General features: G+C 39.9%; 4 protein-coding genes and 2 long non-coding RNA genes across 18 annotated transcripts; 3 read left to right on the top strand and 3 right to left on the bottom strand.

Annotated features, from left to right (window-relative positions):
* Nucleotides 1–101,223: 101,223 nt before the first annotated feature.
* Nucleotides 101,224–110,508, bottom strand: LOC116756712. Its single transcript, XR_004350741.1, has 2 exons — nucleotides 110,222–110,508; nucleotides 101,224–101,759 (listed from the first exon to the last, which is right to left on the bottom strand). It is a non-coding gene; the product is annotated as an uncharacterized LOC116756712 (long non-coding RNA).
* A 136-nt stretch (nucleotides 110,509–110,644) lies between these two features.
* CERS6 (ceramide synthase 6) lies at nucleotides 110,645–439,384 on the top strand. Of its 3 annotated transcripts, XM_032636504.1 has the most exons (10): nucleotides 110,645–111,014; nucleotides 198,787–198,892; nucleotides 212,395–212,525; nucleotides 293,544–293,601; nucleotides 355,816–355,866; nucleotides 358,339–358,431; nucleotides 384,194–384,322; nucleotides 387,462–387,568; nucleotides 430,355–430,511; nucleotides 433,790–439,384. In XM_032636504.1, the coding sequence occupies exons 1-10, from the start codon at nucleotides 110,845–110,847 to the stop codon at nucleotides 433,940–433,942; spliced, it is 1,155 nt and encodes a 384-aa protein (XP_032492395.1). In that variant the 5' UTR covers nucleotides 110,645–110,844; the 3' UTR covers nucleotides 433,943–439,384. The 3 variants fall into 3 exon arrangements, with proteins under 3 accessions (XP_032492395.1, XP_032492397.1, XP_032492396.1); XM_032636506.1 differs by lacking the exons at nucleotides 430,355–430,511; nucleotides 433,790–439,384 and adding an exon at nucleotides 425,571–426,201 and having other exon boundaries at nucleotides 110,693–111,014; XM_032636505.1 differs by lacking the exon at nucleotides 430,355–430,511 and having other exon boundaries at nucleotides 110,710–111,014.
* A 13,994-nt stretch (nucleotides 439,385–453,378) lies between these two features.
* On the top strand, nucleotides 453,379–527,863 carry NOSTRIN (nitric oxide synthase trafficking). Of its 3 annotated transcripts, none has more exons than XM_032636502.1 (17): nucleotides 453,379–453,447; nucleotides 456,816–457,012; nucleotides 465,461–465,546; nucleotides 483,294–483,377; nucleotides 486,074–486,136; nucleotides 486,355–486,436; nucleotides 488,635–488,697; nucleotides 491,287–491,385; nucleotides 497,378–497,503; nucleotides 502,706–502,804; nucleotides 502,902–503,027; nucleotides 518,235–518,343; nucleotides 519,441–519,529; nucleotides 522,338–522,463; nucleotides 523,399–523,510; nucleotides 524,647–524,736; nucleotides 527,640–527,863. In XM_032636502.1, the coding sequence occupies exons 2-17, from the start codon at nucleotides 456,986–456,988 to the stop codon at nucleotides 527,774–527,776; spliced, it is 1,518 nt and encodes a 505-aa protein (XP_032492393.1). In that variant the 5' UTR covers nucleotides 453,379–453,447; nucleotides 456,816–456,985; the 3' UTR covers nucleotides 527,777–527,863. The 3 variants fall into 3 exon arrangements, with proteins under 3 accessions (XP_032492393.1, XP_032492392.1, XP_032492391.1); XM_032636501.1 differs by having other exon boundaries at nucleotides 523,396–523,510; nucleotides 527,640–527,857; XM_032636500.1 differs by lacking the exons at nucleotides 453,379–453,447; nucleotides 456,816–457,012 and adding an exon at nucleotides 464,250–464,368 and having other exon boundaries at nucleotides 523,396–523,510; nucleotides 527,640–527,857.
* Nucleotides 458,263–469,752, bottom strand: LOC116756291. Its single transcript, XR_004350616.1, has 4 exons — nucleotides 469,665–469,752; nucleotides 468,564–468,659; nucleotides 460,222–460,601; nucleotides 458,263–459,127 (listed from the first exon to the last, which is right to left on the bottom strand). It is a non-coding gene; the product is annotated as an uncharacterized LOC116756291 (long non-coding RNA).
* Nucleotides 527,864–531,683: 3,820 nt separating the features above from the next.
* On the bottom strand, nucleotides 531,684–547,835 carry SPC25 (SPC25 component of NDC80 kinetochore complex). Of its 9 annotated transcripts, none has more exons than XR_004350615.1 (9): nucleotides 547,738–547,828; nucleotides 546,491–546,643; nucleotides 546,332–546,397; nucleotides 541,897–542,043; nucleotides 540,525–540,629; nucleotides 537,204–537,302; nucleotides 535,388–535,437; nucleotides 533,315–533,482; nucleotides 531,693–532,261 (listed from the first exon to the last, which is right to left on the bottom strand). XR_004350615.1 is itself a non-coding variant. In XM_032636508.1 (9 exons), exons 2-9 carry the CDS (start codon nucleotides 546,627–546,629, stop codon nucleotides 532,240–532,242), a joined length of 696 nt encoding a protein of 231 aa, XP_032492399.1. In that variant the 5' UTR covers nucleotides 546,630–546,643; nucleotides 547,738–547,828; the 3' UTR covers nucleotides 531,693–532,239. The 9 variants fall into 9 exon arrangements, 6 of the variants coding, with proteins under 6 accessions (XP_032492402.1, XP_032492404.1, XP_032492399.1 ...); XM_032636508.1 differs by having other exon boundaries at nucleotides 533,315–533,382; XM_032636510.1 differs by having other exon boundaries at nucleotides 533,315–533,382; nucleotides 547,686–547,800.
* Nucleotides 547,836–560,753: 12,918 nt separating this feature from the next.
* Nucleotides 560,754–567,660, top strand: G6PC2 (glucose-6-phosphatase catalytic subunit 2). Its single transcript, XM_032636507.1, has 5 exons — nucleotides 560,754–560,971; nucleotides 561,547–561,656; nucleotides 564,079–564,190; nucleotides 566,241–566,356; nucleotides 567,149–567,660. The coding sequence occupies exons 1-5, from the start codon at nucleotides 560,754–560,756 to the stop codon at nucleotides 567,658–567,660; spliced, it is 1,068 nt and encodes a 355-aa protein (XP_032492398.1).
* The last annotated feature ends 9,056 nt before the right edge of the window (nucleotides 567,661–576,716 follow it).

Genomic DNA, 576,716 nt, shown 5'->3' with positions numbered 1-576,716 from the left:
TTAATACTGTGAGCTAAACTAGGCTTTCTTACTGCCTACTCTTCGTATAAATAACTTAGTCCTGAGAATTCCGCCACCCTCGGGATCTCAGTCATCTGCAATTCTCTGTTTCATGTCTCTCTCCTATGATTTCCAAAAGCAGGGGGTTGCTCAAAGAAGCTGCAAGAAAGTTGGATTTTGGTAACAAAATCACATTAACCCCTGTAACATATGTATTCTACATTCTGAGGGGAAAAAAATATAGCGGAACAGTTGTTGCCTTTATTAAACTTGAAATTTAAAAGAAAAGAATAAGTAGTAGTAGTAGTAATATATGAACACTCCAAGTCTTATAAAGACAAGTCAAGTCTTGTGAAGTCTTACTACAACTCATAAACTTACTGGAATTCACAACTCTTGCATTGTTTCATCTTATCTTTACACAGCCCCCTACGCTTTCCCTGTCTCTCTTTCTGTCTCTCTCTTTCCTCCTGGCATCCTGACGGGTCCTACCTTCTGCTCAGTCTCTGACAGTTTCTCGTCTAGTCACCTGCATGGCCTAGGTGTGGCAAGTGGCCTCGGCCCACTTCTGGTGGGCTAGTGTGAAGTGTGTCCAGTGTCTAGGGACATGCTGAGTGTCAGGTAACCTTGAGTCATCTCCCTAGCCTTCTCCTTCTTAGGACTCAGCGCGATGAGTTACCTAATAGCCCAATCTCCCTTTAGGATCACAGCTCTTCCCTGAACCTCACCAGCTTTGGAGTCTCTGTCTCTTGCCAGTAGGTTCCTTTTCAACTATTGCTGCAGAATCAACTTCCTCAAAATGCAGTGGTTTCAAACAATCGTGATTTCCTCGTGTGGTGCCTCAGTGCTCCCTAGGCCTTCTCTTTCTCTCTCTCCTCGATCTCTCACCCTGCCACCCCGCCCAGGCACATCCTTCAGGGCCCAGTGACAGCACGGTGGCTTGGCCTTCTCATGCATGAAGGTTTCAGAGTAGGTGGATTTCCTACATGGCATCTGGCTTCCTCAGAGAGACTGTTCCAAGAGATAGGATTTGGAAGCAGCTAGTCTCACAAGGCCTGGCCTCAGAAACTGGCACAGCATCACTTCTGGCAAATTCTATCAGCCAAAGCAGTCATAGAGTCTGCCCAGATTCAAGGGGAAGGGACTACACTCTGCTTCTCAGTGGCAGGATTGTCAAAGAGTTTGAGGCCATCTCGAATCCGCCGTGACCCCTTTCCCCTGAAGTCTCTGTGGCTTCAGCCACTGAGAAGAGTCCTGCTGTGGTTGACTGGACCATTAGGAGCTACTACACATAGCTGTGCTTGACTCCGTTTATGTCCATGCTGCATCCAACAGGTCGTGCACCAGGATGGATGACTGCCTAAGCCTTTCTCGTGAGCTTGCCGTACCCTTTTGGGCACTGGCTGCCCCAGTGCCCCTCTGCAAGCAGGGCAGCAGACAGCTCAGTTCCCCATCCTGCACAGCCTCAGCCCCCTCAACCCTTGCTCACTCTCTCTATGACAAAGTTTTGCTCCATAATCACAGGCACCTCTGTGTCCGAGATTTAAGAGAGCCATTTCCTTAAAATGCATCACTTCTTCCATTCATGGTGCCATTGCTGTTTGACTTGTGATTTGTCTATGAAGACAATTACTTACTAGTCAAACCAGATAAATATCACTTTCTAGAAGCTCAGTTGTCTCTGTGTACTTATGCGTTAGATGGCTGTGCAGGGGATTGCTGAGGTGTTTGCAAGAAAAAGAACTAAGGGATATCAATGCTCACAAAAATCTAATATTTGTCTACTTTACAATTTACGAACAACTTGTATATACCTTCCCTTGTGAACCTGATCATTGGTATTATTATTATAAAATCTGTTTTGGAGAAGATAATATTATTAATAACAAAACAGTGGTAAGTGATTGACATGCATGGTCCCCTTTATTTTCACAACTATAATTCATTCACTCATATTCATTCACTGATTTATCGAGTGTTGGCTGCTGGAGATAAAAGGCTGAGAGAAAACAGATGTGTCTGTTCTCAGGGAACATATAGTCTATTACAGGAGATTGATGTTAGTTAAAGAATCTCACAAATCAATATAAATTTAGAACTGTGAACTGTGCCCTGAAGGTGAGGTAATAGTGGTAGGAAAGGGACATTGGCCTAGTCCCTGAGGACATGACCACTGAACTGATACCTGAAGAAAGGGTAGGCATTTACCAGGGTAAGGCGTGGGGAGGGACACTGTTCCATTTAGAGGGAATAAATTCTCCTGTGGTAGGAGGGGGGCATGATGCCTTCCAGGAACTGAAAGAAAACCAGTGTGCCTGGAGCAAAAGCCCTCTACAGTTGGATTAATACTAAACCCATTTTACAGATGAGGAAAATGAAGACCAGTTACTGGACTTCATTTGTCTGGTATGCCAACTTAAGTTTGACACTTGCCATCTGCCTCTACAAGGATAAAACTACAAGCCTGCTATAGCTGCTGACCTTCAACACCCCCTGAAAGGAGTTCAGGGTGGAGATCAGGAATGAGGCACTCTGCGTTCCGGGAAAAACTGGCAGAACAGGCCTTCAGATAGTTAGATATTTTCAGGAGAAGATTTTATGAACCCAATACTTGCATCTCCTCATATCTAGAAAAGCACTAAAATCCTTCACGGTGATGTCTGCTCCTCGTGACTGGCAGCAACCTTCTGCAAAAATGTGTACTTGAGGGATGTACCCCACCGCCCCCCCCGGCTTCACCAAAATCACATATAGACTGACCTTCCCCCCTACCTGTTCGGAGTAGTTTCTCAGAGCTATCTGAAATACTGCCTCCCGGGCTGTAGTCCTCATTTGGCCCCAAATAAAATTTAACTCACAACTCTCACATTGTGCTTTTTTTTTTTTTCTGTTGACAGTTAATACAGCCAGGAGGTGGCAAAGCCAGACCTTGAACAGAGTTCTTCTCATTCCTCATTTTCTGATCCTCCCCACACGGCTTGCTGTTTGAGCCAGGTCAATATTAGCAGTGTTTTCTCAAAGAGGGTAAAAATGTAGCAGGGCCAGGGTGGGAAACCCACATCCCAGGCAAGGAGCATGACTATTAAGGAAAGTCTGGAGGAGTTGCAGAAAGCAGGAGCTGAGAATTTTAAGTAAGGGAGCTGAGTGCCTGTGGAGAGCTCAGAGAAAGAATGACTAAGATCAAAGCATTCAAAAAAAAAAAAAAAAAAGACAAGGAGGGTGGGGGGAGACTTGTTTTGTGATTAACATTCTGGATTTGAAATAATTGTAGGTCAACTAGATGAGGTTAACCTAATCACAACAGAAGCTAATTCTGTGTTTGAGCAGTCTAGTTTGTGACACTTCTCCTCCCTGGTGGTCTTCTGAAATAGGATCAATGTTCCTCTGAGTAAAGCAATTCCGCTTTTCTCCTCTCTGGAGGGTGGGACTGAAAGGACTCCAGGACTTCTCCAATTCCTAGTGATTGACAAAATGGAAGGTTTCCTAAGTGTGTTGTGAAATATAGAGTTGGGTAAAGCAAGGCCTACTAGGTCTACGAAGAGGCTGACCTCTATCGTCTAGGTAATTAAGGACTTGGGAAATGGAGAGAACCAACAAGAGGAATAAATCCCTCCAAACAGTGCTGGTTAAAATGCACATCTCCAGGGCTTCCCTGGTGGCGCAGTGGTTGAGAATCTGCCTGCTAATGCAGGGGACACGGGTTCGAGCCCTGGTCTGGGAGGATCCCACATGCCGCAGAGCATCTAGGCCCGTGAGCCACAACTACTGAGCCTGCGCGTCTGGAGCCTGTGCTCTGCAACAGGAGAGACCACGATAGTGAGAGGCCTGTGCACCACGATGAAGAGTGGCCCTCACTTGCCACAACTAGAGAAAGCCCTCGCACAGAAACGAAGACCCAACACAGCAAAAATAAATAAATAAATTAATAAACTCCTACCCCAACATCTTCTTTAAAAAAAAATGCAAATCTCCAGACTCCCCAGAAACAGGGCCTGGGAAGTTGAATTCTTAACGTATTTCCTAGGAGCTAGTTAAGGATCTAGGCAGTGAATGAATTATGAATGAAAAGAAAGATGCTTCCATCAGACTTCAGCCAAATGAGACCCCCAACTGAGAACCACTCAACTGAGCCCAGTCAATCCACAAAACTGACAGAGATTATAATAAAGTGTCGATTACAATGATAGAGATTATAATAAAGACTTAATCCACTAAGTCTTGAAGTGATTTGTTACACAGTGATAGTAACTGAAACACAACCTCAAAGCCCAGAAAAGGTGTTTCTGGTTGGCAGGCAGTTGCCTTAACTCTCTGATGACCCAGAGATCTTCCATATGAAGCTCCACCATTTTCAATATGGGGTTTCCAAGATCACTGTGAAAAGGAAAAGAGCCTGAAGAATAACGCAGAGGAGATCTTTATGTACCAGACCTGGAAATGGGATATATCACTTATATCCACATTTTGGGGGCCAAAACTCATTTGCATGGTTGCACCTCACTGCATAGAAGGCTGGGAAATGTAGTCCATGAGGAAGGGAAATGGGTTTAGTGAACAAGCTGGTTGGTCTGTGTCTGTCTCCTGAACTAATGTTCCTTCTAGGTCTCTTTCCCATTGGATATGGGGGTAGAAATAACTAAACTAGACAAATCTCAGTATATTAGTCTCTTCTGGTTCAAACAGTCTTTTTAGATTGTATTTCTTCTCCCTTCTGCTGTTCCTCACCAAAATGGTATCTGGGTGTTTGGGGCTGGGGAACAGGTAACCTCGGGGCTTGGGAATAAGGAGGCCTCAGATCAACACATGCAGGTTCCAGCGAAAATTCCTGTTTTGCGTCTAGAACCAGAACCCTGGCATAGAGTCTGGTCCTTTTTGGCACTTACGGATGTTACGTTCTCAACTTCAGAGGTGAAGTTGATGGTTTAGCCCATCTCTGCCTTTGGCAGCCTCTTGGATACAACCTGTGGTCACTGGCAGTTCAGGGGCCCTCTGAGGACTTCCATGTCCCCTCAGTGGGGACATAATGGAAGTTCTTTCCCTCAGCCCCCAGCCCCTCATGCCTCTTATAGGCTTTGGAGAATATGGAGCCCTTTGGCTTGGATCCATTAGCTTGGATATGATCTACAAAGAAAAGCGGAAGCCCAGTACAGCCTAGAAGGAAATGGAAAAGAAATTTAAAAAATCCATTGGACCTCAGTGCTTCTCCTTAGAGCTGTCAGCATGGTTAGGTCAGAGGATAGTACCTACTTCTCTACGGGTCCTAGCATACTACTTGGCACTTCAGTGTGTAATATTTACATAATCAGAATATATTTGCATTGAGATGGGGCTTTACATTTTTTGAAACCTCTAACAAACACAGAAGACCTAATTAGAGAAAAGTATAACTGTAATTAACCTAAATAACTTAAAAATTGTAATATAGCTAACAATTAAAAGAGGGAGGCTGAGATAACAAAAGTATGTTAAACTTCCCAGCTATCACTGAGGCAGGACAACAGTTTGTTCTAACACAGAGAAATCAAGAACTGCAAGTATCTGTATTTAATTCAGTTGTAAGGTGACATACCCTGAAGAACAAAAACAAAAGTAACAAAAATGACAACAACAAAACTCTAGGGAGTGGGAACTGGAATGGAGGGTGAGAGAAGAGAGCCTTCAATTTCCATCTCAGAATTTTTCATGGTTTAAATTTGAAAACTCACATGTAGAAAATACTTTAATTAGAAAACACTAATACTGAATTTCAAAATGAAACAAAACAGGGCCAGCCTTATCAATAAGGAAATGTCTAAATAAGATGTAATATAGTCATCAAATTGAATATACATATTAGAGGTAAAAATGAAATAAATGTATAGATTCTGATAAGGAAGGATATACATGATGATGTTAGGTGATGGAAGCGAGTTACAGAACGATATAGTTAGAACATCCATTTATGTAAAAATTATAGATGTTCACATATACAGTTATATGTCATGTGTGTAAATACACATTTGCATGTACAGGGAAAAATGTCTATAGGGATATACCCCAAACAGTTTGGAATGTGGAGAAGGGAAGACATTTATTTTTTATATTTCATACTTCTCTATTATTTTTTTACTTTTTAGAAAGCACACATATGTCTTAGTTATAATTTTAAAATGTGAGCTTGCATTTTGGCACTGCCTTTTCCAAACTGTGTAATGTGGAGAAGTCACACAACCTCTCTGCACCTCGGTTTCCCTGTCTTTACACAGAACTCCCACCCTTTGCATGGTGGGGTGTGCAGATGAAATGCACGAATGTATCCTGGCAGCTTTTAGGGATTTTTAGACAAATTGCACCCTTTCCTTTTTCTCCTTTCCTAGTGAGAAATGGCCATCTGGGTGACTCAGGAAGAAGGGTGAGTTGGAGGGTGGAAAGTGGAGGATGCGGGTGGAGGGAGGCTTCAGACAGATAGTATTTAAAAACAGCCCTCAGATGTATATGTACGCATTCATCTCCAGCCCCGAGATCACACCCTCCTCTTTCCTATAATTGTCTTCCCACTCCCACCCCCATCCTTTTCTTCCTAGACTCCTCTTAATCTTTATTTTAACCCAACATTATCTGTATAAAATGTTCCAAGGTTATTAAACTATTCCAAGATAGGAATAGTCTTTTTTTAAATGCTCCCCTAAGTCATCACACTAGTTAGTGATGAGTACCTGACCCATTAAGCTCCTGAAGAGTACAGACATTATTTTGTAATTTTTTCTCTAGTGCCTTACACTATGCCTGCCACCTTGCATTTACTCAATAATGTATATTGAATGAATCCCAGGAAAAACTTTCTTGGTCCTTTCTGTAATTCTCATTGCTCCCATGCCAGAATCATAGCTACTTATATGACAAAAACATTTTCAAGGAAGTAATACCTCTAAAATATTCGAGATGCATTTGTTCATTAGCACAAATGCACCTCTAATAGGTCAAAGTCCAGACTAGCGTATTGGATTAGCCATGTGTGGAAGGAGGAAAATGGAATGTTTCTGAATCATTGAATTTTTTTATATTAAAAATCTTTTATTTTTATTGTGAAAAATGCCATACAACCGAAATTATGAAAGTATAAGTCTCTTAAAGAATAATTTGAAATGAAGTATTCCTACTGTGAATCATTGAATTTTTACCCCTGTAAATAATGGCTACTTTAAGCCAAACCAGTCCCAGGACTCTAAGATTCTGGCTTATGGTAACTGTTCTGAGCGTTCCTTGTTGGTCTTACATCAATGGAAAAGAGACTGAGAGGATGGCGTTTGGTTGGGAGCCAGCAATCTCAACAACCAGAATCCAATTCTTCCTCAACCTTCCCCAGCCACTGAGGAAGACAGCTATCTGCACAGAGAGCAAAGTCAGACAATTTCACACTTTTTATTTCCATGAGGATTTCACCTCCACTCTCAGTACAGACCCCAGGTGAGCTAGACTGGACCACATTGATGATGCCTTGTGGTAGTTAATGGTAGACATAGACCAAAGGACAGTGCACCATGGGAAGCAGGCTGGCAGCCTCTTCCTAACAGCAGCTTCAAATTCTCCATGCGCTGTATCTCATCAATCCAATGTTGAGGAAAGGAGAGCCTCCCAAACAGACGCAGCCCTTCCAACACAACCCGTCAATCTCAGCATTCTTCTCCTTGGAGATGCAGTGGGGGAGGGGCAGTGCAGGTGTTAGGGGAAACACTGACTGAAACCGCCTGCCCTGGCCGGTCAAGATAGTAGCCACTTGCATGAGTTATCTTACAACAGGAAGTCCTGGTAAGTAACATGGAACTAACAAGCTACCACCAACCGGAAAAATTCAGGAAAGGTCAAAAGGAGAGAGGAGATGCCAGTCCACATGCCCTACCAACCTCCCAGAATCCTTCTTGTTGGAATCCATCTTGGCTGAGGGATGCACACACCACCAGGAAGGACCCTGAGTCAGAGCAATTGGCCAGAGAAAACCCAGAAACACAGAATTACCACGAACCTGAGACTGCAAGCCATGCGGCAGAGCAGTTCTCCTGGGTTCACTTACCCTGCTGCTCTCCGCCCGGGCGCCCCTTCCCAATAGTCTCTTGCTTTGTCAGCACGTGTGTCTCCTTGGACAATTCATTTCTGAATGTTAGACAAAAGCCCACTCTGGGGCCCTAGAAGCAGTCCTCCGTCCTGCAACACAGGGGTGAGGAGCTCCAAGGGGCTCACACACTTGTCAGCTGGGACCTCTTGAACCACCTGGACTATCGTTGCTAGAGAAGTGGATGCAAGGGAAGGACTTAGCCTCCTGGTTTTTCAATCCAGGGTTCTTCATAGGAACTGCAGAATAGCTTCCTGCTGTAAATTGTCTTCCCTACAGCTGACTCTGGAATCACTTGGTTTGGCTTTGTTGACATGACAATAATTACAGTCATTTTCATTAATTGCTCCCTATTTTAGTCTAATTTCCATGGAATATAATAAAAATTATGCACATCATTCAATGTGCCATATTAACTTCAGATTTTATTTCATTATAACACTAGATTTGGTTCACTTTTACATATTATTGCTCACGTGACTTGGTTTTATACACTTTTTTTAATAGAGAAAAAGAAATATTTCAATACGCCAAGTCAATGAAACCAGCCAAGGAAATTTATGAGGGATTGGGACCAAGAACGAAACACTATCCTCGTTGCCTTTCTCTGTGCTTTTTGCTTTATTCTTTTCCTTTCTCCTGATCATCCTTTTTCTATTTCTCCATGCACAAGGCTCCTCCACTGGGGGCCCCTGAGTTTATATGACCTCCATTTAGGTAACCAGCCAGACTGGAGGTTCTCTTTGAATCCAACTCCAAATTCCCAGGAGAAAGAATCTGGGTAGCCCAGCTCGGTTGACTATTTCTGATTATTTCTGTGGCCAGTTAATGGGGTGAAGTAGTTCAAGAAAAACTTTAGGGGCTCCCAACCTCTGGCTGGGTGGGTGACAGTAGGGGTGAAAGAGCTCTCAACTTCTTTAAGTCTTTCTGTAAACTGGGAGTGTGGGTGATAATGTACCAAACTTTTCTTTTAGGGTGTTGGTGAGTGTTGCAAGGAGCGGGGTTCACAGAGTATTTTTGCACATTCCTGGCACACAGAAAACACTGAATATAATGTTTACCATTATTGTTGTTGGTATTATCTCTTTGGGTCCTTAAACCATTTATTTTGAGCTGTGGGGGCAGATATGATTTGAAAACCCATAAACCACACCTAAAGGTTTATACAAAAAATCTGAGAAGCTTGAAGAAATCATCTAAAAAAGCTATATTTATTCCCTTCCCAAACTCGCCAAAACTGAACCGCAGTTAAGGCATCTCTACAAATTAGATCCAATTTTGGAGAGCTCTGAAAACGTGCAATGTAATATTCCACTAATCCAGCAGGAGGCAAGCTTCACAAATGTAAACGCTCTGTACTGCAGAGACCTTGCTCTGTGAAAAGCAAAGGTGATTCCAATGAACCAACTTCAATATAGCAACTGTTGGCTTTCAGTAAAGCAGTAACACTACTATCTTCAAGAAATGTAGGAAGGGGAGACCTTCAAGATGGCGGAGGAGTGAGATGTGGAGATCACCTTCCTCCCCACAAATACATGAGAAATATATCTACATTTGGAACAACTCCTACAGAACACCTACTGAATGCGGGCAGAAGACCTCAGACCTCCCAAATGGCAAGAAACTCCCCACGTACCTGGATAAGGCAAAAGAAAAAAGAAAAAACAGAGACAAAAGAATAGGGACGGGCCCTGCACCAGCGGGAGGGAGCTGTGAAGGAGGAAAGGTTTCCACACACTAGAAGCCCTTTCGCGGGCGGAGACTGCGGGTGTGGAGGGGGAAGCTTTGGAGCCGCGGAGGAGAGCGTAGCCACAGGGGTGTGGAACGCAAAGCAGAGAGATTCCCCGCACAGAGGATCGGTGCCGACCAGCACTCACCAGCCCGATAAGCTTGTCTGCTCACCCGCCGGGTAGGCGGGGCTGGGAGCGGAGGCTCGGGCTTCGGTCGGATCGCAGGGAGAGGACTGGGGTTGGCTGTGTGAACACAGCCAGAAGGAGTTAGTGCACCACAGCTAGCCGGGAGGGAGTCCGGGGAAAAGTCTGGACCTGCCAAAGAGGCAAGAGACTTTTTCTTCCCTCTTTGCTTCCTGGTGCGCGAGGAGAGGGGATTAAGAGCGCCGCTTAAAGGAGCTCCAGAGATGGGCGCAAGCCGCGGCTATCAGTGCAGACCCCAGAGACGGGCATGAGACTCTAAGGCTACTGCTGCCGCCACCAAGAAGCCTGTGTGCAAGCACAGGTCACTATCTACACCTCTCCCCCCGGGAGCCTGTGCAGCCCACCACTGCCAAGGTCCCGGGATCCAGGGACAACTTCCCCAGGAGAATGCACGGTGCGCCTCAGGCTGGTGCAACGTCACACTGGCCTCTGCCACCGCAGGCTCTCCCCACATCTGCACCCCTCCCTCCCCCCGGCCTGAGTGAGCCAGAGCCCCCAAATCAGCTGCTCCTTTAACCCTGTCCTGTCTGAGTGAAGAACAGACGCCCTCAGGCGACCTCCACGCAGAGGCGGGGCCAAATCCAAAGCTGAACCCCAGGAGCTGTGAGAACAAAGAAGAGAAAGGGAAATCTCCCCCAGCAGCCTCAGGAGCAGCAGATTAAATCTCCACAATCAACTCGATGTACCCTGCATCTGTGGAATACCTGAATAGACAACGAATCATCCCATATCGAGGAGATGAACTTTAGGAGGAACAATATATATATTTCCTTTTTCTCTTTTTGTGAGTGTTTATGTGTATGCTTATTTGTGTGATTTTGTACGTATATCTTTGCTTTTACCATTTGTCCTAGTGTTCTGTCTTTTGTGGTTTTTTTAAATATAGTTTTTAGCACTTGTTATCATTGGTGGATTTGTTTTTTGGTTTGGTTGCTCTCTTCTTTTTTTAAATTACTTTAAAATTTTTAATAATTTTTTATTTCAATAACTTTATTTTATTATATTTCTTTCTTTTTTTCTCCCTTTTCTTCTGAGCCATGTGGCTGACAGGGTCTTGGTACTCTGGCCGGGTGTCAGGCCTCTGCTTCTGAGGTGGGAGAGCCGAGGTCAGGACATTCATCCACCAGAGACCTCCTGGCTCCACATATTATCAAATGGCAAAAGCTCCCCCAGAGATCTCCATCTCAATGCTAAGACCCAGGTCCACTCAATGACCAGCAAGCTACAGTGCTGGACATGCTATTCCAAACAACTAGCAAGACAGGAACACAACCCCACCCATAGCAGAGAGGCTGCCTAAAATCATAATAAGGTCACAGACACCCCAAAACACACCGCGGGACGTGGTAATGCCCACAAGAAAGACAAGATCCAGCCTCATCCACCAGAACACAGGCACCAGTCCCCTCCACCAGGAAGCCTACACAACCCACTGAACCAACCTTACCCACTGGGGTCAGACACCAAAAACAATGGGAACTATGAACCTGCAGCCTGCAAAAAGGAGACCCCAAACACAGTAAGTTGAGCAAAACGAGAAGACAGAGAAACACACAGCAGATGAAGTAGGAAGTTAAAAACCCACCAGACCAAACAAATGAAGAGGAAATAGGCAGTCTACCTGAAAAAGAATTCAGAATAATGATAGTAAAGATGATCCAAAATCTTGGAAATAGAATGGGGAAAATACAAGAAACATTTAACAAGGACCTAGAAGAACTAAAGAGCAAACAATGATGGAGAAGCAGGAAGAACTACAATCCTGCACACTATGGAACAAAAACCACATTCACAGAAAGATAGACAAGATGAAAAGGCAGAGGGCTATATACCAGATGAATGAACAAGATAAAACCCAGAAAAAAAACTAAATGAAGTGGAGATAGGCAACCTTCCAGAAGGAGAATTCAGAATAATGATAGTGAAGATGATCCAGGACCTCGGAAAAAGAATGGAGGCAAAGATCAAGAAGATGCAAGAATGGTTTAACATAGACCTAGAATAATTAAAGAACAAACAAACAGAGATGAACAATACAATAACTGAAATAAAAACTACATTAGAAGGAATCAGTAGCAGAATAACTGAGGCAGAAGAACGGATAAGTGACCTGGAAGACACAATGGTGGAATTGACTGCTGTGGAACAGAATAAAGAAAAAAATGAAAAGATATGAAGACAGCCTAAGAGACCTCGGGGACAACATTAAATGCAACAACATGCGCATTACAGGAGTCCCAGAAGGAGAAGAGAGAGAGAAAGGACCAGAGAAAATATCTGAAGAGATTATAGTTAAAAACTTCCCTAACACGGGAAAGGAAATAGCCATCCAAGTCCAGGAAGCGCAGCGAGTCCCATACAGGATAAAAGCAAGGAGAAACACACCAAGAAACATAGAAACCTAAATGGCAAAAATTAAAGACAAAGAAAAATTACTGAAAGCAGCAAGGGAAAAACGACAAATAACAGACAAGGGAACTCCCATAAGGTTAACAGCTGATTTCTCAGCAGAAACTCTACAACCCATAGGGGAGTGGCATGATAACCTTAAAGTGATGAAAGGAAAGAACGTACAACCATGATTACTCTACCTGGCAAGGATCTCCTTCAGATTCAATGGAGAAATCAAAAGCTTTACAGACAAGCAAAAGCTAAGAGAATTCAGCACCATAGAACCAGCTTTAAAACAAATGCTAAAGGAACTTCTTTAAGTGGGAAACACAAGAGAAGAAAAGGACCTACAAAAACAAACCCAAAACAATTAAGAAAATGGTCATAGGAACATACATATCAATAATTACCTTAAATGTGAATGGATTAAATGCTCCAACCAAAAGACACAGGCTAGCTGAATGATTACAAAAACAAGACCCATATATATGCTGTCTACAAGAGACCCACTTCAGATCTAGGGACACATACAGACTGAAAGTGAAGGGATGGAAAAAGATACTCCATGCAAATGGAAATCAAAAGAAAGCTGGAGTAGCAATACTCATATCAGATAAAATAGACTTTAAAATAAAGATTGTTACAAGAGACAAGGAAGGACACTACATAATGATCAAGGGATGAATCCAAGAAGAATATATAACAAGTATAAATATATATGCACCCAACATAGGAGCACCTCAATACATAAGGCAACTGCTAACAGCCGTAAAAGAGGAAATCGACAGTAACACAATCATAGTAGGGGACTTTAACACCTCACTTACACCAATGGACAGATCATCCAAAATGAAAACAAATAAGGAAACAGAAGCTTTAAATGACACAATAGACCAGATAGATTTAATTGATATTTATAGGACATTCCATCCAAAAACAGCAGATTACACTTTCATCTTAAGTGCGCACGAAACATGCTCCAGGATACATCACATCTTGGGCCACAAATCAAGCCTCAGTAAATTTAAGAAATCTGAAATCATATCTATTCTGACCACAACACTATGAGATTAGAAATCAATTACAGGGAAAAAAACGTGAAAAACACAAACACATGGAGGCTAAACAATACGTTACTAAATAACCAAGAGATCACTGAAGAAATCAAAGGGGAAATCAAAAAATACCTGGAGACAAATGACAATGAAAATGATCCAAAACCTATGGGATGCAGCAAAAGCAGTTCTAAGAGGGAAGTTTATACATATACAAGCCTAACTCAAGAAACAAGAAAAATCTCAAGTAAACAATCTACCCTTACACCTAGAGGAACTAGAGAAAGAAGAACAAACAAAACTCAAAGTTAGCAGAAGGAAAGAAATCATAAAGATCAGAGCAGAAATAAATAAATAAATAAAATAGAAACAAAGAAAACAATAGCAAAGATCAATAAAACTAAAAGCTGGTTCTTTGAGATGATAAATGAAATTGATAAGCCAGACTCATCAAGAAAAAGAGGGAGAGGACTCAAATCAATAAAATTAGAAATGAAAAAGGAGAAGTTACAACAGACACTGCAGGAATACAAAGCATCCTAAGAGACTACTACAAGCAACTCTATGCCAATAAAATGGACAACCTGGAAGAAATGGACAAATTGTTAGAAAGGTATAGCCCTCCAAGACTGAGCCAGGAAGAAAGAAAATATGAACAGACCAATCACAAGTAATGAAATTGAAACTGTGATTAAAAATCTTCCATCAAACAGAAGTTCAGGACCACATGGCTTCACAAGTGAAGTCTATCAAACATTTAGAGAAGAGCTAACACCCATCCTTCTCAAACTCTTCCAAAAAATTGCAGAGGAAGGAACACTCCCAAACTTGTTCTATGAGGCCACCATCACCCTGATACCAAAACCAAACAAAGATACTACAAAAAAAGAAAATTCCAGACCAATATCACTGATGAATATAGATGCAAATATCCTCAACAAAACACCAGCAAACAGAATCCAACAACACATTAAAAGGATCATACACCACGATCAAGTGGGATTTATCTCAGGGATGCAAGGATTCTTCAGTATATGCAAATGAATCAATGTGATACACCATATTAACAAATTGAAAAACAAAAACCATATGATCATCTCAATAGACGCAGAGAAAGCTTTTGATAAAATTCAACACCCATTTATGATAAAAACTCTCCAGAAAGTGGTCATAGAGGGAAACTACCTCAACATAATACAGGCCATATATAACAAACCCACAGCAAGCATCATTCTCAATGGTGAAAAACTGAAAGCATTTTTTCTAAGATCAGGAACGAGAAAAGGATGGCCACTCTCACCACTATTATTCAACATAGTTTTGGAAGTCCTAGCCATGGCATTCAGAGAAGAAAAAGAGGTAAAAGGAATACAAATTGGAAAAGAAGAATTAAAACTGTCACTGCTTGCAGACGACATGATACTGTACATAGAGAATCCTAAAGATGCCACCAGAAAGCTACAAGAGGTAATCAATGAATTTGGTAAAGTTGCAGGATACAAAATTAATGCATAGAAATCTCTTGCATTCGTATACACTAATGATGAAAAATCTGAAAGAGAAATTATGGAAACACTCCCATTTACCACTGCAACAAAAAGAATAAAATACCTAGGAATAAACCTACCTAGGGAGACAAAAGACCTGTTTGCAGAAAACTGTAAGACACTGATGTAGGAAATTAAAGATGATACCAACAGATGGAGAGATATACCATGTTCTTGGATTGGAAGAATCAATACTGCGAAAATGACTCTACTACCCAAAGCAATCTACAGATTCAATGCAACCTCTATCAAATTACCAATGGCATTTTTTACAGAACTAGAACAAATCATCTTAAAATTTGTATGGAGGCACAAAAGACCCCAAATAGCCATAGCAGTCTTGAGGAAAAAAAATGGAGCTGGAGGAATCAGACTCCCTGACTTCAGACTATACTACAAAGTTACAGTAATCAAGACAATATAGTACTGGCACAAAAACAGAAACATAGATCAATGGAACAAGATAGAAAGCCCAGAGATAAACCCACGCACCTATGGTCAACTAATCTATGACAAAGGAGGCAAAGATATACAATGGAGAAAAGACAGTCTCTTCAATAAGTGGTGCTGGGAAAACTGGACAGCTACATGTCAAAGAATGAAATTAGAACACTCTCTAACACCATAAACAAAAATAAACTCAAAATGGATTCGAGACTTAAATGTAAGACTGGACACTATAAAACTCTTAGAGGAAAACATAGGAAGAACACTCTTTGACTTAAATCACAGCAAGTTCTTTGTTGATCCACCTCCTAGTGTAATCAGAATAAAGGCAAAAATAAACAAATGGGACCTAATGAAACTTCAAAGCTTTTGCACAGCAAAGGAAACAATAAACAAGACGAAAAGACAACCCTCAGAATGGGAGAAAATATTTGCAAAGGAAACAACGGAAAAAGGATTAATCTCCAAAGTATATAAATAGCTCATGCAGCTCAATATTAATGAAACAAACAACCCGATCCATAAATGGGCAGAAGACCTAAATAGACATTTCTCCAAAGAAGACATACAGATGCCTAAGAAACACATGAAAAGCCGCTCAACATCACTAATTATTAGAGAAATGCAAATCAAAACTGCAATGAGGTATCACCTCAGACCAGTTAGAATGCGCATCATCAGAAAATCTACAAACAACAAATGCTGGAGAGGGTGTGGAGAATAGGGAACCCTCTCGCACTGTTGGTGGGAATGTAAATTGATACAGCCACTATGGAGAACAGTATGGAGGTTCCTTGAAAAACTAAAAATAGAATTACCATATGATCCAGCAATCCCAATACTGAGCATATACCCAGAGAAAACCATAATTCAAAAAGACATATGCACCCCAATGTTCACTGCAGCACTATTTACATTAGCCAGGTCATGGAAGCAACCTAAATGCCCATTGACAGATGACTGGATAAAGAAGTCGTGGTACATATATACAATGGAATATTACTCAGCCATAGAAAGGAATGCAACTGAGTCATTTGTGGGGACGTGGATGGATCTAGAGACTGTCATACAGAGTGGAGTAAGTCAGAAAGATAAAAACAAATATCGTATATTAACGCATGTATGTGGAACCTAGAAAAATGGTAGAGATTAACTGGTTTGCAGGGCAGAAGTAGAGACACAGAAGTAGAGAACAAACGTATGGACACCAAGCAGGGAAAACCGCGGTGGGGTGGGGATGACGGTGTGCTGAATTGGGCCATTAAGATTGACATGTATACACTGATGTGTATAAAACTGATGACTAATAAGAACCTGCAGTATAAACAAACAAACAAACAAACAAACAAAACAACTAATACTAAACTTTCTTTGGGTTATTTGTGTGGAAATATGTTAATATAAATGTTTCAGACATTACATGAAATTCTAAAAATCTTATATGTTCTGGTATAATGTTATGTCATAATTCTAGTTATTACTTTAAAATGTATATCTCAGAAATAACTAAATTTCCTTGTCAATTGCATTATTATGAACTTTCATCAAATCTTTAACCGTGGTCATTTTTAAGTCTAGTCATTTACAGACAGTTCTGGGTGGACTCTGATGCTTTTGCAAATACGTTCTTATAAAAGGGTTTCATCTTCAAGGAATTCATAGAAAAGACTCTGACAAGTACAGGTTTCTGGTAACTGATTATACTGCTGAACTGAATGAATACACATTTCCAGAACTCTAATGGAAAACTGATGAATTCATAACAGTGCTAACAGAAGATCAAGATAAAAAAAAATTAATTACATGGGACTGAGTGAACTGATGAGGATGATTATAATTTTTGTGACTTCCTGTTTGAGTAAAAAAAAAATCCCACAAGGATTAAGAGGCAAAAAACATACAAATCAATTTTCACTGCAAAGTAAAGGAGCTGTTACAGTGGAGGATTACGGGACTGAACGTCAATATTATGACATAGTATGAGTGTGTTTCGTGTTTGGTAATTGCAACCATTCTTGCTTTTTTTGTGGTCATCCATTTACAATGCTTGGTGTCGGTTTATTTATCGCTTGTAAAAATAAAATACAGTGTGTGTGTGAAAAAAAAATAACAATGATGAACAACACAATAAATGAAATTAAAAATTCTCTAGAAGGAATCAATAGCAGAAAAACTGAGGCAGTAGAACGGATAAGTGACCTGGAAGGTAAAATAGTGGAAATCACTGCTGCAGAGCAGAATAAAGAAAAAACAATGAAAAGAATGCAGGACAGTCTCAGAGACTTCTGGGACAACATTAAATGCACCAACATTTGAATTATAGGGGTCCTAGAAGAAGAGAGAAAGGGACTGAAAAAATATTTGAAGAGATTACAGTTGAAAACTTCCCTAATATGGGAAAGGAAATAGTCAATCAAGCCCAGGAAACATAGAGAGTCCCATACAGGATAAATCCAAGGAAAAACACGCCAAACCACATATTAATCAAATTATCAAAAATTAAATACAAAGAAAAATATTAAAAGTGGTAAGGAAAAAAACAACAAATAACGTACAAGGGAATCCCCATAAGGTTAACAGCTGATCTTTCAGCAGAAATTCTGCAAGCCAGAAGGGAGTGGCAGGACATATTTAAAGTGATGAAAGAGAAAAACCTACAAGCAAGATTACTCCACCCAGAAAGGACCTCATTCAGATTCAATGGAGAAGTTAAAACCTTTACAGACAAGCAAAAGCTAACAGAATTCAGCACCACCAAACCAGCTTTACAACAAATGCTAAAGGAACTTCTCTAAGCAAGAAACACAAGAGAAGCAGAAGACCTACAATAACAAACCCAAAACAATTAAGAAAATTGTAAGAAGAACATACATATAGTTACCTTAAATGTATATGGATTAAATGCTCCCACCAAAAGATACAGACTGGCTGAACGGATACAAAAACAAGACCTGTACATATGCTGTCTACAAGAGATCCACTTCAGACCTAGGGACACATACAGACTGAAAGTGAGGGATGGAAAAAGATACTCCATGCAAATGGAAATCAAAAGAAAGCTGGAGTAGCAATTCTCACATCAGGCAAAATATACTTTAAAATAAAGACTACTACAAGAGACAAAGAAGGACACTACATAATGATCAAGGGATCAATCTAAGAAGAAGATATGACAATTGTAAATATTTATGCACCCAACATCGGAGCACCTCAATACATAAGGCAAATGCTAACAGCCATAGAACGGGAAATCAACCAGTAACACAATCATAGTAGGGGACTTTAATACCCACTTTCACCAATGGACAGACCATCCAAAATAAAAATAAATAAGGAAACACAAGCTTTAAATGACACATTAGACAAGATGGACTTAACTGATATTTATACGACATTCCATCCAAAAACAACAGAATACACTTTCTTCTCAAGTGCTCATGGGACATTCTCCAGGATAGATCATATCTTGGGTCACAAATCAAGCCTTGGTAAATTTAAGAAAATTGAAATCGTATCATGTATCTTTTCTGACCACAATGCTATTAGACTAGATATCAGTTACAGGAAAAAAATCTGTAAAAAAATACAAATACATGGAAACTAAACAATACACTATGTAGTAACCAAGAGATCACTGAAGAAATCAAAGAGGAAATCAAAAAATATCTAGGAACAGATGACAATGAAAATATGACGACCCAAAACCTATGGGCTGCAGCAAAAGCAGTTCTAAGAGGGAAGTTTATAGCAATACAATCCTACCTCAAGAAACAAGAAACATCTCAAATAAACAACCTAACCTTACACCTAAAGCAATTAGAGAAAGAAGAACAAAAAACCCCCAAAGTTAGCAGAAGGAAAGAAATCATAAAGATCAGATCAGATATTAATGAAAAAGAAATGATAGCAAAGATCAATAAAAGTAAAAGCTGGTTCAATGAGAAGAGAAACAAAATTGATAAGCCATTAGCCAGACTCATCAAGAAAAAAAGGGAGAAGACTCAAATCAATAGAATTAGAAATGAAAAAGGAGAAGTAACAACTGACACTGAAGAAATACAAAGGATCATGAGAGATAACTACAAGCAACTCTGCCAATAAAATAGACAACCTGGAAGAAACTGACACATTCTTAGAAAAGCACAACCTTCCGAGACTGAACCAGGAAGAAACAGAAAATATAAACAGACCAATCACAAGCACTGAAACTGAGAAAGTGATTAAAAATCTTCCAACAAACAAAAGCCCAGGACCAGATGGCTTCACAGGTGAATTCTATCAAACATTTAGAGAAGAGCTAACACGTGTCCTTCTCAAACTCTTCCAAGTATAGCAGAGGAACGAACACTCCCAACACATTCTACGAGGCCACCATCACCCTGATACCAGGAAAACTAAAAAAAAAAGAAAACTATAGGCCAATATCACTGATGAATATAGATGCAAAAATCCTCAGCAAAATACCAGCAAACGGAATCCAACAGCACAGCAAAAGGATCATACACCATGATGAAGTGGGGTTTATCCCAGTAATGCAAGGATTCTTCAATATATGCAAATCAATCTATGTGATACACCATATTAACAAATTGAAGGAGAAAAACCATATGATCATCTCAATAGATGCAGAGAAAGCTTTTGATAAAATTCAACACCCATTTATGATAAAAACCCTCCAGAAAGTAGGCATAGAGGGAACTTACCTCAACATAATAAAGGCCACATATGATAAACCCACGGTCAACATCGTCCTCAATGGTGAAAAACTGAAACCATTTCCACCAAGATCAGGAAGAAGACAAGGTTGCCCAGTCTCAGCACTATTATTCAACATAGTTTTGGAAGTTTTAGCCACAGAAATCAGAGAAGAAAAAGAAATAAAAGGAATCCAAATCAGAAAAGTAGTAGTAAAACTGTCACTTTTGCAGATGACATGATATTATACATACAGAATCCTAAAGAGGCTACCAGAAAACTACTAGAGCGAATCAATGAATCTGGTAAAGTAGCAGGATACAAAATTAATGCACAGAAATCTCCTGTATTCCTATACACTAATGATGAAAAATCTGAAAGAGAAATAAGGAAACATTCCCATTTACCATTGCAACAAAAACAATAAAATACCTAGGAATAAACCTACCTAAGGAGACAAAAGACCTGTATGCAAGAAAACTATAAGACACTGATGAAAGAAATTAAAGGTGATACAAATAGTTGGAGAGATATACCATGTTCTTGGATTGGAAGAATCAACATTATGAAAATGACTATATTACCCAAAGCAATCTACAGATCCAGTGCAATCCCTATCAAACTACCAATGGCATTTTTCACAGAACTAGAACAAAACATTTCACAATTTGTATGGAAACACAAAAGACCCTGAATAGCCAAAGCAATCTTGAGAAAGAAAAAGGGACCGGGAGGAATCAGGCTCTCAGACTTCAGACTTTACTACAAAGCTACAGTAATCAAGACAGTATGGTACTGGCACAAAAACAGAAATATAGATCAATGGAACAGGATAGAAAGCCCAGAGGTAAATCCACACACTTATGGTCACCTTATTTTTGATAAAGGAGGCAAGAATATACAATGGAGAAAAGACAGTCTCTTCAATAAGTGTTGCTGGGAAAACTGGATAGCTACATGTAAAAGAATGAAATTAGAACACTCCCTAACACCATACACAAAAATAAACTCCAGGTGTCTTAAATACCTAAATGTAAATCCAGACACTATAAAACTCTTAGAGGAAAACATAGGCTGAACACTCTATGACGTAAATCACAGCAAGATCCTTTTTGACTCACCTCCTAGAGAAATGGAAATAATAACAAAAATAAACAAACGGGACCTAAGGAAACTTAAAAGCTTTTGCACAACAAAGGAAAACATAAGCAAGAAGAAAAGAACCCTCAGAATGGGAGAAAATATTTTCAAATGAAGCAACTGACAAAGGATTAATCTCCAAAATTTATAAGCAGGTTCATGCAGCTCAATATCAAAAAATAACCCAATCCAAAAATGGGCCGAAAACCTAATGGAGATTTCTCCGAAGAAGATATATACAGATTGTCAACAAACACATGAAAGGATGCTCAACATCACTAATCATTAGAGAAATGCCAATCAAAACTACAATGAGGTATCACCTCACACCAGTCAGAATGGTCATCATCAAAAAATCTACAAACAATAAATGCTGGAGAGGGTGTGGAGAAAAGGGAACCCTCTTGCACTGTTGGTGGGAATGTGAATTGATACAGCCACTATGTAGAACAGTATGGAGGTTCCTTAAAAATGTAAAAGTAGAACTATCATACGACCTAGAAATCCAACTACTGGGCATATATCCTTAGAAAACCATAATTCAAAAAGAGTCATGTACCACAATGTTCATTGCAGCACTATTTACAATAGCCAGGACATGGAGGCAACCTAAGTGTCCATCGACAGATGAATGGATAGAGAAGATGTGGCACATATATACAATGGAATATTACTCCACCATAAAAAGGAATGAAATTGAGTTATTTGTAGTGAGGTAGGTGGAAGTAGAGTCTGTCATACAGAGTGAAGTAAGTCAGAAAGAGAAAAACAAATACCGTATGCTAACACATATATATGGAATTAAAAAAAAAATGGTTGTGAACAACCTAGGGGCCGGACAGGAATAAAGATGCAGAGGTAGAGAATGGACTTGAGGACACAGGGAGGGGTAAGGGTAAGCTGGGACCAAGTGAGAGAGCGGTATGGACATACATACACTACCAAATGTAAAATAGATAGCTAGTGGGAAGCAGCTGCATAGCACAGGGAAATCAGCTCAGTGCTTTGTGACCACCTAGAGGGGTGGGATAGGGAGGGTGGGAGGGAGACGCAAGAGGGAGGGGATACGGGGATATATGTATACATATAGCTGATTCACTTTGTTATACAGCAGAAACTAACACAATATTGTAAAGCTATTATACTCCAATAAAGATGTTTTAAAAAATAAATAAAAAAGAAATGTAGGAAATAAAAATCACCAAAACATCTTTAAGACCAAGCAGAATTCCTGGCTGTGTGACCACAGGAGCTTCTTGTCACCTGCCAGGTCTGGTTGACTAAAAGCTTGCGAAATAAACAAAAGTCATTACTAGTGTACCCAACCACCCTTCTCTTTGCCTTCTGGTGTTCTGCCCCTTTCTCCCTGTGTCTTCCTACTTCTTATTTGTCCCCTTATCCTATGAAAATGTATCTTCAGGAAAAATAACTGTGATTTAAATTTTAAAGAAATAAAAATGCTAGCAATTTTAGCTCACTGCCCACACAGTCAAGAGAGTGACAGTTACTAAAAATGGCATTTGGATTTTCAGATGCCCTCCCAGGACTATATTAAGGTGTGTAGAGTATTAGTGGTTTAAAGCAAGGCCATTGAAGCCAGATAGGTCTGGGTTTGCATCCTGGCTTTGGTTATATACATATTACTATCTCTGTGAGCAGCTAAGTAACCTTGGGCTAGTTACTAGGTTTTCTCCTTATCTGCGAAATGGGGATAATCATAAAACCTGTCTTAGTGTTTCATGGGGATTAAAAAGGATACTGCATGTAAAGTGTATAGTTTTCGGCACATAAAACACATTTAGTAGTATTTGCTATTATACTGTAAGCTTTATGACAGTGGCATTACATTAATGAATTACTATGGTGATATGATGTTATAGTACTTTATTATTATATTTTTATAATGGTCTCATATTATCCCACTCATGAACAAAACGTAACAATTTGCCTTAGACATGTTGCCTTTAGGCCTGAACTGGATGAAGACGGCACATTTTAAATGGAACACCCATATATTAGAGAGAACATAGAAGAAAATGGATGGAGACAGCTCTGGAAACTACTGTATGAAAAGTAGTTGACAGAGTTAGGACTATTTAAACTGGAGAGTATAAGATTTATGAGGGACATAAGAAGCATCTTCAAATATGTGAACGGCTGGAAGAAATTCTGAGAGATTTGGACAAGCACCTCGTCTTCCAGAACAAGTGGGTTTTGCATTTGTTTCTGTTAGCTGCCCAAGGGGAATTACTGCCCCCACCTTGGTTTATGATAATTTCACAGCTTGAGTATTCTTGGAACTAATGTAATGACAGACTCATGCTTACAAATTCTCCAGGGAAACTTTTTCTCCAGAGCCCAGACCAAGACAGCAAAGCATCCTTATTGTATCCCTGAGCCACTGGGAATATTTTTCCTGATTCACTCTTTCCTTATGGTAGTCTTTCTAGCTCTCTAATATTTTAAAGTGTTTTTCTTCCAGAAATATTTTCTTTGATTGTCACAAGAACTTCAAGTAATAGAGATTATTGTCCCCCGGTAATGTGTCTAAGGATACACAAGTAGACAAGACAGGCCTTGAATTAATGCCTTAGGCCAGATCGTGTGATGCCAATTCTTTTGTGTGAATTGCACTCACTCCCAAGTCCCTGACACACCCCTTTCCATGTCTGTAAGCTAATATCCTTAGTTGTTTCCTTCAGAAGCTCTAGGTCTCTAATACAGAGTCTCTGCTCTTACTTGGTGTGTCTGACTGAAATTCATCTTAGAGAAGAAGGTAACTGAAAGGAGTCCAGTTGTATTCAACAGTCCTTGTATTCAAAGGACTCTGTTGTATTCCATGGCTCAAAGACTATGCGTTTGGTACTTGGGTGCTAGATTACAGCCACAATCAGTTATATTTGAATCACTGGACTAACCTAGAATAAGCATATTGTGGAAAATAGTAGCACCAGGGAGAAAAATTGGGGCTTGGGCCCATTCTTTCAGATCTTCTTATCAAAGTAATAGGATAGGGAGCAAATTTTAGTGGCAACCAATTAGACGAGAGTAGCAATCATCACAGCAAGTCAAAGGTCTTGAGGTTCTAGGGCTTCCCTGGTGGCGCAGTGGTTGAGAGTCCGCCTGCCGACGCAGGGGACACGGGTTCGTGCCCCGGTCCGGGAAGATCCCACATGACGCGGAGCGACTGCGCCTGTGAGCCATGGCCGCTGAGCCTGCGCGTCCAGAGCCTGTGCTCCGCAACGGGAGAGGCCACAGCAGTGAGAGGCCCGCGTACCGCAAAAAAAAAAAAAAAAAAAAAAAAATCTTGAGGTTCTTTAAATGCAGGTTTGCAAAGCAGCTTTCAGTAAGCTCATGTAAATTCCCCCCCCCCACTCTTTTCTATGTGCCAATCTCAGGTAACTTTGCATACCCATTATAAAGGTCAAGGCACTATGTAAGGACATAAGAGGTTGCCCTAGTTATCCGCCATAGTCTTTTTTCTGAGGCTACTTCTCTGTATAGGATAGAAAGTGCTGGCCCAGCACTGCAATACAATATCTTGCATTTATTTCTTCCATGTTGATTTCACAGAAAGGATCTGTGTGCCAATGGGATCTCTAACCTTAAGCTGGGAGATAGTCATTAAAAACACTGTATCAGTCTGTTTTTACCAGCTATCACATGTATTCTTGTGATAAACACTATTACATATTTTCCCCTAGAATTCACAGAAAAACGTAATAAAATCCAGAAATAATTAGAGGTTGCACAGAATAAAAGGGCCCATTCTGGTTAACAGTAAGAGCCAGCAAATCATGTCAATGGCCCTTTCACGTCTCTGACCTTCATTATGGTGCAAATATTATGGCGTCATAAAGTGCTAATAATCACTAATGATATTACCTATTAAGGCAAAGGCAAGATGGGATATCCTCATTGTAGGAAATAAAGAGGTTTCTTTAAAATCTCATGACTTTCAAAGCAGTCATGTAATAATGACGTGAATTCCAAGATCTCAGTCGTTTCTTTCCAGGGCAAAGTTATCAGAAACAAACAGAATATCAATAAAAGTTTTCAGTCTCAAAGAGTATAAGTGTATAAATATTATAGAAATGACTTTCGGAAGAGTGATAAGCATATTCCTATTCCATTTACCTCAGCTGAAAAACCCAACTAAAACATTAAAACACCAATTACCCCCTCTGATGGCCGGAAGTTTTATAACAGGGAGGTAGGATGACTTCAGTGAAAGTAGCTGCATTCATATGGTGGGAGCTGAGCCAGGACTTGAGCATTCATTCATGCAACCTTGCCACCTCAGCAGCTCCAAGGCCTGGCCCTCACTTCTCTGATCCAGAGTAAAATTGTGAAGTTTGTCTATGAAGCTCTCATATGGTTTCACCCATATTCTCAACGGAACTCTCTGGTCCCACTCAGACATTTCTCAGCTCTCAAGAAAACTAATTTTTACTGAAGTGTGATGTTGGAAATAGTTTCCATATCACCTCTTTACCTCTCCTAGGGGAGTTACATTTAAACAGGAATCATGATTCTAAGCTAAACATGGAGCAGAAGGGTGTTATTTGTGTGCTGTCTTCTGTGTAAGAAAATATAAAATCATGTCTGCCTGTATTTGCAAAAATAAACAATGAAAGAGACAAAAATCTAATACAAATGGTTACCTATACAGCAAGAGAGGGAACCAGATGGAAAGGATAGGTAGAAGGCAATCCTTTTCGCAATGTGCTATGTTTTGTGATTTTGACTTTGGAAGAGTGATGTGCTGGAGCCAGGTCACACCAGCCAGCAAGAATCGATTGTTAAATTTTCAAGAACTTTGTGAGCCAGTTAGTCAATAGCCATTAATAAAAATTAAATTATATAAACTTAATGTTAGATAAATTACATTAAAAATAAAGATAATAAATATTCAAAACTCATCAACCTGTAATTATTTTACTATTATCTATGCTACTGAGATTATTCTATCTGTATGGTAGAAATACTATATAATGATATGTGACTGCACATCTCCCAAACTCTGCATTCAATGACATAACTTTGGTAGCTTAAAATCAGTCACGGTAATATCTAAACCATAGAAATTAACAAAATCAGGTCTTTTATCCCAGGGAGCCAGTTGTCAAATATTTACCAGCACATTGTTACTATGGAACCATGTTAATATTCGCATAATTTAAAAGTAAAAGTAAACTTTAAAAAGAGTAATCACACACAAAAAAAGAGTAATCACTAAAAATAAAAAAGAAACTGAAATAAACAAATTTATCAAACATATATCATTTAGCTGCCATAGTAATAGAAAGAAAAATTATTTCAAGTGACTTTAAAACACAGTGTTTTTTTTTTTAACATCTTTATTGGAGTATAATTGCTTTACAATGATGTGTTAGTTTCTGCTTTATAACAAAGTGAATCAGCTATACATATAAATATATCCTCATATCTCCTCCCTCTTGCATCTCCCTCCCATCCTCCTTGGATTTATGCTGTATGGGACTCTCTGTGCTTCCTGGACGTGATTGACTATTTCCTTTCCCATATTAAGGAAGTTTTCAACTATAATCTCTTCAAATATTTTCTCAGTCCCTTTCTTTCTCTCTTCTTCTTCTGGGACCCCTATAATTTGAATGTTGGTGCGTTTAATGTTGTCCCAGAGGTCTCTGAGACTGTCCTGAATTCTTTTCATTGTTTTTTCTTTATTCTGCTCTGCAGTAGTTATTTCCACTATTTTATTTTCCAGGTCACTTATCCGTGCTTCTCCCTCAGTTATTCTGTTATTGATCCCTTCTAGAGAATTTTTAATTTCATTTATTGTGTTGTTCATCATTGGTTGTTTGCTCTTTAGTTCTTCTAGGTCCTTGTTAAACGTTTCTTGTATTTTCTCCATTCTATTTCCAAGATTTTGGATCATCTTTACTATCATTACTCTGAATTCTTTTTCAGGTAGACTGCCTATTTCCTCTTCATTTATTTCATCTGGTGGGTTTTTACCTTGCTCCTTCATCTGCTGTGTGTTTTTCTGTCTTCTCATTTTGCTTATCTTACTGTGTTTGAGGTCTCCTTTTTGCAGGCTGCAGGTTCATAATTCCCATTGTTTTTTTTTTTTTTTTGCGGTACGCGCGCCTCTCACTGTTGTGGCCTCTCCCGTAGCGGAGCACAGGCTCCAGACGCGCAGGCTCAGCGGCCATGGCTCACGGGCCCAGCCGCTCCGCGGCATGTGGAATCTTCCCGGACCAGGGCACGAACCCATGTCCCCTGCATCGGCAGATGGACTCTCAACCACTGCGCCACCAGGGAAGCCCCTCCCATTGTTTTTGGTGTCTGTCCCCTAGTGGCTAAGGTTGGTTCAGTGGGTTGTGTAGGTTTCCTGGTGGAGGTGACTAGTGCCTGTGTTCTGGTGGATGAGGCTGGGTCTTGTCTTTCTTGCGGGCAGGACCACATCCGGTAGTGTGTTTTGGGGTGTCTGTGACCTTATATGATTTTAGGCAGCCTCTCTGCTAATGGGTGGGGTTGTGTTCCTGTCTTGCTAGTTGTTTGATGCAGGGTGTCCAGCACTGTAGCTTGCTGGTCGTTGAGTGGAGCTGGGTCTTAGCGTTGAGATGGAGATCTCTGGGAGAGCTTTATGCCATTTGATATTATGTGGAGCTGGGAGGTTTCTGGTGGGCCAGTGTCCTGAACTCAGCTCTCCCACCTCAGAGGCAGAGGACTGACAGCCGACTGGAGCACAAAGAACCCTGTCAGCCACACGGCTCAGAAGAAAAGGGAGAAAAGAAAGAAAGAAAGAGAGAAAGAGAGGAGAGAAAGAGAGAGAGAGAGGGAGGGAGGGAGGGAGGGAGGGAAGAAGGAAGGAAGGAAGAAAGAAAGAAAATTATTAAAAAGTAAAAAAATTATTAAAAATTCAAAAGTAATAAAAAAAAAAAGAGGGAAAGAAAGAAGAGAGCAGCCAAACCAAGAAACAAATCCACTGGGCTTCCCTGGTGGCGCAGTGGTTGAGAGTCCACCTGCCTATGCAGGGGACAAAGGTTCGTGCCCCTGTCTGGGAAGATCCCACATGCCACAGAGCGGCTAGGCCCGTGAGCCATGGCCGCTGAGCCTGCGCGTCCAGAGCCTGTGCTCTGCAACAGGAGAGGCCACAACAGTGAGAGGCCCGCATACCGCAAAAAAAAACCAACAACAAAACAAACAAAAAACAAACACAAATCCACTAATGATAACAAGCACTAAAAACTATACTAAAAAGAAAAAGAAAAAAAAATAGAAATAGAGAGAACCCTAGGACAAATGGTAAAAGCAAAGCTATACAGACAAAATCACATAAAGAAGCATATACCTACACACTCACAAAAAGAGAAAAAGGAAAAAAATATATATCTATATATTAAAAAAAGGAAGAGAGCAACCAAATCAATAAACAAATCTACCAATGATAATAAATTCTAAATACTAAACTAAGATAAACACAAGACCAGAAACAAATTAGATGCAGAAAGCAATCCCAAAGTCTATAGTTTCTCTCAAAGTCCACTGCCTCAATTTTGGAATGATTCGCTGTCTATTCAGGTATTCCATAGATGCAGGGTACATCAAGTTGATTGCGGAGATTTAATCTGCGGCTCCTGAGGCTGCTGGGAGAGATTTCCCTTTCTCTTCTTTGTTCGCACAGCTCCCGGGGTTCAGCTTTGGATTTGGCCCCGCCTCTGCGTGTATCACATACATATTATATATGTATGTGATAGTTTCAAAGTAACAATATAATTATTACTACTAGTATTAAGACTATTTAAACACACGTATTTATACATTTATTTTATATATATGTTTATGTGGTATGTATATGTATATATATGATAAAGCAAATAACTAATTACTTTCTTATTAGGAACCAAAAATTTTTTTAGCATGAAAGGAAAGACTACAAATATAAAACCCAAAAAGTTAAGTAAAACTCTACAATCTTAAATCTAAATATCAGTATGAATTCATGATGTGTTTTTCTCTTTCTATAAATACTTATTCCTAAGCTCTCCGCTGAATAGCTTAGAAATAGTGACAACCCAGGAGAAAGAAGCAGTCTTAGCACCCAGATTATGGTCTGTAAATACCATTCCCTACTACAAAAGATTGAGTGCTATCTAGACAAATAGTTTGTTCCATGTCTGGGTCCGGAAATATGCAAGATGAACCTGGGATATTGTGCTTTTTCAGAAAGCAATGAAGGTATCTAAGACTACTGAAGTAATGTCAAAAGGACATAGAAACCTATCTGAAGGGACTTCTTGGTCATAGATAGAACAGTTTGAATATTTACAAAATTTTAAGTACATTAAAACTCATCAAATATATTAAATTTCATGAGCTCATAATAATAACTTAAATACATTTTTTTGTAGTGAAAATAATAAAGGGAGGGGATTTCCCTGGTGGCACAGTGGTTAAGAATACGCCTGCCAGTGCAGGGGACATGGGTTTGATCCCTGGTCCGAGAAGATCCCACATACAGTGAAGCAACTAAGCCTGTGTACCACAACTACTGAGCCTGTGCTCTAGAGCCTGCGAGCCACAACTACTGAGCCTGCATGTCACAACTACTGAAGCCCACGTGCCTAGAGCCTGTGCTCCGCAAAAAGAGAAGCCACTGCAATGAGAAGACCACACACCGCAACAAAGAGCAGCCCCCGCTTGCTGCAACTAGAGAAAGCCCGTGTGCAGCAACGAAGACCCAAGGCAGGCAAAAAAAAAAAAAAAAGAAAGAAAGAAAGAAAGAGAGGAAAATAATTGGGGCAGACAGGAAGTGAGTTGGGGTGGAAGCTGAGGGTCTCCTCCAACTTCCTCCTTAATCAGACCCTGTTCTCTGTGGGCCAGGTAGCATGAAGGCAGGCGGACCAGCACTTCTCTGTTCCTCTTTAGCCTTTGGCCTCTGCACTTATGTTTCTTCCCTCCACAGCTAGAGTCTTTCAGATTAGATTACCACCTATTACAAAAGGATAATATAACACAGGATAGAAGAGATGCATAGGGCAAAGTCAGAGGATAGAGTGCAGTGTCCATGCCTTCTCTAAGCCTGATACTCTGCCCAAATCCCCATGTGTTCACCAATCTGGAAGCTCTTAAATACAATTTTTAAAAGAAACTCACTGATTACCTTTAGAGAATGCTAGTGAAACAGCTAATTATTCTGAAAACTGAAAAACATGGGAAGAGAGCACTTATTCTTCCTTTTCTTTATAAACTATACTATTAGGTAACAAACTGGATAAGGCAGAAAGAATCTTTTAAAATAATTCCATCTAACAGATGCAGAAATAGTGAGAGAATTAAATATCATCAGTTTATAACCCTTAATACGATAATGGCTCTAGGACTTGAACATCAATGATTGATGAAACAGTTAAGTGAAAGGCTGATGGATTATGACACCATACATCAGATAACAAAGGACAGTGTTCTCTAAGAGATGGCAAATAAATGAGGTGAACCCTACAGTTGCCACAGTTTGAGATTACCTTGAGAGAGTTTCCAGGCCACAGGTCAGGGAGACTGAAGCCAAGTGAATCTTGGTAGATTCCTTGAGTAAAGGAGTAAAAATACTTGGTATTATCTCAGTAGTAGAAAATAATTAGCTTTAGACTGAACACAGCTCTTGTCCTGCCTACAAGTCATAAAAAGCAAGATCTGAAAAGATCAAACTGTTTCCAAATAATTTAACTGTGTCCCAGAACAAAGCTCAAGCATATTTATGGGAAGATAAAAACATCCAGCACCCAACAAGGCAAAACTCACAATGTCTGGCATCCCACCAAGCAGGCACGCAAAGAAGCAGGAACATATGACCCATAATGAGGAGAAAAATCAATCAAAGCGGGCTCAAAACTGACACAGAAGTTAGAGTTAGCAGACAAGCACATTAAAGCAGTTTTTATAACTGTATTCCAAATGTTCAAAAAATTAAGTAGAGACATAGAAGGTAATTTTGAAAAGACCCAAATTAGACTTCTGTACATGAAAACTACAATGTCTGAGGTAAAAACAAACAAACAAACAACACTGGATGAGATTAAATATAGAGGGGACATTGCAGAAGAAAAGATTACTGAACTTGAAGAGATAGCAAGAGAAACTATCCAAAATAAAACACAAAGAGAAGAGGGAATGTTACAAAAATGATCCTTAGTGAGCTGTGGGCCAGTTCCAAGTGGTCTAATTAACACTTGTGTAATTGAAGTCCTTGAAGGAGAGAAAAGAGAGGGGTGGGAAAGAAGAAATGGTTGAAGAAATCATAGCCAAAAATTTCCCAAGTTTGATGAAAACGATAAACTATAGTTGCAAAAAGCTCAATGAACCCTAAGCATACGAAAAAAAACCACATCAAAACACATTACTGTGCTCAAAATCAGCAACAAAGGGGGAAATTTTAAAGCAGCCAGAGGGGAGGAATAAAAGTATGTTAGGTACTGAGAAAAAATTAAGGATGATGGCAATTTTCTCACTGGGAACAAGGTAAACAAGAAGATGGTGAGTAACATCTTTAAAGTAGTGAAAGAAAAAACCATCATCCTAGAATTCTATATGCAGCAAAAATATAGTAAACATAGCTATCATTCTCAAAATTTTACTCTTGACTCTGTAAATCCTCCCTCCTGCTAACCCTTGTCACTCCCTTGCCCTCAGTTCTGAGGCGGTCACTGATCCTTTCTCTGTCACAGTTGATTTGTTTTCATTCTCTAGAATTTTATATAAAAGGAATCATATGGTATGTATGATTTTGTCTGACTTCTTTCACTGGACGTGATTTTTTGAGATTTATCCACGTTGCGTGTATGAATGGCTCACTCCTTTTCATTGCTAAGTAGTGTTCCACTTTCCGGATATACCACAATTTATCCATTTGCCTGTCAATGGAGACTTTGAGTTGTTTCCAGTTTGGGCTATTACAAATAAAGCTGCTATGAACATTCCTCTATTACATCTGACTTCCTTTCTTTTGAATAAATACCTAGGAGTGGAATGGCTGCATCATATAGTAGGTGTATATTTAACATTTTATGAAACGGCCAAGCTATTTTTGCAAACTTCTCAATGACCTTGTAAGGTAAGAATAATTACTCCCAGCGATGAGGAAATTCAGACTCAACAACATCACATGCTGATTTGTTCAACGTCACTCAGCTAGTAAGTGGTAAAACCAAACAGACAAAACAAAACTTAGTTCTCCCAACTCTTCACTTACAGTAAGCTTCCATCAGCCCATAGACATTCCTGAAAGCCTAAAGTCTCACCACTTATCTTGCCAGGATTGATAGATTGTTACTAGAGAAATAGGGGCTTGGAGACCGGTTGTTAGGACAGTGTTTCAAAATTCATTCCACGAAATTTTAGTCTACAAGATGATGTGTGACACAAGGGTTCCATGGCCAAGGAAGTTCAGGAACACATTAGCCTCTTCTTGTGTAAATACATCATTCCATTAAAATATGAAGGATATGAGAAATTCTGTAGTAACAAAACCCATTTATATTTGTTTAATCAACTATTTTCTAGATATATAACAATAATAAATGTGTGTTAGAGATGAGATAAACTTAACAAAATTTGAGTTAGGACTTGCTAGTCAGGATAACAGTACAGGCTCCTCTTACCTGGCCCCTGAGGCATCATGAAAGACACAAGCAGAACCACAAGTCTTGAAGAAGTAAAACTCCTGCACCCAGGCATCAAAGTGAGGTTTCTATATTGATTTCCTAGATATCAGAATAAAATAATTTTATTTTTATACTGAATTAAAACCTTTTGGAGCTTGTTAATTTCAAGCTGAGTTATTCTTTGACATTTTGAATTTCACTAAAAGAAAATCTTCAAGCCATTTCGGAGCAGAAGAACAAACTGTCAAGTTGTAAGGACGTGTCTTCTCTTGGGTTCCTGTAGATTATGGGGCCTCAATGCAATTAAGTGAAGTTGAAAGAGTTAAGAACAATTTGTTGACTTCAATGGCCTTTGTCTGCAGGGGACAAATTCTATTAAACACTATGTTCCAAGTTGTATTTCTGTTTTAGAAACAAGGCACCAAATCTTTTTTTTCTTTTTAACATCTTTATTGGAGTATAATTGCTTTACAATGGTGTGTTAGTTTCTGCTTTATAACAAAGTGAATCAGTTATACATATACATATGTTTCCATACCTCTTCCCTCTTGCGTCTCCCTCCCTCCCACCCTCCCTATCCCACCCCTCTAGGTGGTCACAAACCACCGAGCTAATCTCCCTGTGCTCTGCGGCTGATTCCCACTAGCTATCTATTTTACATTTGGTCGTGTATATATGTCCATAAGGCACCAAATCTTGATCAGACTGCCCAGGTTGCCTCTTTAACCTGCTATTGTCCTTGTTTTAACTGTGACTTTTTCCTTCCGTAAAGGAATTTGCCCCAAATCTAAACAGTATTGCAAAATCCAGGAAGCATTAGTTTACCAATTCTTCCTGTCCACTCACATTGTCAGTCACATCACAGAGTGATGAAGAGGTGGGCAGAAGGGTGGCAGAAGGCTGTATAGAAAGAACCTCTCTGAGCAGGTTATTCTCCATTTGCCACTTAGATCCATTCTCTGTCTTCTCCTTCCTGCTCTGTGCCCAAGGAGGCTGAGCTCCACTGACTTTAGCACTCCTATTCCCTTTCCCTCTGGCTTCGGACTGGGATTAGCCAATGGGAAATGCCAACAAGGTTATTACTTCGGGACTCCTTCTGCCACCCCCAGGGACCTTCCTTGCCTGGCTGTGCTTCAGCTGAGGTCTCCTTCCCCTCCCCTCAGCCACACTCCTGTCGGGTAATCATCCTCCCACAGCCGTACAGCTCCACTCAGGTTCTGGCTCACTTCACCTCCCTTGGTCCCTTCAGACATAGCAATGCTAATGGCTTCACAGTGCTGCTAATCCTAGGCGCCTCACCATCCCCTATCTTTTCCCTTGACCCTGATCTCACCTCTGTCAATAGTCCCCTTATTAAACTTCCACCCCCTTTGAGCGTGCCAGCTGTTTCCTGCTGGTATTCTGACACATACTCCTGTTGCGATGTCAAAATTCCTACCCAATTTCTCAACATCATGTTATGGTTAAAAGCTGGGATATGAAAGTTTTTCAAATTAGAAGTCCTGCTTTGAAACCGGAATTTTTTTTTTTTTTTTTTTTTTTTGCGGTACGCGGGCCTCTCACCGTTGCGGAGCACAGGCTCTGGACGCGCAGGCTCAGCGGCCATGGCTCACGGGCCCAGCCGCTCCGCGGCACGCGCGATCCTCACGGACCGGGGCACGAACCCGCGTCCCCTGCATTGGCAGGCGGACTCTCAAGCACTGCGCCACCAGGGAAGCCCCGGAATCTTTTTAAATGTAGAAGTTTAACATGACTAAAGGTATTTGGTACTAAAATGGTGGATCCTTATCTTTTTCTCAGTGCATCTTGGGAAAGCATTCAACTAATTAGACTGGATGTCAAAAGTGTACTTTGTCTCCTGACTTTTCAAGGTATACTCATGAAAAGTTCTGGGACATGCCGGTCCCAACTTGGGCCTTCTTCTCCCCATCTACCCGGTCTTAAGACTCCACTGAATAAAGGCCCGAGTCAATTTGCTTTCTTTACTTCCAAACACATCTGCTAAACTGGGGGAAGTCAAAGAAGCTGGTATTCTAACACTCCACACCGCCTGCCAAATTCTTCTTTTCCATTTCATCCCTATTCTCTTTCCCACCCCTTTTCATTTCCTATAAAAATGGTTTTTCTTCCTTTCCCTTCCACTTTCCCTCTTATTATTTGATGACCTAAATTCCAAGGCTGTAAGTCTCAATCATATGTGAGGTGTGTCACAGTAATGTATAACTGATGAGAACTGAAGTTCTCAAGTTTGCAAATATTTTAAATTTAAAATATTCATTTGAGTGGATTCAAGATTACTCCCCCAAATAACATAACTCTCAATCATCTAAACTCCATAATGCTGTTTTGAGTGGGAGAAAAAGATGTGGAATTACCACTAATGTATCAGGAATTAAGTGTAACTGGCAGTCTTGCCTATCCATTACTGATCTACATTTAATAGCCCTGACCATTACAAATAATGGTAGTGCTTTATTTCTGCACACAAAAATTGTTTTTGATTCATTAAAACCTGGGCATGCCTGTGGGAGTGTCAAATATTTACATGTCATCCATCAAGTGAGTTGTAGTACAAAAATGTTTGAGCACAGCTGCTCCAGGGAACAACTAAGACAAATCCCATTACTGTGGAAAATCCCCAATGGAAGCCTTTATATGATTTGAGAGAAACTCTCTATTGTAATAATTGCATTATTATATGCATGGATCTTGAATGGGTCCTGTCTTTTCTGCAATATCTGTTCTTTAAGGCCATTTTTTTTTTCTGTAGCATCTGAAAAAAATTCCAGACAGGGTAAGGTTGTTAATTAGTCCATTTTGCTTCATCTCTTACTTTCTCTCAAGTGGAACAAAGTAAATTACCCTATTTTCAATCTTTCGAACTCATCAGTCCAGACTTTATGATGTTGACACATTATAATTGCTTGAACATAATGTGTATGATGACATTAATTTTTTTCAAGCAAAGAGGAAAATGCAATTTAATGGGACCCATTATTAAGACGTTGGGCTGTGTCTGCACCCGCCGTGCAAAGGAACACGCTAACAAAGATAAAAGATACATGTGATTCTTGTCTCGAGGACTGTGGAACTAAGCTTTTTATTGCTGTTTGAGGTTTTAGATTAATGCTTCTCTCTCCTCCCTTGATTTTAGTGGCTTTGACATCTCAAAAGAACAGGTGGAGGTGGGGGGACGGGTAAAGGAAGTTACAAGTAGGCAGGTGGAAACGGTCTTCAGCCTTATTTTGTAGAACCACCTAAGTACATGTCAACCCACTACCTAGAATTAATTTGGTTTTTAGTGATAAATTTAAACAATATTTAGCACTTCATTTTCACAGGTAGAGCTATTCTCCTCAGTATTCAAGGGGAACGCCAAGCCTGTGTTGAAAAGTAGGTGTGCACATGGTTTCTAAATTGCAGTGTATGGTTCCCCACAAGCTGACATCAGGAGCTGCAGTTCTGAGAAGAGACTTATCAGGGCCTGGCTTGACTGGTTGCAGCGGAGGCCTGGGAAGAGCCCACTCTGTAAGGAGGGCCCTGGCTGAGAAGGGCCAGCCAGGTGGGCTCCAATGAGCGGCAGACTCAGGGAAGGGGCTAGCGTGGCAGGCAGGACATTGTGACATGTGGGTCATGTTACAGATGGGAGGTATTGTTGAGAACAGCAAATCGCATCAGAGAGGGCCAGCAGAACACATCCCCACAAGAGCACTGCGATGGGAAATCAGGGAGGGGCAGGTCTAACAAAGATACACACAGGACAGTGGCACAGGGGATACTGCCTTCCTACAGCGAAGCCCTGGAGCATGTGGGAGGGAAAAGACAGAGCCAGGCCTAAAGGGACTGGGACCAGACAAGTGGATCAGGCGCTAGAACCAGAAGAGCCCTATTTTCAGAACTGGGTGAAAACTGGGAACTGGGGCTCAGATATGGATCCTGTTATTAAAGTGGGACATGAGAGCAGAGTTGGAGAAGCAGTAAAGCCAGCAATGCAAAATCCAGAGTTTCAGGACACAGCTCATTTATCCCTTCTGCTTCAAGTCTGATTTGATCCTGAAAGTGAAGGCTGTGTCTTCAAACCTGCAGAAACTTCCTCCTCAGGGCTTTAAAAAATACTAATTATTTTGTTCCCCGAATTTGCCTATGACACATAGCATTAGTCAGGATTCTTGAAAGCAGGTGACAAAAATCCAATTAAAATTAGCTTTAGGGGCTTCCCTGGTGGCGCAGTGGTTGAGAGTCCGCCTGCCGATGCGGGGGACACGGGTTCGTGCCCCGGTCCGGGAAGATCCCACATGCCACGGAGCGGCTGGGCCCGTGAGCCATGGCCGCTGAGCCTGCGCGTCCGGAGCCTGTGCTCCGCAACGGGAGAGGCCACAACAGTGAGAGGTCCGCATACCGCAAAAAAAAAAAAAAAAAAAAAAAAAAAAAAAAAAAAAAAAAAAAAAAAATTAGCTTTAGGCAATCACAATGAGAGGAATTTACTGGTTCATGTAACTGGAGAATACAAGGGTGGATCTGGCATTATAAATACTGCTGGATCTGGGGGCTTAACACTGTCCCTCAAGCTCTTTTTCATCATTCACTTCTACTTGTCTCTGCCTAGTGGTGGGCTGGAAATGTTCAACAACTAGGTCTCTGAAGAAAAAGAATGTATGTATGCATATACACACATAAGCTTATTGTAAATTTCACTACTCTAAAGGATGTTTAGCACAATTTACTACTAATAACAAAATATATCATCCTCTTTATATAAAGTTGATACAGCTAATTTATTCTCATAGAATGCTTTTGTTGATTTTTGTCAAACTCTTGTACTTGTAGCCAAATGTCGTGGTTACTGAAGAATGAGTGTAGTTGTGAATGTTAGCTACTATTTTTATTAATAAGAACGACAATGTTATGGACTGAATTGTGTCTCCCCACCCTAAACTCATGTTTGAAGTCAGTTATGGACTGAATGTGTCTCCCCAAAATGCATACGTTGAAGTGTGAACCTCTAATGTGATGGTATTAGGAGGTAGGGCCTTTGGGAGGTAATTAAACTGGGATGAGGTCAGGAAGGTGGGGTCCTCATGATGGAATTAGTGTTCTTATAAGAAAAGGAACAGACTAGAGCTCCTCCCACAGCCACACCCACCCCTCCACCAAATGTAAGGACACAATGAGAAGGTGGCTATCTGCTAGCCAGGCTCTCATTGGAACCTGATCATGCTGGCATTCTGATCTCAGACTTCTAGCCTCCAGAAGTATGAGAAAATAAATAGTGTTTAAGCTACCAGTCTATGGTATTTTGCTATAGCAGCCTGAGTCAACTAAGACAAAGCCCTAACTCCTAATGTGACTGTACTTGGAGATAGGGCCTACAAGGAGGTAATGAAAGTTAAATGAGGTCATAATCAATCCTAATCTAATAGGACTGGTGCCTTAAAAGAAGAATAAGACATGGGCAGAAGACCTAAATAGACATTTCTCCAAAGAAGCCATACAGATAGCCAACAGGCACATGAAAAGATGCTTATCATTGCTAACTATTAGAGAAATGCAAATCGAAACAACAGTTAGGTACCACTTCACAGCAGTCAGAATCACCATCATTAAAAAGTCTACAAATAATAAATGCTGGAGAGGGTGTGGAGAAAAGGGATCCCTCTTATACTATTGGTGGGACATAAATTGGTACAATCACTATGGAAAACAGTATGGAGGTTCCTCAAAAAACTAAAAATAGAGTTGCCATATGATCTAGAAATCCCGCTCCTGGGCATATAACCAGACAAAGCTATAATTCAAAAAGATACATGCACCCCTATGTTCATAGCAGCACTATTTACAATAGCCAACACATGGAAAAAAACCTAAATGTCTTTTGACAGAGGAATGGATAAAGAAGATGTGACACATATATACAATGGAATATTACTCAGCAATTAAAAATAATGAAATAATGCCATTTGCAGCAACATGGATGGACCTCGAGATTATCATACTATGCAAGTGGTTCAGACAAAGACAAATACCTTATGATATCACTTATATGTGGAATCTAAAAAAACGACACAAATGAATGTATCTACAAAACAAAAACAGACTCACAAATATAGAGAATAGACTTGCCAAGGGGAGGGGATTGGGAGAGGGATGTTGGGAGTTTGGGATTAGCAGATGCAAACTATTATATATAGGATGGATAAACAACAAGGTCCTACTGTACAGCACAGGGAACTATGTTCCATATCCTGTGATAAACCATAATGCAAAAGAATATGAAAAAGAATATATATATGGATAACTGAATCACTTTGCTGTAGAGCAGAGCTTAAACACAACATTGTAAATCAACTATACTTCGATAGAATTTAAAAAAAAGAATAAGATATCCTTTTCTCTCTCTCTTTCTGCATGCACACACAGAAGAGGTCATGTGAGCATATAGTGAGATGGAGGCTACTTACAAACCAAGAAAAGAGGCCTCAGAATGAAACCTACTTTGCTGGCATGTTGATGATCCTGGACTTCCAGCCTCCAGAACTGTGAGAAATACATTTTTGTTGTTTAAGCTATCCAGTCTATGGTATTTTGTTATGGCAGCCTAAGCTGATACAGATAAGACGAAAGTGAAACAATAAATATGTATGTGGGAACTCCTTTTGCAAAGCCTGATTTTGCTGATCAGACTATAATTTTTGAATACCTGATAGTATTTCCTCATTTCTTTATGCTATGTGATATACCTTCCTTAGACATGACACACTTTTATGTTTAATCTGTATAATTAACATTTGCTCTACAACTTTAGAGACAGGATTAGCAAACTATGCCTGTGGTCCTAATCTGGCTTGTAGCTTGTTTTTCTAAATAAAGCTTTATTGGAATGCAGCCACATTCATTTGTTTATGTATTGTCTATATGTGCTTTTGTACTGCAGTGGTACAGGTGAGTAGTTTTGACAGATGATACGGCCTGCAAAACCCGAAATGTTTATTATTTGGTCCTTTACAGAAAATGTTGGCTGACCTCTGATCCCAAAAATCAATAAAACAAAAAATCCAGCCTTGATTTGTAGTGTTTATCAATTTCTATAGTAAAAATACTCCCACACTGGCTAATTTCAATCTACCAATGTAAATATCACTGAACACAGAACTGGGAAGAGATGTGCAGTAATGCACCATTATCTAGTACTTCCACTATTTAGAGAACAATAGCTGTAAATAGTCCCAAGAGCACAGATAATAATAAAATGTAGTAAAATAATTAGGAAGAAATGAGTTTTGAATAGGTATTACCTTTGTTTTTAATTATAGTTTACTTAAGTGTATATTTATATAATTTATTTTTTAGTAATGACTGTCTTTAAAAGGGAACCCTCCTACACTTTTGGTGGGCATGTAAATTGGTACAGCCATTATGGAAAACAGTATGGAGGTTCCTCAAAAAACTAAAAATAGAGTAGTCATATGATCCAGTAATCTCACTCCTGGGCATATATCCTGAGAAAACCATAATTCAAAAAGATACATGCACCCCAATGTTCATAGCAGCACTATTTACAATAGCCAACACAGAAGCAACCTAAATGCGCATCGACAGATGAATGGATAAAGAACATGTGGTATATATACACAATGGAATATTACTCAGCCATAAAAAAGAATGAAATAATGTCATTTGCAGCAATATGGATGGACCTAGAGGTTTTCATACTAAGTGAAGTAAGTCAAATACCATATGATATCACTTACATGAGGAATCCAAAATATGACACAAATGAACTTATTTACAAAACAGAAACAGACTCACAGACATAGAAAACAAATTTATGGTTACCAAAGGAGAAAAGGGATGGGGGAGGGATAAATCAGGAGTTTGGGATTAGCAGATACAAAGTACTATATATAAAATAGATAAACAACAAGGTCCTACTGTATAGCACAGGGAACTATATTCAATATTCTATTATAACCTATAATGGAAAAGAATATGAAAAAGAATATATATAAAGAATATGAAAAAGAATTATATATTATTTATATATCTATATCTATAAAACTGAATCACTTTGCTATACAACAGAAACTAACACAATGTTGTAAATCAACTATATTTTTAATAAAAAAAAATTTTTAAATAAAAACTAAAAACTAGGACTTCCCTGGTGGCGCAGTGGTTAAGAATCCGCCTGCCAATGCAGGGGACATGGGTTCCAGCCCTGGTCTGGGAAGATCCTACACATCGCGGAGCAACAAAGAACGTGCACCACAACTACTGAGGCTGTGCTCTAAGCCCGTGAGCCACAACTACTGAAGACCGTGTGCCTAGAGCCCGTGCTCTGCAACAAGAGAAGCTACCGCAATGAGAAGCCTGCACACCGCAACGAAGAGTAGCCTCCGCTCACCACAAGTAGAGAAAGCCCGTGCGCAGCAACAGAGACCAATGCAGCCAAAAATAAATAAATTAAATACATTTATAAAAACATAAAAATAAAAGAAAATAAATAACAAAAAATGGCTGCCTTTAACTACTGGTTCATAAAATTTCATGAAAATTTAAGAGTTGGCTCTCATGAGTCAGTTTGAGCTGGCTGTAACATACCACTATCTCTGCTTCGCATGCTGACCTCACTCTCCTCTGTAGGCAACAGGCTCCTATGGCCAGATAATTGGTACCTGGCTGTCCCAAGCCTACATCTTACAGCCTATCATAACAAAGATGAAAAATTCTTGAACCTCAAATACACAAATCTCATCAGTCCCTGAACTAATCACTCTGGACCAAAGACTAGGGAGGGTACAATGAGGGATAATCTCATCAGGACCACATGGAATAAAGGGGGGGTTATTTCTTTTTTGTAAAAAGGGGTTCTGGGTATATAAAAATTCACTTAGTTCCTTGTAATTCCATTTACCTTACTCCAAAATGCTTTCCATGATGTACCAAGGAATAAATATAACATCTGGATGAGTTGTGTTGGGGGCAAAGTACAATTGAGACAAGTACTACCCTAGATGTGGACATCGTTACTCTATTAATGCAACTTTAAAATGCATTGACCACCCATGGTCCCAAATAAAATTTATTGCCTTCTTTAATCTGGTCAATGTTGACATTCTTTTCAGTGTAAACACTCAACCTTTTTCACGAGACCTGCTCCTAAGATATTTTCCCCATGATCTGGATTTGAAAAACCTGACTTTTTTTCAGGTCTAATGTGGGAATTTATATTTCTTTTCTCAGGTATCATTTATTTCACCCCACTTTATCAACTGTTTGTGACACTTTCATATTTTGACTCTGCTATCTGGTATATTATTCCCACCACCTTTATTTTGCTTATATATTATAATTCTTTATGTTTTTCATGTCTTCATCCTAGTCATCTTTAAACAATTGTTAATAGGACAGCTTCCTTTGAGATATTCTTTGAAGCTTCTTTTCACATTGCCATCCGTCCACAAGTCATTATTCTTTCCAATGAGTATTCAAGCTATTACAGATCCAATCCTTGCATCATTATTGTGCAGAAGCTCTGTCTTGTGCACAAAGAGGTCAGGAGGGACCAATGCCATAGCCAACTATATTTACTTCTTTGAACAACAGTCTAGAAGAACTGTATGCAATTAATATGACTAGGATTTTGTTTCCTCTGAGAAACAACTAGGAAGAGCAATTTATGACGTTGACTATGATTCTAAAGTAGGTAATAGCAAGATACGTAAGACTCTTTTCTAGGAGATAAAAATCTATGTCGCAAAAATGGAGGAGACCAGGTAATGATCACCAAATTTCTATGAGTAATTCCTTTGTCTAGAGGTCACCTGAATTGAGTTTGATGAAGCATAGTGAGAAACCTACCCACTGAAACTGCCTAAGATGAGTTGACAATAGGTGGTGATGGCTTTATAGCTCACCATTTCTGCCCTAGGGCTCTTAATAAAAGGAGTCAAATACCTCCTTCCCCTGTGGTAGTCACTTGACCATGCCCTGGAGTTCTTGTGTGTTTGAGCCTGGTAAGGGTTGTTGTTGGCAATGGGTAGGGAGTGGTCTCCTGGACTTCATGTATAATCCAGTGAAAAAATTCACCTGTAGTAGAAATGTCTTTAAGTAGTCTGAGTAACGTTTATTATTGTTAAAATTATCTTAGAGAAAAAAGAAGGTAGTAAAAAATTATTCATTTCTTCAAGTAAAAAAAAAAAAAACAAAATTGATTTCTGAAATTTTCTCATTGATTTTAAAAAGAATCAAACTTGGCATAGCCATGGGGCAGAGTGAGTCAGTATGGGGTTTGGGGGTATCTCTTACTCTGACAAAGCTGTACAACAAAGCAGGTCCCAGAACTGAACTACATTTTCTTCGGGTTGCTGCTGTTACAATTCTCACTCGAGATAACAGGGGCTTTGTGTCTAGCTTGCTGTTGAGGGAGAGTCACAAGGTAGCAAGAAGTCTCCAGGGAAAACGTCATAGTTAATGTGTCAAAACAGTGTCTTGCTCCATCAGCATATATAGGCTGATTCTTGCTAGTCTGAAAAGATCGCATCACTTTTTTAGGTGCCCTTCACTTTGTGTCCCAGCTTGCATCTTTTCCACATAGCCTTTCAAAATCAGAAGTCCTCAGAGTATCTATGTACCTGCGTTGGTCTCTATGGCCATCTCCCCATTCTCTTTCTACTCGAGATAATTTCTAATTGCCTTCTCAGTGTTAACTTGGTAGAACCTCCTTCTCTCTTTTAGTCATATTCTTTCTTAGTCTCAGATGATGGATCACATGTACATTTCCTTTGAACCTTCTACAGGTTCCTTTCTTACAGTCAGGGAAGTGCTTAGCCACTCACAACTTCTCCCCCTTTGTTATTATCATGTACTGGAACCACCTTCCCTCGTGACTCCTGCCATTTCCATACCCCTGACCAGTCTTCCAGGTTGGCTAGAAGTACAGCCAACACAGCTGTTTCCTCATTGTTTTTCTTACCCTAACAGGAGAAACTGTCAGTAAGCTAAGCCAAGGATTTATTAGATGTTCCTCTTTGGGTAGGATGACGCATGCAGAAGAAGTATGGTACCTTCTAACTCTCCTAATAAATATAGCCAATGTGTCCTTCTGAATTTCATGCAGGGTTTTATACCTTCTCAACAGATCTCTTCCATTAGATACTTTCCTGAACTAGATTTCCCTTCCAAAGCCCCATTCCTAGTTGACATTCTATTCCACTGGGATTTTGTAACATCAATGGTGTCATATTTACTTTTCTCTGTGAAAAGGTCATATTCATTTTACCTACTACCTATGCTCTATAAAATCATTTATCTTTATGTTACCGCATTAACGAGTGCCTGACACATGATAAGTAGTCAATAAAGGCGAGTTGAATAGAAATAAGTACGTATAGACACATATAAAGGCTTAAATAATTTTTAAGACTCTTCCCCTTAGCTGTATTTTCTTGAGAATAACTGGGCTCCTTCTTTGTTATTTTTCTTTTCTCCACATGTCATGGACTTATGTTTATGAGTTTATAGATTCTGGAACTTGTGTTTGCATCCCTAATATGTGGGCTTACTAGGATTCACAAGTACCTTCTTGCTCTCCCTCAAAGAACAATAAAGCATTGATACACAGTGAGCCCTAAATAGAAAGCCAAAGGTGAAATTTCATCATAAAACAGCCAAAGAACATTACTACATATAAAATAGGTAACCAACAAGGACTTACTATATAGCACAGAGAACTACACTCAGTAACCTATAAGGGAAAATAATCCGAAAAAGAATATATATATTATATATATGTATTATATATATTATATATATATACACACATATAACTGAATCACTTTGCTGTATACCTGAAACTAACACAATATTGTAAATCAACTATACTTCAATAAACAAAACAAAAAAACAGCCAAAGAACCAGGATTCCCATTATTCCTTCAGGACAAAAAGACCTTTTTTTTAAAAATGCATTCTTTCAAGTTGTCCCATGAGAAATGTACTTACTATTCAGAAGGCTGTCTTGTATATTTGGGCCTGAAAGAAACAGGAGAGAAGAGGGAAAAGGGAAGTTTGAAGATTCAAAGGTTGTATCCTAAGATATAGGGAATTCCCTGGTGGCCCAATGGTTAGGACTCCAGGCTCTCACTGCCAAGGGCCTGGGTTCAATCCCTAGTGGGGGAACTAAGATCCCACAAGCTGGGCATCACGGCCAATAAAAAGAAAAAAAGATTAAGATACAAACAAGCCACTGTGGACAGTGTTCCTAAGAGACATCTATAAGTAACTTTTATAGGTAAATCATCAAGAACCTAATTGAAGATTCAGAAAGAGCTAATTGTTCCTACCCACAGAGAGAAAAATGGCACGGCAATGCAGAGAAAAGAACAACTATTGTTTTAGGTTTAGAAATGAGTAAGTAAGTCAGAAAGGAAACATGGTATTTTAAAATAGGTTGAAGAAGAAAACAAGGACTGGAAGGAATAGTGGAAATATGGCAAGTATCTGGCCAGAGGAACATGTTCAGAATACTGCTTGTGGCCAGAACACACTGTTTCTTCCTTGTTCCTCATCGACAAATGCTGTCTTTTAGAGTTACATATTTTTACAGAACAGTGTTCCAGGAAAGCATTTGGTCTCAGAGCAAAAAAATTACTGGAAGTACTAAAAAGGAAAGCTTACACGATTCAGAGTGAACTTCCAAGTTATTAATTGAAGAAACGTCACCGTCATGCCCATGTCTAAATTTCCTCTGTTACTGATGATGCTGTCTGATGATACTTGTTTTCAACAATTTCCCTCTCCCTGCCTGTTGTCCAGGGGCATCAGCAGAGCCCAGTCCTTGGCTTACTGCTCTTCCCTCTTTTTTTTTTTTTTTTGTGGTACACGGGCCTCTCACTGCTGTGGCCCCTCCCGCTGCAGAACACAGGTTCCGGACGCGCAGGCTCAGCGGCCATGGCTCATGGGCCCAGCCGCTCCGCGGCATGTGGGATCTTCCCGGACCAGGGCACGAAACCGTGTACCCTGCATCGGCAGGCGGACTCTCAACCACTGCGCCACCAGGGAAGCCCTGCTCTTCCCTTTGACACACTCTCTCTGAAGTCTCATTGCTGCCCACAAAATTCAGCACCCCTTTCTCTATAGTTGACACCCAAGACTTTATCTCTAGTTCAGACTCATACCCACCACTTCCATCCTCATAACTGTGATGGTTATTGGGTACTTCCCACTTCCACATCGTGCTGTGACCTCAAACCCCTCAATCAAACTCATGTTGCATCTTTCTGCCCTGCCACGTGGCCTTTCTCCTTGGCAGGTAGGGAGGACACCCAGAATTAATTGGTGTACAAGGGGCAGAGAAAAGGTGTTGCCAGGTGCAAGTAGGGACTTAACTGACACATGGAAGAATGTTCCTTGATGCTTGAGGACTGTCTTTTCTGGGCTCTTATTCTGAGGTCTTAACTCTTCCCAGAATCAGTCCATTAGTCTGACCCTGCCTGGTAATTCTTCACTTTGTTCATAAGTCCGTATACCATTAATGAAGAAAGAGAGTATATATTATATATGTTTGTACATTCATAGAATATTTCTAGACAGACATATAAGAAATTAGTAAAAATATTGCCTCTAACAAGAGAAATTAGTTAGTTGGGGGCAAGAAGAGAGAGACTTGCTTGTCAATTAAACCCTATTATAGTTTTTTTTTTAACCATTTACATGTATTATATACTTTAAAAATTAAATGAAAAAGTATGTGCTCTATGGCCCAATGGCCATCCTTTGTCCAATCAAAAAATAATCAAGGGCTTCCCTGGTGGCGCAGTGGTTGAAAGTCCGCCTGCCGATGCAGGGGACGTGGGTTCGTGCCCCGGTCCGGGCGTCCGGAGCCTGTGCTCCGCAACGGGAGAGGCCACCACAGTGAGAGGCCCGCGTACCGCAAAAAAAAAAAAAAAAAAAAAAAAAAAAAAATAATCAAGTACCTACTGTATGCCAGCCTATGTTGAATAAGTAAAAATAGAATTACCATATGGTCCAGCAATTCTACTTCTGGGTATCGTACCCAAAAAGTCTGAAAGAAAGGACTTGAAGACATTTATACACCTATGTTCACAGCAGCATTATTCACAATAGCCAAACCGCAGAAGCAACATTAGTGTCAATGAATGGATGAATGGGTGTAAAAAAAAAAAGTGATCTATACATACGATGGAATATTATTCAGCCTTAAAAGGGAAGTAAATTCTGGCACATTCGACAACATGGGTGAAACTGGAGGACATTATGCTAAGTGCCATAATCTGGTCACAAAAAGATTAACACTGTATGAGTCCACTTACATGAGGTGCCTAGGATAGTCACATTTCTAGAGACGGAACACAGAATTATGCTCGCCAGGGGCTGGGGAAGGGGAATGGGGAGTTGTATGATGGGTATAGAGTTTCAGTTTTGCAAGAGAGTTCTGCAGCTGGGTGGTCATGATCCCAGCACAACTTCGTGAGTATACTTCATGCCACTGAACTTAAAGATGTTTAAGACGGTACACTTCACGTTATCTGGGTTTTGCCACAATCTTAAAAAGTCAATAAGTCAAGTTCAGAGTGTAAGCAGTGTGAGGAAAACAAAATGAGGTGACAGGACAGAGGCAACGGGGTGGGTCATAGAGGGGTGTCAGAAGTGGCCTCCCTGAGGAGAGGCCACCTGAACATGATGGGAATCGTGGAAATGCACCAGCCAGTAGAAGGTCTGGGAAGCACGTCAGGCTGAGCGGGCAGCAGTGTGAAGATCCCCAGGTGGGAAAGAGCTTTGAGTGCTTGAGGGGCAGGAAGAAGGCGGAGGGAAGCAGGGCAGGCCTGGCCCGGGGCGCTGAGTGGTGCTACCTCACAATTCCAGTCAGTGCTTGCAGTCACCTCACCACCCTGTCCTTCCTCTTTCTCATAGACGGCTTCGAATTCCTCACAACGTCTCCCCCTTCTTGCAGGAAATCAAGATTAAAATGTCTTTCTGACGAGTTTTCTCAAGAATCTAAACGTGAGCCCATGTGGAGGTCTGAGGCCTGGGATGATCCCAGGTCCAGAAATGCGGGTGGGCAGCGGGTACCGATTTGACTCAGTTCTGAGTATCAGAAGACCAGCTTTTGAGTTAAGCTCAGATGCTTTCTAACTGTGTGCCTTTTAGTTATTCTGCATTTGCTGAAGCTCAGTTTCTCCATCTGTCACAGTGTTATTGTAAGGATCAAATTAATTATGAATAACTAGTAGTAAACTAGTGCTATTTATGTTAGTTAGTATTATGCCATTGATTTCCGGGTACTGTTCTACCTCACTTTGGACTGGTTCGAGCTATTTCAAGGGTTTTCAGAATAAAAGTAAAGAACGTTTTTAAAAGAAAACGTAACATGCAGTAGTTTGGAGGGCATACCAAGAGGAGGGATGGCATGATATAAAATATTGACTCTAGAAAGGTGTTCTTTTTTTAAATTTATATAGGAGTCGAGTTGATTTACAATGTGGTGTTAGTTTCAGGGGTACAGCAAAGTGGCTCAGTTATACATGTAGGGCGTCTGGAAGGGCAGACCCTGGGGATCACACACAGCGGCTCCTATGAAGCCAGTCAGTCTGCCTCTGCGGGCGCAGCTTCCTGAGATCACAGGCCGTGCAACTTGTCTGCTCTTCTATGATTTGCTGGTGATCGAAAAGAAAAAGCCTTAAAAGAAATGAGCTGTTGAGATTTTTTGAGTTTGTTCAGAGAATGAATTTTTTTTTTTTTTGGCTGTGTTGGGTCTTCGTTGCTGCACACGGGCTTTCTCTAGTTGTGGCAAGCGGGGGCTACTCTTCATTGTGGTGCTCAGGCTTCTCATTGCGGTGGCTTCTCTTGTTGTGGAGCACGGGCTCTAAGCCTGCGGGCTTCAGTAGTTGCGGTGCGTGCGCTCAGTAGTTGTGGCTCGAGGGCTCTAGAGCGCAGGCTCAGTAGTTGTGGTGCATGGGCTTAGTTACCCCACGGCATGTGGGATCTTCCAGGACCAGGGCTCGAACTTGTGTCCCCTGCACTGGCAGGCAGATTCTTAACCACTGCGCCACCAGGGAAGTCCCCAGAGAATGAATTTTAAATGTCCCAAAGAACTTCATAGATAGAGGGAACTGAGAAACAGTAGGATGGATGAATGGAAAAGACTCCTTCTAACCCTGCATATTTTGACTATAGAATAATAATGTCTTTTGGGATTGGGTAATGCTTTGGCAATCTTTCAACATATTGCAAATAGTGTTCTCAATTGCTGTATTAGCCCCACCTAGATAAGCTTTTGAACTTTATACAGTGTGAGCAAGTTGTCATAAGACACGTCTAAGAATATTATCTATGGGAAAGTATGCTTTGAGCAAAATATGGTTGGACAGAGGCAAACACCTTGGGCAAATCATTTGTTCAAAGAGTGCATGTGATGGCACATAGCTGACTCTTTTTAATTAAAGTATAGTTGCTTTACAGCATTATGTCAGTTTCAGAGGTACAGCAAAGTGATTTGGTTATACATATATATGTATATGTTTATAGTCTTTTTTTGATTCTTTTCCATTATAAGTTATTACAAGGTATTAAATATAGTTCCCTGTGTTCTACCGTAAATCCTTTTTGTTTATTTTATATGTGGTAGTGTGTACCTGTTCATTTTATACTCCTAATTTATTCCTCCCCCTCTTCCTCTTTGGCAGTCATAAATTTGTTTTCTATGTCTGTGAATCTGTTTCTGTTTTGTAAATATGTTCATTTGTATCATTTTTTTTAGATTCCACATATAAGTGATAACATACCGTATTTGTCTTTCTCTGCCTGACTGACTTCACTTAGTACGATAATCTCTAGGTCCATCCATGTTGCTTCAAATGGCTGACTCTTAATTAGGGTGTAAATTCCGTGAGGCACAGCCCATGTCTACACTGGTCACTCTTCTATCTCCAGAGCATGTCAGTGGCACATACTAGGTTATCAATATTCTTTGGAAAAGAAAATGAGTGAATGGATTAATGAAGTGGGGTATCAGCAATTTCTTCAGTTTGCCAACTTTAATGAAGAGTGATTTTTCTTCTTGAAGTGGTGGTTTCAATCATGAATCTATTGAATAAATGCCCCTCATTTCAAAGGATGTTGATTACTCAAACAGACTTTAATCAGAGAGCTGCCTCACAGATTGTTGGGGGAGAGGAAGGAGAGGCCAGGTGCTGTGGGAAAGAGAAATCCTCAAATATTCCAACCCTCTTCAATCAGGATAGCTCTCCTTTCATTTGGTTTACACAATGAGAATATGTAAATTTTTATTGGAAAAGATTTTGGCCAGTAAAATAAAAACGTGAAAAACTATTGCTTTGCATAGCTGACACCAAATGGTTTAACTGGACCATAGGCAATAGACACTTAATGAGAACCATGTAAAATAATGATGAATAAATACATCTATATGGAAAACTATGCAACATTCCCTAAAGCTTTCCTGTTGCTTCTTTTCTATGATGAACTTCAAACCACAAACTGTTTACAGTGTGCTGCCCTCCAGGCATTTTTCTCTATCACTTCTCTTAATTGGTCCTTTCCATTTAAAAATTACACTTCATGAGTTCCCATACCTTTAGTGTCTGCTCTCTGTTTAGGTAATGTGAATGATGATAGGTTTAACTAGCCCCAAAGATTAGCTACTAATCCTAAAACATCTTTACCAGAAAGCCCTTAAGGAGTGGTTCTTCTGAACCTTGGTCAGAGAAATATGTGCGACCAAGGAGCTTCCCAGACCCCTGAAATCATTCCAGTTGGTCAGTTGCCCAGAGTGTGCAGGGAGGGCCTCAAGTATGAAGTAATAATCTTAGGGGAATTTCAACTCTCTATAAACCTGACTTCTAACTACTCTACCATTAGGAGAAAAGTATTCTAATTAGAAAACTTCTGCACGATTACATTCTTTCCGATGAATTAAAACATTCCTTACATTTTCCCCATGATAACAGACCCACCTATTAACATTATGATCATTTCTGTCAAGATTCTATAGCTCAGAAAAAAGAGAAGTCTTCACACAGTTTCCCAGGAAAGTAGAAGGTTGGCAAGATATCACTGGGAACAACATGAAAATCGTGGGCGGTGAGAGGAGGTGGAGAGAGAATTCTGTAACAGAAATTCAGTGGAGTCAAAATATACCCATTATGCTACTGAGGTTCTGTGAAGGCTGGAGAATGACCTACACCAGAGAGATAGTTACAAACACACAGGGGGAAGGCAGATGCAAAACACTGCCAAGCAAAGGAGGCTGGCTGAGCAGGGAAAAACAGCAACACATAAAGACTCTGAGACATGAACTCGTGGAGCTAAATAGTAATTAGTGACTGGATATTGTACAAAGACTTAATGAATATTCCTGTGTTACAAAAGAACACCTGCAAGGCACTGCACACTCAACCCTCTAATGACTATGAATTCATATTGGGCGAGTAAAAGAAAAAGAGAAATTGCTCCTGTCATTTGCTTTTAAGGCGGGTTGACAAATGAAAGCTATGTTGTCTATTTTTTGTTTTTCTAGCTGAGTTATTTAGCAAGCCCGTTAATCACATTTATCCTTGGAAAGAGCATCCCTAACTGTACAGATTGTTATTAGTGAGCATTTTTCCATCAGATATTCTGTAAATCAGGAGATGGAGATTCGATATTATTTTATATAACGGCAACAGAAACTGAGAATCCTTTTACATTGGAAGAAATATTTCTTTCCCAACCATTAATAGTTATAGGTAGGTAAACAAAAATATATTAATCATGAATTTCTGTTTTCAAGCATAAAACACACTTGAACTAGAAATTATTCTATTATTATCTACCATTTGGGCCAAATTTTAAAGGCATCAAAAGCCATATATCTTTAATGTAAATGTTAGCATTTGATGGTTTATTTATTGAAGTATAGTTGATTTACAATGTTGTGTTAGTTTCTGGTGTACAGCAAAGTGAATCAGTTATACACATACACACATATATTCTTTTTCATATTCTTTTCCATTATGGTTTATTACAGGATATCAAATATAGTTCCCTCTGCTATACAGTAGGACCTTGTTGCTTACCTATTTTATATATAGTACTTTGTATCTGCTAACCCCAAACTCCTAATTTATCCCTTCCCCACCCCTTTTCCCCTTTGGTAATCATAAGTTTTTCTATATCTGTGAGCTGTTTCTGTTTTGTAAATAAGTTCATTTGTGTCATATTTTGGATTCCACATATAAGTGATATCATATGGTATTTGTCTTTCTCTTTCTGACTTAACTTCACTTAATATAACTTCACTTAATATGATAATCTCTAGGTCCATCCACGTTGCTGCAAATGGCATTATTTCATTCTTTTTTATAGCTGAGTAGTATTGCACTGTGTATATATACCACATCTTCTTTATCCATTGATGAATTATTATATAAAACAGTAGAAACTAACACACCATTGTAAAGCAAATATACTCCAATAAAGATTAATTAAAAAAATAAATGAAAGGAAGGATACAAAATAGTTCAAAATGGACTTCCCTGGCAGTCCAGTGGTTAAGGCTTTGCCTTCCAATGCAGGGGGTGTGGGTTCAATCCCTGGTCAGGGAGCTAAGATCTCACATGCCTTGTGGTCAAAAACCCAAAACATAAAACAGAAGCAATATTGTAACAAATTCAATAAAGACTTTAAAAATGGTCCACATGAAAAAAAATCTGAAAAACATTTGACAAAAAAATGGTAAAAAAAGTTAATATCTTTGTTATTTATATTATTGTTAATGGCATTTGTTGGTATATATTCATTGACACTTAGCACAATATCTATCTTTAAGAAGTGAGAAGATGGATTCAATGTCAACTGTACCTATACTGAACAATACTTTCAAGACATTTTGTCAAATGAAATAATGTAACTGTGATATAAAAAAAGCCACAGAGAGTGAAAAGAAAGGAAATATGGAGAACTATAAATTCTTTAATTTCTAGCATTATCTTGGGTTTGAAAAAAACATATTTTTGTAAAAAAAAAAAAAGAAAGTGACAAAAATGAAAACTAATCATTTAATCTATTTGGCTTAAATACTGCACTCTAGTTGAGGCTTTGTAGGAATTTTACAATTACACTATAAAACTATTAAACTATTGAGAACAAGGCTTCAAGGGAAAAAATAAATTCTCAATAACATTAGATTGTTTTTAGAATGTGTGATAGATAGAATAATGGCCTCCTAAAGTCCTAATCTCTGGAACCTATGAATATGTTAACTTTCATGGCAAAAGGGACTTTGCAAATATAATTAAGTTAAGGGTCATGAGACAGGAAGATTTTCTTGAATTATCCAAGTGAGCTTGATGTAATCACAAGGGCCTGTGAAAGAGGGAGCAAGAGGATAAAGTCAGAAAAGGAGATGTGATGAGGGGACCAGAGGTTGGAGTGATGTACTTGGAAGATGAAGGAAGAGGTCACACTCCAAGGATTGTGGGTAGCATCTAGAAGATGGAAAAGGTAAAGAAAACAGATTCTCTCCTGCAGCCTCCAGAAGGAAAACAGCCCTGCTGACCTCTTAAGCCCGATAAGGCTCATTTCAGACTTCTTTCTTTAAAAAATATATTTATTTATTTATCTATTTTTGGCTGTGTTGGGTCTTTGTTGATGCCTGTGGGCTTTCTCTAGTTGCAGTGAGCAGGGGCTACTCTTCGTTGCAGTGCACAGGCTTCTCATTGCGGCAGTTCTTCTCTGTGGAGCACGGGTTCTAGGCATGCAGGCTTCAGCAGTTGTGGCACGTGGGCTCAGTAGTTGTGGCACACAGGCTTGGTTGCTCTGCGGCATGTGGGATCTTCCCGGACCAGGGCTCGAACCCATGTCCCCTGCATTGGCAGGAGGGTTCTTAACCACTGTGTCACCAGTGAAGTCCCTCATTTCAGACTTCTGACCTCCAGAATTGTAGGATAATAAATTTGTGTTGTTTTAAGCCACTAAATTTGTGGTAATTTGTTACAGCAGCAATAGGAAACTAATACATAAAGCTTATGGAAAAAAAACAAATAAAAATGATCTCTTTATTCCTGTCTCCCACTGAGGGTCATCATGCAGTTCTGCATGATGTGTTTATATTTACATACTGTATATATATTTACATACTGTATATGTATGTGTTTATATTTACATACTGTATATATTCACAAACACGAACCTTTCAGAAATGGGGCTATACTTGGGACTGTTCTTCTATCTAGCTTGATGTTGGGTTTTCACGCTTTTTTTTTTTTTAACTTAAAATTGTGTCGCTGACATTTTTCCAAACCCATTAACTTTTGGCAGAAGACGGGGTAGGATGGGCAGTGGAAGAGACCAGTGTAGCAGAGTTTGTCTTAATGTGACCAATCCACCTGGTGGATATTTAAGGTGACTTTTCTTCCCACATGTTTTACTCTTATAGGCAATGCTTGATGAACGCTGTTATATATCAACAATGCCTTGAACCAAGAAGTTCAAATGGAATGCAGTGAAAAAAACTTCAACTACCACACCAACAGAACTGCTCTACAATTATTCAAACTGCTACTGTGATATGTTTCTACCAGCGTTTTGTTGGTGATCTTTAAATAATTTTTGGTCTCCTCTCTATTTCTTCCTTAATCCATCTTATATCTTAGGGTCCCTTTGAGGTGCTTATTTAAAGTTTTGCATAAACTCCAGGTGCATCAGTCGGGTTTCTTGATAGCAAAAACAGAAACACTGATTATACAGAGAATAATTTAGTCAAAAAATATGGGTAGCTCAAAGAATGGCCAGCAGAGCTGAAAAACCAGCTTGGAAACTATTCAGCTAGCACCCCAGCCATAATCATATTTACAACCTGGTCCCACATTGGCTTCATGGCTGAGCATACATCAATAGGCTGTATACGCTGAAGCTGAACTCAGATACTGGCACCACTGTCACTGTCTCCCGCTGTATTCCTCCTCTCCCCTCCCTACCCACAAAATGGACATGGCTGCCACAGCCGCTGCATCCACAGCAGGCTCTCTGTGTCCGTTCTTCTTTGGGTCACCAACTCCTTTTTGCAATCTGGGGCAGGTGTGTCTCATGGCTAAGCCTCCATTATGGCCATGGCTCTAGATACAATAGAGCTGGAAAAGCGAGCTTCTGCATTTTCAGCTCCTACAGTGGGAAACAGATTTTTCTTCTATGATGCTTCAACGTGTAGAAGTCTCCAAAGACAGAAAATGGTATTCAGATGCTAGGCAGACAAAAATAATTATGTGCATCTACTATATATAACAATGAATCTTTACCTTCTTGACTTTTTTTTCCCAATAGATTGACTACTAGTCTTGGTTAAAACTGTGCTCTTATCTTTCTTGGGCTAAAATGAGAAGCTACGGTGAGCCAGTGGAATCAGGAAGCACATTTAAGATGCGAGTGACTTCACCACTTTTCTTTAACATTGATTTACTGCCTGTTTCAGACTACAACTCTTTAAACTTGAGAAGAAATTGTATATTTACAAATGAAATGCTATGCTCTCTTAGACACGCTTCAAAATTGTATGAAAGGGTGTTAAGAGGATGATGTATAGATGAAATAAGATTGACCATGTGTTGATAGTGGTTGAAGCTGTGTGATAAGAGCTGAGGATTCATTAAAATGATCTCTCTCATTTTGTATCTATTTGAAAATTTCCATGAAAGAATAAAGAAGAAAGTGTGTAAAGTCATGTTTATTTAGGGACATATCAGTTTCAGTCATTCTAGGAAGGCAAAGAAACCTGGAGAGGTTTTCGAGGGAAAAGTTGAGTCAGGCCATTTCCATGGGTACTACTGTATATGTCACAGTCTAAGAACCATTTGGCTTCCACTTGGAATATGATAACTTGTGCTTGGTTACTCCCTATGCCTGATTTTTCCATGTGATTTAAAAAGTAAATGTACCTTTAGCTTCTGAAGAAAGCAATTACCATAGATTGGCTTTCTGCCATTCAAGTTAATGTCATCAGTCTCAAAAATTTGGTCAACATACTTGTCTTTCCATTTTTTAAAAACTAGAACTTCCTTTAAAAAGCATTATTCACAAAACTCATGGTTTCCTTCACCCATATCTATTTCAATACCCATTCCAAGTATACCAATAGCCAAGCAATTGTAATTTTACATGTTCTTCATGGGGAAAATATCCAAATTTTCCACTCTCACTTTTCCATTTCAGTTCAGTTACTAATGCAAAAAGATGAATTTCTTCCTTGTCAAGATCATTGTCTTTCTAGCGCAAGGATTTTATAACCTAATAGAGGAATGAACATTCTGTCCTTCTGATTCTGGTTTGAAATTTGACAAACACTTTTACCAGGAGAAAATATTTTATACATATTGAAGAAGGAAAAGTAGTTCAATCCTCTTGTGTTTTCTTTGAAGAGAGAAGGAGATGATTTAATTTGGACAGGGATAATGCTCACAGGAATTCTGATGAGAAACATTCATCAATGGACAGAGAAGTGAACAGACCTTTAAACCTTCAGTACAATTTCCTGGCTTTATTTTTAATCTACTTTGCATTTGATTAAGAAGGTGGTAGATAGGGTTGAGAATTTAGAAATTATTAAAGTAATACTATCAAAGACTGAGGTGAATCTTGAAAACTGTACACAAAAATAAATAAATAGGGACTTCCCTGGTGGCGCAGTGGTTAAGAATCTGCCTGCCAATGCAGGGGACATGAATTCGAGCCCTGGTCTGGGAAGATCCCACATGCTGCGGAGCAACGAAGTCCATGCGCCACAACTACTGAGCCTGCACTCTAGAGCCCGTGAGCCACAACTACTGAAGCCCACATGCCACAACTACTGAAGCCCACGCGCCTGGAGCCCATGCTCCACAAGCCACTGCAATGAGAAGCCCCCACATGGCAACGAAGACCCAAGGCAGCCAAAAATACAATAAATAAGTAAACTCAAATAAAAATAAAAGGAGGAAGGAAAAAGGATTTACCAAAATAACTTGCAAAAGCAATGTCTCTGAGTATGAGTGCTCACAATCCTATATTCACGAAGTAAAACTTAATCTGAAGAGGCTCCACCAGACATCTTTGGAGGAAGAAGCCCAAAGAGGATGTGGTTACCCTCTGGTGTATAGATTTCTGCTTGAGGCTGAACTGGTTTGTATGCAAAGGAAGAGCTGGTAAAATTATGGAGGATCAGAATGGGAAAGAAGAGGAAAGAATTTGGAAATGTCACAAGATGGTAAAGGGGCCATGGAAAACCCCTGCTAACACGTTATACTCTGTATTTGAATTAAAATGCATCTAGGGCTTCCCTGGTGGCACAGGGGTTAAGAATCCTCCTGCCAGTGAAGGGGACGCGGGTTCGAGCCCTAGTCCGGGAAGATCCCACATGCCGCGGAGCAACTAAGCCTGTGCGTCACAACTACTGAGCCTGTGTGCCTACAGCCCGTGCTCCGCAACAAGAGAAGCCACCTCAATGAGAAGCCCACACACGGCAAATAAGAGTAGCCCCCACTCACCGCAACTAGAGAAAAGCCCACGCACAGCAATGAAAGCCAACGCAGCCAAAAATAAAAATAAATAGATTTATAAAGTAAAATAAAATGCATCTAAAGGACAAGTGAACCAGTAAAGAGGTCAGAACAAAGAACTGCACAGCTTTGACAAGTGGGGAACAGAGTAGAGCTAATCCAGTCTTGACCTCCAAGACAAAGATGTAATGCAAAAAGTGTTGTGGCTAAGAACGTGAGCTTTGGAATTGGAGACATCCTGCTCCAGTGGTTGCCAGCTGTGTAATTTTGTGCAAATTATTCAACGTCTTAACGTTCTTGGCTTATTTATCTATAAAATGGAAGGAATAACTCTGCCTACATTGTGAGAAGTTTTGAAGATTATATATAATGCTTAGAAGACTGCTCAGAGTTGAGAGCTCAGCAGAAATTAGCTACTTTATTCCTATCATTATTATTATTTCTGGCCTCTACACTGGCTTCCTTATTGTTCCTTGCCCAAGCCAGACATACTTCTGCTTTGGAGGCATTTGTACAGTGTGTTCCCTCGACTTGTAATTTTTTTCCTCCAAATGTCCCTGTGGTTCACTCTCTCAGACCCTTCACAATTTTGTTCAAATGTCTGCTGACCAAAATATTTAAAAATGCAAACAACATTCCATTCTCTTTTCTCATTCTGACCCTTTTTATCCTACTCTATATTTTTCTCTGAAGCAGTTATCACCTCCTAGTGCTGTAAAGTTTATCTATCTATCTATCTATCTATCTATCCATCCATCTATCTATTTTTTCCCTACCAGGATGTAAGTCCACAAGGGATTTTTATCTGATCACTTTTATTGATGTATGCTTTGTATCCAAAACAAAGCCTGAAACATAAAAAGGTGCTGTTAATGGAGTAACCAATTTTGTCAAATAATGCTGTCATCAAAGAAAAATACTACTCCATTCTCTTTTCCTAGTCCATTGCTTTGGGGGACTTAAGTTGCCTTCAAGTTTGCAACTCATGTTTAGTTTGCATCGGGAATTGAGCGATAAGCTTCTCATTCTGTAAGTGACCATGCCTCATTCATTCCTCTGGTTGGCTACCATTTTACAGAAACTATTCATTGCATTTATTCCTGAACTGATTACTAAACAAAGATGGTGGTTGCTTTTCTATGGCAAGAGAATTAAGACAAGCCAGGTAGATAGGTACCCTCTTTCACTGCCAAGAGAACCCCAACTTTCTAACCCTAGAATCCAAAGCACAAGAAATATAGAGAAAAGACATCCACTTTAAAGGAATTTGGATTAGGTAGAGGTAGGGGGATGGAAAGGGATGAGATGCAATTACAATGGGGCAATAACAATTACCAACCATTTTTAGACAGTTTACTGTGTCCCAGCAACCATAGCTAACACTTAAAATACATCATTTACTCAAAAATCCTCACATCGGCCTGATGATGAAGTTACTATTGTTATCACGATTTTACGGATGAGGAGGTGAATCCTAGAACCTTAAGAACTCCTTCAGTGTCGCACAGCTGCAAGAACCAGAACCAGGATGCAAATCCCAAGCTCTCTGACCTCGGAAGCTGTGCCCAACCACTGTGCTATCCTGATGGTTACAGAGGATGAAAAGGAGCCAGACATGCCTCAGACAGAGAGCTAAGAGATGATATTGCTTCAACTCAGACAATTTTATATTTCTTTTTACTAAGAAATATAACATAATTTTATGCTTCAATACAAAGCAAAGGTAAATATAATAATTACTAAACAGACGTGTAATCACTAGAGGAAAAACAGAAAATGCCAGGCCCTTCCAAAATACTCCCATCCGTAGCTCCTTCTTGAGGTAACCACCAACCTGACTTTTTAAAATTGTGGTAAAATACCCATAAGGTAAAATTTATCGTTTTAAGCATTTTTAAGCATTCAATTCAGTGCCATTAAGTATATTCACATTGTTGTGCAACCATCACCACTATACATTTCTAGAGATTTTTCATCATCCCAAACTGAAACTTTGTACCCATTAAACAATACCTCTTGGGTTAGTCTTGATTAAGAATTGCCCAGATTTTCTGGAGCTCTAGTCTTTCCAAAGATAAAAAGGTTTTAAAGCAACGTAGTGATCTGTGCACGTCAGTGGAAGGGAGAAAGCTGGGAGGAAAAAGTTTGAAGATTTTGAATATCCATGGTAGCCTTAAAAGAGGATGAAGGCTGAAACTGATACCATTTTTATGTTGAAAAAAAAAAAAGAAAAAAGGAACGGACTCCAAACACCCAGCACTGGGAAGTGCCAATGAAGTCTCTTTCCAGAAGCTTTCTAGAATCAGGGCATGTGCTGCACAACAAGCTCTACCAGCTCCCTCTTAGGGCCCTAGAGTTGGAGCCACCAGCCCTCAGTAACTGAATCCAAAGAAACTACAGCAGAATACACTTTACAGTTTAAAAACATAATTCTTACTCCCAGATTCCCAAGCTTTTTTACTTCTCTGAGTGAACTAATGGAATGTTCACAGCTCCCCCATCTGAGGAGCTTTTCGTCATAGATAAGAATTGCTATTTTTTTCTCTTGCCAACCACATAAATAATGGAATCTGTTCTCCTACTTACAGAGTCTAGGATCAGAGAAAGGCCCAGACGGGGAAAAGGTGAGTTAGAATTCCACGAGGTGCAAGAGAAAAGATCACTCAAACTGGGACTGGCATAGTAGGTAGAGGAGGGGATGGGTGGAGGTAGGTGGAGGCTGGCACCAAATACCATCTCCTCCTCACACATTGTTTTATTTTTATTTTTATTGGAGTATAGTTGCTTTACAATGTTGTGTTAGTTTCTGTTGCACAGCAAAGTGAATTGGCTATACATATATCCCCTTTTTTTAGGTTCCCTTCCCATTTAGGTCACACAGAGCACTGAGGAGAGTTCCTTGTGCTATACAATAGGTTCTCATTAGTTATCTACTTTATACATAGTAGTGTATATATGTCAATCCCAATCTCCCAATTCATCCTACCAACACTTCCCCCCTTGGTATCCACAAGTTTGTTCTCTACATCTGTGTCTGTTTCTGCTTTGCAAATAAGTTCATCTGTACCATTTTTCTAGATTCCACACATAAGTAATATTATATGATATTTGTTTTTCTCTTTCTGACTTACTTCACTCTGTATGACCATCTCTAGGTCTATCCATGTCTCTGCAAATGACACTATTTCATTCCTCTTCATGGCTTAGTAATATTCCATTGTATATATGTATCACATCTTCTTTATCCATTCCTCTGTTGATGGACAATCAGGCTCCCTGACTTCATGCTATACTACAAAGCTACAGTAATCAAGACAGTATGGTACTGGCACAAAAACAGAAATATAGATCAATGGAACAGGATAGAAAGCCCAGAGATAAACCCTTGCACCTGTGGTCACCTAATCTATGACAAAGGAGGCAAGAATATACAATGGAGAAAAGGCAGTCTCTTCAGTAAGTTGTGCTGGAAAAACTGGACAGCTACATGTAAAAGAAAAAAATTAGAATTGCTCCCTAACACCATAAACAAAAATAAACTCAAAATGGATTAAAGACCTAAATGTAAGGCCAGACACTATGAAACTCTTAGAGGAAAACATAGGCAGAACACTCTATGATATAAATCACAGCAAGATCTTTTTTGACCCACATCCTAGAGTAATGAAAATAAAAGCAAAAATAAACAAATGGGACCTAATGAAACTTAAAAGCTTTTGCACAGCAAAGGAAACCATAAACAAAACAAAAAGATAACCCTCAGAATGAGGGAAAATATTTGCAGACAAAGCAAGTGACAAAGGATTAATCTCCAAAATATACAAAGAGCTGCACACTCTTTTTTCCCCAGAACACGTGCCTTTGGGGAAAACCTAGTTCCAGTGAATACCAAGGGCAGCCTGTAATCTGAGTAGGAGAATATCCAAGTGCATGGTGATATTCTTATAATACTATTTGTCGTAGATGTAACTACAGGTAGTTCAGGCAAATACAAAGAATCAAAATACCAATCATGTCATTATCATGACAATTCCATTCTGAAATACTTTCCCTCTGCATTAATTCACCAAGGCTACAAACTTAACAAAAAAGGGGAAGACCTAAGGCCATTAAATGCCATACCAATTCTGGCTTGAAAGACCATGTCCATATGTTGCGTTACTCTGAAAAAATAAAGCTTTCCATTCTCAAATATCTGAGGTCTCAAGAGTCTCTAGAATGAAGTAGTTTGATTGCATTTGAATACCTGAAGAAAATGGAAATTCTGTGATAGTTGAAAAGGAGACTCAGTTCTTCTGCTTAACCTAAAGAGAAGGCCCAGAGTTACCATATTCTTCATTAGCACTACTCAATCTCAAAAATTTTTTGAAATAAAAAAAACCTCTACCATTCTCCAGAACTCTGTTTTAAACGTGATATAATTACTGAGTCACCACGTCTCCTATCCCGCTAAAATTCCAGCAAACTCCAGGTCTTGTTGCCTTTACTTCTTAAAAGATTTGTGCACCTCTGCTCCAATTTGTTCCCACTGTCACAGCCCTTTCATTCATCAGACCCATTATAATAACCTCCTGTTTCTTATCTCTTTACTTTTTAGTATTTATCAGTCTTCATTATTAGAGTTTTCTTTCTCTGGGAAAAACAACCCATCCCATAACTGTATTTTCTTTAAGCATTTCCACTTAAAGAGCTTCTTCCCTTTTTTTTTTAAACATCTTTATTGAAGTATAATTGCTTTACAATGGTGTGTTAGTTTCTGCTTTATAACGAAGTGAATCAGATATACATATACAGGAGATTGGTTCAAAATGGCGGAGTAGAAGGATGTGCTCTCACTCTCTCTTGTGAGAACAGCAGAATCACAATTAACTGCTGAACAATCATCGAAAGGAAGACACTGGAACTCACCAAAAAGATACCCCATATCCAAAGACAAAGGAGAGGCCACAGTGAGATGGTAGGAGGGGCACAATCACAATAAAATCAAATCACATAACTGGTGGGTGGGTGACTCACAGACTGGAGAATACTTATACCACAGAAGTCCACCCACTGGAATGAAGGTTCTGAGCCCTACGTCAGGCTTCCAAACCTGAGGGTCCGGCAACGGGAGGAGGAATTCCTAGAGAATCAGACTTTGAAGGCTAGTGGGATTTGATTGCAGGACTCCAAAAGGACTGGGGGAAACAGAGACTCCACTCTTGGAGGGCACACACAAAGTAGTGTGCACATTGGGACCCAGGGGAAGGAGCAGTGACACCAGGGGAGACTGAAACAGATCAACCTGCTAGTGTTGGAGGGTCTCCTACAGAGGTGGGGGGTGGCTCTGTCTCACCGTGAGGACAAGGACACTGGCAGCAGAAGTTCTGGGAACTACTCCTTGGCATGAGCCCTCCCAGAGTCTGCCATTAGCCCCACCAAAGAGCCTGGGTAGGCTCCAGTGTTGCGTCTCCTCAAGCCAAACAACCAACAGGGAGGGGACCCAGCCCCACCCATTAGCAGGCAAGTGGATTAAAGTTTTACTGAGCTCTGCCCACCAGAGCAACAGCAAGCTCTACCCACCACCAGTCCCTCTCATCAGGAAACTTGCACAAGCCTCTTAGATAACCTCATCCACCAGAGGGCAGACAGCAGAAGCAAGAAGAACTACAATCCTGTGGCCTGTGGAACAAAAACCACATTCACAGAAAGACAGACAAGATGAAAAGGCAGAGGGTTATGTAACAGATGAAGCAACAAGATAAAACCAGAAAAACAACTAAATAAGTGGAGATAGGCAACCTTCCAGAAAAAGAATTCAGAATAATGATAGTGAAGATGATCCAGGACCTTGGAAAAATAATAGAGGCAAAGATCGAGAAGATGCAAAAAATGTTTAACAAAGATCTAGAAGAATTAAAGAACAAACAAACAGAGATGAACCATACAATAACTGAAATGAAAACTACACTAGAAGGAATCAATAGCAGAATAACTGAGGCAGAAGAACGGATAAGTGACCTGGAAGACGGAATGGTGGAACTTACTGCGGCAGAACAGAATAAAGGAGAAAGAATGAAAAGAAATGAAGACAGCCTAAGAGACCTCTGGGACAACATTAAATGCAACAACGTTCGCATTACAGGGGTCACAGAAGGAGAAGAGAGAAAGGACCAGAGAAAATATTTGAAGAGATTTCCTTCAAAAACTTCCCTAACATGGGAAAGGACATAGCCACCCAAGTCTAGGAAGTGCAGAGAGTCCCATACAGGATAAACCCAAGGAGAAACATGCCAAGACACACAGTAATCAAACTGGCAAAAATTAGAGACAAAGAAAAATTATTGAAAGCAGCAAGGGAAAAATGACAAATAATATACAAGGGAAGTCCCATAGGGTTAACAGCTGATTTCACAGAAGAAACTCTACAAGCCAAAGGGGAGTGGCATCATATACTTAAAGTGATGAAAGGGAATAACCTACAACCAAGATTACTCTACCTGGCAAGGATCTCATTCAGATTCAATGGAGAAATCAAAAGCCTTCCAGACAAGCAAAAGCTAAGAGGATTCAGCACCACCAAACCAGCTTTACAACAAATGCTAAAGGAAATTCTCTAAGTGGGAAACACAAGAGAAGAAAAGGACCTACAAAAACAAACCCAAAACAATTAAGAAAATGGTCATAGGAACATACATATCGATAATTACCTTAAACGTAAATGGATTAAATGCTCCAAACAAAAGACAAAGGCTTGCTTAATGGATACAAAAACAAGACCCATATATATGCTGTCTACAAGAGACCCACTTCAGAACTAGGGACACATTCAGACTTAAAGCGAGGGGATGGAAAAAGATATTCCACACAAATGGAAATCAAAAGAAAGCTAGAGTAGCAATACTCATATCAGATAAAATAGACCTTAAAATAAAGAATGCTACAAGAGACAAGGAAGGACACTGCATAATGATCAAGGGATCAATCCAGGAAGAATATATAACAAGTATAAATACATATGCACCCAACATAGGAGCACCTCAATACATAAGGCAACTGCTAACAGCTGTAAAAGAGGAAATCGACAGTAACACAACAATGGTGGGGAACTTTAGCACCTCACTTACACCAAGGACAGATCATCCAAACAAAATATATAAGGAAACACAAGCTTTAAATGACACAATTGACCAGATAGATTTAATTGATATTTACAGGAAATTCCAACCAAAAACCACAGATTACACTTTCTTCTCAAGTGCGCACAGAACATTCTCCAGGAGAGATCACATCTTGGGTCACAAATCAAGCCTCAGTAAATTTAAGAAAATTGAAATCATATCAAGCATATTTTCTGACCACAATGCTATGAGATTAGAAATCAGTTACAGGGAAAGAAATGTAAAAAATACAAACACATGGATGCTAAACATTATGTTACTAAATAACCAAGAAATCACTGAAGAAATCAAAGAGGAAATCAAAAAATACCTAGAGACAAATGACAATGAAAACACGATGATCAAAAACCTATGGGATGTGGCAAAAGCAGTTCTAAGAGGGAAGTTTATAGCAATAAAAGCCTACCTCAAGAAACAAGAAAAATCTCAAACAATCTAACCTTACACCTAAAGGTACTAGAGAAAGAAGAACAAACGAAACGCAAGGTTAGCAGAAGGAAAGAAATCATAAAGATCAGAGCAGAAATAAATGAAATAGAAACCAAGAAAACAATAGCAAAGATCAATAAAGCTAAAAGCTGGTTCTTTGAGAAGATAAACAAAACTGATAAACCATTAGCAAGACTCATCAAGAAAAAGAGGGAGAGGGCGCAAATCAATAAATATAGAAATGAAAAAGGAGAACTTACAACAGACACCGCAGAAACACAAAGCATCCTAAGAGACTACTACAAGCAACTCTATGCCAATAAAATAGACAACCTGGAAGAAATGGGCAAATTGTTAGAAAGGTATGACCTTCCAAGACTGAACCAGGAAGAAATAGAAAATATGAACAGACCAATCACAAGAAATAAAATTGAAACTGTGAATAAAAATCTTCCAACAACCAAAGCCCAGGACCAGATGGCTTCACAGGTGAATTCTATTAAACATTTAGAGAAGAGCTAACACCCATCCTTCTCAAACTCTCCCAAAAAATTGCAGAGGGAGGAACACTCCCAAACTCATTCTATGAGGCCACCATCACCCTGATACCAAAACCAAAGATACTACAAAAAAGAAAATTACAGACCAATATCAGTGATGAATATAGATGCAAAAATCCTCAAAAGAATACTAGCAAACAGAATCCAACAACACATTAAAAGGATCATGCACCATAATCAGATGGGATTTATCCCAGGGATGCAAGGATTCTTCAATATATGCAAATTAATCAATGTGATACACCATATTAACAAATTGAAGAAGAAAATCCATATGATCATCTCAACAGATGCAGAGAAAGCTTTCGACAAAATTCAACACCCATTTATGATAAAAACTCTCCAGAAAGTGGGCATAGAGGGAACCTACCTCAACATAACAAAGCCCATATATGACAAACCCACAGAAAACATCATTCTCAATGGTGAAAAACTGAAAGCATTTCCTCTAAGATCAAGAAAAAGATAAGGATGTCCGCTCTCACCACTATTATTCAACATAGTTTTGGAAGTCCTAGCCACAGCAATCAGAGAAGAAAAAGAAATGAAAGGAATAGAGGGCTTCCCTGGTGGCACAGTGGATGAGAGTCTGCCTGCTGATGCAGGGGACGCGAGTTCGTGCCCCGGTCTGGGAAGATCCCACATGCCGTGGAGCGGCTGGGCCCGTGAGCCATGGCCGCTGAGCCTGAGTGTCCAGAGCCTGTGCTCCGCAACGGGAGAGGCTACAACAGTGAGAGGCCCATGTACCGCAAAAAAAATTTTTTAAAAAAAGGAATAGAAATTGGAAAAGAAGTAAAACTGTCACTGTGCTTTGATGACATGGTACTATACATACAGGATCCTAAAGATGCCACCAGAAAACTACTAGAGCTAATCAATGAATTTGGTAAAGTTGCCGGATGCAAAATTTATGCACAGAAATCTCTTGTATTCCTATATACTAATGAAAAATCTGAAAGAGAAATTAAGGAAACACTCCCATTTACCATTGCAACGAAAAACACTAAAATACCTAGGAATAAACCTACCTAGGGAGACAAAGGCCCCCTATGCAGAAAACTATAAGATACTGATGAAAGAAATTAAAGATGATACAAACAGATAGAGACATATACCATGTTCTTGGATTGGAAGAATCAATATTGTGAAAATGACTCTACTACCCAAAGCAATCTACAGATTCAATGCAATCCCTATCAAATTACCAATGGCACGTTTTACAGAACTGGAACAAAAAATCTTAAAATTTGTATGGAGACACTGAAGACTCCGAATAGCAAAAGCAGTCCTGAGGAAAACTAGCAGAGATGGAGGAATCTGACTCCCTGACTTCAGACTATAGTACAAAGCTACAGTAATCAAGACAATATGGTACTGGCACAAAAACAAATATAGATCAATGGAACAAGATAGAAATCCCAGAGATAAACCCATGAACCTATGGTCAACTAGTCTATGAAAAGGAGGCAAGTATATATGATGGAGAAAAGACAGTCTCCTCAATAAGTGGTACTGGGAAATCTGGACAGCTACATGTAACAGAATGAAATTAGAAAACTCCGTAATACCATACACAAAAATAAACTCAGAATGGATTAAAGACCTAAATGTAAGACTGGACACTATAAAACTCTTAGAGGAAAGCATAGGAAGAACACTCTGACATAAATCGCAGCAAGATCTTTTTTGATCCACCTCCTAGAGTAATGGAAATAAAACAAAAATAAACAAATGGGACCTAATGAAACATCAAAGCTTTGGCACAGCAATGGAAACCATAAGCAAGACAACCCACAGAATGGGAGAAAATATTTGCAAATGAATCAACGGACAAAGGATTAATCTCCAAAATATATAAACAGCTCATGCAGCTCAATATTAAAAAAACAAACAACCTAATCAAAAAATGGGCAGAAAACCTAAATAGACATTTCTCCAAAGAAGACATACAGATGGCCACGAAGCACATGAAAAGCTGCTCAACATCACTAATTATTAGAGAAATGCAAATCAAAACTACAATGAGGTATCACCTCACACCACTTAGAATAGGCATCATCAGAAAATCTACAAACAGCAAACGCTAGAGAGGGCATGGAGAAAAGGGAACCCTCTTGCACTGTTGCTGGGAATGTAAATTGATACATCCACTATGGAGAACTGTATGGAGGTTCCTTAAAAAACTAAAAATAGAACTACCATACGACCCAGCAATCCCACTACTGGGCATATACCCAGAGAAAACCATAATTCAAAAAGACACATGTATCCCAATGTTCATTGCAGCACTATTTACAATAGCCAGGTCATGGAAGCAACCTAAATGCCCATTGACAGATGAATGGCTAAATAACATGTGGTACCTATATACAATGGAATATTAGCCATAAAAAGGAACGAAATTGGTCATTTGTAGAGACGTGCATGGATCTAGAGAGTATCATACAGAGTGAAGTAAGTCAGAAAGAGAAAAACAAATATCATGTATTAACGCATCCATGTGGAACCTAGAAAAATGGTACAGATGAACTGGTTTGCAGGGCAGAACTTGAGATACAGATGTAGAAAACAAACGTATGGACAGCAAGGGGGGAAAGCGGTGGGGTGTGGGGGTGGTGATGTGATGAACTGAGAGTTTGAGATTGACATGTATACACTGATGTGTCTAAAATGGATGACTTATAAGAATCTGCTGTATAAAAAAATACAATTCAAAAATTCAAAATTAAAGATACATACAGAAATATAGTAGTGAAAGAAAATATATACATATATCCTCATATCTCCTCCCTCTTGCATCTCCCTCCCACGCTCCCTAACCCACCCCTCTAGGAGGTCACAAAGCACAAAGCTGATCTCCCTGTGCTATGCAGCTGCTTCCTACTAGCTATCTCTTTTACATTTGGTAGTATATATAAGTCCATGCCCCTCTTTCACTTTTTCCCAGCTTACCCTTCCCCCTCCCCATGTCCTCAAGTCCATTCTCTACATCTGTATCTTTATTCCTGTTCTGCTCCTAGGTTCTTCAGAACCGTTTTTTTTTTTAGATTCGATATAAATATGTGTTAGCATACAGTATTTATTTTTACCTTTCTGACTTACTTCATTCTGTATGACAGTCTCTAGGTCCATCCACCTCACTACAAATAACTCAGTTTCGTGTCTTTTTATGGCTGAGTAATATTCCATTATATATATGTGCCACATCTATATATCTATATGAAAGCCCCCAATTTCATTCTTTAACATGTAGCTCTCCGGTTTTCCCAGCACCACTTCTTGAAGACACTATTTTTTCTCCATTGTATATTCTTGCCTTCTTTGTCATAGATTAGGTGACCACAGGTGCAAGGGTGTATCTCTGGGCTTTCTATACTGTAACATTGATCTATATTTCTGTTTTTGTGCCAGTACCATACTGTCTTGATTACTGTGGCTTTGTTGTAAAGTCTGAAGTCCGGGTGCCAGATTCCTCCAGCTCCATTTTTCTTTCTCAAGACTGCTTTGGCTATTTGGGGTCTTTTGTGTTTCCATACAAATTGTGAAATTTTTTGTTCTAGTTCATGAAAAATGCCATTGGTAATTTGATAGGGATTGCATTGAATGTGTAGATTGCTTTGGGTAGTATAGTCATTTTCAGAATGTTGATTCTTCCAATCCAAGAACATGGTATATCTCTCCTTCTGTTTGTATCATCTTTAATTTCTTTCATCAGTGTCTTATACTTTTCTGCATACAGGTCTTTTGTCTCTTTAGGTAGGTTTACTCCTAGGTATTTTTTCTTTCTGTTGCATGGCAAATAGGAGTGTGTCCTTAATTTCTCTTTCAGATTTTTGATCATTAGTGTATAGGAATGCAAGAGATTTCCTTGCATTAATTTTGTATCCTGCTACTTTACCACACTCATTGATTTGCTCTGGTAGTTTTCTGGTAGCGTCTTTAGGATTCTTTATATACAGTATCATGTCATCTGCAAACAGTGACAGCTTAACTTCTTTTCCAATTTGGATTCCTTTTATTTCTTTTTCTTCTCTGACTGCTGTGGCTAAAACCTCCAAAACTGTATTGAATAATAGTGATGAGAGTGGGCAACCTTGCCTTTTTCCTGATCTTAGAGGAAATCGTTTCAGTTTTTCACCACTGAGAACGATGTTGGCTGTTGGTTTGCCATATATGGCCTTTATTATGTTGAGGTAAGTTCCCTCTATTCCTAACTTCTGGAGGGTTTTTTTTTTTAATCATAAATCGGTGTTGAATTTTGTCAAAAGCTTTTTCCTCATCTATTAAGATGATCATATGGTTTTTCTCCTTCAATTTGCTAATATGGTGTATCACATTGATTGATTTGCATATATTGAAGAATTCTTGCATCCCTGGGATAAATCCCACTTGATCATGGTGTATGATCCTTTTAATGTGCTGTTGGATACTGTTTGCTAGTATTTTATTAAGGATTTTTGCATCTATGTTCATCAGTGATATTGGCCTGTAGTTTTCTTTTTTTTTTTTTTTTTTTTTGTAGTTTTCTTTTTTAGTGACATCTTTGGTTTTGGTATCAGAGTGATGGTGGCCTCATAGAATGAGTTTGGGAGTGTTCCTCCCTCTGCTATAATTTGGAAGATTTTGAGAAGGATAGGTGTTAGCGCTTCTCTAAATGTTTAATAGAATTCGCCTGAGAAGCCATCTGGTCCTGGGCTTTTGTTTGTTGGAAGATTTTCAATCACAGTCTCAATTTCAGTGCTTGTGATTAGTCTGTTTATATTTTCTTTTTTTTTTTTTTTTTTTTTTGCGGTACGCGGGCCTCTCACTGTTGTGGCCTCTCCCGTTGCCGAGCACAGGCCCCGGACGCGCAGGCCCAGCGGCCATGGCTCACGGGCGCAGCCGCTCCGCGGCATGTGGGATCCTCCCGGACCGGGGCACGAACCTGTGTCCCCTGCATCGGCAGGCAGACTCTCAACCACTGCGCCACCAGGGAAGCCCTGTTTATATTTTCTATTTTTTCCTGGTTCAGTCTCAGAAGGTTTAGCTTTTCTAAAAATTTGTATATTTCTTCCAGGTTGTCCATTTTATTGGCATACAGTTTCTTGTAGTAATTGCTCATGATTCTTTGTATTTCTTCAGTGTCAGTTGTTACTTCTCCTTTTTCATTTCTAATTCTGTTGATTTGAGTCTTCTCCCTTTTTTCCTTGATGAGTCTGTCTAATGGTTTATCAATTTGGTTTACCTTCTCAAAGAATCAGCTTTTAGTTTTATCGATCTTTGCTACCATTTCCTTCATTTCTTTTTCATTTTTTTCTGATCTGATCTTTATGATTTTTTTCCTTCTGCTAACTCTGGGGTTTTTTTGGTTCTTCTTTCTTTAATTGCTTTAGGTGTAAGGTTAGGTTGCTTATTTGAGATGTTTTTTCTTTCTTTTCTTTTTTTTTTTTTTTTGCGGCACAGGCCCAGCAGCCATGGCCAATGGACCCAGCCACTCTGCAGCATGTGGGATCTTCCCAGACCGGGGCACGAACCTGTGTCACCTGCATCGGCAGGCTGACTCCCAACCACTGCGCCACCAGGGAAGCCCTGTTTCTTGTTTCTTGAGGTAGGATTGTTTTGCTATAAACTTCCCTCTTGGAACTGCTTTTGCTGCATCCCATAGGTTTTGGGTCATCTTGTTTTCATTGTCATTTGTTCCTAGCTATTTTTTGATATCCTCTTTGATTTCTTCAGTTATCTCTTGGTTATTAAGTAGTGTATTGTTTAGCCTCCATGTGTTTGTATTTTTTACAGATTTTTTCCTGTAATTGATGCCTAGTCTCAAAGTGTGTGGTCGGCAAAGATACTTGATACGATTTCAATCTTCTTAAATTTACCAAGGTTGATTTGTGACCCAAGATATGATCTATCCTGGAGAATGTTCCATGAGCACTTGAGAAGAAAGTGTATTCTGTTGTTTTTGGATGGAATGTCCTATAATATCAATTAAGTCCATCTTGTTTAATGTATCATTTAAAGCTTGTGTTTCCTTATTTATTTTCATTTTGGATGATCTGTCCATTGGTGAAAGTGGGGTATTAAAGTCTCCTACTCTGATTGTGTTACTGTTGATTTCCCCTTTTATGGCTGTTAGAATTTGCCTTATGTATTCAGGTGCTCCTATGTTGGGTGCATAAATATTTACAATTATTATATCTTCTTCTTGGATTGATCCCTGTAGTGTCCTTCTTTGTCTCTTGTAATAGTCTTTATTTTAAAGTATATTTTGTCTGATATGAGAATTGCTACTACAGCTTTCATTTGATTTCCATTTGTAAGGAGTATCTTTTTCCATCCCTCACTTTCAGTCTGTATGTGTCCCTAGGTCTGAAGTGGGTCTCTTGTAGACAGCATATATATGTTTCTTGTTTTTGTAACCATTCAGCCAGTCTATGTCTTTTGGTGGGAGCATTTAATCCATTTACATTTAAGGTAATTATCGATATGTATGTTCTTATTACCATTTTCTTAATTGTTTTGGGTTTGTTATTGTAGGTCTTTTCCTTCTCTTTTGTCGCCTGCCTAGAGAAGTTCCTTTAGGATTTGTTGTAAAGCTGGTTTGGTGGTGTTGAATTCTCTTAGCTTTTGCTTGTCTGTAAAGGTTTTAATTTCTCTGTCAAAGCTGGATGTTATCCTTGCTGGGCACAGTAATCTTGGTTGTAGCTTTTTCTCTTTCATCACTTTAAATATGTCCTGCCACTCCCTTCTGGCTTGCAGAGTTTTTGCTAAAGGTCAGCTGTTAACCTTACGGGGTTTCCCTTGTATGTTATTTGTTTTTTTTCCCTTGCTGTTTTTAATATTTTTTCTTTGTATTTAATTTTTGATAGTTTGGTTTATATGTGTCTTGGCATGTTTTTCCTTGGATTTATCTTTTATGGGACTCTCTGTGCTTCCTGGACTTGACTATTTCCTTTCCCATATTAGGGAAGTTTTTCAACTGTAATCTCTTCAAATATTTTCTCAGCCCCTTTCTTTCTCTCTTCTTCTTTGGGTACCCCTATAATTCATTTGTTGGTGCATTTAATGTTGTCTCAGAAGTCTCTGAGACTGTCCTCAATTCTTTTCATTTTTTCTTTATTCTGCTCTGCAGTAGTTATTTCCACTATTTTATCTTCCAGGTCACTTATCCGTTCTTCTGCTTCAGTTATTCTTCTATTGATTCCTCTAGAGATTGTTAAATTTCATTTATTGTGTTGTTCATCATTGTTTGTTTGCTCTTTAGTTCTCCTAGGCCCTTTTTAAAGTTTCTTGTATTTTTTCCATTCTATTTCCAAGTTTTTGGATCATCTTTACTATCATTACTCTGAATTCTTTTTCAGGTAGACTGCCTATTTCCTCATCATTTGTTTGGTCTGGTGGGTTTTTATCTTGCTCCTTCATCTGCTGTGTATTTCTCTGTCTTCTTATTTTGCTTAACTTACTGTATTTGGGGGTCTCCTTTCTGCAGGCTGCAGGTTCGTAGTTTCCATTGTTTTTGGTTTCTGCCCCCAATGGGTAAGGTTGGTTTAGTGGGTTGTGTAGGCTTCCTGTTGGAGGGGACTGGTGTCTGTGTTCTGGTATATAAGGCTGGATCTTGTCTTTCTGGTGGGCAGGACCATGTCCAGTGCTGTGTTTTGGGGTGTCTGTGACTTTATATGATTTTAGGCAGCCTCTGTCTTGCTAGTTGTTTGGCATAGGGTGTCCAGTACTGTAGCTTGCTGGTTGTTGAATGGAGCTGGGGCTTAGCATTGAGATGGAGATCTCTGGGAGAACTCTTGCTGATTGATATTACGTGGAGCTGGGGTGTCTCTCGTGGACCAATGTCCTGACCTCGGCTCTCCCACCTCAGAGGCACTGGCCTGACACACGGCCAGAGCACCAAGACCCTGTCAGCCACACGGCTCAGTAAAAATATTTAATTATTTTACTGTCTTACGTTCTCTTTCTTAGCACCTTTACTGTGAACCCACTCCTCAAGCCCAAAGGCAGCCGCCACCACCGTCATCTGCAGCTCTTAAAGAACTTGTTCTTAAGCCAGTCTTCCCTTACTTCTCCATATTCCATCATCATCATCATCATCATCATCATCATCATCATCACCTCTGTTATTTTTTTTTCTTTATATGCCTCAGATTTTGGCCATTTAAGTTAGCAAAGAGTCCTGGAAATACAGTTTTGAAATTTGATGAATTATAGCCCCAAACCTTCCTTAGAAGAAATAAAAATGGATAACAAAAATCTGGAGTGCAACAGATGTGGTAGAAGGCATCTCCATTGCTAGAACAAGATGTTTTGTACAGGCAAAATTATCGCCATGTGGCTAACTCAAGATCTAATGGAAAGAGACAGATTTCATGATATTTAAGAAGACTTCTGTGTCAGAATAAGGTCAGCATGTTTTTTTAAATTAATTAATTAATCAATTTATTTTTGGCTGTTTTGGGTCTTTGTTGCTGCGAGTGCACTTTCTGTAGTTGCGGTGAGTGGGAGCTACGCTTCATTGCGGTGCGCAGGCTTCTCATTGCGGTGGCTTCTCTTGTTGTGGAGCACAGGCTCTAGGCATGCGGGCTTCGGTAATTGTGGTAAATGGGCTCAGTAGTTGTGGCTCGCAGATTCTAGAGCTCAGGCTCAGTAGTCATGGCACATGGGCTTAGTTGCTCTGAGGCTTGTGGAATCTTCCCAGACCAGGGATCGAACTCATGTTCCCTGCATTGGCAGGTGGATTCTTAACCACTGTGTCACCAGGGAAGCCCTAGTCAGCATGTTTTTAAACTGAGGTTCAAATAATCTTCTCTTTCTAATTCATTTTTTGAAGTTACGATCTTGACAGTGTAGAGCTTTCCTTGCTCACTACTGCCAAAAATGTGAAGGCATAGGCATCTATCATATTACAATGTGATTCATCAAGAATAACAATTAAGCCGCCTTCCATATATGTGATGGTCAGGCTTTGAGTGCTATGGGGCCAAGTCTTTATTTTTCCACAATCTTGAGTTTTTGACAGGTAATTTTTATTTCAGGAGATAGCCAAGTGCTGAATTTTGAATTCCATTATAGAAAATGCTTAATTGTCAACAAACAGATCATCATTTGCAAATATATAGATAATCAATTTGTTTACATAGCATCCAGAGAAATCTTTTAAAAACAGAAAACTGCTCCTGTTATATCCCCGTTGAGTAAAGCCTCAAGACCTTGAACTGGGTATACGGCCCTGGTGACCTGGCCCTTCTACCACTCAGTGCCTCCTTCCCTTCTGTCCTGGCCACACTAGTCTTCTTTCAGTTCCTCCAGTGGGGCAGACCTCAGAGCTCTTGCCCACTGCTATTCCTCTTGTCTAACTCTTGACCTGGCTAGTGTCTACTCAAACTCCAGATCTCAGCTAACATATTACTTCTTCAAAGGGGCTTTCCCTGACACCTCCTTCCCCAATCTAAATTAAGGCACTGTATTTGTATGATCTCACTGTAGCTCGTACTCCTCCTTGAAATCCCTAACAAGTGGTAATTGTAGAGTATATTGCACGATTCTTTGAGCAATGTCTGTCTCCCTGTATCACCAAGATTTGATCAGAGAAATAGAATCACCCTGAGTAATATCAAAAGCAAGAAGTATTATAGGGATTAGTCCTTATGCAATTGTGGATGCTGGTGAAGTCTACGGAAGGCTGTTGTCTTGCCTCTGGTGGTGGGCCTGAAGTCTCCATAGGTCAGCAGGATTAGCAGTTAGGAAGAAATGCTAGGCATAAAACAGGGAGAGTAAGGACAAACAATAACCCATGAAGACAACTAGAACCCATGTTCATCTTACACCATCTCACACCTGAATACACACTTAGTGTATTCAGGCTGCTATAGTAACATGCCATAGACTGGGTGGCTTATAAACAACAGAAGTTTATTTCTCACAGTTCTGGACTTTGGGAAGTCCAAGATCAAGATGCCAGCAGATTCAGTGTCTGGTGAGAGCCCACTTCCTATTTCGTAGATTCCCGTCTTCTCTCTGTAACCTCACCCAGTGGAAGAATGTGGAAACTCTCTGGGATCTCTTTTATACTCATCATCTCTCAAAGGCTTCTTCTCCAAAAATCATCAAGTTGGAGATTAGATTTTAACATATGAATTTTGAAGGGACACAACCATTCAGTCTATAGCAACCTCCTACCTTCATGATGTGGGAAACGTGTGGAAGAAGCTGGTACTCTTCTCCATGGAAATACACAAATATCTGGCCCAGGACTCAGAAAAGCGGAGGGAGTCTGGGGCAGGAGTAGCAGGAACTGCTGGTTGGCTGCTGCTCGATGCCAACAAGGTGAGCCAGCAGAGCAGTGACAACGTGTATGAGGGCAGCAGTGCCTGGTGCCTTACACCTACTTCCCCTTCCCCTCCCCTTCCGAATTTCACGGTGATGAAACTTCATGATGTTTCTTGTGGCCAACATTAAACCAGAACTATACACAAAAGGGGAAGCTAGGCTGATACAGTACAAAACTACCCATTCCCTTACACGCCTATAAGTTCCATGATGGTGGGGAACATACTTTGTGCCCAGCACCTAGTATAGTTTTCAACTCACGACGTCTTGAATAAGTTGTCATTCAAAGGATGCATCTTTTAAATGAACAAATTCTACTTTTGTCAATGAAAAAAATGAATTTGCTCATTTAAAAAAAGCACCCTTTGAATTAAAACGTATCCAGGATTTAATTGTAAATTGGAATTGTAAAATTGACAAACTTTGAATACCATGCGATTTTAGCAATGCATTAAATAATTTTAACCACTATGGGTAGCCTAATAATTGGTGGAAATTTGCAACTGCCTCCAATTATTTTGGGGTATTAATATAGTAAAGTAAAATTAATTAATTTTAAAATGTCACTACTGGCAAAAGGTGGCTATTCCTTTTCTTAATGATGACATGTTTACTACTAAGAAATCAGAAAAAAAAAATGTTTTGACGATTCCCCAGAACCTCCTCAAAGGTGTAATTAAGGGCAAAGAATGAGATTACCTTTAGTCAACTGTTAAACACTCTGGAACTAGCCTAAATGTCAACAATTGTGTTGAAAATTAGGAACCTTTGGTGAGAAAGTGAATCAGAGAAACAAGATACTGTCCACAGGATTCCTGGTACCTTCCAAGGAGCTGTGGTGTGAAAGGCTGACTGCCTCTCTCTATTTGACTAATCTCCAAGGATCTGGAGGCCCCATCCAGAGCTGGCTTTTGGCACATTTATCTTTGGCCTTGAAAAGTCAGTGTTTACCAACTCTTGAGTAACAATCATTGCTTAATTGTGCTTTGGTTTGTAGGATGTGTTGAAGCATGTGAATGTACAATTTCCTATAGATGAAAATGGAAAAAAATACTTACTAGGCGGTGTGTTTGTTTTAGTAATATTTAATTGCTAAGTTTAGAAAACTACCCTGATTTGTCATGATGTGCAGTGTACTAAGTGAGGAGAAAGGGGGTTCACTGGGATTTATCCAGTCTCAGGGACTTCAAAGAAATACTTTGGCATATCAGTCCAAGTAGGGGAAGATATTGGAAAAAGCAGCCTAGTAATGAACATTGAGTTGTTATATCAACATCAGGCAAGTTTTAAACAGAGAAAGACCCTGGAACATCATCAGCTTTCAAACTACTATTTATTTAATCATGTATTCATTCCACAAATAATTTTTAAAGTGTCTACTATGTACTAATTGCAAGTTAGGCCCCAGGATTACAGCAGTGAGTTAAACAGATAAAATCCCCTGACCTTATGGAACTTAAAGCCTAGTGGGTGACTCGGTCAATAATCAACTTCATAGATAACTATGTAATTATAATACAGGGTACAGTGAGAGGGCTAACAAAGGGCTCTAATTTAGGCTGGAGTTCAGAGAAGTTCCCCATGAAGAAATGATAGTTTACTTCTCAGGTACTTAATAAACCAAAGTGGCAAAATTAAATGGAAGTGTTTAAATGAACAGAGTTAGGCACCACTTTTAATTACATACATACATATACACACATGCATAAAACAGATGCCAACTTTCTAAATAAATTATAAGTAAATTGAACGCAAAATTTGTTAATAATGATAAAGTAGTACATATTCCAGAAATAAAGTCATGATCAATAGCAAAAAAATCTAGGTACTGTTAATGTTATCACATTAATACATGTTTTAATGGTGATTTCAATGGCTATAGAAAAGGCATTCTATGAAAAAAAAAGCTTAGTTAATTAGTAAAATAAGGAAATTCCTTAGCCTAACGAGAGAAGGATATTTTTAAAGATCCTTCAGCAAATATATTTAATGATAAAACTTTAAAAATATTTCTGTTAAAGTCTGGAGGCCACAACTATTGCACATTGTTCTATAAGTCCTAGTCAATAGAATAAGAAAAGAATAAGCAGTGTAAGAATTAGAGAATGTGTCAGAGAGATTGCACATCAGTCAATCTGTTGTGGTTTGGAAATTTAAAAAGTTAACCACGTTGTCCACTTCTGAAAGGAAGAGAAAACTTTGTCATTATTTGCAAATGATATGATAATCTTATCAACATCAAGGAATAGAAAAACTATGAATAAGATAATTCAGCAGAATTTTCCAGTAAGATAAAAAGTCAGCATAACAACTCAAAAGTATTTCTTTTACCAATTTTTTTATACCAAGTCATTCTCAAGAGCAGCAAATATTATAAAATGTCAAGAAATTAGTTTTTTCAATGTTAGATTTTTATAGAGAAATTCTGAAAATTTGGTGAAGGGCATAATAAGAAAATCTGAATAAATAAAGACTATTTTCAAGGATGAAAGGGCACATTTTAATAAAAATATCTCCTCAAGTTAAGCTACATATTTAATAAGTTCCAATAAAATTACAAAATGATTTCTTCAGCAAATTTGATAACCTGAATCCAAAATTCATGCAAGTCAAAGTACATGAATAGCTAAGGCAATTTTTGAATAGGAAATATAGTGGTCACACATGTCTTTAAAAAAGGCAAAAGGAGCAACCCAAAGGAAAAAAATTGACTATGTTAAAAGGTCTATATAGTTAAAAACACTGAGCAAAGTTAAAAGAGAAGCAATTGACTAGGAAAAGTCTTTCCAGTAATAACAATTAGAAAAGGACTAATATTTGTATTATATATAGAACTCTTACAAATTGATAGAAAAAAAGACAATGCAATAGAAAAAGACAAAGGATATAAATAGGCAATTCACAAATGAAGCAATCTACATGTCTAATACGTTCATGAAATCATACTCCTCCTCAGTAATGTTAGGAGAACATAAATTAAAACAACACTGAGATACTACTTTAAACCATCAAAGTAGCAAAATTTCAGTCTGAAAATATCATTACTGATCAGGATTTGGAGAAAAATATACTTTGCTGTTGGGAATATAAAGTAGTATTATATGGCAGCATCTAATAAAATTGAAAATACACATAACCTCTAATTCACTAATTCTATGTCTCAGTATACACTCTCGAAAAACACATTGTATGTACACAAAGGGGAAACATCAAGGATGTTCACGGAAGCACTGTTAATATTAGTAAATAAGTGGAAAAACCTTAATGCTCATCAATAAGGGAATGGATGAATGAAATGTATTATATCCATGCAATCCACTATTCAACGACAGCTAAAAGATCTCTAAATATAGATATAGATATCAAAAGTGATGCTGAAAAAGAAAAGCAAGATGGAGATTGATACATATAGTATGATGCTATTTGTGTGTATTAACCATATACATATACAAAAGAAAATAATCTTACATGTATTTTTTTTTGCGGTACGCGGACCTCTCATTGTTGTGGCCTCTCCCGTTGCGGAGCACAGGCTCCGGAGGCACAGCCTCAGCGGCCATGGCTCAAGGGCCCGGCCGCTCTGCGGCATGTGGGATCTTCCCAGACCAGGGCACGAACCCGTGTCACCTGCATCGGCAGGCAGACTCTCAACCACTGCGCCACCAGGGAAGCCCATACATGTATTTTTATACTTATCTTTTACATACACATAGCATTTAAAAGCATAGGCATATTATATGTGTATATTTCTATATGTAGAGATATGTAAAACTATATGTAAACCTATTTGAAGACAGACTGGAAGACAATAGACAGCACTACAAACACACCAGAAGAGAGGGGTGTGGGGAATGGGAGGGAATATGATGGTGATATAGTTTAAGGGAGGCTGACCTAGATCTGTAGTGTATTATTCCTTAACTAACCAATAAACAAAAAGCTGAGAGTCAATGAGACAAAATATTGACAATGTTTAATTCAGAATGACTGAATAAGATATCTGGTATGTTACTCTTTGTAATTTTTTCTCCTTTGACTCTCTCAAAATTAAGCACAATTTTAAAGATGTGCTTATAAATTCCTTCTTACTTAATGCAAACATGCAGATCAAATGCCCAAAGTGTCTTTGGAATTTTCTTTTCTAAAGGTCTCTGAGGAAATGAATCGGGTCACCTTTCTGGTTAGGTATGGAAAGGAAAATAGAAGAGAAAGTCCAAAAGCCAAGTTCATTGCGAGAATTCCCTGAATTCTTTTAGAAGGACCTGATTCCCATGGTGGGGGTAGGAGGGGACGCTAGAAGGGAAAGAGAGAGGTGGGAGAAAGGTCATCCCCAGAGACTTCTCCTTACACCCTGGCAAACAACTCCATCTGGCAGAGCACAGGCATAACAAATAACAAATGAAGCAGGACACATAAGTCCCTTGAGGCTTAGGTAAGACATCATTGTTAAGGAACATTTACACACTTCCCGAGTAAGATGCCAATAAGGTGAAAAGCTCTAGGAAGGCATAACATATGTGTCCCATAATGGACACATCTCTTAGTAACTCATCCAAAGAGAAAATATAATACATCAGGAAAGAAGAAGGAAAGAATGGAGTCCATCGCTCCAGAAAGTCTTCTTGAGTTACATCAGTGTACAATAACTTCAAACTCTGAAGAACAGTAGTAGACTATTCAACCAAGTATCCATCACATGTCATTATATTAATAGGATTGTAGAGCCTCTCAGAGGGCAAGAGAGGTTTGGGTCACTTCTATTTTTCTGAGGCTCCAGCATATTAAAAAAATGATGAAATACAAGATAGACTTAGAATAATTGTACATAAACATATAATAAGTTTATAATTAACAATAGTGCTTTTAACACAAATTATCATAAATCCAACTATGCTATTCATCACAACTACAAATCATGAAAAAATATCAATTCATACTGCACTGTGGAAGTCTGTTCCAATGAAGGGACAAAAATGTAAAGTTCTACAACAAATGTCTTTGTCTCTTAACCCCATTAGTATCTCTGTATTAATACCTCAATAGAACATAAGGCTAAAAATCTACAATTGAGCCCCTTTGTGAATAAGGGATCAGGCCCACATGGATTTTTTTTGGCATCCCCCTCCCCTCTCCCTTTCTTTTAAGTTCTGCTCATGGGGAACCACTTGAGGTTGCAGAATGACTGTGTCTTCTAAGTCAAGGGGAACAACAGCAGGACTTTGGCAAGACCAGTGGAGAAATGGCACATATTACAAGTCAACTGGATGGAAAGTTTGAGTTCAGAAAGGATGACATAAATCAGGGAGAGGCAGGAAGATGCCGTAAGTCTAGGCAGGGAAGATGCTTAGAGCAGAGACTTGTGCCTGGTCTAACTGCCACTGCATAGAGCCTGGTGGTTCGTGGAATGACGGTAGGGTGCAAAATGGATGGGCGGGCTGAACTTTAAACCACTTTCTCTATGCAACTCATGGTCTGATCACCATGTTTCATTCTTATACTCACTTCTCTAAAGGCTTTATTTCTCAGTTTTAACAATGGTCATGTTCATATTTACTTGGAGAAATTGTTGAAAATGTGCCACTTTGGGGAAATGTGCTCAAAGACAGTGGTGGCTTCCCTCATGACTCTTCCACCCCTGAAAATGCACACCTCCATCCAACTACTCTTCCGACTTCAAGTCTGGGGAAGGCAGTGGCAAGGATGGGGTACTTAGATTATCAGAGGAGGGCCTAGAAAGAAGGACGAGTGAAGGAATTGGGAGTTCTGGACAAGCAGAAACAAAATCCCAAGCCCAAGTCTGTGAACTATACAATGAAGATCTAGGCAGAGGGCACCAGCAGCTGAGGGTGGAGTTTGAAACTCAGCAAGGTTTCCCTTTATCCCTCCAGCTCAAGTCAGAGGTGGTCCTGAATGCGATGGGCCTAAAGTGCAGGTGGAGGAAACATGTAATTCCCATAAGAGACACATCTCTTAGGAACTCATCCAAAGAAAAAATATAATACATCATCAGGCCTATCAAAGGTGCTCCAGTAAGAAAAAAAAAAAGTGTTATTAAAAGTACAATGGAAACTCTAAAAGGTCAGAGCCTACAGGGACTGTGTATGAGTGGACCGTTAGACAATCTGGCCAAAGGGCCTTCACAGCCATTTGTCATTTGATAATATTTTCTTCATCTGGAAACTCAGAATGGTACACTATTATTAAGAGAGAATGGAAGAGAAAGGCCTAGGGCAACAAAGAGAAAGAGAATGAAAGCATAAGATGTTCTTCAGTCTTGGTCTTTTGCGAGGTCAAGAGAAATTGTTGCATGCTTGCTACTTCGTTGTTAGAAAGTAGAGAACATTCTTCTTCCAGTGCCCCCAAATGAGAAAGGAAAGTCATACCTGAATGCCATCAGTGTGTCGGGAGGCCAGTAACATCAAAGAAGAAAACAGGGACCAAGTTACATCACCAACATTTCAAATTGGTGAACCTTTTTTATCAGTCTCTCCTAACTTGGGGAGATGGGACAGGAGGAAAAGTGGGAGAGAGAGACTAGGAAGAAGAGCCTCTAGGGACTCAGGAGAGAGAAATTTCACCTGTAAAAGGGGAAACAACGCGAATTCTATCTGATTATAATTTAATATAATGTTAAAAAGAGAGTAAGCAACTTTGATCAAAACAAAACATAAAAGCAAACTATTTTAATTAATTTGGACCCTCATTAAGAAGAAGTTCTCCCTTGACCTTTGGCTAAAAAGTCCTCCAAAAAACAGGCAACCTAAAAAGGAAGGTTATGTTTTCAGGGAAATTTGCTGTCAAGTCTTTGAAGAGTCAGTTCCTAGTCAGATTTTAACAGAAAAATCCCCTGAAAGTCTAAAGTTTCTCCCTCTGTGTCATTCTGAGTTGCTTTCTTCTGCCCCCAACCCCATTCATATTAATCAACATGAGAGGATTTGGGGCTATTTCTGTCCATTAATTTATTCATTTTCATAATTTAAAACACCCTCATAAACAAAAAATTAAAGCAAGTATATTCCAAGTATAGTAACAGGTTAAAAAATTTTTTTCTAAGATGATGGCTTCTTTTAATAGGAAAAATTCCTCAAAGAGCTTTGTGTAAAAAAAATTCATAAATTCACTTGACCTCTTATCAAGTCACACTTTTTGTTCTATGAAGCCATTGAGATCATACGTTGTTTTGAAATCACTAAATTACAAAAATTCTGTAGAAACTCTTCTTCTCCATTCTCCCTCCAACGTGAGTGTGGACAGAAAGGCAGAGGATGTGATAAAACATAAATACATTGCTGGAATTTAAATTCATAGAGGGCTCCAGGTGGAAGAAACTGCACAAAGTAATTAGATCAGTGGGTTTCAAATTCAGATGCACAATAGAATCACCTATTTAATATTATTCCAGCCTTTTATTTCAACTCAGATTTCTTAAAATACATCTTTAGTTATTTCTTCTATATCAAGTCTTCTCATCTACTCCTCCCATCCTACCACCATTGCCAAATCCAGCCATAGGAATACCTACACTTCTTAGGATTGATTTTCATTCTCTATCCTGTTTGGGATCAACATCTCTCATCTCTTTATCTTTTTTTTTTGCGGTACGCGGGCCTCTCTCTGTTGTGGCCTCTCCCGTTGCGGAGCACAGGCTCCGGACGCGCAGGCTCAGTGGCCATGGCTCACGGGCCCAGCCGCTCTGTGGCATGTGGGATCTTCCTGGACTGCGGCAAGAACCCGTGTCCCCTGCATCGGCAGGTGGACTCTCAACCACTGTGCCACCAGGGAAGCCCTCTTTATCTTTTTGTATGAACTCCTATTGGGCTTTTCAAGATTCTCTTCTATTTCATGGTTTCAAGTGCTATAATACTTATTGCTTCTAATGCACAATGTAATTAATAACAACCTGCATTCATTTTATTATGTTTGTTTTCTTTTTAAAGGTTAATATGTTTATCATAAAATAATTTAAATATTAAAACTTAGTAAATATAAAAAGACACAATAGATAATACACAGAAGAAGCCACATATAAGAAAATGTTCATAAGGCCAGATACTGTAAAACTCTTAGAGGAAAACATAGGCAGAACACTCTCTGACATAGATCATATCAGTATCCTTTATGATGCACCTCCTAGAGTAATGAAAATAAATAAACAAATAGGACCTAATTAAACTTAAAAGCTTTTGTACAGCAAACAATAAACAAAACAAAAAGACAACCCAGAGAATGGGAGAAAATATTTGCAAACGAAGCAACTGACAAGGGATTAATTTCCAAAATATACAAACAGCTCATGTAGCTCAATATCAAAAAAACAAACAACCCAATCAACAAATGGGAGGAAGATCTAAACAGACATTTCTCCAAAGAAGACATACAGACGGCCAAAAAGATGCTCAACATCACTAATTAGAGAAATGCAAATCAAAACTACAATAAGGTATCACCTCACACGGGTCAGAACGGCCATCATCAAAAAATCTACAAACAATAAATGCTGGAGAGAATATGGAGAAAAGGAAACCCTCCTACACTGTTGGTGGGAATGTAAACTGGTACAACTAATATGGAGAACAGTATGGAGGTTCCTTAAAAACTAAAAATAAAACTATCATATGATCCAGAAATCCCACTCCTGGGCAAATATCTGGAGAAAATCATAATTGGAAAAGATACATGAACCCCAATGTTCATTGCAGCACTATTTATAATAGCTAAGACATGGAAGCAACCTAAATATCTATCAACAGAAGAATGGATAAAGAAGATGTGGTACATATATACAGTGGAATATTACTCAGTCATAAAAAAGAACAAAATAATGCCATTTGCAGCAACATGGATGGACCTAGAGATTATCATATTAAGTGAAGTCAGAGAAAGTCAACTATCATATATTACTTATACGTGGAATCTAAAAAATATGATACAAATGAACTCATTTACAAAACAGAAACAGACTCACAGATCTTGAAATCAAACTCATCGTTACCAAAGGGGAAACATGGGGGGAAGTGATATATTAGGAGATTGGGATTAACATATATACACTACTATATATAAAATAGATAACTAATAAGGACCTATATATAGCACAGGGAACTCTACTCAGTATTCTATAACAACCTGTATGGGAAACGAATGTGAAAAAGAATGGAGATATATATACATATATACACACACACACACACACACACACACACACACATATATATATAAAAAACTGATTCACTTTGCTTCACACATGAAACTAACACAATATTGTAAATCAACTATACTCCAATAAAAATCTAAAAAAAAGATGTTCAAAGACATATAAAATTACTTAAATATTATTTTCTTATGTATTAAAGTAGCAAAGACTCTTAAATGCACAATGTCTAACAAAATAAAATAACCATTCTCAGGACTTTTGTGTAGGACTATAGATTATTACTGTGCTTTGAGATACAATTTGACAATATATATCATTTTCAAAACCTAGCATTCATTATCCAAAAAAAAAAAGTCAGCCATCCTATTTTGCATCTTTTTCTTTCCTTTATGAACTTCTGCTCCCTCATCATAATAGCAATGACTTTGACCATCCTATTAGGACTTTAATAAATGTTTCATGATTTTTTTTCTAGTTTCTGTATTACATCACCCTTGGAGTAATACATATCTTCAGAGTCTTCATCAAGGAAGAGTCCCTATTTTCATAGGCTACAAAGTGAAGGTCATAATAGTACCTACTTCACAGTATTATGTAAATTAAACGAATTTTACGTGGAAGATTGGGGTTAACTAGCTGGTTGGAAGATTTCTATCAGCTCAGTCTGTAATTGAAGCCCAAGTTCTTGATTGTCTGTGAGGCTGGTATGATGTAGCCAGTAGTTTGTTTGCAAATTTTCTCACATTGCAGGGAAAAGTAATCATGGACAAGTTACGTTCTGAGTACGCTCTGTTACTGGGAGCAGGGCAGAGACCTAGAGAAGAGAAAATGGAGGAAGGCCAGAGCATAAAGACTATGGCTTTAAAGGGAGACATTTCCCTGTTTCTGCTAGGGAATACCAGAACCAAAAGGCAGGTAGCAACCAACCGAGACTGGGGCAGTTACTCTTGCATTTGGGGGCTGGTGTTGTGAAGATCATCTAGGCAAGAAGGAACTGCTGAGCTGTGACCTTAGCTGACTCCCACAAACTATCTCAATGTTTGGTCGTATTTGCCCTACTTCATGGACTCTTCCTAGCATTCCAGGTCAGGGCAGATTTGTCCCATCACAAAGAGCCTATAAAGATATACTGGGACTTCCCCGGTGGCACCGTGGTTAAGAATCTGCCTGCCAATTCAGGAGACACGGGTTTGAGTCCTGGTCTGGGAAGATCCCACATGCCGCAGAGCAAGTAAGCCCGTGCGCCACAACTACTGAAGCCCGCATGCCCTAGAGCCCACACCCCGCAACTACTGGGCCCGCGTGCTGCAACTACTGAAGCCTGAGCACCTAGAGCCTGTGCTCCACAACAAGAGAAGCCACCTCAGTGAGAAGCCTGTGCACCACAATGAAGAGTAGCCCCAACTCACTGCAACTAGAGAAAGCCTGCATGCAGCAATGAAGACCCAATGCAGCCTATATATATATATATACTGTTCCTAGACTTGTGGTTGCCAAGTGGGAGAGGAGGTATGGGAGGGATGGATTGTGAGTTTGGCATTAGCAGATGCAAACTACTATATATAGGATGGATAAACAACAAGGTCCTACTGTATAACACAGGGAACTATATTCAACATCCTGTGATAAACTATAATGGAAAAGAATGTATATATATATATATATATATATGTATAAATGAATCACTTTGTTGTACAGTAGAAATTAACACAACATTGTAAATCAACTATACTTCAATAAAATAAAATTTCCAAAAAGATATACTATTGCTTTTCATCCATCCCAACTTAGCATCTTTTAACTTAGTTCAGTTGACACAGAGTTGGAATTTTTCAAAAGAAACCAGATGGCAACAAGAAGGGAAAAAAAAGCTAACAAAATAAAAACACACAGAATGGGCTCGTTTACAGAGTTTCCTTTAAGATTTTCCCTCCCTCTCTATCTCCCTTTCTCTTTCCCTTCCCTTATTATTTCCTTTTTGTTTTTTTCATTTAATAAACTTTTTGAGCACTATTGTGCTGGTCAGTGGGAAGACGAGGATAAAGAAGAGGCTTGACTTTCTTCCCCTAATTTAGTTACAGCTGAGGCAAGCAGTGGCTTCACTGCTGCAGGTTGTAGCACACGAACCCTAGAGCTGTTTTCTAGCTTCAATCCTGAGCATGCCAAGTCTCATTTCAGCTCATTTTAGTCTAAGCCCTTCTTTGAACTTCTCGGTACCCATTCCACCTAACATTTTTCTGTGACATTTGTGCTGCAGCTCAGCAATGTACTTGCATTACTCGTAACTGCCACCAGGTGGTGTCTAACACTGGAGCCCATAGTTTAAATATTTTGTTAATTTAAAAAGAATTTACAGGGACTTCCCTGGTGGTGCAGTGGTTAAGAACCCACGTGCCAATGCAGGGAACACGGGTTCGAGCCCTGGTCCGGGAAGATTCCCACATGCCACGGAGCAACTAAGCTCGTGCACCACAACTACTGAGCCTGTGCTCTAGAGCCTGTGAGCCACAACTACTTAGCCTGCGTGCCACAACTATTGAAGCCTGTGCACCTAGAGCCCGTGTTCCGTAACAAGAGAAGCCACCACAATGAGAAGACCGCGCACCGCAACGAAGAGTAGCCTCCGCTCACTACAACTAGAGAAAAGCCTGTGCGCAGCAATGAAGACCCGAGGCAGCAAAAAATTAATTAATTAATTTTAAAAAATGAATTTATGGTGAAGTCAATTCTGTTTTCACTATAAAAATGTATCTTTAAAATAAAATGTAAAGTGCTTAACCATTTACTAACCACTTGATTTCACATAATCACAAGGATAGTCATTTGTATCCTGCCTTTTCATTTGCAAAGTGTGTTCACATAAATTATTCATTTTGATGTTTCCAATAGTTCTTCGAAGTCAGTTTGGCAGGTGTTTTTAGTTGCTAAACTTTACAGATGGCCACGCTTTATATAACCAAGGTCACACAGGTACTAAGGCCTCGTCCTCTTATTTAATTTTCAAGCAACCTCTTTAATGCTGCGTTGTAAGGACATGAACAGAGAACAACATTAGGTACAGGTCCTGTAAATCATTGAACTAAAGTCCCAGTGTTATAAATCTCTACTCAATTATCATACTCCTTATTGCTTTTAGGAAACTGCTGAAGTTATATTCTGGGTTTAGCACTGAGCCACATAGCACTCACCTGTCTACTTTGCAGTTTTAGATGAAGTGTCAATTGCCATTGTAACCTTCAGTTTCTCTCTCAGTTCAATACAGTGGACCAGTGAACAACATGGATTTGAACTGCGTGGGGCCACTTTTCCCGAGGGGAAAAAACCCTCGGATTTTTTCCAACAGTAAATACTGCAGTACTACACCATCTGAGGTCGGTTAAATCCAAGGATATGGAATCGCAGATACGGAGGAATCGCGTATAAGGAAGGCTGACTAAATTATCCAGGGATTTTCCACTGCAGGGAGAATTGATATACCTAACCCTTTCATCATTCAAGGGTCCACTGTACTTTCTTTTTGTCTCATTTTGTGCAATGAGAAACTGCCTCCCTCCTTACTTGACTTCCTTGAACAGTAAGGATCCCTAAACATGACACACATCTAAAATATGTTAACACGTAATCATTTCTTCCTCAGTTAAAAAAAAATTCCCTAGTAACCAAGTTGCTACGTTCCTTAGGAAGCTCACCTATCATCACTGAACGCTCAGATCTATCTTTTCTTCTTGAAGAATCCAAGCCAATTCTTTTTTCCTTATGGGCAACTTCAGGATGATTTTTAAATAATTTTAAAAAGCAGTTAAAAAAAAAAAAAGCAGTTAAAATATGTTTCTTTATGACCATCCACTGTGGCCTAACTCATGGCAAGCCAGCGAGATTATACATGAACTTAGAAAAAAAATCATAGTCATAGCAAGCTACATTTATTTATTTTTTTATTTTTTTATTTTTTTTTGCGGTACGCGGGCCTCTCGCTGCTGTGGCCTCTCCCGTTGTGGAGCACAGGCTCCGGACGCGCAGGCTCAGCGGCCATGGCTCACGGGCCCAGCCGCTCCGCGGCATGTGGGATCTTCCCGGACCGGGGCACGAACCCGTGTCCCCTGCATTGGCAGGCGGACTCTCAACCACTGCGTCACCAGGGAAGCCCAACAAGCTACATTTATTGATCACTCACTGGTTAACAGACGCCCTGCTAACCATTTAAAATTTCTTACAGCTCATTTCATCTTCATAAAAACGTTACACGGTAGATACCTTTATTACCTGCATTTTCCAGGTAAAGAAACTGAGGCTTCGAGAAGTTAAGGAAGTCTAAAATCAGATTAAGCAATGGAGCTGGGATTTAAAGCTGGATCTTCCAGAACATGAATCTGTGTCCACCTGATTTTATGTGTGCTCCTCTCCAGGCCTCCTAGAACTGAGGATAAGCCAACTTGATTCTTTATTCTTCTAACTAATTAATAAGCATCCCTGTTGCACTTCTTTTGTTTTTTTCAACTATCATCACTCCACCTCTGAATGCCCCTTTTAGCAGGGAAAATCTGTGTAAGACAACTCAGGGGAAGTGGTGTCTGGTGGATTCATGCTAATGACTTGCTCTGTAATATCGGACTTTTAGGGAGTTTTGATGTCAGGGATTTACCCCTTGTATTCCCATCATCTTAGGACATGGGTGAGAAAGATATCTCAGGGAAGAAAGAAACTCTATGCTTATTAGCCTTTACTCCCCATTTCCCCTTCACTAACTTAAAAAGGAAAAGGGGAGCTATCAGGATACAGTATAGCTCACAGTCTCATGAAGAGCTGAGATACCAAGTCTCAGGAAGGGCAGGAAATATAGGAGCCCTGGGATGCTGAGCAGCAAAAAAACAGGTGGACTTTTTTCACTGTGATGCCAACTGATGCTCGGCACTCACATCTTCTTCAGTGTGTCTCTGCTCAGGCGTCAAGATTCCAAAGAAGGAAACTCAAGAGGTCTACATTGGCTTCTGTGTATGTCCCCTCTGACTGTGACCACCAGGGGAACTCTGGTCAGGAATGCCGGTCAGAACAAACAAACAAGCAAACAACAACAAAAACCCAGATGTCCAATACATTGGTCTGGGGGAAGCAGTTTCAGCAAAGACACCATATTGCATCAGGGAGTGAATGGGAGGTGAGAAAGTACATACAGTACATGAAGCCTTACCCTTTCAACAAATCTGTGCAAAGGGAAAAAAAGTGAACTGGCAGTGTGTGGGTTAGGGGTAGAAAGGCCTTTTCATGTGTTGGTTTGCCTTTAAGATATGGTGCCCTTGAACATATTTGTAACCCGAGAGACATAGGAGACAAAAATAAAGGTAGTTGATGGAGCGAGTTACAGAAGAAGGTAGGTGGGACTGGTGTTAGGAGCATGGGAGGAGAGCTTAACTTTGAAAAGTAGGAGGCACACTTTTCTAAATAGAGGGAGGTTTGCAGGGTGAGGGGAAAGGAAAGATTTTCAAACCGTTGGCCTCTATTTCTCAGTGAAATATGAGACAAAATGACCTTCAGATTGAGGGATCTAGAGAGTGAGGACTTGAGGTGGGTGGTGAATGCCTCTGACACCTGCTACAAGGTCTGTTCCTTAAGGGCAGCAGAGGAGGGGAGAGGTCCAGCCAAGCTTGAAACCAAAGATTACTTATTTTTTCCATTTTCCTCCCATTGCCTCCTTTTTTCTGACATTTTAATGCCTGTTGGTCTCTCTCGCAAAGCGTGAACAAAGAAAGAAAATAGAAATTGGAAACCAAATGTTACAGCGTACTGGATGGCCATACCTTCAAATTTCTGCTCAAGCTTTGGTGGGGGTGGAGGATGTACTGGGGACACAAATGGGTTGTTACATCACCATTGGACTCTGTTGTCCATTCTTCTCCATGATGATCCCTAGATCTTGGATGTTGGTTTGTATTACCACTCTCTAGGACTTGGAGCCTCTGGTTCAGAGAATGAGACAAGAGTGTAGCACATCCTCTCAGGGGTAACTTTATCACACAAGGATGTACCAGGTACTGTCAAGGAAGTACCAAGGAAGGCAGATTATATCACCTCAAGGCAGAGTTGTCCAACAGCCAAACAAAAATGGCATAAAGACTATAGTGGCATAGTTAACTTCCACTAGCATCCTTGGCAAGATGAAAGATTTGTTGATTTAAGCCAGGTGATCCTGAGTGAGATGTCCAACAAGATTGGAGAACAGAATGAAGTCTCCTTAAAAAAGCTGAAAATAGGGCTTCCTTGGTGGCGCAGTGGTTGAGAGTCTGCCTGCCGATGCAGGGGACACGGGTTCGTGCCCCGGTCCGGGAAGATCCCACATGCCGCGGAGCGGCTGGGCCCATGAGCCATGGCCGCTGAGCCTGCGCGTCCAGAGCCTGTGCTCCGCAACGGGAGAGGCCACAACAGTGAGAGGCCCGTGTACCATAAAAAACAAAACAAACAAACAAACAAAACAAAACAAAAAAAAGCTGAAAATAGAGTTACCATATGATCCAGCAATCCCATTCCTAGGCATATATCCAGAAAAAATGAAAACTCTAATTTGAAAAGATACATGCACCCCAATGTTCATTGCAGCACTATACAACAGCCAAGACATGGAAGCAACGTAAATGTCCATGGACAGATGAATGGATAAAGAAGATGTGGTATATATGTACAATGGAATATTACTCAGCCATAAAAAAGAATGAAATATTGCCATTTGCAGCAACATGGATGGACCTAGAAATTATCATACTAAGTGAAGTAAGTCAGACAAACATCATATGATACCACTTATATGTGGACTCTAAAAAAATGATACAAATGAAGTTATTTACCGAACAGAAACAGACTTATAGACATAGAAAACAAATTTATGGTTACCAAATGGGAAGGGGGAGAGGAATAAATTAGGAGTTTGGGATTAACAGGTACATACTACTATATATAAAATAGATAAAGAAAAAGGACCTACTATATAGCACAGGGAACTATACTCAATATTTTGTAATAACCTATAAGGGAAAAGAAAGAATATATATATATATATATATATATATATATACATATACATATATATATATCTGAATCACTTCGCTGTGTACCAGAAAATTAACATGACATTGTAAATCAACTATACGTCAATAAAAAAGTAATAATAATAATAAAAGATCTGCTTCCTTTGAGTTCTTTAAAACTGAGTCTCAGAGACTCTTGGCTTCAGAATGGCTAGAACCAAAATATCACAGAACTTCTAGATAGCACAGCCAATAATTTCAGATTGCACTCTGATGAGAGAAGCCACTAGATCATGTGGGAATTAGATAGACAGACATGAGTCAAAACCCTTATCCCACCACTTCTAAATTGTGTGTCATTGGGCAAATTATTTATTCTCTCAGATCCTATTTCTTCATAAATAAAAGAGTAATTTGAAAATAACATTAAACATGTAGATGAAAGCATTAAATAGTGATCCTGGTACATGTTAGGTGTGCAACGAGTGTTGGAAAAAATGGATTATGACACCTAGTTTGATTAAAAGTTGCAGGTGGGGGTCACTCTTAGAATCAGCTAAAAGATACTTGTGAAATTCCTCAGTGGATACAATGTAATACAAATTTAAAGTATAAAGGAGTTAGCCTCTTTATCAGAAAAAAACAGCAACAACAGTGACAAAAATAACAAACAACAAACAAAAAACCAAAAAACCTTCAGGCTCCTAGCAATTCATAAAAACAGGTCTGTTCCCCTAAAGACTAAGAATGAGATTCAAATTGACAAGGACATTATTTTTTGGTAAATCAAAAAAAGTCAATACAGAAAATATGCAAATACTCTCATCAAACACAACTTTGATTATGTCAAAACGCTGTTAAACAAACTCACCAAACTTCTCCATGCCATTCCTGTCCCTTCTTCTCTCCTTTCACTAATGACTCCCCATGGAACTCAGCTCCAGTGAAACTGGACTCCTTTGCCTGCACTTGTCTTCCCAGTTCTGCATACTTGTTCATGTCATTCCATCTCTGGAGAATTCCTTCTCCCATCCCTACACACAACCATATTAATTTCCTCATCCTTCAAGTCTTGATCAAACCTCACCTCCTGTATAAATCCTTCCTTGCCCATAACTCCTCAGAGACCACGCTCTACTCTAAAACCCCATGGGACTTCTGCAGAACTCATTTGGCCAGCTAGAGTGGGCATTGCTCATTCTGGTAGGCTGTCCAGCCTCTGAACACTTTTCTTGTTTTGGAGGAAGCAGAGCCTGCCTCCCACTCTAGAAGGTCAAGATGTTTGTATACTTTCCGAGCCTCCCTTTCAGTTAAGACAAGGACATGTGACAGAGGCTGAGCCAATCAGATTCACTCACCACACTTCAAAGGTGAAAGCCAGCGGCGTGAGGAAGCAGTCACCATGTGGTCCTCAAGCAGTACAGGGTGATACCTGGGAGACAGCTGTGTTCTCTTCCCAGGTCAGTGGTGGCAGCTGCACACACTCACCTGTCTGTGCCCTGTGGTGGCAGTGGCAGGGTCTTCACCAAACTAGCTCCATGGCATGATTTGGGGCATTGTTCATGGCTGATGCTCTCCAAGCCTGATTCACCAGCTTTGCGAGAGGTCTGGGCCTAAGAATAGGAGACTTCAGCATAGCATAAAACAGGAAGTGCCGTTAAGACCTTAAAATGGCGTTCGGACCTTAAAATGGCGTTCAAGGTCTCTCTGGGAATTGCTCACTGCTTGTCTTTCTCCTTAGACTCTTGCCTTCAGCCATATTCATAGGCCTTCTTTCTCCTTAGGTCTCTGTCACAGAGGGATTTGCAGGAACATTTTTGGATGTTGCAATGTTTAGGGGGTAATGCTGACATTTGAGAGGGTGGCAGAGGTGCTAAGATAGTCTCACATAATGAAGAATTGTCTGGCATCTCCTGCCACTTTCAAAGTTCCCCTGGACATTCATGTAGGTAAAAACCCTGTTATCTGAACCTAGAACCTGACTCTGAGTTGTATATAAAAACAACATATTTTTGACTTTTTGAGGGATGATTGCATTTGGTTTGGAACTTCCCCAAGAGTTGTTCACTGTTTCAGGACATCACATCAGGATGGCAACATTGCTCAATGCAACACACACGGTTCAGAGTGCAGTTGTCACCAATGTGTTTGTCGGATCCTAGGATCAGCGCAGGCATCTGATTCCATTATGGACTTTCTAGTGTCCTCTTAGCCAAACATTTGCATATTGAATACATATTTTTATGTATTTCATAAATTGCTTCCTTTTTATTTCTCCTTTATACTACAGTTAGGGAAGTACTTTGGATTTTTAGAAAAGATTATTTGAATTTCATTTCAGGATAGTCAAGGTGGCAGTCTTAATTACTTATTATAAAAATGAGATGTTTGATCAAAAAGGGTGGCAAACCATGGCCCTAAAGCCCTCTCTTATTTTCCCACAATCTTCTAGCCTACTCTTCCCCACCCCCTTCCACTGTTAGGAAAGATCCATTAGTGTAGAATTTAGAACGCTATTCAATTTTTTTAGATAACATATTTTTCTTCCTGTTATATACACAAACACCTTTAGAAAATGGCTTTATTCTTGCTAAGCTACAACCGTAACATCTTGGGTTGATAACGATTGACGATCTAATGGCCCATTTCAACTGCTGATAAAAGGGGGTGGGATAGGCTTTAAAACTAGCAGCCTCCTGATAGCTCAATTCTGTAGAAAATTAATTGGGTGTAAAGGGCATATGGAAACCCTACCCACGCCCTACTCTTAACCACCCTGTGAGGGAAAAAACTTTCCCTTCCACCCTGGATGCTTAAAAGAATTTGAATATAAATTAGCACGAGATTTGAAAAAGAAAAAAGTTGCATTATATCTTATTTTTCTGTTACCAACCATCAAACTCCATTAGTGAAACGTTGAGCAGACTGAGCTACTCGGCAATCACCTCATGGTGAGACCACAGAGAGACACCTCAGGACAAGGTGTCCTCAGTCAGCTCTGAGTGCAGATGAAGCACTGATTTCAGATGAAGCCCTGCTTCAGCCAACAGTGTCCAGAGGTTTCCTTACCTGTTTCGGGCCTCCTCTTGAAATGATAGTAACTGGGAGGCTGATATTCCAGGGAGAATGTTTCTTGACGTCAAAAATCCCCAAACTTCTGGGCCTCATTTTTTTTTTTTTTTTTTTTTGCGGTACGCGGGCCTCTCACTGTTGTGGCCTCTCCCGTTGCGGAGCACAGTTTCCGGACGCGCAGGCTCAGCGGCCATGGCTCACGGGCCCAGCTGCTCCACGGCGTGTGGGATCTTCCCGGAACGGGGCACGAACCCGTGTCCCCTCATCGGCAGGCGGACTCTCAACCACTGCGCCACCAGGGAAGCCCGGGCCTCATCATATTTTATGAGTGGCCTCTCAGCTGGTGATGGTCTTAGTCCTACATGTTTTTGCTGAAAACCAGAGGACATCAGTAAAATGCCTTTTCCAAACCTTATTACTTCACAGGCAGAGGGAGCATCTGAGGATTTTCTGCATTCAATCCACCTGTATGTCCTGAAAGACCCGTATGTACTTAAAAGGCAAGCTCTGATTTTAAAGAAGACTGCATTTTAATCACTTGTAAACTATGAATTGACATGATTTCCAAAATCAACAGCCTGAGACTTTGATTGTATGACTCCAGGAATCCTCGACAGAAGGTTCCTGGGGAGTGACACAAAATGTCCCAAAGAGTTTCATCAAGGGGAGATAATATATACAAAAGTGAACTCTAAAGTCCTCCACAAATGAAAAGTATTTTAGGATGTGTCACTAACTGTCACAGCCAACTAGGAAAATAATGGAGTACAAATTCACAAACAATACTGTAAGTACACCGTGGAGCTGTATTCCCATATAGTAACAGCTACTCATTGAAGAAAGAAAAAACTGGTCAATACTTAAGACACTAATTGACAACTGATTTTTTTAATGGATACTACCTGTTGGATTTTGAGTCAGATATAACCTGAGTGGCCAAAAAAAGGTTATTTTTTCCAAATATACCACTTTTATATGCTCAAGATGTGTTTCAAGTGTGTAAGCCACACCGGAGAGATTTAAAGAATCCTTTCACACTAAGTATCAATTACTGCTCTATTTTCAGACGGTTGAGTCACTTGGTAACCTCTCATCACCACGTGTTTGTCTCCTTTTCTTCTTTCGAATGATCACCAGAAAGTGATCTGGGGCTTTGTCTGTCTTTTGTTTTCATAACCCCCATAGCATTCTCTCTTTTTCTTCCTTGTCAGTTTCACAACTTCAACCTCAAGGCTGTTTTTCAGGTCTCTGAGCATCTTGCAGCTCCTAAGACCATGTGGTGTGAAGATGACTTTGTGAGAACTACCCATGCCTTGACGTGGTGCAGATACTTCCCTTCTAGGAATCCAGTAAGGTGCCAGTACTTGTGTTCTTGACTCACAAGTTGACTCAAACATTTATTATGTGATATTTGGGGATGTTGGGAAATACAAAGATGAGTTTGTCTCATTTCTTGACCTCAAGAGACTTACTTTACACTGAATAAAAAGGAAATGACATGGGCTAAATGCTATAGAACTGCACAGTCCAATAGAACAGCCACTACTTATTGATTATTGGGCATTTGAAATGTGGCTAGTTCGAACTGAGATGTACTGTAGGTATAAAATACAAACCAGATTTCGAAGAGTCAGTGCAAAAAATGCAAAGCATCTCATTAATAATATTTAAATTGACTACATGGGACACGATAGTATTTTGGATACGTTGGGTTAAAGTATATAATTAATTTCACCTGTTTCTTTTCACGTTTTTACGTGGTTACTAGAAAATTTAAAATTACACACGTGGCTCACATTATTTCATTTGGCCAGTGATGCTATAGAAGTTTAGAGAGGAGTGAGTGGGAGAGTATGTCCTGTGTGTGTGTGTGTGTGTGTGTGTGTGTGTGTGTGTGTGTGTCTGTCTGTGTGAACAGAAAACCATGCAAGAAGAGGTGACACTTGAGCTGAGTCTTGAAGCAGCCTTTGCACATGCAGAGTGGAGAAGCAACCTCAGCTAAAGTTAGTAATGGGCAAGGCATGGTCTTTGGATCCCATCTCAGCTCCTCTTAGAAGCTGTTTGACTTCTGTAACTCTCAATTTCCACAAGAAAAAATTGGGGTTTGTGATGCCTATCTCATAAGATTGATCGTGATGGGGATTATAATGAAGTAATGCATACAAAGAAATCAGTATAGTGCTTAGAACAAGAAAAAGCACTCAGTAGATGGTATCTAAATTTACTAAAATGTGCCACATCAGTAGGGTTAAAGGATGATTTAAAGGATGTTAAAATGACATTTAACCTAAAAACCATTTCCTCAGCTACTATGCCAGAGACACCACCATTAAAGTCTTGCCTCTTTTTTCAAATCATTGCTTAAAATAATTGTTTATAAATCTGAAATAATCCCAAATTTTACACAACACACCTTCAGGAACAGAGGGGGAAAAAGATATATTTTCTGGTTAATTTTCAGTGTCATTATTCTGTTACTGACTTTCTAATACTTTATAACCTTTTTTTGTGTGTATGGGGGGAAAAGATTAGAAGTATAAACTGGCCGTTGTCTTTCCTTTTCCTGTTGATATCCTTGGTCATTGGAAACACTAGGAGAATATTCAGTAGTCCACGTCTATCTTCATCAAAATGATGGATGGCTCTTGAAACTAGAGCAAATTTTGAGGATGATGGAGTTCTTATTACCTTAGTGATACAGGACAAGCTTGACATATCTCCAAGTTCCCACTGAAGCAGTCCTTACAGAAGGGCTTTATGACAGTCTGATACCTTTCTGAAATATGCCAAGAAACTAATATTAGACCTGCATGTACAGTACATGTTACTTGGAGATTAACTGACTGGAGAGGTCATTGTAATTACATACAGAAGCTAGCTTCTCTTAAATACTGGTGCTCACCACAGGATGGTGGGCCAACCACCGTGAGGGTGCAGATATGACAGTGGCCCCGACACATATATTCTCTCTCCCATCCTGAGGTTCTGGCTCCAGGAATTTTAAGAGGACTTCTTCCAGAGAGGGAAAACCAAATCTTCACGTGATTTTATTCACACACCAGCTCCACAGATCTCTGCTTCTAGCGTGGGTTCCTCATCAATTTCAACTTCTCTTTCCCCTGGTTATCTGTTAAGACACCCAGAAAAGAAGGTCTCTTGAGAGCCCTCATTTGCCTCAAATTTTTGCTTAGGAACTGCCTTTTTTTGTTATAATGAAAGCATCTGACATTTTTGAGCCCTCACTGCTGTGCTAAGCTTTGTGCTATTTCTTTAAATTCTCATAACACCACCGTGGATTACATACCATTATCTCTCATTTTAGTTACCTATTGTTGCATAACAAATCACCACAAAGTTTAGGGGCTTACAACAACAATAATCATTTATTATTTCTTATGGTTTCTGTGGGTCAAGAATTCAGAAAGAACATGATAAATTTGATTCATCTCTGCTCCATGAGGTCTGGGATCTCAGCTGGAGGATTTGAAGACTGGGCTATGGAATCATCTGAAGAATCGACCACTCCCATGTTGAGAAGTTAACGCTGGCTGTCAGCTGAGGCTCTGGTGGGGATGTTAACAGGGACACACACACGTGACCTCTCCATGTGGCCTGGGCTTCCTCACAACGTGGCGATTGGGGTCTAGAGGCTGGGAGAGAGACAGAGAGACAGGCATGGAAGCCTATTGCCTGTCATAACTTAGCTGGAAGTCACGTCACTTCTGCCACGTTCTTTTGGTTGAGGCAGTTTCAAAGTTCAGCCCAGATTCAAGGGAAGGGATTACTGGTCCCATCTCTTAATGAAAGAAGGTCAAAGTCACTTCATGAGAACAGCATGTGAGATGAAATCTATACCGGTGCAGCTGTTTTTGGAAGATACAATCTGCCACACATCTGTATTTTACAGATAAAAAACAGAGGCTTAAAGAGGGTGAATAAATTGCCGTGACTACACTAGTAAAAAGAAAAGCCAAGATAGAAATATGCTGATTTCCAGAATCCATTCTCTTAAAAAAAACCACTATGGGCCTTTCTCACCTCCTGAGATGGCCCACATTCTGTCTGTGGAGTGTGTTTCTCTCTAAATAAATCCACTTCTTAACCTATCAAAAACAAACAAACAAACAAAAACCCCACCATGCTATGCTATCTCCCACCCCAAATTCTTTCTGGCTTTAAATTAAAAAAAAATAAATTAAAAATAATAATCCATTTTAAAACCAAATATTTATTCAAATAGCATGCCACAGATTTTATAAAACTGGAACTGGGGATGGTAATATGAGGTCACAATAATTTTAACATCCAAGTTACAAGAGCTCAATGAGTCACGTCCTTGACCTCACTCTTCCCAGAAATGTTTCCCTTTCTTCCCCACTATTTCTATAGTTCCTAAAGATGCCCACCAACCCATCTGTGCTTCAGGCCACTACATAACAGCTACCGCATTCTTAGTTTTCTCTGCCAGTGGTTGGACTTCTGAGAACAACAGTGACAACAGAGGTGGGTCTTCTTGCTCCAGTAGCTGCTGGTTTTGCAGCAGGTGAGCTGGTTTTGCAAAGAGGTGGGAAAAATGAATCTGTTCCAGCTCTGTCTTGTCACCTGGGCAGAGGAACGGCACTGCCCTTCCCAGAGGGTGACAAGGTTCTATGAAAGGCCGCCCTTCAACCTCACCCCAACAGCAGTCTCATTTTCCTGCCATTGATGCTGATAAAACAAAGCAAAACAACTCACATCACCTGGCTCCCAAGCCCAGTGCTAGCTAGGACAAGCAATAATTCAGCCTGGCTCTCCAAACTCACTCCTGCAAGGCTTAGAAATATTTTTTTCCTTTACACACACACACACACACACACACACACACACACACACACACACACACACATTGCAACAAAGTCTACAGGAAGAAGCTCACTTCAATAATACAAGAACTTACACACCAAACATCAACTCTGAGTGCTAAACATGGGTCTTCCAATTATTGGTGACCTCACGGTTTCTAGCCAAACAATGGGTAGACATTTACTTTTCATTTGTATGTCTCAAAGAGCTAGTGAGGTAGTTTTTCCAAACAAAAGAGGGGTTAACCCAAAGACAAATTCTCTCCACTCCAAGATAACAAGGCCGCGTTTCAGTGACAGTTACAGTATTCTTTGCAAGAAGGAAAAGTCTTCCTAAGACATAGCCTAGAGACGGAGCCCAGCTGTGGGAGAGGTAACCAGGTTTATAGTCCACAGCTGGCCTTCCCCTTATGGTATTAAGATAGCAAGAGGAGTAGTAATGAAGCAAAGGAGGAGAACGGGGGAGGAGGAGAGGCAGGAGGGGAGAAGTAACATGTATTGAATTCTTACCAAGTGCTAGGCATCACGCTAAACGTGTTTATCTAGTTCTTCCAATAGCTAGATGAGGTAAATACTTTTATGTATCAGAGATGTAAATATACCCCATTTTTTTCAGATGAGGAAACTCAGGCTTAAAGATTTAGTTAGTTTCAAGGCCATAGAGCTTGTAAGAAGTGAAGCTGGGATTTATCTGTGAACTTCATTCTTACTCCTGAACTCTTAACAATTCGTATCAACTGTCTCCCACCCTAAATTAGCTGTTAGCTGCTGTTCTCCTAAGAAATCCAATTAGACCAAACTTTATTAAATACCTGCTATGTGCAAAAATCCCTGCTAGGCCCTGGGGCAATAGCGATGAAATAAGAACTCGTTCTGCCCTAAAGGAGCCAGTGGTTCAAGAGAAAAGACAACCTGCGGAATGCCCAATGTTAACCCCAGGTAGGGAGGGATTCATTCTAATTCTGATGTGATCTAAATTTCAGAAGGTGGGTTTTGAGATGGAAGTTAGCTTACAAATACAATTTTTTTTTTTTTTTTTTTACAAATACAATTTTGATGGGTAGAGAAGAAAGGGAAAGGAATTCTAAACAGGAGGAAATAATATGAAGAAGAAAAATACTTGTTTAAGTACACGTGTGAGAGAGGAAGGTTGAGTTGTCAGGATAGGTACAAAGTTCAACGATTTGGATTAGGAAAAAGAGATGGAAAGTGAACTGTTGGATTAGGAAAGAGAGATGGAAAGTGAACTTGTGGGCCCTGCTTACCTAGGAAGGAGTCTGGATTTGTCCCGTAGACAAGGACCGCCAGGCAGAGGCCCTTGCACAGAATAGTGGCAGATTGTGTAGGTGTTTCAGATACCAGGCAGGCCCTGTATTCCCTCTAATGGATGAGTCTTCCGGATCCACCTCTTTCACTGCCCAGCTGGTTGGGGCAGACCAAAGGGAAGGCCAGATGCATTGGGCAGAAATCCATGGACACCTTGCCAAAATCTTCAGGTTTTATTTTGTTTCCTTGAGTTGGATATGAATGGCTTTGTCTTTTGGATGGCTCTCATGTTACTTAGACATTTTCTAATAGTGCAGGAAAAGGAAGGCTGAGATTTGTCCTTAAATTCTCAAGCAGAGGCCAAATGTTGACCATGGGCAGTCATTCCTGGAGAGGGTAAAGTTTTGCAAGGGGGAAGAATGCATGTGGGAGGAAATCTGCCCCTTGTCTGAAGGTGACCTGGGAAAAGATGGCAAGATGGGAAAAGTGTTACTTCACCATTAGGGCCTTTTTTCTAGGCCTTTTCAGTGGTGTTTGTTCATATTTTTAGCCTGCAAGAATTGAAACAAATTCCCATTACTTGAAGCTTAAGACATGAAGTTTTTCCAAATGATTTGTTATTCCTTTTTGATACTGAGAAGAGGTCTTCATTGAGATCTATGAAGAGTTGTGTTAACTAGTATTTCTGAGGATGGTCTGAAATCCAGAAAATCGATGTCTGCACTGACCGTATTGTCTCTTTACCGTGGGTAACCTTGGAAGGCCTGAGCAAACGACTCTATCTGTACCTCCTGCTCGAATATCAAATCTTGCAAGGAGATAAAGCAGGCTTTTTGACTCAATGAAATTTTCTTTTTTCAAACTGACTACAATTTACAAATGGTCTAATTCCACACAAGCTACTATGTTTCCCCGCGGATGCTGTGTAGCTCTGGCCTGCAGCTTGAAGGTTAGTTAACCCCTCAAAAGAGTTATTGGTTAGAGACTAAATTAAGGGGGTAGTGAAGGCACAGAAAACCATATCTATATGTTTGGGTAAGTTAAGATTAATTGAGGAGATAATACATACATGCACTCCTATGTAAACTGTTCACCAGCCCAGTGGAATGAACTCCTTGGTTCTGTGGCCCAAACAAAATTAAGAGGAGAGAAGTAGCAGAAGTACAGGTGTACATTAGGACACAGGTAGGCCCAGGGTCTGTGCAGGGCATTTGGCCTAGTTTTCCTAAGTTTAGGAAATGCCTCACACTTGACCTTATCAAATGTAGGTCAAAATGGGGTTAGACCGAGAGTTCCAGAGATTCACTGACAGCTCCAGAGAGAGGAGATAGATGAGGGTTAAGCTGATAACATTCCAGCCCAAGAGAATGAGTAACCCTGCAAGTCCTGCCAAGTGATCAATTGATCGACTGATTCTGGTCAAACTCGCCTGAGTGGACAGCTTCGGTGCAGAGGTTTGGATGTGTGCAGGGGACTGTGGGTCCACGCACAATTATCCTGATTAAATTCACGGATTCCAGGTTGCTGCCACAGGATATCCAGCTCCTTTCCTAGCTCAGGCTCCAGAATAAATCTTTTTTTGATTGTTAGAGGAGTTTGACATTAAAAAAAAAAAATCTACACTCCCCTCCTTTAACAATGATTTACTGAACAGCCATCATGACCCAAGGGCTGCTCAAAGCTTGGGGTACAGCAGTGATAAGGATGGCCAGGGCCCTGCTCTCCCAGAATGCACATTTGAGGTGGGATGACAGGAACAAACTGGTAGATAAGTAAACCCACAAGAAGATATCAGATGGCTGTGAGTGATGGGAAGACTATAAGTGGGGGATGTGACAGAGTGACTGGGCAGTAGCTTTAGATTGGGTGGTCAGAGTTGGCTACCGGAGGAAGTGACATTCGAACTCAAGACATGTACCTACATTTAGAGCTTTTTAGTGTGTCCCATAGCTACATGGAGCTACCTGACTCAAGAAGAATTCCAGGAGAAACAACAGTTACCTGGATAACACTCAAGTTTATTTCTCAAGATAAACAGCCTTGTATGTAGTTAGTTCTCTCTCAGTTCAACCAAAATCTTCTGAGGACATCTGATTTTTGCTTTTCTGGAAAGGGCAGGCTGCTAGTGGGGAAAGTGTCAGGGCTGGCTGACTGCTTCTGGTGGTCAGAGCTTAGAATTGCCTGATGTTTAACTGTAGCTCTTTCCCTCTGTTCATTTTTATTGCTATACATTTTTTTTCTGGAAGGTTCTCTTCTGTGAGGGATGATGATATTAACGAAGCTGATTTCGCAAACCACCAGGGAAAATTTGTCTTACTGTTTTATTGTGACATCGAAAAATCTTCCTCTCTTTGGCCACTGCTGTAGCCAACGAGTAGAAGAAATAAATACCTTCAAAGTGGATGTTGACTCAGAATCAAGCAGCCCACTGCTATTTAAAGATTCAGGGCATTTCTGAGCTTTCCATAAGGGAATAATTAAACCACTGCAGGTAACGAAGAATTAATTTTGAGGGATATTAAGTACCCTTAATTAGCACATTTGAGTTTCGTTTCCCCACAGGGAAAATATTCTCATGGCATCTTGCCATGTCAAAGCTTCTAAAACTTCTCCTTAAACTTAGAGCTGAAGTCCATTTTACAATGCAAATGAGGACTGCAAAAACCTTTAAGCCAAATCATTCACAAGCATTAGGAAGCTCCAGGGCCTCTGGATTTTGTTAATAATTCTGTGGCAACCACTGGGGAGGCCTTCTGAAAAATATATGGCTGGTGAAATCAGAGTACCTAAATCTTCTCATAACTCATATCTGTATAGACTTCTGAAAGCTTGTGTTTTCTCAATCTTGATTATGCTGTATTTTTTTTTTTTTAAAGAAGATGTTGGGGGTAGGAGTTTATTAATTAATTAATTTTTGCTGTGTTGGGTCTTCGTTTCTGTGCGAGGGCTTTCTCTAGTTGTGGCAAGCGGGGGCCACTCTTCATCGCGGTGTGCGGGCCTCTCACTATCGCGGCCTCTCGTTGCGGAGCACAGGCTCCAGACGCGCAGGCTCAGTAGTTGTGGTGCACGGGCCTAGTTGCTCCGCGGCATGTGGGATCCTCCCAGATCAGGGCTCAAACCCGTGTCCCCTGCATTAACAGGCAGATTCTCAACCACTGTGCCACCAGGGAAGCCTGATTATGCTGTATTTTAATTGCATTTTAAACTTTAAGTGAATTTAGGGATCATAAAAATGTGAGACAAATAGAAACATAGCAGCCTAGACACATCCATCACAGGGAGCTGATTGCTTACAATGTCACATGTAATTAGGGCAGCAGAAGGTATTACAATTTATTGGTCTCAAATTCAATTAAATGAGATCAATTAATTCCTTGGAATATTTACGATATGATTCTCCTATCTAGGTATCTACTCTGCACTTAATTTAACAATGAAAGAGGGCTGATCTGTTTGGGTATTATGTAGATTTACATATTTTTTAATTCAAAGGGAAAAACTTTTAAAACTATGTGTACTTTCCAAATATGAGCATGTAGAGTTTAATTTAATATATACTGAGATTTCCTGGTAATGATTATTTTAGACATGGACGTGAACATTTGCCTTAGATGCAGTTCTGAAGGCAAAACTAAATGATTGCAAGGAAAGGTTATCTTTGAGATTCTACCCTCCTTCTTAGATCCACACGAGAATGAACTTTAACAACTAATGAAGGAAAGGAAGAACACAGTCATCTGAGGTAGTATCAGTTCTCAAATAGCATATAACAGAGTAATTTCTGATGTCTAATTTCCCACTACTAAAAACAGCACAGAAAAATGTTCAAAGTGCTAGGGATGGAAGCCGGTAACTAACAGACTGCCAATATAACCATGTGGCCTAAGTCCTTTGATTTTGTTTTCAACTGGGATCCTGCAGGCAGCTAGCAACATACTCTGACAAAGCCCTTTTAGGCTTTATCAGAACATTTTAGCAAGAAGTGATCTATTTCTTTGGACTTTTAAATTTCTCTTTCTAACTTTTGAATGTACTTCTGTCCCACGGTAATTACCTTCTGTTTTTTTCTTTCTTCTTCCTTCACTCCTTCTTCCCTCTTCCCTCTCCCCTCTAAGAGAGTAGAAATTTAGTACGGAAGAGGTCCTAAAGTATTAGGGCATTGCCTCATGTCTTCTTCCAACTGCAAAAATTCATAGGTCAATGCAGATTCTTCTCCAAAATAGTGTTTTCTGTTAGCTCCAAAGTACTAAAGGGAGCTTAGAAGGCATCCATTTCCAAGTCAGTTTCAGACAGGAATGCTTTCCCAACATATCTAACAGGTAGACTCCTGCCTGAACACTTCCCATGATAGGAAGTTCCCTGCTTGATGAGACTGTTGATTCATTTTTGGCCAGCTTTGCATATTTCTTCTACGGAGATAAAATTAGCCTTGCAGATATTTAAGCCAATTGTCCCAAGTTCTGCCCTCTAGATCCGCACAGATCAAGTCAAACTGCCCCCACCTGACAGCCCTTCCAGTCTTGGAACATACATATCAGGCCTCCCAACAATCTTTTTGCCCCTAGTTTCTGCCATGGTCCACAGGGTGACTGGATACAGCTATCCTTGTGGACTACACCGGCTGCTTAACACCTGACTCAAATTCTAGTTTCTTGACCTCTTGAGATTTAAAACACATCTCCACAATTTTTCAAATTCTTTTCGGCTTACATCCTCCGCTTTCATGTTTGTACAAGCCGCTTATATCAAAACTTAGTGTCTTTACAAGTTTCTACCAAACATCACTGGTTTTCAGCAGTTTGTGTCTAATACGTTATGGCAGCTTAGCAGCAAAAACATCAGGAAGAATCTCACGCAGGGTGCACAGGCTTCTGAAATCTCCCTCCACTCCCCTGTCTCTCCCTTCCTGACGTCATCCTCACTTCCTCTGATGAGTGAAAGCTAATTCCACTAATCTCAGAAGTAAAGGCCTGCTCATCCTCAGATGTGAAAGGCTCAGCCTGCCGCGAAGGTAAATTATCCCAGCAGAGTCTGATCCTTCTTCCCCTGAAACAATGGAATTTTCACCACATTGCGACAGTACATAATAATAATGGTAACCGCCTCCATATAATTGTTAAACACTTTACATGATCTCACCTAAATCCTACCTTAACCCCATGTGGTAAATAGTATTATTCCTTTTGTACATGTGAAGAAACTGAGATTTCAAAAGGTTAAGTAATTAAGAACTTTTTCTAAGGAAGAATAGGCTATTATTGGAAAAGCTAGCACTTAAACCTACATTTTGTAAAACTCCAAAGTTAGTGCACTTAACATGTATACTAAATGTCTCCTCAAGATTTCCATATCCTTCACCATCTTGCCTGTTGTTTTCTGCATAAATTCCATTTTAAGATAGTATTGCTTTAAAAATATGGCCTTCTAAATGAATACAGTCCCTTAGGTGTGAAAACAAGGAAGTAACTGAAGATTGTAAATCTGGCCAACAGATGTGCGTCACTTGCTCATCCATTGTTTTTCATAAAAAAGCAAAACAGGGCTTCCCTGGTGGCGCAGTGGTTGAGAGTCCGCCTGCCGATGCAGCGGACACGGGTTCGTGCCCCGGTCCGGGAAGATCCCACATGCCACGGAGCGGCTGGCTCCGTGAGCCACGGCCGCTGGGCCTGCGCCTCCGGAGCCTGTGCTCCTCAACGGAAGAGGCCACAACAGTGAGAGGCCCACTTACCGCAAAAAAAAAAAAAAAAAAGCAAAACAAAACATGCACTGTGCATGTGTATAGAGGTTATTAAGAGTTTACGAGCCCTTTCCCATATATTATCTCATGTGAGCCTCAGAAGAGTCAGGTGACACAGGCAAGACAGGTACTTGCAACTTACGCAGGAGGGTGTTAACATGCTCTTAGAAACTAAGTGATTTGTGCAAGATTCACAGATAAGCCGTGAGTTCTCTTTCCAGGGTCCGACAAAAGCTATCTTTCAAAGTGTTCCTGAAATCTCACCACCTTCTCAGAGTTGATGAATAGGAGAGCAACATGATCTTAGTTTGGCTTCTCTAGAAAAAAAGAGCATTTCCAGGGAGGTGTAATTTCAGGGAAGCAGGAATGAAAGAAATGGAGAGTGAGACAGAGAAAGAGAGGAAATACAAGGCAATTCCTGAGCTGGCCACAGTTTTGAAATAAGCTGAGTGCTGTGTATCACAGGACATTTTCAGAGAGGCTGTTTGAAGCTACTGTGTGTGTCCCAGGGCAGGGGAGGGAAAAGAATGAAAATGTACCACTGGCTTCCATTGCCCAGGATCAAAGTTCAGGTCCCAGGGCATTAAGTCACCAACACTTCTTCATATATATATGTGTGTGTGTGTGTGTGTGTATGTGTGGGCACACAGTGGGTCTTTCAGGAAAGCAGAGAAGGCAAGGTCCTGTCAGGTCATACATGAGAGTGACATGGGGGACCAGTGGCAGCCATGATAGGGGTCTGTCTGGTCCAGAAGGCCAGGGTCCACCATGACATGACCTTTTGCCACAAAGGTGGCAAGAGACCTTAATAGAACTCCTCTCTGTGGCCTACAAGAATGCATTTGGTGTCAAGGCATTTTCCTGGAAAGTCACCAGTAACAATGAGCAGTTGGGTGCATGGTCTCAAATGAGGATGGTGATGAACTACTCCCTGATGAACCCACTTCAAGGACACCACCCCTACCCCACCTTAGAACTGATGAAGCCCTTCTTTATGCCCACACTATTCTTCACATGAATTTATAAACATTTAACACTATTATTTATTCAGATTTTTTCCTCTCCCAGAGATTTTTGTGAGGTTAGAATAGTGTTGATTCATTAATTCAATAGTTTATTGAGTACCTACTATGTGCTGGCACTATTTTAAGTGCTAGGGATAAAAACAGCTATAGACACAAATCTTTCACTTTCAGAAGCTTACATTTTAGTGCGTGTGGGGAGACCAGTTGAAAAAAAAGTAAAAAATAAATTGTGTTAGATGGTGATAAACGCTTTGGAGGGAAACAAAGCAAGAAAGTTGATTAGGAAGAGTAGGGGTGGGGAGTGACAATTATAGATTAACTAGGGTGTCGAGGGAAGGCTTTACCGAGTGAGTTGCATTATAGAAAGAGTGGACATGGATACTTGAGGGAAAAGTTCCAGAGACAGAGCAAAACAAGTACAAAGGCCCGAAGGCATGCTGGGTGTTTTGCAGGAAGGGCAGGGAGGCCAGTGTGATGAAAGCACACTGAGTAAGGGACAGGGAAATGAGAGAGGAGAATAGATGAGGTCAGAGAGGTAACATGGAGCCACATCTTTGGTCACTGAAATGACTTTGGCTTCCAACTGAGGAGGAATGGGGAAGCAGTATGGTTTTAAGCACAGAAGTGATTTTACTACATTTCAACTGGATCACATGGGCTGAGAATAGACTGTAGAGGGACAAGTGTTGAAATTGGGAGTTAGGAGGCTACTAGGGTAACTCGGAAGAGAAATGTTGGTGGTTTGGACCAAGATGGTTGCAGAAGTGGTGAGAGATGGTGTCATTCCGGTTTAAAGATGGAAGTGACAGGATACGTGATAGATTATAAAGGAGATATGAGAAAAGGAAAAAAGGTGACTCCAGGGTTTGGGCCTGAGTCAAGAAGACAGGAGGGGGAAAAAATTAGGGGGAAGATTAGTAGTTTGGACAGGAAATGGCTTTTAGACATCCAAGTGGAGTAGTTGACTTGATAGTGGACTTAGGAGGCTGAAGTTCAAGGAGAAGTTCATGGCTAGAGATGCAAATTTGGGAGCAATCACTATGACACTGAAAGCCACACAGATGGCATTGAAAGCTATGGGACTGGAGAAGATCACCAAGTGAATGAACACAGATGGAAAAGTGAAGAGGACAAAAGACTGACTCCTAGGCCACACCAACTTTAAGGAGTGAGGAGTAACCAGAAAGGAGATTCAGCAAAAGCGGTCATGAGGTAGGAGGAAAACCAGAAAGAATGTGGTTTCTGGAAATCAAGACAAGAAAGTGTTTCAAAAGGCAGCTACTGACAAACTTGGCCAAATGCTACTGATAAGAGGTGTTGAGAACTGACCTTTGGGTTTAGCAGCATGGAGATCATTGGTGACCTTGAACAATTCAGTGCAGCAGAGAGGGGCAAATGCTCAAACGGAAGTTCGAAAGCGAATGCAGGGGAGAGAGTGGAAGCAACAGATATAGGCAGTTCTTTAGAGTTACGCTTTAAAGGCAAGGAGTGGAAAGAGGGTGGTAGCTGGAGGGGGAGGGAGGGTAAAGAAGTATTAAGAGCCTGTTTATTTTCCTCTTGGAAGGGTCCAGTAGAACTTACTAGCTGAACCAGGCAGGAAATGAACGTTTGTGAGAAAAATCAACAAAGTATTCCCTGGAACTAGGTTCTGCATGTACCACCTAATTGATCCACACGTGGTTTCCCTATCAGTGAGGAAACGTATCGTGGGAGTCAAGGTGCCTGGGTTAGGCCTCAAAGACTTAACACCTTAATGGTTTCCGATGCAAAAGGCGTTAACAAGGAGCCCATCAGGTAGCAGAGTGCAGGTTCACTACCCATGGGCCAAGCCAAAATGTGGTCGGGAGCCATCTTCTGAGAGGTTCATTTAGTGGGGCAGTTTTACAGAAGGCTGCGGTTGTTATCATCATCAACATCATCTCATCGTTATCAAACAGCAGTTAAGTGCCTAATTTCTCTTACCACCTCATAAATTAAAAGAGGGCCTTTTTCCCTGGGGGCGCGGATTGTGGTGACGAGCGGAGTAAAACCAGGCTGGAAGGTCAGAGATGGGGAAAGACGGGCGCGGCGTGGAGGCAGACGCCTCTTGCCAAACCATCCTGCCCCAGAACCCGATTTTCCCCCTCCTTCTCCAAGCGCTGGAGTGGATGACTCTTTACCTGCTATTTCTTCCTCCTTTGCTCTTTGCGTCCCCTACTTCTTCCGCTGTTCTGTCTCGGCGCAAGGATGGGTCTGAATATCGCCCCGACCCTTACCTGCCTCCCCAGCGCCTGTACGCGCACGGGAAGCCGACCGAAACCCCTGAAACTCCAGCGCGGCAGAAGCCGGCGTTCTGAGCATGTGCGAGCAAGCCCCGGGGCCGGAACGGATTCGGGCGGCCGAACCCAGGTCGCTGCCCTAAGCGCCGCTCGAGAGCACTGTGAGCGCGGGGCCCGGCGGCACTCCCCAGAGCGGTGCCCTGGCGCCCTGAGCGCAGCGGCTGCGCCCTGCCCTCCGGGCGTGGGCTAGCCGGCCGCGTGTGCCTGGCTGGTTGACGCGAGGACGAGCCAATCAGGGCCAGCGGCCGTGGCTGCCATGTGACGGGCGAGGCGGCTCCTTTTCCCAACGCGGCCAGAGGGAGGAGAGAACCGGGGCTCGCCGCGAGCCTTCGAGAGCAGCGGCCGCGGAGGAGGCGGCGGCGGCGGCACAGGCTCTAGCCAGCCGCGCGCGCATCCCCGGGCGCCCTGCGTGGCGGAAATCTCGGCGGGCCGCGGGAGCCCAGGACGGGACTGGACAAAGCAAGATGGCAGGAATCTTAGCCTGGTTCTGGAACGAGAGGTTTTGGCTCCCTCACAATGTCACCTGGGCGGACCTGAAGAACACGGAGGAAGCCACCTTCCCGCAGGCTGAGGACCTCTATCTCGCCTTCCCCTTGGCCTTCTGCATGTTAATGGTACGGCTCATCTTCGAGAGGTAAGACGGGCTGGAGCGCTCCTCCCCTCCCCCTACACACACACACAAACACACACACACACACACAGACGCACACCCTCGCGAGCGCTGCTCCCCTCCCCCTACACACACACACACACACACACACACACACGCACACCCTCGCGCGCACACGCACACTCGCGTGTTCTGTGGCGCACGCACCCGCGCCCCCAGCGCTCGCGCTTACGCCTCCCAACCTTTGTGTTCGGGAAGGGGTTGCTGACCCCTCAGCCTGGCTGCGGTTCTGGGAGCCGGAGCGGCTCTGGCTTGCCTCCGGATTTCCTCCGGGGCGTTGGGGAGGGCCTGCGGAGCACTGGGGTAGCCGCCCGCACTCCTCCTTGGCCCGCGCTCTCCTCCTCGCGGAGAGGGCGGGCGAACAAAGGTGAGCGACTGCCGGTCTTGGGACGCGCCACACTCCGCCGGGCTGGTCCCTCTCCGCCCCTCGGGCACGCTGTGCTTCCAGGCAGCGCTTCCCTGCCGAGCCTTGTCGCCACCCACCTGACAGCCAGGAACGTTCCGGACGCGCGGCCCGGAGGGCAGAGGAACCGCGCACACTTCCGAATGCTTTCACCCGGGCGCACGGATTGTCCGGACTGTGCTTTGGAGAAATTTCACCAGGGACTCCTTGGCTTGTGGCCGCTGTTTGGTTTCCATCAGTGACACTGAGTATCAGGACCACAGTGCTGGGAAATAGGTGACAATAGTTTGTAGGTTTCCAGGATTCCGGGCCATTAGCGATTTCTTTCCAGGACGGGGGCGCAGCCTGCAAAATGGTGATATTAAATTGATAGATGTTTCCTATGAAATTTAATAAACATAAACTTTAATTTGGTACCAAAACACAAACAATTTAAAAAGAATTAACATATTATTGTTTGTGTAATTGCCGGTTTTGGTTGGGTAGCTCCTTTGTGTCATAAACAAACTTGTGTTACTCACTGAATCAGTCTTAGTCACCAAACTAGATTGTGCCTGCCACGCACTCTCCGGGTGCTATTGAAACAAAACCGGGACAGCAGCACACTTCTTTTTCTCAACTGAAAACCTCAACCTCCCATTCCTTTCCCCTCCCCCGTCCCCCATTCATCAGTAGGGGCTGAACTTCTTAGATCACAGAGTATAGATTCCACTTCTCACTTCCACTCCACCTCTCCTCTACCCCCAACTCACCTTGGTCTTGTTTCTTAAGCTTTTGCTCTGTTTTTTGGTGTTTCTGTTTGTCCAAAACCACTCTTGAGGATGGCAGAATTTGTCTTTTGTGTCATTTGTTGCTGGAAATGGCAACAGACAATGCTTCATGGGAACAAAAGGTATCTTTTGTTTAAGGAAGGTGTATTTTTCAATGGGCAGTATTGTTGCTTGAGAACTAAGTCAGCTGTTCACATGCAGAGATTGACGTGCACAGAGGAACAGATTTAAAGACCTATTTTGAAATGATTGGAATCTAGCACAGATACGTCATTGATCCTCTCCAGCGCTGAGACTTAACTGTGAGAAAGTGGGTGTGTTGTGTTTGCAGGGTTAGAGTTGCTTTTTAGAGCAGATGTTTACTTACAGAAAATGGAAACATATCTGACCTTGCAATCTGTCCCAAAAGAGCCTCTTGGGAACGCCGGGTGCTCTGTGGAGACTCGTAGTAGGGGTTCCACACAGTTGCCGAATGACATCTGATCAATTCTGGCTGATCAATTCTGGCTGGGCTCACTTTTAGCTGGCTAATGCATTTTGAAAGAGATGTGTAGTCCTATGTTTTGGAAAACGAAACCACGTCAGCGATTGACCTGTGGGCAGAAAGCTGATTCCAGGCTGTTCATTTGGTTGGAAAAAATGCATGTTAGAGAATGGAGATAGCTTTGTACTTTGACTTTCTCTGCTTTAAAAAAAAAAAAAAGCTAATTTCATGGTTGCAAACTGGAAGTTCATTTTTCCTCTTCCTGAACATTTTTTTCTTCCTTTGCACAATCCCATGACTTAGAATTTACACAAAGGGGTCAGCTGCCTTCAACCATCAGTCACAGCAAATGTCCTCATATTGATACGTAGAGAGTTGGTGGGTTTCTTTCAGGCCATTGATCCAAATTGAAGTGATTTAGTAGCTTGTATGGAAAGTGAAGGTTTATGATTAATGTTCAGCATAATAATCCAGTATGGCCCATATACCACAGGGTGCTACTGACTTTTGGAAGGGTGTCTGTTTCTTTCTGTAGTAGTGACAGCTCTGTCTTTAACCATTCGGGATTCTCTCACTTCTCAGAAAATCCAAGGGTACAGTTGTATCCAGAATTACAAGTTCTGCATGTTTCTCCTCTTCTCAAACCTAAATGACACATTCTGGTATCCAACCTGTGGCCTTCATTTCAGCACCCATCAAGGACCTGAATCAATATAACTGAACCAAGCGATATTGTTGGCAGTGGTATGACTGACTCACTTTCGGTACCCTTCTAACATGTTGTGGGTAAATGTTTTTCTTTTGCAGTATTCTGTAACGTATAACATGATTTTAAAAAGCTGGTTGTAAATCTCTTTGAAAAATGAAATGATTTGTAATGGGAAATCCCCCAGGATTTCTTTCCCCCAGGATTCTATTCCTTTTATCTCCTACTGTCATTTATTTCAGCGCTGAGAACATATCTGTGAAATAGCTGATTATCCAAGACCTTGATTTCTATTAAATGGGGGTCTTTAATGCCCTGTTGAGGCAAAAATTGTGAATTTGAATTCATTCTCCTCAGCCTTACGTATTTCTCTCTGTAAAGAGAAGCACTAAAGAATTAATTGAATCGGGCTTTGCCCATTTGGGCTTTTCCCGTTTTCACCCCCACTGTTTGGGTGTTGGCAGTGAAGGCACTGGTGGCCAGAGCAATGCCATGTTATTGTACCATATGGACAGCAATATGAATGTCCAGCATGATTGGTTAAAATTGGAGCAGCCTAAATTCAATGACTTTTTGCTGATTCTGTGAACAGCCTGAAGTCTGGTGGTTTTTACATTAGTCTTTAAACTACAATTAGCTCTGGGTAGGGACCAGAAAGATCACCACAGATATTACCTGATTGACTGAGTAAAATATCTGTTTTTTAAAAAAATAATTGGATGGTTTCTCCTAGAATGAAAATTGTACTGTATACTGTTATGTTGTTGGCTTGTTGACAAGAAGCAGAATATTGTTGAATAATGTAGCTTTATCATGTCTTTGACGAATTTTCTTGATTTAGTGCTTGTTTAGGCACAGTGAGCCATTCTCTGGAGTTATACTAAGTGCTTCTTCTCAATTCATTAAAAAAATGTGTGTTGCTATGGTATTCATAAATGTGGGATTAAAGTTCTGCAGAATTTCTATTTGGGAATAAAAATTTTTTGAGTTATTGTTACAAAAGATAACATTAATGCATTTTCTTCCTTGTGGGTTTAGGAGAGAGATGCAGAAAGTACTGATTGAGAATCAGAACATTTGCATTCTAGTCAATCTTACCTCACACTGGGGCAGCCACCTAATTTCTCTCTGCCTTATTTTCTCATTTATGCAGTGAAGCAGATGGCCTTTGTAATCCAAGGTTGCTTGCACTTTCCCAGTTATCTCATTCCTGTAGGGATGCTATATATTTGAAGCTTACTAATTGTTATCTCATGAAACTTTGAAGCAGGCTAAATGTTAGTTTTTTGCAGGTAGAAATTAGTCATCTAAGAATAAAGAGATTTTTTTCATACAAATATCCTAGCTAATGGTTTTGTTTCTTGTATTTTTCAATTATGATTTGAGTTAAAAGAATCATTTGGGCTATTATCATTTGTGATCCAAATAGTGACACTCTTTCAGAATAACCAACAAAGAAGATTCTCCAGAGAAAGCAATTGCTCTCTTTCCTCAGACCTTTTTTAGATGGATCCCAGAGTAGATCTGCATCTCTTGTGATGTCTGGGTAAGAAATGAGCAGCTCATTCCTGTCAGGTTGCTTCTTCAAGTGCCAAGCTATGTGAGAGCTGTCATTCTTCAGAGGCTGACACCAGTCTTACCTGGCTCATTCAGCCAAATAATGACCTCCTGCCACCAAATCCTCAGAGAACAACAGTGTCTCAGTTGTATCAGCGGGGATGTCTGGCCAGTGGGTCAATTTTTATCATGCGTTTACTTAATATCTTTGCCTTAGCAGCAGCCTTGGGTGAGGTCATTGAGGAGACAAGAGGAGAGGACAGAGAGAAAACGAGTGAGAATGTATTTCTGATGGTTAGAGGAGAGAGGGGAGGTGTGAGTGAATGACTGCCAGGAAACAGTGGGGTGTCAGGTGTTTCATAACTGAAGGATGTTCCTATAATGTGGCTTGTAATGGAGGCTGATATTGTCAGATATATTTTAGAAGACTGGAGTGTGCAATGGACTGAAATGTTCATGTGCCCTCAAAATCCATAAGTGGCCATCCTTATTCATAAGTTGCAAATGCCAAGGTGATGGTAGTAGGAAGTGGGGACTTTGGGAAGTGAGTAGGTCATGAGGGTGATGTCTCATATATGGGATTAGTGCCTTTTTAAAAAAGACCCCAGAGACCTCCCTCACCCCTTCCATCATGAGGACACAGTAAAAGGATGGCTGTCTGTGAAGCAGGAAGATTGCCTTCCCCATACACCAAATCTGCTGGTGCCCTGATCTTGGACTTCCCAGTCTCCAGAACTATGAGAGAGAAATTTCTGTTATTTATAAGCCACCCAGCCTACGATATTTCGTTATAGCAGCCAGAATGGCCCAAGATGGAGTACTTGAGAACAACTTGCATACAAACATGTTTTTTTCATGCAATCCATCCTGGATGTTTAGCTCCATAAATGTACCTTTTTTGCTTGTTAAATGATTGTGTGATTCAGATTAAAACTACAGATACCTGCTTTGCCAGACTGGTGTAAGAGGCAAGAGTTTGGGTCAGACACAAACAGGTTGACGCCTACAGTTTCTGACTGGGGTAGAAAAATTGGATTACAATGGATGTTTCATTGGAAAACAACCTAGAATCAAAGGGGTGGTATTCTCTGCAGAACTTTGGTACAGGCTTCTTATCTTGCAAAATAAAAGGTTTGTATTTACAGGGTGCAATAGTGTAGCTATTTGTAATAGGTTGATTTGTGGATAAAAGACATGAAATTACTCTTAACGGGCAGCAGAATAGTGGGGAGGGCAGGTGAGATAACTTTAAATTATCACAAATGATTTAATGTCATCAAATACTGATGAAATTAACAACCTGAGTTCACTTAATGACTTTTCTGTTGAAAGTATTTGAATTCTCCATGGACAGGGTTAGATTTTTTCCTCAATTCCAGTCCCAAAGGTATTTCAGAAGTGTTTTGTCTTCTGTGATGGGGAAGGGCAGGTGGCCTTGGCAAGATAATGGAGTTTCAGATGAATTTCTTCCATCATCAGACCAGTCCCATGGCTTTATAGGAGATCGCTGCACCTGCCTCAGGCTTTCTTTACCTGTTTTACTCACCTGATAGCACTTCGTTGGTGAGCACTAGAATCTCAGTCCATGTTGTACATAGAAGATTTTAAATGTTTATTACATGCACTTAACATTCCTTCCTCCATCACCAAGCAAACCAGATTTTCTAAAGCTATTGGTCATCTGTTTCTTACAAAGCCATGACCCTCACAATTATATTGTTTTTTTCCCCTCCCATCTTCATTTGATCAATTTATTTCTTAAGCACTTTTGAGTCAAGATACCAGAGTTTCCAAATTTTTGCTAGTAACTAGTGTGCCACTTAATGTTGATAGGGGGGCATTTTTTCTTTCTTTTTATTTGTAAAAATAAGAGGTTAGCAAGATTGCCACTCGTATTACAAGGATCCTTCTGTATTAGTGATGCCCTGAAAATCTTTGTGCCTAAAGTTATTCTTTGGTCCCTTCTTTCCCACATCCTCTCTTTTTAAAAAATGATTTCATAAGCTTTTTTGTCATCACTTTTTCCTGCCATCATAGTTTCTATTGACTTCTTCAAATGCCTGTGCTATGGCCTGATTGAATACAAAACGGTGACTCTCACAATGCCTTTTTTGGGGTACTGCTATGGATGATGGCGTGCCCAGGGCATGTGGTCTGAAGTTGTAACTTGGAGCTCACCATTTGTTTTGTTTTACGTTGGACTACGGCAAGTGATTACAGTTTTTAGTTTTAATTAAAAAGATAACAACTAATATTTATTTCCTAGTATGAGTTTATTACTTTACATGGTTTACATCGTATAATCCTCTTATAAGCCCTGTGTGGTAGATATTAATTTTCCCAATATTTTACAGATGATACTAAGGACAGAAAATTTAGGAAATGCACCTAACTTTACACAGCTTAAAATAACAAGGTAGGCATCTAGAACCAGGTTTCTTGATCTCCTGATAATTTCTTTGCTCTCCTATTTTAAAGCAAGTATCACGAGCTCATACTGTGTATATATATGGTTTTATATGCCGCCCTTTGCTATGTAATGATATAATCTGAACATTTTCCATGTAATTAAACTTATACAAAAGTGTTTTCAGTGGCTGCACCTTATTCTACGCTTTGGATATGCCATAATTCATTTCACTAGTCCCCCTATTATTGTTGGATACTTAGGCTGTTTCCAGTCTGTGTATATAAATCTTCCAATTACTGATGACTTCCTAAGGAATGTTCCCCAGAGGTGGCATTTCTAAGCCCAAAGATAAAATATTTTAATGTTCTTGATAGATACAAATCACCAAATTCGTTTTGGGAAAGATTATATTCATTTGTGTTTCCTTATTAGCATGCAGATTATTATTATTTGAGGAAATCTTTTTCTTTGAAAGTTGAAAAAAATGTGACTCTTGTAATGTGTGTTTTATGTTACTCATGATGAACTTATTTCAAATATTTATTATTCATCACTTGTATTTCACTTTCTGTGAATTCATGTGTATTTTCCTACTGAGATGAGCTTCTCAACTTTTTGGGTAGGAAATGGTGGCCTTTGATTTTTTTTTTTTTTTTTTTTTTTTTCAGTACGCGGGCCTCTCACTGTTGTGGCCTCTCCCGTTGTGGAGCCCAGGCTCTGGACGCACAGGCTCAGAGGCCATGGCTCATGGGCCCAGCCGCTCCGCGGCACGTGGGATCCTCCCGGACCGGGGCACGAACCCGTGTCCCCTGCATTGGCAGGCGGACTCTCAATCACTGCGCCACCAGGGAAGCCCTGATTTTTTTTTTTTTTTTTTTAAATCGGGATGGTTTCGTATTGTCTGTTTCTCTAGTCATGTATTTATACTCACTTCTTTCTGCCTTCTGCCTCTCCTCCACAACCTAAGTCCTCATCATCAGGAAGGAAGCTTCTCAGATTCTATTAATACATACTGGAAAGGATACATGCAAGAGGATGAAGTAGATAATATCCTGACTTTATTATGGAAGATGAGGCAGAGAGAAAGGGCTTGGAATAAGTTTCAGGGATTAAGAATGAATGGGTTTTGGGACTTCCCTGGGGGCACAGTGGTTAAGAATCCGCCTGCCAATGCAGGGGACATGGGTTCGATCCCTGGTCCGGGAAGATCCCACGTGCCGCAGAGCAACTAAGCCTGAGCGCCACAACTACTGAGCTTGCACTCTAGAGCCTGCAAGCCACAACTACTGAGCCCACGCACCACAGCTACTGAAGCCTGTGCGCCCTAGAGCCTGCACGCTGCAACTACTGAGCCCACATGCCGCAACTATTGAGCCCGCATGCTGCAACTACTGAAGCCTGTGTGCCTAGAGCCCATGCTCCGCAACAAGAGAAGCCACCGCAATGAGAAGCCTGCACACCGCAACGAAGAGTAGCCCCTGCTCGCCACAACTAGAGAAAGCCTGCGCACAGCAACAAAGACCCATTGCAGACCAAAAAATAAATAAATAAATAATTAAAAACAAAACTAAAAAAAAGAAGAACGAATGGGTTTTTATGAAGGAAAACTCAGAGATAGAGCCTAAACACCTTTATATTGTTTCTCTGAACATTTGGATAAAAGCGACTTAGTAGACTAAACGTTAGGGAAATGCAAATCACCCCACAAGCATTAGGATGGCTACTATAAAAAAAAAGGAAAAGAAAAGGAAAGAAAATAACAAGTGTTGGTCGTGATGTGGAGAAATTGGAACCCTTTGCCTTGTTGGTGGGAATGTAAAATGGTACAGCCACTGCGGAGAACAATATGGAGTTTCCTCAAAAAATTAAAAGTAGAATTACTATATGATCCAGCAGTTGCACTTCTGGTATATGCCCAAAAGAATTGAAATGCGAGTCTCAAAGAGATATTTGTATACCCATGATCATAGCAATATTATTCACAATAGCTAAAATGTAGAAGCCACCTAAGTGACCGACAGGTGAATGGATAAACAAAATGCGGTATATACATGCAATAGGATATGATTTAGCCTCAGAAAGGAAGGAAACTCTGACACATGTTACAACATGGATGAAGCTTAAAGACATTATACTAAGTGAAGTAAGCCAGTCACAAAAAGACAAACACTGTAAGGTTGCACTTATGTGAGGTAACTTGAATAGTCAAATGCATAAAGACAGAAAGTAGAATGGTGGTTGCCAGGGGCTGGAGGGAGAGGGAAATGGGGACTTATTGTTTCATGAGTATTCTCATGTACTTCATCAGTTTTGCAAGATGAAAGAGTTCTGGAGATCAGTGGTGGTAATGGTCACACAATGTGAATGTACTTAATGCCACTGAACTGTACACTAAAAATGTTTAAGATGGTAAATTTTATGTGTATTTTACCACAATTAAAAATAATAATAATAATAGAAAAAAAGAAAATTCACTGACTAAAGAAAAAGTCATTTACTAGAAATACCTGATTTCATTTTCTAAACTTGACAGGTTTCTAGTTATTAATAAGTATCACTTCCATGAAGGGTGATGGAAGGAAGGCTGAAGGCCAGAGAGCACTCAAGTACCCTGGGCCTTTTTTGAAAGGTACTTCAACCAAACAACCTCCTACAATCTATTTATCGATATAACAGTTTAATAATTGGCATGTCCAGAAGAGGAGAGCAAAGGGTCTTTGGAAAAGCACACTGTATAGTTTCAGAGGATCCCTCGGACTAAAGTAAAGGGATCCTAGTGAGTTCACGATCCATTTAAAGCAAACCAGGAAGATAGGATCAAATTCTAGTAAGGCGAGTGACTTAGGCCAGAGATTCTTCCAATGGAAGCTTTTGCCATGGAAGAAGAGTAGATCTGACCTTCCTCTCTATTTTTCGATTTAATTGCACAACCATTTTTGTAAGCAAATGATTTAAATGCCTGAAAATTTGAACATAGTTTTTCCTTAAATGCTGTATGCTATAAGGCAATTGATTGTAAGCAGTGGCAAGTATATTATTGAAAAGTAGTTTTCAAAGTTCCGTTGTACAAAACACAGCTTTCTATGATTCATTTATGAGAATATTTTGGGCAGGTTTTTGTTTTTGTTGTTTTTTAAGGAGGACTTTCTTTTCCTCACTACTGGTCTTCAAAGTGAATTTCTTTCGGACCACTCCTGCTTCCTATTCCTACTTTTGCTTTTATCTCCTCACAGTTGGCTCATGGCGGTTGTTTTTGGCGGAGGTGGAGCTGGAGACATCCAGATGGTTGTTTTTTTTTTTTTTTTTAAGGTGTACATGTGTTAGTTTTAATTTTTTTAACATCTTTATTGGAGTATAACTGCTTTACAATGGTGTGTTAGTTCTGCTGTGTAACAAAGTGAATCAGCTATACATATACATATATCCCTATATGTCCTCCCTCTTGTGTCTCCCTCCCTCCCATCCTCCCTATCCCACCCCTCTAGGTGGTCACAAAGCACCGAGCTGACCTCCCCGTCCTATGCGGCTGCTTCCCACTAGCTATTTTACACCCAAATGGTTTTTCATTGCAGGGAAGATACATTCCTTCGCTAGGTGGCCTTTTTCACACAGTGACCTAGGAGTAACATTTTGTGACTTGCCAGTGCCTATATGAATGCCACATCTTATCTGTGAGGTTTTCAGGTTACAAAGCTATTGTTGCTGTCCTGAAGCTGTAATTGTGATTCTTTTTTCCTTCTTCCCTCTTTCCTTTCCTCTCCTTTCCTCTCCTTTCCTTCTTTTTTCCCTCCCTCCCTCCCTCCCTTACTTCTCCTCTCTTTCTTCTTTTCTCTCTCTCTCCCTCTCCACCTTCGTTCCTTCTGCTTCTCATTGTTACAGATCCTTTAAAAACACAGGGAGGTTTAGTTTAGAGAGCAGAGGAAGAGCACAGAGTTAAGAGTGGGGGAGGGAGGCAAAGAAAACCATCAAAAATCTTGTCCAGGGACACAGTTTGGCAAGTATCAGAGTAAAAGCTGCCAGCTAGTCTAAGTGGCTCTGTAGATCACCATTTCAAAGCAGAATAAAGTGACTTGGTGCTCTAAGCAGAGTGGCAGTTTTGGACACAATAGCTTGAGTGAAGGAAAATTGAGAATCAGTCACTTAGGCATGCTGGAGATTAAGAGAATATAAGGGCATTGTGTGTCAGTGGGAGTGTGGATATCTTTGAGTGCTTGGATACACTGGAGGGTGACAGTGCATTTAAATTATATTACTGTTGTGTACTTTTATAGGACTTAATTAGAAATGTGTATTCCTTAAAATACTGTTATACCACCTAACTTGAGTGCAGCAAATTGGTTTTAGGTTTTCATGGAACTGATGTAAAATGATACCCCATAAAAAAAAGTATTTGTGTTTGGTTTCAGAAAAAAAAAAGTATATTCCTAACTAGAATTAAAAGGAAAATGGAAGAGGTATCAGAAAGACTGGAAACTTGGGTTTAAATCCAAACACTGCCTTTTCTCAGCTATTCCGTAGTGAACAGAATACTCTGAAATTTGGTATTCTCACTTATAAAATGGGGAATGGGGCTACTTTGTGATATTAGAAAACTATCTGCAAAAATGTAGTTGAAAGAGACTCAACTGCTTCCTAAAAATATACGTTGTGTAAAAAATAATTGATAACATGGTACACTACAGTATTTAGTATGACTGAGAAATAGTATTCTGTAATGTGATTTCATGTGTCAGGTATGTGTTTTCTGGGGCAGGGGGTGGGTCGGGAGAGGGTATGGCTTATAGAGGCAGTAGAATCTGTTTATGTATTTGATCCTGGAGCTGGAGGATTTACTTGTTCTGTTGAAGAGTAAATATTTAGAGTTTTAAAGAGGCATTGAAGCCCCAATCTCTTCAGCGCTATGCCTATTTAGGGAGGAGAATGCTTCTTAGCCTTTCCTTCTCAACAGTTAATAGTGTATTGTAGGTCAGAGACTTCCTTGTATTTGGTAGCAGAAAACTATGGTAGGATTTCTAATGGTAGGATTTTAGACAAGTGATGGGCAGCTGTGTACCACTTAAAGCCTGAAGCTTTCTCAGGGGCTCAGCCTTTAGAGAGAGCCCAGGAAGATGGTCTTCCACTAGATGGAGTTTTCTCTGGAAACTGCCTTTCAGTGGAGGGATGCCTTATGCAAATATCCCAGTCTATCTCCCATTGCCCCATCTGGCCCTGATGGTCGGTTTTTTATTGCACGTGGTCTCCAGGGAAAATTGATTGGGTCTTCAACCACTGGTAATGGCAAACATCAAATTCACCATTTATATTGATTTAAGACCTAGACTGGATTCTGGCCATGCCACCTACTAGACACAGATCTAGGAGCAAATTACTTAATCTCTTCATGCTCAGTTTCCATTCGAAACTCTTAGGGTTGTTGTGAAGATTAAATGAGATAAAGCGTGCGTTGCCTTTAGGGCAATGCCTAGTTCATGGAGGTGGTAGTTACTTGCTCTTCAAGTTTATTGAAGGTTTAGAAATGAGACTTTACCATGAGATTTCTGAAACCCTTTACTAGCATTACCTTTATGTCATGAATGTGTATGTCAGGCTCTATTCCTGCTTTCACTAGCTGGGGTTGCTGGCATAGCCATTTGAGTTTTATTTTCCCTATTTCTCCTCTTCTGTCTCTCTCTCGCTCGCTCGCTTTTTTTCCCCTCCAAGGAACATTCTGATTCTTCCAACTGTAGTCAGCAGAAAACAATCCCAGCAGGTTAGTGAAGAGCTGGGCCTTATGTATCTCATAGTCATGTAATGCACTTTGCTGAGATTGTATGTTACTATTTAGACAGCTCAGACATTTTCTTTTTCTCATAAGAGCCTCCCAGAGAAAGGAAAGCCTTGAGACTGACGTTTACTGATTTCTTTCAGAATTTTAACCCTCGTGGATTGTCTTAATTTTATCCTTAAGAAGAAAGAAATTCAGTCTAGTGTCCTTGGGATCATACTTGTGAAGATGCAGACATTCAGGATTAGCTGAAAATAATAAATATGTGTATTTTTTTTCCTTAAGAGAAACAAATCTACACCCTCAAATTTGAACTTCCTTTGGTATGAATACGGCTAACCTAGCCTGACCAAATTAGTTCAGAAGGGGGTTGTACCTGATTTCTACTAAAGGCACTTTTGCAGCTCTGCACAGCTTAAGCATATCATTAAGTTTGCTGTGTAAATAGATTAACAAGCCTGCTAGTTTCTTTAGGCGCTGATAGAGGGCATCTTAGGATGATCAAATATGACATTTTTGGTGGGTTGTCTTTTAAATGAGGAAGTAAGGCCAAGATGAAACTCCAGTGCTGTGGAGTGACAAATTACCAAAAACTGCCTCTATTTTAATTCAGTAATAGTTTAACAGAGTCACAGATTTTCTGCTTAGAAAGGAAATTGAAAACTCGTTCATTAAAAAATATTTGAGTCTATCATGTGTTACACACCAGTGTTGTGCCGAAGTAGGAGGGGAGGGGTGGTAGTGGTGGGAGAGGTCTGCCCTGGGTGCAGGCAGTAAGGGGCTGTACTACCTACCAATAGATTTAAAAGAAAACAATAAAATTGACTAAAAGTTGGTCTGCTTCTTATTAGCACCATGTGAAGCAAATTCTAAACATAGAATTGATAGAGTGAAAAAATACCCCCCCCCCAACCAGAGCACACTGTTCCTACCACCCCTATCCCACCACCTCTTGGAACACCTCTGCCAGATGCTGTTTCAGGGCACAGATGTTCTGAAAACCACACTCTGAGAAATACTGGCAGAGCTAGGAATCTCTGCTTCCCATTTTCTGTATCAGGGCAACAAAGCCTATAGAGGTAAATGAAGTAACTCGCTCTGTGCCACCCACCCAGGTCCAGGTCCTGGGAGAGCATGGCTGCTATGGGATGCTCACAGTGCCATTGTAGGGTGACCACCTGATCCCAGTATATCTGGAACTATCCCAGGAAACGCCTCAGCCCGGGAAAAACTGGAACAGTTGGTCACCCCACCTAATAGTCTGCTCTGTAACGCCCAAGTTGGTCTGGTCACCAGCCAGGAGCATTTCTACAATAAAAATGGCTACTCTTCCTCTTCCTACGGGTAAATGAGGCTGGCTGTGGAGAGAAGCATCCTGGGTGATTGAGATGTGTTGCCTGCCCCACTGTCAATGTACATTTCATGGCTTTCTAAAAAAAACATGTGATTGGTGGGCTCCCCATTAAATGTGGGTTGGAGCTCCTGAGAGCAGATACCCAGGACCAGTTCTTAGTGTGGTGATTGCTCCCCAGCACGTTTGTCCTGTGTTACTGAGACCACGCACCCAGTTTTATTTTCCTCCCGCTTTCAGCCCAGCGTGGGTTAAGCACCCACACTTAAATGGCTGCTTGCAGAATTGCAAAGGGACTGGAGAAGAGAACAAAAATAGGTATACAGGTGGCTGTCATAAACTCGGCAGTTATTTCTAAGGAGTGTTCAGGCGATCAAGTGGTTTTCTGTGTGTGTATTTTTTATTCATGGTTTTGTTGACTTGTATAAAGTATACAGCTTTCTTTTGCTAGTGGTAGGTGCCTGTGGTGTATTGGAAAGAACTGGGCTCCTGAAATAAACATTGCAGTGAACTGTATCTTAGAGTTGAACGAAGGAAGTGTTAGGAGATTCCAGTGCTCTGACCTAGCCTCCCTCAGAGGCAGGCTCTCGCCGTGGGGCTCTACGCAAGCAGAAGGCTTTCGCCACACTCAGTACCCATGCTGTGCCCCTGCCCCCAGCCGGCCCACACCTCGGAGTAGGGTCAATCCATCAACGATCGGGTAGAGGGCAACTAGTCACCAGCTTAAGACCAGGGCTTATCACTTTCTGTAACTGCTGGCTTCTTTTCACTTAGTGAAGATTCCACATCTTCTGTTTACCGCTTAGATCCTCCTCTGCTTCGAATTGAAGGTAACCTGGGTAAACTGAACCTCCTGATTCGTTGACCCCCTGGTATTTTGATCTTGAGCCCCGGTTACCAGCTGTTCTGTCATTACTCACATTTCCCAGGGGAATAGTGAGTTTGAGCAGAATCCACTTAGAAGGATGGTTACTAATAAGAGCTATCACCTCCCATTGTGCTAACTTCAGTTTTTTGTTTTTTTTTAACATCTTTATTGGAGTATAATTGCTTTACAATGGTGTGTCAGTTTCTGCTTTATAACAAAGTGAATCAGTTATACATATACACATGTTCCCATATCTCTTCCCTCTTGCATCTCCCTCCCTCCCACCCTCCCTTATCCCACCCCTCTAAGTGGTCACAAAGCACCAAGCTGATCTCCCTGTGCTATGCGGCTGCTTCCTACTAGCTATCTATTTTACGTTTGGTAGTGTATATATGTCCATGCCACTCTCTCACTTTTTCCCAGCTTACCCTTCCCCCTCCCCATATCCTCAAGTCCATTCTCTAGTAGGTCTGTGTCTTTATTCCCGTCTTACCCCTAGGTTCTTCATTACTTTTTTTTTTTCTTAGATTCCATATATATGTGTTAGCATACGGTATTTACTTTTCTCTTTCTGACTTACTTCACTCTGTATGACAGACTCTAGGTCCATCTACCTCATTACAAATACCTCAATTTCGTTTCTTTTTATGGCTGAGTAATATTCCATTGTATATATGTGCCACATCTTCTTTATCTATTCATCCAATGATGGACACTTAGGTTGCTTCCATCTCCTGGCTATTGTAAATAGAGCTGCAACGAACATTTTGGTACATGACTCTTTTTGAATTATGGTTTTCTTGGAACATTCTCCAGGATAGATCATATCTTGGATCACAAATCAAGCCTTGGTAAATTTAAGAAAATTGAAATCGTATCAAGTATGTTTTCCGATAACTTCAGTTTTTTGGTGTGTTTAAAAAGTAATAAACAATATGGAATAAATGTTCTTTCTGTTTTCAGGAATAAGTTCATAGTTTCAGATTCTTTTTTCTGATTGAAAAAAGAAGAAGTAGAATTGGTTATTACGTCCCACAATTATAAAGCAAGAGTTTATTGTTGGGCAAGCAGTTTTCCCCCTTTTGCAGAATTGAAGATGAGTTAAAAATGTTGCGTTAAAAGGAGAACCAAACGTGGTTAGCCTTTCTCTCCATTCCATTTTCCCAGCCAATATCTAATTCTTTACTCAGGTGTCAAATCTAAGGAATTTCAGTCCTTTCAGATTGTCTAAAGCTTTTCTGAATTAGATGCACTTAGCTGCTAGAAACTTCTTACTGCCCTGTTTTTTAAAAGCCAACTTTAAAGAGTCAGGAGGCTGCTCTGAATGGGAACTGCTAAAAGTAAATAGTGTATGAGGATACATTTTGGAAGTTGACACAGATTATACTTGTCTTTGCAGGTGAAACTAAACAGTCTTTTTGGTCCTGAGGAGTGTTTAGATTTGTGGAGAGACTAAGAGTGAGAGTGAGAGGTAGAGAGAGAGAGAGCTAGAGAGAGAGAGCTAGAGCGAGAGAGGGAGGGAGGGAGTGACTCTCTCTGTCTGCCATATGTGTACAACAAAAGGGAGCATAGAACCCTGACTTTGGCTTAAAATTCCACCTTGGTGGAACCCCAGTTCAGCTAATTCCCTAATGGGTATTTGCTGTAAACCCATCATTCAAGTGTACAATCATCACTTGCTTAACAAATATTTATATGGTGTTGTTTGAAAAGTGCTTTATTTTTCTAACGTAAACTTTTTATTCTGTGTGTATAGCATACATACAGAAACATGCGCAAAAGTACACGTAAAACATACAGCTCATTGAATTATCTCAACAAAGTAAACACATCCATGCGTTCACTAATCTGAATGTGGACCTAGAAAATAGAACGTTACTAGCACTGTAGAAGCTTCCTCCTTATTAGTTTTTACCCATTTTATAAATTAAGGAAAAATTATTTGCAGTGTGAAGATGAAAGGCAACTTTAATTCCTAATCTATGCAGCAATACCCATTCTTCCACTTAAGGTCATTGGTTCCTTATAGAGAAAAACATAAGCTCTGCTCTCGTACTTGCCCTCACGCGTGGAACCATATTTCTTCTCTTTGGGTTAAATTTGTACACATGCTTGGGTAAAGGTGTGTGTGTATTTATATACCAAATGGGTTAGTATTTGGCTATAAAATTTAATACGTTAAAGAAATTGTTTAGAAAAGAATAGGAAGAGGATGTGGGGAAAGTGAGTGAGAGAAGGAACTGTCGTCAAAAACATTCATTTTCTTTCCCATCTTTAATTAGTGAGATTTTTTTTTTTTTTTCTTCTTTTTTTGCGGTACGCGGGCCTCTCACTGCTGTGGCCTTTCCTGTTGTGGAGCACAGGCTCCGGACGCGCAGACTTAGCGGCCATTGGCTTGCGGACCCAGCCGCTCCGCGGCATGTGGGATCTTCCCAGACCTGGGCACGAACCCACGTCCCCTGTGTTGGCAGGCGGACTCTCAACCACTGCGCCACCAGGGAAGCCCAGTGAGAATGTTTTATAAGGATTAATGAAGGGACGAAATACAATGTCTTTACTTTAAAAAGAAAACATTAATGATGTTAAACAGGGGACATGTGTGTATGTTTGGAAAGCTTCTATGTCCTGTTCGTTGAACGTAGAAGGTCTGAGAGGATTTGTAGTTTGAGACAAGGGACTCAGACTTTGAATTTGAATAAGCCATGTATTTTGATCACTAAGTGTTTGTGATATAGAAATACTGTGTTTGTTTTGAAAATAATATCTTTAAGACTTGCTGTGTTTTGAAAATTATACTTACCTTAAAAACATGTATATTTTAATTGAAATATTTCTAAATAGTAAAAGTTTTTTTCTGTTCCATATTTGGATATATCTTCTATTCCATTTATTCTCTTCTTCAGGAATACCAATTATACATATGTCAGATTTCTTTGGTCTACCTTTCATATCCTTTTCTGTACAATATTTTAATATACTTTATTGCATGTGGTTTTATTAATTTCTGTCAAACCTACCAGCCAGGTGTCCCTTTCACTCATGTTTATTCTGTTTATCCTCTTGCTCTTAACGTTGCTTTAATCTTTTTTTTTTTTTTTTTTTTTTTTTTGGGGTACACGGGCCTCTCACTGTTGTGGCATCTCCCGTTGCGGAGCACAGGCTCCGGTCGCGCAGGCTCAGCGGCCATGGCTCACGGGCCCAGCCGCTCCGCGGCATGTGGGATCTTCCCAGACCGGGGCACGAACCCGCGTCCCCTGCATCGGCAGGCGGACTCTCAACCACTGCGCCACCAGGGAAGCCCTGCTTTAATCTTTTAAAAAATATTTTCCCTCTGTTCTACTGCTCTTTCTTTTTACAACTTTTTAAAAATTTTATAATCACTTTCTGAATCCTGGTTTCTCTTTTCTGACAAGCAATCATGTAGCCTGCAATTTCTTTAAAATTTTTGTTTGAAGCCTTCGTATGTTCCTGCGGGTAATTCTTTTTCATTTGCTTTCTGGTTCTTATTATTTTGTGATTTTTGTACATAGATTCAACTAGTTCATATCCATATGTTTTAGTCCAAAAACACAGAAAATATTGGATCACTTTCTGCTTATTTCTATAAAGAGGATATCTTAAAATCAGCTTGGTTAAAATCTATTGTTTTTGGACTCACAGAATAATAGAATGGTTTTCTTTAAAAATAATATATTTCATTGATAAAATCTTCAGTGCTCTATGACTACCATTTCATAATCTTAAATGTTCAAATGACCATGACACTGCAGTTGAGGGACAAAGTTTTCAGAGCTTTTCTGAGAGCTATGGAGAGTATGGTAGAACAATATTCTTCCAAATTATGCATTCTAGAGATAATGGGGTTTTCACACTAGTTTTAAATGGAGCTTCTGAATTTTCCCCCTAGTTTTCTTGGGACTGTAATAACACGATATACTGTGAACTCTTGGTGTAGTATTGTCTCAGCAGTCACTGTTTGTTAATTTCTAATGTATTGATATTCATTTGTGGATTTTTAAATGTTTTGGTATCTAAAATGATTAATCTACAAAACAAACAGTATTTGAAACATTTTGAGCATTTAAAATTATAAAACCTCTTCCATCTTTAAAATCATTAAAAATATTACCTGGTGTTATATGTCTGTAATCTCATTGGGAAACTCTCAATGCAGAAAAAAAGCAACAACTTTCCATTTTCACTGTTTTCTCAATCCAACTTTTTTCCTTAGATGTGATCAGAATGAACAGTTGATATATATGTTCTTCCAGCACTTTTTCAATGCATTTACCTACACACTCATACACACACACACACACACACACACACACGGAAATATAAATTTTGTTTAAAACATGAATGATGTACTCTAAGTGCTATTCTGAAACTTATTTTTCTTTTTACTTAACATTATGCCTTGAAGATTTTCCAGCGTTGGTGAATGTAGAACCCACTTTATTCTTTCTAATATGATAATAATATCCCATTGTTTGGGATTATTTGTTTACGAATGCTGTTAGAAACAATGCTATAACATCATTCCTGTACAGACTTCTTTGTACTCAGGTGTATTACTGTGACCTAACTTATAGAAGTAGAATTGCTGGGTCAAAGGATGTACAAAGTTAAAAAATGCTGCCGAAGTCTTTCACGAAAAATCAAACCAATTTACCCCCCTCTTCCAACTGTATGAGAAACCGCCCCACCCTGACTTAACCTGCTGCAAATTTGATGTGATGTTGACACACTATCCTACTCTATAAAGAAAACAGCTGTTTTAACATGCTGTTTAACAAAGAAGAACAGATTGGGGCTCTGGATAGGAAGGAAATTTAATAATATCTGCCGTGAAAAGGCATTTTGCTGCTCTTTCTTTACCTGAGAAATAGGAATAATAATCCATAAAACACAAAAAGAAATTCATTCGAGTTTATAATATTGAACTTTTTGACATCTACTGCAATCATTTATTTAACAAACTTATATATCTCATATGTTTATACCCTTTTCAGCATTTGTTATATAAAAGAATACAACAAAACACTCACTATTCCTGTTAAGTAAGCCCAAGGCAATAGTGTTTTGTCATATTCTTTCATAACAAATAAAAGTCATTTATAGATACAGTAAATGTTATCACCTTGTATAAGAAATCATGAATGAGGGAAATCCCTCCTTGTATGAGGTTTTCTAATAATCTGTTATTTGAGTAGTCACCTTATGATTAAGCTATTCTGAGGGTAGAAAGATTTTTACGCAAGGAGTCACCAAGTAACAAGTAACCAAGATTCAACAAGTAACTGAGAATCTAGAACTCAAGAGAAATTTTAAAATCTAGAACTAGGTTATTCTTCAGTACAGCTGTCTGCCCACCCCATCCTACCTCCCAGGCATCGTATTATCTCCTCATGCTTTTCTGTTTACGGAAAAGTTATGTTCTTATACCTGTAGAATAGCATATATTAAAATGTGTTGACTTTTATGAAAATGTTCAAATATACAGGAAAGCTAAAAAAAGTGACATGAATACTTAACTTTCTCATCACTGGAATTCAATGGTTAACATTTTTTTTGTCTCTCTCTCTCTATTTTTTTCTTCTGTACCGTGCAAAGTAAATTTCAGATATTATGACACGTCATTCTTAAATACTTGAACACGCATCTGTTGTGCAAGAATAAGGACATTCTAGGATGGCTTTTTAAAAGTAGCTCTTTGAAAAAGAATTTTACACTGTGGAATTTATTATTTTTAAAAAACTTTTGAAATGTATAGGTTCAAAGCTATATGGATTCTGGATTTGGTGAAATCATAAGGTAAAGGAAAACCATAAATTTAGATTCAGTGACTAAATTTAATGGTGGTATAAAAATAAGGCTTGAGGTGATACTTTAATGAAAGATACATGGACGATTATATGTAATATCTTGCTTGCTATTTCATGGGAGTTGTGTCCAAGATTTTGAGCTAGAAAACCATAAGTTTACAAGGAGTAGCTAAGTAGTTATTCATTAATAATAATTCATGGCATTTGAAAATCAATGTGAAGTACATTGGCTTATAAATCAAGTTGTTAGACTCATTTCCATCAGTCAAACATTTCTCAAGATTGCTGACTCCTGCCCCTGATGTGGTAGTGTTTACACTTCTGTGGGTCATGTTTGTTCTTGTAGCATGGTGAGTTCAAGGCTCCAAAGCAGATTTGGAGTACAGTTACCTTCTCAGAATGCAAGTCCAGACTCACCATTTCTGTTGGCTAAGTAAGCCTAAGGCAGTGAGTTGGACAGGGTTTGAAATACGTAAATGAGATATAAGTTTGTTAAATAAATAGTTGCTGTCGCTGTTGCAGGCCTAAAATTATACCATAAAATAAACTTGTGTTTTATTATTATTATTCCCATTTCTCAGGTACAGAAAGAAAGAGTAGCAAAAGAAGTTAACGTCTCCCCCAAACCAATTCTCAGACAGAAAAAGGAGTCTCAGCTTCCAGGCACCACATTAACTGTGCTCCTCTCTAGAATCCTCTTTATCTTATCATCCTATTATCATCAACTTGCTTGTGTAATTCTTGGGAAGGAAACTGATTAAGGAAAAATCAATACAGGCTTATTGTGGAAAAACTGTCAAATGGTAAAATGCTGTATTTAATGCAAATTAAAACTCCCTTCTCAGAGACGTGCATTTGCAGTTGTTTCCTGGAACTTTTTCTGTGCATATCCAAACATATATGTCTCTCTATAAATGTTATATCTGCTCTTTTGTAGTTTTTCACTTAAATGGTTGTGTAGAATTTTAACACATAAAATATATATTTTACATATGTAGTACACAACAATATATTTCTTGTAATTTCCGTAACCAATCCCCTATCAGTGTATCTTTAGTTCAGTTTTAGTCAGATGCTATTAAAAGCAATGCCACAATGGCTATTTTTGTGCATATATCTTTGTTTACGTGTGAATGTTTAAGATAAACTCCTATTAGTGTGAAGTGGCTGGGTCATTTTTTTTTTTTTTGCGGTACGCGGGCCTCTCACTGTTGTAGCCTCTCCCGTTGCGGAGCACAGGCTCCAGACGCGCAGGCTCAGCGGCCATGGCTCACGGGCCCAGCCGCTCCGCGGCACGTGGGATCCTCCCGCACCGGGGCACAAACCCGCGTCCCCTGCATCGGCAGGTGGACTCTCAACCACGGCGCCAGCAGAGAAGACCCAAGCTGGGTCATTTTGAATTTTGATAGGTATCATCAAACTATTCTCTTAGGGGATTATACCTGTTTATAGTCCCACTAAGGAAGGTTTGTAATGTGACATGTAACAGAACTTTCAAATGTTTGCCAATCGGCTACGTGAAAAATGGTATTTTAATTTACCTTTATTTTAAAGTGAAATTCAGCCCATTTTCATATGTTTTAAAGCCACTTAAAAAATTTCTGTGAATTACTTGATGTTTTTGTCACTGGGGGGAGTGTTTGTGGATTTATAAAAGCTCTCTATGCAAAAATAAATCAGCTATTTTTCATGTGTATTATAAACATCTTATGATTTTTGTCTTTTGACTTTAATTATGATTTTTTTTCAGGACTGAAGATTTTAATTTTTATGTGGTTTGAGTAATCACTGTTTTCCCTTCAGAGTACAGCTGACCCTTGAACAACACGAGGCTTAGGGGCGCCGACCCTCTGTGTAGTTGAAAATCCACGTACAACTTACAGTGGGCCCTGTGTAACCATGGTTCCTCTGTATCCGAGGACTCAACCCCTAGTGGATTGTGTACTGTAGTGTTTACTATTGTAAGAAAATCTGCCTGTAAGTGGACCCCTGCAGTTCAAACCTGTGTTGTTGGAGGGTCCACTGTACTTCCTCTTAAGTTAGTCAGTTTCCCTAGAGAGCAACCCTCTTCTTCCCTGCCTGAGGGCTTATGAGCCTGCTGCCTGCATCCTGAGAGCTGTGCAATGAGATGGAGCTGCAGGTCCTATATGGTTTACATATTTTCACTTAGTCCCCTGATTTGGTCACTGTGCTCAGTGTCCCAGTGACCAGGTCCTCTGTAACTCACTCTGTCCAGGAGTAAATCATCCCTCCTCTGCTGGGGCTAGAGAGAGCAGTCACCTGGCTTTGAGGACCAAATCTGGAGGTCTCCCTCTTCCTTCTACAGACTTAGGACCAGTTCTTCTGCTCCCCCAACCTCCAGAGGTTTCTGATGCCAGTGGGTCTCAAACGTTTCTGGCATCCTCTGTGCTAAAGCCTCACTACTCAAAGCGTAGACCCCAGAGCAGCTGCCTCCATCCACATCGCCATGGAGCTTGTTAGCAATGCAGCACTTCAGGCCTCCTGCCAGGCTTACTGAATCAGGATCTACATGCTCTTGGGATCACCAGGTGGTTCTTGTCACCTAAGAGTGGGGTGTCTTTCTTTGACTTCCATCATTGGCAAGCACGTGGGCTTCAGCTCTCTCCACTTGGCTGGATCAGTCGCCACTCACTCTTCTTTTTTTTTAATGTATGAATATTTTATTGTATTTCCCATATAATACCAGTTTTTTTGTTTTTTGTTTGTTTGCGGTACGCAGGCCTCTCACTGTTGTGGCCTTTCCCGTCATGGAGCACAGGCTCCGGATGCGCAGGCTCAGCGGCCATGGCTCACGGGCCCAGCCGCTCCACGGCATGTGGGATCTTCCCATACCAGGGCACGAACCCGTGTCCCCTGCATCGGCAGGTGGACTCTCAACCACTGCGCCACCAGGGAAGCCCCACCACTCACTCTTGGTGATATCTTTTATCTGTTATTATGGTCTTTTGTCCTTTTGGAAGCTTCCCTTGTTTATTCTTTATAGTGATTTTTGGGGGGTTTCAAGAAGGCTTAGAGATAAAACATTTACTTTATTTACTATGTTTAATGAAAATTCTCTCTTCTAGTATGTTACGGTTTTTTTTTATGTTTAAATCTTTGATTCGTCTTGAATTAATTTTGGTGTCAGAAAGAGGATTCCAGATTTAGTCCTCCCCACTCCCAATTGGCTAGCCAGTTGTCCTAACATGATTTATTAAATAATCCCTATTTTCCTCTCTTACTTGAAATGCTATCCCTATCATATACTAAATTTCCATTGCATTTTGGCTACTTTTATTATTATAATTATTATTACTTTTTGACTGCATCAGGTCTTAGTTGCAGCACACGGGATCTTCCTTGTGGCATGTGGGAACTTTTGTTGTGGTGTGCGGGCTTTCTCTCTAGTTGTGGTGCGTGGGCTCCAGGGCACGCAGGCTCTGTAGTTTGTGGCACGCAGGCTCTCTTGTTGAGGTGCATGAGCTCAGTAGTTATGGTGCCTGGGCTTAGTTGTCCCGCAGCATGTGGGATCTTAGTTCCCCGACCAGGGATCGAACCTGTGTCCCTTGCATTGGAAGGCGGATTCTTTACCATTGGACCACTAGGCAAGTCCCTTGGCTACTTTAATTATCGTAACTTTATATTATTTTTTACTATCTGGCAGTACTAATACCTCTCCGTTTTTAGAAGACAGTTTAAAAACTGAGTCAAAATAAATGATTTTTATATTTCCCATTTATTTTCATCTTTATTTTTATTCATCCCATTTTTATGTTTACTTATTCAAAGTGATAGGGTCAAAAACATGTTTTTATTTCTAACTAGATTTTTAAAATATGTGAAGTAGAGATGCTTTGTCTTATGTACATATGTATGATTTTTTTTCTTACAGACTTTTTTCACATATGACAAATTTGAAGCCATTCCTAGGAAAGCCTGTTTCTGCCCATCTTTTGAGAAGGGTACAGTGTAAACACTGTTAAATGCGATAGAAAGCTTTACTGCGTGAATATGGTGTAACAGACAGTGTGTTGTGATTACCTCTATCCAAGACTGAGATATTAAAGGTTCGTTCAGCTCCTTCCAGTTGGCCAGCCCAAAGCACACCACCAACTTATCGGAGCTGTGACTCTAGATACGTTAAGGAATCTCTCTGATCTTGTGAAATGGAGATCCTATTAACCTTTCAGATGCAAGGATTGGAGTTAAATGCGGGAAAGTGCTTAACTAAATCCCTGGGCCAGTAGGTACTCAGCCAGTGGGTTCTGCTTCTTTAGATTTGTGAGAGAAGTTGCTATGGATGGTCTTTCAGAGTGCTTTTATCAACAGGAGCATTGAATTGCTCACTCAGATGTGCTGGTAGAATAAAAGTTGATATGGGAATTTTTCCCAATGTCTTTGCTTTAGAGTACATGATCAAGTTTCAATTGTCCACACTCATGGAGGGGAGAAGTGACGTGAGTAAATAACAGTAGGTAATATCTTAAGCCTTTCAACATGGCTGGGAATTTACTGGACAATTGCTTTTGCAGAATATAATAACAGAATTTCATAGCTAGAAGAAAACTTTGAGATTACCGTCCTTTAATTTTACAAACGAGAAAACAGACCTAGAGAGACAGTGACTCACCCAAGATCATACAGTGGTGTGATCTTAGTGGCATTAGGATCAGAAAACAGATGTTAACTCCCAGTTCTGTGTTTTTTATTCTTTTTAAAAAATTTTTAAAATTTATTCTTGAAGATTGTATTTGCTTAGGTACATATCCAAAGCCATCCATGTGCCTGAGAACTGATGTCTGGGATCTCAGCCAAATGTGAGATAAAGGACCCATGAACTTGGAGAAACAGAAACACTTTTGAGCCTTTGCTTGCTCTCTCTGTCTCTGTCTCTCTGTCTCTCTCTCTCTCTCTCTCTGAGTTATTTCAGAGCCAGATACCCTCCTCTGACTCATAACCACAGCTTCAACTGTGTGATATTTGGGTGTGGGCCAGTAGATTTAGGGTGAGAAGCTAGCACTGGGGAAGGTCATTCTTAACAGAGTAGATATACATCTAAGACAAAAAGGGAAAGTGGGAGCCCTCAGATAAGCCACAGTTGGTTGGGGACATAAGTGCCTGTATAGAAGTCTTGGGTAGGGTGTGGATTCCACATCAACAAGACAGGCAAGAATAAGGACCACACACATATCATGGGCAAAAGCAAGTGGTTAGAAGGCCCGGTTCAGTGATAACGTAGCAAAAAGCATGTAAGAATGAAACATCACTTCAACAAAAGCTGAGCGCCAACTTGAGCCCCATTCCGAGAGGTGGTGCAGTGGGGATCCTGTCCTGCGGAGTTTGTGGTTTGAAAGAGGGACAGTTACAAGCCATCAACAGTGAGCCAGCTTTTCAAGTGACCACCTATTTTGCCTTTGCTCAGAAGTTTTTTTAAATTTCCTGATCAGGTGGGGTCAACTGTAGCTGATTGGGGTTTCTAGGTATAAATATTGAATGGAGTGAATAAAGTAATTCCTGACCCATCATTAGCTCTAGGTCCAAAGCTGGCATTTAAAATATGCAACTCTCTAACTCCAGTAGCTTTGCTTCATAATCTGACAAACTGACTTTGCTTTTGACTTCAGTGTTGAGAAATAAATGCTTAATCTGTTATATAAGTTAAGTAGGAATAATATTGGAATCATGGGCAAGCTGACAGAGCAGTTGTTTTCCTCAAATATGGGTTTACTTATTGAGCTAATAAGCCATTTATATGTAACTATTAACATCTATTATCTTGGGTCTTGATGAATTTGAAACAGTACCAGCATGAATACATTTGTTTAGAAGTAGTTTCAGTTTAGAAGTTATTTACTTTTAGAAAACAACAATTTAAGCTTTAGTTGAATTTCTGATAAGTTTAGAAGAATCATTAAAAACGTTTTTCAAAGGTACTCAAACATTTTGTTATGGAGGCCTCAGAAATTCAGTAAGTACGAACAATCTTTGTAGAATTCGTAGATGGAGCATATAAATGCTAAAATAAATTATGGCATTTAAACTCGAATCGTGATTTAGGGAAAAAATTAAGTGAAGTTTTACAGTTAGACTTGGAGCATATTTTGTTGGGTTTATGTTGACTTAATTGAAATGAATTAAAATGAATGTTAATTTCTCATTTGCTCAGAGGAGTTAAATAATTAGTTATGGTAGATTAGATGAATGGACTTTGAAGTCAGTGGGACAGAAGCCACAAAGAGACACATGAGTTAGTCCGTGCAGTTGTTGAAGTCATTAGCTCCGTGGGCTTTGCTGCTGCACCTCCATAGCTGAAGTTACCCCCGCCATGAGCCTCTCACCTAGTTCAGGAATATTGGCTTCCCAGATGCATAGAACAAGTTGTGTCTTTAGCTTTTTCTTGTACGATGAGTCATAGTCTGAGTGGTCTTCCTTCTGTTCTGCCGTAGTGCATAATTCATGCAAAAAATCTGATTTCAGCTGTGTCAACTTCAAAGGGTTGCAATCAGGCATATATCTGGAAGGATTTTCTCAGAGAAGAGTTTCTGTTTTTCATTTATACCACTGGAGACTCAGACTATCTTTGATCAATTTAGTGGCAAGGAGCCGGAGCCAGCTTTTCAATTTGCCAGACTTAGTTAAGGTTTTTGTTTTCCTTGAATCTCAAGAAGCTCTCCGGGGTGAAGGCTGTGTACATTTGACATAATCATCTGGTTTATCTTTGTAAAAGCTAATCTTTAAATTGAAATAAAAATAAAAGTGTCAGGTGGTTGGAATAGCTGCTAACAAAATATCTGTCTATTATGAAGGTTTTTGATGGTTTAATCTATTGTAAACTCCACTGTAGCCCAGTAGATGACGGGATCACGTCTACATGTGATGGTCTGGACAGTATAAGAACTCTGAAGGCAGGAGTAAAGGAAAACAGTAATAGGTTAAAAAATGCCCACTTACTGGAGCAGTAGTGACTGCAGTGTTGTAACAGCTGGAGTGGTGGTGTTGTCAGGATCAGTAGTTACGGCTAACGTTATTGCAGACATGCTATTGCCAGGCACTGTTCCTAGAACCTTCCATGGAGTATCTCCTTTAATCCTCACATAAACTCTGTGAAGTGGGTACTACTTTTACTTCTCTGTTATGGATGTGGGGATGAGGCTTATGGAGCTTTAATACTTCATCCAAGATCACATAGCTAATGTTTCTTTGATGAACACTGAGTACAGCATCGTGCTTGGCGTGAGCTGCGGAGGCTGTGTACACTTCCTGCTTGGCTGGTCTTGGACTGGTGACTGGTTACTCAAGAGTTCTCTGAGCTTCAGCTTCCTTCTCTGTGAAATGTTAGGGGGAGTGGAGAACCTGCATCACAGGGTTATTGTGACAGCTGAATTACATAGTGTATCTGGAGGTGCTTTGTAAACTGAAAATCATTATCCAGTATAAGATGGAAGTATTGTGGTTATCAAGAAAGGCCAAACCCTTTGGAGAGAGAGACTTTTTTTTTTTTTTTACTGAGAAAACAGAGTTCTTCATATGTTGGTTAAGAGTTGGCACTGGATGTGAGTCTTCCTCTTGCCTTAGGGGAGTGTGTGAATGTTCTAGCATGGTGGAAAGGTAGGGATCAAAAGATGAGATTCTTTTTTTTTTTTTAATTATTTTTGGCTGCATTGGGTCTTCGTTGCTGCATGCGAGCTTTCTCTAGTTGTGGCGAGCGGGGACTACTCTTCGTTGGGGTGCACGGGCTTCTCATTGTGGTGACTTCTCTTGTTGTGGAGCATGGGCTGTAGGTGCGTGGGCTTCAGTACTTGTGGCTCGCAGGCTCAGTAGTTGTGGCTCACGGGCCCTAGAGCGCAGGCTCAGTAGTTGTGGTACACGGGCTTAGCTGCTCCGCGGCATGTGGGATCTTCCCGGACCAGGGCTTGAACCCGTGTCCCCTGCATTGGCAAGCGGATTCTTAACCACTGCGCCAGCAGGGAAGCCCAAAAGATGAGATTCTTCACCAGCTATACTAGTGTTATGAATGTGAGAGCCTGAGCCAGGCTTAACTGAATAATTGGTTCCAGTCAACGTAGAGAAAGGAAGGTAAGACAGTTTCCATGTTTAGGAAGTCTAGAACCATGGCTTTCCAACTTCACTGGGCATCGTAGTCACCTGGAGGGCTTGTGAGGACAGATGGCTGGGTCTCACCCCTGGAATTTCTGATTCAGTAGATCTGGATTAGAATTGCGCTTCTGTGTAAGTTCCCTGGTAATGCCAATGCTGCTGGTCCAGCGACCACACTTCGAGAACTACAGGTCAGGAATATCTACGTGTTCAAAATATTGTACCACCATATTCAAAGCTAAAAGTTAGGCCCTGCTTATTAAAAGCGCAACCAGGAGAAAATTCTACGTGTCATTTAACACGACAGAAGTACTGTCTTTTTAGTACCAGGCTTTTTACACATCTTAAGAAGCAGAGCAGAAAACATCTCTCCATTTTAACCGCACCAGTAAGGTGATAGCTTCCTTTGCAGACACATCATCATGAATCTTTCCAAACTGAGCATTCCTCCTGAGCAGCTGGAATGCTTAACTGCTTGTTGATGGTGTTTGTGGGGAGAGTTTATACTTAGCTATTTTTCAAAGTAAGTGAGTGTGTGTGTGTCTCCTTCAGTTAAGAACACGGTCTTTAGTGTCTTTTTACCCAAAATTTCTTTCTTTGGAGGTATTTAACATTTAAGTTGCACTGTTAGTATCTCTAGCCCTGAGGAGAGTCATTTGAAGCTGTCCTGGCTCCAGGTTTAAGGGGATGTGAAGAGAGGGCTATTTTCCACAGATACATCCTTGCGGACTGGAATAATGCTTCATGATCGCTCATAATGGAATAGAATGCATTTTCTTTATGAAAGTAAACAAATGAACAACTAGGCATTTTGGAAGTTAATGGAAAAAGTAGACATAGAAAATGATAGGCAGGCTTTCATTAGGTGGTTTTCTATTTCAGCTGTTTGCCTCAATACAGTTCTAGCATATGAAATTGAAGGAAATTAAAATATCTTTTGGTGCCATTTAAAAATCTTGATCCATAAGCATCAAACAAGAACACAAAAAGTGACACACTGCCTTGCTTTAAAAAAAATTAATAGATTTTAGTTTTTGAACAGTTTTACATTTTACAGAAGAATGAATGGAGAGTATAGAAACAGTTCCCATATATTCCCTCATACGTCTGTTCCATCTCCCCTTCCCACCGCCCACCTCCACTGCAGTTTTCCTTATTATTAACATCTTATAGTGGTGTGGTACCTTTGTTTTAGTTGATGAGTCAACACTGATACATTGTTTTTAACCAATGTCTGTAGTCTACAGTAGGGTTCACTGTTCCGTACATTCTGTGCATTTTGACAAAAGTATGACATGTATCCATCATTACAGTGTCATACAGAATAGTTTCATTGCTGTAAAAATCCCCTGTCCTCCACCTATTCATCTCTTCCCCCCTCCCAGGAACCACTGATCTTTTTTCTGTCTTCATAGTTTCGCCTTATTCAGAATGTCATGTAGCTGGACTCAAAACAGTACGTAGCCTTCTTTCACTTAGCAATATGCAGTTAAGTTTCCTCCATGCCTTTTTTTGGGATATACGTAAAAAAGTTTTTATTTGGAAATAATTTCAAGGTAAGTTGTGAGAACAGCTCAAGGAACACCTGTTTGCAGTAACACCCAGGTGCACCTACACTTTGTTCCATTTGCTTGCTTTCTTGCCCTTTCTTCACGTTCATCCATATTATTCATATTTTTTCTAACCCAGTCACCTCCCAAGAATAAGGATACTCTCCTACACACAGTACAGTTATTTAAAAAAAAAACCACCCCAAACCCTCATCTGTATCCAGCCAACTGTCTGGATTTCAGCCATAAATTGACTCCACACTGTCCTTCATGTCCATAACATTTTTTTTCTCTTGTACAGTATGCAGTCTTGGATGATGTACTGATTGTATTTATTTAATTTATTTCTTCCAGCTTTTTTGAGGTATAATTGACATATAACATTTCACAATGTGTGAAATGATCACTGCCATAAGGTTAGTTAACACGTCCTCTTCCTGGCTTTTTTGTGGCTTGATAGTTCATTTCTTTTTATCTTTGAAAAATGTTCCATTGTCTGGATGTACCACAGTTTGTGTATTCATTCATCAACCAAAGGACTTTCTTGGTCACTTCCAAGTTTTGACCGTTGTGCGCAAAGCTGCTGTAAACATTTGTGTGTAGGTGTTGGTGTAGATGTAAGTTTTCAACTCCTTTGGGTAAATAAACAAGGAGCACAGTTGCTGGGTTATAAGACTATGTTTGGTTTTATGAGAAACTGCTGAACTGTCTTCCCAAGTGGCTGTACCATTTTGTATTCCCACCGGCAACCACTGAGAGTTTCTTTTCCACATCCTTACCAGCACTTGTAGCACCAGTGTGAGCGTTTGGATTTTTAACCTTTCTAATAGGTGTGTAATGTTACCTCGTTGTTTTAATTTTCATTTCCTTGATGACAAATGATGTTGAACATGTTTTCATATGCTTACTTGCCACCTGTATATCTTTTTTCATGAGGTGTCTGTTTAGATCTTTTGTCCATTCTGTAATTTGGTTGTTTTCTTATTGTTGAGTTTTAAGAGGTGGTTGTATATCTTGGATACTAGCCCTTTATCAGACATGTGTTTTGCAGAGATTTTCTCTGTTTATGGCTTGTCATTTCATTCTCTTAACGGTATCTTTTGCAGAGCAGAGGTTTTTAATTTTAATGAAGTCTATCTTACCAATTTTTTCTTTTATGAATTGTGCTTTTGATCTTGTATCTAGAAAGTCACCACTGAACTAAAGGTCACCTAGGTTTTCTCCTGTGTTATCTTCTAGAATTTTTATAGTTTTTGCATTTTAAATTTAGGTCTGTGATCCATTTTGAGTTAATTTTTTGTTAAAGGTATAAGGTCTATGTCTAGATTCATTTTTTTTCCTTGCGTGTATATATCTAGTTGTTCGAGAACCATTTCTTTAAAAGGCTATCTTTTCTCCAATGTATTGCCTTTGCTCTTTTGTCCAAGATCAGTTGACTGTATTTGTATGGGTCTATTTCTGGGCTCTCTACTCTTTGCTTTTTAACTGCAAATTTGTAGCAGTTGCTTTGGGTCTCTCCTCCTGTTGATTTTCCTTAGAGTATAGGTCAGTATTTATACCTGTGACTGCTGACGGTCCCTGCTTGTCTGTGTAGTTAGTATTTTATTCCTCCAGACATTCCTTGTGATATAGCAAAATAAGGGACCAGTATTTCACCTCTCCATGTCTTTATCCACTTATTTGTCACTAGCTTTCATTGCTAAATTCAAACCTATTCTAGTAAATAATTTTAATAAATTCCACGCAGTCCACTTAATGATTTTTTCAGTGTGGTTTCCAGGAATGAACTGTATCATAAAAGTGATGGATGCCTATACTATTAAGTACTTTTTGTCTGTCTGTTGCCTCATTTGTAAAATAGAAATAATATTCCTCTTAGAAAGCAGAATTTTTAAAATCAGATCACAAAATATATTGAAAACACATGAGGTGGGGGAGTGCAGTGATGGTCCGCATGTACTACAGGGTTCAGTTCTTCACTTTTCCCTATCTTCATTTTATACTTTCTCCTAAAACAATCAGTCTGTTCCCCTAGTTTTAATTATAACTGAAAACTTTGCATTGAAGACCCTGATCCGTATGTTTTAGACAATTGGTGACTTTCCATTGCAGAAGTGTCCACACCCTTGCATAATCACCCCCCCCTTCTTTTTCCCTCCCTCCCTCTCTGTCTCCCTCTTCTCTCTGTCACTTTAAAAAAAAAACAACTGGTGGAGAGGAGGTGAGGTGCCTGTAAGGCTGTAATTTCCTAGTGAGAATGCTAGATACAAAATATTGACTGGAAGGACATCTATCAAGTGTAAGCCCCAAAGCATTATTTTATCATTGTAATATAAGATGCAGGGCTTCCCTGGTGGCGCAGTGGTTGAGAGTCCGCCTGCCGATGCAGGGAACACGGGTTCGTGCCCCGGTCCGGGAAGATCCCACATGCCGCGGAGCAGCTGGGCCCATGAGCCATGGCCGCTGAGCCTGCACGTCCGGAGCCTGTACTCCGCAACGGGAGAGGCCACAACAGTGAGAGGCCCGCGTACAGCAAAAAAAAAAAAAAGATGCAGTGATAGGCATGATCCAACTAATACTGTTGCTAATCTTTATAAGTCTAATAAAATTTTAAGAGGTTTATCTATCTGTGTGCTATATAGCCTATGTTTGCTTTAGGCATGCTGAATCAAAACCTACATTAAGTTGCTTCTGAAAATACATATATTTTTTCTCAAGCTTCTGGTATGAATTCTGTCTTCCCCAGCATTATTTTTTAAACCACCTAAACTGTAAGTTTAGTGAGAATTCCATGCCATTCTTAAAGCCTGTGAAATCTTCTGTGTATATAGGGAACTTAACACCTTTCCCAAATATGTACTTTAGATCTTTTTGATATATATCAATATAAATAAATATATATTAATAAACTGTTGAATTAATGTTGTCTGTCTCAGATGGTAAGTTCATAAAGGGCAGGGGTATGCTGATATATTTTGTAAAACATTGCCAAACACAGGTTAAGACCCTGGAAATGGTTTTATGAATAATGAGGGAAAAGCTTCTGTAAGTAAATGTATTAATATAGAGGGATTAAAGATTAAGAGAAGCAACAATACAAGATTGACTGAAATTAATATAGCCATTCTGGTTTTCCTTTGATTATTATACACATGATATGCTTTTTTCATTTATTGCTTTTAATCTCTCTAAGTCATTGTATTTAAAATGGGTTTCTTGTAGGCAGCTTATAGTTGGTTCTTGTTATTTTGAAAAATTCTGACAATCTCTGTCTTTACATGGGTATTTTTAGATCGCTTACATTTAATATAATTACTGATATGATTGGATTTACATTTCCCATTTTATTATTTGTTTTCTCAATGTCCCTCTGCTACTTGTTCCTCTTTATCTCCTTTCCTGTCTTCTCTTGGATGATTTGAATTGTCTTTGTAGTATTCCATTTTCATTTCTCTATTGGATTTTTGGCACTATTTCTCTGAAAAAAAAATTTCGGTGCATGTTTGAGAGTTCCAATGTACCTATCTAAACTTTCACAGTCTGCTTAGAGTTAATACCGTTCTATATCAAGTAAACTGTAGAAACCTTATGACTGTATAGGTTCCTTTATCCTCCCCCACTTACCTTTATGACATAAATTACATCTGTACATTGAAAACCCTACTAAGCGATGGTATAATTTTTGCTTTTGGCAATTATATACATTTTAAAGAACTGGGGAAAATAGCCTTTTATATTTACCCAGATATTTACCATTTCTGTTGTTGCTCTTTGTGAATATCCAAGTTTCTGGTGTCATTTCCCTTCAGCCTGAACCACTTCCTTTAACATTTCTTTTAGAGTAGCTCTGCCAAAAATGAATTCTCTTACTTTTCCTTTGTCTAAAAATGTCATTATTTAGCTTTCTTTCCTGAGGGATATTATCAAGGGATATAGAATTCTAGGTCGGCTGTTTTTTTCTTTCTGCACTTTAAAGATGTTTTTTCACTGTCTTCTAGCCTTTCTCGTTTCTGATGAAAAATCTTCAGTCATTCAAATAATTGTTTCCCTATATATAATGTGTAATTGCTCTCTAGCTGCTATGAAGATTTTTCCTTTATCTTTGCTTTTAAGCAGTTGATTTTGATGTGTCTAAGGGTGGTTATCTTTGATATTATTCTATTTAGAGTTTATGAGCTTTTTGCCTTTATAAATTTATGTATTTTAATAATTGGGAAGTTTTTGGCTATTACTTCTTCAAATAACTTTTCCGCCTGTCTTTTTCTCCTCTTTTTCTAGAATTCCAGTGACAAAAATACTAGAAGTTTTAATCTTCTCCTACAGGTCCCTGAGGCTCTGCTTACTTTTCTGAATTTTGTTCTCTTTGTTCTTCAGATTAGATAATTTCACTCACTCTTCAGGCTCACTCACTCTTTTCCTCTGTGGTCCCTGTTCTTCTGTTGAGCCATCCAGTGAATGTTTAATTTCAGATATATTTTTTTTATTTCTATAATTTTCACTTGGATATTTTTCTATTGATAGTTTCTATTTCTCTGCTGAGAACTTCTGTCTTTCCATTCATTTCATATCCTCATGGAGGATATTATAGTATTTATCCTCTGGGTCATCTTAGGGTTGGAATCTGATTGTATTTTCTCTTGAGAACTGGTCATATTTTTCCAGTTCTTTGTATATGAATTGGTATTGGATTGTATCCTGGACATTATGCTACGTAGATTCTGGGTCCTATTGTATTCCTCTGAACAATATCTTTTCTAAATTTGTTTTTACAGGCAGTGAACCTGGCTAGATTCAGACTGAATTTCCACGTCCCCTTCTGTGGGTGGTAGTTCTAATCTCAGTTCAGTTTTCAAAGCCTTTGTTGTGGTGCTTTGGGTCTGTCCCATGAATGCACAGCTCCAGGTGAGGCTGGGAATTGTGCCGCCTTATGTATAGACTTGGGAGATTCCCTTCTCCATCATCTTTCTCCCTATGACTCCACTCATACTCTGGCCTTCAAGGGTCCTTTTCCAGGCCCCTCCAGCCCGAAAGACAGGGTTTCATTTGAAGATTTAGCTGTTCATGCTGCTGTGCTGACTGCTCCGTTGCTCTCTGTGGAACTCTGTGATGGTGTCAGGGTGTGACAGAGGTCCAGAGTAAAAGGAAATAAAACAACCTGGGAAATTCACCCTTTTAGGTCACTTCTCTTAAGTTTTGACTCTCCTCCACAATTCACCCTTTTTGTTCATTTTTCAGAGTCCTTAGTAGTTGCTTTTTGTGTTGTGCCCTGAGCTTTTGGTTGTAAAAAGTGAGAGAGAGGGCTTCCCTGGTGGCGCAGTGGTTGAGAGTCCGCCTGCCGATGCAGGGGACACGGGTTCGTGCCCCAGTCCGGGAAGATCCCACATGCCGCGGAGCGGCTGGGCCCGTGAGCCATGGCCGCTGAGCCTGCGTGTCCAGAGACTGTGCTCTGCAACGGGAGAGGCCACAGCAGTGAGAGGCCCGCGTACTGCAAAACAAAAACAAAAACAAAAACAAAAACAAACAAAAAAAAAAAAGTGAGAGAGAGAGAATGTAGTGTGCTTACCCCAGCAGAGAGGAACTGGAACTCCCTGCTCACAAAGGATCTTGTACCTCAAAGGGGACAATGCATGATGATAGTAAACATGATGCCTATACGTTTTCCAGAAGAGCTTGCAAAGAGGATCCATATTTTGCTAATAAATGACACTTCAGCATCAGGGTAACTTAAAGCAGTAATTAATTTCCTTCCTTTCACTGTTTTGTAAGTTGCAGGTTGCGTTAATACTTTGTGGAGGCAGGTAACGTTTTAGAGAAAACTAAAGTCCAGAAGGAATTCGGGAGCTATTGAAACCAACAGTGCCTAAGAGGTGAGGGAAGAGGCTTCTGGTCCGCTGGTAGTTGCCGGTCACCCTGAGGTTGGAGTCTGTGACCTGACTCCAGCTAATTGTCACTATCATCTTCTCTTCTCAGATGGCTGTTTGAAAGAAGGCAGGGTTAACACTGTAGCAAAGGAGATGAGGAGAAAAAAAGATTAGGTCGAAAGTATTTAAACTTAAGGTGTGATTCTGTCTTGCTTGAAATAGGACTTTGAGCCCACATTTGGCTGTATTTCAGCAAGGTGATCTTTTAGTGTTTCCTTTGAATTGTTAATTTTAGAGTGACAATCTTGGCTTCTTTATATTTGACTTGAGAATGTGGCAAAAGCAACTACTATAATTTTGTCACTTATATGAGTACATTTCCTATATTCTACTTCGTATGTAATACTTGGATTTTTTTTATCGTGAAAGTGATAAAAACAGTGTAAATATTTCAAACAGTAATAAAGCCTACAAAGTAAAAAAGTGAAAACTGACCCCTCAGGGTTTCAGTTTCAGGAAATTTCTAGTTCCTTGTATTGGGAGGGGGATATAGTTGAAAGTATTGCCTATTAAAAAACTTTTGTCCTTCCACTTCAGGTGACTTTGTAGCCTAAGCATGGTCACCATTTTTACACATTATTTAAAAATTCTTCCTAAATCTAATTTTGTTTTCATTTTAAAAAATTATGTATAGGAAACAATCGAAAGGTATAAAGTAAATGTTAAAATTTCCTCTGTCCATCTCCCTGTGGGAGCCGTTAGTAATACTGTTCCTTTGTGTATTTCCAGAAATGTTTTATGTATAAAAATATATGTATTAGGGCTTCCCTGGTGGCGCAGTGGTTGAGAGTCCGCCTGCCGATGCAGGGGACGCGGGTTCGTGCCCCGGTCCAGGAAGATCTCACATTCCGTGGAGCGGCTGGGCCCATGAGCCATGGCCGCTGAGCCTGCGCTTCCGGAGCCTGTGCTCTGCAACGGGAGAGGCCCCAACAGTGAGAGGCCCGCGTACCAAAAAAAAAAAAAAAAAAAAAAAAAAATATATATATATATATATATATATATATATATATATGTATTAGTCTATAAAGGGTCTTATACCTTATCCATTTTTGTTCTTTTTCTGACTATGTAAATATTATTAGAACATGACTGTTTCTTCATCTGTTGAAAACTCCTCGCAAACATAATTTTTAATGACTGCTGATTTTCTATTCTCTTGATTGTATTTAATTTCCTTATAGTACTTTTAAAATGACAGAATAGCTTTTTTTTTTACATCTTTATTGGGGTATAATTGCTTTACAATGGTGTGTTAGTTTCTGCTTTATAACAAAGTGAATCAGTTATACATATACATATGTTCCCATATCTCTTCCTTCTTGCGACTCCCTCCCTCCCACCCTCCCTATCCCACCCCTCCAGGCGGTCACAAAGCACCGAGCTGATCTCCCTGTGCTATGCGGCTGCTTCCCACACAGACCTACTGGAAAATGGACTTGAGGATATGGGGAGGGGGAAGGGTAAGCTGTGACAAAGTGAGACAGAGGCATGGACATATATACACTACCAAACGTTAGGTAGATAGCTAGTGGAATAGCTTGTGTTTAAGTCAGCCCCGGCAGCCTCTCACATCCGTCTTATCTGAAACATCTGATCTCTTCTCACCATTTGAATAAGATAACCTGTGAAAACACCTAGCCTGGCCCGTGGAGTGAAGTCATTAGATACTTGTTTATTATTCTGACTCGTATCTCCTTAACTCTGTAACTCCTCAGCTATCAGGATAGAGCAGCCTCAGGTTAACAATGAGAGGAATTAATTTCAGGTAAGTGCCGCTAACCAACATGCATTACAGTGTTATGTGAGCAGAGTGCTTGGTATTAAATGACTATTGTCAGAGTGCTAACTCTCCTGGATTTGACAAGACACCCAGGATAAATGGTTAAACCTCTCATAGTGCCACACGCAGAAGAGAGTAAATTATTATAGAGTTGGCTGTCTGTATCTATGGATTCAAATAACCGCAGATTGAGAATAGCTGGAAAAAAAATTCCAGAAAGTTCCAAAAAGCAAATGAATTTGCTGTGTGCCCAACAACTTTTTACGTGCATTTACTTTGTATTTACAACTCTTTATGTAACATTAACATTAGGTATTGTAAGTTATCTAGAGATGTCTTAAAGTACACGGGGGGATGTGCACAGGTTATATACAAACACTCTGCTATTTTATATAAAGGACTTGAGCGTCTGCAGATTTTGGTATCTGCGGGGTCCTGGACCCAATCCCCTGCGGATGCCGAGGATCAACTCTAATGCAAAAAGGACACAATTTGTGGAAAGGATCTAGAAGAAAGTCAAGTATGTAGTTTGCTTCTAACAACCAGACCGGTGTTGGGACTGCTTAAACTAGGGGCAAATCCTGCCTCTGGCCTTCACCTCTTCTCTCCCAGCTGGAACTGCCTCATCTCTACAATAAGAATATTATCGGTTATTTTTCAGGGTTTTGTGAGGAATCAATGAGAGCTCCGTGAATGTCTTCCATCATCCTTTACCCTTCTGTGTTGAGATATCCTGTCACTTCTCCGTTGTGGCACTCCGGTTATTGTAATTAAATTGTTATGTATTGTTTGCTCTTTCCCAATCCCTCCTGGCTAGAAGGTAAGCCCCCAAGAGGGCAGAGACCCACTGATCTTGTTTCCCAGTAGATTCCCACTGCTTAGCTTTGTGCCTTTTGTTGAGCTCAGTGGTTAAGAGCCTAGCTCTGGACTCTGACTGCCTTAGCTCCCACATTTGTTAGCTCTGACCCTGGACTAGTTGCTTAACCTCTCTGTGCCTGGATTTTCTCCTCTGTGAAATGATGACAAAAATGGTGTTTCTCTCTTTGGGTTATTACGAGGATCAAGTAAATTAAGACTTAAATTAGGACATGTGTCTGACATGTCATAAATGCATATGCATGTGTGTTAAACAAGATATATAACAACAGTTGCTCAATATCTGTTAAATGAAAGAATGCATGGGTCTTTATCAGCCATCTCCTATGAGCTGGGTGGAAGATGTGTTTGCAGATGCTGTGTTCCCCTGGAATATTGTCATCCTTGGCTTGGATTCAGTCACTGCTGTGGCACACACAGTGGCACATGGGATGACTGAACTCTCATGAAGAAAATGTCCTCATCTGGAACAAATTATGTAAGAAACATAGCCTTATACTTGCTGTAGTCCGACTCTCAGATTCTGAATTATATTTAGTCAAAGCCAATAATAGTATTTTACTGTAGAGCAGTAAAAATTAACTCCTTTTACTCTACCCCTCTCTCCTGAAGCTGTGGAACGTTTAGAGTGTTTAATTTCAAGACAGAACAATAACAAATCACCTGTTTTTTTTTTTCCAGCTTGTATGACTTTATTTTTTAAATTTATTTATTTTAACATCTTTATTGGAGTATAACTGCTTTACAATGGTGTGTTAGTTTCTGCTGTATAACAAAGTGAATCAGCTATGCATATACATATATCCCCATATCCCCTCCCTCTTGCGTCTCCCCCCAACCCTCCCTATCCCACCCCTCTACGTGGTCACAAAGCACCGAGCTGATCTCCCTCTGCTATGCGGCTGCTTCCTACTAGCTATCTATTTTATGTTTGGTAGTGTATGTATGTCCATGCCACTCTCTCACTTCGTCCCAGCTTACCCTTCCCCCTCCCCGTGTCCTCAAGTTCATTCTCTATGTCTGCGTCTTTATTCCTGTCCTGCCCCTAGGTTCTTCAGAACCATTTTTTTTAAGATTCCATATATATGTGTTAGCATACAGTATTTGTTTTTCTTTTTCTGACTTACTTCACTCTGTATGACAGACTCTAGGTCCATCCACCCCACTACAAATAACTCAGTTTCGTTTCTTTTTATGGCTGAGTAATACTCCATTGTATATATGTGCCACATCTTCTTTATCCATTCATCTGTTGATGGACACTTAGGTTGCTTCCATGTCCTGGCTATTGTAAATAGTGCTGCCGTGAATATTGTGGTACATGTCTCTTTCTGAGTTATGGTTTTCTCATCACCTGGGTTTTTAATGTTCAAGTGCTTATTAACTCAACAGGGGTCAGAAAGGCTGGTTAGAGTTCAAAAATGCAATCTGCTTTTCTGCTTTCAGATTTACCTGTCTCATGAAATTAAAAGAAAATTTTTTTTTGTGAACTTGAAACTACTGCATGTAAGATATTGTTATTTGCATAGTACTTAGTTATATTTCTTACATTATTTGTTTCTAGTGACAGCCCTAAATTTTAGAGGAATCCAGCATGATCAGAAAACATATATTGCATGTAGGAATTTTCTAGATTAGTTTGAGGTTTCCATTTAATTTCTTAAAAGAAAACTTTATTTTCAGCTTCATGGTTACTAAGTGGAGTTTGGACCCAACCTAACCATTTTCTGACAGTTTGCAACCATCATTATCAACGTTGATTAACATGCTTTAAATAGTGAGGTTTTTACACTACTAGGCTTTTCCTACACTAAGAATCTTCAAACGTACAAGTTTGTGTGCATGTGTGTGTTTTGATCTTTTTCCTGCTACTTGTGGTTTTCTTATCGCCTCTCAGGCTGAGAGATATTAATTCATGCCGTTAAAACACCTGCTTCTAAAGGTCTTCTATCCAGTCAGCCATTTCTAACCCAGTGTAGTTAAAGAAATCGGACCTGGATGTTTCATAATCGTGTCTAAAGTGTAAGTAAACCACTGTGAATCGCAGTCTAAAAGGTGCATGGGTAGCCTCAGAAGGCTTACTCTGAATTGAGGCAGTTAGAATACCGTTTTAGAGAAAAGTATGGTAGATAGAGAGGATATTCTAAGTATGAAGATGGCGACTGAGTTATGTTAGACAGTTTTGTCTAGTCATAGTAGAAGTCATTAACTTGGATTGAGCAATTAACAAATACCTTTTATGTGCCCTAAGGCAGTACACTGTGAACAAGTAAAACATGTCAGGTGTGGATAAGTACCATAAAAATAAATAACTAAGGAAGGACGTAAAGAAAGAAAGAATGAAGGAAAGAAGGAAAGAAAGAAAATAAAGGAAGAAAGACATAAGTACAGAGGGATGGGGGTCCTGCAGGTGAGCTTTTATGTAGGTGGTCAGGGAATAACTCTCTAATAAGGTGATCTTTGAGCAGAGACCTGAAGGCTGAGGGGAGCCAAAATCCCGTACAGTGACCCCAGGCAGTACCTGAATGACCTGATCCATGAAAAGGGTGGGGATGGGTGAGTCACCTGGCCATCAGGATGTGTATGTGGCGTCAGGGCAGACCGTGTAGGGCCTTGGGGATCCTTGTGGCTTTGAAGTCATCAGGATCTAAGGATGCTTGGGTAAGTGGGGACGATCAGTTAGGGAGGTCCTTAAGAATAACGATGGAAAACTACACCTGCTCTTAATGGAAGACTCCTGGTGCCTCACCTCTGCCACCGGCACACTTCCCATCCCAGGCTGCACCTGAGCACTTCCCAGTGGGCTGATCTTCTAGTGGAGTCTACACATCTCCATTCCTTCCCTGGTGGAGGAAACCTCAAAATTAAAACATTAAAATTTTATTTACAGAGTTCAGTTTTATAAACATCACAATTCTGAAAATAGTCACATGGCTAAAAGATTTGCCAGTGTTTGAAACCATTTTCTAAGGTTGCCAATAACCTGCTTGTTGAACGGAGTGGCCTCTTTCCCTTTCTAATGCCCCTCCACTTCTCAGAACTCCCCTTCTGGCTTCCATGATTCTGGAGCTTTTTATGTCATCCGAATGCCATCTTTCTTCTTTTTTTTTTTCCTGTGTGTGTCCACCAAAGCCACGTCCTCCAGCCTTTCCTCTTCTTTTTTATAAGTGGTCTCTTGGTGTATTCACTGCACCTTTAGTTTAATCCATCCTTGGGCAGGGGTCGCAGCTCCCCAGCTCCAGCTCTGACATGGCAGCTCTGTGTTGCTCTATATCTTATTAAAACCAGCTCCCGTCCCCAGTTCTCTTGTTGGTGTTTCCATTCTTCTTGTCTCAAAATAGAGCCCATCCTAACATATTTTTCTGCTCCTTTTCTTTTCCAATCTGTTTCCAAATCTTATAGATCCTTTTTTGGGGAGCGTCTTTCAGGTTCGTACTTTCTTCTCCGAAAACAGACACCTGACAGCCCCAGCCTTACTGTCTTCTTCTTGGAGCCCAGCCACAGCCTGTGTGGCTAATTCTGCTTCCAGCCTCCCTCCACTCTAGTCCTTTCGGTGTAACAGTGATAATTCATTCAACAAATCTTTACTGACTGCTTAATGAATGCCAGGCACTGTTGTAGGCACCGGCGATATAAAATAAGCAGTAGTCCTGCCCTCAGGAGCTTACATTGTGGAATGAGGAGCAGACTGTGAACCCAATAAACACAGAAACTGTATGCTTGGTGGTGTCGGTGCTGATAGGAGAGAAAAAAAGGCAGGAGAGAACGGTGGGGATAAGAGTGCCAGATGGGGAAGAGGTTTGCGGCTCGAAATGAGGTGGTCAGGGGCTTCCCTGGTGGTGCTGTGGTTGAGAGTCCGCCTGCCGATGCAGGGGACACGGGTTCGTACCCCGGCCCGGGAAGATCCCACATGCTTCTGAGCAGCTGGGCCCGTGAGCCATGGCCGCTGAGCCTGCGCGTCCGGAGCCTGTGCTCTGCAACGGGAGAGGCCACAGCAGTGAGAGGCCCGCGTACTGCAAAAAAAAAAAAGAAATGAGGTGGTCAGGAAGGGTTTACAGAGAAGGTGACTTAAAAACATTTTTTATTGACATAAAGTATGTTTAACATAAAATTTTACCATTTTAACCATTTTTGAGTGGACAGTTCAGTGGAGTTAGGTATATTCACATCGTGGTGCAACTATCACCACTATCCATCTTCAGCACTTTTCTGCCATTTCAAGCTAAAACTCCCATTAAATAACTCTCCACTTACCCCTCCCCCCAGCACCTGGAAGCCATCGTTCTACTCTCTTCTATATAGAATTGACTATTTTAGGAGCCTCGTATAAGTGGAATCATACAATACTTGTCCTTTGACGTCTGTTTTATTTCACTAAGCATAATGTCTTCAAGATTCATTCACGCTATAGCATGTGCCAGAATTTCAGTATTTTTTAAGGCTAATTAATACTCCACTGTGTGTATCCCACATTTTGTTTATTCATTCATCTGTTGATGGACATTTGGCTTGGTTCCACCTTTTGGCTCCTGTGAATAATGCTGCTCTGAACATGTGTGTACAGATATCTGTTCCAGACTGTCTTTTCAGTTCTTTGTGGTATGTTCCTAGAAGTGGGATTGCTGGATCATATGGTAATTTTATTTTTAATTTCTTGAGCAACTGCCATATTATCCTCCACGATGGCTGCACCAGTTTACCTGCCCAAGGTAAGTTGAAGGAAGACCAAGGAGGTGAGGGAGTGATGTCTGGGGGAGAACATTTTGGTTCGAGGTGAGTCCACGTGCAAGGGCTGCCACGTGTTAGGCCGGGTAAGGAGGACATTGTAACTGAAAGTGAGGGAAGATGGCAGAAGCAGAAAATGAGGTCAGAGAGTGAACAGTTGTCCAAATCATATACGGCCTTGTAGGCCACTGTAAGGACTTTGATTTTACCTGCAGTGATGTGGAGAGCCCTCAGAAGATTATATCATATTAATCTTTCCTAAATTGTACTATCATCAGGTCAAACCCCATCTTAAAAATCAGTAAGACTTCCCAAATGCTTAGCATTCAGTCCAAATTTCTGTAATTCCACCTGTCCAACTATAATACCATGGCATCCCATAAACTTGCTCATGTGTACACTTGGACTTAACTCTTGTCTCTCACCAGTTCTATTCCTTGCTGCCTCTGTACAGCCCATGTGCTTCCTTCTGTGTGGAAATCCCTCACTCTTTTCTCTGCCAGCTCCATCTCATCCACGTTTCTACTGTGAGCTTTTCCTCACTCACTTACTGGTTGCCCTTGTAGTCACTGTTGTCATTTAGCACGAAATTATTTTTGTTTTATGTTTTCATCTCTCCGATTAGGTAATAAGAGACTAGGTCAAGGGTCATTCATTAGAGAGCTCTAGGTCTCCTGTAGTAATAGGATAGTAATGAGCAATGATCATTTATATAGTTAAACCCTCCTTCAAAAAAGGGTAAGCTGGGGTGGCCACATAGCGCTGTACAATAAGTGCTGATTCTATAGATAGGTTGATTCTATACTTTTTGGTGAGTATATTTTGATAGTTTATATAGGTGATAAAATTAAGTAGGTGCCAATATGCCTGATTCACTAGAGTACCTAAATTAACATTTTTAAAGCTGAAATCTACAGGACTATCTTTATATTTGCTGTAACTTTTTTTTTTTAATTAGCTCACTATCATGGAAACTGAAGCATGCCAATTAAGCACTTATCCAATTATTAGAGTTTCAGAGAAAAGCTGTGGATTAAGAATTCTTCATTTTAATTTTATGAGTTACTTAAAGAAATTAACAACAATTTGCAAAGTTTTAAAGCATTTAAGACAAGTACATTCATTTAAAAGTCTCACATCAAACACTGCAGGAACTGAATTCTACTCAGTTTGAGTTTTCTGCTAGCTTTCCAACCATACAGTCAGGACTAATTTTAGACCCTAGGTATATGCCAATATTTTGTGTTACATTATATGGCCTGGAAATGATTCAGTGGGTTGTTATCATGAGTAACCCCTTCTGTGTCAATGTAATTATATAACAAGCATCTTACAGCCACGACCAAGAATAAAAACATCCCCATTTTGCCGCTTTAGGTTGGTGATCTTTTTTCATAAAGGAAATAAAACATCCAGATAAATTTCACTTTGTCCTTTATCTCATTCCCATCTCCCATCATCCCGTCAATCAACATCATAATTTAGTGCCTCTCCTTCTAGTCTGTTTCTTATAGTTTTGCATATTTAGGTTATGTATTCATGAACTAAAAACTATTATTAGCATTTAAAACATTTACCTAGGGCTTCCCTGGTGACACAGTGGTTAAGAATCCGCCTGCCAATGCAGAGGACATGGGTTTGAGCCCCGGTCCGGGAAGATCCCACATGCCGCGGAGCAACTAAGCCTGTGCACCACAACTACTGAGCCTGTGCTCTAGAGCCCGTGAGCCACAACTAATGAGCCCACGTGCCACAACTACTGAAGCCCCCGTGCCTAGAGCCCGTGCTCCGCATCAAGAGAAGCCACCACAATGAGAAGCCCGCGCATTGCAACGAAGAGTAGCCCCTGCTCGCCCCAACTAGAGAAAGCCAGCGCGCAGCAAGAAAGACTCAGTGCAGCCAAAAATAAATAAATAAATAAGTAAATAAATAAATAAATTTAAAACATTTACCTGTTATAGTTATCTCCAAAGAAACAGAACCAATAGGTTTTGTTCCAGTCTCTTTACATATTTATATTTATTATGAGGATTTATTATAAGGAATTAGCTCACATGATTGTGGAGGCTGTGAAGTGCCAAGATCTGCAGTTGGCAAGCTGGAGACTGGGAGAGCTGATCATGTAAATTCCAGTCTTGAGTTTGAGTCCATAGAAAATTTACATAAGTGATACAGTCATTATTGTATAACCTGCTTTTCGGAGGCATCCTTTGATGTGGATCTAAGTTATTTCACTGCTATAAGGTAAGAAGAACTCTGTTCTCTGACTATAGTGTTTCATTTATCCTTTTACTTGTTGATGAATGAATGTTTTTGTATATCTCTTTGAATGTGTCGTAAGGCCTCTCTATAAGGAAGAGGTCCCTTTGGCAACTAGCTGTTATTTACGGAGTCCCTCACATTATTTACAGAGTACCTCATGACTGAGTGGTACACATCACAGTATAAGAAGCAGGGAGCATCTGTTCCAGGCACGGAGGGATGCAGCAGGAGCACAAGGTCCAGTTGCTGCCTTTGAAAGGCTCTGAATCCAGTCAATGAGGCAGACTTGCTGGATCCATGGAATAGACTTTATAGGTCTCCAGGGTCATCTGCTCCCTCTTTTGTGGCTTCTGATGCTATTAACCGGCTGACTCTTTTGTCTTAGTTCAGACTCCTCAAAAAAGATCTGATTCGTAGGCCAAAAAAGTAGTCACTTTCACAAGGAATAAAGCATTGTTCCATTTAAAGTTGAGTTGAGCCAATTAGAATGCTAACGTTCCCTATTGGAAAGTTTTAGTGGCTGAAAAATTAGGCTGATTTTCATTATTGACATCCTTCTCTTCAATTAAATATATGACCTAGGTTATAATAATATATATTTTCTCCAATGGCTTAATTTTTAAATAATAAATTTTGAAATGATTTCAAATTTATAGAAAAGTCGCCAAATGGAACAAAGAACTCTACCCCCAGATTTCTCCTCTGTTAATGTTTTACTGTATTTGCTCCATTGTGTGTGCACTCTGAGTGTGTGTGTGTGTGTGTGTGTGTGTGTGATCATCAGTCTCTTTCTTAACCTTAGGAGAGCAGGCTGCTGACGTGATGTCCCATGTCCTCTACGTACTTCAGGGTGTATTTCCTCCAGACGGGGATGTTCTTCTACATAATCAGTAAACAACACTCCAAACGAAGAGGCAAGCTTTGGTACAACACTACCATTCAGTTCACAGTGTTAGCAGTATAAACTCAAAAGTGGCTCTTTTTCCTGTCTGGTCCAAGATCTTGTCCAGGAATAGGTATTGTGTTTAATTCTCATGTCTCTTTAGATTCCTTCAATCTGGAAAAATTTCTCAGTCTTGATCTTTTCTATTCTTGATAGTGTTTAAGAGTACACGCCTTTAATCACGTGGGAGGTAGGATCTTTCTGATATATCCTCCTGACTAGGTTCAGTTACTGCATTCTGGGGTGGAAGCCCACAAAATGATGCTGTGTTCCTCCCAGGGCACAACGTTGGAGTCGGAGTCACAAGATGTTAACTGTAACCACCTGGTCATATTGGTTTATTCATATTAAATTTACTGTTTTCCTCTTTGTAACTGATTAGTATTTTGTGGGACAGTGTCTCGAAATTTGGCATCTTGTTCCTCATCAAATCTATACCCACCAACGTCCACTGGCAATTCCTGCCTAACTCAGCCCACCTCAGTGACTTTTGCCACATGGTGGTGCTTCCGGTTTCCATCTTCTGTCTACATTTATTATCTGGCATTTTGCTCTAAGAAAGCCCTTTCTCTTCCTCATCCTCCATTCTTCTTTCCTTCATTCCTTCCATCCGTCCTGCCTTCCTTCCTTAGGAGAGTTCTTTCAGATTCATAACCATTTGATGTTCTAGTTATTGTGTCCTAAGCACTGCAGAGAACAGGTACTAGGTAAACTTAACACATTTGTAACACATGGGCTGACATAGAGGTCATGCCATCTCTTCTTAGACAGTTGCCTCTGTAAAGTTGTATTACTGAGCCTGAAGGTACTTAGTTCTTGGTTTTCTTATTTGCTCTCATCCATCTTCTATGATTGACCTGTATTGTGTTGCAAGTGTGTGGTAGAAAAGGAAATGCTTTGTGTTGGGGAAAGCACAGTGCTGATGAAACTTTTCTCATTAACTGATGGCCATGGTTTGGAAAACATTGATTTACAATAGGGTTGTGACATCAGTGTTAGAATAAATGTATAACTTTAGGGCACATAGTATGATATCTGAGGGGGAATCAGCAAAATCTGGGAACAATAGCAAAGCCTCCTAGATTGAAACAGTTGGATTATGCTAAATTAAAATTGACAGAAGATATATAAAAAGATAATAGGGTTTCTTACTTTCTCAGGCCAGCACTTCTCTCAAGTCAAATCCACGTTCTCCCTGGACAAGGCTTGTGTGGACACTTCTAACGCTGCCTCCCAGCCCCACTTCCCCTTCCCACTTCTCACTTCCCTCTTCTATCCTGCCTTAAGCACCATCCATGTACCCTTTCTTTAGATACCTTAGTGTCTCAAATCAAGTCACTGTCAACTGTTTTTAGGAACCATTTTGGTTCCTTAGGTGACTTTATATGTCTCTTATCTATCTTGGGTTTATTTTGGAGTTTACTCTTTAGATGGTAATTTAAATGGTAATCCCACTTTCTTTATTGCCATCATTGCTGTGCAGACATATTAGCTACAAAAGAGTTCAGACTAACTCAGTCTTGGTAGAGCTGTTCTTCTTTAAAGACTGATTCTATACCCTCAGTTGGCTTATAAATAATCCTGTGGGGTTTGGCCAAATGGTTTCTTTTATTGAACACAAATTCAAACAGTTTTGAACAGTTTCACCACGGAAGCAATTTCTTAAATTACTTTTTATATAGCAACAACAGAACTGTGGAGAGCAGGAACCATTTTCTCTCTTTTTATTGTAAAATCTCCTAAGCGAAAAATCACCTTTAATTCCATCCCATTGAGACAGTGAGTTTCATTTTTGAACACATTCGTGTATTTCTAGCATTATTTTCCACTTCTGTTTTTACACATTTATTCCAGTCTCCATTTGGATAATAAAGGAATCTGTGAGCCAGGTAACATTTAGAGGGAACACGGATGATCAGACCTGTGTTGTGGTCCTGCCTCTATCGTTAAGTAGCTTTGGGCCTCAGGGTCTTCACCTATGAATGAGAATGTTGGATTAAGTAATATCTAATGTCTGGCTTTTGTGGTCTAATTATATTCTAAATAGTAGAGGAGACTGGTAACAGATGATGACTCTCCATAAGAGTACTTGGCTGTACCGGTAGAGTTTAATGTAGAGATTGTTTTGAGGCCAGACCAAAGGCTTTTCTTCAGAGGAGAGCTGTGGGTAGATTTGTGGTGTTGAAGTTTCCATACTGTTTAGCTGTTTATTTCCTCATGTATAAAAAGAGGGTAACAATAGCAACATGCCTCCAAAATGTAATTGCATGAAAAATTAAGAAAAAGATGTCATATTTAATAATGTAGGTTCAGCACTCGATATTTTATGATTATTGGTAGAAATAGCAATTATTTCTGTAAGAAAAAAGTTTGAAACATGATTTATATATTTTTTGCGTACTGGTGGGTAGAAAAGTTAAACACGTTTGTTTCATCAGCACACTTACCCCTCAGCAGATTCAAGTAATTTAGGTTAACATTTCCTTTTAATTTAATGTTTATCAAATGCCGATAGAGAATTTTTTTCTATCAGAATGTATAGGATTGCTGCACAGTGGACTTACTGAAGACAAAGCCTGGGGTCCAATACTGTGTATTCAAACAAGCATTGTTTTTAGTCCTTCTTATGAATTCTTAAATGGTTTAGACAGCAGTTTTAGTGCCATATATTTTTATAAATATTTATTTATTTTTTTAATTTATTTCTGGCTACATTGGGTCTTCCTTGCTGTGTGTGGGCCCTCTCCAATTGCAGCGAGTGGGGGGGTTGAGTAGCACGGGCTCTAGGCTGTGGACCTCAGCAGTTGTAGTGCGCGGGCTCCAGAGCGCAGGCCCAGCTACTCCGTGGCATGTGGGATCTTCCCGGACTAGGGCTTGAACCCACGTCCCCTGCGTTGGCAGGCGGACTCTCAACCATTGTGCTGCCAGGGAAGCCCTGGTGCCATCTATTTTAATTAACAGAAAACATAGGCTAGTTAGAGGATAACTTACTGATAAAACAACATGAAGAAAATGCAAAAATTGAAACTTAAGCTATTATGTGAATTAAAAAAAATAGAAATGAATGATAAATAGTATGTTTCTTAGCTAGCTTGAGAGTTTTGGGGGAACAATAGTAAGATCTTTTTTCTTTAAATTATTCTCTTTTTCCAAAGTAAATCATGTGTGTGGCTAAAAAATTATAGTACAGAAGAGCTTACATATAATAAAAAGCAATATTTTCCAGTTTTTATTAAATTTTTAAACATATAGGAAAATTGAAAGAATAGTATAAGAAACACCTATTCCCTTCACATATATTTAGCAGTTAATATCTAATTAATGTTTTGTTACATTTGCTATCTCTCTCTCTCCTTCTCTGTAAGTATGTATATAAAAAACGTGTGTACATGCACATATATATGCTGTATATGTTTTTCTTGAATCTTTATCTTGAAAATAACTTGCAAATATTGTGGTATTTCACCTCTAAATACTTTAACATGTATCTCCTAACAATAAAAAACATTTTTCTCCATAATCACAATATCAGATCACATACAAAATTATAATGCTGTAATATCATCTAATAACCCAGTCCATATTAAAGTTTCCCAAATTATCTTCCCCCCCGTCAAAAAAAACCTCATCAAATCCCCACAATGCTTTTGGTTGTTATAGAAGCAATCACTTGAAATTCTTTCAGCTGTTTCTTCTGCCAGTGACCTCCAAATCACTAAATAATAAGCTTATAGAGGTACTTCTTAAATAATCAGTTGATACCTAATATATTGACATTCTGCTTTGATAGCTGAGGATTTACCTTTTTAAATGATTTTTTAATACTCCCTTCCCCCGTCCTACCTATGTGGTTTTTATCTTCCCCCATCCTACCTATGTGGTTTTATTTGTAGTTAAATCAATAATCAGTGTTTATATTATCATCAATATGTAAGTATTTTTCTATAAAACCAAGAACTATGATTACATTTCCTTTCTTGTTTAGGTTTTTTCCTTGTCCCTGTAGTTTGTGATTTTTCAATGTACTATATTGCGTGCTTTTTCTACCATCAGCATGGCCAACCTTTATTAAGGACTTAAAGTGCCAAGTAATTTCTATGCTTTATATGCTTTGACTAATTTAATCCTCACGACAACCTATGATATGGGAATTATCACAGATGAGGAGACAATAATAGAGATAAGCTATGTAAATTGTTCAAGGTTATACAAGTGCAAAGTGGTGGATCTGGGATTTGAACGTAGGCCACTGGGATATAGAGGCCATGCTCTTCATCACTTTGCTGTTCTTTTTCTCCACAGATTGATGTGCTAAATTTCTCAAATCTTTATTTTTCCTGCCTCCCTCCATCCTCCTGTTTCAGTTAGACTAATTGATTTTATAGGTCTGCTACACAGCTGTCTTCTTTAGATATTTTTTTAGGTCTTAATTGTTGAGTCTTCGTTTCTCTTCTGGTTGGATCCACTCTTTCCTTGATCTGTAGCTTCCTCTTGCATGGTTTACTTCTGCATTTTGCTGGAGCACATTAGTAAGTAACTTCCTACAAAAGGATGTTTAAAACGTAAATGTCCTGGGTCCTTGTGTTTCTTCTGTTTATTTGCTTTACTTATCATCTCCGATTAAACTGATAGTTTGGCTACTTGGAAGACTCGGGGCCGAAAATCTTTTTCTTTGAAATTTTGAAGGCATTGCTCTGTTGTCTTTTTTGTTTCTGTTGTGGCTCATGAGATGTCTTCATCCATTCTGATTCTCTTTTCTTTGTATGTCTTATTGCTATTATGAAGTTTCACAGTGTTGGACAAGAGTGGTTTTGTTTTCCATTGTGCTGAGTATTTGTGGGCCTTGTCAGTTTGAGGACTTAGAAACTTTACCTCTGGGTACCTTATGCCATTGTTTCTTTGAAAATGTCTCCCTTGATATTCTTTGTTCTTTATTCTGGAAGTAAAACTCTTTCTAGTTTGTTGGAGCTTTTCAATTAATTCTCAGTTTTTCTTGTTTTTTCTTTCATATTTAAAATTTTTTATTTTTTGGAGTTTAAGTTACATGCAGTATAAGTCACTTCTTTTACTGTACAGTTCCATAAGGTTTGACAAATGTATTCAGTAATGTAACCATTATCGCAGTTGAGATATAGGGTCCACGTTAACCAAAAGGTGGAAACAACCCATGTATTCCTTGATGGATGAATAAACATATATGATATGTGATATATATATATATATCGTATATGATATGACATGCTTAACATGGTATATCTGTCTGTCTCTCCATCCATCCAGCTATCTATCCATCCATCTATCTATCTATATCGTAACAATGGAATATTATTCAGCCTTAAAAAGGAAGGAAATTCTAACATATGCTACAGCATGGATGAAACTTAAGGACATTTTGCTAAGTGAAATAAGCCAGTCACAAAAGGACAAATACTGTATGATTCTATTTATCTGAGGTACCTAGGTAGTCAGATTCATAGAGATAGTAGAATGGTGGTTACCAGGGAGGAGGGGAGAATGGAGAATTATCATTGAGTGGGTGCAGAGTTTCAGTTTTGCAAGATGAAAAGAATTCTGGAGATGGATGGTGGCGATGGTCGCTTAACGATGTGAGTAGACTTAATGCCACAGGTCTGTATACTTAAAAATGGTTAAAATGGTAAAATTTTTGTTATGTGTTATTTTACCAAAATTAAAACAAAAAAGAGATACAGGACAGTGTCAGTCTCATCACCCCTCCCCCACACCCAATTCTTTCTCTTTCATATTTTTAAAATCACTTCCTCCTTTTGGTCTACATTCTGTAATATTTCTATGACTTTTTCTTTCAAACCTATTGGTTTCTTGTAAAATTTCAGCAGTTATAATCATATTTTAAATTTCAAAGTACTTTCACAATTTCTGATTGTTCCTTTTTCAAAGAACCTTGCTTGTATATCATGAGTGCAGTATATTCTTGAATTCCTATGAGAATACTACTAAAAATGTTTTTTACAGTTCTCTTAATCTTCTTCTGCTTCTTCTGGGAGGTCATTTTGTTATTGTTGGTTTATATTTTTCTCTCACTTTTATTTTGCAGTTTTTCCTCAGATGTTTAGTTCTCCTTGGTTGTCCCACATATTTGGGATTGGCACAGTAAAAAGTTAGTTGGCAGCTATGTGTACAAGAATGAGGTCTGTTGACTCTTTCAAAAATAAATTTTATTTTAGAATACAGAAAAATTGCAAAGATAGTGCAGAGAGTTCCCATGTATCCCACTGACTGTTTCCCCTACTGTTAACATTACTGTGGTATATTTGTTATAATTAATGAACTGATATTGATACATTTTAGTAACTAAAGTTCATGCTTTTTTCAGAACTCCTTAGTTTTTTATCTAATGTCATTTTTCTTTCCCTGGATACCATTCAAAATGTCATATTACATTTATTTTATTTTTTAACGTCTTTAGTAGATGTTATTTGCTTTACAATGTTGCGTTAGTTTCTGCTATATAACAAAGTGAATCAGCTATATGTATACATTATATCCCCATATCCCATCCCTCTTGTGCCTCCCTCCCACCCTCACTATCCCACTCCTCTAAGTGGTCACAAAGCACCGAGCTGATCTCCCCGTGCGATGCAGCTACTTCCCACTAGCTATCTATTTTACATTTGGTAGTGTATATATGTCAATCCTACTCTCTCACTTCTTCCCAGCCTCCGCTTCCCCCTCCCCATATCCTCAAGTCCATTCTCTACATCTGTGTCTTTATTCCTGTCCTGCCCCTAGGTTCATCAGAACCACTTTTTCTTCTTTTTTTTAGATTCCATACAAACGTGTTAGCATATGGTATTTGTTTTTCTCTTTCTGACTTACTTCACTCTGTATGACAGACTCTAGGTCCATCCACCTCACTGCAGATAACTCAATTTCGTTTCTTTTTATGGCTGAGTAATATTCCATTGTATACATGTGCCACATCTTCTTTATCCATTCATCTGTTGATGGACACTTAGGTTGCTTCCATGACCTGGCTATTGTAAATAGAGCTGCAGTGAACATTGTGGTACATGACTCTTTCAAAATGTCAAATTACATTTAGCTTTTATGTCTCCTTAAGGTCCTCTTGGCTGTGACAGTTTCTCAGATTTTTCTTGGTTTTGATGGCCTTGACAGTTATGAGTAGTGCATTTGTCAGGTATTTTGTAGGATGTGCCTCAATTAGGGTTCTGATGTTTTACTCATCATTAGACTACAGTTGTGGGTTCTGGAGCTGAAGACCACAGAGGGAAAGTACACGCTCATCCTGTCATACAAGAGTTCACACCACTGTTGATGTTAACCTTTATCCCCTGGCTGAAGTAGTGTCCGCCAGGTATCCCTGCTCTAAAATTAGTCCTCATTTCCATAGTGTACTCTTTGGAGAGAAGTCACTAAGCTTAGCCCACCCTTAAGGAATGGGCAGGATCTATTGACATTTGATTCCCAAAGTACTTCAACTTCTTCTTAGAGGGTACAGTACTTCGGTTTTTTTTCTGGAGGGAGATACCAAGTTTTGATCATGTTCTGGGCAGTCTGCTTAGAAGGTTGGAAGGTTGTTCTATATACAGGGCTTCAAGCACTGCCCCACATCTATGCCCCTCTCTGCTGCACCTGCCTTGGCTAAATCCTCAGAGTGAGCATCTGTGAGGCTGATTAACTCCCGTCTACGCCACAGCCATCTTCCTTGGAGTGCTCCAGGCTGTGGTTTCCTTTGCTTGCTTCCGAGTAGCTGTCTTAAATCTGTCTTCTAGAAATTTTTTGTTGAAAACTTCCACTTATAGATCCTCCTCCCCTAATCCAGTTATTTTTTGTTGTTGTTTTTGGTTCTGTATGTGCTATTTTCATTCCTTTCCTATCATTTTAATCATGGATGTCAGAAGACGTGAAAGAGATCAACCCACTGTTTGGAATAGAAAGTCTTTTCTTAAAGTTGTGCTTTTAAAACATGAGGTGATAAATTACTACCGTTCATTGTTTATTGTTTATTTGTAATTTGTTCTAGGGATAATAAAATATAACATTATAATGGCTTCCTGCCAGTGGTATAAAAATATCATTTTGATCCTCTAGATTGAAATGAGAAGAAATAATGTAGAAAATTTTATGGAAATTGGAACTAGTCTGGTCTATGTTGTTGGTTCTAAATTGTCTGAAAAGTTGTATGTTGTCAAGACAAAGAAAACTTTGGAAAGAGTTTCAGAAGGTGACAAATAAGGCTGAATGAAATAATTGCATTGAGGAAGGGTATTCTAAATCTTGACTGACATAGATTACAGGAAAAAAGAAGAATGAAGTTAAATGATTACTGGTGGGATATGAAAACATCTACTGTTTAGTCTTGTATGACCCATACTTTTTTTTGTACGTTTTAAAAGTATTTATTTTGGATAATTTTATATATACCCGAAAATTTTAAATAATAGTGTGCCCTTCATGTACCATCTCCAGTGTTAACATTTTATATATTCACGGTGCATTTGTCAAAACTAAGAAATTAACATTGCTACAATACTATTAACTGATTTTCAGACTATATTTGGAATTCACCGTTGTTTCTACCAGTGTTCTTTATGTAATCCAGGGTCTAATCTAGGATACCACATTGCATGATTAATTTAAGTCGGAAAAATTTTTACTTGAGCCATATGCCTGTCCTCCAGCAGTATATAGTGTACACATGTTTATATTTCTGAATTTTCTCCCTTTCAGATGTTCTTTTATGTAAATAAATAATTATTGCTCTCTGCTTCTATTATAACTAACTGGTTCTGAACATAAGCTGGGTGGGCATACTCAAAATGAGTTTTGTAACATTGGAAAGGAAGCTTATTTTAAAAATTCCAGTTAAAACAATTTTTTTCACTTTGGATTATTTTTATTTGGGTAATCATTTTCTGCAAATAATAATTTTCTTCCTTTTTTTTTTTTTTTTAACATCTTTATTGGAGCATAATTGCTTTACAATGTTGTGGGAAGCAGCCGCATAGCACAGGGAGATCAGCTCGGTGCTCTGTGACCACCTAGAGGGGTGGGATAGGGAGAGTGGGAGGGAGACACAAGAGGGAGGGCATATGGGGATATATGTGTACGTATAGCTGATTCACTTTGTTATACAGCAGAAACACAACGTTGTAAAAAAATTCCAATTAAAAATTTTAACTTTTGGAAGAATGTATTTTATTTTCAGCATGTGGGGTATCTAAAGACATGCGTATAGTGGTACTCTATCAATGTATTATGCTTCAGAATGTTCTCATTTGTGAAAGTAGGGCTCAATAGCTAAATTAAGCTAGAGATGGAACACCCTATTTAAAACTTCCATGGGAGTCAGGGAGTCTGATCTCTAGACCCAGACCTGCCGCTTACTGCTGGGCACTGATACGTAAAATCGAGGAATGTTGAGAGTAGTGTTGGACACCTCTGTACTGGAACTCACAGGTGGTGTAGTCCCTGCCTTAATCTTGTGTTTAAATCTCACCGTAATGCCTGTGACCAGATAACTTTTGGCTGAACACTTCCAGTGATGAGTGTTCTGGTTATTTATTGCTGTATAATGAACCACTTCCAAACGTAGCGGTTTAAAACAACAGTTGATCATTATTTCTCATGGTCCTGAGCTTGATAGGCTCCGCTGGGTGGTTTTTGGTTGGGGGCCTGCACGTACTTGGCGTCCGAATGAGGCCAAGGCTGGAGATACCCAAAGGCTCCTTCTCATTACGCATCTGATCCCTGGGCTGGGAAAAGTGGAGCAGCTTTCTGTGTGGCCTTCGACTGGCTAGCTAGGGCATTCTCACAGCATGGGAGTCTCATGATAGCTAGGTTTCTCACCTGGTAGTTGGCTTCTCCCAGGGTACTTAATAGACAGTCTATTAAGTCTTGGGCCCAGAAACTGGCACAACATTGCTTCTGATGTATCCCATTGACCAGAGCAGTCTCAGAGCCTCCCAGATCCAAGTAGAGGGAAGATAAACCCCCATCTCTTGAAAGGAGGAGAATCAGAGAATTTGTGGCCTCTTTAATCCACCCACTACCATGGGAAATTCACTACCTCCTGAGGAGCTCAAGGTGTTTAGGTGAGATGACATCTGCTTCTCATAGGAGCATCAATACCTGATGGAGGTTATAAGGTAAATTAGGCCTCTTGTGCTGCAGAAGGCTTTGCTGTTAAATTACTATTCTTCCCTAGAAGCCTATTTCTTAACACACATACACACAAATCCTTACTGGGTCTAGGCCCAAAGGGACCAAACGTGTACTTTTATCTAGGAACTTCCTTTTTCCTTCAGTTCAGCCATCCTCTTCTCCCTCTCTCCCAAATGACACATAAACTTCAAAAGAGTGGCCTTGGTGATACAGTTGATTCCTTAAATGATAGCACTGGGGATTCAAATACAGGTAAAGTATAGCCCTTGCCCTTAAACAACTGAAGTCAAGTATGAAATGAAGTGCATTAAAGTGGGATGTAAGTGCTGTGATCAGTAAAGCGGGACACATGGGAAGGGGGCAGTGTCGCGAGGCAGCAGGAGTTAAAAGTTTCAGAGAGAAGTGACACTTTTAGCTAGTTTTCAAAGATAATGACAATATTAATAATAACAATAAAAATATTACTAGCATACAACAGTTATTGAGCGTTGTGTGCCAATACCATTCTAAGAATTTTATGTATATTGACTCATTTATTGCTGACGGTGACTCTATGAGGTGAGTATTACATGATCCTTACTTTGCAGTAGAAGAAACTGAGGAGCTGAGAGGGTGTCATTTCCCTTAAGCCCACACAGCTAAGTGGTAGGGATTCAATCCCAGGCATTCTAGCCCAAGAAAGTAGCAGATAGAGATGCCAGGCTCTTGGGAAAAGGTTAATGTATGAACAGCTGGGATGCAGTGTGAGGACTCCAGAGACTGCTTCTAGCTGCCAGGTCTCCCAGCTTCCTCCCTCACCAAACCCCTTTCCCTGCTAAGAATACTTAAGGCAGCTTCCATTCCTTTAAAATGCTGCTTTAACTACTGTCTTTTCACCTTTCTTCCATGCTTTTTTTTCTCCTTAAGGTCCTGTATAAGCCCTTTCTATTTCATGAGATATTTTGGAAGACTCTGGTTTGTATTGATCAGTGTTTTCCCTCCCTCCCTTTTCCCTTCATTCCTTCCATCGAACACATCACTGTTGTGAGCCTACCGTGTTCCAGCTCTGGACACTCTGAATACGAGGACGAGCAGAAAACACACTAGACTATCCAGTCACTGTGCAAAAGAAGGAAAAGTTGCGATGCTCTCAAGTATTATTAAGGAGCAGCATGGGCTAGGAAGGTACATGATCAAGAAATTTATGACCTTTATTACACTGGAGCATTTGAAATCCACTTGCATTTAATCAGTAATAAGCACATGTATTTGTGCTTGTGTTCATCGCATTTGCACACTTGTGTACACACAGTCATGTGTGCTCATTACTGCCTTAAAACTTTTTTTCAATTAATAGTAGAATGCCTAGTATTTTGGGGTTATTTATACAATGGAATACTATACAACAATGAAAATAGTATACACCGTATGATTAAACATCACAAAAATATATAGTTTTCTTGTGATTCCTTGTGGTGCCTTCAAGAATCAGTAGGAAGTTTCAGTATACAGTGCTATACAGTGCATTCTGTGATTTCAGATCCCATAATCACTGAAGACTAGAGAGTCAGCCCCACCTATGGCTTCTGAACTTCCTAGCTGCCCTTTGTGGTACGGGCTCCAGTGTTTTGGCCAGATCACCACGCTCAAGACGGGACAAGAGGGAATCCCATGGCAGGACCATCCAAGGGGCAACTGGCTGCAACCCGTTTACCCAACTGGGATGGCACTGGGAAGAGTTTGGGATAGAGGTCTGTGGTGAGTCATGTGGTTTGGGGCCAAAGCTGGACCAGAGGCTGCTAGAGGCAATTGCTGGGGTTTGGTTATTCTTAGAGAAGGTAAATTCTGCTGCTGTGGGGATTCCCAGATTGACAAAGGGCCAGCAGAAAGGGGCTGCAGGAATCTGAGTCACTGGAACACTGGGTCAACAAGAGCGAGTCCCTAGTGAGGTGCCCAGCTCACTTGGCTCGCTGTCTCTGGACCGGTCTCCAAGGTCCTGGCTGTTGTTTCTTCTGCTGCTGTTGGGCAGAATATATCCCTGGAGGTACTTGCATCTCTGCTTTTCGCCTTACCTAGCTTGAGGTCACCTCCGCCCTTTCTTAGGTGGCTGAGTACATGGTATTCTCAAACAGCATCTGCATCATTTGTCGCTATTTCCTTCTGTAGACGGTGGTTTTCCAATTTTCTTCTTTTGGGAAGAAATGACTAGGATACCACTGGGAAATAGTGGAATTTAAACATGTCTGTGCATTCCTGGCTTTGTTTTTCCCCAGTTATAAACTTTTAAACTGATGATTTCTGAAATGTTGAGTAAAAACTTGAATCCATCCATCCATCTTCTTTCTATAACCTCTGAATGTAGGTTTTCAGTTTATAGAGATTGCTTCCCTGGAACAGCATCTCTTATTGTTGCGTCTTTATTGATGTCTGGAAAAAATTATTTTGGGTTTTTAGAGTCACTTAAAATTAATATGCTTTTCTACTTCTATAATTAAAAGACCGGAGACTTCAGAGTATGCCCTCATATTGATAGAAAGAAATTTTAAAAGCCCCCAAGTTCATAGCAAAAGGTGAAAACTATGTTTCTAAGGGTGGAAATATTCATTGTATGCAGCATGCAAAATTTTTATAGCTCTCTGGACAGACTTTGCTTCCTACTGCTGCATTGGCAAAAAGAGCCCTGGGTTTAATGGTCTCACCCAAAGAGTAAAGTTACTAAGCCATAATTTAGCCATTCCTGAAACTTCTTTACATTAGAACAGGTCAGAATTTGTTTCCAGCCTTGCTAGTGAGACAGTGTATTTCTTCCACGTTGCTCTAGTTATTTTTTCCTGGCTCAATAATTAAGAATGCCTGTTACTTGGAAATGTGTCAGGTTGAGACATTTCCTTTGGAATGTGGGCTCCTTGAGGAGCTGATCAGACCATTGTTACTTAAAGGGCCTGTTGCCCAGAAGACTTTGATAAGAGCAGAATCCTGATAGCGTTCTGTGCAGAAGTCACTTTGTATAGTTTTTGCCTTGAGTACTGGTGGCAGCTCCTAAAGAAATGTAGCTGCTGCCCCAGCCCTCTCCAGAGGAACAGAAGGAAGAAAGAACTGCAGGCTGGACTCAGAGGCAACACTTTTATGCCTATCCTGTGTAGGCAGAAGCTTTCTAAGCTGTAATTTTGTGATCTTTTCCATGAGAAACAGAGCATGAAACTCGCTTTGGAGTTGGGATGCTCTGAGTTTAAATCTTGGCTCTGCCACCCCCCAGTTGTTATCATCTTGATCAAGTTAGCCTCTCTGGGCCCACCTTTTCTCATTTGGAAAATGAGGTTAATAGTACTTAATTTCTTACTACATGACTGTTGTAAAGATGATGGATGTGAAGAGTCTTATATAATGTATGACCTGCAGTAAGTACTGTAGTTCCGCTCTGTAGGTATTACTTCCCTTCCCTTCCCCTGGAAAGGATGGGCTCTGACTTCAGACATGATGTGGATGAGATCCGACCTGAGCTAGCTACATGCTGTGGGGCTTTCTCCAAGGTTTTTAACCTCTCTGAGCTGCAGTTTTCCAATCTATGAAACGGAGATAGATATACATACCTTTCAATGGTGTTGAGAAGCTTGTGTGGCATAATGAGTGAGGATGACCTCGCCTAGTAAATATGGTAACTTATCCACAAGTCAGCTTTCTTTCTTAGCAACATACTTTCTCTGTTAGTCCTCCTTCCTTCTCTCTCTTCTTTATCTTCCTTTGTTTCCTATTGCCTGCCTCTGGTTACCTTTTTTTCTTTATTTATTAGGCAAGAGTTGATTGCTTGCCAAATGAGCTTGTCAAAGCCACTGAAACAGGTGTTACAGAATAGAAGAATCTGTCTCTTGGGTTAGTCATACTCTTTTTTTTTTTTTTTTTTTTAGGAACTAACTTCAGTTAAAGAGAAATAATGGCTAGTGGAAAGTGAGAATGAATCCATTTCTGGTAGAAATTTATTTCTTTCATTAATGAGAAGGGAAGAACGAGAACCTTCTAGAAAGGTTATAGAACTAGAAGGGACCTGTGAGATCATCCAGTCCCTTAGTTTTACAGTTGAAGAAATTGAGTCACAGTGAGGCAAATGGGTTGATCAAAGGGTCAAGACTGACTTAGCAGCATCATCAGAACCAGACCCAAGCACACCTGAGTCTCAGTTCTGACTCACGCCCACACCATTAGTGGACTTCAGTAATGTGTGCATGTCTGCCCACATGTGCATGTGTGATGGAAAAATAATTTAAACTTCTTTATGATTGATTTCTGACATTAGAAGCTGGATAATAGGAATAAAATGAAAATTAAATGTTTTAGACTTTTTCTTTGAAAAACCTTTAAAATTATGGACACTAATTTGATTCTTTTACTGAATAGTTCAGTTGCCTATATTTAAGCATTGCAGGAAAGCATAGTTTCACAATTTAATCATTGAGAAGTGACAGTCATATATATTTTGATATTTATATATTAAACACAAAAACCCATAATTTTATTGCTTAAATTAGTAATGTCTCTCCAAGCCTAGGATATAAATTAGTAATGGAACTTTTGATTTTCTCCTTAAAAGTAATTTTTTATAATTGAGCCATGCGGTCGCTGTGCGGAAAACTTTCTAATATGAAAATCCTTTTAAATTTAAAGATGGTCCAGCTCTAACATCTTTTGAGGCATGCGCATTCTAATCACCAGCGGGAGGGGCATTGATGGGTAAAGTGGGAACCACTCTTAAGTTCACTGCTTAACATATCAGTAAAATAATGATTCTCTCATTCTCCAGGGCTTCTGGTTCTCATGCTTTTGTCTCAGGAGGAAAGTCATTGGCCCTGTTTAAAGGACAGCTTGACAAGTAATTTTAAGAGACATACTTTGAGCATTACTAACAACAGAAGGAATGAAGTATTTTAGAAGTCAGGATCTGTAGGTTCCAACTTGCTTGTGAAATTGGGCTACTATTTTTAAAAACACAAATCGTGCCAAGAAGGGAATCTATAATGAGGCAGTTTTGTTGGAGAAACTGTACCATTGCTGACATTACTCTCTGGGTTTCAGAGATCCTATCCCTGGTGACTTCTTTGGAGAGACACCAGTTCATAGAGATGTCTGTCTCTTGCCTTACACAATAACAGAAAAGAAATAGAGAACTCACATCCTTTCTGTTGGGCAGTCTCCAGATGGAGCTGGAACTTAAGAATTCAGCAGATGCTTGTCCGGACAGCTTAAGCTGCATCTTGAAAATTTAAACAATGGCCCAAGTCTTCCATTTTTAATAGTTTAGTCTCCTTCTTGCAGATGTGGTTTCCAGAATATTCAAAGCCACCTGCATTTTCTTTGGCTGGAGTTTTGTCAGGTGGTAATGGGATTGTGGGACCTGGCCCAGGGAAGAATATAGATCTAAGATATCATAAAGTTCAAAGAACCAGACTGACCTACCATGGAATAATATCATAGAATGGAAAAGAATCCCAGAGATCATTCTTTAGAGACATCCAGCTTCTGTTTGAACGTGTCTAACACATTCAGCTTAAGAACAATAATATGATTATATAGACTGTATAATATACATAATAAAAATATTGTTATTTTTATGTCAGTGATAATTGCGATGGTAGCTATGATTTTTTTTTTGAATGACTGTCGGTTCATGTGCTGTGTACATTATTTCATTTAATCTTTTAAAAGCCTTATAGCAATGGTATAGCAATTAAAGGCACAGATTCTGGAGCAAGATCGTCTGACAGAATCTCAGCTCCCTATTTGTTTGCTATTTGACCTTGGGCAAGTTGTTTAATCGTTTTGTGCCTCAGTTTCCTCATTGGTAAAAGGAATGTAATAGTACCTATCTTTTAGGGTTGTTTTGAGGATTCCACGAGGATTACATGTGTAAGGAGCTTAGAAGAATGCCTGGCCCAGAGTCGTTGTGCTAACTCTTCCCATTTTAGAAATGAAGAACATGAGATTTAAGTTGTTATTTGATATGTGACCTTAGGCGGAAGGACCTGAGAACTGAAAGCCACGTCTGCCCACCTATGAAGCTCAGACCTGCTCTTCACCTTTAAACATCCTGCTTCACTGATGATATGGCAGCCCATTCCACTTCTGAGCAATTCTTGTGGAAGTCCCATTTTATAGTCAAATGAATTCTGGCTGCTTTTAGCTTTGCACTCTTGATCTCAGGTTTATCAAGGTATAGTACTTTGTACTAAAAGATGAGGAAGATGGGCTTCCCCGGTGGCGCAGTGGTTGAGAGTCCGCCAGCCGATGCAGGGGACACGGGTTCGTGCCCCGGTCTGGGAAGATCCCACATGACGCGGAGCGGCTAGTCCCGTGAGCCATGGCCTCTGAGCCTGCGCGTCCGGAGCCTGTGCTCCGCAACGTGAGAGGCCCGCGTAACACACACACACACACACACACACACACACACACACACACACACACACACAAGATGAGGAAGAGAAGAAGGACAAACTTGGGCTTTTTTTTGCCCCTCATGACTGTTAACTAGTGAACTTAATGTTCGATGGCTGTTGTTCAGACTCTGGAAATCTCATGATTTGGAGAAAAGGGAGTAATACCTTGTTTGGAGGTTCTCATATAGCCCAAATTAACCAGAAGTGGGTCTTTTGTTGAATCACTTTCTTCTCCTGGTAAAGGTCAAGCTCAGGAGGATGCTTGCTGAAGTTGTGTGCTTACAGATACAGTGGATGGGAGTGGAGGTTGTGGAGGTAAAGCTTTAGCTATGGTTTTAGGGAGGATGTCAGGGCCTTTGATACCTCTTGTTTTTTTGCTTTTGGGGCAAAAATAGCCTCAACTTCCACGAAAAGGAAGAGACATAGATGTCGTGTGTGTGTGTGTGTGTGTGTGTGTGTGTGTGTGTGTGCTGTTAAAGATCCTGTAAAAATTTTTCTTGGGGGCTTCCCTGGTGGCCCAGTGGATAAGAACCCGCCTGCCAATGCAGGGGACACGGGTTTGAGCCCTGGTCTGGGAAGATCCCACATGCTGCGGAGCAACTAAGCCTGTGCGCCACAACTACTGAGCCTGCGCTCTAGAGCCCGCTAGCCACAACTACTGAGCCCGCGTGCCGCAGCTACTGAAGCCCGCATGCCTAGAGCCCGTGCTCTGCAACAAGAGAAGCCACTGCAATGAGAAGCCCACGCACCGCAACGGAGAGTAGCCCCCACTCGCCGCAACTTGAGAAAGCCCACACGCAGCAATGAAGAACCAAAAGCAGCCAAAAAAAAAAAAAAATTTTTTTTTTCTTGGAACTGGGATTAATTTCAAAAACTCATACTAACAAACCACAGAGATTGTGGGAGTGTAAGAGATTACTCCCTTCTTGATTATCTGTTGGAATATAACCTCTAAAATTTTGGAGTGGAAGTGTTCTTTCCACTTTTTATTTGGCAGGGATATATCAAATAGTTAATGTAGTCATACATTTTTTCAGGCTAAAGAAAAAATTAAGATGCGGGTCCTTAAGGCATTGAAGTAGCATGTTAGCATACAACAGTAATATAGCAGAGAGATTCTTCTTATGAATAATTCTGCAGTGAATGACTTATCAGCTCGGTGCAACGATGTAGAGGGGTGGGATAGGGAGAGTGGGAGGGAGGCTGGAGAGGGAGGGGATATGGGGACATGTGTATGCATATGGCTGATTCGCTTTGTTATACAACAGAAACTAACACAGTATTGTGAAGCAATTATACTCCAATAAAGATCTATAAAAAAACCCCACGTGCCCACTTTAAAGGACATTAAAGGATGTGTCATAATTCAGTCGTTGTTCCTGTTGTCATCTTTCATTTACTCTGCATTGAGAATCTAGTTGAAAGTGCAAATCTGAAAATTCAGCTTTATTTTTCCTTCTCTGTGCTATAAAGCAGAGCTGCTGCCTGTATCACCTAATCTAAATGTCTCTTCTTGCGTTGTCTGGACCTGCCATACAGTAAATTCCTGGAGGGTGGGGAATACTTCTTTGGTTCCCCTTCTTAACAATAGCTGAGGATGCAGTGTCTTCTGGAGTTGTGGCTGAACGAATTACATGGTAAGATCATCATTAAAGCACTTCCTCCAAGAATATAAAAATAGCTCTGCCCATTTGTGAGAAATGATTCTTGCAACTGGGATTTCTGAACATTTTATAGTGAATGCTTAAATGACTTAGTACATACTTTGTTGGAAACTTGTATGTACGGATTTGTCTCTTTTTCTTCCTGCCTCTAGCCTCCCCTGCCCTCCTACTCGCTATGCTCTCCTGCCCTTTTATAACCACCATCTCCCAGGGCTCCTGTCTGGGGACCCATACCAGAGCTCTCCAAGCTGTATGCTGTAATCCGGAGGTTTCAACCAACACCCCTCTGCCTAATGTCCCTACAGCCGCATCCGTGGGCCTTTGACCATTTAGTTTCTCTTTTCAGCTGCTCTGTTCCCGCTGTCAGTAAGCACTGACATGTAGAAAAGTGATCAATTTCTCTCCCTGCAGAACTGATGTCTTTCTAAGTTTCTTTGTTTTGGTCAGCAGAAGGGAGTGTCTTCTGAGACTGACCGTTGGTTTTCTCTTTTTAGACTGCCTTCTCTCCCACATGCCACTGTTCCTTATACCCCTTCCCCCAGCCCCAATCCCCCAGTGGATTGTGTACAATCCAGTCCTAATTCTGGCTGCACATTAGAGCGTTTGACAAAGCTGATGCCCCAGTCCCAGGCCAGCTGAGTCGTCAGCATGTTTTAAAATGCTCTGGGAGATTGTAATGTGAAGCGGTGTTGGTACCACTGCAGTAGAAGTTCAAAATATACTAGTTAACTGATTAAATAGTAATTTTATGTACATCATAAATATGGGTTAATGTTTTGGTGCTGGTTGATATTCACTAGAATGCTGGCCTTGGTAGCATTTTTCAGGTAGTCTTAGTAAACATACATCATAAACCAGAGTCTTGGCAATACTCTGCCACATGGAGAAAAATGTATCGGGAGGTGAGGGGCAGATTTCTCTTCAATGGGATATTGTCAGACTTCTCAGAAGAAGAAATAAATTATGACATGCTTTCAATTACATATTATAGATATATTTTGGAATGACTTCCAAAATCTTTTCCTCCCTGCTCCATGAACACAATTTCTTTGACAATGTTTATGAAAGCATTAAAATACTGTTTACTATTTCCTATAGATATCTAGATTTCTATTTTCTATTGATTACTAAGTCAAGTTTGACAGAACTGGTTCAAGCTTAACTCTTCAGGGAAATAAATCTGATCTGGTAGACAAAATTTAAGAATGACAAGGCTGTACAGTCATAACATTGGGAAGCAGCAGAGGAGATCCACATAGTTTCCAAAGCTGGGATCAGGGACCAGCCTAGCTGCTAATCCAGCCTAATAGAGTGGAGCAAAATGTTCCAGTCTAACAGTCAGCGAGGGGCAGTAGGGAAACTGAAGCCTTTATTTTTTCCCCATTGATTTGGTTCAAAACTGGGCCATGTTTTTCTCTAACAGAGAGAGATAATGCCTACCCCATAAGCCTGATAGATTTGTCACCAGGATCCTGCGAGATAAGGAGTGTAGTAGTGGCTATGAAGAACTGGCAAGCGTGGAATGGGGGAGGGGAGGAGGGGGAGAGGAGGAAAAGAGGGACGGGGGAAAGGGAGGAAGGAGGGGACCGAAATGATGATAGTAATAGAACTCTGAGGGACAGTTCCAGCAAATTACTAAAGGGACTTTTCGGGTGCATTTGAAACGAGGCACTTCCAGACAACGTGTCTTGGGTTCTTCTCATTGAGTTAGAAGTGAAGGATGAGATGCTGTCATGTTAAACTAATAAATGACATTATTAAGGCCAGAAGTTGAAAGGAATTCTGCCTGCAGCTTGGGAGCTTCCCCGCGGAAGGTTTCCAAGGTCTGGGAGTCAAGAGATCACTCGTTTCTGACAGGAGCAATGGAAAGATCGAAATTAAAATTGGTGTTGTAGGTCTGCATCTTTATTCCCATCCTGTATGAATTCATCACTTATCGTAATTTCAGGATAACCAAATTCCTTTAGTTGATAAGGAAACATCTTTCTTTTCAAAAAAACACCAAGCTAATGTATGAGGAAATATAATAAATTTTTAAATCATCATTTTGCAACCCCTAGTGAAATATTTGATTCAGCCAAACATCATCAGTGGGTGAAACAGATTAGAGGAGAATACTTCAAGAGAAGAGGAAAATAGATTAAGCCAATGGGACAGAATCACAATAATTATTTAATATACATAATGGATGTATGTGGCTTATTATTCTCTGCATTTTGCATGTGTTTGAAAAATTTCATAAAATAATTAAAGAGAATGGTTACCCTAATTAAAAAAAAAAAGGAATAGCCTTCAGAAACCTTCAGGCACTAAGGGGTGTCACAGAGCAAAATTTTCTTTGAATGGAAATAGAAGTTTATAATTTCTTAGAAGCAATTTTTCTAAAGTAAAAAATGAGGCATGTAGAAGTTATTCCTGCCCTTCTAGCTCCTTCAACAAAAGCCAGTTTTGCTAAGTGTGTTATCTCTAAATTTCCTGTGCTGGGCAGTGATTGATTTGAGAACACAGTTGGAGAATTTACTGTGAGAATTATTTTTTTGTTGACTTCCCTGGTTTGGATTCTTGCCATCAAGCTCAAAATTTTGCAACTATATGTTCTAACATAGTTGTGTAGCATTGGTCTTGAGTACTGAAAAGGAGCCACAAATCTTTGGCAATTATAATCACAGATTTTGAGATCTGTGTAATGGGCACAGGCAGCAGAGAGCTAAGTGATTGAGTTTTTGTGGGTTTCTAATGTAACCCAGCTACTTCATTTAGGGCAAAGTGTTGACTATTTTGAAATTTATAAAGTATCCTTTAAAGCAGGTGTCAGAACTTTTTTTGCTCCCTTGTTACTGCAAATCTAATCTCTTGTTGGCAACATTTCCCTGTTATTTTTTTTAAAAATAATTTTATTAGTATGCTCAAAGTGTTAGCATTCAGTGGCAGTTAGGAAGTGGTTTTCCCCTGTAATGTAGGTGAAATTTTGAATCAGGTGGGAGAAAATGGTAGTAGTGAGATGCCAAATCTTTTGTGTTTTCTAACTACTTGAATGAATGAATCAAACTCAATTAAAATACATCTTAATAAATATTCAAGTATTTATTATATGCCAAGAATAATAGTGACTGTGTTAGTGATGCTTTTGACTAAGTAACAGTACCTACTGATATTAGCTAAATGAAAAAGCTGTTTATCTTCCGTAATATAGATTGGTGGTTCTAGTTGGGATGCAGTAGCTTTACAAAGCCAGTAGAGACCTGGGCTCTTTCTGCCTTTCTGCTCTGCCATTCTCAGTGTTTGGTATTTGTCTTTAAGCTTGTCACCTCTTGATCCCATTATGGCTGCCACTGCTCCAAACATGACCTTTTACAATAGGAAGGAAGAGGAAGAAAGAGGCTGAGTGGAAAAATAGTTCTTTTAATATGGGAGAAAAATTTTCTGAGTCTTTTCCACACCTCCAGTAGCTCTTAGGGAAACAGAGAAAGCAGAGGACATTTGGAGGACAAGATTCTGATTTTCATGATTGTCTGAGATCAGTCATAATTCATAAGTAGGCTTTCCAAATAAAAGAGCTTTTGTTTGCAAGAAAAGAGGGGTGGTTGTTGGATGGGAGACCAACGCTGTGCATCATGGTAGCGTGTGCCAGGCTTTCAGAGAAGAGAGGGAGCAAGCCCTGGTCATCGAGGATCTCACTACCTGATGGTAGGGAGAAGACAACTGGCCAAACGTCTGCAGCGATCTGTAGAATGAGAACAGTGTCAAAGAGGTGCGAATATAATACCATTATAGGAGGATTGGGAGAGAGGTGTATAGATTCAAGAAAAACTTGGGGAAGATAGCATTTGAAATGAGCACTGAAGTTTTCAACAGGTGTAGATGGGCAGCCAAATGGCCTTGGGTCATATAGCAGATATCCCAGAAGAGTAATCACTGGTAATCGTGGAGAGCATTTGAAACCCAAACATGTCATGGTGGTTGCTGCATTGCATTAGCAGCAGATGAATGAAAGTGCAACTTAATGTATTCTGAAAGGCTGCGTTGTTATGCGCCAAGTATAGTGCTGGTGCTTTTTCCAAATAGACTTACCTTCCTTGGTAGACGTGTTCATGTCTCTCCCCTGTGTGCTCCACTCATTCAAGGGCCACCCCGGACTGCATTTAAAATTGAACTTTAAACTCATGTGTGTTTCTTTCTTTTTTAAAAAATTTTTTATTGGAGTATCGTTGATTTACAATGTTGTGTTAGTTTCAGGTGTACAGCAAAGTGAATCAGTTATACATATACATATATCCACTCTTTCTCATGTGTGTTTCTGAGGTCTGTTGTTTATAATCTGTGGGTTCAGGCAGTGTTTTGTTTCACTTAATTTTTAAATTGAAGTATCGTTGATTTACAATGTTGTGTTAGTTTCAGGTGTACAGCAAAGTGATTCAGTTATACATATATATGTTCTTTTTCAGATTCTTTTCCCTTATAGGTTATTACAAAATATTGCAGGTAGTATTTTTAAATTTATTTATTTATTTTTGGCTGTGTTGGGTCTTCATTTCTGTGCGAGGGCTTTCTCTAGTTGCGGCAAGCGGGGGCCACTCTTCACTGCGGTGTGCGGGCCTCTCACTATCGTGGCCTCTCTTGTTGCGGAGCATGGGCTCCAGACGCGCAGGCTTAGTAGTTGTGGCTCATGGGCCCAGTTGCTCCGCGGCATGTGGGATCCTCCCAGACCGGGGTTCGAACCCGTGTCCCCTGCATCGGCAGGCAGATTCTCAACCACTGCACCACCAGGGAAGCCCTGCAGGTAGTATTTTTTAAGGAAGTCCCAGAGGACCTCAAGCCACAGGTCCAGCTTTCTTAATGTGATGTGATCATATCATGCAGTTTAATGAACTGTGGTAGGCTTATAATGCTGGTGATTTATGTTAGTTTCCTGATGTTTAATAAACTACGCTAAGTTATTTTTGGTACAGTTAGCACAGTCATTGAGCTAGTTTTTCTGGATGGAAAGAAATGAACGAAAGGAAATGGTGATTGTGAAAGAAATAGTCTTCTTTAATGTTTCCATGCAGATTGCCCAGCACTGTTTCTTAGTGTGGTCAAACTGAAGCAAGACTGGGGACTCAGTGGAGAGAACTGAGAGACCCAAGTGACCTTTCAAAGAACAGTATTTGCAGAAGGAAAAAAATCCCATGGAATAAAAAGATTTTAAAAGTATTAGTAATACAGCACTCAGGGGATTGGATTGACCATAAGCCTGGTGAATGAGGGGGCAGCCAGAAACTTAGTGTTAACTCCTGATTGTTTACGTTTGATTCTAGAATGAGAAAGGTGATAGTTTTACTCTTCTCTGAGTTAGTATAGGATTTTAGGTATGGTGTTTTATATAAATAAATAAATAAATAAATAAATATAATTTATCTAAAATATATAAATATATGTAATGAATTTCTCTGTATAAAGTACTTATTTTAACATAGTTACAGAGCCCTTATACCCAACAAAATTAATTGTAATGTTTTTATATAATAGTAACATATTTTACCATATTTATATGTATAGTATATAACCAGACTGTATCTATGTGTGTATCTGTGCCTTTGTCTCTATGTAGACATTTTACCTGTAGAAAAGAAGATTCAGAACTTCATTGCTTTTTTTTTTTTTTTTTTTTTTTTTTTTTTTGCGGTACGCAGGCTCTCACTGCTGTGGCCTCTCCCGTTGCTGAGCACAGGCTCAGCGGCCATGGCTCACGGGCCCAGCTGCTCCGCAGCATGTGGGATCTTCCCGGGCCGGGGTACGAACCCATGTCCCCTGCATCGGCAGGCGGACTCTCAACCACTGCGCCGCCCGGGAAGCACCATAGCTATTTTTGAATGTTGTAGGATTGTTGTGTGGAAGAAAGTTTGAATTTTGTCATCTTTGTTCCTCTTGGTAGGAGAGACCCAATTGGTAGAGTTACGGGGAGACATTTGGGCTCATTTCTAAGGAAGAATTTCCTGAGAGCGCTTCGCATAGGTGCAGTGGGCTGCGTTAGGCCACAAGGGAATTCCTGCATTCCTTAAGACCAGTCTGTTCAAATCTAGGCTGATGGAGTGGTTCTCGGGCTTCAGCATGCATTGAAATACCTGGAGGGCGTGTTCAAACCCAGATTGCTAGATCACCACGCTCAAAGTTACTGATTTAGTAGGGCTGGGGTTGGGGTGGGGGCGGGATTTTCATTTCTAACAGCTTCTCAGGTGATCCTGATGCTGGTCATCTGGGGACCACAATTTGGGAGGCACTGGGCTAAAACATACTTATCAAATTAGGAATCATTTGGGGACTTTTGTTAAAAAGCAGAATCTGAATCAGTTGGTTTGGGACTGGGCCTGAGATTCTGCATTTTTAACCTTTCCCAGGTGATGTCAGTGTACCTGGTCCATGGTGCTTGAGTAGCAGGGCTAAATAACCCATCAGGGATGATGAGGCTTGAGGAAATTTAAACATCCAGTGGGTGGTTAGACCAGAGGAGATAACTTTGAGCTTCTGCGAAATAATTTTATTTTGTAAATCCCGAAGGGGACATAGAAAAAGTTGACTTTTTGCTTAAAATTTTTTTTTCATGGTAAAATACCCTCTTGTTACAATTATCACACCATAATTACTAACATTTTATGACCCTTCTCTTCAGGTCTTTAAATAAGAGCTCATTTAACTCTGTAAGCTTTTGCCCCTCAGGAAAATGCCTCATTGATTGAAGCCACCACTGCGCTTTAAATGGAAATGACCTTCATGTTCTTTTATTCAATTGAGCTCTGATGTTTACTTGCAGATTTGGTTATTTCTCATAAATGGTCCCATCGAAGAATTTTGAGGGTTTAATACCATTATGTCCACTCATTGTGGCCATGGAAGGTTGTGGCCATGGAAGGTTTACAGTAAATCAGGAGATTACTAATCCTTTAAAAAAATGACATGGATCTATATCCATTGCTTGGATAAGTAAGGTTGCATTAAGAAAATGAAATGTCTCTCGTGGGAAAGGTATGTTTCCCAGTCAAGAACCCAAGTGCATATTTTATTCTGTTTTCTCCTATTTACTCTGTATGAGTAAGCTGTGTTTTGCCTTTGCTTGCCTTCAAAGTTGTCTCTCCACCTCTTCTGTGAGCTTTGATTCTAATCTTGGGAGTTTACATCACTTTTAAGGTTTAGGATTTCTGGCATTAAGGGCATATTCTCATAGAATCACAAGCAAGTTCTTAGACCAACTGGAAGTACAAGGTGAAGACCTCAAAAAAGGAAAAGCTGATTTTTTTAAAAATAAAAACAATATTTTATTCAAATACAATTCTAAACATTTCTTTCATTTAGAATATTTACAAACACTCTCTGAAACGCAGGACTGTATCATCTAGATTCTAAATTAAAGACGAATGTTAATAATCAGAAAACATTTTTATGTGATCTTCAGAGTTGTATCATTCTTTGGTTTTTTCTGTCTTCCCTCTGTCATGAAATAAGTGATTACTCAAATATCAGGGTTGTGTTTTAGAAGTCATTGAGTATATACTTTATAACGTTGGAGAAAAGCTGATTATTAATAGCTCTTTTAACCTTTTGATATGTTGTTTTTCTCATGCAAAGGGAAGTAAACCAGCATCTGCCTGCTTTATGTGCCAGGCACTTTACGTCCACGTTTCATTTAATTCTACGGCCCAGGTGGTGTAGTCACATCATTGGGAATCTGGTCAACGTGGTAAAATGATGAAGCTAATAATATCCCACAGCTAGTAAGTGGTCAACCAGGATTTGACCCCAGGATGGCCTATCTTTAAAGCCACTTAGTTTCTTTTTATATGATGAGGCTTCCTAATATAAACAGCAGATTCTTTGGAACGCAGGTGTTCCCACATCGTGTACAGTGGCATGACAGTAGAGGGCTCTGAGTGGGAGAGGGAGAAAATAAGTGTCCTGGCCAGTCAGAATCTCTTTAGTTTCTTATCCAGCGGCCACCAACAAACTCATATCAGCTGTGCTACAAAAATCAAATGGCGGTAGATGGACCATTTGGCAGGCGCATCCTCAGGCTAAAGATTTTGAACAAGTGAGAACACTCTGTGCTGAATATCGAACCACCATCTCTCAGCTGTAAACCCACACTTATAATTTTGACTGTGGCTTGGGACTGAGGCTCTAAAAACAACATTTCTCCTTTGCTAGCTCTTTCCCTGTAGTTCTGCCAATATGGGACATCAGAGGGGCCTGCACGTCTGGAGGATGAGAGGTTGGAGGAGGGAGACCAGACCTACTTATCCTCTTTACTACTCTCTTGCAAGTGTTACCTCAGCAGCAGTTCTTCACCAGGAGAGGTGGTTTATTTTCAGCAATTGATTCCGGTTTCTTATTTACCACCCCACCCTCCCCTTGGCCCCCACCTAGAAGCAGCGTGTTACATCCCCCTCAGCGGCATCGTCCCAAGGTGGGGACTGCCCCCTCCTTAGGGCTCTGGGTCCAGCTTTTTGGAGGTCCCCTCCCTCATCTCCACTCTCCCCTCTTTCCCTAGGGCTGTTGGCTGCTCTTCTTCCTCTGTGACCTCTCAGGGTCGCCTTTGTGTCTTTCAGTTCTCCTATACCAATTTAACTCATTCCTTGCATTAAATTCTCTCTGTCAGAATAACTTTCAGTTTCTGTTTTCCTGACTAGATCCTCGTGGACGCACACTCTCTCAGGAGAGAACTCCTAAGCTGTGCTGAAGCGTGGTGTGAGAACACACTGCCCCACTGCTGACATGGGGGCGTTCAGGCAGAAGTCCTAGCAGAACTTGAGGGATTTGCAGACAAATTTGTTAGGTTCACATTCCTCCCACACAATTCCATCCTGGGACAGCATGTTAAATATGAGAAAGGAATAGGAAAAGGCGGCCCGACTGAGAGAAGCTGTCTATCCTAGAGTCCGATTTGCCCCTAGGTTTGGGGATGACATTGTTTCTGGGCCTCTGTTTGCTCACCTATGAATCTTTTTTTAAAAAATAATTTATTTAATTAATTTATTTTTGGCTGCGTTGGGTCTTCGTTGCTGCGTGTGGGCTTTCTCTAGTTGTGGTGAGCTGGGGGCTACTCTTCGTTGCAGTGCGCCGGCTTCTCATCACGGTGGCTCCTCTTGTTGTGGAGCACGGCTCTAGACACGCGGGCTTCAATAGTTGTGGCACGCAGGCTCAGTAGTTGTGGCTCATGGGCTCTAGAGCACGGGCTCAGTAGTTGTGGCTCGTGGGCTCTAGAGTGTAGGCTCAGTAGTTGCGGCGCTCGGGCTTAGTTGCTCCGCAGCATGTGGGATCCTCCCGGATGAGGGCTTGAACCCGTGTCCCCTTCATTGGCAGGCGGATCCTTAACCACTGTACCACCAGGGAAGCCCCTCACCTATAAATCTTCATTAATGCTAATTACGGAGTCAGGTGAAGTTAGGAGAGTAAGAATACTTAGGAAAAGTATGAAGCCTTGGATGAAAGTAAAGTATCATGATGATCAAGTAAATACTGCAGTGCTGTCATTAGGCTTGATCTCTATGGGAAGGAGTTTGCTGAGGCCATAGGAGTCTTTGAGTGACATTGGGGTGGGGGCTTTTGGGGGCTGATGACCAGTCACAGAGGACCTGCTCTGACTGGTACTGTGATCAATGCACTACGTATATTATCATTCAACTTCTACCATTTTTTAGACAAAACTGATTTGCCTGGTGTCAAGTCAGCTTTCTCCCTTCCTGTCAGTGTGTGATGGGTGGCGTCCAGTCCTGTTTTTTACAGTCTTCTTTGCTGGTGAAACAGGCACATGATAGGTAGTTGTGTTAAAATGGTGTTAGGCTGTCGAATTCTTCTGGGGGGAATTCTGGCATATTGGTAGATCATGACCTCAATGAAAACCTTATGAAACTCTCCTTCCTGAACTGCTCACTCTGTTTGAAATTCTGTTTTGAAGTCGTTGTATTACTGGTAATTCACCCTAGGCTCAAGGTACTGTCTTCGTTACCTTCACACACAACCCAGAAGTCTCTTCAGCGGTATACCAGGGGTAAAATAAAACCAGGCATGGTTCGTTGATGATCCAAATTCTTGTGGTTTTGAGGCACCAGGTGACAGTCCTTGTGATTCTGATATCTGGGCCAAAGGAAATGTTCACAGACCCGTGAGCATTGTGTAACCAACTAAAGACAGAATATTAGAGAGTGCAGCTCTTGAGTAGAGTAAGAGGGGTCTATATTGCATGCACCTTTACCCCTTAATTTTAGTTCAAGTCACTGAAAACACTGAACTCCTCTTTTGTAAAACAGCTGATAAGAAAATCTGCTTGCATATCCCTCAGAGATACTTTGAAGATTGACTGAGAGGAAAGTGTGAAAGCACTTGGTGAATTGCAAGGCACCTGGCAAATGTAAGGAATTAAAGGATTAATGCGTTACAGGAAGGCTTGGAACTCTCCCAGACCTAACGTTTAGGTTTAGGGCCGATTTCGAGACAAATCTACCAGTAACAAGGTCCTGTAAGACAATCTGTCAGCAGACCTTGAAGACTTGCTTCTTGCACCTGTGGTCTTCTTGGCTGGTCATCTGAGGAAGATGAGTGATAAGGGATGCCTAGACCCTGTCACAGAGCGAGGATGAGGACAGTGACAAGGAAGGTGTCTGTAACAGTGCCGAGGGGTACAGTCAGAGGGAATTCTGAAGCACTCTGGCAGGGCTCTTGATTTGTTCTATGTGCTGGAAGCAGCAGTAAGAGATGGAGTTGCCGAAATCGCACTCGGTAAGTTAAAGAGGCATAGCCGACAGTGACAAATGCTATGAGGGCACCGTTGTATTCCCTCAATGAGAGGTCCGGATGGCATCATTTTCAGTGTGCAAAGGAAAGCAGATTGCAAATAAAACCTTCCTCATACATGTACAGTATTCCCCAGCGATTCACTGACCATTATGGTAATTTTATAAGCATTATAATGCTGTGATAATGTCTTAAAGACTTTCCTGACTACAAGGTATTTTCGTATACAAATATATGCTGTATAGTTTTTCTTCTAATAAATATCTTAAATGCCTTTTGCATCTTATTTTATGCAAAATGCAGGGGTATATTTTCCTTTGTTTAAGAGAAGGACACGATTTCTTTGAATTTTATGAACTTCGCCTTTAATGGCTAGATTGTATGTTTCTCGAATAGTTGAACTCATGGTGAAATATCCGAAGTCCAGAGTTTTTGTTTATTTTTTCAGAATCCTGGAAATGTATAGCAAGCGGAGACAATTTTGACATTTTTCAAGTCAACTTGGGCTTTCCAAGAATCTCACTTCTTGGGGTGGGATAGGGAGGGTGGGCGGGAGATGCAAGAGGGAGGAGATATGGGGATATATGTACATGTACAGCTGATTCACTTTGTTATTATACAGTAGAAACTAACACACCATTGTAAAACAATTATACTCCAATAAAGATGTTAAAAAAAATCAGCTCTAAGCTGATGACACTCAGCCTTTTTAGTCTCTGATCTGCACCTCTGATGAGATCGGAGTAGGCTAGACTGAGGGGTCCCTTTTACTACAGCTGTTCCTGATTTAGCTGTAATTTTTGGAAAGCCTCTTGTGAATTTTTTTTTAACAATAACAACAACAACAGCAAAGTCTCTCCCATGATTATTTATTAATAAAAACAGCCATTGTCTAAGGGTCTCTTCTACACCCTTAGAGAAAAGAATACAGTTAGATTCAGAAAAGAACCCTTAAAATGCTAAAAAATAAAAATTTAAAGTGAGGACAGAAAAAGATGGATGAGGAAGGGTTTGTGGGATCTGCACTGTTTATTCTTGAGGAGAGAAGAATGCAGGATGACTTCATCAGTGTTTTCAAATATTTGAGGAGGTTATTGACTGTACCATTTCTCCAGAGGGCTGAGAAAAGAGGAAATGGGTTTATATTTCAGCTCAAAAGAATGATGTGGGAAGAACATTTTGAGTCAAACGTGATGAAAAACTAAACTAGGATACCAAGGGAAGATTTTTTTTTTCTACTTTTTATTTTGAAATAATTATAGATTCACAGGAAATTGCAAAGAAATGTACAGGGAGGTTTCATGCTTGAAGGAAGTTTTTGAATGATCTCTCTAGAGAGAAAGTTTGGCTTGGAAAAAGGAGGCTGGACCAGGTGACATAGTAAGCTCTTAACTTTTCTGGGTCTTTCATGAATTTTTGCCATCCTTGTGTTTTTCCCATAAGTTTCCCACGACAGCTTACTGAGCAGCACAGACGAGAAGTCCTCCTAATGTGTGAAATGTATGCTTCTTGTAGTGAGAATTTAAGACTAGCCAGCACTTATTGAATATTTTCCAAATGTTGAATACTGTCAGTCTTCACACACATTCTGCAAAGTAGGTTTTATTGGCTCCATTTTTAAAATGTGGTAACTAGGGTTCAGAAATGTTAAAGAGCTTTCCAACATTCCAAGCTCAGAGCAGATTCACTTCGGATATGGGTTTGCTCGAAAGGAATTTTCCTTTCTACTCTACCTAGAAACAAATTCATATTTTTTCCCAAGGAGAGAATTGTCTTCTGCCTGCCTGCTGCTCTGCATGCCATCTCCCCCTATCTCTGTCCCTTTCCAGTTAGTCTCAAGATGCCAGTGATTTAGAAATATTTCCCGACATGAAGAGAGTGTAATTATGATTTTCATTATATAGATGAAGGAATAGAGAAGGTCTGTGGCATTTCCAGGCACAGGCAGAAGCAATTATTTTCTGGAGGCATCTCAGAACTCTCTTGGAGTATTTAGTTAATGTTGGTAACATTTTTCTTGAAGTGATTTCATGCCATTTCATATCTTCTGGTGTGCCATTGAACTTCATCCTTTTCTCTACTTGACAAGGTACTGAAATGGCATTTTATTTTTATTCTACATACTGTTCTCTCCCTTGTCTCAGTCACAGCGGAGTCCTTTGCTTCAAGAGGTCCATGGAATTAGCTGAATTGCGGCTATCGTAGGGCTTTCCATGTCCAGTTTTGGTGTCACTGAGGTTTTGAGTCTTACCTGGCATAGAGACCATTCAGTTCATCTCTATTTTTAAAGCTGTTTATTTTTTATTTTTGGTGTTAAAAGTTTGCATCCTCATTTTAAGATGTTGAAAACCATAAGAAAGCATAAAAAAGAATGTTAAAGTAAGCCACAATCCTATTATCTGGCAATAGCCTATCTTCAACTTCTTTTATGTGTTAGAAATTTATATGTATAGATAAGTAGTCAGCATATAAACATTATTGTACCTCTTGTTTCTGAGCTTTTTTCCATGTTATTAAATATTCAGTGAACACGTGTAAAGGTTGTTTACCTTTAAAATAAATATAAAGCATACATATGTCCAAACTTAAATAATACAGAAAAGTATAAAATGCAAATTAAGCTTCCTAACCCCCCAAAATTATCACTGTTAACGATTTCTCACTGCTCTTCCTGAAAAAAGTGTTGTTTTTAAGTACACAAATGAGATATTATACTTGTTGTGCTGTATGTTGCCTTCTGCATTGACTATTATGTCTTGAAGCATAACACATCTACCTCATTTTGTCTTATGGAATTCCATTGTACGGATGTGCCATATTTCATAGGGCTCCTTCTAATAAATATCTGTTTCCTGTCTTTTTTGTTATTTTAAGCAGTACCGCAATCAACTTTATTTTAAAAAATGCCAGTATATCTGGAGGGTAAATTTCTAGGAGAAATATAACTAGTAATGCTCACAAGGGCTTAGGCAGTTCAACAATTTGCTAAATACTGGTAAATTGCCTTTCAAAGATTGCACCAGTTTAGACACCCACCAAGAGTTTACCAGAGTACCTGTTTCTTCTTACTTTTGCCAGTATTGGAATTTATCAAAATTTAAAATTTTTTGGCAAATGGTACAGTGATAATGGTACAGTGTTTTGATATCAGGTTTTTTTTTTTTTACTTATCACTTTTTAAAATTAACATGGCTTTTCCAGCATCTGGAAGCCACCTGCATTCCTTGGCTCGTAGCCTTTCCTCCACCTTCAAAACCAGAAGCATAGTATCTTCCAGCCTCTCTCCTCTCCGACCCCTGTTTCCGCCATCTTTTTCTCTCTGGCATTCGTGTTCTCCAAATCCTCGGCTATATGTCGCATTATCAGCCCGAAGGGTATGAAATATTTATTTATTCTCACTGCCCAGATGATTTCATTAGTCTTATGGTTTTATGTGGCATCTGTAGGTTGATGACACCAAATTTGTATCTCTAGCCCAAACCTCTCCTGAACCCCAGACTACTCTATCCAACTGCGTACTTAGCATCTCCACGTATAAGCCTAATAGCTTATAAGCTTAACCTCACACTTACTAGCCCCAGACTAACTCTGTCCTTTCAAGGGCTCAGGGCAAAGACCTGTCGGCATCCTTTATTCCTCTCTTCCCATCTCATCCCACGTTCAATCCAGTGCATGCTGTGAGCCCAGCATTCAAGATAGTTTGAGGACTTGACCACAGCTCACCACCTCTTTTGCCACCACTCCCTTTGGGCCACTGTCGTCTCTCACCAGGATAACTGGAGCAACCCCCCAGTTGGCCTGGCTGCTCCCATTCTCGCTCCCCTTTAGTCAGTTCTCAAGAGAGGAGCCAGTGATTCTGTTTAAATATAAATCACTCATTTAGGTTTTCTTCTCAGAGTCCTGCAGTGGCTTCCTGCCTCACTCATGGTAAAAACCGAAGTCCTTCATGTAGTGCACGAGGTACGAAGATGTGGCTGCCTTGCTGCTCCGACCCCACCTTTCTCTTCTCGTTCTTCCTAACTCTGCTCTAGCCTCATTGGCCCTCTGGTTGTGTCTTCAACATCTCAGGCATACTCCTTTCTCAGGGCGTTTGCTCTTAGCTGCTGTTCCTTCCAGAATGTTCTTCCTCCACTTCCCTTCCTACTTGATTTCCTTACCTTCTTAGGAATCTGCTCACTTTCTCAGGAGCCTTCCCTGACCAGTCCGTTGAAAATTGCAACCCCACTTCATCCTTCTTAGCAGGCTTTCTTTTTCTCTGTAGTACTTTTCACTATCTTACATCACATGCATCACTTTATTTTTCATCTCTCTTCTTCCCCACTGGAACGTAAACTCCATAAAAGCAGGGAATTTTGTGCACTGCTGCATCCCCAACACTTAAAGCAGGGCTGACTCATCATAGGTACTCAGTGAGTCATTTGTTAGTGAATCATTAAGCTGTTTACCATTTTCCCTATTATAAAATGATGGTGTGTGAAAATCTTTCCATTTATGGCTTTTTTTTCTGTTTGACAGATTTCCCTAGATAAATACCTAAAAGTGAGATTTCTGAGTGAAGGTGTATGACTATATCACATTATTTTAACAGTGCCTTTTAAATCAAGTTTTATTATTTTAGGAAAAGGAGAAAATGTTGTTTTTATTAATAGATTATGTTAGGATTGACCAGGCCTAAATCTTATCTAAACTATTTAAGTGTTAAGATCTTGAGGAGATCCTTTAACTTCTTTGAGATTTAGCTTATATTTCTGTAAAATGGGACTAAAATTTACTTCAAAGAGTTGTTGTTGGACTAAAAAAAAAAAAAAAAAGAATAAAACATTGCAAAGCACTTGACACTTAATAACTATCAATGAATATCAGTCTCCTGTCTCCATCCTGGCCATCTTTCCACTAAATGTGGAAGCAGCTTTATCTTAGAATTGTAGAATACACAGTCCCACACATACGCCTACTCTCCCAGGCACATGCACCCATGTGTATCTAAACATGCACCCACGTAGCTTTCAATATCTAATCTATACTGTTCTCGTAAGTTTAACGTTTGTAATACTTTCTGTGACTGTAGCCATGGCACACCCATAACTGGTGAATGTTGGAGCCTGTGGAGGTGCTGGTGGTCAAGCAATGAATTGAATCAGTCACCCCCGTTCATTTCTTTTTTCTTGGACGTTCACTTGTTCATACTTAGGTTTCTTTCCAGCACAGTCTCGGGTGGGACATATGTTATTTCTCATAATTGGGTTTAAGTATTTAATCTGTTATTAATTGGTTGTGATTAATTTCAGAGACCTTCCAAGTACTTTTTATTTATCAATATATTGCCATTTCTGATGTTCTTCATTTTTTTCTGAGATCTAAGCTTCCCTCTGATTTTGCTTCCTTTCAGCCTAAAGAACTCTCTGTAGTATTATTGAAGTGGGGGGTCTGGTGGTAGACAAATTCCCTTTGTTTTCCTGTCACCTTCATTCTTTGAAGAAAAATTTTGCTGGACATAGAATTTTGGCGTGACAGTTTTTTGGTTTTGATTTTGCTACCAGTACTTTAAAGGTGTTGTTTCACTGTCCTTGAACCTGTGATGTCTGATAAGAAGTCCTTTGTTTTTCAAATTATTGTTCCCTGTGTATAATGTGCCATTTTGTCGGTGACTTTAAATATTTTCTCTTTATCTTTGATTTCCATCAGTTTGACTGTGATTTTGTCTAGATTTTCCTTTTTTTGGAACTTATCTATTTTGGGGATTCTTGAGCTTCTTAAATCTGTATATTTATGTCTTTTATCAGACTTGGGAAGTTATAGACTATTATTTCTATTACTAATATTTTCTTCTTCTTCCCCAGTCTGCCTCCTTTTTTCCTGGAACTCCAGTTACCCATATGTTAGCCTTTTTGAAATTGTTCCACAGTGTGTGTTTCTTTATTTTGTCATTTTTTTCTTTCTCTTTCTCAGATTGCATTATTTCCATTGCCCTATCTTCAGGTTCACTGGATGTCTTTGCATGTCTTTACCCCTAAAATTGGGCCATATTTTCCTTGCTCTCTGTCAACATGTTAGATTGTATCCTGGACATTGTGAGAGTTATGTTGTAGAGATTCGGGATTTTTTTGCATTGCTCTGAAGAGTGTTGAGATGTCTTGTGTTAACAAGCAATTTACTCAGTTAGATTCAAATTGTAGCCTGTCAGGCCTGCAGTGGACCATGGCTTCAATCTCCATTCAGTTCTTTAAACCTCAGCTCCTACCTGCTCTCAGTTTACCTTGTACATATGTGGTTTGAGGTCAGCCATAACTTCATTTATATGCAGAATTAGAGGTTGGCTTTTTTCTTTTGTGGTTCTCTAGCCACTATCTGATTTCCCCAGGCTCCTTTCCTGGTCCCTGCAGCTAGACAAGAGAGTGTGTTTTCCTGTCAAAGCTTTATCTGCTGCTGTGATTGATCTCAGAGTTGAGCTACAAACTAAATATATAAATAAGTAAATGGGAGCTTGTTCTCTGCTGGTTTCCTGCTCCAGCTTTTTACTCCCCTCCAAAGTCTGCTTGCTTTTATTCCATCTCCAGAGCCCTCAAGTAGTTTGGTTTTGTTTTTAGGGGCTTGGCAGAGTTTGTTTTTAGGGGCTTGGGGTTTTGCAGAGTTTTTAAGGATGAAAAATCGATTTATTGGGAGCTCATTTCTCCATGTCAAAACCAGAATGCTTCTTTTAAGTATTTTTTAATCAGTATCTTTCCTGCGATAGCAGTAGATTCACATGCAGTTGTAAGAAAGAATACACTGAGAGCTCATGGTCCCTTCCCTACTTTCCCCCAATGGTAACCTTTTGTAAAACTATAGTATGACATCACTAGCAGGATATTGACATTGATACAATCTGTTAAGCTTACACAGATTTCCCCAGTTGTACATTGTGTGCGTGTGATTTAATTCTGTACAGTTTTTATCACATATGTAGGTCTGTGTGTCCACCACCACAGCCATCCAGCTACTTTGAAAAGTGTAGGAAATGCTGGAGTCAGGAAGGACTAAGTCTCTGGCCATGCTCCCCACTGAAGATGATTACATAGTATTAAGTGATTAGAACTGACGTGTACCCTGTAAACAATTTTTTTTTTTGATCACTCTCTTTTTCCATAGTGTAAAGGTGTTTGAGTGCAAGAATCACTTCATGTTTTGTGTATACCTTTAAGCACACCACAGCCCAGAGCTTACCTTGGTGCTCTGTGTAGAGACATTCAATTCATGTTTATAATACAAATACATGATGTTAAGTAGAACTAAAAAGTAGGAATGTCTTAGGTGTTTTCTCTGCTTTTACATTGAGACTAGTATTTTTCAAAGCTTACATCCTTATTATATTTACTTTCAAATATGTTATACTATATGTTAGTACTTCATAGATGTTTGATCTTTTGAAGATGGTGTTACTGCCTTTGATTAAAAAAGTAATTAGGTGAACATTTCCTGGTAGAGGCAATCATCAAAGCTCAAAAGTACATATTCCCTTTCAACTATTATATTTGTAGGTACTCTACCCCACCCTCTGTCTATCTCATTCTGTTTCTCTCTCTCCTACAACAACCCTTGTGAAAGACAGTTTTTGTGACCTTACTTCTGTTAGAGCCAGCACTGGAGAAAAAAAAAAATCCAGCATTTCTCTAATGGACCATGACAGTAGGTGTTAAAATTACAGTAGTTTTGTCATGAGTTTTATTTGGTGTCTAATATGCTCTCTTTAAAAAAAAAAAATGCCAGCAGTGATACGCAAATTCTTTGGAGAATAAACAAATAAAATTTTTATTTTCATATAATCTTACATAAGATATATATCATATATTATGTATATATATCATATAATACTTTTAGGAAGATAAAAATTATATCTTCTTTCTTCACTCATTTGGGATTTGAAATGAATGTTTTCTGCCTCTCTCGTGAAATTTTTTTTTATTAATTTTTATTGGAGTATGGTTGCTTTGCAATGCCGTGTTACCCTCCACTGCACAACAGAACGAATCAGCCATACGAATACAGATATCCCCTCCCTTTTGTACTTCTCTCCCATTTAGGTTACCAGAGTGCATTAGGTAGAGTTCCCTGTGCTGTACAGTATGAAGTTTTTTAAATCTTGGAAATTAAGTGTTTGGCTGTCTGTGCTAGATACGTTGAAAAGAGAGTGTCTAGTGAGAGGTTGGTAGGGCTGCTATGACGTTATAGGGACAATGGAAATTATAGAAACAGCTTCTCGAGTTTGAGTGGTCAGTCTCCTACCCTCTGAGTCCCAAATGAGGACCCTGAGTAGATGTGGGTATTTAAGGGTGTTAAAATGCACATCCCCTATGACAAAAGGAGGACGGGTACCTGCCATTGTATTTTAGCTGATTTGTTCATTCATTCATTAGGTATTTCTTGAGTGCCCACAGTCTGCCAGGCATTTCATAAAAATATTCTATGGCATAGTAACTTCTTTCAAAGCATTGAAGTGGTTTGATTTATTGTACATACCCATCATGGACCATTTAAACTCTAGAAATCTTCAACCTTTGCATTGAGATAAATTCTGTTAAATTTGTCTGTCACTCCTCACACCCCACCCCGCTCCACAGATCCTCAGAACTGGGGACTTAGCTTGGCCAGTAAATTAAGATGGGGAGCTGATGATAACACTGACCTTCCTGGGAAAGAAGTATCCTGTCCTCTGCTTCCCTTGCCCTGGAGGCAGAGGATACTTGCCTCTCTGACCCTCTCTGCAAAGTGCGGGTGGTGATAATCCTGCCTCATCTGGTTGAGGGAGAGTAAATGGGTTTGTGTGTTAGGGTCCCCTGGAGATGGGAAGTGTCATTAAGGTCATTCCAGCCTCCATGAAAGAGACCACACGCACAGGGAAGAGGGACACACATATACATAGCAACTCTTCCTGTGATAGGTGTGGGCACACCACCCTATAGGGCTATGGAGATTGATGGGGGAGCTGGGGAGGTTTGGGTCCTGAGAGAAGGCCAGGTGTGGATGGGCTCAGAACCTGAAGGCATTGCTGGTGTGGACTCAGTGTGGACCTATGCCAGGTCTGAGGCTTGATGACGGGGCTTGCTACAATTTATTGCCCAAATGGGGAACACTTAAATTATTGTGGCAGAATAGCAAGCAGGGATGCTTTTGTCAGTAAAGGTGGTACCATTCATAATGATGCTGGGACAACCAGACTGTGAGGGTAAACTGAGGTAAGTGGTTACTCTACCTGATGACCCTTGTGTTTTTCAGTTGCCTATCTTGGTTTCTGGTCTCTTCTTTTTCGCTTGGTACTTTCAGAGTTTGTTGAAGGCACATGGCTTGACACAACGTAGCTGAAGCTTAGTGTGTTGCTGGACCCGGAGAGTCACGGTGTGTAAATGCTGTGGTGTGAAACCATACACATGGCTCCCGTCAAAGATTTTAGACAAAGGGACCATGTAACATGGTGTTTTAACATATACGTGTGTTTGTATATACACACAACTTATGTACCTATGTAATTATTATAATTTTTTACATATGAGGACATCGGGCACAGAGAGATTAATTTCTGAAGCTAACTAAGGCTCTGTAGCCAGACAGTAGCAGAGATAATTCCCACCTATCCTTTAGACACTGCTTAAAAAATATGTTTACAGGGCATCATATATATTTGATAATTTTGATTATCAAAATTTCTTAAGCTTGATGACCAAGGGATATGCCTTCTTCAAGATGCTGTTGTTATTAGTGCTGGAAATTTAGAGAAGAGTTTCAAAAAAGTGGTTTGAAGTTTAAAAGAGGAGGAGTGAGGTGTAAAACCTTATATTGTATAACATACTAAAAGAACCGCATAGCACAGTGACATCAGCTCAGTGCTTTGTGACTGCCTGGAGGGGTGGGATAGGGAGGGTGGGAGGGAGGGAGACGCAAGAGGGAAGAGATATGGGAACATATGTATATATATAACTGATTCATTTTGTTGTAAAGCAGAAACTAACACACCATTGTAAAGCAATTATACTCCAATAAAGATGTTAAAAAAAAAAGAACCTTTTTGAATGCTTTTGTATGTTACTGGGAGATGATAGCAAAGGTGAGGAAGTTGTTTTGGAGAGATTCTGTTGCGTGAATTTCTTGACTCTCCTAGCGTCTGCCCACGCATTGTTGTGGGACACAGAGCGATAGGCTATTAACTTGTCAACAGTACTCACAACAATGATGGCAACAGTGAAAACACATTTACAGAAGATAGCCAGTTGATCAGATTTCTTGACCCTCTCCTGCATATGCCTGGCATTGTCATGGCATATTCAGAGATGACGTGATCAGCCTTTGCATTTAGACTCTTCGCTCTTTAGAAGAAGAAAGCAGACCATGTACTAGAACAGGAGGTTGTTCCAAGGATGATGATGCCAAATTCCGAAAGGGAATTTGAATGCAGTGTTTCAGAAGTTGTGGGAATTGGGAAGACGAGGGAGGGCTGGGGAGAAATCCAACAGGGAAGAGTAGAAGGCAACCATTGGAAGTGTTGATTTTGGCTTTTATACCAAGCTAATTTTTACCTTTTTAAAAAAACTTTTGCTGATCTCATGTCTTTTCACACCCCGCATTATACCTTATGATGAAGAGGCAGATAACCATGAAGCAGGAAGCTTTGTCGAGGGAACAAGTTCTGCACATTCTTCTGCTTATTGCCCATCAAACTTTATTTTTTTCCACTAGCTACATCCATAGCTCCACGATTACTGTTCACAGTGAAGACCCAAAGTTATTTAAAAAAATACTACACCTCTCTTTAAGAAGGTAGGGGCATAGGTAACATGTTTTAGAAAATTTTATGTTGCAAAGAACTGAGAATGCAAAAGTTTAGGAAAATTCCAGTTTCTAGATTTACATACTAGGAAAGGGTGTTTATTCTTCCTAACTTCGTCCCAGAGAGCCCAGTGAAACAGGATTTATATTGCATTTTCTGTGTGTATCTTTCCTGGTTTGGGCTTGCACGTATAGTTCTGCATTCTCCTGTTGGAATACATTTTTTTGTCTTTTACTTGAAATAGCACCCAGTGGGATATTATGTGTTACCATGTATGTAAACATCATTAGTCCCCCTTAAAAAAAATTCCTCCCTTGTCTACTGTTCTTTAACTCATTCATTATTATTAAAGAAGCCTCATCTAAGAATTACTCATGATCTGTTTTGTATATATGTATTTTTAATTTATTTGTTTTTATTTATTTATTTTTGGCTGCATTGGGCCTTTGTTGTTACGCATGGGCTTTCTCTAGTTGCGGCGAGCGGGGGCTACTCTTCATTGCGGTGCGCGGGCTTCTCACTGCGGTGGCTTCTTGTTGCGGAGCATGGGCTCTAGGTGCGCGGGCTTCAGTAGATGTGGCGCACGGGCTTAGTTGCTCCGCGGCATGTGGGATCTTCCCGGACCAGAGCTCGAACCCGTGTCCCCTGCATTGGCAGGCGGATTCTTAACCACTGCGCCACTGGGGAAGCCCCCGTTTTGTATATTTATCAGTTGCTTTTGGCCAACATTAAATTAATTTGGATCATACTTTCATATGTTATTATATTATTTGTATTTATAGAAAAAGTTAAATGTCACTACTAGAAAGGAACATGTATCGCACCTTATTTCTGGACCATTTAGTCTAAAACAACTGTAATGCTTTTCTTTTTAAAAAAGTTTTAGAGACATCATCATACTTTTGGGGCCCCATGCCCTCTACCTGCATTCCTCCCATGCCTCGTTCATACATCAAACACGGCCAGAAATGCAGCTAAGTCTTCCTGTTCTTCTTGACATAATCATTTGCTTACAATAAAAACGGTGTAGCTGATGCTTATAACCATTTCAGACTTTTCAGCTTGGCTGGGACATCGTGCTGTTTGACACCTTTCACGATTGTTTATGAGAAAGAAGCAAATAAGCATAGAGAATTTTAAGACGTCCTAAGGAATTGGGGCTGAACATAGCACACTTTGATCATAGAGACAAAAATGGTGACTTTTTGGACTAGGGTTCATCAAAAGCATACTTTCTGTGTGTATAATTAGACGGTTAGTAAACACTTTCTCATAGTAAAAATATAACATGACTTGTTAGTAAGAAGAATGTAAATTGTCATTTCAAAATCATGGTTTTTTGGTTTATGTATCTCACGCAGATTTATATTTGTCATTTGATAGTCTTTCTATCTGTTCAGTCTCATTAGAACTTGAGTATCAGGAGGTTTCAGTATTTTAAAAGGATTTTTTTTTTACTGTTACTGCTGCGAGATTAAAGGAGGAAAAAAAAAGTTAAATCTGCTTTAAAGTTACTGAGATATGAACGTTGACAATGTCTACCCATAAAATCCTATCAACACTTTATTGGGACAGTTGAGTAATGTTTAACTGATGACATTAAGAACATCTATAGAGAGAATAACTTGTCTTTTTTTTTTTTTTTAGATTTGTAGCCAAACCATGTGCCATAGCCCTCAACATTCAGGCCAATGGACCACAAATAGCCCAGCCAAATGCCATTCTGGAAAAGGTTTTTACTGCAATTACAAAGGTATGATTGTCCTTTTCTGGGATATGAATTGTCATGACCACTGTTCTCAATCTGAAATCATTCAGTTCCTTCTCTCTTGGGTTTGAGAACTAACACTTGACTAGCCTCGTGTGTGAAAGTGTCCTCTTGGAAAGCACACAGGCATCGTGACTAGACCAAAAAGCGTAGAAGCCAAATACACGTGGGTGTGTTTGAGACCTGATTGTTTACTCCCAAGGTGATGTGAGGAGCTTGTCTGTGAGGCACAGTCTAGATTAGATGGTGGTTGGTCTAATTCTGTGCCTCTTAATCTCACATGACATGAAGCAGTATGTATGTATAACAGTTGGATGGGACTTTGGGGAGAGCTGAGGAATATAATTAATGTATTGTGAGAAAAAGCGCCGGTTTGCTTATAACATTGTCCATATGTTCTAGCAGTTGTAATACACAGGCAGGTGAACAAAAGGGAATAATGGAAGGAGAGAAGAGCTGCAATATGAAGACATGAGGAGCAAGGGTCAGGAGAGTTATAAAGTACAGATTCATTGTAAAGAAAACGGGAGAGGAGATGATTGCTCTTGTGAGAGTTAAAGTCCAAACCAGGAGTGGGAAGAGGAGGCAGGGAGAAGACAGAGGGAAAGATCGCCATCCACTGTCAGCTGGTATTTCCTTAAGAACAAAAAGGGGAGGAAGACATAAGTCAGAAACCCTCAAGCTAAGGCCATAAAAAATTAAGCAAATCACAGCATCCAAAAAGCTGATTCTTACTCATATTTCTCTCGTCTTACTCTTTCGTGGACAAGAAAGAAGAAAAGGAGCATAACAGTCTATGACAAGTATTGTGTGTTTGTATATGAAATGGTTCCTTTTCCCACTTTCATTTTTCTGGGAGAATTACTCAGGCTTCTAAGATGTGATTTGGCCATGTTAAGCAAATTTTATTCCGTTTTTGGTATTTGTATTGCTAACATTTTGTATTGCTTCTCTCTTGTCTTAAAACTATTAATTCAAATATGTTTGTTTATTTTATGGTCTTCGTTTCTGCCAGGATTCTCTAGGGTTTCCCCCTCTATTCTTTTAAAAATGGTATTTTTCCTGGAAAAGTGGAAGAAAGCACCTGGTGTTCTTAACATCTCTGCTAGGAAGAAGAGTAGAATAAATGGAATTTTAGGAAAAAGAGTAGAATAAATGGAATTTTAGTTTTGTGGGATGATTTTATTTATTTTTTATTTTTTGGGGGGTTTTAACATCTTTTTTAAAAAATATCTTTATTGGAGTATAATTGCTTTACAATGGTGTGTTAGTTTCTGCTTTATAACAAAGTGAATCAGTTATACATATACGTATGTTTCCGTATCTCTTCCCTCTTGTGTCTCCCTCCCTCCCGCCCTCCCTATCCCACCCCTCTAGGTGGTCACAGAGCACCGAGCTGATCTCCCTGTGCTATGAGGCTGCTTCCCACTAGCTATCTATTTTACGTTTGGTAGTGTATATATGTCCATGCCACTGTCTCACTTTGTCTCAGCTTACCCTTCCCCCTCCCCATATCCTCAAGTCCATTCTCTAGTAGGTCTGTGTCTTTATTCCCGTCTTGCTCCTAGGTTCTTCATGACCTTTTTTTTTTTTTTCTTAGATTCCATATATATGTGTTAGTATACGGTATTTGTTTTTCTCTTTCTGACTTACTTCACTCTGTATGACAGACTCTAGGTCCATCCACCTCACTACAAATACCTCAATTTCGTTTCTTTTTATGGCTGAGTAATATTCCATTGTATATATGTGCCACATCTTCTTTATCCATTCATCTGTTGATGGACACTTAGGTTGCTTCCATGTCCTGGCTATTGTAAATAGACCTGCAATGAACATTGTGGTACATGACTCTTTTTGAATTATGGTTTTCTCAGGGTATATGCCCAGCAGTGGGATTGCTGGGTCGTATGGTAGTTCTATTTTTAGTTTTTTAAGGAACCTCCATACTGTTCTCCATAGTGGCTGTATCAATTTATGTCCCCACCAACAGTGCAAGAGGGTTCCGTTTTCTCCACACCCTCTACAGCATTTATTGTTTGTAGATTTTTTGACGATGGCCATTCTGACTGGTGTGAGATGATATCTCATTGTAGTTTTGATTTGCATTTCTCTAATGATTAGTGATGTTGAGCATCCTTTCATGTGTTTGTTGGCAGTCTGTATATCTTCTTTGGAGAAATGTCTATTTAGGTCTTCTGCCCATTTTTGGATTGGGTTGTTTGTTTTTTTGATATTGAGCTGCATGAGCTGCTTTTAAAGTTTGGAGATGAATCCTTTGTCTGTTGCTTCATTTGCAAATATTTTCTCCCATTCTGAGGGTTGTCTTTTGGTCTTGTTTATGGTTTCCTTTGCTGTGCAAAAGCTTTTAAGTTTCATTAGGTCCTATTTGTTTATTTTTGTTTTTATTTCCATTTCTCTAGGAGGTGGGTCAAAAAGGATCTTGCTGTGATTTATGTCATAGAGTGTTCTGCCTGTGTTTTCCTCTAAGAATTTGATAGTGTCTGGCCTTACATTTAGGTCTTTAATCCATTTTGAGTTTATTTTTGTGTATGGTGTTAGGGAGTGTTCTAATTTCATACTTTTACATGTACCTGTCCAGTTTTCCCAGCACCACTTATTGAAGAGGCTGTCTTTTCTCCACTGTATATTCTTGCCTCCTTTATCAAAGATAAGGTGACCATATGTGCGTGGGTTTATCTCTGGGTTTTCTATCCTGTTCCATTGATCTATATTTCTGTTTTTGTGCCAGTATCATACTGTCTTGATTACTGTAGCTTTGTAGTTTAGTCTGAAGTCAGGGAGCCTGATTCCTCCAGCTCCATTTTTCGTTCTCAAGATTGCTTTGGCTATTCGGGGTCTTTTGTGTTTCCATACAAATTGTGAACTTTTTTGTTCTAGTTCTGTGAAAAATGCCAGTGGTAGTTTGATAGGGATTGCATTGAATCTGTAGATTGCTTTGGATAGTAGAGTCATTTTCACAATGTTGATTCTTCCAATCCAAGAACATGGTATATCTCTCCATCTATTTGTATCATCTTTAATTTCTTTCATCAGTGTCTTATAATTTTCTGCATACATGTCTTTTTTCTCCTTAGGTAGGTTTATTCCTAGACGTGAGATGATTTTAGATTGCCAGTTTCTAACCTGAAGGGGCTCATATCCTATAGTGTGTAAAGGAAGAAAATGTTAAGAAGAAACTTGCATTTTTATTTAATATATCAGTTTACTGCAGCAAACACCTTTTTCCCCTCTAGAAGAGCTGATGTGTAGGGAGTTACAAGGTTCATTTTTTTTTAACGTGATGACAACATATTTGTATTTACCTTGTGAACTACTCTAAATGCATGAAAAATGAATTTTCTACCCAAATGTATACCTCCCTTTAGAAATCCTGCAGTGGACATTTTATTTCCCTTGCTTTATGTTTATTATGGTTACTGGGGAAATTTTCTCTATAAAGGTAATGAAAGGATTTTGCAGGCAGGTTGACTGCTCTGGAGGATATTTGCTTCTAGCTAATTTTAATGATCATATTCTCTTGGTTTCCAAGGTGATTCTTTTGGAAGTTTCTACACGATTAAAGCAGAAGCCTCAGGTTTTGAACATAAATGCAGCCAAAGTTGGAACTATTTTTCCTTGAATTCTTTGTAGTTCTCCAGTGTTAGTTGTGAGATGAAAAAGTAACAGATCAGCTGACCAGAATACAAGTAGCAGGATTTGGAGACTTTGAACAGTGTTCGTCCAGCATTCTGGCCTTGGCCATGGTTCCAGGTCTCCTTGGAGAAGGGCATGGTTATCATCTTTCAAGTGTGAAAACCCTTAAAATCTACTCCTTACGGGACTGGCTACATAAGTTTTGGAGGCCAGTGCAGAACTAAAATGCAGGGCCCCTTGTTCAGAAAGCACAAAAAGTGCCATTAAAGGCATAAAAATAGAAAGCTTTTTCCTTTCTTGCACAGTCTCTTTCTCTCTTGACCTGTCAAGATTTTTTTTTAATTTGGTATTTAATGCCATGCCCCCTTAGGCATACACAAGAGGCAAGGGCAGATCCTGACAGGTACCCAGGAACGCCACCCTGTGATTTAATGCACACACAGCTGACTAGCTGCTGCTAGTCGCCGGCAGCTAGTTGCTAGCTCCTGGGCTAACATGCCTGTGCTTCTCTGGGCAGGGTAGAAGTTGAGACAGGCCTCTCCCCTTTCCATGGGCCCACTGTCCCAACCGATGGTGGACAGGGGACCTCCCAGTGTATTGCAGTCTCTGCTCCAAGACACACTAGATACCTGGATTGGGGTAAGCAAGAGGCTAGTCCCCACTGAGTCATCCACCAAATGCACTGGGACACTGCCAGCCCAGGGTGCAGGTGGCATCCCTATACCCCACACTGAAACACCGTGGGGTGTGCATATCTAATCCCATCTCTTTCCGTGTTTGCACCCAGGGCAGCAGTAGTCACCAGGCAGGAGTGGGAGGGGGAAAGCTGGGGTCCCTGGGGAGCGGGGGACAGGGAAGTAAGTTACCCAGACTCATATGGGGGCAGTGCCGGGACTGTGTGTGAGCCAAGACTCTGAACCTCTGACACATGCTCCCCTATCCCAGTGGACTTCATAAGCAAAACACCATTCCCATAACAAAATTATCAAGAATTTCAAGATGGCAACCAGAGAACTTTAAACCCCACATGTGAGCCCTTCTGAATCCAGATCCCTTTGTGAGTTCACTGGTCATGCGCCCTGACTGAGCAGTTCTCATCTATGAAATCAGCTGATAAATTTGAACTCCTTCATATTCTCCAGCAGTCTTTTCTTTTGAGGTAACATCTGCTTGTCTTTCTCACTCTTTTTTTTCCCTCTGTAAATCTAAAATTTTATAAATATTTCAGAGAATGTACCTCTATTGCAAAATAGTTGAAAGCATTGGTTTTTGAGTCAGACCTGAGCAGTATATTGCAGTGATCCCCAACTTTTTTGGCACCAGGGACCGGTTTCATGGAAGACTGGGAGTGGTGGGGGATGGTTTTGGGATGATTCAAGCACATTACATTTATTGTGTACTTTATTTCTATTATTCTTACATTGTAATATATAATGAAATAATTATACAACTCACCATAATGCAGAATCAGTGGGAGCCCTGAGCTTATTTTCACTTGCCACTCACTGATAGGGTTTTGATATTAGTCTGCAAGCAATTGATTTATTATGGTCTCTGTGCAGTCAAACCTCTCTGCTAGTGACAATCTGTATTTGCAGCCGCTTCCCAGCGCTAGCATCACTGCCTCAGCTCCACCTCAGATCGCCAGGCATTAGATTCTCATAAGGAGCACGCCACCTAGATCCCTTGCATGTGCAGTTCACAGTAGGGTTCACGCTACTACGAGAATCTAATGCTGCCGCTGATCTGACAGGAGGAGGAGCTCAGGCGGTAATGCGAGTGACGGGGAGCGGCTGTAAATACAGATGAAGCTTCACTCGTGCCTGCTGCTCACCTCCTGCTGTGCGGCCCAGTTCCTAACAGGCCGTGGACTGGTACTGGTCCATGGCCCAGGGGTTGCAGACCCCTGGTATGTTGGAACATTGTCTCTGCTGCTTCCTAGTGTTGTGGCTGTGGGCTGTAAGTCGGTTAGTTAATGAGGGAGCATTTATTTGGGCCAGGTGCTCCCATTCTTTAATTTACATTAGGAGTGCCTGAGAGGTAAATGTAGATTGTTGCATCCTATTTCTAGAGATCCTGATTCAGTAGCCTTGTGATGGCCCCAGGAACCGGCGATTATGAGTTGTCAGACTTACTTAAATGAATGGAATGACTGTTTCTCTTTAGAGTGAATATTTTTGAGTTCACGTTTCTTAACTGGCTATATCCAGAGTTATCGGAATGAGATAGATATAAATCAATGAATCAGTGAGTTTATCTATTGATTTATATATCTATCTTTTGGCACATATTATATCTATAATCCCAACAGCCTCATTTTCTAATCAATCAAATCAGTTCTTGAGCCATTAAGGGAAAAACATATATGTCAGCTGTGAAACTAGGTTTCATGATCTAGAGAATTACGAGATTATCACATCATAATCTGCATTTGGTATATTATACTGTATTTTAAAAATTATATGCAGATTTCCTATAATTTGTTTTTCCTCATTCTCCTCTTATGCCTATTGCTTTTTATTTTTCTTTTCCATCCTTGTATGGGTTATGTTTATTAAAATTAACCTAGGTTTTTCTGGTATAAAAATGTCTATATAAGTCAGAATTATTCACTTTTTCCCTTGGAAATCTTAAGAAATGAAAAAAACTATGGAGAAAAATTATAAAACACAACACTAAAAATATACACACACAAAAAAAGAAGGAAAATCTCACAAACTTTAATTTTGGCAACCTAAGAGATATATATCTCTAGATTTCAAAATATATATAAAAGCTAAACAAAAACAGTTGAGGTTGGACAGAAGCCAAGTAGGAGGAAGGGATGAGCATGAAGTGTGGATGGAGGGCCCTGTGGGGGTAGATTTCAGGAAAGCCAGCAAAAATGACACCTCCTAATTGTGAGACCAAAGCTGTATCACTGTTTGCAACACTAGGTGCAGGAACTGGTGAGCAAGGCTGGCAGATGCTCTCCCAGACTCAGTTTAATTCAGGGAAGTGGAAGAAGTACACAGAAAACCTTGTGGATGGCACATTTTCCAGAGGCAGTGTACCTTGGAGGCAGCTAAACTACAAAAGCACCCTCCTTGGAGCTGGTCGAGACAATCCAACTCACTCAATGTTGGGTAATAAAGAAGAAACACACGGCATCAAAGACAAGAAAAAGAATTCGTAGCATCGCTTACTAACAAAAATTATCACTGGAAAAATGAGGCCACAGGGCAACTGAAAGTTGACATCAAATATTTTACCATAAATTTTAAAAAAAGCAATAACTCTGTAAGGAGGATCACAAAAAAAGAAATACAAGACCTAAAGAAAAAAGCAGTTGGTCAACAGGAAGAGATGCAATGTTAGCTGGTTGGTTCAGGAAGAAAGTACTAAAGCTATCACAGAAATGAAGAAAAATTGGAAAGAACACAGGAAACACTAGACACTGCAGAAATCTCAGTGGGGAACATGCGAGATAGAAATAATAAAGCTGAAATAAATGAAATGAAAAAGAGCTAAAAATAATTAGATATATAGACCAAGCAGAGCTAGCATATGTATAATTGGAATCTCTTAAGGAAAAGCAAAGTAGAGTAAGTATTGAGAGAGATATCAAGAAAAATTTCCTAAAATAAATGGAGATTTATATTAATATGTTAATAAAAATGTAGTAAAAGTTGACCTGAAAAGGTTTATGCAAAGACTTATATTATTAAAAATAGACTTGAAATATAAAGTAAATAATTCTTTGAGTAGCCAAGCAAAAAATGAAATCATTTCTCTAGGAAAATATCAGCATGGCTTTAGTCTTCTCTGTAGCAATATTCTATAGGACAACATTTCCAATATTTTCAAGGAAAATGGGAACTAAGAATTTTATATTTAGGTAAATTGTTTTTATAGTGTAAAGGCTAAAGACAAAAAGATTAGAACTTGCAAAAATTTGGAGGAGTTGTTCGCATGAGTCCTTTTTTGAAGAAACTATTATAATCATTAATTTTAGCTGACCAAGAGATTACTGGGAATGTTGGCAAGTTTTGAATACATTTAAACTGTAGAACTAAGGTAGAAAGAAATGTGATGATTAGGATGACAGAACAGAATGTAAGCATTATATGCTCTCACAATGTAGAAATGATACAGGTAACAATAACTGAGCAGGACAAGGGAAGGAAGGCTGGAGGTAGAATAAATTCACTAATTGCATAAGCTCTAGTAGCTGGGAGTCAAAGCTTAACTGTTTAAGCAGCCAAACTGAGTAATAGAGGTAGAAGCATATTTAATAGTACAAGAGTAAACTCTAAGAGAGATAAAATTATTGACTAATAGTAGGTGGGGAAGGAAGAGGAAATATGCTAGTTTTAAATATTGCTCATTTGGAATTTTTATTGACTGAAAATGAATAGAAGAGTATTATGAATGTATGGATAACCACTAGAATAAAAGTTACCCACAAAAAACAAAGGAAAATAAGCCATATTTGGTTTGTTAAAATTAAAAAGAAAATTAAATTATAAAAACAGAAAACATAATTAATGTGAGGTAAGTATAAACAGATTTATAAATTATATCAATGCATGTAAATGGGTTTAACTCATCTAATAAAAAAATAATTCAGAAAAAAAAAAAAAAAAAAATTCAGATTTGGGTCACATAGCTTATAAGACACCCCTTCAGATAAAGTAATAACAGATATTAAAAATAAGAGTATGAGTAAAGGTATACAGGCAAATATAAATAATAAAGAAAGTAGACCAAAAGGATGAAGTGAAATGAAGAATTGGCTTTTTATTGCCAAAGGATACAATTCATAATGAAGATAAAATGGTTATGAATATATATGCATTGAATACCAGCATATCCATATACTTATAAAAAAGAAAGAAGAAATTATTTAATAGTAAGAAATTTTAATTTACCTCTCAGTCATGACAGGTCAAAATATAAAGCAGAATATATAAAATATAAAACTATAGCAATTAATTCTAAGAAGCATAATTAATGAGGAAGATCTGACAGGTACATTTATTTTTTTTTAATTTAAAAAATTTTAAAAAAATAATTTCATTTATTTATTTTTGGCTATGTTGCTGCACGCAGGCTTTATCTAGTTGTGGTGAGCGGGGGCTTCTCTTCATTGTCGTGTGCAGGCTTCTTATTGCGGTGGCTTCTCTTGTTGCAGAGCACAGGCTCTAGGTACACGGGCTTCAGTAGTTGAGGTACACGGGCTCAGTAGTTGTGGCTGTGGGCTCTAGAGCGCAGGCTCAGTGTGGTGCACGGGCTTAGTTGCTCCATGGCATGTGGGATCTTCCCGGACCAGGGTTCCAACCCATGTCCCCTGCATAGACAGGCAGATTCTTAACCACTGCACCTGTCAGGGAAGCTCCTGACAGGTACATTTAGAACCCTGTATTCTGAATATAGAGACTATACTTTCTTTTCAAGTGCCTGTTAAATATTTTAAAAATTGAGCTTTTATTATATAAAAAATGGTAATACATTTTAAGAATAGGCACAGTTTACTAATATGAGAAATCAGAAAACAGAAAGACTCTTGCTTTCTTAATCAACTTTTGTGTAAAAATAAAATTTCAGAATATTTAGAAAACAGTGATGAAAGCACTACTATGCTATGGTACTATGCCAAGGTAGTGCTCAGATGAAAACCTATATATATAAGTTTAACCACTTATATAAATATATATATATTTAACCACTTACTTAAACCTTGGGAAAACAACAACAAAATAAATGAAGGCAAACAGAAGGAAGAAATTAATAAAGATAAACATAGAAATTGAGTTAGTAAAACTGTAGTATTGAAAATTAATCCAGAGGTAACTGTTTACTTTTTTTTTTAACAGAAAGTCAGCTAACCCAATCAAAAAACAAAGCACAAGTTAACAACATAGCAATAAACAACATAATCAACAATCACATAAATTGAGGAAAATAAAAAGGATATATTACTATTAACATGGCAAATAAAATATAAACACTTGGATAAAATGAAAATTATTCTAGGAAAATATAATTTACCAACTACATATGTGTGTTATCACAAGAAAATTCTAACACTCTTAAAGAGCAGATAATAAAATGCTATTTTAAACTATACCGAAGTATAGAAAATTAAGAAAATCATTGATTCTATTTTTATGTAATCTCAAAGTCTGATAAGTATCTCACTAAAAAATAAGACTAGAGACCAATTGTGATTATTAATATTGATGAAAAGTCCCAAATAAAAAAATCACAAACTGAACTTTGCAGCATATTAAAAGAATTAATCATCATCACCAAGTACGACTTATTCTAGGAATGCAAGGCCTTCCCTGTATTCAATATTAAAAACATCTGTTTTTGTAATTCACCATGTTAATTGACATAAAGAAAAAAAGTAGATGATCACCTCCATGGATTCTGAAATCTAACATCATTTTGATTAAAATAAAACAATCTAACTAGGGATAGGTGGTTTCATTTACATGATAAATATACTTGTATATCGGCTCCAAATCTGGCCTCTTAATGAGAAATACATTGTGATATTCCTACTAAAGTCTGGAACAGATAGGGATGCTTATAAACACTGTTATACATTGTGCTAAGTTTTACATTTCATTAACAAATAGATAAAAGGAAAATAAAGGCATAAAAATTAGAAAGGAGGAGGTAAAACTATGCTATGTGACAATTTAGTCATGCATTCGAGAGGTATTTATTAAGTCCCAACTATATTCTAGGTACTGGTGAAAAAAGATACAAAAAAGTTCCTTTGTTTACAGAGCTTACATTCTAGTAATATCCTATTACATGACTGTATACCTGGAAAATTAAGGGAATCAAGTGAAAAACTACCATAAACATTACAAAATGTTAGCACAAAATTAGTTACCATACACACATACAAAAAGCAGTTAGAAGATATAAGAAAATTTCTTAATTATAATAGAAACCAAAAAAGATGATATCCCTAGGAATCAGTGTAACAAGGATGTGCAAGGTATGTGAGGAAAATTTTCAAACATTATGAAGGACACAAAAGACAAATTCAGTTAAAGATATCAAGTCACCCTATGCTAGTATAAGAACTTGGTATAATCTCATTATAAATACCGACAGGTTTTCTTGTTTTCCCGTTTATTTTGAAACTAGACAAGCTAATTCTAAAGTTAATATAGAAAAATAAAGAAGGATTTCTGAGTAACCTGACCATATGTACTGGCACATGAATAATAGAACGGTGGGAGAATAGATTTGATTTCTCATGGAGAAAACATGAATGATGGTACTGGCCTATCTGGGTAGCCATTTGGAAAGAATTAAAATTAGATTCATACCTCCCACTGTATACCAGGATATATTCCAAATGTACTAAAGATTGAATGTAAGAATCAAAACTGTAAATGTATTAGAATCAAAGCTGTAAATGTAGGAGAATTTCTTGGATTTTCCGAGTAGGGAATGCTTTTCTACTTATGACCACAAATACAGAAGGTATAACAGAAAAGATTGATAAATTCAAACATGATTTAAAAAAACTTCTGCAAGTAAAAAACACAAGCAAAATGCACCGTAAGCTAATTCTAAAACTCAAGTGACACATTAGTACATACTATGCAGTTTATGGTACAGATATAGGTTTGATCACTCTAATAACTGAAGAACTTCTACAAATCAATAAACGAATTACTAGCAGATCAAGAAAAATATGGGCAGTAGATATGAAAAAACTGTTCTAAAGAGGAAATACAGATGGTTTTAAAACACAAGAAAATATCCTTCTTTCATAAGAAGAGGAAATCAAATTAAAGATATACTGAGATACTACTTTTTATATATCAGGCTAGAAAAAAATGGAAAAATCCAATAACATACTCTGTTGATGAGGCTTTGGGAAATGGGTACTCTTGCTTGTGAGAGTATGAATTGGTAAAATCATTGGTGACAGTAATTTTTCAATATCTAAAAAAATTGCAAATGCATGGACCCTTTCATCTCCAATGTTCACTTATAGGAACTTATCTCTCTCTATATGTGTATAAAATAACTCATGATAAGGTTATTTATTGCAGCATTGTTTGTAGTAGTAGAAGTTTGGAAGCTACCTAAGTGTGCATTAATAGTGGAGTGGATAAGTAAATCATGGCATATCCTTAATGGTTCTACAAAAGAAGGAGGACGTTCCCAATATTTTGATGTGGAAATGTTCCAAGATACATTGTAAAGTGAAAAAACCAAAGTCCAGAATAATAGAACCATTTGTGTGAAGGTGGTGGTGGGGAGACATAAGAATGCACATTCAAATTTGTTTATATTTGGTAAGATAACTTTGGAAAGAAATAGATTGAATAGCCTGTTACCTGGTAGGAAGGGGAGAGTAGGAACTGAGAGAACAGGAACAAAGTGGAAGGTGAAATTGGGGATAATTTTTATTTTGTGAACCATGTGAATGCTTTACCTATTGAATAGACTTAGAAAATGAATGAAAATTAAAAATGAATTCCTTTAAGAAAATGGTATAGCCAAGGTATAGTGTAGGCTGTGCATTTTCTCTCTTCCATATTTTTAATTGAGAGACACGGAAGGAGAGTGTAGACGGTGTCGTGACTTCTAAGAAAAACACCTCAAAGTACACGCCACACTGAAAGTTCGCAAATAACTTTTACAGACACAAGCTCAGCACATTTTATAACCTCGGTCATGAAATTAAGGCCATTTGCTGTGTTTCCTGTGTGTCTGACACTGAATTTCTTGAGAGGCTTTAAAAAGGAGTCACATGTGCATTCCGCCCTTATGACTCGACAACTGCTTGGCCTGCCTTCCCTACCCCATTTTTGGTTCTGTCCTCTGATTATTATCAACATCTCCTTAATTGTAAAGCAAAGGTAGAATAAATAAAGGAGTAGAACTAACTCCGTTTAGTTTTGTTGTACGGCAGGTCGCCCTCATGTAATTGTTGGCGGGATGCTTTCTAAGACACCGAAGAGAGAGGAGGGACAGAACTAACATGTACTGAGATTTACATACATTTTTACATTCCACCGTTTAGGTGGATAAATAGGCTTCTTTGGAACAGGTAAGGAAACTGAGGCTCAGAGAATTCATTGGAACAAGGAGTTGAACCTATGTCTGTCATCTCCTAATGTTATAGAAATGAGAGCGAGAGACAGAGTAATGTCATCATATGGCAGGCGTAAATATCGATAGTTTCTCTTTCTACTTTACCAAGCTTGCATCTTCAAGTAATGCGTAGTCATTGTAAAAAGTTTGATGGAGTTCTGGTCAAAAGACTGACCAAGAAAGGAATAGAAGAGAAATGTGTGAAGAACCAGGGAGACTGAAGAGAAAACATGCTTTGTAAGTGGAATTGATACCTTAGTCTAAGGTGAGGTATTTGGGGATTATTCCATGCTTTTTTTCTGTCCTGCGTTATCCTGATATGTGATAATGGGTACAGCATTTTTTCATTAGAAAGTGAAATATTTGAGTGATGTCTTTTTGCAAATTCACCTTCACCTAACTCCTTTCCTTGAAGGCTGGTGGAGCTAACTCGGCCAGCTGACTGTTCCATCGAACCTTTGTTGCTGTAAGAAGTACCAGCATTAGAGTGAGATTCATGTTTTTCAGTGTTGTTTCATGATGAGTCACTTCTCTTGTCCTAAGTGGTTGTTTACGTTCACGCTGCTGATGGAAGGCCTCGGTCCTCAGTGGTCAATATAGAAATCTCAGTAGCAGATAGAAAATACAGGAAAAACAAATATCTCCAATATAGACAAGGGCAGATCTGTTCATGGTGAAGATGAAAATGATTTTCCTGGTACCTTGTTTCATAGCATCCTGATGAAAAGAGATTGGAGGGCCTCTCCAAGCAGCTGGACTGGGATGTTCGCAGCATTCAACGCTGGTTCCGACAAAGACGCAACCAGGAGAAGCCAAGCACACTGAAGAGGTTCTGTGAGAGCATGTGAGTTGCTGTTTTTCTTTTTGAAAGAAAAACCTGCCTAACTTACTCATCCCATCCCTGAGGTGAAAAATAACAGCTCAGTGCAGGCTCCAGCAGCCCCCCAAAAGCATGCCATCTGGTGGAAGAAAGTAGCCCATGAAAAACTGGGGGGTAGTAGTTTGTTGGAATTTGCGATTTCCACTTTGGATGCAGTAAACAAGGTTTGCTTCCTAGTGGAGTTTCAACACAGCAGTCAGATTACAAGGGTCTACCGTGGCATTTTCAATCAGCCACCTTTAACATATGCCATTACTTTTATAGTTTGCATTTTAATAGAGGGGGATTAGTCAAGATGTTCTTTCCACTGATAAAAGCTGAGATACTAGAATATATTATCGGAGGGTCATGATGATGGCCTGTCTTTCTGGAGTTTTAAGAAATGGCTGTATTATATTCCTGGGTGAGTTTAATGAAGCATTGCTTGAAGTGGGGGATGGAATGAAAGTCTCTTCCATTTCTGAAATGTGAACTTCATGGTGTGTAAATTATAAGTCAATAAAGCTGTTATAAATAATAAAAGACCCACAGAGAACTCTTTGAGCACAGAGATATTTTGAAATAGTGACACTCAATACATATATCTGTAGGAAAGTTAGAGAAAGAAATATTGAAGCATCGAGTGCATCCCCAACGAAGGGAAGATTCTGCTTTGAGACTTGTTGCTCCGTTTGGTCTTCATCCTTTTAGATATGACTGTGCCTTTGTCTAATGGTTCTTTCCTTTGGGAACTTTCCCCTGACACCTGGTCACTTGAACAACAATGCTCTCAGTGTAGCTCTTTCCATTTGGGGTTAAAGTTGCATTTTCAGGTTTAGCTTTCAATTATTCTGAAAAAGTATTTTAGCAATTGCAATCTAAAGCCTAGAGGGGAACCTAATTTTATGGGAGAAACGAATGAGACGCAGAATAATATCATAAATCCTAGGGTTGGATAAGTATGGGGAGCGTAAACAGGGTCTTCAGGAGGTCAGAATATTTATAAAGCCTGGAAAAACAACCTAGCAGATAGAATCTGCATAAGCTCTTCCTATAATGAACTTAGGGGCAGTTAATGGAAGAAGGATTTATGCATCTGGGTTCCTGATCAAAAGCCGGAATTGTTTCCTGGCCTGGTTGTGCCACATATGCAAAGGGCCTGGGCTCCAACGCTGAGCTGCAGGTCTGAGCAGACGAAGTAGCATCTAAGCACATGCCCGTGCGCTGAAACTCATGTGCCATCTTCCCCTCCTCTAACTAACTTCTTTGGTAACTCAGTGCTCTCCCTTCGCGTACTGTACTGAGTTGACACCAGTTTCTAGGCCAGTATGCATAGGAGTCGGTCACCTGGATCTTGTTAAAATTCAGATTCTGATTCAGTTGGTCTGATATAGCAGCTGAAATTGCATTTTTAACAAGTTCCCAGGTGATGCCACTGGTCCATTGACCACACTTTGAATAGCAAGGCTTGACACTGTACTGGTGTATGTGTCTTCTCCCTGAATTTAGCTGGTCTTTATCTGCATACCACAATCACCAGGATGGTCATAGTTAATACTTAGTTAAAACTATTTCTAATGATAGCTGGAGGCATGGTGATGTGAAGGCACAGTGCGGGTGGACGGTGTATAAAGTATCGATTGCGATTTTTTCCCTCAAGAAGCTTTGTATGAGATGTGACAGAATATCTGCATATGTGTAGATATTTTAGTTCTTAAATTCCATGATAGATTTAAAAAACTAAACGTATATGTGTGCTGTACGGCTGGTATGGACAGGCAGTAGAGATTAAAGGAGAAAGATCAGCTGTGTGCTAGGGCACACAGCAGGGTTCCTGGGACTAGAACTTGAGTCCATACCGGTGACCTTGACCTCTCTGTTTCAGAAGACTATGTTGATGAACTTTGTTTTTTTGGTTAATAAATTTATTTATTTATTTATTTTTGGCTGTGTTGGGTCTTTGTTGCTGGGCACGGGCTTTCTCTAGCTGTGGCGAGCGGGGGCTACTCTTTGTTGCGGTGGGCGGGCTTCTCGCTGCCGTGGCTTCTCTTGTTGTGGAGCACGGGCTCTAGGCACGCGGGCTTCAATAGTTGTGGCTCACGGGCTCTAGAGTGCAGGCTCAGTAGTTGTGGCACACGGGCTTAGTTCCTCTGCAGCATGTGGGATCTTCCCGGACCAGGGCTTGAACCTGTGTTCCCTGCATTGGCAGGCAGATTCTTAACCACTGCACCACCGGGGGAGCCCCATGAACTTTGTTTTGAAACTCTTTTCCTCCTTGGCTTCTGAGTTGCCACTAGGTTTTACTCTTGCCTTTCTTTGTTTGCATGGTTTATTCTACATTTTCCCTGGGTCTTTAATGGGCTACTTCTCCAGCTTAACCCTTTGTTTTCCTCATCCTATCTTCCACCCTCTCTGTAGAAGTTCTCTCCTCTCACCAACTTCCAAAGCCATGTGTCCAGTGCAGAGGTTTCTTTTGAGCCATCATTCTGCTGTCTCCCCCAGGCAACTCTGATTTGCTTCTACTCCTGACTTCCCTTTTTCTCCTATTTTTATGCCTCTATTCTGTTACAGCTGGAAACTCAACCCAATTAGCCACTGACTTCCATTAGTTCTTTGTAAAGCCAACTGCTATGGCCCCGATCCTAATTGCTCTCCCAGGTCTCTTCTTTATCTCATACTCATAGATATTTTATTTGCTACAAAAAAAAATTATTTTCCTAAAATACTACTGTCTCCATGATCTGTTGCTTTAAAACTTAATGATTTGGGGCTTCCCTGGTGGCGCAGTGATTAAGAATCTGCCTGCCAATGCAGGGGACACAGGTTCGTTCCCTGCTCCGGGAAGATCCCACGTGCCGTGGAGCAACTAAGCCCACAACTAGTGCACCACAACTACTGAGCCTGTGCTCTAGAGCCCGTGAGCCACAACTACTGAGCCCGTGTGCCACAACTACTGAAGCCCATGCGCCTAGAGCCTGTGCTCCTCAACAAGAGAAGCCACCACAGGGAGAAGCCCGTGCACCGCAATGAAGAGTAGCCCCCGCTTGACGGAACTAAAGAAAGCCCGCGCCCAGCCACAAAGACCCAACTCAGCCTAAAACAAATAAATAAAATTAAAAAAAACTTAATGATTTTTCTACAACTCTAAGATGGCAAAGGAGAACATTTAGACAACACCCTGAGGAATTAAGCAGAATTATATTGGTCTAGTTATTTATGTCATAGTTATTTGCTTGTCAGTGTAAAAAACGATCTGGAAAAGTTGTTTTTAACCAGGGATGCCCTTTACAACCATCTGGTGTGCTTTTCAAAATGCACATGCCTAAGCTCCACCCCGTGATGTCTGATCCAGTGTGGTGACCCAAGCGGGGTCTGGACATACCTACCTTGGAAGGAATACCCTGAATACATATGATAACACATGCCTGGTTAAGAAGCACTAATCTGTCATAAGGAATATATGACATGTCTTACATGTTTAATGCAAAACAAGAATATGATATTAGTTACTTTTAAGAAATTCTGGCATTGTATGTGCATTTTTGTAGAATTGTTACTGGACTTATAATTACATACTTAACTCTAATCAGGTTTCTGTAAAATTTAAATAAACCAATTCAAAAAAAAAAAAAAAGAACCACTAATCTCTGAAAGGAGATGACTGCTGTTCAGAAGTACTAAAAATCAAATTAGAAAGGAGGACAGCACAAATCTGGGGCTGTAGATCTAGAGCCCAGATGAAAAGATTCTATAGTTTTTCTGTTACATAAGTTACTATTTTAGAAACTATAGAATCCCTTCAGGGGAGTTGTAGTTCGTCTTTTGGCAGTGTAGAACAGCACCAGTAGGCATGCCAAACAGTGCTGGTAGCCATCTGCTGGCGTGTCCAATTTTTGGCACACCCATTTAATACAAATGGACCAAGTAGAAATTGTTCAGCAAGTAGTGTGTTGAAACATGGATGTGATTTTTTTTTTTCCTTCATGCCTGATGTCAGTCATCAACAGCTGTGTTAGTTTTGATGAATGTTTCTTCCAGAAGCATTTAAATCCTTATTGGCAACTGAAATAGAGATTTTCAAGAGGGAGTGAAGGATTTGTAAAAAAGAGATAGCATGTGAGACATTTTAGGAGAAACTGGTTCTAAGTGGGAGCCATTTAGCTGGGGGATCACAGTTTGACGCTACTAAAGCTTGGCTTTACTCCTCCAACAACTGCATCAAGATAATATAAAAATAAATAATATTTTCAATAAAAAATAAAGTTTTCAGAATAAGTGGCTTCTCTCTCATTGAGGGCACCTGTACTCATCATCTTTGAATATTGTGCAGTACATTTAATAGCACGCATCAGGAGTACATATTATATATGGCTTTCATTTGATCAGTCTCCAATTGACTGGACAGATAAATCTCTCATCTGTTAACCTGAAAGTATAGGGCAAGGAGTATTCACACTCCACAGATTGGTACTACAGTCGACCTCTGAACAGCAGCAGGGGTCAGGGGCCGACCCTCCAAACAGTAGAAAATCCTTGTGTGATTTTCCTTTTGTCCTCCATATCTGTGGTTCTTCTGCATCCATGGTTCTGTATTTGCAGATACACCCAACCTTGGATAGGGCAGTACTTTAGTATTTGCTGTTGAAAAAAATTCTGCATGAAAGTGGACCTGCGCAGTTCAAACCCATGTCATTCAAGGGTCAACTGTAATTTATTTGGGTTGCAGTTTGCTCCATGTGGACTCTTATTGTAAGATGAGGGCCCAAGATTGTCTTCTCTTTAGGAATTCCATTTTAGAGTTGATGCTGATTAAAACTACCCCACATGCTGCCATAGTTGGATGCTCTGTTCAGTGGCAGCAGATTGACCGAAATCTGGGACCCTTTTGGAATTGTGACTTTATTTCTGCAAAGGAGCCCCTCTGTGACATTCTTAATTTGTGATTCCACTGAAGTAAGGATAACTCAGCAAAGAGGAAAGAGTGGCTTAACTAGTTACCCTCATGCCACCAACTCAGTCACTATTTTTATTTGGTAGCAGTTTTACTTGGACAAGTCAGCAATGCTGTCTTATGACCTCAGTAAGAAAGTGGAGCCTAATAATTGATGGGAGTGGGGAGAGGGAATAGGGCTGTTTAGGTCTTTGATCTCAGGAAATTGTGTGGTGAATATATTCAACAAGTTTTTAAAACCTCGCCACCTGTTTGCAAAAAAAACCCAACTGAATTATTGTAAACTGTTTTAGAATCTTCCATGTATTCTACAGTCTGATGATGGGTGAAATTTTGCCAAAGAGAAAATTCAGCTTTGATTATTTTTTTCCATCAGATCATGACGTCATTTATAAAGTTTACCACCAAAGTTCTCCTGAAGATCGATGTAGTTTTTGAAGGGGAGAATAAGAAAGTATTGTCTTATCTTCTAGAGAAATGGCATCTTCATTTTTTTAGTACTGGGATATATGATAAGCAACTCATTGATGCTGATCCTGAGTCTGGAAAAAATGAATCATAAAATTGAAGGACAACCTCTTAGTTCTTGAAAAGTACAGGACTGAGTTCTTTTGTTACTGTTGTGATGGTGATTATTTCCCATTAATACACAACAGTCCTTTGATCTATGAACAACTTTTAAGGTATGTAGTTACACATCTAGTTATTGTTCAAATTTGGTCGAGCCCGTGAATGTCTTGGTGTTCAAGACTATTCTTGACTATTTTAAATGGTTTTAAATCTGTGGCTTGTATCGAGGTCAGTTTTAACTTTGGAGCAGGGAGCAGCAAACTTTTCCTGTAAATGGCCAGAAAAGAAATATTTTCAGCCACATGAACCTTGTCACAATTACAACTCAGCTATTGTCTCAACAAAAACAGCCAGAGACAAAGCAAACGTATGGGGCTGGGCTCCAATAAAACTTTAATTATGGATGTTGAAGTTTGAACTTATCATTTTCATGTGTCCTGAAGCATTATTCTTAAAAAAATTTTTTTCAACCGTTTAAAAACTGTTTTTAACTTATGGGCTATATGAAAACAGATGGCAGGCTGGATGTGGCCAGCCAGCCATAGTTTGCTAAATCCTGCTTGAGGATTACAATACTATTAGCAGTTCTGTCAGAGTTTCAAGAAAAAGAATATGGTCTTATAGTACCAGGCACAGTCACCATTGCTCAGAGTGTCACTATATAATAGAAACACTAGAACAGTTCTGTATGCCCATCTAATATTTCTGGGACACAGTGCCTTGATGCTGTGCTGTTTTGTTAGCTCAGTCAGGCCCTCTTTGAAGTTGTTAGTATTATTAAGACAATATCACTTTCACTATAGAAATTTTGAAGATTGATGAATTGAACTATAGACCCTTTACTCTTCTGCCTTGAGTAAGCTTTTGAAACCTTTTCCCCTCTTTCTGCTCCACACCTACCATCTGTGAAAAGTGAACTCAGGTTTTCCATTTAGATCAAGCCTCTCACATTCCTTGATGGCATATGGCTAGGCCTCTAATTCATGTGTACTGGCTAATTAAGGAAAACAGATTTTTGCTAAAAATATCAGAGAGGCCGTGCTTTGGCCAAGCTGTCTGTATCTGAGGTACTGCTGGTCAGTTTTCTTTAAATCCTAAATTTCTCAAGGCTCTGTAATTTTTCCAGTAATTTTATTCAACATGGTTAGTGTCTGTATCTGAGGTACTGCTGGTCAGTTTTCTTTAAATCCTCAATTTCTCAAGGCTCTGTAATTTTTCCAGTAATTTGATTCAACATGGCTAGTGATGAAAAGGACAGAGTATATGGAGGAATAACAATTTATTAAGGCCTACTGTTCTTATTTAATGCTTGTCTGCCAGTTTTTGAATTTATATGCCATTTCTTATTGTTGTTTAGTCTATGTTAAAAGATATTTATTTCTGATTTGGAACAGGATCATGAAAATCATTACAATCAACTTTGATTATAGAGAATTTTTAAATGTAGAGGTAATGTTTATTAAAAAATTGGGGGAAAAAACACACCAAAGCCTACCACCCAGATATAAATACTTTAATAACTTTTTTTACTTATATGGTATTGTATTCTATAGATGTACCCACACAAATACACATACATGCTATGTATCTGAGCTTGGTGCCTGCCCTTCTTGAGATCTTTTCATAGAACCTGCCTCCTCAGGGTGCCTGAAGAAGGCTGTAGAAACGTGATGTTTTATGCTTTATCTTCAGGATCTATAAATCATTTACCCCTGAGTGGCAGTCCAGCCACTTGTGCTGTAACATGACATATGCATTCCTAAAAACTGCCACGCTATGCAAAATTGCACCAAAAAGCATAACAGCACAATACAGGGCTTATGAGAAAAATGAGTCGAGGCACAACACTCGAAACATCATCAGGGACACATTTTAAATAAAGGTAGGAACCTGATAAAAATGGTAGCGCAGTTCTACACACGTTAAATGGTTAAGAAATACATAAAGACTGTAATAAATATGGCACTTACACCTCGAAAAGGATCTGAAGACTGCTTGTAATTTGGTGTTGGTATATTAGTTTGCTAGGGCTGCGTAACTAAATACCACAGACTGGGTGACTCTCACAACAGAAATGTATTTCTTACAGTTCTGGAGGCTGGAAGTCCAAGATCATCAAAATGTTAGAGTTGATTTCTCCAGAGGCCTCTCTCCTTGGTTTGCATGTGGTCCCCTTCTCCCTGTGTCGTAACATGGCCTTTCCTCTTGCACATTCATCCTTGGTGTCCCTTCCTCTTCTTATAAGGACACCAGTCATACTGGAATAAGATGCCACTCTTATGACCTCATTTAACCTTAGTTACTTCCTTAAAGGCCTATTTCCAAATACAGTCACATTAGGGGTTAGGGCTTCAACATATGGATTTAGCGGGAATACAGTTCAGTCCAAAACAGTGTTGGAAGGGTTACAGCTCATAAGTTGCTGTGAGGGGGTGGAAGGAGGATGATCTGAAATGGGAGGGACAGTTGTAACACAGGTGGATGTGTCTCACAACATGTGTGAATTGAAGTAGCTTGGAGATGTCGAGGGGGGTGTGTGTGTGTGTGTGTGTGTGTGTGTGTGTGTGTGTTCTGTGTATTCCTGCACTGCTTAGGTCAACTCATTACAGTTTTCTGCATTCACCTAGTGTTTCTGGCAGATTAAAGCACATGTAAGCAAATATGAAGCTCATGTTATGCTCACATAATATTGGGAGATGTTTATGGTTTCAGTATATGGTTTACAGCAGCATTATGGTGTAGTGAACTCTAGGAGCCAGGTAGTGTGAGTTTGAGTCTCCTCTCTAACATAAAGATGTATGTGGGATGTTTGGGAGAGTTGTTTGACCACCCTACGCTTCAGTTTCTTTATTCGGAGAACGGGCATATGAATAGTGCCTGCCTCATAGGGCCATTGTGAAGACTAAATGAGTTAACGTATATAAAGAGTTTAGAGAGATGTCTTGCACATAGTAAGGGGGTGGTGAATGTTAGCTACCTTCAACATCATTGAATTGTCTGTTAAGTCAAGTTGATGTGACAGGAGAAGCAACAAATAGTACGGTTGTCCCTCTGTATCTGTGGATCTGTGGATCCCGCAAATACAGAGGGCTGACTGTACTGTACCATTTTGTAAAAGGGACTTGAGCATCTGAGGATTTTGGTACCCGTGGGGGTCCTGGAACCAATCCTCCATGGTTACCAAGGGAGGACTGTACCCTGTCACAACCATGCACTGGCCGTTGCATATTCCCTAGCAGAGGTGGCTCTGGTGTTTGAGAGGAGAAATCCAAGGAGATGCAAGGAGAGCAGCTTCTCAGTTTAGAGCAAAACTCTTTCATCCTGTGGAACCCCAAGGGGGCAGGATCCATGTGGGCTCACAGGGATGTCAGCATACAAAAAAGATGCCAAACCTCTATCTGAGTTCAGAGCATCGGAGCCTTTGGCTGGCTGCTGAGTAGCGATGTGACAGAAGTGGCTGAGAAAAGGTGTCCTACTTCAGCAGGGAGCCAGGCCCGCTGTGCCTCTGGAAGCCCAGGCTTTTGAAGCACCACATGAGAGATGTCAGAACACACAGTGAATATCTTCGAACCACAGAGATTTAAAATTTGCCCAGGTGATTCTGAGGAGGACACAGCTTGTTTCTGCCAAGAGGGTGGGAGGAATAAGGCTGGATCCCCTCACTGCTGGCTTTGGTAAAGCCCTCTCTGCTGGGGCCAGGGCAGTCTGAGCAGCCTTAGGAGGTCAGCGTGGCTTCTGGGGACAGGAGTTTGCTGTTAAACGTAATACTTGGTTACTTCCTAAGTGCAGGCGAAGGGGTAAGGGGGCAATGGATCTTGAACATATTTGAGGATGGAAATCAGATGTACCTGGTTCATGTCCTGGCTCAAGCTCCGTTACCCTTAGCGAATATTTTAACTTTCCCAGATGCCTCTTCTGTAAAGGGGAGATGACTCCTATTTATGGGGTCATTCTGGGGATTAAACGAGAGGGTCTGTCAGTGCCTGGTTCCCTTTCATGTGGGCTGTTTGGGGCAGTTGATTCTGTTATTAGTTAAGTTGTTCATTATCTTAGGTAGGGAGCCATAAGCTGGAATACGTAAGTGATGTGACTCCTTTCTAGGGCCTCTTCCTTATGGCCCTGGCCGTGGGGTTTTCTGGGTCTTGTATCTCAATTTGCCATCAGGAGAACCGTAGCTGAGACTGTTGAGAAGCAAGCGCTTTGTGGCTTCCTCTTGGGAATCCAGTCTGGTTTGCCCTCTCTTTCTCTCTTGTTCTCTTTTGTCTTTCCACCCTACCCCATCCCTTGCACTCACCTACCCCCTCCTGCTGTTACAGGGGCGCTTGCCTTCTGTTTCCTCCTGGCTCTTCGCCCTTCTGTGATTAGCTCATGGTGGCCACGTTCCTTAGCCAGGGGCAGACAGGAGGTTTAAAAGAATCCTCTGTCATTACTAATTTGGCTGTAATTGTCTTAAAAGTTGGGACATGGCATATGACTCCTGATGTTTGAGTATAGCACCTAATAATGTAAGGGGTGACTGTGTTGTATGTCAGGTGGTGGTGGTGGGAACGGTGGGCGCTTGGAACAGAGCAACAGGAGGTCCAGCCATGTCCCTTTTGGGAAGATTTGAACAGATTCCAAGTGACTATGGGGGAAGCAAGTCTTTAAGGTTTATTTGCAGGCCTCCCCAAATCCAAATTCATAATGAGCTGTCCATAAGATTGGAAAACTTAGCTAAAGGTGATTAAAGCCAATGATTTTCATTCTGAATGCAAGTTGAGCTGCTGCCTGTGTCTGTAGGGCTGGCATGATTTGAGTGAATTAAAGTATTTCAGAAAAATCACTTTAAATTTGGCCGGTTTTTAAAAATGTTTCCTATATACTGTCTCAGAGCAGTTGCCAACTGATGGGAGGCTATATAGTGTGCCTAGGGCTCAACTGTGTAGAAAGTTAATTGTGCCGTGCCACACACATGGTGCACTGACACCCAGGCCAAGGTTAGCAGCAGAGTTGGCATTAAAGGTTAGTATACAAGCCTTGGCCATGTCGATTAATTCTGCAGCGTTCTGATAATGCCTGTACTCGGTGTATTTAGCCACAGATGTAATGAAATTGCATATTTTCATCTTATATCTGATTATATCACAATAGGTTTTCTTGCAGATACAGTGAACACCTAATGCTGGTGGGAGAACCAGACCCCCAGCAGGGAGGGGAAAGGGTTGTTTACCGAGGTTATGTTGTATTCCGGATTCTGTAATGGGGCCTTTACACTTAACCCTCACAACCACCATCTGTCATATGTTAGGTCTTAAAAGCCTTTCTTACCCATGTAGAAACCAAAGCAAGGAAGGGTGGAGTAACCGACCCAGCACCATACAGCTCATGTCTCGTATTTCCACCATAAGCATCTTTGCTGTAAACATCTTTGCCACAAGCATTTTTGCCACGTAACTAATTAGCCATAAGGCAATTTTGCCTTCAAAGATGTAATAGTGAAAGTGAATAAAAAATTAAATGGGGCTTCCCTGGTGGCGCAGTGGTTGGGAGTCCGCCTGCCGATGCAGGGGACGCGGGTTCGTGCCCCGGTCTGGGAGGATCCCACATGCCGCGGAGCGGCTGGGCCCGTGAGCCATGGCCGCTGAGCCTGCGCGTCCGGAGCCTGTCCTCCGCGACGGGAGAGGCCACAACAGTGAGAGGCCCGCGTAACGCATAAAAAAAAAAAAAAAAAAAAAAATTAAATGAATAACAAAAATAAAAAGACTTTCTGATTTTATTTTGTGGGTTGTACCTAAGCACTTATCTTTGAAGTTTTTGTTCATAGTATAAATGTTTTTTCCTTATTGATTCGTCTCCTCATTCAGCATTGTACTTTTTCTTTTTTGCTAAAATTTCTTCCTTCATTAAGAAGAAAGAAAAACAGGATCGTTTTATTTCTTGACATATTGTCACCTGTCTGTCAATAGCTGTTGCAGAGTTCTATGGGAAATGCGGGTTCAACTCTGTGCCACTGTGTAGACCATTATGAGGGCTAAGATTTATGTGATATAAAAATGGGAGTACTGCATCCATGGAGAAATGAGACCAACTGTCAACCGGTTATTTTATCTTTTACAGCAAATTGCCTTGCCTTACGTACGGCCAATTAGTTACGCAGCGAAAATGTTTAAGGCAAAGATGCGTCCAGAGAAAGTACCTATAGAGCTCACACAGCTAGTAAGCCACAGAGCTGGGATTTGTACCCAGCGTTGCCTAAATCCAGGAGCTTGTGTTATTTCAACTGCACAATGTTAGAGAAAGCTCAGGAACATTATATGTTACCGCATCCAGAGCAAATATGGAAAGGGGGCACTGTGGTGTTTTATTTGCATATCACAGCCTCTTTTCTCTTTCCTCTTCACCTCCAGTTTATGAAAGCCTGGGACCAGACTTCATTGCTTTCTCTTGGCACTGTTAGTAATTCTGTACTAGTGCACTTGGAGACTTGTTATTTTCACTCTTTGCATCTCTCTCTGTTACTAAACTGACCAAGACCATGACTTTCGGGACTGTCTTCTTCATCTTTTCATTCCCACAGCTCAGCACATGCCTGGTGTTTTGTGAGACCCCAGGAAATGTCTACTGAAAGAATAAATTATTTGGATCAGTGGCTGGATTGAACCTCTAGAGACTAGAGGACTAAGTTTAATTAGAAGAAGCTCAAGTTTGTTGTCTTTCAAATACACTATAGGCATACATTGCTTTATTGGGCTTTGCATTATTGGGCTTCGTAGATACTGTATTTTTTACAAATTGAAGATTTGTGGCAGCCCTACGTCGAGCTAGTCTGTTGGGATCATTTTTCCAACAGCATTTGCTCACTTCCTGTCACATTTTGTATGTATGTGTCACATTTTGGTAATTCTCACAAAATTTCAAACTTTTCATTATTATTATATTTGTTATGGTGAACAGTGATCTTTGATGTTACTAGTGTGTTTTGGCTCTTTTTAGCAATATAGTATTTGTAAACTAAGATATGTACATTTTTAAAGATATAATGTTATTGCACACTTAATAGACTATAGTATAGCATAAACATAACTTATATGCTCTAGGAAGCCAGAAATTCATTTGAATCACTTTATTGTGATATTTCCTTTATTGCAGTGGTCTGGAACGGAACCCACTGTATCTCTAAGGTGTACCTGTAGTCCTAGGGAAGATTGAGCTGGGGAAGAAGGGGGCAGGAAAGGCTTCCTGGAGGAGGTGACACTGCTGAATTTTTGAGGGTGATTACTTTGGCCAGGTAGAGCAAGAGTGAGGGTGCCAAAGCCTGCTTCAGGAAGTGGAAAACGCCTGAGGAGTATGGTGGGTTTGGGGAACTTCAGCTTGAAGGGTGAAGAGGAAAGGAAGAGCTTAAGAGGTGACTGCAGCCCTATTGCCAAGCCGAGGCCCTGGGCATTTCTTCCCACCCCTTCTTCTCTACACATCTAGGGCCATCTGACCTTTTTCTAAAATGTCCTCACTTTACCTTCCTTCACAGAAATCCCATGTTTGCTAAGTACTTGGCTCATTTAAGAATGGAATTGGCTTTTATTAGCAGTGCCTCATACCAATGTATGACTAAGACTGAACCCTTTTGTTTATCTTTTTGTTGGGAAAAAAAAAACTTGCTCATTGAACATAAATCTCTCATTGGTAAATACGTAATAGAGATGATTTTGAGCAGGGACCTTCCTGTGTTCCTTGTGTGGTCTGCCTTCCAACCTTTGTCTGGTCCTCTGAAGAGGATAATATAGTGCATAGAATTGGCATGATGACCTTTCCTCCCCCGACCCCGGTCCTGCCACAAACATGCAAAAATTAAACATCTAAGGGAAAAAGAAAGAAAACCAAGTTCAATTATCACCTCACTATTGGGTATACCAACTGTGTAATATTTTACAGAAAAAAATCAGGGTATGGGACCCATGATAACTGGCTGTGTGTCATAAACTCAGCACTCTGTAGTCAGGGTCCAACATTAAAAAAAACAAAACAAACCAGGACATGCAGTCAGGAAAGCGTGAGCATGCTTGTATGCTTTTGGGAATATTTGAAACCTAGATTGTCCCAGAAAATCCAGAAAAAAATCATATGCCCACAGGACTTAATTCACTTCAGTTTCCCCAATGGTTACAAAGGGTCTTTATGTGGCAGGGGCTAGGTGCTGGGGGATTTACAAGTAAAGAGGACAAAATTGCTGTTCTCTGGTACTCAGAGTGTAAGAGGGGAAAAAGACACAACAATTTAGCAAAGGGCTACATGCGTATATAGCACTCCCTGGGGACAGGACTGAGTCATCATGTTATAATGGGTACTTTTGGGTTAGCAAACCAAATTTGAGATAAACAAATCTAAGAATTGGTCCATGTAGAGAGTATCTTGCGAATGCATTTTATGATGGATTTGAGTGACAGAATTAATATTGAAGTATATAAAATATTGAATTATGTATGGAATTTAAATCTTTGGATACCGAGGAACAATATTTATCTGGTGATATCCATGGAATAACAAGTGACCATCTTGTAATGGGATCCTTCCAGACCTTCCTGCAATGGAGTGTGTACCACTAAGCCTCACTGTGGTTATTATTGTTCTGGTTGCTGAGAGAGTCATTAAGTCTGCAGATTCATTACTTACGCTGGATCTTATTTGGTGCTCCTATCAATGGAAACCAGCTTTCATCCACAGCCATCGCTGAGCTTTCTTTTAGGTGTCCCTTTCTTCTCTGTGGGTGGGAGGGTGGGGACAGGCATAGATGACCGGCTGGAGGGGGCAGGCATTGCAGAAGTGCTTTCCGGCTTTTCTCAGGTCCAACCCAAGGACCTGGAGATTGGGATACCGTTTCCAGGAAAATGGAAACCAAGTAAGAAATTCTCAGTGGTACGTGCCCTATTTTGTGAGATAAGGTGTGAGAGTCTTAAATTTGTACCTGTAACACTAGTTGATAGGTCCATACAGACGTCAAGAAGTTGCCAGATGCAGAATTTCCTCCAAAGTTGTTCTTTACGTGTCCTTTTCAAAGGACACTCTTCTTTTTCTTCTGTTATTCATTCAGATGGTAGTTCTCATCTGTGATTTTCTCTCCCATTATTAATTTTAGTTGTGAAAATGTGTCCAATTGGAGCTGATTTCCATCCTTGTTGATTCTAATTCTGAAGTAGGACTTGAACCTGTGTGTATCATTTAAAGTTGATCAATTCAAAATAAAATATTGTTTTTATCTTGAATTATGAAGGGTTTAAATGAATCCTGGCCAAACCTCTGGTGTACTAAAGTCTAAAAGCTTCTCTTGCTTCATGAGTTTAAAATTCTTATTTCTGTTTCTTCCCAATACTTATGTGGTTCAGTCAACATTTTTGAGCATTTACTACATGCTGGGTTCTGTGTCAGATGTTAGTTGGAAAATTAGGACCTCTTTCCTTGGTGGATAAATGACAGTGTTTCTTTACTTCACTCTCTAAACCTCAGTTTCGCTATCTATAAAAAGGCTAATAATCTTAAAAACTTGGCAGACTTGTCATAATGATTAAATAAAATAATTTCTATGAAGTACCTAGTACCTAAAATAATTTCTATGCTTCTATGCCTAACACATAGTAAGAGTTCAAGAAAAGTAATTACTTTTTAAAAATTTTTTGCCGTACGCGAGCCTCTCACTGCTGTGGCCTCTCCCGTTGCGGAGCACAGGCTCCGGACGCGCAGGCTCAGCGGCCATGGCTCACGGGCGCAGCCGCTCCACGGCATGCGGGATCCTCCTGGACCGGGGCACGAACCCGTGTCCCCTGCATCAGCAGGCGGACTCTCAACCACTGTGCCACCAGGGAAGCCCAAGTAATTACTTTTGATCAATCTGAATTACTCTGTGTTAAAGGCAGGCAAAAATGAATTGAATTCCCTTACCTAGTCAAATACTACTACTCCAAGTGTGCGTAATACCTTAGTGTCCCATATGCGTTTTATCTAGGCTTTATTTCTATTTTATAATCATTTAAATTATATATAGTAATATATAATAATAATTAAAAACTTCTTCCCTTTTAAGAAAAGTTTCTTGGAGATTGGAGAGAGAACATGGTTTTCTGGCTTTCTGACTTTTAAAGTGAAATGAAATTTGGCACCAAAGTCCTTCACTTTTCCAGAACAGCAGGATACGGCACTTGTGGTGGAATCAGGAGGCTTATATTTTGGCGAAGAAGTCAGGGCACACAGGGCCCAAGCAGACATCAGGATCTAGGGTGCCCATTCTACCTGCCTGTCTCTATTACTTACCGACTCACCCTGCGTCAGTGTCTTGAAACCTAACATGGGTCAAAATAGTACTTCAAATTTAAAATGAGGCCCTAGAGTTTTTCTGGACATATAAAGCACTCACATTTGCAAGCACTTAAATAAACTTTAGCTGTTATCATACTAATGATGATTAGTAGCAGCACTATAGTTGCCCTTGAAGCAAAGAAGGACCTCCTCTGTGTGGACTCATTTCTTGAACAAGTTTTGGCTTTTCTTAAGAATTTCATGAGGATTTATAAAAATCCATCTCTCTTTGGATTGTACTGCTAGGTAGACGTACCGTGCCGGTTCCTGCCCCTTGACCTTTGCTCATACTGTTACCCCCGCCGCCCCCCACACACAGGATGCCCTTTCCCTTTCCTTGTCCTGACAGATATCTGCTCATCCGTCAAGACTCTGTTTACTTACCCTCACTGAGCAAATCTGGGCATTTAGTGAGTGAGGAATTTATGGCAGGCACTGTGCTTAGTGTCTAGTGAGAGCAGATCTGGAAGCAAATCGTTATAAGCTGTGTGGCCACGAGGGGGGCATCATACTCCCATTCTCTTTTTCCCCTAGTAGCCCCGACAGTTCCCACTTTTGTGTACCCCCTTAATAATAACAATAACAGTCCATTGCTCTTCTGTTTTTATCAGCTAACCTATAAACTCCTCTAGGGCAAAGGTCCATCTTACCCCTGTTTGAATACCCAGCACGTGGACTGTGCTTGCACGTAGAAGGTGCCCAATAAATGTTTTCAGCACGCGTGAACACATTTTTAGCGCTAACAACCTTCTAGGGATTATTTGCCAAGTCTTTGTTCCATGCATTGCCCAAATACATTTTGAGTACCTACTGTATGCCAGCAGTCCTGAAGTGCTTGGGACATAGTTTACATTTCACTGGGAGAGGAAACAATGGACAAGTAAATAAAATATATAGGATATCAGTTGGCTTGGAGCACTCTGGAGGAAAATTAAGCTGAAAGAAAGATCAGGAGTGTGTGTGGGTATGAGCGTTTAGGGGTTGTCAGGAAGTCACAGTTGAGAAGGTGGCATTTGGACCAAGGCCTAAGAGGTGAGGAGACCTCTTGAGTGGAGGGGGTGCAGGTGCAAGTACCCTGAGGAAGAGCGTGCCTGGCCGACGTGAGGTCAGGGGTGTACGGGGCTGAGGGCATGTGGTGGAGAGAGAAGTAGGAGGTGAGGTAAGGGGGTGGCCAGGGGGTGGCCAGTTGGTACAGAGCCCTGAGATCCCTGGAAAGACTGTAGTGTTTACTCTGCAAAAGCACCCATTGGAGGGTTTTGAACTCATGGTGGGGATGTGGTCTGATTAACATTCTAATGTTAATCACACTGGCTGATGTGTTCAGAATGGATTGTGGGGAGATAAGAGGGGCATGCATGGGAGACCAGGTAGAAGAAGCTACTGCAGTCATCCAGGGAGAGTTCTCTGTGGCTTTGAACCAATGTAGTAGTAGTGGAAGTCGTAAGAAGAGTTTAGGAAGTTTTAAAAAGTTTTAATTTTGAAGAATTTCAAACATAAAAAAGAGAAAATTTAGCCAACACTCATATATTCATCAACATTTTTGACTTATTTGCTTTACCTATGTCGTTTTTGGTAAACCATTTCAAAGTAAATTACAGATGTTACGAGACTTTGTGCTTCAGCATGAATCTCCAGGAAAGAAGGATGTTCTCCTACAGAAACAGGGCGCCATTATCATACCAAACTAATAGCTCATATTCAGATTTCCATAGTTGTCATCCCGGACATGCCTTTTATATCTGTGTTTCTTTCTAGATAGAAACTAATCAATATTCATTCATTATATTTAGTTGTTATGTCTCTTAAACCTTTCCCTTTCATTTTAACTTTCCTATTTTGTAACAATTTTAAATTTACAGTAAAGTTTTAAGACTAGTCTAAGAAATTCTGTATAAACTTTATCCAGATCCAACAGTTGTTAATATTATGCCCTAGTTGCTTTAGTATTGTTTCTATGTAAGTTTCAGATCTGGATTTATTTTGAGGCCAAACAGAATTTGCCGAGAGATTGGTTGTGTTATGTGAGAGCAAGGGAGCGATTGAATGTTGTCCCGCAGAATTTGGCCCGAGCAGGTCGAGGGCAGGAGTTGCCATTTGCTGAGTTGAGGAAAGTGAGAGAGGAGCAGGTCTAGGAGCAAGCTGGGGTCTCAGTTTTGGTTGTGTCAAGTTTGTGCATGCTGGAGCGGTGTCCTAGGCCGCTGGGTATATGAATAGGGAGGTTAGGGACACGTCTGCAGGTATAAATATGGCAACTGTCAGTGAATTATAATAGATGGTATTTACAGCCCAGAGACTGGGAGATCAGAAGGAGAATGAGGATAAGAGGAGAAAGCGTCTGAGGCCTGAGCCCTGGGGGTGTGCTCGTGTTAGAGACAGTGGCGTTAGGAAGGAGCTAATAGAGGAGATGGTGAAGGAGGGAGAGTAAGCAGGAGAAAGCCGGAAGAAGAAGGTGCTAGCGACCAACCACGTCAGACACGGCTGATGGGTCATGTAAGTTGAGGACGGAGAAGAGACCATTTTATTTGGTCATGGGTGTCATGAAAGTCGTTGGTATCTTTGACAAGAGGAGTTTGGATGGAGTGGCGGGGGTGAAACCTCAGTCTAAGAAGGCTCAAGAGAAAATGGGAGGAGAGAAAATGGAATATGGGGAACTTGCAAGGAGTTTGTTGTAAAAGAGTGGTTCCGGGAAAGAGGGTGGTAACTCAAGGAGGGATGTGGGGTTAAAACTTCTTTTCTTTTTAAATTTTTGTTGATTTGTAAATTGAAGTACAGTTTATTTACAATAAGACTTTTTTTAAGGAGGGAAAAATTACAGCATATTTTGTGAGCCAGTGGGACTGATCCAGCAGAGGGGGAGAAATGGATGATGTGAGAGAGGGAGAGATGACGAGAGCTGTATCCCTGCCTAGTCAGGGGGAGCAGGGATGCGGTGCCCACGTACCAGTTGCCTTCATTAGGAGCGTGGCTAGGAGGGAAGCCAGAGAACCTGAGCCGGGATGCAGGCAGGTAGAGTCCTGTTGAGCCATTGGGAGAAGTCAAGAGATCACTTCTACCGTCTTAGTGAAATAGGAAACGGGGTAATCAGCAGACAGTAAAGAGGGAGGACAAGGTATTGGAATTTTGAGAAGAGAGAGGAGAAAGTGTGAAATAATTGTCTGGAAGTGTATTGATTCATTTCTTTGGATGGAGTATGTTTATCTGTGTGTGGGGTGGCAGGCAGGGAGGGCGTGGGGCATTATAGATTGCCTTTTCTAGGAAAGAAGTGTCAGTAGAGTGAGGTCACTCTTCAGTGCCCAAAGCTGCTGGGCTGGGACACGCCTTCACCGTGCAGTGAATGGCTACTTAAGTGGCCAGCTAGGTAGAAAGCAGAGGCTTAGAGCCCTGGCTCAGGCATCTGGTGGTGCAGCTTCACTGCAGGCATTTATCAGACCAGACTGTGGAACTGGTATTAACCAGTGTTAAGGACCGAATGTGTGTGTCCCTCCAAAATTTATATGTTGAAGCCCTAACCCCTAATATGATGGTACCTGGAGGTGAGGGCCTTAGGGTTAGAAACGGTCATGGGGGTGGTACCTGCATGATGGGATCAGTGCCCTTATAAGAGGAGGAAGAGGCACTGGAGCTCGCTCTCTCTGCTCACACAAAGAGGTCACGGGAGCACACAGCTAGATGGTGGCCATCTGCAAGCCACGGAGAGAGCCCTGAACAAAAACCGAATCTGCTGCCACTTTGATCTTGGACTTCCCAGTCTCCAGAACTGTGAGAAATAAATGTCTATTGTGTAAGCCACGCAGTCTATGGTATTTTATAGCAGCAGTGTTGACTAAGGCAACCGATAAGCATTTACTAATTATCCTTTCTACATTTACTGTTTAGAGGAGGGAGGGCAAGTCACTTATGTCCTTCAGTCAGTCTGTAACTTTGGAGATACTGAGGGGACAGAACTGACCCACGGAGCCTGTTTTGCATACGGTTACCTTTAAGGAAAATGTTCCCATCTTAATAAAGCACTATTATATCTTTTAGTTCATTGTCCTGTGAGCTGCTGAGGTAGTAAATTCTTGTTACATTGGAGGACGTTGCATTCCAAGCTTCCTTCTATCCTAAGAAATTCTGTACCACATGCTGAAGACTCTTAAGCTGCCACGTGGATTCCACTTGAGCTTTGGATGATTTGATGCATTCGATATTTTTATTTCATTTAGGCTTTTACTTTTGAGAAACACATCCAGATATGCCCATAGCCAGCCAGCCAGTTTTCTAAATCTGCATATAAATAAAAGAGAAAAAAGGAAAAAAGGCAAGCAGCATTTCCCCTGTTTTTTTCTCTTTATACTTTGTACATTGTATCCTCATTAAGTGATTTCGATCTAAGTTTCTCCCTTTAAAAGTAAGGAATTCGTTAGAAGACAATCAAGCGAATAAAAAACTGGTAAGGGATGCATTTTCATAAAATCCCATGAGTATAACTCTTTTGATACTTAAAAAGTAGTCTGCTGCCTCTGATAATTATCTCAAATAAAATCCTTTTTTCCCTATAAAATTATTAAATGTTTAATTATATGTCTGCAAGATATGATTTAATGGCTCAACTCAAATCAAAAGTTTTTCTATAACTATAATAAAGTTTTAATCTCAATAGCAAAAATAATCATTCTTTCAGTTGTGACTTTTTATTATAGGAATTTTAACATATGCACAAAAGAAGAGAAAATAGTGTAATGAATTTACCTGTATCTGTCATACGGCTTTAACTACGATGTACACTCTGCCATCTCTTTATGATATAACAATTCTTAACCTGAAAGTTATAAAAATTATTAAAACTTTTTTGAACAGACAAAACATTAAAATGGGATGTGGGTACAAGATAATAGGCCTAATATGCTTTAGGGTGGAGCCTCCAAATTAGAGACCCAGGGCCTGCAAAGGTTTGTAAATGGCCTGAACCTTGGTTCCCCATGGCCTCAAGTTCACAGTTTAGCAGTACCTGCTCAATCCCTTCTTTGCATGTTATGCTACAGTCATAATTCACTGCTCAGAGTTCTGTGCACAGTCTGACTCAGGCCCTGCCCCCATCCTTTTTACTCTGCTTTTGACTCATTCTCATTTCTTCAGAGTCCAGCTCAAGTTCCCTCTTTTTTTTTTTTTTTTTTTTTTTTTGTGGTACGCGGGCCTCTCACTGTTGTGGCCTCTCCCGTTGCGGAGCACAGGCTCCAGACACGCAGGCTCAGTGGCCATGGCTCATGGACCCAGCCTCTCCGCGGCACGTGGGATCCTCCCGGACTGGGGCACAAACCCGTGTCCCCTGCATCGGCAGGTGGACTCTCAACCACTGCACCACCACGGAAGCCCTCAGGTTCCCTCTTTTTGAGGCTTCCTCTCATCACCCTGCCCCTTGCCTGGCACAAGTGTAAGCACCTGGAACTCTCATAAGAGGCTGCCTTTCTCCCTGTCTGCCCTGGAGGAAAATCTAAACCAGACACCCTGGCCTGCAGGGCCCCGCATCTCTGGATCCTGGCTGTCTGCCTCTTTGACTTCATTCCCTTCCACTAGGCTCCAAGGACATCACTGTGCCCTCTGTGTGTCAGCTCCTTCCTGCCTATGTATGGGCCTTTGCACTTACTGTTCCCTCTTCCTGGAATGATCTGCCCCATGGCTTTGATTATCAGGGTGCTACTCCCCAGGGACCCCCAAGAACCCCTTCCCCAGCACAACACTGCCTTTCTCCCCAAGAAATAAATAGCTGTATCACTCTTGTAGGAATAATTTTCTTACTTTTACTTTCAGTCTTACCATTTATACATGTATTCCAAAACAACATAGTTTAGTTTTGCCTGTTTTTAAACTTAATATGAGTAGAATCATATGGTACATTTTCTTTTTCTTTCTTTCTCTTTCTTTCTTTCTTTCTTTCCTTTTCTTTTCTTTACTTTTCTTTTCTTTTTTCTTTCTTTTCTTTTCTTTCTTTCTTTCTTTCTTTCTTTCTTTCTTTCTTTCTTTCTTTCTTTCTTTCTTTCTTTCTTTCTTTCTTTCTTTTCTTTCTTTCTTTCACATCTTTATAGGAGTATAATTGCTTTACAGTGTTGTGTTAGTTTCTGCTGTATAATAAAGTGAATCAGCTATATGTATACATATATCCCCATATCTCCTCCCTCTTGCACCTCCCTCCCACCTTCACTATCCCACCCCTCTAGGTGGTCGCAAAGCACCGATCTGATTTCCCGGTGCTATGCAGCTACTTCCCATTAGCTATCTGTTTTACATTTGGTAGTGTATACATGCCATTGCTACTCTCTCATTTTGTTCCAGTTTACCCTTCCCCCTCCCCGTGTCCTCAAGTCCATTCTCTACGTCTGCGTCTTTATTCCTGTCCTGTCCCTAGGTTCTTAAGAAACATTTTTGTTTTTTAGATTCCGTATATAGGTGTTAGCATACGGTATTTGTTTTTCTCTTTCTGACTTACTTCACTCTGTATGACAGACTCTAGGTCCATCCACCTCACTACAAATAACTCAATTTCGTTCCTTTTTATGGCTGAGTAATATTACATTGTATATATGTGCCACATCTACTTTACCCATTCATCTGTCGATGGACACTTAGGTTGCTTCCATGTCCTGGCTATTGTAAATAGTGCTGCAATGAACATTGTAATACATGACTCTTTTTGAATTACGGTTTTCTCAGGGTATATGCCCAGTAGTGGGACTGCTGGGTCGTATGGTAGTTCTATTTTTAGTTTTTTAAGGAACCTCCATACTGTTCTCCATAGTGGCTGAATCAATTTACAGTCCCACAAACAGTGCAAGAGGGTTCCTTTTTCTCCACACCCTCTTCAGCATTTATTGTTTGTAGAGTTTTGATGATGGCCATTCTGACCGGAGTGAGGTGATACCTCATTGTAGTTTTGATTTGCATTTCTCTAATGATTAGTGATGTTGAGCATCCTTTCATCTATTTGTTGGCAATATGTATATCTTCTTCGGAGAAAATGTCTATTTAGGTCTTCTGCCCATTTTTGGATTGGGTTGTTTTGTTTTTTTGATATTGAGCTGCATGACCTGCTTGTATATTTTGGAGATTAATCCTTTGTCAGTTGCTTCATTTGCAAATATTTTCTCCCATTCTGAGGGCTGTCTTTTCATCTTATTTATGGTTTCCTTTGCTGTGCAAAAGATTTTAAGTTACATTAGGTCCCATTTGTGTTTTTTTTTTTGGTACGCGGGTACTGTCGCGGCCTCTCCCGCTGCGGAGCACAGGTCCCGGACACGCAGGCCCAGCGGCCATGGCTCACGAGCCCAGCTGCTCCGTGGCATGTGGGATCCTCCCAGACCGGGGCATGAACCTGTGTCCCTGCATCGGCAGGCGGACTCTCAACCACTGTGCCACCAGGGAAGCCCCCATTTGTTTATTTTTGTTTTTATTTCCATTTCTCTAGGAGGTGGGTCAAAAAGGATCTTGCTGTGATTTGTGTCATAGAGTGTTCTGCCTGTTTTCCTCGAATAGTTTTATAGTGTCCAGTCTTACATTTAGGTCTTTAATCCATTTTGAGTTTATTTTTGTGTATGGTCTTAGAGAGTGTTCTAATTTCATTCTTTTACATGTAGCTGTCCAGTTTTCCCAGCACCACTTATTGAAGAGGCTGTCTTTTCTCCATTGTATATTCTTGCCTCCTTTATCAAAAATAAGGTACCATATGTGCATGGGTTTATCTCTGGGTTTTCTGTCCTGTTCCATTGATCTATATTTCAGTTTTTGTGCCAGTACCATGCTGTCTTGATTACTGTAGCTTTGTAGTATAGTCTGAAGTCTGGGAGCCTGATTCCTCCATCTCCGTTTTAATTTCTCAAGATTGTTTTGGTTATTTGGGGTCTTTTGTATTTCCATACAAATTGTGAACTTTTTTGTTCTAGTTCTGTGAAAAATGCCATTGGTAGCTTGATAGGATTGCACTGAATCTGTTGATTGCTTTGGGTAGTGTAGTCATTTTCAGAATGTTGGTTCTTCCAATCCAGAAACATAGTATATCTCTCCCACTGTTGTATCATCTTTAATTTCTTTCATCAGTGTCTTATAGTTTTCTGCATACAGGTCTTTTGTCTCCTTAGGTAGGTTTATTCTGAGGACAGTCTCAGAGATCTCTGGAATAACATTAAACACACCAAGATTCGAATTATAGGGGTCCCAGAACAAGAAGAGTAAAAGAAAGGGACTGAGAAAATATTTGAAGAGATTATAGTTGAAAAGTTTCCTAACATGGGAAGGGAAATAGTGAAGTCCAGGAAGCACAGAGAGTACCATACAGGAAAAACCCAAAGAGAAACATGCCGAGACACGTATTAATCAAACTATCAAAAATTAAATACAAAGAAAAAGTATTAAAAGCAGCAAGGGAAAAGGAACAAATAATATACAAGGGAATCCCTGTAAGGTTAACAGCTGATCTTTCTGCAGAAACTCTGCAAGCCAGAAGGGAGTGGCAGTACACATTTAAAGTGATGAAAGGGAAAAACCTACAACCAAGATTACCTTACCCAGCAAGGATCTCATTCAGATTCGATGGAGAAATTAAAACCTTTACAGACAAGCAAAGGCTAAGAGAATTCAGCACCACAAAACCAGCTTTACAACAAATGCTAAAGGAACTTCTCTAGGCAGGAAACATAAGAAAAGGAAAAGACCTACGATAACAAACCCAAAACAATTAAGAAAATGGTAGTAGGAACATACATATTGATAATTACCTTAAATGTAAGTGGATTATATGCTCCAACCAAAAGACACAGCCTCACTGAATGGATACAAAAACAAGACTCGTACATATGCTGTCTACAAGAGACCCACTTCAGACCTAGGGACACATACAGACTGAAAGTGAGGGGATGGAAAAAGGTATTCCATGCAAATGGTAATCAAAAGAAAGCTGGGGTAGCAATTCTCACATCAGACAAAATAGACTTTAAAACAAAGACTATTACAAGAGACAAAGAAGGACACTACATAATGATTAAGGGATTGATCCAAGAAGAAAACGTGACACATAAATATTTATGCATCCAACATAGGAGCACCTCAATACGTAAGGCAAATGCTGACATCCATAAAAGGGGAAATCGACAGTAACACAATCATAGTAGGGGACTTTAACACCCCACTTTCACCAATGGACAGATCAGTCAAAATGAAAACAAATAAAGAAACATAACCTTTAAATGACATATTAAACAAGATGGACTTAATTGATATTTATAGGACATTCCATCCAAAAACAACAGGATATACTTTCTTCTCAAGTGCTCATGGAACATCCTCCAGGATAGATCATATCTTGGGTCACAAATCAAGCCTTGGTAAATTTAAGAAAATTGAAATCGTATCAAGTATCTTTTCTGACCACAATGCTATGAGACTAGATATCAATTACAGGACAAAAGCTGTAAAAAAGACAAACACATGGAGGCTAAGCAATATGCTACTACATTTTCTTTTATTTGTGGCTTCTTCTGGTCCACAGTGTGCTTCTAAGTATATGCATGCTGACTCTGTTTGTGTAATAGGCAGCAGTTTATTCATTTTCACTGCTGCATGGTATTTCATTGTATAAACATACCACAGTATATTGATCTCTTCTACCATTGTTGGATATTTGGGTTGTTTACAGATTGGGGCTTCTGCAAAAAATAATCCTGGGCTTCTCTGGTGGTGCAGTGGTTGAGAGTCTGCCTGCCGATGCAGGGGACATGGGTTTGTGCCCCAGTCTGGGAAGATCCCACATGCCGCGGAGCGGCTGGGCCCATAAGCCATGGCTGCTGAGCCACAACAGTGAGAGGCCCGCGTACTGCAAAAAAATAAAAAATAAAAAAAATAATCCTGTAAATATTCTTGTATACATTTCTGGGCACACTGTCATGAGTTTCTCTACTGTATGACTAGGTGGAGAATTTGGGTATAGTTAAGGTAACCATAAATTAATGTTCCAGCTAAGACATTTTTTTGTGGGATAAAAACTATATCCCACAGTTTTTAACATTTGCATTTGATTATTACTTTATGTAAAATTTTCTGATTTCTAGTATATTTTTTTCTTTCATTCAGTAATTATTTAGAAATGTGCTTTTGTTTTCAAATATGTTGGGATTTTCAAGTTATTTTTAAATGATTTCTGGCTTGTGATAGAAGATTGTTCTCTGTATGATTTTCCTCTTTAGAAATTGTTGAGCTTGCTTTAAAGTCCAGTATATGGTCAATGTTTACAAAGATTCTTTGTAAGCTTTAAAAGAATGTGAATTATGTAATTGTTGATTATAGTGTTGTATAATTTCCATTTGTTGAAGATTTTAATCATGATCCTCAAATCTCCTGTATTCTAGTTTTTTGTGGGGGCTCCTGCTTATTCTGTCAGTTACTGAGGAAAATGTTTAAAATCTCCCACTATCATTATTAATTTTTCTGTTCATCCTTGTAATTCTGTCAGTTTTTGCATTATATATGTTTTAGGCTATGCTGTTAGGTATATACACATTTAAAATTGTAATGACTTTCTGGTAAATTGAATGTTTTATTAGTATGAAGTGATTCTCATATCTAATAGTGCTTTTTACCTTAAAGTCAGTTTGTTTCATATTAATGTAGCCACATCAGTTTTATTTTAATGGTTATTTGCATAATCTTTTTTTTCCAAATTTTTATTTAATCCTTTTGTAATTTTGTGTTTAAATGTGTTTCCTTTAGATAATATATGGTAGGATTTTGTTTTAATTCAGTCTGAAAATATTTGTTCTCTTTCCACTGGAGCTTAGCCCATAATCACTTAATATCATTACTTTTAAATGATTTTAAATCTTCATCTTAGTTTGTGGTTTCTATTGCTTTGTCTGTTTTATGTTTCTTTATCTCTCCTTTCTTGACTTTTGCTTTATTATTTTTATGATTCCATTTTCCCTGATGGTTTTGAAATTATAAGTTCAATTTTTAAGTTATTTGGTGGTTACCCTAGAAATTACAATGGATATACTTAAGTTATCAAAATCAATTAATCCATTTTTTTACCCTTTTCACAGAAAATCTGAGGTGTTTGGAATATTTTTATCTCCATATACCCACTCCTGACTCATGTTTTTTTGTCATACCTTTCATTCTATCTGTGTTTTTAAATCTTAAGACGTTGTTAACCTGTGACCACACAGAGTCAGTGTTCTTTCAGATTTGCACACATATTTACCATTTTCTTTATTCTTCATTCTTTTTTTGTCCTTAGACCTTTCATTTGCAGTCATTCAGTTCTTGTCTGAAGATTCTTAAGGTTTGCTACAGATGAAATCCCTTAGTTTTTGTTGTCTGCAAATGAACGTGTTTTCCCCTCATTCTTGAAAGTTGTGTCTCTCAGTACAGAATACGATAAGCAGTTATTTTCTTTCAGCACATTGTTGATATCATTCCACTGTCTTCTTGCTCACATTGTAGAGAAGTTGATGGTAGGTCTGTTTTACTTTGAAGGTAATGCCTTTTTTTCCCCCTCTGTATGCTTCACGATTTTTCTCTTAGCCTTCATCTTTCTATATTTTCAGTATTCTATGTATAACTATAGTTAAAAAAATTACTCTTAAGATTCTCTGGGCTTCTCAAATCGATGGATTGCTATCTTTCATCAGTTCTGGAAAATTCTCAACCATAACCTCTTCAAATATTGCCTCTTCCCTATTCTATTTTCTTCTTTTGTAACTGCAATTAAATGTATTTTAGACATCTCATTCTATATTCCGTGTACCTAAACTTTTTTCCATATTTTTCATTTCTTGTTTCTCTAGCTGTATGTTAAATATCATGTATTAACTCTTTCTAATTTATTATTTCCTTTTCCAACCAGTTTTCAATTTGTTTGTAGCTTTTATTTGTAGAAGTTCTATTTGGCCTTTTAAAAACCTGCTTGATCATTTTTTTTACATATAAATTTTTTATTGAAATATAGTTGATTTATAATGTTATGTTCGTTTCAGGTGTACAGCAAAGTAAAAACCTGCTTGGTCATTTTTTATAAAATATTTCCTGTTTTCTGCAGGTACATTTTACCTGTTTTTTTATTTCTTCACCTAGAGTAAGCAAAGCTGTTCTAAAATCTATATTTGTTAGTTCCAATATTTGTGGGTCTCTTACTGACTCTGATTTGTGGTAACTTTTTTCCTTATGTTTTTAAGTTTTGTGCTGCCCTTTGTTCTTAAAAAGTATTGGGGTGAGTCGTGAGGCCTAGGAAGAAGATGCATTTCTCCAGGGAGTTTATGCATTTGCTTCTGTCAAATATTTTCAGATACTACCACTCTATCACTTAAAACAAGTCCGTGGTTTAAGATCACCAGGACCACGAAGGCATAGTGAACTGAGGTTTCAGTCATGGTTGTGGGTCTTGATCACAGCTTCTCACGGAATAGTTTTCCCTTTCCTTTTTTCTCCTATCCTTCTTAGTGCGAAAGCAACCCTCCCTATAGTTTCCCATAGTTAGGTGTAGAAGTAGAGTTTATGTATGGTTCACACTCATCTTATGTATGTAATCATTTGAGGTACCATCTTAACACGGACAATGTCTCCTATAATATCCCCCACTTTGTACCTTGATTCTTTCCTCTTCCCTCCAGGAGGCTGCCAAAACAGAAACCCAGATTTACTGACTATGGCAGATGCCCTCAAGGTGAAAAGAACTTTGGTGCTCTACTTAGGTCTTTGCGTTCCCAATTTCCCTTACATTTTTGTCCCAATAGCTTCTTACTATCTTGTCACCCTGTTGCTTTTAGAATTTTTTAAATTGAGAAGTTTAGTTGTTTTTAATAGGTCAGGGTGGCAAGGGATTGGTCTGAATAGCCTAGCTTGCTATTTCTGGAGAAGGAAGTATTAATAAGATCTTAAATCTGGTAAGTATCATGTAATGAAAAAACATTAGCTGTGCTGTGCGTACAAAGGTTTTGAATGTGGTAGATAAAGGACTTTGAAAAGTAGAACTTGGATACACTTTTATTTTATGTGATACATCATTTTAATGTTGATGTGAAGTTACCCAAGGTCAGCTTGGCCTTGTATCCAGTATGACTCCCAATTTTAACTGCAGCAATTTCCTAAAACTGCATACTACAACTTTCCTAATGAGCAGTGAAATAACCATCTTTCCTAAGTAGCCACAGTGTACAACTGTGGTTTTAGAAAGGTCTTGAGGGACATGGCCTTTCAAAGACATGGAAGATACAGATTTCCCTACATTGTTCCCTGGTGTGTATTAGGCACGACCTGGGAAAGAGATTTTTGGCTAATATGTGCTAGAAAACAATGTAGGAGCAAGGCTTACTCTCACAAAGTGATGCACAGACAGACGTGAATATAATCAAATTGAACTGGTGTGGGGAATGTTGGTTATATTCAGCACAGATTGATCAAGTTAGGACTGCTAAGCAAAGTCTCTCTTAGAGGATGGGAATCTTGAGTAAAATTTTGAACCTTAGAAATATACATTGGTGACAGTGTGGCATATTGGTGGAGAAGGGAGGAAAAGAGAGACAGGTACCAACAAGTAGTGTATTAGGACTGATTAGCATGTCATTTTGGCAAGGATAGAGACTCCACCAGGAAAGTGATTGGAGAGCAGAAAATGCTTTACTTCTTACATTCAAGAAACAGCCCCAATTCTATGTGGATGGGGGCAAAGCCAACTGCAGCTAGTTTTCAGCCAATCATACAATCTGTTCAACCTTCCTTGCTTCTTTCTCTGTTTACTTTCTCTTTTGACTTTGAGGAAAGGGCTGCAGTTTAACCAGATACAGTGAACTGAGCTCTTGGGTAGCCCCCTTGGGCCTAAGACCAAACCAGCCATTAGGTCTTCAGAGAATAGTTCAGAAATACCAACTCTTAATATTGTCAGGGTTGTTTGAACTTTGGGACGAGGATAACGGGCATGAAGCAGGACCTTCAGAGGACTGGATTGCCTCGAATGTGCAGTTAGTTGGAAGGCTATAAGATGAATTTATTCATGTATTTTATTTGCTCTTCCACTCTGATGTAGCATTATTTGTCATCCATGGATATGGAATGCATTCTCTCATTCAATAAAATGAATGGTGACTCTGTGCTGGGACTTCTCCTAGGCACTGTGAATATTCTCTCTTTGGTAATTATTTTTAACAGCATTTTGCCATCATGACCTGGCCTCTGCCTTCATGATAGCATGTAACATTTATTGAATATCTATTATGTGCCATGCTTTCTACCTGTGTCATCTTATTTTTTTTTTAAACTTTATTTCTTTTTTTTTTTTTAATTTTATTTATTTATTTATGGCTGTGTTGGGTCTTCGTTTCTGTGCTAGGGATTTCTCTAGTTGCGGCAAGTGGGGGCCACTCTTCATCGCGGTGCGTGGGCCTCTCACTATCGCGGCCTCTCTTGTTGCGGAGCACAGGCTCCAGACGCGCAGGCTCAGTAGTTGTGGCTCACGGGCCTAGTTGCTCCGCGGCATGTGGGATCCTCCCAGACCAGGGCTTGAACCCGTGTCCCCTGCATTGACAGGCAGATTCTCAACCACTGCGCCACCAGGGAAGCCCCTGTGTCATCTTATTTAATCCTCGCGACACTCCCATTGAGAAGATGATTTTACCTCAATTCAGAAAGGTGAATTAATTTGCCTGTGTGTGTGTGTATAAAATGAGATGTATAATGAGAGTCAATCTGTGTGTGACTGATCCTAACACACCCATGCTTCTTTCTCCTCACAACCACTGAGCTTGTAACTAATTGTAAGTAAATTTTATGGCGTTGAATTCCTGAGTAATTTCTATCAAAGCCACCTTTAGTGTTGACTTTCTCTAAAGACCTGGGTATTACTCATTTTTCTTTTATTACGGAGTCACAGACATAACGGGTATTCCCAGTGAGCTGCAATGAACTGTAGCTTTAAAAGAAAACTGTTTTTTAGGTCTCTCAACTCCCATGTGTTTGGTATTTGTGTAATATCTGTCTATAGAAAATACTAGACCCTTTGCAGTTGTGTTTTTGGTAATAGGTACACAGAAAAACTTCCCAGTGGAGTCTGCATGTATGGCATGTGTGAGACAGACAGACAGACAGACATAGTGATATCATTATTAATAAATCTATGACCAAATTGTAGGAGCACATGTGCCCAGCTTCTGGGGGGGGTCTCACCGAGACTAAATTTGGCCACCGTTCCTCATTTCTTTTTACACAATTTTCCCATTTCACTGGGGACCTCTTCCCTAACTTAGGGTCCTAGGGGCTCATCAGTTTATCCCAGTGACTGTCGAAATAGACAATGGTGTGAATACCTGTGACTTAGGGTTAGATAACACCGTTTGAATTAAAATCTATTCACATACTTCAAGCCAGCTTTTCACTGAATTTGGGAAGCGCCCACTGACAATTTGCTATGGAGAATTTGGGGCCAGGTCTTTCCATGTTTCTACCCTAGACATTGACAAACAAAAACAGCTGCAAGAAATCATGTTTTATTTGCGTTTTGCTTTATAGCATAAAATAAAGTGGTTAAGAGCAGGGCTTAGATTATTTTCCTTTGAAATGGTTGGAGGAAGTAGAAAATATGTAAGTAAATATCTCTAGATTAATGGCTGCATTCACTGTCAGTCTTTGGAACACTCTAAATGGAAGAGACTTGCAGAAAGAGTGGCCAAGATTTTTAACTCCCGTCTTGAGAGTTTAACAGAAGCAAAGGTCAAATCCATCTGTTTTGTGCTTATAAGAGGAGGTCGATTCTTCTAGTTGAAATGGTAGTGAGCATGTGAGTGGTGTATGTTCTTTGACCGGTTTCAGGAAATACACGAGACTCAAAGCTTCTCTGGGGCCCAGCCATTAATAACAGTGGAGATGCTTTTTCACAGGATACAGAGGAAACAGCACTTGTCTGAGTCCGGGTGGTGATGTTGAGACCAGCTTCTTGGTCACTCTCCATGTTACAGTGGTGTTTCATTCATTTAATAAATATTCATTGGGCACCTAGTGTTTGCTGACAATAGGTGCAGGAGAGACCGTGATGGACGGGGACACAGTGGCAACCCCCAAGGAGCTTATGTTCTGCATTCTTTGCCTGTCACTGTCTCTCCCTCGAAAGTTAATGGTCTAATGGTTAAGTGCCCAGGCTGTGAATTCAGACCTGGATTCAAGGACTCTACTTACTAGATGCGTGACCTTGGCCAAGCCATTTTTGCCACAGTAAGACTCCTGTTTCTTCATCTGTAACTTGGGTGTAAGGCAGATCACGCAGGTAAAGGGCTATTCACAGTGCCTGTGGCTCTGAGTGTGAACTCTCTCTGCCGTTGTGGTCATTGTTGTGATTACGTTCTGGCCTCAGGGTTTGAGTGAAAGGAAAAGTGTTTGAAATAAATTAGAAGAATATGGCTGCTAGGTATGCCAGAGGAAAGAACCAGAGGCTCATAGAGTTCCAGCCCACGAGGGAAAAAGGTAAGGCTGGCCCTTGGCAAATGTGGGACTGTTTGTCTCGCTCTGTAACTTCTTTCCCCTTCCAGGCATTATTTAGATTTGATCTTTTTTATGTTCAAACATTGGGCAGTTAGAAAGTGAAACACCAGTGTAATTTACCCTGCTTTTTCTGCCAAGGTAGGCACAGCTGAGCCGGTGCCAGGGAACCCAAAGGGAGAAATAAGAAGTGGCTCAACAATCCTTTCAAGTGTGACTCAGCTAATTCAACTTTCCAAGAAGCAAAAAATAATGTTAGGAATTCAGAAGACATTTCCTGACTTAGAAAATGGGTATAATGTTACGTACTTCAGAAGGCAATTGTGAGCTTTAAATTATACAATGTGTCAAATCTCTTGGTACATTTTTTTATACTAGGGGTGCTTCATAAATGTTAGTTGAATCTGAATCAATATGTCTTTCAATTCTGATTTCTCCATACAGCTCATTCTGTTCTATCCATACTGGGATGCATATTACATTTCAAGATATCCTTCTCTGTGGATCTCATGATATCATGTTAAAAATTACCAGGGAGATCATATTCTATGGTAGTGCTGAGGATGAAGAAATTTTCCTCTCTCCTTCTAGGTTCTTCCGGCTGCTCTGAGAATTAAATTGACAAGAGACAAGGTTAACAGGAGAAAATCAAGCCAAAGTTTAAGAGCATGTATACCTGGGAGAGACTCAGGAAAACTGAGAAACTTACCAAAATGGCAGAAGCCCTCATCTTAAATACCATTGTCAACTAAAGACAAAAGAGGATGTTGAGAGTAGTGGTTTGGGACTTCAAAGGGGAAGGAAGGTGATTGACATGGAGCTGGAAAAGCAAGTGTTGATAAACAAGTGCTGCTGGACATTGTAGAGATAATGGGACACAGCCTGGACTCTGATCTCTAGGCTCTGCCTAGAGTTTCCCCACCACCCCTTGCCCATATTCTTTGCAGATATGTCTGGTGATAGCTCTATTCTGTGAACAGGCTGTCTGTCTGAATTCTTTTAGGCACTCAAGGGGAAGGTCAGAGTTTCTTCCTGAGTCTTTTGGGCCTTGACTGTTTTTAGCTCAAAATAATTCGCAGGCCAAAGAGACATTTTGTTGTGGCAATTTTACTACAATTTTACTACTACCCCACAGTAGCTACTGAATATGGTAGCATGCTGCGTACTTTGACAGTATTACTTTGGTGGTGGCTGGGAGACACCAATTTAGGAGATAGAGATGGAGCTGAAAATAAGAGCAGAGCATGGCTTCTCTTTGCCAAAGGCTTGTGCGTGCGTAATAGGGTTTCTTGGCCTCTGCCTCAGTGCCAAGTGATGTCAAATGCTTTTTCTCCTCTGTTTTCTTTTTGCCAGAGGTAGTAGCTAAGTGACAGCTCCTGGCTGTGAAAAACCAATGCCTTGCTGGAGGGGGAACAGTTTAAAGAAAGAAGCTTCACTGAAGGCATTTGATATTCATGCCAAGTTAGTGAGATTAATATAAAATTGTTGAAAGAACTTGAGTTGTGGGTAGGTGAGAATTTTCATCTTAGCCTAGTTGTTGAAAATCTCATTTTTAAGATACAAAAGTGGAATATGATGATAGTTTCACATTATTTATTACTGTTAAAAATTTTTTTGAAACAGCAGGTTCTTATTAGTCATCAATTTTATACACATCAGTGTATACATGTCAATCCCAATCCCCCAATTCATCCCACCCCCACCCCCACCCCCACCCCCACACCGCTTTCCCCCTTGGTGTCCGTACGTTTGTTCTCTACATCTGTGTCTCTATTTCTGCCCTGCAAACCAGTTCATCTGTACCATTTTTCTAGGTTCCACATATATGCATTAATATACAATATTTGTTTTTCTCTTCTGACTTACTTCACTCTGTATGACAGTCTCTAGATCCATCTGCGTCTCTACAAATGACCCAATTTCGTTCCTTTTCATGGCTGAATAATATTCCATTGCATATATGTACCACATCTGCTTTATCCCTTCATCTGTTGATGGACACTTAGGTTGCTTCCATGACCAGGCTATTGTACATAGCACAGCAATGAACATTGTGGTGCATTTGTCTTTTTGAATTATGGCTTTCTCTGGGTATATGCCTGGTAGTGCGATTGCTGGGTCATATGGTAATTCTATTTTTAGTTTTTTCAGGAACCTCCATACTGTTCTCCATAGTGGCTATATGAATTCACATTCCCACCAACATTGCAAGAGGGTTCCCTTTTCTCCACACCCTCTCCAGCATTTACTGTTTGTAGATTTTTTGTTGATGGCCCTTCTAACTGGTGTGAGGTGATACCTCATTGTAGTTTTGATTTGCATTTCTCTAATAATTAGTGATGTTGAGCAGCTTTTCATGTGCTCTTGGCCATCTGTATGTCCTCTTTGGAGAAATGTCTATTTAGGTCTTCTGCCCATTTTTTGATTGGGTTATTTGTTTTTTTAATATTGAGGTGCATGAGGTGTGTATATATTTTGGAGATTAATCCTTTGTCAGTTGATTCGTTTGCAAATATTTTTTCCCATTCTGAGGGTTATCTTTTCATCTTGCTTGTAGTTTCCTTTGCTTTGCAAAAGCTTTTAAGTTTCATTAGGTGCCATTTGTTTATTTTTGTTTTTATTTCCATTTATCTAGGAGGTGGATCAAGAGAGATCTTTCTGTGATTTATGTCAAAGAGTGTTCTGCCTATGTTTTCCTCTAAGAGTTTTATAGTGTCCAGTTTTACAGTTAGGTCTCTAATCCATTTTGAGTTTATTTTTGTGTGTGGTGTTAGGGAGTGTTCTAATTTCATTCTTTCACATGTAGCCGTCCAGTTTTCCCAGCACCACTTATTGAAGAGACTGTCTTTTCTTCATTTTATATCCTTGCCTCCTTTGTCATAGATTAGTTGACCATAGGTGCATGGGTTTATCTCTGGGCTTTCTATCCTGTTCCATTTATCTATATGTCTGTTTTTGTGCCAGTACCATATTGTACTGATTACTGTAGCTTTGTAGTATAGTCTGAAGTCAGGGAGTCTGATTCCCCCAGCTCCGTTTTTTTCCCTCAAGACCGCTTTGGCTATTCGGGGTCTTTTGTGTCTCCCTAAAAATTTTAAGATTTTTTTGTTCTAGTTCTGTAAAAAATGCCGTTGGTAATTTGGTAGGGATTGCACTGAATCTGTAGATTGCTTTGGGTAGTATAGTCATTCTCACAATATTGGTTCTTCCAATCCAAGAACATGGAATATCTCTCCATCTGTTGGTATCATATTTAATTTCTTTCAACAGTGTCTTACAGTTTTCTACATACAGGTCTTTTGTCTCCCTAGGTAGGTTTATTCCTAGGTATTTTATTCTTTTTGTTGCAGTGGTAAATGGCAGTGTTTCCTTAATTTCTCTTTCAGATTTTTCATCATTAGTGTATAGGAATGCAAGAGATTTCTGCACATAAATTTTGTATCCTGCAACTTTACCAAATTCATTGATTGGCTCTAGTAGTTTTCTAGTGTCATCTTTAGGATTCTCTGTGTATAGTAGAGAATAGTATCATGTCATCTGCAAACAGTGACAGTTTTACTTCTTCTTTTCCAATTTGTATTCCTTTTATTTCTTTTTCTTCTCTGATTGCTGTGTCTAGGACTTCCTAAACTATGTAGAGTAATAGTGGCGAGAGTGAACATCCTTGTCTCGTTCCTGATCTTAGAGGAAATGCTTTCAGTTTTTCACCATTGAGAATGATGTTTGCTGTGGGTTTGTCGTATATGGCCTTTATTATATTGAGGTAGGTTCCCTCTATGCCCACTTTCTGGAGAGTTTTTATCATAAATTGGTGTTGAATTTTGTCAAAAGCTTTTTCTGCATCTATTGAGATGATCATATGGTTTTTCTTCTTCAATTTGTTGATATGGTGTATCACATTGATTGATTTACGTATATTGAAAAATCCTTGCATCCCTGGGATAAATCCCACTTGATCATGGTGTATGATCCTTTTAACGCGTTGTTGGATTCTGTTTGCTAGTATTTTGTTGAGGATTTTTGCATCTATATTCATAAGTGATATTGGCCTGGAATTTTCTTGTTTTGTAGTATCTTTGAATGGTTTTGGTATCAGGGTGATGGTGGCCTCATAGGATGAGTTTGGGAGTTTTCCTTCCTCTGCAATTTTTTGGAAGAGTTTGAGAAGGATGGGTGTTAGCTCTTCTGTAAATGTTTGATATAATTCACCTGTGAAGCCATCTGGTCCTGGGCTTTTGTTCTTGGAAGATTTTTAATCATAGTTTCAATTTCATTACTTGTGATTGGTCTGTTCATATTTTCTATTTCTTCCTGGTTCAGTCTTGGAAGGTTATACCTTTCTAAGAATTTGTCCATTTCTTCCAGGTTGTCCATTTTATTGGCTAGAGTTGTTTGTAGTAATCTCTTATAATCCTTTGTATATCTGCAGTCTCAGTTGTGATTTCTTCTTTTTCAGTCCTAATTTTATTGATTTGAGTCCTCTCCCTCTTTTTCTTGATGAGTCTGGCTATTGGTTTATCAATTTTGTTTGTCTCCTTAAAGAACCAGCTTTTAGTTTTATTGATCTTTGCTATTGTTTTCTTTGTTTCTATTTCATTTATTTCTTCTCTGATCTTTATGATTTATTTCCTTCTGCTAACCTTGGGTTTGGTTTGTTCTTCTTCTCTAGTTCCTTTAGGTGTAAGGCTCGATTGTTTATTTGAGATTTCCCTTGTTTCTTGAGGTAGGCTTGTATTGCTATAAGCTTCCCTCCTAGAACTGATTTTGCCACATCCCATAGGTTTTGGATCGTTGTGTTTTCATTGTCATTTGTCTCTAGGTATTTTCTGATTTCCTGTTTGGTTTCTTCAGTGATCTCTTGGTTATTTAGTAATGTATTATTTAGCCTCCATGTGTTTGTGCTTTTTACATTTTTTTCCCTGTAATTGATTTCTAATCTCATAGTGTTGTGGTCAGAAAAGATGCTTGATATGATTTCAGTTTTCTTAAATTTACTGAGGCTTGATTTGTGACCCAAGATGTGATCTCTCCTGGAGAATGTTCCATGCGCAGTTGAGAAGAAAGTGTAATCTGCTCTTTTTGGATGGAATGTCCTATAAATATCAATTAAATCTATCTGGTCTATTGTGTCATTTAAAGCTTGTTTTTCCTTATTAATTTTCTGTTTGGATGATCTGTCCAGTGGTGTAAGTGAGGTGTTAAAGTCCCCCACTATTATTGTGTTACTGTTGATTTCCTCTTTTAGAGCTGTTAGCAGTTGCCTTATGTATTGAGATGCTCTTGTGTTTGGTGCATATATATTTATAATTGTTATATTACCTTTGTGGATTGATCCCTTGATCATTATGTAGTGTCCTTCTTTGTCTCTTGTAACATTCTTTATTTTAAAGTCTATTTTATCTGATATGAGTATTGCTACTCCAGCTTTCTTTTGATTTCCATTTGCATGGAATATCTTTTTCCATCCCCTCACTTTCAGTCTGTATGTGTCCCTAGGTCTGAGGTGGCTCTCTTGTAGACAGCATATATATGGGTCTTGTTTTTGTACCCATTCAGCAAGCCTGTGTCTTTTGGTTGGAGCATTTAATCCATTCATGTTTAAGGTAATTATCGATATGTATGTTTGTATGACCATTTTCTTAATTGTTTTGGGTTTGTTTTTGTAGGTCCTTTTCTTCTCTTGTGTTTTCCTCTTAGAGAAGTTCCTTTAGCATTTGTTGTAGTGCTGGTTTGGTGGTGCTGAATTCTCTTAGCTTTTGCTTGTCTGTAAAGCTTTTGATTTCTACATTGAATCTGAATGAGATCCTTGCTGGGTAGAGTAATCTTGGTTGTAGGTTTTTCCCTTTCATCACTTTAAGTATATCATGCCACTCCCTTCTGGCTTGTAGAGTTTCTGCTGAGAAATCAGCTGTTAACCTTATGGGACTTCCCTTGTATATTATTTGTCATTTTTCCCTTGCTGCTTTCAATAATTTTTCTTTGTCTTTAATTTTTGCCAGTTTGATTACTCTGTGTCTCGACGTGTTTCTCCTTGGGTTTTTTTTTTGTTTTTTCTCCTTGGGTTTGTCCTGTATGGGACTCGCTCCACTTCCTGGACTTGGGTGGCTATTTCCTTTCCTATGTTAGGGAAGTTTTCGACTATAATCTCTTCAGATATTTTCTCGTGTCCTTTCTCTTTCTCTTCTCCTTCTGGGACCCCTATAATGCGAATGTTGTTGCATGTAATGTTGTCCCAGAGGTCTCTTAGGCTGTCTTCATTTCTTTTCATTCTTTTTTCTTTATTCTGTTCATCAGCAGTGAATTCCACCATTCTGTCCTTCAGGTCACTTATCCGTTCTTCTGCCTCCGTTATTCTGCTATTGATTCCTTCTAGTGTATTTTTCATTTCAGTTATTGTGTTGCTCATCTTTGTTTTTTCTTTAATTCTTCTAGAGCTTTGTTAAACATTCCTTGCATCTTCTCGATCTTTGCCTCCATTCTTTTTCTGAGGTCCTAGATCATCTTCACTATCATTATTCTGAATTCTTTTTCTGGAAGGTTGCCTATTTCCACTTCTTTTAGTTGTTTTTCAGGGGTTTTATCTTATTCCTTTATTTGGTACATAGCTCTCTGCCTTTTCATCTTGTCTATCTTTCTGTGAATGTGATTTTTGTTCCACAGGCTGCAGGATTGTAGTTTTTCTTGCTTCTGCTGTCTGCCCTCTGGTGGATGAGCCTATCTAAGAAGCTTGTGCAAGTTTCCTGATGGGAGGGACTGGTGGTGGTTAGAGCTGGCTGTTGCTTCGGTGGGCAGAGCTCAGTAAAACTTTAATCCACTTGTCTGCTGATGGGTGGGGCTGGGTTCCCTCCCTGTTGGTTCTTTGGCCTGAGGCGACCCAACACTGGAGCCTACCAGGGCTCTTTTGTGAGGATAATGGCAGACTCTGGGAGGGCTCATGCCAAGGAGTACTTCCCAGAACTTCTGCTGCCAGTGTCCTTGTCCTCACGGTGAGCCACAGCCACCCCCTCCACCCCCCCCCACCCCCACCCACCTGCAGGAGACCCTCCAACACTAGCAGGTAGGTCTGGTTCAGTCTCCTATGGGGTCACTGCTGCTTCCCCTGGGTCCCGATGCACACACTACTTTGTGTGTCCCCTCCAAGATTGGAGTCTCTGTTTCCCCCAGTCCTGTCAAAGTCCTGCAGTCTAATCCGGCTAGCCTTCAAAGTCTGATTCTCTAGGAATTCCTCCTCCCGTTGCTGGACCCCCAGGTTCGGAAGCCTGACGTGGGGCTCAGAACCTTCATTCCATTGGGTGGACTTCTGTGGTATAAGTGTTCTCCAGTCTGTGAGTCACCCACTCAGAAGTTATGGGATTTGATTTTATTGTGAATGCGCCCCTCCTACCATCTCATTGTGGCTTCTCCTTTGTCTTTGGATGTGGGGTATCTTTTTTGGTGAGCTCCAGTGTCTTCCTGTTGATGATTGTTCAGCAGTTAGTTGTGATTCTGGTGTTCTCGTAAGAGGGAGTGAGAGCACATCCTTCTACTCTGCTATCTTGAACCAGTATCTATTAGTGTTAAAATTTATTAAGCGCTGTTTTGGGCAAGATACTGCTCTAAGGGCTTTAGTTTTTATTTTATTAAAGTTATAAAAAATTGTAGTAAAATATACATAAAATAAAATATACCAGCTTAACCATTTTAAAGTGTGCAGTTCATTGTCATTAAGTACATGTGTTGTACAGCCATCACCACCATCCATTTCCAGATTTCTTTTTATCTTCAAAAGTGAAACTCTATACCCATTAAACAGTAACTTCCCGTTCCCTCCTCCCTGCAGCCCCTGGAAACCACCACTTTACTTTCCATCTCTATGAATTTCACTCTTCTAGGTACGTCATATAAGTAGAATCATACAGTATTTGTAGTTTTGTGCCTGGCTTATTCACTTAGCATGATGTCCTGAAAGTTCACCCATGTTTTAGCATGTGTCAGAGTTTCCTTCCTTTTTAAGACTGAATAATATTCTATTTTATGTGCAGACCACATTTCATTTACTTATTCATCCTTTGATGGACACTTCTGTGGCTTCTCCTTCTTGGCTGTTGTGAATGCTGCTGTGTGCATGGCATAAGATATCTGTTTTTTTGTTGTTGTTTGTTTGTTTTAATATTTATTTATTTGGTTGCACTGGGTCTTAGTTGTTGCAGGTGGGCTCCTTACTTGTGGCATGCGAACTCTTAGTTGCGTCATGCATGTGGGATCTACTTCCTTGACCCGGGATCGAACCTGGGTCCCCTGCCTTGGGAGCGCATAGTCTTAACTACTGCACCACCAGGGAAGTCCCCAGATGTCTGTTTGAGACTCTGCTTTGAAGTCCCCAGATATCTGTTTGAGACTCTACTTTGAATTCTTTTAGGTATATAGCCAGAAATGGAATTGCTGCATCATATGGTAGTTCTATTTTTAGTTTTTGGAGGAACTACCATACTGTTTTCCATAGAGACTGCACTATTTTACATTTCCACCAACAGTGAACAAGGATTCTAATTTCTATACATTCTCATCAACATTTGCTATTTTCCCTCCCTCCTTTCTCTCCGTTTCTGGGTGGTAGACATCTTAATACGTGTGAGGTTGAGGGCTTTATTTTAAATGTATAATTTATTTAATCTATAAGCATCCTAGAGGGAGGTCATATCATCATCTGAATTTGAAAGAAGGGGAAACAGAAGAATCAAAGTGTTGGCTAGTAAGAAGTGGAGCTGGGATTTGAGCCCAGGCACCATGGTTTTGGGGCTTTGGCTCCTAGTACCCTGCTATTACAGCCTCTGTCATTATACAGTCATTGAAGCAAATAAAATAATATTAGAAGTGTTTGTAATAACAACTCAGCTTTCCCGTAGCTCTAATACCATGCATGCCTTAGAATTAATCTCTAATGTGTATTTCCGTGTTTTTGTGTATCTGAATATAAGTTTTACAAGGGTTCATGCTTTGTACTTTGTTCTGGTACTTCTTCTGCCCTACTTACTTATTTAGTAAAGACATCTTTCTAGTTCAGTACGTACAGATGTACCTCATTCTGACTAATGACTGCATTTGGCAGAAACTTAATTTGTTAGTTAGTTCCTTATTGGCATAAGCATTAAAAAGTGGGCTTCAAGGAACATTCTTCAGTGCGTATCTCGTGTTAGTTTTTTTTTGCAGAATAAGTTCCTAAAGCTGCAATTTCTGGGTTGAAGCATGTATACATTTTACGTTTGGTCATAGAATTAAAAGCTGAGTCACCCAGGCCATGAGTAGAAAGAAGACCTCACTGGCTGAAAGACCTTGGCTGCCTCAAATTTGTTAAACAAGTGCAGTCCCTGGGAGGAGACTCTAGAACTAAGCAGGTGACTGGAACCCAGCCTTGGGAGAGGTCTCAGTTGGGCAAGGCCAGCTTCAGGGAGTCCAACAAGTCAGCTAAATATCTGACCTGGTGCATTTGTCCAAATTACCAAGAGCTTTCTTGCTGTGAAACTTCTTTTACCTGGGCAGCTGAAAGAGGTCATGGTCATAGTTAAAAGAAATAGAAGAATAAAGCCTATCCTTTTGTTGGAAAGGCATGGCTTAATTTGATCTTTTAACCATTTCTAACTTGAGTAACTAGTTTAAATATGTTATCCTATAAATAAGGTCAATGAGAGAAAAATTACTAAATAAAAATATTTGAATTAACTATCAAACCTATATATACATTATGTATATGTATGTGTATATATTATGTGTGTGTATGTATGCACAGACATTTTAATGCAAGCCTCTTTTTTAAAAAATAAATTTATTTATTTATTTATTTTTGTCTGCATTGGGTCTTCATTGCTGCGCGTGGGCTTTCTCTACTTGCGGTGAGTGGAGGCTACTCTTCGTTGTGGTGTGCGGGCTTCTCACTGCGGTGGCTTCTCTTGTTGCGGAGCATGGGCTCTAGGCACGCGGGCTTCAGTAGTTGTGGCACACAGGCTCAGTAGTTGTGGCTTGCGAGCTCTAGAACACAGGCTTAGTAGTTGTGGCACATGGGCTTAGTTGCTTCGCGACTTGTGGGATCTTCCCGGACCAGGGCTCGAACCCGTGTACCCTGCATTGGCAGGCGGATTATTAACCCCTGCGCCACCAGGGAAGTCCCTAATGTAAGTCTCTTGGAGATGAAGTTTTAAAGTAAAATTGATTGCTTTTTATCCCCATTATATAAGAATATATAAAAATTATAGAATTTTAGAAAATAAAAAAGTGAAAATGGGGGAATATTTTAATATAATTAGTTAAAGCATTGTTCAGTGTATAATTTTATGTTTTTTACTATAGTTGCAGGATCATATTGCATGTACAGTTGTATCTCCTGCTATTTTAAAGCACTAGACTGGCAAGTGTACTATTAGTTAAAGGCCAATGTTGGGCCAAGCATCCCCTGTTCATTAGGGGATTATTAAATCTTCACAATGCTCATCTGTGGTAGGCTCACTTTTTGTGCTCATTTTATAGTCAAAGAAGTTGAGACTTAGAGAATCTGAGTAACTTGCCCAAAGTCCATAACCAGGACGGCGTATTACAAAGAATGAATCAAAATCACTTGCTGTATTCTCCACCTGTAGAGGGACAGGTGGGATTTGCATGATGTGGCTTCACATGGCATCAGAGTCCCATGTCAGTGCCCTTTCTGTTTAAGTGCTTACTTACACAGCTATATAATATTGCATCTAGTGGATGTCCCAAGGTTTATTTTATTGTTCTCCTATTACCTAGGAACATTCTTAATATATATTTGTTATTCTAAGTGTCTTAGAGCCATTTGTAATGGGTCAGGTGTCAGGTTTATCTCTGTGAATGATGAACATCTCTGTGTATGTTTTTCCCCTGTACTTTGGAGTATCCTTAGAATAGAGTCCAAGTAATTTCATTGCTTGATCAAAATACCTATAATTCTAAAAAGAGAAAGATGATTTTAAAATTATTCATAAGTCATTTAAAAATATTGTTGGTGCTATTTCCCATTGTCTCTAGAAGACAGTAGAAGCCAAACAACTTCACTATCTGTGGCATGAAATTTCACATTGTCCCTAGAGGAAAAATAATTTCTTCACTAGCAGATGTGAAAAATGGCCGACAGCATGAGAATTTGAATCCCAAGTTGAGATTACTGGTATTTAAATGATATCTCACTTCTAAATAACTTGGGTTAGCAGTGTTACCTAGTATATGTGAGGCTTATCCTTGAAATACTCTGTAACTAATGCTTATGCAACTACTAGTCTTAACTTCATCCTAAAGTCAACATTATTTATTCTCTAATGCCTTCATTGAGGAACATTTATTGTTTTTCATAGTAGACCTTCTTTTTTTCACAGTCACTTAAATTGTGTCACTTTAACTATTGGCTATTGCAGTGCCTTTTGTTAAATGTTTTATTTCCCCTTTAAGAATGTTTGTTGGTTTAATTTTATTGTTTATAAAGATATGTAAAAGCAGGTTCCAAAAAATGTTTTCAAAGTATGAAATGCGTGAATTCAGAGAAGCATAATTCAAAAGAAATAATAACCTAGGCTTTCCTAAACCTCCTCAGATTTTAGGTGAGGGGACCTTGAAGGGAGAAGTACACACACTTTCTGTAGGAATAGAGTGGTCCTCCCTATGGATCCCCTAAGTCTGGATACAGAATGGCATCTGGTATCCAGACTTAAGTCGGTTGTGTTGGCATCTGTCAACTGGGTATCACACCAAATATAAGTGAGACAATTTTAATTAAACTTTGGATTTAGGAGCAGGGATGAGGTGAGAATAAAATAAATGTCCCAAGTGAGAGGAATGTATTAATGCCAGGCATTGTGCTAGGCACTTTATTTAAAAGAGGCCATGGGGCTTCAAATGGGGTGAGAGAATAATGTTTTTAACGATACAGTGGCTTGATAGAGGAAGTGGTGTTTCAGATAGACCAACAAAATGGATTAAATTTTGTCAGGTGAAAAAGTGAGAATGGGTAGAAAAAGTACTCTAGCCAAGGAAAGCCCTAAGAGTCTGTATCTAGCCCTCTGGCTGAAGCTCAGGCTGTGGGAAGGGAGATGAGGCTGGCGAGGTGGTGGAGCCTCATGGGGGGAGGGTCCTGAAAGCCAGCAGCAGAATCTAGCCAGGGGGCAATGGTGGCCATTAAAAGTTCTGAGCTAGAAGAGTCTTTGATGGGAGAGAAAATAAAGATGAACCTGACAGCAACGTGCAGCGTGGGTTGAAGGCAGGCCTTTGTTGTGGTCCCCTGGAGAATTACTGAGGGAATGGAGGACTGGGGGCAGTGGGATGAGGGATTTCAGGGATGGTGGGAGCTTAGTGTCCATGACTAGTAACTGTTTAGATGCAGAGCCTAGCTTTTACCCCTTCCCAGTGAGGTGGGGGAGTAGATTTTCCTCAACACTTAATGTTACTCTGTGCTGGAGGAAGCGCCTGGGAGCCCATCAGTGTTATGATAAAAATACCCATTCCTTTGTCAGTTGCTTCATTTGCAAATATTTTCTCCCATTCTGAGGGTTGTCTTCTGGTCTTGTTTATGGTTTCCTTCTCTGTGCAAAAGCTTTAAGTTTCATTAGGTCCCATTAGTTTATTTTTGTTTTTATTTCCATTTCTCTAGGAGGTGGGTCAAAAAGGATCTTGCTGTGATTTATGTCATAGAGTGTTCTGCCTATGTTTTCCTCTAGGAGTTTGATAGTGTCTGGCCTTACATTTAGGTCTTTAATCCATTTTGAGTTTATTTTTGTGTATGGTGTTAGGGAGTGTTCTAATTTCATACTTTTACATGTACCTGTCCAGTTTTCCCAGCACCACTTATTGAAGAGGCTGTCTTTTCTCCACTGTATATTCTTGCCTCCTTTATCAAAGATAAGGTGACCATATGTGTGTGGGTTTACCGCTGGGCTTTCTATCCTGTTCCATTGATCTATATATGTTTTTGTGCCAGTACCATACTGTCTTGATTACTGTAGCTTTGTAGTATAGTCTGAAGTCAGGGAGCCTGATTCCTCCAGCTCCGTTTTTGTTTCTCAAGATTGCTTTGGCTGGCAAGACAGGAATAAAGACACAGACCTACTAGAGAATGGACTTGAGGATATGGGGAGGGGGAAGGGTAAGCTGGGACAAAGTGAGAGAGTGGCATGGACATATATACACTACCAAACGTAAAATAGATAGCTAGTGGGAAGCAGCCGCATAGCACAGGGAGATCAGCTCGGTGCTTTGTGACCACCTAGAGGGGTGGCATAGGGAGGGTGGGAGGGAGGGAGATGCAAGAGGGAAGAGATATGGGAACATATGTATATGTATAACTGATTCACTTTGTTATAAAGCAGAAACTAACACGCCATTGTAAAGCAATTATACTCCAATAAAGATGTTAAAAAAAAAAACCATTCCTATAATAACAGCTTCACTAAGGTGACCCACTTGGGGTGTTATTACTTATTTTAGTTTCCTATTGCAGTTGTAACAGTTTACCAAAAACTTAGTGGTTTAAAACAACACAAATTTATTATCTTACAGTTCTGGAGTTCAGAAGTCCAAAATGGTTTCACTAGAATAAAAAGCCTTTGGCTGTAAAGAATTTGTTACAACTAGGAAGTTTTTCCTGCGTTTTTTATGTTACAAAACTTTGCAGTACATCCTAACTTTTCAAAGTTCCCAATTCCTTTTCAGAATCTGATAAAAATTTATCCCCAGAAAAATTTATATTTATACATATCCTCTAATTTTGCCTAAACTTTCTCTTTTTTTTCCTATTTATTTGGCCGCACCATGTGGCATGTGGGATCCTAGTTCCCTAACCAGGGATTGAACCCCCGCCCCCTGCAGTGGAAGCACAGAGTCTTAACCACCAGGTTGCCAGGGAAGCCCACTGCCTGAACTTTCTAGTGGTTCATGGGACTCTACACTAAGAGTCCTTTGTCTTAGTACAGAAATGCCTGTTCCCTGGAAACATGAACCAGCCCTAAGTGTTACCATAAACACCTCATTACTCTGCTTTGTGTGTCAGTAAGCCCTGAGAATGGTATTGCCAGGTTGCTTTCAGTTGTACTTTGAAATTTACCAACTCTCTGATATTTTTGTTTTATTTTAAATCTCTCCAAATTATTTTAGATCTTGTGCCTTTGGGCTTATGTTAATGTTCATGATTATTTCATTTTATATACAAATAACTTCCTGAATATTTGCCTTTAATAAAGAAACAATTATGCTTTGTGAGAGTATTGTTATTAAACTTACAAGAGTTATTTCTATGGCAGTGTTTTAAAATTTCCTGAATCCTTTATTGTTAGTGTCTTATGTAAAAAAGCACTTGTGCTTGCTTGCTTCATTTAGTGACTCACTCATAATAGGAATTCTTGTTATGTAGCAAGACAAGATGAATGCTGGTTAAGTTTCATTCATTCAGAAATGTGTACTGCGTGTCTGCTGTGCACCCTAGGCATTGTTCTAGCTGATGGGGCTGCAGCAGTGGACTGAACACACGCCCTGCCCTGGAGGATCTTCCATTCTCAGATGCACTCTGGGGTCCCAGGCCCACGTTGTTGCAGGAAGGGGGACCCCTTTCAGGGCCCGAGAGTGGGCTCTTGTCTAACATTTGGAAACAAATTGTCTGAGGAGACACATTGGTGACAAAGCAAAAGACCTTATTGGAAAGGGGCGCCTGGGCGGGGGAGCAGCAGGGTCAGGGAACCCAGGTGGACTGCTCTGCCATGTCGTGTGGCTTGCAGTCTCAGGTTTTATGGTAATGGGGTTACTTTCTGGGTTGTCTCTGGCCAGTGATCTTGCTTGGCCCATACTTGATCTGATTTAGGGTCCTTCCTGGTGGCACATGCATCTCTCAGCCAAGATGGATTCCAGCGCAAAGGGTTCTGGGAGGTTGGCAGGACAGTATCATGGGCTGGTCTCTCCTCCCTCTTTTTGGCCCCTCCCAAATGCTCCCTGTTAGTTTTCTTCGGCAGCACCGTGTTCCTTACCGGGACCTCTGTTGTGAGACAACTCAGGCAAGTGGTTATCCTCATGCCTGGCCAAGGCCAAGGCCGGAGGTTTTGATCAGTGGTTCCCTAACAATATGACCTCCGGCGCAGCAGCTCACATTGCTGATCCTTGGTCTCCTCATTCATCAGATGAAGAAAACAGTACAAACTCTCAATTAATGGCTCATATATGTAAGTCACGGGCTACAGTGTGGCTCAGAGTAACCTTTCAGTAGTCTTTGGTTTTCTGTATCATTTTGTGACAAGCTGTATCCTGGGAATATGGTGAAGTAACAGTGCTCACATTTTAATGGAGGGGGTTGAGATGTTATAAACACACGTATCTCTTTTCCTTACATTCTATTTATTATTTTCTATTTAATTCTTCCCCATCCCACCTCTTCTTCTTCATCCCCTCCTTACCTGTCTGTCCATCTCCACACCGTATGGCCATCTAGAATCTAGGTCTACGTGCTCTCTCTTCTCACACAGCCCCACCCCCTCATCTTCTAGATAAACAGGTCCCTCACCCTTTGTTGCACGTCCCTGCTTATTTCTGGTTCCCCTCCTTAGCTCTGCTGTTCTCCCTTCCTCCCCCTATGTAAGTCCCTCTGATCCTTCCAGGTTCAGCCCAAGTCATTTTGTTACCATGAACCCTCTCTACAGCTCTTTCTCACATGAATCTCTCCGAGAAGACATTCTTCTTTGAACCCTGTGATAATAATAATTACCAGTTATGGCCATTAGCTACTATTTAGAATTATTCCCTTTTTGTTCCATCTATCTTAGTTGTTTTGTTTTCTCCCCAGCTAGACTGAGGAAATGTATGCTAAGTATGCTTAGTGAATATATGATGGTTTGTTGATTGACTCAGGGTGGGCCTAAGGAATATATTTCCTTCCTTTGAGATGAAGAGAGTTGCCTAGTGCTATTTCAGGATTATGAGAATGTGGGACTACAGCTTGCAGCTAACTCTCAAGTTCAGAGAACTGACCATTGCCCTCAATTGGAGTTTAAACCATCAATGTTACAAAGACAAGAGCTCCCCTCACCCCCACCCTGCACCCTGCGATGTGGCCCTCTTGGGCTGTTTGGTTGACACTTTCTGGTTTGCAGAGAGTCCCTGCCTTTCTAAGGAGAGTATCCTGCTAAGTAAACATCTCACATGAGGCGCCTGGGTCAGTACCCAGTGCGATCGATGCTGCCCCTGCCCTGCAGGGGATGTTTTTGAGGACTGGTGGACACCAGGAATCAAGATGCCTAGGAGAGGGCAGACTGCCTGGGTGTGAGCACCTGTATTTTCAAGTCATTTCTTGGTTGCCCTTAGGGAGGTTTGCTGGATCCAGTTTTTCACCAGGGGAAGTGTTTACACAAGAGTACAAGGAGCAGATGTATTCACATGCAGCGCTTCGGAATAATTCCACTCCTAATTCCTGACTGTCTGCTGGTGAGATGTTTGGGAGAACAATTTTCAGTCTGAAGAGAGGAATTATTGTTTAGTCTGAGGTTTTAGCCTGCACTTTCCTTTCATGTGGTTTCTGCTTGAGAGATCTTAGATTTAGACCAAGGGTAAAGGTTGAGGCACCTTGAGAACTGTAAAAATCAATGAATGAAAGACCAAAGTATAAATGCCATAATCGTATTCATTCATTTCCCCCTTTACTCTTTTTTTCTTTTTAAATGCTGTATTTCCTTACATTGGATTTTTTATGATACCGACTTTGATTTGGGTGATGTAGCACTAAATGTTAAGTTGAATATGAGGCTGATGGTAGTTATGAAAAAATCTCTCATTGAACATTATTATTATATATGTTCAGCTATAGCACAGCAAATGAATTTTAATGGTTTGAATTGATATCACCTTCACCTTTTCTTCATACAGACGTTCGGTAACATCTCCTACCGTTTGACTTGTATGCATGTTGCCTTACAATTGGCAAGACAGGTATGCTGCTGTTTACATAGTTATTTAAGATTTCCTGGAGGAGATTAAAGAGAATTTTATGGTTTTTTATTTTTGACAGCATTTATTGTTTAATGTCCATAGACTTAGATGGGCCTCATGTTTTCTTCCAGATGTAAGGGAAAGGTGCCCAAAGTAGCAAGACTTTAAAAATTATTATTATGGGGCTTCCCTGGTGGCGCAGTGGTTGACAGTCCGCCTGCCGATGCAGGGGACACGGGTTCGTGCCCCAGTCTGGGAGGATCCCACATGCCGCAGAGTGGCTGGGCCCGTGAACCATGGCCGCTGAGCCTGCGCGTCCAGAGCCTGTGCTCTGCAATGGGAGAGGCCGCAGCAGTGAGAGGCCCGCATACCGCAAAAAAAAAAAAAAAAAAAATATTATAATAGCTGCCAAAACTCAATATTTGTTGGTAAGTTTTTACACATCTGGCTAGTAGACTTGGGTTCTATTCATGAGTCACAAAGGGAAGAAACGCAGTTTGATGTAAAATGAGTGACTGCTTTTGATCTCATTGAGGGCATTTGGTTCATTGTTGATTGTATAATCATGCAAAATGAGACCTTAATAAATTACGTGGTGGGGGGAGGGAGTTTGGGCTCTTGGGTCAGTTTTTACCTGACTTCTCAGCCTCCCTCTAGAATGATTTTTTGTTCAGGGAAATGCAGAAAAGTGGCCTCAGCAGAGTACAATGGGAGTGGGAAAATGTGAGGTTAGGAAAAACTCAAAATTCAGTTCAATGCCTTTGTTTTATTGCCTTGATTTACTGAACTTTTGTGTCCCTGTTAGTACACAGAATTTTTAGTTAACAAAAAATGTTTTGGTGTTAGTGCAGCTTTTTGTTTATTTGAGTTTTGCTCAAATAGAAAGTTTGAGTGGGAGAATTCTTTCCTCACAGCAAAAGTGATGAACAGTATCCCCTGTTGTCTTTAAAACACAATACTCTGTTCCCTGTGTCTTTGCCCTCTCTTGAATCTAGTAGCTGAGCATTGAATTCAGTATTCTAACTCATCACTCATTCACTTTCACAGTACTGGGAAATTAGCTGCTGTTTTTTTTCTATAGATGCCCATACATGAGTGAAGGTAGGGTACCCTCAGATGTAAGGCAGGTCCCCAGCTTCCCAATAATAAGATTAAAAATACTTCGGGGCCAACTTGAATATATAAACTTTTGGAGATGGAATAATATGAGACATACATTCATAGCATATTATTTAATATCTTTATGTAGAAATAATGTTTTTTTCTGTTCACTTTCAGGTAATGATTTATTCAGAGATGACATTTGCATCTTTGATATCATGTCTTTAATGTAACTGAGCTATTTTGAAGCCATCTAGTACAGTGTGCCAGATTCCATCTCTTCACTCCTATCTAAACTGCATAGACCTTCATGTTTTGGGTATACATGTATGAAGTTATTTCTAAAGTTTATCCCAGTCCCTAGCACACATTTCGGATTTTTTTGTTCCCTGTCTATAGGTGTATATTGGAGAGCTCCAAAATGTAGCCATTTTCTGTACTGTTTTTAAAGTGATCTTTAAAAGGCTTATTTACAATGACATCTAATAATATGAACAGTTGTGAGCTTACAACCCTATAGATCATGACTAAGCTTTTATTCAATTTCTTTGCCTCCTTAAAATAGATGATTCCATCAGCTGACCTTTGATTGAGATTGTTTCAGATTTGAGTATCTTCATTCAAAGAATACTTCTTTGTTCCAAATAAAGTACTTGAGAGATTATTCTGTAAATAAAAGACTGTAAGGACTTGAATATATGACACCCTTCTCTTCTCAGGGGAAAGAAAAGAAATCCTCAGTGTATGTGGCATAGTAATTAATGGAAGGGTTTTCTTCTTTTTTGGATAAGTGATTATTTTCTTGTTATTCATATATATTTTTAAAAACATCTTTATTGGAGTATAATTGCTTTACAATGGTGTGTTAGTTTCTGCTTTATAACAAGGTGAATCAGCTATACATATACCTATATCCCCATATCCCCTCCCTCTTGTGTCTCCCTCCCATCCTCCCTATCCCACCCCTCTAGGTGGTCACAAAGCACTGAGCTGATCTCCCCGTGCTATGTGGCTGCCTCCCACTAGCTATCTGTTTTACATTTGGTAGTGTATATATGTCCATGCCACTCTCTCACTTCGTCCCAGCTTACCCTTCCCCCTCCCCGTGTCCTCTAGTCCATTCTGTACGTCTACATCTTTATTCCTGTCCTGCCCCTAGGTTCTTCAGAACCTTTTTCTTTTTTTTAGATTCCATATATATGTGTTAGCATATGGTATTTGTTTTTCTCTTTCTGACTTGCTTCACTCTGTATGACAGACTCTAGGTCCATCCACCTCGCTACAAATAACTCAATTTCATTTCTTTTTATGGCTGAGTAATATTCCATTGTATATATGTGCCACATCTTCTTTACCCATTCATCTGTCGATGGACACTTAGGTTACTTCCATGTCCTGGCTGTTGTAAATAGAGCTGCAATGAACATTGGTACATGACTCATTTTGAATTCATATATATATATATATATATATTTTTTTTTTTTTTTTTTTTTGCGGTACGCAGGCCTCTCACTGTTGTGGCCTCTCCCGTTGTGGAGCATAGGCTCCGGACGCGCAGGCTCAGTGGCCATGGCTTACAGGCCCAGCCGCTCTGTGGCATGTGGGATCTTCCTGGACCGGGGCACGAACCCGCGTCCCCTGCATTGGCAGGCGGACTCTCAACCACTGCGCCACCAGGGAAGCCCCATATATGTTTTTTAAAGGTAAAAAAAATAGTTGCAAAGATGTGGTTTACTGGAACAGGAAGTTTAAATAGGCTAATGATTTTCATATGGTGCTTGTATAACGTTAATAGTATGTGGCAGTCCAAAAATACAGTGCCATCATAGAAAATAAAACTACAGAATTAGTGGAAAAATAGATCTCAGTTCCCCAACCAGTTACAGAAAGCAAAACTAATGACTTTGCTTGTAAGATTTTTTTACTAATCTTCACTTCTCCAATATAGATCTTTTGATCTATCTTAATTCCATTTAAAAGTGGTGTCAAGTACTGTAGTCAGATGACATAGGAAAATGAATACCAAAATCTGAGCATTTTCTTGGGATAATCTGGTAAGTTTGGGGGGAGGAAGTATATACAGGAGAAGAATCTTACTGGAAATGATCATAACTCTAATTCTCCTCTCTTGAGACCTTTTTCCGGCTCTCTTATTTAGCAAGAGAAAAGATGTGTCAGAAGAGGCTAAGTGGGCAGGTTGTGATAACAGCACTTGACATTTGTATAGCTCTGTATTTTTCAAGGAGTTTCTGTGAGTGTTATTTAATTCCATCATCACAACAACCCAGAGATGTAGATAAAGAGATAGAAGGATTCCCTCCTCTACCTCCCCTGTTTTCTTTCTATATTTAAGGAAACTGAGGCTCTGACAGCTTAAGCAGATTGACCCAGATTGCCTTGTAGAAGATGGGAAAACAGGAACAGGGCTGCTTTTCTGGGTGGAGGAAGAATACTGGTACAGTTGCACTATGTGTGTGTGTGTGTGTGTGTGTGTGTGTGTGCGTGTGTTTTCCTATTCTCCTCAAATCCTATTTCTCACTCCCATTCCTTCTAGGGACACGTAAAACATAGTTATGAATGTGTTTTAGACGTGATTATGCTAGACATGCTTCCCATGGGTCATTAGTTTTTCGAAGAAGGGCAGTAAATTCTTATCCTTTCTATATTTTGCTCTCTGCGTCTTTGCTTCTGTCAATAATGAGAGTGCAGGTATGCTTAAGAACAAAGGAGACATCGATATATTTTTACCTGAATATTGTCAGAGTAAATCCAACTGTGAACTGCCAAGGTTTATTATCTCGTTCTGAAAGACTTCTGAATTTAAGTAGTTCAGTCACTAAGCCCCTCCCCCCAAATCTTTTACATTAAACAACATTGTTCTCTGGAAGTAAGTTCAGGAAGGAGATCATTTGCTGACAGTCATTTGAGATATGTGTCATCTGTTTGAGACTTTTATATGTGGTTTTTATATATATTTGAGGTTTTAGGATAGAGCTTGAGAACCATATGAACCCTTCTAGAACATCAAGTCCCACTTTATTGAGAACCTTGTCTTGGACTTTACATGTGTAACCAGGTTGACAGTCTTGGATAGATTTAATTAAATGTCACAACTGTTTATTGAATTCTGAATATGGCACGAAGTGGAGCTGGTGATACAGAGTTAAGCTCTTTCCCTTAAAGGGGGTTTAACACACTGGTAGTAGGCATAAGACAAGAATAAAAATGACTTCAGGGCAAAGGAGAATGAATAAATGCAAAAAGAGAAATATAAAGTAAGCCCTTCAAAGGTTCAGAGGGAGCATGCCCATGAGGTTGAGAATGTCAGGATGAACTTCACAGTTTGGGATGGGCTCTACAGGAAGCGAGGTATTTTGAGATGGTAGATGGAGGTTTCTGTTAGAGGAAACAGCACGAGCAAAGGCATGGAAGCCGGAAAATTTAGGGTATATTTGGGAAACTAGGACTGAGTTCAGAAAGTCAGGAAGAAAACACAGTAGGTGATTGTGGACTTGGCACGTTCTAAAGAGTGTAATGAATGTTTTTGTGATCATTCGGTGAATTCTGATTTTCTTGTGGATTAGGGAGACAATTCCTTAAAGGATTTTTGAAGGAAGGTAGGAAAGGAAGAAAGCTAGCTGTGTTTTGAACTTAGAGATATTTTAGCCATGTGAACAAAATACTTAGTACCTGTGTTGGCTACTGTTACGTTGCTTCTACATCAAACTCTATTTGACAAAGCGAGATGAGTCTTTATTGTATCTTGACCTCTTTCCTCTTATCCAGAACCTTCTTGCTACTAAGGACTCAGCATGCAGGAGGGATACAAAAATCTCTTCTGTCTGGCTCTTGCCCTGTTTCCCTCCAGCCAATCCTCTATTAGCCTTCAGAGATGCACTTCCAACTTCCTTACAAATTAATTTAACAAGAGTATTAATACTTGTAATGCATTCATGTGTGATTTGACCCAGGGATGTTTGCATTTTTATAGCCAATCATTCCTTCACCAAGGTTTTCTGTCTCTAGTAGTAGCATTTTCATATACTGACAACATACTGGTGGAGTGGAGTGGGCTTTGGAGTCAGATTCACCAGGGTTGAAGTCTGGGTTCCCCTCATATGAGCCTTTCTGAGACCCCCTTGACTGGTGATGCAGTAAAGCTTTCCTCATTGGGTGGTTATAGTGTTTGTAACTTGCACGTGGAAGGCTTCGCCTTCCTCTTTTCGCTTCTCACCGTAAACATTATAAATGACAGTGATGTCTGCTTAGTCATGGATACACTTACTCAACTTCTCACCTTGTGATTAGGAAACGACCGTATTCTTCAAGCAAGAGACCCTCAAGATCTGTGTTGTTGCTCCAGACCCTCTTCATAGGTCTTCTCAGCCTTGAAGTGTTTCTACTGCTCAGCCACTTGGCTTCTGAAACCTGAAGGCAACTTGATAGGATTTCTCATGTGTCTTCCTGAGTTCTTGACTGGAGGTTCTAGACTGTACATTCCTTAAAGGCATCTTTCCACTTCCTATGGCTTCTAATACAATGCCTTGCACTCAATAAATTTGAGGATTGAATGAAATTGATCTGATGCCTTTATAATGCTCACATATAACTGGTACCCAAGTCCAGTTCCTACTTTTCTGTGGTACTGGGCAAAGTTAACCACCACCCCCGTCTGTTTACCAGTATACTACAAAGTATCTTCGATGTATCTAGAAGCATCACACCCAAATAGACCTCATAGATTGATTTCTTTCTGGTCTCCAGAGCAAATGCGGAATTATTACCATGGAATTCAAGGCTTCTCTATCAGTTTCTTCATACCCCTCACCACCCAGTACTTATTATACTTCAGCCTACGCCCTATGATTCAACTAGGCAGATTGGCTACATCTACTCCCCTTCACAAAGGTGGATAAAAATATCCATTGTCAGCTGACATAACAGGTGGCTCTCTCTTACCATCTAGAATTCCATAAAAGATATTGGCACAGTCTCCCACATAAGGTCATGGCCTCATCTGGGAAACAATTTTCAAGGAGCCCCCAGTACAATTGCAGCTCTCAGTACACCTGATCTATTTCTTTCCTTCATGTTGACTCATGATTTAAAGTTATTTTGTATCTATTGGCAGTATTGCATGCTCATTTGCTGGTCCCTTGTTGACCTCCGCTTTGACCTCTGCTTTTCGAAGAAGACCAGTGGTCAATTCTGATTAAACAGTCTCCTAGCACTAGCATTCAGGTAGTCCAGCCATCTCAATTTATAGGGGAGGAAATTAAAGCTTCTCAGGGAGACGCCAATTTCTTGGCCTTATCTTGGTACCTTTTAAAAACAAATTTAATTCACAGGCCTTATATTTGCATGCAAGTTTCAGCTGGAAAACACAGGAACAGAATATTTTAAAGGACTTCCAGAAAAGGAAGCACAGATAAAGTAAAATTTACTGCCCTTCTAAACCACAAAGTCATAACATACTTTAAATGAAATGCCAAGTCAGTGAAGTTGATTTAGACAGGAGTCTGGGAGGCAGTCAGTATGTTATGTACATATTTTGATGGTAATAGTGAAATTAAAGAAGGTGGTGGTCACAAATACGAAGAATATTACTAATACAGGCATCAGTTCATTCTTTTTATTTTCTTTAATTTAAAAAGTATAAGAAGATTGATTTTCACAACCATTTTCAGATCAAGTGGCATATTAAAAATTAGTTTAGCAAAACTTAAGGAACATAGAAATATTATGTATTTATTCTACATATGACATTTCTGTAGAAATATATCTGAGTGCAACTAGAGAAAAGATACATGAATTATCTGCTGCTATAGTACTTTATTCCCTATAATTTCAGTATCTTCGCTAAATGTGTAAGTGCTAAAATGATGTTGGCCCATTTCTAGAAGCTTTAGTTTAATCCAAGTCTTTAGAGCTTTAATAAATAAGAAAATCACCCAGATCAACCTACCTACATATATAGACTTTTTTGTACAGAGGACTGTGTAGTCAGATAACATTTTTGAGCTCCCAGAATTATGCAGAGCGAGTTTATACTAAGAACTCAGATGTGTTGTTCGCTCCCAGGGAGCAGAGAAGAATAAGTAATAAATATCTACACATGCAATGCAGTCAATGGATATAACTTAAATTGCATTCATTAGTCTCATGAGTTAACATCAAGGACGGGAAAATCTGATCTAGTGAAGCTCAGGGTTGTTATTTGGTAGTTATTCAGGTAGTTATTTGTGTGTGCATCAAGGAATGGAGTTTGGGGTTCGACCTTAGTAGTCACTCCCTGGGATATAGACAATACTTGACTTCCAGCCCCAGCCTCTCAAATCTGAACAGGTCAGCATTCTAGAATAGAATAGAATAGAATAGAATAAATCTCCCTATAATGCTTTAATTTAAGGGAAACTCCTTGGGCACTGAACAGTCTCCAAGTCAGCAGGAAACATGTTGTAGAGAATTTATTCCATGAACTTACATTTTGTGAAATGTATAGATTATCTACTTCTATATAGTTGAGGGACTCCACTTCAACATTCCCATGTAGTGAGATATTGTAACAATGATCTTCCATCCTATGGAAGGAGAAACAGAAGCTCAGAGTTCTTGACTTCTTTATTAGCTGCTGCTCACCGGGTTGCCCTTTGAATGTCCGGGTGATGTTTGTAATACTGTGATGTATTTGCTGAGTACCTTATCAGTTTGGGGAAAGAGAAAGTGTGCCCAAAGGCACATTGAGGGTGGGGAGAGTATAGACCTTCCCTCCATATTTGAACGTTTCCCTTTTCTCAGCCCCATTGGATCACCCATTTAGATGGCTACTTGTGTTATCTTGGTAAGGGAGGGATTGGGAAGAGCTACTGGGTACCCCAATGAGTATATTTATAAAAATCTATGGAAAATACGCACAAGGTATGATTATCAATAGGCACGTAGGTAGATTAGCATCTGGGCATTAATTTTGAACAATAAAATAAAATAATGATTTAGCTAAATAGTGCCTTGATTTTACAAGAGATTTTAATGTTTGTGGATGTACTGGATTTCACTGATGCTCATTTCTCCATGCACTGGCAGCCGCCCTCCCAGCAGCTATGCAGCACCCTTTTAACATCTTTCACCTGTGACCTGGGCCACAGGTGTAGCTCGGCTTCTTCGGGTCCTATTTTCTCACAGATGTCACTGAGAGACCTGATTGTATCTATAGCTTCTGTGATGTGATGTCTTCAGACGCAAAGCCAGGCTACAGTTGTTGGCCTAATTCGCAAAGAACCATGGTCATTAGGAGACTAAGGCAATGGAGGCTCAGAGTGAGGGGCTTCCTCAGAAGGCCTTTAATCCTAGAGCCAGGTAAGTGTAAAAAAAGGAGTTTAGGCAGGTGAGCTTCGTCTGTGGGTTGGTTCTGTTCTCTCCTGGCCATAGTCTACACCCAAGTCTGTCTCTGGGTCTTAATGTCAGCATTCTATTGACCGAGGCCCTGAGATAAGGAGTGAAACAGTAAACCTGTTTGGTTTATTTGTGCAGTGGAATTATGGAGGACTGTGTTCGATAGGGTTTGAAATGAAAGTGAAAAAAACTTGTTAGAAATCAAATGTGTTAAAGGGAGTCATCCTCAGTCTCTTAGGGAAGACCAAATGAAGATATAAATTTGTTACATTACTTGGAACCCTTCTTAATCTTAATTAAGATTTGCCTTTGGTTTTAGTCCTTTCCTTTAACCTCATTTCCCCTCCACCTTGAAAACAAGCAGCAGCTTATGCTTATAGTAGGTTTGGACTGCTTAAAAGGTTATGGCTTTCAAATGCACAGCTTCACAGAGGTCTGATTCCACATTGCCAGGAGGTCCGCAAAGGTGGGTGGGGTGTGATACGCATGTGTGTCTAGGGCAGGGGTTGGCAAACTATGGCCAGTCGCTTCTGGCCTGCCTCCAGGTTTTGTATGTCCTGTGAGATAACAATGGTTTTTCCATTTTTAAGTGGTTGCATTTTAAATGGTTATATAAGTAGGAGGTCTGCAAAGATGGGTGGGGTCTGCCAGGAGGTCTGCCAGGAGGTCTGCAAAGATGGGTGGGGTGTGATACGCATGTGTGTCTAGGGCAGGGGTTGGCAAACTATGACCAGTCACGTCTGGCCTGCCTCCAGTTTTTGTATGTCCTGTGAGATAACAATGGTTTTTCCATTTTTAAGTGGTTACATTTTAAATGGTTATATAAGTACTTAATATCTTTGATTTTGCCTCTTGGCCAACAAATTCTAAAATATTTATTTTCTGGCCTTCCAGAAAAAGTTTGCCAACCCCTAGTCTAGGGAATGATGTCACAGGCATCTCTCCTAATTTTGATGATAAGAAATATTCATACCCCTTTGTTCCATTCTTTTAAATTCCTCTTCCAAGTTATCAAAACTAGTATCTTCTAATAGAAATGTCTCATATTTTGCAATCTTTTCAGGAGTCAGGGAGGGGGGCACAAAAGGTTTGGTGCCACATGTTAAAAAAAATCAACCAGTGCTCCTCACAATTGGAAGTGTACAAGGGGAAGAGAATTCTAGAGTGCCCTCTTACATGAAGGAGTCGGCTGTAGGGCTCACACTGAGCGGAACAATCCCTAAGTGTTTGCTTCTAGCATGAAATACTTTGGGCACCTTTGTCCTTCAGTGCTCTGTGCTTTTGAGTGCATCAGAGAGAGAACCTCAGTTACGAGCTGATTATCCTGTGGAGGGGACAGAATAATGACAGAGAGCAGGACAGCCAGTTGTGCATTCAGTGAGAGCTGCTGGAGGGGAACCAGGGAGCAGAGGCATTGTTATGTGGTTAACAGCTTTAGTGAGGTATAATTTGCATGCTATAAAATTCATCCATTTTAAGGGTACCACTCAATTATTCTACAGTAAATTTACGGAGTTGTACAAGCATCACCATCCGATTGTAGAACATTTCCATCAGTCCAAAAAGAACACTCGTGCCCATTTGCTGTCATTCTCCCCAGCCACTCACAACCACGAATCTATTTTCTGTTTCAGTAGATTTTCCTTTTTCTGGGCATTTCATATAAATGAAATCATCCAGTGTGTGTTCTCTTGTGGCTTGTTCCATTTCATTTCTCATAATGTTTCTGAGTTTCATATATCTTGTGGCATGTGTCAGTACTTTGGATGAATATACCTCATTTGGTTCATCCATTCACCAATTGGTGGATGTTCGGATTACTTGTGTTTTTTTGGCTATTAGGAATAATGCTGCTGTGAACATTCGCATACAGGTCTTTGTGTGGACATGTTGTTGTTTCTCTGGGGTAGATACCTAAAAGAGGAATTGCTGGGCCATATGGTAAATTTAGGTTTAACTTTCTAAGAAACTATCAAACCGGTTTCCAGAGTGGCTGCACCGTTTTATATGCCCATCAGCAGTGTATGAGGGTTCCAGTTTCTCTACATTCTGGAAAATACTTGGTATTGTCTTTCTGATTATAGTCTTCCTAGTGGCTGTAAAGTGGTATCTCATTGTGGTTTTAATTTTTTTATCCCTCTCATGAATAATGATGTTGAGTGTCTTCTCATGTGATTATTGGCCATCCATATATTTTGTTTAGTGAAATGTCTGTTCAGATCTTTTGCCTATTTTTATATTGAGTTTGTCTTCTTCTTTTTGAGTTTTAACAGTTCTTTAAATATTCTGGATATAAATCCTTTATCAGGTAGATGGCTTGCAAACATTTTTTCCCAGTCTGTGACTTTTAGTTTCTTAATGGTGTCTTTTGAAGGGCAGTGCCCCTTGAAACATGAATTGTGAATTCGTGACATGGAAGTAGTGTCCAATATTTTAGTTATTATATTCCAAAGCTGAGGTTTGTAGGAGCTTGGAGAACTCCTGCAATGAATCAGTGAGGGGTTGGGTTGGTGGTAGTGTCACACCTTTGGGGGTTTTGGGTACCCACACTGTGCCAGGGCTCTAGGTACCTGCAGGCTGACCTGGTACCTATATCTGTTTACTCCATCGTTTCCCTTTAGTTTGTGGCTGTCAAAGGTGGCTTCAAGGACATCAGTAAAGGAGAAGATGGTTAGTTTCAACTTGATGGTTAGTTTCATCTTGAGGATAGTGTTAAGGGTTTCATCCTTTCAGACCAAGGAATAAAACTGCTCCTTTGCCATGTCTCTCCTTTCCTCTTCCCACTTCCTCCCAGCACTCATCCCTTTTAACATTTTGTTTTTTTCTCAAGACTTCCCTTTCTGATATAAAAAGAATGATAGGGAGTATAGTGAGAACAGTTGAACATAAGAACTAGCTATACTAGTCTTGGGAAGCAGTTAAATGGTACTATTAGCCAGTAGATGGGGCAGTATGGTAGGTGGGCTAAGAGCCTGGACTCTGCCACTTACAAGACATGGGAGCTCAGTCAAGTTGCTCCATCTTTCCGTGTCTCCTTCCACATCTAAGATGGGAGTCATTGGAATACTTCTTGTCAGGATTAATGAATTAGAACATGTAAAGCACTTTGAAGTGTATCCGTTGATAATTACTCAGTGAGTGTTAGCTGTTATTTTTATTATTGTCATTGTTATTGTTAAATGATAGGCGGAGTGCTGTCGCACAAAACGCATAGGGGTTTTGTGTCAGACATCCTAAGTACATTTTGAGTTTGGTCCCCCGCTCCTGTATTTACTGTGTGACCTCAGACAAGCCATGTTTGCCATGTGGCCAGAAAATAGTAGGTCATCACTAGGATATTTTTTGTTTTTGTTTGCTTGTCTGTGATGTTAAGGAGGGGGTGATAAACAGAGCAAAAGAATCCTGTAATCTTCTGTGGAGCAAGAGTTGGCAAAAGAAGGAAAGTCTTGCAGAGGAGGTGATAAGTGGGGTCTTGTAGAGGAGAGTGGTTTTGGACAGATGATGAAGGGGGTCGAGGCAGCAGCAGGCCCAGATCTGATATATCAGGAGACACACACATTGGGCTAGTGGAGACCAAGGTAGGAGTCTAAAGGTGGGATTTGATTACTGAAAGCCTTGAAGACCAGAGTCAAGTCATAAAAGTGTCTTCAGAATTGTTCTTTTAGGAACCTCAGTCTGGCTAAAAATAGGCAACATCTTGCAGGCAGAGGCCACTTCCAGGAATACTATGGGGTTTCATTATTTACCCCTTTAGAAAGAAGTCCTTGGTTCTGAGAAAATCTGCATGCGATTCTTTCCCTAAGGACCTGCTTGCTTCTCAATCTGTCTCCTTTCTTGGCAGTGCTACCCCAGTTAACCTGAGGTTCTACATGAAAGAGCTTTTACAGCTCCAGGAAATAATGTTACTCTAAAGCATGCAGTGGAGCAGAGAAAGAATGTGTATTTATTACATTAGCCATTACATCCCAAATATGTACAAGTGATTACAAGGAACCACTTGAAAATCAATTTGTCTGTGTGATTGTATATCTCTGCCTTGAATTACATAGTATAGATGTTCCAGGAAAACTGTGAATACATTTTATTGTATAACTTGAATTGTTTTCCTGTTAATATTTGCCGTCATCTATGAGTGACTGATTTGCTATCGTAGCTCTAGTTGTAACTGTCTTACCGACTGCCTCCCTGCATCCCCACCTGCCCACTCCCCTTGCCCTTCCTTCTTTCATTATACCTTTTCAGACTTAAAAACGTCTATGATCAAGACTTTGACAGTGTGATAAACATTTTTGTAATAATTATTTTTATTGTTGTTTCTCCAAGTGTGAACATTAATATACCTTTACTAACCATTTTATTTGAAAAGGAAAGGAAATACAAGAATATAACAGTTCATTCCGATAAATGTTTGATTATGTCAAGAATCCTTTAGCCCCAACTCCCTTTTAGGTTCAGAAAGGGACCAGAACAGGCCCTGTCACTCTCATATCCCATCCCCATGAGCTTTGCCTCCATTATTCCACTAACATGGGGCAGGGACTTCCAGACGCATAATGAAAGCCCCCTTTTCCCTTGTGTTGGAGCCACTGACCTCCTGACCATTTCTCCTGCTCTGTATTAATACAAAAGTCTTCAGGGGATCTGGACATTGGGGAAACATTGAGGATTTGGACATTGGGCCCAGTGGAACTTTTTCTTGGGTTTTCTGCCTGGTTCCCCACTGCATCTCTACTCATCAGTCCCTCTCTTCAGCTCATGGAGAGAAGGGACAGGGTATGACACCATCTCCATCTTAACAAGGTTTCCAGATCTGCTGTGAAAGGACTGAGTTTTCCAGGCATTTTTGCCTAGTGACACCAGGGCAGGGTGATCCTGAAATAAAGATTACTGTCTGGGTATTGTCCCAAGCTGGGAGTGCAGACAGAGGATGTGAATGATGACCTCAAATAGGTAAGGCTTCCTTAGATTTGCAGCTGTAGCCCCTCAAGAAACAGCTTAGTAGATTGTCAGCTCCTTGAGAGAGGGACTGTGACCTATTCATATTTAGATTCCCATATGTCTAGGCATTTCATAATTCCTCAATTTATCCTCCTTAATGAATGGCTATCTGTTTGTGAGCATAATTGCAAATAGAATTTCTTTGATTTGACTTCTGTCCAGTTTTGGTTGCTGGACATTTTCTAAGAGCCAAGCAAGAGTTCATTAGGTCATTAGAGAATGAGGGTGAAATTTTACCCACAAAAATTCCATGCCTCAAGAAAGCAAAGAGTTTCATTCTGGCTTATTCATGTAGTTTAGAGAGTAAGGGTTAGAAATAAAACATCCCACCCTCCCACCCGTTTCTGCCACATATGAAAGTAAAAAGCTTAGAGCAACTGTTGTGAACTGGTGACCCCAAGTTGAATCCAGCCTTCAAGATGGATTTTGTTTGGCCTGTTTGGTGTTTTATTTTTCAATCGAGTTAACTACCAGCATTTATTTAAAAAATCAGATTTCATATAAAATATGTAACATATCAGATTGCCAGCTTTCTCTGAAAAATGGGAAAAATCTGGCCACAGTTGAGTTTGGATTTTTCTTGACATTTGACTGACCCTTATTTCAGTAGGGTATTGAAATTGCCACAGACCTGAGCACCTCCTGTCCCATTGCCAACATGGAAACTGAGTACCAGTGGCCATTCATCCGGTACCGAGAGCTTAGCCTAACCATCTCCTTGTTTGTCTGACAGGCCTGGTCCCCGAAGAATTTAAGTTTGCAACTTCTTGTTTAGAGGCTGTGGGTTTACAGGTTTTAGGTGATGACCTTGAAGTTCAGATATATAATTTTGTGGCTATAAAATATCTCAAAGCAAAGGAGTTAAAAAAACCCTGAATAAACATAAACTCATTCTCTTCATCTGTACATGTTCAGTGATTGATTACTCCGTGTATCATATTTTATTTATAACACCACATTAGCATGGAAATTCACTGCTGTACTTTTCACTTCCCAGCTCTACTAAATTTTACTCTTAACATTTTCAGAGCTGCTTGTACAATGTTCAGATTTAGTGTAGCAGCAATCTCAAGTGGTTTTGTAGCATTAAATATTCAATAACTTTAAAACTGCAAACAAGGGGAAAATGAGAAGTCAGCCAAATTCCGACACATAAACTTAATAAAGAAGCAACAGAGAGTCTCACTTACATGACCCACTGACCCACTGCTTAACGACTTTGATAGAATGAAGGCCTCCTCTACCTTTGTATCTTCAAATCTCATACGAAATGTCTGTCCTAAAGTCATGTTGTAGTTTAGTGGTGTGGCTACACTGGCTCATGCAGTTAATCATAAAACTTAATTCAGAAATCATTTACGGGGTATCTGTCATATACATGCTATATAAAAATAGTAAAGATAGTTAAGTTATTGAACACTTGCCATGCATTGAAATGCTATTCTGTGCACATTACAAGTATTGTCTCATTTAATCCTCTCTCAAACCCTTTGAATAGGTGTTACTATCTTCACTTTGTAGACCGGGTGATAGAGTCACAGGGAGCACCCATGCTCACAAACACTGTTTGAAAATGATGGATCCAGTATTCTGGCCCAGACAGTGCAAACGTAGCCTCCCTAATGTTAGTCCTGGGCAGAAGTAAGGCACAGATCTTTCACTCAGAACTGAAAATCCAACTGGTGGTTGATCTCTTAAAGGATAACTATAATAAATATTAATATTAAAACAGTACATTATGGGGACAAACACTTCTGCCTTGGGGGGTGGAGACCAGGGAAAATTTCAGAAAGGACATGATAAGTTGAGCTGGATAAAGAGGAAAAGAAGTCCCAGGAGAGAAAGGTACGAGCAAAGATGCTGAGGCATAAAGGTGAATGGGCTATTCAGAAGATGGAAAGCATCCCTGATACCTGAGAGATAATATTTGTGAGCAATACATGGAGACAAGTATGTGTTCATTATTTCCAAACTTAGGGTTAAGGTTAAAAAGAAAAAAAAAGGAATCAACATATGATGGATTAGAAATGAGATTTGTCAAGTCCCCTTAAAGAGGTGGCTCCAGGCCCGGCTAGGGCAACATTTCATTAGCTTCACCCAGCTGAGAAGAGGGCAGGGGTGCAGGCACGTTATAATGGGACGTTCTGTGGTACAGGTTGTCTGAGCTTATTAAAGCAGCGGGGAAAAGGAGTGTTGGCTTCTGAAATGGGAAGACATGCTCTTTGGCGAAAGTGCCTTAGGCCCATCTTCAGATCACCAACTCTTCTTGTTCTGTTTTGCAATCAATCTTCTGATGATACCCTGGATTTCTGTGTAGGTTTGCCTGTTGGAAGAGAAACTCTCATTCATGCCAAAGCAAATTTTCTGGACTGTGCGACTGTTCTTTTTCTCATGATTCAATCAGTCATTTGACATCCTGGCTTAAATGTCTGTCTGTGGAGCTTGGCAAAGGCTAGCCCACCCTTCAAGAGAGATGAAAACTACATGTGCTGGACCAGGGAATAGAGCAAAGAGGATAAATGAAAGGAATATTTCCAAAGTACAACTTTTAGATTCGATGACTGACGGGAGATAGGGGTTGAAGGAGGAGGAGAGGAAACTTAGTGGATAATAATGTCTTTGATAAAGATATGTCAGAAACAGAGTGGATTTCTGGGAGAGAGATAAGAAACGTTTAATCTTGAGTCCAAGATGCCTGTATTGGTGGAGAGGTCTGGTGTTTGGGTATCCAGCCTTATAAAGCCGGTTAGAGGCAGCTATCGCACAGCATACGGGGAGTGGGTGATTTCACTAGCGGGAGCATATGGAGTGAAAAGGAGGCTGAGGATGGAACCCTGGGTATTCTGACTTTGGAGAGTTGGGACAAAAGAGGAAAAGAGCAACGCAACAGCTTTTCAGGCAAAGGAGAATGGCCAGTTTTGTCAAATACTGCAGGATCAAAATATGACTAAGACTCAACATATAAGAGTTCAAAGAGACCTTAAAGGTCTGATTGCTTCCCCAGAAAAGACTTGAATTTGCCCAAGGTCATTTTGAGAGCATCAGAGGATGATTACCGTGTCTCCTGATTGGAAATCTCATGCTTATCCCTTTGTTTCATGCTGTTTATTATTTTCTAAGTATAGGTTTACTGTCAGTATGTCATACAATGTAATGCTAGCTAGTACGAGAGATCACGATGCTAGTTTATTTTTTAGTTATTTTCTATTGAACTATAATTGACATACAACACTATATTAGTTTCAGGTGTACAGACATAATGATTTGTATTTATATATGTGCATTGTGAAATGATCACCACAGTAAGGTAATATCTGTCACCATACGTAGTTACAGGATTTTTTTCTCTTGTGATGAGAACTATTAAGACGTCCTCTCAGCAACTTTCAGACATGCAACACAGTGTTATTAACTATAGTTACCATGCTGTACTTTACATTCTCATGACTTATTAATTTTATAACTGGAAGCTTGTACCTTTTGATTCATTTTGCCCATTTCACTCCCTTCATTCATTTCTCCCCCTGCCTCTGGCAACCACTGATCCGTTCTCTGTATCTGTGAGCTTGCTTTTGTTTGTTTTTCAGATTCCACATGTAAGTGAGATCATATGGTATTTGTCTCTCTCTGTCTGTTACACTTGGCATGATGCCCTCAAGATCCATCCATGTTGTCAAAAATGACAAGTTTCATTCTTTTCTATGGCTGCATAATATTTGTGTGTGTATGTGTATGTGTGTGTGTGTGTGTGTGTGTGTGTGTGTATCACATTTTCTTTATCCATTCATTCATTGATAGACACTTAGGTTGATTCTGTATTTTGGATATTGTCAATATTGCTGCAAAGAACATGGGGTTGCATATATCTTTTCGAATTACTGTTTTCTTATTCTTTGGATAAATACCCAGAAGTGGAACAGCTGGGTCATATGGTAGTTGTATTCTTAGTTTTTTGAGGAATCTCCATACTGTTTTCCATAGTGACTGCACCAATTTACATCCCTGCCGACAGTATATGAGAGTTCCCTTTTCTCCATATCCTTGTCAATATTTGTTATTCCTTACCTTTTTGATAATAGCCATTCTAATAGGTTGGAGGTGATAGCTCATTGTGGTTTTGATTTGCATTTCCCTGATAATTACTGACAACTTTGAGCATCTTTTCACGTATACATGTTAGCCATCTGTATGTCTTCTTTGGAAAAATGTCTTCAGATCCTCTCCCCATTTTTAAATCAGGTTGTTTTGTTGTTGTTGTTGAGTTATATGAGTTCTTTATATATTTTGGAAATTAACCCCTTATTCAGTATTGATTTGCAAATATTTTCTCCCATTCAGTATGTTGCCTTTTTGTTTTGATGATGGTTTCATTTGCTGTGCGGAAGCTTTTTAGTTTGATGTCATCTCACTTGATTATTTTTGCTTTTGATTCCCTTGCCTTTGGAGTCAGATCCACAAAAATATCTCTAAGACCAATGTTGGTGAGTTTACCACCTATGTTTTCTTCTAGGAATTTTATGGTTTCAGGTCTTGCATTCACGTTTTTAATCCATTTTGAGTTAATTTTGTTTGTGGTGTAAGATCATGGTCTAGTTCCATTCTTTTACATGTAGCTGTCCAGTTTTCTCAGCACCATTTATTTAAGAGCCTGTCTTTTCTCCATTCTGTGTTCTTTGATCCTTTGTTGTAGATGAGTTGCCCATATATGTGTGAGTTCATTTCTGGGCTCTCTATTCTGTTCCATTGATTTATGTGTCTATTTTTGTGCCAGTACCATACCGTTTTGATTACTATAGCTTTGTAGTATAGTTTGAAATCAGGGAGTATGTTGTCTCCAGCTTTGTTATTCTTTCTCAAGATTGTTTTGGCCATTCAGGATCTTTTGTAGTTCCATACAAATTTTAGATTTATTTGTTCTAGTTTTGTGAAATATGCCCTTGGCATTTTGGTAGGGATTATATTGACTCCGTAGGTTGCTTTGGGTAGGATGGACATTTTAACTATTAACTCTTCCAATTGATGAGGCTGGAATATTTTTCCTTTTTTGTGTGTGTCTTCTTCAGTTTCTTTCATCAGTGTCTTACAGTTTTCAGTGTACAGATCTTTCACATCCTTGGTTAAATTTATTTCTTGATATTTTATTCTTTTTGATGCAATTGTAAATGAGATTATTTTCTTAATTTCTCTTGCTCATAGTTTATTAGTGTATAGAAATGTCACAGATTTCTGTACCTTGATTTCATATCCTGCAACTTTACCGAATTCATTTATGAATGCTAACAGTTTTTGGTAGCATGATGCTACTTTGAAGTGGGCAGCTCAGTGCCACTGTCTTCCAATGCTCATAGTGAAAGGAGAGTTCAGGTTAATTAAAACATGAGGTGGGGGCTTCCCTGGTGGCGCAGTGGTTGAGAGTCCACCTGCCGATGCAGGGGACATGGGTTCGTGCCCCAGTCCGGGAAGATCCCACATGCCACAGAGCGGCTAGGCCTGTGAGCCATGGCCGCTGAGCCTGCGCATCTGGAGCCTGTGCTCTGCAACGGGAGAGGCGACAACAGTGAGAGGCCCGCGTACCGCAAAAAAAAAACCAAAAAAAAAAACCATGAGATGCCACAGTATGAATATAGCTGGTGTGTGGGCAACTCATTACCCTTTCAATCAGCATACAACTCACATGGCATCAGCTGGTTAGCCAAGAATTTCATTGTGTGTGTTGTAACTAGGTTCAATTTTGTGAAATGGCTTATTTTCTTAAATGGGAGTACAGGTTGACTGACTTTTTTGGAAAATACCTCAGTGATTACCAATTGTTTGTCTGATTATGTTTCTTTCTCTAATAGAGGAAGGAGCAAGAACATCATCCTCCCAAGTAGAGGCTCCTAGGTCAGAAGCCTACATACCTGTATTTGTTTCCAATTGGAAGATCCTTGACATTCTTGGATTTAACTTTTATATGTACATGAATATACATATACATATACATAGATATGTGTGTATATACATATACATATACCTATATTTACATAATATATGTATCTATGCATGTACATACATATACACATACATAAACATCTACATGTACACATGGGTATTCTTCACAGACAACTTAAAAGTCCAGGTGGAGAGTGTGGTGGTGAACAGGCTGAAGGAGCTGGGAGATGAGAGGTGTGGGTGTGGGTGGAAAAAAGATGGAAAAAAAAAAACTCCAGGAGGTGAGACATGATTTATGATATTTAATGTTTGCATGGTGAGACTGGTGTGTCAGGGGAAGTGAATTAAGAATGAGCCTAGTTGGCATCCTAGGATCCATTCCTGAGCATCTCTCTCTGTATTTTAATTTTTTCTTTCACTTCTCATTACATTCTGACAGCCCTAAAAAATAGGTATTTTTATCCCCATTTTCAGATGAGGAAACTAAAGAAATTTTATACTAGAGTTGTAGGCAGGATTTAAGGGTAAGGAGGGTCTCCACCCCGATCCCTGTGAACGGTCTGCTGCGTAGTCTCTCGTCCAGTTATGACATGTGCAGGAGAGCCTGCGGCAGAAAGTTGACACCAAACAGGGCAGTAGAGAGGGGCAAATTAATTTCTTTCTTAAATTCAAAAGTATGTACCTTTTGCAAACTGAAGTACCATTAGTTCCCAATTGCTTCTTTCCTGTGCAATCACAGCATCTGAACAAATGATTCCTTGTCTTCAGTCTGCTTTCAGAAAAGAAAAAAAATTACATAGAGACTATGAAAGCACTTGATGTTCAAGGGGCACACGACATTAGTTTGACGCTAGATGGTAATAAATATTTGGCTACTTTTGCCTCACCCACATGCTTAAGAATTGTGACATTTGCAAGTGCATGTTCCAAAGTCATATTGACTAATTTTATTTTTGGCAACAGGAGAGCAGTCTTGGTTTTATTCCTTCCTTTATCCTTATTCCAGACAAGTGTTAGCTGGAAAATGCTCATTTCTCTCTTTCTGATTTCCACAAATCATGGCCTTTCAAACTTGATTAAGCTCACAATTATATGTTTAGTCTATATTCAGGGGAATTATAGGAGTAAGGAGAAATATTTTATAGGCAGAATGACCTAACAGAAGTGTACTTTGTGGAGACTGGTTTTTCGCAGATGTGTTTTGAGTAGAGTGTAGAGGCCTGGGACTGGTGTTGGAAAGACTCATGGGAAGGGACAAATGCCAGCGATGCTGAGTTCCACCTTGCTGGGCACTTAACAAGGGAAGTCAACCTGGAGATAAAAGAATAGACCTCAATAGAGAACTGAAGAGAGAATCAGTAAAATTTGACTGCTGATAGAACTTATAAACAAAGCGTTAAAAAAAAAAGCACCAATATCTAAATCATAGCTAAGTCTAAGAAATGGACACAGTAGATGTAGAAGTCAGCATAAATGCAGTCAATACCTGAAACATTTCCAATGGCAATTTTAGCCCTAAAAGCATGAATATAATGACAGGAAAAGAGTAAAATTAGTTATAATGCTTAGAAAAGGATGCTTGGGCTGATGGTACGTAAAGAACAAGCCATTCGTAGTTTCTAGGTGTGAGAAAAGAAAAAGACAGTCATTTTATATGTTTTTACTGAACATAATTCTTATTCATGTTACCTTTTTTTTTATAATGAAGTATTTTTAAATACAGAGACTGATATAACAGAGACCCTCTGAGCTCTATCCAATCCTGTTTTAAAGGATTAAAATATTACAGAAGCAGCTGAGGCTCCCTGTATACCCCTTCTCTGTCTACTCTACCCTCCAGAGGCAATCTCTATCCTGAATTTGGTGTTTATATTTTCTTCTTTATTTTTGTGCTATATATATGTGTGTGTATGTAAGTATATATATTCATGAAAGATATAGCGTTATTTTGCATATTACCAAACTTACGTAAGTGCTTAACCTGTTCTTTGAATCAGTGATTTAGTGAAGACAGTTCTGCTCAAATTAAGTTCACCTTTGCCCTGGAAATGAAGTGAATAGGTTTGACTTACCTCCAACCTCAGTGATTGCATTGATAAGACTGTTGCTTGTCAAACAGAGAAACAGCTGAGCAGATGAGGAAAACTATTTGGAGTCACAGAGTTAATTATTGATGGAGATAAAAATAATTTCAGGAAATGTTTGCTTTATGGCGAAAACTCAGGTCTGCATAATCAGTCCATGGGATGAATCACATCTTTTCCCCTCGCTAGAGTTTTTCTTTGGATTCCTAAACTAATGAAAGTTTGAAGGCTATTCTGGGAAATTAGATTGTATACCAGAGTTTCCAAAAAAGGAATCTTTAATCTCACCTTTGTTTCATTCTTTAAGCTATATGGGATGTTTTTCAAACTAAAGTCAATTTACTTTCTCCCTAGTTGATGAACATCTCTATTGTGCTCAAGTAATACAATTAGTGTCCCAGTAACGGCTTGAAAAGGAGAATACTGACTTAAAAATCATTACCTCTTTAAAAAAATGTTCTCAGTTGAAACCTACCAGTTATTTAACTAAGACTTTGGGTCTATCTTAATTTCAAAATCCTGTGTTCTAAATGTAAAGAAAACTCATCTTTTGGGGGAGGTATTTTGGCTAAAAGCCTGTGGAACAAGAAAGAAACATGTGTCTGCATCATAAACATGATTCAGTGATGCCTGATGGCTTTGTTAGACTTATTAAATGCAAAATATAATTGAGGGGCCTTATTTTGTTCTACAAACCAAGAGTCCAGCCAACCCACCAACCAAACAAACAAATAGAAGTCTGACACCTGTGGCTTTGTAAAAAAAAATTTAGGTTTTGGCTTAATTTGTAAAATGTGTTTGTGTACTAATGGACATCACACTACCTCCTTAGAGAATTGGCAGTGTATCAGGTGTCTGCCGAGTATTTTCTGAAACTTATTGTGTTGTTGTCTGTTTCTAGTCTTGACTTTAAGGCCATAGGGACACAAGATGTGAACAAAGGAGACCTGGTGTGAAAACTGGGGAGACCTCTTTTCTTTCACCAAGTTACCTGGGAATGTAGAGAAGTTACACATTTCTTTGAACCTGATGTTTTCATCGGTAGAACAAGGGTGTGGATGGACTCCCAGGGATCACTGAAGAACAAGGCTGTTCGGTAGAACAAGACTGTTAAGAAAAATTTGTGTTTGAACACGTAAAAAATGGGAGATGGATAACTCTGATTTATATATACAGAAATATACTGATGTTACAATAAAACACCCATAAGACCAATTCCTTGCCCTCGGTGAGCTATCGTCCCACTAGGATATGCAGCATTCACTCATGACACCAGCTCTGACTAGGACTGTAGCCAAGTCATTTCACCTTGAGTGTGTGCTTTACATTTGTGGAGAAAGGAAGAGAAGACAACAGAGAAAGTCTTACTTGTCCTCCTGCCTTAGTATCGAAAAGGAGCTTGAAAGTGGAGGCTGCAGCTGTCAGAGTAACTCCACTGATTTTGCCTAATGTGATAGGAGAAAGAGCTATAGAGTAATGTTCTTGGCAAAAAAAAAGAAAAAGAACCTTCTATTTCAACTTTTGTGTTAAAATAAAGAGGTGATATTTAGTAGAAAGGAATGTGGTCTCTGGAATCAGATTGCCTGGATTTGAATCCCCAAATTCATTACTTGCTAACTGTTTTTTGTTTTTTTTTTGCGGTACGCCGGCCTCTCACTGTTGTGGCCTCTCCCATTGCGGAGCACAGGCTCCGGACGCACAGGCTTAGCGGCCATGGCTCACGAGCCCAGCCGCTCCGCGACATGTGGGATCCACCTGGACCGGGGCACGAACCCGTGTCCCCTGCATCGGCCAGTGAGCCATGGCCGCTGAGCCTGCGCGTCCAGAGCCTGTGCTCTGCAGCGGGAGAGGCCCGCATACCGCAAAAACAAACAAACAAACTAGAAAACAACTCCAGAAAGTTTCAAAAAGCAAAATTTGAATTTGCCACGTACTAGCAACTATTTACATAGCATTTACATTGTATGAGGTATTCTAGAAATGATTTAAAGTATACAGGAGAATGTGTATAGGTTGTATGCAAATACTACACCATTTTATATAAGGGGTTTTAACATCCTTGGATTTTGTTATTTGATATTGATATTTGGAATCAATGCCCCATGGATACTGAGGGATGACTGTATCAATATACAAAGTTTATACCAATTTATTTCAAAATATATTCTCATTTATCAAACTCCATAATTTCACTTTGTTTGTAATAATTTGCAAGATATAGTGGCATGTTTATATTAAGTATTAAATTTTATGAAAAACAGATATGAGCCCTACTTCACTCTTCTTTAGGTATTTGATAAGCAATGATTTTTTTTTTCTTACCTTAGATTATGGAACAGCTAAAATGGAAATGTCTCAAAATTAATAAATTCAATCAGAATCAAAGGAACTATATGCTATTTTTTTTGCATCCTAACAAGGTATTTTAGTTTTTCACTCAATACAGTATTTTTTTTTTATTATTTAGACCATTCCAGAGTTGACTTTCTTTGATTCCAAATTCCTACTGTTTTGGCTCATGTAAAACATTGTTAGCAGCATTTGGCATGTCTTTTCCCTTTCCTATACATATTTTGCACAGTTTATGGAAATAGTTGATAAAATTATTTGATTAAGGACAATTTTGCTTAAAATAAAGCTAAGAGTAGAGAAGTCAAGGGGAGTACTCATACCATTAATAAAAATTCAGATGTCAGTTTAGGAGCTATTTCTCGTCAGACACTCTGTTTGCTGTCAGAAACACAAAGATAAGTAAGATTCAGTCGCGCCCACTTGGAACTCACAGGCAGGTCAGAGGTTTGTGGCTGTAATCAAAGACGAGGTAAGGAGGTAAGAAACACACCGTCAGAGAATTACAATGCTTTCAGTGTTGCAACATTGAGAAAAGGTGGCTTTTTGGTGTAACTAGCATTTGACACAAATCCCAAAGGAGGCATAGTATTGCAGTACATGGACAGGATGAGTGGATAAGATGGAGAAGGGCGCCCGGATAATAACTGGTGACTTTAGTGGACAAGCTCAGTATTGTGTAAGTGCCCTGGTATTGAAAAGAATCCCCAATGCAGTCCTTCCCTGTTTCCAGTTTTGCAAGCAGCCAGTTTCTATTCATCAGGACAGAGAGCGTTCTCATCATGTGGTGTCCACGAATGGCCCCTCGGTCAGAAACACCATTTCAGCTGAATACACTGTCTTCAGTTTTCAGGTGTATAAAATCAGGAAGAGGCAGCAGAGCCTAACGCTTAAGAGCTGGGATGTTGAAGCCACGCTACCTGGTTCGTAGTCCCCGTGCTCTCCCTCTCTAGCTGTGTGACCTTCGGGCAAGTCATTAAACCGCACTGTGCTTGTTTCCTCGTCTGAAAAAAACTAGGGATCATGTTAATAGGACCTACCTTGTTGTGTGGAATAGTTTCACTAAATGACTTTCTACTTGTAGGGTGCTTAGAACAGCTGCTAGCACAGAGCAAGCACTCCAGAAATGTTGTAAAGAAAATGGCCCATGTGCTACCTTCCTCTCTCTAGGATGGTGTGCTGAGTTGAGCTCAGGGGGCTGCTCTGGCTGTCTCTCTCTGCTTCTGTCTCCTCTATAGATTAGGACCTGCCACGTGGGTGACACCTGGCAGTAAGACACAAGACCTCAACGCTCTGATTCCCTGCTTTTATGGCACATTTTATTAGTCTTGATTTTCACAAAGAGCCCTTTCAGCCTTGTTGCATAAAGACAATAAACCAGATTCAGTGGGTGGTAGTTTTTACTAGCTTTCCATTCTAATTTTCAGGCCCGATGGATACAAAAGATTTCCATGTCCAAATATATGTAGTGGGACACATCTAGGCAGAGAAATGCACGCAAATTCTGTGGAATTTGAGAGGGGGCTTTCGAGTCAGTGCTGCTCTAGGTTTGTGTCCTGGTTTTGCCACTTAGCAGCAGTGTGGACTTGGGCAAGCTAATCCCTAAGGCCTCTCTTCCCAATAGAGGTTCCTAGCAGAGTTGCTTCCTCGTCTGGAGTCTTTCTGGGACTCTTCTGGGGATTCTGAGTATTCTCCACCCACAGCTTGGGACCCACAGCTCCTGGTTCTGCAGCCAGGCTCCAGAATGGGGTGGCTGTCCTCACTCCTGTTTTCTGTGTACTTTTGAGTTTATGCTTTCCTTAACAAAATTCCTCTTCTGCCTGTTTAGCGCTACATTCATAAAGCCACACAGGTAAATTCATGCATTCACATTGCCATCTTTAACCAGGCATCATCTTAAAGTTTTTAAAGAAACATTCTTTAACTATATTTCTCTTAGCATGACAAAGGTGTCTTTTTTTAACTTAATTTAATTTATTTTTTTATACAGCAGGTTCTTACTAGTTATCCATTTTATACACATCAGTGTATACATGTCAATCCCAATCTCCCAATTCATCACACACACACCCCCAAGGCTTTCCCCGCTTGGTGTCCATACGTTTGTTCTCTACATCTGTGTCTCTATTTCTTTTTGTTTGTTTGTTTGTTTGCGGTACGCAGACCTCTCACTGTTGTGGCCTCTCCCGTTGCGGAGCACAGGCTCCGGACACACAGGCTCAGCGGCCATGGCTCACGGGCCCAGCCGCTCCACGGCATGTGGGATCTTCCCGGACCGGGGCACGAACCCATGTCCCCTGCGTCAGCAGGCGGACTCTCAACCACTGTGCCACCAGGGAAGCCCCTGTATCTCTATTTCTGCCCTGCAAACCGGTTCATCTGTACCATTTTTCTAGGTTCCACATATATGGATTAATATATGATATTTGTTTTTCTCTTTCTGACTTACTTCACTCTGTATGACAGTCTCTAGATTCATCCACGTCTCTACAGATGACCCAATTTCGTTCCTTTTTATGGCTGAGTAATATTCCATTGCATATCTGTACCACATCTTCTTTAATGACAACGGTGTCTTTTAAAATTTCTCTGTAAGAATAAATTTAATGCTTCCCTTCTCCAATCCCTGCTTCCATTAATATAATCTGAGAGTTCATCCCTCAATTATTGTTGTTAAATATTTTGTATTAAACTGCCCCTTAAGAACAAGAGCATTTAATTGGGCAATGAAATTTAGGGCAATTAGTTATGTTGTTAACAATATATTATTATTAACAATTTTATTCTAAAATTATACTTTTTGAATTCTTAATTTTTATTTGTATCTCGGTGGGTTAGAATTGACCAAAGTAATTTTTTAGTAATAGTTAAGGAGTAATGTATTTTCAGAGCTTTTGAATATGTGAGAATATTTTTCATATTTCTTTACAAATGAAAGGCAGTTTGGTTAGCAGTAGCTTTCTTTGATGGAACCTTCTCTCTCTTCTGTAACTTTAGTGATGCAAAGGAGAATTTAAGACCACTGGACATTTGTTCCTTTGATGGTGACGTATTTCATTTGATTTGTATGTTGACTTGTTTTTGTTTTCATGCATGGATATTGAAGGATTTCTTTTTAACCCTAAGATTCAAAATTTGTCAGACATATGTACACTACCAAATGTAAAACAGATAGCTAGTGGGAAGTAGCCGTATAGCACAGGGAGACAAGCTCGGTGCTTTGTGACCACCTAGAGGGGTGGGATAGGGAGGGTGGGAGGGAGATGCAAGAGGGAGGGCATATGGGGATGTATGTATATGTATAGCTGATTCACTTTGTTATACAGCAGAAACTAACACAACACTGTAAAGCAATTATACTCCAATAAAGATGTTAAAAAATTAAAAAAACATTTGTCAGAATGTGGCTTTGAATTGATATTGTTTGGGATACAATTTGGTTCTTATTTCTTCTTTTCAGTCAGTTTTTTCTTTTTCAGTTGTGTGTTGGATTATTGCTTCTGTTTAAGTCTGTCACTCGTGTTTTCTCAGAAGCACCTATAATTAGACTTAGTTTTTCTGGTCCTCAGAGCTTGGGTCTTCTTTCATCTATTGGTTCTTTTCTCCAGCCCTATGGGGGTGTTTATCCTCTACATCAATGTTTTAATTTTAAGCAGGATGTGTCTACATTGTTCTCCCCATCCCCCTCATGTGGATAATATTCTGTCACTTCATTTTTTACAATCCTTGTATTGCTTCTTTGTTTTACTTATAATCTCTTTTTATCTTACCCAGTAGTCTTTTACTAATTTATGGCTTTCTAGTTCTGTTTTTAGGGGACGTATTTTTTTAGGAGACCTATTTTTTTAGGGGACATACCTTAACAGCACCAAATACTTCCATAAAAATTACATCCCTCCCTCTAGGGAGTTAGTTTTAGGAGATGATTCTTTCTTTTCATCTTTAGCATGCTCTTTTCTTTCTGTATTTATGCAGTACTTACTAGTAGACCTGCGTTGACATTTAGTTCTTTTTCGTTCCTGAATTTGGAAATATCCATCTAGACCTGCTCATAGAGAAGATGTATGGATTGACCTTGACCCCACTCTCTGTCCTCTTTTTTGCTGGTAAAGGGCCGCTTTTAGACCTCTGCCCTTGTAGCAGGTTGATGTTTGTAGGCCTTGGCCCACTTTCAATGGACCAGAAGAATCTCATGTAGAGCAGCTATCTCTGTTTCTTGTTCTCTGTCATTTATATGGATTATAAGAACTCCAGCCTCCAGAATGTAACACCACCATGGATCATCTTTCCCCTTAGTCATCTTTTCTGTAACTGAAACTCCCAGGATGCTAATAAGTACTTCCTTTTTTTCTCACTCATCTTTTTTTTTTTTTTTTTTGCGGTACGCGGGACTCTCACTGCTGTGGCCTCTCCCATTGCGGAGCACAGGCTCCGGATGCACAGGCTCAGCGGCCACAGCTCACAGGCCCAGCTGCTCTGCGGCATGTGGGATCTTCCCGGACCGGGGCACGAACCCATGCCCCCTGCATCGGCAGGTGGACTCTCAACCACTGTGCCACCAGGGAAGCCCTCTCACTCATCTTTTGAACAGTCACTAATTAATGGGGTGGGGGGATCCTCCTGCTGCCTCAAAAAGTATCATTCATGACAGAGAGCTGTCTAGGTTTCTGACTGGCAGATTTTTGCATTTCTGTACAAATGGCAGAAAGTGGAGACAGGAAGATATACTAAGATTTTCCTACTTCCTTTTTTAACACCCATAGCTTGTTTCTTGTTGCCTCTAATTACATTTTTAAAATCTAATTTTATTCTTTTTTTCTGCTGTAAAATTCTCTGATTCTTGCAGTAGGCTGAAGGTAATTTCTTCCTTTTTTGTGGTTGCATGCACCTTTATTTACCTTTCTTTTCATAGATATTTTAGTGGGAGGTTGAGAGAGGCTGTATCAGGGGCTGGTAGCTAGACACCATTTAAAACTGTAATTTACATGAAACTACACAAATAATAAAAGGACTTTCTGAATTCAAATGATGGAGGCATTCATGTTCCTGTAATACAACCTATGTCTTATGAAAGCGGGGTTATTTTATGAAAGAAAAATGTAGTTACATGAGTGATTGTAGGGATTTCAGTGACTTCCATAAAGTTTTTTGTTATCCATAAAAACTGCCTGATCTGAATGTCTTAGAGCTGAAACAGCTGTTATAAATCATTTAATCTAGGAGTTGCAAATTCAGTTGTCTTCAGGGGCCAGAAAAATGACTTGGAAATGCGTGAAGTAGGTTGGTTTAATACAATCAGGAGTGGGAGGGACTCGAGAGAAGTGGAGATTACTTGTTCCACCAAATCCTTAGGCCATCAATACATCAAAACAGTGTAAATATCAAAAACAGTATAATAGGGCTTCCCTGGTGGTGCAGTGGTTGACAGTCCGCCTGCCGATGCAGGGACATGGGTTCGTGCCCTGGTCAGGGAAGATTCCACGTGCCACGGAGCGGCTGGGCCCGTGAGCCATGGCCGCTGAGCCTGCACGTCTTAGCCTGTGCTCCGCAATAGGGGAGGCCACAACAGTGAGAGGCCCGCGTACTGCAAAAAATACCACAAAAAAACCCCAGTATAATATAAACCCACTCTCCCATTATAGAGATGGAACTGAGGTCAAGGGATATTAGTAGATTTGCTCGAAGTTAGGAGAATCTATGTATCTCGACCAGAACCAGCTATATAATTTGCAGGGCCCAATGCAAAATAAAATATGGGGCCCCTTGTTCAACAATTATTAAGAATTTCGAGATAGTGACAGCAAAACATTAAACCAAGCATGGGACCCTGTGTAACTGCACAAGTTACACACCCTTGGAGCCATCCCTGGTCTTAACTTCTGATTTAGAATTTGTACATCCCAACAGAAGGAAGCACACAGATAGTTTCACCCATAACCACCAAAAATTGATAATGGAGATGGGGTTAAAATTAAGTCCTTGACATATATACACTACCCAAACATAAGGTAGATAGCTAGTGGGAAGCAGCCGCATAGCACAGGGAGATCAGCTCGGTGCTTTGTGACCGCCTGGAGGGATGGGATGGGGGGGTGGGAGGGAGGGAGACGAAAGAAGGAAGAGATATGGGAACATATGTATATGTTTAAGTGATTCACTTTGTTATAAAGCAGAAACTAACACACCATTGTAAAGCAATTATACCCCAATAAAGATGTAAAAAAATATATATCAATAATAAAAAAAAAAGGATAATACCAAAAAAAAAATTAAGTCCTTGACTTTGATACTGCAATATATGAACTGCCCTTTCTTACAAGAGGGCTTTTGTAAGAGGTTTTAGAATCGTTGCTTTTTGTTCCTTCTTGAATTCAGGCTTTATGGATGATTAGTTGATGATTTTCAACCCTGCAGTTCAAAGCTCTTCTCTCAGTGTTAGTTCTGACATGAATTCCAGCATGCTTGAATACGAGACTTTATATAAAGACTTTATATAACATATACATAGTGTGTGTATATATACGGTTACTACGAAAAACCTCTTACCCTGGTACTCAATTCCCGATTTTACTTCTTATATTTTCTGAGTGTGAATAGCTGTGCCTTTAAAAACTGATTCATTTCACTAAATAGCATTCCTGAGGTCATGCTGTTCATGGTACCTTGGGTTACAAGTTGTAAATGAACACAAAGGAGAACGAGACTAGTCAACTTTAATTTGTCAGGAGGCAAATTGCTTTTTGTGTTTGCAAAGTCTCGTATTTTAAAAGACTTAAACATTCATTTCTCATTGAAAGAGAACTTAAAATTTTTTCCTCATTAAAAAAGTGAATGTCGGGCTTCCCTGGTGGCGCGGTGGTTGAGAGTCCGCCTGCCGACGCAGGGGACACGGGTTCGTGCCCCGGTCCGGGAAGATCCCACATGCTGCGGAGCGGTTGTGCCCGTGAGCCATGGCCGCTGGGCCTGCGCGGCCGGAGCCTGTTGCTCCGCAACGGGAGAGGCCACAACAGTGAGAGGCCCGCGTACCGCAAAAAAAAAAAAAAAAAAAAAAGTGAATGTCTAACAGGTAGACATAGAGTTTGGGATGGTATACGGTTGTGGTTAACAGTTGCACATCAGATGAATGATTTGGATTTCAAATGGGTTCCCTTAGCAATATCCAGAAAGATGCCAATAAAAATTTGTTAAAAGATGAAGGAAGGGCTTCCCTGGTGGCGCAGTGGTTGGGAGTCTGCCTGCCGGTGCAGGGGACGCGGGTTCGTGCCCCGGTCCGGGGGGATCCCACATGCCGTGGAGTGGCTGGGCCCCTGAGCCATGGCCATTGAGCCTGCGCGTCCGGAGCCTGTGCTCCGCGACGGGAGAGGCCACAGCAGTGAGAGGCCCGCGTACCACCAAAAAAAAAAAAAAAAAAAAAAAGATGAAGGAAAAATATGTTACCTGATTTAAAAATATTATACCTTTTATTTTTAAAACAAATATGAACAGAAGTTAAGTCATTTGCTTAATATCTGAAACAGGCAAAGAATTCAAAGCTATCTTATATACCTTCATGTTTGTAAAATCTGTTCGTTCATGAGCGATGAACAAGAGGAAATTCACATGTTGGTAGAAGAGAAGATGGGTAAATACAATAACTGAGTGAAAGAAAATTTTTTATGACTATAATTATTAATATTTTAAATATTTGCAGTATGCCATGCACATAAGTGTATGTGTTTAGCCAGAAATGAAATCGCTCATTAAGTTTAATCCCTGGTTGGGGCAGAGGTGTGTGTAGGGGGGGGTTCATTTAACGGACTTTTTTCACTCACGTGTTTCAGAATGTGCTGTGAAATATTTAAATTGAATATCATAGAATTTTTTTTAAACTTTCCACAGGTGGAAATTTTCATTTGGCCTTTATGTATTTACCTATGGAGTCCGGTTCCTGAAAAAGGTAGGCTCTGTCAAGTTACTTTATGTAATTCTTATGTAACTGTAAGCCTCTATCTCATTTTTTATGTTGTGGCAGTAGTAGAATTGTAAACAATCATAACACACTTGCTAAGAATTATTTGTACATTTTTCTTTGATTTATAAAAATATTGGCCGTTCATTCTTTGTAGTAAACAACTTTTAGGCATCTGTCGAAAATAACTTTTGAAAATAATTTGTTTTTCCGGTGATAGATGTTACTAAGTCTATTGACCACGCTAGTTGGTTATTTGCTACCTATGGGCATTAGAACCTTATGAAATCCATCTCAGGCTTGGAAAGAATTTAGAGTTTCCACATCACACATCACACAACTTGAAAAAATCACCTTTGGCATTTTGTGTTATCACTGTAGCCTTTATCAGTAGAAATTAGAGTTTAGTGTCTTGCAAAGCTACCAACAGGGTAACACCAACTGCCAGTGGAAAATTCAGTTCCTTTTATAGACTGTGTTCCCTGGCTGCTGTGTTGCTTTTCTGCATGAACAAAGGCACCTTTACCTATGAAAGCAATTCTTTGAGGGCGTCATAGTCTTTTTCTTCTTGATTTCAGTGCTTAATGGCACTAGTAACAAGTTAGGCTGCTTAACTTCAAGTCTCACGAAGACGTTCTCACAGTCGTGCCGTAGTGAGTTGGGAGAAAATGGGAAATTATTTTTTTAAATGTTTTACGGTATTACCCTTTAAAGTGATATCAGTGTTATCTTTATTTAGCAAATAATTTTTTCAAACTGGGGCATTGGGCCAAGTGGCACACCTTACTAGTAAATTCTCATGTAAATGTTGATATGAAAATTGCAAATACGTTTTCATTTTTCAAGTCTGAGTTGTAAGATATTGTCCGCCCGTGACAAATTCTATTATAAATAATAGTTGTTTCCCAATATCATATTTTCCTAGAGGAAATAATTCTTTTTACTTGTTGTCTTTTCCTTTAGTAACTGCACTTATTTTTCACTTAATAAGACTACATGGCCCAGAGGTCACTTGAGTAGATTTAAAAGAATGAACTTCACTCTGTAAGATTTCTAAGTATGAAGACATTCTCAACTGGGGTAAATAAATGTGGTGGAAAGTGCTTATTTTGGAACCCTACTGTTCTAGTTTTCAGATTTATGTATCTAGGGGAAAAAATAGAAAGAATGGCTGTAGAGCTTTTATGCTTCCAGCTTGACTACCTTGGAAGAGGAAATAGCTTTGGATGGAATTTCAGCTGACATGGGAGAGCTGGGCTTCATGGGAATGTCGAGTTGCTAACTGAGGTCACGGTTTGGAATTCACGTCGGGTTCTGTTGGTGAAGGGCTTTGATGGTGAGCAAGGAGAGATGGTGAAAGCCAGGAGCACTTCTTTGCCCTTTTGCCTAGATCTGCAGGATGTGGTCTCTTTTAAAAGCTTTCATTCAGCAAGCCTGGCCATCTGTCATCAGAATAGGAAACGCTTTGACACTTAGCTCTGCTTCATTCCGTCGCTACACAGACTGAATGGAATGAGAGTAGTTTTCATCCCCTAGTCCTCCATGGCTCTGTAGAAGGCAGTAAAAGGGCTTGTCAATAGAATGTTTGCCTGGAAATCGTTGTTCCTTAAACTGTAACAGTTTCCTTTCAGCTGCCTCTAGATATAACTAATGCTTAAAAATGAAAGGAGAAATAGATGTTGTTCTTCTTGTTGGATTAATTTGTGTTTGGGGTTTCTTCCTTTGATACTGTCTAAGAAGCACTCAGTTTTGGATGAGCTGTATGGTTTAGTGTTTAGTCATACTGCGAGATAGAAAAGTGTACATAGACTCCATATGAGCTAACTGTGAAGGACTTCATAAGCTAGCTTGTCCAGCTCTTTCATTTCACAGCTGAGGAGGCAGAAGTCCAGAGAGGGTAGATGGCATTCCACAGGTCATACAGTGAGTTTATGAAAGGGCTGAATCTCAAGTGAAATGCACACTGCTGTCTCTTATTCTAGTACTTTCCCCACTTTACCAGCCCACCTTAACCTCATGACTTCCTTTAGTTAAGTTAGCAAACTTAACCTAATGTAGTCGTTGTTTCTGTTTTGAACTTTAAATACTTACCTTAACGGATATTTAAAATATATTTCTGTTAACTTGTTGGAATGGACAATATATTTGCCCGTCTAACCAAAAGGAAAAGAAATTATTATGAAGGCAGCACCAGAAATAGTCAAAACAAGGTAATTCCAATTTTCACAATACCCTGAATGTTTTAAAATAAAAGAGCAGGGTAGTGGACCAATTTTAAAATATCAAAGGCCACAGCTGCTTCTTATTCCCAGCATCCAAAATGTGGATCATTACATGTGCTGTTAGAAAAATACCTAGGCAACTTGCACTGTCCAATTTTCTTCTGCTTTTAGGTCAAATGAATCTGATGCGTCTCATCTTCTAGGGTGTATTAAGTAACCTTAAGTACCCTTTCTACCCTGAAATTCTGTGCTCCCGTTAAAGAGATATTTACCAAATGCAAAGTACTACGCACCCATGATAGAGAATCTTAAAAAATAAAAAAACAAATCAATTAATAAAAATTTTTGAAAACCATAGAACTTTAGATGGAAAAGTTACCATGCCTCTCATCGAAATACCTCATTTTATAGATGAGGCTATGAGGTATCAATCTCTAGTATAAGAATAGCTTGAGTTTACTTTGCCATATTCAAATACATTCAGGCTGAATACTTAAATTTTATTAAACGCTGTTAACCTTTCCAGTTTGAATTGGCTTAATCCCGTGGGGAGAACGCATATATTTTCCTGGGTTTACCAAGTCATCGTAGATTTTCAGTGTATATATATGACCGATTTAAGTGCCCTCAGTTTAAAAATATTCTTTGTATTGAGAAATAAGGCAGTTGAGAGTTTTTAAATACATATAAACTAGGTTTATGTCAGTACACACTTGTGCTGTCTTAGTCTGAGCCCTCTAAGAAACAGACACCAAGAAGAGATTAAATGTGTAAGGAATTGATTAGGGGAAGTGTCTATAAGAGAAAATGGGGAGGGAGTTGGCCAGGAGGCTGGAAGAGCCTTCAGACCACAATGTATTTCTGACTATGTGTGCGGGAGAGAGGGAAAGAAGGAAAGTGTGGGTGAGCCTCTAAGACTGCTTGCTGTGCCTTTCTAAGAAAAATTCAGTCAGGCCACTGGGCAGTCCTGGAGCCACAGCTGATCATCAAAGGAGACCTGTGTCTCCAAGAAATGGGCTTGCTGTAGTATTCCTGTTTTGCTCAGTCATAGGCTGCCAGCAGCCTGTGGGCAGCAGGGGCTTCACGCAAATACTGCTGTGGATTTTACCGCACAGCAGCGGGGCCCTGGGTCAGCCACACTCCCACCAGTACAAGATCTAACAGGTGCATTCTCATGGGTGCCATGTGTGCTTAATTTTTAAAATATTCCAGCTTTTCTTCAGAAAGGATACATCATGGAATAAGACCTTATGCCACATAGAAATGGTTTTCATATGCAAGGTATCTAGAAGCATAGAGAAATATTTATCTATTGTCCTTTTTTTAATTTTTATTTTATTATTTTTTAATACGGCAGGTTCTTATTAGTTGTCTATTTTATACATATTAGTGTATACATGTCAATCCCAATCTCCCAATTCATCCCACCACTACCACCCCCACCGCTTTCCCCCCTTGGTGTCCATACATTTGTTCTCTACATCTTTGTCTCTATTTCCGCCTTGCCTTTTTATCATTTTGTTTACTGTGCGTTGATTTCCCCTCCATTATGTCATAATTCCTGTAGTTGATGTGTGAATGTATCTTTGGAGCAAGACACAGTCTGACTTCACACATGAGTTGTCTCAGGGTCCCGGGCACTTACCTCCCTCTTGTACTGATCCAGTTTGGGTGATAAGTTATGTGCTCACCCGATGAATAGTTCTGTAATAAAGGATGAAATAATTGGCCCCATATTTTCAGGCACCCTGTAAAGGAAGCATGTTTATGTGTCATGTATATGAAATCAATAAAACATTTTCTGTAGTTTCATGATGACAGATAAGAGGATGAGCCTCATTTATGGTGAGGGGCTAACAGGTGTACATATATGTCATCTTTGCTTTCTCAGCTCCGAGCCCCCTTTACAGATAGTAGTTAACTCTGATGATGGAAGTAGACCCTAGAAGGCATTGATCTTACAGACATGTCACTGAACTATTAAGTAAAGTCACTGTTGGGTTAGTAGGAAATATTTAAATAGTTGAAAGACATAAGCCTGTCTCAATAGTCTGCTCCTGTAATTGCTGACACAAGTGACCCTTAGCCCCATGAATATGATTAACAGAGACAAGTACTTTCATGGAAGAAGACCCAGAATTACTTCAGGTGCTCTGAAGTCCCAGAGCACAAGGTACTCATACAGAGTAACACATTTTTCTAGGTCTTGAAAGGGACCATATGTCAAGCCTTTAAAAATAGAGTAAGTTATCTCTCATTTACTGTTACCTTTTTTTCTCGTTTGTAGATGGAAGTTTATATTGAGTGGAGTTCTTTGAATACTTTTCTTTGGGTTCCTTTACTTATTTTTTAAACCTATAGTGTCACAGGAAGATCATTAGATATATGTGCAATTGGGACTTAGGTAAATATTTTTTTCCATGTAATCTACATGTTAGGCTAATATATTTCCAACTTTTTGACCATATGGTGCATTTTATATCACAGTTTTGTACACATGCATGTGTATGATTAAAATAAAGCTTACTCAAAATATATCTATACCTAACCTCTGTATCAGTCGGGGTCCACGTTAGGAGACAAAAACTACAGGAGTGATTCTTGGGGTGACTGTAATGTGAAGAATCATTCACCAAGAGGGAGCCACCAAGACTATGTTACTCAGAGCAATCGATCTGCTGTTTGCTACCTGTCTGCCATGAGATAAGGAGCTTGACTTGAATGTAAATCAACTCACTGCTTCTTTTTTGGAGAGTCTACCTCTGAAGGAAAGTCAGCTGAAATGAACAGCGCTCTTCACGATATAGTTAATTGACATTCTAATGAAACAGTAACAAACGCTTCAAGGACTGGCACTCATCTGCCCACAGCATTTTGATCAGCGCTGCACTGAGATATCATGGACGTGGTAATGGCAGGAAGAGGCTACGGCTCTGAGGACGGGGGCTTATAGGAAGAGGCTGGAGCTATTGGAACCTAGATGCTCCAAGGAGGAGCCGTGGAGCTGGACAAGAAAGCGCTGACCAGCTGGTATGTCTCAGAAACCACAATGAGGCTGGTTCTGAGAATGAGGAAAAAGGGCAAGCAGCTGCTACCACTGGGATGAACTGTCCCTGCTGGGGTGCAGATGCATTGCTGGAGGACCCAGTTGGGGTGGGGCTGAGGGAGTGGTGGTAAGAATGGGAAGCAAAACAGAGAGGAGCACAGTCGAGCTTCCTCTTGCAGTCTTCCCCCTCCCTCTAGTGCCTTCCTGGAGTCAGAACTCAGCAAGGGACTAGCTCCTTGGAGCCAGCTCAGGTGTCTCCACAAGATCTTTTTTTTTAACATCTTTATTGGAGTATAATTGCTTTACAATGGTGTGTTAGTTTCTTCTGTACAACAAAGTGAATGAGCTATACATATACATATATCCCCATATCTCTTCCCTCTTGTGTCTCCCTCCCTCCCACCCTCCCTATCCCACCCCTCTAGGTGGTCACAAAGCACCGAGCTGATCTCCCTGTGCTATGGAGCTGCTTCCCGCTAGCTATCTATCTTACATTTGGTAGTGTATATATGTCCATGCCACTCTCTCACTTCGTCCCAGCTTCCCCTTCCCCCCACCCTGTGTCCTCAAGTCCATTCGCTACCTTGCATCTTTATACCTGTCCTGCCCTTAGGTTCTTCAGAACCTTTTTTTTTTTTTTTAGATTCCATATATATGTGTTAACATATGGTATTTGTTTTTCTCTTTCTGACTTACTTCACTCTGTATGACAGACTCTAGGTCCATCCACCTCACTACAAAGAACTCAATTTCATTCCTTTTTATGGCTGAGTAATATTCCATTGTATATATGTGCCACATCTTCTTTATCCATTCATCTGTCAGTGGACACTTAGGTTGCTTCTATGTCCTGGCTATTGTAAATATAGCTGCAATGAACATTGTGGTACATGACTCTTTTTGAATTATGGTTTTCTCGGGGTATAGGCCCAGTAGTGGGATTGCTGGGTCATATGGTAGTTCTGTTTTTAGTTTTTCAAGGAAGCTCCATACTGTTCTCCATAGTGGCTGTATCAATTTACATTCCCACCAACAGTGCAAGAGGGTTCCCTTTTCTCCACACCCTCTACAGCATTTATTGTTTGTAGATTTTTTGACGATGACCATTCTGACTGGTGTGAGGTGAGATATCTCATTACAGTTTTGATTTGCATTTCTCTAATGATTAGTGATGTTGAGCTTCCTTTCATGTGCTTGTTGGCAATCTGTATATCTTCTTTGGAGAAATGTCTGTTTAGGTCTTCTGCCCATTTTTGGATTGGGTTGTTTGTTTTTTTGATATTGAGCTGCTTGTAAATTTTGGAGATGAATCCTTTGTCAGTTGCTTCATTTGCAAATATTTTCTCCCATTCTGAGGGTTGTCTTTTCGTCTTTTTTTTTTTTTTTTTTTTTCGGTACACGGGACTCTCACTGTTGTGGCCTCTCCCGCTGCGGAGCACAGGCTCCAGACGCGCAGGCTCAGCGGCCATGGCTCACGGGCCCAGCCGCTCCGCGGCATGTGGGATCTTCCCGGACCGGGGCACGAACCTGTGTCCCCTGCATCGGCAGGCGGACTCTCAACCACTGCGCCACCAGGGAAGCCCTCGTCTTGTTTTATGTTTTCCTTTGCTATGCAAAAGCTTTTAAGTTTCATTAGTTCCCATTTGTTTATTTTTGTTTTTATTTCCATTTATCTAGGAGGTGGGTCAGAAAGGATCTTGCTGTGATTTATGTCATATAGAGTGTTCTGCCTATGTTTTCCTCTGAGAGTTTTATAGTGTCTGGCCTTAAATTTAGGTCTTTAATCCATTTTGAGTTTATTTTTGTGTATGGTGTTAGGGAGTGTTCTAATTTCATTCTTTTACATGAAGCTGTCCAGTTTTCCCAGCACCACATATTGAAGAGACTGTCTTTTCTCCATTGTATATTCTTGCCTCCTTTTTCAAAAATATGGTGACCATATGTGTGTGGGTTTATCTCTGGGCTATCTATCCTGTTCCATTGGTCTATATTTCTGTTTTTGTGCCAGTACCATACTGTCTTGATTACTGTAGCTTTGTAGTGTAGTCTGAAGTCTGTGAGCCTGATTCCTCCAGCTCCGTTTTTCGTTCTCAAGATTGCTTTGGCTATTCGGGGTCTTTTGTGTTTCCATACAAATTGTGAACTTTTTTGTTCTAGTTCTGTGAAAAATGCCATTGGTAGTTTGATGGGGATTGCACTGAATCTGTAGATTGCTTTGGGTAGTATAGTCATTTTCACAATGTTGATTCTTCCAATCCAAAAACATGGTATATCTCTCCATCTGTTTGTATCATCTTTAATTTCTTTCATCAGTGTCTTATAGTTTTCTGCATACAGGCCTTTTGTCTCCCTAGGTAGGTATATTCCTAGGTATTTTATTCTTTTTGTTGCAATGGTAAATGGGAGTGTTTCCTTAATTTCTCATCATTAGTGTATAGGAATGCAAGAGATTTCTGTGCATTAATTTTGTATCCTGCTGCTTTACCAAATTCATTGAATAGCTCTAGTAGGTTTTTGGTAGCATCGTTAGGATTCTCTATGTATAGTATCATGTCATCTGCAAACGGTGACAGCTTTACTTCTTCTTTTCTGATTTGGATTCCTTTTATTTTTCTTCTCTGATTGCTGTGGCTAAAACTTCCAAAACTATGTTGAATAACAGTGGTGAGAGTGGACAACCTTTTCTTATTCCTGATATTAGAGGAAATGGTTTCAGTTTTTCACCATTGAGGCCAATGGTGGCTGTGGGTTTGTCATATATGGCATTTATTATGTTGAGGTAAGTTTCCCCTATGCCTACTTTCTGGAGGGTTTTTATCATAAATGGGTGTTGAATTTTGTCAAAAGCTTTTTCTGCTTCTATTGAGATGTATCCACAATATCTTAATAACTAGCCCAAACTTCCCATTATGCTGCATTCTGTGATGTACTCTGACAACTTAACTGTAATTTATTGTATTACATTTTAAAACTATGCAAATCGCCACTCATTATGTTGACTTCATAGCTAACTAGGGGTGAGAACACTTTTGATGAATTGACTTGCCTGAGGCAAAAATCGCAGCCAGTCTTGTGGTCTTTAAAATTTCTAGGTTGGTTAAAAAAAAAAAAAAGTATTAGCAAACAAGTTTCAAAAATCTAGCAGTTCAAGGAATATTTTAAATTTTTATTAGTAAATTTACCTAACTAAGAAATACAAGTCATATCACTATGAGAGAACATTAAGTTAGAGGTCAGGATTGAAGTTTCAGTCTCTGTTCTGCCTGTTGTGCTTAATAGGACCTTTGCTCCCTGAAACCTCATTTTTTTCATGTGTGAAATGGGAAGATGAGGCTTGCCCTGGCTTCCTCGGCTTGTGTGTAGGAGTGCTGTGAAGCTATACTGTACTTGGAAAATGTAAGGCATAACGCTAATTAGTACTGATTTAGAGGGGGCTCTGTTGAGAACAGTGAATGCCTATGTCTCCTGCAGTGCTTTGACATGAAGCTTTTAAATATTGTGCTGCTGGTGCCACCTAGTCCAGTGAGATCCTTTGTCATGACCATGCTTTGCTGCTTGCAAATAAGTAAATGCACTTCCTGGAATGGAAATTATCTGGCGTGACCCGAGGAAATTGTCCTTCAGGGCTTCTCCTTACTGTATCTGCCTTTTCCCCTTCTACCTACATCTATCCTCTTGAATATTTTTTGATTCCCTCATACCTTTCCTTTGCCCTTCTGTGTTGACTTGTGGCTGGTATCCTATCTGAAGGGAACATTCTGAGGCCAGGGAGAAACTGAGGATAATGTGATTCAGTGAGGACACTGAAGAAGGAGCCAGAAGACCTGGCATTAATCAGTTTTGCAACCTTAGGCAGGTTACTTAGTCTCTCTGGGACTGAATCGCTACATCTCTAAAATCAGTAATGTAGACTACGTAACTATTTTTATTATTTTTCATTTGAGTATTTTTTAATATATATATAATGTAACATTTTAAAAACTCTTATCCCATAATTCAGTGAAGATTTTGAAATAGCTGATCATATGGCAAGCTGGTACCTGTTTAGAAAGCAAAATAGCGATATAGAAGAATCACCTTAAGTATGTTCATATACTGTGACTCAGCAATTCAACTCCTATGAATTATCCTGAGGAACAAATTATATGGAAGCAAAAAATATACATGTATAAAGTTATTATTGCAACTTAAAGAAATGCGTATGTATATATATACAGATACATTTGCATGCAAATTATAGCAAATCCAAAACGGAATGTAAAACAGTCCTAATGTCTAATATTAGAATTGTTTAAATTGTTATCAAAGTGGTAAAATAGCATGCAACTACTTAAAAATAATAACTAAAAATTACTATATTATTTATAGTTCTAGTAAAATATTTAGTAGAACTTTACATGAAAATGAGTAACAAACTCATTTGTACATTTTGCTGTGATAATCATATATATATAGCAAATGGAATGTAATAGGTAAAAATGTTAAGATTCCTTTTAGAGAGGAACTGTGGATGGTTAATTTTTTTCAAATATCTTTAATAGTTTCTTTTTTATTAAAAAAGTTAACCCTGGGCTTCCCTGGTGGCGCAGTGGTTGAGAGTCCGCTTGCCGATGAAGGGGACACGGGTTCATGCCCCGGTTCGGGAAGATCCCGCGTGCCACGGAGTGGCTGGGCCCGTGAGCCATGGCCGCTGAGCCTGCGCGTCCAGAGCCTGTGCTCCGCAACGGGAGGGGCCACAGCAGTGAGAGGCCCGCATACCACAAAAAAAAAAAAAAAAAAAAAAAAGTTAACCCTAAGATGTAGGAATTAGGGTGGAAATGATTATGCATAATTTATGAAATTGTGGGTTATGAGAGAGTTTGCAGTTGTAACTTTTAAAAAGGAGAACTTTTGTTTAAGTTGAATTTCATTTAAGTGGCAAAGACATACAGAAGTTTCATCAAAAAGACTCCATCTGTTCCCATTTGCCTAGTCCTCACAGCCCTAATCCCTGGATTTTCTCTTGGGGGCTCCCTGAGATCTTATTGCCCATAATGCCGCGGAATGGCCCTAGCATAGACTTTCTAAGGAACTTTTTTAGTCTCCAGTGGGATTCTGGTAAGATTTGAGCTCTTTTTCAGATTTACATGGCCTATATTAGATAATAACCTGGAATTCTTCTCCGTATAGTACTTTAAAAAACTTCTCTCGCAGTGAAAGTCCCACCTCCTTTGGAGTGGGGTAATGCCTTGAAAACACTGTTGGCTTAGTGCATAGCCAGCATGAAATTTTGCATCACTGATAATCATCATCATAATGATAGCTATACTGTGCGAGCACTCACTGTGGGCCAGGCATTATGTTGATCACTTAGCATTCATTCCTCATGTGTTATACAGTGTAACTTCTCATCCTTATGCATGAAGAAACCAAGACTAACAAAGGCTCAGTAATGTGTCCGAGGTCACATAGCTAGTCAGTGGCAGGGCTGAGATTTAAATCCAGGTATATTTGGCCATATAGTCTACTTGTATCCAGGCTTAATTACTCACTGAGTAGATCTTCTGGGTTGACGAGGATTAACCAGTGACCAAGGAAAAGCAAAGGCTCCGTCTTTGAACTGTATTCATATTCAGAGCACAGAGTTAAATTTAGCGATTACATTCAGAAGGTCCAAATTAAGCATCATATTTGCTTCATTTTTCTGCTTTCAAATGAACTCACTTCGGCAAAGCCGAGAATTGGTGGCTTGCTGTATTCTTAGTATTTTGGGGTCTTATTAGAAACTGTCTACTAATTTTCCAACTGGGTGTAGTTTTCCCTTTTTATACAAACAAATAATGTAATTATGCCATAGAATTTATTCTCTCCCTCTATGATGCTTAGTTTCTGCAATGTGACTAGCAAACTGTTAATACACTATTCATGTAAGAACTTGGTTGGGACAACTCAGTGTTTTCTGTAGCTTGAGAAATGTGAAATTGTTCATTGCCTAGAATAAATTAAAACTTGTTCAGATGATAAAACCATTTCATCAGCCCTGAGGTTATAGCTTATAGCTTTTAATTTAATGAGATGGCAATAGTTTGATTTTGGTTGTGTAAACTTTCCGTAAAGAGCATCAAGAAGCCTTTTACCCACGTTTTTGCTTTGTGTTCAGGCTTTGTCTTGAGAGAAGGTCATTTCACACCCAAAGCTTTCTTCAGGCGGTGAGGTAGAAAGATTTCAGGACTTGCAGGAGTTCATGAAGCTGATGTGGGAGGAGGTGCTTGTGTGGATTCCCAAGTACAAGTGGCGACTGCTGCCCTACTAAGTGATACTTGCTCTTAGGTAGTTATTTATACAAGAGTTTGTAGACTTGGTGCCTGGTCAAACCATGAATCTTATCTTTTCAGCTCCCGCAATAAAATATCAACTTTTCAGAAACTCTAGAAATAAAGGAAAAACTAACTTATAGTTCAGAGGCTACTAAAATAACCCTGATTTAAATATGACGTTCATTATTAGACAGTCCCCTAAAGGCATAGACTTAAACTTCTCAAAAAGTTTAGAGCTGAACTTGACTATGAAACACATTGGTCCTCATTTATATGCTGTAACAGAGCTAGTGCTACAGGCTTCCTTTGGCTGAGGGCACTGGCTGAGAATTGGATTGCATTGCTATTCCTCTCCTGTTTCCATGGGGAATAGAAATCTAGTCACTCTCAGAAGAGTTCAGGTAATTTGGTACGAAATATTGATCCACGTGTCAAAATCTGTATGTGCACATTCACTCTGCATTAGCTGAAGCCACAGCTGACACTTAAAGGAAAATTCTTTACTGAATTCAAAAAAGAAAGCATTCTTCTTTTTAAGGTTTGTTTTACTAAAATTTGAGAGCTAATGGCTTTCACATACAACGGTCATCATAATAAAACATTTTCCTCATCAACCGTAATGAAACAAACCAGATGTTCTTTGCTTAAAAACAACAGCTTTCTGGGAGAAGTAATGAGATGTTCTACTTCTGCAACTGGTGTTTTGTCTCTTCGGGGAAGACCCAGGCTTGGCTGTGAGAGGTGGGGTGAGGGTACTTAGGACAAGGACATGGAGCAGAGCATCAGGCATTCCGAGCTGACCGGCTCATGCTCTAATTATAGCTGCACGTGCGGCTCTGAGAAACTGGCTCAAGGAACATCTGGATACTGGCTCAGCTACGGTTTTCTGTAAGGTGGGACAAATGGCTTAGGGTTTTGTTTGGTTTTTGCCGCCTTCTCCTTTATTAATGCACGTGAGACTAGGCCTCCCTGCTAGAGGCCATTGCCGTCGTTGTTTTAGGAATTTTTGAGCAGCAGTCTGGTGATACCGGTCACCTCGGAATGACTTTTCCAAAGCACAGGGAGGATGGCCATTTTGTCCTCAAGGAATTCAGGCTTCTGTAAGGCAGTGAACAGTGGAAGGAATAAAATCATTTTTTCAGGCAGAATGAATCTGTAGTGACAGAGGTAATTGTATGGGAGTGGGCAGGAGAGAGCCTGCTGGAGTGGTAAAAATCTTCTAGATCTTGGTCTGGGGGGTGGTGACATAGGTGTCTATGTCCTGACTATGTAGACAGATGATGTTAAGTGTATACACATATGGACGTATGTCAAGTTTCTGTACACTCAGGTTTGTGCACTCTAACTGTATGTCAGTTACACTTCAATAAGAAAACTTAATAATGGTGTCTGGTCATCCTGTAGCTGCCATATAAAGCAGCCGCTGCCTGTTGCTGAGTGCAAATGTGGGCACAAGGCATTTGAGGATCAAAAGATGTTATTTAAAGGGCTCTTCCAAGAGCTTCTGCCTATTACTGATGGGAGATACTGATCTCTGTTCATTTGTTCATTCTTTCATTCGGTATCTGTTGAGTACCTACCTATGACAAGGAATATGCTAAGCATCATGGATATAACAGCAAGGCAGTCTGGGTCCCTGAGCAATATTATTACTGTTCTTCCCTTCTCTGGGATCATCAATGACATAGGAATTTAATTCAACTTAGCTAACATTTATTAAACGTCTACTCTGCCACGACATAGTGGCAGGTGAAAGAGGAGAGGGAAGGAATAATCCCTGCCTTCCAGGATGTTATATGTATGGTAGAGGAGTTCTAGTATGGTAGAAGAGTTAAGAGTTCTCTTTAAATACTTACGATATGAGACTTTGCGATAAATGATAGAAGTACAGAGTTCTGTCTGAGCACGGGAAAGGGATCCAATTAAGGGAATTGAAGAAAACTAGAGAGAAATAGGATTTAGTCTGAGCCCTAATGAATGGGTTGCCATTGACAGGGGGGTTAGTGAAAGCATTCTTAGGCGGAGAGAACAGAGTGGGAAAACTGGAAAAAACAAAACAAAACAGGGTCTGTTTGAGACTACATGATGGAGAAATTGGGAAATGAAACTGGTAATGTGTTTGGGGAGGACTTGACTGTTGTTTTACAGAGATTGGCCTTTACAGCTGAAGAGCGCTTAGTCCTTCTCCGTGTCTTCATTGTAAAGAGACCTGGTGTTTGTGTGGAAGGGGCATCCGGCCTCCCCGCTGACCCGATCTACGGCCTCTCATCTTAGTAACACGTGACGCTACCTCTTCCTCGTGTCTTCTTCGTGTTCCCTCCCCTTCTCTTCCACATACCCCAAGGGGTGAATGAATGGAGTGGGGAACTCTAAGGATAATGGTGGAGAGTCGGTTCAGTTACCTTCACCCTCCCAGCCTCATCCATCTATGAATGGCGGTGAAATTATATCCTTAACCCTCTCCAGCAGAGCCTAACCAGACACTGACATTACTATTCCTTCCATTACTGTTCTAACCCTCTGCAAGCAACATGATTGCTCAAACCACTCGTCTTCCCCTGTAGTCCCACTTCACCCCTCTCTGCCCAACTTGCTCACTGTGAGATTCCAGGGAGGTATCCTACCTATTGGAGTATCATCTCCTTTTAGACATTTCTTTCAATTAAACTGATTTTAATCAGCTTAACTGATTTATTCTCATTTATTTCTTATTTTATTTTCATACAATTATTTTTCATTGAAGTATGATTGACGTATTAAAAGTCTGTACATATTTAATGTATACATCTTGATAAGTTTGAAGATAAGTATATACCCATGAAATGTCACCATATACAGTGTCCTAAACTTATCTACCACCTCTAGAAGTTTCCTCCTTCCCCCCCTTTTTTTATAAGGACATTTGACATAAGACCTACTCTCTGAAATTTTTAAGTATAAAATATAGTACTGCTAGCTCTGTGTACTATGCTCTGCAGTAGATCTCTAAGACTTATTCATCTTGCATAAGTAAAACTATGTACCCCTCTCTAATTTCTCCTCCCCGCAGCCCCTGGTAATCACCATTTTCTCTGCTTCGGTGAGTTTGACTATTGTAGATTCCTGGTAAAAGTGAGATCATGTAGTATTTATTCTTCTGTGTCTGGTTTATTTCCCTTAGCCTAATGTCTTCTAGTTCATACGCACTGTCGCAAATTGCAGGATTTCCTTCTTTTTTTAAGGCTCCAGTGATATTGCATTGTATCTATATACATTTTCTTCATCCGTTCACCTGTCAGTAGATATTCGTTTCCTATTTTCTATTTCTTTTGCAATTTTGAATAATGCTGCAGTGATCATGAATATGCAGATATCTCTTTGAGGTCCTGATTTCAATTATTTTGGGTATATACCCAGAAGTGGGATTGCTGGATCATATGATGTTTCTGAGGAATCTCCATACTTTTGTCCATAGTAGCTGTACCAGTTTACATTTCCACCAGCAGTGCACAAGGGTCCCCTTTTTTCCACATCCTTGCCTATTAGGACGGTTATTATCAGAAAAACAAAAGATCTTTTGTTTTTCTGATAATAACCATCCTAATAGGTGTGAAGTGATACCCCATTGTGCTTTTGATTTGCATTTTCTCATGATTAGTGATATTAAGCACCTTTTCATATACCTGTTGGCTACTTGTGTGTCCTCTTAAGAGAAAAGTCTATTCAGGTCTTTTGCCCATTTTTGAATAGAGTTTTTTGCTAATTGAGTTGCAGGGGAGTTCCTTATGTATTTTGGATTTTAACCCTTTATTTATTAGATGTGTGATTTACAAATACTTTCTCCCATTCCGTAGGTTGCCTTTTTCACTTTGCTGATTGCTTCCTCTGTTGTGCAGAAGCTTTTTAGTTTGATGTCGTTCCATTTGTCTAGTTTTGCTTTTATTGCCTGTGCTTTTGGTGTCGTAACCAAGAAATCATTGCCAAGGCTAGAATTAAGAAGCTTTGCCTTGGATTTTCTTCTAGGAGTTTTACAGTTTCACGTCTTACGTTTAAAGCTTTAATCCATTTTGATTTTTGTGATGATATAAGGTAAGAATCCAGTTTCATTCTTTTGCATGTGGATATTTGGTTGTCCCAGCACAATTTATTGAAGAGACTATTCTTTCCCCATTGTGTATTCTTGCCTCCCTTGGCTTATTTTTGAGGTTTCTGCCCTAGCTTCCTGTAGAGACTGCACTGAACAGACTCCCCAGCTTTTCCTCTGGTTATCAGCACCTCTGACAAAGGCAAACAGGACAAAAAACTGTCCCGTAGTCTCTGTGTTTTTCCACTGCTCTAACCACTTTTGTCTTACTCTGGCTGGTCACATTGCTACCACTGGGTTTACTTTTGTAGCATCACTTACTTAGAATGACCTTCCTCATCCTAACTCAAAGCCTACCAGCCCTGATTCTTCACAGATCCACCTCACTATGGAAAACCTATAACTTAAAGCCCTTTAAATCTCTCATTTAGTGCACATATTGCACATATGTAAAACACCCAGCTTGGTCCGTGAGCCATGAAAGGTGTTCAATAAATAGGAGTTATTGTTATCATTATCATATAATATCATCCAGTACTTAGGTAGTGTCTTATCTGTGTACTTTCATCTCAGATTTCTTTCCATCTAGTTCTATAAGCTGCTCATTTCCCCATGCTTTCTAATGTCCTGCTAAGAATACAGCAGAGTTCACAAAAACTTGAGTGATAAAATTAAAAATATGCAACTTTGCTATTTCGTAACAGTTTTATGTAAAAGTTTTGGGAAAAAGAACTTAAAATTAATGACTGAAATCAAATATGGAGATTAGCTGAGAATTTTCACTATTTGTGGTTACCCTGTTTCCCATTAGTATTTTACAGAGGGTTGGCAGTAGAATTTAATAAAATTAACTTCTTTCCCTGAACTGGTAGGTAGTTTGAATTCTGGCCAAACTCTCTCTCTCTCATGTGATTAGTACATCCAACCAGATCTACCCTTAGAGTGTTAGTTTTGAGTAGTTGGTTGGGGATTTCCAGTATTTTTGTCTTATGTCTAAAGGAGCGTGTGTGTGTGTGAGTGTATACAATCCAGTTAGTAAAGCTGTGGTGACTGATACCCAGGGTCTCACTGCTAGGAGCTGACTGAAGGATGCGCCAGGAAGTCTAAGGGATTCCATTACTACCGTGTGTGAACAGTGTATGCAAGTGCATCAAACTAGTTCTCAGGTCCCCAAACTGAAAGATCAGGTATTCTCCACTCTCCTTTATGGTGCATAGTATCCTCGTGATACTACGAAATGGCAGAGTGGAGAGTAACCCTTCGCATTACACTTTCCCTTCCTGTCTTTAATACAGTCAGGCCCATCTTGCTCAAGGTAAATTGGTAATATTCTAGCAATTGTTTCTTACGGTGACTTGGGCACTAGTGGGACATTTAGTACCCACGGTATAAGTAAACATAGTCTGTTTTCCCAGGCAATAGCACTTTTGTGAGTTGTCAGCTTCTCCTTTGGATGTGTTCCTCTCCGTAGCAGATCCTTGATTAGGGAGTTAAAAGTAAATATAAAATATCCTAACAGAGATTCTTAACAGGGTGCATGGTATTCAGCATAAGCGAAAAAATTATATTTGGCACCAGCTATTCCAATACAAATGGAGGGAATAACTAGACTGCAACGCTCTGTGCGCGTGGGCGCGCACCTGTGTGTGCATGCATCGTTGGTATATGAAGTGTGCGCGTGGGCGCGCACCTGTGTGCGCATGCATCGTTGGTATATGAAGTATGAATCAAGAAAGAGCTCTTCTCACTTTGTTCTTAACCATGGCTCCTATCACCCTCACCTCAGCTTTTTTCTTAAACTAATGGTTGAAGCTGTAAAGAAATTGAGAAAAAGTGGTGCTTTGCTAATTTTCTTGATTTCATGTGAATTATGAAAAAAGGGCCGTGTAATAATGAAATTACTAAATGCTATGGATGCAATTTGATTTGGGACCTGTTGACCTAATTTACAAGGTCCAAGGCTGGGAAATGAGTTCCCACCAGCCTTCCTTATTAATCAGTCTTTTAACCTCAGACAGTGGACTCCTCTACTTGATTTCTGTGTAATGCAAGAAGTACTGATAAGCACGGAGTGTGGTCAACAGAGATTGGCAAAATTATGATTGCCAGCTACTACCACAAAGAAAAACAGTGCTACAGATTCCTTACATAACTTCTGTAGCCCCATAGATGAGAGTGTAGGAATTAAAAATAGAGTTTAGATTTTGATTCTGGTTGATTATTGTGATCATCTTTTATCAACATGTGACACCTTAATTAGTCATTCAATGAATAGATGCTTGTATTCATAGTATGAAGTCTGGCTTTCTAAAAAATAGGTGTCATGTAGTAATATTGTGCAAAAGTTGTACCTAATGGCTCTTTTTAGGTATCAGTTTGGAAATGCTATTCTTTTCCTTTTATAAGTTCCTCCTGACATACATTTGAATTAAAAAAAAAATCACACAGTACAACATTGAAGGTTTTATCCTCATGTGTTGAACGTGGCGATTCTAGGCCAAGAAATTGATAGAAGTACAGAATGGACTCCTTCTGAATGATAGAGAAATTGTGAGAAAAAGTACTAATTTGTGATTCCATTAATTTTGAATCTATTTTGCTTGCTAAGAAAAAGTATTTTATTTAGTAGCTAACTCCAGTGATTGTATTCATAATCGACTGCTGCTGGTTCAAACCTTTAAGCACAGATAAAATAGACTATAGATTGGTAATAGCTTCTCATGTTGTTATTTTTTTAAAATTTATTTTTATTGATTTATTTTTGGCTGTGTTGGGTCTTTGCTCCTGCGCGAAGGTTTCTCTGGTTACAGCGAGCAGGGGCTACTCTCTGTTGTGGTGCGCGGGCTTCTCGTTGCGATGGCTTCTCTTGTTGTGGATTTTAAGACTTTTTTGTTACTTGTGCTACAGTGTATTTAGGGTGTGCTTGCTGTTTTTCACTTTGTGTTCCTATAACATTTGTTTCAAAGAAGTGATATTCTATTCGATTATTTCATCCTGTTAAAATATAGGACACCCTATATTAATTACCAAGTTCAAAGAAAAAATGTTCCAGGAGTGGTTCTCAAACTTGAACATGTCTCAGAATCACCAGGAGGGCTTGTTAAACCACAGATGGCTAGGCTTAACCCAGAGCTTCTGATTCAGTAGGTTTGGATGAGGCCTGAGGATTTGCATTTCCAAGTACCCAAATGGTGATGATGGCAATGCTGGTCCAGAGACCTCACTTTGAGAACTGCTGTGTTATAGTGTGGTACCCAGAACAAGCTAAATACTCACTTACCGGGTGTATTAGTTTTCTATTGCTGCTGTAACAGATTACCACAAACTCAGTGGCTTAAAACGACACAAAGTTAATCTCTTACAGTCCTGTGGTTGGAAGTCCAAAATCAGTTTCACTGGGCAAAAGTCAGGATACATGCAGAGCTGGTTCTTTTGGGAAGCTCTAGGGGAGAATTTGTTGACTTGCCTTTTCAGCTCCCATTGGCTGCCTGTATTCCTTGGCTTGTGACCCCTTCCTCTTCTTCAAAGCTTATCACTCCAGTCTCTGCTTCTGTCATCATATTGCCTCCTCCTTTTCTGTAGTCAAATCTCCCTCTATCTTCCTCTTATAAGGAAATTTGTGATTATAGTCAGGACTCATCCAGATAAGCCAGGGTAGTTTCCCCATCTCAAGATCCTTATCTTAATCATATCTGTAAGTTGGTTTTGCCATATAAGGTAACTTTTACAAAGTTCAGGGATTAGGACTTGTATATCTTTGGAGGCCATTATGCAGCCTATCTCGCTGTGAAAATCTTCTACTTACCTCTCCTGATCTCTTGGAAGGCAGTCACTAATCTATTCAGAAAGAAATGTCATTTGGCATATTTAAATTTGGAGTCATTTTGCATTCATTGCTTCTTATATGAAAGTGGAGATGATTTGCAGGTGGTAACACAGCTGCCTCTGCAATAAATGTTCATGTTATTCTATCTTAAAAAGTCATGAAGAGAGAATTTAATTAAATTTTATAACACAATTTTGATTTTTATTAAGAACTGAGATAGCACAAGATCTCAAGTGTCTCTGTGGAAGAGACACTTATCCTTATCCTTAAAGAGTTGACAGGCTAATGGAAAATATGACCTGCTCACAAGTATATGACATCAGGTAGCACATGAGAATTTTTGACAAGGTGTTCAGGGAAGACTGCACTAGGATGTGGTGTTGAGGATGAAACATGGAGACTTCCGCTGATGATGGTGATGAGCAAAGGAAGTGGAGGGAAGAACAGTGTTGGGGAAGAATAGAAAGTGGTAAGGCTGTAACTTGAGGAGTGGGGAGTGTGTCTGGGGGCAAAAGAGAAGGGGGCACAGCAAGCATGATGATGCTGGGAGGCAAATGGGACAGACAGTGAAAGGCCGTGTTTGCCAGGTCAAGAATTTAGCTTCTGTTTAGTTAGGAAAGAAAGAATAAGGAGGTGACAGACAGTTGAACTAGAGAAAGGCCACCTGGCTGCAGTGTGAGGAATGAATTAGAAGTGCAAAAACTGGAGGCAGGGGGACCTGTGTTGGCCACTGTAACAGTCACGACAGCCATTGTCCCTGGCATTGGCCCCTCTGTTGGAGAAATGGGCTCTTGTGTCTCAGCTGCAGATTTTTGTGTCAGGTACTCCCCCCAAAATTGCGGATTTTAAGACTTTTTTGTTACTTGTGCTACAGTGTATTTAGGGTGTGCTTGCTGTTTTTCACTTTGTGTTCCTATAACATTTGTTTCAAAGAAGTGATATTCTATTCGATTATTTCATCCTGTTAAAATATAGGACACCCTATATTAATTACCAAGTTCAAAGAAAAAATGTTCCAGGAGTGGTTCTCAAACTTGAACATGTCTCAGAATCACCAGGAGGGCTTGTTAAACCACAGATGGCTAGGCTTAACCCAGAGCTTCTGATTCAGTAGGTTTGGATGAGGCCTGAGGATTTGCATTTCCAAGTACCCAAATGGTGATGATGGCAATGCTGGTCCAGAGACCTCACTTTGAGAACTGCTGTGTTATAGTGTGGTACCCAGAAAAAGCTAAATACTCACTTACCAGGTGTATTAGTTTAGTGTCCGGGAGGTAAGTAGAAGATTTTCACAGCGAGATAGGCTGCATAATGGCCTCCAAAGATATACAAGTCCTAATCCCTGAACTTTGTAAATGTTACCTTATATGGCAAAACCAACTTACAGATATGATTAAGATAAGGATCTTGAGATGGGGAAATTACCCTGGTTTATCTGGATGAGTCCTGACTATAATCACAAATATCCTTGATTTCCTGCTTGTTATAAAGGCTTATCCAGTACTGAAGAGGTAGTGTTGACTTTTTAAAAGGAGAAAAGAGGAGACAGAATCTTCTCAGTTGCATTTAAAAGTTGCTTCTAAAAGGGGTCGGGGCGGGGGAGCGGGAAACAAGTGAATGTTTAAAAAAGATTTCTCCTGTTTCTTTTCCAGAAGAATGGCTGCTAATAACCTGCCTCCCCACCAAATGTAGCTATTTCTGTTGTGATTTGTTTTCACAGGGGTAGAAAACACTTTTTTCTCTTCCATTTACGGTCTCTAACTTAGCAGGAAGAGAAAAAAGCCAAGGGATATCCACATTTCAATGAAAATAGTGAATCCTTTTTTTTTTTTTTTTTTTTTTTTTTTTTTTTTTGCGGTATGCGGGCCTCTCACTGTTGTGGCCTCTCCCGTTGCGGGGCATAGGCTCCGGACGCGCAGGCCCAGCGGCCATGGCTCACGGGCCCAGCCGCTCCGCGGCATGTGGGATCTTCCCGGTCCGGGGCACGAACCCGCGTCCCCTGCATCGGCAGGCGGACTCTCAACCACTGCGCCACCAGGGAAGCCCCCTTTTTTTTTTAAGAGACAAAAACTTCTTTATTTTTTTAAAGTTATACTTAGTCCATAATACAAATAATTTAAAAATATACTTTTAGTTCTGTGATATTTAGGGGAGAGAAGGCAGCTGACTTTGAAGGAATGAGAAAGAAGGGTATTCAGCCCTGGCAGGTACATGCTTCCTCAGTCTCCTGCCATGTGCTGTTCTGTGCTAAGCCCTGTGTTGTGGTATTTAATTGATCTTCTCCCTGACCTTCTGATGTGTGTGTTATTACCCCCATTTAAAAGAGAAAAGAAACAGTTTCAAAATGGCTAAGTAACTTTAAGTGGCAGAGCTGGCATTCAGCCCCAGGTCCCGTGATTCTTTGCCCACATTCATCACTGTTAAATGGCCTCTCAGTAAAAATACTCCATTTCCATGTTCAGTCAGATCCTTAAAAGCAACCTTATTCACTGACATTACATTATGTCTTACTGTGGATACTTTATAGCAGGGAAGGTGGGAGAGAAATGATAAAATGCAAGAATATTTTTAGTTTTAAAAGTATTTAAGTTCTACTAAAGTTTATATGAGCATAAGGTTTCCAGAAGTCCTATTTTTATATAGCTTTTAACTTACTGTGCTAGAAAGTAGAACATTTCATTTTGTAATGGGAAAGATCGGCTTTTGCCCCCTGCTAACAACTCTGTTTGTTTGCCAGTGGTTGACATCAGTGGTATCACCCCTTCTTGACCTAGTTGCCTCCTACAGATTACGTTAAGCCTTGCTCAAGCTTCGCCCATCTTCCCTTCCCTTCCCCTTCCCCTTCCTCTCCCTCTCCTCCCTCTGGGCTGTCTGTCCTAAGTCCCTACCTCCCCTGCCCCATAACACCCTGCACCTCCAAAGTGGACTCGGAAGAGCTTGATTGCTGTACTGGTCACATGGCTACCAATGTCCTTTCCCAGCCTTACTGAAAGCACCAAAGGTCAGTTTCTGAAAATACAGTCTCAATAAATAGTTGTTGAACCAGATCTGCTATTTGTCTGTGAGGTCAATGAGATTAAACTGATGGCTGTGTTAAGTAAGGTTATTGAGAAATGAGACATTTCAAAAATAGAGAAGGGAAAAAAGAAATAGGACTGTGAACATTCTTTAACTTTTAAAAAAGGAGCTGCTGTTCTCCATACTAATATTTTATCTGTAGTTGCTTACTTGCTCCAGATTTAATTCGGATATTAGGGGAATAGATGGTAAAAGCCAAAGAAGGGCTTCCCTCGTGGCGCAGTGGTTGAGAGTCCGCCTGCCGATTCAGGGGACACGGGTTCGTGCCCCGGTCTGGGAAGATCCCACATGCCGCGGAGTGGCTGGACCCGTGAGCCATGGCCGCTGAGCCTGCGCGTCTGGAGCCTGTGCTTCGCAACGGGAGAGGCCACAGCAGTGAGGCCCGCGTGGCGCAAAAAAAAAAAAAAAAAAAAAAAAGCCAAAGAAATGTCTGTCCATTTGGGTAGGATACAGTATATCGCGATTTTCTATTTTCTTTCCTGCAGGCATTGGAGTTGGTGTGATCAGGGGAGGGGCAGGAGCTACAAATGCCAAGGAGTGTGGTAGTCCCAGGAGAGAGCCAGGGGGAAGAGTGCCCTCCGCCCTGTCGTCGCGTCTGTCCATTCACCACCAAATCATTAACAGAGTTTATTACTTGATTCCTACAGCCTTCCCTCCTGCTCTGAGCAGTGAGAATGGCTCATCAGTTTCTTTGTACGTCTTTGGCCCTCCCAACAAATATCAATGCCGTCTTTAAATGAAATAGCCTGGCTCCTGAAGCACTTAAATCACCACCAAATTAATTCACAGAGAGATGCTGGGGCGATTTAAAGTACCTTTTTCCCTTTATCTATTTATGACATTCCAGAAGCAGTATCTGGTTGCTTTTCTCTACTTTATTCGACTTCCACAGTTTGTGGATTCTACTTACTAGGTCTATGCCGTTGACCACTACATGGGCATTAATGAGGGCCTTCAATTATTTTGTCAGTCTTTTTCACAGGATTTCTGTACAGTTGTGAATATGCATTTTTGTTCTTCCTGCTACCGAATAAAACCATCTTTGTAAAAGCACCAACAATTACTCATTTCCACATATCTCATTTTTAATCAGTATCATCTTCTTGAACAACACAGAGGTAAAAATGTTCCTTCTGCTTTTAGGACTGTGGCAATCCTGTGGACTGGGCAGAGTGGGAGTGGGCAGGAGTAGCTTGAGGAGATTGGGTGGGAAGAGAAAGGGAAATGGGGATACTGGGGAGAAAAAGTTTCTATTTGTAAAAGAATGAAGGGGTCTTCTTGGGAAGCAAATGCTTAATCTGTGCTGTAATTTTTCTTAAATGATAATCATTAGATTTGGTAACTAGTTTATATATAGCCGTACTGAGATGACTAAAGAGAAGTGGACTTGTGATGTTTTACAGGGATGCAGTTTTGTATGGCAGTCTCAGCTCTATTTTTACCTAGGTTTTCATGTCATATTAAGGTAGCACTTTCTCTTCCTCCTCTTAAGGATAATGTGTTAGGGCCAAACAACGTTTCTTTTCCAAAGTGAACACTTATGCTCACGTTAACTATAGTCTCCATGGCCTTTGGAACAATGATAAATTCTGTGAATTAAAGAGAAGAAGAAGGAAGCAAATCACTTAATTAGGGTTTTTTAATTGACTTCGATTTGAGGCAGGTCTGACACATCTAAGCCCTGGTCCTGTTTCCAAATATGGGTCTTTTGAAAGAATGGCTGCTACCCCAGTTATCAGGCACAAGGCCCTGCTACTATAGCGACTGGTAATTTATTAGCTGGTCAATCAGTCCTGTGCAGTGTATTGTTGTTTACAAATCCCCTTTTCATACGTTACCTCACTTTGTTTTTCTGCAGCTTCACGATAATCCTCATACCATCCGCCATCGCCATCGCGCGTGAGACCTGTTAAAAAATGGTTGTTAAGTGACTGTAAATTGTGATTGCATTTGCTGACAGCCAGGAATGATGCTAATCAAATAAGAGAACTCGGTTCATAGAAACTAGTCATTAGGGTTGCCGGTGGATCTGTGGCCAGAAGCTTCATTAATTTGAAAAATTTCACTCTTGGAGGCCAGTTGACCTCTGAATTTTTGCCTCTGCTCACATTGATAATCAAAATGTTACCTCTAAAAATGGACTACCAGCTAATGAAAGGAGCAAATTTATGAATAACTAGTTAATATCAAGGGCTAAATGTTAATTTAGTTACTAATTTATTGCTTGAGCATACGGATTAAGTCACGTGGTCGTTATCTCAGCTCTGATCCTTTGCTTTCAAAGGAAACTCAAGCAAGTTCAGTAAACCGCATAACACGTTAATCGTCTGTAAGTTCTGAGTCCTTACCTGCTAAATAAACAGGGTGGGGTGTTAAAAAAAAGGAAAAAAAAATAATGAATTGCTATTTAAACCATCCTTATATTAGTTGTAATTCAAGTTTAGTCAGACATTTACAAATAGGTAAAATAATGTGAGACTACCAATAAGTGAATAAATAAATAAAATAACTAAAAACCAATTTATTGTTACATAAGCAACGACAAAAATATCCTGGGAACTCTGGCTCTTCCCTCATCCCCTCACGTTAAGCACTTAGGGAGCCAACTGAGACTGTCTTGAGGGAATCATACTCTTCCTCTTGATCTGTCTCACCAACACACAGACACACACTGTTTCACATTCATTCAGTTTCATTCCTTGTAAGAGTAAATGAAAAATCATGTCAGAAAGATAACTTGGATCCCTGTTTTAATTCTGTGACCAGTGGACTGTATTCTCTTTTTCCATTTGATATTGACAATATCCATAGACATCTGTGTCCAACCCTCAGCCTTTATATGTGTAGTGTATTTAGATACATGGAGTGGATAACATGAGCACGAAGTCTGGCTTCTTTAAAGGTAAACTAGGCAGTAGCGTAATCAGGTCATTGAAAGTCAGGTAAATATGAAAGAACTTTTTTTCCTTCCAATTCTATTGAGATGTTAGTGACATACAGCACCCTATAAGTTTAAGGCATACTACGTAATGATTTCACTTACATACATCATGAAATGATCACTACAGTAAGCTCTGAACATCCACCATCTCATATAGATACAAAATACAGGAAGAAGAAAATATTTTCTTCCTTGTGATGAGAACTCTTAGAGTTTACCCTCTTAACAACGTTCATATAAAGCATACTGCAGCATTAATTATATTAATCATGTTGTACATCACATCCCTAGTACTTACTGACCTTATAACTGGAAGTTTGTACCTTTTGACCACCTTCATCCAATTTCCCCTCCCCCTGCCTCCTACCTCTGGTAACCACAGATCTGATCTCTTTTTCTGTGAGTTTGTTTCTTTATTTGTTTAATTGGCTTACAACAAACACTGTGTTCTTGGTACACAACATAGTGACTCAATATTTCTGTACATTACAAAATGGTCACCATTATAAGTCTAGTTACCATCTGTCACCATACAAAGGTATCACATTATTATTGACTATATTCCCCACATTGTACATTTCATCCCTGTGACTCATTTATTTTGTAACTGCAAGTTTGTACCTCTTTATTTTCCTCACCTACTTCACTGATTCTCCCATCCCCCTCCCCTCTAGCAACCACCTGTTTGTTCTCTGTATCTATGACTTTGTTTCTATAAAGAAACTATCAACAAAACAAAAAGGCTGCCTACTAAATGGCAGAAGAGATTTGCAAATGATGTATCTGATAAGAGGTTAATATCCAAAATATACAAAAAATCCATACAACTCAACATCAAAAAAAAAAAAGACCAATTAAAAAATGGGCAGAGGGCTTCCCTGGTGGTGCAGTGGTTGGGAGTCTGCCTCCCGATGCAGGGGACGCGGGTTCGTGTCCCGGTCCGGGAGGATCCCACAGGCCGTGGAGTGGCTGGGCCCGTGAGCCGTGGCCGCTGAGCCTGCGTGTCCGGAGCCTGTGCTCCGCAACGGGAGAGGCCACAGCAGTGAGAGGCCCACATACCACAAAAAAAAAAAAAAAAAAAAAAAAGGGCAGAGGACCTACATAGACATTTTCCCAAGGAAGACATACAGATGGCAGACACATGAAAAGACGCTCAACATCACTAATCACCAGGGAAATGCAAATCAAGACCACAATGAGGGCTTCCCTGGTGGCGCAGTGGTTGACAGTCCGCCTTCCGATGCAGGGGACACGGGTTTGTGCCCTGGTCTGGGAGAATCCCACATGCTGCGGAGCAGCTGGGCCCGTGAGCCATGGCCACTGAGCCTGCACGTCTGGAGCCTGTGCTCCGCAACGGGAGAGGCCACAACAGTGAGAGGCCCGCTTAATAAAAAAAAAACAAAAAAAAAACCCACAATGAGATATCACCTCACAGCTGTCAAAGTGACTCTCATCAAAACAACAAATAACAAGTGTTGGCAAGGATGTGGAGACAGGGGAACCCTTGTACACTGTTGGTGGGAGTGTACATAGGTGGAGCCACTGTGGAAAGCAGTATGGAGGTTCCTCAAAAAACTAAAGCCATAACTACCTTACCATACAATCCAGCAATTCCACTTCTGGATATTTTCCCAAAGAGAACTAAAACACTAATTTGAAAAGATACATGCACACCTATGTCCATATGTTCACTGCAGCATTCTTCACAATAGCCAAGATATAGAAGCAACCTAAGTGCCCATCGATAGATGAATGGATCGAGAAGATGTGGTGCTCACGTGTGCACACACACACCCCCACACACACGGAGAATATTACTCAGCCATAAAAAAGAATGAAGTCTTTCCATTTTCAACAACACGTATGGCCCTAGAGGGAATTATGCTAAAGGAAACAAGTCAGACAGAGAGAGACAAATACCATATGATTTCACTTATATGCGGAATCTAAAATAAAACAAGTGAAAGAACGTTTTTAAAGAAAATCATTTAAAGGTTTGCAAGTCTCTTGGGAGAACAATGGAATATACTAAATATTCTGTTTGTAAATGACTGTTTTCCTAATGAAACCCTGAAGGGGAGAGATGTAAATGTCAGGCTGCACCCCAGCAGTCTCACCGCAGCCACCATTTTCAATGGCTGCTCCACTTTTATTGATGGGGGACCTTTTTCAACTGGATGGATCTGATACAGTTAATGGCCATCTAGATCGCATCAGGGGGCTAGTTATAAAACAAGGATGTTCATATGCAGATGGAATTTTTTCCCTGCAATACAAAGAAGGATTACAGTTCTCCTTTGAAAGAGAAGACCGAAAAACCTTGTCCTAAAATTGCATGGCCTGAGGATCTTTTGTGGTGTGCTACACTAGTTTAATTATCTTAAATATTTGTGAGTTATTGTTTTCAATTATCTGTTACATGTTTAAATCTTCATCACTGTTACTTGGTTCCCCTAGTTTTTATTACTAATCCGGGACATCTCTTCTGCGGACTACTACAACAGAGAAGTGCTGTCACAGCCAGCAAAGCTAACAACTGTGACAGTAAAATTCTGCCGGAACCAATAAACGCATTGGAACTTACAAATCCCTGTCTTAGCAATAGACCTCGGGACCTGGAAAATATTTCTCTTTAATAAATAGTTAGAAAGTCATCTGCTTGGAAATGGTTGTCAGATGGCCCTTTTGGCACTGTGTTAATGTTGGAAAGAAAAGTCACTGGGAAGAGATGATTCTCATTATTAGCCATTATGTAATGTATCTCTCTCAACATATCTTCCTATGAATTTTAAAGTTGTAAACCTTTGGTTTTAAGTTACTGAGCACTTACACTCGTAAACTCAGATTCTTCATGCATCTCGGGAATCAAAAACACTGGAGCCTAGGGAAATAAATTACAAGTTGATATAATAATATCGTATGAAATATCATATAAAATGATTTAATTGAATTTTGTTTTTAGTCACTGGAATAAGGTGTTGCCAAAGTCACGGTTATAGGTGCTGTTTGTCTTGAAGGTCTGTGACTTTACTACACATTTTCAAAATGTATGCTGTAACTCAGAAGGCAAGACATATAGAAGCATATGGATGAATCATGGTGGCCACACCAGTGCAAAACCAGCTCTGAGTATGCTCTGGCCATCAGTGAGTGGTGGAATTTCATGTGGAAGTCGAATATTTTATGTCATGACATTTCAAGTCCTGTTACTTGAAGATAAGTAATGATCCCAGTGCTTAGCTCATGCTTTTATAGGACACACTTATTTTTATAAAGCACAGAGAATTATTCTTATTGTTAATCTCAAGAACTCTGTGGTAGATGAAGCATCTGAGGGCCAGGGAGATTAATATGACCAAGGTCCCTTCTTCAAACATCTAGGCACAACCAGGGTTTTAACCTAAGCCTGCCTGTGCTAAGTTGGGTGTTACATGCTGCTAGACCACAACCATGTACGTACATATCCTTAATCATAAGGACAGTGTGCATTTTGGCCTCCAAGAGAAAAGCACCAACTTGCTTGTGGGCTTCATGTTGAGTGTTAGTCTTCTCGAGGTTGATAGAGCTTTCCTCCTAAATAGATTCCCGAGGGTTAGAAAGAGAGCTTTGATGGTGGCAGCCTCTTATTCCAAAGCAGTCATTGACCCAAAGGTGATGATAGCACTCATCCTGAATTGACTTGTGAGCAAAGCAAGAAATATGTATAATAAATGCACATTCGGGAGTTGCCAACAAAGAATATTCTCAGGAGTTTGGGATTCTGGATGGTGTGTCCTATTTACAGAGGATGAGTTTGCATGATAGATCCTGAACTCCTCTGGCTTTGGGTTTTTCCTTCTTTTAAAGCAGCTGAAAGACCTAGACCTACGGTTATTTATACATTAAAAAAAAAAAAAACAAAAAGCCTGTCTCAACCTGGATAAACATTAAGTTTTCAGACTTGATAAAATATAGAATCAAAAGAAAAGTCAAGAGTACATAAAGTCAAAGTTCAGAAAATAAGACTGAAGGGACAAAATTCCAAGATAAACTTCTAGATTTCCAAGAGTGTCTTCTGACCACACAGTGCCAACGGGTTCACCTGTCACCTGTTTTACTTGCTGCTGGACAGGTAACAGTACTTATTTGTACATACTTGTATGGCTTATCATAGTATTGTGAACTTTTAGAAAAATCTGTATACTATTTATATTTCATAGGTTAAGATAATTGAAGGAGAATTTGGAATTATTCTCATTGTACCACTTTCACTACGTCTCAGTTTATGCTTCATCCTTAAGGCAATTGAGTGTACTTTCCAAATGGAAATGTCAGGACATTGGCAGGGGCGTGGGCAGGTTGCTAATTTCCCTAGAATGGCTATTCTGAACTTCACCATGGTGGGCAAGCTGTATCATAAACCAATGTTTATGTTTAGTGGAGAAGGAATTTTTGATGAGTAAATACTTTCTCATTTTATCACTTCAGTAACCCATGTGAAAGTCCCAAAAGGGTATGGCTTGTCTGATGTGTTCAAAAAGAGCAAATTACTGTATGTGAAATAGAGGACAAAGGGGAAAAACAATTGGAGAAGAGGAGGATTGCCTTCTGAATGCTTTCCTGAACGTTTAACAGGGCTGACTGGAGAAAAATAATTAAACAATTTACTTGAAGAGTCATCTTGCCGCTCTTTTCTGCACCCTTCTTTCTTTCTTTTCCTCGGTATTGGCTCCATACCTAGCCTCCTGGGGACACTGAACATGTTTCCAACGAAAAACAGGACACATGAATTAACAGCACGAAAAAATTTATGCTTTTTCTAAGAGTAACAGGCTTTCTGGGAAATGCAGTTTGTATATTAGTATGTTGGAATTTTGAAGACATCTTGATGGTTTATAAAACATTAGTGCAGAATTTTTGATGACCAAAAATGCAAGTAGGCACCCATTGCCTCTGCAAGTAGATACCCATTTCTCCACTAAATCTTCTATTAATACTTTAAAAAAAAAAAATTCCTGAAAGGCCTTGCTTTCAACTGTCATTAAGGAAGCCTCTGACACCAGAGTGTCGGTGGCTGATTATAGTTTGTATTACTCTTCCTAGGACAATTGGCTTTTCCTCTCTTTCTTTCTTTCTTTTTTGTTTTTAACTAAATGGATGATATTATCCTTAAGGAGTGGATCCTTAATAGTGGGGTTTTCTGACTTGGTTAGTGAGTACATGGGAAATACTGTGCATATTGCCGGGACCATTCTTTCAAGAGTAAGCTGTGTGGGGTACGTCTCAGGCAGTGACTCATCCAATGGCTGATCTCTTTGGGACAACCATCTGTCCAATGAGGTGTCCAAGGTTTGTCAAAAAAAAAAAAAAAAAATTCCGAGCTGCCATAGCTATTTCCCCCACTAGGAGTTCCTCATACACTGCAAAAGACCATGATATACATTATCACAATAAAAAGCACCTTCATGGTTTGTGTCCTATCTTTTTTTAAAGATAGGAAGAATTTTGAGACAATTGGTAGTTATTATGTTGGAGAACTAACTAGAAAATGTGTGTGAAACTTGACTTTGTTGTAGATTAGATTATGGGTTGTTTTTAATTGAAATGTAGTTGACACACAATATTATGTTAGTTTCAGGTGTACTACGTAGTGCTTTGACATTTGCATGCGTTATGAAATGATCACCCTGATAAGTCTAGTAACCATCTGTCCCCATACAAAGTTATTACAGTATTATTGGCCATATTCCTTGTGCTGTATATTATATGTGGTGGATGTTTTGTAACTTTGATCTGTGTAATGCGTGGTGTAATACAGTGCCACAGTTAAGAGAGTAGGCTTGAGCCAGTCTGCTGGACTGAATGGAGTCTTGGTTCTGCCATTTATTAGATGGGTGACATGTTGCAAGTTACCTTCTCTGTGCCTGTTTCCTTACCTGTAAAATCAGATGATAATTGGACCTACCTAAGAGCCTTATTATAAGAATTAAATGAGCAAATGCTTAGTCCATAGTTTATACTCAATATAAATAATACTGCTAATATAAACAGAATATACACAGCTCTGTGCAGCAGGTTATCTCTTTTAGGGTCCTAGAGGGGATCCCAGGGAAGTAGACTTGAGCTGTCCCATGTAGTAGGACCTTGAGGCCTCTACTGCCTTCATCTTAGTGTGTTGAAACATATTCATCATATTTTCTAAGAAATAACCTGACCTTGTTCCCGATTACTCCCTTACTCGTGTCAGGTTGTAGGTGGTCCTCTCTGGCTTCTGCTCCGTGCTGGGCTCCTGACCCTCCGCAGAAGAGGGAACACTTTACTGGGGCAAAGGAGCCTGTACATGGCCAGCAAGGAGCACAGTCCCCAGGACTGGGCATGCTTAATGCCCTATTAAAGGTTTAGGTGAGAGAAAATTCAAGGACGTGTATGTAAATAGCTAGTGTGGATTGTCTTCTAAAATTTATGTATGTATTCATTGATTTATTCCTCACAAAACCCTATGGGGCAGATAAAGAAACTGAGGTACAGAAAAGTCAAGTAATTTGCCTAAGTTCCTATAGAAAGTTATTTGCTGGGACCGTCATTTGAACTCAGGCCGTCTGGTTCCAGAGCCTTTAGACTGAACTGGCCCCCTTCAGAAATACTTTTGTGAGTTACATTTGGTGTGTTGCCATCAGCTTCTGTTGGGGGTCATTATAAGCAGAAGTTTTATGAAATCTGTCACTGTGGATATTATGAGCCTATTATCAGGATATTCTGTGTCACATGGTATCTTCTTCATGAGGACTGCTAGGAGAAATTTCTCTCAGTTGTTAATAATGAGAATAGGTAAACTCCCTGAGCAAATTACTGAGTTTTATTTCCTGGACATTATAAACTTTACCTTTTTGAGTTGATCACTAGAAAGCTAATAATCATGTTTGTAGCTCACCTTTGATTTGTCATTGTGGTTTTGTCACCCTTGCCTTCAATCTCTCACTATCTTTTCTTTTTATTTCATTTTACGTTTAAAAGTCATTTTTAACTTCAAATTACACATGCCGTATGGAAAACATTCATATGGTATAGAAGAGCATAAAAATGAAAAATCTCCTTCCCTCTACCCCACCAACTCCTACCCTTAGTTTTTTCAGTACTTCTTGTATATATGGAAGATATTTTATGCATAAATAACATATGTGCATTATTTTAAATCACAGAATCAAGCTAATATATGTCGTCGATCACATCACTTTAAAATTTTTATTTTAACTAGAGAAACTATCATAAGATATGTAAATAAAAGAAAGGTTAATACTAACCCCCAACCACCATTTCCCATCTCTTCAAAGTATGCAGTGTTATCACTCCTCATGGTACCTAGTGTTATTCTAATACTATCTTACTATATTGTCTGGTTTTTCTAAAAATTACCTGAGCTGTGAACTCTTTGCCTGGGTTGTGGCCTGTTCATTATAATGTCCCTGGTGCCTGGCACAATGATTAGCACAGAGTGAGCATTCAACGTATAATTAAGACAATCACCCACATGAGAGAACATTTAGATGAAGAAATGAATGCCATTTTCTTTGTATAGAATATTCTAGAAAAGAGCCAACATGGAACTTGAGTCTTGCATTGTGACACAAAGTCAAGAAAACAGATCATTTCCTGTTTTAATGGAGGAGAAAAGTCCATTATGGAATAAGAATGTGGAAGTGCGCTGCTTGAAGTGAGCACATGCTTTCTGTTTCCAGGACAACGGCAAGGGCATGGAGGTCCTTATCCCTGCACGTGGACAACTTGTGGACTAGAAATGAAATTCTGTACATAGGTACATGGCTGGCTGGGAAATTCACTCAGCAAAACATTCAACGCATCTATTGCACAGCCTTTATGTGTGAGGCACCGGGTTGGGTTCTGAGGGCACTATAATCAGGTTATGATTTCTGCCCCTGAGACTTCTACAGATAAGAGAACCTAGAACCTTGCTTCCTCCCTTCCCCAAATAAAGGAGGTTTGAGAGACCCTCCTCTTTATGTTACCACTTGTTTGACCAGCTATCATCTAATGAGTTTTCCCCTCTACTTTCTAGCAATCTTGCCTTTTTATAAGGTCGCTGGTGATGTTTTCACCTATAACTAGTAATGCCTTGTCAAAGGCATTTCTTTTCTTTTTTTCTTCTGAGGGGTGTGATTGAAACAAATTTAAAAACGTTTATCTAAATGTTTTTAAACTACGTTCTAACCTCTGAAAGAAATATAAAACAAACATACGGTAAGAAAAGATTTGTTCATAATACGTCCTGACCCCTATCTGTGACTTTTAAAACACATTCATAGGAATTAGAAAGGAAGTCTTTGAATAGCATGTCTCCTCTGTGAGTAAAACAGTACCAATGCTATCATTATCTTTGGGTGTCCATTTTCTCTAAAGATTTCACATAGTCTGTCACTGTCACATTATCTTTTTCATTATTTCCTCTTTGCTTCAGTTTGGTTCTGAAGCCCTTTGAAAGAAAAATTCATCTCTGTCTTTTTTTTAATAGGCAATTTTGTTGCATGGTGGAAAAATAAATTTGACCCTGAAGCAATTTCAAAATTGACCACCTCTGTCCTAGAGTATATGCTTTGATCCCTTGAAATTTGATGTTGAATCATAGAAACATAATAATTAGAAATGTCTCCTGATTTTCATGTAACAGAACAAAGAATGGTGTGTTTAAATAAATCTGTAGGGGGTTCCTATCTGGAATGGAGGTAGGGGTCAAGGATCCTGTGTGGTCAGAACAATCTGGGTTGCTTGTTAGCATCAGCAGTTCTGGGGTGTCTGTCCTGAGAGGATGCAGGTATGACTCAAGAAAACAAGGGAAAAGGAGAAACTAAATTAAATTCAAGTATAGTTGTATCACAACAATGAACATGCTAGAAAAATGCTTATTTGAAGTTTCCATCATTGATGTTCTTCATTATGGTTTTTAAATGAAATGAAGATTAAGAAATCATTTCAGTTAAGCATGTAAGATTACCTGCTAGACTATCAGCTGGAGAATTGTGAAGTCTATTAATTATAAATAATTTCCCAAGTACCAAATACATCATTTGTAGGCAGGCTGTAATTTACAAGTTATGGGCAATGAGTGGAAAGGAGCACAGTGGTCCCCATTTTTCATCTCTGACAAAACCTTTCTCCACATTTAAGGTTTCAGGAAGACACTTGACAGTTCTTATCTTCTGCTTGTATTTCCAGTTATTCATTAGTAGTTCAGAGGGTTATTGTTTCTCTAGAGCGAATTTAATCCTGACATTTTCACTCCTCAGGTTTAGAATTAGATGTTGTCTTTCTTGCATGCATTTAGGGCAGCAATGTAAAGTTACCAGGGATATTTAGCTAAGAATCACCAGCACCTTTGAAAACCAGAATCCCTGCAGAGAGCCAGATACAGAAAGTAACAAGATACAGAAGCATCAATACTGTGGGCTTCCCACTGGGATGCAGTACAAATGTCTGCATAGGACGCTACATGCAGCTGTGCTTCATGGAAAATGTTACATTGGTGGTGCCTTTGGCTTCTTTTTTTTCTATCTTTTTGTATTATATTGCTAAGGATCAATGGATGTAGTTTTTAGATTATTTTTACCAAAAGATTTATGCAAATTGATTGACTTACAGTTTTATTGATGTTTCTGTTAAATAAGAATATTCTGTTCTCTAGTTAAACAGTTGGCAACGCATCGGGACAGACCATTACAATCACTAAGTTCTCAGTGATAATTATTTTTGGCTGAGATCTTTGAGTCTCGGTGTACCATTCAATGCTCTATTTTTAAAAATTATATACAAATTCTCATATTCCTATAAACCTGACTTTGGTTTTTTGGTTTCTGTTTTTGCTAATTAAAATATACTTTTTCTTACCAACTTTAAAATATCATTTTGGAGCCAATACATTTAACATATTTTGCTATGTTTTATATTATACTAAATGATTCCTAGATTCCACACAACGGTTTCTTTTGGCCAGTACAGTTGTACAGTTAAATAGTAAATGAAATGGTGGGGAGGAGATGCTGTAAAAGGAGGAGCAGAGTTTGTGACAGGATGGCTACAAGGCAGCCGCTGAAAGGGGCAGCTGTAGAGCAAACACCCTGGAAAGAAAGCTAGACTCTGAGCCAGGCTCCCCTTGCCCAGGCTCCCACACGGCAGGGAACATGTTGTCAAGTCTCAGGAGCCTCCTGTCAAACGTGTGGCTGATAGTAGATACTTAACAATTATTGAAATGAAGATTGAAATATGCCATCTAGAGTGGTCAGGCATAGACAAAATTATCAAAATAAGGCTGGGGACCAAAAAAAAAAATGTCATCCCAGTGATAAATGAAAGCCTGAAATTGGATGAAAAAGGAGCATATTGTTAGACTAGAGTTTCCTGGTAAAGATGGGACCGCTTCAGCTCAAATCTTTAGGAAGTTGATATTGTTTCATATTTATTTAGCACTGGGTGGTTTTCTTCTTTGAAAACCCAATGCTTTTGAGCTACTGATTTGTAGTAATGCTTTCACACGTCATCCAGTTGAACACTTAAGGAGTATTTTCCCCCCTTCTTCCCAAAGTTAAAAGTGATAGTACTTATTAAAGTACATTATTAGTTCATTGGTGATTCATAGCTTTTGGAGTTTTGAAATTCTATACTATTAAGGATTATAGTTTTAAAATAATGCAGAAGATCATAGGAAAATGCAAAGGCAGTCTGGCAGTTCAGAACTGCTACTGCAATACAGACTTTTGAAAACAACTCTAATTTAAAATTCAACATATTTTCTAAGTAGAGATTTTGGAAACTGTATAAAATTAATTTATGTTGATTTCTTTACTGTAATTCATGTGTCTCATAGTTAACATTATCTTGTACGTTGCCTTTTCACTTATTACATGACAAGTATTTCCCCATGTCTTTAAATAATATTTGACAATGTTATTTCAACAGTTGCATAATAAACCATTGTGTGTGTGGATTTACCATAATTAGCTTAAGTATTCTTGTAGTATCATATATAATGCAAACTTAAAAATCTAAATCTTTCTTCAGTACTAAAATTTATTGGAATCTTTTTGTCTTTGATAGATTTGGGGTCGGTTTAAAAAAAGCAAACAGGGCTTCCCTGGTGGCGCAGTGGTTGAGAGTCCGCCTGCCGATGCAGGGGACGCGGGTTCGTGCCCCGGTCCGGGAAGATCCCACATGCCACGGAGCGGCTGGGCCCGTGAGCCATGGCCGCTGAGCCTGCGCGTCCGGAGCCTGTGCTCCGCAACGGGAGAGGCCACAACAGTGAGAGGCCCGCGAACCACAAAAAAAAAAAAAAACACGCACACGCGCATGTGCGCGCGCGCGCACACACACACACACACACACACACACACACACACACAAGTCTACTTTACAGTAACAAGTAATTACCACCAAATTGCCCTTGCTCTCTGCAACAATGCACAATCTGTAGAGAGAAAGGATCCTTCTCCCTTCGCGTGGGAGTCATAGGAGCTACATCCAGCCATTCACAGAAGTGGCATGCCCCTTATGCTTCACCCCTCTGAAAAGGCACTGTCACCTCGCAGACCCCATTCCCCTCGCATCCTAGCTGGATGCAATGCTGCCAGCCAAACAACCCTTGCCCTCCCTTGCAACCAGGAGCCAGGACAACGTGTTGGTTAATAGCGTGCGTGAGAAGTGCTGTGGGAAGTGTCTTCTGGGAAGTCTCTTTGAAGGAAAATTCGAGCACCTTCCTTATCTCTTCCTGCTTCCTGCCACATAGATGTGATGGCTCTGGAAGCTTTCTTGGACCGTAGAGACTAGGCCCACACCCTAGGAGTGGCAGAGCAGTGAGCCAGAAGGAATCCAGGTCCCTGATGACTTTGTGGAACCATGAAACCAGTCCTGGATGGCCTAGCTCCAGACTTTCTATGTAACAAATGAGCGCCTGCCTTGTTTTACATCCCTGTTGCTTTGACTTACTCCGTTATATACAGCCAGTCTGCACAAATATAGTTACCAATATCTTTTCTAGGATCTGTCCATGTGATTATATGATATTTCTTGGCAGAGGTGAGAAGAAAGGTTAATTAAAAAGTGGTTTTTACTAGTAAACAACCACAAATTCAACAAGTGCTTGTTTCTCCTGAAGTGTATGAATTTTGGACTTCCCACGATAATTGCTTCTACTCTAGCAATTCAAGAAAAAAAAAAATCAGCAAATAAAATATGGTGGGTATGATAAAAGTTATTCAAAAACGTGCTGCCATTTCCTAGCAATTATCATAGTAATAAGAGGTCACGTTTACTGACTGAGCACTTTCTGTGTGCCCAGCACTACTGAAGCACCTTACGTGGGAGATCTCCTGGAACCCACAGCACCCACAGGTGGTGGGAACTATTATATCCCCTTCAGCAGATGAGGAAATTACTCCCCAGCCCCGTCTTAGTAACCCTGATGCCCCTTATCCCCTCTCCTTTTTCTTTTTCCTCTAGCACTCGTCCCCCTCTCACTTGCTATATAATTCACTTTCTCTGTTGGTTTATGTTTTATCGTCTGTCTCTGCCCAGTAGAACACACGTTCTTCAAGGCCAGGTATCTTTGTGTGTTCATCACTGAAATGAAATAGAGCGTGCCATTTGCTCACGAAGTTATATGTACTCTGAATTATTATGCTAGATTATCTTCTAAGCTGCTTGCTTTCTCTAACTGTTGACAAAGTGCTGTTCTGAATTAGTTTTTAAATGACTTGAAGGTTGTAAGGTAATGTTCTCTTTTCAAAGAAATTTAATTGCCTATTTTTAAAAGAATTTTAGGTTTAGAGAAAAGTTGAGCAGGAAGTACAGAGTTCCCCTGTACCAACTCCCTGTTCTTCCCTCCAGTTTCCCCCGTTTTAACATTTTACATTAGTGTGTTACTTTTGTTACAGTCGATGAGCCATAGTTTACCTCAGGGTTCACTCTTTGCGTTGTGCATTCTGTGGGTTTTGACAGGCATGTGATGGCATGTATTCACTGTTACAGGATCATACCAAATAGTTTCTCTGCCTGAAAAGTCCTCTGTGCTCTGCCTGTTCATCCCCCTACCACCCAAATCCTGGCCATCACTCACCTTTTTACTGTCTCCATAGTTTTGCCTTTTCCAGAATGTCTTATAGTTGGAAACTATAGTACGTAGCCTTTTCAGACTGGCTTCTTTCACCTAGCAATATGCATTTAAGGTTCCTCCCACACATTTTGTGGCTTGATAGCTCATTTCTTTTTTATCACTGAATGATACTCCATTGTATGGATGTACCACAGTTTATCCATTCACCATTGATATCTTGGTTGCTTCCACATTTTGGCAGTTATGAAGAAAGCTGCTATAAACTTGCGTGTACAGGTTTTATGTGGATGTAAGTTTTCAATTCATTTGAGTAAATACCAAGGAGGGTGATTGCTGGATCAAATAATATTCATGTTATGTCTTTATAATGAGGCTGCATTGAGAACCAACACCCTGACACAGTTTAAATTTGAGTGAGGAGTGAGTGATGCTGTGAGTTTCTTTTTTCTGATTCTTCTCTTTTAAGTGTCTCCTAAAACCACATTCCAGGGCCATGCATAAAAGACATGAAAGATGTGTGTAAAGTATAAATACACTATTTCACAAGAGCTCAAATCAGCTCTCATGTGGTCAGTACTTCATAGTTCTAATAAGACATAATCTTGCATTTATATTGTACGGTGTCCCACTAATTAAAAGGAACGTACACACGTTCAATAATCTTTGTGAATTCTCAGCAAAAATAAGAGTATGTGTCACAGAGAGCTGGCAGAAACTTTTACATTTGACATATAAAGCTCCTCTGTTTTCTACACTACAGTATGCCATTATTTTATTTTTCCTTTTTATTCCAAATTGGAGAGGCTAAGAAATTTATATATCTGGATTGGGAGTGGCTGTGTCTAACAAATGGTGGAGTTTGTGATGACCTAGTGGCAGGTAGAAAACCTTTAGGCAGGAAAAACCGAGACCTTCTCTAGCATTGAGCGTTGTCAAGTCTAGAAGCACAGCTGAGGACCAGTGAGGAGAGTGACACATCCATTTGCTGCTGATGGAGCTAGCTTATAAGTGAAGTGGCTGTCGCGTTCTGGTGGCCTGGGAGGATTCCTGTCACGCTTTTCTGGATCCAGCCCACTCCTGCCTCTCAAGAAACCCGGTGCTTTCTCCCTTGTTGTACTCCTGCCCTCCTTTACTGGGCATGAGCTATCCACTCCGCACTCTGGATGTCTTTTGCCGCGTGAGGTAAAAGTCACGAGGCTTGAGTGCATCTGTTTCTTCTTTTCTTTATATAAAACTCCCCTACTCCTGCTAACTGTTGGACATTTTTTTCTATCCTTTTCTGATCTGATCTCTCCAGATAACAGGCACCGCTGTATTATTTACACAGCCCTGACCACTCGGGGTCATCATTGATTCCTTTCCATGTCCCAGATAAGGAAAGCAGAGTAAGCAAAAACATGGAAGCTTGGCGCGTGAGCCTCTGTTAATTAACCAAGTATTACAGTGCTTATCTCTTCGATGTGCCCTATCCAGGGTAGTTGGCTAGGCCCTCAAATAGTTCTGTCCCGTGTGGGACAGACAGGTAAAGAGAGATTTGCAGCGAAGTTGGACATGTGTTACGGAAGAAATATGAAGCTTGTTTGGGCAAAACGGTGAACAGTTTTATGTGACCTGAGCATAAGGTTTGCGTTTGTGTTTGGTGGGGCCTTGTGGGCAAAGAGAGATGTTAAATGATAAATCTGAAAAGGTAGGTTGAAGCCAGGTGGTAAATTACTTTGAAATCATGGTAGGGAGCTCAGGCTTCATTGAATAATTGCCGTGGAATCATCAAATATTTTTTGAAAGCAGAATAACAAGTGAACCTGGATTTCTAGACTGTTTTCTAACTTTCTCCTGGACTTTGCATTTGTATCCCATAAGCATCTCAAAAGCTCTTCAAAGTCAAAACCAAACTCGTTTTCTTCCCTTACCCTTTATTCCTCCTGTGGCGTTCCCCAGCTTATTTACGGACGTCACCATCTGCAGCAGTCAACCAAGCCAGAGATCTTGGGGTCTTCTTCACTTCCTCTTTATCCCCTGCACCATGGTCAACAAGACAGCACGTGTCAATGACTCTTCCTGTGACCTGGCACTTTAGTTCGTCTCCTGCTCTCCACTTTCAACTCTAATCTTTTCTTACATTAATTATTCTTCAGTGTACAGAGATTAGGTAAGTTATTTTACCATATTGCTTCCACACGAGGCTGAAATGCTATTAAATCTTTTTATAAGCTTAGAGCTATACATGTGCAACCTGATTTTTAAGGATATTAGAAACAATATCACTGTATTAAGAATTCACAGGATGGGTACTATACACCACTGAAATCGCTCTCTGACTTTATAAGTCCCTTGGTGTTCCTCTTTATTATATTAGTTAAGATTAGCTTTGGAGCATATCACTAATAATAATAGTGGCTTACATAAGAAAAAAGGTTATTTCTCATATAAAATAAGTCTGGAGGGAGGCAGTTACAGTCTGATATGATGGCTCCATCATGTCATTAAGGATAAAGGGATAGTCTGTCTTTCTGCTACAGTACCCTAGTACACAGCTTCCATCTTCAAGATTACTTACTGGTACAAAATGGCTGCTAGAATGCCAGCCATCACTTCAATGAAACAGTTCCCTTGAAGAAGGAAAGGTGAACAGGTAAAAAGTTGCTTGCCAGCTGAGTCACCTCTCATTAAGGAGGCTCTATGGACATCTCACACACCATTTCTACTTCATAGGCCAGAACTGAGACACAGAGCTAGATACTTAGCTGCAAGAATGCTTAGAAATGTCTCTCTTTTTTTTTTTTTTTTTGTGGTACGCGGGCCTCTCACTGTTGTGGCCTCTCCCGTTGCGGAGCACAGGCTCCGGACGCGCAGGCTCAGCGGCCATGACTCACGGGCCCAGCCGCTCCGCGGCATGTGGGATCTTCCAGGACCGGGGCACGAACCTGCGTCCCCTGCATCGGCAGGCGGACTCTCAACCACTGCGCCACCAGGGAAGCCCGCAGATTTTTTTTTAAAGACCTGAATGATTAGATATACGGGTCAAGCGCACAGTATTGAAGAATTAAGTATTCATCATGTAGTATCTTCAGTGTAAAAACACAGTTTCAGAATCCTGATTATACTCCCAGTCTGATGTCTCCAATGAATTCACTTTTATATTCCTCCCTTTGTTGTTGTCTTCTGTTATCACAGTATGTTGTGATGTGGGTCAGCTAAGAAGTAAAATCAGTGACTTCCATTCCTAAGATGTTTCTTCTTTTAAAATTCTTGCCTCTATATATATTGTTTCATAAAACCTGGTACCGTGATCATCATGGCCAGTTTTTTTTTGTTGTTGTTTGTTTGTTTTGTTTTTTGCGGTACGCGGGCCTCTCACTGTTGTGGCGTCTCCCATTGTGGAGCACAGGCTCCGGACGCACAGGCTCAGCGGCCATGGCTCACGGGCCCAGCCGCTCCGTGGCATGTGGGATCTTCCCGGACCGGGGCATGAACCCGTGTCCCCTGCATCGGCAGGCGGACTCTCAACCACTGCGCCACCGGGGAAGCCCATCATGGCCATTTTTTACAGCAGAGAATCGAAACAGAAAATCGCACTATTTTTAGTTGACAGCTGACAACGTGTCAATTTAAAGGAGGAAGCAGTTCCATGCAGTAGGACAGTGGATTTATCTGCAGTGGTTTTTTTTTTTCTTTTCATCCTCTAACTTGGCAGAGAATGCCAGCCTTGCTGAAGATCTGGGTCTCAGTAACTATCACCCCCACCCCATCACATCACCCCCATTTCAGTCGTAAATGGAATTAGCCAGGACCACCCATGAGGATGCAGCTTAATACTCACAAAAATGACACACAGACTGATAGACTTAGAAAGCAGTGGAAAAGCTATTACCAGTTAAAAGCTAGATGTCCCTCTCTTCTCTCCTTATTCATGCTTTCTCCCCCTCTGTGTGACTGGTTTACTTTATTTACATATAACTAAAGGTAGAAACTAAATGGTAACATAGTCAAGACAGAAAAGTGAAAGTTACAATGACAGAATGATTTCCTTCAAGTTTTTACTCAAAAGTCCCCATTTGAGTGAAGCCTTCCCTAGCTACTCTATCAGTGTCATCTCCCCGTCACACCCTCTGACGTTTCATATCCTTTTTCCTGCTGGATTTTCTCTCCTTAGCCTTTGTCATATATAACATACATATTTTTGTTTATTTATCTTGTTTATTGTCAGTCTCCTCCACGAGAAAATAAATTCCGCAGGAACAGTGATTTTCTGTTTGTTTTGTTCACTCCTAAATCCCTGGTGCCTAGAATGTGACCAGGCACAGAGCAGGTGCTGGCTAAGTGAATATTGTTACATGATAAATAATAAGAATATATTAGGAATTTAATGGTCTCAGCATTCAGTTTATTTTTTATACCACTTATTAAAGTGGTATCATTTAGATAAGTGTAATCCTAAACTAAGGAAATCCATGGTACAGCTGATCTTCCCTTGTGGTTTCCTCTTGTTATTATTGGAGCTTGTTACAGATGCCCATTTTGCCTATATTTAGACAGTTTTTGGTTACTTCCTGTTTGAACTAAGTGTAATTTTCCTCTCCTTGGGTGTCCTCTTAGTTTTTCCAGGGACAAAATTACAGTCAGTCCCATTATAAAACACTTTGATGTTACAGTTTCTGTCTTAGATTACATTTTGTTCAGTGGAACAGTAACTACATATAATACAATGCTCTTTTAATACTATTGTATTATAAAGATAATAGATGTATTATTAATAGAGGTGAAAGATGTACATTATTTCTATTTTTAACCAATGGTATATAAAAAATGGGGCAGTTTTCCCAGGGTGTATGTTCTAGAATCGGAAGGTAAATTGATGGATTCTCATTCAGTTTATATATAAAACATGTATGTATGGAACTGGTCCCTAGTAATATTTAAGCACTCCAAAATGAGATACCCTATAGAGTAGAAGATATATTTATAGTGGCAGAACCCCTCCAATTAGACTATCTTGGAAACTCTAATTGAAGAGCCAAAATACCATTGTCATTTAACTCAGTGATGCATTTATTAAAGGATAATTACACTTCAGCTTGAAGTGAGTCTTCTAGATAATACTTCCCAATGATAACAGAATAGTGTGTGCTCTCAGCTCAGTTACTAAAGTTCCTTGTATTGCAGCAAGTAGAATGTCATTGTCTGTGGCTGTTTCCCATTTAAAGATTACCTCATGCATGTTTTCTGTGCTGTAGTCCCTGGAACTGTGGACTGAAATCATGAAGTCACGTGTATACCTTTGCCTGGAGACAGATGGCTCCAGCTTGGTTCAACTTCATAGTCTTTTTCTGCATTGCCAATTTCTAGTACAATAAATGGCCTTGTTTTTCACTCTTTTACACAGGCAAGTTCTGTAACTGATAGTGTATGTGCTTGAAGAATCAGGTGTTTGGCAAGTAATAAATATAACCTCATGAGAGCATGAACCAAACTACATTGATGGATTAATAGCATAGACATCAGTGAACTCAGAAATTCATAGGTGCTGAGGTAAACAAAACAAAGAAGCACTTCAAAAATACAGGCATACCTTGTTTTACTCTGTGCAGATATTCTCTTTTTTACAAATTCAAGGTTTGTGGCAACCCTACGTCGAGCAAGTCTATCAGTGCCATTTTTCCAACCGCATTTGCTCACTTTATGCCTCTGTGTCACAAACTCAACAATTTTATGTCACAAATTGGTAGTCCTCTAAATATTTCAAACTTTTTCATTATTATTATATTTGTCATGGTGATCTGTGATCAGTTATCTTCGATGTTACTGTTATATAATTGTTTTGGGGATCCACGAACTGTGCCCACATAAGACAGCTGACTTAATTGGTATCAGTAAATGTGTGTGTTCTGACTGCTCCATTGACAGGCTGCTGTCCCATCTCGCTCCCTTTCCTGAGACCTCCCTATTCCCTGAGACATGACAATATTGAGGTTAGGCCAATTAATAACCCTACAATGGCCTCTAAATGTTCAAGTGAAAGGAAGAGTTGCATGTCTTTCACTTTAAATCAAAAACTAGAAATGATTAAGCCTAGTGAGGAAGGCAAGTCAAAAACTGAGGTAGGCCAAAGGCTAGGCCTCTTGCACCAAACAGTTAGCTAGGTTGTGAACACAAAAGGAAAAGTTCTTAAAGGAAATTAAAAGTGTTACACCAGCGAATACACAAAAAGAAAGCAAAACAGTATATTGCTGACGTGGAGAAAGTTTTAGTGATCTGGAGGGAAGATCACACCAGCTACAACATTCCCATAGACCAAAATCTAATCCAGAGCAAGGCCCTGACTCTCTTCAAGTCTGTGAAGCCTGAGAGAGGTGAGGAAGCTGCAGAAGAAGAGTCTGAAGCTCACAGAGGTTGGTTCATGAGGTTTAAGGAGAGAAAACATCTTCATAACATCAAAGTTCAGGGTGAACCAGCAAGTGCTGATGTAGAAATTGCAGCAAGTTATCCAGAAGATCCAGCTAAGATAGTTAATGAAAGTGGCTACCCTAAACAACAGATTTTCAGTGTAAACAAAACAGCCTTCTCTTGGAAGAAGACTCCACCTAGGACTTTCATAGCTAGAGAGGAAAAGTCAATGCCTGGTTTCAAAGTTTCAAAGGACAGCCTGACTCTTTTGTTAGAGGTTAACACAGTTGGTCACTTTAAGTTGAAGCCAATGCTCATTTACCATTGTGAAAATCCTAGAGCCCTTAAGAATTGTGTTAAATCTTCTCTGTCTATGCTATAAATGGAACAACAAAATCTGGATGACAGCACACCAGCTTACAACATGGTTTCCTGCATATTTTAAGCCCACTGTTGAGACTTACTGCTCAGGAAAAAAGATTCCTTTCAAAGTACTATTGCTCACTGACAATGCACCTGGTCACCCAAGAGCTCTGTTGAAGAAGTACAGTGAGATTCATGTTGTTTTCATGCCTGCTAACACAGCATCCATTCTGGAGCCCATAGATCAAGGAGTAATTTCGACTTTTGAGTATTATTATTTAAGAAATACATTCATAAGGCTATAAGCTGCCATAGATAGTGATTCCTCTGATGGATCTGGACAAAGTCAGTTGAAAACCTTCTAGAAGGGACTCACCATTCTAGATGCCATCAAGAGCATTCGTGATTCACAGGAAAAGCTCAAAATATAAATCTTTACAGGAGTTCAGAAGAAGTTGATTCCATCCCTCATGGATGACTTTGAGGGGATCAAGACTTCTGTAGAGGAAGTCATTGCAGATATAGTGGAAACAGCAAGAGAACTAGATGTGGAGCTTGAAAATGTGACTAAATGGCTGCAATTTCACGATAAAACTTTAATGGATGAAGAGTTGCTTTTTATGGATGAGCAGAGAAAGTGGTTTCTTGTGACGGAATCTACTCCTGGTGAAGATGCTGTGAAGATTGTTGAAATGACAACAAAGGATTTAGAATATCACCTAAACTTAGTTGATAAAGCAGTGGTGGAATTTGAGAGTATTGAGTCCAATTTTAAAAGAAGTTCTGTGGGTAAAATGTTATCAGAACAGCACTGTACGCTACAGAGAAGTCGTTTGTGAAAGGAAAAGTCAATCGATGGGGCACATTTCACTGTTGTCTGATTTTAAGAAATAGCTACGGTCACCCCAACCTTCAGCAACCAGCGCCCTGCTCAGTCAGTAGCCATCAGCCTTGAGGCAAGGCCTTCCCTCAGTAAAAGGATTATGACTCACTGAAGGCTCATATGATGGTTTGCATTTTTTTAGCAATAAAGTATTTTTAAATTAATGCTATTGCACACTTAATAGACTACAGTATAGTGTAAACATAACTTTTGTATGCACTGGGAAACCAAAAAATTCATGTGACTTGCTTTGTTCCGGTGGTCTGGAACTGAACCTGCAATATCTCCAAGTTATGCGTGTACAACAGAAGGTAAAAAGGAACCTGGTTCTATTTCCATAGAAAGGTCGGTCGGTGATATACTGTGACTACTTGGCCATCTTGTTTTTGCTTCCAGATAAATAGATAATTTAAGATTACATGTTCAGTATCATGCAAATTTCATTAATCACCCAGCCTTTCCACCTCATTGATTTTTAAAAGCTCTCTAGTCCGCCTTGAGAGTCCGCCTGCCGATGCAGGGGACACGGGTTCGTGCCCCGGTCCGGGAAGATCCCACATGTCATGGAGCGACTGGGCCCGTGAGCCATGGCCGCTGAGCCTGCGCATCCGGAGCCTGTGCTCTGCAACGGGAGAGGCCACAACAGTGAGAGGCTCGTGTACCGCAAAAAAAAAAAAAAAAAAAAAAAAAATGCTCTCTTTATTCATCTAGGGGAAAACTGTATCTTATATTCAGCAAACCACTTCTAAATTGCTGGTTCAGCCCCTTGATATAATTCAGTTGCATTAATTTATCCCACTTATAACTTTCAGCTTCCCCTCCCCCCAAAATAATTACATATCTTTGGAAGATCAGAAGCTGGGAAGACAGGAAAACAGGCTTGATTAACATCAGAAACTTAACTGCATGAAGATCAATTCCTTCTTTGCAATTAACTCAGCAACTCAGAGGATAATTTCTCTGTCATAATTAGAAGATAAATAATCTATAAGGATGTACCACTTATTTAAAGGGTATAGTCTGATCATTTGTCCTATTAGTAATGAGTAATGGTAAACTGAATTGTGAATTCCCTTCTGAATTTTAATATATGAAAGTGGCCGTAAGCAAAGGGAGTAATTATTTGCCTAAATTAAAATATCATCATCAAATTTTCATCAGTGTTTAATTTAGAAAATTTTAATCTTCAATACCAAACATAATATAAACCTTGAGCCTCACAGATAAAGGACACACTGCAAAGCAATTACTCAACTTTATAACTTTTATTCACACATCATCAAATTGGGCAAAATGAGCTTTTTATTATATTGATTACTAATACTGCTCTGATTGTGTTTAATAAGACTGACTGAGTTTTGTCAGTGATTCAAAAAATCTAAATTGCAGTGGGTAACTGGAGTTTCTTCACAAAGAAGAAAAAGGGGGTTTTCTTCTGATATTGGGTTTCCATTTGTGGGGTGTCAGAGTCTGCAACAAGATCAGAGACAGCAAACCAGGATTTTGTCTTTTGGGAGAAAAAAAAGCGGGGTCAAAGAGGATGGTGAAATTTAGGGCTTGAGATATCATAAAAACTATGCAGTCCAACTCCTAATTTCACACATGAGCAACCAGATGGGTGAATCGACTTACCCAATGTCACTCAGCTGGTTAACAGCAGACTGAGGCCAGACAGAAGGGTTCCTATGTCCTTTCTGATTCTCTCTTCCCCATCATGTGTTCTTTCAGTGAATGCAGGGGTTGGGAAATTAAAGAACTTTCATTTCTCTATTTCTAGATTCCCCTGCCTTTCAAAAAGTGGTGTTCTCGATTAACATAATTGAATGTTACAGGGACTTGGCTGCTTTGCAAGTATCTGAATTTTGTGTTTTCTTGCAGCTTTCTCAAATAATGATAGCGTGATACAATTTTTTCTTCTAACATATTTCTCATGTAGAATATGTGTCTTCCATAGTCATTTATGGCCATATCTAGACAGAAGATTACTGGCAGTTTAGGAGTTCAGGAAACATAGGACTGTTTCTACTTAATATGTTTGGATTCATGATTCATAGAATATAGCCTATTATGGGTTTTCAGATATAATACACAGACATGGTGACAAGATAACATATTAAAAAGCAAGTCAAATTTCATACATAAGAAAAATCAAGCCTGAAGTGCCCGGTACTTTTAAAAGAGAGCAAGCAGTGGCTTTTCACTCTTCTCTTATGTAATTCCTTTAAAGTGTTCTCAGGAAGACGATTTGTAAGTAGATAGACCTTAGCTCAAGGTAAATTCATTTAAAAAAAATTGATGACTTGTGAAAATTCTGAAGGTCTCTTCAACTGTACTGTCTCAAAGGCTAACCCTTATTCTCTTCCCACCTCTATGGATTATCTGATTAAATGTCATATCACTTCCGTGATCCCACTCACCTGATTTGACTCGGTAGCTTTGGATTCTTGAGACTTATTTTGGTGTGTTAAGGGCTGGGTAGTGTGGAGGAAGAAATGCATCGAGTTGAGTATCAGATACAGGTGATGTGGCATTCATTGCACATACTGTGGTTGTTTAGTCAGGGAATAGATTTAAAGGAACTCGTTTACTGGGAACCAGGGCTCTTCCCAGCGTGTATCTGTTGCCATATGTGCCTTGAATTGGTCAGGATGAAGACTAAGTTACAGCAGTAATGTAGCAAAGAGAGCCAGCAGCACAGTGGCTTAAAGAACAAAGTGCATTTCTGCCTCATGTGACAGGCCCAATATCAGTGGCCTGGGCCAGCGGGGCAGCTCTGCTCCACACCATCTTCAGAGAACTTGGTTCTTTTCGTTTTGTTGATCTGCCGTCCTTGGTGCAGTGGTTTTCAAACTTTCTGGTTTCAGGACCGCTTTATGCTGGTGGTAACAATCATATAGGACTTTAAAGAGCTTTTGTTTTTGTTAGTCATATCTATCGATACTTATTGTATTAGAAATTAAAACTGGTAAATTTTTAAAGCATTATGAATTTAATTAAAATAACAAGAAATCATTACATGGTAACAAATAACATTTTAAGACAAATAACTGTATTTTCTAAAACAAAATTTAGAGATTTTTGAGATAATCTCTAATTATGATTTAGTAGATGAGAGCTGGGTTCTCATTCCTGCTTCTACATTCAGTCTGTCACAGGTGTGTGTGTGTGTCTGTGTGGTTAATTTATATGGTGACTATCTGGCCTCACAAAGATATGAAATTGTAAAAGGTAGAAATATCTTAATAGTGTTTTCCAGAAAACTGTAGATTTTCTTCTTTGATATGATGCCAAAAGTCATTTCTTTTTTTTTTTTTTTTTTTTTTGCTGTACGCGGGCCTCTCACTGTTGCGGCCTCTCCCGTTGCGGAGCGCAGGCTCCGGACGCGCAGGCTCAGCGGCCATGGCTCACGGGCCCAGCCGCTCCGCGGCATGTGGGATCTTCCCGGACCGGGGCACGAACCCGTGTCCCCTGCATCGGCAGGCGGACTCTCAACCACTGCACCACCAGGGAAGCCCAAAAGTCATTTCTTTAATGTCAGTGAACTTCTTGTACTTGGTTACATTAACATCCATTGGTTACTCTTTCCCTTTCATCCATGTATGATTATTTAACATCATGCATTGGTCATTTGGAAAGTATTGGTTCACTGAGTTATACATACCTTAAAAGTGTTGACACGTTATTATAAATATCAAAAGCAAAAACACAGAAGCATATTCGTCGTTGTCTTCACTAATCTCCTCTGAATGGGAAGCTATTAGGCATATAGTAGCCTATATGTATTTTCCAAAATACTAATTTTTCCTTGAAAGCTTGAATTTTATCACTGGCAGCAAATACTATCATTTGAGTTTCTTGAAGTCACAGGCTCACTTTGTTCATTTTCGAGAAAGTGTCTACAAATACTTGATTCAGAATAAAAGCCATTGTGAAGAAAAATTAACAGCCAAGTTTTCATTCACATTTCATTCTTCTAAGTTCAGTGTTTTGTTTTTTCATGTTTTCCCCACCTTTGTATTATTGTTTCTCTCTGTCCTGAATAAATGTTAAAGGTAGGAGTGAGAAGACCTTTGTTTACAGGACAGGTACACTTGTATCACCAGCCCTCCATTCCTGGTGGGGCTAGTAGCCTCTAGGAGGTTGTGTGGCCTCAGGAGGCCAACAAAATAGCACCTGGAAGACTGATCAGGAGGCGGTGAGGTGGGGATGACAAGCCAGATACAAGGTGCCGGAGTAGTTAAGGCACGGAGATGGGAATTAATGGAACACACACAGCAAGGTGCTTGGTCTGAAGAGAGCAGGCGCGCTTATTGGGAAGAGTGGACTTAGCCTTGCCTGGTCACAGTGGACAGCCAACCTAATAGGAACATGGACAGCCAGGCAGAGGCATTTTACCTTCTGAGTTGGAAATGAGGAGAAGGCGTTTAAGGTTTTGTTTTTTTTTTTAATCCTCCAGAGAATAACGCAAGGAAAGGGATGATTAGGATAAAATGATGTTGGAAATATGACATGGTTCCTGAAAGATAAAGAATTCAAGTTCTTCTTCCGTCTCCTCCATTCACCATCTTCTGCTTGTCCTTCTGGCCTCAACTACTATGGCACCACTGGTGGAGCTGTCCCCTCCCACCTCTCCCTTCAAGACTGGGCTGGGTATCTTTTTATATCTACTCCTCTGTGTCCTGTGTTTACCTCTGCCATAACTTGTCATTATTTTGTTTACCCAGGAGATGGTAAGTTCCTGGAGGATGGAGAACTTGGCCATTGTATCTTCATGCCTAGCAGAATGTCTGATTTATGGTAGCCACTCAGTACTTGAAAGAGCAAGTGAATGAGGAAGGTCCAATAATATTAGCACAAAGATATTAGGATGTAGGCAGGTTGGTTTAGAAGTGGTAATGAAGAGGTTGATAAGGATCTTCAGAATGAGAGTAGGTGGGCTGGGTGGCAAAGACTAATTAGTGCAAAGTTTATTCTGTATTATTTTTTCATCTTATTATTTTCCCCTTTCCACTTTCTCTTAATGGAGAATTTAGAATTAAATTATTGATGATTGGTTTATACTTGAAATATCACTGTCAACATGTAGATATTCTGAAGGCAGCTATTTCATGTACTAGCTTTTAGTTTAAAATTAATTAGAATTATTGGGTTTCCCTGGTAGCGCAGCGGTTGAGAGTCTGCCTGCCGATACAGGGGACCCGGGTTCGTGCCCCGGTCCGGGAGGATCCCACATGCCACGGAGCGGCTGGGCCTGTGAGCCGTGGCCGCTGAGCCCGCGCGTCCGGAGCCTGTGCTCCGCAACGGGAGAGGCCACAACAGTGAGAGGCCTGCGTACCGCAAAAAAAAAAAAATTAACTAGAATTATTGAATAATTTGAAGATTGTAATAATTAATACCATTAATGTTATTTGTGAATATAGAGCAAATGTGTGTTTTTTTAAATCAGACCTATTAAAATTACATGGACTTAGCTTCTTTTTATTATTCGAATAAGACCTGTTCATTGTAGAAAATTATAGCTACAATTACTTTGTGTAATTTAATATTAAAATATAAACATGTTTTTAAAAAGTAAAAAGCATCCAAGATAATCATTACTCAGAGATAAACACTAATTAACTTTTGGTAAATATCCTGCCAGGCATATTTTGTGTGTGTGTGTGTGTGTCTAAATATATATCTACTTTAAACGTAAGGCACACTGTATATTCTACTTGTAACTTGATTTTAACTGAAAGTATGAATATGCTAGTTACGTCCCCTTAGCCCATCTGATATTCGCATGGCTGTAGTGGACAGTTCCATGCACTTTTGACAGTGTTCCACATCAGATATAAGCTGTGCCACATCTTTGCTCTGCTTTCTCCAGAGCTGCAAATGCTACCTAGACACAGGAAGGTACAACCTAGGCATATGGAGGCGTTAATACTGGAACCTCACCAGTGGGGTATGAGAGTTGGTGGATAAATGCTGCAGCTCCCCGTCCTGTGTTGGGACGGTTATAAGATACATGCTCTGTAATTCTGCAGAGGTCCTCAGTGGAATTGAGGTGCAATAACCAGCTCATTTCTGAAAACCATATTGGATTTTCTCCTTCATCCATCTCACTTTCTCCATTTTCCCAGTTCTGTTTCCTGGAGTCACCTCTCAAATACCCAGCCAGCACCCAAGTCTCAGAGTCTGCTCCCACAGAATCCCAACTAAGAACGTGCCAATGTTCAATATTATTGAACAATTAGATTTATTTCAATTTTTCATTACTAGAAAAGGAATTGCAATGGAACTCCACATACAAATGTCTTTACTCTGAGTCTAATTTTTTTTTTTTTTACAATAAATGCTGGATTAAAGGATGTGCAGATTTTAAAGATCAAATAACTTTTTAGAAAGCTTATTCCAATTTGCAGTGTTGGTTTCCCTATACACTGCTAACCCCTGGGTATTAACCTCTTCAGATATTTGCCAGACCAGGTTAAAAATTCTGTCTCGTTTTAACCTGTAATTTTTACATATATTTTTGGTCACATATTCTTTTGTTTGATGCGTTCCCTGTTTGTATCTTCTCCCTATTTTTCTGATCGGATGTTTAAATATTTAAATCAATGTTTGTGGACTCTTTACATATTAGAGATCTTAGTCCTTTGTCGTATGTTATAAATTGTTGCCTTAAATGATCTTTTGACTAATTTTGTGCTCCTTAATAGTGTCGACTTAAAGAAAAACACACAGCGTAAGAGTTTTGAGGTTAAGTTTATTCAGGGCCTTACTGAGGACTATAGCCTGGGAGATAGCTCTGAGGAACTGCTCCAAAGAGGTGGGAGGACCCAGTTTATATATGATTTTTTTTTTTTGGCTAGGAAATACATGCTGTCAAGCATACATCTTCATAAAAGATTATTACTAATCACAAAGAATAGACATCTCAAGTTAATTATTTTAGTGTTTATGTATGGGAAGATGCAAGAATCTGGAGTCATTGAAATTCTTCCTGAGATATCCATCTAACTATCCACGGGGTCTGTTTACTCAAAGCACAGAGCACCTCATCCTGTTTCCATCCTGAATTCCTCTCAGGGTTGTACTGTGTCGGTGGGTGACTGCAGTAGGTCACAATTCAGTGGGTGGTGAGCAGCACTCTTTTGTTCTTCTTTGTTCACAGTAGGCACTCTAATTGGCTTCATTCCCACATTCTGCACTGGCCTCCCTCTCTACATGTCTCTCCCGCAGCTAACCCACTCCCTGTGTTGACATTCTCACCATTTTCCTTTCTCTATAGGTCTTTCCACCTCATTTTCTTTCATCTTCTCTTTTCGTCATCTGGTTCCTTTATCCCTAATTTCTATTCTAAACATGGAATTAATCTGTCCATTCTACTTTGCAGTGATTCTCACTGGCCTGGAGGAGAGCACACATCTGAATCAATGAGAGACGTGCCTTTTTAAGCTTCCTGTTCCCCAGACTCTTGAGAATCACAGCCATAGTTACTGTGAGGTATACGTGGAGTCCCTCAGCTGAGCAAAGGCAGAAAAAGTTGGGAACCACTGGCTGGAAGGTTTTAAAAGGCATGGAAATGCCACTTAGATTTCTTTTCTCTTTGGTTGTATGATGAAGCCTACAGAGAGACCCTTTGAGCTTAGAGCCCATCTCTGAGGAACTCCTTCTATTTTTTGTATGCTTGGCAGATCTGCAAATTACTTTCTAAATTGATTGCTGAATGTGCTGAAGGCACATACTTGACTGGGTCCTGAGGACTAGCATCTGTTTTAAAGTCTGATCAATATGAAAAGCTGCTATCTTTATATAATGCCATGGATGGGGTCAAGTCTAAATTACATTTGCACATCACAAGAGCTTTCAAAGCTAATGCAGATGCCAAGGGCCTCTAGGGAGGGGTCACCACTCTGCTTTGTAGATTTACAGTCGCATATCTACTGGCCCAGGAAAGGAGGAAAGTGTACCCCTTGCATGCTGGGGAGCGTTCTAGTCTACTCATCACTGACCAGCCGCGTCTTCAGGCTGTCAGAGACTTCTGGCTTCATTCTTTTCATCCCAAATACAATTTTTTTTTAACATTTATATTAACATATTTCCATACAAATAACCCAAAGAAAGTTTAATATTAGTTTTTTTCTAATTTTTAAATTTTATTTTATTTATTTTTTTATACAGCGGGTCCTTATTAGTCATCAATTTTATACACATCAGTGTATACATGTCAATCCCAATCTCCCAATTCATCCCCCCCCCACCCCCCCATGGCTTTCCCCCGTTGGTGCCCATACATTTGTTCTCTACATCTGTGTCTCAGCCTCTGCCTTGCAAACCGGTTCATCTGTACCACCAAATACAATTTATTGATCAGTTTTTAAACTCACAAAGCACAAAGTATTTCTTTCCATTATGAGTTACTTAGCAATATGTATTAAATGAAAACTGTAGATTATCATTTTGAATGGATTTGATTTATATTCATTGAAATCATACAATTCAACATTTCTAAAAAGAATTTGCAATGTTTATGTAATAAAATTGTTAATATAGATATTACCATCAAAAAGTTACACAAAAATAAGCAAAAATGTTAAGACAGTCATAACTGCAGTGACTGAGCTTCAGAATTAGATCTCAGCTTCCCAAAACCATGGTAAAAAGATAATGGGGTAACAGGAAACATACAAAGCATTCCCGAAGGGAAGTATTTTTCCCCCCTGGGCTAAATTTAAAAGGAAAAATATCATTTGAATTTATGTATTTGAATTTAGTAGTTACCTAGTGGTAACCTTTCCAATATAAACTCATTGCAGACAAGGAAACATTTTTCTCATGTTTATTTCTTACAATAAATCTTCAATATAAACCAAAGATATAAGATTTAAGTATAACTCAGTGAAAGTGTTTTCAGAGTAGTTTCAGTGAAAGAAGTTTCAGAGTAGTTCAGGGATCTAGCTTTCTGGCATTTAAAAACATAATCCAAGGCTCTATGTATTTCATACCTAAACTATTCAGAGGCCAGTATGTCTCTTAGACTGTATTCCTTCACTGTTAGTTGTCACACCTGGGCTTTATGAAAGCCATGTAGGAGTTTGGATGGAAATAGTGAAAGATGAAAGTTTGCTTCTAAGATGCTGACTTCAGGTAAAGTCCCACACATTTTTCACATTTTTGATGAGGCAACAAAATGCTTTTAATACTTTATATGATTCATGTTCTTTTGTTAAATCAAAATATTAATTCAAAGAAACTACTATTCGTTCGGCTGTAGGTACCTACTGATTCTTGAGGGAAAAAAGGTGTGTATATGTATTTATATTTCTGTTTAATTATTTAACACTTGCCTGGTTAACTGAGCATCCTTTTGTCTGGTCTTTTGCTTTGAACTCAATTATTCCTTTAGTTCACAGTGACATGATAAATGTCAGTGATCTGAGTTAGCCTTGATTTTTAAGACTTCCATTTTTTTTTTTGAGCAGTTTTATGTTCATAGAAAAATTGAGGTACAGAGATTTCCCATGTACCCCTGTCCCCACACATGCATATTCTCTCCCACCATCAAATCCACCACCAAAGCGGTACATTTGTCACAACTGATGAACCTACACTGACATATCATAATCACCCAAAGTCCATAGTCTACATCAGGATTCACCCTTAGTGTTGTACGTTCTGTGGGCTTGGACAAGGCCTTCTGGATGTCAGATGATTGATCCATCATCATGATAGGTGGCATGGAAACTGAAAGGTACATTTGTTGTTTTTTAACTATTATTTTTAAGAAGTATATCAAATGGAACTTAAAAACAATAAAATAAGACCAAGCCTATCTTATTCCAGATGGTGAAGTGAAATGATCAGACCTGATCTATTTCTGCTAGTTCTGTCCACTATGAAACCTCTACAGAACAACTGATAAAGGAAGCAACCTGATAAAAAAAAAAAAAACACATTTACTGACACTTAAAAAAAAAAAAAAGACTTCTCTACTTTAAAAAAAAAAACACAGAATACATAGCACTCAAGTCTTATGCGTTTGGTCCAAAGGCAAATGATGACTGCTCGGTGACCTCCAGCAGCACATCTGACCTCCATCCTGGTGCTGGGGTTCGGTTTGCTCAGGGTGAGAAGAGCCTCAGAAGCCTCCCCTGGGACACTGTGTTATTGATGGATGTGCTTGTGGCCAAGTTGTGTCTCACGTGATGTGTCTGGGAGCAGATGTGCATATACTGTATCATGAAAAATCCCATTATACACTGTGATTTAAATTGAGAGTGTTAGAAGTCATTTTGTATCCACTCTGTTACTGTCTGTCTTAGTCTTGTTCAGATGTTTTGTAAGTCTTCTTAAATTGAAATTAGTTGATGTGTACCTTAAGAGCTTTTAAGTACCATTTATAGAGAGTTGTCTTACAATGCTGTGTTAGTCAGCTTGGACTGCCAAAGCAAAATGCCATAGACTATGTGGCTGAAACAACAGAAACTTACTTCTCACCATTCAGGAGGTTGGAATTTCCAGATCGAGGTCTGGCAAGGTTCGGTTTTCAGTGAGAACTCTCTTCCTAGCTTGCCTCTCTTCCTGATCACTGCAGTCTTCACGTGGCCTTTCCTCTGAGCATGTGAAGATAGAAAGCACTCTCTCACTTCCTCTTCTTATAAAGCCACCAATCCTATCGGTTTAGGGCCCTATCCTTATGGCCTCATCTAACCTTAATTATCTCCTAAAGGCCCTGTCTCTAAATACAGTCACGTTGAGGGTTTAGGGCTTGAATACGTGAATTCAGTCCATAGCAGATGCTAAAACAACAAAAAAACTTGGTATAATTTCTGTTGACCAAAAAAAGAAAAAAGTAGGAAGTAAATCTGAGGGATCTTGTGAATGACCTATAATCATGGAACTCTTTAACAGTGAGAGGCATGGCTAGCCATCTGGGACATGTGATTTCTTTTGTAGCTTAAGCAGGATTTGGAGGTCCTTTCTAACCCGAAAATTCAGTATTTTTAGGTAATAGCTCAATTAATGATTCTTAGTTATGGATAAATCAAATATCCATGATTTTCTTTCATTATGCATTCTTTGTACATACAGAGTACCTTGGGAAGTTATAATGGAAGAATCTGGCTGGCCTGAGTTTGTGTCCCAGCTTTTCTACTTACCAGCTGGGTAGCCTTCAGTTAGTTATGGTACCTCTTTGAGATTGCTTTTTGTCTATAAAATAATCATACTTACCTTGATGCATATACAGTCGGCCCTCTGTATCCACGGATGCAAGAACCCGTGGATATAGAGAGCTGACTGTTCATGCCATTTTATATAAGGGACTTGAGCATCCTTGGATTTTGGAATCCATGGGGTGGTCCTGGAACCAATCCCCCGAGAATACCTAGGGATGACTCTGTTAATGAGAATACAGGCTATACTACTGTATATGTGTGTATGTATATATATATATATATATATATATATATATATATATATATGACAACACAGTAGTTTAGATATGAGAGGATGATAGGAATTTATCTGTGTCACACATATAATCCAGAGGTAAGCAGACCAGGGCTAGTAGGAGGCCTCCAACATCAACTTCAACAGAAACTTCCATCCCAGGGTGAAAGATGACAGCTCCAGCTCTTATTATCTCCCTCCAGTGGGAATGGAGAAAAGGTGAGAACAGCTCATTCACATTTACTTTTAGGGGCAGCATCCATGTGTCAATTCTGCTCACATCTCTTCCACCAGAGCTTAGATGTGTGGTTCTAGCAATCACAGAAGTTGGTTGAGAAGCATTGTCTCCAGCTAAATAGTGTTTTACTAACAATTTCTGCTTCAAATTTGGCTATTTTAAAGATTAGAAATAATTTGTTAATTTATTCACCTAACAGTGAATTGTGAAATATTATAACAAAGTGCCTAGCAAGGTGCCTTACACCTGGTAAGTACCAAGTTGGATCACCCTCCTTACTTTCCTCTAGCACCTTACTACTCAAAATGTGGTCCAGGGTACAAGCATCACCTTGAAGCTTGTTAAAAATGTAGACTCTCAGCCCCAAGCCAGACCTACTGAATCAGATCCTGTGTTTTAATAGTTTAAGGAGCCTCCAAAGCAGCATATTCTTTGTCTTTTATGGTACCTGCACGCTATGTTATCTTGAGCACTTACAATGTTGCTATGAGAATTAAATGAGATAATATGTATAAAATACTGTAAAATCTGTAACGTGCTTCATATCATTATTTAACTGTATATGTCTGAGGGAGAATAAAGTGAATCTTAAGTTATTGAAATGCCAAGATTTGAGAATCATTGGGTTTGGGGATTTTCCAATGTTGATAATGTCTCCTGATATTGTAATGCCCTGTAAAAAAGGCATTTCTATTTTCAGAAGACGTGCTTGAATCACCTTGCACTGTCCTAGGTACAGAGCTTTTCTCTAATTATGTAGGAAGATGCTAGGCCCATCCTTCTAAAATGAGGGTTTTCAGTGTATTTTTTTGTAACCATTATTCTTGACATCTAAATATTGCAGCTTTTTATGTTCTTAATTATGTTACTACCTATACAGATTTTGATATCAAATGAACATGGAAATGATTCTTAAAAAGGTATCTGGAAAAACTGATTTAAAAAGCAGTAGGTTTATGGTATCAGTTGAAACTAAAGATGCTATACCTACTGCATTAAATATAAGCACCCAGTCCAGATTCATATGTTAGTGCTGAGCTGTTAGAAATTAGGAGAATCACCATTTCATGGACTTGTCTTCTCATCTGTAAATTGGGAAAGATGGTGTTTGTTCTGTCTCAAAGAGTTTTGGGAGCCATAACATGAGATCCTAGAAAAATGTAGCACATAGAAGATGATATTAATATCTAGTATTGTCAAAGTAGGAAGTATATGTGAACACGCATTGTGAAATAAGTATGTGAAAGTGCTTACTTAAATGTTTGGCAAACAAGCTTGCAGGCTGAGCTATGGCCTTGGTAGCCCCATCAAGTTCTCAGTGTTCTTTGCTCCTGCTTCAAGTGGGCGGGACCCACTGAGAGACAAAGACTCACCCACTGCTTCTGGAGGTCAGTCGGGTTTCTGCACATGATACAAGCATGTCTAGGTGATGCACATCTGATGCATTCAGGGAAAAGCCTGGGTGTTAGAAGAAAACCAAGGAGCCAAGAAGCTCACAGAGGAAGGGAAGCTCTAAATGATGGATTTTCCTGGGTCACTGGGAGTCGTACCTTTGCTCTCCTGCCTGTGATGGGAAGGATGACTGTATTGGAAGAGATTTCTGCTGTGTCTTTAGAGGCAAGCACGCACATGCCCTGTGGGCTTGGGACTGATGCATTCAGAAAAAAGACTACGAGGCTTTTTATAGGTGTTGCATTTCATTCTGCATTCCTTCTCATTAGCATTCAGTAATGAAAGCTGAACTGTCAATTTGAGTGTCTCATCCTGGAGGGATAAACGTAAGAATATGACATACGTTTTCCTCAGGGACTTTCAGCTAATTGTAGAGATAGTAAACAATTTTATCAGAGAGGAAGGTAATAACTAACATTTGTACTCTAAAGTAGATTTTGCTATGTTGTGCCCACATTTAAAAATAATGCGTATAGGGCTTCCCTGGTGGCTCAGTGGTTGAAAGTCCGCCTGCCGATGCAGGGGACACGGGTTCGTGCCCCGGTCCGGGAAGATCCCACATGCTGCGGAGCGGCTGGGCCCGTGAGCCATGGCCGCTGAGCCTGCGCGTCCGGAGCTTGTGCTCCGCAATGGGAGAGACCACAACAGTGAGAGGCCCGCGTACCGCAAAAAAAAAAATCTATCCATATCTGCATGTATATCTATATTATATAGAAAAAAAGGCCCCAAATGGGCTGTACATTAAAATAAATGTTAATAGTGATGAGAATTCAAATTATTTTTCTTTTTATTATTTTCAATATTTTCTATATCTTCCTCAACGGACATATGTCGTTTATATAAGTCAATAACCGATTAAGCTTCTGAAGCCAATGCAGCATTTTTTTTTTTTTTTTTTTTGCTGTACGCGGGCCTCTCACTGTTGTGGCCTCTCCCGTTGCGGAGCCCAAGCTCCGGACGCGCAGGCTCAGCGGCCATGGCTCACGGGTCCAGCCGCTTCGCAGCATGTGGGATCCTCCCGGACCGGAGCACGAACCCGCGTCCCCTGCATTGGCAGGCGGACTCTCAACCACTGCGCCACCAGGGAAGCCCCATCTGCAGCATTTTTATACACGCTCTCTCATTTGATCCTCACCATCACCCTGGAGGTCGGTCACTCATAAACCTCAGTGTCATGGACATGAGAAATGGAGGACACAGACAGATAACAACTCAGGCACCAAGGACGTTAAGTGCAGAGAGATTACGTGATACGTACAGCGTAGCACAGGTAGTAAATGGCGAAAGCAGGAAAAATGGAAGGAGAATCAGGAGTGCTTGAATGAAGGGGGACTGTAAAGATCCCTGGACATCATTAGGTTTAGGGCATGGCATGGCTTTTTATTTCAACCTGGCTCCCTAAACTGAGTCCTGGTTCAGTTTTTATCAGACTCAAAGTTAGGGTCACAGTGGCTATGTTTGGCTTTGAGACCAGACAGTCTGAGTTTGATTTCCAGCTCTGACCCTGCCTCGCTAATTAACCTGGATGGTTAATTACGGACTCAGGGCCTCAGTTTACCCTTCTGTAAAATGAGGCAAATACTACTACTAGTTACTGTAAGGTTTAAATGAGTTCATACATGTGAGATCCTTTAAAAGTATATGGGACAATCTAAAGAGAAACAGCTTTTTAATTGGTTAAATAAATAACAGATCATGAAGGAAAACCCTCATAAAAAGTGTATGGTCATAGGGAGGGCTCAACTAATACTAGCTAATATCCTCCACTTCTTCATCCGCATGGGTGCAGGGCTGATGAGGACCATGGGGGGTGGAAGGATATCTCTGTGGCTTTCAGAGAGACAACTACATTATCCTACTGCAGAGGCAGCAACTTTTGATCTTACAGGGCCTGGGACGAGATACGGAGGTTAGGTCAGTACAAATATATCTGACATTTAACTCTCAATGACAGTATTATCATTTTGAGATATAGAAACACAGATTGTAGTAATGATAGATTATGTTTCTTAATAGTTAGAAACATACTGATGTGTATCAAATGTGTATAGATGTATACCACCAAGTGCTGATAGCTATAGATCAGGAATGCAAAAAGAATGATAAAGTTAATACAGAAATATGAGAAAGTTTGTGCTGGTATTATGGGATGGTTCAGCTCTCTATTCAAATCCATACCAACCCCTCCCTGTTTATTACAGATGTTTGGAATCTGTGTGTATACTTAGATGTTCTCTCTGATTTTACAAGGTGGTAAGGCAAGTGATTGCCGTTAAATTAAGAAAGATTGTTTTGTCTTCGAAAGACCTTGACCATGAGTCCGAGCGTGGGGTGTACTGGGTTAATTCCCTCAGAACTGGAATTAGTAAGAGCTGTCCTACTGAAATAAGAGTACCTGCCTGCTGTTGACCCCCACTCAATGCGTGAAACAATTGATTAATAATGTTGCTTTGTAAACATTGAGTTGGAGGAGTTTCAAGGAGATTTGCACCAACTGTCAGCATTGTTTATTGAGAATAAATCGATCATTTGCAGCTGGTCTTGGTGAGACACTTGAAGGGCTCTGCTGTTGAGGCTGGTTACCTAGCAGGGATGTGTCTACAGGACCAGCAAAATATAAAAAAACACCAGCTAGGACTCTATCCCGGAAGTGGCCTGAAATACTGCCGGTTGAGTTTAGAAGATTACCCAGAGAGAATGTATGATGGAATCCTCATGGCTTTGCTCTCCTATTCCTAATTATACTGAGTCCTTCAGTTCTCACACAGGTAGTTTGTTGAAATCCCCAAATACTGGGGGGGGCCAGAACCTGTCATAAACATCCCTTCTCCCGCTTTTCCAAAACATGTGAAATGTGTTTCTTTGTCATGTTTTTCAGACCCCCTGGCTGTGGAATACAAGACACTGCTGGTACAACTACCCCTATCAGGTAAGGACACATTACCATCTGGGTTTTTACGCATGTAAAGTACCTTTCTTAGGTCAGCGCCATGGTTTCAGGCAGGTCCCAGCGGGTTGGGCAGCCACTTTGCTTACCCTCTGCCGTACCCCCTGCTGCTTGATGGTGGACACAGCCTAGTGAGAGAGGTAGTTTGTGTTAGAATCAAAGCTTGAGCAGATGGAGGAAGTGTGGAAGGTGCGTTTGCTGGAGATTAAGATACAATCACTTCAGTAGGTGGATAATTCCTTTTCTTTTTTTGGGGGGGGTACGCGGGCCTCTCACTGTTGTGGCCTCTCCCGTTGCGGAGCACAGGCTCCAGACGCGCAGGCTCAGCGGCCATGGCTCACGGGCCCAGCCGCTCCGCAGCACGTGGGATCTTCCTGGACCGGGGCACGAACCCATGTCCCCTGCATCGGCAGGCGGACTCTCAACCACTGCGCCACCAGGGAAGCCCGGATAATTCCTTTTCTAACAGCCAGTCTGCTTTGGGTCACTCAGGACCGGATAACAGCCCTGGCCTGTCTCGGCAGCTAGCGGGCAGAGCTCAAGGGAGGAGCTGGAGCTGGCGTGCTGAGTTTGGTTCACTCTGTGGCTTAGGAGCAGCCTCTAAAGCTGTAAATAAAGCACTATTTCCTTGAACTCAGAAAAATGGGCTTGTCCCATTACATGTAGACAAAAATAACATCATTGAAAATGAGATTAAAATCATATCCCAGACAGGGAGCATTTCAGATCCCTGCCCACAGGCATACCTTTGCCTCTGTCCATGAATTCAGTAATATTAGCATGTGTTGTGGTCCCTAGCTCAGTTACTATTTGAATATTAAAGCTGGGACTGTTCTCGAAATTTCTTGCTGAAATACTTCTAGAATTTCTAGTTCATTTGGGATATATTATTTAAGAGAAACAAATACAACCAGGTATTTTAGTGATAAAGAGATGGACATTGTGATAAGCAATTTGGATTTTTGAGTTTGGGATTCTTTGGGTTGTCTTTTTAGATGCGTTTGGTCTGACAGAGTTAATGGGAGCAGGTGTGCCCTGCAAGTTCTCTATTACACACAGTGTTGCAATAGTGGGTAGGGTCTGGTGTTGGCTACCCCTCGGGTAGGTTCAAGGCTAGGGACATGTTGAAATGGGGATTCCAGTTTGCATTTCCATCTCTTTCATGTAGTGTATTCAAATTAAGAAAGACTAAGTCAGCAACATGACATGGTCAGAGAGAGCTGAACATTCCAGGGCTATCTGATCAAGACTAAAGCAACGTTGAAAGCAATGACTTACTGTACACAATTGTAATTCACAGGCCCAACTGCTGTTTACTATCTTAAATACTTGGAATATTGTCATTTACCCCTCTCTTTGTGCCCTTCAATGGTATACTGAGTGGAGAGGATCCTGTCCTCGTGTGTTTTGTCGACAAAGATGAATGAGGGGGACAACTGTTTTTCTTGATGTCCATGCTTAGAGTTGGTAGTTAAGTGATTGCTGACTTCTTGCGAAAGTCACTTATTATGCTGCTATTGGTTTACAGAGCATTTCAGTTTCAACACCTTGTGTGCAGTGGTGTGGACGTATTCATGTAATGAGTTTCAAAGGTGTTTCATTCATTCTGGGAAAGCAAGTTGTTTCATTACAACCCAATGAAACAATTAAAAACAACTCATCAAAAATGGTTTTTTAAAACTCTGTTTTGTTTTTATGGATTTATGTGCAAAATAAATATTACTGACTTCCACTGCTTCCCTGAGCTTCTCCCTATTCCTGGACCTGTGAGGCAGGTAGAGCAGGTGTTACCTCCATTTTCCAATAAGTAAATGAAGGCCCTACTTAAGCTGTGGAGTGGGGACTCAAACTCAGATTCCCTGGCTGGGCGCCTAGTCTAGTATCTCTTAGCAGCTTCCTTGTCCCCCTGACCTTTTAATAAATGTTTTTGAATTATCTTTTTTTTTTTAATATTTACAACGTACAGAACATTTCCTAAAGAAAAGAAAGCTCCAATTAAGGCAGAATTTGAAACTATGTCTCAGTGACCCATATAGTACTCCAGTTTCTTTCACCTTCCCTGGTCCCTGTGCTGTGGAATCTCACAGGAGTTGTCCAGAGTTACTCTTTCTGTGTATATGTTAGAATTTTTTTTGCAGGTTGCCTAAAGGAATCTTTAGAGACTCATGTCTAAGTACCAAAAGTGCAATTGTTAAAATGAGTGGTGAATCGGGTACCAATGCCAAATGTTCATACTGATTGATACTTTTTTAGTTGGAGATGAAACAAAGCTAATGACATCAAGCTGTGGATTATAGGCGTCCTTCAAAGCTCCCTTATCCACAGAGAGAATGGGGCCAGAATTTGTGGAGGCGTAAGACAATGTCACTTTTCAGTACTGAGCTTGAGATGTTTGACACACAGATTTGGTTTCCTATTAATTATTAATCTTGCCTTTTTCTCTTTGATCCTCAGCCACTCACGCCTGACCTTCACTACTATTATATCCTGGAGCTGTCGTTTTATTGGTCTTTAATGTTTTCCCAGTTCACTGATATCAAAAGAAAGGTAAGAGTGGGTGTGTTGTAAAGGGCTTGTAAACAGGTGTCTTTCATGGCCCTAGGCAGATGGATATAGAGTCTCAAAGGCACTCACTTCTGTTCTCCCATCAGTACTGCATTAGTACAACTTTCGGCATTATTACAGAAAATTCTCTACTTTTGTTTGTGCTGTTTTATATTTTATTCCCATTGTCTCTTCACTCTCCGCCCCCCCACCAAACCTAGTGTTCTTTTCTCCATGAAAAAGTATAACAGTGAATGTTAACAGCATTAATTTCCTCTCAGTCTGATTCACAAGTCCCTTTGTTCTCCAAATTAAAGAAGAAAAATTGGGGGCTTCCCTGGTGGTGCAGTGGTTGAGAGTCCGCCTGCCGATGCAGGGGACACAGGTTTGTGCCCCGGTCCGGGAGGATCCCACATGCCGCGGAGCGGCTGGGCCCGTGAGCCATGGCCGCTGAGCCTGCGCGTCCGGAGCCTGTGCTTTGCAACGGGAGAGGCCGCAACGGTGAGAGGCCCGCGTACCGCAAGAAAAAAAAAGAAGAAAAATTGTATCTGTAGCTCCTGGGGAGAGAGTAAAATCTCAGTGTTCCAGCCCTATAGAATGAAGATTTCCCCAATTACAGAGTTATCTAATGTCAAAATACATTAGGAAAACACAGCATTCCTAAGCGAACTGTGGTCTGGTTTTCACCCCTCCCCTCCGCTGGAATAGCTTTTGCTGAGGGTACTCTTGACCTCTTAAGTGTTAGACCCACTCATTCTAGTTCTCATCCTACCAGCTTCTGGGCAGAATTGGCACTTTTGGCTATTCACTTTTTTTTTTTTTTCCGTGAAGCTATTTTCTCCAGGTTCCCATATTTGGATCATTCCTTCAAGTCATCTTTGCTGGTCTCCATCCCAGTGCCCCGTGCTCTGCATACTTGCGTGCACCAGGGTCTGGTCCTGGATTACAGGACATCATCTCCCTGGGTGATCCAGGTTCATACCCTCCAGCACTGTCACCATAACTTCTATACCAATAACTCCCAAATGGTTCTCTCCTGTCCCAAATCCTCTCTGGGTCCACACTTCCGCACATCTAATCATAAGTGATAGTATTGTGTTCTTCTTGTTATTTTATCATTTAATCCTCACAACCGCCCGAAGACTGATCACTTGTTATTACTTATTATTTATAAGTAATAATAAGTAATAACTGATCACTTATTATTTATTTATTTTCCTTTTATTATCACTTATTATTTATTTTCCTTTTATGAATGAGGAGACTGAACCTTACAAAGTGCTCCCGACCGAACACATCATCTTGTCCTAGTCTTGTTCTTCCTCCAGTAATCTTTATCACAGGCAGTCATGTAAGCTAGACGTTTTCCTTCGCTCTCCTTGTACCTACTTCCTTAGTACCACTGACACGTTTAGAGTCCTTTTTACTTTGGCTTAATCTGTTACAACGGCCTCTTAAATGGCACTCCTATCTGAATAGTCATCCTTGTCTTCCTGCCATCTAAGAGTTATGTTTCTCAAACCTTAAGTCAAAGCCAAACTACTTGGAGTGATATTCAGGGTTGTCACCACGATTCAAACCCACCTCTCTAGTTTTATCGCCCACCCTTCTCTCCCTCTTTTGACACACACACATGTCTTAGTTACAGACATCTTCTCACCATCGTTCAAACACATTTATTTCCATAACATCTTTGTTTTTTACAAGACCTTGCCTGTGGCTAGAATCTACTCTATTCCCCTTCCTCCTAGACCAGACCAAACCCCAAAGCCGTCTCTTCTTTGAAGCCTTCTTCATTCCCATGGTTTTTGACCACTTCTTCCTCTGTGTTTAGTTTGCCAGTGCCCAATACTTACCATATTGTACTTTTTAATGGTATGGTGACCTGCCTCTCTCCCTTCACCAGACTTGGAGGGCAAAGAGCAGGATATGTTCATCTTTGTGTCTCTTGTGACTGTCAATGCACCTGCTTATGGTGGGGCTCAGTAAGTTTAGGGTGAATGCATAAAGGGACTCATCAGAATGTCTTCTCCCTTACTCATGGATATCTCCCAGGCTCCTTTGCAAACGGGACTGTGCATTGTGATAGAGTGCAATACTATAACATTCCATTTCTTGGTTAGATGGGTAATCTGCCAAATTGTAAAATATCCATGTGGCAGCTGAAAAGCATTTAGGAGTCTACAGCCCTAGTACCTGCATCGCCTCCCCAGGTACGCTCCTGCCACTCTCCTATGGCAGTGGCTTACTTGGTTGGCAAAAGGCTGTCTTTCCTGACAGCATGGTCTTAATGTGGTATATGTCACCTGATTCTCAGAAGTGGGCGGTCCCTGCAAGAGCTAAGGCTTAGGCATAGCAGATAACTCATTGACACACATAATTTGTGGTTCCCTCACTCATTGCACCAAATGCTCTGGGTCCATTCCTCAAAACGTTTAAAGATCCTTTAGTGATGATATGCCAATTAGATCTCGTCTCTCTTATATGAGGAGCCTTGTTCATTCCTGTGGTCAATACTTGTAGACTGATGGTCTCCACTGTGCCAGGCCCATTGTGCATTTTATTTATTTATTTATTTTTGAAATCTTTAGTTGTGGGAAAAATGCAAAACATAAAATTTACCATCTTAACCATTTTTAAGTGTGTAGTGTTACACACATTCGTGCTGTTGTGCAACCAGTTTCCAGAACCCCTTTCATCTTGTAAAACTGAAACTCTGTACCCATTAATCAACAGTTCCCCATTCCCTCCTAACCCAATCTCTACTCCTGGCGACCACCATTCTACTTTCTGTCTCTATGAATCTGACGACTCTGCGTACCTTATTTAAGTGGAGTCACACTGTATATGTGTCCTTTTGTGACTGAGGTATTTCACTTAGCATAATGTCTTATTCATCGTGTTGTAGCATGTGTCAGAATTTCCTTCCTTTTTAAGGCTGAAGAATACAGATTGTATTTTCTTTTGAGGAGCATTTTTTTCCAGGTAGTCACAGAAAACAGTTGTATAACAAAGAAGGAGGTTTGACTATTCTTCTGGTCTTGTAGTTGGGAAAACTGATGTCCGATGAACTTATGCAAAATTTTCAAGGTTGTGCAATGTGGGAATCAGAGCCCAAGTTTACCAAGCGAAGGTCCATGATTCACTCATAGATGAGATATTGTCCACAATTCTTGCGTTGTGTTGCCTGGCCATGCTCCTGCCATTAGAGATAGTAGGCCTTCTGCAGTTCTTTGCCATTTTATTAGTTCCTCTTTTGCTCAATGAGAATTAGGGATGCCATCTCAAGTCAAAGAGATTAATGAAGGCAAAACTGACTGTTACTGGGCCCCCAAGAGCCTAGTCCTAGGGAGCCGTTGCTGCACCAAAAGTCACCAAGCCCCTTCTGCTTGCTTGAGCTTCCTAACATGCATTTACTGTGTCTTTTCACTGAGCCACGAGGACTCATAGAGGCTTTGTTATTTTAAGCCAAATGACCATCTTCTTAATAGTTACTATAAGTGGATTATTTTCGAGGGTCGAAGCGTATAATTTTCTATGGCTTTAACTTACCTTGCATCAGTGTAGAGAAGGCCTTCAAAAAGGGGCATTTTTGCAGTGAGGTCCATGGAATTGATTTAGGCCTGTACATATTGTCAGTGTTTATAAATTAATTATACATACGTTTTCCTGGTCAACGCTAATAGCTTATTGTAGCCATCTGGCACCCCTCCCTTCTTCCCTTGGTCCGAGTACCTTTGCAGGTTCATGGTGCAGCTGGCTTATTCTTGTTTCTTGCCCAAAATGGGAATTTGGCTACTACCGTACATGCTTGTTACTCCACACAGGTTTTAATAAGGAAGGCCTTCTCCTCTGTTGCCACCTCTCATTAATGAGTTGTAGCCCTTGCTTTTCTCCTTCGCATCTTGCTGACTGCCACTGCAGGTCCCTGGTGGTTCCCTCCTCACTGCCCTCCCACCCAGAGGACCTGCCATTCCAGCCATCAGCGAGGATTTATGGTACATTCTCCTGCCAAATACATCCCCACCTTCTGTGTTGCAACTGTTAACTAAACCCTCACCCTCTAAAAACAGCCCGCCTCCTAATTATAGAATAGAGATGTTTGAAGACATCCATTGACAACAGAGCATGGAAATCAACTTCTGAAGGCTATCCGTAGGGTTGTTAAATAGAAAGGTTATAGGGGGGGCTTCCCTGGTGGCGCAGTGGTTGAGAGTCCGCCTGCCGATGCAGGGGACACGGGTTCATGCCCTGGTCTGGGAAGATCCCACATGCCGCGGAGTGGCTGGGCCCATGAGCCATGGCCGCTGAGCCTGCGCGTCCGGAGCCTGTGCGTCCGGAGCCTGTGCTCCACAATGGGAGAGGCCACAACGGTGAGAGGCCTGCGTACCGCAAAAAAAAAAAAAAGAAAGGTTATAAAAATATTTCTACAGTTGCCCTATTAAATGACAATGAACTTGAACAGCCATTTTCAAATAGCCACCAGAATTCATAAACGTTTGATCCAAATGCACGCCTCCAGCTGTTAGAATCAGTACCTTAAAATATGAAGTTCAGAAATAACTCTTAGTGACTTAATTGGTTCATGAGTCTTTCTAAAAATGGCTTTTATATTCACAAACTCTTCCCCTCTAGAAACGTCCTAGTATTGCCATCTTTTTTTTTTCTTTTAATTGCTCTGTTTCCAAATAGAATCTGGAGTTTAAAAATGATGGTGGAATAGGGAGGGTGGGAGGGAGGGAGACACAAGAGGGAAGAGATATGGGAACATGTGTATATGTATGGCTGATTCGCTTTGTTATGGAGCAGAAACTAACACATCATTGTAAAGCAATTATACTCCAATAAAGATGTAAAAAAAAAAAATGATTGGAAAACTTTCATCCCTGTGGTGACAGAATGCACTGTCTCTCTTGATCATTTCCAGGGTTGGTACTTATTTGGTCAGTGATGATATACATACTGTTAATCTCCACAGAGGGAAGGGACTAGCTAAGATGTAGTCATTTAATATAATGGACTTAAAATTTAAGTATTCTATTATATGCCACCAAGGTATATATATATATCTTTGAAGATTTTTCCTTCCTTCCTTACTTTTTACTTCTTTTTTCTGTCCATTCCTCTCCTTCCTTCCCTTCCTTTCTTCCTTCCTTCTTTTGTAAAAAGAAATAGTTAAGGTACCTTATTCAAAAACAATAGGTATATTCTTGGGATTCAATATTGTTTGAATCACCTTTTATTTCCCAAGGCTTAATATTTATTAAGATTCTGTCTTTTATCACCTGTTTACCATGAGTATTTCTCCCGTACATCTACGTTTTCTAATGGAAGCTAATAAATATGACTGTGATGGAGCTCAGAACAGCTTGCTTGTATCCAAGCCCTGTGTCCCTTTTAACTAAGCTGCTGTTGGGCTTGATGGCCTGGGTCCTTGGCCAGTGCTCGTGTTCGGGGTCCTTTGCAGGAAATCATCTATGGCTGAGTTCCAGGGCCCAGCTGGTGAAATCAGCTTGTTGCTCTTTTGGTCTTTAACCTGAGAGAAAATCTACATCTCATAAAAGATCCCTAACAGAGAGAGAAGATGATGATTAAGTTTAGCAAGAAACTTATTGACAGGCTTGTGTTTGCTCTTTAGTAACTTGCATAGAAAATAACCGGTGTTCATTGCTATGAGCGCTTCAGCTGCCTTTTGAGGGCCTGCCATGCTCCAGATCTTCCCTGCTTCAATTAGCTTTAGGGTAAAAAAAAAAAAAAAAATGCATGTTTTAATCATTTAATAAGGAAGCAGTATGGCATAGAATTAAATAAAACAATGTCCATGAAACCATCTAGTACAATGCTTGACAGAGCTCAGAGCAGTACCTAGCACATAATGACCAAAATTGGGTTGCTAAGACCAGAAACAAATCAAAAAACCTCCCAAACTAGTGCTCACAAATTTTCGTATTTTTGGTCAATTCAAGTGAAGAAAATTAATTAGGAAAAGGGACTAACTTAAGGTTGCCAACCTTTTACTTTTCCTAGTAAGGAAATTTTAAAAGTACCTACCACTTACCCATCAATTCATAAAAGAAAGAACATGTTAATATTTTAAAGGAGAAAAGGCACCTTGTAATAAAGGACAATCCTTTCCATTTATCATTATGAAAAAGTTTTTATTTCTCTCATTTTGTTCTAGCCTGGGGAAAAATTATGGGTAATATGGCTTCTTAGAGGGTAAAATCATGGGCTCTGGAGTCCATCTACCTGCCCAGCACCACTTCTAATTTGGTGTGACCTTCAGCAAGTTACTTTCCCTCTCTGTACCTTTGTGTCCTGATCCAAAGAATAGAGTTCATATAACTGACCTCATGGGAGTGTTGAGAGCATAAATAAGTGACACATGTTGTTGAAACAGTGCTTGGCACATAGCAAATGCACCATGTATGTCAGCTGTTAGCTGTAATCATTAATACGATTCACCAGATATTGCCAGCCCTCTACTCTCAGGCACATGGAGGACTGTACTCAGCCTTGCCCCTTCTTGTGGTTGGATGGGGCCATGTGACCGGTAGGCTGTAAGCAGAACTGACTCCAGTCAGTAATGTAATGTAATTGCTGGTGTGAGACCCACTAGCGTCTCTTTTCCCCTCTAGTACAGCGATTGGTAACATTTGAGATGGAGGCTGCTCCATCAGTCTGGGTCCCTAAGTGATGGTGATAAACAGAGTGCCCTTTGTCCAGCCAATTGGTAACAGGTAGTAAATAAGAAACAGGCCTTTGGTATAAACCACTGAGATTTTAAGGGCTTTCTTTTTGCCTCATAACCTAGCTTATCCTGACTGTGCAGCTATCATTAATAAGCTGGCTGATTATCATCTCCTAGAACAATTTTTGGAAATCATTTGTCTATATAGCAGTTCTCAAAGTGTGGTCTGCAGACACCTGGAGATTTCTGAGACCCTTTCAGGAGATCTGCAACATTAAAACTGACTTCATAATAATACTAGGATGTCATTTGCCTTTCTTACTGCATTGAAATTTGCACTAATCGTGCTAAAGTAACGGCAAAACTGCTAGCAGCGGCACCAAACAGTATGGGTAGTTTTGTGTTCCTCACTGCCGTGTGCTTGCAGGAAGAAAAAAAAATGTCAGTTTCACTTGAGAACGCTCTTGTTGAAGCAGTAAAAAGTGTTAATTTGATTAATCTCTATTCTTGAGTATACATTTTAAAAATTATTTTGTGTGATGAAATGGGAAGGAGGCATAAAAGAGCTTCTGTGGCAGAACACTGTACAGTGTGCTCAAGAAAAATCACGTGTAGTTAGTGGTTTGCACTGAGGGACGTACTAGCTGCTTTTTTCCCCCAAAGAATCTCATTTTTACTTGAAAGAATGACAAACTATGTTTATTCCAACTTGTGTATTTGGTAGACACATTCTTGAAAAGCGCAAAGTGAACTTTTCAAGGTTGTTTCAAGTAAAACCATTGACATTATTTGTTGTCAACTCAAGCTTTCAAGAAAAAAATTAGATTTTTAGAAAAGCTTATGTCCAACAGCAAGACCTTGATAGCGTCTCAACACTTAAAGACTTTTCTCATGAGATTGATAGCGATATTAGTAAATGTGATTTTTAAAATGCTATGTGACAATCTGTTTCATTAACTCCGTGAGCCAGTATTTTCCAAGTGACAATGCATGATGCTCCAAAATCATGCCTGAGTGAAAGATCCACTTGAAGGTCAAGACAGACCAAAGGATTTTATGTAATAGAATGTGAAAAGTTTATTGATACAGTTTTCAATTCCACATTGCAACTAACCTTTAAGAATATCCCTCTTGTCGAGTTTTGGTACAGTATCAAGAAAGAATATCCATAACTATCTGAAAAGACTGTTAAGGTACTTCTCCCTTTTCCAACTGTGTGATACCAGATTTTCTTTATATACTTTAACCAAAATAACAGGGAAACATATTGAATATATATGCAGTGATGAGAATCCAACATGAGTCAGACATCAAAGAGATTTGCAATCATGTAAAACAAGGCTACTCTTCTCACGATTTTTTTTTTAATTTTGGAAAATATTTTTGTAAATATGTTAATTAACATATAATGAACTTCATTTAAAATTAATGAATAAATGTGTTTTACATGTTTTTTGAATTTCTCAGTTTCCATATCCAATGTGGTAAATACCGATAGATATGACCCACATAAACGAACACTTTCTGGTGTCCTCAATAATTTTTAAGAATATAAAAGACTCCTGAGACCAAAACATTTGAGAACTGCTCATCTAGATTATTTTTAAGTCTCTCCTAAGGAGATGACTCTCGGGTAGTGCCTCAGATTGTATCAGCATCTCTTTTCTTTGCTTGAAAAGCTAAAATCATGCCAGATGACATCTGAACATCCCGAGAGGGATGGAGGATGATGTAGAATTCTCTCTGTGTAACCCCAGTGCTGCTACTTGCAGACACAGGCAGGCAGGCCACTTAACCTCTCTTTCACAGAGGCACCAAAGTGTTCTGTGTGTCCACTTGTGACTGGAGTAGCAATATCCTGCCCTCAAAGCTTAGGTTTCTTCCGAGGCAGATCTCTGGGTCCTCTGTCCTGTTTCTTTCTCACTACAGTGACTTCAGAATCAAAGAAGGGAAGAAGAGGCAGTTCATTTTAGTAAGCCACCATTTGTGATCAAAGCATTGCAACCTAGGGCTGTGTGCAGGCTGGTGGGCCAACAATGGAACAGCATTGTCTGGAAAAGAAAAAATATTGTATGGGGCAATTTTATGAGATTTTATTCAAAGGCTGCCTCAACTAGTAGCTTATTCCAGCAATCATACTCCCAGGTGCCTGGCCAGGCGAGAGGCTCTTAAGTGTCTTTAGATCTCACAGTTAGATGACCAGCCCCTGGACAGCCCTGGGGCAGTGCAGTGGCACACACTGCTCTCCAGGGCATGAAGGGTGACAGCAGGAACCTCTTCTTCCAGCGTGGTGCAAGGGGCCACATCATCACCACATTACAGAGAGACCTACTCCCAGGCCCACACAATGCTGCTGGTCCAGGGCTCTGGGTCCTTAAGTCTGGGGCCTCAGGGATCCCACCCTCTCTCAGGAGGTGCCACCGATGCTTGGAAGGTATCACTTTCATTGGGAGATTTAGTCATTCTGCTTCCTTTGGGGGGTTTCCCATAAGTCATCCTAGGAGTCTTGGGAAAACACCTACTTTGGCTTGTTATGGCTCTAACTCCTTGACTTGGTGAATTTCCTCCATTTCTATCCCCTTAAATATAAACAGACCCATCTCATATCGTTCTCTTTGGCCTCCCAAGAGGAGGAAGCTCTTCTACTCATGGCTAATCCTCACCTTTGCTCTTGATCCCCCTTTTCTTCCTGTCTTCTAGAAGTGACCTTGTTCTATTTGGTAGTCTCTCACTTACATGTGTTTTCAAAAGTGTCTTTGGGAGAGGACCTTCAAGATGGTGGAGGAGTAAGATGTGGAGATCACCTTCCTCCCCACAAATACATCAAAAATACATCTACATGTGGAACAACTCCTACAGAACACCTACTGAACGCTGGCAGAAGACCTCAGACCTCCCAAAAGGCAAGAAACTCCCCACGTACCTGGGTAGGGCAAAAGAGAAAAGAATAAACAGAGACAAAAGAATAGGGATGGGACCTGCACCTCTGGGAGGGAGCTGTGAAGGAGGAAAGGTTTCCACACACTAGGAAGCCCCTTCACTGGCGGAGATGGGGGGTGGGGGGGAAGGATCGGAGCCACGGAGGAGAGCACAGAAACAGGGGTGCAGAGAGCAAAGCGGAGAGATTCCCGCACAGAGGATCGGTGCCGACCAGCACTCACCAGCCTGAGAGGCTTGTCTGCTCACCCGCCGGGGCGGGCAGGGCTGGGAGCTGAGGCTCGGGCTTCAGAGGTCAGATCCCAGAGAGAGGACTGGGGTTGGTTGCGTGAACACAGCCTGAAGGGGGCTAGTGCACCACAGCTAGCCGGGAGAGAGTCCGGGAAAAAGTCTGGACCTGCCTAAGAGACCATTGTTTCAGGGTGTGCGAGGAGAGGGGATTCAGAGCACCGCCTAAACGAGCTCCAGAGATGGGTGTGAGCCGCGGCTATCAGCGTGGACACCAGAGATGGGCATGAGACGCTAAGGCTGCTGCTGCTGCCACCAAGAAGTCTGTGTGCAAGCACAGGTCACTGTCCACATCTCCCCACCCGGGAGCCTGTGCAGCCCGCCACTGCCAGGGTCCCGAGATCCACGGACACGGATCCCGGGAGAACACACAGCGCGCCTCAGGCTGTTGCAATGTCACGCCGGCCTCTGCCGCCGCAGGCTCACCCCACATTCCGTACCCCTCCCTCCCCGCGGCCTGAGTGAGCCAGAGCCACCTAATCAGCAGCTCCTTTAACCCCGTCCTGTCTGAGTGAAGAACAGATGCCCTCGGGCAACCTACACGCAGAGGCGGGGCCAAATCCAAAGCTGAACCCCAGGAGCTGTGAGAACAAAGAAGAGAAAGAGAAATCTCTCCCAGCAGCCTCAGGAGCAGCAGATTAAATCTCCACAATCAACTTGATGTACCCTGCATCTGTGGAATACATGAATAGACAACGAATCATCCCAAAATTGAGGAGGTGGACTTCGGGAGCAACTGTAGACTTGGGGTTTGCTTTCTGCATCTAATTTGTTTGTAGTTTTATGTTTATCTTAGTTTAGTATTTAGAGTTTATTTTCACTGGTACATTTGTTTATTGATTTGGTTGCTCTCTTCCTTTTTTAAAATATATATATATATTTTTTCTTTTTCCTTTTTATGTGTATGTATATGCTTTTGTGTGATTTTGTCTGTATAAGTTTGCTTTTACCATTTTTCTTAGGGTTCTGTCTGTCTTTTTTTTTTTAGTATAGTTTTTAGTGCTTGTTATCATTGGTGGCTTTGTTCATTGGCTTGGTTGCTCTCTTTTATTAAATTATTTTAATAATTTTTAAAATTTTATTATTTTTTTCTTTCTTTAATTTTTTTTTCTTTTCTCCCTTTTCTTCTGAGCCATGGGGCTGCCAGGGTCTTGGTGTTCTGGCCGGGTGTCAGGCCTGAGCCTCTGAGGTGGGAGAGCCAAGTTCAGGACATTGGTCCACCAGAGACCTCCCAGCCCCTTGTAATATCAATCAGCAAGAGCTCTCCAAGAGATCTCCATCTCAACACAAAGAACCAGCTCCACTCAATGACCAGCAAGCTTCAGTGCTGGACACACCATGCCAAACAACTAGCAAGACAGGAACACAACCCCACCCATTAGCAGAGAGGCTGCCTAAAATCATAATAAGTTTACAGACACCCCAAAACACATCATTGCATATGGTCCTGCCACCAGAAAGACAACATCCAGCCTCATCCACCAGAACACAGGCACCAATCCCCTCCACCAGGAAGCCTACACAACCCACTGAACCAACCTTACCCACTGGGGGCAGACACCAAAAACAACGGGACTATGAACCTGCAGCCTGCGAAAAGGAGACCCCAAATGCAGTAAGTTAAGCAAAATGAGAAGACAGAGAAACACACAGCAGATGAAGTAGGAAGTTAAAAACCCACCAGACCAAACAAATGAAGAGGAAATAGGCAGTCTACCTGAAAAAGAATTCAGAGTAATGATAGTAAAGATGATCCGAAAACTTGGAAATAGAATGGCGAAAATACATGAAACATTTAACAAGGATCTAGAAGGACTAAAGAGCAAACAAACAATGATGAACAACACAATAAATGAAATTAAAAATTCTCTAGAAGGAATCAGTAACAGAATAACTGAGGGAGAAGCATGGATAAGTGACCTGGAAGATAAAATAGTGGAAATAACTGCCGCAGATTAGAATAAAGAAAAGAGAATGAAAACAATTGAAGAGAGTCTCAGAGACCTCTGGGACAACGTTAAACGCACCAACATTCAAATTATAGGGGTCCCAGAAGAAGAAGAGAAAAGGAAAGGGACTGAGAAAATATTTGAAGAGATTATAGTTGAAAACTTCCCTAATATGGAAAAGGAGATAGTCAGTCACATCCAGGAAGCGCAGAGAGTCCCATACAGGATAAATCCAAGGAGAAACATGCCAAGACACATATTAATCAAATTATCAAAAATTAAATACAAAGAAAAAATATTAAAAGCAGCAAGGGAAAAACAACAAATACCATACAAGGGAATCCCCATAAGGTTGACAGCTGATCTTTCAGCAGAAACTCTGCAAGCCAGAAGGGAGTGGAAGGACATATTTATAGTGATGAAAGGGAAAATCTACAACCAAGATTACTCTATCCAGCAAGGATCTCACTCAGATTTGACGGAGGAATAAAAACCTTTGCAGACAAACAAAAGCTAAGAGAATTCAGCACCACCAAACCAGCTTTAAAACAAATGCTAAAGGAACTTCTCTAGTCAGGAAACACAAGAGAAGGAGAAGACCTACAATAACAACCCCAGAACAATTAAGAAAATGGTAATAGGCACATACATATCGATAATTACCTTAAATGTAAATGGATTAAATGCTCCCACCAAAAGACATAGACTGGCTGAATGGATACAAAAACAAGACCCGTATATATGCTGTCTACAAGAGACCCACTTCAGACCTAGAGACACATACAGACTGAAAGTAAGGGGATGGAAAAAGATATTCCATGCAATTGGAAATCAAAAGAAAGTTGGAATAACAATTCTCACATCAGACAAAACAGGCTTTAAAATAAGGACTATTACAAGAGACAAAGAAGGACACTACATAATGATCAAGGGATCAATCCAAGAAGAAGATATAACAATTGTAAATATCTGTGCACCCAACATAGGAGCACCTCAATACATAAGGCAAACACTAATAGCTATAATAAGGGAAATGGACAGTAACAGAATCATAGTAGCGGACTTTAACACCCTACTTTCACCAATGGACAAATCATCCAATATGAAAGTAAATAAGGAAACACAAGCTTTAAATGATACATTAAACAAGATGGACTTAATCGATATTTATGGGATATTCCATCCAAAAACAGCAGATTGCACTTTCTTCTCAAGTGCTCATGGAACAGTCTCCAGGATAGATCATCTCTTGGGTCACAAATCAAGCCTTGGTAAATTTAACGAAGTTGAAATCATATCAAGTATCTTTTCTGACCACAACGCTATAAGACTAGATATCAATTACAGGAAAAAGACTGTAAAGAATACAAACACATGGAGGCTAAAGAATACACTACTAAATAACCAAGAGATCACTGAAGAAATCAAAGAGGGAATCACAAAATACCTAGAAACAAATGACAATGAAAACACGACGACCCAAAGCCTGTGGTATGCAGCAAAAGCAGTTCTAAGGGAAGTTTATAGCAATACAATCCTACCTCAAGAAACAAGAAACATCTCAAATAAACAACCTAACCTTACACCTAAACCAATTAGAGAAAGAAGAACAAAAAAACCCCACAGTTATCAGAAGGAAAGAAATCATAAAGATCAGATCAGAAATAAATGAAAACGAAATGAAGGAAACAATAGCAAAGTCAGTAAACTAAAAACTGATTCTCTGAGAAGATAAACAAAATTGATAAACCATTAGCCAGACTCATCAAGAAAAAAAGGGAAAAGACTCAAATCAACAGAATTAGAAATGAAAAAGGAAAAGTAACAACTGACACTGCAGAAATACAAAGGATCATGAGAGATTACTACAAGCAACTGTATGCCAATAAAATGGACAACCTGGAAGAAATGGACAAATTCTTAGAAAAGCACAACCTTCCGAGACTGAACCAGGAAGAAATAGAAAACATAGACAGACCAATCACAAGCACTGAAATTGAAACTGTGATTCAAAATCTTCCAACAAACAAAAGCCCAGAACCAGATGGTTTCACAGATGAACTTTATCAAACATTTAGAGAAGAGCTAACCCGTATCCTTCTCAAAGTCTTCCAAAATATAGCAGAGGGAGGAACACTCCCAAACTCATTCTACGAGGCCACCATCACCCTGGTACCAAAACCAGACAAAGATGTCACAAAAAAAGAAAACTACAGACCACTATCACTGATGAACATAGATGCAAAAATCCTCAACAAAATACTAGCAAACAATCCAACAGCACATTAAAAGGATCATACACCATGATCAAGTGGAGTTTTTCCCAGGAATGCAGGGATTCTTCAATATGTGCAAATCAATCAATGTGGTATACCATATTAACAATTTGAAGGATAAAAACCATATGATCAATAGATGCAGAAAAACCTTTTGACAAAATTCACCACCCATTTATGATATAAACTCCAGAAAGTAGGCATAGAGGAAACTCATCTCAACATAATAAAGGCCATATATGACAAACCCACAGCCAGTATCTTTCTCAATAGTGAAAAACTGAAACCATTTCCACTAAGATGAGGAACAAGACAAGGTTGCCCACTCTCATCACTATTATTCAACATAGTTTTGGAAGATTTAGCCATGGCAATCAGAGAAGAAAAAGAAATAAATGGAATTCAAATCAGAAAAGAAGAAGTAAAACTGTCACTGTTTGCAGATGACATGATAGAATACATATAGAATCCTAAACATGTTACCAGAAAACTACTAGAGCTAATCAATGAATTTCGTAAAGTAGCAGGATACAAAATTAATGCACAGAAATCTCTTGCATTCCTATACACTAATGATGAAAAATCTGAAAGAGAAATTAAGGAAGCACTCCCATTTACCATTGCAACAAAAAGGATAAAATACCTAGGAATAAACCTACCTAAGGAGACAAAAGACCTGTATACAGAAAACTATAATACACTGATGAAAGAAATTAAAGATGATACAAACAGATGGAGAGATATACCATGTTTTTGGATTGGAAGAATCAACATTGTGAAAATGACTCTACTGCCCAAAGCAACCTGCAGATTAAGTGCAATCCCTATCAAATTACCACTGGCATTTTTCACAGAACTAGAACAAAAAATTTCACAATTTGTATGGAAACACAAAAGACCCCAAATTCAGCCAAAGCAATCTTGAGAAAGAAAAACGGAGCTGGAGGAATCAGGCTCCTGGACTTCAGACTTTACTACAAAGCTACAGTAATTAAGACAGTATGATACTGGCACAAAAACAGAAATATAGATCCATGGAACAGGATAGAAAGCCCAGCAGTAAACCCACACACATATGGTCACCTTATCTTTGATAAAGGAGGCAAGAATATACAGTGGGGAAAAGACAGCCTCTTCAATAAGTGGTGCTGGGAAAACTGGACGCTACATGTAAAAGAATGAAATTAGAACACTCCCTAACACCATACACAAAAATAAACTCAAAATGGATTAAAGACCTAAATGTAAGGCCAGACACTATAAATCTCTTAGAGGAAAACACAGGCAGAACACTCCATGACATAAATCACAGCAAGATCCTTTTTGACCCACCTCCTAGAGAAATGGAAATAAAAAGAATAATAAATGGGGCCTAAAGAAACTTAAAAGTTTTTGCACAGCAAAGGAAACCATTAAACAAGACCAAAAGACAACCCTCAGAGTGGGAGAAAATATTTGCAAACGAAGCAACTGGCAAAGGATTAATCTCCAAAGTTTACAAGCAGCTCATGCAGCTCAATATGCAAAAAAAGAAACAACCCAATCCAAAAATAGGCAAAAGACCTAAATAGACATTTCTCCAGAAAAGATATACAGATTGCCAACAAGCACATGAAAGGATGCTCAACTTCATTAATCATTAGAGAAATGCAAATCAAAACTACAATGAGATATCATCTCGCACTGGTCAGAATGGCTATCATCAAAATATCTACAAACAGTAAATTCTGGAGAGGGTGTGGAGAAAAGGGAACCCTCTTGCACTGTTGGTGGGAATGTAAATTGATACAGCCACTATGGAGAACAGTATGGAGCTTCCTTAAAAAACTAAAAATAGAGCTACCATATGACCCAGCAATCCCACTACTGGGCCTATACCCTGAGAAAACCATAATTCAAAAAGAGTCATGTAGCAAAATGTTCATTGCAGCTCTGTTTACAATAGCCAAGACATGGAAGCAACCTAAGTATCCACTGACAGATGAATGGATAAAGAAGATGTGGCACATATATATAATAGAATATTACTCAGCCATAAAAAGGAACGAAATTGAGTTCTTTGTAGTGAGGTGGATGGACCTAGAGTCTGTCATTCAGAGTGAAGTAGGTCAGAAAGCGAGAGAGTGGCATGGACATATATACACTACCAAATGTAAAATAGATAGCTAGTGGGAAGCAACCACATAGCACAGGGAGATCAGCTCAGTGCTTTGTGTCCACCTAGTGGGATGGGATAGGGAGGGTGGGAGGGAGATGCAAGAGGGAGAAGATAGGGGGACATGTGTATATTTATAGCTTATTGACTTGGTTATAAAGCAGAAACTAACACACCATTGTAAAGCAATTATACTCCAATAAAGATGTGAAAAGAAAGAAAAAGGTGTCCTCTTTCACTGCCCCATTCCTTATTGTTGTCTTTTCTTCTGTGCTTGTTTCTGAGAAGCAGCCCACTGTGATCAGAGCCTGAGCTCTGGAGTCACACAGAACTGGATGCAGACCTGCCTGTGGCCTGTCCTTACTGTGTAACTGTGAAAAGATTTTTCTGTGCCTCAGTTTTCTGTGCCTCAGTTTGTTTATAAATGGTGTTCGAAGAGTACTTACCTTATGTGGAGGTTGTTGAGAATAAATCTCAGAAGTCAGAATCTTTGAATTAGTAGGCAAATCTCAGGGTAGATAGAAGTTCATCAGGTAATCAAGTTGGAGTGGGGCTTGGAGAAAAGAAGAGAATACACAAGAATTCCATCCAGGAAAACAGAAACAAAGACAAAAAAACCCTGAAGGGCCAGAGGCCTGCATGGGGGCAAGAAAGTTGGCAAGTGAATTCTGCATGTAGAGTTCTGTCTGTGAAGGGAGGTGGGGAGCTCAGGCTGCTGAAGGAAGAGGGATTAGGAGAAGCGAAGACGGATGACAATAATAAGAGTTTCCTGTCACCCCTCCTGACAACTTACAACATAATCCCAACCTGGCTGACCTAAAGGAGACTTCTTCCATCTTCCATCTAAAGCACCAAGTTGAGACCTTGATGGCGTATTGTCATTTGGGACCCCAAGGGCGTTACAGTAGATATGAGGATGATGGCTTTTCTGTCCTGGGATAGTTCTGATTTTAGTTGAACACAGTCTGCCCCCTACTGATCATTCCGGACGTTTTCAACCTGAATGGTTTTACTTGATAGTAAGTGTTGCCCTTGCCTTTTTCCTCCTGAAAAAAAAGAATAAAGTTTTTTAACCTGCGTATCACTTAAGACTGTTATGTTGAGTATATTTTAAATGTCTCAGAAGTGACCCTTCTGGCATTAAAAGCTGTACAAAGTAGTGTGGCTGGGCCAAGAGTAGTTATTTATTTATTTTAAATATTTATTTATTTTTGTCTGCGTTGGGTCTTCGTTGCTGCGCGCAGGCTTTCTCTAGTTTCAGCGAGCGGGGGCTACTCTTTGTTGCGTTGCGCGGGCTTCTCGTTGCAGTGGCTTCTCTTGTTGCGGAGCACAGGCTCTAGGCGTGCAGGCTCAGTAGTTGTGGCTCGCGGGCTCTAGAGCACAGGCTCAGTAGTTATGGAGCATGAGCTTAGTTGCTCCCCGGCATGTGGGATCTTTCCGGACCAGGGCTCGAAACCGTGTCCCCTGCATTGGCACACGGATTCTTTTTTTTTTTTTTTTTGCGGTACACGGGCCACTGTTGTGGCCTCTCCTGTTGCAGAGCACAGGCTCCGGACGCGCAGGCTCATCGACCATGGCTCACGGGCCCAGCCGCTCTGCGGCATGTGGGATCCTCCCGGACTGGGGCACGAACCTGTGTCCCATGCATCAGCAGGCGGACTCTCAACCACTGCGCCACCAGGGAAGTCCTGGCACGTGGATTCTTAACCACTGTACCACCAGGGAAGCCCCAAGAGTAGTTTAAACAGAGTCCAGATGATATATATAAGCCCAGATGATGTATATAAAGGCCTGCAACTCCTGGAGCTTGTAATTTGGCAAGACTTGTAGTTATGGAGAACATCTCTCTACAGAGATTCAATGAGAAAAAAGACGTGTGTATAATTAAGGAAAATAGCTACATCATTTGAAAGCAGAGTGCATTTGGAAAGTGTACTTTCAATGGGAAGAGGAAAGGAAAGCAGGGAGGAGGACTCCAGGGAGTTGCAAATTAAGTTCCGAGCTCTGGCCAGGCACAGTGCGAGGGTATTGGGGGCACTGTCTTACTGTGTTCTATTGTGCAAATAAAATTTTATTGCATCTTTTTCCACAGTAATAAAATCAATTAAAGATTAAATATCAGCTAAATAATTCATAGTAGATGAGATTATATGACTTCTTGATCTTAAAATGTGCCACAAGTGTTACACAGGAGAAAGATTGGGTAAACACTGCCTACACAGAAGTTCTTTATTTCATTTATGTATGTTCCCAGAAGCTCTGAAGTAATGGCACATGTAGCAGTAGAGAGAGTAATATATTGCATCCGGACAGGCAGCTCTTGTTTTTACAAAAGCTCAAGCTTTTTCTGAAGAAGCTCCTCGATTTTAAAATGATCTTGAAGTTGTAGTTATAGTGTATCATGAGAATTTTGATGGAGATACCTGCCAAAACTCTTTTTTTTAAATGATTTATCTGAATTTTGAAAGTAATACTTAATGGGTTACTTCTGAATAGCTATGAAAATTAAACCTCGTACATATTCTGTATCTAAAGAAAATGTGATGAAGGAAGCCTTGAGCCTATGCAATTGCCACATCTCAAATTACATGGCTGAGTTTCCCATTTTATGCCTTTTGATGTGGCTCTAAGGCAGGGCTCGTCAAACTTTTCTGTAAAGGGCCTGCTAGTAAATATTTTAAACTTGGAGGCTGTATAGTCTCTGTTGCAACCACTTAACTCTGCCACTGTAGCAAGAACACTGCCATAAACAATAATTAAACAAATGGATGTGGCTGTGTTCTAATAAAACATTATTTACAAAAACAAATGAGGGCCAGATTTGGCCTGGGGGCCATAGTGTGTCTTTCTCTGCTCTAAAGTTGAGTCACCTGTACGCACATATTTGGTGAACAGTGAGGATGTCAGCTTTGAGAATGGCTAGTAGAGATATTCACATCACATCAGTATATATATATATATATATATATATATATATATATATATATATATATTTATTTATTTATTTTAATTTTTTTTTTTGTCGTACGCGGGCCTCTCACTGTTGTGGCCTCTCCCGTTGCGGAGCACAGGCTCCGGACGCGCAGGCTCAGCGGCCATGGCTTACGGGCCTAGCCGCTCCGCGGCATGTGGGGTCTTCCCGGACCTGGGCACGAACCCGTGTCCCCTGCATCGGCAGGCGGACTCTCAACCACTGCGCCACCAGGGAAGCCTATCAGTATATATATTTAAAACATTTTGATAGTAACAGTAGCAAGTTTAAAGTCTTTAACCAATTAATTTCTTAGCATTTACTATTTTTAGAATTATATTTGTAGGAGACAGGTATCTCCCTCAAGGACCTAAATCTGTATATATTTAGGCCCAAAGGTGAAAAATCTAGTCTATTGGGGAAAAAAAGTATAAAAATAAATTTGACTTTAGATTTTGTGTGAATGAGGTTTTATTCATGGACTGCTTTTAGAGATGAGATAATTGAATCATTCCTGCCAGGACTCCTCTACTTTATAATTAAACATTTCCCAAATAAATCACAATTTTTCATCCATTTCCAGATTTTCCCATAAATATTTACACCAGAGTGCATAGGCTATACATGAGAATGAGAGCAAACTTTAGTTACAATTTTTGAAGAACTTGTTATTTGAAATACCTTTCTTTAAATGGCACATTTAACTGGTTCTCTTTAGAGTGAGCCAAAACTCAAGGCCAGCTAAAAATATAATAACCAAGTAAATGTGGGAGATTCCAGATACCCAAAGGTTGACATTTACATTTACATACATTATATGAACTCCTTGCGTCATGTGCTGGTAAGAGAAAGGTATAATTTTCAAGTTGCCTAATATGGGGCAAATCAGAATCAACTGATTTTTATAAATCACTCTGAGTATACTTTCATTGCAGTCATTGTCTTTACAACCTGGACAGTTTTGTAGTCGTTTGTTTCTTTGCTTTTTAAGAGGAATATATATATGTTCATACTCTTAGTCAGGACTTTAGCTATCCATAGCCAAAGGTTGAAAATCTATTATATTTTCATATTCCCTCAATGGGAAAAGTATTTAACTACGATTATTCTTGTCACACGTAAGTTTTATCTGAAGTTCTCCCCATCTCCGTGAGTGGAGGGGGAACCTGAGTGGACACTCTCCCCTGCACGTTTCCAAGTTACAGGCTTGAAGTACACTTCCTGCACAGCCACATTGCTCCCCAACATTCTGAGTTTTACCCCCAGGTTGCACAATCGCCAGGGAAGAAATAGGGAGAGTGTTATTGATCTCTAGAAAAAAGAGCATGTTACTCTGTTAAAAGTCCTGCTAATTTCTTTGTACCTTGAAGACTCAAATAAGAAAACTGTTGTTTTAAAAAAACAAAACACACAGAAATGAGAGATTTCTATTACTGCTATAGTTGCCATAAAATGAAATCAGTTTCAAATTATGTTTCTATCCCTCTGTTTCATAGAGAGTTTGAAAATCTGTTAAATGGTTGACCTGGTATTACCTGATTTCTCTTCATGAGTTAGAGTAAGTTTATTAATGATATTTATTTATGATATTTATTAAATTTGGGAAAGCTGGCACATGTCACTTGCATCCAAGAAAGAAGAGTCTTTTCTTTGTCTTGCATAGTGATATGTCATATTTTTCACCATACGTGAGCATCTAAATCAGCCATCACTTAAAACCTTGGTCTTCTTACTCCTTTTTGAGAAGGTTCACCAGTGCTTTTCTTTATTTGTTACAAAGATTATTCCCAAAAGAAACTGCATAAAATTGTTAATACTTTGTCTAGCAAATGAGAATTTAGAGAACAAGTTTCTTATTTGTAGTGAGTTGTTTAAAAATGGGAATAGAGTTAATTTTGCTCTCACAAAAATATGTATATCAAGGTGAATTTCTGGTGCTTCCTGAAAACAGAGTATTATTTCAAAGCCTCTTTCAGCCTGACCGTTGCAAATGGAGTTGCATCATATAGAACATCAGACTTATGTCTTAATGAGAGGGTGACCTCTCTGGCCCTTTGATGCCGATCTTTTATTGTGCAGAGAACTCCCCTGGAGAACTGAGTTAAGGATGCCGATTCTAGGGAGGGAGACGCAAGAGGGAAGACATATGGGAACATATGTATATGTATAACTGATTCACTTTGTTATAAAGCAGAAACTAACACACCATTGTAAAGCAAATATACCCCAATAAAGATGTTTAAAAAAAAAAAAAAAGAACATCCCAAAGAGAAATCAGCCCTGTAATGCAAATTATATCAAAACTCTGATATCATGTTTTATCAAAAGGGGGAATAATTGTGAGAAAAGTAAACTTACCTAACCTTACTGAGGAATGTTAAAGGATGGGACTAATCATATGTACTAGATACACTGTTAGGGGCAACTGTAGGAGGTACTGATAAAGGAATTATGAAGAACAAATATTGGAGTAAGCCTGATAAAGGAATTATGAAGAACAAATATTGGAGTAAGCCCGATAAAGAATTATAGAAAACAGGATGTCATAGGAAGCTCAATAAAACTTCTGACATAAAAAAAAAAAAAAAAAAAAAAAAAGGATGCTGATTCTCATTCTAAGAGTCGGGGATGGAGCCCAAGTAGCTACAGGTTTACTTGCACCTACAAGTTTCTGATGTGAAAGCTACACAGAACAGACTGAGACTCTGTTCTGGGTTCTCTAAATGTCATTCAGAAATATAATAAGGAAAAAACAGCGTTTTCTTACCAACTTCTGGTATTAAAATGAAAGGCTTTTCCTTGAATCTTTTCATTTTAGGCTTATTCTAATCGTGCTTGATTCAAGTCCATATCTATTTTTTTCCCTTGTCTCTGATAATTAACGTAGGAGAAGCCACTGGAATGAGGGCTGGGGTCAGGGTAAATATCAGGAAGGGAATGTAGAAGGACCCCTTGACTAGAGCTATGAACGTATCCAGAAACAATATGGCAGAATGACAGGAGGTTGGGGACCACTGATGCAGGTAGCCAGGCGAGTCGTCAATTTTGTCTAAGGACTTCGGGATCCATCTTCAATATGAGGGCCAACAAGAAATCACAATCTCTACCTAACTGGTGCTACTGAAAATGGAAGAAAATATTCTCAGCCTAAAATGCTGAGTTTCCTGCAACTTGCCTGTACCCAGTCACTTTCAGCAGTAACAAACATGAGGATGGGCATTTCCCATCATGCACTGGTAAAGTCTAAATTGACAATTCATTTAAAAACTGTTACTTGGACCAGATTCACTGCCTATTCAAAAAAATGTGTCAGGGTGAGGGAATGAGAGTAACAAAAAATAATAATTGCAGGGATTTTATTAAAGGTATTTCATTGTGTATAATGCTTTCTGAAGCAGAAGTGTAAAAGACAAAATCCATTATTCATGCTTTTCATGTTCATACAGATATGACAGTATAATGAAAATTGGTCTTCTTCAATGAGCATAGCTTTGAGCCCCTCAGTCATAAATGTTTTCTAGGACCAGGGGATTTATATGCAAAAATCATCTTCACAAAGCAAACTTTGTCTGAAAAATAAGGCTTTTGTTTTTAGGACAGCCTTGCTATATTGCCAAGGGCATTGTTTTATTTATTGACATATATATCAGATACATGTTAGGAAACTTAATTATAAAATGGCCCTAATCCTCCATACGTGTTTTAATCAATTTATGTTTATTCATTTTAAAATTAAATCGAGAAAACCTCTTCTCTTTCAGTGAATCAAGAGCAATCATTTAGGGCTGAACAATGAGAAATGTGGAAAGTATTGTTCTGGTTAGGTACTCAGCTAGTTAGACTTTAAAATCTGTGAATTCAGCATGGGCGAATATAAACTCAGTGAACTGTTGAATTAGCACTCTGTGTTTTTATTTAATTATGTTTATGAAACAGTATAAAATGTCAGTGGATAGGTTAGCTCCACTTTAATTGATCCATTGTTTTGAAGTCGCTATTGTCTGGTAGATCACTGTACGCCAGGTGATACATTTCCGATAACAGCCTGTAGTGAAGAGACTTCATCTTCCCGTGGGAAACGTTATCAAAGCAATTTTTCTCATATGCCTTAGGCATTTTGGTATTGTTCAACTCTAATGCTTTAGGAAAATCCTAGAGACTGCAAAAGCATCAGAGAAAATCAAGAGAAGTAGGTAAAACTGGTAAGTTGGGTCTGTCCGTAATCACTGATTAAATAAACTCAGAGCATGGTCTTCATTTCTCTCTGCCAGTGAGCTGAGAACTAGATGCAAATGTGGGTCTGGAGGAAGGAGTATAGTAGTAGGTCAACAGGCGGCAGGAGTTTGCACAACTTGGTACTGTAGTTCTACTGTGGCCATTAGAATGAATTAATGCAAGACAGATGATTCTGCCAACAGTGGTATTCACCATCATGGCAATACGGAGACTAGGTTAATTGAAAATAAGAGAAATAGTTGTACATCATTTTTAAAATTATTCGACCTTATTTAAGAAACTAATACGTTGTTTATCCTAGTAATAAGTCAATATGGTTATCAATAAATGTCTGGCACTTTCCAAGGCAGAAAAGTAAGTAACCTCTGGACACGTTCACCAAAGTGTATACAGAACCATTTAAACATTGTGTGTGTTTTTTTAAATATATCTATTTAACTTTATTTCATCATTGTCATTTAAAGCTTGATTTTATAAAATATAAAATGATATTCTTAAAGAGTTCTGTAGTACAGGAATTTAAACAGTAGAAAAATCCCTAGCTTTATAGGTTTAAGTTATATAAATTAAAATCAAGTAATTGGAAATTTTTTCAATATGGGAGCTATACAATGAAATAAATGGAAAAATGACCTAGTGGGAGCAGTATTTCTTTACTTACAGATTATCATTAGTCACTTTCAGGATCTAAACAAAAAATATTGTTTAAATGTTTTAAAGCCCTTTAAAAGTCATCATAGTTGACCTTTCAGACCCCAAACTGCTTGACATCAACAGAATATGTATGTGTGCACACACTTGCTCTCTTTTTCTCTCTTTCTCAGTTGCAAAATATGCATCTCATTTCGGCTAATTTATCTCTACATGAATGGCCCATAAGAGAGTAGTCCTCTTTCTCCATGGTTTCAAGTAGATCATCATTAGGGCTAGTCCTGGCATTTAAGCCCCAGAGAAGTTGAAGTTTACTCTGGGAAAAATTCAGATTAAGTAAGAGTAAAAATATCAGTAAGAGAGACACCATTTCTAAGCAACAGAAATTCCATGTTACAATAAACCAGGTGGCCAGAAGATAAATCAGTACCAGAGAAAGATGATCTTTTCACATGGGCCAAGAAGCAGCTCCCTTGAAGTTGACCAAATGAGGATGGCCAGCTTACCATTACTTTTGCCAGTTATTTTTTTCTAATGACTGTAGATGGATAATGGTTAAAATTGAGAGCTTGTTTGTGTAGGACCCATCAGAAATGCCAACATATTATGATTCTTATTTTAACATCTCATTGGGCATATTCCAGGAGAAGGATGCCAAATCTCCAGCCACTCATAGTCAGAGAAGTGGTCTAGTTGGACCTGCACTGCTACCCAAAAGATTTTCCTAAAGTACAAATCCAAGTAATACCTTTCCTTGCTTAAAACCTGTCGACTGAAAAAAAAAAAATGCACAACCTAAAAGTTGAGAATTATATAATAAAACATAATTCTCACATCGTCAAATAAATGATGGACAAAACTGAGTCCTTAAGCTGGGGACAGAGCATCTCCAATCACTCTGAGAGATTGCTCCGAAGAGACAAAGGGGGAGCCAGAATATATAGGATTTTTTGCAACAAACACCAGGTAGTCGGAACAACAAAAGATTACTGTTGATGAAAGAAAGCCAGATACCTCAAGTTAAGGAATTTAGCTCTTTTCTATGTATGGGAAGATGCAAGAGTCTGGGCTCCCTGGAATCATTTCTTCGATATGCACCTCAGCTATCCGGGGCCAGTATCCTCTGCTTTCTCATCCTGAGTCTCCTCAGGGTGCACTGTCAGGGGTGGCTGCAGCAGCTGACTGCTAGATGGGGGGGCATCCTGTTTCCATCCTGAGTTTCCTCAGGGCTCACTCTAGGGGAGGCTGTAATGTGATGGCTTGATGGCTGCAACATCCTTTGTTTACTGATATGGCAGGCAATATTCACCAAATCCTATGGCAGTTCCTCCCATAACTTCAAATTCGTTGGCTTAGTACAGAACACCCTTTATGATTTGCCCTTAGTCCTGGTGTGGATCACATTTTTCACAGTCACTGGTGTCCTGTGTTTCTCTCCCAGGACTCAGTAAACTCTCAAAAGTGTAGAACTATCTCTTACTCACATTAGTGTTCCCAGTGCTGGACCCATAGAGAGCCTTAAAATTATTGGATGAATGGTTGAATAGATGAATGGAAAAGCTGCCTTGCTGCGAAGTCCTAACTAACATGCCTGTGTCTTCTCCTTCCCAGGACTTTGGCGTTATGTTCCTGCATCATCTTGTATCTATTTTTTTGATTACCTTTTCATATGTCAACAACATGGCCCGAGTAGGGACCCTAGTCCTCTGTCTCCATGATTCAGCCGACGCTCTTCTAGAGGTAAAACTTTTCTTTCATCTACAAGAATACAAAATTTGGAATTCAGGAAATCCCCCAGATCATCAGTCTTTCTAGGGTCTGATAGATGGTGCTGGGAGAAGTTAGTACATGACTGCTTTGAAACTGCAGAGTGTTTCTTTGTAGGTTAAATTGGTGAAAGTGAGACTTTAGTATATAAAGTGGTGTGCAAAAAACATTCACCAAGTTAGCATTCTTTATTAATAGAATAATGAAAACCTTAACCCTTCCACACTTAAGAAACGAGTGTTTTACAATAGGAAAATTACTATTTGAATAGGTTTTGTTTCTAGTGTTACAGGTTTCACACTGATTTATCTGGGAAGTGTATATAGCTCTGTTTAGTTAGTAATAGTACATCCTGATGAAATTAATGAGTAGTCATAGTTTTTATTACCAATATACATATTATCCTAGTATTTTTATAGTGAAAGTATATATGAATTACAAATTTTATGTAAAAACTATGTTTTCTATGCATGTAAGCATTAAGAATATCTGAGGAAATATTGGTTGCACTTTAAGTTTCTAAACCATTATCACTTAAAATTACTAAAGTAGCAAAAAAAAAGAAAAAGAAAAATGCTTTAGCATATTTCAAAAGATAAAATCCCAAGTAAAATTTTGATGCGGTATTTACTCTTAATCATGGCCTCCATGAAGAGACATACTCAATAAGGTTATATAACTATAGTTTTTTCATTTTAGTCCTAAGAAATTTATATAACTGGTCAAAAATGAACTTACCAGAGTACAAATTCCATGTAGAAATGGGTCTTAGAATCTGTATGCTTATTTTTTATTCCTGTTGGCCCACGGTTCTGCCCCTTTGAAGCATGTGCTATCACTGTGAATGTAGAATAGAGGTGCCCTCAAGTAATTATTTGTTATTCCAATATAAGCAGAAATTCCAGGCCATAAAATTGAATCTGCTATAAAGGCAATTAGTCAAGGTTTGAAGTGTATACAGCACTTCATTAAAGACTCTGGTCCCTATAAGGTTATGAAACAGAAAAGTAGTCCTAATGGGTTGGATATGTCAGATGATAGTTTGGCGCTATGGTTTTTAAGTGATTCAAGCTAGATTCTATTCAGCACATTTTTTTTTCTTTCTTTTTTGCGGTACGCGGGCCTCTCACTGTTGTGGCCTCTCACGTTGCGGAGCACAGGCTCCGGACACGCAGGCTCAGCGGCCATGGCTCACAGGCCTAGCTTCTCCACGGCACGTGGGATCTTCCCCGACCGGGGCACGAACCCGTGTCCCCTGCATCAGCAGGTGGACTCCCAAACACTGCGCCACCAGGGAGGCCCTCAGCACATTGTTTTAAAGGAGAAATAAAACTAGTATAAAGGCAATTTCCTGAAAATCAGTTACCATGTGGTTAAATCCTAAGTATGCTTGGAGGTAGAAATTTATATAGCAATATACAGTTTTGAAGTCAATCCTGTATAATCTGCCAACTCTAGTGTCTGGGGAAATGGATGGCATAATGCTTGGCAGAACCATAATTCAGAAAATGTGGGTTGAATCGTCATCCACCACTTTTATCTAGAAAAGAAAAATAATCCAGAAATCCCAGTCATGTGGCTTAAAAGCAAATGTTCTTCATCATTTGGATTCTCTTTGACATCATAAAATAATGCTTGAGTATATCCAAATAATGAGATATGTTGACTCTTCAAAGTGGAATCTATGGCTTAGACATTTCTGAAAAATGGATGTTTAATGCTTTTTTTATTGAATACTGGTGAATGAATGTAAAAGAAAGCTACATGGTTTACGTAGCCAGAAGGAGGCAGAAGATGCTTTTTTTCTTTCTTAGTATAAGTTGTGGTGTCACATCCAAAGTATGCATGAAATTAAAAGTTCATAATCCTGGCTTCCACTCAATTAATAGATATTTCCCCTTAGGAATATATTTCTCTGGTAGCTTTGTATTTTACTTAAAGCTATTAAATTATAGCTTCTGTGGATACTGTCAACAATCCTTTCAAGTTTGACTCAGCTAATTTAACTTTACAAGAAGTAGAAAATAATGTTATGAATTTAAAAGACCTCTTCAATTTATAACCCTGTGTGTGGGTACTGTGAATTATATGTGAAAATGTAAAAAGCAGTAAACAAGGACAATTATGTTTTCAGTGTCACCTGTTCTTACTTAGAATCATCTATAAAAAGCAGATGGCAGGGACTTCCCTGGTGGTCCAGCGGTTAAGGCTCCACGCTTCCAATGCAGGGGGCGCGAGTTCAGTCTCTGGGCAGGGAATTAGATCCCGCATGCCACAACTAAAGATCCCACAGGCAGATCCCAAGTGCCATAACTAAGACCCGGTGCAGCCAAATAAATAAATAAAATTTTTTTTTAAAGTAGATGGTAGAGAAAGGGATGTATTTCTTCCTTCGACTAATTTATAATATAAAAAGTGGTCACTTCAATCACTACCATAAATTATTAGTGTAATTCTCACAGACATTCTGAACATTAGTGACTTTCATCTAGAAAATGACCCATTAATGTAAATTTGAAAATTATACCCAAGTGGATTCGCTGAAATAATGTGATCTTGACACATTCATTTCTAAATTTGTGAGGGTAAGCCAAGAAACTGTCTCCCCAGAGCACTCCTTATACCTGTTTAAGGAAAACCTATAATTCTAAGTAGAAAGGGGGAAAAAAATGCAGGAAGGCTCAATATTCTCTATAAAGTTCGTGACCTTAGTGTTTGGGACTCATTAAAAGTTTAAAGGATTATGTAGCACTTTCTATTTTGACCTCTTATGCCAAATTCCTGTTTTGGCGTCTTTGGCTTGCTAATATCATCTGTAATGCAAGAATTTCATATTTTTCTGTTTTCCTGAAATCAACCATATAATTGAATTTTTCAGGTTGCTGAATATTTTATTAAATCTCTGACAGTAGTTCTACTTATGGTTAATATCACATTTCACTCGACTTACGGGTAATTTATAAATATGATGCATCATGCATGACATTTCAAAGTAGCAGGCAGTTTTATGCCTCTGGTAGGTTATATCTTAAAGGAGACTCACGCATATTGAAAGAAGCTTTTCATTTATCAATTTAACTAAATTAATCTGTCACATTTCTTCCTTTCACAGGCTGCCAAAATGGCAAATTACGCCAAGTTTCAGAAAATTTGTGATCTCCTGTTTGTTATGTTTGCCATGGTTTTTATCACCACACGACTGGGTATATTTCCTCTCTGGTGAGTATGCCAGTCTTCTTTCCAATAAAGGCGCCCTGTCCAGATAGGTTTTATGAACCATTTTCCTGTTGAATTTCACTCCAGATGCTTAGTAAGAAGTTTAAAGAAAACGAGGGAGGGACTCAAGAAACAGCTTGATTTCTTCTTCCAGAAGGGGGTTGCATTCTTTACGGATATTTTCCACAGGATCGTTAGAGGAAGATGTGGCTTATGTAGGTTCTTAAGCCACAGGAAGCTGTCTGCCATTTTAGGCTCCAATCTAGAGTATGATTCAAAAACCTTAGCCATGAGAGTTTGAATTAAGAAAGGAAATACGGTGTTGCAATCAGTTAGATATCAGGGATCATCCTGTACCAGGGGTTCACCAAGGGTTGTCCCTGGACCCCCAGCAGCAGTAGCTGTCACCTCTGGACTTGTTAGAAATGCCACCTATTGGTCCCCACCCACCCCAGACCTACTGAATCGCAGACTCTGGAGATGGGGCCTGGCAATCTGGATTTTGATACGCCTTCCTGATGATTCTGCTACACATTAAAGTTTGAGAACCAGTGTCCTGTATAATTCTCCTCATCAGCTGCATTTATAACTAAACAACTGGAAAGTATTACTTAAAAGTAACCCTTAAAATGATCTCTGACCCCTTAATGTCTGGATGTCATTAGCTAAGAAAAAGATAATGACAGATTTGGATGGAATTTGACAATCCTTTCTATAGAAAATAGGTCCACTGTCATTAATTTTTATGGAAGGCTATTACTTCTAGAAAAAAATGATCCCTCCATATCACTTAAAGTCTACCATTGATGGCAGATTTTTTTCCATTTTGAGAAATTGATCTGAATGGGAAATGACAGCAAGGGAAATTGGAGAAAGTGGAGAAATTGAAGGGCTGCCTTTTCAGTCCAATAGGAAAATTACAAAAATAAAGTTGGGGCTTTTAAGCGAGTAACATCTATCACTGAGGTTCCGTAAACAAATTAATCACACACACACACACACACACACACACACACACACACACACACACCCCTTCTCCTTGAGGCTGGCAGCTCTTTCTCACACTTACTTATTATGAAAATCGTATCCCAGCAGCAGTGCTGTGTATTGGCAACAGGCATATATAAAATGTCATTATAGTTTTATATGATTGTAGGTAGCAAACATTGAAGTAATTTTGAATATAATGCATCTATAATTATTTCAGGATTGGAGCTCTTTCAAGATTATTAGCAGAACTAGTGGTAGGAATTTAAATAGAAGGAAGTCAAGCAAAATCCAGGAAAAATATCTCAAAAGAATAAGAGAAAACTTTTCCTGCTTAGGATTCTGAGGACCTGAATTTTAAAGAAGTAAGGATCACTGTCAAGTACTTTCATTTGCTTATTGCCCTTTAAGGGTAGAATTAACGTTGAGATGTATCTCTCCTCCTCCTTTCTAGCTAATGTGCAAAAGCTCTTCAGGTTTAGACAGCAATGAACGTGTACCTAGAACGTAAACTCAGAATATAGAAATTACGTAATGCTGCTAATGAATAACTCACGGGTATGCCCTGTGATGATGATATAAACCAGCTGCTTAGAAAAATCCTTGTAACCAAATACAAAACAAGAGCTGATACTGCAAATGCTGTAGGGCTTCTGCTACCACGACCCTTAGCGCAGCCAAGTTTTTCAAAAAGCAACTTGTGGAGGGAAATGTTTTATTGTTTGGGAGACAAGAAGTAATTTCTGTATACCTGCTGCCACTGTGGTTGTGCATCCAGTGAATGAAATCCTTGTCAGATATGTCTCATAAATTATGTTAGTGCTTGGATGACCTTTGTTTTGATCCTGTTTCTATTTCTGGAGTGTAATGGGCGTAGAGAGTATTTAAAACAGTAAGGTGAACGACAGTAACAAATAGTGTTTTAAATATTTGCCTTAATCCTATGAAATTATTCCAAAATTCCTTTTAGATTAGGGAATCCTAGAATTGGGAGGGACCCTATAGCTGATCGGCTCCAAACTGCTCTCCCACACCTCTGCCCAGGATAGGAATTCTCTCAATTTCCTGATTAGGAGTATTGCTTTAGAGGTCGAGGGAGAAATAAGTTTTTAATATGAAACAGAAACCTGGGTCTTTATAACTTCTAAGCTAGGGGTTCTTAATCTGGTTTAGAACCCCCTGAAACCGTTTGTAAAACGTATGTGTGTACATTTTTTTCCTGGGGGGCAGGGCCTGTGGCTCTATCAGATTCTCAAAAGATCTGTGACTCCCTCCCCTTCTCAGAAAAGTACCTTCTGGGACTTCCCTGGTGGCGCAGTGGTTGAGAGTCCGCCTGCCGATGCAGGGGACATGGGTTCGTGCCCCGGTCCGGGAAGATCCCACATGCCACGGAGTGGCTAGGCCCGTGAGCCATGGCCGCTGAGCCTGCGCGTCCGGAGTCTGTGCTCTGCGATGGGAGAGGCCACAACAGTGAGAAGCCCGCGTAACGCAAAAAAAAAAAAAAAAAAGTACCTTCTGGAAAACAGACAAAGTGTACGCTACCACTTCTGATAGAAAACTCTTAAGAACGTGAAGTTTTCTAATATATCATCTGTAGGTCTTCTCTTCAGAAAGCATCTCTAATCCCTTCAGTTATTCCTGCTTGTTCTCCTTTGTTCCTCAGAATCCTTCTTGTCATGACTTTCCAAATGTGGACTGGCTGATAGAAAATATAAGACCACTAACAAAAAGCTGTATTCGGAACTGCATTTCTTCTGATGCAGCTTGCCTTTGCATTGACATTTTCTAAGGAGCTTTCACCTCGCACTGGTGGCGATCTGATAAATAGCTGAGCTGCTGCCAGACCAAATTGCCCTCATCCTACATTCATTTCATTTTTATGTATTTTTATTTCTAATTATGATTCATTTGTATACCTAATCATACCACCTACATTTATTCCTGTTCGATTTCATCATGCTGTTTTCAGATATTCTAACCCAATTAGGGTCTTCTGAACCACATCCAGTGTCACACTTATCCCTGCTACTTTTATGGTACTTGCAAATATGCCTTTCATGCTTCTCCCAACTCACTGAAGAAGAACGTTGACCCAGAGGGACTCCTAGTACACTGTTTCTTTAAGCTGACCTCAATCTCTCCACCACCAGTCTGTCTGTATGATTTTTCTACTCATTACTATCTTAGAACTGCTGTGTCATTATGCCTGCTATTTCTCCGTAGTTTTAAAAGGTGTAATAAGAGATTTTGTCAAAGGTCTTGTGAACATGAAGATTTACTCTGTTACTTAAGTCGTTCTCTGCACAAGTGGAGGCAGGGTGAAAAAAAGAATAACGGCCCATCTGGGTGACTTGGTTTTAGGAGGCCTTTTCTGGCTCCTGGGTCCTCATTTCTCAGTGCTCACCCGCATCTGTTTGATGATCCATCTGCAGCAGTAGGCTTACCAGTCTAAAATTTCTGGTTTCTGCCTTTTCCGTATTGTCTAGGTGTGGACTTTTACCTTCTAATATACTACCACTTTTTATGTATTTAATGAATATTTATTGGGCACTTACTGTGTAACCCGTACTGGGCTGGGTGTTGAGACTTCAATGAGACATGGGCCTCCCGTGGGGCACTTGCAGTTGAATCCCTGCGGGTCCCTTCAGTATTCTGGTTGATGACTGTGTGGGGTGTAGAGACTATCAATTATTTTCTGAACATTTATTGGAGATAAGTAATGTAAGTGGATTGTCAGTATTAACTAGTTTGGTTGCACGTACCAAGGAGCTCTGTCAGCTGAATAAAGCATTATTCTAGGCAGAGTATATGTGTGTAAAATAGTCACTGACTGCTGGAGGGAAAGTGCTGGAGGTACATTGGACTTCAGTTCTAACAAGCATTTCATAGACTTATTTCTCCCTCAAATATCTGTGCTTCAGGTGGAAGGAAAATAAAATGATTCCTGTGCCCTCGCTTCTTTTAGTTTTCAACCCATTTGCTTTGGAATCACCAGCAATACCTTGCAGGTTCCTCCTGACTATAGTTGTGTTCCCACGTAAACCACCAGAATTTTTGTGATTTGTGGGTTCGATGACACTTGACTCATTCTCTCTTGTATCTTCGGTCCACGCCTCACAAAGTCATCATACACCATGATTAGCCTTTTCAGAACCATACACTGCCCGGACTTTTCTTTTGGCTGTAATACGTCTTCTAGAACAACATTATCCAAAAGAAATATGATAAGTCAGGCTTCTTAGTCATTTAAAGTTTTCTGGTAGCCACATTAAAAAGTAAAAAGAAACAGGTGACATCTGTTTAAATAACGTTTTATTTAACTCGGTATATCCAAAATCATATGATTTGAACATGTAATCAGGATTAAAAATTGAGATATTTCGTTCTTTTGCTGCATACTAAATCTTGGAAATCAGGTATGTGGTTCACGTTACTGCATCTACTCAAAAGTCTATGTATTTTAGCCTTTACGTTGTAACTGGACAGTGAATGATTTGCTCCTTTTTGAGAGTAAGCCTGTCCATCGTTGTAAGCTGTTACCGTGTTCATTGATCTGCACCTGTCTTTCCTCAACTCCGTTTGTCTGTGATCCCTGAAGTTCCTAACAGTTTTCCATATTTTATGAAGCTTTGGTTTCTATTGGCATAGGGTAGTTTGTGCTTAATCCCATTATAGCATCTGTCACAGTGCTTAGCTCCCAATGGCTACTCAGTAAATATTTGTTGAGTGAATTAGGTACTATTTAATCCCCAATTGTCTCACATCTGTTTTCTTAGTTGAGCTCCTTAACTCATTGTGAAGTAGGTAGGTGCGGTTTTTCTCCTATTGTACAGAGAAAACCAATTCATTTAGTCAATGATTTACCTAGTCTCTCTGGACTCTGGTCTCCTGACATCAGTTCAATTCATCAGGTACTTACTAAATTTTAATTGTTCTCCTACAATACAGTGTACTATATTATTTAAGAATTAGGCCATAAAGCTGTTGAGGAGGCACATTTCCGGTAGTTGCTACATAAAAAAAAGAGTCATTTTTAAATCACTGTCCCTATTATTCTGTCCCAGCCAAGGCACTGCATTGTAAGCATCATCATTTTTCAGCCATACGTTAGCATCTGGTATCGAAAGAGGCAAATCCACAAAGATCCTGAAAGGGAAGGGGCACGGTGCAGTCAGTAGAGAGACTGCTTGCTTTGAGTCACGGTTCTTCTCCTCACTGCATGTCAGGAAACCAGCTGTGTAGCTTCTCTGCATCTGTGGACTCATCACAGAAGAATGGTAGTAATTGTTCCATCTACCTTACCAGGAAATGTTAAGGATCAAATGAACTATTGTTTGTAGCAGTGTTCTAGAACTATAAAGTACTTTATAACTATTAAGCATTTTGTAAAAAGGTGTTATATTACTGTTAGAGATGGAAATTTCCATTATGGCCGAGTAGTCAGAAATTTTTATTGCATTTTAAAACCTCCAAGTAGTCTAGATTAAGGAACCATGAGCATAGATACTTTTGAAATAAAATTCTTAAATGCTCTCTCCAATTATGAGAGGCAAAGTATCTTGTTTTAGTCACCTCTGTTCTCAGAGCATGTAATAATGGACATGAGCTGGGTTGACTTAGTCCCTCAGATCCTAAGTGACTGTTCCTATCCTGAGCCAGCAGAAGTAACCATTATTGTTCACAGAATGTCACAGAATTTCACAAAATGCAAGTATATGTTAGGCTAGTTCTTTTTTTCAACATCTTTATTGGAGTACAATTGCTTTACAATGGTGTGTTAGTTTCTGCTTTATAACAAAGTGAATCAGTTATACATATGTTCCCATATCTCTTCCCTCTTGCATCTCCCTCCCTCCTGCCCTCCCTTTCCCACCCATCTAGGTGATCACAAAGCACCGAGCTGATCTCCCTGTGCTATGCGGCTGCTTCCCACTAGCTATCTATTTTACGTTTGGTAGTGTATATATGTCCATGCCACTCTTTTACTTTGTCCCAGATTCCCCTTCCACCTCCCCGTGTCTTCAAGTCCATTCTCTACACTGCATCTTTATTCCTGTCCTGCCCATAGGTCCATCAGAACCTTTTTTTCTTTTTTAGATTCCATTACATGTGTTGGCATACAGTATTTGTTTTTCTCTTTCTGACTTACTTCACTCTGTATGACAGTCTCTAGGTCCATCCACCTCACTACAAATAACTCAATTCCGTTTCTTTTGATGGCTGAGTAATATTCCATTGTATATATGTGCCACATCTTCTTTATCCATTCATCTGTCGCTGGACACTTAAGTTGCTCCCATGTCCTGGCTATTGTAAATAGTGCTGCAGTGAACATTGTGGTACATGTCTCTTTCTGAATTATGGTTTTTTCAGGGTATATGCCCAGTAGTGGGATTGCTGGGTCATATGGTAGTTCTATTTTTAGTTTTTTAAGGAACCTCCATACTGTTCTGCATAGTGGCTGTGTCAGTTTACATTCCCACCAACAGTGCAAGAGGGTTCCCTTTTCTCCACACCCTCTCCAGCATTTATTGTTTCTAGATTTTTTGATGATGGCCATTCTGACTGGTGTGAGATGATATCTCATTGTAGTTTTGATTTCCATTTCTCTAATGATTAATGATGTTGAGCATCCTTTCATGTGTTTGTTGGCAATCTGTATATCTTCTTTGGAGAAATGTCTATTTAGGTCTTCTGCCCATTTTTGGATTGGGTTGGTTTTTTTTTTTTTTTTTTTTATTTAGCTGCATGAGCTGCTTGTAAATTAATCCTTTGTCAGTTGCTTCATTTGCATATATTTTCTCCCATTCTGAGGGTTGTCTTTCCGTCTTGTTTATGGTTTCCTTTGCTGTGCAAAAGCTTTGAAGTTTCATTAGGTCCCATTTATTATTTTTTTTTTATTTCCATTACTCTAGGAGGTGGGTTGCTGTGATGTATGTCATAGAGTGTTCTGCCTATGTTTTCCTCTAAGAGTTTGATAGTGTCTGGCCTAACATTTAGGTCTTTAATCCATTTTGAGTTTATTTTTGTGTGTGGTGTTAGGGAGTGTTCTCATTTCATTTTTTACATGTACCTGTCCAGTTTTCCCAGCACCACTTATTGAAGAGGCTGTCTTTTCTCCATTGTATATTCTTGCCTCCTTTATCAAAAATAAGGTGACCATGTGGGTGTGGGTTTATCTCTGGGCTTTCTATCCTGTTCCATTGATCTATATTTCTGTTTTTGTGCCAGTGCCATACTGTCTTGATTACTGTAGCTTTGTAGTATAGTGTGAAGTCCAGGAGCCTGATTTCTCCAGCTCTGTTTTTCTTTCTCAAGATTGCTTTGGCTATTCAGGGTCTTTTGTGTTTCCATACAAATTGTGAATTTTTTTGTTCTAGTGCTGTGAAAAATGCCATTTGTAGTTTGATAGGAATTGCACTTAATCTGTAGATTGCCTTGGGTAGTATAGTCATTTTCACAATGTTGATTCTTCCAATCCAAGAACAATGGTATATCTCTCCATCTGTTTGTGTCCTCTTTAATAGGCTAGTTCTTTACTGCAAGTGACAGATTCACAAGTTATTGTCCAGCCATGAATGGGCATACCGCAATTGCCAGAGCCTCTTCCTATGGCCTAATGATGACTTTACACATCCCCATTCATGTCCCACCAAGTGCCAACCCCTTGGCTACAGGAAACTTAGAATCAAATATGTACCTTCAGTGATCTGCTGCTATTCAGACAGAAGCACATGGCTTCTCAGGATGTTACTTTCTTATAAAGTAGGGGAATCATTTGCTGATTTGTACTCTCTGAAAGTCTCTGCAGTTAAAAAGAAAAATATTACAGAGGAGCCTAGATCATTCTTTTACCATTTTCCATAATAAGATTTGAAATTCATCTGGATGCATATGAGAATATCATCTTCTTCTCTGATTTATTTTTCAAGACATATTTTACCAAAGTAGTGTGACTTATATGCTTTTCTGAATATCTTATAAGATTAGTCTTGGAGTTCACAAATTTGGACAAGCTGGATTTTTTTTTTTTTTTCTAGACTCTTCTTGACAGATTTTCTCCGAAATGTTCCTTGATGCTGGTCTGTATTAAACATATTTGAAAGGTAAAGGATGAAACCTAAGTCTTTTGGCTGTTAGGTATTTTGGCATGTTTTTAATAATACGTATATATACTAGTATCAGTTACTACCTTCATACAGTGAGGTAGAGTTGGATAGAAATAATGTGTGTTGAGATGTTTTGTTCTTTTCATGTAAACATAATAATTTTAATATAATTTTAATATTGAAGGACTAGACCAGGGATCAACAAACTATGGCCTTTAAGACAAATCAGCCCATCGCCTATTTTTATAAATAAGGTTTTACTAGAACACAGCCTTGTCCATCTGTCACATATTGCCCTTTTCTGCTTTCTGCTACACTGGCTTGAGTGGTTGGGACAGAGTGTATGTGACCCGTTAATCCTAAAATATTTACTAGCTGGTCCTTTACAGAACAAGTTTGCCAACTCATAGGCAAGACCATTAAGAATTAGCCTGATGACTTGTGGACACAGGCGGGGAAGGGGAGGGTGGGACGAACTGAGAGAGTAGCACTGACATATATACACTACCGTGTGCAAACAGATAGCTAGTGGGAAGATGCTGTATAGCACAGGGAGCTCAGCTTGGTGCTCTGTGATGACCTAGAGGGGTGGGATGGAGGGGGGGAGTGGAAGGGAGGCTCAAGAGGAAGGGGATATATGTATACATATAGTTGGTTCACTTTGTTCTACAGCAGAAGCTAACACAACATTGTAAAGCAATTATACTCCAATAAAACAAACAAAATAATTTTTAAAAGTCTGAGATAGGAAAAAAACGAATTAGTCTGATGAGTAAAAATGAAGCAATGGGGCTTCCCTGGTGGCGCAGCGGTTGGGAGCCCGCCTGCCAATGCAGGGGACGCGGGTTCGTGCCCCGGTCCGGGAGGATCCCACGTGCTGCGGAGCGGCTGGGCCCGTGAGCCATGGCTGCTGAGCCTGCGCGTCCGGAGCCTGTGCTCCGCAACGGAAGAGGCCACAACAGTGAGAGGCCCATGTACCACAAAAAAAAAAAAAAAAAAAAAAAAAAAATGAAGCAATGTGGGAAGTGGCATATTAAATGTTTTCAACCTTTGGGTGTTTTCTAGAAGTATTGTCTACCTTAGGGGAAAAACATGAAGATATTCTTAGTATTACATGTGGGTATGGGATATGCAGAATATGCTCTCGATTAAGTAAGCTTTTCTGCTTTTGTGACTTGAGTCAACAAATAAATGTGGCGTCCTAGTAACACTCTCTCCACAGAATTAATGTCTTAAGTGTTCCCTCCCTCCCAGTCACTGCAGAGAATCTTGCTGGGGGAAGGAGGAAAAGAACAAAAAGATTGTTTGCTCTAAGTATTATAAAATGTGTTTACATACCATCTATGGAAAAAATTCGACATGGCCATTTCATCTGTTTAGAAACACCTGGGTATTGTAATAAAGTCTAATGCCAAGGCCAGAGATTTGAAAATTTGATCAAGGGTCTCACATATTTGAGAGTGATGCTTTATGGAAAATGCAGTAACAAATGAAGGACCCACATCAGCTCTGTTTCCATTTGTTTATGTTACCATAAAGGGCAGTTGTGTAGCAGGCTAATTCTCTCCTCCAGCTACACTCACCTCCCTGTCTCTGGTCCCTGGGTCTCTGTCAACTGGCTGTTCTGTTCATGCTAAGCCCCTTGTCACAGTCCTGAGCTCAGCCTTGGACCAGCTTGTGACTGCTCATTGCCTACTTCCCAGTCTGGACCATTACCTGAGCTTCCCAGAAACCCTCCCTGCATAATCCCAGTACACAGGGCTCTAGAGCACTGTCAGTGGAGACCACCCTGGCTGTGTCCTTTCATTTTCAGAACTTCATCCATGCCCCTGTCACCTCTGGGATGGCAGTGTAGCCAAAAATACAGAACCACAGTATCACCAGCCTCTCTGGAGTCATCCTGTTCCCTGGGGGGATATATCTTACCGTGTGTTATTATTTAACTTTTTATGTCTTTAGAGTCAGGGAGCAAAAACTTTGCAAATTCCTCCTAGACAAGGAGCCATTTATTCTTTACAGATCTGTTTGATGCACTTCACTGTGAGCCTGCTATATCTCAGGCAGAATGTGGGTGTTGGGGACATAGGTAGTGATTAGGTCATGAGCCCAGGAACATCCAGCACTGCAAAATTACCAATAAATATTTGTTAACTGAATAGCTGAGATTTTAGAATTTCCCGTGTGGTTTGGCACAATCATGACCGAGACTCTGCAGCCTACCATCTTTCCTTATAAGACAGAATAGGCCAATCCAAGAAGACAAAGCTGGGAATGACTCAGTAACTTTTAAAAGCAGGGGGGCATTCCAGCCACTGAATCATTTTGCTCAGACAGAATTTATGGAAACAGAATTGTGCAATCATTTAATAACTGTTGCCTTTGTCCACAGCAGATAATAAGACAGAAATGCTTAATTTGGAATGCTAAATGTCAAAGAGTTGGAAATATAAGAGTTCAAGATATATAAGGAAAATCATAAAACATGTAGATATACTGAAACTGCAGGCTGACTAGGAGCCTGGTGGTGGGCGTGGCTCCTCATTAGGGCAGCGTGAAGAGAGGACGTTGTCCAGAGGTTCCAGGGCAGTGTAGGAAGGGAGCAATTGTCCATGAGAAAAACAGATAGAAAAAACAAATAGAGGACTTCCCTGGTGGCGCAGTGGTTGAGAGTCCGCCTGCCGATGCAGGGGACACGGGTTCGTGCCCCGGTCCGGGAAGATCCCACATGCCGCGGAGCAGCTGGGCCCGTGAGCCATGGCCGCTGAGCCTGCGCGTCCGGAGCCTGTGCTCCACAACGGGAGAGGCCACAACAGTGAGAGGCCCGTGTACCACAAAAACAAACAAACAAACAAATAGAGCATCTTTCCTACATCCATGGGACCACCAAAGAAAGTAAGCAGGAACACACAGAACACCGTCCCAATGTAGTAATTAATTCTGTCCTAGCACCCTGGACAGTTGTTTCCAGCCACCACTGGGGACTTATGTCAGGTGCCCAACCACAAAATCGTAGCAAACTCTGCGTCTCTCAGAGCAGCTTGCACTAACCTAACTTAGCTGTCTTGATTCCTTTTTTTTTTTTTGAATGGACAGCATATAAACAAAGACCTAATTTTCACTAGTGTCTTAGACTACTTTGTATCCCACACAATCCCAACCTATGCCTTTCAATAGTTATCAGGGTATAAATTTTGATTTGTTTGTTGCTAATACATTGTATTATACTCTTTGAGTTATATATTCAATAATTTGAAGAAATGTAGCATGAAGCATTCATTGAAATACTTATGAAAACATTTTCAAGAAGTTATTCTGAATACATTCTGCTTTTTAATGGCATATAAGAATAGCCAGACTGAAACAATTCTGTATGTTTTTAAATTCTTAGGTAAAGAAGTGCTATGTTAATTACTTAACATTTTTAGGTTGTCTTTGAATTGAAATGTAAATGTAATAAAATGTATTTACTGAAATGGAATAGTCTATTAACTGTAATCTTACTGCCCAGTAGTGTATGAAAATCAAATAAGGAAATATCGGGGATTATTTCCCAAAATAGCCTCCAGGGAGTGACCTGGGTCTCCTGTCTTCTCACCTGTGCTCTGTAATCATAGTTAGTGGTAAGGATGTTCACTTGAAACAGTACATCATTATGAACCATCAAAAATTAGTAAAATATTTTCAGTGACATTTTATTATGCGCTTTGACCCATAATAAATGAACAAAACAAAATAAGGAAATTTTTCTGGTTATCATTAAGTTAACTAGAGTATTTCTATTACTCAAAATTTTAGTCCACCACATTTTCCTTGTTCTTATCCCCTGAACATACACTGGGATGTTCTGTCTTTTTCTGCTACTGAAGGGCAAACACCTTGATACAGCAGTGAATAAGTTGTTATTGAAGTACAGTGTGAACACACCCTATTCAGCCAATTCAGGGGCTAACATGAAGTACTGAAAGCATTTTTCTTTGTGTACAAGCCTCTTAAATTACTTCACTTTCCAGAACACTACCTTATGTGAGGAGCACAATTTGCAAAATCAGCACTTTATTAAAAAGGGTCAAAACCCTGTCCTAAACATTAAGTCTACAGTATCTTCCAGAAATAAGTCAGGTGCTTCAAAAAATAGGTCAAAGTTGCCGTGACGAAGTACAGAAGAAACAGAGCTTGACTGTCTCTCTCAGTAGTGAACTGTTCATGGAGCTTGATCCCCCTTTGCTCTTCTAGCCATAGGATTGTGCCCCCCTCACCCCACTCAAAAATTTAATTAGATGTTCGAGTCCCCTGCCCTCAGTAGCAATCACATGGCGTTCTCCTGAGGTGCTTCTTCTGGTGCTCCTGTTTGGTATTCATTTCCTTGTCACCCTTCTCCACTAGGGAGTGAGTTCCAACAGGGCTGGAACCATGTTTCCTTCTCCATTTGTATGCTCAGTACTGCAATACTCAGTATGCTGTAAGTTTGCTGATTTATCTCACAATAGATCTCTGATTTATTCTAGGTCTAAATTCAGAATTCACTTTCATGAAGGTGCTCTCCCCAGCCAGGTAGTTTGTTTACCTATTTCAATATAATAGAGTATCATTCTTTTTATTTTCTTTCTCCCAAAATCAAGGAGAAATATTCATAATGCCAGAGTAATGCTTACTTAAATTCCCTCCTTTCTTGAGCCCACGTGTCTTAACTAATCCCCCTACATACTTTATCCACCCAACGTGCTACCCTTGTAGCTAGTGTTTGGGACAGGCCCTCTTTCAGGCATAGATTGTAGGGGGATTGGACTTTGGGTGGCCCACACCAGCATACTGGTGTGACTGTTCTCTTTTTCTTTTTAACTTGATTTCTACCCATCCTTCAAAAGTCTGGGGAAGATGATGAAAGATTGCCTTATTCTGAAAATAACTGCATGCACGACTAAGATCGTTGCTTATTTTTATCTTCTGGCCTACTTTTTTCTAACAAAAAAAGAGGTGAAATGAAGCGATGCTCTATTGTGTATATGTGAGATGGACAGATAGATAGTTGATAGATATAGATATTTGATAAAGATAATTTATATTTATCATAAATTTCTTGTTTTATATATTTTAAAACTATATTTGTGCATAAATATATATTATTTATCATATATAAATATATGTGAGATATTTATCTTAAGTAAATATATATTGTATAGATATTTATATATTTTATATAAATATATCCTATAGTAAAACTTTTGCTTACTCTTATCAACATCAAATAAATATCACACCAGCTGCTTCCATGAGTTCATGGAGCTTCTCTTAGTGATTAAGAAGCAGGGAGGCTATTGATTGCTGCCAACTGCAAAGGGAATAAAAGGAATAAAATTGAATGATATATTTGCCACATAAATTGGCCATGATGGCTTTGAGATTTCTGATAAGGCAGTTCCCTTGCATTTACATGAAAACCTAACAGTTCCATTAAAACTGTACTTTGCTGGCACTTTTTGTACCTGGAGAGTCTTGATGTTACAAATATGTCTAAACATGCACACCATCGTTTCTACCCATCCTCAGGATATATCACTATCTTGAGAGCCTTGAAAAATAGCCGGTAGATTCCCAAACCACTTGAGAACAGATCCAGACTGTTTTCCCCCAAGCAAAGAGGGAAGAGAAGTTCGTTTTTCATGTTCAGATTAACACTCTATCCCTGTTCTGGTGGGTAACGATGACCTGCTTCTCCTCCTTACTGTTCTGACATCTGAGAACCGCTTGGCAGTGAAAAATGATGCATTTTCCTTTCAAAGAAAGGAGAAAAATGTTTGACAGTAAGGTATGTTACTTCCTAGAGTCATCATTTAACCAAGTGAATATCTTCATTTGTAGTAGAAGAGCAATATATAGTTATTTTTTTCTAAGGAATAAGCAGCTCAACTCCACAGGAGGGAGACTAAGTACATTTCTGTTAAATTCTTCCAGCAGTAACAAGAGCCTCTAATGATTATGAAAACAGCTTGAAAGTAACTTGAAATCTGGTTATAGTAGAGCGGTAGGTAGGGGGTGATAGGGATCTCACCCAAGAATCTGGATTGAAACAAACACATGTGAATAGTCATCTTGTCTTTGTGCCTGTTGTAGTTTATCCTCAGGAAATTTTCAGGCCTTCTCTTTGAGCTGATCAGAAAAAAAAAAAAAAAAATCAGATGGACAAGATTTTATATTTAACATACATTGTTCAGAAAAAGGAAAGTATCTACAGTGTCAAATGCTGCAAGGGGAATCAAGGCAAATGAGACCACTGGTGAAACTGTGCATGTGCACTTCTTCATCCGTAAAATGGGAGACTTGGGATAAATGTCAAAGGTGTCTTCCAAAATGTTTACATTTTATGATTTCACAATTTCAAGAGGATTGGTAACCTGCCAGTGAGAAATTTATTTATAGAGTGATCCCTGCAAGGGATTCTGAGCAGGAGGCAAGGGGGTGGTAGGCGAGAAGAGAGTGGACATAGATGCCTTGTTTAAAAGGTTTGTGGTGTGTAGAAGGAAAGAAATAAGATGATCGTTAGATTGAATATAGTATCAAGTAAAGATTTTTATAGAATGCTAGACATCTGTACTTCCTTTATAAAAACAGAGGAGAAAGAGTACTTGGAGGTGTCACTGAAGTACCCATGATTAAAGAAGAGACTCCTGCCTTACAGAGAATTGAAGGAAGGGAGGCAAGTATCCAGTGTTGGTTCCAGTTAGATGACTTCTCAAGCACCCATGATTCCTTGAGTCAGTGCAAAGGAAGAGACCGATGATACTGATGATGAAAGAACACTGAGCAAGCAGAGTCCCAGAGGGTTAACAGTCAGGTGGAAGGGCAGCCCTCTAAAAGTAAGAAACTTGTCCTTCTGAAGCTTGAGACAAGGAAAAAAAAGAGAGAATGAAAGACTGGACTGGAAGGAGTGTGCGTGTAGTAGAAAGGTATATCTGATGGTCTATAGTTTCTTTTTAACAAAACCATGCTCATACCTGACGAGATGTGGGAATTGCATTGGGATTGGGGTGAGAGGTCCCGGGAATGGTAACAGAACAATGACATGAACTCATTGCCCTTTGAGCCAATGGTCAGTGGACTGCAGTCACTTCCTGGGGACCTTGACCATTTAATACCAATGATTCAGTTCAGGTACTGTGTTGTGACCACCCAAATTGGTATATCTGCTCTCTCAGTGGGTAGTAGCAAAATCTTCTTGGTGTCCTTGGGGCCCCAAACCAGTAACCATAAGTATCTCCTGTTGTACAAGACCTCAGAGAAAATCGAAACCCGGAAGAGTTAAGTGACTTTGCCCAGGGCCACAGTGAGTTTTCATCATGGTCAAGAATAGAAATACACCTTCTGTTTCCTTTCCTAGTGTTCTCTGCTTTAGTTCATTCTGCACAGGGGATCAGTAAGACAGTGTGGTCTGAAGAATAAAACTCTAGAGTGGGCTAACTGGCCTTATCCTTGGCTCTGCCACTGACCTTAGTATCTCTAGGCCTCATATTCCTTATTGGTAAAAAATTTCCAATTTAATATCCTAGGTCTGAAAGAATGTACAGCAACTTTAAGGACTAATTGAAATTAAGTACCAAGGTCCTGGCTACCTGGGATTTTGTTAACTGGCTCCCAGCAGTTAGGGGATTGTAGAAGGAAGAAAGTTCATTTTTACAAGGAAGGATTTAGTGATGAATAAACCACTTAAAAGATTAGTGCCCTCTCATATATTCCTCTCTCGTGCCATCAGTGCCTTCCTCACCAGTCTAGTGAGGTGAAAGACGAGTGTCAAAGGAATGCAAGTTACTTGCAAAGTGAGAAATTGTATCTGATACACAATGTACGAGGTTTCTTGAAGTCAGTGAAAGTCATATTAGATCTCTGCTCAAAACATACCTAAGCCATGGCCAAAGGAGTTGGCAGACCATTCAATATTGAAAAAAGGAAAATCAACAAGGATGGTGACATGATAGGTACTTCAAAAAGGAAAGGTGTGAATTTCAAAGGCTTGTGAGAGATGCTTGATAAAATGTTAAAGCCATCGAGCATTCTTACATCTTCTTTAAAACTGTCATATACTACTACGATTCCATTTTGAAGAAAATTATGTAACCCTCCCAATCAGTGCTTCATTCATTTTTAGTTTGTTCTAAGAATTAGAGCATAATTGCAATTATAACCTAAATTTGATTAAATGGAAGATAAAATAAATTCATTTTCATGAATTTTATTTCATTTCTCAAAAAACAAAGTCTTGATGGACCCTTTTATTCACTCTTTTCTATGAAATTTATGTTGTTTTAAGTGGATTCACTTTAAATGGCTTTTTCTTGGTGGCAATGTTCCTTTGAATAGAATGACCTCCTATACTCAGAATTTAAAGTGGATACAGTGTTTCTCCGACTTTCTAAATCCAGTCTGTGTAACCTGGGAATAGGACAAGGAAAGCAAATGAGTAAGGGTTGAGCAGGTAAGGATTGCTAACAGTGTTAATGGTCAGCCTCCAACCCAGGGGGTCAGGGGAGCCTGTGTGTTATCAGGGACTCTGTTGACATGACTGGCCATGGGATTCAACCATGGGAGAAGTTCAGAGATTCCCAGAATGGACCAGGTAAAAGGAAGGAATCCAGGTTTTATATTTTCTTCATGGTTTTATTTTTTGTTTTCCTTTCTGAGTTTACCTTTGTTTGCACGTTCTTTGTGGCAGAAGGAAACATGGGTCCTTCCATCCCCCTCCCACTGGGAAGGGTGTAATACATTCTGCTCTTCCCTCAGCAGGCAGTGAAGTGCTTGGAGTGGGTAAATACTTTGAAGTAGAGCATTTTGCTTGTCCATGGAGGCAGAGCAACTGAAACACATAATTTGAAAATAGCCAATTGGTTTAAATTAGTGAATTTACAGGGATTCCCTTTCATATGAGTGCTTTTCCTTTCATCAGCTTAATTCCCCAAATCTCACGGGGAAACGGCAATTAATATCTTTCAAGGCAGCTCATCCTGCTGTTCAGAGGAGTCTTTTCCTAACCAATTTCTACATCACTTGAAAGAATAAAGCTAATCCTCTCTGGGGATTCTCACTAGCTGTGGACCTTACTAACCCTCAGGGTCCCAAGAGATGGTTACGGTTACTGGTTTGAGGCCCCAGGGACACCAGGGAGATTTTGCTACTGCCCAATCAGAGCAGATATACCAGTTTGTGCTATCACAACACAATATATGAACTGAGTTGTTGGCAGTGGTGGTCAAGGTCCCCAGGTAGTGTTTGCAGGTCATGGGCCACTGGCTCAAAATGCAGCATAGAATTTTTCACTCTTCCCATTTTGGTAACAACATCTATATGTTGTCTATCAGTTGGGTCCCCTGAAAAAAAGATGCTGAGATGAAGTTAGGAGGGCCAGAGGTTTATTAAGTGGTTATCCTTGCCAAAGATAAAGTGAAGGAAGCAGGAGGGGGCAGGCAGACCTTCAGACAGTGATGTTGATCTGACAGTCTCAGCCAGCCCCACAGAGAACTACAGAGCAATGAGTGCCCATTAGAGGAGTCCTGGTTTGGGCAGAAATGGGTAGCCCCTATTACTGCTGCATGTTCACTTGTTGGCTAAGCACTGCCCAGGCCTCATCTCAGACACTGTTTCAGATTCTGAAGGCCCTGCCGCTGGAGCCTGCCAGCTAACTGCACTTCTCACAGCTGAATGGGAAGTTCTTCAAGAAGAAAGGAGATGTAAGCAGCACACCTCGTTGGTATAACATATGCCACGATAAACAGGAAACTAATACTAAACCGTTCAAATGAACAAATCCTTCAGGAACAAAAGACTCACACATCAAAATGGCAGCGTTTGGCAGCCAATCAGTTACAAATTTCAATAGCAACAGGGTTTATCAGATTGTATTTGGGGAACATACATTGCTTTGCTTTCTGATAAACTTAACTTTATTCTGAAGGACAGTAATGATAAAGAACTTATCCTATACCAGTTTAGTTCAAAAAGTTGCTTAGCAGTGAAGCGAAACAGCGAGGTTTATGTTTAGCGGTCTATCTATATGCATCTGGAGCACGTTTCTGGAATAATTCAAAAGGGCCAATCCATTTCATGCCTCCTGCTGCTAAATGAATGTGGGAGTCAAGCTGCTGTTTTCACAGTGCAAGACATTTATTGTTGATAAAAAAAAATCTCCCACTTATATATAATCAGTATCCTAGCAAAGGACACTGTAGGATTTCAGCTCCTTAAGCATAGAAAGTGGAAGAATCTTAAAAAAATAAAAATCAGGCCTGTGAGCTAAAAATTAAAAACCAGTCGGTCACAGATCTCAAAGTATTGCAACACTTTCATTCTGCTCAAACAGACCAGTTCTTTACTGAGTGTGTGTCTTTTCAGTTGACAGGACTGATCTTTACATGTCACCCCTCCTCCGTTGAACAGTACAGCACTTGGATTATTCAGTCAGTATGGGACCAGTTAGCTCTGTGTCTAGCTCATTCAGAGCTATCAGTGTTAATGTAACTTAATGTCCTCTAAGGCTTTTAACAAATTTCACCTCTATTCCCTCTCCCCCAACCCCCCAAAAAGCATATAAAATCAAGAACTAATTCAATTGATGTTATGGTAGATTTAGGTCTACAAATTACTGTACCCTCCTTAGTCATTTCTGCTTCCTAAAATTGTATACAAGAACAGTTTCCCCCTGAGGTGTGTCGGGGGTGGAGGGTGACACCCTAATCTGTTTCTTCTGTTTAGAGTAAATGTGGAAATATTTATTATCAGACTGCTTTAGGCCTCTAAGAGTGTGATCCTTGGACTGAAATGGTTTCTGAGTACAGAGCATGAAATGCTAGTGAGACCTTTTCACCAGCAGCACTTAGGAAATATTTTTTCTAGGCTAACAGAGCACAGAAAGAAAAGAAAGGAAGTGTAGAAAGGCTAAATAAATTCATTTCCCACTGATAGCTTACCGTCACCCGGGTATATCATAGAACACAGTAAGAATGTGTGGACCCCCTGCACTGGGCCCAGCATCGTGCCAGGTGACCGTTGAGAATACAGACTAGGATTGCAGACATGTCCCCCACACACATCCGTGTGGATGCCAACACAATCAGAAGTGAGAAAATTTTCTCCCAAAGCTGGAGGTTATTTGCCATGGAAAGTAGAAGACATTTGGAGGACCTTAGCTGATGACTTGAGCTGACCTATAAACTGAGGGTAGACATTGTACCATAATAATGTAGGTGCTTTTCTCAAGCAACTTACTCTCAAAAACTAAATGGAGGAGTAATTTTTAAAAAAGGAGGAGGAGAAGGTGGACGCATGTTAAAATTCTGTGAGGTCTTTTTTTCCCCTCTTGCTTCCTGAAAATAAATCTGGAAGTAGGTATTTACAGCTCTCATCAGAACCATGTTAGACATTCAGCTGTGGGTGTTAGATCAGGATATTCATAAGTCATTTATCACCATAGCTCTGAAGCAGGGTTTCTCAACTTTAGCCCTATTGACATTTGGGCCAGAGAATTCTTTGTTGTGGACTATCCTTTTGATTATGGGATGTTTAGCAGCGTTCTTGGCCTCTGTCCACTAGGTGCCAGTAGCACACATGCCCGGTTAGGACAACCAAAAATGTTGTTAGATGTTGCCAAATGCTTCTTGGGGGCCAAAATCAGCCCCACTTGCGCACCACTGTTCTAAACCAGAGATTCTCAAAATTGTTTAGAGGATGAAGACCTAGAAATAATGATGTGCTTTATAGGACACCATAAGATATTGTCACCTTTAAAATGCTATTGTTTCATTTCTGAATGATTTTCCTAGAAGAAAATGGCTTTATAACATATAAGCTATAGAAAATTATATTCTCCAATACACATGCCTAGGATAAATGATTAGCATTTCCTTTTATATACCTTTAAGTTTAATTTAAGTAAATGACAAAAGTTTACAGAAAACTTGAGAATTGTCTTTCCTACAACTGAGAAAAGGCAAATTTCACTTTAGCTCTAGAATTTCCATGCTTTTAGCTAGTTATAAATTTCCTAAACTTTGGCCACTTCCAAACTATAATTTGTGCCAGAATCACTATTATTACTTGCTTGAAAGTTTTCCTTAATAGACTCACTTCCTTTTTTTTTTGCGGTACGCGGGCCTCTCACTGTTCTGGCCTCTCCCATTGCGGAGCACAGGCTCCGGATGCGCAGGCTCAGCGGCCATGGCTCACTGGCCCAGCCACTCCGCGGCATGTGGGATCTTCCCGGACTGGGGCACGAACCCGTGTCCCCTGCATCGGCAGGCAGATTCTCAACCACTGCACCACCAGGGAAGCCCCAGACTCACTTCCTTTTATTTATAGAAGTTTATTTTTTTTTAGGAGTTACATTTTGTAAAATAAACATTCACATAAATATATAACTCATACATATTCATCTCACACCTAAAATCATCTTCATACCATACTTTGGAACCAGTGAACTAGACAAACACCCATATTCTATTGAAGTTTTATGTGAGGTTAGAAGGCTCAAAAAACTCTAACACTTTAATACTAAGATACTTCCAAACCATTTTTCAGGTGTCTGTATTTTTATATTCAGCATAAATATTATTCAAGGATAGAAGAGAAAAGGAAATTGTGTCCCCATGCATATGGAATTTGTCATCCAGGATTGGACAATGTAGGAAGGAAAGGAAAAGTAGCATTTACAGAGCACCTGTTACCTGCATTGTGCTAAGCTCTGGATACTTAATTCTCACAACAACAATGGTTCCATGTAGTTGACAAATATTTACTGAGTACATACTATGTGCTAGTATTTTGTTAGGGCTTAAATATGTAGAATGCACTTCTTACCCTTAAAGTATAACCTAGATATAACCCCAATCTTTACAATATAATTATGATTTATTTCTATGCAGTAAATGTTAAGACAGAGGATGTACAGCATGTTATTGGAGACTGTATAAGGAACATCTCATTGGGTTAGGGTAGAGGTTAATCCAGGGGTAGCATTTAGAAAATATCTTGGCTAGGTCCCCAAGGAGTTTTCCTGCTTTTCTGAGGCTCATAGAAGTAATTAACTTTGCTGAAGGTCACAAGAGTAATTGCAAGTAAAAACTGGCACCCTTTTCATTACACAGGAATCATCGATTATCTAGCTCCAAGAAGAGATGTTTGTGTTCTACCATTTCCCCTTTAACTACCCATAGCAGACATTGCCAGTCAGTCATGGCATGATTTTTCCGCTGGGCCAATTCCAGGGCCAAGAATCTTTTTCATTCCCAGTGCTCTAGGCAACCACTACTTTGCCCATTCTCTTAATTTTCTAATGAGAAAACTAAATGCCAGAGAAAGTCCTTCAGACTCAGACCCAGAGCTCTTGACAGTCATCTTCTTGCTAAATGTTTTTTCTACCAAACTGCACAGCTTCTCAGAAGAAGACAAAACAGAAACACTTAGCCATCTTCTACTTACCTGCCCTGCTCGCCTAGGTGAAAAAACACTCCTTTTCCCCAGTAGAGCAAACCCATGGCATTCAGACAACTCGTGATACGCTCACTGCTCTGTGGAAGATGCCTGAGAACTGCTTCCAGTGGTCGAGTCACACGCCACCCAGGAGTCAAATGATTGCCTGCAAAACTCTTTGTGCCAGCTGTGTGTGTGATTTTATCGTTCAGTATAATAAAATATTGGGGACTTCCTCGTGGTCCAGTGGTTAAGAATCCGCCTTCCAGTGCAGGGAACGCGGGTTCGATCCCTGGTCAGGGAACTGAGATCCCACATGCCACGGAGCAACTAAGCCCACACGCCACAACTACTGAGCCCACATGCTCTGGAGCCCACGTGCCACAACTAGAGAGAAGCCCACGCACCACAGGGAAGAGCCTGTGCGCAGCAACTAAAACCCGACACAGCCAAAAATAAATAAATATTAAAATATTAAATGATGCTTTAACGTATAAGTGTAAAAGCAAAATAGCTTCTTCTAAAACTATAAAAATTAAATGCTTTGTAAAAACTAAAAAGCTGGTGTAGCTGGCCCTCTTTACCCTTGGTTTCTGCCTCCATGGGTCAGCCAACCACAAATTCAAACTGCTTATTGGTTGGATCCAGAGATAAGGAACCCATGGGTACAGAGGGTGACAGTACTCTGCCATTTCCTATAAGGGACTTGAGCACCAGAAGATTTTGGTATCCATGGGGTCCTGGAGCCAATCCCCCATGGAGACCGAGAGACGACCGTATCTAAGAGATTGCTATCAAGTTGAGTGTCGATGAAACAACTCTAAAAGACCGGGAGGAAAATTATAAAAACCCAAAAGTCTTCTGCACTCATATCGCTTCCAAGTGGCTTTTAGTTTTCACTCTACTTTAAAGAAGCCCAAAGTGGAAATTGTAGACTTTGCATTTCAAAAATGGTGTGTGCAAGAAAGGCCAACTAGAGAGCTAATATTCGAAAGTAAAACCCTTGGCCCTACATAAAGAAAAATTGATGAATAAAGGTATATGTGTGTGTGTGTGTGTGTGTGTGTGTACACACACACACACACACATATACACATGCGTACATATATGTACACACACACATACACAATTTGGGGTACATATGTATCATTTTAATTATTATCCTATTTCACCTACTTTTTCAATTATTAAAACCATTCCTCCCAATTTAATCAGATAATAATGACAAAGCAACATATATGAATGTATGAGTGTATGTGTGTATGTATAGAATGTGTCATTGAACTTGCATTGGCCAAGGATATTAGAAAGCTATTTCGCAATAGTCTGGAGGGGCTGATTGTTTTTCAAAATTGCCTCTTAAGTGAGATAACGTGGAAACAATACTGGACTAGGAATTAAGAATCCTGTTCAGGGGCTTCCCTGGTGGCGCAGTGGTTGAGAGTCCGCCTGCCGATGCAGGGGACACGGGTTCGTGCCCCGGTCTGGGAAGATCCCACATGCCGCGGAGCGGCTGTGCCCGTGAGCCATGGCCGCTGAGCCTGCGCGTCTGGAGCCTGTGCTCCGCAACGGGAGAGGCCACAACAGTGAGAGGCCCGCGTACCGCAAAAAAAAAAAAAAAAAAAAAAAAAAAAAGAATCCTGTTCAAGTTTTCATTTTGTTACTAGTTTACTTTTAGTGAACCTGATCATATCACTTGCCTTCTCCCTTCTTTTGCTAGCTCCACTGTAAGTGAGTGAAGTGAGTGTAGTAAAGCGTTCTTTGGCAAAGAGTTTTCATGTGCATCAATGAGAGTGCACATAAAAGTGTCTTAAGTTTAAAGCGCTAGGTAGCACTGCTTCTAGCTCATTTGAAAATAATGGCTCATATATGTCAATGAGGACATGATCAGACACAGGGGGCTTTAGGTGGGGAGTTTAGATGGGGGTACTGAGGCAGAGGAGGTCTCTTTAAGGAAATAAGGCTTAAGTCAAGAAAAAGTCTGACTATTCAAAATAGAACAGGGAAAATTGCAAGTAATTCAGCTGCAGCATTTAGACAGAGACAGGGATTTTCTCCTGATAGCTAGCCTTTCCCTTCCAAGTTTTCAGATTGAGATGACACATGTGTGAAAACAGCCCTGGTATGGCAGGCAGCATGAAGGCCATGCCACTAGTGCTAACCCATCCCACAAGCTCCTTGACTCTCACTGTGCCTTGCCCTCAGAAACCATTAAAGAATTCTGTTATGTTCCCTTGCCTCTCTTCCTCATTGGATAAATGTGTAGATCTGACTGTATGCTTGGGTGAATTAGTCTAGAATATGTGCTAAGGGGATTAAATGATGGTTGTACTATCTCTTTCTCTCCACCACTATTTTTCTGTCCCCTGTGAAGAGCTATTGCTTCCTGTGTCTGTCTTCCTTGACCTCTTTTTGACCTGATAGTATGCCAGCCACTTAAGAGGTATGAGCAATTGTGACAGAGACCAGACTGAGTAATGGGATGACAGCATTTTCCATTAGAGCTATACTCACTCTGAATGCGTCTGTAGTTCATAAGAGGGTCTGAGGAAAAACACAATGAAAACCTTTCAAGACTGATTCAATTAAGAGCCTCCCAGGAGTGACTGAGCACCAACAGTGGAAAATTCAATATTGGGCTCACAGTAAGACACTTCACCGCATGAATGTCCTTTTTCTCTAATGTGTAAGGAAAAAACTCTGCAGCAACCTTTTGGAAAATATGGCATTTGTTTTTTGTTTTTTTTTTTTTAAAGATCTACCTCTTTCAGATTCTTTAATACCAGTATTCATTAGGGGAGACGTGAGATTATAAAATGAATGGTTGCAGTGTCTAAAACCAATTGCTCAGATGTACAGTTGAAGCCCAGCATGAAATTATCTGCATTTGTGACCCTAGGCAAGTTTGAGAGAATGGCTGTGGGCGCCAGTGACTGTTTTCTTTACCTTATAATAATGAGGAATAAAATGTGCAACCCCTTCCCAAAAACTGAGTTTAGTATTAAGCAGCATTCAGGGAACAAACTGTTTTCCTTTGCCCTTCAAGTAGCGTTGTATAATCAATCACCATGTGTACAGTTTATAAAGGGCTTTTGAGCTGCTTACAGGGAAATATTTAATGAGATCCATTTCTGCAGCAGAACCAAAATGGGCTCAATGGGTGAATGTGAATTATTGTTCATGTCTTTAGGTGTGACGATAGCATTGTGGTTAGGTTTCTTTCCCAAGAGTTTGAAATATTTATAGATTAAATAATATGGTGTTGGGGATTAGTTTCCAAATAATCGAAGGTAAGCAGGGGGCGGGAGATAGGGATGAAAACACATTGACCGTGAGTTGATCATTATTGAATACATGCTGAGCGTGTATTGAGGTGTTGGGTCTTTATATTATTGTATTTCTCCTCATGTATGGATTTGAAATTTTCAATAATAGAAGTTAAAAACCAAAATATGAAACTTAGTTCCATTTTATATACAGGATGAGAGACTCATATTATGAATTGGTTGACTTAAGGTTAGCTTCCCTCTGTGAAAAATGAAGCTGGGCATGAAAGTCAAGTGTTGCTCTTCGCTAACATTTATCTGGGCAGGGCTCGTTACATCTGACCAAATAGAAGCGGTGTGAATCAGCTTTGCTCTGCCATGTAGTTATTGACAGGTGGTGTGAAAAATTCAAATGACATATGGTGGTAATTATTAAACAATAAACAATAGCAGTTTATCAGGAACCGAACAGAAAAGAACTACTTTTAGTTTCTGGTGATGCGTCTAAATTGTCCTTTGTTATATAATTGGTATTTTAACATCGTGATTGGTGTGCTCTGCTAAGTATGGAAGTTTAGAACTTAAGGAAGTTTTGTTTCCAACTTTCTGCTTCTCCCTAATGTTCTTTTTTTTTCTTAATTAAAGTAGATTTACAATATTATATTAGTTTTAGGTGTATAACATAGTGATTCAATATTTTTATAAATTACACTGAACTTCAGAAAGTTTTAAACTCTGGCTTAATGTTAACTATCATTCCTCAGAATAAAACTTGAATATATTAAATTAAACAATCCATTGAGGGGATGAACTTTGAAGCAAGCGTGGAACTGAACATCATAACTTAGAATTTGTATCACGGATGTTTTAAGAGGTTGTAAGTCAAAGAAAATTTCATGAGGTTCTGTTTTTTACCAAGTATAAATTATCAAAAGCTTACTCAGGCTCTGGGCTACCCACCAGGGATACAAAAATACATATGATGCCTCTGCTGAAGGAGCTTTTGTTTCAGTTCTGACATTAGACAGCTGGCAGCGAAAAGTAGTAAAGAGAGGTATAAAATTTTGTGGTAGGGGCACAGTAGAAGCTTTGATTAATTCTGATCAGGGATGCAAGGATGGTTTCACTGAGGAAGTGATATTTGAGCTGGGCGTTGAGGGATAAATAGGTGGTAAATGGGAAGAAGGACAGGCCGTCCTAAAGGTAACACCATGAATGAAAGCAGAGAAGAAAGAACACAATATGAAATGCAATAGAATGTCACCCAGGGACTAGGTTGCAAGGTTAGGTCATATGGTAAAAATTGAGTGTATATTCCTAAATTCCTGATGCATGTAACAAGATGGTCTCATTTTGAAAGGCAAGTAAGGTAAGAACTCAGAGTGTCCAAGTGTACAAAGGATTCATGTCCCCTAACTCCAGCGAGTTAAGAAAGGGACAGATGGGTTAAATTATTTAAGCCCATTATTTAAATTATTTTTCTTTTGTTCTCAGTTATTTTATGCTGTTATTTTATTGTATTCTTGCTAAGTACAAATAGCTGGATCCTCAGTTTTATATTATATAACACAACTGACTCTACTGTCTAGCAAGGTATGAAGAGGATGGGAAACCATGTGCGAAAGAGAGGAGGTTGGAAGAGCCAGCATTTAGGGGGATGTGGCTTAAGTTCTCCAGGTCAAATTAGAAACTGATGTTGACAAGTTCAATATGGCAAAAAGAGTGAGGGAAAGATTAGTCTTGTGTCCTTTTCCAAAATTTGTGCATATATGTTGCCTAAAGAGGGCAAAATCCCATGGATTTTCAATCACATATACATGATTTAAAGACACTTCCCACAAAACTTTGGTTCTCAACAGATGAAAATAAATGTTGATTAGCCCAATTTGAAGAAAAAATGGAAAGGAATTGACTTTACTTTCTTAACATTTTCTAGATAGCCTGAAATTTCTATGTGGTACATATTACCTTCAGAATTAGAAAATATTAAAGCCATTCTAATTATGGAAAAATTTCATTTATCCTACACATATTTCAAATCCTACCATTTGCCAAACACTCTACTAGGTATTTGAGACCAGCAGTGAAAAGGTAGACATTTCAGTCCCTGCTCTTATGAAGCTTTCAATCCAGGGAGGCAGATACCAGTCACACAGCCGCAGTGGTGAGTACTGTGGTGATGTTCGGGCTGCTGTGAGGATCCGACCTATTCTGAGGGTCAGAGGATGATTCCCTGAGGAATGACTTTGAAGCTGCCGTCTGAAGAATGAGTCTGGGTCAGCTTGGGCGCTCAGGGCTCACAGATCTACTCAAGAACTGAGAATGTGTTTTGAAATGGTTCACAGCGATAATCTGAATTTTTAAAATATATATAATCTGGATTATCTGAGTGAGCCCCTCCTGACCAAATACTGCCACGTGATTTCATTACTCGCATTGTCTTTTTCTTGCTTTTGTTGTTAAAGTGTTACTTTATTTCTTGGGTTTTTGTGGTATTTATGGAATTGGTAGTTTTGTTTTTTATTTAAATTTTTATTTTATATTGGAGCATAGTTGATTTACAATGTTGTGTGAGTTTCAGGTGTACAGCAAAGTGATTCAGTTATACATACACATGTATCTATTCTTTTTCAAATTCTTTTCCCACATAGGTTATTACAGAATATTGAGCAGAGTTCCCTGTGCTATGCAGTAGGCCCTTGTTGGTTAAATACAGAGGGCAAGGGTAAGGGGGAGGGATAGATTGGGAGTGTGGGATTGACATGTTCACATTGTCTTTTTGTTTGTAATCACCTTGCAACAAGATCTAGGTTGGACTAATCTAGTTAGAATCCTGTTACAGTAACTTCCTAGGTAGGAGTTGATGGTGGTAGAGAGTAGTAGTAGCAGTGTAGACAGAAGTAACTGGATTCCAGAGGAATTCAGGAGATTGACAGGGTGTATAGCCACATTGGTTATAGAGGGGATGGGTAAAGGGTGACACCACAATTTTGGCTTAAGTAACTCAATGAGGGCTAAAGCCATTTACTGAATTAAGGAGATGGTGGTTAACAGAATGAGCTCTGGATAAACCTGGTATATGTTCACATCCTGGGTCTGTCACTCTGACTGTATGACTCTGGGTGGATTACCTACTCACTCTAAACTCTTCTGCAAAATTTGAGGATGAACACAATAGTATGTCCCTGGAGTTATGACGGTTAATAATAAGAGTGGCAGTAGTTGTGGCAGTTCCTATTACATTTAATAGGAATAGGCTTGGGGAAAATATAAATTTGGTTTTGGAGGTGCCTCATAAATATCCAAGAGGAGGTGCCATGCAGGCGTGTGTGTGTGTGTGTGTGTGTGTGTGTGTGTCTGTCTGTCTGTCTAGGAGCATTTCAAAAGAAAACAAAAGAAGATAGACTTGGCTGGAAAACCAAACTGAAGAAAAGAATCACAAGCATGACTTTGAACGTGTGCTCTTTTGTTTCATGAGCTCAGGCTGGTAGTGAGATCAAAGTTCACAGAGAAATCAAGAAAATTGTTATTTCGGGACCACAGTTTCTAGCTTAGGCAGGCACACTGTAAAGGTGTGTCACTCTTCATATCCAAAGACCATAAATGTGACCGCTGCATTCAAGAGCAGCAGGGGTAACATTCTAAGTATTGGTTCCTTGGTACAAGGGGCATGTAAATAACAGAGAAGTCCCCGGGTTATACAGTTAGCATCTGAAAACTTCAGTCTCAGCGTAGCATTTGTTTCAAAGGATGAGCGCATTCTTGGCAGCTCCGAGGTTGTTGAGGACCCAGGCTTTAAGGGGAAAAGTCAGAGCTTTAAGGACAAAAACAATTGAGCTTTGACTTCACTGTCATTTGTCTTGTTCTGCGGAGAAAGAAACAAATCACAGTGGATCATGATAAAAATGCATATTAGCATTTTGTTGGTATTACAGATTGCTTCGGTTCTGCATGTTATAGTGTTCGCTTGAAAAGGCTTCCAAAGCCACCCTGTGTTAGTCTCAATGTGAGATATCGTCTCCTTTATTGCCTAACATCCTAATAATTTTATTTTCAGGGGCCTAATGTTCTCATTTTTTTTTTCTGTTGCGTGTCTAATGCTGCTGCTAAAACGAACATCTTGGCAGTAAACAAGCCCAAAACAATTATCATGGCACAATGCGCTGAATAATTATGCCTATGGGTATAAATATCACAAAGCAAGTGTGAAAAGCAGCCCTGCCCTATCGGTGCTTGTAAATCGGTGTATCCAGCAGGAATACTCTGGGGACTGCTGAAGGGAGGGCCACGCCTGCTGTCAGTTTTCTTGGAAAGGGAACTGATCAAGCATCCCCCGTTCTCAGCACCTAATATTCTGTAAAGTGCCTTGGCAGATCCAAAGCAGGTCAAATGCACACAATCATTGCACTCTTAGAGCTTATGCTTTAAAGTGAGAGGCAGTAAAATCATGGGAGAATATCTAAAATGAAACAGACACACATTAAGGAACAAGTCATAGGAAGAGGCCAGGCATAGGAAACTGCGAGTGCCAGTACCCTGGGGTGGGAACAGTGTTGGCCTATTTCTGGAACAGAAAGCTTGATGAACAAGAGGGAGATGGTCAGAGTTGAGGTTGGAGAGGTAGGAGAGGTCCAGATTAGGAACTTTTATGGGCCTTGGGATGTGTTTGGGATTTTATTCTTATTGCAGTGGGCCGTGATTAGAAGGCTCAAAGCAGGAGAGTGATTCAAACAGTTATGATTATTCCTGAGACCTTTCGGCATCACTGCTACAGAGCAGTAGAATGGCTACCTGCTGCCCCTCAACACCCTTCTCCTTGGGATGGATTATTTGGGACTTCGGTTGCCTTTCCAGGCAGACTGATTTTCCCAGTATCCTAGGTGAGGAAGGGATAGTTTGCCCCAGGGCCTCACACTACTTGGGACCATTCCTAACCCTCCCAGTTAGAGAAGTAGGGTAATATTTGTGTCCATATTTATATTTTCCATCCTGATGGAAGGGGCAACTTGAGGTAAGGTCGAAGAGACAGTGAGTTACTAGCTGGAGCCGTGTGAGAGTTGCTTTTCAAAAATGAACATGAAAATCTTTTATATAGTCTCCTCTGGTGTTTTAAACATAACAAGCCCAGTGATATATCTTAGGAAACTTGATGACATTGACTGAAGCTAAAGGGGAATATTCTTATCAAGTAAAAATCTATAATGAGCACTGCTCTCTCTTTAGCAACATGGTTGTTAAGTGACCCAAGTCATTGTAACTGGGTGATGAATCACAAACACTCACCAAGGACGCTCCATGTTGGGTGCCTAATAGATCAATTAAGTGTGTGCTTAGGACACAAGCAAAGTGGGCCATAAGCATTTTTTTTTTTTTATAGTTTTACATTTCAACAAGAATTGACATGATTCCCCATGCCAGAAGAGAAAAAGATTTTTAGGGATTTTCTTATTGTTTTGTGGTTTGGAATCATTTTTAATATCAATTATATGTGGGCAGGGATAAGGGCGCCATCTTCTTTTCCAGTTTTGGGCTTCTTGATCTGGTTCTGTGGACACTCTCCCTCCTTTGCATCGGGCTTTACTTATTGTCTGAATGAGTTTACAAGCTCATGCTTCAGACCCTTTCTTCGAAGGACAATTTCTGCAAAATCCTGGGAGGTTAAACATAAGCTTTGTGTAGCCCAAAGGAGGGTAAGCAAGGGGCTGGGAAGAGTGGGGTCCTCAACTATCTCTGAGTTGGGGCAGTTTGAAACCTCAGAGTTGGGGCTTCTGTTGCCAGGGTGCTATTGTTATCATTAAAGTGGGCGAGGGGACAAAATTTTAAACATTTCATGCACAGCCTGGTAACTGTCATTCAGCCACACACAATCATAAATGACCTGCAGTCATCACGTCTACTGAGAGCAGAAATGGATCATCAAAAGTTATTCAGAATTGTTTGTAGATTTAAAAAAAAAAAAAAAAAAACAAGTACAAAAGGGAATTAGAGAACAAAAGAGGCAGTTTCCAAACTTGTCTGCACATTGGAGTCATCTGGGGACCTTTTAAAGATTGCACCACCCAATCTATGCCCCAGACCATCTGAATTACAGTCTCTGGAGGCCGTCACAGGCATCAGTACTGTTAATGCTCCCCAGGGAATCCCAGTGAGCAGCAGGCCTGGGAACTGCCGCCCTGCAGAACAGCCTCATTGAAGCACGTGGCACAAGGTGGGACTCGAAGAAACCAGGTTTCTAAATTCTACAGATTAAGGGGAATTAGTTTAAAACTGGAAAACACCATTCTGATTAAAAACTGATTTTGAACATTGTCAATGGACATGTTATATATATATATATATATATATATATATATATGTTTATAGAGACTCCAGAAATCACATGTATATTTACTCATTAACCTAAAATATTTGCCAAAAACTTGGTATTTGTGGAGCACCTGCTATATGCTTCACCCTAGACTCTTCACCCTCACATTGGGGGTCCCAGGACAAGAATGCAGGTGGAAGGCCATGTCTTGCCATCATGTTCCAGGTGAGATCTCAGTCAGGAAGAGTTGGGCAGAATAATCGGGAAGGTCCATCTGACCTCCTGGGATTTTTCTTCTTGGATTTGTTTCTCTAGTACCATCTGAGTGCCATGCTAAGGATACTCGCTCATAGAAACGTGAATCCTAAAACCAACAAGTGTGGCTCAGATTCGAGTTCCCCTCCATGTGTACACCTTGGGCATTCCTAAAGGTGTTCAGGCCCCGACACCGAAGATTCAGCTTCACCTTTTCCCCCGCTGAGAGTGGAACACAAATAGGTATTTTTGAACTAACTTGAAAGGGTTAAAGTTTTTTAGACCATCATCCTTGAAAAAAGTTCTTAAGTGTTTTCTCTAAGAATACTACGAAAATCTTTTATTTTAAATTCCTAGAATCAAAAGTAGCCAATGTGAACATTTTAGAATATTTTCTTTTAATCACAATTTAATCGCATTTTATATACGCATGTATTAACACATACATATGAAAACTAGAGATCATACTGCATATGATTTTCATATGATTTTTTCACTTTTCATTAAATTGTGAGGATTCTCCCATGTTATTAAATAGAAGAGGTGATCTTAATGTATGAATAACATTCTACCATACAGATACACATTTTAACTATGTATTTGTTTCTTTTTTGCCATTAAAAACAGTATGTTTTTAAATTGGTTGACAATGTATTTATTTAAAGATAAAGATAGATAACTGGAAAAGTAAATTTATGAGGATAAACAATCATTTAAAAATATTTATATGTATGGTCAAATTTTCTATAACGATTTCACCAATTTACACTCCAACCAGCCACTTACAAGAGCGTTGCTTTTATTTTATTTTTGGCAGCACAGTGGTTTATCTTCTTTTTTACATGTATTTGATAGTTTAATTATATAAGCTTCAGGTATACAGCATTATAGTTTAACATCTGTATACAGTACAAAATGATCACTACCACAAGTCTAGTTATCATCCATCACCGTACAGTTGGCCCCCTTCATCCACTTCGCCTACCCCCTTCCCCTCTGATAACCACTAATCTGTTCTCTGTATCAAGGAGTTTTTTTTTATTTTGTTTTGTCTGTTTGTTGTTCTTTTTAGATTCCACATATGAATGAAATCATACAGCATTAGTCTTTCTCTATCTGACTTATTTCACTTAGCATCACACCTTCAAGGTCCATCCACGTTCTAATTAGTATAAAGTTTGAAGATTATTCTCAGTAGGAGACAGTGTATGAAGTTAGGGGTGTCTGAGTTCAAAGAAGTCAGAGGCAATTAACACAATCTTAAATACAGTAAGTTATAACAGTCTAATTTTCACAATCACAGAATTTCTAAGGAGTTATTTGCTTGCAAGAAATGTCAAATAATGTGTGACTTGAATAACAAATGTTTACTCATTTAATAAAAACCGAATAGTTTACTCTTCAAAAAAAAAAAAAGGTCCATCCATGTTGTCCCAAATAGTAGGATTTCACTCTTTTTCATGGTTGAGAGATATTCCATTGTGTGTGTGTGTGTGTGTGTGTGTGTGTGTGTACACACCACATCTTCTTTACCCATTCATCTATTGATGGACACTTAGATTGCTTCCGTTTTGCATGTATCTTTTCAAAATAGTGTTTTCGTGTTCTTCAGGTAAATACCCAGAAGTGGAATAGCTGGGTCATATGGTAGTTCTATTCTTGATTTTTTGAGGAATCTCCATACTGTTTTCCATAGTGGCTCCACCAGTTTATAGTCCCATCAACAGTGTTCAAGGGTTTCCTTTCCTCCACATCCTCTCCAACACTTGTTACTCCTGTCTTTTTCCTGATAACCATTCTGACAGGTGTGAGGTGATACCTCACTGTGGTTTTGATTTGCATTTCCCTGAGGATTAGTGATGATGAACATCTTTTCATGTGCCTGTTGGCCATCTGTATGTCTTCTTTGGAAAAATGTCTATTCAGATCCTCTCCCCATTTTTTTTTTTTTTTTTTTTTTTGTTGTACGCAGGCCTCTCACTGCTGTGGCCTCTCCCATTGCGGAGCACAGGCCCTGGACGCGCAGGCCCAACGGCCATGGCTCACGGGCCCAGCCGCTCCGCGGCACGTGGGATCCCCCCAGACCGGGGCACAAACCCGCGCCCCCTGCATCGGCAGGTGGACTCCCAACCACTGTGCCACCAGGGAAGCCCATCTCCCCATTTTTTAATTGAGTTGTTTTGTTGTTGTTGAGTTGTATGTGTTCTTTATATAGCTTGGCTATTATGCCTTGTCAAGTGTATGATTTGCAAACATCTTCTCCCACTCAGTAGGTGGTCTTTTCGTTTTGATTTTATTGCATTCTTTGTTTTAAAGTCTGCTTGGTCTGATATGAGTATAGTTACTTGAGCTTTCTTTTCATTTCCATTTACGTGGAATATCCTTTTTCGTCCCTTCACCTTCAGTCTCTGTGTGTACTTACTTCTGAAGTGAATCTCTTGTAGGTAACATATAGGGTCTTGTTCTTTTATCCATTCAGCCACTCTATGCCTTTTGATTTGATAGTTTAAACGTTTTCTCTTTTAATTTAATTTGTTAGTTTGAACATGTCCAAACCCACAGAGAATTTGAAAAAAATATATAATGAATACTCATATACTCCCACCTGCCCTCATCAACTGTTACCCCTTGCAGTACCCACTGCATTTCTTTTACATACATGCATTTCTCTTACATTTGTCAAATCATCTGAAAGTGGGTTGCAGATGTCATGACACATCATTCCAAAAACTATGGCATACATATCTCTTGTTTTAATTTTGTATTCATTGGATTATAAGCACAGTGGAACATTTCATGCATGTTTTCATAAGTCATTTGTATTTGTATTTTTTCTGTGAACTGTCCATATCCTTTGCCTACTTCTCCATTGATGATGTAGCACTTTCATCGTCAACATCTATGATGCATGTGAGTGAAAGCTGCATCAAATGCTACCCAAATACCACTCAAACCTCTTAACAAGGTGCTAGGCCCAGTACATACGGATAGCCAATGGTGTGTAAGAAATTTTCCTTGTGATTTAAGGTATGGCCTTGGCTATTGCTATTTCTGTCAGAAGAGAAGGCTTATATTCATCTCATTGACTGTAAACATTCTATTCATGGCCACGGACTATGGAAAGAAGTGATTGAGGTTGAATGGGTAAGCACTGTTAAGCACACTATAGCTAGTAGGAGCAGAGAGAGTGTCTTGTCCTGTCAGTTAAATTGGCTTTTTGCCGTTTAGATGAAGCCCCCTAGGACAGGGGTCCCCAACCCCTGGTCCGTGGCCTGTTAGGAACCGGGCTGCACAGCAGGCGGTGAGCAGCGGGCGAGCGAGGGAAGCTTCATCTCTATTTACAGCCACTCCCCATCGCTCACGTTACCGCCTGAACAAACCCTATCACCCCCTCCAACCCCGTCCGTGGGAAAATTGTCTTCCATGAAACCAGTCCCTGGTGCCAAAAAGGTTGGGGACCACTGCCCTAGGACACTGTATACTGTATTCGAAGATAAGTTTTACCAAATAAAACCACTGTCTCGAGGGCCACTATCTTGATATGTTTGCAGTTGGGATTTCTGCAAAAGAACTCTTTGCTATCCAGCTCCTGAGTCTGCACACCTTTGCTGAACAACTGTCCTGGGACCACCTGAGTCAGATGGGGTGGCGGGGGAGGCCTCTGGGTTTGCTGCATTTCAGCCGTCCTCTCCAAAGCAGGGTTTGTATTTCTTTCTTCCTCAGTAAATTGTTAGAATATGTACCTGCGCTGAGTTTGCCAGCAGATAAATCACACCCAGCAGATTCCCAGCCCGGCAGTTACAGGTGGAAGAAGCTTTTGAGTTTCAGGCCCTGAGCTTTGCACAGCCATTTCCCCCTCCTAAGTTCCAGGGCACAACTACTTGTCTTGTGGCTCTCTTTTTATTAGTGTAATATGTAATCCCAGAAATGGTGTGGTATTAAATGTCGCACAGAGTTTGTTCAAGGGCTCGTCCTGATTCAAGTTACAGACATGAGCAGTGCCTCAGGGAAGCAGGTCCCCTGTCTCCTCGTCCCCTCTGTCTGCCCGTTTCCCATCCGCCCATTCCCCTTCTCTCTCTTTCCTTTCCCCTTCCTTGTTTCTGTTTCTTCCTGCCCCCAAGACAAGATTTGCAGGTATTGCCCCCATAGTTTCCAGAAGCTCTGTCTTATATCTTGCAAAACACATTTCTTCCACAGAATCATGAAATAAGATAACAGAAGGAGAGTGCAGAGATCAGGCAGGTTTCACAGTTCTTAGGCCAGTTATTAAGCTCTAACAAAATCAGAGGACTCTGACAAAAACAGCTCCAAACATGCCAACAAAGCCCCATTCCAGGGACAAAAGCGATCAAATGTGCTTATGATGTGTGTTCAAGTTGGCCTCTCTACCGTCTCAGAATCTCCACACCTATAACCACGAATGAACCTAGAGAGCTGCTTCCTTTGTTCAGAGGGAATAAAAGCATCTGTCTTTGGAGGCAGCGCTGTGAACAGACCTATCCATGGCCAAGCCAGGCTTCCCCTGTGCGACTCTGAGACTTAGTGAGGTAGCTTTTGGGAAATGCATCCAGCTCTGCGAAAATCTGTTGCCCTGTTTGCCTTAGTTAAGACCTTTAGAGGCTTCTGTTAGCACTTGGCTATCTATTATCATTCTCCTATGGTCTCCTCAAATTTTAACTTAAACTGATATTTATTTATGGGATTATATACATGTTATACTTAAATATTCATTACAGAAATTTTATGGAGTATGAAACACCACAAAGAAGAAAACAAAATCCCAATCCCATAATTCTGAAATAACCACTGTTCATAATTTGATGTCTTTGTTTCTAACATTTTATATGCTTAAAATTACATCTTTTTCTTTACCAAAACGCGATCATTCTGCACATACTGTTTCATAGCTTTGTCTTTCTCATTTAACGTTGTACTATAAGCATTTTTCCATTTCATTAAGTATTCCTTTATAACATAATTATATCGGTTACAGAATATTCCGTCTTCTGAGTAGGTCATTGTTTATTCATCAGTATCCTATTTGTAAACATCATCTAGGATATTTCAAGTAGTATGCTACTATAAATAATATTTAAATGAACATCCTTATGGCTAAATCTTCCAAATCCCTGAAGTTCTTCCGTAGGACAAAAGGTTGGAAATAGAGTCATAGTCTCAGTAGGTATGTACATTTTGATACATGTGGTAACATTACCCACTAAATACAATATGCCAATTTATATTCCGTCCCCAGCTCCCCAACTAGATTATGAGTTCTTTGAGGCCCACGAATATGTGTCCCAACAGTGGGGACAGTGTTGGGCATACAGTACAAACCTGTGCTTTAGTTTCTTCATCTGTGAAATAGACATAATAATACCTACTTTGAAAAAAAATAGAATTTATCACATAGGGTTTATTTCATGAGGATTATGCGTTAGCACATTAAAACCTGAGCCCAGTTCCTGACACATAAAGCTCAATAAATATTAGCCTAGTGTAAGAATTCTACTATATGGGGATTCTTCTGTATGAGGTATTGAAAGGATTAAGTAAAACGATGTATATAACGTGTTTGGGCCAGTGCTCAACACATACTAATTACTCAATAAAGAGCAGTTATGGGGACTTCCCTGGCGGTCCAGTGGTTAAGACTTCGCCTTCCAATGCAGGGGGTACGGGTTTGATCCCTGGTTGGGGAGCTAAGATCCCACATGCCTTGCAGCCAAAAAGCCAAAACATAAAAAACAAAAGCAATATTGTAACAAATTCAATAAAGCCTTTAAAAATGGTCCACATCAAAAAAATCTTTAAAAAAAGAGCAGTTATTGAGAACCAGACAAGTCTGTTTTAGGGGCACGTAGGCAACAAAGAGGAGGGTTGAAAGTGTAAGTATGTTGGAATCAGGATACAGCCTGAAGGACATGTTCTTCTCTAGGGAAACTCAGGTTGGGAGATGAGGAACATAGAAAGGCAGACCAGGCAGTGGAGGGGTTCGGAACTCAGGCAGACAGACAGCAAATGGGGCACCAAGAGGGCAATGACTCATTTTGAGCAAAACATCCACCCCAGCCAGGAAGTTACTAGTGACAAACTTCCTGTGATATAAGGGATCAGCCTCTAAGTCTGGCCAGGCTGTGACCTAAAAGTAAAAATAAATGAGTTGATCCCCATGTCTTACTCGGATAACAATATGACAGAACCGATATGCCCATTGCTAGAGGAAAGACAGATGGTCCCTCCGTGTTCAAGTTCAGCTTCCTTTCAGGGATAGAGGAGCTAATTCTGTGTCTGCTACAGGCTGCGAATCTATTATTCAAGATAATTAGGCATCCAGGCATTGTGAGCAAGGTTTGCGGCTGTCTAGCAGCCTTGACTACCCAACGCTTGACCAAATTGTTCTCAAGTCTGGAGCTTTTATTACTTTAGAAAAACCAGGACAAAGAGCATTGCTTATAACAGTGAATTAATTACCTGACTTTTCTTTTTCAGGTGTTAAGTGTCCATGGTTTCTGTTGAGAGTACATTTGAAATGCTTTTCTATTACCATCTACTTTAAAATGAGCAAAACATGCTGGTAGATTACAGATGAGCTTTAGGTAGAATCTACTTTTCATTTATGTTTTGTGTAGGTCACGTGAAAGTAAATGCCAGAGCAGCACACACATCCTGAAATATACTGTGGTCTGTCTGGGAAAGCAAAGTCAAGACCATTCAAAAGCTCTGAAATAATTTTGACTGTAAAACAAGTTTTCCTTTTTAATCTACCCTCACTGGCATCATGCAGAAGTCCTCAGCGTGAGGCCCTGAACCTGACTCTCCCTGAGAAGCAATCTTGGCTCTCTTTGCATATTTGACATGGATCTAATTATTGTGGTTTTTCTATAGATCATTCCAGAAACACACAACCAAGGCTCAGGCGGAGCTCTTTGGTGGGGGTAGAAGAGGAAGGGGCGCAGGCAAAGCTTATGATCACTTGCCATGGCCTTATTGTAAACGTCCACCTGTAACTTTGTTCACACAGTGAGAGCACCTAGGCCTCTGTCATCTTTAATAACTCAACCACCATTATGTGATCCTGCCTCTAAATCACTGGAATATTTTAAAAGTAAGATATATGGAGCGGAAAGTAAGGATATTTATCTAACTTTGCATACCAAAGATAAACTTTTGAGTTGGCAGTCACGATAAAAATGAAAAAAAAAAAAGCATTGGTTATAGCTTTTCTGAATGAGACACCAGTGGAGATCTTTTCACACTGCTGTATGACAGCAGAAGGCTTCTGGACTTCTGAGGTTTAAGGGGCAAGCAGAAGTCACATTGATGCTTGGAATATGAATGAGTAAAGCCTTAGATATAGTATTAAATTGAAAGTACTCTGACTTTGCTTTGCTTAAGAAAAAGTGGCTAAACTTTTCTGCATGAATGTATACATTCCCCTCCTCCTATCCCCACATAGCCTGTATATACATATTTCTGTGATAATCAAATTTAAGATGAAAAATCCATAAAGGGTAAGGCTGAGCAAAAGTAACTATAGGGCAAGTCAAATTAAATTACGATTCATTCAACAGCCGTTAAAATAACCCATCAGGGCTAAGCTATTGGGGTGGTAAGTGGTGCATCTTTACATCACCAGTGAACTGCTTGGAGCTTTGCCCTGCGGGCTTCGTTTCTATTGGGAATCACGCAGGAAGAAAGAAGCACAGACGGGAGCCTCTTCATTCCATTGTTGGGGAAGATTCTTAGAAAGGAAGGTGTAACCTGAAGATGGAGTGATTTCTGTGCTGGGACCCAGACTTTGGCAGAAGGTTCTGGCAGAATAGACCTACTTAAGCACGCTTTGTACGTGCGTGATGCGCCATCTAGTGGTTAAGTGACCCTAACATTAATGAAAAGGAAAATGGTCTTTTCTGGCCCCTTATGCTTCCAAACTCTCCACCACTTGATTGGAGCAGCAGGAGGTTTGATGCTGTAGGCTATTTTGGGGGAAGAAAAAAAATCTATTTTCTTAGAAGCCATATATTGACCCCAAACTAGTGGGGAGGAGGGGTAGAAACACTGATATTATAGTAATTATGCAAGCCAGAGGTTGCATATTGGCAGTGTTTGCCCCAGAGTACTTTTTTCCATTTTAGTTTATTGAGGTATAATGCGCACAGTGTCGTACACAAATCTTCGTGATACATTTTTACATTTGTAAAATTTTGCATGTGTATAATCTGCATAATCGCTACCTGAATCAGGATAGAGAGTGTTTTCAGCATGCCAGCAGCCTCCCTCCTGTCCTGTCCCCTCAATCCTCCCTCAGAGATACCACCCGTCAGAGCCCTGTCACCGTAGATTTGTAATGACATCATTAACGTATGTACTCCTAACCCTAACCTCTGGGAAAGGATAAAATCCTGTAATCACCATTTTAATAGTTTGCCCAAAAGGGGACAGTTTTCTCATCAGAAACATTCTGTGGCTAAACAAAGGCGCCATTTCCTGGGTTTGCTGTTTTTCAGAATCCAAGTGGCATAATGTCTCTCTCCTCAATCTCAATTCCTCACATATTGTTTTCCTTACCAAGCTTCTTACTGAGAGATATAGCTCTTTGGTGCACTGATTGTTTTTTCTCAATTGTCTCTGCAGGCAGCCAAGTCAATTTTCAAAGAAATCCCATTACTTTCGAGTGGCATTTCAGAGGTGCCGCTAATTGTCATGGCAAAGCCTGTAAATTCTGATGCAGTGTTTCAGAAATTAATGTGAATATCATGTCACCAGCGACTGCATGACACTCTGTTCATAATAAGCCAAGCAAACTGTAATGGTGAGAAAGGTTCTCAAACTTATAATTCAGCAAAGGCTAATTTATAATGTGTAGCATCACGCAGTCGTGGTTGCCATTTCTACAGGACCTCTTTCTGTTCAAATGAAACTGAATTCCCTCTGCAGGTCAACATGTTTTAATATGTCAAGAAGCAGAGCTGGTTCTGAAATAAAATCATTGTGATTATTCCCGAGTTGTCTTGTGCATATCTATTTTATTTGATTACTGAACAAACACACAGTCAATCAGCCATCAGGTCCAGCGAGCACATTACTTCGCAGTGTTTTGCAAGGTGCTGGAGATAGAAAAGCATAAGGTATGTAAGTCCTCCCTTGCTGTCGTGGAGTTCACCTTTGTTTAGACCTGTTGTCCCGTGGCCTGCAGACTGTGTATAAAGACATGGCTGCCTCTTGGGATAACAAACAAGGCAGGAATATAGGCATTATCCTAACTTATTCCTTTTTAAATTACTTGTATTTTGTCCTAATTATTTGTCATGGATTTGGAAAAGAGAAGAATATAAAGAAGAAAATACAAAATTCCCTAATCCACCAAAGAAAGAAAGTCTATAATGACTTTAATTCCTTCCAATGAATTATAATTCTCTTACTTTTTCTGTGTGTATTTTATGGAATTGAGATATTATGATTTTTCTCTATCATAAGAAACTCTTGAAACATGTTTAATATTGTGAGTGACTTTATAATTTCTGGAATATCTTAATAGTTTTTTAACCACTACCTGTTATTGGAGATTTTGATTGTTTGCTGTTTTTGAAACAGTTACAGAGATTTAATGCCTATTATTTGAAATGAACTCTGACTTTTTACCATACTTAACAGCCAGAACTACTACAGTAGGGTTAAATAATAATGGTGATGCTGGTTGTTCATGGTTTGTTCCTAATTATAAAGTCAGTAACTCTGGTATTTGTTAAGTATTATGACTACTGCTGAGTTGAGCTGGATAAAAATCATATTAAGTGCTTTAAGTTCCAAGTTTTAAACATCAGCAGTGGAGAATTGAACATTGCCAAATGTCTTTCAGTGCAGGTGGAATAATTAGGTTTGTTCCAATTTGGCCTGTGGATGTGTGATAATTATATTAATAGATTTCCTAATGTTGGTCCCCCTCCACCAGAATGAATACTACTATATCATAGAGTAATATAATTTTAATGAATTGTCAAATTCAGCTCCATACTATTGATTTTAGGATTTTAAATCCATGTGTATTGAGCATTGTTCTTGAGAGATAACTAATATGGCAGGGTTAGAGACACACTCTGTTTGTCTCATTCTGGTCTATGAATGCAGGTTGCTGAAACTGGGCATGGAGAACCTGTTTATGTCTATTATTCATTCTCCGTTTTTTCCTTACCTCTTATCCCACCTCAAATCAATGTGTTTTTTTTTTTCCTTTTGTGAATTCACTAAGTACTTTTCTTAACCTCTCTCAAAGCATTCATCACACTCTTATATTAAAATTTTCTGTAGATGTGCCTTCTGTTCTTGTATGAGTGGTCTGTGTCTTACATTCAAGAGTTTTCCATCCCTCCCCCTTAGTCACTGAGTATTGTCCACCTAACCTCTCCTGAGGGTCCCGGCAAAGCACTGCAGGGACAGTTGGTGGAAATACGCTTCGATGAGTTTTGTCAGTCCACTTAGATCTCCAAACCAGCCCATCACTAAGCTGAGGAGGAAAGCAAGGAAGTGAGAGTAATTGCAAAATTTTGTGGCTACCGTGCTTCTGTGTGGCAGCAGTATGAGTCCAAAAGGCATGAATCAACTTCCAAAGGCTTAGGGGCAGATACAGCAAGGATGAGAGCCAAGCCCTGAAACCAGCCATCCTGTATCTGCCCCAGGTGGCTGCTCCATCCTGGTCCTGATGGTGGATAACAGAGGGAACCAATTACTTCAAACACTTTCGCCTGCCTCAAGTACATACTCTTAAAACTAAGTATATTCATTATATTCTAATAATTTAAAAAAAAATCCTTCCAACACTCATCTCAAGACATCACTTCAATATGATGCCTTTCAGTTGCCAGTTCTTTCCCAGGGGAAGGCTTACAAAATTCAGGACCCAGTACAGGCTCCCCTACTAGACTATAAACCACTTGAGGACCGGCATTAGGTCTTAAGTATATTCTAACTCACTGTGCTAAGCATATAGTTTAAACTTAATTAGTGTGTCTGGAATTAATTACTCTTTTTTTTCCCCTTGCAATGTAATATTATTAAATGGTATTCCTCACACGTATTTAAAGGCCCAAAGCAACTTCAAGGATGATACAGGCCTTTTAACCAGTAGTGAGAAATAGAATCAATTGAAAACGTAATGAAAATTAACGGGAGAAATGACAACAAAAGTGAATGGGAGCACAAGTACACTATTCAAGCTAGAATCCAAAGGAATGTTATGCCACCAGGGGAATCGTTCCGGTGATGACTCTTCTAGGTACGTTGTCAGCCTTCAGACCGTCCTTGCAGGGAGTAATCAGTGGATATCATTGACTTCGTGCTTCTTTGCAGTAACTAGAGTTCCTTTGAAGGCAGAGTGAAAAGCTGTGTTCAATGATTACTTTCTCCTTTTCCTTAGGGTGTTAAATACCACATTATTTGAAAGTTGGGAGATTGTTGGACCTTACCCTTCCTGGTGGGTTTTTAACCTACTGCTGTTGGTAATACAAGGCTTGAACTGCTTCTGGTCTTACTTGATCGTAAAAATAGCTTGCAAAGCTATTTCAAAAGGCAAGGTAAGATAAAACTCACCCTTTCTAATATGTCCCAGAAAATTATGGTTTTGTGTTCTTCTAATCAACAAGAACATTATTTATTATTTAGAATATCATCAAAACTGTTTTTTCTCCTTCAAGGTTTAGCATAACCTCTTTGAAACACAATACAAACTTTCATTTTCTTCTGTTTAGTTGATTTTTTTACATGTAGCATCGCTTTGCTACATGTAAAATGATCTGCATTTATAATTTTAGATTCAATGGAGGTATATTATTTGTTGTGTTCCTACTCTCCCTTTCTCTGTCTCCCTTGGTCCTCCTCTGATTATACTTATACCAGACAGAAATTTAATAATTCTTTTATTTTATGAGAAAGGGTTGCTTGATGCAGTATGACCATTTATGACTTTGTCAGTAAAAATTTAGTTAAATCCCTTTGGTTAAAAATGGGCTCACGAAGCTGATTTGAATAAAGCTTCCCAGGCCTCAAGCCCTCTGTGTAGAGCAGTGACTTTTCTGGAACGTTCTCTGTGACATTTTCTTACTTTCATTGTTCGTTCTCTTCCTTCTGCCAACCTGGAAGTCTGGGAAGTGGAACCCTTTACATGTAAGTTTCTCACGCCTCTCTCTCTATGCCAGTCCTGGGTCCCACGTTAGCCCGTTGGAGGGGCACTCTGATGCTTTTGTTTCTATGCATATTGTTCTGTCTAATCTGTTGGCACTGCCTGGAGGCTCTAACCAAGGTGTGGCTCCCACCAGCTGTGAGGGATGCTAGGGACAGCTCAGTTAGTGACCTTTTGTGTGAGCTTTCATTCTGCTAAATTTTGCATGATCCAACGGAGGAGATAGATTTCTTTAACTGGTGTTCAACATGTCAGCTAAAAAACAGAAACGGACCAAAGGGAAGTAGGAGAAACAGAGCTAAGTTGGGGAGAGGATCAGCGCGGTCCGGAAGGGAGGCCAGAGCATCGGCTCTTTGCCAGGGCTGCCCTGGGCAGCGGGGCAGCACGTGACCGCTTTGTGAGACCCTTCCGCCGGGGCTCGGGACATCTCGTCACGTACTATGAAGCCAATTCTCGGCACCAGCTCCTATGTAAATACAAAATATTTTTAGCAATGAATTGTTTAAAAGCAAGAATTCATTTTTTCTCTGTGACCTCGTACTCTTTAAAATGAGCATGTATTTCTATTTTTAAAAACGCTCCTGTCCTCATTTGGATACAAATTAAATCAATGTGCACAATACTGTCAATATGATAATGGTAACTGAAGATGCAAGGAGGCTGTAGATTAGATGATTTGTCACCTTATTGCATGGCTATTTCCACCAGATACGCTGTCTTCTCTCTAGTTTACTTCTTCAACTTTATTAGGAGACAGTCAATTTTATTCCAGATCTCAGGCTTCAAAATATCTTAACTGCCTTTGCTGTTCACCTAGGGCAGTAAGATTCATCTTGGCCATGAGTTATGGACTCTATTTTCCTGTGGGTTATTTTGAGATATTCTAAATTGTTCTTTCCTTTGGAGGTAACATAAGTATAGATTTTTTTCCCAAATGCAATTAAAAAAATCTTACTAAGCATGCAAATGTAAATTAATCGCTCTCTGAAACTGGAGTTTTCTTTCCTATTAGCTTAATTTATGACTAATGGATTTCCAAACATAGTGGAGCTCTTATTCTAATGCTGTCTTTGTGATCCATTTTTTTTTTTAAGTTAAAGTATCCTTGTAATCTAGTCATTTTGGTGTTTCAGTATCTAAGTCTTCTTGGAGATGGTCCTTGTGAGTCTCATCTCATCTCAAGGGCCATTGGAGTGAGGTCCATTTTTACATATTTACTCAGTCATCTCTGCTTAGGCTGGAGCAGCAGTGTTCAGCTCAGGACTTTCTCCTGTCCCCACCTCACCCCACCCCACCTGACGAAGGTGACGTTCTCCTGCAGTGATGGTGGCTTCTCAAATTGGGAGGGCAGTGGATTCCAGGGTTCTCCGGTTGGGGGTAGCAGTGACAGAGAGGATGAGATGTGGAACCCAGTTCATTCTGAAAAGCCTCCCAGGAGATTCTGCCAACTTCCCAAGCCACCTCTTAGAGAATCATAAGGGACTAGACTGGGAAACTTTCTATGAAGCCAAGCAAGCCACCAGGTCCCTATTGCTACCACCACCCCCCTTAGACAATAAGTAAACAGCACGCAGTTACTCAAAGGTCTTAAGGCCTGTGGGGTAAAAATGTTTACCATGATGTAGACATAGAGTAGGAGGTTCAAACTCTTTCAGTTTTATAAGCAGTAGAGTATTTCTGTAATTTCTTCCTACATTACCTCCTTGTGAGACAGTATGATTTTTTTTCATCCTTTATGATAACATATAGATTTATATCCTGGTGCCTTACTCATGACTTGTAGAGTCTGAATGGAAGGGGGAAGAACCCTGGAATGATGGGAGCCAATTCATGATGATCGAGCCAGTAGATTTTTCTTGGGAAATACTTTCAACTAGACCTCACCCAGCAAGTGCCCCAATGTGGTATACAAAACAAAATTTCTGCTTAATTCTAGCAGACAGAAAAATTAAGTCATCAAAGAATGCATTAAAAAGCCAAATAAGGGCTTCCCTGGTGGCGCAGTGGTTGAGACTTCGCCTGCCGATGCAGGGGACGCCGATTCGTGCCCCGGTCCGGGAGGATTCCACGTGCCGCGGAGCGGCTGGGCCCGTGAGCCATGGCCGCTGAGCCTGCGCGTCCGGAGCCTGTGCTCCGCAGCGGGAGAGGCCACGACAGTGAGAGGCCCGCGTACTGCAAAAAAAAAAAAAAAAAAAAAAAAGCCAAATAAGAATGATGTTTTGGTGAACAGAGCTAGTGAATATCTCCATTAGTGTAGTTAATTAAGAGCTGACTTTAAATGATTCTCAGAGAGAATGTGATCATCCGAGAATAAATGGATCCATTTGTACCAAATTCCTATACTGCCATTCCAGTAGTACCATATGCCACTTTGCCAGTAAGAGTGGGGTTCATGGTCTAGTACATTCTCAGTATCCAAAGGCACCTTAAGGAAGTCAACAAAGCTAGCCCCCTGTGATGCCTAAATCCACCTACATTCCTTGATAACTGACTTAGTCACCCAAATGTCTGTCTCCAAAGAAGGGGAACTTATTACTACGGCAATGTTCCTATCCTCCTCGATGTTTTATAGATCTGTTTTTCTTCATGTATGCTTGTGCGTATACTTCTGAGCATGCCATACCTTAACGGTTCCTTCGGAGCTGGCTGCACTCACCTTCTCGTATTCCACAGGTGTCCAAGGACGATCGAAGCGATATTGAGTCTAGCTCAGATGAGGAGGACTCGGAACCTCCGGGGAGTAACCCCCATGCTGCGACCACCACCAATGGGACCAGTGGTACCAACGGGTATCTCCTCCCTGGCCCTTGCTCCATGGATGATTAATTACTCAAAACTACAAGTCCCAAATAAAGTGAACTGTTGGTTCCTGGAAGTATTTAATAAGTTGCAAATGCAGTTCCTTTCATAATCTGTCAGCACCAGAAACAAAAATTAGGATTATCAAAGCATTTTGAATAGTGCACTGCCATACGTCCTGTCTGTGAATGAGGAAGAATTACCATTCTGTATATGTAGGCATGCTTTATGTAATTGGCACAAGGGAACAGTATTTGCGTTTGTACTGTCTTAGAATATTATTTATTTTTTTTTGTATTTGTTTGTGAATCTGTGGACAAAAGAGGGTTTCCTCACTCCTTTTTACTCTCGGGGTTCATGACAGTGAGGGAGACGCTCCATCTGCCTCTACCCCTTTCTGTTCCCCTAAGCCAGTCCGCGAGGAGCATTAGCTTAATTGGCCACTCAGAGCAAGCAAATCCCAGCGCAGGATTCTCCTACAGCTCCAAGTAGGTTTGCTTTCTTTGTGTTACAGTGCCTGTTTCGAAATGGCCCGTACAGTCTCAGTGAGCTTCGTCCCAGTGTAAAGCTGGAGCAGGATGAGCTCAGGTTTGTCATTGTCACTCTTCGTGGTCCATTAGCTGTTGCAATTAAAGAGTGTGGTTATTGGAGGACTTAAAAAATTTGTTTTGTATTAAATTGCTTTGGATTAGCTGTCATTTCTTATTCCCACAGCCAAGATTTCTTCAGTGAGAATGGCAGCTAGCTGGGGATTAACTTTGGAGGTTACAGAGATTTTTTTATTATCTATGACAGGGTCAGTGCTCCGGCTCTGAAGGAAGACTTAAGGTCATGGCTACAAACAAAGAAGTCACTCTTCCTACTGGGAACTTGTCCCATGATCTGAGAATAATACAAAGAGAGCAGCAGATTTCAACCAGGTTTTACCACTACCCCTGTAATTAGCGCCATCTTTTGCCATGTCATGAAAGAAAGAAGCTAAGTATATTTTGGAACAGATAAAGGAGACTTCCAAGAGTTGGCAAAAGTCACCTCTAATGCAAAGCACTTTACCGCAACCAGCTTTCAAGAAAGCGCCCTATCTAGTATTTGATCTTGATATTTTTATTTTTCTGAGCAAAATAAAGCCAATGGGAGAAAGAACATTTTACCCTTTGTCTTTTCTCCTTAAACATAACCCGTAACATAACAGAATTTCCTGTTACTAGAAACTGAGCAGTGTTACGCTCTAAGTCCTTTTGTTTGCTTCTTTGAAGAACTTGCTCAGTTTCCAGGAATTTTTGTTCAAAGGGAGCTATTTCCAGAAAAAAAAACAATAAAAATTCTACTCGGCAATGAGAAAGATTACTGAAAAAATAAGTTTCCATAGTCTCCTACAGGGCAGTGTTATTTATGTATAGATAAAAAACCACACACATAAACCAAAGATTTTATCTCTTTTCTTGAAACCAACTTTTAGTGAGAGGGAATAAAAAGGTATTATAAATACTTATTTCATAAATCAGAAAGACCATCTTCTAAAAAAAGAGCCCCAAACCACAATGCAGTGATATCAATGCACAAGTCAGGGCTAGTGAAGGGAACAGCAAAATACTAGCAAGTGCATGTCCTGCCCAAAACCATTCATATTCAATTCTTTTAAAAATTGAAATAAAGCTTTGTGCCCACAGTGCACAACATGAGTGTTAATACTTCCAAACAAAAACCTCACGCTGCAATGTTAACTCTTTTCCCACCTATTTATAAAATAGTGTGGTTTTGGTATGGTCCATAGTAATGATTGAAGAGCCTTGGAAATATGTCTGCTTGTTTATTGAAGAAACAGTATAACTAACTCTTCTTGTAAAGCCTTATTATTTTATTTCACAGAACAGGGATATGTCTAGGAGTGTAATTTGTGGATGGTCGTGTTTGTAAGACTGATCGTTAAATACCAAATACACTTGTTAAGTCATCTGAACATCTGCTAAAATGCAGACATATAAAAAGTAAACAGCATGCATGTTATAGCTGAAAATTTTTGAGAAGGTGAAAGTTTCTTATCAGCTAAAATATGGAACAGAAGAATGACTCGTGCCTTGCTTTAGTGTCTAGAGCAAGTCCCCTGATGGGTGAAATAAACCAGAGAACCACAGTGTGTTCAACTTTGGATCATCTGACACTTTTAGCACAGAAAAATAATTTCAGAATATCAGCCTGTAAATTAAAGGTCTAGAAGATTTGCATGAAATGAAGAAAATTAAGTCTGTCCTTAGCAAAGACATCTGAACAATCTTTTGTTTTTCCCAAAAGTCACTTAGAAGGATTGAGAATTCTCAGAGCCTCTCTGACCAATGGCAGTAACTTAATGCAGTCCTCTATGTATCTGTGGGTTTTTATTTCATTTTACATTTTAAGGCAAAGAGTTCTTTTTGACTAATCAGAATGGTGTTTGTAGGGCTTTTGAGATGAAGAATAATATATCTTGTCTACTGCTCTCCCATGGTGGCCTGATAAGGCTGAGAGAGGAAAATATGTGAGATAGCCTATCTTCTACCTGTGCCAAGCCATAGCTTTGGAAGTGGATTTTGTAAAGTAAACTGTAGGTTTAGTAAGAGTGTTGTTTCCCATTGATTAACTTAACCTGTCCTGGTCATATTCAGACCTTCCCAAGGTACAAAGAGATACGCAGGAAGGAGTCTAGAAAAGGTAATATCTTATTCTCCAATTCTATAGCTTTTGTAGATTGATTAGAAGGAGAAGAATGTAGAAAATCAAGTAGAATTTGGCCTTGGGTCAATAAATGATATAAAAATGTGTGATCTATGTATGTACCTGTATGTTTCTCAAAAAAACGTGATAAAACCAGAATATCACTGACTGGTCCTTATCCATATTCTTTTCATGAAAACCATCTGCCATGTGCAATAGAAACTTCCCACCTCCTTCCCCACTTCCTGTTCATGGTTCCACGACAGCTGAGAGTGGTAGACTCCTTCAGCCTCTTTGTCTCGGAGCTGAGATCATGGAGGCCCTAAAGTCAGCATCTAAGTAGTTCCCATTTCCAAACTAAGTGATACGAACGTTGAGAATGAAGGAGCAACTACTTTGGATTATTAAACTAAGTGTTGGAAAAAATGCACATGATTTCTGCTTCACCCCAGGATTTTATTAACATCCAACTCCTGCTAGGCTGCTAGACAGATGGTATCCTGAGGTACCATCAGATAATGAAACAGCCATCTAACAAAGATGAACTAGGAAAAAAGATAGGCTCTCCAAGAAAACAAGCAATTGGATGAGAGAAATAACTCTTTAGTGGGATAAAATCAGGTCAGCTTTAGCCAAAATGGTGGGTAAATCTCAAAATGTCCAGTTCTATTACCAAACTTTCCGTTCTGAGTATTGGATAGCGTTTGAATTTGAGCAAACTAAATGCTTGCACCTTGGGTAGAAAGGGCCTGAATCTTCCACTCTATATTTTTCAACCTCATTTATCTGGGCCAAAGTAAAAAATTACATTTCATTCCAAGTTACCTGAGTCGTTACAAAAGAGCTCTTCCAAGAGAACTTTATGGACACCCGTGATTGTTCCCAATCTATTCATGATTTTTGCGTTGGTAGTTATTTTTGTCCCCGTCTTGGAGATGTTAATGCCAAAGTTGCCTGAATATTTGAGTATTTTTCTCTTAATTGGAAGTATGAAAAGTATACAGAATAATTCTGAAGGTATTAAATAATTCTCTTCATCAGTATGTGTGATGATATCATTATGTCCAAAGAGCTTTCAAGAAATCCTTTGGAAGTAAGAGGTTAAATGTTTACATTTCATGTGCTATTTGAGATCTTAAGGTTCTAATTAGCTTACTTTTTTTACTTTGTCTTTGGCTCATTCCTGCTTTGTAGATAAATATTAGTAGCCCTGAAATGTTCCTAACGTTAAAATAAGAAAAGATCAAATGAGATCGAAGTCTGCACTTGTGTGCTGTCCATAGAAGGAGTACTGTCAGTCACAAACAGTTCACGCAAAATGCAGCAAGATATTTTTTTAAAAGAAGTTATTGTTGTCCCCAGAGCAGGGATAAGTTTCTCTCGGTTAAATGAAAGTGTACCATTATCAAATTACCAGATAGTAATTAGCACTGGTTCGCTGTGGCCACATTTTAATTCTTCATTAGTAATAGGCCAGAAAAAGGCCCTGTGGTTTGCATTTGTATGCATGGTCCCCTCCCGTCCCCTAGGGGGCGCTCAGTAGATGCCGAGGAGGCCTGTTCACTGGGCCACTCTATGCTGTTGGAACGCCTCTAACGTGCGCTCAGAGGGAGCATACCTGCTAATGGCTTTTATGGAGAAAATTGTGTTAGAGAACGTAAAACATCATAAGTAGCTGTTAATAAGATCTGTAGACACCCAAAGGAGAACTTTAGTCTTTCCAACGTGAGTTCAACCTGAAGCCTTTGAAAGGAGCACATTACCAAAAGGCCACAAGCTGAGACCCCATCTGATCAAAGTCTCTGCAGGCAGACAGCCCATCATATGGTGTCTCCACAAGACTAGACAGTCTCAAGATTGCCCAGGAAGCAATGGGAGGGGACCACTAGCCTAGGATCTGTCTTGTTTATCTTTCACTCACATTCCTTTAAGTCTCCTGGGACTCTTAATAAAAGGAAGCCAGAATATTGTCACTTATCTGCTATCAATTTCCCAATAGCCTTTGGATCAGTTGTGTACCATACTTCCTTCTATGCCTGATTCCATTTTTCCTAAAAACTATTGTGCCCACGTGAGCCTGTTTTCCTTAACACAAGTCTGTGAAAGCTTGGCTTCCTATTTCGGTATATGTTGCATGGCCTGGAAACCAGGGAACAACAGTTGTTGGTATGATTTCTATGTTAAGTGAAAAATTAGATTTTATAAAGACATCTTTTTTTCTTTTGGATCTACAGTAATTTTTTACAACCGTCGTTGTAAAACTGCTCTTAAAAATTAGGGGTTTTTAAAGATTAGTTGCCAAAGAGAAATTAGCTCTGTAATAGGAATAGTTATGTGGTGATTCTGGAACTTAGAGCTTCATTAATTTAAACATGGAAAACACCCTCCAAGTTTGATTTCCCAAAGTTTCATAAAGCCTCTAAGCTCATGGTTTTCATCACCCCTTTACCCACATGATCAGTTACCTCCATAGCCATTTGGTGTCATGCAAGGGGAAGGTGGTTAGTTTGGGGATTTGATTTTTTCCAACTTGCCGTGAGAAATAGAATAGGTGACAAGGCCTTTACTTGGTAAGACAATTCAGCGCTTGAGCATCTCTGTCAGAAATGGAATGATGTACTGTTAGCCAATTAGCATTATTTTATGTATTGTTACTATGTTTTGCTGATTTTTATATGAAAATATGATTATTCATTCTTGATCCCTGGAAGCAATCATTGTAATGAGGATCATTTTACTTTGAAAACACTTTCATAATAAAGATAAGTATTAAGAGTACAGTGTAAATGCCCTTTTCTGTAAGCACTACCAAGCTTGTGTTGGTAATGTGTCACATCTTCCTGGACAAGATTTATCCTCACATCACCCTATGAGTTTCCTGTAAGCCTCCTCAAACCCCAGTAGTTGCTATGATTACAAAAAAAGGATGTAATATTTATACGTTCCATATAATGTTCTATTTATATGTTATTTTGTCGAGAATTTAGCTAAGCTACTTGATGGTGGTGTTGCCTTAGCAACCATTTTGTTTGCCATGTAGCCTGCAGGGACCGTAACTTGACACTAGCCCCTCATACAGGTGCATGTCCTGAATAGCAGCCTAGAGTCACAAGCAAATGTAAGTCCCCGATATATGACTTCAACCCTTGTGATCAACAGTCTCTCCTGCCTCCCAGTGCTTGTATGCCTTATGCATCCCTTAGATAAGACTCCCCCAGGGGGCTTACCAAAACCTCCCTCTTTTGGCTTGAATTGACTGATCTGGCCATAGCCCAGGGACCCCGGAGCACTCCACGTGTGGACCCTGATGAAAGCATGTACCCAAGGTCCTGTTTCTTTCTCTCTGTCTGTACCCTGCCTTGACCTCCCTGTGTGGCCCCTTCAGGTGTGCCATATACTCCCCCTAGGACCTGTGAATAATAAACCTCTCTATTTCAAGTTCTCCTGTGGTCTGTTGAACTCTGTTGTGGGTTCACCATCCGACACCCTGTGCTCCACTTAACAAAGGTTAATTTAACAAACTCATATATATATATATATATATATGTATATGTATATATATATATGTATATATATACACACACACACACACACACACACATACATAACATATATCTATGTTATAGTATCTCTTTGCAAATTAAGATATAAAAGCTTCAAGTTAAGTTTTATGTAGTACTTCATTCTGGAAAAATATAATTTATAAAGATATCAGATCAAATATATCAGACTGTATTTCCAAACTGTAAAAGAGGCACTTAGGATGCACAACACACACAAAATTGTCCCTCAGAGTTTGTGCACTCAGCTTGGTTGACATCATCTTCTCGGGGTCTGTGCCCCACTTTGTTAGACCTTCTCTCCCTCTTTGTCTTTCCTGTATAACTCTTTCTTCCCCAGCTGCTCTTCTGCTTTAAGCTTATGTCATCTCATATCTCAAGAGCCATAAAAATAGCACTGACATTCAACCAGACATGCCCACCACCACCAGCATTATAAAAAATAAAGCAGACAGCCTATTAAAAATCTTACAAATATTATAACCACCCCCAGCAACATTCTGATTCCAAGCATGAGTTATTGTGATAAATCAAACCACCAGAATTTCTCTGAGGTACAGAAAGATAGACTATAAGCAAATGCACCATTTGGGGAAACCAAGAACTCTTCCAGTTCTGTTAACACAGCAGAGTCTAACTCTGCAAGCATCTCTACCAAATAGCCACGATGCAACTCAGCTTCTCTTGGGCCCCCTTCCTTATTGCTGGGCCACATCCATCTAAAGCACATGTGATTTCTGCCCCCTAATTCTGTTTCTACCAACCCTGTACTTGCTTTACCTGGAGCAGTGGCAGCAGCGTCCACAATGGTGAAAGATGGCAGGACAACCCAACAGCGGGGTCACGCACCAGGATCTACTAGGGTGCAGGGTGGTCCCTCAGAACTAATCACCTCAGCGACGAGCCTGAGGACCACATCCTGGATTATCCCCAAAGCCGCTGTAGCATAAGGAGAGAAAAGTTACATCATTCCTAAACGCTGTAGTTTAAGAATTATGTAAAGTGTGTTTCAGAGTCCAGGCAGGAAACAAGTCACTAGTAGATGTTTGAGTGGAAGAAACTTCAACCGAAGGACTATTTTCAGAGGCCTGGGCAGGACTATAAGGTCAAACTGGATGGTAAGGCACCCAGAGGCCAGCAAGCATGGGAAACTGTTAGCCCCCTGGGCTGTAACCAGAGGCCAGTGGGAGGGAGTGGATGGAGAAGCTGCCTTGTGGGAGCTGGAAACTTGGATGGGGAGTCAGCATCTCTGACATCTCTCTCTTCCTGCTTTCTCGTGCCACCATTGGCTGAACTCAGCCAGAAAGCTGCCAGTGGGCACCCAGGGAGATGTGGGTAGCAGAGGTCCACCTGCCACGTGTAGAGCAGAGATCTGGTGGGGGGTGGGGGGGAGCTGGAGGGCAAACAGAGTAACCAGCATAAAGCTGGTGGTGTTCCTGGAGCCTCACCTAGGGCCTGGCAGGTAATAGGGCACAGAGAATGTTAGCAGAATGAAAGAACCCGCTTAGGAGACTGCTGGTGAAATTTGAGCTATCAACAATAACATTCCATCTCTTAGGAAACAAGGTGAGCATGAGATCACACTTTGTCTCCAAGTCTTTCTGAACTCGGCATTTCCCTGTGTGGGGGCCACCTCCTCTCACTGGTGCTGGGGACACGAAAGCTGAGGGGTTTTGTGGCAGGACTCAGGTAAGGGAAGCCACCTGTGGTACCAGCTTCCCAGACCCAGGCATGCAGGGCATCAGCGGAGAAAGGTGCAGGCTAGAGAAGTGTCTAGAAACAAACAGAAGAACTGAGTAGAGAGGGTGTTGAAGAGCTGGAGAACTAATCAAATGGAATTGTGAAAAATATGGGGTGAGAAGGTCTAAGCACTGGGACTCATGACTTGAGTCTTGAAGCAATTCTTTAGGCAAGAGTTTTGTTTGTTTTTTAATTAATGAGCAATGAATCTATTGGCCTAGCCAGAGATAACTTGAACACCAAAGTCTCAGGTTCCTGGCTGCATCATTCAATCATTTTAAAATATTTATAGAGAGCCCATTAGGTGCCAGGAATTGTTGCAGGCACTAAGAATAGAATAACACAGATATGGTTCCTGCTTTCATGGAACTTCCAATCTAGTAAGAAAAGGAAAAAAGAAAACAAAGAAACGAGGCACATTAGTTTGCTAGGGCTGCCATAACAAGATATCACAGACTGGGTGACTTAACAGAAATGTATCCCCCCTGCAACCCCTTTCTCTACAGAGGATAGAAGTCGGAGAGCAAGGTGTCAGTAGGTTGATTGTTTCTTTGGCTTGCCTTCTCACTGTATCTTCACATGGTCATTTCTCTGTGTATCTGTCTGTGTCCTAATCTCTTCTTTTAAGGACAGCAGTCATACTGAGTTAGGGCCCACCCCAAGGGCCTCGTTTTACCTTAATCACCTCTTTTTCTAACCATCGATGAAATTTTTATCATGTTAATCTCCTTTTTCCAGCAAAAGGGAAAAAAAGTTTCAAGGGTATCACAATTTGGCAAAAAGTTAACATCCTCCATCTTCTGCAATGAACACTGATTCATACATGTAATCTATTTCTGGGGCTTTTAGGGATATGTACATAGAATGCATAAATGTGAAAGGTATCTTAAGGCCTCTTTAAAGGCCTCACCTCAAAATAGTCATCTCCTTAAGTATTAGGGGTTAGGGTTTCAACATGAATTTGGGGGGACACAACTTAGCCCATAAAGCATGATAATTTCACATAGTGACACAGGACAAAAGTAAAGAAGAAACAAAGTGATTACATGTCTGCCAGGGCTCTTCAGACTGGGTGGTCACAGACAACTTCCAGACAGGGGATTTGGGCTAAGATGTAACTGACAGGAGTGGCTGGAGGAAGAACTTGGACAGCTGCAGACCAGGCAGCAGGAGCCCGAAACACCAAGCCGCTGAGGGAACAGGCTTGGAAGTTCAAGGAGCACCGAGAAGGCCAATGTGATGAAGCAAGATAGATGAGGAGAGAGCAGGTGACGTCATTCGAAAGTTAGGGAGGGACGGGTCACACAGGGTCTGTGTTCCAGGGTAAGGAGGGCAAGTTTTAGGATAAGAGTAATGGGGAACCTTTCAAGGACTTAAGCAAGAAGTAGCATAATATGACATGTTGCCTTTTTTTTTTTTTTTTTTTTTTTTTTTTTGCGGTACGCGGGCCTCTCACTGCTGTGGCCTCTCCCGTCGCGGAGCACAGGCTCCGGATGCGCAGGCCCAGCGGCCATGGCTCACGGGCCCAGCCGCTCCGCGGCATGTGGGATCCTCCTGGACCGGGGCACGAACCCGTGTCCCCTGCATCGGCAGGCGGACTCTCAACAACTGCGCCACCAGGGAAGCTCCATGTTGTCATTTTTCATGAGAAAAAGAACATGGGCTAAGTAATGCCCATCGTAACCATTACTGGAAAAACTGCTCCAACTTCGAGCGAGTCAGCAGTGTGTGCAGGGGTGTAGTGGGCATCACGTGACAAGGCAGGGTGATGGGCACATGGCCATTGGAAGAAATAAAGGACTAAGCATTGCTGAGGATTCAGCCCATAGGCGACAAAGTAAGTCTGGACAGAGAATGAGAGGTGGAAGATTTTACTGTAAGATTTTACTGATGCTGAGCTGTGGGACAGGAAAAGCCCCCAGTTTCCTTTAAGGAAAGCAGCTTGAAAAAATATGACATTGGCAATCATCAGCCAGGGAGAACCCTGGCGGGGAGGGCAAACTTCCTGACTGAATGTAGTTCTTTTGTGTTGTCAATGTTAACACATTTCTTTGTGTAGTTCAAAGGCATCTCATGGACTGCAAATTGACGGATGATCACAATTTCCAAAACACCTCCCTGAAGGAGCCGAGCATCCAACAATAACGATACTTGCTGTTTGTACATTTCATAACCGATGGTAGCGTCTGAGCTAGCCTGCCTGGTTTAGCACAGTACTCCCCAGACAGGGAAGGCGAGCTGCGGAAGAGAAGGGACCTCTTAGGGCTTTCCTACTGTGTGCAGGCATCATGCTAAGTGCAGAACTATCTCAATCAAACCATCCCTGAAAAGGTAGATACGCTTGCTTTCTTGTTACTCACTGGAGTGATGTTCTATAAACTCAGTGTGAATCATCGCTCCTATGAGAAACACAGGGCTGGGTTCCTGCGAGCCTCTGTTCACAACAGTTTCATCAGCTGATCAATACATCACTTTGTTTTACACTTGCTTTTGTTTAAAGACACTTTTACGTAATACATATTGTAAATTCATCAACACTGAACTCACAGCTAAAAGCACTGAAACATATGCCTGAACCAAGCTTGTACGAGCTAATTGTGAAATATTCTGGAATTTTGCAGACTGGTTATTAAACAGCCATTATTAAAAATTGTATAAACTTACAATTTAAAATTATATTTTAAAGTATAGGTAATACTCAAAAACACCCCTTTCTAATTATTTGCCTACATTTTAATATGGCCTATGCTCTTGAATTAAGATGGGAATACTATATGATGGTGTGCTATTATGCGTTTCTTCCTGACCCTATGTTCAGTGACATTAAATAGGCAGCTTGAAATCAGCTGTGGTGGAAGTATTTACTCTATGGCAATGGGCAAAACCTGAAAATTGAGATGTTTGTTTGTTTGTTTGTGTGATCCAGTTGTTAAATATTTACCAGCACACCACAATCACCCACAATTTATAGATGCAGAAACTAGGACTCAGAGAAGTCATGGATCTCTGTCACCCAGCTATCGAGCAGTAGAGGTGAGATTTGACCCTAGACCTGAGTGATTTCAAAACTTATACCTATGTCTGCCTAGTACATTACACTTCTTCCAATATTTGCCTTTGTTTGAAGACTTGGGATGCCCAGCTTTCTACCACATTTGAATTGTCCTATTACCACCTTTAATTTTTCTTACAGATTTCAAAATTTTACCCCTGTAGTTTTCATCCCTGTTTTCCCTCTTTTCAATGTTATATTGTTTAGTGCTCTCAGCTACATCAGGGGCCCTTCTTAGGGGAGATTCTCAATAAACCTAATACATCAGTGATTGAACTCAATTTTCCAAGTTCACTGCATCTTTCCAGTTCACAAGGCACATACATCTTTCCCCAACCTAACCCTGGGAGCTTGTAAGGGCAAACATATAACACAGAACACATAACACAAACATAGAACACAGGTTTAAAAGGAACCAATTCAAACAGTTCAATAATTCAACACATTGCAGGTTAGAAGGATAGAAGATATCTAGGTAGTGGAACTAGTTATTCAGACATCTGGGTTTTAAGACTCGGCTGAAAATCTCATAGGGAAGTACTGCTAAGGGTGAGTAGAGATGGAGCTAGAGAGAGAGGAGGTTATAGGAAATAAAAGGGCGATTACCAGCCTTCCTTTTTTGAGTTGCAGCAATTAATTAGATTATCAAGATTAAACTCCTGTTTCCTATTAGTTTTATTGACCCAGGCTTACTTGTAACTACCCAGTAAGCCAGCCAGCAAGCAAAGTGTAAGATGCCAGGCCATTTGGAGCCATATCACCAAAGATGAGTTCAAAAGGGTCCCTAAAGTTTTTAAAAGTAATGAGTGTTTTTTTCTCTCAGTTGAGGGCACTAGATGGTTCATAGAACAGAGCCCTGGTATAGTATACTTCCAGTGCTGCCATTTCTTAGTTAGACCACTTACAAGTCATTTCTGAGCATATATAAGACAATTTATGCCATGCTAGCTAAAAACTCTACAATGCTAATGAATCCAATAAAATTCACATCAATATCAAGACAATACATGTCTTGAGCACCAATTCTCTATGAGGCTTTCTGGTAGGCATCGTGAGAGATATAAATAAGACAACGGCAAAACTGCTGAATTGAAGGAGTTCCCAATCTACTTAGAGGGGCAGGGCACAAGCAGTGGTTATTTTAATGGGTCAGGTAGCTGTAAAAGCAATAACACTTGTTCTAGTATGCAGATCAAACTTTAGGAGAAAGGTAAAATGTTTTTGAAAACTGTAATTACTCTACATATATAAGACATCATTATCGTCATCATATAAAATACAGTGTAGTATAGTCATTACCAGAAAAGTTCAGAGGAAAGGGAAGTTGCTTAAGGATCAGATAAGAAAAGGTCTCAAGGAGAAAGCCAACAAGAATGGATAGGATTTGGATGAGTCAAGTGGGAAGAGGAAGGGCATTTGAGACAAAGGGTATAGGAGAACCAGTGAGTAAGCCCTTAGCAGCGCCCCCTAAACCCTGTCACCTCTCACTCCAACCTCATCCCTCCCCATGGCCTCTCTCGACCTAGTTCTCAAGTCCGTAGCCTCAGAATGTGCTCTGTTGTGTTATATCTCTGGCATTTTGGCCATACTACTCTTCCTAGAGGAGAAAAGGTGCAACCATTTAACTCCATCAGGGTGCTTATCACACTACCTTCCTCACTTGATTGTAAGCATCTTGGGGGCAAAGACTTTGCTTTTTACATCTGGATCCTTAGCCACCACGCTTGCTGCATAGTAAGCACTCAATAAATGCTTGTAGAATGAATGTATATATTTACAGAAATAGGAAATTCAGGAAGATGAAGATGCTTTGTAAGGGAAAAATGAGCTGATTTTTACATTTTGAATTTGAGCTGATGTGAGCCCATTCATCTGGAAATGTGTGCCCAAAATTGGAAAGATGGGTCTATAACTAGGTACCATTATTATTTCCACTTTTTCAGATAGAGAGACAGATGCACAAAGAGGATAAGAACCTTGCCAAGATCTCAGAGCCAGAAAGCAGTAATGCAGATAACTTAGTCCAAGCTCTGAGTTGTTCCCCTGTTGCCTACTGAAGCAGAACTTTGGGAAATGCCCAGAGTAGATGGATACAAGGAAGAAGATAAGCCAGGAAAGAACTCACCAAGATAGAAAGAAATACAATGATGTTAATGATAATGATGACCTTCCCTTCTGCCCCTTTCTCCCTTCCTTTCTTTGTCTTCCTGACCTGTTCGGTCCTAACACCTAAGATGGGACAGAGCAGGGTGATGTCTGTGCCAGGTGAGGGAGTCATGATGGCCCAGAGTTGGGTGCTGGAGGCCAAATGGGCTTATGGACATTTCTGCAGAGGGAGGACAGCACCGCATGGAGAACTGGAGGTGGATGGGTGAAGAGGGTGCCCATACAAGGTGGGGCCCAACACAAGTCATTGAGCCTGAGCAGCAGGATGAGGGCATCCCTGCAGAGACGCAGCCTGGCATAGAAAGTCGGAATGGCTGCAGTGGGAGACTGGTTACATGCAGGGCAATTGATCAAATATATAATATATTAAGGATAACGGGAGCCACTGTCAGAAAAGGGAATTACAAATATGGAGGGGGAGAAAACTGAATGAACTTAGTAGTATTGGATTAAAATTATAAATACAGGGCTTCCCTGGTGGTGCAGTGGTTGGGAATCCACCTGCCGATGCGGGGGACGCGGGTTCGTGCCCCAGTCCGGGAGGATCCCACATGTCGCGGAGCGGCTGGGCCCATGAGCCGTGGCCGCTGGTCCTGCGCGTCCGAAGCCTGTGCTCTGCAACGGGAGGGGCCGCAGCAGTGAGAGGCCCGCGTACCGCAAAAAAAAAAATTATAAATACATGGAGAAGTTGATTTGTGAACTAGGTGCCCACTTCTCCATTCTTTGGCCATTGAATAAAGCTTGTGTTGTTCCAGCCTCAAAAAAAAAAAAAAAAAAAATTATAAGTACCCATGTAAACTCATGGTTTTCAATATATAGATAGATATCAAGATAAATTAAATATATAATGAATATATCAAATAGATATCAAAATAAATATAAATAGATAAAAAAATAAATGTAAGTATATATCTGTGTATATGAGTGTATTTATATTCTACATTCCCTAGGTGTCCACCTCAGGGTCTGGAACCAGTGACTCCCCAGTGAACACAACTAAGTGCCCCAGGTCTTGGTCTCTAAATCCATTCTAAATCCATTCTCCACTGACAGGAACCAGGGCTCCATGAAGAAGTGGCTAAATCCAGGGCTGGGCAGGAAAGCACAGATTGGAATGGAACATTGTGTCGAGCCAGAAAGCAAGGAAATGCTCAAAGAATGATGGGAAAATGGTATAAGGCACAGAACCAAGTTGATGGGACTCTCACTGGCCAAAGTTAGGACATTTTGTGCATCAAAATTAATAATAGTAACTGATTATGATGCATTGAATAAAATGGGAAACTGTGAGTTCATATACATTAGTAAATGAATAATCTGAAAGTTTGATGAGGAGTGAGGTGTTTGCATAGTTTCAAGGTACATCCCTGCAACATGTTTATTAACCTCAAAGGCAAAAGTTGTAATTTTACAGCAAAGAAGCCTGGCAGACACCATCTTAATTAAGTAAATGCCATCGGTAATGGTACAAATGGAATCTTGAGTCACTTGATTGGATGCAATAAGAAAGCAACATCACTTCTGTTGATATTCCTGCCAAGAGGAATCATATATATGATTAGATGCATAACCTGAATCTCATCATGAGCAAATATCAGATAAATGCAAATGGAGAGGCGTTCTACAAAATAATTAACTGGTAATCTTCAGCTCAATGGCATGAAAGTCAAGCAAAGACTGAAGAACTCTTTCAGAGTGAAGGAGACGAAAGAGACTTGACAACTGGATGCAATGCGTGATCCTGAACTGCATCCTGTTGCTATGGAGAACATAATGAGGACAATGGGTGGAACCAAGGAGTAGATGGTAGTAATGAACCGATGTTAATTTCCTGCTTTCCATGGTTGTATTGTGGTTTTGTTGAAGAATGTCCTTGTTTGTAGGAAATACACACTAAGATATTAAAGTATGGAAAAAAGAAAAAATTCTGTGTACTGAGCTTGCAATTTGTCTGTAAATTTGAGATAATTTTTAAAATCAATATATTTGTTTTCAAAACCCTAACAATGTCTCAAGTGAAATTTTTAGATATTTAGATGCAGCAAGATCACTTTTTAAAAATGAGAATGCCATCTTTGAGTTCCAAGAGCAATAAAGCAATACAAACTGTCTCAGCCACTTAAAGAGAAGTTTAGAGAAAGAAGAAAATACATTAGCTAAAACTTCTTGAGAATTCTAAATTGTTTGAGTAGAATAGTCATGTTAGTTTTTTGCAATTTTTGAATTAAAGTAGTTGCAGTTTTCAATGTTTTATGTGTATAATACAATCATCTTTAATAATGCCTTACTTTATTTGGCAAAAATAAATTAGAACGATAATGATAACAGTAATAGTAAACAGCTACTGTTTATTGAACATTTATTATGTATACTTTGCTATGAGTTATGTGGTATATCACTTCCATTTTACCTATCAGGAAATTGAAGCTTAAAGGGGTTAAGAAATTTCCCCCCAACTTAGCATATTAATGTATAGTACAGCCAACTTTTAAAACCATATTTTTCACGTTCCAAAGCCTGTACTATTAATTCCTGCCCTCTAGTGCCTCCCATGGAGGCCATAGAGAAGGGAATCTTAGGGAAGATATCAGAAGCCTAGGCTTCATTCCAGATCCAACCATTCCTTCATTGTTTACTCCCAATCCAATTCATCACTGAGTCGTCCTGGTTCCATTTTAAAACTCTATCCTTTCCTCTCCATGTAAGTTAAGGACTCGCCATTTTTCTCCTGGTTCCTGGCAACAGGCTCCCAGTCTTTCTGATCCTTATGTCTTCCTTTTCTAGAGTCTCCATACTGCTGTCAGAGTGATTGGTCTGAAATGCGCATCTGAATATCACAAATATGCTTAAAATCCTACGTGGAAGAAGACCCCTGTGTGGCTCCAATTACCTTTGGGTTAAAGTTAAAACTTGGCACCTAAGGCTTCCCATGTCTCGTCTCTGACTGACATGACAGCCTCAACTGTAATATAAAGTCCCACGCAAACTGTGTACTCAAGGAACTCTTCTGAATACACCAACACACTCTCTTATGCACAGATAATTAGTCTGTGCCCTTGAAGCATCAGCAAGAGTGACTGTCTCTTGCCATCATTTTCTGGCATTCTCCCCTTCCCCAACCAAGCTGAGCAGGGTATGTCTTTAGAGTTCCCATCACATTTCTGTAAAGACCTCTTTCATATAACCTATCACAATGTAATATAACCGTCCTTCATCACACTGAGCTCCTTGAAAGAAGGGATTGGAGTTTATTTGTCTTTGTGTCCCTCAGAGTGCCTGGATCAAAGAGGGGGCTACATCAGACCTCACTGAATGACTGAAAGAACGAATAGGCATCAATGAATTATCAATCGTACAAGATGCTTCCGAGAGGCAAAAATGAAAGAAACGGTGATTTTCAGGAGAACCATTTCAGAAGCATTGCGGGAGAAGCTGAATAAGGGGTTAAATAATTTGAGTAAGAGGACAACGGGAAGATTTTAAACAAGTACACAGAGGGCTGGTTGACTGAACCTAAGTTCTGAGTAAACCGGTTTATATACTGCGTGCCCTCAGTCTCAGGGATGAGCAACGGCTTTAAAAAATTAGTTTATACTTCTGACTAGGTAATGCAAGCACATCATATAAAATTCTAAATGTGAAAAGGGAAATAGTAAAGCTCTTCCTCCTCTCCACACCCATCCCCCAGCTCCTAAATTCCAGTTGCAGAAGGAATCAAGGTAAATAACCATTTGGAGTGCTTTTGTTTTCTAAGATTCTATCTCCATAACCTGGCAATGATTTATAGGAAATAACTATAAATCGATGATTTATAACGTAGAAGTATAACCATGCTGAAAAAGGCAAATAAATCCTGGGTGGCACTTTATGTACATAAGCAAAAATGCCAAACTCATACTGTGCCCTGGAGACAAGCAACCCTCTGCTTGACATTCCAGAGTGCATTTTAATTGGAATCTGTAAGTTTGGTCCTAGATGAGCTTAGGAAAATGTAAGTGATAGCACATGAATATTAACACAGGTGATCCAATGAAGATATAATGTAATTCAGGCTAATCTGCATTTGTAAAATATTTTTCTTAGGCTTTTTTGGGGGGAAGTCAAGCCATAGATCACGGCTGTAGGATGACTTGATAATTAAGTTTTCATTTCCTAGGGCTTATTGGGGAAAAGTAAATTTACACTAATTTGTTTTATGCAAATTCATCTATTTGATTTCTCCTTTATTGTCCATTAACAACTGGAGATTTTAAATTAATATATATGAAACTTGGACACGCACAACAATGAAAATTCAGCCCTAGCACACTGAATACAGGTTTGTATTTATAAAGTAAGTTAATTGTGATCATTTGGACTTTAATTTAAAAATTAGGTAATTTTTATGAAGTAGAAAGTGGTAAAAAAAAAAAAACCTATTTTGTGCAATTTTAAAAACCACAAGACAATTAGTACAAACTGAGCGTAAACAGTTACTTTAGACGCTACAAATTAGGCTGGCTATTAACAATAACGATATCCGGGTGCCCGCCCCCATACCCTTCCTCCACTCCTGCTATAGTTTAAAACACTCATTAGTGCTTCTAAATTAGACAGATTTTTTTTTTTCCTCGTCCTCAGGCTTTGGGCATAGGTACTTTTTTTTTTTTTTAATGTATACATTAAGGCAAGGCTTTAGAAATGTTTCTTCCAGGTTTGGAGAGATATGGAAATTAAGGAAACTAATCACTGCAGCAACCAGAGACTAAAAATAAAACGTTGTTTAGTCAGAATGAGATTGCTTCTATAGTTCCCTCTGAGGGTGATTGGGGGAAGTGATGTCATGTCTTGTAAACACTGTCCGTGGCTCTCACGTGCTTAGAATGGCTGCAGAGATGGTCCTGTCAGCTGGTCCTCTGTCAGCTCAAACAGTCCAGGGAGTGGGGGCTTCGTCCAGGATTCAGGAAGCAGGATGTGTGAAGGCACAGTGAGGATGTGGCACGCTGGCCAGCCTCTCTGCCTGACCCTCTAACCCTGAGCCCAGCAGCCTGACCAAGCGCTCCTCCTTACTCTGTCGTCAGAAACAGAGGCCAGCAGCCCCAAGCCCAGAGGCTGTCCCTTTACATTCTTCTTGCTGTAGATATGGTAAAAATTATCTCAGATGTTCTTGGCACACTTTGCAGAACTTGGCTTATTTTAGATTCCAGCTTTCTTAAATTTATTCCTAGCATTAGGCCACCCTTTGATTTTATCCTTGGTCCCAAGACTTTTCTTATCTCCTATGTATATATTTTTAACCAACAATTCTCCAAGAAAGTTCTCTAAGTGGCCCCTTGGGATTCTTCTGATTCCTTCTCAGTTTCCTGCTTGTCAAGGCCATTTTTAATCAGAGCAGTGGAGTCTCCCAAGGGCATTTGGCCCATTTCCCATTTTAGAGTTCCTGCCCGGTCATACTTATCTTTGCTCTCAGTGTTTTGAACTCTGCTTCCCAAGAGCTGAGGATATAGGCCTACCCATAAGCAACATTCTCCGTCTTGTGGATGGAGAGGAACTAGCTACCGGGGCCACTTTCTCAGAGTTGAATTCAATTAAGTGAAAACAATTATTTATTGGACATTTACTTTGCTCCACATACTTTATATAAAGAGTTCACTGAGTAGAGTGGGAGGCAGACCATGAAACGAATAATCGCGGCACAATGGGGTAAATGAATCAAAAGAAGGGCAAGCCATGGATAACAATAGTACAAAGGCAAGAGTGTACTGTGTCCGGGGAAAATGACACAAGCTGGACTTTGGAGATAAACGAAAGCCCACGAAGGCCACGTAAAGGTAGAAGGAATTCTAGGTAGAAGGAGCCAGCATTACGCAAAGTCCTGAAGATATGAACTAACAAGGCCTGCTGTCACCATTTCACTTATTAGTTCTAACTTTTTAAAAGATTAAAGTTAGCATAATTGTCATCCTTTAAAAAAAGTGTTATTTGTCTTGTTTGTTTTCTAAAGCAATACATGTTTGTTTCAAACGTTAAAATTATATAGAAATGTATGACCTAGAAAGGAAGAGTCCTCCACAGTCCCATCCTTCAGAGATATACTATTGTCTGCCTGGTGTATATCTGCCTGGATATTTTTTCTTATATAGGTACCAAACTACACTCATACTCATTCTTTTGCAGTCTGTTTCTAAGTATATACAACTAAATATTTTATATTCTCTCCTCATTGTTTGGATCTGTTTTTTCCCAACATCCAGGTTGAGTGGCAGTGCAGCATAGTTATGAATCACGGAAGCACTGGAATTAGATGAATCCCAGCTCTCTCACTCCTAACTATGTGACCTTAGGTAAGTCACTTAACCATCTTGTGCCTCAGTTTTCCTATGTGTATTATAAGGATCTATACAGATCTATCTCAAATGATTGCTATGATGATTTTAAAAGTTAATATTTGCAAAGCACTTAGAATATGTTTACAAATATTACATATTGGCACATGGTAAGTCCTCTAAATGTGAGCCCATATTACCATAAGTTATTTAAGCAGGTCCCTACTGATGGATGTTTGCGCCATTTCCAATTCTTTGCATGCTTTGGCTACTAAAGAAACTTCAAGGCAAGTTTTGAACTGCCCTTAACCTCTGTTACATTTGGGGTCCTTCTTACAAACCTACTGGCGCCAACATCCGCTTACAGACACTCAGCAGATGTGTCCTCTTTGGCGGAACGTCCTCTTTGGCGGAAGCACACAAAGGGGTGGGTGGGATGCGGCAGAGTGTCTTCCAGATCAGTCCGCTGCAGGTTTTCTTTCTGCAGAGAGGCCATGCCAGCAGGCAAATGCTGAGCACACACAGGGAAAGAAAGCAGGAAGACGAGGATCCGAAAGATCAGACGGTAGGTCAAGCTGGAGGCCTGGACCGGAAAGAAGCCAGAGAATGAGTGCCAGCCGGGAACATATGGCCAGAGACAAACCTGAAGTGAGAGGACTCAAAAGGATGCCTTGGGCACCAACGTTTTGAAAGAAGTATAGTATACGTTCTTTGAGATGCTTCACTATATATAGTTCTCATCAACCTGTAGATACAAACGAGGTGATGTTAATATCAATTCCAGAACTATAAGCTCTTCCCCTTTTTGCTCACGCAGGAACTCAGTTTCCTCCTCCCAGTCTCCCTGGGCCATTTCTGGGAGTCAGGGATTGGGGATTCTCATATGCTCAAGGACAAACCTCCTTGCCAAGGTGCCTCACCAGCCACGGCCTCAGGTGCTGCAGCCACCTTGGAGAACCTGCTCTGCTACTTCGTCCCCACCCCTACCCTCCACAGCGTGGGAGGTGTGCGTGGCAGAGTATGTGTAAGATGGGATGCGGGGTCAGAGGGGAGAATGACCCTATCTCCAAATCTGTGTCTAGAGTCTGTCCTGAACTTAACTCCCCTCATTTCTCTCCCTGACCTCAATCTCTGCTGAAGTTCCAGACAAGTCGCCTGAGGCTGAATTGAAGACAGGGAAAGGCTGACATACTTCAGTCATCCCCCCACCCCCGGTGTCCCATCTGCTTTATCTCTCGAGTCACTGAAGAACAAATATGAACTGACCGTTGCAGTGGGTTGAATGTAAAAGAAATCCCAATTCTCTGCCCCTTTCTGTGTGTGTGCCCTTTACAATGAGACACTCAGCTCCTCCCATTAAGGACTGGAATCTCCCACAGCCCATTGAATTTGGGCTGGCCTGTGACTGGCTTTGGTCAGCTGAATGAGGCTGAGGTGATGGTGTGTCGGTTCCACGCCTGCACCTCGAGAGGCCTGAGCACTTCCATTCACTCTCTTGGTTCCTCAACACGCCCTAGAACAGCCTGGCTTAGATTTCAGGCTGAGGAAGGCTCGCCTCAGCTCACAGCCAGCCACCCAACCAGCAGACCCCAGAAGAGCTGCCCTGCCAAGATCAAGAGACGTTTGTAGATGACCTGCTTTCGCAAGAGCAGGGCCAGGGAGACCCAAAGAATCACCCAACTAAACCACACACTTGCGAACTAAATAAAGTCATGTGAAGCCACTGGGTTTTCTGTTTATTACGCAGCATTACTGTGACAAGAAGTGACTGATACAGCCCTCTTTCTAACCTCCAAAATCAAGGTTTTGTTGCAGATTCCAACACCCTTCTGAGAAGCTCAACAAATAGCCAAACTGATTCTCAGTATGAATTCGGCCAGGACCCCCTGCTGCCTGTACAACGGTCTGTGGGAGGAATACTGTAGTAAGATGGAGATACTTTAATTTCTCCACGAGGACTGAGGGAAAGCTAGTTAGTCTTCTGGGAGAGACACACATGAGGAGTATGGACGTGAGCATGTCCTACCAACCTCCCAGAGGGCCACAGAGACCACGGTAAGCTTGGTGTCATGGCATTTCTTGTGGGGTTGGCAAGGGAGGCCAGTCTCCCCATTCTGAACTGAGTTGGGCCTGATCTGAGACCAAGCGCAGCAGGAATTGGGGGAAGACACGGAGCTGCCCCAGGCCCTGGATCCAAGGCACCAGCCAAGTCTATCTACCATCTCTGAAGGCAAGGAAGCCCTCCAGTGGGACATATCTGGAGTGACATATTACTAACCTCACTTTACAATCTGTCGATAGCTATGGCTCCACGTGGTAACCTACAGTGATAACGTTCCTTTGCAGAAGCTCAGGGGAGAACCTTGTTAAGTGTGTGAATGGTGATCCCTGACTAAGGACCCCTCCCTCAGATTACAGGGCAAATCCTCCTCCCTCATTGTCTCTCCCTCTTCCTGTGTTATTTCCAGGGACTGTGAATGGAACTTGCACATCAAGGGCAAATGGGTGGAGTCTGAGACCCCTGGGCAGCTCTGGAGTGTTCCCCTGGGCTGTGTGGATGGAGCTCCTTCTGGGCTGGGGACCTGTCTGCCGGTCAGAGCAAAGCTGCCCACAGACCAGCTCTCACAAGGCAACAGGCCATTGGCTGGAAATCCCAGGATTGACCCCTGGGCCACAGATGCAGAGAAAGCAATAAAAAATAAGTTGCTGATGGCTGATTTCCGGTTCAGTTTATCCTTCTGAGTGATTTTTAAAGACGAGGTTGAACATAGAAAAATCCTCCTTGACTTGATAGCTTAGCTTCTTGGTCCTCTTGGGACGGTAGTGAGGGTTCTGTTGTGTTAGGCCCCTCGAGGTAGTTAATGTATGCCTGCTCCCTGATAGCCTTTTCTGGACATTTTCCACTATAGTCATGGTTATATAGGGGTGGTCTTAGTTGTTTGGTACCCTGGCCCTGGGGTGATTTGGGGCAGGGGGACTATTGGTTTGGTGTGTGAAAGGTAGATAAGGGAAGTGATTGGGGGTCTGAGCTCTGGAGGGTTGGATCGCATATCAAAGCCATGCTTATAAGCTAGTTGTCTACTATCTCTAGGAATTAGCTAACCCTGGAAGGAGCAGTCCCTCCTCCCCAACCCAAAAGACCCCAGTGTGTCACAGCAACTGAAAATACAGAAAATAAAAACAGGGTGAATATGGCAAGCTGAGAGAATCCCTCTACTCTCAGCCCTGAGTGACTGAGTTACCAGGAGCGCTTTATAACCTCTGGGATTTCTTTCAAGGCCACGCAGTTCAGGACACAGTATTCTGACCCCCTAAGTATTTACAGGAGTCATTCTCACCATCTCACTCCAGCTCTCTTGACCCGGAGCCATTCTTTCCTTTTTCAGAAAACAAATGGGATTAAAGTCCAGGGCTGGGACTTCCTCCTTGGGGTGTTTGACAAGGACTGACGTACTCTAGGCCCTTTGAATCCCGGAAGTCCAGGACACACCCAACCTTTGGTGCAGCATCCTGTATGCCGGAGCATAGCTAAAAGGACTGAAGCAAACATCTCACCATGAGGGACCCACTGACAGATTGTTCGGTGAGTGGCTCAGTGTGGTTTGCCTGTGTGTGAGAGGGTGGCTGAGGAGTAGATTTATGTACTAATGGATTTGAACTTAAGAAATTTGGGACATTCAGAAGCCAAACATGTTTAGATATTGGCACTGGTACAAAAGTCTGTGGTTTTTCTTTGGTTCAATTTAAAACAGAGCTCTTTCTAGCAAATGACAGGGCAGGTAATTGTCATCTTTTATTCTCACATTGTTGAAAAAACTTTGAGTGTATGTAGCATTATATTTGCATGCAGATGGTGGCTGTTTGGGAAACATTCTTCAAATATATGCCAGTGGTGCCAATATCATGCGTACTGTAGACACACAAATGCGCAGAATATCTGCAGCTAGTTTGGGGCTCTGGGAATGAAGTCAGGATGCAAGGGTTTTGCGTATTTTCCCATATCATTTAGAGCCCAGAACTTCAAGGGCCGAGGGAGGAAGTACAGGCTCCGCACTCTGTCCGCCCTGCGGTGGTCCTCGGACACGTTTACCAGCGTGTTTGTTTCAATCCTGGGAGCGGTACCAAAAATAGAAGGTTGGTCAAGTTGTGAGGTCCTTAGCTGCAAGAGCAGAGATGTAGTTTAGGAAATGAGGAGCAATTAAAATGGAGGGGGGAGGAAATAAAGTAATCAAAGATTGTCAGTGTGTTATCCCAAGAAATGGTGCCAAAAAACTAAAACTGGTGACATCAGAAGCAAGGGGTTGTATTCATCCTTCAAGTATTTTATTAAAAACAAAAAAAAAAAAATGTGGAGAAGCAGATAAACAGGGGCTGCCATAAAACCATAAAGAAAAAGATCAACAGAGAATTATTGGTTTCGTTTGTGTTTATTCAGTGGATGTGGAAAGCACAGGCTTAGCAAAGATGAAACTGTATCCACCATCCCACAGAATGAGTTCAGGAATCAGACGAGCTAAATGAGATAAAGTCATGGTGGCTAGTGATATTAATAATGACAGCGTAGTAGCAGGCTCTGCCTACTTTTACTTTTTAAAAACACAATACTCTCAGAGGCAAAAAATATACAAATCAATTTTCACTGCAAAGTAAAGGAGCTGTTACAGTGGGGGATTCCTGGACTGAATGTCAATATTATGACATAGTCTGAGTGTGTTTCGTGTTTGGTAATCGCAATCATTGTTGCTTTTGTTGTGGTCATCCATTTACAATGCTTGCTGTCAGTTTATTTATGTCTTGTCTTGTAAAAAAAAAAAAAAAAGTCTGCCTGCCGCAACTAAGACCTGGTGCAACCTAAATAAATAAATATTTTTAAAAATCGTAAAAAAAAAAACCACACAATAGTCACATGCGTCTAAGGTAAAAAGAAATTCCAACAATGTGGTTGTATACAGATTTTAAGGGCGAAACCTCCTCCATTTGATTTCCTCCACCCCAATCTTGTCTCTATTGGTAAGCTAACAGACAACTTTTCAAAAAGTCTTTTCTCATTTATGTATTTGTTGTTTGTTTATTTTTCACTCCTTGCATTTGCTCCATTACCAAAATGTTGACTCCTCTCCTTTCTCCTGATAGGTTAGCGATAATGTTTTTGTATAGGGTGGGTGAGTGGCACAGGGATGGGATAAGTGGAAGCAAAACCTTGGCACCAACGGTCACCAAAGAAGAAATCAAGACCAAGGGAAGAGTGAGATAGTGGAGAGGAAAACTGAAGCCAGGATAAGTTAAAACAAAAACAGAAACTAAAAACCAAAAGCCTAATATCCCTTTCTAAGGCTGACTTCAGACCTGGACCTAGGAGAAATATTTCCTTTGAGCAGCTCCCAAGACAGCCCATCACCATATCTCTATGTCAGCTTAATGCTCCCTCCCTGACATGTGGAGTCCTTTTCCCTGTGCTGAACTATTGCCCCAAGAACTCCTGTCCTTGTCTCCAAACTTGAAAGTCATCTTTCTGGGTGCACTGCCACCAAACGTAGTCGAGAGCGGGAGGATATTCCTTCAGCCAGGGTTTCTGAATCCTCTGAAGTCACAGAATCTTTATTTATTTGCAATTGTTTCATCTTCAGCAAGTGTTCAAGTTGATTTCCTGGTGCAGTCCTAGTTTGCGCTTGGGCAAAAAGGCTGTGTGAAGATGAGGCTGCAATTTGGCAACAGAATAAAACAAGGGAGTGGACTGCAAAAGAATGCTTCATGAAACAGGTAGTTTCAGGAAGAAACCAAAAAGAACGCAAAGCTTTAACTTTCTGCAAAATATCCCATTTCATGAGTCCCTAGGGTTACACGGAACACAACTAATTCATAAAGCCTTAGCTTAGCTACAGTTCTTAACTTGGTCTACCCCAGTGGATCCACATATGGAAACAGTGGTTTGTGTGACCTTCAATGGGAAAAGCATGACCTATTTATTTGTGTTAGTTTCTAACTGCAATTTAGAATTTCCTCCAGTTTTGAATATAAGCAGCAAGCCCTAGTACAGCTGCAGTGTCTGTGACTTTGTAACTAATAAAAAGCACTTATATTTTTATATAACATTACATTTGTTTACAGATATCTAGAAATACTATTTACTCACACTCAGTGTGACTTAGAAATTTGGGTAAATCTTAAGACTCATTATTTAGTATGTTAATTAAAAAGCATATAAAATATGATTTAAAATTATATTTTATAAAACACATATCAATGTAACTAGTTTCCTTTATAATCCTGTTATTTTGTTTTATGCATTTGAAAATAGTTTTCTGAGTAAAATAGGTCTCACCAGACTCCAGAAAAAATTTAAAAACCTCTTCTTTTATGTCATGCTCCAATGAGTAAGATACGCTGATAGCTGGGCCATTCTACCTCAAAGAGCTGGGTTAGTGTCTATGCACAAATTATCAGTTACCAGGGTACCACACAGATTGCTTGAATGCTGTGTAGGGCTTTTAACTAATCTCGAGAAAGTCAGAACTTATTTGAAGGAGATTTTTTTAAAGTTCTCTTTTTGAAAAAGAGAAGAATTGGCTCTGGGCCTTGATGCCTTAATGCCTGTGAGCTTAGCTTCTAATCCTCAAAATATGCCAAAGGAAATCATTTACAAATCCATGTGCAAGGAAACAGGATCAGATCATCTCCAAATGAAATAATCTAATCATTAAAAAAAAAAAAAAATAGCACCTTCCTAAGAAACAATGCCATAGAAATCAAGGGCAAATAATTAACTATAAGCAAGGTTTTCCTTTTACTCACTCCTTCAGTATCCAGGTAGGGAGCTGTCAAAGCAGGCTTCCCTGGGTCCACATAGTCAGCCTCTTCTCTGGGTCCACATAGTCAGCCTCTTCTCTTCATCAGCTGTTGAAACAGTACTGTGGGGCTGCTTCTTCAGCCTGGTTCAGACACCAACCCGAGCATCCCATTTCAGTGGCTCAGCCTGGGTCAGAAGATATTAACTGGCACTAATATAAAAGATGCTGGGGCAATGGTCCATGGCTCCTGAGGGGTTCTGGGACACTGCAGAGATAAGGAGGCAGCTTGGGTCTGGCCTGGATGTCGGCCCACAGCATCCCCAGTGTGCATCCGTGAGATGTGTGATGTGCCATTTCACATTTTGTGGGCCTCTGTTTCCTCATCTGTAAAGTAAGAGGGGGAGAGGATGAAGTAGACTATGTTCTTTAATGTATCTCACAATCTATGACAGCCTGCCATGGAGATTCTAAATATTACCTAGGTGCCTAATAAATACAATCTCTTAGTTCACAAAAGCAGTACTTAGAAATAGTACACCACATGAAATCAGTAGCAGTGCCTGACATGTGAAAGGCATCCAACAAAAGCTTATTTGATTAACTTTAAGTAGAATATCATGGTTTGTTTAACACTATGAGGGTCATCATTACTCCCCGCCCACCAAAAAAAAAAAAAGCAAACTTTTCATACTTGCACCTAGAATGAAAATGGATTTTTCTAGAGTAATTGAATTTAACCTTCTTAATCATTCAGATCATGGAAAGTCAGAAAGAGCAGCTAGGCCAAGGTTGATAAAGTGAATTTTTTGTTGTTCACAAGACCTCTGTCTAATCATTTCATGTGCCAATTGCCTAGGTTACTAAGTTTTTTCATAACGACAATATTTATCTGACAGAATTTGCTTATAAGTGCTGGGCAGAAGCATTTTCTTAATGGCAGAATGGGACATCTCTGTGTACATTAGTTATCTACCTGAAGGGATTTTTAGATTCTCAGAAAGATCCCACATATTTCTCCACCAGCCTGCAATCCCTTTATCAGGGAACAAAAAAACATGTCGGTTTTTCCTAGTACTTAATGACGTTATGGAAAAGCAGCATGTTAATATAAATTCAAGTGGAGATGTAAGATCAACAGTAGGTTCTTTCCTGGAATGAATATTTGGTAGGGGGTGGGGTATTCAAAAGCTCAATAGGTGGGAAAAAAAACAGGAAAAATTCATCTTCCACGACTCTGAGTAGAGCAAAGCCTTCTGTGCTGGTTGATGACATTGGCGAGCGATCTGCCCTGCTCATAATACTATATACTTATTTCTAATAGATTCTCTAGTTGATTTGCTCACTTAACATTTCTAATCACAGTTCTGTCTCTAACTAATGAGGTTATCTTTTGCTGTTACGGCCTTAACTATAAAATAAGAGGATTGGACTTTAGTGGTTTCCAAACTGTGCTCCATGGAATCCCTTCAGGGCCCCTGTGCTGGGTGAGAGTGGGGTGGGGAAGAAAGATGGGAGAGGAGGAGAGCCAAAGCCAAGGTCAAGAGACTTCATCCCCTCAAAGCAGATAAGTTCTAAGATTTTCTGATTACACACACACACACACACACACACACACACACACACGCACGCACTGGATGAGATGGTCTCTGGGGTCTGCTTTGATGTTTATGCAAGTCTGCTTTTGCAAGACAGATTTTGTCTTCAAGTCTGAGTAGATGGCACAAGATGAAAGGTACAGAATCATTGCATCAAAAAAGGGGTTATGCTGAAATAATGGAACTATTCTTAGTCACTCTTTTATTTATTGATATCACCTTTACCTCAGTCTGGATCAGGGTTTGTCATGGAGTGTCCAGTACATTATATGTAGAGTCAATGATAAAGATTCTCCCCATTGCTGTAATAAGCAGAACATCCCACTCGTATCTGATCATTGAGTTAACAACAACATAATGTATCGAAGAACTTCCTGACTTGTGTGTACCTGGGCACACAAGTGCCCAGGGGTCTGGGGGATGAGTTACAGGGGGGGTGTAGCTGGGGGGCTGAGCCCATGGGCCAGTTGCCTCTACCTTGAACAACTTTGTCCATTTACCACATTGTTTCAGTACAAATATCATTTTCTACGTATATCATGATGTGAAAAAATTAGGAAGTTAGGAAGTACTAGCCTATTAAATGACAGGAAAATCCTTCCAAAATCCAAAACTGGGAGCCCCAGGGGCAACTGATGCCATAAGATGTGCTTCTTGCTTAAAAAAGATTCTTGCTTAAAAAAGTTGACTCTGAATGCCTTAGGGAAAGACAGGCGGTCTCCATACTGCCACAGCTCAGCCACTCTCCTCTAAAAGCAACCGAGTTTTGAATCATTGGTTTATAAACTTTCCAGGCTTTCTGGCTTCCTAGAACTAGTCCTGTGGAGATAGTATTTTAAAAATGTATCTTGGAGAGTTTTGATGGCTTGATAAGTTCGGGAAATGCAGTAGCCCCTGCAGCCCCAGGACAGGGAAAAATTCTCAACTGGTTCTGCTCATTTCCACTTTGTTTGGAGCAAGTTTTCCCCTACCTTCCTCATCCTCATACATGGTATCTGAGGCACCCTATTCTTTCCCCAGGACTATTGGATGCAAATCGCCTCTTCTGGTGATGGTGGGCTGATGGGGGTCCGTGTCCTAAGACAGCTCATCTCAGAGTCCCTTCCCTCCCCTCCTAGTTTTCCTGATGGGAGTTTCTTCTCTCTGCTGCTTGGAAGGCATCCTTCCATCCAACTCTCTGCTTTGTCTTCTCCCAGCCCCAGCCTTACAGTGTTTGAGAACAGAAAAATTCACTTTGCAAGCATGCATCCAAATCTTTCTCTCCTGCACATGGCCCCCTGATGTTTTTGTTGGGTCTTTGTTTCTGTTTTGGTGTAAGCTGGAGAGAGAAACAGGTAAGACACTATTTTTAAAAGATAGCTTAATAGTGTGTAATACTGTGAGATATTTCTAAGTAAATAAGAATGCTACAGGACCTATAAAGAAAACCATAAAATTTTATTGAACATGAAATAAGATTTGAACAAATGAAAAGACTTACTATGCCCGTGAGTGGGAAGTCTAAATACCATAAAAAAGTTAATTTCCTCAAATTGAGATATATAGATGTAATGCGATTCCACTTACGATCTCAACAGGGATTTTTAAAATTGTAATTAGATAAATGTTGATACGGAAGAACAAATGTGCAAAAATAGTCAAAGAAATTATTAAAAGGAAAAATTGTTATTTAAAAAAAGCAGAAGAAAAGTGTCAATATATCTGTAACCTAGTTAGTGAGAATATAATGTGTATCATAATTATTGTTTGTATCATTCTTATTTATAAAACATAAAAATGTTTCATAATATAAAATAAAAAGTTAAAAGACTGTGTATGAGTTAGAACTATGTTTACCTGCATATTTAGAAAACCCAAAATAAAAGTGGCTTTTAAAAAAGCCTACTGTTATGTTTCTCTCATACATAAAATAAGTCCAAAAGTAGAGAGTTGGGGGCTTCTGTGGTGGCCCCCAGGGCATCAGGGACCCAGGCTCTTTCTCGCTTTCTGATCTAAGATCTTAGCATGTGGCATCCATCCTCAAGATCACCTTACGGCATCAGCTGTCATTTTAAGTCCAGGTTTCAGGAAAAAGGAGGAAGGAATTTTCACTAAAACCCAACACAGAACTTTCACCCATACCTCTTTGGGAAGCATTTAGTCACATGGCTACTACAGCTAAGGGTGAGAGGGGCTGAGAAATGACTTTATTCCAAGGGCATGTGCCTGCTCAACATGTCTCTGTTTTCTTCTCATGATACCTACGTATGTTTTATTGGATGTTATTTGGTGTTATGGGAAGAAAATGAAAGCCTTAAGGGACAATTTATTGAAAGTGTTTAGGTAACAAAGGAATAAACAAAAAAGCTAAACAATTTAAAAATGCTTACCAAACTCTTCCATTGTACTTGTAAGGGGAGGAAGGAGGCCTGAAAGTATCACATCATTCATAGATGACAACTTATGTTTGTGGAAATAAAAATGAGAAAGCTTGGTTGCCCAATAGTGATTTTACTCTCATGGCTTAGAGGAGAATCATTTCTTCATGACGGAGGCTACACTTGGATTGCACTACAGGTATGTTTTGCTTGCTTGGCAAAGAGTTGAAAATTTTGTGAATTGTTTGCTGCAAAATTTTAAAAGTTATGTTTCAGATACCAATCCTCATTTCAGCTTTTTTGCACAAAAAAAGCTGGTCCATGATCCAGAGTTGTTGTGGCAGCTGTCTCTCCAGTTCACTGTCCCCACCCTGCGCCTCCCTCATCCAGGTGCCTATAGGCACCGAATTTTTGCAAACCTTGCTTTAGGAGTTAACAATGTCCTTCTAAAGAGCTTTGCCCTCTCACAGTTGTTTTTGTGTCCCAGGCAGTTTCAATGAAGCTGTTTGCTCCTATTGTGTGTCTACCAAATCCTGTCATGGCTTTCTGTGTTAAATTCAGGGGAAAGTTAAACTACTGTATAAAGAGAAAAAGATTTGGTATCTATAGGATTATGTTTCTACATCCTAGGTATTGGTTGGTTCCACTCCTGAAGGTAGGGACCTGGCTTAGGTCATTTCTTTAGGTCTTTCTACCTCTGTGCCCTACGTCCTCTTTACTACTCTGCTAGCTGCTTACTCCAGGTGCTATAGCTGAAAGGTTGCCTCAGCTCTGAGGATTCATATAATGGGAACATGCCTGCCCCATAGTAGGTGCTCAGGAAGTGTGAGTTTCCTTCCCTTTCCCCTAGGAGAAATTTTATTACCAAATTATTCACTTACATTTTCTATCTCAGCCAAGAAGTACTCAGTTTAATGGTTCAGGGTTTGTCATGAGGTCCAGGGATAGTATTTTGGAATTTGCGGGGAATATGCAGTGTATTTCAGAATGTACTTTTAGCCTTCCCGGGAATAATAGGGGTGACAGGAATCCAAATGCACCCCACTGTTGAACTGTTTGCATTTGGCCTAGGAAGAGACAGGTAGACCAGCTTTATTTTTAAAAAGTTCTCCAGGATCTTTCACATCCACGCAGAGGAGACGTCATCTTTATTTTAAGAACTCACCAAAAAGGTGTGCATTCTGTAGCTGCGTGATCATTTACAATGACAGTCATCATTACAGCACCGTTCTGAATTTATAGGAGTTCAGTCTTTGGAAATGCTCATGAACCTTCTGTGCATCTTTTTCAGTATAATAAAGTATACAAGAACCTAAAGGAGTTTTCTCAAAATGGAGAAGATTTCTGCAAGCAGATCACATCCATTCTTCAGCAAAGGTACAAAATGCATGTTTGCATGAAGCAGTTCTTCCTCTTTAGTTGCAGCAAGCGATATAAGTGGAGGAGTGATTACAGCTGTCCTACTTTCCAGAACACAACGTTATATTTTGGTACTTGAGAAATTGCTTTGAAGAGTGATTCTCTGTTATTGCACATTTATCATTGGGGCACCATAAAAATCAGGAAACAACAGGACGTAATTCTGCTTGGGAAGGCTCAGCCAGGTCCCTTCTGATCACTGCCCTCTCCTGGGGCCCACCATTGTACCGATGTGTACTACCATTAGTGTGCTCCTCACACAGATGGCAATTATTCGTTTACATTTCTGTCTCCCTAGCGAGGGTAGTGGCTGTGTCTTACTCATCTTTGTACGCTGAGCTCTTAGAGTCTGGCCTTTTGACTTCTTCAGTAAGTGTCTGTTGAATGAATGCGTGGATGAATGAAAAGTCACCTTTTTCAGTATCATCTTCTCTCTCTTTTTTTGTTATTTGCTTTTTTTTTAACATCACTATTGGAGTATAATTGCTTTACAATGGTGTGTTAGTTTCTGCCTTATAACAAAGCGAATCAGCTATAGATATACGTATATCCCCAACACTATCATCTTCTCCTAATACTAGATACGATCACGTGTAAAGCTGTTCACTGTGGTGAAATGAACACACTGAACTCAGTTAAGAAAGTTACAAAAATTCCTGCTTAAAATTAGAGTCCACGAGGACTGAATGGGGCCATCAAGGGTGCTTAGGCCATTTCCCTATGTCCAGACAGCTCTGTAATAAACAACTCCAAAGAGACCTTCAAAAAAGATTGTTTATTCTTTTCAAGGGAACCCATTTTAAATTTAAAATATTGTGTGTGTACCATAAGAACAAAGATGCCTGAGTTGATTGCATCCTGTATTAGTAGGTCAAGAGCAAGGGAGAACATTAGCTTTATCAGGACTGATGAATGAGGCCAAGGAAAGATACAGGAGAGTTCAAATGTGCTTTTTTTTTTAAAAAAAATTATATTTATTTAACGAATGCTTGTAAAGAATTTGGATTACCTTTTGTTTTAATATTTATTTATCTGTGCCGGGGCTTAGTTTCAGGCATGCGGGATCTTCATTGCCCGGTGTGGGATCTTCGTTGCGACGTGCAGGATCTTTAGTTGTGGCATGTGAGATCTAGTTTCCTGACCAGGGATCGAACCCGGGCCCCCTGCATTGGGAGCGTGGAGTCTTAACTGCTAGACCACCAGGGAAGTCCCCAAATGTGATTTTTTTTTCACAGTACACGGGCCTTCCACTGCTGTGGCCAATTGTGGTCCGTGTACCGAAAAAAAAAATGCATTCAGTAAATCCTTGTAGATTGAATGAATAAATAAATGAAAGATAGTTAAGGGTTTATTTTCTTATTATTACATCTACATTATTAGAACAGGGTCTTTACTATTGTTGTATATTAACAATTCCAGACACCTTGCTTAAGAATCCATTGGAATGTGGTTCTTCTAACACTTCTGTATTAGCTTGTGGCTACAAGGGACTGCATCCCAATTAAGCTTCGAGGCCAGATAATGGTTTATTTCTAATCTCAGCTGCCTTCTTGCATTTGTTCTAATTGGTGTTGATAGAAAAGTGTTGGTATTGAAACACCATTTTGCCTGGAATTTCTGTAATTCATGGTATTGCTTAGCTTCTTTTATCCAATTAGTTTCTCCAGTTTCTTTTTTTATAGTAGTAACTCAGATTTAGCCAGAAACACACAGCAGCTCCTAAGATGCCTAATGCCAAAGTCATCAGTTCATTTCAGCACAATCACAGATCAGATTCAAAAAGACAAAGGCACATTTCCAGAAACGATTTAAGTGTTTGGTTCCCTGCACCCTCACAGCTAAGGTTTAAACAGACTTTGATGGGGAAAGTCAATTTTTTCTCTCTAAGGAAACTTAAGGTCAGGTTTTCAAATGGCAAGTACCACAACTCCGGACATAAATTTTTTTTTAATTAAAAAATAGAAGAAAAGAAAAGAAAAAAACAAAGAAGGAAATGTAGTTGGTCATTATTCCATCTACAATTCATTGCAGATGCTGTCAACGAAAGATAAATGATTAAAATGAAATCTTTGATAAATTCTTACCTTTTCTAGTCTACCCATAGCCTGAGTGATCTTAATTCCCATAACTTCAGCTCTTTTTTTGCATATTGATGACTCCCATATATACATTACTAGGCAGTGTGTCTTATCCATACTTCAAACCATATATCCAACAGTCTATTGGACATTTCCAGCTGGACGTTCCATGAAACCACAAAGACAGCCTATCCAAAACAGAGTTGATCGGCTTTTCCCGAAAGCTGGTACTCCTTCTGGATTTTTAACCATGATTACTGGTACCTCTGCCCACCCAATCAAGCCCAGTACCTCAGAGCCACCCATGACCCCTTCTGTCTCAATTCATGACCAAGTCTGTATATTTCTCTCTTCCAAACACCTCTTATTCCTATAGCTTTCTTTTCATTTCATGGCCTCTGCCATTGTTCTGACAGAACTCTCAACCCGTCCTCCTGCCTGGGGTACTACCTTGCAGCTGTGCAGTTTGTACACTGCACAAAATCACCTGGCTGATGGGCAGAGTGAAGGCAGACATCTAATCCACTCTCAACCCTCGAGTCTGGTACATGGGCTCAGAGCTGTGTCCCTTCAGAGGATCTCCTTTTTCTAGTCCAAGCAAGTTGCCTCAACTAGGGAGCATCTAATACATCTTCTACTCTGTGGCCATGACCCTGTTTAAGACCCTTCAAAGACTCCCATGACCTTTAGTATAAAATTCAGCCTTTGTAGTATTTCATAAAAGGAGCTTTGAGATCTGGGCCCTGCCTTCCTATCCAGCTTGTCTCTCTCCATCTCTGCATGACCCCACATCTCTCCATCTTACCTACAGTCACTGCTTACAGAACCACTTGTAATCACCCCCCATGGCTCCCTGCCATCCCTCCCACCCGCCTCCATGGGTCCCGGCATTTGTACCTGCTGTATCCACTGCCCGGTAGACACTTCTTCACCTGCATTGCCAGCCTCCACTCAATGCATTCTTCAAGATTCAGTCATCCCACCCTGGTGGGCCTTCAAGTCAAGATTCCAGTCCCCAGTGTCAAAAGAGTGCTCCTCAGAGATGTACAGAACCAGTGCTTACCTCTGCTATCGCTCTACTGCCTACACTGTTACTTTCTGTTGACTTGTCTGCCTCCTCCACCACTCCTTGAGGGTCTTTGTATCCCACGTGACTAGCACAGAGCAGGCATTCAATAGATGTTCACTGAGGGAATGAATGCATTTGTGTATGAGTGACTCTGTGCCTCAGGCACTCATAACTTTTAAGAAGTTTAAGTTAGGCTCTTTACAAGGAGCAATAAATGAGTGTGTCAAAGAAATTTACTTACATCGTGTATAGAATGTTATTTTGAACAAAAGCTAGAAAAGAATAATAAAATCACAGAAGAGACCATTTATCCAGCACCATCTATAGATCAAGCACTGCGTTAGATGTGTCTGATCCTTGGTCTCTTTTACTTAAATTCTCAGAACCCAATGCAGTATGCGAATACTCTCATCCACCCCTGATTTACAGATGGGGTATGGAGAAGGTGATACATTTTGACTTCTACCCAGCTCTACCCAGGCTTGTTGTAAGGGAATCTTTCGAGTGGGCAGGCACTTTGGGGCACTGCTATGGGTGTCCCAGCACACTCGGGGTCCTGGCCCATCTCCCTTCACAGAGGGTTTTCTATGGGAAGGGATACCAGCGGTCATCAAGCTCAGTGGCTTTCAAACCTGGTAGCACAGGGGTCTGTGGGGAGCTCTCAAGGGCCACTTCAGGGGGTAGGAGGAAATTAAATGGGCAGGGCTCAGAGCCCTTGTCACTCCTGTTCCCACTTATTCAGAACATAATATCTTTATGATATGGTGGGATGCTGTATAAAATTTTGTTTTCCAGCTAAAAAGTTTAAAAACTCACTCTTCTTGTCCATTTTACCTGCCTTCCCCCATGACAACACTCCTTCCCACCCCACATAAACTCACTCAGTTCAGGAATTAACAGACACAGAGGATCTGAAATGCTACACCTACCTTAGCTGTGCCTTCCCTGGGCCGGAAGTGAGCAGTGACTCAGTGGAACTCCCAGACTGGCCCAAAACAGGGCGACCTCCAGGTCTCATCCTCCCATTTCTCCTTTTTTATACTGCCGTCAGGAGCCAGAATTAAGGCAATGAGTAATGACGAAGCGGGCGTTGTGGGCTAGCCAGAGAACCTAACCACTCAAGAAACAGAGCTGCTGTGTAAAAATGTTTTTCAGGTTGTTAATAACTAACTTTTAAACACAAGCCTATTTGTATGAGCTTGTGACTCTTTCAAAAGGCAAACTGATAAAACTTGGGTGGAAAATGTCAGCATACCAGGCCCCAAGAAGCTGTTGCTGATAGAAAGTAGAAGGGCAGAGATGGGGGTGTGAAACTGCAAAGATTTTCAGATTACTAAAATTTCTTCTTAATTCGTAGTAAAGGGAGGGCTCAGTCACCTGCTGTTTTCAAGCTTAAGAGAGCCTTAGTTCAATTTTAATTAATTCCTCATAGACAGAGGGGCCAGCTACAGTGTTTGTTTTCTATCACTTTTTATCATTTTAATTTTCTTAGAGCACGGTACTCTAAAATTTATTACCTGGTCACTTTGTGGTCTGTCTAAAATATTGAATCTGATATTTTCAATCTCTCCTTTCTTTCAAAAATATAAATATAATTTATTTTCAAACCTAAGACAAATGTTAGTCTTTGACTTATTGGTCGGTCTTCATTATTACTAATGAAAATTTATTGACCTGCCTCCACATGCTGGGAGGAAATTAGAATATAAATGGATTAAAAGTCAGTGCATGCCATTTCCCTGGTTAGGCATCTTTAAGACTCACCGGAATATTCTGAGATTGAGTTACCCATCCAAAGAAATATATATCATCAATTTCACATGTGCCAAGACAATTGCTTGGAGAATCTCAACTCCTATTAGATGTAGTAGCTGTAGGGCTAGAACATTAAGCTCAATGTTCTTATAAACTCTTTTCTGCTTATTTTAATGAGGGGAAAAAAATTCCACGTCTCAGTTTGAGATTAGCTCTGCCTTTCTTCACTTCTTTTGCATGTGGGGCTTTTTAGGCCAGAAACCATGATAAAACAGCTCCCTTAGAAGAAACCAGTGTGCTTGGAGGTGCAAATTGCCACCTCTGCCTTGGGAAAAGGTGTCCCTTTTGAACTCTGTCCTTTCACTTCTGTTTAGCAGGAATTCTGAAAGGCTATATATTCTGCTTCATTAGATCCTAAGCACGGATGAGCCACATGGCAGTGTTTGTTCCAACTTACAAAAGTGACAGCTCTCTCCACGCTTGCCAGTTGGAACATGGCTTCTTAGAGCGATTTCCTCTGGGGAGGAATTTACCCATTAACCTGTGCTAAGATAAAGGCCATTCAGGGTTAGAGGCCAGAGAGTTTTTCAGTTGTAGGCAAACTCACCAGAAAAGAAGCCTAGTGACGGGTTCCACTCCTCATGTATCCAAACTCATCCTCCCGACTTCATCATTTCATTTCTTTCTGATGTGTGGGGTAATCTGCTGAGGATTCTGAAATGGTTATTAGGGTTGAAAATGCAAGAGAAAATGATTGCAGCCTGTTTTGCTTGGTTGATTCTAAAGCTGGTTTTAAATATGAAATATATAATAAATATTTGTATATTAGGGTCACCGATATAGTATTGAAGGCGGAGTTGAAGGGTACAATCATGCTGCTCAGAGAGGCCGTGTCTGGTCTCAGAGGGCTACCTTGGTGACGTTTGATGTCAGAGCCCCCTCTTCCCCACTTTTTTAGACCCTCAACACGTCCAGGAACTGCAAAGATGCTCTTGGAAGAGGCCCTGGGAAGCTCGTTCTGTCTACACAGAGGCTGCTGTGGATCCCGTTTCTAGCTGCTAAGCCGCCAGAGTTGTGGTGATTCAGAACACCGCAATTAAAGGCAAAGGGAGAGGCGGTGTCAATTTTAAAAAGCACTTGCCTTTGACTCCCCCGCAATTCTCCTTCTCCAGCTGCTTCCCCACAGTTTCAGAGGCAGGAGAGTGGAGTGCTGGACAGGCAGGTTCTTGAGCCAGACAAGGGTTTGAATCCCAGAGGTCACTTCTCCATGAATGACCTCGGGCAAGTTACTGACTAAACTCTGTGCCTTGGTGTTCCCCTCCATGAAATGGGTAGAGTAAGTGTGCCTTCCTGTTGGGAGGTATTGCAGGTTAAATGACGAAATGTACTTAAAACACTCAGAATGGTGCCTGGCACATTGTATACAATAAATGTTGGATGTCACTAGTTTGTGTGTAGACAGAACACACAAGGTCAAGCATCAGCAACATGTCACAAAGGTGATGGGAGCACATTTGTTGGGAGAGAGAGCACAGTTTGGACACGAACTTCATGGGCAGGATTACAAGAATTTTTAAGCTGTACACCAACCTGTAAAACTACACATCCTCTTACTGCTCTGAAGCAAGAAATGCTGTGTGGTAATTGCCTCTCTCTCTCTTTTTTTTTTTTTCTTCTTTTTTTACGTCTTTATTGGAGTATAATTGCTTTACAATAGTGTGTTAGTTTCTGCTTTGTAACAAAGTGAATCAGTTATACATATACATATGTTCCCATATCTCTTCCCTCTTGCGTCTCCGTCCCTCCCACCCTCCCTATCCCACCCATCCAGACGGTCACAAAGCACCAAGCTGATCTCCCTGTGCTATGTGGCTGCTTCCCACTAGCTATCTACCTTACGTTTGGTAGTGTATATATGTCAATGCCTCTCTCTCGCTTTGTCACAGCTCACCCTTACCCCTCCCCATATCCTCAAGTCCGTTCTCTAGTAGGTCTGTGTCTTTATTCCTGTCTTACCCCTAGGTTGTTCATGACTTTTTTTTTCTTAGATTCCATATATATGTGTTAGCATACGGTATTTGTCTTTCTCTTTCTGATTTACTTCACTCTGTATGACAGACTCTAGGTCTATCCACCTCATTACAAATAGCTCAATTTCGTTTTGTTTTATGGCTGAGTAATATTCCATTGTATATATGTGCCACATCTTCTTTATCCATTCATCTGATGATGGCACTTAGGTTGTTTCCATCTCCGGACTATTGTAAATAGAGCTGCAATGAATATTTTGGTACATGACTCTTTTTGAATTATGGTTTTCTCAGGGTATATGCCCAGTAGTGGGATTGCTGGGTCATATGGTAGTTCTATTTGTAGTTTTTTAAGGAACCTCCATACTGTTCTCCATAGTGGCTGTACCAATTCACATTCCCACCAGCAGTGCAAGAGTGTTCCCTTTTCTCCACACCCTCTCCAGCATTTATTGTTACTAGATATTTTGATGATGGCCATTCTGACTGGTGTGAGATGATATCTCATTGTAGTTTTGATTTGCATTTCTCTAATGATTAATGATGTTGAGCATTCTTTCACGTGTTTGTTGGCAGTCTGTATATCTTCTTTGGAGAAATGTCTATTTAGGTCTTCTGCCCACTTTTGGATTGGGGTGTTTGTTTTTTTTTGATATTGAGCTGCATGAGCTGCTTATAAATTTTGGAGATTAATCCTTTGTCACTCGCTTCATTTGCAAATATTTTCTCCCATTCTGAGGGTTGTCTTTTGGTCTTGTTTATGGTTTCCTTTGCTGTGCAAAAGCTTTTAAGTTTCATTAGGTCCCCTTTGTTTATTTTTGTTTTTATTTCCATTTCTCTAGGAGGTGGGTCAAAAAGGATCTTGCTGTGATTTATGTCATAAAGTGTCCTGCCTATGTTTTCCTCTAAGAGTTTGGTAGTTTCTGGCCTTACATTTAGGTCTTTAATCTATTTTGAGCTTATTTTTGTGTGCGGTGTTAAGGAGTGATCTAATCTCATACTTTTAAATGTACCTGTCCAGTTTTCCCAGCACCACTTATTGAAGAGGCTGTCCTTTCTCCACTGTATATTTTTGCCTCCTTTATCAAAGATAAGGTGACCATATGTGCGTGGGTTTATCTCTGGGCTTTCTATCCTGTTCCATTGATCTATCTTTCTGTTTTTGTGCCAGTATCATACTGTCTTGATTACTGTAGCTTTGTAGTTTAGTTTGAAGTCAGGGAGCCTGATTCCTCCAGCTCTGTTTTTCTTTCTCAAGATTGCTTTGGCTATTCGGGGTCTTTTGTGTTTCCATACAAATTGTGAACTTTTTTGCTCTAGTTCTGTGAAAAATGCCAGTGGTAGTTTGATAGGGATTGCATTGAATCTGTAGATTGCTTTGGGTAGTAGAGTCATTTTCACAATGTTGATTCTTCCAATTCAAGAACATGGTATACCTTTCCATGTATTTGTATCATCTTTAATTTGTTTCATCAGTGTCTTATAATTTTCTGCATACACGTCTTTTGTCTCCTTAGGTAGGTTTATTCCTAGATATTTTATTTTTTTGTTGCAATGGTAAATGGGAGTGTTTTCTTGATTTTACTTTCAGATTTTTCATCATTGGTGTATAGGAATGCCAGAGATTTCTGTGCATCAATTTTGTATCCTGCTACTTTACCAAATTCATTGATTAGCTCTAGTAGTTTTCTGGTAGCATCTTTAGGATTCTCTATGTATAGTATCATGTCATCTGCAAACAGTGACAGCTTTACTTCTTCTTTTCCGATTTGGATTCCTTTTATTTCCTTTTCTTCTCTGATTGCTGTGGCTAAAACTTCCAAAACTATGTTGAATAAGAGTGGTGAGAGTGGGCAACCTTGTCTTGTTCCTGATCTTAGTGGAAATGCTTTCAGTTTTTCACCATTGAGGACGATGTTTGCTGTGGGTTTGTCATATATGGCCTTTATTATGTTGACGAAAGTTCCCTCTATGCCTACTTTCTGGAGGGCTTTTATCATAAATGGGTGTTGAATTTTGTCGAAAGCTTTCTCTGCATCTATTGAGATGATCATATGGTTTTTCTCCTTCAATTTGTTAATATGGCGTATCACGTTGATTGATTTGCATATATTGAAGAATCCTTGCATTCCTGGAATAAACCCCACTTGATCATGGTGTATGATCCTTTTAATGTGCTGTTGGATTCTGTTTGCTAGTATTTTGTTGAGGATTTTTGCATCTATGTTCATCAGTGATATTGGCCTGTAGTTTTCTTTCTTTGTGACATCCTTGTCTGGTTTTGGTATCAAGGTGATGGTGGCCTCATAGGATGAATTTGGGAGTGTTCCTCCCTCTGCTATATTTTGGAAGAGTTTGAGAAGGATAGGTGTGAGCTCTTTTCTAAATGTTTGATAGAAATCGCCTGTGAAGCCATGTGGTCCTGGGCTTTTGTTTGTTGGAAGATTTTTTTTTGCGGTACGTGGGCCTCTCCCTGTTGTGGCCGCTCCCATTGCGGAGCAACAGGCTCCAGACGCGCAGGCCTAGTGGCCATGGCTCACAGGCCCAGCCGCTCTGTGGCATGTGGGATCCTCCCGGACCGGGGCACGAACCTGCGTCCCCTGCATCCGCGGGCGGACTCTCAACCACTGCGCCACCGGGGAAGCCCTGTTCGAAGATTTTTAATCACAGTTTCAATTTCAGTGCTTGTGATTGGTCTGTTCATATTTTCTATTTCTTCCTGATTCAGTCTTGGCAGGTTGTGCATTTCTAAGAATTTGTCCATTTCTTCCAGGTTGTCCATTTTATTGGCATAGAGTTGCTTGTAGTAATATCTCATGATCTTTTGTATTTCTTCAGTGTCACTTGTTACTTCTCCTTTTTCATTTCTAATTCTATTGATTTGAGTCTTCTCCCTTTCTTTCTTGATGAGTCTGGCTAATGGTTTATCAATTTTGTTTATCTTCTCAAAGAACCAGCTTCTACTTTTATTAATCTTTGCTATCATTTCCTTCATTTCTTTTTCATTTATTTCTGATCTGATTTTTATGATTTCCTTCCTTCTGCTAACTTTGGGGTTTTTTTGTTCTTCCTTCTCTAATTGCTTTAGGTGAAAGGTTAGGTTGTTTATTCGAGATGTTTCCTGTTTCTTAAGGTAGGATTGTATTGCTATAAACTTCCCTCTTAGAACTGCTTTTGCTGAATCCCATAGGTTTTGGGTCGTCGTGTCTCCATTGTCATTTGTTTCTAGGTATTTTTAAATTTCCTCTTTGATTTCTTCAGTGATCACTTCGTTATTAAGTAGTTATTGTTTAGCCTCCATGTGTTTGTATTTTTTACAGATCTTTTCCTGTAATTGATATCTAGTCTCACAGCGTTGTGGTCGGAAAAGATACTTGATACAATTTCAATTTTCTTAAATTTACCAAGGCTTGATTTGTGACCCAAGATATGATCTATCCTGGAGAATGTTCCATGAGCACTTGAGAGAAATGTGTATTCTGTTGTTTTGGGATGGAATGTCCTATAAATATCAATTAAGTCCCTCTTGTTTAATGTATCATTTAAAGCTTGTGTTTCCTTATTTATTTTCATTTTGGATGATCTGTCCATGGGTGAAAGTGGGGTGTTAAAGTCCCCTACTATGAATGTGTTACTGTCGATTTCCCCTTTTATGGCTGTTAGTATTTGTCTTATGTATTGAGGTGCTCCTATGTTGGGTGCATAAATATTTACAATTGTTATATCTTCTTCTTGGATCGATCCCTTGATCATTATGTAGTGTCCTTCTCTGTCTCTTGTAATAGTCTTTATTTTAAAGTCTATTTTGTCTGATATGAGAATTGCTACTCCAGCTTTCTTTTCGTTTCCACTTGCATGGAATATCTTTTTCCATCCCCTTACTTTCAGTCTGTATGTGTCTCTAGGTCTGAAGTGGGTCTCTTGTAGACAGCATATATATGGGTCTTGTTTTTGTACCCATTCAGCCAATCTGTGTCTTTTGGTGGGAGCATTTAGTCCATTTACATGTAAGGTAATTATCGATATGTATGTTTCTATTCCCATTTTCTTAATTGTTTTGGGTTCGTTATTGTAGGTTTTTTCCTTCTCTTGTGTTTCCTGCCTAGAAAAGTTCCTTTAGCATTTGTTTTAAAGCTGGTTTGGTGGTGCTGAACTCTCTCAGCTTTTGCTTGTCTGTAAAGGTTTTAATTTCTCCATCAAATCTGAATGAGATCCTTGCTGGGTAGAGTAATCTTGGTGTCAGGTTTTTCTCCTCCATCACTTTAAGTATGTCCTGCCAGTCCCTTCTGGCTTGCAGAGTTTCTGCTGAAAGATCTGCTGTTCACCTTCTGGGGATTCCCTTGTGTGTTATTTGTTGTTTTTCCCTTGCTGCTTTTAATATGTTTTCTTTGTATTTAATTTTTGACAGTTTGATTAATATGTGTCTTGGTGTATTTCTCCTTGGATTTATCCTGTATGAGACTCTCTGTTCTTCCTGAACTTGATTAACTATTACCTTTCCCATATTAGGGAAGTTTTCAACTATAATCTCTTCAAATATTTTCTCAGTCTCTTTCTTTTTCTCTTCTTCTTCTGGAACCCCTATAATTTGAATGTTGGTGCATTTAATGTTGTCCCAGAGGTCTCTGAGACTGTCCTCAGTTCTTTTCATTCTTTTTCCTTTATTCTGCTCTGCAGTATTTATTTCCACTATTTTATATTCCAGGTCACTTATCCGTTCTTCTGCCTCAGTTATTCTGCTATTGATCCCATCTAGAGTATTTTTAATTTCATTTATTGTGTTGTTCATCGTTGTTTGTTTCATCTTTAGTTCTTCTAGGTCCTTGTTAAATGTTTCTTGCATTTTGTCTATTCTATTTCCAAGATTTTAGATCATCTTTACTATCATTATTCTGAATTCTTTTTCAGGTAGACTGCCTATTTCCTCTTCATTTGTTAGGTCTAGTGGGTTTTTATCTTGCTCCTTCAACTGCTGTGTGTTTTTCTGTCTTCTCATTTTGCTTATCTTACTGTGTTTGGGGTCTCTTTTTTGCAGGCTGCAGGTTCGTAGTTCCCGTTGTTTTTGGTGTCTGTCCCCAGTGGCTAAAGTTGGTTCAGTGGGTTGTGTAGGCTTCCTGGTGGAGGGGACTAGTGCCTGTGTTCTGGTGGATCAGGCTTGATCTTGTCTTTCTGGTGGGCAGGTTCACGTCTGGTGGTGTGTTTTGGGGTGTCTGTGGACTTATTATGATTTTAGGCAGCCTCTCTGCTAATGGGTGGGGTTGTGTTCCTGTCTTGCTAGTTGTTTGGCATAGGGTGTCCAGCACTGTAGCTTGCTGGTCATTGAGTGAAGCTGGGTGCTGGTGTTGAGATGGAGATCTCTGGGAGATTTTGGCCGTTTGATAGTATGTGGAGCTGGGAGGTCTCTTGTGGACCAGTGTCCTGAAGTTGGCTCTCCCACCTCAGAGGCACAGCACTGACTCCTGGCTGTAGCACCAAGAGCCTTTCATCCACACGGCTCAGAATAAAAGGGAGAAAAAGTAGAAAGAGAATTAGTAGAAGTAGAAAGAAAGAAAGAAAGAAAGGAGGGAGGGAGTGAGGAAGGAAGGAAAAAAGAAAGAAAGAAAGAAGATAAAGTAAAATAAAATTAAGTTAAATATAATAAAGTTATTAAAATAAAAAATAATTATTAAGAAAAAAATATTTAAAAAACAGATGGATAGACCCCTAGGAGAAATGGTGGAAGCAAAGCTATACAGACAAAATCTCACACAGAAGCATACACATACACTCTCTCAAAAAGAGGAAAAGGGGAAAAAATCATAAATCTTGCTTTCAAAGTCCACGTCCTCAATTTGGGATGATTCGTTGTCTAAAGAAGGGAAGGAAGGAAAGAAAGAAAGAAAGAAGATAAAGTAAAATAAAATAAAGTTATTGAAATAAAAAATAATTATTAAGAAAAAAAAGGACGCATAGAACCCTAGGACAAATGGTGGAAGCAAAGCTATACAGACAAAATCTCACACAGAAGCATACACATACACTCTCTCAAAAAGAGGAAAAGGGGAAAAAATCATAAATCTTGCTTTCAAAGTCCACCTCCTCAATTTGGGATGATTCGTTGTCTAAAGGAGGGAAGGAAGGAAAGAAAGAAAGAAGATAAAGTAAAATAAAGTTATTGACATAAAAAAAATTATTAAGAAAAAAAATTTTTTTAAAAAAGAAAAAAAAACGGACGCATAGAACCCTAGGACAAATGGTGGAAGCAAAGCTATACAGACAAAATCTCACACAGAAGCATACTCATACACACTCTCAAAAAGAGGAAAAGGGGAAAAAAATAATAAATCTTGCTCTTAAAGTCCACCTCCTCAATTTGGGATGACTCGTTGTCTATTCATGTATTCCACAGATGCAGGGTACATCAAGTTGATTGTCAGCTGTTTCTGAGGCTGCGGGGAGAGATTTCCCTTTCTCTTCTTTGTTCTCACAGCTCACAGGGGCTCAGCTTTGGATTTGGCCCCGCCTCTGCGTGGAGGTCGCCGGAGGGCGTCTGTTCTTCGCTCAGACAGGATGGGGTTAAAGGAGCAGCTGCTTCGGGGACTCTGGCTCACTCAGGCCGGGGGGGAGGGAGGGGCACGGAGTGCGGGGCGAGCCTGCGGCGGCAGAGGCTGGCATGACGTCACGCCGGCGTGACGTCGCGCCGGTGTGACGTTGCACCAGCCGGAGGCGCGCCGTGCGTTCTCCCGGGGAAGTTGTCCTTGGATCCCGGGACCCTGGCAGTGGCGGGCTGGACAGGCTCCCCGGAAGGAGGGTGGGGATGGTGACCTGTGTTCGCACACAGGCTTCTTGGTGGCGGCAGCAGCGGCCTTAGCGTCTCATGCCCGTCTCTGGGGTCCGCACTTTTAGCCGCGGCTCGCGCCCGTCTCTGGAGCTCCTTTAAGCAGCGCTCTTAATCCCCTCTCCTCGCGCACCTGGAAGCAAAGAGGGAAGAAAAAGTCTCTTGCCTCTTCGGCAGATCCGCACTTTACCCGGACTCCCTCCCGGCTAGCCGTGGCGCACTAACCCCCTGCAGGCTGTGTTCACGCTGCCAACCCCAGTCCTCTCCCTGCAATCCGACCTCTGAAGCGCGAGCCTCAGCTCCCCAGCCCCGCCCGCCCCGGCAGGTGAGCAGACAAGCCTCTCGGGCTGGTGAGTGCCCGTCGGCGCGGATCCTCTGTGCGGGAATCTCTCCGCTTTGCCCTCCGCACCCCTGTTGCTGTGCTCTCCTCCGCGGCTCCGAAGCTTCCCCCCCTCCGCCACCCGCAGTCTCCACCCGCGAAGGGGCTTCTAGTGTGTGGAAACTTTTCCTCCTTCACGGCTCCCTCCCACTGGTGCAGGACCCGTCCCTATCCTTTTGTCTCTGTTTATTCTTTTTTCTTTTGCCCTACCCAGGTACGTGGGGAGTTTCTTGCCTTTTGGGAGGTCTGAGGTCTGCCAGCGTTCAGTAGGTGTTCTGTAGGAGTTGTTCCACGTGGTATTTCTGGTGTATCTGTGGGGAGGAATGTGATCTCCGCGTCTTACACTTTCACCATCTCCCCCTCCTCTCGTAATTGCCTCTCTTTAGGCTGGTTTTCTACTGTACTTAAGAGAAACCCAGCAGAAATACAGGGGTTCAAGAATAAAGCCAGGTTCAAAACAAGAGCCCATCAATTCAAAGAGAGCAGGACCCTCTCCCTTTCTTGACACCAAAGCCCAACTTTTTTCTAGAATCAGATTAAGTTAACGATGTAAGGGAATGCCACACTTCCCTCTCATCATTGTCCTTTTTATTTCTGCTTAGCCTCTGAGCCATTTTGTAGGACCTGCAAGAACAGGGTAAAAGTGAAACTGAATTCTGAGGAAGAAGCTGTGCCTGACAGCATTCCCTTTCCTGTGGGAAGCCATTCAGGATTGTTCTAGAGCTGATGGATGAGAAAAATGTGCATTCTTTCCCCCACTTCTCCCCATCTCTGTATATTTCTGAATGTTTAGAGATCCTTTTGGATACATACCATAATAACATTAGAAAATTTAATATTTATTAAGAAATTTTTGGTGCCCAGCACCAGCTGAGCACGACAAATGCATCATCATATTTAATGTTCTATGTGCTGCTTCCAAGCAAGAATGGAATGCTGGAAAGGAAAGTCCTAAGGAACCCGCTGGTTAAAGACGGATTAGGAGAGGGTTTAATGAGTCTAGCTATTTCGAGTGCTAGAAAGCCACGTACGCTGACATCAGAGCTGAGCACACCTCAAACTTGTGGGACTGAATTTAAATACTTCAGCAGTTTAAAGTTTTCAAAAGTGGTGAAATGAGAACAGACTTGTAGTGGAGACTGGTTAAAAATTCTAACCAAGACCTGATGGGAAGTCCATTCATTCATTCATTCTTTCAAGAAATACATGCTGAGCACCAATAACATGGCAGGCACTGTTCTAGGCCTCGGGATATAGCAATGAGCAACACAAAATCTTTACCCTTATGGAGCTTACACTCTAGGGGTATTCACAGAAGCACAGTAAAAAATGATGTGATGTAAGATAGTGATAAATGCTAGGGCATAAAAAGAGGTGTAGGGAGATAGTGACAAGAATGCTCTTTTCGATAGGGTAGCCTCTGAGGTGGTGATGTTTGAACAAGACTTGTTGGGGTTGACGTGAAGAAGAATGCCATGGGGTTATGTAGCAGAAGGAATACACGGCAGAGGCCACAGCAAGTGCAAAGGCCCTAAAGCAGGATGACATTTGGCCACTAAGCAATGAACAAGGGGATGACTAGTAGGAGGGGAAATCAGAGAGGGAGCCAGGGCTCGGGTTGTGCAAATCAATAAAAATCATTTCAGTCTTTGAGCCCCTGTTGGTTTGGGGTGATTACCACATTTTTAAAATTAATTTTAATTTTTTTAAATTAAAAAAATTTAATTTTTAAAAAATTAAATTTAATTATTAATTTAATTAAAATTTTTTAATTAAAATTTTTTTTTTAATTTTTAATTATCATAAACCCCATTGAGGTAAGTCTGATTAATTCATTTTAATGTTGCCCAAAGCCACCCTACTGAGCCATAGCGTTCTCTTGGGATTCTAGAGCATCCAAGTTCATTGAGGGGGGTGGTCTCTCCCAGCTTGCTGCTGACCAGGACTTTCTCTCTCCATCAATCACCACATATTCCTAGAGCAGAAAAATCTTTTTTAAAACACTATGAGATATTTCTTTACCATCTTCATTATTTAAAAATATTTACCCTAACTTTTTCTTATACTTGGCCAAGGCCTGATGCCAAATGGGTATTTTCTGCACTTAGGCCTTAACATGCATCCTACAATGGTTTTCTTTCTTTTAAAAGGTGCTAAAAATAACTTTGAGCACAGCTGTACTAAAGAGGAAAAATGAAGAGAATCTTAGCGATAGGTCCATAGCCCATGATCTCTGGGTTCCATTCATAAAAGAGGTCTTTCCTTTTTTGGTCTATAACACTGAGCCTAATCTGTGTAAAAACATCCAAGGATTAAGTTAATTACTGGAGAGTCCTGGGATTGTTCCCCAAATGAAATGGAGTCACAAATAATTCTAATGATGTTTTATAATAAAAGTAGAATTAAAAGACTGAAAAATATGCAACAAAGACTCTCTGGTCCATATAAAGATGAAAAAAGTAGCATAAATTGAACTTAATATCCTACATTTTTATTATTTTCATTGAAAAGTGAAATGAATAAAAATGTGTCTTCATTTTAGCTATAGATGGGCTTAAATTAGGACATGGAAAAATCAGCTTAAGCTAAGAGTGACTCAATCCATCCAAAGAACCAAGTTTTCTTTGGGAGGATATGCCCAGATTCCCTACTGAGTCTTGTCCTGCATGGAAGGTAATGGGAATTCATTTTCTAAATCTCGTGCTGGCCCATTAGAAAGTTACTGTGTGGTTAATTCCATCATAATGTATTATTGTATTGCCAGCTGTTATAATCTAGAGCTAGTTGGTGCTTGTGTCTCAGGATAAGTAGGAAAGTAGCTGGATTAGTTTGCTAGGACTGCCATAACAAGGTACTACAGACTGGGTTACTTAACTTACACAGTCTCTTACTGTAGCTTAAACTACAAAAACGTATTTTCTCACATTCCTGGAGGCTGGAAGTCTGAGATCAATGTGTTTGGTCAGGTTGGTTCCTTCCGAGAGCTGTGAGGGAGAATCTATTCCGTGTCTCTCTCCTAGTTTCTGGTGGTCTGCTGACGATTAACCTTCGGCATCCCTTAACTTATAATACATTATCCCAATCTCTGCCCCTTCATCTTCACACAGCATTCTGTGTGTGTGTGTGTGTGTGTGTGTGTGTGTGTGTGTGTGTGTGTGTGACTGTGCCCAAATTTCTCCCATTCATAAGGACACATCCATACTGAGTTCTAGCCAATCCTAGTGACTGCATCTGAACTTGATTATTTGCAAAGACCCTATTTCCAAATAAGGCCACATTCACAGACAGCAGGGTTAGGACTTAAGCACCTTTGTGGGGGAATATAGTTCAACCCATAACACTAGTGTACAAGAAGTTTAAATAAAAACTTCACTCCTTTTGTAGGATTCTCTTGGATATCCTTAAAGATTACACCTAGGACAGGAGAATCCTTATAGTAGACAAATCATCTCTTTATTCATTGCATTATCAGCCTGAGTCCTCCTTCATATATTTGTGTGTCTCTGTGTGTGTGTGTGTGGTTTTGCTTGATTTCCAGCCGTTGTATCCTATCTAACAACTATCCCTTTGCTAACAGGGCAAATTTGGAGATCAGTTATGCCAAAGGACTTCAGAAACTGGCAACCAAACTCAGCAAAACATTACAGAGCACAAAGAAAAAGTAAGTATATGGAAGAGATAAGGCAAAATCACTCCTAAAAGTAATAAAAAGCGACATATGTTCAATTCCAGCTTCCTCATATAAATGTGGTAAGTCCAGAGAGTCAAGCATGGCTTCCAGTTCTTGGGCTGTTATTGTGTGCCAGACACTGTGTTAAATGCTTTCATAGATACTCTACATTTAATCCTCACAACAATCTCTGAGAAGTCTTTTTATGATCCCTATTTACAAACAAGGACTTGAGGCTTGGAGAGTTTAAGAACCTTGCCTGGTCACACAGATAATGAATTTCAGAGCTGGGTTCATCCTGTGTCTTTGTGACTCCTAAGCTCATATTCGTAAAAGGCCTTGGTGAGGATATTAACTTGGGAAGCAGTGTTGTTAAGTCGGAAGCTCTTGAAATCAGGAAGTGTGAATCCTGCTTTATCTCAAATTTATGACCTTCAGCAAGCAACCTGGCCTTCCTTGATTTCCTCCTCTGTTATGTGGAGTAACAAGATGTGCTCCATTGTGTGTATGTGTGTGTGTGTGTGTGTGTGTGTGTGTGTATCGGGGGGTGCATATTAAACGAGGTAATATATGTAAAGATATTGGCACATCAGATGCTGAAAAAATGTTGGTTCACATTTTTTTCAATTCAGTTGAGAATGAAGTCAATTACTTCTCTTCGGGGAGAGAAAAAAGGTATTAGTATTCTAAAAATGGTCCATTAGTGATATTTTCTTACAAAGATTTTTGACTAATGCTTGCAGATGCCACCCAATGGCAGTGCCATTGCAAAGACCCCTTCTGATGGTAAAAGAAAGAGGGAAAGAAAAAAGGAAGGCTTCTGGAGCCCACATTCCTACTCCCTAGGCATTATCCATAACAGCAAATAATGGCTTTGAAATTGCTCTGACTTTGAGCTTGATTTTTAGGATGGTATTTTAGAAGCCTGCAAAGGAACCAGTAGAGCACAGTGGTTGAGTATAAATAGACTTTATTTAGACTACCCATGTTTAAATTCTGGCTCTACCTCTTACCAAGTAGGTAAATTAGGACAATTTATTTTACCTTTCATTGTGTATTTAAAATGGAAATAAAACACATCTCATATAACTCCTGTGAGTAGTAAATGAAATAACACAAGAAATGTTTTTAATACCTGGCTGGAGCCAAAGCTCCCTAAGTGTTCATTATGATTTTAGTTTTGATTACCTCCTAAAGGATGAGAGGTGTAGGTGTAGGGGTGTGTGTCTTATTGTGTGGCAACCCTAGAATCCAGCATCGTGTTCCCAAGGAGTTGGCATGAACAGAATGCTTGGTTAACCAGGGTTAGTACAACAATATTTAATAATAAGTATTAACTGAACTTTTATCTGTACCAAAATCTGTTAGGTACTTGTATAATAACTCAAATTATTTCTCTTCTAAAAGACCAGTTAAGTGAGGATCAGTGAAATCAAGTGATTCTTCCAAGGTCATGCAGGAAACAAAGGGGAGCTTGTGGATTCAGACACAGAACCTCTGAGGCCAACGCCTTCTCCTTCCTGCTCTGCCACCCAGCTCCTCCCAGGGGCAAATGTCAGATTCTCTTCCTGAAAGTGTGCTTGGGCTTCTTTTTTTTTTTTTAAAAAACCAACTCTATTGAGATTTAGTTTACATGCAATAAGACGCACCCGTTTTGAGTATATGGTTTGATTGATTTTGACATATGTATACACCGTATATCCACCACCAAAATCAAAATATACGTATTTTCATCACCAAAAGACTCCTCATACCTGTCTACAATCCTTCCCCCAACACAGTCCCAAGGAAACACTGATCTGCTTTTTTTCAATCTAGATTGTCTTGTCTTTTCTGGACTTTCCTATAATTGGAAGCATACAGTGGGTACTCTCTTGTGCCTGGTTTTGTGCCGGGCTTTGGATACACAGAAAATCTGACAGCCTTTGATCTAGTTCTCCCATTCTCTGGCTGCCAGGTGCGGCCTAAGTCATATGGAGGCAAACCTCTGCACCGTCTTGCTCTCAGTATGGGCACCGATCTGTCCCTTCCCTTCCATCAAAGTCTACACTGGCTCTGTCCCTGAGGTTTATTGATACAGTGGGCTTCCTGTTTGAAGGCCAACTATATGTAGGAGGAAAATAGCGTCATATTTCCTAATTCTCCCTTTGTGCTGCTAGGGTCGGGGCAGAGTTATCCTTCTGTTAAATTGAGATATACTCACAAGACAGTAGAACATCTGAGTGTTTGTCCTAAAGGCCAGCAGGGAACAGGACCTAGACCCCAACCCCAAGAGCAGCACGCAGGACATGACCAGGGCTCTGGAATCCTCCATAACTTAACTTTTCTGAGCCTCCGTTTATTCATCTGTGAAATGAAGAGCCTGAAAAGGTTGTCTTTAGGGGTAGCATGCTCTCTCCTGCCTGTTCTAAGTGGCTTCTCACCCTTGGCTACTTTATTTCCCTGATTTTCTACAGACATGAAATGAAAAGTGGAAATCAGGATGAAAAATGGGAAAAAAACGCAGTTTATGTAATGACAATAGTGCAAATAAATATGTTGGCAGAATTTAATCCCATGGAGAAATTGAAATAGGATTAGTGATATGAGTGCAATTGCCGAATGCAATGGCTCAGACATGATGCTTTATTTCTCAGACTCCTGGGAAAATGACACCCACACTTGTGCTCCCTTGTTTTTGCCTCCAGCTGTGTTGTCAGTGCCTGGGCCTGGGTCTCGGAGGGCATGAGGTCGGCAGCGGACCTGCATCAGTGAGTACCCACACGCTGGCCTTGCTCCAGCCCTAAAGGGAGTCATAAATATTTAAAGTGGGTATGCTACAAATACTCCACTGCAAACTTGCACTGATAATGCAACACACCATTTTAGATAATGCCTAACACACCATTTTACTTCCCCAGAAAATAATTCGGAAAGTAGATATAAATCCTAATACTAGGCTTGTGTGTCTTTCATGTTCTATTTCCAGAAAACTTGGCAAAGCAATTGAGTTGGAAGCAGTAAAACCAACTCATCAAGTCCTGAGTGCACATGAAAAGAAGAGAAAATCAGTGAGTCGAAATCTTTCTTTTTTTCCTGTTAAAGCAAGATTTCTGTCTTTGGCTCAAGAAATAAAAGGTGATCTAAAGGTGCTCCTACGTTTCAGGAATTTATCATAAAAATAAACACAAACCCAAAGATTTATGTACGAGGATGTTTGTTAAAGCATTGTTTATAGTAGTGAATAAATGGAAACTTCTTCATCATCCAAAAATAAATTACAATGAATTCAAGCAACGGAATACTATGCAACCATTAAAAATCTTATTTCAGCAGAATTTAATGACATGGGGATGTAGTGCTAAATTAAAAAACAAGCTGAGAAAATCTAACAATATAACTGCAGTTTTGTAAAATAAATGTGTGAATATATGCATAGAAAAAAACCTGGAAGCACCTCCCCAGAATGTTGATAAGAATTATCTCTAGATAGTGGAATTAGAGGTTATTTTTATTTCATTTGTTTGTACTTTTTTGTATTTGCATTGTTTTACACTGAATAGATACACCGTTTGTAAATAGAATTATAAACGCAATTTTTGAAAGGAAATGCTTCTCTATACTTATAACCTTGGAATTAGGTAAAAGAAATACTAGGTATAATCATCAAATAGCCTTAAAATTGAAGAAAAATAACTAAACAATTCTTTCAGGGCACCTGGTCCTCTTGTATGGCGTATTCTCTGGTCTGTCTGTGTACTTTTCCTTCCAGAACAATTTCATTTGTGTTCTGTTTTCTTTTTATTTGCGTGTAATACAGTCAGTAAGCACTTTAAAATATATTTTCAGGCAACATGAAGAGGTATTTAATAAACACTGCTTAGCTCTGATAGGGATGGGGTCATGGTCATTATCTGTGTCAATGACAGGTACAGGTGAGAAGTTCAGAGCAGTAATAGGAGGTATTTGAGAAGGGCAGGGGCAGTGGCTAAGGGGAGTTTCAAGTAATCACAGCCAGATAAAGCAGGTCTTAAAGGTGGTAAGTCCATAGAATGAGGGGATTTGTGAAAGCCCTGATGGAAGAGAAATGATACCAAAAAAAATTTATTCAAACGTATGAAACTGAGTCAGGAAATGGAATAGATGTTTAGTGGGCATCCATGTATTTTTACCAGAATGGATGTTCTCCTTAGGGCTAGGGTGATGGGGGAAGTTTACAGGAATTACTAGAAAGTAATATAATCTTCTGCCTTTGCAAACCAACTTAATAAAAGCCAAACACTAGTCTATACTTCATTAATAACAAAATATTTTCATACCACATAATAATATGATAATCACTAGAATTTCCTTAGTACTTACTAAATTAGGCACAGTGCTGTGATCACAGTGCTTTAGATAATTAATGTCATGGTCGCCTCAGAATGCTGGTCCAGTTTATAATCCTCTTTTCAGCATTTGCCCCTCTCTGTTGCACCCCTATCACCCTGCCACATTTTCTCACAAAAAAGTCGAATTTTTTAAAGTGAACTTGTTCCATATTTCAGCAACATAGAGTCAAAAGTGACATAGTGCATAAAATTATTTTAATTGTGTTTGTTGTGCTAAACCACATATTCCAAATTTAATGAACAGAAAAAGAAAAAAGTACAGTGTTGCTAGATCTCAGAGTGGTTGAGTAATGGCTGATCTGTGGGTTTTGAAGAAAGGTCTATGGTTCAGGAGAAAAGGTTCTGCACTAACTTAAGTCTGATCTCCTCAGGAGGTTGCCTAGTTCCATTTTCATCATTTACTGCCCCATTGGCTATTTTAAAGTAGGAGGAAAAGTCAGTCTTTTTGAAATTAAAGCAATATTCACTTTAGAGGCAATAAGACAGTAAAATTAGCACTGCTAGGACTTCTACTGAATCTCACGGTATTAAAATTTGGGTCACATGGAATAATGCTGAAGAGGAAGTAATGGGACTGGAAGTGATACCAAACTATGCAAGATACTCCTCCACACAGATTGTACCCATTTATATTGTTTCTACAGAGTTATATATTAAAAATAATTATCTTACCAAATGCATTCAGGGTAAATCTTGTGAAGAGATTCTTGACCTGAGGAAAAGAGACTTGACTACTTTTCTCAGGAAATATGTCCTCTATAGGATTTTAAAATTCCACTTAATTGTGCTACTAATTGTACCAGAATTAATAAGCCAGCACTGTGACTCAACAAGAAGACAGCAAAAAAAAATTTTTTTTCTTTTCTTCCCTTCGATAGCTTGATAATGAAGTTGAAAAGACAGCAAATCTTGTCATTAGCAACTGGAATCATCAAATTAAGGCAAGTATACACAAATATCATTTGTGTAAACCCAATTTTCAGGATTGAAGCTTTTGGCTTTTGTACAAATGTGATCGTGTGTTTTAGTGTCAGTATTTCTAAGTGCTAACTGAAAAGCAAAATGTTTCCTCGTCTGAGTTATTATATAGATATATCTTTCAACTAAATCAATAGAGGAGCAGAACTCTAAATATGACTTTTATTTATAGCTAACATGTGGTGTTTATTGTATGTCAAGTGCTATATATTTATGTGTTGAATCATCACAAAAACCAACCAATGTGGTATATGACCTTGTGTTGTCCCATTTTATAGATGAGTAGGGAAGCAGAGACACAGAGGTTAATAATTGCTTAATGTTACAAAGCTGGTTAATGGTTGAACCAAGAATTATTCCAAGTCACTGGGCTCCAAGGTCACTGCCCTTAAGCATTACCTACACTGACTGACTCTTTGTATAATTTGAAACTTAGGGCAAGATATGAATACTGAGTTTTGGTTTTATCTTTTATAAGGGCATTTGTGATCTCTGTCTCACCAGTGAGAGCAGCACAGTGACGGGTGTGTAAAGATGTGTAAAGGGGGATTCCTGTATTGGTTTCACAAGTATGTACGGCCCACTCCTTGTGCACCACACTGTACTAAGACATGGTTCTTGTTTCCATGTAATTTAAAATTTAGTTGGCTAGATAACATGTGTGCAGGAAAGAGTGAATGACTTCTAAGGAAAGAAATTACGATCTGGTGTGAAAATTTAGAGCATATCATTACAGGGTCTTAAGCAGAGATAATCACAGGTGGTGCCTATATATATATATATATATATATATATATATGATTATTCTAGAACAATCCAGTTTAGGAGGAATTCATTTCGAGTAGGAAGGACTAGAAGCCAGTGGAGAGGGAATCTGCTCAGAAAACCCAATGATTCCCTTTGAGGGGACTTGTGCTACCAAAGTTGAAATTCACTCTTTCATCTCAAAGGGTTGGTGCCCAAAGAGAACTTTCTTTCCCAAGTAGATGGTCATGAGTGCAAAAAAAGCGGAGACACCCTCAGAAACAGGCAGCCGCATCTCAGCCCTCAGTGTTGCCTCTGAAGCTCCTGCTGGAACCAAGGACCCCATAAGACAAGGACATTAATCAGAAATGTTTGAGATAAATGAATTTCTATGCCCACAATAACAGTCCTGGTAAAGGACTGCTCACAAGAATCACTTTTATAGTGAATATTTAAAGGTTCCATAAACGAGAGTCCAGTCGTTTGTTTTCAGTTTTGCTCTTGATTTTATGAGGTTTCTTAAACAGAATTTGTTTTTAAAAATACATTCTGTAAATATTCAGCTTTCACAGGAAATGCAATACAATGGACCAAAAGAGAAACTATGCTCAGTAACTGCTGCTGCTTTCAGGAACAAAAAAAAAATCTTTTTTTATTTCCCAGTTTCCATCAAGTAATTTTTCTAAATAGAACGATTTTATTTTTTATGAAGATTGACAGAGAAATTAGAGAACATAAAATGCTTGCACTATAATAGCTTTCTCTCCAGTTACAGTTCAAGGGATTCAGCATGTCAGTAATGCGGTGTAGTCTGTTTTGGAGACTCGAATGAAGAGCCTTAAAGAACCAAATGCTCCTGGCTCCTACTCTCATTTATCAGCAGGCATGTGACTGACCGAAGGTGGAGGGGAGGGTCTCTGAGCTTCTTGTTCCTTGAATTCCATTTTGTAGAGGTTTCATATGTTTAGAGACCTTCAGAAGGCTTTGCCTCTGACTTCCTAGGGAAAGAAAGACCTGGACTTTTCCCTTCATTCTCTGGTTTTACAGTCATTGCAACTTGAGGTGAAAAACCATAGCATCTTTCAATCAACCCAGTTCCTGAATAGGCTAAATCCAACTCAAACCAAATTCTGTTGGTTTTATCTCTGGAGCATCCTGCTCTGCCAAGCTGGGACTGTCTAGGGAATGACGGATCACCCACATCATAACGCAGGCCAAGGCTGGAGGCATTAACAGAGTAAGGGACTTCGAATGCTGCTTCCTTCTTGACCCCTCCCTCCGCCTGCCCACCACAAATGCAGGGTAGTTCACAAGATGCCAGGCAGATGCCCAGCTCTCAAGCCCAGGCATCAGGGAGCAAAATTTTTCTTTTGCTCTAAGTTTTAAGAGAGCATCTTAAAATGACCTCAATTGTGGCCAAGCAGATTTAAAAGAATGATGCCAGCAGTCTTCCATGTTTGTTGTGATTTTTTTGGCAGGGGTACGGGGGTTGGTAAAGCCATTGCCTTGCATTATGCTAGCTAGAACAATGTTTTGGAAACTCGCAAGCCTTTGGTGATTTAACAAAATGTATAACCCTCTTGAATGAACTCAGTGTAATGAAAAAAATACACAGTGGTTCTCAGGGCAAAATGTTAGCCACTGTGATATTTTAGGCAGATTTTGAGGTGAGGGCAGAAACGAAGAACTAAACATACACAATCGTTCAAGCTAGCACGTGAACATAACTTGTTCCAGAACAGAAGAGTTTTTCTCTTGATATCAGTTTCTGATCCTTTTTTGCTTTTTTTGTATGTTTTTGACTCTAGGCCAAGAAGAAATTGATGGTTAGTACCAAGAAGCATGAAGCGCTTTTCCATCTTGTAGAAAGCTCCAAGCAAATTACGACTGAGAAGGAGAAGCAGAAGGTAACCTCTCATGGCCGGCTGAGTGCATATGGCTTAGAGATGGATGGGCTTCCTGCCCTTAGCTATGAACACAGGAGAAGTGGCTGATTCCCCCTCTGTGCGGGGTCTCTGCAGGGCTGTAGTGTGGTAGAATATGAGAAGGATCCTAAGTTATTCCTGGTCCCCATATATATATATATTTTAGAGATCTTTTCCAAAAAAATATTTATTTATTTTGGCTGCTCTGGGTCTTAGTTGTGGCACGCAGGATCTTCCTGGTGGCATGCGGGCTCATAGTTGCGGCATGTGGGCTTCTTAGTTGCAGCATGCAGACTCTTAGTTGCGGCATGTGAACTCTTAGTTGCTGCATGCATGCGGGATCTAGTTCCCTGACCAGGGATCGAACCCGGGCCCGCTGCATTGGGAGCTCAGAGTTTTACCCACTGGACCACCAGGGAAGTCCCAGTCCCCGTATATTTTTAAAAGGTATTATTGACAGATGACAAATTAAACCAGTGGAGTCCAATATATATATATACTTTTAAATTATCTACTGTGTGCTGGGCACTGTGCTAAGTTCTTTTTTTTTATTAATTAATTATTTATTTTGGGCTGTGTTGGGTCTTCGTTTCTGTGTGAGGGCTTTCTCTAGTTGTGGCAAGCGGGGGCCACTCTTCATCGCGATGCGCGGGCCTCACTATTGCGGCCTCTCTTGTTGCAGAGCACAGGCTCCAGACGCGCAGGCTCAGTAGTTGTGGCTCACGGGCCTAGTTGCTCCGCGGCATGTGGGATCTTCCCAGACCAGGGTGCGAACCCGTGTCCCCTGCATTAGCAGGCAGATTCTCAACCACTGCGCCACCAGGGAAGCCCCTCCAATATTTTTGATAAGGAGCCCGATTAAACACCTCTCAGCTCACACCCCAAATAAGTAAAAAATATATACACATAGCATAATGTATTATATAATGTACTTTACCTATCTTGTATATTATATAGAATACTTTTTATATTAAACTAATGTTATGAACATTATACAACATAACAAAGTAGAAATATTTGAAGGATGTGGTAAAAATGAAATAATATTTTCAGTGATTAGCTAATCATGATGTCTTCATATAGTGATTAAGTGACATATACAGACAAAATATACATGTGGGGCAAGGCTCACCCTTACCCATAGTAAATATAAATTTGCATTTCTAGTATGTCTTCTTGATAATGTCAGTTTTTTGGTCAGCTTCTCATCAGCTCTCACTAGATCATGCCAGTTTTTGCCTTTTCATGTGGGTGATGATGCACCTGTAATCGGGAGTGGGAGAAAGCGTCAGCTCTGGCATTTTCCTGTGGCTTTCCTGTGCTTACATTGTTTGTATTAACATCAATCTACAGCTTCGTAGCAGACATCTTTTTAAGGCATGTGTTCATTTTGTGTGTGTTAACCTAATTAAAGTGGATAATAAATCTGTAAATCCGTATGATCCAGACTTCTGCCGATGGGCACATGTCCTAGGATGTTGAGAGTGAAAGCATTTGTGGGACCCATATCAGCTTCTCATGTTATAAAACGCCCACTCTCCCTCCAGAACACTTCAGAATCCTCAACTGTCCACACATGGGCACCAATATCAATTCATATATTGAATAAGAGTAAGCTTGAACACTCTTTTTAGGCAAAAATGAACACAACTAATATTGGAGTATTAGATTATCTTGGACACCCCTTATGGTATGTGCCCCAGATTGGAAACCTTTGAAATAGTCAATATCTTCCCCCAGAGATGGAGTCCCCCTAAGGAAGTGCAGGCAGCACCACTGCAACCCAAAACATTCTTAAAAGAAAAAGAGAATTGTCATTGCCAAGTAACTCTATTATTTCATCTGAGGAAACTATCAGTTGAATAACTTAGATTCATTGTTAGCAAGATATCACAAGGTTCTTGTGTCAATCTTCACAGTTTGAAATGATCATAACAGGTACTGAATAATGAGACAGCTTCCGAAGAGGAGGCAAAACCAAAGTAAGTTAAAAACCTAAGCTCCAGGACCTCGTTGTAGGCATTTGGAGCCCTCATTAGAAGCTATTCTTTATTGATGTCGAGGAATGACAAAGGCAAAAGCATGGGCAGCTAAGTGGTAAATTTTTGCTTCCTTCCCTCATTAGCAGCCTCCCTGGGAGGCGGAAGTTCATGATCCTCCCCTGCCCTCCTCCACCTGGTCCTGTCAACCATAGCCCTTGGCTGTCATTACAACACAGACCCCTACCATCGTCATCACTTTATCTGGTAGCTTTCTCTATTTTAGTCCTAAAACTCAACGCCTAAGGCGGCGTTCATTTTTGCATCTCACACAGACGTGCCCATGATCTCCCACTTGAGCCGGACTGGTTCGGTGCTGCTCAGCAATCCTTCCTGTTTTCCTGCTCAGCAATTCTTGTTCTCACCAGAAGCTGATCTGCATCTCCATTCTTCTCGCTCCTCCATCCTCACCACCCACTCTCAGCAGACCATCTTGCCTCCAGCGTCACAGAGTAAATAGAAGTCAGGACAGCCACCTCCCTACTGAAGTCCTGTGTGCAATGCGACAGGCCAATTCTTCATCTTGTGCTCTGATTCCCATCCCAGCCTCCTCTCAGAGGCCCTTCCCTGGATTATTCCCTTCTCTCCTATATCTCTAAGGGTTGCTTCCCATCAGCCTTTTCAACTTCCCTCTATCTTGGGAGAGTAGGAAGAATCAGGGAGACACCCTTTGTCTCCCTGATATTCCTGTTCCTGCTCCTCTCCAGATATCATCATCTCTTTCTTTTTACAATAAGATTTATTGGAAGGGTTATCTGTGCTCTGTCTCCACTTCATCTCCCGTTCACTCCTCAAACCACTCCTCAAACCACCGACCAAGCTTTCCCCACCAATTCGCGAGAAATGTTCTTGCCATTGAATACGTGGTCCTTGTTGCTAAAGCTAATGGGTGCTTTCCAGTTCTGACTTTAATTTCTTAGAAGCATTGAGCATCATTGACTTTCCCCTTCTAGAAACATTCTCTTCTTTTAACTGCAACGCCATCTTACTCTTTTGGTTTTCCTTTCTGTCAGTTTTTTCTTAAGCTCCTTTATGGACTGCCCTCATTCTGCCTGAACTTTCTATATTGTTGTGCCTGATGATTTCTCTCCTGGGCCTCATTCTGTTTTATTCGGCATCATATCTCCAGCGTCCCACACAGTACTCTCAAGTGCTCAATACACAGCACGTACTCAACAAATATACTCTCAAGGCTTTGGCTACCATGTCTCTGCTGACAATACCCAAACTTATGTCTCCAGCCCAAACCAGTCTCTGAACTGCTCTCTGGCATCTCAAACTCAATATCCAAAATCAGAACCATCACTTCCCTCTACCAAAAATATTTTTTATTCCTCTGTTTTTTATATATTTGAATATCACCATCTACCATATCCTCCCAATTCTAAGTCCTAAACCAAATACTTCCTGAATTTATCTACTTATATTTCTCCCCACTGCCACTCCTCTCTCCCAGGCCACCATCATCACTGCTTGGGTTACTCCAACTGACAAATTGGTGTCTTGGCTTTCAGTGTTTCCTCTCCTTATCCCCTATACACAAGCCAAGCTGACTTTTCTGGAACTCGAATCTGAGCATGTTATTCTCCTTTAAAAAGCCTTCAAAGGTTTCCAGGTGACCTCAGGATAAAGCACAGACTCTTTTGTGTGGCCCTCAAGACCCTCCCTGATTTGGCCCTTGCTTAACTTTTCAGCATTTTCACTTGCTATTATTTCTCTCAAACTGTGTGCTCCAACCTCACCAAAATATTTTTTGGATCATGTCATGCTATTTTGCCTCACCAATTCCTACTTTCATTTTAGGTTTATTCACACAGGGATCATTTCTGTGAGCACCCACTCTGTGACACCTGAATACTTCTATCATCTTGGGATCTATCAAACAGGATAACAATGGCCTGTGTGGGTCTTTGACTAGAGAGGGAGCCTATCTAGTTCCTTTATCTATTCCCAGTGTCTAGTACATGACACGGTGTGGCAGTCAAGAAATGTTTGATGAATGAATTAATGAATTAATGAATCGATGTTTGTTCCAAGAGAAAGAAAAGAGGAAAGAAAAAGTATTTATCTTTGACAGATTTTAGGAAAAGTTTCTGAGAAGTTCCTTAAATAAGAATATAAGAGTCTCCATTCTTCTTCTGTATATGTTTGGGGTTATTTGCTGTAAATTTGCTGAGCAGAAACTTCTATAGAGTGTAAGCTGATGAACGTGAGTGGTGAGAAGAAGCAAGTACAGATCAGGAACCTCCAACTCAAGACTGTAATCTACCGATGATTCCTGTACTCTTACTCTGTAAATCCTTCAGGCCTTGGCATTTCTTACCAGGACAGGTAGAGATTTGTGCAGTCAGTCTCCAGATTGACTCTGTTCTCATTGCTGGGCACACTCAGTAAGAATCAAAGAACAATGACTTAGCCAAGTATAGCCATGGTGAACATGCAACCCTTTCTCTGTATCATTATCAGGCTAAAATTCACAAGTTCATATCTCTATAGATAAATGGCTCATTACACTTGATATACAAAACCATCCGTGTCCTGGGTAGGTCATACATCAGAGCTGAGGGACAGTTGAATGGCTAGCATATCAACTGGAATAATAAAGTGAGCGGTGTTAATATTCAGCATTTTGGACGAATGTTCTTCGCTACTGAAACGTTAGTCAAAGTGTCCTTAAACATAAAGAGGAGCATTCTTAAAAACCTTTATCTCTGTCCTTGAAAATCCTAAACTGCTTAAATCACAGGGCTCCTTGGTACTCCTTGAACTGTGGCTTGAGGACCATTTGCATCAGAATCACCTGAGGAGGCAGTGAAAATTCAGATTTCCTGGTCCCACTACCGAGCTACTGAATCAGTATTGCTATTGGTGGAACCCTGAAAATCTGCAATTTTCCAAGAATCTCTGGTCATTCCTAGGCATATTAAAGTCTGAGAATCATTCATGTAAATACAACTTCTTCCTTTCTCAGAGATGTGAAATTATGTGTCTGAGCATTTTGAGAATTCAATTCAAACTACCCTGGTCCAGAGAGTTTTGTATTACTTTGATTTTCACAGTCAGGATGGCCAATTTTGGTGACTGACCAGAAGGGGCTCTCTGTGAAGGAGCGTATCATTGGGGGTCAGGATGACAGGAAAGCATTTGTCAAGCTGTCCATAACTTGCAGTGAACTATGGCATGTATCTCAGGCTCTTTCTTCCCTAGTAATAGTAACACTCACTTGTCTTTGAGTGCTATACTAACTGTCAAGCGGTGTGCCCTGTTTCTTACCTGTATCACCTGCTTGATTCCTCAGAGCAACACAGTGAAGTGGAAGCATCGCTGTCCCCATCACAGAGATGAGAAAACTGTGGCTTTTGAAGTTTAAGTAACTCACCTGTAGTCAGAACCAGGACTCTAATCCTGAAGTCTGATTCCAGAGTTATAATGCAGAGTTTAAATAGTGAAAGTGGAGTGAGAGGATGGTCTCCAGGCCTAATGCTAGTTTTATAAATTATCTGATCGTGCAGATCTCTACCTGCCCCGGTAAGAAATGCGGAGGCCTGAAGGATTTACGAAATAAGAGAACGGGCATCATTGGTAGATTACAGCCTTGAGTTGGAGGTTCCTGATCTGTACTCGCTTCTCTGCACCTGTCATTTGGCCTCTTCCTTCATCTGATGAAAGTGGGCATATCACATGGTATTTAAGGACCTCAATTTCCTCGTGAAAAATTGTAGGAATCCTATGGAAAGGCTCTTACGTTTCCTTTCATTTCTGACATCCCTGTTTTCTGAGAAAGGTCTTTGATTTTGTCATCTGTTGTCACTGTTTATGACTTTAGCTGGGAGAAAAGAAACTCATCATTGGGATGCATATAACTCTTTCTCCAGAATTACAAAGGGCTTTCATAAATGCGTTCATGAATACGTGACACTGATGTTTTACCTTAGCTCCTCAATAAACTGAAAAAATCAACTGAGAAGTTGTCAAAAGAAGATGAAAATTACTACCAAAAAAACATGGCCAGCTGTTCTACCAGACTGAAATGGGAGAACACACTGGAAAATTGCTTCCAGGTAAGTTATGCATTCAAGTTTTTTTCTTTCTTTCTTTCTTTTTCCAAAGAGCTTTGTGTGGGAGAGAAATCACTGCTCGCATTCTATCTTCTAGGCACCCTTCAAGGGCTATGAGAAAAACACTTAACCTAGATGTCTCCATCCGTCTCATTTTTCTATCTATATCACAACAACGGGAGATAATTATGATTCTTACTGGTATGGCTGCCAGGATTCCTGGTGTAGCGGACGTCTAGCTGGCCTTCGAGATGTGTTAGGTATTGCTGTTACTAAGGACCCTTATCAGAGGCTCTTACTAGGTCTCTCCTTCCTTTTTCTCAGTGCCCTTTTCTCCTGTTAGGGTCCTCCTCCACCTTTTCCTTCCACCCCAGCCTGCTTTCAGCAGTTCCAACTTTTATGTTGAAGCTATGGAAATTATCTTCTTTGCTTATAAAGTCTTCGTGATGGTGACAAGATGTATATCATTTACCTTTCAAAAGAGCTTCTTTCAACTGAGCTTTAAAAATATTTAAGACTCGGTTTTTTAATTAGAATCCAAATCAGGTAGAGAATCTACTACAAGTCAGAATCTCCATAAAAAAAAGAAAGGTTCCTTTCATCCTCTTTGTTTCCTGGTTTATTGCTACCACCATGCTGGAGGCCACTGGTATTTCTCCCCCCTCTTCCTTTGAGTTCACACAGTTCCTCTTACTCCCATAAGAGTTGTAAGTTTAAGTTCTAAGCTTATCCTCTTGCTTAGAGCTAACCTCTGCCCCCTGAGTGCCAAACCAAGCCCTACTAGACCCACCTGAGATACTCCTGTCGAGTCATCCTTGCCTAACTGTAACCAATAAGGATTCCCTTACTTAGTATTTTGTTGGATTGTACATACTCAGTCTATACCAACAAGTCATTGATTCACATATTACACTATGTATTCCTCATTCTCAGTTGTTTGCAAACAACAGGAGTAAAATGTGATATTCATGAAGACACATAACAAAAGTGGGCTGAACTCAATTAAAATGGAATTTTATTAGAAGTGTGGAAAGTGGAGATGGGTCAACCAGGGTTGTTCCATTTCATTTTTTTCTCCATTCTCCCACCATTCTTCTGTAAAAATGGAATATAAGAATGTATTTTAACGTCTTATGAAGTGTCCTCTTACCCCTTCTTACTCTGCAGATTGGATTCACAAATTCTTTCAGAGAACATTCATTGAACTATGCTTAAGGTAGTTTACTAGATACTGTAAAGTCTCAAGTGCAATTATTAAGTAATGAAACCAATTGCACAAACCACATGTCAAAATTAGTCTTAATACTTCATAATTATTCTATGTTCAAGCCACATTTCCTACCTTCCAAGAAGAAACAATTCAGTTGTTAGAAATAACCTATAATATATTTTGAAAAATAATAACCACTCGAGAATTCCCCGGTGCCCCAGTGATTAGGACTCCGTGCTGTCACTGCCATGAGCCCAGGTTCAGTCCCTGGTTGGGGAACTAAGATCCTGCAAGCTGCTCAGTGTGGCCAAATAATAATAATGATAATGATAATAATAGCCACTCTATCAAAAGTGACCACAAATCAAATGTTTGGTACTGTTAGTATTTACTAGAGGAATTATTTTAGAAAGCCTTTTGCAATAAATGCAAACAGCCTTAAAAATGTTCACATTATCAACTAGTGTTCCTCATCTGAACCACGGAACACAGAAAATAATGTGAGTGACTGTTTTCTCAGTTCCCCAAGGATGGTAGTGACTAATACCCTCTAGATGCAGAGAAGAAATGGTAACTCATTGCAGATAACAGATGCCTTAGGACATTAGGGTTTAATTCTCTCCTAGGACCTCGGTTGAAAAACCTAATTTCCTTTCCATAAATCCATCTTGAGGAAGTAGATGAAAAACAAAATACAGATTTCTGTTAAAAATACATTAAAAGTAAAAGGGAAGAGGCAATACAAATGGCCAAAATTAAGGGGATGACTAAATAAATCAATACACTCTACACAAGGCACTATTAATTAAAATGGTGTTTTGGAGACTAGTGGCATTGGAAACTGCTTATGTATAATGTTAAGTGAAAAAACAAGATACCAATTTGAATAATTTGGTTGATAACTAGGAAGATAAAATCATACATACACATACCTCGACAGACTAAAATACATCAAAATGTTAACAGTGGTCATCTCTAGGTGGAAGAATTACAAATGATTTTAAAATTTATTTTCTTGTAGCCCTTTATGGCCCCAAGACAATGTCAAGGGTGCTTGTTAAAATTCAGATTCCTGAATGCCTTCCTAGACGGGGTAAGTCAGAACTTCTGAATGATTTTAGGAAGGGGCCTAGGTGATCTCTAGACGTACTAAAGTTTGAGAGTTCGTGCTATAGAAAAAACAAGGTACTTCTTTGATCAGTTTTATGAAAACAATTTAGATGAAAATGAAGTCACTCCAATCTCCCCGGGTAGTACAAACGGAAGGTCAGGACAGCAGGAAGTGAAAAGAATGGATGAAGAGTGTGAATCATCATGAAGCCTGGGCCCCAGACAGCCTCTCCATTTACTCTTCCTTGATAACTCTTTGATCCCACTTTCCTCTCATGTGCTATTATGAAAGCACAGGAGGATAATTTGAGGTCCTCCAGAGTATCTTGCTTCTCTATGACCTATTTTATACAAAAAGAACAAAATAATAGAAAGCAATAATTCATTAAATGAGATATGGATTTCCACTTCCCACAGTGGAATTTGTCTCAGCCTCTCTTCACGAGCAGACATAGATCATCTTAATGATTTCCCTGAAATGAAATTAAAATCTTTTAAATATTGCCATCGCCACCAAGGGACACTGGTTATTCTAGTCAAAGATTGATGCTAGTGGCTAAGCACTTGTCACAGTATAGAAACAGCTGCCCAGCAGGGATGCAGTGTGTTCCCCAAACCTGGCTTTTGTTTTCTGTCCTGTCCTTTGCTCACGGTGCTAAACTAGAACAGCTGCTTTCTAGATCTTTCCCCATAATATAAAGACTCTTTCTTTTTGAAGACTGTCCCACTTGAGGTCTAAGACACTGAGCAGAATTTATTTTACATATTTGTTAGAGGAGGCATATGATTGGTGCCCTTTGATGAAGCATTACATTTACTAGGCTACTCTTCTGTGTCTTTAAACCTGTACCTGGGGGACAGAGGGCACATTTAAATGGCTGGTACTTGAGATCTTGGAGAAAGACTCAGGAGACCAAGAGCAGAAACAAAGGTATTTCATTCCCATTGACTTACAAAAATTGTGCAGCTTCTGACTAGACAAAAAAGGTAGCCGTGGGGGAACAGAGCTCTAGGCTTCCCGATTCAAACATCAGGACACTTGGTACAGAATTGAAATCTGCATGTGGTTGACATAGATGTTCACAGTTACTGCCAGCTTTTTACCACTTGCATTTTATAGCAGCATTAAAATGACTATATACTAGTAAACAAACTGTGGTAAGTACAGACAATGGAACATTATTCAGCCTTAAAAAAGAAGGAAATTCTGACACAGGCTACAATGTGCATGAATGTTGAAGACTTTATGCTAAGTGAAATAAACCAGACACAAAAAGACAAATATTGTATGATTCCTCTTATAAGAGATACCTAGGGTAGTCAAATTCATGGAGGACAACAAGTAGAATGGTGGCTGCCAGGGGAGATGAGGGGAGAGAGAATGGGGAATTATTGTCAATGGGTACAGAGTTTCAGGTTTGCAAGATGAAAACAGTTCTGGATATGGGTAGTGGTGATGGTTGCACAACGATGTGAATGGACTTAATGCCACTGAACTGTACACTTAAAAATGGTTAAAAACAGGTAAACTTCATGTAACTATTACACAGAAAAATTTTTTGAAAATTTAATGATTATATACCATAGATTAAATAACAGCAGGATGTGAATGCAGTCTACACACAAGGGTATAAAGGAACACCAGGCTGGACAGACTAGTGGCCCCTGCAGGTGTGCTGAAAGACAGGATGGGAGAAGCCAGTGGCCTTTGTGATGTCTCCCCACCTCCACCCTACCAAAGGCCTTGAGACGCAGTCCGCCCTTCTTATTTCCACGATAATGCCACCCACCAATTTGCCCAAGAAGGCTTTCTTCCTCAGGAAGGACTATTGATGAGTACTCTTTACTGTGTGGGAAGAAGCAGGGTGGGATGGCGGGTATGAAAGGAACCAACCTAGCCCCTGGATAAAGGGGGAAAGCCCAGGCCTTGTCCTTACAGAAACGGGATGAGGCATGTTGTCTTGGACACTTGCCACCTCTGTCGAAGCCCACGGGCTTCGGGGCACATACCCAGCAGCCTCCTATGGCCCTCACAAGGCTTAGGAATCCCCCCTGCATTTCCACTTGACCCAGCCTTCTTGGACAATGCCTAGTGGCTGAGCGTCCCTGTATTTCCTCAAAACAGTCTGTAGCTCAGCTAGCAGTGAGGGGTGAGAATCAAATAACTAACTTTTTCTAAAATGTTAATGGCTGACAAGGCAAATGTGACCTCCCTTACTTTATTTACTCTTCCTAGCTAAAAGCCATAAAACTCTAAAAGTGGAATTTTTGTCATCCCGCATAAAACAGGGAGGCTGTGTTGCCACCTTCCAAGAGTGGTCTCTGACCCCCAGGCCTAATTTTAGGTCAGGATGATGAATTGATCAGACTTTAAGCTTCTGCTCTCATCACATAATTTTCTTAAGCAGAGAATTTGCATCTCATCATCTTTGTCCCTGCCGGAACCGGCAGAATGCCTTGTATGTGCTGCAAACAATTCTAGAAATACTTAGTGTCTGACTGCATTTCCAAGATACAGACGTGGGTTTTACTGGGCTTCATTCTTTTTTTGGAACCCACAGATTCTTTTCAAATGATTCCTTTCTTCCCCTTCTTTGTGAACATCAGGTAACCTGTGGCATCCACCTATGTGCTAATTTTGGCCCACAAAAGCCTGGAGAAAGTGTGTGAGTTAAATTGATCCTAATGGAGGATAAAATAAGACAGACATCAAATCACATTCCTGTCCTGGGAAGCTACCCCCCTCCACAATGTGGATATAATGTAATCAAGAGGCACAGACAGGACGGCTCACTCAGACTTTCTTCGTTGTGTTTGTGCTTAGTGGGTGACTTCAGTTTTGTATAACAGTGGGCTGATCTAATCTCATTTTTCATCCTTCTCAGAGCATCCTGGAGCTGGAGAAGGAAAGAATTCAACTCTTATGCAATAACTTAAACCAGTACTCACAACATATTTCTGTTTTTGGCCAAACCCTGACCACAGTGAGTAGTAAAGAATTCGCCATCTCTGGTATGCATGGTAAGAACTGGCAGGAAACATGTCCTCTGCAACCTTGTTCTGCTTTCCTCGGCATTGCAGTGCCACACGCAGATCCACTGTGCCATCAGCAAGATAGATGTCGAAAATGATATCCAGGCTCTCATGGAAGAAACCGCAGTTTCATCTACAGAAAATAAATCTGAGTTCCTATTAACTGATTACTTTGTAAGTATGGGATGGAAGGAAGTGTCATTCATGGGAAACCTTAGTCATATACTGAGGGATTCATTTTGAAAAGAATTGAGAGCAATTGTAAAGGAAACGTATTGTTTAGGAAACAAAAATATTGACTTTTTCACAGTCCGTATAAATTTTAAAACTGTGTGGTTTACAGACTGGGCAATGCAAACCTGTCTTTGGTATTCTCTGCAAGGGAAGAACTCCAAACAGGGTTTTAGCCTGAATCTTTTTTTTTTTTTGAAGGAAATATTTTATTTCATTTACTTTTTTAATTAAAAAAATTTTTTAAATTTTATATTGGAACATAGTTGATTAACAATGTTGTGTTAGTTTCAGGTGTACAGCAAAGTGATTCAGTTATACATATATATGTATCTATTCCTTTATAAATTCTTTTCCCATTTAGGTTATTACAGAGTACTGAGCGGAGTTCCTTGTGCTATACAGTAGGTCCTTGTTGGTTATCTATTTTAAATATAGCAGTGTGTACATGTCAATCCCAAACTCCTGATCTGTCCCTTCCCCCAAGACTGAATCTTCAGACTCTATAAATAATTACCGTGTATCACATTGGTTTGTCTGTTGCTGCATAACAACTTGCCCCCAAACTCAACAGCTTGAAGCAAACATTTATTATCTCAGAGTTTCTGTGGGTCAGAAATCCAGGTGTGGGTTAGCTGGGTGCCCGAGTCCCACACAGGGCTGTAATCAAGGTGTCAGCTGGGAACGCAGACATCTCAGTGCTCTACTGGGAGATGATCCGCTTCTAAGCTCACTCACGTAGCTGATGGCAAGCCTCTGGTCCTCGGGAACGGTTTTAGCGGGAGATATCAGTTCCTTGCCGTATGGGTCTCTCCATCTATGGAGAGCTCACAGCATATCAGCCTGCTTCCCCTGGAACTAGCAACGCAGGAGAGACAGAGCCAGAGTGTCCAAGATGGAAGCATAGTCTTTTATAAGCTAATCTCAGAAGTGACATCTCATCAGATTCTGTTTGTTAGAAGCAAGTCAATAAACAGCCCGCACTCAAGGGGAAGGGATCACACAGAGGCATGAATCTTAGGAGGTGCAAATTATTGTCAGCATCCTTTCTGGTCCTTGCCTTTGAAAAACTTTAACCTAATTAGAGGATTATATCTTTTCTTTTTTCTTCTGGTTTTATTGAGATATAATGAACATACAGCACTGTATAAGTTTCAGGTGTACACCATAATGATTTGACTTACATACATCATGAAATGATTACACGAGTTTAGTGAACATCTGTTATCTCATATAGATAGAACCTTAAAAAAATAGAAAAAAAAACTTATTCCTTGTGATGAGAGCTCTTAGGGTTTACTATCCTAACAGCTTTCATATATAACACACAGCAGTGTTCATTCTATTATCATGCTGTGCGTTACATGCCCAGTACTTACTTATCTTGTAACTGGAAGTTTGTACCTTTTGACCACCTTCATCCAATTCCTCCTCTCCCCAGCGCTCACCTCGGGTAACCACAAATCTGATCTTTTTCTATGAGCTTGTTTCTTTTTGAAGTATAATTGACCTACAACATGATGTTAGTTCCTGGACCACAACACAGTGATTCGATATTTCTATACGTTACAAAATGATCACCATGATAAAGTTCGTTGTTATCTGTAACCCTACAAAGTTATCACATTATTATTGACTAATATTCCCCACACTGTACATTTCATACCTATGATTCATGTATTGTGTAACTGAAAGTTTGTACCTCTTTTTTTTTTTTTTTTTTAAACATCTTTATTGGGGTATAATTGCTTTACAATGGTGTGTTAGTTTCTGCTTTACAACAAAGTGAATCAGCTATACATATACATATGTTCCCATATGTCTTCACTCTTGCATCTCCCTCCCTCCCACTCTCCCCATCCCACCCTTCCAGGCTGTCACAAAGCACCGAGCTAATATCCCTGTGCCTTGCGGCTGCTTCCCCCCAGCTATCTACCTTACTACGTTTGTTAGTGTGTATATGTCCATGACTCTCTCTCGCCCTGTCAAAACTCACCCTTCCCCCTCCCCATATCCTTAAGTCCGTTCTCCAGTAGGTCTGCGTCTTTATTCCTATCTTACCCCTAGGTTCTTCATGACATTTTTTTCCCTTAAATTCCATATATATGTGTTAGCATACGGTATTTGTCTTTTTCTTTCTGACTTACTTCACTCTGTATGACAGATTCTAGGTCTATCCATCTCATTACAAATAGCTCAATTTCATTTCTTTTTAAGGCTGAGTAATATTCCATTGTGTATATGTGCCACATCTTCTTTATCCATTCATCCGATGATGGGCGCTTAGGTTGTTTCCATGTCCTGGCTATTGTAAATAGAGCTGCAATGAACATTTTGGTACATGACTCTCTTTGAATTTTGGTTTTCTCAGGGTATATTCCAAGTAGTGGGATTGCTGGGTCATATGGTAATTCTATTTGTAGTTTTTTAAGGAACCTCCATACTGTTCTCCACAGTGGCTGAACCAATTCACATTCCCACCAGCAGTGCAAGAGTGTCCCCTTTTCTCCACACCCTCTCCAGCATTTATTGTTTATAGATTTTTTGATGATGGCCATTCTGACTGGTGTGAGATGATATCTCATTGTAGTTTTGATTTGCATTTCTCTAATGATTAATGATGTTGAGCATTCTTTCATGTGTTTGTTGGCATTCTGTATATCTTCTTTGGAGAAATGTCTATTTAGGTCTTCTGCCCATTTTTGGATGGGGTTGTTTGTTTTTTTGTTATTGAGCTGCATGAGCTGCTTGTAAATTTTGGAGATTAATCCTTTGTCAGTTGCTTCATTTGCAAATGTTTTCTCCCATTCTGAGGGTTGTCTTTTGGTCTTGGTTATGGTTTCCTTTGCTGTGCAAAAGCTTTGAAGTTTCATTAGGTCCCATTTGTTTATTTTTGTTTTTATTTCCATTACTCTAGGAGGTGGGTCAGAAAGGATCTTGCTGTGATTTATGTCATAGAGTGTTCTTCCTATGTTTTCTTCTAAGAGTTTGATAGTTTCTGGCCTTACATTTAGGTCTTTAATCCATTTTGAGCTTATTTTTGTGTATGGTGTTAGGGAGTGATCTAATCTCATACTTTTACATGTACCTGTCCAGTTTTCCCAGCACCATTTATTGAAGAGGCTGTCCTTTCTCCACTGTACATTCCTGCCTCCTTTATCAAAGATAAGGTGTCCATATGTGCGTGGGTTTATCTCTGGGCTTTCTATCCTGTTCCACTGATCTATCTTTCTGTTTTTGTGCCAGTACCATACTGTCTTGATTACTGTTGCTTTGTAATATAGTCTGAAGTCAGGGAGCCTGATTCCTCCAGCTCCTTTTTTCGTTCTAAAGATTGCTTTGGCTATTCGGGGTCTTTTGTGTTTCCATACAAATTGCGAAATTTTTTGTTCTAGTTCTGTGAAAAATGCCAGTGGTAGTTTGATAGGGATTGCATTGAATCTGTAGATTGCTTTGGGTAGTAGAGTCATTTTCACAATGTTGATTCTTCCCATCCAAGAACATGGTATATCTCTCCATCTATTTGTATCATCTTTAATTTCTTTCATCAGTGTCTTATAATTTTCTGCATACAGGTCTTTCGTATCCTTAGGTAGGTTTATTCCTAGATATTTTATTCTTTTTGTTGCAATGGTAAATGGGAGTGTTTTCTTGATTTCACTTTCAGATTTTTCATCATTAGTATATAGGAATGCCAGAGATTTCTGTGCATTAATTTTGTATCCTGCTACTTTACCAAATTCATTGATTAGCTCTAGTAGTTTTCTGGTAGCATCTTTAGGATTCTCTATGTATAGTATCATGTCATCTGCAAACAGTGACAGCTTTACTTCTTCTTTTCCGATTTGGATTCCTTTTATTTCCTTTTCTTCTCTGATTGCTGTGGCTAAAACTTCCAAAACTATGTTGAATAAGAGTGGTGAGAGTGGGCAACCTTGTCTTGTTCCTGATCTTAGTGGAAATGCTTTCAGTTTTTCACCATTGAGGATGATGTTTGCTGTGGGCTTGTCATATATTGCTTTTATTATGTTTAGGAAAGTTCCCTCTATACCTACTTTCTGGAGGGTTTTTATCATAAATGGGTGTTGAATTTTGTCGAAAGCTTTCTCTGCATCTATTGAGATGATCATATGGTTTTTCTCCTTCAATTTGTTAATATGGTTTATCACATTGATAGATTTGCGTATATTGAAGAATCCTTGCATTCCTGGAATAAACCCCACTTGATCATGGTGTATGATCCTTTTAATGTGCTGTTGGATTCTGTTTGCTAGTATTTTGTTGAGGATTTTTGCATCTATGTTCATCAGTGATATTGGCCTGTAGTTTTCTTTCTTTGTGACATCCTTGTCTGGTTTTGGTATCAAGGTGATGGTGGCTTCGTAGAAGGAATTTGGGAGTTTTCCTCCCTCTGCTATATTTTGGAAGAGTTTGAGAAGGATAGGTGTTAGCTCTTCTCTAAACGTTTGATAGAATTCACCTGTGAAGCCATCTGGTCCTGGGCTTTTGTTTGTTGGAAGGTTTTTAATCACAGTTTCAATTTCAGTGCTTGTGATTGGTCTGTTCATATTTTCTATTTCTTCCTGATTCAGTCTTGGCAGGTTGTGCATTTCTAAGAATTTGTCCATTTCTTCCAGATTGTCCATTTTATTGGCATAGAGTTGCTTGTAGTAATCTCTCATGATTTTTTTTATTTCTGCAGTGTCAGTTGTTACTTCTCCTTTTTCATTTCTAATTCTATTGATTTGAGTCTTCTCCCTTTTTTTCTTGATGAGTCTGGCTAGTGGTTTATCTATTTTGTTTATCTTCTCAAAGAACCAGCTTTTAGTTTTATTGATCTTTGCTATTGTTTCCTTCATTTCTTTTTCATTTATTTCTGATCTGATTTTTATGATTTCTTTCCTTCTGCTAGTTTTGGGTTTTTTTTGTTCTTCTTTCTCTAATTGCTTGAGGTGCAAGGTTAGGTTGTTTATTCGAGATGTTTCCTGCTTCTTAAGGTGGGCTTGTATTGCTATAAACTTCCCCCTTAGAACTGCTTTTGCTGCATCCCATAGGTTTTGGGTCGTTGTGTCTCCATTGTCATTTGTTTCTAGGTATTTTTTTATTTCCTCTTTGATTTCTTCAGTGATCACTTCATTATTAAGTAGTGTATTGTTTAGCCTCCATGTGTTTGTATTTTTTACAGATCTTTTCCTGTAATTGATATCTAGTCTCATGGCGTTGTGGTCGGAAAAGATACTTGATACAATTTCAGTTTTCTTAAATTTACCAAGGCTTGATTTGTGACCCAAGATATGATCTATCCTGGAGAATGTTCCATGAGCACTTGAGAAAAATGTGTATTCTGTTGTTTTTGGATGGAGTGTCCTATAAATATCAATTAAGTCCATCTTGTTTAATGTATCATTTAAAGCTTGTGTTTCCTTATTTATTTTCATTTTGGATGATCTGTCCATGGGTGAAAGTGGGGTGTTAAAGTCCCCTACTATGAATGTGTTACTGTTGATCTCCCCTTTTATGGTTGTTAGTATTTGCCTTATGTATTGAGGTGCTCCTATGTTGGGTGCATAAATATTTACAATTGTTATATCTTCTTCTTGGATCGATCCCTTGATCATTATGTAGTGTCCTTCTTTGTCCCTTTTGATAGTCCTTATTTTAAAGTCTATTTTGTCTGATATGAGAATTGCTACTCCAGCTTTCTTTTGGTTTCCATTTGCATGGAATATCTTTTTCCATCCCCTTACTTTCAGTCTGTATGTGTCTCTAGGTCTGAAGTGGGTCTCTTGTAGACAGCATATATAAGGGTCTTGTTTTTGTATCCATTCAGCCAATCTGTGTCTTTTGGTGGGAGCATTTAGTCCATTTACATTTAAGGTAATTATTGATATGTATGTTCCTATTTCCATTTTATATATTGTTTTGGGTTCGCTACTATAGGTCATTTCCTACTCTTGTGTTTCGTGTCTAGAGAAGTTCCTTTAGCATTTGTTGTAAAGCTGGTTTGGTGGTGCTGAACTCTCTCAGCTTTTGCTTGTCTGTAAAGGTTTTAATTTCTCCATCAAATGTGAATGAGATCCTTGCTGGGTAGAGTAGTCTTGGTTTCAGGCTATTCTCCTTCATCACTTTCAGTATGTCCTGCCACTCCCTTCTGGCTTGTAGGGTTTCTGCTGAGAGATCAGCTGTTAACCTTATGGGGATTCCCTTGTGTGTTATTTGTTGTTTTTCCCTTGCTGCTTTTAATATGCTTTCTTTGTATTTAATTTTTGACAGTTTGATTAATATGTGTCTTGGCGTGTTTCTCCTTGTATTTATCCTGTATGGGACCCTCTGTGCTTCCTGGACTTGATTAACTATTTCCTTTCCCATATTAGGGAAGTTTTCAACTATAATCTCTTCAAATATTTTCTCAGTCCCTTTCTTTCTTTCTTCTTCTTCTGGAACCCCTATAATTCGAATGTTGGTGCGTTTCATGTTGTCCCAGAGGTCTCTGAGACTGTCCTCAGTTCTTTTCATTCTTTTTTCTTTATTCTGCTCTGCAGTAGTTATTTCCACTACTTTATCTTCCAGGTCACTTATCCGTTCTTCTGCCTCAGTTATTCTGCTATTGATCCTATCTAGAGTGATTTTAATTTCATTTATTGCATTGTTCATCGTTGCTTGTTTCATCTTTAGTTCTTGTAGGTCCTTGTTAACTGTTTCTTGCATTTTGTCCATTCTACTTCCAAGATTTCGGATCATCCTTACTATCATTATTCTGAATTCTTTTTCAGGTAGATTGCCTATTTCCTCTTCATTTGTTAGGTCTGGTGGGTTTTTATCTTGCTCCTTCATCTGCTGTGTGTTTTTCTGTCTTCTCATTTTGCTTATCTTACTGTGTTTGGGGTCTCCTTTTTGCAGGCTGCAGGTTCGTAGTTCCCGTTGTTTTTGATGTCTGTCTCCAGTGGCTAAGGTTGTTTCAGTGGGTTGTGTAGGCTTCCTGGTGGAGGGGACTAGTGCCTGTGTTGTGCTGGATGAGGCTGGATCTTGTCTCTCTAGTGGGCAGGTTCACGTCTGGTGGTGTGTTTTGGGGTGTCTGTGGCCTTATTATGATTTTAGGCAGCCTCTCTGCTAATGGGTGGGGTTGTGTTCCTGTTTTGCTAGTTGTTTGGCATAGGTTGTCCAGCACTATGGCTTGCTGGTCGTTGAGTGAAGCTGGGTGCTGGTGTTAAGATGGAGGTCTCTGGGATATTTCCACCGTTTAATATTATGTGGAGCTGGGAGGTCTCTTGTTGACCAGTGTCCTGAAGTTGGCTCTCCTACCTCAGAGGCAGAGCCCTGACTCCTGGCTGGAGCACCAAGAGCCTTTCATCCACACAGCTCAGAATAAAAGGGAGAAAAAGTAGGGAGAATTAGTAGAAGTATGAGTAAAGAAAGAGGGAAAGGAGGAAAGGAAGGAAGGAAGAAAGAAGCAAAGAAGGAAAGAAAGGAGGGAGGGAGGGAGGGAGGGAGGAAGGAAGGAAGGAGGGAAAGAAGGAAAAAAAGACAGAAAGAAAGATGATACAGTAAAAATAAAGTAAAGTATAATATAGTTATTGAATTAAAAAATATTTAGAAAAAAAAAAAAAAAAGGGACGGATAGAACCTTAGGACAAATGTTGGAAGCAAAGCTATACAGAGAAAATCTTACACAGAAGCATACACATACACCTTCACAAAAAGAGGTAAAGGGGGAAAAATCATAAATCCTGCTCCCTGAGACCACCTCCTCAATTTGGGGTGATTCGTTGTCTAAAGGAGGGAGGGAAGGAAGGAAAGAAAGAAAGAACGAAGGTAAAGTATAATAAAGTTATTACAATTAAACTTAATTATTAAGAAAAAGAATTTTTAAAAAAAAGTCATGGACGGATATAGCCCTAGGACAAATGGTGGAAGCTAGAGTATACAGACTAGATGTCACACAGAAGCATACACGTACACATTCACAAAAAGAGGAAAAGGGAAAAAAATCATAGATCTCGCTCCTAAATTCCACCTCTTCAATTTGGGATCATTCCTTGTCTATTCAGGTATTCCACAGATGCAGGGTATATCAAGTTGATTGTGGAGCTTTAATCCGCTGCTTCTGTGGCTGCTGGGAGAGATTTCCCTTTCTCTTCTTTGTTCTCACAGCTCACAGGAGCTCAGCTTTGGATTTGGCCCTGCCTCTTGTGTGTAGGTCGCTGGAGGGCGTCTGTTTTTTCGCTCAGACAGGACAGGGTTAAAGGAGCCGCTGATTCGGGGCCTCCGGCTCACTCAGGCCGGGGGTTGGGGGATGGGGGAAGGAGGGGCACTGCGTGTGGGGCCGGCCTGCGGCGGCAGAGGCAGCGTGACGTTGCGGCAGAGGCCGGCGTGACGTTGCACCAGCCTGAGGCCCGCCGTGCGCTGTCCCGGGGACGTTGTCCCTGGATCCCGGGAACCTGGCAGTGGCGGGCTGCACAGGCTCCGCGGAAGAGGGGTGTGGAGAGTGACCTGTGCTCGCACACAGGCCCCTTGGTGGCGGCAGCAGCAGCCTTAGTGTCTCCCGCCCGTCTCTGGGGTCCGCGGTTGTAGCCGCGGCTCGCGCCCGTCTCTGGGGTTTGCGCTTTCAGCCGCGGCTCGCGCCCGTCTCGGGGGCTCGCGCCCTCAGCCGCGGCTCGCGCCCGTCTCTGGGGTTCGCGCTTTTAGCCGCGGCTCGAGCCCGTCTCTGGAGTTCCTTTAAGCAGCGCTCTTAAACCCCTCTCCTCGCGCACCAGGAAACAAAGAGGGAAGAAAAAGTCTCTTGCCTCTTCGGCCGGTGCAGGCTTTTCCCCGAACTCCCTCCCGGCTAGTCGTGGTGCACTAACCCCTTCAGGCTATGTTCAAGCCGCCAACCCCAGTCCTCTCCCTGAGCTCCGTCCAAAACCAAAACCCGAGCCTCAGCTCGCAGCCCCGCCCGCCCCGGCGGGTGAGCAGACAAGCCTCTCGGGTTGGTGAGTGCTGGTCGGCACCGATCGTCTGTGCAGGAATCTCCCCGCTTTGCCCTCCGCACCCGTCGCTGTGCACTACTCCGCGGTCCCGAAACTCCCCCCTCTGCCTCCCGCAGTCTCCGCCCGCGGAGGGGCTTCCTAGTGTGTGGAAACTTTTCCTCCTTCACAGCTCCCTCCCACTGGTGCAGGTGCCGTCCTTATTCTTTTGTCTCTGTTTTTTCTTTTGCCCTACCCAGTTACGTGGGGAGTTTCTTGCCTTCTGGGAGGTCTGAGGTCTTCTGCCAGCCTTCAGTAGGAGTTCTGTAGGAGTTGTTCCACGTGTGGATGTATTTCTGGTGTATCCGTGGGGAGGAAGGCGATCTCCGCGTCTTACTCTTCCGCCATCTTCAAGGTCCCCCCATCATCAAGGCTGTTCTTGCCTCATAAAATTAATTGGGGAGTTCTCCCTCTTTTTCTAGCCTTCTAGGAGAGAATTTGTTCTTTGCCTTTCAAACTTCTAGAGGCTATCTGCATTCCTTGGCTCATGGCCCTCTTCCAGCAATGGCATCACTTTTCAAGTTTGTACCTCTTAAATCTCTCTCACCTATTTCTTTCCTCCTCTGCCCTCTCCCCTGTCAACCACCTGTTTGTTCTCTATACCTATGATTCTGTTTTTGTTTAGTTGTGTTTGTTCCTTTGTTTTTTTTTAGATTCCACTGTAAGTGAAATCATGCAGTATTTGTTTTTCTTTGTCTGGCTTATTTCATTTAGAATAATACCTTCTAGGTCCATCCATGTTGTCACAAATGGCAAGATTTCATTCTTTTTTGTGGCTGAGTAATATTCCATTAGATATATAACAAATCTTCTTTATCCATTCATCTATTGATGGGAACTTAGGTTGCTTCAGTATCTTGGCTATTGTAAATAATGCTGCAATGAACACTGGGGTGCATATATCTTTTCAAATTAATGTTTTTGCTTTCGTCAGATATATACCCAGGAGTAGAACTGCTGGATTGTATGGTAGTTTCCACCAACAGTGTACCACAGTTCCCTTTTCCCCATATCCTCACCAACACTTATTTGTTGTCTTTTTAATGTTGGCCGTTCTGACAGGTGTGAGGTGATAGCTCACTGTGGTTCTGATTTGCATTTCCCTGATGATTAGTAATGTTGAGCATCTTTTCATGTGCCTGTTGGCCATCTGTACGTCTTCTCTGGAAAAATGTCTATTCAGGTCCTCTGCCCAGTTTTTAATTGGGTTGTTTGGTTTTTTTGATGTTGAGTTGTATGAGTTCCTTGTATATTTTGGATATTAACCCCTTGTCAGATAAATCATTTGCAAATTTCTTCTCCCATTCAGTAGGTAGCCTTTTCGTTTTGTTGGAAGTTTCATTTGTGTTTTGTTGACGTTTCTTCCACTGTGCAAAAGTTTTTAGTTTGATGTAGTCTCATTTGTTTATTTTTGCTTTTGTTCCCCTTGCCTGAGACATACTCAAAAAAAATATTGTTAAGACCAGTGTCAAAGAATGTTCTGCCTGTGTTTTCTTCTAGAAGTTTTATGGTTTCAAGTCTTACATTTAAGTTTTTAATCCATTTTGAGTTTATTTTATTAACTTTTTATTGAAGTATAGTTGATTTATAATGTGTTAATTACTGCTATACAGCAAAGTGATTCAGTTATACATATATATATATATATATATATTTTCTTTCTTTATGTTCTTTTCCATTATGGTTTATCATAGGATATTGAATATAGTCCTCTGTGCTATACAGTAGGACCTTGTTGTTTATCTAGTCTATATATAAAAGCTGACATCTGCTAACCCAAACTCCCACTCCACCCCTTCCCCATCCCCCTTCCTCTTGGCAACCACCAGTCTGTTTTCTATGTCCATAATTCTGGTTTTGTTGTTGTTGTTGTCAGTGTTTTTATTTTCTTCCAGTTTTTTGAATTTTTTTTTACAACTTTATTGGAGTATAATTGCTTTACAATGGTGTGTTAGTTTCTGCTTTATAACAAAGTGAATCAGTTATACATATACATATGTTCCCATATCTCTTCCCTCTTGCGTCTCCCTCCCTCCCACTCTCCCTATCCTCCCCTTCTAGGTGGTCACAAAGCACTGAGCTGATCTCCCTGTGCTATGCGGCTGCTTCCCACTAGCTATCTATTTTACGTTTCTGTTTTGTAGATAGGTTCATTTGTGTCATATTTTAGATTCCACATATAAGTGATATCATATGTTATTTGTCTTTCTCTTTCTGACTTACTTCACTTATTATGATGTTGCTGCAAATGGCATTTTTCTGTTCTTTTTATGGTGAGTAGTATTACATTGTATATATGTACCACATATTCTTTATCCATTTGTCTGTCAGTGGACATTTAGGTTGTTTCCATGTCTTGGCTATTGTGAATAGTGCTGCTGTGAACATAGGGGCACATGTATCTTTTTGAATTACAGTTTTGTCTGGATATATGCCCAGGAGTCAGATTGCTGGATTATATGGTAATTCTATTTTTAGTTTTCTGAGGAAACTCTATACTGTTTTCCACAGTGGCTGCACCAACTTACATTCCCACCAACAGTGTATGAGAGTTCCCTTTTCTCCACACCCTCTCCAGCATTTGTTATTTGTAGACTTTTTAATGATGGCCATTCTGACTGGTGTGAGGTGATACCTCATTTTAGTTTTGATTTGTGTTTCTCTGGTAATTAGTGATGTTGAACATCCTTTCTTGTGCCTGTTGGCCATCTATATCTCTTCTTTGGAGAAATGTCTCTTTAGGTCTTCTGCCCATTTTTGGATTGGGTTTTTTGTTTTCTTGTTGTTGAGTTGTATGAGCTGCTTGTATATTTTGGAAATTAAGCCCTTGTCGTTCGCATCTTTTGCAAATATTTTCTCCCATTCTGTAGGTTGTTTCTTCGTTTTGTTTATGCTTTCCTTTGCTGTGAAAAAGCTTGTAAGTTTGACTAGTTCTCATTTGTTTGTTTTTATTTCTATTGCCTTGGGAGACTGACCTAAGAAAACATTGGTACAATTTATGTCAGAGAATGTTTTGCCTGTGTTCTCTTCTAGGAGTTTTATGGTGTTATGTCTTATGTTTAAGTCTTTAAGCCATTTTGAGTTTATTTTTATATATGGTGAGAGAAAGTAATCCAGTTTGATTCTTTTGCATGTAGCTGTCCAGTTTTCCCAGCACCATTTTTTTTTTTTTTTTTTTGCGGTACGCGGGCCTGTCCCTGTTGTGGCCTCTCCCGTTGCGGAGCACAGGCTCCGGACACACAGGCTCAGCGGCCATGGCTCACGGGCCCAGCCGCTCCGCAGCATGTGGGATCCTCCCGGACCAGGGCACGAACCCGCGTCCCCTGCGTCCTCAGGCGGACCCCCAACCACTGTGCCACCAGGGAAGCCCCCAACACCATTTTTTGAAGAGGCTTTTTCTCATTGTATATTCTTCCTCCTTTGTCATAAATTAATTGCCATTCCAGAGGCTTATTTTGAGGACATTTAGGTGATTCTACTATCACATGACCTTCCTTGCTAAAAACTGATCAGTGTCCCTGGTCAGAGCCCAGACATCTTGCCTGTTTGCTCTCTTGGGCTAAATTCTTTATCTTCTTGGGTCAGGTCATGCCTCAAAGATTTTGTCCTTCACTCCCTTCTTGTTACTTTTAATTGTAGTGTTCTAGATGCTGATCATTAATTACCAAAATCTGCAGGAAAAAACTCCTGGTTGCTCCTTCTTGGGCCCTCTGCTGTATTTCACTCAGACTTCCAAGGTCCAGTCTGGGAGGCTCACCCCTCTCTCTGTGTAAAACTGGACCACTGGTCATGTCCTCCTATAAGAGTAAAAGTATAGCCAACACCAACATCCCAGGACCCCCACTCAGGGAACAAGAGATGAGGGGAGAGGGGAAGGCAGTTAGATCTGGCACAATAATGAATTCTGACCGGCTTTCTCCTTCCCACCATCTAAACAGCAATAAGTGGCCGGCTGTTTCTTTAATTGAATCTTTTTTCCCGACCCTGGCAAAGGCAAAGCAAATTAGCAATAGCAATGTCTGTTAAAGCAGAAACAAAGGTGGAGATGGAAGTGGAAAGGAAGATTTGATTACATGGGGAAAGTACCTTTTTTTTTTTTCTTCCAAACTGTGTAGGTGATCCCTGAGATGGGAAAATGTACAATAAAATATATCTATTACTTTCTTGTAAAAATGCCTCTATCAGCTAACCTGTCAATAAAATAAGGGTCATTCTCCTTGAAAATTTGACTAAGCTCCTATTGAAATGTAAAGAAGTAGCCACAATGGTTTATCTTATTTGATGTGCCCATGGGAATTTTTGGTTTCTATGAAATTTCAGTGCACCAGAACTAACGACTATGTATCTGTTGTCTAAGAGAATGGACTGTATCTCCAAATGGGTGAATAGGATTGTCCTAATATTCTTAAAGCAAAATACCTCCAAAATCTGACTTTATAGTCATTGGCAATAAGTGTAGACTGGGTTTTATAGAGTGCTATGAAATTTACATGGACGAGGGTAAGACAGGAGAACTATCTGAATGTGAATACTGGAGGGCTGGTGATTAGTGTGAAAAATATTTGTAAGGTGACTGTAAAGGCCATGTTCAAAAGATTGTATCTGCAGTTTAAATGCCTCCTCTGGTTTTGATCTTCTTTCTGACAAATTTTTGGAAGAGAAGGACAAATTTAAGAAAGTTACTGACGGCAGTTTAATCTATCTCAAGTTGATCCAGTAGTGATCTATCCGTGGAAATACATTTGTGAACAATATAGGCATCCCCAAAGAAACCAAATGAAGTCTTGGACTGGCATGAGAGTCAGATTATGAGGTGCATTCCTCCAGCAAGGAAGGACTGAGGGTTGGACTGAAGCATCCTTGCAGTTCACTCGGAGCTCACCTGCGGAGGTAACGTCAGCTTGGGCCTCAGCCTCAGGCAGACATGTGAAGGAGTGGACTCTGGTGGAGAATTGGGAGTCACAGGAGTTGGGTTTCATCAGTAATTACTTACTAGCTGTTTCGTCTTGGGCCTTCATTTATTTCTGAGTGTCACAGGTAAAATGGGGAAAATAAAACCAATCTCGTCGAGTTGTTATAAGAATCACAGAGAGTCACATGTAATAAAGGATATAGAGAAAATTTTTATAATATATAATACACAGTATGTATATTAAATATTTTAGTCTCTACATTATATTTTTGTAAAGGCTATTATTCTCTTTGCTCTAAATCTTCTCTTCTCTTTCTTCAGGACAGTCTATCTAAAGCTAATCTCTCCACCAATATTCAGGGTCCTCGCTTTTCTCCTTCCTACCAGATAAGTCCTGACTCCTGTACTTCCATCTTCAGTCATCAGTTTTCCCTCTCTCTCCAAGGTTTCTGTCCATCTACTGCACTTATGTTCAGCCACCTCCCAACCTGACCCTAAACATCCTTTTTTTTTTTTTTTCACATAAAGGTTTTAATCATTTTAAGTTGCATATCACTGTAGGATATTTGCTTTGACTTGTTACTAGGCATTTAAACTGTGTCCTAACATCCTTTTTTTTCTTTCAACTCTGGAAATAATGTATATGAAAGCTCTGCTATTGTTAATGGTTCTCATAACCTACATGATAAAATCCCTACTTCAGCCTGAAAATCTGACCTAAACTACTTAGACAGTTTTTTCTTCCACTACATTTGCTCAAGCAACTGGTCTGTTTACTGTTCCCCATACATTTCACACAACTCTGCCTCTGTCCTTTGCTTGTGCCATTTCTCCTGCAAGGCGTGCCCTTTGCCCTCCTACCCCTCAACTGGAATGTGCTGGTTAAGTCAGCTAGTCTCCTTGAAGCTTTCATGCCCCTTCCCTTGGTGAGCCTCATGCTCCTATGAAATAGCCATAGTAACGTTCACCCTCCAAGAACAATTTTTATCTATTAAAGGAAGTGCTCAGCTATACACTTACAAGTTGTAAACGCGGAGCTGTCTTCTTATTCAGTAGGTCTAGAAAAGGTAGACCAATCTGTAGAAAACCAGAGGTTACCCTGCTTTGATTTTTTTTTACTTTTTTCTTCCATCAAGTTAAAATTGAATAGTCAGTGAAAGTCTCAGTGCAACTAGGAGTAGCAACTCTTACTTTTTTCCCTTTAAATTGTTAAACTTCCTTTTTTTTTTCCTAAAGGAAGAAGATCCTAAAAATGCAATGAGTAAAGAGCGACAGGCATCTTCAATAAAGTCAAAACTGTTGAGACTGCAAAAAGATATTGAAAAAGCCTCACGAGACCAGGAAGGTGTGTAATTACGTCTTTGACTGGCCTGGTAAGGGAAAGTATTCTACTCGGAGGTTTCATCCAGAGTTAGGGTGATTCTGCTTTTGCTGACTGGTGCAGAGATCATCTCATTTAAAAGACCAAATATAAAACCTAATTTGTGTGAATAAAGAAAAATGAAAAAGCAAGGAGAGAGCAAAAAAAATTGAAAATGACATTCTGGTCTGTGAGATCTATACAAGTACTATACCACCATTTCCGGAAGTGTAGCATTTTACAGTGTTCCTGAAATTGGCTGATATGAGGGACAATTCGTTTGGTTTAAAAGACAGTAAACCTCCTGTGTACAAGGCTTTTCATTTTCTTGTGTTTATTTATTTATTTCCCCCATATTATTTTATTTTATTCTATTGGGGGGTGCTAATAGGTTTTAAAATTTTTTTAAGTTATATAAATTTTTTGAATTGAAATATAATTGACGTACAACACTACATTAGTTCTAGGTGTACAACATAATGATTCAGTATTTCTATACATTACAGAATGATCACCACGTGTTTGTTTCTTTTTAAACTAACTTCCTGAATGATGTGAAAGTCATTCAAATTAAATCCTATACTTAGACGTTAGGTATGTGAGAACGTGAAGCAGCTCTAAAGTGTTACAGGTAATAAAAACAACTCCACTTTTATGATTCTGATATGTAGAGCTTATTTTATGTGGACCAGAGAACCCTGTTGCAATGTAATACGTGATAGGAAATCCAAGAGAGCAAAATGTTTAGAAATGTAAATATCAGTGGAGGAGAGCTTAACATGGCGGTAAATGTTAGGAATCCACCATGGAATGGGTCAACAAGGAAGATGCAAAATCTCATCTTGAAAAATAACAATCAAGACTCCTTAAGCACCAGCATTTCTCAAATCTCATTAAATGAAGGTACAGGTCACCCATTCAGTAAAATTTAGTAACAACTACACACAGAAACAGCCCCAGCCATTTGGGAAATGCTCCCGGCATCACTTCTGGGCTCAGGCTCCCTCCGAGTATAACCACCTGCCAGTTGTGTCCCACTAGGACCAGAGGAACAGAGACTGACAGCCTTATTTCACTTTCAGGCCTGGAACGAATGCTGAAAGCATACTCCAGCCACCCCTGCTTCTCAGACACAGAGAGCCAAAAAAGCACAGCAGCCTTAATGGACGAGGTAAACATTTGCAGAATGCCATTTCCTAGATTTAATGATGAAGGAGCTATTTTGGGAATGCTTGTTTTCTGGACCATTTGACCTCTGTTTGCCTTTCCTTTCTCATGACATACAACAGTCTAGGCGGAGAGCTTGTACACTCAGCTCCTTGACAAGTGGTTTGAGGAATCTGGAAAAATCCAGCTACTTAGAAATGTTTGATTTAGTATCCTCCCAGGGGGGAAAAAAAAGTGCCTAAAATAGAATTCCCCCAAATAGAATCATTCAATTAAGGTCTGAAGACCATGTGTACTTTACTCCAGTTAACAGATGTGACCAAAAACACAGCGTCTGCATTCAGAGAGGCCTGCATCTAGCTCTGCCTTTTACAGGGACCTGGGACAAGTTTAGTTTTCTCATCTTTAAAGAGGGATGTTGCTACCTAAGGGGTTTTGTGAGGATGATGTATTATTTAGAAAATGCTAGCACAGGGCACAGAGGAGAATTGAAATCCTGGTAATTATCATTGAGATGCTGTTTTCCATTCATCCTTGAGCTAACATCAGGGTCTTCCGAGTATAACAGGGGAAAGGAAAGATGTGGCCGCACAGAAGGAAGATGGCCGACTGGGGTGTGAGGCAAGAGCTTCCAGGGAAACAAGGAAAAAGACTTCAGAGGCCAAGGTTGTTTTGAAGGAAGGGGGACATACTGTCAGCGGAGGGCAGGGAGAGGCACCTCCGGGCCTTTTTGCTGAAAGGCTGGACTGCGGCAGCCCCGAGACATTTGTTGGGATTTGTGGGCAATGCAGCCTCTTCAGAAGAACCCACATTATAAGGGCAGTTAGTAAAGGCCCATGAATTTTAAACAGGAATAAAAATGAACAGATACTATGACCTATGTGTACAAGATACAGGGTTTCTGCTGTGATTGGAGAGGAAGTTGACTGCGGTTAATCTGAGAAGAATTCAGGAAGAGATCAAAATTTTATCAATGTTTTGAAGGATCCAGGAAGCTGAACCAGCTTTCCTTACCTTGCACGTAGTCTAAACAACTCTCTTGTAAAAGTAGGTACCTAATAATTCTGTCCAAATGAGCAATTTCAATAGTTCTTTGGTAAAAGTAGACAGATGCAGCCAGGTACAGTTTATCTGTTTTTTAGCAGCTTCCTTTAATGGAGGTGGTGTTGCAGAAATAAACCTGACACTTTCTGTGAAAAGACAGGCCTGAATTCTGTTCACTTGGGAACAGAGGTCTAATATCCTTGCAGTGACATATGGCTACAATTTTTATAAAATTATAAAGCAGGCTGTTAGACATTTTCTGTGACAGCATAAAATGTTTAGTTAATTAATTCGATGTAAATGATATTTACCAAAAGAAAGTCATACGGAGCGTTTTATGATGGCATTAAGACTTAAGTTTATTTCTTTGGGTTCTTGCATAAAATTTTGTCATTGACATAGAACACGTTATTAGGATCATCTTGGTACACAACTGGCCTGATTCACACAGTGGAGGATGCAAGATGGGAGATGATCTGACCCCTGAATTTATGGTGTTTATGATCTAGTGATGGAGCCTTCAAATAGTAGGTGCCAAATATCCGTGTAATTCGGTCACGCACGTCTGCCTCTAATGGAAGGAAACTCGTGATAGTGGTAGACTGATTTTGTGTTACGCAGAGAAGGTTTCTTGCAGGGAGAAGCTCTGTTTCGCAGAAATTCTTCCTAATTCATTGACTCTTGGTCCTTGAAGTGCTATATTTGAAGCAAGAATGTTGGCAGGCCATATTCTCTGAGAAATTGTTGTGGAAACTGGAGGTATTTAGCGCAGATATTGTCTTTGGATACCGGCAGGAGCACCACAGAGCAGAGAGACTTCATCTGTGATGCTCTCAAGTGCAGACTAGATCTAAGGCTAGAAGCTATGGGGGAGCTTTTGCTTTCATCCTAGCTGAGCCTGCCCACCATGCAGTGGATTGTTCCAAGGATTAGAGCCCTTCCCCATCGATTGGAGGTGTTTGGTCCATGGCTATGACCCCCTGGCCGGGATGTTAGGATTAGGAACCCCCAGGCGGGAGGTGTAGAAAAGGGAGAGACAATGGTGAGGAGAAGATTGGATAAGCAGACCCCTTCCAATATTTAGATTCTATGATTTGATTTACAACTTGACAGAGAAGTCATTATAAAGTTTCTAGCTCAAGGTCAAATCAGAACAGGAGAGACTAGGAGAATAGCTTTAGTTTCAGTCTTTATTTTTATATTCAAATACCCCAGAATATGGTTTCTAGTTTCCAGAAGTGTTACTGCAGACTTTCTGGGTAATATAAGACCTCACCTCTTCAAGAAACAATAACATAAACAACAAAACCCTGACTCACACCATTTTAGTTTGATTCTATTGATGAGTTCACTTCTGTTCTTTATGTTAAGTGCCCATGGCACCATTGCCTTTCTTCAAAGCCTTCCGAAAGCCTACCTTCTGCAATCAACACTTATTATTCTCTACCTCATCGCTCAGCAGAAATTCGAGTAAAGCGATTCATTGCCACAAAATGCTGAGTAATATACCCATCAAGGTTTCTGGTTTACCTTATTTACAAGGGTCTAGAATACGACACACTCAACAACTAAGGCTTTCCTCTAGACTACTTAAAGTGTCCATTGTTTTTCTCTCTTCAGCATTTTCTGCATGAGTTGCAAATGAGTTGAATGTGTATTTTTCTGGACCTCTTTGTCATTTTGGAAGTTATCCTGATATCCCTTGACCCACGCAGTTATGCCTCAAAATTTTCTAGTTTACTCATATGGTCAAATGATGTATCCACAGAATAACTTGAAACTAAAGCTTTTGCAAGCAAACGCCTATAAACTGTCATCCGTCTTAGCAGAACTTGAGCAAAGACCTCAACCCAGCCATGTCTGTAGTAACTCCATCTTCAAGTGGAAAGAAAAGGTAAGCGTTTAAGAGGTTGGCTATAATTTCTGGACTGGGCTTGCTGGGTGGAATGGCTTAAGGCAGCAACAGGCCAAAAAGACTGTTACGAGTTATATATGCCATATGCTCAGATCCCCAGCTGCACAATTTTAAGATACATTTATTTATTTTTTGAGCACAGTAACAAGAGCTAAACACAAATGAATACATGCTTTGTATTCATATATAAATTAATGAGTTAAAAACACTTTGGGTTCCTTCTTCCTTCTCATACTTCTCACTTTATCCTTTGAACGTGCTGTTATAGTAAAATTTTCTATTAAATCAAAATCTTAGTATTCATACAGACCTAAACTGTAAGGTTTTGTGATATGCAGTAGTCTCATCCATTTAACATAGTACATAATGTAGAGAATGCGTGTGTACAACTTAAAAAACTCACACACATGAATTTTCCCAGTGTTACACTCTAGGAATTGATGAGCGTGTGAATATACACAGGTAGTTGTTTTCCATTTCCTACAAGAAGAGGGAGCTGTAACCACCTTGTGATGAAGGGACAGTTTTCTTTCCAAGAGACTCAAGCTCTAAAAGGGTCTCAGTCATTGACACAGAGTCATGATCATTTCACTTGCTTTAAAACCAAGTTGAAATTGTAGAAGTAATGCTGGAAATGTTACTATTTGGCCTAGGGGTACAGGTCAGAATTGCAAATACAGGCTATAAAATATGGTAATTGTCTAATTCTGAAAATATTAAGGTCTCAGAAACAAGAATGTGCTAGAGTAGGGTTTAGGAATGTATTGAATTTTTTCTTTATACCCTCCTCCCAACAATTGAAAAACAAATTCCTGAGGAAAACAGCTGCAGGATAGTTACTTTTCGCAAATACTTTTGATGACAATGTTGTAAAAAATGACTTTTTTTTTTTTTTTTAACTATTCAAACAGCAGCAGACACATAGTTCTGTAAAAATATCTCGGCCTTTTCTGACAAAGAGATTAGAGAATGTTGTGAGCAGGTCATCTTCTGGTGGGCAGAGAATTCCAAGTTCTTCATCTACAGGTAATCTCATGCCCAGAATAATTTGGGGCTGGATCCTATCAGTAAAGCACATTGCCAAAATTATATTTTATTTTCAGAGCCACATTGACATAAATCGGCTCAAAGAAATTTACGTTTCAATTAGGACTGATTAATTTGTTAAAATGTGTAGCTTTCTGTGCAAATGTAATCCAAAAGGTGGGAAGGACTCAAGAAGATTGGAGGGTTGGGAAAAGAATTCTCTAATATGAGAAGGTACCTCCAGTCACTGGCATCCATGTTATTCAGACAGCCTGCAATTTGCTGCCCACACATTCAGCCTAGAAACATTGGGAGGACTCTACACTTTTGTCTCCACAGACTCCTCCAAAGGGCCATGCAAATCCCAACCTCTTTTCAGGAAACACGGTGATCCCAAGGCCTACCCACCCGCTGTGTTCAGCCACCTGACTTAGTCATTTTCCATCCACGCCCCCACTGCCTTTTACCTTTCCACACACACACACACACACACACACACACACACACACACACACACACACACACATACACATATACATGCAAGCACCCGTCATCTGTCATTGTTCAACTATAGTTACCATAACATTGACTCTCTAGATTCTTGATTAGAACTTGGCAAAAAAGTTTCAATCAAACACAGGCCATTGTAGTCCACATGGTATGTTAAAGACTCGTGGTTGCATTGTTTGAGAAACAGTTCCCTAAGTACCTTGGGATGATGGAGGAAGCACCTGCTCCAAGTTTCTCCTATCTATTCCTGATTGGCAAAACTGATGCTGGTTTTCCAAAACATGAATACAGTTACCACACAGCTTAGCTAACTGATGTTGATTAAGTTCACGTGGGAAACAATTTAAAATTGTCATTACTACTACAGTAACTTTTTGTCCAGACTTACTTTCTATGTTAGAGCTTTTGATTATGTAATATACACAGTTCATCCACATAGTATGTACATCAGAAATGGTTACTGAATCAAAGAGTGAATGTTATATACAATTATAAACTTTCCTTTTGGGAAGATTTCAGTATATTTAAACTCTGCACTACACGGCTGAAAAACTAGACCACTTCCCACCATGTTCATCTTGCCTACTGACCCAGCATTAGTCATTATAACTTGATCCAACTTTCAGCCTCCGGTGTGACCCAGCTCGGCAACGGTCTCTGCAAGGCCTTATATTCTTTCCAAGCCAGGCAAGATGATGAATTGAATTTGGAAAAAGGTAAGAATCATTCTCAAATAGTTGAATTGCCTTCCCATGTTGAAATTTTTAACTTGAATAAAACTCTTGTCTTAGCGTTAAAAGTTATTACCAGGTCATGCATTCATAGCCTGGCTGTTATCAGACTAAGTTCAAATCTATTATTTGACTGACTACTTATTCTTTGGTTTCTTCTTCCCTCTTAGATGTTTGCTGAAGAACAAAGATAAATAAATAAATAATTGCAGTTTGTCTTAAAAACAAGGATATGTATTACTCTTAACCAAATGAATATCTCTTATATATTAATTTTTTATCAAAGTATAATTGATTTGCAAGGTTGTGTTATTTTCAGGTGTATGGCATGGTGGTTCAGTTACATATACATGTATATATTTATGTGTGTATACATGTATAGATATATATACACACATATATAAGTATACATCTGTATATATACACACACATACACGTTCTTTTTCAGATTCTTTTCCATTATAGGCTATTACAAGATATTGAATATAATTCCAGGTGCTATACAGTAGGTCCTTGTTGTTTATCTCTTTTATATATAGTAGTGTGTATATGTTAATCCCAAATTCCTAATTTATCCCACTCCCCTTCCCTTTCGGTAACCATAAAATTGTTTTCTATGGAAAAAAAAAGTTATTACCAGGTCAAAGCAGTTCAGGTTTATAATCACTCTTCTTAGAAGATAAAGCACATCAAAAAGAAAGCTCACATGATAAAAACAGCTAACACATATTTGGTGTTTACTAGGTGCCAGACATTGCTCCAAACACATTGTCCAATTTAATATTCCTAAAAAACGTTTGAGGTTGGTATTATTTATGCCCATTTTATGACTGAGGTGACTGAGGCACAGAAGGGTTAAGTACTTTGGCTAAAGTCACCAGCAGTAGTGGCACAGGATTTGGTCTCAGAAACTCCGAGTCACGCTCTTAATCACAGTGCTCCATTGGGGTAGAACGTCAGTAATGGAAAGTTATCAGAGAGGTAGCCCCACCTTTTTCCTTTTCAAAAAGTTACTCATACAAGAATGTGAAGTGACTTCCTCTCATGGCTTAGTCTAAGTGCCAGTTCTAAACCCGGTCAAAGGACTCCCAGCTTAATATTTCTCACACTTCTCTCTCAAAAAAGGGTTTTATGACCAATTAAAGGAATCAGACCCCCTTCTTTGTGTCACAGATTTTTGTTTAACGTGGAAAGGTTATTATATAATGGATGGTGTAGACCCCAAGATTATTAAACAAGAAAAAGTCACCAGCCTCAACTTTCTCTGTGTGTCCAATTATCAACCACATTTGGATGGTAAGCTAAGGCAGGGATCTGGAAATGAAATGGTTAGTGAGAAAGAATTGGGTCATAGGAGAAAATTTATAATCCATGACCAGGACATGGTGCCCAGAACCAACAGAAAGTTGAGATGGATTTTGCAGCCAAACAACAGGGATACCATGTATCTGCTATAGGTTCAAAGAAGCACTATAGGTGCTTCCTTTTCAGTTTGCCAGTCAGAGTTCTCCAGGCAGTTACTTTTCCTTGTAGCTCAGACATAAGTAAAGACAAGAAAAAAGGAAAGTAGACTCTCTCCTGCATGCATCTTAAATCAATGTTGCCTTTAATTTAAAAGTTTTCAGTATTATAGAAGTCAGTTCGTTACTCATCATGTCATCCTAAGGCTACCTACACCAGTGAGTAAATGAAATGCAGTACTCCCACTTTCCATATGAATTAAAACACACTTCCCAGATGCCACCTAGAACCCAGGGTCCTGAGTCTGAGTTACATAGTTAACACAAATTGATCATCTTGTCTTCAGTTCTGTTGGTTGCAAAGCCTACTTATACATTATATCCTGTGGGTTCTTTAAATGGAACGAGTTCGTTGGAGGCTTGGGGAAGCTGGTGATAAAATTTTAAGTTATTCGTTTGAATTCCGATAGTAGGCTGTGTCAATCTACTGGCCTGAGAGAACTCATTAGATGGAGACCTTAGCCTGAGAATGATCTCCTGCAAGAATAAATAGTGATGTGACTAAGGAGAGATAGAAGGGGGATCAATGGTCTCCTTTGCCTTAGAAAGAAAATTACTGGGGAGAAGAATGAAAGAAAGAAAGACTGAAAATGACCTCATGGTGATGCTTAAAGATCAAGTAGCTCTTGGATCCTTAAGGAAGTGGATATTTCCACTTTGATGTACAGGAAGCAGCCAGAGAGAAAGGACTCTCTCTTACAAGACAGGGAATAATGTGTTTTTTTTTCTTTTTAATAGAGAATTAGAGAAGAGCCATGGGTTTCCTAGGAATTCTGTTTATTTGAATCACTGCTTTAAAGGAGTATTTTCCTCAAATTGATATTTTATTCAAATTATCTACATTGTTGAATAGGGAGTTATATTGTCATGCAAAGCTGTGAGTTGGAACTTTGGACTCTGAAGCTGGCTCATATAATGGAGAGAAGCTGCCTCGATCTAAAGAAAAGTCTGGAAGCTTGAGACATACTCTTAGTAGTCAACACACCAAACTATTTTGGCCACCAACATGAGGAACCCTTAAAGCACAGACACCAAGAAAGAGTTTGGGGATGACCCATCACCTCTATCCAAAGTGAGCCAGGCAGCACGAGGACATAGGATCCAAAGCGATTTTGTTTTTAATCAAACTATTTTATGGCACAACTTGTCCATTACCTTACTCTTTCTAATATTCTCTGCATTCTGCCTGCTTCGTGCAGAGGTGGTCAATAAATTTTGCTTCATCTGAATCACATGCAGAAAAATGATGCTACCAAGTAACTCCTTGAAAGCAGGATCTCCTTAAAAACTGTCTTACTCATCAGACTCGGGCACATGCTTAAGTGCAGAAACCCACTTGTTTAACTATATGTATGTGCATTTTTACAGGTGACATTGTGACTATACACAAGAAGAAAGATGAAGGATGGTGGTTTGGTTCTTTAAAGGGAAAGAAAGGCCATTTTCCTGCTGCTTATGTGGAGGAACTCCCTTCAAATGCCGGGGACACATCTTCACAAGCGTAAGCAAGATTCTGAAGGCATGGCCTTACACCCTGTAAATTATACAGTGTGGTGCAATTGTAATAATAAAGACAAATGCTGTGATCTTCTGTCTTTCTAACTGGGTGATGGTGATGTGACCTGCATGTCACAGTGCTTTGCACTTAGTTCTTTGAAACAGAGTCAGAAGACTGAGAGTAAAGGGAGGTGGGAAAGAGGCCTGATGGCTCCTAGAGTTTTCTAATTCTAAGAGACCCTAGAGATAACCTAATACAGCCTCTGCTCAGAGAGAGAGAGAAAACTGAGTCCAGGGCAGTTCAGCCTGAAGTCAGTCTTCTGGTAGCACAACAGAGATTAGGACACAGATGTCTTTTTTCCTGAGGTCTTGGGTGGAAATAGCCACAGCAGGCCCACAAGAGGTCAAGCAGTGTCAGGGAGATGGGGGAGAACACAGATCAAGTCCAAGAAGAGGAGCTTAGCAGAGACAGGCAGGCAAGGCACCAGTGAGACAGACCCAGGTTAAGGACGTTAAAATAAAGGACCAGGAGCCAAGGCAAAGAGGCAGCGTGGTCGGAAGAGAGGGTGGTAGACGAGGACCATGTACCAGGCAGAGGAGTTCAGGGTAGAATGGAGTACCATCCTGAGCCAGAACTGCTCTTAGAGTGAGGTCAAGTGTGTGCCAGAGACAGCTGGGGATCAGAGGATGAGAGCAAGGCAGATAGGAAAAGGTTAGGAAGGAGACAGTGCCAGAAATTTCATGCCTCCTTGCCCAGTTGGAAACTTCATACGCCAATTCAGAAACCAGGAATTCTGCACTTCCCTTCCAGGTCACGATGAAAGGAATACCCTAAGCAACTTCCTAGTGAAAGACACTTTAAGTGCTAATGAGTCTCTAGTTTGGATGGAAAGTTCTAGAAACTAGCATTTACTTGTCAATATGGAAAATTTAGAGAGATTTATGCTGCTTCCTCAAATGCCCTATAACGGGAAAAGGTTGAGAATGAGAGCAGATCCCAAACTCTTCCCGAGGGGAACATTTTAGAATGAAGAGAAGTGGTACAGCAGCATCTTTCAGAAAATGACCTAAGTCAGTCTGGAGACCACACTCTCCATTGAATGGAAGGTCAAGGTACTGATGATAATACATCTGGGCAGATTTACTTTTGTGCCAAATAGACAGTCTGGCATTAAAGGAGTAATTAAAACCCATTCTGTTACTCTCCTGCCCCCACCTCTGTTTATTTTTTTTATCCTGTCAAATTTTATATTTTCATAAAGGAAATTTTCAAACCAAGGTACATATATTTTTTTATACTCTGCACCATTACACTCCTATAGCAGGATATAACTAACACATAGAGATATTTATAGATACAGATCTCAGACCCGAAGGAGCACAAGTAAAATTTGTTATGTGAGACATAACTTACAGCCTAGAACAGATCAGAAGTTTTAACGTCATCCTTAATGGTGTATTAATGAAGACTTTCCACACGTAGAAAGTAGGCTGAATAACTGGCCATGAGACCATGAACTGAGATTTTGAATTTACATTTCCTCTTCATCTGACTTCTTTCCATTAAGCCTTGATGGATAAAAAATTGTATAGCAATTGACTGTAGCCTACACTCGATCATTTGTATAGAGAAAGTGATGATAATGGTGGTTGGGCCCTGAAACTCTTTGGAAGTAATTTTCAAAGAAGGGGGGCCTCTCTTTCTTCATAAAGCAGTTTTACTTTGTAAAGACATAAATGGTTTTCCTGGTTTAAAATGTTGCTGCAAATCCTTTTTGCATCTGTGATATGTAATTTTTAAATTTCAAAGAAATACTATAGTCTTAAACCAAATAAAAATACAAATATTGTTGGGGATAACAGACTTGGATATCTTTTTAGAAGGGGAAGAACTTTCTGGCAGGACAGGTACGGATGGTACTCCTTAGATTTAGGTAAAAATTAAGTGCATATTGGTAAGAATAATGATGTGCCCAAGTCTTCCACAGAGACTAAAATAATTTTTAATATGAATACTTTTAAACTTTTAACTGGGCTTTCTTAATTATACTCCACTAGGCAGTTTTCATATGTCAGGAAGTTTTTAGCAACATTAACAACCTGAAATATAGGCAGTAGAGGGAAGTCTGAGCCAGATTTTCACTAAAAATATCAAAAGCATTACTCTGTCTTCTTTCAGGTAGAGTAAAAGCTTACTAACCATTATCCTGTCAACCAGAAAGATTAATTTTTTTTTGCATTTTCAATTACTCATAATAATATTCACAATGAATATTATGATCCATTTGGATCCATCAAAAAGTAATACAATATTTAGTTTGGGTTAAATTTTATTGTACAGTATCTTCAGGCTTTATCTGATTAGTAATTGGAACATAATGTAACTTTGTTCCAGCTTCCAAGAAAAAGTCTCCCCTCCGCAAAGTCTTGATGGCCTTGGGGGTAATCAGCCTAATTTGGAGAATCAAAATAACAACACATCCCATTGCCTGTGGCAATGTTAGTAGGAAAAATGTCTAACTCAGGGAAGATGGGCCTGGGGGCAGGGGATCAGGAGAAGGTGGGATTTTGAAGGGCGAACAGAAGTTACCATACAGAGTGGCTGGGGCACTATCACTCTGTCCCTTCAATACTAAAAAGACAATGAGCCCTTTTCCTCAGAGAGCCCTTAGTCTCTCTTCTGAAAGGGAAACAGACCAGTAAACACAATACACTGTGATAAATGCTATAATAGGAGTATATCAAGAAGGTTATGAGAACATTTAGGAGGGGCATTAATTAGGATCAAGGAAGTCAGGGAAAGTACAAACTGAGCAGGAGTCAGGCAAGTGGGAAGGGTGAGGTGGATGCTGCGGGCAGATAAGAAAGTACTGCACGTAACCCCTGGAAAATACACACGTAAAAAATTGATTACATATGAGGCCACAAAGTAAGACTCTAGAAACTGTGTGACCACAAGGTAAGTTAGAAATCATTAAGAAAAGGTTACGTGAAAAAACCCTGTGTGTTTGGAGAACACATATATATGTGTCCCTGCACACATACAAATGCACATGTGCACACACGCACACACTTCTGAATAACACATGGACAAAGAACAAATCTTAATGGAAAATTTTAAATGTTAGAAATAAAAAATAAGAAAGTTACTACGTATTAAAACCTGTAGTTTCAGGAAAGCAGCTTAAAAAAAGTACTATAAGAAAAAGGAGAAAGGCTAAAATTAATGAATTAAGCATCCTAATTATGAATTTATGAAAACATCAGAAACAACCTAAAGCAAATAAAAGAAATGAAAAAGATCAGAAATTAATGAAATATAAAACAAAATAAGGGGTTGAACAAAGCTATCCATTGGTTCTTTGAAAGGATTAATCAACTGAGCAAACCTCTAGCAAAATTAAGAAAGGCATAAATAAATATTACTTCTAAGGAAAAAGTAGACATACTACAGATGCAGTAGATATCAAAAACTAAAATTATATATTATCAACAACTTTATACCAATTAATTTGCAAAAAATGTCAGCAAAAGAGATAAACTTCTCAAAAACGTATGCCTTATCAAAACTCAGGAAGAAATAGAATAACTGAATAATTCAGTAACTATTAAAAAAATTTAACGAGCATTCTAAAAACATCTTCCTACAAAGAAAACACAGGCCCACATAGTTTTATATGTGAGTTCAAAAACAGGAAGTCTTATTCAAACTTTTTGAGGAAACAGAAAAAAAGGAACACATCTCAACTATTTTCAAGGGTCTAGGACCTAGGATAACTGTGACTCCAACATCCCATGAAGTTTATACAAAGGAAAATTAAAAGCCAATCTAATTCATGGCTATAGATGTAAAAATTTAAAACAAAAGTTTCACAAACTGAATCCAATGTTATTAAAAACAAAACTAAAAGGATTGCACACCATGACTAAGTTGGATTTATTCTAGGAAGGCAAGTTTAATTCAACTTCTTTTTTAAGCCTATTAATATAAATCTCCTCATTAGCAGATACAAGATGAAAATCTATAAAGATACAGAAAAACATGATAAAATCCAACAAACATTCATGATAATTACTTTTAGTTAACTGAAAATAGACGAAAACTTTCTTGGCCTGGTCAACAAAAAAGAAAACAGCAAGTTTGGGAAACTACACATAGTGCAGTCTGGCCTGATAGAAAATTGATGCTCAGAAGATTAAATGACTTGCCTAACATCATGTATCAATTTTAATAGTAGAGCAAAGACTGGACCACATCTTAATCCTCAAATCTTTCTACATTACCAGTGTTGGGGCCGGAAAGCAGAATTTTTCACACAAAAAAAGAGTATTCAAGATTTACCATTATACAGATCACATTTATTTGATCTCAAATATTGCCACTTTCTGAATTTTTGTAAAAATCTATCCAACTGAGTAAAATAACTTCATCCTTGAAGTTTTTCCCTTTGTTGGACCTTAGCTTCAGGAGCTACTTCCAGCTTGCTTGGTTGCTAAGGGAAAATGATAACATGTGTCTAAACTCCAAACATTCTTCACATATTTCACCATACATTGTTCACACTTCACACTACAGTATGTTTAACAATACCAAGAAAGGAGCTGATTTAAACAGCTCATATACTCTCCAGTTTACTTACTTAACTGACAGACTCTCTTTCTACTTAGATGAAACCCTTGTCTTTATTCAGAAAGAGTCTTATTCTCAATTAGCTTTGTCATTTAGTCAAGAATTGCCTGCAGAAATATCTTTACCTTCTAAGAATTTCTGGACATCTCAGCAACATGCCTGTAGGTATTACTGAACAAGTCAGCTCCTTTTCAAAGATGTAATTTTAATTTCCCATTAAATAATCCTATATTGAGTCTAGAAATGTGTTCGACATTAACAAATACTTACTAAGCTTCTACTATGTGTTAGATACTATGCTAGGGTGATACTAGGCACTTCACTGTCACGGTACACAAATTAAAATATAACTAATTGTCTCTGTACAAGAATCCTCTGAAGTGGAAGAGAAGCAACACATTCTAATCCTCATTAGCTGGGAAATCAAAACTTTAAATCCACTAGCAGTACATTTTAGCAGATTTTGTGCTGATTCTGTTTTTTTAACTTAATTAGTGATTGAGTTTAATTTTAGAGGGCTTGTTGTTCCATTTTATTACAAAATGTGGAATACGTTAGTCCACCCGATTTGGATTCTAGTTCAGTTTTACTACTTGTGTGCATTTGTTTCCCATTTAAGAAAATCTCTTATCTATGTATCTTGTGCTTTATTTCCGTACCAGGAAGACTGTAAATGCTTAAAAGTATTATTTCTTATTTACAACATAGCATCCTAAATAAAATGGATAGAGCAAATTTAATGGAATAGCTTGGTTTACCTTTCACATGTATTCAAAGCGCAATTTTCATAATGTATCAAACTTTAAAATTTAAGCTAATATACTAATAATGTTGACTGCAGAATATTCCTAGGTTGGCACAGAGCAAACCTCAAAAATTAGGGCATTTATACTTGATTGAACAGATAAAGACTTACGCATAAGTCAACAGTCCTCCATCCACCATTTCCATAAAGACCTGGGTTGGTAACTGCAGTCTGAATACCTAGAGATGGTTCTCAATGAGTCACTTGGGTTCTGAAGGCCAGGTACTAAGGATCCAGACAAAACATATTCCCCCTTTTTTTTTCTTAATCATTATACTTCTATAGAAACAAAAGAGCAAAATTATATTATAAAAATTCAAATTTGTAAAAAGAACAAAAAACAAAAAAAAATTCAAATTTGTATAGAATCTTTGTTAAGAACTCTGTCTTCACATACTTCCTCTGCAATATAGCATAGAAAGGCATAAGGTAGAGTCTAGGTGAAGTTCATGGGTTAGGTGCCAGACTGCCGCCTGGGTTTGAATCCCAACTCTAACACTTCCCAGCTATCTGACTTGAAGTTACTTACACTCTCTGTGCTTTGGATTCCTTATCTGTAGAACTAGGTTATGGATAGTACCTACCTCACAGGTTGTTGAGGGAATATAAATGAGGTGACATCTGTAAAGGGCTTAGAACAGTGCTGGGCACATAAGAAGAGTTAAGAAAGTACTAACTATTATTCTAAGGTGGCCTGCCCTAACGAATTCCCAATTCCAATTTTAGAATGAATCAACTTTCCAGGTGAGAAAAAAAATTGATATAAATTTCTATGGCTTAAGGCCCTTTGTTTGGTATGAGAGTGAACTTTATTCATACGTCTGACCTTGGATCCCAGCTGCAAAGCTGGTTCCTATGCTATCCTTTTGTGACTTTCCTGCTATGTGGCCTCATTCAGAGGTCTTGTCCTACCTCCACACCCCAGTTAGAAGAAGTGAAGAATGGTGGTCCTTGAGGAGAAATGGACCGAAGTGCGGAGCTACCCATTTAGTCTCTCATCCCCCATCTTCATTTCTCTAACTTGCAGGTGAAGAGGATCTTTCAGAATCAATGCCTCGTGCCTTCTCGCTGTATGGTTCAAAACATTGTATCAAGAATTTTTGGTATGAGACATGGTTTTCCTCTAGTTTCAATGAATGAAAACCTTTTCTTAAGTTCTGTTTGTTCCTTGAGAATATATTTCAAGCAGTAAATATGTACTCACTATAGTAGTCATCTGCTATTTTTTTCTGTTAAACATGTAGTGTCTATTTCCATTTAGAGAACTACAACATCCCTACTCTTAGCTCAGTTTTCGAGGTTAATCTACCTCCAGACCTGGGTTTCCTAGGCATGAGAGGCCACTGAGGGAGAGTGCTCTGAAACTCCCTCCAACCCTAACTAGACAACTGGTCTAAACTTTTCCCAGACTGTAAGAAGACAGCAGTAGCTGAAAGCACGAAGGCCACTGCTCCATGGCTTTTAGGTATGCCCAAGATATCCTGAGAGGTGTAGTACGTGCCTTCCACTAAAGCCAGCAGACCTAAATACAACCAAATTTATAAAGAAAGAATGGTGACAAAAATGAAATCTTAGAAATTGATTGAGTTCTAGTTCGTATTGAATAGACTCCAAAGATGGCAAATTTGTATCCAGACCACAACTAACCAGTACAAATATTATAAGATGAAAATTGGTTATAAATTTTCTATATTTCGATTTTCAAAATTAGATTCTTTTCTAAAAGACATTTTAGAATACTGCCAATCTTCTTCTGATGTAAAGATTTGTCCTTTATTTTAACTGTAGATCCCACTTGGTTTAAGATAAAAATATTCTTTCCTTTATGATATTAGGATAATAATATTTATTTTGTTAAGTACATTTTAAAAATTGCAAACCTTAGGTTGGGCCCACACCCCCTCATTTTTTATTATTACTGGTCCATGACCTCCAAAAGCTTGACTTTATAAATCTTCTTTCCTAAGATTTTAATTTAAATAATTTACAGAAATAGCACACAGAAATGTTACAAAAATACAAACGGATTATAGACAAACAACAAATAATGAGACCTTTTTTAAAAAGAGAAACACAATAGGATAACGGTTTTTATATACTATTTATACATTAATTATAAACAATAGCAGTAAAAGCTTTCCGAACATTGGCAAGAAAAGCCGAGAAATTGTTGGACTTCCTTACATTTTCTTGAAATTCTGCTAGGCACTCAAGATGAGGAGCACTATCTGACACTAGAATGGGGGGAAAAAAAGGAAATTTGAATGAGTTTTTTAATAGAAGAGAAATATTTCTAACTTAGATGCTCTCATCTGATTCAAGCCATTTCAATTCCATTTTATTGAAATGCTTTCAGCATAGAATGATAGATACACTTACCTGATTTTCGTATCCTGTCTTTTAGACCTTTCCTTTGTTTAATCTCTAAATATTCAAATGTTAAGTACTATATATAATCTTGCTTTAAATTTAAACAGAAGGTAATCAAGGGATTGAAGAGCTTAGAGATACAGAACAGCATGCCATTTCCCATACATTTTGTTTTAACTATTTAAAATATTTTAACAATATTTTTTTGAACTGTTGTCAGTTTTCTCTGCAAAATTTGGCCTCAATTCGAATTTCTGGTCACTGGATCAAAAAAAGAACAACTTTCAATGGCAACCCTTAATAACTTACAGCTGTAGAAAGAAATACCTGAAGTTTTACAAGTGAAATGGGGGTCATTAGAAAATGTGGTTGCTATTCCCAAAGTGGTATTTATATGGCCTAGTAATCAAATGAGACTCAAAAGACAAAGAACAATATGACCCTCGAATGCAGTTGCACCAGCTGGTACACACTGGGAGCAAGTCTCCAGTAAAAGTGGTCAAAGGAAAGGAATGATCCAACTTTCTCTACCGTCAATCTTGACCTTTGTCCAAGGAGAAGAAATTCAACCATATCAGATTTCCAGCTCTTTGGTAGAGACTGCTTAGGAAACAATGCCCACGACCAAAGCAGAGAAAGAATAGCAAAGAGTGCTTGGTTCAAAATTGATACTGTAGATTCTATTTTAATACATTATCAAATACTGTGACACTACCTAGCAATAGAGGCTATCCAAGTTGGTGAAAACTGAGAAGCTAGGTAGGAGGTTTGGGGGTTTGCTTTGCTTTTTAAAATTTAGCACCCATTATCAGATTAGAAGATATTTACCTATAGAGTAAAAAAATCAAACACTTGTACCTGAAATAGATTCCTAAAATATAAATTTCATTAGAATAGGAATTGAGTCACTAGAGCACATCAGGGAGCCAACTCAGCAGTTTACCTGAGCGTCTGTCTGCTATAAACGCTTTAGGATGAGAACACAGGTATAAAGAGCTAAGAACCATTTTTCTGAATTCCAATAAGTTAAGGACTACTTTAAAGGGGGCCTTAGAATAATCAAAAGAGATAAATATATTTCCATTCTCTTCTTGTTCACACTATTGCCAAACATATATATTTCCCATGCATCAAAGCCCCTCTGGCCTGCTGCAGAATCAGTAACTAAGCTAAATTATCAACGTTCGCGATTTTCAGGATAGGATAACTTGGGGGGAGCGGGGGTGTTAAATGATCACATTCTGACTTTACATTCAATTTTAAAACCACCTACTTAGATAACTTACAATATCCACATTTAGGCAGTCATTAGCTTTAGCTTTGTTTTAAATTCTCTAAGAGGACAATTCATACTTGCATATGAAATGCAGTGATCTTTGGTCTTTTAAGTCTTTTAGCCACTGTGGCACTGTGTCATCCTGAAGAAAAGTTACTTATTAAGGCTCCTGGATAATATCTATAAAAAAACTATATTCATTGCCTTTAGAAGACAATATCCCAAGAAGCAAGACTGGAAAAAAAGCAACAGCTTGTGGGAATATTACTTGCCTTCACATTACTTTATATTCTAAGTCAAATAACATTCTGGGATGCCAATCTTAAGTACCAGTTAAGAGACAGGAGTACATACCTTCATAGTCCCTCGCTTCATTTAGGCTCAGGGAAAACATAAACGGGCTCTCAGGATGCTTAGGGTCAATATTAGTGAATATAAACTGCAACTTATCACCTGAAAAAAGGGATTAAATTATTTAGTATGAGAATTATTTTATTGTGCCAAAGCTCTCAATGGAGATGAGCTTTCTTACCTCCATCTCTGATCGATATCTACATAGCTAAGTACATCTATTCACTTAACCAATGTTTCCAAACATACAAGTTACAAACTAGCTTTGAAATGCACTGTAGTTTAAATATGACCAAAAGCACAAGCAACAACAACAACAAAAATAGATAAATTGGACTTTATCAAAATTAAAAAATTGAAAACTTTGCCCTTAAAAGGACACTATCAAGAGAGTGAAAATACAACCCACGGAATGGGAGAAAATATCTGCAAATCATAGATCTGATATGGGTTTAATATACAAGATATATGAAAAGAACGCCTACAACTGAACAACAAAAAGAAAAACCCAGTTCAAAAATGGACAAAGGGACTTGAATAGGTATTTCTCCATAGAATAAATACAAATGGCCAATAAGCACATGAAAAGATACTCCTTACCACTAATCACTGAGAAAATATAAACCAAAACTACAATGAGATACCATTTCACATCTACTAGGATGACTATAATAAAATAAATAAATAACAATGTGGGCAAAGATGTGGAGAAATTGGAGCCCTTGTACGTTGCTGGTGGGAATGTAAAATGGTGCAGGTGCTGTAGAAAAGACTTTGGCAGTTCCTCAAAAAATTTAAACAAAGAATTACATGACCCAGCAATTCCATTCTGCGGTATATACTCAAAAGAACTGAGAATAGAGACTCAAACAGATAACTGCATGTAATGTTCACAGCAGCATTACTCACAGCAGCCAAAAGATGAGAGTAATCTGGCGTCCACCAACAGATGAACACATAAGCAAAACATGGCGTATACATACACGATATCATTCACCCATAAAAAGGAATGATGTTTTGGTACTTGCTACAACATAGATGAACCTTGAAAACATTATGCTTAGTGAAATAAGCCAGACACAGAAGGACAAATATTATATGATTCCACTTATATGAAATACCTAGAATAGGCAAATTTGTAGACAGAAAGTAAATTAGACATTATTAGGGGCTGAGGGGAGAGAGGAATGGGAATTATTTAATGGGTACAGAGTTTCTGTTTGTGATGATGAAAAATTCTGGAAACAGATGGTGGTAATGATTGCACAACACTGTGAATGTAATTAATGCCACTGAATTTTACAATAAAATAAGAGTTAAAATGGCAAATTCTGTTATATATATTTAACCGCAATAAAAAGTTTTTATTGTCATTTAATAATTTGACAAATTTAATTTGACTTTTTCTACACAGTTATCTGGACTTAAAGCCTATTTTTCAAAAGACCTCCAAATGCTTACTAAGGAGTAAATACTCAGTAGAAATTCAAAATGGCAGCCACAAAGTAGAAATTCACATGCATTTCAGTTTTACTCTACAGCATAAAAAATGCTTTTAATTATAAAAAGAAATCTTCAGAAACACTGAAAATTTGTCTTGCATTTAAATTCAAAGTGAAGTAATTATGTCAGTATACCAGATTTTTTTAACTGTTAACAGTAATGGGAGGTATGCATGCCAAAGAAAAGATTTCATAAGATATTCAGTTAGGCAAAATGAAGAGTTTAATTTGTGTTGTCTCTTCTTTAAAACATTATTTCCTGATTTTGAGGACTATGAGAAACTTCTACTTTAAATATAAAAATAATTTTAAAGCTTTAAAACTGGTTTTGAAACAAAACACAAAAAAGCACCTCAGGATAACAGTGAATATAAACTTAGAGACCAATGGATCAAAAGTTCAGAGCTGGACCTTATGTTCTCCTCTAAGCAAAGGTTAATATTTTGTATTAAAAACTCATTCTGACAGGAAGAAAAACAAAAACCAAGGCAAATAGATATATGAATAAAGGGCCCAATCAATCTCAGAAAGAAGTGTAATTAGTAAACAATGGGAAAAAATGGTCACATTTTCATTAATAATTAAAGAAATGCATTTAAAAAAATAGTTTCTATTATATCTAGTCAACTGCTAAAAACCAAAATAAAACCAAAAACTTTAAAAAAACTACAATTCTGGCACAAATACAATGCAATGGGTACTCTTTACATTGTAGACAGATTGCACAGAAGAGTTAACATAGCAGGCCTGAGACTGCTATCCCCAGAAAAGGCCTGCTTGCAAGGCTGGTCCTTGCCTGATGTGTCAGAGATCCCCAAGACCACCACAGGTTTGAAAATTCACTAGGAGGACTCATAGGACTCATCGTATGGTTATACTCAGTGCTATGATTACAGTGAAACGATACAGCAAAATCAGCAACAGGAAAAGATACCTGGGGTGAAGTCCACGGAAAACCAGGCACAAGCTTCCAGAGTCTCTAATGAGCTTCCCCGGTAGAAAACACTTCACATGTACTGTCACAATTCGATGCTGAAGGGATTAAGTACGTCCTGTGTGACTCCACTGGGTTAGGACTCTTAAAAACTTGTGTCTGAAAAGCTCGTTTTCTCTAGATTTTGCCCCATGTGCCTTTTTTCTTTGGGCTGATTTTGTTTTGTATCCTTTCACCACAAGAAATCTGAGCCCTGCTGAGTCCTGTAAACTTTCCAGTGAATCGCCAAAACTGAATGTAATCTCGGGAACTCCCAACACAATAAATATTTCTGTAAATTGGCACATATTTACATAATGGCCACAAAAATATTCATATGCTTTAACTCAGTAATTCATCTCTGGGAATTCCATGGAAATTGTGTCAAAAAAATGGAGACGTCTACCTATGTTCACTATAGTACTTCTAAAACTGGAAAATGTAAAATCCAAATGTTAACTTAGAGTAATACGGGTTAAACAATAGATATGATTGAATAAGTTATGCTACACTTATGGAACGAATTATTACACCACCATTTAAAAATTACCATTATGAAGGCTATAGCAATTAGAGAAATACTAATCATACAATGCTAGTAAGGACAAGGAACAAAACTTATTTGCATGTTGCCAACCATGCCTAAAATACATTTATTAAAATACTGGATGATAAACAACCAAGGATCAGTAATTACATTAGGGTGATAAAAATTTTGTAATTTTTTCCTACTATCTAAAAAGTTAATAATGTGGCCATTATTTTACTTGAAAATATTTTTTAAATTCTTTTCTACTTAAGACAGACTTTTCTAATATCCTATGTTTTAGTTACATTTAATATACTTACCATAAATTTTTCGAATTTCTAGTCCAAGTCGATCTGTATACAGGTCTGCAGATTTCTGTAGCCTTTTCAACCTCTCTTCATTAGCTTTGTTAGCAGTGGAAATAGCTATGATTAAAAACACAGACACAGAGTATCGAATATTTTAAATAACATTCAATTAATGTTAATTAGTTAAAACAAACTTAAAAACAACTATAAAAATGATGCCAGGCAAATGAATCAGCTTACATTTACATTTGTTACAGTTTCTATCTCTACCTATTTGCAAAAAGGGGCTTCTGTTCATTCAAGCTGGAAGGAAAAAATGCATGAGAAAATACATACAGGTAGTATGAGGAATAAGTTTTGTTCTATTTTATTATGAAGTAGCATGAATAAATAGGCCAAGGGCTTGCATGACTAGCACAGAAATAGAAAGACTTCTTGTACACTATTTTGCTTTTCCTGGTTAGCCAAAGATATATCAGTTGCTTCACTGGAAAAATATTCTATTCTTTAAACATAACTACTTCTCACAAGAAGTCAGCCTTATTTCACGCTAGTTTAGAATTTTTTTTTAAATTTAGTGCAGTATTCCCTAAGTAATACTTAGCAGATGAGAAAAATAATGTTGACTGGTACACAAACTCTATAAGGAAAAGCAGTCACAAAACAAACTTTGCTATTTTCAAGAGATTTTAGAATTGATTATTTCATTTGTGGGCAAATAAGGCTCCTATCCAAAAGAAGCACCCTTTTTAAAAAATGTGAACGGGGCTTCCCTGGTGGCACAGTGGTTGGGAGTCCGCCTGCCGATGCAGGGGACGTGGGTTCATGCCCCGGTCTGGGAAGATCTCACATGCCGCGGAGCAGCTGGGCCCGTGAGCCATGGCCGCTGAGCCTGCGCATCCGGAGCCTGTGCTCCACAACGGGAGAGGCCACAACAGTGAGAGGCCCGCGTACGGTAAAAAAAAAAAAAAAATGTGAACGTCTTAGACAAAGAGGCTTTGCAGTGTGAAAAGCATGCTTAATAGTTCCTGACAGAGAATGTATGATCAATAAATTTGTTGCATGAATTACACTATGGTTTCTCCCAGGCAAATCTTACTTAGTGAAACTGTCTCCCACTTTGCTTAATTAAACTCCCATATCAATTTCATTATTCTCTGGTTCTATCAGAAATCAAAAGGATGTTTAAGCAAAAGAAGGAAAATGAAACGCACTTAGCAAACTTCACAGACACCTTGCAGAGAGGTGAATGGCTGGCTGTGACCGTGACGTATGTTAGCCACCTGTGGCGGTGAGCTGGGGAGAAGGCAAGATGTCCACACTGTGAACCATCACCACTTTGAAATTTAGGTTGTTTTAAATACATGTACAACTGGAAACTTACTTTCCCTCTTCCTAGCATATTCTTCCTTAAGATCCTGGATATTTGCGGTCAGTGCGTCCAATTCCTGCTTTTTGTCTTTTACTTCAGCAATCAACTTCAACAAATTCTCTTTCTTTTCTTGAATGAGCTTATTCTGCCTGCAGATCTCTGTAAGAAGCATAAAGTATTAGCTAGAATCTATATGCTTTGCTTGTCAACGTGTATCTAAGATAAGAGCAAAGTACTGACTTTCATAAAATTAATAAAGAATGTTTTAATTGTAAGCATTTCCCGATGATTGTAAAAATTGTAAAGGAACAACAAAAATCCATATCTAGTCTTTCCTGTTTGTCTTTGAAAGTAAAAATGGAGAGACAAAAATACTTATTAAAATGAGAATACTAAATTAAACCACGAAATACAAAATCAGAAGTTCATGACCTTTGCAGCTCTCCCCTCCAAATAAATACATGAATAAAACCTACCACCAAAGGCAACCAAACTCTAGAAGATGGCTTTGTAGATGCTTTGAAGAAATAGCTAACTTTAATGTTATATAAATAATTCTGGAATATACCAAAAAGAAGAAACGAGAGAGGAAGAGAGGGAGGTAGGGAGGAAGAACAGACCTACAGCTCAGTTAAAGCAAAAAAAAAATTCGAAAACAAATGTTGGTACACTTAGCAAATTAATATGATAAATATCGTAAGTCAAGAAGTAGATTGTTCCCCAAACAAATTTATTAAATATTTAAATGTAAAATGAAATCTTATGAAACCTAAAAGGCAGTATCTGTGAATATAAAATTAACTATATGGGGAAAGATTGTTTTACTCAAAGGCAAAAAGAAATCAAAGAGAAAGGCAGGCAAGGAGACAAACTCATATTTGATTCAAATAAGCATAAAAACTCTACTATATGCTAGATACTGTGTTCTTATATTTATATAAATTTACTTAACTTTCACAGTAATACAATTACCATGTACATCTTACTCTTTTTTAAAAGAAAAAGAAAATACTATATATAAAATAGATAACCAACAAGGACCTACTGTATAGCACAGGGAACTCTACTCAATATTTTGTAATAACCTATGAGGGAAAAGAATCCGAAAAAGAATAGATACATACATATATATAACTGAATCGCTTTGCTGTACACCCAAAACTAATGCATTGTAAACCAACTATAACTTCAATTAAAAAAAAAAAGAAGGAAAAGACTCAGCAAGACTCAATAACTTGCTCACAGCTTTACTTGCTAGAATGCAATCAACAGTAAGACCTGGATTCAAACTCAGGTCTTAACTTCAAAGGTCATGATTTTGACCACTAAACTATCCTCTCCCAACAAAGGTAATTATTCTTAATCTAAAGAAGACACAAATATAAATTCCTAAGAAAAAGACCAGCAAAGGAATGAACAGAGGAAACACAGAATGCAGATGGTTATCAAATACAAAAGATGATTTAACCTCAGTAATCATAGAAATGCAAATAAAGCAATAACACTAATTTTCATTTATTATAACAATGTTTACAAAAATAATAGCTAGTGTTGAGAATGAAAAATACTAGAGTCCATATAGAAAATATTTTTTTTTTGGAAAATATTGACATTGCAAAATAAGTCTTAAGGATATTCATGTCCTTTGATCCAGTAATTTCATTTTTACAAAGTTCCTCTAAGAAAAGATGTAGCAAGTATTCATATACAAAAAATTATTTTCAGTTATTTATAATGTTGAAAAACTGAAAACATTGTATATGACTAATAAGTAAACTATTAAACACAGTATATCAATAATGTGTAATATATTTTCAAAGAATTCAGTAATGTGGGAAAATCCTGCCATAGTAGATAAAAGAAAAAAAAATGATACAAAGTTATATAGATACCATGAACACAACTATCTTAAAAAAACCTAGATAGCATATGAAAAATAAAAACTATAAAGTCTTCTGTTAAGTGTGGTTCTCAACATTACAGATATTTTTTTATTTTTCTATATTTTCCAAGAATTTGGACATGATCACATTATATCAGGTGTAATTTAAAAATAAACATCTTATCAGAATTACTAGAAAGAAAAATGCTACTTTTTAAGGATAATTAAGTAGAACGGTACTGCAAAAGAGATACAGTTTTAAAGTCAAAAGTTCTCAGTTCCCATCTGGCTTCTCAGTTGTTACCCAAGGACCTTGATCAAATCACAACTTCGGGGCCTCTTTTCCTCATTTGTAAAACGAGAATAATAATGGCTGCCCATTTACTTTCGCTACAGGGTTAGGGTATCCAATGATAATTGAAAAGTTTTAAACTATTAAGTGGTACATAAATACCATATATGTGAGTGTTTTCATTCTAACATTTGAACAATTGTGTGGATTTGTGCCAACACAAATGTAAGGGCCCTCAGTATTGCATGACTATTATTTTATATGTTTATAGTCAGCTCTTTTATTCGCCAGGGCCAATATTTCAAACTTTCACTACTCACCATGGGAACCCGCCCTTATACTTTCCCTTCTATGTGGAAAGGTGAGATGGTACACTGGAAAGAGCACAGACGTTTCAGCTGCAATCCTAGTCCCTCTATCTACAAAATATATGATCTTAGGCAAGTTTCCTAACCTCAGTGAGCCTTTAATTTCTTCATCTGCAAAATAAATCTCCTCTGCCCAACACATAATGTACTTCATCATCTGACCGGCCACTTCTCTGCCACTCCCCATTCACACTGTACTCTAGCCATCCCACAACTCAACAAGCTCTCATGTTTCCACCACATTCCATATGCTCTTCCCTCCTCTAGAATACGGGCACTGACTCTGATGGACTTCCCCAACCCTCTTCTATGTGACCTTCTCCAGGGCAGTGTGACAGACTGTGCACATTCAAATCATGTTTCTGTTGATTACCAGCTGTCTGACCTTGAGCAACTTACTTAACCTCTCTGTGCCTATTTCCTCATCCATAAGGTAGGATTAAAAACAATAAATATACCTCGGAGGGTTGTTGTGAGGATTCAGTGAATCACCATATGTAAAGAGCTCAGTATAGGGCCTGGCACGTGGTGTATAACATAAGGGTTAGCTGTTAAGTATTTTGTAATCCTCACTGGAAAATTCAAGCTCTCCAGATTCTACGTCACTAAATTCCCATCCCATCATTATAGCAACTATTACAATGTATTTTAATTGTAGTTTTCCTACCTATGTCTTCCACTAAATTGTGAGCAGTGTATAGCTTACATCTTACGAATGTAAGTGAGCAGTGTATAGCTTACATCTGGCCTCCTTGGTGCTTGGCAAATAGCAGTTAAATGTTCAACGAATTAATCAAACTTATGTAAATTATATTTCTGTTCAAGTATAAACTGATTTTTTTAAAGAAAAATAATTGATAATGCTTTTAGATTTTAAACTATTTAGAACACATCTTCACACTACAGATAATCATTCAGAGCACACTTTGAGATGAATTGTAGTTTTTGAAAATTTATAGTTTCAAACTTAATTTTCTAATCCCTAGGGATTCTACAAACCAAGAGTGTGTAAAGGACCTAAACTCAATATCACTCTTACAAACACACACACACACGGTTTTCCTTCCTGCTAGTGGTTACAGAGGGAATGAGAAGCAGTAAAAGGACATGGAAGCTTCAGGGCAGCTTAGAAAATAAACATGGGTAGAAGTCTACCATAACAGCCTACCAGGTTTCCAAGATCAAATGCCTTCAGGGTCCAGATAATGAGTAAACTAAGTGCTCAAAGCAAAGCAGAAGAAACAATCAGGGACTGTGGCATATTGACCACATGTGTCCCACATAAAGGCACTCTGATTTAATAGCGTTCAAAACATGGTGCAGCTAAATTTAGTATCTCCAGTGGATTTCGGACTGTGGCTACACGTCTGTGGTCTGTGTGTGAGAACTCAGTAAAAGCTGCCGATCCACTCTGGACAATCTGCAGAGGCGTAGTAAAGAGAAGGCAAGAACAGCAGTAAAAATATGGAAAGAGAAACCGTCAGAGTATTAACCCTACACCCAAAGAGCTGAGGGAACTCCAGATTTTCAAACCCTAGTCTGTGAAACTCATTTTTAAAAATTCAGGCATTTACACATCAGTGTAAATGAATCTCACAAGCATAATGCTGAGTGAACAAAGGGACAGAATACATACAAAATGATGCCATTTATGTAACATTCAAAAACTCAATACTAAATTAAAATATTGACAGATTAGTTCTAGAAGATGAGAGAAGAGGAAGGTATAACATGGGATGTTCCATTTATGAAGCTGCATTATGGGTACACATATGTTCATTATTTTCATATGTGTATACACTGTGTATCTACAAATACATTGTTTTACTTGTATGAGGGATTTCATGAAGATGTTTAATTTAGAAAAAAACCCTCTGTGATCCATTTCTACAGATTGTCACATACGATTTTGATATTCCAGAAACATCTCAACCATTCGTTCTTCTTCCTTTAATTTCACAGACAGCTTTTCTGAAAGAGAAATTGGGAGGTGAAGTTTCAATTCAGCTGAAATTACACTAAAAAACAAACAAAAACAGCATGTTACAAGTTAAACTGAGGTACCTGCAAATGCTTTAATGGAATCCTTGTAGGTATCTCTTAGGCCCACCATCTGACAGGAGGTGTCACTGACAGTGCTTCTGAATTTATTCCAAAATTCATTTATGCTTTTATCGAATAGTGCCAGTTCGTCCTCTACCATTTTGTAAGACAATGCTATAAAACAAATAGGACACATTATATTTTTTAAGTTATTGAAACCATATCAGCCACATATTCCAATCAAGTATATTTTGGCAGTTTGATCTTTGCTAGAAAATGGTTAGCAACTTACTTTTTTTTTTTTCCTATTGAAGTACAGTTGATTTACAGTATTGTGTTAGTTTCAGGTGTACAGCAAAGAGATTCAGTTACATATATGTATATATCTATAATTTTTCAATTCTATTCCAGTATAGTTTATTACAACATATTGAATATAATTCCCTGTGCTATACAGTAAACCTTTGTTGTTTATTTTATATAGGATAATGTGCATCTGTTAATCCCCTACTCTCATAACAACTTACTTTTAACTCTAGATATTCCAGGGCAGATCAAGCCTCCTAGACTTAACTACGGTCAAGGTGCAGCAGGAAATCAGGACACTCTACCTCCCAGGAATTCGTTAGTAGTGTGACCGCACATAACACTTACACACTCTCTGACTTTGGGGAAATGACTCTGCCTCCTTTTTTCACAAGTAAAATTGGTGACTTCTAAGGCCCCTTCCAACTCTGACCTTTCTGATTCCACCCTGGATTGTCAGGTCCCAAATGACAGGGCCCCTATCATAGAATAAGATCGCACACACCTACACTCCCTCTCCCTCCCCCACCCCCAGACCGGGAAAGATACCAGTAAAACGGAGACTGGAGGGGAGTTTAGTGGGCTTAGTCCAGGACTAGTACTTGACCTCGACTCTCTGGGCCTCAGTGTCCTCCTCTGTAAAAGGATGTCCTGTAAGACTCCAGGACCCACCAGTTCTCTATAACGCTAAAACCTTCCCAGTGACGTCAAATCTTTCCAGGAAGGTCACAGACATGTCTTGGCGAAACCCCAAACCCCTCTGCCTCGTCGCTGCCCACCCTGCAAGGCCCAGACGCCCAAACAGCAACAAGACGTGCATTTCAGACTCCGCCCCCGAAAACACGCATTCCGCCTCCAAACCCACTTTCCCCAATCGCGACAGGCGGGTTTCGGAGCCCAGCTCAATTACCACCTTCTCCGGCAGGCCTGAGCCCGACCACCTGCCCCACAAAGACACGAACCGATACCAGCCAACAGCGGGTCTCCAAAACCGGATCCCGCAGCCGCGCCAACTTTCTTAATTCAAACCTATGGCGCCTTCCGCCTCCCGCCTTTGTGCACCCTTTCGCTTTCTGATTGGCTGATAGTATAGGCTCTTCATGAAGGGATTGGTTGAGCTAGCCTTCCGGGATTCTCGCGGGAAAGATGGAGAAAAGGGCATTCTGGGATAGGTAGTTCTTTCTGAGAGCGGCTGGACTCTCCGCTCTCCTTAGGAAAAGTATCAATAGTTCCTGGAGGACTGGCCTGACGGACCATTCATCCATTTCAAATAAAAGTTTATGTAACAGATATAAATATTGGACTTTAATTGTATTCTGTTGCCAAGTATATAGCCTCTTCTTTGATACTACCCGTAGCTTAAATAAAACTAATAAAACTACCATTGCATAATCTGTCTCATGATTTAATAACTCTCCATTGGGAAGTGGCTGAAATATTACTGTTTACTGGCTTCTAATAATAACAAATTCCAAAATTTCTTCATTCTCTGTTTTTGATCCTGTAAATTAAAGCAAAGACATTAAAAGGCAGTACCTAGTACTGGTAGTCCCTAACCCAGTAGAAATTCAATGACACAAAACTTTTAAGAGCCAGGAGAGGGGCAAGATAGAGGTAGGGGATTAAGAGGTACACACTACTATGTATAAAATAAATAAGCAACAAGGATGTGTTGTACAGCACAGGGAATATAGCCAGTATTTTATAATACCTTTTTTAAATAAATTTGTTTTATTTATTTATTTTTGGCTGCGTTGGGTGTTCGTTGCTGCACGCGGGCTTTCTCCAGTTACAGTGAGCGGGGGCTACTCTTCGTTGCGGTGCGCGGGCTTCTCACTGAGGTGGCTTCTCTTGTTGCAGAGCAGGGCTCTAGGCACGTGGACTTCAGTAGTTGTGGCGCATGGGCTTAGTTGCTCCGCGGCATGTGGGATCTTCCCGGACCAGAGCTAGAACCCATGTCCCCTGTATTGGCAGGTGGATTCTTAACCACTGAGCCACCAGGGAAGCCCTATAGATACCTTTAAATGGAATATACTCTATAAAAATATTGAATCATTACGTTGTATACCTGAAACTAATATAGTATTGTTCAATACTATAAAAAAATAAAAAATAATAGATTAAAAAAATTTTTAATAACTAAGATTCTTGCTACCTGCTGTCTCTGATTGGCTGTATTGTATATAAAAGTGCAAGGAGAGACATAAGTCAGAGGTAATTTAAGGTTTGAGACAACGGTGATACTGCTGGCAGAATTGAAATTGCCTTCACAGTAGACTTGGTGTGTTGGGGGAGGGGTGTTGTGGAGAGGCAGAAGCATCATGAATTATAATTTTAATCTGTTCAGTTTCAGAGGATATTGTTGTACATATTAACCAAGTGCTAATGTCCTGTAGTCAACTTACTTCTTCAATTAATTACACAGTGGGTAACAGCTTCAACTCTGTAGTAAGACTGCCTGGGTTTGACATCCAGGCTCCATCATTTGATAAGTGTGACGGTGGGTAAGCTACTTGGTCTCTTGAACCTCAGTTTCCTTATCTGTAAAGTGAGGGTAATAATAATAATAACAGTAAGAGTGGTATCTTCCTCCTATACCCAATGTGAAGACTAAAAGAGAAAGTAAATGCAAATACCTTGGACTAGGTCCTTATAAGGTAAGTACTCAAAATGCCTCCTTGTTTTTATGATTTATACACTACCTACTTCCTATACAATAGGTTGTCATATTAAAACACATATAAATAAGACTTTAAATAGAACAAAATCTAAGTTAGCAAAGAAATAGAGAAATTGTTGCAATTCATTACTAACTTTAGCTAAGGCGATGCATGTAGCTCCCAAAACAAGACAATCACACTACTTGTACAATTCTTCTTTTAAGGAAACATGCATTCTGCTATGTCTGGATAAATACAGAATTCAACCCTTCCACCCCAATCCAAGTTGAATTAATTAATCAGTTAGGTGTGGTTATTTAGCATTATCCATTTAATAATTTGCCAGTGTCTCACAAATACAATTTTAGTTTCAGCATAATGAATACTAAATTTTTAACAATAATCAAAAACATTTTCAGCAATTTCTTTAGGCCATTTACTAGTTCAAGATAATAACTTATTTCTTCAGATTAGAATAATGCTTGCACCATCTCTCTAATGTATTTTTGATGGAATCTGGATGCGCATGACTGATCCGTGAGCAAAATGGAAAAACTGCTCATTAGCAAGGCTTTGAGATAATCAAGACTGACACAGGCTGCAACTACGTCTCTTAGACTAAGGTGAACATCTTGTACCTGACATTTTTTTGCCCTCTTTAGTGGACTATTTTTGTTAGGTTGACTTCTAGTATGAGTGGGCAGAAACATCCAAAAGATCCTCACAGAAGCAAATTCCTTATTACACATGTATACACATCCTCTTGGTTCTGTTTCTCTGTAGCACCCTGACTAATACATATGCATATACATTTTGTTTCTCCATTCATCCATTGATGGACATTTGGGTTGTTCCCACCTTTTGGTTATTTAGAATAACGCTGCTATGAACATGCGTGTACAAAGAATATTCAGTTTTTATTTCTCGTAATTTAATTTTGGTCTAATTGTTATGGGCAGAATAGTTGATGCCACTAAGCTAAAGTACCTACACGAATGTGAAGTTTTATACCTTCTACCTCTCTACTAGTCCCTTCTCTGGTTCCTCTTCTCTTCCCTAATCCCTAAATTTAGATGCTTCCCAAAGTCCTTGACCCTCGTTTCCCACCAACTTATTTCCCAGGGCAATCTCATCCCATCTCATATAGTTGTCTCTCAGATTCAGCTTGTTTTGCCCACTTTTCTGCATTCCAGTCACAGATTTCTAGCTATCTTCTGGTCATATCACAAAGATTCCTCACTAGTAACATTTGAAAAACAAACTTTATCATTTTCTTGGTAAATATGCCCTTTTTAAAAAATTTATTTATTTTATCTTTGGCTGCGTTGGTTCTTCGTTGCTGTGCGCAGGCTTTCTCTAGTTGCGGCGAGCAGGGGCTACTCTTGGTTGTGGTGCGCGGGCTTCTCATTGCAGTGGCTTCTCTTGTTGCGGAGCACAGGCTGTAGACACTCGGGCTTCAGTAGTTGTGGCTCACGGGCTTAGTTGCTCTGCGGCATGTGGGATCTTCCCGGACCAGGGGTCGAACCCGTGTCCCCTGCATTGGCCGGTGGATTCTTAACCACTGCACCACCAGGGAAGCCCACAATATTCCCTTTCTTTTAATGGCACTGGAGTTCTCCCAGTCCTCCAGTTCAGAATCTTGGTATCTTCCATGACTTCTTTATAGTTAACTGGTTGCCAACACCTACAGATTCACCTATATTCCACCACCCCCACCTTCCCTTTTTTCTATTCTCTAGATCTCTATTCAGGCCCTTACTACCTGGTCCTTACCTTCAGACTCTTGCCCTCCCAATCAGTTTTGCCTACCATTGCCACAATAATATTCTCAAAGTGCACTTTTTTCATATTATTTCCCTGTTCAAAACGCTTTCAGTGTTCCTTCATTATCTTAAAAATATCTTTAAAAATCCATATTCCTTAGCGGCATTCAAGTCAAATCATTGATTGACTTGGTCTCAAGTTACCATTTTACCCTTATTGTTCAATTGTTTACTTTATATTCTGATAGAAATAAACAATGAGCCCTGCACTTCTTTAGGTTAATTTTGCTCATATAATTTCTGTTTTTGAAAAATTTTATTATGAAGAATTTCTAACATACACAAAAGTGAATAAAATAGTATAATGAATCTCTCATGTACTCGTCACAAGGCCCCAGCTATCATCAACCACTGGCCAACACTGCTCTATCCAGACCCCATCCACTTTCCCAGACAGCACGTCATATCACCCACAAATATCTCAGTATGACTTTCTAAAAGTTAGGGACTCGTTTTGACATAACCACAACACCATTAGAACACTAAAAACATTAACATTAATTGATTAGCATATTGCATTAAAAATCTGTTTAAAAAAAACAATTTTGACACCTATGAGACAATTGAAAATTTTAACAATTTCAAATTTTGAATTGCCTCGTAAATATCAAAAAAGGGGATTTTTTTTTACAGTTTTTAATGCAATATATTTCAAATGGAATGCATTTCTCCATTTCATCCTGCTGTCTTGCATTTCTAAATTCTACCCATCAGTCGAGGCTCAGTCACTTGCCACCTCCTCCACAAAGGCTGCCTTGATCTCATAAGCTGAAAGTTAAATCTGCTTTTCCTCTTGTCCACTTACTCTATCTGTTACCCCCTATGGAGACAGCAGTATGTCATTTACATAAATATCTTCCCTGCGAGACAAGCTCCTTGAGGTATGAGTTAGCCCTGTCCTGACCAGTACAGGTAAGAATTATGTCTTGCACCACTAGTGCTGCTCAAAAGTGATGTTCTGCATGCACCCAACAATATCACCCTCATCTAGGAATTTGTTGGAAATGCAACTTCTCAGACTGATCTCCATTCCCACTGAATTGAAAACCCTGGGTGTGGGTCCCAGTAATTAGTGATTTAGCAAGTTATCCAGGTAATTCTAATGCACACTGAAGTTTGAGAATACACATAGTAGGAATTCTATTTTTTTTTTTTTTTTGCGGTACGCGGGCCTCTCACTGTTGTGGCCTCTCCCGTTGCAGAGCACAGGCTCCGGACGCGCAGGCTCAGCGGCCATGGCTCACTGGCCCAGCCGCTCCGCGGCATGTGAGATCTTCCCAGACTGGGGCACGAACCCGTGTCCCCTGCATCGGCAGGCAGACTCTCAACCACTGCGCCACCAGGGAAGCCCACAGTAGGAATTCTTTAGACCATCTACAAAATATGAACCCAGCTATAAAGTATCTTAACCCTACTGTGAAGAAAATGAATAGTATTGTCCAAGGGTAACTCCACTGGGTCCTTTGGTGATCCAGGAAAAAGTTTATAAATGTATAGTTCATGATCATTTCTAGGGAAGAATGCATAATGAGACTCATGGAGGGGGTACCTGGAACAGCTGTAGCTGGGTCACTTATAATAGTGTCATTATGGAATGCCAGTATTCCTGGGATGCTAGCCAGAGTGGAGGTAATTATTTTCTGAAAGTCACTAGGGTATAAACTCGGTCTGAAATAAATCCATTTTACATTGCAAGGTGACACTGGAGAGATCTTAAATACAATTTATTTGGCAGAAGGCAGATAAGCTTGTGGTAAAAGGATAACGACCATGCACAGAGACATTAAAGGTCAACGCCTCCAAAAGAAATTATTGTTTATTGCCACTGCACCAGTGACACAAGCTAAAATCAAATATCTCTGAATGATGTTGAATTGCAGTGAGTGCTATAACTCATAGATGAATGGTTCATGTTATAAGAATATATCTTGTGGTTATATAATATTTGGCATGGCAAAGCATATCGAAGAAATTCTAGCCTCTGCCCTACAGGTTGCAATCTAAGTAAAACAGGCAAGATTTACTGAAAATCAAAACCTCAGGAAAATCTAAATGAATCAGAATAAGAATGTTCTGGGAAGAACTGGAATCATTCGGCTACTGGAATTAACTAAAAATAAGGCAACAAGTACAGGGTTTTGAGACTGGCTATCGGGTTAAAAGATTTTTTTTTAATTGAAATATAGTTAATTTAAAATGTTGTGTTAGTATCAAGTGTACAGCACAGTGCTATGTTCTTTTTCAGCTTCTTTTCCATTATAGGTTATTATAAGCTATTGAGCATAGTTCCCGGTGCTATACAGTAGGTCCTTGTTGTTTACCTATTTTATATATAGTAGTGTGTATATGTTAATCCCAAGATCCTAATTTATCTCTGCCCCCCAAACAAAAGATTTTTTTTAATCTAGCTGTTAAGAGGAAAAAAGGCATTAAGACAAACAAATTGTGCTGAGGAGACTGGAGGACTGAAGATATTTCTGAAGAGACTGAGGAAATGAAGGAATCCTGGGCAAAAGCACCACGGACAGTGAGTGGATGGGATCCCAGTGAACCTTATGTTCTACTTAACTTGTCTGAGTCAGGGATGCCGTTGAGAATCTTGTGAAAGCTATGGCCTTCTTCAAAGAAATGTGCACATGCACTGATATTTTGCATATGATTTCAAGAAGTTCAACGACTTCTAAATAAATCAAATTCAGGTAAGGGACTCCTAGCCTACTGACCAGATTTGGCTAATATTAGACCCCAAAGCACACACTCCTAAAGATTTCTTTTGTTCAGACATGCTGTTACTGGCACATGTCAGTTGACTAGCAGAGTTCTAGTCATCATACAAAACATGAACAGAACATGTTAAATGCAGAGTTCTACCACAGCAGGAAGAAAAGGTGTTGATCCTAAAGGGCATGGTGGTTGGCTGTACAATTTTCTGAAGCCCCTCATTATGTGGAGCACACCCGGCTTGATTCCGAGATACAACGGTGAACAGTACGGATTTGGGTCTGCTCCCTTCGAGTTGTCTTTGCTCTCAGGCTATAGGAGAAGGTTGACGTTTGTGACCGATTCAAAGAGTGAGCTCAATAAGTATTTAGTGTGAGGGTGGGACAGAGGCAAGGAGAGAGAGAGAGGAAGAAGGAGAGAGAAAAGGGAGAGAGGGAGGAAGAGGCAGAGGTGTCACAGTGCAAAGGAGAAGCAACAGAAGAATTGAGTGGAAGACTGAAATTTTATCACTTTGCCCTACTTCTACTCTTCTCTGATCAAGAATCTCACAATTGGAAGTCAACTCCATTTATACACATTATTTTGCAAAATAAGAAAAACTAATGTTAATTATAGGTAAGATTTTTGGGGTGTCTACCATGGGCCTTAGATAAAAAAAGAAAGAAAATGAGATTATAAAAGGATGAATGCCAGAACACACTAAGCCTACATCCACGGGAAAGAGTGGGATAGTATAGGCCCCAAATAAGGTAATTGAGAGAAAATGCCTTAGGGTAGAAGTGAGAAAGTTCTGTAAAGAAGGGTAAACTACACATAGGATGCACAGGAAGAGTATGGTGCCTTGTATCAAGGGAGAGGTGAATTAAGATGGAGCTTCTAAAATTTAATGCGCATAAGAACCACATAGGAAGCTTACCAAAATGCACATATCTGGACCATGTTCCCAAAGAGTCTGATTAGCTGATCTGGACTGCGCCTGGTAATCTGCATGCAGGTGGTCCATAGACCACACTTTGAGAAAGACAACCTGAAAAGGAGGAAGAGGAAACTATCCATTTTTGGATCTTGATCTACAGAGCTTAGAAATGGCTTTGCTCCATCACTTGGTCAATCGATCTGGGAGAAACCTTGAACTCTACCAACCTTTACTTCGAAATGACCCAGCTTATCAGGCAGGCTCTGTTATTGGTGGGAAAAATCCACTCAAAGATTATTAGTACCAAAAAGAACCAACCTCCTGAATCTCCCTCCTGCTGTGACCCACATAGGAAAAGTTCTGGGGAGCATCTCCACCCCAAGCAACGGGTGGCAGATGGCAAACTGAGGAGGACCAAGGAAATGCTTTAAAACAGGGTTCCCACAGGAACAAAATCATAAACACGTATAAGTACTGTAGAGCTGGAAGTGAAGAGTTTACAGGTACAATGGGTCAAGTAAGCACAGTTCTCCTTTTCATCATGTGTTCCATTTTAACATTTTTTAGGAATTGCTTTTAAAATTGAATTTAATTTTATAATTATGTGAACTATTTACATGGCTTCTAATTCAAATCTAAAAAATAAGTGTCTTGGAAGAAATTTAGTTTTTCCCATTCCCTATACTCTATTCCCTTCTCTCCTTTATAGATAACCTTAAAACATTTAAAATTGTTTATTCTTCTATTATCTTTAAACATAAGCAGATGCTTACAAATATTACTCTTCTCTTAGATAAACATTTTACATAATTTTCTCTACCTTAAAGGAGCTTTCCTGATCTGGACACCTTATAACATCATCTCTGTGGAAAAATGCATTCGAGTTTAGATTAACTGCCTCTGTATAAGTTAGCAGTCATATCAAGTTTTGTGACTTAATAAATCCATTCATTCAAAAAACATTTACTAAATAACTATAACAGGCCTAGGGTTAGTTCCAGATCTTGTGGGATCTAAAGCTTCTCTAATATTGGGTGCTCTCTTTAAGAAAAAGACTATAAAATTAGTATTACAACTTGCAGCAGCTCTCAGCAATAACCTGCCCTGCCAGGGGCCCGCACAAGATTCTCCAGCATCATGGGAAATCAGCCCCTGCATGGGCTTGTGCTAGGGACTGTACTGGTGGTTCGTATACACAGCAAACATGATCCTTTATTTTGTGGAGCTTGTACTGTGGTGCAGGAGCGAGAGATTAAACACATAAGCTCAAGACAAATATACAATTACAAATTGTAATTAAATTCCTGTTATGCGCTGAATTGCATCCCCCCCAAATTCATATGTCGAAGTCTTAACCCACAGTACTACCGAATGTGACTATTTGGAGTTAGGGTATATAAAGAAGTAATTAAGTTAAAACGAAGTCATTAGGGTGGGCCTTAATGCAGTACGACTGTTGTCCTTATAAAAAGAGATTAGGACACATTTGTACAGAAGGAAGACCATGTGAGGACACAGGGAGAAGATGCCACCTGCTAGCCAAGGACGGAGGCCTCTGAAGAAATCAACCCTGCCAACACCTTGATCTCAGACTTGTAGGCTCTAATTTCTGTTATCTAAACCACCCAGTCTGGACTTCCCTGGTGGCACAGTGGTTAAGAATCTGCCTGCCAATACAAGGGACACGGGTTCGACCCTTGTCCGGGAAGATCCTGCATGCCGCAGAGCAACTAAGCCCGCGAGCCACAACTACTGAGCCCGTGTGCCACAACTACTGAAGCCCACGTGCCTAGAGCCCATGCTCCGAAACAAGAGAAGCCACCGCAGTGAGAAGCCTGTGCACCGCAACGAAGAGTAGCCCCCGCTCACCACAACTAGAGAAAGCCTGCGTGCAGCAACGAAGACCCAACACAGCCAAAAATAAATTAATTAATTAAAAATGAAAACAAAACACCCAGTCCGGTACTGCATATATTAGCCCTGGAAGACTAATACAATCCGTAAAAGAAAAGAGTGTTGGAGAGAAAGCACTATTACAGGAATGGTGAGGAAGCTGATCAGAGAAGGCAACTCTGAGAAAGTTCATATAAGCTAAGATGTGAAAAGACGAAAAATGATGAACTATGGGGAAGAAACCGATTTTGCAGATCCTGTTAAAAGGCAAAAGAAATCAAGGTGCTTTGCTTTGGTTAATTATCCCACAGTCTACAGAACCAGATGGTCCCCAGGCGACAGTCTTCTAAAATTATCCACCTAAGATGAAAAGCTGATATGCAGCCAACTTCCGTACAGTCCACAGACTCTGAAGGACTGAATGAGCAGGAAGTTGAATTTTTAATTATAAGACACAATGTATTGATATCATTCACACCTTGATTTAAGGATGTTTCTGAAGAAAATGCATATGATGAAATATGTAGCTCAAACGCTTCTTAGAAAAAGAATAAAACAATGTCCTTCCTTATGGTTCATTAAAGAGATTATGGAAATTATAGAACCTGAATATGCAAAAACAAAAAAGCCAGGAGCACAGACTCTGATTAGTCAAGGCTAATGCCTCACAGAGTAGTGATATACTTGAATAAATTGATTTGTCCTTGGCAAGGAAGTGTATGTCTTCATTTTAACTCAATGAATAATAAGAATTATAGAACCACAGGATAGACATGGGAGTCCCTCATTTCTTGGTGGGATGCCACATAAACTACTTCTGACATATGCTTATTCAATTTGTCTTGTGAAAGACTGAACATACAAACGGACAATGGCTGGACCAAATATGACAACAGAACTTTGACCACAGCCTCTGAAGCAAAACGCCAAGAATGGTCAGGACTTGGTCAGTGACTGTTAGCTTCCCTATTTTTCGCCCCTGGCTTCAACTCAGGACCAACCAGAGAAAACAAAATATGTTTCCCAAACCAATCACCTAAGATGCTCTGTTTCTTGTAAACTCCTCTCTAGCTTGCCCATGCCAACAACCTCTCATCAGAACATACCTGAGGCCTTCCTTCTTTTCACTATAAAGTGTTTCCACTCCTCTGCCCATTTTTGAGTTTGTGTCAGATGCATGAGATGGTGGCTGACTCTTGCTATAGTGAGCAGAATAGTAAATAACCTCTGTTTGCTCTCATTTGGGTGGCTTTAATTTATTTCTATACATGACTGTTCCCAGAGAAGAAAATGTGTGCTGGGTCCCAGGGCCATCAGTAGAGGATGGGAATCAGAGCCCCCTTCAAGCCCTGAGGTGCCCACCTTCATGCCACTTGATATTTCCTTCAGGGAAGATGTCAGTGACTGGGAAGGTAAGAATAGCCACTGAATCCCCACTGTGTCCCTGCTGTCAAATGATGGGATAAGCCAGCCAACAATTCAAAGTGGTGAATGTATCTGTGAAGTTCTTAGTGATCAAGCAGCTGGCCAGATGTGCTTCAGTGTCAACCAGTCATGATCCAGGTAAACTGGAGTTCTGGGTGGTTGAAAGCATTTGAAACAAGCTGGTTATAGCATCAGCTTTTATTCACTTTGCAGGTGTTTAAAAATCTCACCAATGTTGGCCTTGAGCAACCCAGCCAAGGCTTAGACTAAGAAGAAACATTGCTCTGGAAACAAAATTTCATCTCCAAACAGGGCTCCTGCACTAAAGAAATGACCTGGGGCAGGTTACTTGTTCATTTCCTCATCCCCAAAATGAGGATTACTAGACCTCTGTGAAGTTAAAATTGGATAATAAGATGGAGTATTTTTAAAGGTAAATAATTGGCAGAGCATAAATGCAAGACATTCTAAAGCACAAATGAGTTTTCAGCACAATTGATTTTATCCCAGCGTTTACATCACTCGGATTCAGATTAGCACACTACTGGCAGAAGGAGGGTGAGTGTAATTCATGGGCTGCCTGAGGGAAGAGCGAAATGTGGGGAGAGCCAGGGCTGGCTGACTACTCCCTGGTTCTCCTCCCACTGCAATAAGAATAATAAAGGAGACTGGTAAGGCTCTCACTGTGGACAGAGATTAATATTCACTTCCTGGAAGCCTTGTAAAGTCACTTTCTGAAAAATGACCTGGTGCCATTTGCCATCCCACTTAGTGACTATCAGACCCGAGTTCTCATCCACAGAAACCAGGCTGTATTTTAAGCTCCTTCCAGGTGAGCAGCCCAGGAAACTCAGTGAGCAAAGTTGCCATCATTACGTCCTGTTTTATGAGGAGTGCATTTCAACTGCCACCATTGCTTCACCTCTCCTGGAAATTAGGGTGGTTTATTCTTTAATTCTAGAGATAGATTCTCTGAAGCCTTGATAACAAGATAAATCACTTAGTGCAAAAATCGAATTTGACAGGAAATCCAGTTACACCCAATAGCTGACATATTAAATGTCACTGAAGTTTCTTTCAGGTTGACTTTTGGCATAGAGAGGGGCTTAAGATCAAAAGGAGAACAGGTTATATATGAATGCTTTATCCCAGTGATTCTTAACCCTGACTACACATTGCAATCATTTGGAAAGTATTTTTAAAATGCCAATGCCTAGGTCCCATCACCAGAAATTTAATTTATCTGGGGTAGGACAAAGACGTGAGATGTTTGGAAGCACCCCAAATTGACCCCTTGATTAATGGTCAATCAAGACATTTCCTCTAGGAGAAGCCACAGAGCCTGTGGAGGTACCTGTAGACACCGGATCCCCGTAGCAAGATGCCATTAAATGATGGGGCAGGGCTCCAAGAGAAGCTCAAAGTGATACTTACAGCCTGTGAAGAAGATGCCTAAGTGGCTGGGAGTAGCAAAGACAACACTATGAATAGTAAAATAAGTCAGGTTACCTACCTTCACCTTCCGCCACCTGGTGGGGCTTGATAGCTTTCACAGGCATCCTCGCAGAGAAAACTTTGCTCTCTGAAATCCAGCATCTCATTTCTGACTTGGATTCATAGTTCCTCTTGAGCTGCCCTTCTGTTTATTCCCAATCTACGTGTTTGTTTTGGTGCTTCCCAGGTACTCGTAATGCACGCTCTGTTTTCAGCAAACCATTTTCCTGATTGGTCAAAAGCCTTTTGAAATCTGTCACGTGAGCAACTCTCCCGTGCTCTCAAGTGTATTTTCTAGTCAATAAAAATATGCCTCATTCCTAACGGTTCCACTACCCAGGAGATCTACTACCCAGTGATCTCTAGCTCTGCTTTCTGGCTTCATGGTCAAAAAGAAACACATTTACTTCCAGATTTCATATATTCCATGTATTTCCTTCTCTGTTCCATATCCATCATATTATTCTCTTTGCTAAAGAAATCTCAAAATATTTTTTATTTAAAAGTCTGCAATCAGAAAACAATCTGTCGTATCATATAAATTTTTCATGCCCAGATATTTACTCATCCATTTTCCTGAAAGACCCAATAAAATAGTCAAAGAGCCACAGTCTATTTTAAATTAAAATGCATGGCTTTAAGGGCTATTTGACATGCAGTAATTATTTGCATAGTCTTCTAGCCAAGCATAGAAATTGCTAATGTCTCTGCCCTTGAAGGAAATGAGCTGTGCAAAAAATTTCAAGCAAACATGATCCAACTGTTCACACAAAAGAGAGATTGCATAAGAAATGCATTGTGTCTCTACCCAAATTTCTCCTCTACTTGTCACAGATCAGCATGTACTTCACCTCTTTGGCACCAGTTAAAATCATAAACAGATGAGCTTCTCAGTAGAGGAGGGCAGACATGCCCTCTCCACAGATGGTCGGTATCACATGTTGCAGTAATGGCTGGACACGCCATGAAGGTACCATATAAAAACAGTGGGACTCAGAGAACTTCGGCTCCACTTGCTCTATGTGTAGAATTGCCTCTCTTTCAAGATGGATTTCCTTCATAGGAACGGAGTGCTCATTATTCAGCATTTGCAGAAGGACTACCGAGCTTACTACAGCTTTCTAAATTTTATGTCCAATGTTGGAGATCCCCGGAATATCTTTTCTATTTATTTTCCACTTTGGTTTCAACTTAATCAGGCAGTTGGAACCAAGATGATATGGGTAGCAGTCGTTGGGGATTGGTTCAATCTTATTTTTAAATGGTAAGCCTTCTGTTTTGTTTCATTTTTCCTAAAGCTTATTCTTAAATTTGTAGCTTGGTCTTAATGATCACATTTCAGATGTGTATAGTTTTACCTGGAAAATCTTTCAAACATACCAGTTAACTTGAAACACCTATTCCTAAATAGAACTTACATAAAGGCATAGAAATGTATACTTGATCTGACTTAGAAGAAAATTCCGAAAGACTGTTACGTATATGATGTGATTAACCAAGAAGTGAGTTAAACGAGCAGCATCGTAATGAACAGATGGATAATTCCAGGAACCACTCTGAAATTTCCAGTCTAAGTATCCTAAGCACCCAAGGACTTCCCCTGCAAGGAAAAATGTCCCTGTTTTTATTGGAACCTAGGATGCCCAAACTCCAAATGACTGTCATCCTCTGTATTGAGACACAGGCCAGAAAGCAAGTTCTTTCAAAGTCTTTTAATCACGAGTTTTCCCCATCAATGTTCTGCTTGACTCATTTTTATAGGAGAGAATCGTTGGTCTCCAATTAAGTAATAGTTGTATATTTAAATATATATGCATATTTATATTTCTTTAAATACAGGATATTATTTGGTCATCGGCCTTACTGGTGGGTCCAAGAAACTCAGATTTACCCAAATCACTCAAGTCCATGCCTTGAACAGTTCCCCACTACGTGTGAAACAGGTCCAGGTAAGCAATTATAGCAGCCGCAGGTTAACTAAAGATATTACAATAGAGAGCCATTGTGCATGATTATCAGCTAATAACTGGACGATATCATAAAGCGTACTAAAGAAAATGTCATGCATGAGGATGCTAAAAGTCCATAAACAAAAATTGCTAATGAAAAGGACAAAAGTTTTATGAGTAAGAAATTTTCATTTTTTTTATTTGTAAAAGGGTTAATTAAGAGAATATTCCCCAAATGATTTTTTTTTTTTTTTTTTTTTTTTTTTTTGGTGTACGCGGGCCTCTCACTGTTGTGGCCTCTCCCGTTGCGGAGCACAGGCTCCGGACGCGCAGGCTCAGTGGCCATGGCTCACTGGCCCAGCCGCTCCGCGGCATGTGGGATCCTCCCGGACTGGGGCATGAACCCGTGTCCCCTGCATCGGCAGGCGGACTCTCAACCACTGCGCCACCAGGGAAGCCCCACATGATTTTATAGTTGGTGTTTTTTAGAAAAATGTCATGGTTTGATACTGAAACAAACAAAAAACAATTAGCTAGAACAAATTACCCCAAAACTATATTAAAATTCTAGAAATGTAGCTTTATCTGCTGCTCTGCAATTTTCAAAGTTATTATAGATCTTCTGAGAATCACATGAATGAGGGGACAATGGACACAGTTTCCGTAAGAAAGATAAGGACTTCCTGGTATTACTATTGCCTATAGAAATTCTCTCTAAGCTTATAATTATTTCTTTTAAATTTCTTTTTTCTCTTGTGTATACAGTATATAAGTAGACTTCTTGATCCATTTTCTTTTTTATTATAAGATTTGTATGAGTGTAAAATCTTTACTATGGGAGTTGAGTTTAAGATTTTTAAAAAGGTTTTTAAATATATATATATATAAAGGTAAACTACACGTTGTTTTAATTTCTAAGACTGTGTTATATTGTACCTCACCACAATTTGTTACATAGACTAAAATTCTTGGCATTTGACATCCTGAGACTAACCCTGAATACAGTCAATGTGTAAGTTCCTAATAAGTTTTCTGAATATCTTTATTTTTTGCTCTCATAAGAGTAGACATCCATCTGTTATAGTACTTACCAAACTATATTATAGTTAATTCTTTAATATCTGGCTCCTCCAATAGACTGTGCATTCCATCATGTCAGGGTGGTGTGTATTTTATCTTTGTGAAAGCAATGTGGGATGGATGGATGGATGAATGGATGGATGGATGGATGGATGGATAGCCTTTCAGACAATTGAAATGGTACTTTGGTTTACCCCAGAACTTCCCAGCATGTGTTCTGTCTTATGAGACATTTTCTGAAAAAAAGAAAAGAAAAGAAAAGAAAAGAAATAATACATTTTACATTCACTCCTTGAAGATTTACAAGTCATGAAGCATATAAAAGGCTCTGAAAATTCCTGTTTAAGAAATAGACTTGAAAGAAACAGATCTATAAGAAATAGATTAGTCTTTATTTAACTTAGTGTTTTTCAAAGAGACTGGTGTTGGGCTTTCCTGGTGGCGCAGTGGTTGAGGGTCCGCCTGCCGATGCAGGGGACGCGGGTTCGTGCCCCGGTCCGGGAGGATCCCACATGCCGCGGAGCGGCTGGGCCCGTGAGCCATGGCCGCTGAGCCTGCGCGTCTGGAGCCTGTGCTCCGCAACGGGAGGGGCCACAGCAGTGAGAGGCCTGCCTACCGCGGAAAAAAAAAAAAAAAGAGAGAGAGACTGATGTTTAACTTGAATGAATCTCCCCTTGGTAAAAACTCAGGGAGGACATCAAAGTAAAGTGATTTTTTAAAAAAGATCAAGCAACATGGGAAAGGCATTCTGGGAATAGAAAGGCTACCTGTCTGCTGATTTCTTCTGCCAGGATTAATACCCCTTTATAGCTTCCCTCATCCTTTTAATGACAAAGACTCCTTCTGCAGCGGCCAGCCAAAAGATAGGCATGGGGGTAGCTGTTGGTACCCAGCAGTCAGTTGGTAAATCAGACATAGCAATGATAGCCTTTAGATGTTTGACTTTTCAACCCAAGGAAAATAAGCTGATTCAAGATCCAATCCAAGTACTTCAGTTTTCTCATCAATTAAAAACAATTAGATATGAAGAATGACTAAGGATGTGGCAGATTTTCTGATGCAGCAGCCTGAGTTCTTACTTACCCTTGAACATTTTGATTTCTGGACTTTGATGAACTTGAATAACCTGGGGAAAATTTTTGAAATAGTATTTTGAGGCTCAATTTGACTCAGTTTTCTTTATTTCTACCTATTTCTAAACATTACATAGAGCCTGTGCCCTGTGGCTTTTTTTCCTGAGTTGTTTGTAATTTTCATGGCTAATGTGCTATTCTATTGTCCATTTCTGATAGTGATACTCTATTAACCACCTTTCAAATGGATTGCCACTTTCTTGTTTCAGGAAGTCCATCTGGCCACGCAATGGGCTCATCATGTGTCTGGTATGTCATGGTGACAGCTGCCCTGGGCCACACCATCAGTCGGATGGATAAGTCATTCACCACTCTGCACAGGTCAGCTTTGCTCCAGTCTCTGTAGCCCTGGAACATGACAGTTTCAAACACAGAAAGTCTTTTGAAAAATTCAGCTTAGTGTATTTTTAGTTATTGAAATGTGCTTATTCAATTCTATCATATCCAAAATAGCAAAATGAATAGAAAATTAAGATTCTGCTTTAAGATAATACCTTAATTAGTTCACAGCAATTACATTATAGGGTTGGATATGTTTAATTGGTTAATGACTTTCTAAATGTGCCTTTGGGTACATTAATACAATAATCCATAATACAATAATACAATGTAATCCATAATACAATAATCACTTTGGTAGCTCACAAATAGGTCATCTAAAATTATATAATGATGTATTTTTGCATGCACATTCCCTTGCTTTAAGATTAACTAGACATTTTGAGAAGCATCATTCCCCTTGAATGTATCCGTTACTTTCGTATAATTATGCTTTCTTCTTTGAACAGCCAATGATTTTGAAGTCAATAAAATATATTCTAGCTTTAAAGACTACGCAACCTTTTTAATTAAAAACATTCTAGAGACAAACTTAAATTTGAATGTTAGTGGATTTAATGTTAGTAGATTAATAACATTCCGAAAGGCCTAGACCTTTAAGATTATTCAAAATTTTTGTAGAAATTAGACTTTTTCCTTCTTTTCTTTCCTGATATACTTTATCATTAAAACAATTCTGAGCACCACTTTAATCATAAATTATTAGGCCACCTTAGATAAGATTTGTCAGTTAATTGCATAAAAAATACTGAAACGTACACCATTATATAAGTTATTCATAATAAAAAATTTCCAAGATCCATCTCATATTCTACTTTTCAGAGTAATATTGGGTAATATACAAAACAAGTAACCAAAGGAATTTGGGTATCTTTAAAGTTTATCCTGATGAGACTGTGACCTGTATGCCTTAAAGTATTCATTATCTCAAACAACAACAGTAGAGAGTTGTTGTAATTTAAAGAAATTAGCATTTTCTATCCGTAGACAGTTTTTCAAAGTAGGAATCTAGCTAAGCCTCACCTTTTCTCTGTTAGTTCATTTGCTCCTCCAATTCCCAAACCTGGAAAATCATTTGTTTCTTCTAAAAAGAAATTCTCTTGACTCCTCTTTGATTCTTATAACTGCAACATTTCCTTCGGCCATCAAAATGTACTGAGTGCCTACACCTTACCTAAACATTACCACACCCTTATTGATTCTTCTTCCATATGGATAACTCCTGCTTACTTTCTCTTTGAAAGTCTTGTTTCTCTCTATTCCTTAATTTTTCAGCAATCAAAGTTTGGTCCAATTATCAGGAACAAATCATTCAGAACACTCAAGGATTCCTAGAACTCATTATTGCTAATTCTTTTTTTATTAAAATGATGAGCATTGCTTGGATTTAAATATTTTTATAAGTTTTCTGCACACTGCTGCTTCTAATCCAAGACATATAACCCATAGGTCACTTTTCTGTTCCTTATTTTCTATGTGTCAAAAAACAAGGAGCCAGGACTCTTGAGAGTCTGTGAAATTAAACCCAGTGAAAACTTGCCCTTGATGGAATGCTCATGTGTTTTCATCAGCGTGGCAGCTGCCTCTCCAGTGAATTTTCTTCAAGCAAAGAGAGGCTGAGAGAGGAAAGAGGAAGCACATATGACAAGGAGCAAAAAATATATATAATTCGTTCTTGATCGTTGTGGACATTAATAATTCCCCCAAACTTGAATCTCCCCTACTTCATTAAAATAATTATCAGGATGCCAAGTTGGCTTCCTTTTATAGCATTTATTAAAAATCTCAGGATATAGCACTGGTTAAGTTTAATGCATTGATGAATGTAGAAACATCTGTTAAAGCTTTTCAAATCCTATGGAGTAAATAGAAAAAATTTTTGGAAGAAAAAACTCTAGAATCATGATATTATATCACAGCTAGAAGATTCCTCTGAGAGAGATCATCAGGTGTCACTTCCCCCGCCCCCCGCATTTTTATGAATGATACAATTTCTTTGCCTTTTATGCTTGTATCTATTCTTCCATCGTAGACTCACCTGGTCATTTCTTTGGAGTCTTTTTTGGTTGATTCAAATCAGTGTCTGCATCTCCAGAGTATTCATAGCAACACATTTTCCTCATCAAGTTATTCTTGGAGTAATTGGTGGTAAATATGATCACTTACCTTTAGTTGTGTCATTGAATGCTTTAGTGTCCTTTGTTTTATGTTGACTCTCTCTGCTAATGTTCCCCAATCTCAGGTAATCCTATCAAGCCACTGATACTTAATGCTACCCTGGGAGCTTAAGGGGTTCCACACACCTCTCAAATTCTCCATGGACACAATGCACATTCTCACTCAGTAGGATAAACCCATTACCTCTTCATGAGATGGGCTTCTCTGAAGTGTGGCTAGAGCTGAGTCCAAGTCTTAAACCACCACTTAGGACGGCGTGCTTGTGTCTCGGTTTGGGGGACTTAACAAGGCCTTCCAACCTGCACACCATGCCATTCTCTCTGAAACACCTGCAGTGATTATTACCTGACTGTGGACTTCATTCAGCAGCTGCTTTGTATTTCCAAGGCAGCGTTCACCATGACTGAGTTTACACTGTTCAGCCCCATGTACCTTTTGAAGGCTCTCTACGTTAATTGGCTGTGGCAATTGAAAAATGAATTGCAAGCACCTAGATCAGTGCTCTGCCTATGAAGTTGTTGTCACTCAGTGCCCTGGACTCCTGACCCATGCCCCTGCACTAATGTGGATGGTGAAAAGACATGGGGCAAGTGTGGTTTTAGTTACTGCCTTAAAAAAAGGCTTTGGAAAATGGATAGAACCTAGGTTTCTACAGCCCTTTATCATTGAAAACTATGGCTAAATTCGTTAATGCAGAGAGGAATAATTCCTGAGAGGTTCAAAGGCAGACAGTTATCTTCAGTGTCTCTTTCCAATCCCCAGGCTTGCTTGTGGCAGAGGCCTTTGAACACACTCCAAGGATCCAAACGGCCAGCCTGAGCACATACTTGAAGACCAACCTCTTCCTCTTCCTGTTTGCACTTGGCTTTTACCTGCTTCTCAGACTGCTTGACATTGACCTGCTGTGGTCTGTGCCCGTAGCCAAGAAGTGGTGTGCCAACCCTGACTGGATCTACATTGACACCACGCCTTTTGCTGGACTTGTGAGAAACCTTGGGGTCCTCTTTGGCTTGGGCTTTGCAATCAACTCGGAGATGTTCCTTAGGAGCTGCAGAGGGGAAAACGGCTATAGGCTGAGCTTCCGGCTGCTCTGCACCCTGGCCTCGTTGACCACACTGCAGCTCTACCATTTCGTCAAGATCCCGACTCATGCGGAGTATTTATTTTACATGCTGTCTTTCTGTAAAAGTGCGTCGATCCCACTGACTGTGGTTGCCCTGATTCCCTACTGTATTCATATGTTAATGAAACCAAGTGAAAAAAAGATTAATTAGAGTTGTGCGGAGGGTTAGTGCCCTGTGGCCCCAGGGTGACCCTCCTCCTCCATCCTCCAGTGAGACCACAGGGCAGGGAGAGACTGGAAGCTTCCGTTTGGAGGTCACAAAATGGCGGCCATAGGACCCAATCCATTCACATGTATGATTAGTTTGGCCTTCGGGGTGGTCTTTTTTTTTTTTTTTTTCCTATTTTAGATTAGTTGCCAACATTTAAAACCAGGATATTTGACACAAAACCCTGAATTTCTGTATTTTCCCCCAAAATCTGACAATATGGTAACACAGGGCCTGCATTCCCACCTGGAGACAATCCACTGTTGCTGACTGCCCCCAGTAGGAGACATGCTCTTTGCAGGCTATCACAGTTTTCAGTACCCTACAGGCCCCCCAGTATATCTTAAAGTCAGGCTGCTTCTGGCTCCTGTGGGCATTTTAACAGCAATCAAACCTGATCCCCTCAGTGTTCAGATAAGGAAATATAGGTTTATTCAGGTGAAAGAACTCACCGTTATCACACCACGGTCAGAACAGGAATTAGAACCCAATCTTCTGATATGTATTTCCATGACAAAAAATATGTATTTCCATGGTAAAAATCTGTAAGAATGAATGCTTTTACATAGGTTCTATGATGTTTGCCATGTAAATCAGCTATTTTTTCAGAAATGACATTAAAATACCATATGCTGTTTGACTTAGACCATGCAAGCAGGGTCTTGATGGGGCCAGCAGTAGTTCTAGTTATGGTTACATATCCACAGGAAAGGAAACAGGCAGGTTACTGTCTGGACTTGAATCTCTGCTTAACTCTTGGTCTCTGTTTTATGGTAGTGCTTTCCAATATTTTAATAAATTCTGCTGAAGATGTTCGGCTTAGAACATTATTTTTCCCCCAAAGGTTTATCTCTTCACTATGACATCCTTATACTTTATTTTTAGGAGCTAATCTTTCAAAACCAGGGAAATCAAGTGCCTTTCTTAAGATTATGCTCTAACCCAGGAAAACTATGAAATGCTTATATCTATTAGCTGGGTTCTGTGTGTACTCAACTGTGATGAAAAGCCACAGCTTTATTTCAGAAAATTATTATTGATGGAATATTAATATACTAAAAATTTTTCAGTAAAGTTTTATTCCCCTCATTGGACCTAGTAATTCTGGACTTTAAGTTGATAACTAGGGAATTCCCTGGCAGCGCACTGGTTAAGAATCCACCTGCCAATGCAGGGGTCACGGGTTCGACCCCTGGTCCGGGAAGATCCCACGTGCCACAGAGCAACAAAACCCGTGCGCCACAACTACTGAGCCTGTGCTCTAGAACCCGCGAGCCACAACAACTGAGCCCCTGTGCCACAACTACTGAAGCCCGCGTGCCTAGAGCCCGTGCTGAGCGGCAAGAGAAGCCACTGCAACAAGAAGCACGCGCACGGCAATGAAGAGTGGCCCCCGCTCGCCACGACTAGAGAAAGTCCACACGCAGCAACAAGGACCCAATGCAGCCAAAAATAAATAAATTAATTAATAATAAAATAAATTTAAAAAAAGAAAGAAAGAAACCACTTAGGCAGCAAGAAGAAGAGCTTCTAACAGCCTTGGCGAAAATGCCTGCCTTTAATAATGATGGAAAAGACTTCTGCTTCCAATTTATTTGCCAAAACTAAGTGGAATTGAGCTTATTTGACTTAACTGTAACTATAACCATATTTTCATAATGTCCACATATCTACATATTCAGAAGAAAAATGTCAATACCATGAGCTTTCAAGACGAGAAAATCTAGACAAGTGACTTGAGAAACATACATTTGAAAAGATATGCAAATTAACAAGAAGAGTGTGGAATCCCTTCCCTTTGACAACATTTTGAATGGATGTCTGCCTTAGCGGGTTAAGTTGATGCCTTCTCTATGCCTATTTCAGTACAACAGAAGGATGATTTAAAAATTACTATAAGGTGCCCTTTAAACTCAAAGTTATATCTCTAAATGCTTTATATTTATTCACACCCTGTAAATAAATTCAAGATCAAACTGGTACATATACATACAAAAAAACCTTGGTATAAGAGAAAGTCAAAAGACTTGGTATTTAAAATGTGAGTCATTTCTTAAGGATATGAAGACTCTATATTCCAGCACGTCAATTGAACTTTCTGCAATGATGGAAATGTTCTGTATCTGTATGGTAGCCACAGCTATTAAACTCTTGAAACACAGCTAACACAACTGAGGAATTGCATTTAAAAATTTTATTTACTTTTAATTAATTTAAAGTTAAATAGTCATATGTGTCTGTGGCTACTGAATTGGATAACATAGATCAAGTCCCAAAGTGCTCTCCCTGAAAAAAAAATTTTTTTATGTTGTCACCTGTACCACATTCCTGTGAGACAGCATGAATCAATATTAACTGCTTTATTCTATATGGAGAAACTGAGGTGTCAGTGGTTTGTTGGCGGAACATGGACAAGGTATGTTTATTCCAACCAGGAGATCTTTTGATTAGCCCATGGATGTTACTTTCCAGATTGAAAAAATAATAGTTCCTGTCAACAGGTTCAAAACATGCATGGTGATAAGTAATTCCCATTGTGATCTTCACACATTTTAAAAGAAATTTTAACATGTGTGGTAACTGACACGAAACATTTCTGGGGCTCGAAGGATTAAAGTGACCATAAAAAGTTAATAGTAAACTCTGCTACATTTTCGAGAGAAATCCTCTGCAGATCTAGGAGTCTCTCTCTGTGCAGCTCTCTTGTCTTACTCTGTCCTGTGAGCTCTAACTGCCTTGGTGTCCCAGGACTCTTAGCTCTGTCACCTCAAATCAGGGAGTCTGGGTTCCCCCTCCCTGCACTGTGCCCCAGAAACACTTGAAGGGTCACAAAACTGAGTGGGGCTTTATCCAATATTCACACGGCTGGATGACTTTCTGACCAAGTTTTCCTGCTTGTCTGTGTCTCTCATACCCATATGCTGGATATCAGTACTTCTGAAGATATTCAGAATCTATTCAAAAAGGATCGCTGGTATCTAGTTGCACCTGAGGATTTGGCCCTTGTTGACTGACTGTCCTAGCCTCTCTGGAAATTGCAAACAGCATTCTGGAAGAATGAACCTCAACGCTGCCAAGAAACTAAGGTGGTGTTCCTAATTTTTCCTTCCCCTTACCTTTAAGGCTTTCTGATGGTGATTCCACACTAAAGGTAAAGTGGTGCTACTTGTTTATTTTTTGAAGTCTTCATTTTGTTTTTCTTAAAAAAAAAAAAAAACAGTTAACAAGAAAGGTCTGTAAGAAGCAACACTCCAGCAACTTTTGCCAAATGACAGCAACTCATAAGAAAATTCTAAGAATTAGAAACGCTTCCTTTTAGCTCTGCAGAGGACGAATGCAATTTATGTCAAATGTGAGGCTGATTTGGTGTGGAGTACTAATTACTGTCTTTGCTGTTCTTTGATGGAGATCACAGTAATGACTTGGAAGAAATCGCATCTCGTTTCTTTTGGTAGCACAGATGTGATTGCACTCAAGGAGGGAAGAAATTCAAAGGTTGAGGTTATAAAGATTAACACAAAGCTAACTAATTATTTGGTTTTTAATTTCTTAGAATCTTTTCTTCGAACATTTTGCCAGGTGATTTCTGAATCTATCTTCTGCTCAAAAACTGTGATATTTTCCCCTCAAAACACTATGTCCTGAAGAAGCTGCTGGGACCCGGGGAAGGTAACGAGAAGAGTGGCAGCTGTGGTCCTGCCGAGCGGGATTTGTGGCACAGACCGGGGGCTGCCAACAGGAGCGATTGCTCTCACCCACCTTGGCCCATTTCCAGTGCTGGCCCAAGCGAGAGCAGAAACCACTGCCCTGGGACAATCTGGGCACTCCGCAGGAGGTGCAGTCCACATATGTGCCTGGGAAAGTAACCCAGAGCTGATTAAGATGAAGAGCTTCCTTCTCCTCTAGCTCCCCGCTGCCTTCCATAGCAGTTGGGCCAATCACGCCCCAACTTCTGTTCAAAGACTTGACTTCTTGGAACAGGACTGGCCAGACTGTCATCCCTGCTCACACGCACTGCCATTAATGGAAGGGGTTTTCTAAAGGTGGGCGTTGAGTTCACCCATCACTGCCTTTCTTAGATGCCGCTCTTGCCCTCAAACTCAGTAATTCTTCATTGAAAGCATCTGATCCTCGAGATCTCTTTTTCTACAGAATCATTCCAAACTCCGCCTTTTTATAATTTTTTTGAGGGAAAGAAATAGTAGAGGCCCTGCTGCCTTTCTATTTGAAGACTGCATTGACTTAACAAGGGGGAAGTCAACGTTCCTGTCCGAGTTTGTGAGATTTTTGTGTGCATCTTATCCTTTTAGCATTGGAGTATCGGTGCCCTGCTCACGCTGGCCAATCAAGAGATGGTGCCGCACATCCCTTTATGGATCCCAAAAGGTGTCAGAACTCAAGGGGGCAGGTGCTAGAGAATTCACAGACAGATAGATGTACAAAAGACTTCTTGGAGTTTGGCAGCAAGCACCCGGGATGGAGTCCTTAGACTGGGTTCTAACCTGTCTCTGCGTCTAACCACTGGGATACTGGGAGTCCATTTAATGTTAGTGGATTCAGTTGACCAGTTTCTAAGATGAGGGGCTTAAAATGGGCTTAGAATGAAAGGCTCCTTCCAGCTCTGACATTCTGCAACTCTGAGGATTTCATTCAGCAAAACTGGAAGAAGAGCTAGAGTACATTAAATTTTACTTACATGCAAATGAACAAGGCTGTAAATTCTAAAGTGTACTCCATTTTGTAATTTGCTACTTTAATAAACAATTTTAGATTTATGTAATACATTTAAGTCTTTAAAACATCCTATTCCTATTAGCATCTGAATTGTATCCCTATGAAAGGAGATGCATGGAGACGTGAAATAATGTAACTGATCTTGGAGGGCAAAATTATTCATATGAAAGTATTCACAGACTTCCTGCTCGAGTGTCTTAACAAAAGAAATCCTGTAACTAAATCACCAGCTCCACTTCCCCTTCCTTAACATCGTAAAGAAGAAATTCTTCTTGCTGGAAGAGATACTAATGGGATATGTACAGTAACAGGCTGAGTGAGAAGGGAAACAAGAAAATTCACTCTGTGGGAGGAAGGATTTAACCAACTTGCTATGTGAGGAAAGTGCTAGAACTTTGAAATAGCATTTTAGTAAGTTTGTTGTGGACTAATTGTGGATCTCTCAAAGAAATAAAGATAATATTTATTTTTAAATTCTATATGGCTGTTGAAATGTACTTCTTGAATACAACAAAAATTCTAACACCAAATTTTATGATGCCAAGGTTTTTGAGGATGACCGTGCTAAATTAAATTAGAGATTCAGTTCCACGTAGCTTCTAAAATCTTCTCAGACTCAAATAGGGCCCCTTAAGTCTTTGCTCTTTTTTCTCTCTAACCCCTTCTGTCCACCCACCTGACAAACACTTATTAAATGCCTTTAGGTGCTAGAGAATCAAGGATAAGTTCAATATAGGCCTTTCCCTGGGGTAGATCCCCACGGGCTCCAGGCTCTGGGTAGACTCCAGGGATATCTCTGGCCTGTGGGCTTGGAAGGTTTGGATTGACACTGTCTCCAGCTACAAATTAGCTGGTAACATTATTCCCCATCTCTTCTAAACCCCTGCCTGCCCCCCTTTCAAATTCATCCTCTTCTTGAATCACTTTCTTTTCGACTCTGGCTATATCTTGCCAATGGAATCCAGATCGTTCCCAGTCTGAGACCAATTTTATAATGGGAGAGGATGAGAAAGCATAATCACAAAACACTAAGTTTCTAAGTAAAGGCCTCATTCACTTAAAGTGTAATAAAGCAGGGTATATGGTATGTTCCTGAAAAGCCACTAGAATGAGCTGCAAAGGACATCCATCCAGTGACATCTCCTTCTCATAGCTGTGACTTTTGCAAAAAGACTGAGTAATTTCTTCTTTCACTCAATGTTTTTGGAATACTTCTGGATATAAAAGTCATATTTTGAGGTCATTTGTGCACACATCAATACTTCAACATTGCTCTATTGTCTTTATACTTATGTTTCAACATTTTTTATTAATAAAAATCTAAGTGTATCTACTGAGTGTGTTAATCCATAATCAACAACAAAAACTACAACTATGATAAACTACTTCAGTAGCTTATACAAGTGAGAGGTGTCTTTTTCTTGTGTAACAGGTTGGCTGGATGTGGGCAGTCCGGGCTGCAACAGCTGCCTAAGGATGTCCAGGAATCAGGCACTGTCTCTCTTCCTGCTCTGCCATCCATAGTGTGTGGCTTCTATCCAAATGGCCACAGCATGGCTGCTGTGCATCCAGGAAAGAAGAGAGGGGAATGCAAATGGGCTTTCTTAACCCAGGCTTTGTTCCAGAAGGGAAAGCCTCCATAGAGACTTGTGTCTATATTTCATTGACCAGAACAGTCACATGGCTTACCCTAGCTGCAAAGGAGTCTGGGAAGGTAAATATTTTACTTTCCAACCTCTGAGATAGAGGCCCCTCTATCTCAAGGGGTAAGCAAGGGAAGGGGTGTAGGATTAGGTGTCAACCTACAACTTCTTACGTATATAACAATGAATGCAACTTACATCTGCCTTCCTCCTCTGCAACCTACTAAATGGTTTCACAATAACACACAAAAATTATGAAGGCAAGATGCTTTCTAAATTATGAAATGCTTTGTGAATGTTACTATGGGGTATATTTAAATGATTAATTGAATTTTCAAACTCTAAGGTTTTTTTGTTTTGTTTTGTTTTGTTTTGTTTTTGCGGTATGCGGGCCTCTCACTGTTGTGGCCTCTCCCGTTGCGGAGCACAGGCTCCGGATGCGCAGGCTCAGCGGCCATGGCTCATGGGCCCAGCCGCTCCGCGGCATGTGGGATCCTCCCAGACCCGGGCACGAACCCGTGTTCCCTGCATCGGCAGGCGGACTCTCAACCACTGCGCCACCAGGAAAGCCCTCTAAGGTATTTTATGAAAACATTGCTCGTCTCTTACTTTGATTCCATACTTGATATACCAGGAATATATACTCTCAACCAGTAAGATAGCACAATTTTCTTTCTTTTCTGTAGTCATTCTTAACTGTAGACGCTAGCTCTGGGTCACCTTCAGTGAACAGCTCCCTTTCTATCTCCAGCTATTCTGTTCTTCTCACATCTGTCTCTTTGTATCTGAGAGTAGGAGCTGTACCTGAATTACAGGAAGGAAGGAACTGCCAACTCACTGACTGGCTATATATTCTTCTTCCTTTTTCTACTGCACAGTTTGTCTTAGCGCTGATTTATTGGGTTGAGTAGTTGCATCCAGACAGCTACATGCCAATCACGCGTACCCTGGTTACTCATTACGAGCCTTAGGATACCATACAACTCACTAATGAGCACATTATAATGTTGGCCAGTGCTAATTAGATGATAATCATGTGCATTGCTTTATTTACAGTCTATCCATTTAAATTAATTTGACATTTAATTGAATACAGTGTGAAAGAAATTGGAATTGTGTTTCAAATTTCGTTTAAGTTAATTTCACCTGACGTCTCTTATAGGCAGGTGAGATTCACTTGATCTGGAAATTTTCAGCAAATACAAATGGACATAATGCTTATTTTATAATGGCACACACGCATATGTAAATTTATCTCAAAATGTGTTTGGAAACAGCAACCAAATTTGCAATTTTTTATCTCCACTAATATCCTTATGTGCTCTGACTGCAGAGAGATTCTGCATGCATGAGAGATATTAATAGATCCAACTCTTAGTTGGAAACATGAGGCAGGATCCCAAAACAACCTGAATAGAATATTCTGATATTATCTTAGGATAGGAAACTTACATTTAATTCATGAATAAATATGTGGCAAACTATACCTAATTATGATCCTATGTATTTTCCTCTTTCAGGACATAGCATCAAAAAATTAAAGGATCTACCTTTTTAAGTGAGTGTATGATTGCCAAAAAATTGCATGCATGACTGCACTACTAAATTCAAAGTCTTATTATTGAAACAATTTCCTAACAGCACATGTAGAACAGACTTAGAGTAACTGTATGAAAAGGTGTTTCTATACAAAAGGATCTGGAGGCCAACTCTTCTATTTTTTTCTCAAATAGCAGCATTTCTGGTTTATGGGTATCTGCTTTCATGCAGTTTTGAGACACTTACATGACAGAATTTCTTTAGGCCTCTCTCATTCTTGAGAATAGTTTGCTAGGTATACAATTCCAGGATGGAGATAATTTTTCCCTCAGAACTCTGAAGGCGAATCTTTATGTCTTCTGACTTTTAGTGTCATTGTCAAGAGATCCTATGTCATTATGTTTCTTTATTATATGTCTCTTAGAAAATTTTAGTATCTTCTCCTTTCCCCCAGTTTTCCAAAATTGCATAATAGTGTGCCCAGGTAGGATCTTTGTTTATTTATTTTATTTGACACTTGGTGAACTCTTTCAAGTTGGAAATTCACATCCTTCAATTATAGGACATATTCTTGGACTATTTAATCATTTTTCCCCTCAGTTTTCTCTACACTGTCTTTCTGGAACTGCTGTTAGCTAATTATTGCATCTCCTGAATTGTTCCTCTAAATTTTATTTTCTAACTCTTCATCTCTTTCTGTCCTACCCTCAGGGAAATTTCCCCAACTTCATCTTCCAATCCTTCTATTTTTTTCTTCTGTAAACTTTTATTAACTGGGGTAACAGGGAGAGTTTGATCACAGCAGAACCCATCCTGAAAGCATTAGAAATTACAGAAAGACGAGACAAGTGTCAGACACAACAGATTAAGTAAGTCCCTCCATCACCTGAGAAACAATAATATAAAACTGTAGAAACCAAAACTTTGTGAGTGATATAGGATACGGAACAAAAATGAAGACATTGGAACTCCTGGTGTTGCAAAATAAACTTGCAACTTCATTTCTATATTTTTGAAGTTGTAATTCAATGTTTTTCCCAAATCATTTCAAGCCTTCTCCAGTCAACATTTTCCCTTTCATTA

The sequence above is a fragment of the Phocoena sinus genome, chromosome 7 (genome assembly GCF_008692025.1).
Source record: "Phocoena sinus isolate mPhoSin1 chromosome 7, mPhoSin1.pri, whole genome shotgun sequence".
Taxonomy (NCBI): Eukaryota; Metazoa; Chordata; class Mammalia; order Artiodactyla; family Phocoenidae; genus Phocoena; species Phocoena sinus.
This window is presented reverse-complemented; position numbering and strand designations above follow the sequence as displayed.

What these genes read in the sequence shown, in the direction of transcription:
- CERS6 (XM_032636504.1), top strand. Translation starts at nt 110,845, where the DNA reads ATGGCAGGAATCTTAGCCTGGTTCTGGAACGAGAGGTTTTGGCTCCCT. An exon ending in CAGCCGACGCTCTTCTAGAG is followed by an intron (nt 384,323 to 387,461) that starts GTAAAACTTTTC and finishes TTCCTTTCACAG; the next exon opens with GCTGCCAAAATGGCAAATTA. An exon ending in CTGGGTATATTTCCTCTCTG is followed by an intron (nt 387,569 to 430,354) that starts GTGAGTATGCCA and finishes CCTTTTCCTTAG; the next exon opens with GGTGTTAAATACCACATTAT.
- NOSTRIN (XM_032636500.1), top strand. Translation starts at nt 464,255, where the DNA reads ATGTTTGTGGAAATAAAAATGAGAAAGCTTGGTTGCCCAATAGTGATT. An exon ending in ACTGGAATCATCAAATTAAG is followed by an intron (nt 488,698 to 491,286) that starts GCAAGTATACAC and finishes TTTTGACTCTAG; the next exon opens with GCCAAGAAGAAATTGATGGT. An exon ending in TCCTATTAACTGATTACTTT is followed by an intron (nt 503,028 to 518,234) that starts GTAAGTATGGGA and finishes TTTTTCCTAAAG; the next exon opens with GAAGAAGATCCTAAAAATGC.
- SPC25 (XM_032636508.1), bottom strand. Translation starts at nt 546,629, where the DNA reads ATGGTAGAGGACGAACTGGCACTATTCGATAAAAGCATAAATGAATTT. An exon ending in GTTTCTGGAATATCAAAATC is followed by an intron (nt 542,044 to 546,331) that starts GTATGTGACAAT and finishes TGCTTCTTACAG; the next exon opens with AGATCTGCAGGCAGAATAAG. An exon ending in ATATGCTAGGAAGAGGGAAA is followed by an intron (nt 540,630 to 541,896) that starts GTAAGTTTCCAG and finishes TTTTAATCATAG; the next exon opens with CTATTTCCACTGCTAACAAA.
- G6PC2 (XM_032636507.1), top strand. Translation starts at nt 560,754, where the DNA reads ATGGATTTCCTTCATAGGAACGGAGTGCTCATTATTCAGCATTTGCAG. An exon ending in TACGTGTGAAACAGGTCCAG is followed by an intron (nt 561,657 to 564,078) that starts GTAAGCAATTAT and finishes TTCTTGTTTCAG; the next exon opens with GAAGTCCATCTGGCCACGCA. An exon ending in TCATTCACCACTCTGCACAG is followed by an intron (nt 564,191 to 566,240) that starts GTCAGCTTTGCT and finishes CTTCCATCGTAG; the next exon opens with ACTCACCTGGTCATTTCTTT.